At 40.1% G+C, this 463707-nt stretch overlaps 39 protein-coding genes and 2 long non-coding RNA genes across 60 annotated transcripts; 24 read left to right on the top strand and 17 right to left on the bottom strand.

Annotated features, from left to right (window-relative positions):
- The first annotated feature begins 11218 nt into the window (after nt 1-11218).
- On the top strand, nt 11219-54739 carry LOC122992181 (leucine-rich repeat transmembrane neuronal protein 4). Of its 2 annotated transcripts, none has more exons than XM_044365864.1 (3): nt 11219-12114; nt 12558-14098; nt 52619-54739. In XM_044365864.1, exons 1-3 carry the CDS (start codon nt 12063-12065, stop codon nt 52835-52837), a joined length of 1812 nt encoding a protein of 603 aa, XP_044221799.1. In that variant the 5' UTR covers nt 11219-12062; the 3' UTR covers nt 52838-54739. The 2 variants fall into 2 exon arrangements, with proteins under 2 accessions (XP_044221799.1, XP_044221805.1); XM_044365870.1 differs by having other exon boundaries at nt 12558-14147; nt 52619-52697.
- Nucleotides 54740-99208: 44469 nt separating this feature from the next.
- anapc5 (anaphase promoting complex subunit 5) lies at nt 99209-109154 on the top strand. Its single transcript, XM_044365852.1, has 17 exons — nt 99209-99721; nt 99801-99880; nt 102792-102901; nt 103018-103261; nt 103537-103603; nt 103735-103836; nt 103935-104125; nt 104234-104315; nt 104781-104873; nt 105942-106123; nt 106389-106524; nt 106689-106763; nt 106928-107049; nt 107147-107254; nt 107563-107710; nt 107891-108053; nt 108204-109154. Exons 1-17 carry the CDS (start codon nt 99524-99526, stop codon nt 108422-108424), a joined length of 2322 nt encoding a protein of 773 aa, XP_044221787.1. The 5' UTR covers nt 99209-99523; the 3' UTR covers nt 108425-109154.
- A 1775-nt stretch (nt 109155-110929) lies between these two features.
- On the bottom strand, nt 110930-118749 carry ggt1a (gamma-glutamyltransferase 1a). Its single transcript, XM_044365837.1, has 12 exons — nt 118121-118749; nt 117888-118018; nt 117706-117795; nt 117240-117432; nt 115508-115668; nt 115225-115374; nt 114616-114752; nt 114161-114348; nt 113796-113923; nt 113382-113494; nt 113167-113280; nt 110930-112084 (listed from the first exon to the last, which is right to left on the bottom strand). The coding sequence occupies exons 1-12, from the start codon at nt 118315-118317 to the stop codon at nt 111938-111940; spliced, it is 1749 nt and encodes a 582-aa protein (XP_044221772.1). The 5' UTR covers nt 118318-118749; the 3' UTR covers nt 110930-111937.
- A 2555-nt stretch (nt 118750-121304) lies between these two features.
- On the top strand, nt 121305-133750 carry lrrc75ba (leucine rich repeat containing 75Ba). The gene is made up of 4 exons (XM_044365823.1): nt 121305-122114; nt 124901-125029; nt 125971-126083; nt 131666-133750. The coding sequence occupies exons 1-4, from the start codon at nt 121833-121835 to the stop codon at nt 132270-132272; spliced, it is 1131 nt and encodes a 376-aa protein (XP_044221758.1). The 5' UTR covers nt 121305-121832; the 3' UTR covers nt 132273-133750.
- A 1740-nt stretch (nt 133751-135490) lies between these two features.
- On the top strand, nt 135491-135850 carry LOC122971492. Its single transcript, XR_006399484.1, has 2 exons — nt 135491-135553; nt 135650-135850. It is a non-coding gene; the product is annotated as an uncharacterized LOC122971492 (long non-coding RNA).
- Nucleotides 135851-136809: 959 nt separating this feature from the next.
- ggt5a (gamma-glutamyltransferase 5a) lies at nt 136810-145897 on the bottom strand. The gene is made up of 12 exons (XM_044365763.1): nt 144315-145897; nt 143760-143887; nt 143555-143650; nt 142241-142427; nt 141985-142145; nt 141603-141749; nt 141193-141323; nt 139654-139838; nt 139346-139437; nt 137902-138008; nt 137609-137719; nt 136810-137523 (listed from the first exon to the last, which is right to left on the bottom strand). Exons 1-12 carry the CDS (start codon nt 144479-144481, stop codon nt 137377-137379), a joined length of 1659 nt encoding a protein of 552 aa, XP_044221698.1. The 5' UTR covers nt 144482-145897; the 3' UTR covers nt 136810-137376.
- asphd2 (aspartate beta-hydroxylase domain containing 2) lies at nt 143905-153136 on the top strand. 5 transcript variants are annotated; one of them, XM_044365777.1, is made up of 5 exons: nt 147318-147429; nt 147563-147640; nt 148778-149989; nt 150487-150600; nt 150811-153136. In XM_044365777.1, the coding sequence occupies exons 3-5, from the start codon at nt 149125-149127 to the stop codon at nt 150939-150941; spliced, it is 1110 nt and encodes a 369-aa protein (XP_044221712.1). In that variant the 5' UTR covers nt 147318-147429; nt 147563-147640; nt 148778-149124; the 3' UTR covers nt 150942-153136. The 5 variants fall into 5 exon arrangements, with proteins under 5 accessions (XP_044221746.1, XP_044221712.1, XP_044221728.1 ...); XM_044365811.1 differs by lacking the exons at nt 147318-147429; nt 147563-147640 and adding an exon at nt 143905-143955; XM_044365793.1 differs by lacking the exon at nt 147563-147640.
- Nucleotides 153137-154611: 1475 nt separating this feature from the next.
- On the top strand, nt 154612-156918 carry LOC122969730 (protein doublesex-like). Its single transcript, XM_044335678.1, has 2 exons — nt 154612-155643; nt 156690-156918. Exons 1-2 carry the CDS (start codon nt 154612-154614, stop codon nt 156741-156743), a joined length of 1086 nt encoding a protein of 361 aa, XP_044191613.1. The 3' UTR covers nt 156744-156918.
- Nucleotides 156919-157786: 868 nt separating this feature from the next.
- Nucleotides 157787-163424, top strand: LOC122992117 (calcium-binding protein 1-like). 5 transcript variants are annotated; one of them, XM_044365732.1, is made up of 8 exons: nt 157787-158087; nt 159107-159283; nt 160958-160988; nt 161256-161399; nt 161523-161632; nt 161746-161820; nt 161905-161977; nt 162068-163424. In XM_044365732.1, the coding sequence occupies exons 1-8, from the start codon at nt 157956-157958 to the stop codon at nt 162091-162093; spliced, it is 768 nt and encodes a 255-aa protein (XP_044221667.1). In that variant the 5' UTR covers nt 157787-157955; the 3' UTR covers nt 162094-163424. The 5 variants fall into 5 exon arrangements, with proteins under 5 accessions (XP_044221667.1, XP_044221658.1, XP_044221668.1 ...); XM_044365723.1 differs by having other exon boundaries at nt 157788-158087; nt 159098-159283; XM_044365733.1 differs by having other exon boundaries at nt 157788-158087; nt 159043-159283.
- A 1960-nt stretch (nt 163425-165384) lies between these two features.
- On the top strand, nt 165385-175276 carry mlec (malectin). The gene is made up of 6 exons (XM_044365712.1): nt 165385-165801; nt 166222-166442; nt 166953-167131; nt 167396-167572; nt 170818-170875; nt 171042-175276. The coding sequence occupies exons 2-6, from the start codon at nt 166241-166243 to the stop codon at nt 171284-171286; spliced, it is 861 nt and encodes a 286-aa protein (XP_044221647.1). The 5' UTR covers nt 165385-165801; nt 166222-166240; the 3' UTR covers nt 171287-175276.
- Nucleotides 175277-175721: 445 nt separating this feature from the next.
- On the bottom strand, nt 175722-178374 carry si:ch211-170d8.2 (uncharacterized protein LOC571755 homolog). The gene is made up of 3 exons (XM_044337704.1): nt 177744-178374; nt 176430-176574; nt 175722-176275 (listed from the first exon to the last, which is right to left on the bottom strand). Exons 1-3 carry the CDS (start codon nt 178165-178167, stop codon nt 175945-175947), a joined length of 900 nt encoding a protein of 299 aa, XP_044193639.1. The 5' UTR covers nt 178168-178374; the 3' UTR covers nt 175722-175944.
- A 363-nt stretch (nt 178375-178737) lies between these two features.
- On the bottom strand, nt 178738-185038 carry hps4 (HPS4 biogenesis of lysosomal organelles complex 3 subunit 2). The gene is made up of 12 exons (XM_044365700.1): nt 184640-185038; nt 184049-184139; nt 183793-183936; nt 183585-183692; nt 183113-183229; nt 182509-182603; nt 182355-182427; nt 181469-181593; nt 180686-181349; nt 180279-180405; nt 179853-179964; nt 178738-179566 (listed from the first exon to the last, which is right to left on the bottom strand). Exons 1-12 carry the CDS (start codon nt 184669-184671, stop codon nt 179395-179397), a joined length of 1860 nt encoding a protein of 619 aa, XP_044221635.1. The 5' UTR covers nt 184672-185038; the 3' UTR covers nt 178738-179394.
- A 3691-nt stretch (nt 185039-188729) lies between these two features.
- si:ch211-107p11.3 (GT1 domain-containing protein) lies at nt 188730-191175 on the bottom strand. The gene is made up of 7 exons (XM_044365679.1): nt 190876-191175; nt 190578-190752; nt 189640-189710; nt 189381-189554; nt 189204-189301; nt 189052-189123; nt 188730-188967 (listed from the first exon to the last, which is right to left on the bottom strand). Exons 1-7 carry the CDS (start codon nt 190889-190891, stop codon nt 188824-188826), a joined length of 750 nt encoding a protein of 249 aa, XP_044221614.1. The 5' UTR covers nt 190892-191175; the 3' UTR covers nt 188730-188823.
- LOC122992097 lies at nt 191166-191838 on the top strand. The gene is made up of 2 exons (XR_006405985.1): nt 191166-191252; nt 191516-191838. It is a non-coding gene; the product is annotated as an uncharacterized LOC122992097 (long non-coding RNA).
- Nucleotides 191839-193455: 1617 nt separating this feature from the next.
- LOC122992078 (cytochrome c oxidase subunit 6A, mitochondrial) lies at nt 193456-195260 on the bottom strand. The gene is made up of 3 exons (XM_044365652.1): nt 195127-195260; nt 193849-193991; nt 193456-193762 (listed from the first exon to the last, which is right to left on the bottom strand). Exons 1-3 carry the CDS (start codon nt 195227-195229, stop codon nt 193673-193675), a joined length of 336 nt encoding a protein of 111 aa, XP_044221587.1. The 5' UTR covers nt 195230-195260; the 3' UTR covers nt 193456-193672.
- Nucleotides 193998-198877, top strand: asgrl1 (asialoglycoprotein receptor-like 1). 3 transcript variants are annotated; one of them, XM_044365630.1, is made up of 10 exons: nt 195414-195475; nt 196226-196362; nt 196769-196836; nt 197344-197418; nt 197536-197619; nt 197716-197802; nt 197877-197942; nt 198043-198182; nt 198324-198439; nt 198553-198875. In XM_044365630.1, exons 4-10 carry the CDS (start codon nt 197346-197348, stop codon nt 198704-198706), a joined length of 720 nt encoding a protein of 239 aa, XP_044221565.1. In that variant the 5' UTR covers nt 195414-195475; nt 196226-196362; nt 196769-196836; nt 197344-197345; the 3' UTR covers nt 198707-198875. The 3 variants fall into 3 exon arrangements, with proteins under 3 accessions (XP_044221555.1, XP_044221565.1, XP_044221574.1); XM_044365620.1 differs by lacking the exons at nt 195414-195475; nt 196226-196362 and adding an exon at nt 193998-194708 and having other exon boundaries at nt 198553-198877; XM_044365639.1 differs by lacking the exon at nt 196226-196362 and having other exon boundaries at nt 195431-195475.
- Nucleotides 198878-198912: 35 nt separating this feature from the next.
- On the bottom strand, nt 198913-200949 carry LOC122992084 (phospholipase A2 MALT0035C-like). Its single transcript, XM_044365665.1, has 3 exons — nt 200026-200949; nt 199436-199527; nt 198913-199089 (listed from the first exon to the last, which is right to left on the bottom strand). Exons 1-3 carry the CDS (start codon nt 200130-200132, stop codon nt 199010-199012), a joined length of 279 nt encoding a protein of 92 aa, XP_044221600.1. The 5' UTR covers nt 200133-200949; the 3' UTR covers nt 198913-199009.
- A 477-nt stretch (nt 200950-201426) lies between these two features.
- Nucleotides 201427-203047, top strand: LOC122992054 (phospholipase A2-like). The gene is made up of 4 exons (XM_044365608.1): nt 201427-201531; nt 201675-201828; nt 201920-202047; nt 202753-203047. The coding sequence occupies exons 1-4, from the start codon at nt 201492-201494 to the stop codon at nt 202875-202877; spliced, it is 447 nt and encodes a 148-aa protein (XP_044221543.1). The 5' UTR covers nt 201427-201491; the 3' UTR covers nt 202878-203047.
- Nucleotides 203048-203667: 620 nt separating this feature from the next.
- prkab1b (protein kinase, AMP-activated, beta 1 non-catalytic subunit, b) lies at nt 203668-207857 on the bottom strand. The gene is made up of 8 exons (XM_044365596.1): nt 207156-207857; nt 206789-206925; nt 205207-205376; nt 205018-205111; nt 204790-204904; nt 204495-204628; nt 204301-204369; nt 203668-203883 (listed from the first exon to the last, which is right to left on the bottom strand). The coding sequence occupies exons 2-8, from the start codon at nt 206906-206908 to the stop codon at nt 203806-203808; spliced, it is 780 nt and encodes a 259-aa protein (XP_044221531.1). The 5' UTR covers nt 206909-206925; nt 207156-207857; the 3' UTR covers nt 203668-203805.
- A 3257-nt stretch (nt 207858-211114) lies between these two features.
- Nucleotides 211115-213148, bottom strand: LOC122992040 (transmembrane protein 233). The gene is given in 3 exon segments (XM_044365584.1): nt 211115-211630; nt 211719-211853; nt 212681-213148. Coding segments are annotated over 3 exon segments (417 nt in total). The 5' UTR covers nt 212951-213148; the 3' UTR covers nt 211115-211618.
- Nucleotides 213149-214562: 1414 nt separating this feature from the next.
- Nucleotides 214563-235287, bottom strand: msi1b (musashi RNA binding protein 1b). 2 transcript variants are annotated; one of them, XM_044365575.1, is made up of 15 exons: nt 235002-235287; nt 234665-234705; nt 234040-234121; nt 233812-233896; nt 228445-228486; nt 225604-225696; nt 222356-222404; nt 221783-221865; nt 221580-221697; nt 220036-220116; nt 218825-218881; nt 218335-218397; nt 217078-217232; nt 216456-216501; nt 214563-216345 (listed from the first exon to the last, which is right to left on the bottom strand). In XM_044365575.1, exons 1-14 carry the CDS (start codon nt 235058-235060, stop codon nt 216460-216462), a joined length of 1050 nt encoding a protein of 349 aa, XP_044221510.1. In that variant the 5' UTR covers nt 235061-235287; the 3' UTR covers nt 214563-216345; nt 216456-216459. The 2 variants fall into 2 exon arrangements, with proteins under 2 accessions (XP_044221510.1, XP_044221502.1); XM_044365567.1 differs by having other exon boundaries at nt 214563-216350; nt 235002-235286.
- Nucleotides 235288-237550: 2263 nt separating this feature from the next.
- On the top strand, nt 237551-247446 carry hnf1a (HNF1 homeobox a). The gene is made up of 10 exons (XM_044365532.1): nt 237551-242036; nt 243055-243254; nt 243374-243554; nt 244290-244492; nt 244831-244973; nt 245065-245206; nt 245301-245489; nt 245569-245684; nt 245799-245883; nt 246974-247446. Exons 1-10 carry the CDS (start codon nt 241738-241740, stop codon nt 247102-247104), a joined length of 1689 nt encoding a protein of 562 aa, XP_044221467.1. The 5' UTR covers nt 237551-241737; the 3' UTR covers nt 247105-247446.
- A 66-nt stretch (nt 247447-247512) lies between these two features.
- On the bottom strand, nt 247513-249898 carry c2h12orf43 (chromosome 2 C12orf43 homolog). Its single transcript, XM_044365544.1, has 6 exons — nt 249723-249898; nt 249374-249404; nt 248566-248664; nt 248380-248450; nt 248186-248273; nt 247513-248090 (listed from the first exon to the last, which is right to left on the bottom strand). The coding sequence occupies exons 1-6, from the start codon at nt 249847-249849 to the stop codon at nt 247736-247738; spliced, it is 771 nt and encodes a 256-aa protein (XP_044221479.1). The 5' UTR covers nt 249850-249898; the 3' UTR covers nt 247513-247735.
- Nucleotides 249899-249941: 43 nt separating this feature from the next.
- Nucleotides 249942-257134, bottom strand: unc119.1 (unc-119 homolog 1). Its single transcript, XM_044365552.1, has 5 exons — nt 256717-257134; nt 254836-254949; nt 253230-253338; nt 252899-253071; nt 249942-252771 (listed from the first exon to the last, which is right to left on the bottom strand). The coding sequence occupies exons 1-5, from the start codon at nt 256949-256951 to the stop codon at nt 252659-252661; spliced, it is 744 nt and encodes a 247-aa protein (XP_044221487.1). The 5' UTR covers nt 256952-257134; the 3' UTR covers nt 249942-252658.
- A 2238-nt stretch (nt 257135-259372) lies between these two features.
- On the top strand, nt 259373-262851 carry pop5 (POP5 homolog, ribonuclease P/MRP subunit). The gene is made up of 5 exons (XM_044365521.1): nt 259373-259484; nt 259566-259708; nt 260454-260603; nt 261066-261149; nt 261477-262851. Exons 1-5 carry the CDS (start codon nt 259465-259467, stop codon nt 261581-261583), a joined length of 504 nt encoding a protein of 167 aa, XP_044221456.1. The 5' UTR covers nt 259373-259464; the 3' UTR covers nt 261584-262851.
- On the top strand, nt 262783-270259 carry rnf10 (ring finger protein 10). Of its 2 annotated transcripts, none has more exons than XM_044365508.1 (17): nt 262783-262946; nt 263881-264065; nt 264216-264421; nt 264503-264593; nt 264715-264899; nt 265015-265151; nt 265389-265543; nt 265774-265902; nt 266020-266260; nt 266777-266910; nt 267126-267243; nt 267348-267449; nt 267562-267699; nt 267791-267882; nt 268027-268084; nt 268826-268990; nt 269100-270259. In XM_044365508.1, exons 1-17 carry the CDS (start codon nt 262784-262786, stop codon nt 269171-269173), a joined length of 2373 nt encoding a protein of 790 aa, XP_044221443.1. In that variant the 5' UTR covers nt 262783; the 3' UTR covers nt 269174-270259. The 2 variants fall into 2 exon arrangements, with proteins under 2 accessions (XP_044221443.1, XP_044221434.1); XM_044365499.1 differs by having other exon boundaries at nt 268823-268990.
- Nucleotides 270260-270999: 740 nt separating this feature from the next.
- On the top strand, nt 271000-297871 carry si:ch73-138n13.1 (titin homolog). The gene is made up of 13 exons (XM_044365487.1): nt 271000-271290; nt 272984-273077; nt 275337-276670; nt 276778-276868; nt 277819-280626; nt 281621-281746; nt 292900-293015; nt 294298-294463; nt 294603-294765; nt 295389-295519; nt 295766-295908; nt 296029-296116; nt 296213-297871. Exons 3-12 carry the CDS (start codon nt 275352-275354, stop codon nt 296102-296104), a joined length of 5139 nt encoding a protein of 1712 aa, XP_044221422.1. The 5' UTR covers nt 271000-271290; nt 272984-273077; nt 275337-275351; the 3' UTR covers nt 296105-296116; nt 296213-297871.
- Nucleotides 297872-298421: 550 nt separating this feature from the next.
- Nucleotides 298422-300404, top strand: LOC122970239 (beta-crystallin B3-like). Its single transcript, XM_044336338.1, has 6 exons — nt 298422-298513; nt 298872-298969; nt 299245-299363; nt 299466-299598; nt 299731-299873; nt 299993-300404. Exons 2-6 carry the CDS (start codon nt 298895-298897, stop codon nt 300252-300254), a joined length of 732 nt encoding a protein of 243 aa, XP_044192273.1. The 5' UTR covers nt 298422-298513; nt 298872-298894; the 3' UTR covers nt 300255-300404.
- A 3299-nt stretch (nt 300405-303703) lies between these two features.
- crybb2 (crystallin, beta B2) lies at nt 303704-305612 on the top strand. 2 transcript variants are annotated; one of them, XM_044336329.1, is made up of 6 exons: nt 303704-303841; nt 304207-304294; nt 304451-304569; nt 304776-304908; nt 305011-305153; nt 305280-305612. In XM_044336329.1, exons 2-6 carry the CDS (start codon nt 304232-304234, stop codon nt 305446-305448), a joined length of 627 nt encoding a protein of 208 aa, XP_044192264.1. In that variant the 5' UTR covers nt 303704-303841; nt 304207-304231; the 3' UTR covers nt 305449-305612. The 2 variants fall into 2 exon arrangements, with proteins under 2 accessions (XP_044192264.1, XP_044192260.1); XM_044336325.1 differs by having other exon boundaries at nt 303704-303847.
- Nucleotides 305613-306338: 726 nt separating this feature from the next.
- On the top strand, nt 306339-309129 carry ctu1 (cytosolic thiouridylase subunit 1 homolog (S. pombe)). Its single transcript, XM_044365476.1, has 3 exons — nt 306339-306512; nt 307425-307925; nt 308040-309129. Exons 2-3 carry the CDS (start codon nt 307430-307432, stop codon nt 308573-308575), a joined length of 1032 nt encoding a protein of 343 aa, XP_044221411.1. The 5' UTR covers nt 306339-306512; nt 307425-307429; the 3' UTR covers nt 308576-309129.
- Nucleotides 309130-311881: 2752 nt separating this feature from the next.
- On the top strand, nt 311882-331630 carry LOC122991956 (paxillin-like). Of its 4 annotated transcripts, none has more exons than XM_044365437.1 (14): nt 311883-312045; nt 323391-323599; nt 323844-323929; nt 324022-324161; nt 324238-324421; nt 324646-324760; nt 324913-326208; nt 327178-327444; nt 327576-328022; nt 328191-328352; nt 328466-328639; nt 328730-328811; nt 328915-329063; nt 329219-331630. In XM_044365437.1, the coding sequence occupies exons 1-14, from the start codon at nt 312033-312035 to the stop codon at nt 329483-329485; spliced, it is 3591 nt and encodes a 1196-aa protein (XP_044221372.1). In that variant the 5' UTR covers nt 311883-312032; the 3' UTR covers nt 329486-331630. The 4 variants fall into 4 exon arrangements, with proteins under 4 accessions (XP_044221389.1, XP_044221372.1, XP_044221399.1 ...); XM_044365445.1 differs by lacking the exon at nt 311883-312045 and adding an exon at nt 322009-322104; XM_044365464.1 differs by lacking the exons at nt 324913-326208; nt 327178-327444; nt 327576-328022 and having other exon boundaries at nt 311887-312045.
- Nucleotides 331631-332403: 773 nt separating this feature from the next.
- Nucleotides 332404-335505, top strand: rnf181 (ring finger protein 181). 2 transcript variants are annotated; one of them, XM_044365416.1, is made up of 6 exons: nt 332404-332599; nt 333646-333773; nt 333873-334009; nt 334382-334497; nt 334622-334696; nt 334805-335505. In XM_044365416.1, exons 2-6 carry the CDS (start codon nt 333688-333690, stop codon nt 334862-334864), a joined length of 474 nt encoding a protein of 157 aa, XP_044221351.1. In that variant the 5' UTR covers nt 332404-332599; nt 333646-333687; the 3' UTR covers nt 334865-335505. The 2 variants fall into 2 exon arrangements, with proteins under 2 accessions (XP_044221351.1, XP_044221360.1); XM_044365425.1 differs by lacking the exon at nt 332404-332599 and adding an exon at nt 332625-332729.
- Nucleotides 335506-336358: 853 nt separating this feature from the next.
- LOC122991927 (transmembrane protein 150A-like) lies at nt 336359-347994 on the bottom strand. Its single transcript, XM_044365411.1, has 8 exons — nt 347918-347994; nt 343153-343432; nt 342722-342769; nt 342523-342609; nt 342017-342084; nt 340420-340547; nt 340166-340343; nt 336359-339407 (listed from the first exon to the last, which is right to left on the bottom strand). Exons 2-8 carry the CDS (start codon nt 343215-343217, stop codon nt 339106-339108), a joined length of 876 nt encoding a protein of 291 aa, XP_044221346.1. The 5' UTR covers nt 343218-343432; nt 347918-347994; the 3' UTR covers nt 336359-339105.
- A 5583-nt stretch (nt 347995-353577) lies between these two features.
- LOC122991924 (potassium voltage-gated channel subfamily V member 2-like) lies at nt 353578-356839 on the top strand. The gene is made up of 2 exons (XM_044365409.1): nt 353578-355002; nt 356550-356839. Exons 1-2 carry the CDS (start codon nt 353668-353670, stop codon nt 356808-356810), a joined length of 1596 nt encoding a protein of 531 aa, XP_044221344.1. The 5' UTR covers nt 353578-353667; the 3' UTR covers nt 356811-356839.
- Nucleotides 356840-365443: 8604 nt separating this feature from the next.
- On the top strand, nt 365444-367494 carry LOC122991917 (purpurin-like). Its single transcript, XM_044365399.1, has 6 exons — nt 365444-365579; nt 365779-365893; nt 366085-366221; nt 366347-366459; nt 366559-366771; nt 367119-367494. The coding sequence occupies exons 2-6, from the start codon at nt 365780-365782 to the stop codon at nt 367127-367129; spliced, it is 588 nt and encodes a 195-aa protein (XP_044221334.1). The 5' UTR covers nt 365444-365579; nt 365779; the 3' UTR covers nt 367130-367494.
- Nucleotides 367432-373734, bottom strand: LOC122991895 (alpha-L-iduronidase-like). The gene is made up of 14 exons (XM_044365364.1): nt 373354-373734; nt 372802-372942; nt 372555-372637; nt 372333-372440; nt 372012-372107; nt 371481-371683; nt 371131-371310; nt 370591-370807; nt 370176-370385; nt 369932-370053; nt 368950-369075; nt 368614-368690; nt 368246-368346; nt 367432-368089 (listed from the first exon to the last, which is right to left on the bottom strand). Exons 1-14 carry the CDS (start codon nt 373488-373490, stop codon nt 367989-367991), a joined length of 1902 nt encoding a protein of 633 aa, XP_044221299.1. The 5' UTR covers nt 373491-373734; the 3' UTR covers nt 367432-367988.
- Nucleotides 373735-374527: 793 nt separating this feature from the next.
- LOC122991909 (purpurin-like) lies at nt 374528-376574 on the top strand. The gene is made up of 6 exons (XM_044365389.1): nt 374528-374636; nt 374847-374961; nt 375153-375289; nt 375415-375527; nt 375626-375838; nt 376200-376574. Exons 2-6 carry the CDS (start codon nt 374848-374850, stop codon nt 376208-376210), a joined length of 588 nt encoding a protein of 195 aa, XP_044221324.1. The 5' UTR covers nt 374528-374636; nt 374847; the 3' UTR covers nt 376211-376574.
- A 92-nt stretch (nt 376575-376666) lies between these two features.
- Nucleotides 376667-382257, bottom strand: LOC122991903 (alpha-L-iduronidase-like). Its single transcript, XM_044365377.1, has 14 exons — nt 381895-382257; nt 381342-381482; nt 381095-381177; nt 380873-380980; nt 380552-380647; nt 380021-380223; nt 379671-379850; nt 379131-379347; nt 378716-378925; nt 378469-378590; nt 378036-378161; nt 377704-377780; nt 377336-377436; nt 376667-377166 (listed from the first exon to the last, which is right to left on the bottom strand). Exons 1-14 carry the CDS (start codon nt 382029-382031, stop codon nt 377066-377068), a joined length of 1902 nt encoding a protein of 633 aa, XP_044221312.1. The 5' UTR covers nt 382032-382257; the 3' UTR covers nt 376667-377065.
- Nucleotides 382258-382818: 561 nt separating this feature from the next.
- LOC122991877 (poly [ADP-ribose] polymerase tankyrase-1) lies at nt 382819-398299 on the bottom strand. Of its 2 annotated transcripts, XM_044365333.1 has the most exons (28): nt 397803-398299; nt 396970-397194; nt 396464-396559; nt 395519-395555; nt 394976-395051; nt 393582-393602; nt 391898-391992; nt 391747-391813; nt 391215-391401; nt 390102-390223; nt 389741-389832; nt 389283-389361; nt 389024-389195; nt 388704-388783; nt 388320-388465; nt 387980-388145; nt 387624-387843; nt 387398-387507; nt 387048-387236; nt 386676-386922; nt 386442-386524; nt 385967-386087; nt 385772-385869; nt 385509-385583; nt 385215-385320; nt 384591-384777; nt 384259-384415; nt 382819-384136 (listed from the first exon to the last, which is right to left on the bottom strand). In XM_044365333.1, the coding sequence occupies exons 1-28, from the start codon at nt 398263-398265 to the stop codon at nt 384050-384052; spliced, it is 3804 nt and encodes a 1267-aa protein (XP_044221268.1). In that variant the 5' UTR covers nt 398266-398299; the 3' UTR covers nt 382819-384049. The 2 variants fall into 2 exon arrangements, with proteins under 2 accessions (XP_044221268.1, XP_044221276.1); XM_044365341.1 differs by lacking the exon at nt 393582-393602.
- A 4758-nt stretch (nt 398300-403057) lies between these two features.
- piwil2 (piwi-like RNA-mediated gene silencing 2) lies at nt 403058-422856 on the bottom strand. The gene is made up of 24 exons (XM_044365353.1): nt 422697-422856; nt 420374-420839; nt 420167-420272; nt 419181-419295; nt 418520-418698; nt 418145-418235; nt 417409-417519; nt 416923-417040; nt 416494-416618; nt 415507-415587; nt 415303-415416; nt 414654-414842; nt 414378-414462; nt 413832-413924; nt 411580-411720; nt 409939-410052; nt 409424-409612; nt 408649-408750; nt 407785-407901; nt 407470-407558; nt 406985-407090; nt 405909-406162; nt 405368-405475; nt 403058-404138 (listed from the first exon to the last, which is right to left on the bottom strand). The coding sequence occupies exons 2-24, from the start codon at nt 420797-420799 to the stop codon at nt 403982-403984; spliced, it is 3210 nt and encodes a 1069-aa protein (XP_044221288.1). The 5' UTR covers nt 420800-420839; nt 422697-422856; the 3' UTR covers nt 403058-403981.
- Nucleotides 422857-428917: 6061 nt separating this feature from the next.
- htr7c (5-hydroxytryptamine (serotonin) receptor 7c) lies at nt 428918-455870 on the top strand. The gene is made up of 2 exons (XM_044336439.1): nt 428918-429384; nt 453800-455870. The coding sequence occupies exons 1-2, from the start codon at nt 428918-428920 to the stop codon at nt 454536-454538; spliced, it is 1206 nt and encodes a 401-aa protein (XP_044192374.1). The 3' UTR covers nt 454539-455870.
- Nucleotides 455871-463707: the final 7837 nt, after the last annotated feature.

Genomic DNA, 463707 nt, shown 5'->3' with positions numbered 1-463707 from the left:
GTGTCCCTAAATTTTGAGGATCATAATGACTTACCCATCGCCAGTGAGAGAAGGAGTAATCCTCTGTAATAAATGGATGAAGAGCACATTAAACTGCCCTCAGATGTGAAAATTCGCAGTTCATGCAGCCTCAGAGTCGATCCGCATACTGAGCATCACTTAGGCTAGAGGAGAAAATCAAATAGAGGCAAGTTTCCGCAGCGGTCCAGACCCCTGATCTCCGTCTGACGCTCAGAAATAGGACGCCTTCACACTTGGTTCGTAGTTGGAGCCGCTGCTAGTTTAGCCTGCTGTGTGCGCAATAACCCATTTGAGCGCCAATAGACTGATGCACAATCCTCCACTCCATGCAGTCTCTCTCTCCCCTTGTTTTTCTCCATCTCTCTCTTTCTCCCTCCTCTCTCCCTCTCCTCTTTTTCTCCATGTCTCTCCTATCTCTCTCTCTCTCTTTTCCCTTCTCTCTCCCTCTCCCCCTCTTTTTCTCCATCTCTCTCTCTCTCTCTCTCTTTCTCCCTCCCCCCTTTTCTCCATGTATCTCCTCTCTTTCTTTCTCTCTCTATCTCCCCCCTCTCTTTTTCTCCATCTCTCTCTTTCTCCTTCCCCTTTTTCTCCATGTATTTTCTCTCTTTCTTTCTTTCTCTCTCCCTCTCCCCCTCTTTTTCTCCATCTCTCTCTCTCTCTCTTTCCCCCCTTTTCTCCCTGTATCTCCTCTCTCTCTCTCTCTCTCTCTCTCTCTCCCTCCCTCTCCTCTTTTTCTCCATCTCTCTCTCTCTCTCTCTCTCTCTCTCTCTCTTTCTCAGGGGTGTGTAGGCGTCTTTAAGCACACACATAGCCTATAAGCTGTGAATTCAAATTCATTATTTAATTAATTAAATGTATTACTGATTGAATGTATTAATTGTTAATGCCTTATGTCATGTTGTATGTGAATTAAATGTTTAGGTCTATGCAATTGTGATAAAATGTAAATTCAGCTATATTTACCTTTCTCAACAAGGAGCTCCCTGAATTATAAAAATGAATTTATCTTGTTAACAGAAATTCATTAAATTTGTCACATTCTCAGATGAAGAGTGATCTCTCACACTAGCCCTTAAAATTAGACTTTTATCTTATTTTAACTTATTTGTTTGCCATCCAAAGTTTGCTGAAAGGACAGTTAGGCTCTGACAAGCTATGAAGGTGGTAACTAACACAATTTAATGACACACAGTGCTGACCATGATGATGATAGAGATAGTCATGCCAACTGAAATATAATTTTCTTGGTCAAACTATTCAAGAGAGAGCAAGATCGAAATCAGGAGTTCATTAATTATGTGATTCATTCAATTATTCATTTAAAATGGACAGAAAATGACTTGAAGTTAGGTAACCAGGACTGTGGTCCTCATCTCAGTCACTGATTGAAACGATAATTATAGCAACAGCTTAAGTGTGATATTGACATGCAGCATCACAACCACACTGCCAGACAGCAGGGGGAGTTTATGTAGATAAACAGTTAACACCTCTTGGTGTCTAGAGGTGCTGCTGAAGAGGTGGCAACACTAAGATTATTGCTATTCGAATTAATGGCCCTCATGAAGTGGGCAGTCAACAGACAGCAGCAGCAGCAGAAGAAGAAGAAAACATGTTTGAATGATCAGGAGTTAAGGAAACATGTTATACCGTGGTCATCTCATTTTTTCATAATTGCTGTTTCTGCTCTGAACAGACATTCATCATATTGTATACACCAGTCTGGAAAACACTCTCTTTTGACTGCACAACAGTGGAGTGTCTGAGTTGTAATGTGTGGTAACAGCAACCCCTTGTGCACAAAGAGAGAAATGCTTGTTTTAAGAGCTGTTGACAGTGATCCATAAATACATGACATCAACAAAGATAAGAGAGAAATCAGCATCCAGATCACTTGTGGTTAGAAAAAATGAATTCACATCAATATCTGGCTAGGAGTGAGATAATATTCTTGGTCAAACAAGATTCCCTCTGATGCCCGTGGATTGTGTTAGGAAGAAATGCATTTATGAAATCTGCTCCATGAACACCACAGCAGGGGTGACTCTAAGAGGTGTGAAGATGAGCCATTCTGCTAAGATAATACCTTCCAGACTTATAGTAGCACATTTTACAACTGAATGTCAAACACAAGCTGCTCTTAAAAGGGGACGATGTCTCACACGTGCCTTCGGGGGTATTCACATGTCAGTCAAGAAATGTGGACCTAAAGAAGTGTGTGGAAAATGTGCTGCTTGACGATAACGCTGTAAGAAGAGGTTGCTTTGCAGATGTTTGGGCAGAGGAACACTGTGTCAGTGTTAAAATGAAAACTGTACTCAGTGAGGGAAGATGTGCTGCACTGACTGTCACTTATCATGTGTCAGCTCCATGATCTGTTTATCAACCGGATCTTATTTATATGAAAACATCAAAAATGAACTATGTGTGCACACCAGCGACATCTTGGAATCTGACAATGCAATCACCTTCAGACAGTTGACAACTACTATCTATAACTGCCAATGATGACGGCATAGAGAGCAAAGAAATGGATAACATATCATACGTCTTTGATAGGTCGCACGATTAACTTGTTTCAAACCCACTCAGAGAGATGAGGAGGTGAATCCACCTTTATATAGATCTTCCTAGAAAAGTTGCATTTTGAACGCATGTATGTGCATTGATCTGTTTAGGGCAGACAGACAGATGGATATACAGTTTTATTCAATCACTCAGTCGTCTTTCACTGACCTTTTACTCCTCTCATTGAGCCTTGTTTCCTCAAAAATGCAGATAAAAAAAGTGCAGTGCAGGTGTGCCACCCGACTAAAATCACTGTTGTTTGCAGCAAATCATCATCCCCCCTTATATTCTTGAAGTGGCCTTTCAAGATATTTGAAATGTCTACGCTGGAAGGTAATCCTTAGATAAAAGTCACTGGCCCTTGTCTTGAGATGGGTGGATAGCATTAATCCACAAATCCCATTCAAGGGCCTCAGAATAACAAATTTTAAGATGATTTTTTCAGGGTACCAAACCACTGAATAGTGGATTGAGTGGTTAAATAATGCCATTAAATAATGTCATCCCAGTGGGATGACATAAGAGGCAAAAAACAATTACAGAAATAGTCTTCTCATGTCAATATCTCATAGTATGTATATTTTATATGATATTATAGTTAGCTGTTTGACATATTTATCATGTTTGATTCCTTATGTTTTACTAGTCAAGGCACACTGATTCGAACTGAGTGCCTAAGTAGTTATTATGAGACTGCCAGTGTGTGGAGGCTTTTCAAAACATCCCGTCGCTCATGCAAATAAATGACTCATCTCGCAAACTCAGGTGCTTTATTAAAATTTTATTTGCACATAAAGAATAAACAAGGAAGGAGTGACCGTACAGCATTCTGATTACAATCAACAATAAAATGAAAGAAACATTCAGGGGGCTGAGTAGTGTATAGTGTATATATGATATTTACTTATAATAATAATAATTATAATTGCATAACAATAACAGATATGCTCTTTATAAAATCATTAAAATAAAAACAATTCAAATAAAAGTGATTCAAATAAAGGTCAATTTTCAGTTTTAACCAAATCTGGATGTCTTTGTCTTTCAAATTCACCAAAAGCCTTACATTTTTAAATGTCACATTTTTTATTGTTTATATATATAAAGTTCCTTTGTTAATTAGGAAGAATGTATCTTAATAAGCAAAGCAGTTGATTATTTTAATAATTAGTTGAACAAATCAAAGTGGGTTGGCTTTACAAATAGCTCAGGCGCTGAAGTTAAATTTAATAAACTAGCAAACTTTGACTTTTGTTATGTTTTAGTTGGATATTACAGCCTCCAGCTGGACTGACATGTGTGTGTAAGCATAAATTAATGTAGGGACTGCTGTGTGTCGTTAGTTTTGCAATTTCTTCAATTGATTATAAATAAATGTTAATACAAAAATGTACCTTTTGCAACCTTATTTTGTCTAGTTTTCCCCTATTGCAGTAAAACCATTATAGGCTTAACATAGAAAACTTTTTGTTTTATAAAGCAAACTTTTTACCCAGTGGTCTCATGTGTACAGTGCTATGCAATTTACAATGCATTATGTATGAGGAAATTTACAAATGAAAAACAAAATAACCCCAGTTGCAACCCTTTACATTTGTGGTGCATGATTATATGAATTTTGCAGGGAAGTATCAAATATTATGGTTGTTTCACTCAGGATTTAAATGCAGAGGCCCATTATCATCATCATCTCTATAATGCATTACCAACTGATCCTCACAGGCTTCCTTGCAGAAGTGTGTTTTCTTACGCATGACAGCAACAACTGAAAAGGTAGACTACCACACAAAGGTATCATCATCTTTTGTCAAATGTGGCTGGAGAAAAAACAGAATAGTACTGGTTTAACCTTTAATGCAATAGTGTTTTAATAGTGCTTTGATTGTGTTTTCAACCAACTTTCTCTCATTAGCTTCATGAATGTTGTACCACTGCGGCTGCTGCTGCTGGTGTTTCAGCATGTGACTTTGTCTAAAGAGATGAGATGTTTGTCACACATCCTAAAACAATAGTTCCCTAAAATAAAACAGACTATGAATCTACTGTAGGTCACAACAAACTTTTCAGTTTTCAGTCATCAGAAAACATCAAGAATCCTCTCGGAGTCCAGCTTAAGATTCAACGCAGAAACTTTAAGAACTTCATCATTGAATTGTGGTAAAATGAGGATCAGTTTCAAGGAATTAACTTCATATGTATAATCAGAGCAAAATCATCATATAGCCTTTTGTGTCTGAAATTTTCTTTCTTTTTTTTTCAGAAGCACCAGGGTATGAAGTGCCAGATGTTTTGGGACAAGACACCGTCTCAGAAATAATTACCTGCTGCGTGGATATTGTATATGTGTAATTTACACGATAACTAAAGTTACGCATTTAGAACTTAGGGTCAGAGTAAACAGGACCTGCTTCAACACCATTTTGAGTCTCTCTTTGTTCCAATTATTTTACTATTTATACATTTCATCACTCTGTTTCAGAGGGATTCATTATGCAGCAAGAAAGCAGGTCCTTCCTTTGCTCTATTATTCAGTCAGTCACAGACAGTCATTAAAGTTTCATAGGAAGCAATTTGGTGGCTGAGTTATTTGCAAAGTGAGGTGAGTGCATATGGTGGTACTATACTAGGCCTATTCAACTAGCGACCTGCGGGCCGGATACAGCCCTTCTGAATTTTTCTATGGCCCACAAGAGACTGCCTGCAAATCAGGCTGGCATATGTGTGATATGATTAATAAAACTAAGGCAGATATCTCTTTGAGCTACTTTGAGAGAGAGACACAGGGAAGCATAATAACAATAATAATAACAATAACAATGATAATAATAATAGTGATATGACTAGTAATTATAATAGCAGGAGTGGGTGTCAGTGTGGACTTGAGCTGATAAATTCAACAATGCTTTTTTTTTCAATGTAGGGGCATTTTTATTTGAGAGACTTTCTTTTTAAACAATATGGCGAGATTTGCATGTGGTGTCAAAAAGTCAATTGTCTCAATAAATATGTGTTTTCTGAAATGACATATTTACATCTATTTGTATTCTTTATTATGACTTGCATACAATAATTTTCCTCAAAATACAATCATTTTTAAGCCTCAGGTATGATACCTTAACCTTTCTGATAAAGCTAGAAGAGGCTTTTCACCAAGGTGGAAGTGGTTGTTGGCACAAAAGTTAAGGAAAGTGTCATTTCATTCATTAAAAAAGTGCCTCTATCGGACACATCAGCTCTTTGCAGAATGAAACTATTTGCAAAGGATGTCTCAAGAAAGCTTTTGGAAAATCGTCAAAAAGCAGAGGTTTTGTCTATCACTGTGATTGTACCGACATGGCTCAGCTATGCATTTATGTCAGGTTTTTCGATGGAGTGTGCTTATTCCGTTGGAGGGACACACTACAGGTGAAGTGATTTTTCACAAGATTGTCTTGTTTTTTAACAAGCGTGAAGTGGATTTACAAAACATTTGCCTGTTGGTTACTGATGGCGCTCCAGCTATGATCAATAGAGGGCTGGCAGTGACACTATAGGCATAGACCCACATATGCAGTTTTTACACTGTATCATTCATCAGCCTGCGTTGTGTGCAAAGCTCAGTGATCTAAAAAAAATATAGACAAAGTCATCAACATTATGAATTTAATTTGCTCAACCTTAGTCCAGCCTACAACATCACCTTTTCTGTCTGCTGCTTGCTGACATGATTGCCAAACACACTGACACTTACTCGTCCATAATAGTGTCAGATAGCTCAGTAAAGAAAAGGTTCTGGACCTTTTCAGTGAACTCCGCCAGGAGATTGTGCCTTTCCTTTGTACATGTCAACACAAATGGGCCACAAATCTCTTGGAGTTCATGTTGGATGAGCAAGTTATGGCACAAGTCTACTCTCTGTGTGACATTTTCTGGACATGTGAACACTTTGAATCTCAAAGTGCAGGGGTGGGAAAAGCCTGTCGCTGATTTGATTGAGAGGCTTTGTGCCCTCAAGAGAAAGCTAACAATTTTCACAACAGACCTATGGCAACAAAATTGCTGCACTTCCCACAACTCTGCATTCATAAGCACAGCACCTGGGGCACACATAACGCCTATCGTGACAGATTTCATGACAAAGTTGACTGAGAATTTTACTGAGAGATTCCAAGGCTTCAGCATTACCACTGAGGTATTGCAGTTTGCTTGTGACCCGTTTTCCATCAAACCTGAGGCACACTTCTGTGTAAAAGCAAAAGAGGTAATGTCTTGTATTGATGAGAGCATCTTTCAGATTGAATTGGTTCATGTGCAGATCTCCTTTGCTTTAAAACAGCACTTGCAGTCTGAGGGTGCAGTGGACTTTTGGTCTAACTATTTTAGCCAATATCAGTACCCTACAATAAGAAAAAGTGTTCGCATATACTTATACTTGTGAGTCAAGCTTTTCTCATATGAATGCCATCAAAACAAGGGCGCGTTGTCCCATGACTAATAAGGATTGCCTATTTATGAGACAAACTATGTAGAAATAACAAATTCAAGGCAGTGTAATTTCTCTCACAGCCTCAAAATGACAGAAGTTTGATATGTATGGTAGTTCTCTAGCAGTAAAAAGCCTGATTGAGGCATGAAATGCCTGTAATGTAATGTGAAAATGCAACTACAGATCTGTTTTATGATGATTCAAACAGACCTACTTTTTGTTAGACTGTCTACTGTCTTACTGTTTCTACCTTTGACAAATATGGATATGGACCTGTTATAAGCACTTTATGTCTGCTTGGAATTGTTTTTGATAGTATGATGAACAGGCCCATTTATTGTTACTCTGTTGGCTACTGTTTTACTGTGTTCATCTTGCATTTAGCATTTACGGATATGGACCTGTTTTAAAAGCTCCTTATGTATGCTTGGAAGTGTTGCTGAGGATATTGTAAACAGGTCTACTTACTTATAGTCTGATGGATACTGTTTTACTATATTCATCTTGTTTTCTATATTTGTGGATATAGACCTGTCAGAAAAACACCTCATGTCTCCTTGATTGTTTAGATGTAACTGTTTTCACTTCTGCATCAAGCCTTGTAACCATAGCCTTCCTACTTTTTTGTATGAACAGCTGCTGTCTGGAATTGATTATAGTGATGCCATTAAAGTGAAAGAAAGTGGATGTAGGTGACTAGTTTATTCCATGTAGTAATATATCTATTAACATTATACTGTAAGAGTTATTTGTAGCCATTAATTGACAAAGTGTTCTGTGTGGCCCATGAACCCTCAGTGAGTTTCCTGTCCGGCCCACTTGCTACTGAAGTCGAATAGCCCTGTACTACACCTTTGTTTTTAATGGCATGAGTTTTCATGCATTCTGTTCTCGCTTATCTTTTTTTTTTAATCTCCCTATGAATTTACCTCTTTTTATCTCCCCAGGTTTCTATTGTTTATTGTTTTTTTAAAAATATTTTTAAGTTTCCTATTTTTAAATATCTGTCTTTTTGTTTTTAATACCTTTTATTGTAAAGCACTTTGAGCTGCATTTTATGTTATGAAAGGTGCTATATAAATAAAGTTTATTATTATTATTATTATTTTTAACTTTTACTTGATGGCCCCTGAGGGAACATGTACAGCGACTACAGATGTTCATCAAGCAGTCAGCAGGTAATGAAATTGAAGGCAAAGGAACCCAAGTCATTTTATTTGGAGCGTATTTTGACAAACAGTCAAATTCCAGCTGTAGGTAAGATATAAATCAAGAAAACATTCAAGTTAGTGACATTCCCTCCAATGTTAAATGTGGACTATAAATATACAGTGAAACCTGATTATTGATCTGTGTATTTCTGCATTGTCCACATTTGCCAGTTATGGCAAATACCCAAAGAAGCTGGATGAAATGTGAAAGTGGGTCATGTCAGATTTGCTCAGCAACATAAATCAGAATTGATGCACCGACCACAGGGAATTTAAAGGAACTTAGCATGGGATGATTGCACAACAGCAACATGCTGTGATTTTAAAAAGTGAAAATACAACAGGAGATAACAGAATTACTGGCTACTCATTTCTGTATATGATTTAAAGGTTTAACAATATACAGACCTAAATGATCACTGCTTTGATTTTTATATAAACAGAACTCATGACTACATGTTGTACAGTATAATTTTACAAATTAAAACAACTTGGTTTCAAATATAAATCTGTCACAGCTCTGTGCATCTTTGCTTTAAATGTAATTATTGTTTGATACAATAGTCAAAATTGATAACAACATAATATATAATATAGTCAAATAGGGTAGTAGCACAGTGTATCTGACCCACTTCAATGTCTGCAATAATAATTGTGGATCAGGGTGGGATCTTATTTCTTGGTTTCCCTGTATATGAAGCAGTTGTTTGATGAGTTAAATAAGTTAAATGTAAGTAAAAACAGTTAAAATTTTGTTAATGACCATGTCATGTATTGTAATACTAATCAGATCGATGTGAAATATATCCAAAACGTGTATGTCCTGACTTTTGCTTGTAGGTTGATAACTTCTTAAAGAGACATTTAGGATTATATTGTTATAAACCACAATTACTCTTTTATGTCCTACATTTGATCTCCATCAACAGTCTGACACTGTAAATCATCTCACATTCCCAATCATTACCCTTAATAAAACAAAATATACTCGTGACATATTTTTTATTCTCTTAAAAGCTTTTGACACAATCAACCCTGATGTATTGGTTCCTAAATTATGCAGGGATGTTTCAAAGGGGAATGTTTTGAAGGATTTCAAAAGCATAACTCCAACACAGCTACCGGTCCTTCAGGGGTTCCTGCAGACTCCATTCTCAGACCATTGCTCTTTCTAATTTACATTAATGATTTCTTAATTGCTTCTGACACAATACTACCCGCACTTTTTGCAGAAAACATGTCTCATAGTTTCACACAAACCTGCAAAGGTGAACTTTTGTCTGAAGCAAAGAAAGGTGTCGGAAAATATGGTGAATAGTTTAGAATTAATAGGTTCAGTATAAAAATGTCTAAATTAATGTCATTCTAAGGTCATAGCTGATCAAATAAATTATATTCCCATTTAGTAATCTTTTCAATCTAGCTTTGTCTAAACAACTGCAAATTGGATTGGTACATGCTCTAAATATCTTAACGTGTTCATACAGTAATACATGTACTATATCATGAATCATACATTATGTTTAGGTAAAGTCCTCATTTATTGTCTTCTTTTTTAATGGATTGCAGCAACAACATCTTGTGAAGATGTTTTAGTTTGACTCTCATAAATATATTTTGTTTTTCATTTTCTGTCTATTTTATTACTCATGTGTACTGTCTGAAATCTGAAATCACAAGTAAAAATTTAAAATCAAGTTTAATAAATGGATGAAACTCATGTTCAACTATGCCTGGTTTGCCATTTGCCAATGCAACTTTTCAAAGCCACAGACAAGTGTGAGGTAGCATGAAATTTATAGACACACACTCAATATGTAGGTGCTGTGTCTGGTTAATGTGACTGGCATCTATGAATGTGCAGCAACTTCACACAGGCATGTTGCAACTTGTACTAACAGTGGGAGAGTACAGAGGGAGATATGTGTTAAAAGCTGTGTACAGTGCCATACTTCAATTTACCTTTGGTGTGTGTGTGTGTGTGTGTGTGTGTGTGTGTGTAGGTTCTTGCCCTGTCCTTCAACTCCAATTAGCTGATTGATCCAACAATGTAAATTAAATCGGTGAATACTGCTGATGTGCTGATGCATCATTTTTATTTTTGTTTCCACCGATTTCTTTGTCACAAACTATCTGCAATTTGAGCTCAAATGTTCATTAATGTCCATTACCAGTAATTACGTTACTCATTAAGTACAGGGGCAGAGGGACCCATTAGAAGTGATGACTTTGACCCCGACTCAAAGTCCCATTAGAGCACCCTTTGTTTATGCATGATGCATTTCAGTGTCAGTATGCGACAATGGATTGCCCACTGAACTTTCTTAATTTTTTTCCTGACATAAATTTCAATATAATGTTTAAAAACAAACAAGTAAGGAAAAAATATATACATGGTTTAAAGTCCATCTGTTGTTTACCTCTGTATGCCATACCTACACTGTTAATTAAAAACTTAAAAATATAAAAATGTTTGTGTAAAATAAGACATTTTATTTTCTTGAACATTACTTGGATCAATCTGCAGTAATTAGACAGACATGTAAAAGGCATGTAAATTGTTTGTTATTTGACATCTACATGAGAATTCCTGTGTGATGATAGTTTCCTACTTTCACTATTTCATAGGAAATACTGTACTTTTTACTCCACTAAATTGATTTAACAGCTGTTAGCATTTCCTTTGCATAATAAGCTTTTAGCATCAAACACATGATGAGCTTCTAAAGTATAATACATTAAATGGTCTAAATTAAAGTCATATCAGCTTGACCCCGACCAGCTGCAGCATCCAGAGGCTCCTTAAATGTTAATGCATCAGTAATAATATTGCAATAACATATTTTATATACAACACTGAATGAGGCCAGTCTGTTTAATGGGTACTTTTATTTTTGACACTTAAGTAGTTAAATGTGGCTATGCGATCAAGATTTAGGTCATATAAGTTATATTTCTCAGCTTCCAAATAATTTTAATTGTGTGGTATTTAAGCCTATAATGAGCTTGGTATTCATCTAAAAATGTTAAACTATTGGCTGTTCAAAGCGACATCTTCACAAACATCTAAATGCACAGCAAACAGACTTCCCATTCCTCGGCTTTAATTGACATGCAGGCTCTGTTCAAGAGAACAATGAAGTCTATTTTAATTTAGGCTCCGGAGAGTCACTCAGCGGCCAGGAGAGGGCATCTCAAATCCTAAATCGAGCACCAGTGAGCTCAGTATAATCCTCCACCAACATCATTCCTGTTGCTATACAACTGATTTATTCTTGATGCCACGGTCAACGGGTCTAATCCACAGAAGACTGCGCCTTTTCCCTCCGCTGTCCACATCTGAATCAGGATACATCCAACTTATCGGGTTTGGACCACAGTTTGTTCCTCTCACGTTTCTTTTAGTCTCTTTTTTTGCCACTTAACCTAGATTCAACAATTGGCGACTCGGTGTTTAAAACGTATTTATTGCCGCCCCCAAACACGCGCTAAACAATGTCATTGTCATGAGGCTACAAGCTTGAGTGCGTCTATCCATCTGTCCAGAGGCTTCTGTAAGGTGGCAGTCTGAGATATGCAAAACCAAGCTCATGTTGTGCGGTAACATAGGAAACTACAGACAGAGGTTAATGCACACCTTCTGGAGCTACTCACATCTCCGACAGGTGTGAGGCTGTTCGCAAAGCGGATCTGGCTGCAGCGCAACGTGCGTATATTTTCCGTGCAGACGGGCGTCCTGGGTGCGTGTCCAACTGTTTGGACAAAACGCCAAGTGCGTCTATGTGGACCTGGGACGCATGCAACAGAGAGCCCTAAACATGAGGAGGAGCCGACACCGAGCAAATATGGGTATGTACACTGATCCGCAAGGTACTTATAGCCTCCTTTTATGCGCAAAGTCTTTAGTCGTTTTCCTAATTACATTTCACTTAAAGCTAATGTTGCTGGTGTCTTTGCCCCCTGCGGCTTATGAATGATGACTGCAGGCTGGGGGATCTGGCGGAGGTTTATCTTTCCCATGTCTCAACATGACTTTGACTGTGATAATGCATGTAAGTGTGTCTAGATGTGTCATGAACACAGGGATGCAAATGAAGTAGGCTGCATATGAAAGAAACCCCCCTGTGAGCAAATGCCTCAGAACACAGTATGGGTTAAAATGTTTGCTTCCTTGATTCAGTTTAATTTCCATTATTTTTTATCCTGTTTTATTCTATCAAGTCTGTGTATGTTCATTCTGTTTGGTCCATCTTTTCTCCTCTCAAGTCTTTCACTTCTCTGTGTGTCTGCAGGACTTCCTGTGCTTTTCAGATGGCTTGTATTCACAGTGGTTGTGCCCGCCTGGCTGCTTGCTGCTCCAAGCGGCATTCGTGAGCGTCCCTGCCCCCAGAGCTGTAGATGTGATGGGAAAATAATATACTGCGAATCCAATGCTTTCCGTGACGTGCCAAACAATGTGTCTGTAGGCACACAAGGCCTCTCCCTTCGTTACAACAGCCTGGTGAACCTCAGAGCCCACCAGTTTGCAGGCCTGAGTCAACTAGTGTGGCTCTACCTCGACCACAATTACATTAACGCTGTGGACGGCCAGGCTTTCCATGGGATACGGAGGCTCAAAGAACTGATTCTCAGCTCGAATAAGATTACACAGCTAAAAAACAATACTTTCCACGATGTCCCAAATTTACGTAATCTTGACCTTTCCTACAATAAACTGCAGGTTCTCCAGCCTAATCAGTTTACGGGTCTACGGAAACTACTGAGTTTACACTTGAGGTCAAACTCTTTAAAAACTGTCCCAATGCGAGTTTTCCTTGACTGTCGCAACCTGGAGTTTCTTGATATCGGCTACAACAGGCTACGGAGCCTCACACGTAACGCCTTTGCAGGACTCCTTAAACTCATCGAGCTTCATTTGGAGCACAACCAGTTTTCAAAGATAAATTTTGCTCATTTCCCCCGCCTGACTAATCTGAGGGCGCTCTATTTGCAATGGAACCGTATCAAACTGCTAACGCAGGGCCTGCCGTGGATGTGGACATCCTTGCAAAAGTTGGACCTCTCAGGAAATGAACTCCAGGTGTTAGATCCGAGTACATTTCAATGCCTCCCAAATCTCCAGACTCTTAACCTGGACTCTAACAAACTCAGCAATGTGTCTCAGCAGACGGTGGAAGCTTGGATCTCCCTCACCACCATCAGTCTGGCTGGTAATTTGTGGTACTGTAACCCCAACATATGTCCCCTGGTGGCCTGGCTCAAGGCCTTTAAGGGTAACAAGGAATCCACAATGATTTGTGCTGGCCCTAAGGAGTCACAAGGAGAGAAAGTGACCGATGTGGTGGAGGCTTATAACATCTGTACAGCGACACCGACACCCATTCCCTCAACGACATCGCCCCTCACTCCTGCATCTCAACCTGAGCTGCTGCCTTTTCCCACACAGTCTGTGGTGGATAAGAAGCTGATCTGGAACAGGACAGCCTCCCCCACTCCTTCCGAGGCCTCCCCCACCATCCCTTTGCCAGACACTGAGTATGTGTCCTTCCACAAGATCATAGCTGGTAGCGTGGCCCTCCTCTTATCTGTGGCTATAATTCTGCTGGTTATCTATGTCTCATGGAAGCGCTATCCCAGCAGTATCAAACAGCTTCAGCAGCGCTCCGCGGTTAAAAAGCGTCAGAAAAAGGCACGGGAGACAGAGCGCTCCTTTAATTCACCACTGCAAGAGTACTATGTGGACTACAAGCCCTCACACTCAGAGACTATGGATGTGCTGGTTAATGGGACAGGACCTTACACATACACCATCTCAGGCTCCAGGGAATGCGAGGTATGACCGTTGCCCTCCAAAAATCCATTTCCACTGCGAGGCATGAGAGGTAAATTTTCTAACAATCTGTGGTGTTGTCTGTTTTGGGGATAAGGAAGTAAAGGTCAGTGCATGGTGACTTGTTTTGCAATATGCTTGTTCAGTTCCATATGATTACGCAGCTGTTGTTCTGAATCATGCAGTTTTATTGCTAAAATATGATTCCTATTAGCTGAAACTGCAGTGGCAACTCCTTTTCCTGGGTCCCACTCACAAAGATAAAGATAAAGTGCAAAATCTACATACAGTACAGTAAGATACATTATACACAAAGTAGGTTCATCTTTCAGTCCTGACATAAAAGAGCAAATTGATGGATCTATGTATCATCAGCCAGCCTGTTAATTATTCACAAATGGCTTGCTGTCCAGAATGGGATGATAAAAATGTATTAGATCAAGTCACTGTGCAGGTGGTCCTCTCCTATCCTGTGTGTTTGCTACAACAGATGTAGTGGCAAATACACTAGTCGTGTGAGTCTTGATATTTGTTTTCTACTGTGTTAAACATGTAAATATTTACAATCATACCAGCTGATCATATATCCCATTCTCCTTTCTGCCTCTAGCAACCAAGTACTTAATGTTTTACTCATTAGTTTAATTCACAAAGTTCAAACAGCCACCGCAGGCTCAGGAACACTATAAAGGCCTGCAGCCAAATAAAAGATAAATTATGCATTTGGGCTCGATTTCTGTCTGGCTTTTGTATACTAATGCAGTAACATCTTTGTTTTCAAACTGCATTATGCTATGTTTTGTTTAATCTCAGCGACATCAGCTTTTGTAGCCTGCTCAAGCTGAAACTTCTGTCCGGAGTTCAAATTGAAATTCTCATTGTAAAGCTGGACATGACTGACTGTACTTAAGTACTGTATGGCACAGAGGGATTGAGACTGAAAGCCTTGACAGAAATCAATTTACTCGTGCTTAATTAGGCACTTTTTTTCCCGTGATCTCTTTTTTTCCTCTAATGTTAGGCATTTGTCTGTCTTTGTCTGGCGGATTTTTTTTATGTTTGGCAGTATGGTTAAGTGTGATTAACTGGACATGTTGTGCTGGGAAAATGTAGCGTCACTGGAATCTTAGCTGCACCTTTTGTTGGACTAACCAGACATGCCTCGGAGTACGGGAGACATCTTTCTCCTCCATTGTATCTGTCAGCACAGCTCCGAGATGAAGTTTTATCTCACACTGCTACACAGCTCATTTCCTATATTCTGCGTGGACCCTATAAATCATTTTATAATGTTTTAAGTCAAAGGCGCCGTGTGTACTTGATTGTACTGTAGCACCACTTACATTCTTCCTGTGTCCTTTACTGAAGTCACTGGAGAGGCTAGCGCAAATATGTTCCTTTGTTTGCAGTAATGTCACATTCCATGAGGTACACAGGTAGTTAAATCAGCTCTTTGTCAGATTATCTGTGGCAGAGCATTTCTCAAATACAGGGGAAGCTTGAGGTGAGATGACCGGCTTATCAATCTTGTAGCTTTCATGTGAGAATGTGGCGTGGGAGCATTAAATGGCAGACCTAATGGGGCTTCTGCTAGCTAGAATAACTAATAGCCCATCAGAGGTAAGGAGCCGAGACTTCCCTCAGCTTTGTTATTCCTTGCCCTCTACAGCTCAAGGGAGCAGCCTGAGTTGTTAAAAATGTAATGGGATTTTTTTTTTTTTCTTTTTTCTGTGTGTTACGTTTCGTGCCAAACACTGCAATGCAAAGTAAGAACACAGAACAGCAGGGAGCTTTCTCAAACACGACCAGCTTTTTACGCACATTCAAGTTAGGATGGTGCATATACCCTTTCATGTTACACTGCGGCGTTATTCGATAACATGAAAATATTATTTTTATTATAAAGAGTGTCATGTTTATTAGCCATGTAACTTACATCAGAATTCGGTATAAGTTGCAGTAGAAGAAGCCCATCATGTGCAGTGATAGTGGCTTGGGCTGTTTGCATCACAATACAGGCAGTGCAGCACCATCTCTTCTGATATATGAGAAGGCTTTCGACTTTTATTGAATGGCACACAGTGGAGAGTGTCAAGGAAGATGAAAGTGAGAGAGACGGTGTATCCAAGGCTGCTCCAGAGTTCAAACCTACAGTCAAAACCATATTGTAAATGCCCCAACCCAGTGAGGCCCCTGCACATTATTTTAGTTATCCCAGATAGCGAGCACTTAAGCTATTAGCTGCAGTTTCAATTAGGAGAGAAAGCTTTGTAATTGAAGCCTGTTATCTTCTGCACATGCCCACACCAACAGACTTGGAGTTAATTTGTTTCTGTAGATTTCCTCCAGCACAGTTCAGCAGGTTGGCCTCGTCACTGCAAACTGAACTCGCCGAGTGTGAATTTTGATGAACACTTTGAACTGTGCAGTTCCATGGTCTTCCTGTGCCACATCATTTTTTTTTTTTTTAAAAAGGAAACCTTCTATCCCTTGTATGCCATCCACTTCTGTGCTCACAGAGCAGCTGCAGTATTTGCCGTCTACCCACAGATCATCCCCTGCAAAGTTAGTTCAGACAATATGGTGAAAATCCCACCGTCTCAGCCAAAGGCGCTTCTTGTATTGGGCAGAATTTGCAAGCATTAACAAGGTGAGAAGATTCTGCTCACAGATAATTAAAGTGGGCTGTGAGAAGGCAGGTGAAGTGAGGAGAGAGGAAGGTGTGCCACTGCTGGTGCAGCTCTGACTGATTACAAATGCTGTATAAAGACTGCAGCATGCAGTGTTTACTTTAACTGAAAATAATTACCATTTTCAACTTAACTAATTTTCCAAGCTGACAGGGTCAGAAGAATTGTAATGTTAACACTCTGATGAACAACCTAGCTTTTAAAGTAATAATTTAGGCCAGCACAAGCCTTAATCATCCATTAAGTAGTTTTCAGTTTTTCCTGCATTTGCACTCAGAACGTGGCACCCCGTGTCTCCCTCCTGGTTATATTAAAAACGAATAGCTCCTATGGATTTAATCAGTGTTTGCCTTGGACACATCTTGAAGCTGTGGGTACATTTTATTCAGCAAACATTTGTTTGATTTTTAGGCACTATAATATGAGCCCTAGCTGTCTTTAAAATGTCAGGAATAAGAAACAAAGATGATCAGTAATCTGAATATACTGCCTCGACTTGCCAAGATGGCAGCTTGCACTTCATCTGTGCGTAAATGCACAGAAGGCAGGCTTCCATCATGTGAAGGGAACTTGACAGTTTTCAATATTTGTCATTGGCTTGCCAAATAAAGGTTAGCCACATGAGAAGAATAGTCTTTTTAAAAAATAAAAGATATGTCATTTTTTTTTACAGCTATGAGACAGCAGTTATTGGTGAAAGTTTTCCACACTTATTAGTGACAATACAACCACATACTACTGTGTCTCTAGTCACAAAGAAGACAAATTACATCATTTGAGTTTGTAGTTATCCATTAAAAAAGCCTCATCTTCTGCAATTAATTCTAATTTTGCTTGGTCGTCTTGTTGTTTGGTGGCATCTAATATAGTGTACAAAGTGAACATCGAAAATTACTGTAACTGCAAGCAAGACTGAATGGCAATGATCCATGGATCCACAGAAGTAGACCACTTAGCTTTTATCATACCTGATAATTTTGTGAAAAATGGGCTTTGGTCAAACTCAACTGCAGCAAAATGCAGAAAGAAACAGCCTTTTAAGTGAATTGGCTAATGCTTAACTCTCATCTGCCTGAGCTCTTTGTAATGGCTGTTACACAACATCATTTTTCAGTGTCATGTATCACTTGCCATTTTGTAAGTGGTGATATAAAAAAACGCCTATAATATAGTGTATTTCTGCATATGATCAAGCACATCACACTAGCTCAAGCTGCTTTGTTACCCTGGGGATGGGATTCAAGAAAACACATATGTAACTATGGAAATGTGTTTTTTTTCATACGAATTTAAATTTCATATTCATACCGCAGACACGCCAAATCAATTGCTCATCGTGGCAACAGGTCCGATGTTATGTAATTCAAATTTTGGCTGTTTCCTGCTCTTCTGTCAGTCATAAAATACAACATACACAGAGTATTTACTAACTCAACAGTCTCCAGCACTGTCAAAGACAGACTAAAAGTATAAGATGTATGTGACACATACAGTTCATAGCTGAATACAGTACAGTAGACTCCCCCTCATTCCAGTAGAGACTGTGATTTGAAGCTGAGTTAAAACATTGCAGTGGGATTCATTAGCACAAATGCACATAATCAGACCTCAGACCTATCTTTGGTGGTAAGCACCTCTCAGGCTGCAGTGCGTGGGGTGAGATCTCCCCCAAACAAACACACTCCGAGATATGTATGATTCAGACTTTTGACAGATGTTCCTCTTGGAGGTGTGATGTCTGCTCTGGTGAGGAGGTGGAATACATTTAACAAACTTAGCAGCAAGGAGAGGCGTACAAGATCCGTGCAATAATAGTCTGTAATCTAAAATGGCTTGTTAAAATGAATACTGCTATTCAGCTGTTCCATAATAATTTATCTCAGCATCTCTCCTTTCACTCTATTGATGTTTTCATGATTTTATTATTCTCATTATGATGTACTAATAGTACATGCCCCAGCCTGCTAATAGCTTAATCTGGCACAGGTGGAAAATATGATGTTGTCCCTCCACGCTTCAACACAGACAATATTGAATTTCACTCTGGGTTAGATGTACTTATTTACAGAACATACACAATGAACTGCTGCTTGTGTGTCTGATTGATCATTTCAGATGCTCACAGAAGCCAGACGAGTGAAAGTCGCAGGTAGATCACTGAGTAAAACATTTTACAGCCGAGGAAAAAGAAATGAAAGTCATTGCTTCGTTGACCTCCAAACCTCCGTTTTAAATTGAGGTCAGCATTGATTGACAACATCATTAACTCCGATATGCACTTGATATTGCACGATAACCTAGTCCTTCACTTAAAATCAGAGATCAAATTAGCTTGTCTGTTATAAACAAATCAGATGAGTCAGCCCATGTTAGGACTGCACTGTACAAAAAGTGTGTAACAAGGAACAGCGGAGACTAAATTACCAAATGGAATTAGAAAACATTTTCTACCAATTTGCGAAGAAAGGGTAAAAAAAAGACCACAGAGATAAATCCAACTGATTCATCCTCTCACATCACACAATCTCCAGTGGCCTTCCGCTCCTGCAGCCACACATAAGACATGATGAATATTTAATGTGATGTTAAATTTCTCTTTCGGGTTTTCAAGGCCAGTTTGGTCAGGCAATGAAGAATCAACTGAAACCAATTTTGTGCAAATGTAACTTATCTTTTTAAATGGAAACTCTTTCTGATAGTGAAAATGTGACGCTCCAGGCAGTGAAAACAACTGATTTCAATGATGAGCTGGATGACTTTTTTAAAAAGTCCTCCAAATTAAACATCAAGATGTTTCATTTGTAATTCCCCTCCAGAACAACACATATAAGCATTTTCTAATCTGATGCCACATATCAGCAGGATGGATCATTTGTCTGTGCTTTCCAAAACTGTTTCAAATCACTGTTTTCTGATCTTACACAGCTATTGTTAAAGATCCCCTCCAGACATGTACTGTATTAAAAAATACTCAGCTTGGAACAATAATGTGTGTCTAATATGGTTTTTCCACATATTCCACATATTTTTGAGTGGAGGAGGACTTTAAGGTATGGTTAGGTTTAGGGTTAGGGAAAGATCATGGTTTGGGTTAAAATATCTACCTTGACCAAATTTAACTTGGTTAAAAGAAACAAGCATTAACAGGAAGCAAACAGTGTTATTGTTGTTTAAAATCCAACATCTTATAGGTGCGTCCAACCACCCAACCTCCGCCCTCTGTGGATTATATCTTATATCTTCCTTTGCTCCCGACAGACAACAATCATATTTCTAAGGCTGCCAGAGGGCTTTGTCTCTTGAACATAAATGTGGTTGTTGGGCACTTGCTGAAACAACTGATACTGTTGTTTTTTGTTGTTGTTGTTGTTTTCTGGGGGGGTAGGGTAGTCGACAGAAGTCCAAATTGTCAATTTCCAGTTGTATCTGAGCAATTAATACAGATGTCCTGAAGGAGCTACATCCTAAAACACTTTAGGAATTTTCTGCTATTGGGAGATGTACCTTGCTTCTCATGACTGATTTTGTTATTTGAAGATGTAATGTCTCATCCATGCCGACATTTCCAGTTGGCTTTAACTTCAGAGGTGAACATCTAGTTTTTGTGTCAGACACTGAAAGATTGGCTCACAATTTTACACCAGCTTTCAACAATCCATCATAAGGGAGAAATGCATTATAGACGAGGCAGAGAAACCAATTTCTCCTCTGACAGCAGCCTCAATAGACCACAATGCAATGCAACTACATGATATGCTGTGGTTTGAGTGAGGGGTGTGACTTTACTCCCACTATATGCCATCACTGTCGCTGTATATAGTCTCTTTCTGGCAACACGCACAGCTGAATGCAACAAGCTCACTCTTCACTCTCTTGTTGAAAGGCATTTAGGGAAATGCAGGAAATCACTAACTGAAGTCGAAGCAGATGTGGCGAGTTGAGGGAAGTTGGGTACCCAAAAATAATTTATGTCACCTCATTGCTAAATCACTCCTGGCATGCGCTGAGCATCACAGATTGATGATACATAACAGTGTAAGTGTATCCAAGGGTGGATTTTTCCATTAAGTCTTCCATCTGAGTTAGAGCCGAGGAACAAAGGACCGATTTCAATTCTCTGGGAGTCCAGAGGAATGTTTCCCTTGAAAAAAGTATTTGCCGAAATCTGTACATTTCTAATAACTTCCAATCCCATATCGAGTGTCCTATTATTATGGCATATCTATCAATCAGTAATCACATGCCCTGGATTCCCTTAGTTTAAGCCTCCGTGCGCTCAATCAGTGATACTTCTGCTTTAATGGGATTTGACAGCTTATCTACCACTTTATGAAAAGTCAGGCACCGCAGACAGAATGAATAATATAACATGAAAATATTAGACATAACATTTTATGCTGTTTCATAGCCACAGCAGCCACGTCAATTTTTCAACTCAGCTCGAAGCAGTTACTGCCTATTTAGCCTTTCATTTTATTATGATTCATTTAATTAGGGTTATTAAGTTAATATGACTGAGATGCTGTATTCCTGCCTACTGTGTCACATTCATTGTCTGCAACAGAACTTTAAAGCGATATTTACAAGAAAATGAAGTGTTGACTCGGCACATCACACATAGCCCAGTAAGCTGGTGGACTGATATTTGTATCTCCACCCTGCTCTGCATAAAGACTCAACTACAGTACAGTTTCTTTTATGTTTCTCCACCAGGAAGGATTTTGATGTAATGTTGCAGTCTACCTCAAGAATATTATGATTTCCCCAGAAACAAAAACCCCTTCATCATGTTGCTACAGTGTCTCAGACTGTCTGAGGGGACAAAATGGTAATTCAGCACAAACTGAGAATGATGCAGCATCTCTGCCAATTTCTCCTCTAGTTATTATCAAATGCCTGTCAGGCAATTGTATGTGGGTGGGTGGGTGGGTTAGGGGGTGGGGGTTCCCCAAAATAAGCATAACCTGAGACATTTCTGTTACTGACTAGTGGCAGTGTTTGTGTGAGGCTGTGCATTGTGGAAATGGCACTAAATGCTAATGTCAGCATGCTAACACACTGACAATATTAACATGGTGAGGCAGGGCCACTGACAGCAGGGGCACAGAAGGTCAGTTCTCCCGGGCCCAGGGTCAAGGGAGGGCCCAAAATGGCCCTCTAACCTTTAAATAATCTGCTGGAATAACAGGTCAAAAATATATATTTGTGAAAACTTAATATAATATTTGTGAGTCACATAAAGGCTGTTATTTTTTATCTTCCTAATTTTCCTTGACATAGTGGTCGGAAACAATTTTACTTCCCCTCCCTATAATGTAAAAAATGGTTTGGTCTGTCACGCTACTGTAGGGTCAAAAGTTTAACATCTAGCCAGCCCCACCCCCTCCCCCCAGGTGCTCAGAAAAGAAGAGAGAAATGAAAAAGAGGAAATGTTAACAGAGGTACAAGGGACTTTATGGCATTTGGAAAAAGATACTGAAGTGGAAGACATGCATCTGCTGCGCCCTCCCTGGGCACAAGCAAGATGCATGGCGGGCCTGTGCTGACGTATGATGTTTACCATGTTACCGCACCATCTCAGTTTAGTCTGTAAGTAACATTAGATAATTAGCACCAAACACAAAGTACAGCTGATTCATCCATCCATCAACTGGATGTTGAGATATTTTAGTGGAAACAGGTGGCACTAGAGGAAAAGTCAGGCGATCAAGTAGGCTTCATTTTCTGGAGACCATGAATGTACGAAATTTCATGGAAATCCATTGAACATGTTGTTTATGTCTGTCAGGACCAGAGTGATCGACCAGTAGATGAACAGACAGACAGTGCCAGCTCTTGTGCCATGCAGCTTGTAAAGGTGGAAAGAAACAGCCTAATTCCATAAAGGCACCAACTAACCTCTAAATCTTATTGTTGAATTTTTAATCATTCCAAGGCTTTCCCAGCAATCTGAGCAAATTGACTAAAGGAATGAAATGCTGCCAGTGTCACACATCATTTCTGTGTGAAAATGACAAAGAGTGCTGTATAGATGTTTGAGTATTTGCTGGCGTATAATTTGTTGTGACATGTATTGTGCACAGGTGGAGGGAGAGGAGGTATTCATCTCTCCGTTTTCACTCTGGGTGCCAACGTATCCTTTTCAAATCAGACAAATGGGTCAGGCCTTTGTTCCCGCAGAATATTTTTACTTGCCCTATCTGAAAGGCATGTAATACACTCTGATCAGCAGGGTGTTTTCAGTACTCAATATTTAAAACGCTTTTGGGATTTAAGTGAATAGACATCAGGCAAATATTAACCTAAATGTTCACTCCATGCTGGGCAAAATGATTGTGAATTTGGTCATTCACAGAAAAGAAAAAGAAAAGAAAAACAATACTATCTGCACAATACAGAATGTGGGGCAGATCATCCTGTCAGGATTATATATGTGCTCTGACTGAGCAAAATTTAAACATACCTTAGCTGAGGTCAGCCGGTTTACCTTCAGCTCTCTATCCCCCAGGTATCCCTACTCCATGTTTGGGTGTAATGTTTTTGTTTACACCCACACTGCCCTCTAGCCATTTTTTTTTAAGTTAAAAAATAAACAGGCATACAAACCTGCAGAAGGTAGACAAACACAGAAAAATGCAATTAGCTATAAACAGAATCTGTAAATTGGTGATTTTCTTGATTTTCTTTCAACACACAAGAGAGCAGCAAAATTAGTCAATTTTCTTGGAGATGAGCTCATTATTTCTGCTGCCATTATTCTGCAATCAGATTCGGTTGAGAATTACATATTGAGCTAAAAATTCTATTTTGGGTTTAATGTTGGTAGATAATATTGAGAATATTGAGAGCACAGAACTTGGTGCTGAGGTGAAGTCATCATTTATCCATGTCGTCCATTTTTTCTTCCCATTAAAAAGTAATGTAATTAATACAACCAACTAAGTTTTGTCAAATTAGTCACACTTCAAAGAGAGTAGTCGAAAGACATTATTACTTATACTTTCCTAAAATGAACAGTGAGTTGTGGCTATATAACTGCAGTTAATCACTTTAGTTTGCTACTTTAGCAATGTTCTGTGTGTTCTCCTAACTGAACAACTAAATACTTGTTTGTTCACCTTCCAAAATCTTCTGATCTAACGCACCTATTGGTAGAATAATGCTGTTTATCAGGGCCTCACAGAACCATCACAAATCATAGTCACTATAGGGAAACTTCAAGTCTACTCAGTCTACTCAGAAATGTGTTTTTCTTCTTGTTCCTAAAGTTGAATGTTTGAGCTTCACTGTGCAGAATGATGTATGTGCTGAGTTTGACACTAGAAGACTGTTTTCACATTCAGCTGCTGAAGTGGGAAAATTTCTCTGTGCTCATCAAAAAGGTGAGTTTAAGGCGTGGGCCTATGAGCATGATTTGTGACATCACAACTTGGAGCCAATCGTGGACCAGTATGCAAGTTAAACAAGTGTGATGTGGAAACTTGGAGCCTCCAGTGCACAAAAACTGAGAATGGACTTTGTAGTGAGGTAGGAGGCATCTTGTGTCCAGCAGTTAAACTTTTTAAATGAAAATATTTGTGTATTCATAGACTCTGGATTTTTAAATGAGGGAGGAGCAGATGTTTTTGTTTTTAAGGAAAACCCATATTAAGCGCAAATTATTATTCCAAGCACATGTCTTGAGGGCATTTTTAACCACAAGTCTCTTTTAGCCATTCTAGCAAATGATTGATGCTGTCTTTTTTCTTTCCTTTCTTTCTCCCATATATATGTGATTTTTGTGTTTAATTCGTTCACATTCTGAAGTAAGAAATCGATTTCAAAAAACAAGTAAAATAAAAGGATGTAAGAACACAGTGCAGGGATACTGCGTGTTCTGCAGAGCATTCCTACCAGAGATAAATCAGTGGGTGAGATTATCCCTGGAGCCAGCAAGAGAGGCATTTCATCAATTGGAGATCAGGACTTTGTATTGATCTCACAGCCCATGCATGTTTGACATTACTGAAACCTCCCTGTTTTTGGCGACTCTTGGATCTCAGTCAATCCCCATTTCCATAGAGCACAGAGGTGTGAGCACGCTGCAGTGGCAGAACTGAGAGGTCATGTGTTTCTGTTGCACCAGAGGTAGTTTTTTTTTTTCTCCTTTTTTCCACCCACCTGTCAAACCGTTTTTCTTTTCTGTAATGATTTAGAAGTATTGTACAGACACTGTTCTCCGTTGCAGTGGATTTACAGCCCTTTTGCTTTGCTTTTTTTTCGTGCTTCTTTTGACCCAAACCTGATTTTGTGGTCTACTGTCAAAGCTGATCAAGCAAATTGGACCACTTTAAGATGGCAAACATAGTCCACCATATTAAAGCAGCTTAATTCAGACTGTAATGTCTTGCTAAAGATATTATGGAATCAATGATGGAAGCTATTTTCCCCTGCAGAGCATTTTATTGCCCACAATACATTTTTAGTGGTAATGTTTTTCCAACCACATTTAGTCTGTTGCAGCGATACAGCACTACACTTTGTGAAATATCTCTTTTTGCTGGAACTTGACATTTCGGTGCCACGACACAGTTGAAATAATCGAGAAAGGGGCGTCATACATTTAGATATCTCAAGTGGGCAGAAAACAAGATCGCTGATATGAATCGCCATGTGCAGCAGGATTTAGTTGAATCTGCATCATGTCAACCCACATGTTACGTACGCACACTGCTGGAGTCTTGCATGCCTTGACTTCTCTCTACAGCTTACTCACACACACCCACCCACATACAGTATCCACACACATACACCCCACACATCATGCTATTACTTACATTCATTACCAAAGAGTTGTGTGAAGTGGGCATGGTGGCAATAATTGCAAAATGAAAAAGAAACAAGGTTTTTTTCTTCCATTGTGGAAATTATGAATAAATCCTTCATTATGTACAGTTTGTCAGCAATTTCCGAGAGAGGCGGATGGCGGTGGCTTTTTCCAATTCAGTGACAATTACTGCAACAGATACTGGAAAGGGCCCTGAAGCAGCCCCTAAAGCTTGTGTGTTGGCAAAAGGGCTAGCTGACAAACCAAACATGTTCCTGTTAATGTACTTGAAAGATGCTGAATGGAAAGATTTTTCAGTCTCATAAATTTCTGCCTTGGTAAACTGTACAGTTGTGTTACTCCTGGTTACACTCAGATAAGCCTCCCCCAGTCAGTTATGAAGGCTCCAGTTAGATTACAATAAGTGCATCAAGGCCCACTTTACACTGTGGAATTAGAAAACCTATATATATTCAAAATGGGTTTTTTTTCCACCAATTATTTCTCAGCTATTTCGTGGTTCTAAGAACTGCTATTACCATGCACGTTGTAATACCAATTCTAATATTAAATAATTTACAATACTTAATTATGACCCTGAATTTCTGAGTAACCATAGGGACGAGAAAAAAATGTGCATATACTGGTATAACTGAGAAACTGGAGGAAAAACATTCTTAAAGTTGAACTTCCTGACACCTCAAAATTACCTCCATTAATCATTGCTTACGTGGAAGCCAACAACCATGGGCCCTATTTACAGGAATCAATGATGCAAGTTATCAGGTTTCTAAAAAACCTCAGCTGACGTTCTCAACATGGCAGAGCAGCGGCAGGACACTGAGTTCCACTCTGATCATTGAACTTCTCACCCTATTATGCAAAGTGAGCCCAGCCCCTCGGCGAACGAATCTCATTTGGCTGCTCGTGTCAGTAATGACAATGATTTGGTCCCTTATAGCTGAGGGCTAGAACAAAGATCAAACAGTAAATCTGAAGCTTCAGGGCTCAGCTATTTCTTTAAGTCAGTGTTACCTCAAAATTTAACCATGGCCACCATCTTTAACTTAACAAAATGCTTCTAGCTGCCTTAACACAACTATACCTGTTACCTCTCAACAACAGCACTTGTCATTAATAAAAGAGGGAGAAAAATGCAAAGAATTTGTGCACTTTGCACTTTCATGTTAAAATAATAATCCTAAACATTTTCATTAAATTAAACATAGTTTTTTAAACTATCTCTAGTCTCCCCCTTTCAGCAATAGCTATTCCATGTACATGTACATGCTGATGTAGTGGTGACTACCATTCCTGTCCTGGATTCAGGAAAAAGTGAGGCATTTTATTTTGAGGAGACTGTATTTTGTATTTTTATACAGTGAAACTGGTCTTAAAGGACCAGTGTGTGGAATTTAGTGGCATCTAGAGGAACAGACGTGGCAGAAATAGAATATTCATTGGTATGTTATAATTAGTGTATAATCCCATGAAAATAAGAATTGTTGTGTTTTCGTTACCTTAGAATGAGCCATTTATATCTACATAGGAAGTGAGTCCTCTTCCATGGAGCCTGTCATGTTGCACCGCCATATTTCTTCAATAGCTCAGAACAGACAAACCAAACACTGGCTCTAGAGAGGGCCTTTCGCATTTTTTTGTGAGTAGATGCCACTAAGTAAAAACACACTGGTCCTTTAAAGCTGCATTAAGTCATTTTTTTACTACCAGGAGAAAGTAAACCTTGGCTGTGTCTGAAATTACTCCCACATTCACTCACTCATTATCCCTTATATAACACACTCAGTATGTCATCACTGACAGGTGGAGTGTTGCACAACTTTAATTTGCATTGTAGGATTGTTAGCAGAAAGCAGTGTGCATGCCATGGGCTTTTTTCGTTCTACTGTGTGAATTTTTGAATGCTCTATATCATGCAGAAATTTTACACTCAAAATTAAAACACTCCAATAAAATGTTGGATAGAAAAATGTAGTGCACTATACCATATAGCAATTAGGAAGTGATTTTAGACACAGCCCTTGTTGTGCTTTTTCATATTAATAGCAGGTTGTTTTGTCTACATGTAACACTTTAGCAAACAGCTGCCCATTCACACATCCAGGAGAATCAGAGCAGTATGAGCATCCCATTAGAGTCCTCTTTTCTCAACACGTTCATACATCGATCTAATGCAATCTATGATTCAAATACAGTTACAACAAATGAAATCATACCTAGGCTGTATGTATTTTTAAATAAATGCTTCATGGAGACTTCAACCTTTGATGTTGACATTATTTAGCTTAGCATTTTTTGGATGTTAACAGGTTTTGAGTTAGTATTACTACATCTACACTTGTGTTTGACTCAGTGCCTGATTTGTTAAGATACAAACACTGCAATAAAACAAATGAGAATTAGCACCCATATTGCTGGTAGTTTACTTTGTTTTCTCTTTTCTCTCTGACCTTTAACATACAGCTGGTTAACAGTGGTAAAATAACAAGTGGTGTACCTTGTCATGTAAATAACTGTTACAACGAACATTAACAAATAATGTAGGACAGGGCGACATGGACCAAAACAAATATCACAATATTTATGACCAAATACTTCAAAATCGATAGTGCAACAATATTATAGGGATGACTATTGGTGCTCCACAAAATATTTACACTTATATTTACAATTATATTTTTGATAAATAATCATCAGTAATGTGGATATAATGACTAAGTGGATAAAGCCAAATAATTTGTCTGGTTAGTTCAGAAAATTACATCACTTTACTGTAAAGTGATGTAACACTTATGCCATATATATCCAAAATCTAAGACAATATCTATTCTCATATCACGATATTGATATAATATCAATATACTGCCCAGCCCTAAAATATTGCATCTTGTTTTAAAAGATGAGTTTTTCATACTACAAACATGAATCTCACCACACGTCACACCCACACAAACACTGAATCCAAGCCAGGTGCACTGATGACTTCAAATTGCTCATACAGTAGGTGTGACTGTCCGTGTGTGTGTGTGTGTGTGTGTGTGTGTGTGTGTGTGTGTGCACGCGCGCAATGGACTGGGGGCCTGTCCACGGTGTTTCCCTACTTTCCGCCCAATGCACACTGGGATTTGCTCCAGCCATTGGGCATGGATGAGTCTTACAATGCAGCACAATGAAAACAGATGTTTACTGCCATTGTGGAAAGGTAGTTCTGTCCAAGCCAAGTGCATTTGCTAGTTGTAAAGCAAAAGAAGGTGGGAGTATAATGTGGCTGCTGGTGATACATTGTTGACTACCAATATAAATGTAATGTGGGCAAATTGCATCTCAATATAATGTTGATTTATGCATTGTGAAGTCCAGGTACAAATAAGTCTATGTACAGATTCAATAAATATTTTTGTGAGCAACAACACAATATGAAAAATGCATCAAAAGCTCTTGTATATTGTTTGCAACCCTTTGTACTTAATGGTTGTGGTGAAATGGAATCCAAATGTCTGCACTGTCTAAAAGATGAAAGCAGCCCTGTAATAACCATCAGCTCCTGTTGTCCCGACACTTTGTCATACAGCTCAGTCATGAAAGAGAAGTAACACACATGCAGTAGTCCTTTTTTTATAAAAAAAAAAAAAAAAAGTATCTAAGTGGGGCTACAATTCAAACCCAGTTGGATAGTGCTGTTGGAAGTGAGTGAGAGACAATGTTTTGTCGGCATGTAGTGACTCCTACTGGTTAGTCTGTGCAGAAAGGGATGCAAAATCTGGGAGATAGCTTGAACCCTTGCATGTTTACATCCCCCTGCTTACATGTAATAAAAGACAGCTAAAAAAACTGCGACTGAATGTATATTAGAGGAAATACATGGTTGTCTACTCTCAGACTATGTCCACACTAAGCCCGGTAAATCCATAAACGCATCTTTTTCTCTCCATTTTGGCCCTCCGTTCATTTATCAGTAAAAAAAAAAGTGTGCATGTAGAAAAACAAGACTAGTCTACTGCTATTCTTTGGGCTAAATCTAAATATCAACATGCTAACTTGCTCACAGTGACAATGCTGATGTTTAGCAGACAATATTTGGTGATCATGTCTTTGGTTTAGTGTGTTAGCATTCTAACACGACGTACAGCTGAGGCTGTATGTCATTAGTTTTGTTAGTATTTGGTTATAAACCAATGTGTTGGGAAAATTAAAAATTTGACCTGACAATGGCACTATATTGAAAGTGATCACCAAAGTTTTAACAGTTCATCCTGAGTGGGTCATGAATGTCTATTCCTGATATCATGGCAGACCATCCAATAGTTGTTGAGGTATTTCACTCAAAACGACAAATCTAAACTTTATGGTGGCATTTGAGGAAAAGTCACAGGGTCGACATGGTCAGTAGGCTTCATTCTCTGCTGACCATGAATGTACAAAATTTCATGGCGATCCACCCAGTACTTTCTGAGATATTTCAGTCTGAACCTAAATGATAGATCGACCAATTAACGGGCTGACATTACCATCCCTAGAGTTTCTATGATAACACGTCCCACCTTGTGTCTTAGAGTCTGCACTGCTGTGACCTATTGTGACTAATCTGGATAAATGTATTTGAACATCAGAAAAACCTTTGACTTGGATCGTATAAATTGTGACTTGAGAAAACAGAAGAGTCAGTTTAGATCGTTTTTACTATTCACCTTTGCTGATTATACTGTAGCTCAGTGAGAGCCAAGACCACCAGGCTAATTAGTCTTTCTGAAGTGATTGATATCAAGTATGTAGAGACATGCCAAATGAGTAAAGCCTGTGATGACTCATGAGCCAGGATTGAGCCTTGAAGCTTTTGGAATTGTTTTTGGAGTACAGACATTAAAAAAGATGTCAGATACTCTGGCAGAAAAATGAGTCAGAGTCCGTGATAGACAGGGTATACTTTATTGTGAAGGCACATTGTGAAAATAATAGCAAGAGTAGAAATTTGTATCATCAATACACTAATTTTGAGATTATGATTCTCCCACAATCTGAGGGTTTCTGAAGTTTATTAATTGAATTGATTTTGGTGGCCTCATGATCCTAGTGTGACCGAACTTATTCATAAACTATTTTGTCTTCCATGCAGCAGAGTACCAGCTATAAAAGTAATGGTTAATTTGGAAATGAATGGGCCTTGACAGAAATCTGCTCTCTGAGTATATGATGGATGCCTGATTACTTCTTGTTGTTGAAGGATGCATGCCATCACAGTCGATGCATCCTAAAGTGATGCTCATATACAGTATATGCTAATAGCTCCACTGGATTGAGACTGACATTATCCAAATGCATTTACATTTTTGCACATGCAAAATAAAAGAGTTTTGGTTGATTTGCATCACAAAGGACATATAGTGTTCCCAATTCAAGTTCAGCAGTGTAAAATAAAACAGTTGTGTTGAGTTTCACAAAACTGGAGGAATGCTATGGCCTGTAACTCATATAGTAGCCGCAATAAATGTTTTAGGGTATGTTTTCCCTAAAGCATAACTCCACAACAGAACATTGCTGTTGCGGGTTACCACCAGGAGAAGTTGTCAAATCAAAGGAGCATGGGTAATTTGATGCCATAGGCAAGATTTTAGCTGGTGCCCCTTGCATCACAGCCAGTTCCACCACCAATCATTGTGTCCATACACCCGCTCAGAAACCGCAGAGCTTTATGTCTTTGAGATTTTCTTTATACAATATAGATAAGGTATTGCACAAAATACGATATTAAAGAAACCAGTGCAGACATAAAAAGATTTATAAATATAATATAAAGAGTATTGCACAAAAAAAAAAACTATATTACAGAAACCTCCGTGCAATGTATTTAATGTAGTATTGTTCTACAGCCTTACTCTGCCTTTCTTGCAGCAAAGTCATCTAAGACATCATCATACAACAACTGTTTTGAGACCACATGATTTATACTAATGCTGGAAAGTTCACTGAAAAGTTCTTGCACCATAGTAGATCTCAGGTTGGTTTTAGTGAGTTTGAGCTTAGAGAAGCTCCTTTCAGCAGCAGAAGAGTGGCAGAGATTCTCAGAGCTACCCTCATATGGGGGTAAATTTCTGTCAGCTTCCTCTCATGCAGGAAGGTCAAGAGTTCCACGTTTTTCATATTTTTTGATGGCAAATCTGGAAAATTTTGCATTTCCACAGCAGTCCCCTGCTATCAATATCTGGCTGTCCGTCATGGGCTAGAGCAGTGCTCAGGGTTTGACAGTGCTCTAGCAACTCTTCTTTTGACATGTTGGAGAAGTTGAGGAGCACTCCAAATTTGTCATTCACCTCTCCCAAGTTCTGAAATCTCTCATTAACTGAAGAGAGGGCTGTATCCACTACCACATCAAAAAAATGTGGTTTCCATTTTTCGAAGTGCATAACCAATAGGCTCATCTGGCAACTCATAAGCAAAGTGCCTTTTTGTGATTCTCATCTGCTTTTGTTAGAGTACAGCCTACACATTTATCTCCTCGCACATCTCCTTTGTACTTGTCTGTGCATCAGAAAATCCAGTGTTTCTGTAGCAGGTGAGGGAATCTCTGGTTTTCTCCAGCAAGTCGAAAGCCACATCTAGCTGCATGGAGGCTGACTGCATCAGTTTACTCACATACTGGATCCTGTTGAGGATGTCATACCATATGACTGTGCAAACAGATAAGCAGTAGGATCCAATCTCCTCAGCCAAAGACTGGGCTTCAACTTTCACCACAGGGTCTGTAGTAGTTTCCCTCACCTCCAGGAGAGCCTTTCTGACTTGCCCAGCCTGGTACCTTACTGCCTGAATGCTTTTTGTCCTGCTTTCCCACCTGGTGTCTGACTATGGCACATGGGTGTCAGGGTGGTTTTGATGTGTGTCAGGAGGATTTCCCAACTATGGGGGAGGCTGAGAAGAGTTTAAATAATTTCATTAAATATTCAAAGTAGCCAATGGCATCTGGTGAGCTCTTAGCAGCATCAGCTGCCACTAGATTTTAAGTGTGGGCACCACATGGGGAAAAAAAGGCTCTTGAGTTCTGTTCAAGCAGCCTAGCTTGAACACCTTTATTCTTTCCTTTCATGTTGGCGCCGTTGTCATAGGACTGTCCTCTGCAGTCCTCAAAGGGGATGCTAAGCTCCTCCAGCCTTTTGAGGATGAGAGATGACAAACTTTCCCTTGTTGACTCCTCTGCCTCAAGAAAACCCAGGAAATGTTCTTTAATTTGTGGTATGTCTTCTAGTAACGTAATCCTGTCAATGACAGAGAGCTATTCCTTATGACTCAGATCAGGGGTGCAATCTAAAATAATGGAGAAATAATTTGATGATTTGATCTCTTCCACTATTTTTTCCAGTATTTTTGAAGTGATGGAGTCTATCAGTTCATTTCCGATTCTTTTGCCCAGGTAATGTGTGTGACTGCCAGCTCCACTTTCCACCCTACCAACATGCTGCTTCATTTCTGGACCAAATTTGGCCATAAGCTTCACCTCTTTGAGAAAACTGCCATTGTCTGGTTTGTTTAATGTGTCTGTGGACCCCCACCAATCTAGTGAGAACTTCACACTACCTGTTTCTCTCAGCCTCAGTGAGTGTCATCTCTTGCTTATCTATTGTTAGCCCCTTTGCAAGACGGACCTCCAGTACCTTCCGTGTTGCCATGTGTGTATTGTGCTCCTGGCTATCCTCATGGGCCTTGAGCAAGTGGCTTGCATTTTTCCAATCCCTTAGCCTTTCTCTATTCAATTTGAAATCTCTCTTAGAAAACATTTTGCAGCAGAAGCAGTATAAGCTATCATTCTTTTTTGAGTACATTAACCAGCTTCTTTTGATTTTTTCTCCATTGACTAAGACTCTATTGAAATAGTCATGCTGACACCTTCTCCCATCTTTTTGTTTCAGAAATGTGAAACTGTTTTTGATTTGATATGATCCTCTGAAACAAACTCTGTTCTTACCTTATCAGTTAAAACAGATGCCAGTCAGTAGGGTCTATTGGAGCAGCCTTTTTGTAGATGCCTGATGCTGCATTGCTTGGCTTGTCTGAGGTGGAGGGGACAGGAGCACTTGATGCTGCATCGCTGGAAGGTGCTTAGGTGGAGAAGCTGTCTGCGTGTGGCAGGATTTGTAGGGGTGGAGAGAAGAGGAGTATATGTGACCACTGGATGTTAAATTATATTAATAAAAAGCTGCTAATGGTAAAACCCAGCCAATAGTAGCACCTAAGTTACATTATAGCCTATAACATACTAAACACAAACAGCAAGAGTAATTAAACCTATCATTCATGCATAAAATATGTATTCAATGAGCACTTCTCCCACATGATGCATGCTGTTTGCTATACATGTAAGACTAATCAATAATGGAAATGCAAAGACTTACAACTACAAAAGGGGATGGAAAAGGAAAAGCATTTTAATTGACTATTACAAGCAAGGCAACGTTGGCTAACTAGACTATGATGTCAATAAAAATGTAACATCATGTCTGGTTTCTTGAGGCAGACAGTGGATGGTTCGTGCAGCAGCACACTTAAAAGAAAAAGTATATTTCTCAAAATTATGTTGTAGGTTATTCCCCAAACACCTGAATAGTCTTTCCACCTTTCCCTAATTAATTTAAGGTGAGAGTAACTTATGTTAACTCTAGCTATTTATGAAATTAGCAAACATTACTATTGTCCAAAATAAGCTAGTAACACTCTGCTCCAACAGTTCATTCATCACACATTACCTCTGTCTTTTTCCCATTTTTCCTCCTCTTCCTCTTTTTCTTCACAGGGCACCAGAGGGCTTTGGTCTTTTTGGCATGATATTTAATAGGTTATGTAGGTATATTGTGGACTTTTTTGTAATACTTAAAAACAATAGTATTAAAATAGTATTAGGAAAAAATGGTAAAAGTTAAAAATTTTAAATTAGATTTTTTTTTTCTTCCCTCATTTGGGATGACCCTATGGATGGATGGCGCCCCTAGCATTTGCCTATGCTGCCTATGCCATGAGCTGGATCTGGGCATGGGTGTTTACACATTTAATTGTTAGATAGTATGACAATTTGATTTCGCCAGAAACCTGGGAGCCCTCCTCAACTAAAATTTAACATTGTAAATGTGGGCAAAGGCAAAGTTACACCAAGTTACTCAGTGTGTTGTTATTGTATTGGGAATCCTCTGGAAGCAAACCTTTCTCCTTCACTTGTCATTGTTTCATGGCTATATTTAGCCACTCTAGCTTGGCACTGAATGAAGCCCACTACAGGTTTGCATTCAGTTTCCATCACTGTGTTTCATTAGTTTAACACAACATCAGTGCAGCTTTGTCTCCTCTGAATTCACTGCCATGTTGATGTTGTGTGCCAGGTGCTCAACACACAGTTGTAGATGTTTAAGCTGCACTAATTACTGTTATACTGACAATGGATGAAATCACTATGTGTAATATAAAAGATGTTACTCGTTTTGATGAACTGCCAGTTGTCACCTGGCGGTGCAGTTTGCCTCATCTCTGCAGAGCATTTTAGTGTCTTTCAGCATTTTGTTTTGGTTTTGCAGCCCACAACTTAAATGTTTTAGTTCACGCTGACCGCCCTCATCAACCTTGTGTCTAGCTGGTAAACACAGTAGAGCATTTAAGCCCTAAAGAGTCATGTTTTAATCTCAGGATTTGGTGGACAAAATAGAGCTAATAGGAGAATAGATATTCGACATACATTTTTTAGGAAGCCAAAGACACTACCTCAGATTAATGTCGCTGTGCGTCTGCTGGATGTGTAAATAAATAATTGTTTGCTAACATATTCACCATAACAACTTTATAAGGTGAAAATATGTTAATGTTGTGTTTACAATATTTTCTGCTGCCCCCAAGTAGCCAAAAAAATATTGCAGATTTAAAACATACAAATCTCGCTATTAGCATCCTTCTTCAATTTACTTGATGATTTGAAAGAAATTGATGAATACATACCTAATACACAAAAAGGAATTAAATGCATATATGAAAATGCTGTTAAAAATCTGGATCTTGAGCAGCAACAATGCATGTCATTATGCATTAGAAAGAGCTTTGGTTACATTTTGTTTTGAGAGCTTGGTAAACCGACATTTATACAAAGTACAACATCTGACTGGAATGTGTGCTGGACAATTGGATTATACTATGTTCTTAAGTGTCTTGAGTGCTTTTACATCTGCTTTGTTCAACATAAATGGAGTCAACACTGAAGTGGGTAGATGGCAGAGCAAGTAGACTGTATAGTCAGTATGTGTTACCTTCAAAGACAGCAGACTGAATAATTAAGGGTATGCACAATTAGCCTCAGTGGTAGCACTGCAGGAAAGGTCAGGGGTCATCAAAATCAATTGGGTTTCCTCCATTTGGTTGTGTGATTATTCATTGCATTTCATTTTTGAGAACAATATGTTGGTCAGAGACAAACAAGCAAATACACTAAACCGGACCAAGGTGATGACTTCTTCACAGACACATAGAAAATCCACACATCAAAGATTAATCTTTAATTAATTGTATCGTAGTCTGATACCGAATCCCCTTCATTTCCTGGTGCATGATGTTTGAGATAAACTGTAGCTACGCAATTAGTTAGAGTCCTGATTGCCTGTTATATAATTTCCTAAAATCACTTATCTCAACAAAACATTTTATGATAATGAATAACAAGGTATGTTGTTTCCTCTGTCATTGCTCCTTCATCTTCATAGCTATTTATACTCTAATTTCCTCTTATTATCAGAGGTCTGGTTAGCCTTTACTGAGGTTCTGAGGCATGCAATAAACATCTCAGAGGCCCTTGTGGCCTTGGTACATACTAACCATCTCATTGCCCCATAAAATGAGATCTGTGCCCTTATTTGCACCAAGGTCCTGTAGCTCCATCTCTCCCACAATGAGAGACAACGGCCACAAGGCTGGCAGATCTCGTCCATGGGCAAGAGGTTCAATTACCTCAGTTGTCATGGAGCAATAAATGACAAATTACGTGGCTGGCACCCAACACTGCTTGAAGGGGGCTGTATCAGAATACTAATGTCAGCTGTGTCTGACAGTGGGTAAAGAGAGAGACAGCAAAAAAGCTCCAAAGTTTGGTAAAGGAAAAACAGACAACTCTTTTTTTCAGGAGGATATTCCTTAACCTCAGTTCAAAATTATTGGGCCTGTTGGGTTCTTTGTTGCCTGAAAGATAACAAAGTGATGTTTTAATTGCTATTCAAAAGAACACCCTCTTGTTATTTATAGACACAATAAACAGCTGCTTGTATTGTTCAGTTGTGTTCATTTAGATTAAGTCCTCTGTCTTGTTATATTCTTTTCAGTAGTCCGTGATCTTTGCTACAACAGACTGGAACAGCCATTGTAATCCTATAATTAATAGAGTATGCACACAGAATTTAGACACTGGGTAATGAAAGTGCTCTGCTGTGCCAGTTTTCATCACATTAAAAAGCTAAAAGTCTATAGCCACACTAGTGGCCCTGTGAGGCAACACTCATCACTCACCACAAAACAAAATTATTTGATGAAAAATGCTATTGCTATTCTCAGATCCTGAGAATGGGGCAGGAAATGTGAAGTTCAGCCTGATGGTGGTGCTAGAGGAAACACAGTCTAGATCAAATGGGTTCATCTTCTTAAGCTCAGCTCTACATTGTCAGATTTAAAGCTACATTGTTAGATTTTTCTGGCCACTTTGGGCAGCAAAACACCTTATAAAGTCATTGTTGCAAATGTGTTGGCAAACAGTTGCCTATTTACACATCTAGGCATGGAGCAACATTGTGCCCATGTTTAAACCCGCTTTCTCCTGGAAATTGTGATGCTGAGAGCGGCTAGAGTGAGCAGTCTGTAAAACCAAAACAATGACCTCTCCAAAACTGAGATGAACTTCAAGATAATGTGATAATTTTCTGTCAATTCATCAATATGAGCAACTCCTTTCAAATTACATGTTGTCATTTGATCCATTGTCAATATAAGAAAATTCATTAGTGGAGCTTTAACTCAACTTTTGATCTAAAGAATTCTTCAGACTTAAGGTTGGACCAACAAATTAATCGACCAGTTCTGCCATCTGTAGCCTACTGCCACTCCACTGTCATGGCTAAAAATAAGTCTGAGGATTTTAAACCAGAGCAGTGATGGAAGTTTCTGAGTTAAAGTGATTGCTGGGCATAGTAGATTAAGAGTCAACCCTTAATCTGCTTGTTGTTTATTCCCTATTGTGAGCACCGACTCACAATAAAACTGAGTCCAACCAAAACTCCAAACTGGGTCCAAACTGAACCACTAGATCTCGCAATCAATTACATTTACTGTCTCAATCCTGCAGAGCTTAAAGAGCAGATGTACGGTTGGGCTTAAGCCAAGAAAAACTTGTCTTATATCACTGCACAGACCCCACTGGCATCTTTTACGCCTCCCTATCCTTCATCGTATCAGTGAATTTAAATGTATGTTGTTCAGAAAACATTGAGGTTGCTGACCTCCACTCCCCTGTTCCCTTCATTCTCTCCACTTGTTTTTCTCATGTGATTTATTACTGTACATTCTGTTTGGTACATTGCACCCTGTTCAGCAGACAGACAGTGTAACTGAGTCATGCTGCAGCAGTTTTGTAACAAAACGTTTGCACTGGGACTGTGAACTTACATACCCAAGGTGACCTCCAGGGAGATCCTGTCAGGCTACCCAAGGTGACAGCTGAGCACCTTCGCCGAGCACACGGGGGAATGTTCTGCAGTAAAATGAAGGAAGGCGTCACACGGATGAGATTCATTCATCTTAATAAAGTGGACCATCAAACTGATGTGGCTGCAGAGGTGCTAGTTAGACAGAGGAAGAAATGCAAGGAGACAGAGAGAGGAGAGGAGAGAAGCAGGCAGGGGTCTGCTTCTCCATGGGAAAGGCTTCTCGGCTGTAAACACAATGTTCTTTTCCCAGCATCAGACCCCTGAATAGAACAGTACCTGTCTACCTGTTGGCAAAATCTTGGCAGAAAAGCTCATTTTGTAGAACTGCTACAAAGCACATTTTAATTTGGCTCCCAAATGCTTGGCAGCACAATTATTCTTTTAAGTAAAAATCTGTCACACCTTCATATAAATAAACATGTTTTGCTACTTCATATCATTGACTGACATACTGTAGAACAGCAGTGATTCAAAGTGTAGTCAATTCACCGAGGCTGTTATATTCTTGTTTTTAAACACTCAGTGTCTGTGAGCTCTTTCTCATAAGATATCTTCTGGGGTACAGGGAATGATGAATTTTTAGTTGCCAGCAGTTTGTCCATAATAAATACTGGGTAGTTAACACAAACAGAGAACAAACAAAGAAAATGGCACCACCCACAGAGGTTAACATTTCATTAATGCTAATAGAAAATTCAAGGAAAAAGATGTCACTGTTTGACTGACAAGTAATCTCTTCTTAATGCAAAAGGACCACAGCAGGGACAGCTTTTGTGAATATGGTTGGAAGACCTGTGTGACCCATCTAGTTAGCAGTTATAGCTAACCTTGGTGACCATAGCTGCTTCACAATGAAGTCCTTTTAGTTTTTTGCCACTAATGGCAGGTTGAAAGCTTGTAGCACAAAGTGTTCAGGATGCATTAACAGTAGCGTACAAGGGTGAAAATATAGGTTGTGCAGTTGGTGCAGCTGCACAAGGGCCTGAGCAGGCTATTTGGCAGGGAGTGGGGTTGTTTTCAGATTCACTGCCATGCCTACTTGTTCTAATTTCTCTGTCGCATGACTCAAGTTGGTAATTGATTAGCATGTATTTTTTACGTGGAATATGCCACTTTTGATAGACAAAAGTTAAGGAGAAATAATATAATGTTTTAGTGCTGCTTGTGTTTTGACAGTAATTTGTTCCTCCAGCACTGTGGAGGATTATGATGCTCGTAATATTCCAGCAGTTGTTGTGCTATGTGTGTGTGTGTAGCCACACAGCCTCACAATCCTTCTGGACTGATTAGGAATCAAATTAATTTTGGCTAACGACTGTCTTTGTAATTTCATTTACCACATTAAAACCCTGAGATAGTCTAGTTTGAACCTCGATCACAGCTATATAGTCCTAAAATCATATAGCCTCAACACCACGAAACAACATATAAAGATCATGTCTTGCAGTTTCAGTTTAGTTTCAGTTTATTTAATTTTATGTGCTTAAGAAATGATATTGTAAAACCTGATCTATAAAATCAAAGTTGTTAAAAAAAAATCTTGCACTTGGGCCACGTTGTTATTAACTGTCACCACTCATAGTGTGTTGGCAACTGATTTTATTTACTACATTACAGATAAAGGTGAGCGCATCTGGAAGCAGTGAGGCCACTAGCTTTAGGGTAAAAGCAACACAAGAAGTGCATGAGTTGAACAAAACTGTCACTGGTGACAATAAGCTACTCAAAGGTCATCATAGCAAGCTTTTTTAAAATGGTGATAATCACATGTGTTTAACAGGTGAAGACAATGTCTGGATGAGAGTGGAGACAAAAAACGATGGTCCTGCTCTCAGTACAATAGAGAAGCACACTTATCCACTGCTAATAGGAGCGCAACTGCACACAAGGACAGTGTGGCTAAAGTGTCCTAGTGAGTACAATGCCTGTGGAGAGCTGGCACAAGAAACGCCAATGACTCCAAATTAAAACAAAAACCATTAATCTTGCAGATCAGTTGTGTGAAGATGACAGTTTGAGACTACTGAAAGTGGGACAGCAGAGTTTCATCAACATTAGTCCCTTTGTTTGACAGGGAGACGAATGACAAGATAATGTATGGTTCCATACAGCGGCTTCTGTATCGCAGCACTGGCCTCACGCCATTTCACTTGAGTTGTATATTATCTTGCTGCAATATTCACATCTCATCGCTGCTGATGAATCTTTGTCGGGTGTGGGTCCTTAGTATCAACCTGATCCTCCTAGCACAGATCATTCCTCTGTGGAAATATCACGGGAGGCCAACATCTGGCTGCAGTTCATCTCTTGTCACCTCACATTTTCAGTCGCATCAATATTGGACAAGTCTGCTCAAGTTCATAGGCTGTTTCATACTGTAGCACTTAGACAGATGGCTGTCCTCTAGGCCTCTTCTGAAGGAAAAGGGATAAACTAAATGTGATTTTTTTTTCTTGCAGTTCATTGTCTTTAATATTTTGTGCAACCAATTGTTCTTAGTAGATATGCTGGTTCTTTAACCAATCAAACAGATCAAAACTCGAGCAGGAAAATGATGTGTGTGCGTGTCTGTGTGTGTATGTGCTTTCTGTCAATATCCTTAAAGATTTAATATCAGAGTAGAAACTAAAGGGGATATTCACATAATGACAGAGCTCATAAAATATCATGGTGGTATATGCGGACACACACACGCAATCTTCCACAGCAGACATACAGCCAATTCTTTAGAGTTATCACCATGGAAACTGGACAGGAGTGAAAAGCCTGCTCTATGGTGGATGGAGCAATGGCATGACAACATCCTGGGTCCTACACTGTGACATTTATACAAGATGGTTTACCACATAAACTTTATCTGCAACTCTCTTGAAAAACAAAACATATAGATTATTTTTTTCTACTGCATTTTTTGCCTCGCTTTGAAAAGTCTTTTTGTATAACCACTGTAGCACCAGTAGCAGGGGTCATTCATGTATTAAAAACAAATGTGACCGTGATAACAGTGATGATTCCTTAGCAACATTATTCAGCTATACATTAGTAGCCAAAGTGGTGCTCATGTTGCTTCAGTTGTGAGCTCTCACATGGCTGCTTGGCTGGTTTAAAGCTATTACCTCAGTTCCCTCATGCTTCAGAAAGTCAGCGTTTTGAATATATCCTATAACACTTTTATTTGAAAAGTCGAATATTGATTCTGAACCATTACAGCTTGGTCACACCAAATGGCGTACGAATAACACGCCAATTCACGCCATGTAAAGTTGTGTTATTTGTACGCAGATTGAAGAGACTGGGTTGACTATTAAGTGGCAAATAGAAGTTGTTCAAAATATCATCTGCTTCTCTACAGACTGTGAAGCCCTAATCTCACATTTCCAGAGATATGTTATCTCTCCGCTATTTGCACTCTGTATTTACACATTACTTTGACAGCTAGTCTCAATAGTTCATTTATAGCTGATATAATCAATATTATTATATTCACGTTGGATGAAATAGTTACATGTAATGTGAAAGGTGTTGCTCGTAGTGTTGGACGCACAGAGAATGATCAACTGACTCTGCAGTTCCCCTCAGCTCTACGGAGCTTTATTGCATCTTTCAGCTTATTGTTTTGGTTTTACAGTCTGACAAAGGGTTTAATTTCCACTGGGGATTAGGGAGACATGCCCTCCTTCACCTTTACGATTTCAGTTTGATTTGCTCACTAAAATATTTCCAAACAGTGTCTTCTCTGATTGTCCAGCTGCCAAAATCCAGACGAGGGAGGAGAGGAGCTGATCACAATGTGAGATGCACATCTGAGTTGTCATCAGTATTACTGTGATCTCACAGCAACAAGCTTAACGAGCAGCAGTGACTGATTTCAGGTCTTTATTCTCCCAGGTTTTGTCACTTCAGCTCGTTATAACCTATTTTCTGACCCTCTGATTGATGCAGGTTGTACCTGCAGCCTGAGAGGAAGACTGCAGACACGACTTGTTTTCAAGACAAAGTACTGCAAACTCCTCTGCACATTATTTGGGGGTTTAAAAAATCATTTAATGTAGTTTTTTTTTAACATCTCCAAAACAGACACTAGAATTGAACATCAATCAAATATTAAATATTTGACAAGACTGTAAAGGATCATGTTCAATGTATTGAAAATGCCAATACAATATTTATATATGATAGAGTATGAGAAAGCTCAATCAATGAATTGATCTATTAATTAAAGCTAAATGTCATTAAACAGTAAGTTATATAATATTCAAATGTTTTATTAGACTACCATTAATTTGGAAAGTACAATAACCAAGTTCACAATAATGTGCTATATAAATGTGTTAAATGAAGGAAATGGCATTGACATCATATGCAATAATAATATTATAATAATTTGTGTCTGATATGGCTTTTCCACAAAAAAGTTCAAACATTGTATAATACAGCTATAATCCTGTGTGTCTTGGTTAAAGATTAGTTTGGGAGCATGTAGCCTATCAAACTCAGCTGCTCTTTTGTCCCTCCACACCTGTTCTCCCACATTTGGATCTTCTGGCTCCAGTAAAAGTAGTAAACCTATAAATTGGCTCGAAAAGGATCCCTCAATCACAGACTGAGCCTGATGATTTCTGGTATATGTAAAAATGTCCCATTTGAATTTCCTAAAATAATCTGAATCTTAAAATGCAGAACTTTTTGTGCAGTGCTCAAAATATACTGGAAGGGAAATGTAACCAAGGAACATTTTGCTCACTAATTACCTACCTTATGCAAAATTCAGGTATTTGTCAGAGTTTTCCTTAATTAGCAGATAGCTTGTCAGCTTGACTGCCTCATGTTGTTGAGTCTCGCTGACAATGACAACCGAGACTAGAAAGAAGAGTGGAAGGAAGCAGCACGTAACAGTGAGAGAGACAACAGGAGGATTATACAGCAGCAGTAGCCTCTCTTAAATCAGACAGTTGTAGCACCAAATGCTGAATTTAGGTTTATCTCAGCCCCATTTTTAATCCCAAACCCCAACCCCTAACCTCTCCCTGGTTTTAAATACAACTCTAATTCCCAAATTAACTCCAAGACCAAACTTTTACTTATCCTTTTCGCATAATTTTTAATTATGGCTGAACTCTGCAGACTTGTTACAAACAAACACAATCACTTAATTGGACTACCCAAATAAGATCGTATCTCTGATGTCCTAGAGTACCTGCATATCAGCATATTCACACAGAGCGGCAGACTCCAACTCTGTTTGTGGAAACTATCTGTAAAATCTTTCTATCAAACAAAATATTTCCCAACTTTTCTCAAGCAGTCATCCACACAATCAATAAGCATTCAATCTGAACCAAGGTGATTGTATTATTAGCATATCCATTAAACACAAGTCTGTCAGTCTAGTCTTTCATAACTTACTGAATTATCTGTGATTTGCAACATTAGCTTGGTATCTCATCTGGACAAAGCAAGGCTGATAAACTCCAGAAATCCATTAGAGAATGAAATGGCTTGGCCTTGGTGCACTGAATTCTTGAAGTCTTGCTTTTAAAGGTGCAGTGTGTAGAATTTAGTGGGATCAAGCAGACCGGACTTGGCAGAAATGGAATATGATATTCCTAAGTAATCTTAGTAGTAGTTTAATTAGTGTATAATCACTTGAAAATAAGAATCGTTGTGTTTTTGTTACCTTAGAATGAGCCCTTTATATCTACATAGGGAGCGGGTCTTCTTCCACGGAGCCCGCCATGTTGGACCGCCATGTTTCTCCAGTAGGCCAAAATGGACAAACCAAACACTGCCTCTAGAGAGGGTTTTTTTTTGCATTTTTCATGAGTTTCAGGCCACCATAGTTTCCCATATGCGCTTAGAAGTTGAATAAGTATTAATATGAAACCAGCAATAACTGAATTTTTGATTTTCTGAGTGAAAGTGGATAACGCTATGAACCCAAAACTGACATATTAACAGACTTTAAGTTGATATGGTGAACTTGTAAGCGAACAAGCATTAGTTTGGAGTTTCGCTTCTGGCCACCAGACAAATGTAAATCCAGTATTCACTCTCTTTTTAGCTCTGGTTTGGTCTCCACTAACTAAATGCTCCACTATACGTTCATCAGCTAGTCACTGAATTTGTAGTGTACAGTTTGTTTGTAGAGGGTTTTTTTTTTCTAAAAACAGCTGGTTACAGTGGCTGAAAATGCTGCTATGAGATCAGTAAGAGTGAACCAAAACAGTGAAGATGTGGGCTGGAAAAACCTAAATAATGAGCTAAAAGACGCTGAAAAGCTCCACACAGCTGAGAAGAATGGCAGCGTCAGGTGATAATTACCTCCGGCTATATTTCTGCAAGTGACCCATTTCATGCACAAGTAGTCATGTGATCCATCATTAATATAAAAATATTGATTACAGCTGCTTCAACACTATTTTAACTGCCCTGTTAATTGTTGTCTGCTGGGGCAACAAGAGAGTCAGGAGTTTGTTCAGCCTGAGTTAGCTGTGTATGTTTTCTGAGGGTCTGCTGTGGATTGCACTAAAAATATTATAGCAGTGTCTATTCTTGACTCTCGATTTCTCTGGATTCTCGCTTTGGAGGAGATCTATTCAGCTATATTTTTCTTTACAGTACAAGGCCTTAAGACCACATTATTATATTTTCCCAGTAAATCAGCGTTGGTCTACCAGTGAAACCAGAGCTCAAATGAAATAACACCAGCATTGGCTTGTAGCATTCATACATACAAAAATCCCTCAACGTTTCAATTTCATGTTACATGTTGTATACAATGTGGGCATTACAGTGCAAAATCTGGCTTACTATCAAATGGGATTATTTTAGGTCTCTGTCCAAATGAAAAAAAAGCCTATGCTGTAGATTTATTTTTCTTGTCATAAAGATTATTGGAATGACATCAAGGACAGCAATATTTAGTCCTCAGTACAATGCATGTTACAGAATGAAAGCAGCCTTTAGTTCTACCTTATGTGTGTGATGTTTTTTACATAATGAACCTTTGAATAACTATAATAAAAAGAGATTTTACACTATGATACCATCACAGTTCTAAGTAAACAACTGTGACCTTAGAAGTGCCATATTTGTCTTTTTTTCAGGTTTGAGGTATTTAATGGGTGTTTTGACAAGCAGCATCAGCACATACTGTATGTGTGTATATGTGTGCACTCGGGAATATGTGTGGGAGTGTGAAAAGAGGGAAAAACAGTCAGCGAGGGAAAATGAACCAAATAGTGTACTGTAGCACACATCTCTACTTACTGTACTGTATGCCTGGTGTTGAATATGGATGAATCTATACATCTATCTTTTTTGGCATCCATATTCAGGTTACTTACTATCTACATACATCAGAAAAGAATGTAGTGACTCATAAATTGTCCATCCAGTATATAACAGTAAATCTCAGCATGCGTTGCCAACATTGATGAGCAGAAAATGGGATGAGCAGCATTAGGAGAAGATAAATCCCCACATCTGAAGGATTATGGTTATTTTGACAAATGCAAAACGCTTTTCAAATAGAAATGTAATTACATGGTGAATATTAAAGTCAGCAAAAGATGATTTTTCTTGAATCCTAGCACATGCAGTATTACAATGTAGAACTTCAGGTTTCCTTTCAGATGGATGTCAGTTTTTTCCCTCCTGATTGCTACTAAAACCTTACAGGGAGTATGCTAATGGTCTGCTAATATTTGCATTTATTCTGTTTTATCATGCCAGAGTAAATTCATCCCAGCTTTTTTAGGCACAGTTCTTTACATTTATAATAATGAACATGTACAATGCACAATATCTGAAAGTGTGTTCCCCTTACAGTACAGTATTCCCCGCTTAATTAAGTTTACCGACCACTTGTTATCAGCTACATGTCTGTGTCAATCACCCTGAAATCATTTTTCAGTTTATCCATGCAGAGCAACAATCAGGGAAGGAGAGTCTTGTGGCCATTAGCATGCCATTCAGCATCCATGGGTGTGTGATGATGATAATAGAGGCTTGTCTGTGCTCTCCCGCCGCGGCGTTGACCACTGAGTGAATTATCCAGCTGACAGAGAGCAGCAGCACAGCTCGGGCGGAGAATGCTGTTAATATGCCAATGAGAGCTCATGCCTCCCGTGCCAGTCTGAGGCATGCTGGCATGGTGCAGCTGCCTATCACCTAATTGGGAATCATTTAGCTGCAGCTTGACCCACATTCAGAGCAGTGTAAAGGCAAGACCACCTATATGAATGTTTTTATTAGCATATTAGCGATCCAAAGATAACAGTTTGGGAATTAGAATTAACTGCTGTGCGGTGTGTCAGAAGAGTTTATATCTTTGAGCTCTTCTGCGTCTGCAGCAAAGTGCCCTACAGTGGGTCTGTGGAGTGCTTCATTGAGGAACTGTGACGTTTGTTATAAAACAATGAATTTGTCAGTGAGGTAGTTTTATGTAACATTGGAATTTTCTGATATGAGGGTATTGCATAAAGTCAGGCCTCCACTTAAATATATTAATATTTCTGGATTATTCTCCATTGAGTCAGATCTACTTCACTTTTTTACCAAACTGTGAACAAGTCAAAACAGCACAGACAAGCATCAGGATTTATATATATATATTATAACTGTGTGAAATATTAACATTACACAGACAACTTGGTGAAGAGTGTGCTACGCAGAAAAGTTTATACTCCACACTGCTGTCTTGTCCTGGGCAGAAATGGTCACAAGAACTGGTAGTGAATAATTTGTCATGTTGCCTGGGGTGAGGATTTCGGTGCTTATGTTTTGCTGAGGGCAGACTAGGAAGTGTATGAAAACCACACTCTCACTTCTCCTGTGATTTCTTTCCCTGCATCAGGCCCACGACAATTTGTTGTCCCCATCTTGTCATTTACATGTTTTATGTTTTTGTCATTTATATTTTATCATTTTTGTTTGTCTAACAACTCTTTTTCTTCTCATTTTTATCACAATGTTAACCACTTCACTTTTTCTGTTATCAACATCCAAACAAAAACACAGAATTAAAATGAAATAATTTAAGAAATAAAAAAAGAGCGCTGTTTATACTAAAGCTGGAGCCACTTGAAGCCCAAAACAATTCCCAGACCAATTGAGAAGATAATTTCTTAACACTTTTAACTCTAGAGGTTTCCAGTGATACACGATGCTCATTTTAAGTGAGAGGAAGATGTAAAAAAAAAAAGAAGTACATCATAAAATTGAAAAGGGAATAAAATAACTTCAGGTATAAATGCATCTCACTATACAGCACCTAAAATGGTGATTTCCACAGGTAACAACAGGTTCTTTTTAAATTAACTTCAAAGTAAATAGGTTCAGCTATAGTTTAAACAGTTAACATAAAGTGAAGACGAGATCACGCTGATGCCAGATGCCCGCTTTATTACCTTGGCCAGTTGCCAATGGCTCACTGAATAACGACTTACAGTTGTCAAGAGGAAACGAGGCTATTCTCAGATAGCTATTGTAATCAAGAGATTTGAATTCATTTTATATTTATCCGGTTCTGTAGTGCACTACTGGATTGGAAAGGACTTCCTCAGCCATTAAAGTTGTGGAAAGATGGTGATCATGCCTCCGGCGAAATCAACTGTATGCAGCGTTCAGCCCTAAGCAGCTCTGTTGGCAGCTGTCCAAGCTATGCTAGCCAATGACTCACCTCTCAAAGAGCTCCAACCATAACAGCCAACATTTCCCCAATATTCCTGATTAAACCTGAATGCTCACTCTGCTTGGTTGGCCAAAAATGCTTTTATTCTTTTCTTCTGTGCTAAGACATGAAATTGATCCTACTTTAGTTTACTGATTCGGAAATGCATATATTTACACTTAGTCCTGCTGATGATGACTCACAGAGAGAGAAGACTGATCTGCTCAGTGTGAATGGAGCATAATTAAAATGCAATACAATGTTTTGTTGACCCAGCTGAGTGAAACATACAACAACATTTATCCCAATTAAATGACTCTCAACTGCATTGAGACTTGATCAAGCTCATGAAGAGAGCTGACATTAAGTTAATTGACTTTGTTTTGACATTTCGTATTTTAGCCATTAGTGGATGCTCTTATCCAGAGAGACCAATGCTGAGTGAAAAAAACTGTTTGATATCCTTCACAAAAACACTGCAGGAGAAGACTTAGTAATCGGTCAGCTAATTGAAATATATTAGGATGTTGCAAGAATTGAAAATGTGACCTTGTGGTTACCAGGCTTATTGCTCCAAATATGTATAATTGTGGATACAACTATAGCATCTTAAAGCAGCAGCATTAGTCAGCTGCTTCAGTTCTCATCATTAGACTGCTTATTAGGTGTTTAGTCATGCCAGAAGCCTGGCTCTAGGAATGGCAATGTTGGTCCGTCCATCACTTTGGTCCAGACTGAACGCAACAACTATTGGATGTAAATAGATTGAATATTTGGTAGAGGCATCCATGGCTGAAGCCTACTGACTTCGGTCATCCTCTGACTTTTTTTTGGAGTAAAATGTCTCTACAACTATTGGATGGATTGACATGAAATTTGGTACACACATTCATGTTCTCCACTAGATGTATTGTCGTCACTTGATCACTGATCACCTGACTTTTCCTTTTCCGTGCCTTTATCAGGACAAAATTTTAAGGCATTAGCCTCAGATGTACTTTGTGGTTTTGCCTACTAATAAATGTTAGAATGCTAACAAGTTAAACTAATGGCAAACATACCTGCTAACCATCAGCATGTTTACACACTGAGGTTAGCATTTAGCTAAAGCTGTCCCTATGAATACTGTGTCACAGAGCTGCTTACATGGCTGTAGACTCTTAAAATTATAATCATGTTCTTAAATTGTGTATGAGAGTGTAAAGGTCATGAGGCAGATTCATAGTCTAAGTGTGACATCCCAGTTTCCACCACTTGCTGTCTCACAACCCACTACTTTGCTCACAGACTCACTGAAACCCCTTTTTGATGACAAACTGGTGTTAAAGAGCAACAGATCAAATTGTGATGTATCTTATCAATGTCTGTTGAACACTTTAATTAATTGCATAGTATTTGTAAATGTTATTGTGTGAAGTGTAGCTTTATGGGGCTGATCTGAAGCAAGATACATGGGCTCAAGTGTTCCAGTTTCATACTCAGCAACATTTAAGGGAGAAAAGTTGCAGATATGCCACCCTCAGCTGTCAGTCAAGAATACTGCAGAGGATCTCAGTAAAAATTAAAGTCACCATGAAATAGAAATGATAGTTTAATTCATGGTAAGCAGCTCCATGTGAAAAGAGAATGACAGCATAATTTAGTGAACTGCAGGCTGAGAGTGCACGTTATGTAAGCTACTGTATAGGTGACAGTTCAAGCAAAGTGCTGGAAAAGGCAGCAGCCGACTAAAGTGTTTGAGGAGGAGGCAATAAAAAACAGAAAAAGGTTGTGATACAATTTGGTTGTTTTTTGAACAGACTTTACCACCAAACATGCTGGGGGGGTTTAGTATATGCATGTTTGTGTGTGTGTGTTTGTGTGTGTGTACCTCAGTGTGTCTGTGTCCTTTGATTGGTAGTATACACATCTACACTCACTGGCCACTTCATTAGGTGCACTTGTGCAATCTAATGCAATCCAATACAACAGCTCTGCCATAAATTCTACATTTACGAAGCTTCTACATTTTCAGTTTTTGTTGGCATTGTCAGAAAAGTGATAATTCCAGTGTTCCTAATATTTTGCTCCTGTCATGTGTGTTAATGGGGTGGACAAAATATTAAGAACAACACTCAATTTTATGCACTCCAGTACACCATCACCACCCATTACAACCTCAATAATAAACATAAAGTAGAATTATCACCTTTCTGACAATGTCAGCAAAAACTAAAAATGTATAAGCTTCATAAATGTAGAATTTATGGCAGAGCTGGATTGCCTGAGATTGCACAGGTGTACCTTATAAAGTGGCCGGTGAGTGTATGTCAGACAAACCAAAAATTTGCATACATGTTATTTTGGAAATGAGTTTTTCACTGCAGTGTCCACTGTTTGCATAGAAATGTCACAATGTTACAGCATCAAGTCCAAACCGAGCCATCACCACACACATTGCATCACACTATACCTCCTGGGCGAGCAGAAAATTTTGTTTTACACTGGCATAATTTGGAACCTTTGGAACCATGACATTTGCAAATGTTATGTTTAAAGTGTTGCACATATGTGAAGACATTTTTACTTCTCTGAATCTGGAGAGGGTCAATTCTTAACAGTAGATGGTACATATAGACAAAAAAAACATGATGATGCATTTGCCTCAGACTGAACATAATGTTAAAAAATGAGAATCTATTTGTGTCAGGTTCTTTGAGAAGGTAATGAAGGTAATGAAGGTAATGAAGGTGCAATGAAGGTAAGCAGGATATATGTTTGAAGCACAGCAGAAACAAACCAACAGTCACTCTCAAAGCTTTGCATTGCAGAACATAACTGTTTTAAAATCTCTTTGACTCGTTTGAACGACACAAATCCATTAAATTCCCAAATGCTATTTTAGTCCAAAACAAACCAACAAAGACCATAAAATGTCTCAGTTTCTCTGTTGAAGAGGTCATAGGAAGCTTTCTATTTTAAATCTTTTTATGCTGTCTGGACTATTCAGGCTGTTTTATGTGAAGACCTATATAATAATAGCACTATACCTTTCTAAAGAGTGTATTTATTTATGTATTTACAGATCTGTAAGGGTCCCCAGAGCATAACAGTGATGGGCAAAAAAGGCCTTTTATTGTCTCAGTAACTGCAGCTCAGTTTATTTTATGGCACCTTTGGATTTCAGCCGGGATAAACTGGCTACGTGGAAGTTAAACAGAGAAGACAGAAATGTTGAAGAGACAAAGGTTATAAGTCCTCTGCCAACTACCTCTGTACAGACGCAGAGAGAGGGGTTCAACCAGCCAAGTAACCTCATTTATATTGACTTCACCACTTACATGTTTGACTTTTACTATTGCAATAATTGGAGAAAACAAGTCCACAATGTAGCCTTTCCCCTTGACAATTTGTACAGAGAACTCCCAGATACAGACCCCCACACTTCTCCCTACTTAGCTCATTTTGCATTCAGAGCATTGTTGTTCATGAATTTTTTATTAAGTCCTGTGAAGTAGTGTGCAAAGTTCAGTTGTTGAATTAGACAATAGAGTGTTTTCAACTAATCTTCCTATTAACGCACAAACAAACGGAGCTGGATCATTTCCGGAAAGGAAAACATAACCTTTTGAAAGCCATGAAGAATGTAAGGGTCTGAATGTAATGGTGACAGCGCTGTGAAACTTGACCTAACCAGATACAGAGAAAATCTATCTAAAAAGCTTTTTCTGCCTCAAATCAGCTTTAAGTAAATCCTTTTGTGATCCAATATAATAATCCAAGACAACATATTTAACAATAGATGTTGTCCCCACAACTCATGTTACTGTGTTCTGTGATTTTCCACACCGGTGCTTTGAATAGGTTGTGGGGACTTAAATCATTTAATATAAGTTTACTGTATTCATTCATCACTCTGCACTTCAGCAAATATGAATATGTAATACTTGATAACTGATATCAATTATTGTTTAGAAAAAGGCTTTTAAAGTGAATGGAAAATGCTCAGAATGCTGTATGTCTCAATGTGGAGTTGACTATTATGCAAGTGTTGCATGTGCTCTGTGTTATCTGACATACATGAATGTTTCTATACATTGTACTTTGTTGCTTTGTGCATTTCAAGATGCATGAGTGCATCCATATTTTGTGTTAAAGCATCAATAGACATTAGGATATTAATATCAATATCATACAGGCTTTGATGCAGCTTTAGTCCATTTAATTGACATAATTCAGACCACACTAGCACACAAAACTAAGAGGGGTCTTTGAATCAGCAAAGTGCTTGTAATGTAATAAGCACTCTCTTCTAAATGGAGCCTTGACTCCATTTAAAAGAGGGCAGAAAATATGTGTGCACTCTTGCTTAAGGCTTTCATCTTGCATATAAATCACTCTAGCTGAAAGTGGGTGTTTGAGCACCACAGATCTCAGGTCTTGGGGCGCGCACTGTATCACCGGCCAAGGCTGCATTAATGACAGTGCTGTTGCGCGACTGCATGAAGTAAATTAAGCCAATTCCAAATATTCTGAGAGCGGATAAAATGTTGAAAAGGAGGCTTTTTAGCTGATTTAGAAAGCTTACATGTGACTCTCTCTCTTTCACTCCTCTTCCCTTTTCTGCTCTGTGTTTCTTTCTAGATTCCGCGGCAGCTGAGTGCTCTGACGTTGTACAGGTGTGAGCAGTCGGTTCTGGATTACTGCCATGCCCACCTGTCGCTGCACCTCAACATGGGCATGGATCCCACCACTCAGGAGCTGGGAGGTCCGAGGCCAGCCGGGTACCACTCGGGCCTAATGGCTGCCCTCCCCTCCGAGACTGTGCTGCCTTGCCCCCAGACCCACTCCCTCCACCAGTGAGCTGTGCACTCTGTGAGGCTCTGTGTCTAAACTACTGTGTGTCTGCTGCACAGAATCAGCGGATCTCTCATGAAACACAAAGCTGTGTGGGAGGGAACTGGGACTGGTAAAGAAGCAAAGGAGACAATTAATCTACTGCAGAGAATCCTGGACCCGGGGTAATGAAAATGAAAATATTTCTCAGTGGAAATAAAGGGGTGCAGCGGTATTGATTGGTGAGCTTCTGACCCACCTGACCCTCAATGTCCTCAATTAGCTAAGGAGGAACAGCAGCATGACTTTCCACATTCTGCCCTGCCTCTTGAGGAGTATTAAGGATAATGATTTAATGATTTGTTAATCTTATTAAACATATTTCCTCAACTTCTCCTCACCTGGGCACCTCTGCTGTGTCAGGTAAAGTAATCAAATGTAAAATGCTACAAACAGAGTAGGGAAACAGCATGATGAGCAACTGAGTAGCAGAACAAATGAAAGATCAGCCATGCTAAAAGGTTTTCTGCTGCTTTTTCTGATCAGGCTCCGTCAGCGGTCTCTGTCTAACTTTAGTCCCTGTAGCGTTTTCATCTGGAGAAATGAGCCACTCAAATGAAATTACTCAAGATGAGAGAAACAAGTCAGAAGATAACGGACAGTTATTGTCATATAAAATGTACAGCCCACACATCTTGCCGGCAGTAAGTATAATTTACATAGTGACTTTTGATTTCCTTAATGATTTGTGAAGTTGATCACATTATAATTAATTTAATCGAGCTGAGAAATAAACAGAGGAAAAATAAACACCAAGTACAGATCTTGGTGCTCTGGGACGTTCTCATATTTACTTTTCATCATCCATTTAAATCATTTGTAAATGGGTTTTCAAATGTGTTCTTCGACCAATTATCTGATTGTGCACTCATATATCTACATGTGTGTACTTTTTACAAGATGTTACATTATAATATATGGTAAATAAACTGTGGTAAATGACCAGTAACAGTGTCATTCATCAAGATCAGTGGTATCAACCCAAACAACTGTCTGCTGTATTTCAACAGCTACGTAGGTGGTTGAGACTGAAGAGTATAGTGCTGAAGGCAAGACTGTTTAATGATGATGTGTGTCTGGATAAAGACCCTGATCGTTATTTTCACTTGCTATTTTTTTCTCTTCCTGTGACTGTTTGTGACCGTTATCTGACAAAATACAGTATACTGGACTCTCTGAACTTGACTCTTGGACTTTTATGTTGCTTCCCGGAAAGGAAAACTTATGTACAAAAAAAACCACAATGTCATGAAAATGAAATGGTGAAAGCTAAATATGGTATAATTGGAATGTTTGTCAGCTGGGAAATGACCATTTGCTAAACCCCTATCCTGAGCAGCAATTGTCCAAACATAGCTTAGCAACAGGAACTAGGCCTGTCCAGCTTGGGATTTCTCCATGTTGAAGTGGTATGCAGTGGGCTGTATGTAGGAGTCATACTTGCCATTTAAAGAGTTAAGAGAGTCATGTATTTTTATTTAGCTTTTCCAGAACCATAAACACAAGAGCAAAGGGGAAAGAATTGGATTACATTGTGTGATTTATTGTAACATAAGCTGCAAATGTTAACATGCCTAGCTAACTTTAATTAGCTTACTACCTACTGTGTAGTAACCTAGCTTTACTTCCCGAGGCAAGGAGCATTTCATTAGCTAACTATGATTTTGTGGGGTTCAGGGTACATTAGAAAAAAAAAATCTCTGCTCAAGACTAGCACTGTGTAATACTTCCCCTCTGCTAATGTATCAGAGTGCAGGGTAACATTAACGGCTCATGTCCTACTCCACTGGATTTGGAGAAGTTTACACTTGAGTGACCTCAGCCAACTTTACCTGAGATAGCACTATGTTCAACAAACACACTGGTCAGTTGTCGAAAATAACCACAGGCAAGCAGGGTTGTGTAAGAATTTAAAAAAAAAAAAAAAGCTACAGCAATGCAAGAATAAGTCATGTCTTCTACATGTCTCATCAACTGATTTGGATGCTGACTTTTTACCAAGGACATGTAGCTGTAGCCTCAGTCTTTTAGCACAATACCATGTGCCATAATTTAATTTATTTAATATATTTCATGTTTTACATGTTTCTCATTTTAAATGAGTTGACTGGAAACATTAAAATCTGGAGATGACATTTTCTACCTCTTTCTGAAATTAAGGAGCCATTGATTCAAAAATTACTGAGTATTAGTAATATACTCAGTATAGTAAGAATTTAGGTGGTAAATCTTCCCCATTATTGTTATAAATTGCATAGGTGTAATGCAAGAGGGGAAAGCTTGATAGGCATCAGTTGGGGCTTATGCTGTGTTTATGTCATATCAGAGTTTCCGACCTGTAAATAGCGTTCACGTTAACCTCCATGTCATAGTTACGACTGTGAAACTGAGATTCAAAATCTCCAATATATCAGACTTGGCAATTACTAATATGAAAGTGCCTGAAAACCAAGCAAACATGGATGCTACACGTCAGTCCATCCTTCAATGTAAATAAACCCACATTTAATGGATATAGTGTTTGTCAATGCAGAATGTATTGACTGGGTTATCATACAACCTTCCTGAGTTTTCAGACAACATGAACGTTCTTAACATGGGAATCTTTATGATCCTAATCCATCCAACTGTCCAATTGTTTCCTTGTATTTACTTATTTCTTTTGGAGGGAAGGAGGCATAGTCTGCACAGGGATGTACAATACTGTCATATTTCAAGATCATGATCAAAATTGAGCTCTAATATGAATATTTTTCAAGTTGATTATATGAAATCAGTCATCCCACATCATTATTTCAAATGAAGGACGCATTGATTGTGTACAACTGCACACTTGTATCTCAGCTTGTCAATGATTCCTCAATAACAGACATTTTGTAGTAAATGCTTCGCCTGGTATTCATCTGTAAAAAGAAAAAAAATAGGCTGTGGAGAAGATATATCTGCTTATGACAACACGCTCTGACACATGACAGATTCACGCTGCTGGAGGATTTACTGCCCTGTAGCCGCACACACCAAACAGTTTAACGACACTGATAGATTGCATACATCACTCACTTCAAGTGTTCAGAACAGCATTGGGTGAGAGAATCAGTACAGGGAGGAGCAGCAGATGCAACAGAATAGCATTCAGACTTGTGTGTTTGAATGCATTTACACTAACAGGCTGATGACTCATGATACTTCAATCGATAACCACTTCTGGAGCAGGTCTGACTTTATAACTTTAACCACAAACTAAGAAAATAATTATCACCCACAGCATGTCTCACATCGACTGTGTGATTCATAGAAACACAAGATTTTTGCTTTTTACAGTTTTGTGCATGCATATTTATGTCAGGCGGCCAGGATAACATCCATACGTGTCCAGTTACAGTAAAGAACAACCAGCTCTGTGCTCCTTATGGAGGCTGACTGACTATTATTTATATCCAATGTTATCACAGGCATAATTTTCAGACATGAAAAGTAATCAAAGTAATGGCAAGAGATGTTTTTGGTTTGTTATTGACTTGACATTTCATCTATTTGGACAACATATTGGTCCCTCTGACAATCTGTTGGCACTTTCTTGGAAGACAGACACAAGCTATTTTCTTCCTTTCCAGAGCTGTCAAAGTAAGCCAGACAATGTAACACTTCATGTTATGTGGGCTTAAAATCCGCTCATCCCTCATTCTGTTCCATTGATTTCATCCAGTGATCTTATTTCTGTGGGATTCGGGATGTCATCAAGAGAGCTCTCTACATTTACAAGACCCATAAAAGCACAATAAAACTAAAGGGTAGCAGAAGTTTAAGAAGTCACGATAGCTCTTTCATTTGATGTACTTTCTGCACTCCTTTGCATATGCCCGTGTGATACAAATAACTCTGTACACTTGTTTACTCAAATTCTCTAAAATCCAACAAAATCGGGCCAGATGTTTTTGCTCTTGGCACAGTCTAACCTATATTCAGCTGGTTGCAGAGCGGCTGGCATAACACAAAAATAGTGGGAATATTTACCTTTTAAAATTCAAACAGAAGTATGGTTCATCTCAAACTTGCTGTGTAAAGTATGCTTTCATGCTCGTCTGCACTTCAGGCAGCGGTGTATTTATCTGGTAACATGCAGCTTTGTCTCACCCATAAGTTAATGGTGTATTTGAAGTATTTCGATTTAAGGTCGAGCTCAAGTTTCTGTCTGTCTTTGTCCCCTTGCACATTGCCCTGTCATTTTAGAGTTGTATTGCAACTGCTGGCGGGCAGGGCAGCTGTGAAAGCGCTTGATTTCCCTGGGGACTTCCACTGCTGCTGTGCCCACACTTTGAGATTACCTTTACCATCTCACAGGCCCAGTATGACACTGGTGCTGCTACTTTATTTTTAAACTGTCCATCCAATCACAAGGCAATCGACTACTTTCCTGATACATTTCAGGTTCAAAGGTGTAGCCACTTTTTAATTGTACCAATGACTCAGATAGCCTTTTTCCACTGGCACTTTTGGCTGCACCGAGTCAAACCATGCCATGTTGATTTGTGTTTCCATTACCAGTTTAAACCTGCAGAGTTGCATCGAGTCTGAGATGGACCATCTCTGAAGTTGGGTCAAAGTGCACCTGACCTACAGCCAAGTGGGGTGCAGTGATGTCGGATGGGCTTCATCGTCATTCAGGGGCGAGCCGGCTAACTTCCAGTTTAGCCCTCCGCTAACTTGAATAGGATAAAATGATTCAACCATGTGGCTCTTCTAGACTTTCCAAATGTTATTGGACTGAATTGATCAAATTCTGAAGTGAGTCATTTATTGGGGGTTGTGATGCTCAAAAAAATTTATCCATCATTTTACAGCTAATCCTTTGACCACTAGTCACAGTCCTGCGCACTTCCTGGGAGCTAGAGTAAACAGCGCTAAAGAGGGTGCTGGTTTAAAACGTCATCAACTCAAGACAAGCATGTCATCAATTAAAGACACACCTTCAAGCAGGTGGCCTTGTTGTAACGGAGATGCAAATCCCTGCCGCGCTGAGTCAAACTGAGTCAAGCCAAACCAGCATGTGTTTGGAGAACCCCCAAGAGCTCTGTTTGTCTCATTTGAAGTTGCTTTATAATCATTGACTTTTGTTAATGAAATATTTCAGCATTTTAGGAAAAATGCTTATCCACCTTCTGGCAGTTTATGGTCGATCAGAACTGGTTCGTACGACATGTTCTCTGACCACATCAGAATCAAAAGTGTTTACAGTTGTTCTGAATGGCCACACTCGAAGACAGACAGAGCAAAAAGCCAGCCGTCACGGAAAGGGAGACATGATATCTTTTAAATATGGGAATGACATATTTTTAGACAGTCTCTCCTTGAAGCATTCATACTGTTTACATTAAAAGTGATTCAAATGGTCTTGTCAAGAATGTAAAAATGAGCGCTGCAGAGACAAGTTAAAACCCTGACAACTTTCTTAACAACCTGGGTGTGAATGTCAGGCTATCAGTTTCAGAAAGTTACAGAAATGGCCCTACACAGCCCCCGTAACTTGAAAGTTGTGGGGAAGGGGGTCTCTCAAGCTGTTTGACCAATCAGACAAGTGCTTGACAGAGTATACCCGCCCCTTTAGATGAGAAGATTGATATCACAGCTCTGCAGTCTCATTATTTACGCATTGCCATCTGGTTATACAGAAACAAAATCCTAATGAAAAATACATCTTCATCACTTGAAGTAAAGATAAGTAATTCACACGAGGATGTCAGTTTTGTTGGATAAAGGTTTAATATCTAAATCCAATGTGCAACATGAGCTTTTCCTTGATTCCACAGATTTCCTGTGCAGAACAGGGCTTCAACAAAACACTATTGGGAAAAGACATGTTGACGCACTAAAAACAGGGTTAATGCAGGATGATGCTTGAATGAAAGCACATTTGGTGAAAGAAAAAATGTATTGCTTCCTTTTGGGGGGAAAAAAAAGATAGTAAACAATGCAATTAAATTTAAAATCCCTGGGATGTAGCCACAACTGTTTCAGTCACTGTCTGTGCTCTCGAAGCTGAGACCTGGAAGCAAGGATAATGCATAGTCAATTGCTGCTTTTTAAATAGTTTAAAAATCCATCTCCCTCAATGGCACATTCAGTGTTGAAAATACGAATCAATTATGGTAAATAGTGCCATAGTTAAGCTGGTATTGTGCTGTGCGGTTTGTATTAAAGGCTGAATGCCACTCACTTTAGCAGACACATGCTCGCTTCAGGATTATAGTTACTCACAGTAGGTGCCGTATAATGTGAAAATTCTCCATCAATCCACAACAATTCCATAAATGTAGTTAATCTAGTTTCACATTTAGCTAGTTTAAAGAACTGGGTCGGTTTGCTTCAAGGATTTCTATTGAAAATATTCCTTAACAATGTTTTCTATGCTGATTTACCTGATACAACTTAAAAATATGCATTGAATGTCTTTGTTGAACTGGTAAATAAGGAAAATTATACATACATGCAACTGGAAATGTACTTGTATCACCATGCTGCCAGCCATTATTGATTTAATCAAATGTTTAAGTAGAATACTGTATATGTCTATTGGGGTTAATTATTCCTATGAAATTATATTGCTTCTCAAAGTGTTAAATTTCTGGTCAGTCTCTCTTGCATAACAATTACATTGGTCACCATGCACTGCTCGGTGCACAGATTGGTATTTGTACTGAGGAAAAAAGGTTGCTAGGCAATCCATTGAGATCTAAGAAAAGGTCTGTATGAGATGTGGTGAAGACGGAGAGCTGGCAGTTGCTGGGTAAATTGCAAGTAGACAATCAAAGTCATATCACACTGAGCTGGGAAGCAGAATGAGAGGAGCAAGCCACCAAATGAAGCTGTTTACCTCCTGTCCTCATACAGGGCAGCAAGTGGTTGATATCAACAGGCGACATGAACAATTAAGAGCACAGCATAAATTAGTCAGTGACTGATTTTGAAAAAAAAAAACACAGAGAAGAAGAAAAGCTTAAAATTCATCACACCGTATTCAGGATATTACATGCTTATATCCGTGACTGACATAGTTAGAAAAGCTTAGATTGTGGCTCTGAGCAAACTGCTTTGATTTTGAGTGGGACAAGTGAAGGAGGTGGCATAATTGGGTTCACACTCTGTGGAGACTGAGTGACTCCCAACCCCCCTCTCCCAAGCATCTGACAAAAAAAAAAAAAAACACCCAGAATAAATAATGGGCTGTTGATGAAACAGCACAAACGTCTTACACCCGACCAAGTTCACCCACTGACATGGCACGACAAAGCAGATTGAATTTAGCTGTCTTTCAACTTAATACACAGGTGTGGCTGTGTGCCCTGCGGAGTGTGGGGGGATTTATGGCTGGGAAGACTGTAGCTGTCATGTCCCTGCAGCAGCAGCACCACCACCACTGCTCAGCATCTCTGCCAAGGCGCAGTTTACTCTGCCAGCACTGCCCTTGCATCCCAATGAGCTGCATGCAGGAAACGGCTAATGTTACAGCCTCTCATCGTGTATCCTGGGATATGAGCTCAATTAACTCAACATAAGCACTGTCAATAGGGATCAAAACAGATACAGGCCTCATATTCAGCTGTGTCCATAATTACAGTTTATGTAACAAACTAAGAGTCACAAAAAGCAGCATTGGATCAATGTGATTGATAGCTTGATGCTGAATATCTTTGTTTCACACTTCTCATTTTTGCCAGTAATCCATCTTTTAGTGTCTGCATGTGTTGGCTAGGGCATTAGGGGTGATCTCAGGAGCCAGGAATAAAACCAGAGGATGCTCCATCAATTTTAGCTTGCTACACTGATTTGCATCTCCCTGGCAGAAGGCAATTCATGACTTGCGGAAATCCAGTATTTTCCCTCTATTTTCCCACATGACTGGTAATCTATCATGGCAGATCTAATCAAGAACTTCAAGAAAGGCTCCTGTAAGGATCTCCTCTGATCACGTTTAATCAGCAAGCTTGTGCGTTTAATCAGGATTGAATTAGAATACTGGAGCTGAACCACGTTAAATTAAGAGAGGATCTGTTGCTATTAGAGCTCCTATTGATGAAGGAGGGTCAGAGGAGCTTCAGAGCAGAGGCTCTTTGTAACTGGCAGGGTTTCACTCATGGGTTATCTCTTTAGGTTACACACAAACACCTGGCATGAGGGGAAATCCATTAGAGTGATCTGGGATTGGCGCACACACCACTCAAGTGTGTGTGATCAGTATCATTTTAAACTGGTCTGTGTAATGTGTCTGTCCCCTTAAAACTAATTCTTTGTGTATTCATAACAGGTTGGTGACACATTTTATAACTCATTGAAAGATTGATAATGGATTTTCAACTATTGGATAATGCTTTTGTTGCATATTCATTTTGCTGTCACATGTAAGCACTATCTACTGTAACTGGCTGTCTAAGAATAAAAACATTTGGAAATAAAGCAATTATTGAGCTACAAAAATGTTTTTGTGTTTAAGCCATTATTCCTTATGTAATACAAACATGTAATGAAGCTGTTACATACAAAAAATGTTCTTTTACACTGTAAATGTGTCATTTGCCTGCAATATATATGTATAGCCAGATTTCCCAATTTCAGAATATGAGGCTGTTTTCCTCCCATTCTCCACTCCTTATTACATTTACTCACTAAATTAATCAACAGCTAATCTCCTGTTGCTGTATTATGTTGATGTGAGTCGCACAATTAATTTAGAATCATTTGAATATATATATAAAGGATTGTAAATGAGCAAATGTGGTTAGAAAATGATTCTTTTAATTGCTGTTAAGTCTAGCCATTACAGCACCATCCCAGGAATACAAATGTTGCAATGCACTGTGTAGAAAATTAGCTTTCCTTTAAGAGACAGTTTAATATTTGTTTTCTCCTCTGTCTTTTAATGTCTTTAGATGCCGGGCCATGTCGTTTGTGTGTAAAGCCCAGGGGCTTCGTGTGTACTGCAATGAACTGATTTATTAAACTGTTTGCCTCACAGCAGCCACAAATATCCCCCGTATTACTGGAGAGCTGGAGACTGTTGACTGGTGCATCAGTGCCACAAAATGATAAATGACATCAGGGGCAGCAAAGTAAGGTCCTTCGCACATACACACTCTCTGACACAGGAACACATGAATTGCATACAATCGTACATACAGGAAGTAAAAAGTTTGAAAGAGAAATGAATGATAAAGGAGCATATAAGTTGCAAGTGAATGGTGATCCATTATTCTTTACTGTCTTTGGTGTCAGATGTACTGCACAGATGATATTAGTTTCCCCCCTTATTTTGCTTCTTAGTATGTAAATAGATGAGTATATTTTCACATGTAGGAGCGGTGATGATGATGATTGACTATGCAGTACCTCTGAATGTATATTGCTCTAAAACCTTAAACCTGCACATATTATCACCTTATAAAGCTGGAGTTCAGTTCATTTGGAGTCCATGTGATGAATGTAAATTGAATATTCACTCTCCTTTTACCCACATCATGGTTTCTACAAACTCCTGAAGGAGATTTCTGGCTCTTCAGCAGCTAAAGGCTTAAACAGCTGGCTGCTGTTCTGGAAACAACACTGATGATGAACCAAAATAGTAAAGTAGTGGGCTGTAAAAACTAAAACAATGAGTAAAAAGGCACTAAAAAAGCTCCATAGCTCTGGGGAACTGCAGAGTCAGGTGTTAAGAGCAACCCCTTTCACATTACACTTAGTAATTTGATCCATTGTTAATATAAAATATTGATTATAGCAGCCTTAATATTGCTTCTAAGTGGGAGCTTCAAGACACCACTTTTGTTGATTATCTTGAATTAAATATTTTGTTGAAATGCTTTGGATCCTAATCTGCTAAAGATGGTGCCATAGAAAACCAAGTATATATAATGGTCCATAGGTAAAACAAACACAAGTCTTCCCATTATGGCTTTTTAATTGCCTGATCATCTCCTTTTATAACTAAGCAGCCTTTATGACTGGATAAAAAAAAGAATGAAAAGCAAGTGCTCATTTCCCAAAAGAGTACATAGGTACATAATTAATAATAACTGTCGGCAGAAACATTGTGGTGGAGCCTGTTGGTCTTCTATAATGAGAAAGAAATAGACAAAAAACATCTGTTTCGCCTCGTCCTTCTTTCAGGGGTTTTCTCTCACTTAATGTAAAATGTAGGCAACATGAACACTGTCACCAGCCTATAGGCTTTTGGTTTGGACCAATGTACACGAGTGATAAAGTCAGATGGAGCATTAATTAATGTTTAAACTGGGATTTGGCCTTGCACTTGTTTTCTAATGTTATATACATTTTACTACATGTATACAGTAGTTAATAATCAATTAATAACATAACAACTGATTGTTCATTATGTGTAAATCATTAATAAACTTGGGTTGTTGTTGCATGAGCAGCATGCTCAGCTGAAAAGTCTAAATCAAAGAGCGCCATCTACAGAAACCTGTGCTTGGCAAGAGATCTCTGGATGTGCAGCACATAAACGCCACAGGAACCAGCATCAAAGATGTTGCTAAATCTCAAGGATTACCACTGTGTGTCCATACCAAACCCAGTAACTGTGAAATGCTTTGATGTTTGCTCAGGTGGCTGCTAAAGGTGCAGTGTGTAGAATTTAGTGGCATTTAGCGGAACAGACTTGGCAGAAATGGAATATAATATTTATAAGTATGTTTTAACTAGTGTATAATCCCATGAAAATAAGGATAATTTTCAACCTTAGAATGAGTCCTTTACATCTACACAGGGAGCAGGTCCTCTTCCATGTTGCACCGCCATGTTTCCACAGTAGCCCAGAGCAGACAAATCTGCAATGTGCAACCTCACCACTAGATGCCACTAAATTTTACACACTGGTCCTTTAAAACAATGTGCTCCTCTTGTACTGGTTGGTTTCTCCTGCCAGTATAAAGAACCGTACAACTTTTTACACTAAACTTTAGAAACACTTTCAAAAATAGTGACAGGAAATCAAATATTTCATTTAAAGTGCTCTGAGGATTTCAAGCATAAAAGGCGTGATTTTTACAAACAAACAAGATGTTCACCCACAAAAATGCAGCCATTTCGTCTTCGGACTCAAAATTTGTTCACATACAGCAGTAGTTTACAAGAATAAAATGTCACTGCTATTAAGTGCTTGTCCACACTGGTAAGAGGAGGCATGAATGAAGTAAAATGCATTCTGTTCTGTCCGAGGAGGAAAATCTGAATTGTCTGTTACATTGTATTATCTATTTACAAAAGCTGCATGGAGCCTCTCACACCTGTCAGCTCCAGAGATCACCCACACAATCCAATCTCTGCATTTGTCTGTATGCCCTGAGTAACAGCTCATCAGCTATCAGGCTCTGTGGACAACTACTTCACACACACACACACACACACACACACACATACACACACACACACACACACACACACACACACACACACACAGATTCTCCGCCTCCAATGCCACCCAGACCTATGCACATCTATCATAATTATGCACAGCAGGAATTCAAATAGCTCTCCGTACTTCAGAGCAGAAGAACATTGCGCCAATTTTCCCCCACATTATACAGCACAAACAAAACAAGGAACATAAAAATCTATTTTGGTTATTCTTGTTTACTGACTATGACATTGGAAACGCTTCAGTTAATTCAGTATAAATCTGAAGAAATCTATTTCCTGTAGCTCTCACATCCACCTTATAAGCATCACATGAAAAAGATACTGCACAGAAAATTTGGCATACCTGTAGCTATATTGAGCTACTATGAAAACCCATCTCCACCGTGTTTCTATTATAACCTGTGTGAGTGTTGTCACCTTTTCTGTGACATTTTTCACTCGTCTAAAGAACGGCGTCAAGCTGCGCCTCCCTGCCAGCCTCGTATCCACTTTCTCAATTGCATCCGAGACTGAGTTGACCTATGGGCAGCATACATAAATCTCCACCGGTGCCATGCAGGCTTGTGTGGCCTCTCACAGGATGTATGTTATAGGGGTAAAAGATAATGACAAAGGACAGACAGAGAAAGAAAAAGAGAGATGGAAACCAGAGGAAGAAATGGTGGATGAGCATCGCTGTGCAGAAAACAGGCTTTGCTCTCACTGAAGCCTGTTTTTGTTGAACAATTTCATTTCTTTTAGAATCCATTTACTTAATTATATCCCCTTGAAGTAATATTATTTAGAATGAAAATGAACAAATGATTTGATTTACAGGCTTCACAGACCACCATCCCCTGTTGTTTAAGGACCCCTCAGGTGTGTGTGTGTGTGTGTGTGTGTGTGTGTGTGTGTGTGTGTGTTTGCATGCGCATCCCTTTATTTTTTATGTGTGTCGTACATGGCCTTGAATATACAGCACTGTTTAGTGCAGGGGATAACAGGATCAGTCTAGTGTGGACTAAATGCAGCTCTGTTAAATTAAATCAGCTTGGACTGTGCTGTTTATGTGAGGAGTTTGGCTACTGCGACTACAGCTCTGTCTTCAAGTTACACTCAAGTCACTGCAAGTCTTAGGGTGACATATTAGGTCATGGGACATCACACAAAATACCCAGTAATGAAAAAAAGATGGGATTATTTTTTCTTGAAGATGGGATTATTCTCAGTTTAATTTACCGCTAATCCATTTTGATATTTCTTTCAGCGAAGATGCCAAGTGTTGCATGAGACGCAGGACTCAATAATCAGGAACATGCTTGTTTCAGTGCAGATCATTCATATCTACATTGCAGTATGTCTATAATAAAGGAAAACGCACAGTGGGTTACCTCATGTCACCTTAGAGACAGGGAAGGAAAAGGGGAAGGAAGGAAAGATGAGAATCGTAAACGTGAATCACAAATCATAAAGTTTTAACTCCTTGAAAGTGGAAGGTTGGATGAAACTCGGGGGAGATTAAGTGAGATTAAAAATGCTTAATACCTGGCAGCTCATCATTGGGCAGCTTTCCATGAAGCAGTGACATGAAAGGTGACTTTGACACAAAGAGTAGAGCTGTGGATGAAACTGTCATGTGGGAGCAGGGATTTTTTCATCCCAAATTGTGCAACAACACCTAATAACATAGCATTAAAAGCCGTGGCCATTGTATTGTTTTTGTACATAAACATGCATCCCAAAAATTTCTATGGACATGTTATTGTGTTTCTGCCGTGTCCACAACTTGTGGTGTAATTTCTAATTTTAAAGGATACTTGCATGACCAGCACGTCATATTGTGCTTCTAGCATCCCATTATAAACACCACTGGAGTTTTCACACTTTTAAAGTAGTGCTGATTAAAGCGGAAATCATACTATGTGAACCAAGTCATCCTTTATTTTTTGGTTTTTTTATAAATGTTCATTGAGACCTAAAACACCAGCTATACATTAAAAGTGTCTCTGATCACAGTTGGTTGCAAAGTACCTCCACATACTGTAAATGTCGGCTCTATATCTTACAGTTTCATTGACTCTGGGGCGCAGCCAGTCCATGTTCAATTTCCCCCTCGGTAATGTTCCCTTGAATTAAATGGGTTTGTGAAATTGAGAATATAGGAAACCATTTTGGAGAGATAAAATTATTTTGGTACAGTGAGAGCAAAGTGTATATCCTCTTCTAAGTGATTTCAGGGTTGCAAAAATCAATAGCTCTCTAGATGCATTTCTGCCAAGTTGATGGAGGTGGTTGAGTACAGGTGCAAAGATAGATCAAGTTGGAAATCAATCAAATCCAAAACATTCCATCTGAAAGGCGAGAAATGTAGGGCACTGAAGTGAGCAGGAGTCAATTTTGGAACTCTAAAGGTTTAGTCATGTTGGGGAAGCACGTGCCACCTTGTCTTGGATGGTACTTTTAAAATGTTACAGGTTAAATTACTTAAAATTGTAATCAGTCACGTTGCACAAAACTCAACAAAATGATCTGCTTTCTAATCTTTGGATTACCTGCCTCCTGAAAATATTAAAATGAAGGCAATGTAAGACAATAATACATTTAATCTACCTTAATCTACTTAACTGGTGGGGTAGGTATTACAGTGTTTGAAAAGTATGTGATTTAACATCCTCAGCACTTAAACAGTTTCAAGTGGAAATGGAGAAGTGTTTCAGGGATTTTTTTCCAGCCTCAAGTGATAAGACAGATTGCTTTTCTCTTCTGTTTTTCTTTTCTTTGTTTTGATATATTTCAGCCAGGAATAACGCCTTATTCTGTGCTGATTTCCTTTATCACTGGATGTGACCTTTCGGTGGTTTGAAGAAAAGACCAACACTTACCAGTGAAATGCCACAACATTATCCTGGATGTCTTTAACTGAATTTTCTGGGAAGGAAAAAATACATTAAAATAATTAAAGTGTGGCGAGCACAGGAGTGCTGACTTGCAGAGAGCAGGAAGTCATCTCACTTTATGTGTGTGTGTTCATGTGCAAATATTTTTCCCACTTTTATTTATTCAGTTTTACACAGAATATTTACAGCAACACACACTGGTTGTCACAATCAGTATGCTGTCATGAGTTAATTAAAAAACAGAACAATGAAGACATAAATTAAAATAATAATACTAGCAGTGACATATTGATAATAATAATTATATAAAATATCACATCAAGAAGGGACAGGGGAAACAAAAGAAAAAAAATAAATGAGTAAAAAAGAAAATAATACTAATGACGATAATGATAATAGAGAGTCAGGGTTGTCAGTCAGTAGCACACTGTGCACACAGGATTATGCAGAGGTCACGTCTCACATTATGTGTGGGAATGGAAGGAGCAGGCTCTACCTGTAGGCTATATCCTCTAATCTTTGTGAGGTGGAAAGTCAACCCTTTTGAAAAAAAGGGATCCACACTTTCAAGAACTTACTGGGTGAGCGCTTCAGAGTGAGCCAAATTTTTCTCCAGGTTTAAGGAAGTAAAGAATATCTGTCATCCAATGAAAGTGAGGAGGAGAATTTTTGGCCTTCCAGTGAACCAGTATCAGTCTTCTTGTCTGCAGGGTTACAAAGGCTATAGTGTGTTTCTTAGATACAGACAGAGAAGAAGAGTGATAGATACCGAACAAAGCTGAGATCAGATTTGGTGCAAACCTTTCTTTGATAATGTCTGTGAGAGTTTTAAAAGTCTCAGTCCAGTAGTTACTCAAGGCTGGACATAGCCAGAACATGTGTATGAGATTCACTGGGGAATGCTGACAGAGATTATATGCAGGAGAAACATTGCTGAAGATTTTAGATAATCTAGCATTGGTGTAGTGGGTGCAGTGCACAATGTTGCATTGTATAAGAGCATGCCTTGCACAAATAGAAGAATTATGAACCTGATGTAAAATATCAGACCATAGTTCATTAGAAATTTCTTCTGCCAGGTCTTCCTACCACAGGGCCCTAATGGGTTAGATGTTTGCGGATGTATGGAATTCTATAGCAAACCAGTGAAATTAATCCCTTAAATGAGTTGACTGGTGTCAAGAAGTCATCAAGGGGTGTATCAATAGGTAGAGTTGGAAATCCAGGAAATCTGTAGAAATGTTGCTTAGGTAGTGAGTATTTATGCAAGGGCTGTTGAAAGGAGGCAAATACATTATCAATATGTAGATCTTTAAATTTGCAAATACCTGACCTGGACTAAAGTAAAAAAAAGCATCATCTACAAGAGAGGGTGGGAAAACATGGTTTGAAGTCAGAGGGGCATAAATAGTGAATGACTGTAAACCATAATAGTGCTTAAATTGAGCGTTCATGCGCAAATATGAATCTTAAGCACACTTGTGTGAGAAGGTGTACTCAGTTTAGACAAGTTAAACAACGTTGGGTATAGGTTGGAGTTAAGGTAAAACTGTTTAATTTGTTTATGTGAACTTGAATAGAAATTAGAATTTCACTCACAACATAAAAAAGCTGATAACAGTACAGTAATTATCTAGAACTATTATCTGCACTCTGGTGCGGATATATCATAATGAAACAGAGTAATTAGCCATAACATAGCAAATGGACATCTGACAGTTGTGTAAATAGATTCCTACCCAGAGTAACTTCAATCACAGCTTCAAACACCAACATAATTATGTTAACAGGCACTTCAAATTAGTATTGACAGATATTCTCCAATGTACTTGTCGTTACGGAGACACACACACATAAATACATTTATAAGATTTACATTGTAGAGGAGAAGCAACATGTACAACCCTGGAAATGGAAATTACAATGATTGCAGTGGGTGAAAATATTGATTAAAATGTGTATTTCAATTAATTAATCTCCTTTCCATGGCTGATTTTAAGATTTTCTTAAACTTTAGAAAATAGTGGAACACAGTATTTTGTGGCCTCATGCCTGCGCCAGATGTCAGCAACCACCATTTAGCTCTGGAGATCACAGAAATTCAGCAGGTATGTACATGACAAGTACGAATGGCTGTTTGTGTGAGTAGCCATAATTGCGCCGATAGGAACCATTACCTGTCCTTCCCAGGTGAGATTATCAAGTCAATGGTCTTGAACTAATGACCAGAACATTGAGCCCAGACCTCTGCAAGCTGCTCAGTGCTGGAATGGCAGACAGGATATCTGTCTGAGGTGAAGCACCAATAAGCCTTTTCCATAGCTTCTGGTAGGAACCTTATGATCCAATTAATGGCAGCAGTAAGTCAAGAGTCAGTCCCTACTCAGAAGAATAATGATGACTCCCTCTTCCCAAAATCATCCTCATTGTGCCACTTATTATTCATTAAAATGTTTCTGCTTTCTAAGTGTTAATTGAAAGAAAGAAATTAAAACGTTTACTTGCGCACAATTAAGTAGGAATTTCAAATAATTGACTGTTTCATACATTTTAAAAGCTAGCTCTCATCAGTATTTTTTTTTAACAATAGATCAAATGGCCATAAGTAATGTTTAACATATTGCTTGTAGTGACAAATCCACATATAATCATAATTCTGTGGTTCCTTACAGCACTGAAGAGCATTTTAACCTGAAAATTTATTGTTCTGGTTCACTCTCATTGGTCTCATCAGTACTGTTTCTAGACCAGCAGCCAGCTTTTTTCAGCAATAAAGCTTTGATAAACCCACTGTATGCTAAAGGCCCAGTGCCAAATGGCAGACAGACAAAGTTAGCCAGCTGGCATTTAACACTTATAAAGAGCCAGAAAACCCCCAAGGTTTGGTGGAGACCAAAACAAAGCTAAAAGGAGACTGAAGACTGCAATTACACATGCTAGGTAGCCAGAAAAAACACCGTCAAATGGATGCTAATGTTGCCCCAGGTCTATTGCATGCATAAATAGGCAACTGTTTGCCAACATGTTAGCCATAGTTAACATGGCTAAGTCCAATCAAATTAAGTCACTTTTATTCATATAGCATATTTAAAAACAGGAGCTGACCCAAAGTGTTTTCCAGTCGAGGCAGATAGATTAACATCCGCCACAATACAGGTATACACGAAAGTCAATAATACATAATGTAATACAATAATACAAAATACTTGGAGGACAAGACTAATGGAAAACCCCCTAAAACAACTAAAATGATAAAATCAAAATCAAAGTAATAGAATAGGAAGATAAGAGAAATTGAATAAAAACCAACAACAGATTAAAACAATCTCAGACTGAACTAAAAGCAAGAGAAAAGGAAGGAAGGTGGGTCTTTAAATTTGATTTGAAACTGTCAATAGTGGAACAGGACTTAATGTGAGATGGGAGATTATTCCAGACCCTGGGAGCAGGAACAGAAAAAGCCTGGTCACCTGTGGTTTGAGGTGTGAGTGGGAGACTGAGAGGAATTGTTGTGAGGTTGACCTAAGTGACCTGGGGGCAGAGTATGAAATCAATAACGTATTGTGGACCTAATCCATTTAGGGCTGTAAAAACAAATAGTAAGATTTTAAAATCAACTCTGTATTTCACTGGCAGCCAGAGCAAGTGAGCCAGAACAGGAGTGATGTGTTGTCTTTTCCTTCTCCCAGTTAAAAGTCCATCCGCTGCATTTTAAACCATTTGGAGGAATGGGTCAACACCATATACAGGGAATTACAGTAGTCAAGCCGAGGTGATAAAAGCAAAAATAACTGTTTCCAGGTCCTTATGAGATCAAAAAAAAAAGACTTTAATTTAACTATGATTCTAAGCTGATAAAACTGCCCTTCACAACACAACTGACTTGTTAACACACTAGCCATATTAACTATAGGATGATGTCAGTTTTGTGTTTAAAGCCTCAAGCTTTAAACACAAAACTGTTTTACTTTATCTTGAAATAGCCTAAGTTTTGTTATGAGACCATGCTTGTATGATTGTGTACAAAAGTGTACTCATGTCTCATAGGGAGGAGGTAGTTTGCAAATTCACCGTACAACCTGTTAGATGGAACGCAGCAGGTGGACCCAGATGCAAGAGACCGCAGGCTGTGCGAGGCTGAAGATTAACTTCTTTATTTAAGGCTCATGCAGGCAAAAACAAAACCGGCAGGTCAAAGCAAAACTAAACAACACAGAGCACAACATAACAAAGGATCCAACAAAGACCGAACTGAAAACAGGACTAAAATACTAACTGAACTAACAAGGACATGAGGTGCAGGTGGGGTGATGGGTGGAGAAACTCAAGTGAGTGGAATGAGGAGATAACGCAGGAGAACAGGAAAGAAGCAAAACACTGGGAAAAGGGGCAGGGCTAACAAAGCTGAATGCAGGGAAGGTGTGGAGGGAAACACAGGCGGGGGACACAGGAGGAAAAACAGAAAACCAGAAACTTAGAAACACTATGAACACAGTATAACTAATAAAGGCAGCTTAAATACTATCATGCCAGAAGTCTTTAAAGATACAACCCAAAACAGCCCACTGCAACTCAGTCCAGTCTTAACAAGGGGAACAGGCTGAGAGTCTCTGGTGAAACGGAGGAGAACAACAACTAAAGAACACAGAGCCAGACTGTGACAAAACCATGACAACAACCAAGTTGCCAGTTTGTTGAATCATCAATCATCTACCATCAACAAAAGCTGTTAAAAATGGTTAAGATCCATCTCAACAAAGACGTCATCCATGCCTGGACTCATGTTGGGGGCCTAGACATGATTAGATGGATGGTAACAATCATACAGAAGAGCAGCTTTTGTATCCACTAAGGCTTTAATAGCCACACATCTGTTCACCTCAAAATAAGAGCGAACCATAATCTCACACCTGCTGTTGGCTTTTGCTCAACTGCACTGGCAGATAAATCTCATGGGCTGGCACCCAAATGCCCGTATACAGACGCTCACACACACACACACGCACAAACTGTCAGCGTGAATCCAAACATCTGAGGCCAAACATCTGGAACTAATTCTCAAGGAGAGTTGCTCTGATTTTATTGAATTATTCTCCTTCTGAGAAAAACTCAATTTGGTAGACACTTCAGAGAGGGGAGAAGTCAACTCGACATCTGCAGAACATCACCCCAGAGCAGCAATACATGAGGTGTAGCTATCCTGTTTTTGAGGCTTAAAATTAATATTATGTTTCCAAGGCAATCCTGTTAGCACTGTCTAATCTGACTCAGATTGGTAGACTTGAAGACGGGTCTAAGAAGCAGTTTGAGGATTACCCAGCTTGAGTTTTATAGACAGCACACTTACTGGTTGCTATGTTTTGTCCAGGGCTGAGGATTTGCAGAAAAACACGTCAATCTGTATGAAAAAGCGAAAGAACAACTGTGGTCAATGACATCCACAATCCAAAATCTTTGTTGTTCTCACCACACGCATTAAGGGCTGATAAGATGAAAGAATGAAGAATAACAGCAACTGAGAGCTCAATACCGCACAAGGCACATGTGCCATCCAATTGTAGTCAACACTCTTGGGGCCCGCAGTCTCACATGGCCTCTGAAGGCTGTCAGTGTTTGATATTTACCAGTATGTTTACATCTGTTCCTCTTGTCTGTGTGGGTATTAGAAGTTTTTGTGCAGCAGCTTGAGTTTCACTTTTCTTTACCCGGCTTTGCCAGCATGCCTTTTGCTTTCTGCTTTCTGTAGTCTATTCCACAGCCCACAAGGGGAGAACATTAGGTTTTTCAGACAACAGCCTATATAATGTCCGAGGCTTAGGTTGGAAAATAACAGTTGGTCTTGTTGCACTGCTGAACATTGCAACTGTAGGTTAAGTCATTATAGGTAAAATGCGGCAGATAAATTACTTTTTCCCTCATCCACTTACACAACATTCATCAGAGAGTTGAATACATTAAAGCTAATTGAGCATTTTTGCCATTTGAGCTGTATTAATTGAAAAGCCATCACTGCCAGCCATGCACCAAATGACCACATTAACTGTCAACATTATGTTTGACATCCTACTAGATGAAGTAGTGCTTGGGGAGCTCTCAGCAGGCTCTTAGAAACAGCAGACGAGAGAGAGGAGCCACGCTAAGCTTGTGTGTAGGTGGTCAGGCCTAAAGTCAAAGAACAAATTGCTGTCTCTTTGCGTCACTGGTGCTAATCACCGATGGATGGATTTGCCATGTCATCCAGGATTTGTGTCTGCTGGGATGAAACAGCATAAACTTTCATGGTGTGTTGTAGGTTTAGACGGAAGCGAAACAGAAAATAGAAAACGAGCCCCTCAGTCTATTTAGAGACGAGCGCTTACAAGCTGTTTTCCTCTATTTGCACCTCATTTCTGTTCATGGTGCATCTATCATGTCATATCTTCCGCCTGCAAGATATTTTCACTCTCGTTGCTCCCCGGGTCTCACCCTGTTTGAGTATCTGAGCTTGTGTTTCAGAATAGGTAGCCTAGGGAATAAAATGCAGATTCCTGTCTCCTTTGTGCACTTACTCATGTGCAGCTCTGTGCAGTGTATTGCTTGTACGATGACAGCAGTGCTTAATTTTAACATAAAGGTATATGCCAGATCCCTCTAGATATTCTTTTACTTGTGGATTTGCTCAAGGATTATGCGGCACAGTGCTATGTTGAGTGTACTGCAGGCAAAAAAGAAAAAAAAAAAAGCTGAAACATTACATTTAAAATTGCTTACCATTTTTTAAATGCTGAATTTAAACAAATCAAGGTGAATAAGCACCCAACAAGATTTTACTGACATAGACAAGTGAATAAGGCTTTCAGAGTGAAATGTAAATTATTACCTATGAGAGGGAGATGACTTTGAAATTATAATAATAATTAATAAATGAATGCCAAGTGTGTCAGAGAAGAGTAGACAGAAATACAACAAAGTGAGGCTTTATTCCCTTATAGAATCATTTATCATAAAGATAAAGTCTCAAAGCCAAAAAAAAATGTTAGTCATAATGCATTCAGATATATGTACTTGAGCATAATAGAGTAGATGACAGATATATCCAAAGTGTGGTATGTGGTGCCCCGTGTGGATGTGTCCCCAGTGTGAAAGTTCTCCTTAATCCCACCTTGAGGACATTCCTGAAGCTGCCAAGTGTCTCCGGGGAACCCTTCATCTGAATATGCCTTGGAGACATGAGCTTGTGCCTCTGATGAGACTTTCTCTACTGAACCTCATTTTCATGTCAGCTTCGCTGGTAATAGTTAATAGTAGTGACTCAGCACTGTGTTCAGTGGTGGTGCACTGAAGGCATTACCGTGGGTGGAATTTCTTTTCTCACAGGGAACCAGGGTAGGGTTAGGAAGAATTTATGATTGTAAATTATCACTGGGCGTGTTAGGGGATGGTTGTAATCATCATTTCTTCTATCCCTTCTAAAAGCAGTGCTCTCCACCATGATGCACTGACAGAGGAAACTCAGGAAGCTCAGTGTGATATGTGATGAAATATTTTGCATGCTGTCTTTACTTTCTTTAAAGGGAAACTTTGGCATTTTTCAACTTTGCCCTATTTTCCCATCTTTTTGTGTCTAAGTGACTAATGGGGACAACACTTTTTGAAATTGGTCCAGTATTAAACAAGATTGCTTCAGCCGGCAGCCATGACACGAGCTGCAATGTAATCTGATGGGGCAATAGCACCCCGTCAATGTACGTCCACTAAAAATGCTTGTTTTGCCGCCCACAGAGAATTATCACCCAACCGCTGCAGTTTGTCTCAGCTCTACAAAGCATTTTAACGTCTCTCAACATATTGTTTTTGTTTTTGTTACAACAACATTACTGTTTAGCTTCAGTCTCACTGCTCTCATCAACCATGTTTCCAGCTGTTTTGTTTTCACAAAATGAAGATAAACCAACTGTACACTACCTGCCCAGCAACAAATGGAAGACACACAAATGTAGCAACTAGCTGGAGAACATACTGGAACATTGAGCAACTAAAGACCAAAATATTTCTCTCAAGAGTAAGTGGAGACCAAACCAGAGCTAAAAGGAGAGAGACTATTGAACATTACAATCATCAGGTGGCTGGACATATGACTCCAAATGAATGCTAATGTTGCTCTGTGTCTGCTGGATGTGTAAAGTGTTAGCTAACATGTTTGCTATATCAACTTTATACGGTACACTGACCTCAAGTGTCCAAAATATATGAATGAAGGTTTTACTTTAAGGTTGTCTTCAATCACATTTCACTATATTTGCATGCAATAATAAGGTCACTACTGTCAGTCTGGTGGTGAAACAATAATGTATTTGAGCCATTACATGATTGCATAAACTGAGGATCCCAGGTTGGAATGTAAGACAGCAGTGTTAGTAGTTTGGCTTCTAAATGCCTCAACTTCATGTGACCAAAACATCTTTTTTGAGTGCCTCTAATCTCAATCAATAACCCCCGACCTTACCAGTCATACCAGTAGGTTAACTTGTATGATTTAATGAGTACTTTATTGCCAGATGAAGCTGAACAATAAAAAACATGAGGATGCCATCATGAGCTAATAGACCTGCTTCAAGCCTTCAGAAACACAGAGGTCCACAGACAATTTTGCAACAGCCAGATTGTAATCCTATTACATCAGGCACTCTGCTCAGACAAATGAAATCATCTGCTGCAACTGGAGGGAGGCCAAGTTTACATAAATAAATTAAGAAACAGATTCATTTCCACCCCCTTCAGTGATTGCACCTGGATTCCCTAAACAGAAAAACGGAATAATTTAACTGATAAGGGCCTTTAAATAAATTGCTCTTATATTGTATTTGATTCAGATGGGTATTCATGTTTTGGCCCTTTAAAAAAATGTCATTGTATGCACACTTTTTCTAATTCCTTCTAAGTAAATACAGGGGCAAGTGGGAACAATGCTGTGTAATTCTGCAAATTGTGAGTGCAAATTATACCCAACAGCCTCATTGTTGAAATCTAAAACCTTTGCTGCAACATTACTTTCGATTATACACTCAGTATTGACAGAGTAGACAAAAAGGACAGAAAATACCGTAATAATGATGATTATTTGATAAATTAAAATAAAATTTAAAAAAACAAAAAAACAAAAGGTAGATTTGGCTTTGGTAGGAATATCCATCAATATACCTCCCTTTTATCTTGTACCCTCTGGCTGTCTCTATATTAACGATGAAATCTCAGTATCTTCACTTTTTCCATCATATTTCAGACGAATCAACTAAATTCCTAATCCTACGAGCACTTTAGGTTAGCTGATGGAGTAGTTAGATACATAGAGAAACCGCGCTCCCAGATCTATCACAATTTATCCCCTGAATAAAAAACTCCACATTTATCAGTGAAAGGGGTAGATGAGTGGGAAAAGAAACACCAAAGGCAATAACAGAGAAAAAAATGACTCAAGATAAAAGTGCCTCGGCAGTGAAAGCTAGCAACACTGAAGCAGAGCACGCTAGCTGCTGAAAGCCAGCCAGAGGAGTCCTGGAACGAGCATAGACCCCAAAGACATACTCACTATTCACCTACTCACCAGGTGCACTCCAGATTAGTCTATTTTCTAATGAACACTATAGACAGACACAGTGTAAAGGAGTGTTCAATAGGAACAGCAGACATATCAGATCACAACGCAATCTATTTAACTATACATTTGAATAGCAGACCAAAGACTTCATTATGGAGACTAAATATCAATATTTTAAACAATGAAACTGTTGTAAAGGAGATTTACAAATAAATTAGTGACTGTATAAAAGATAACAAGAATGGCTATTGTATGGGACACGGTCAAAGCAATAATGAGAGGGAGACTAATTTCAAGAATGGCATACTTAAATAAGATTAAGAGGACAAAATATAATAAATTAGAGAAAACACTAAGAAAACTAGAGAAACAACAACAAAAAATGAGGACAAAGGATTGATAAACCAGATAAAAGAACTAAAAAAACAAATAGAGATCATCTTGAATAACAAATTGGAAATGAAATTGAGATTCACAAAACAAGCCTTCTATGAATCTGGCCCAAAAGCAACCAAAATTTTAGCAACATGCCTCAGGACATAACAAATTAATAATTCAATACACAAGATCAGAGACCCTTCAACTAATAAAATAGCCTATGAACCAGAAGAAATTCATAAAATCTTCAAAGATTACTACAAAACCTTATACTCACAGCCTAAGATTGTTGATGAAGATAACATTAAACAATACTTGTTATCGTTAGACTTTCCCTCCATAGGAATAATACAAAATGATGAATTAACTGTCCCCATCACAAAAAAAGAATTGGACATAGCGATAAGTAAATTGAAAACAAATAAATGCCCAGGGAGTGACAGTTTTCTAAATGAATGGTAAAAAATCTTTGAAGACCTCCCCCCTGTATTGCTAGAATCCTTAAAATGGACACTCAACAAAGCTGTGGCACCACCATCATGGAAAGAGGCTGTGATATCAGTCATCCAGAAAGAAGGTAAAAATAAAGAATGTTGTGAATCTTTTCGTCAAATTTCTATACTGAACGTAGATTATAAAGTGTTTACATCTATAATCTCCAAAAGAATTGAACACTTTCTGCCCGATTTAATACATGAAGTTCAGACAGAGTTTATAAAAGGTTGACAAACACAAGATAACATCAGACAAACCCTAGATGTTATAGAACAGGCTAATAAACAACATCTAAGTGTAGCCCTGGTCAGTCTCAATGCGGAAAAGGTGTTTGATAGAGTCAGCTGGCCTTTTATGTATAGAGTGCTAGAGAGGCTGGGTTTTAATAACCAATTCATTAGATGCGTACAATCTGTGTATAGAGACCCAACCACCAGAATAAAGATCAATGGCAATTTTAAGCTGTTTAGAGACACTAGCCAGGGCTGCTGCCTTAGCTCCTCCCTTTTTGCATTATTTATTGAGCCTTTGACTCAAGCTATCAGACAAAACAAAGAGCTGAAAGGAATCAACATAGCAAAAAAAGAACATATAATAGGACTTTTTGCAGATGATACTATTACATATCTCCAAAACCTAAACTCATCACTTATGTCACTTATGACAACTCTGGCTGACCACGGTCTGATGTCGGGTCTTAAACTGAACATCACAAAAACACAGGTACTTTCTCTTAACTACATATAAAGTAATCAGTAAAATACCTGGGAGTGCTTAATCACTTAGGAATTGAACAAAATATATGAAACAAATTGCAGCAAAATAAATAATAGGATACAGAAAGATAGAGAAGAGAATTGAGGTGGTGAAAATGAACGTGCTGCCAAGGTTGCTATACCCCTTTATATCACTACCAGTCAGAATCCCAGAATCTCAGTTTATAGCATGGGATAAACAGATATCCTTGTTTATCTGGGCAGAAGCAAGGCCTAGGGTAAAACTTAAGACACTCCAAATTGACAAGAACAGAGGACTAGCACTGCCAAATTTTAGAGAATAGTATTACGCTGCCCAAATGAGATACATTGTGTATTGGTGATCCCTGGAGTGTCATGCTAGATAGAAACACATTGAGCTAAACCTCAGGCCAGGCTAGGTGGAAATGAATAAATAGACCAAAAGGGAGAAAAATAAATTTGAAAAGAATCACTGAAAATATGGAATGAGATTTTCAAAAAATACAAATTGGAAGGAGAATGTAATCTCCTGATTTGGCCTTTTCAGACCCCTAGGTTTAGACCTGGAGAGAAAGATAACATGTTTGTAAGGTAGAGAGAAAAAGGAATAACAGATATTTGTACACTCGTAGAGGGAAAAACTTTTAAAACTTTTGAAAAACTCAAAGTTGAATTTAATTTAGAAAATGGAGACCTGTTCAGATATTTACAGCTAGGACATTTCTATGATACCGAAATTAAAAAAAGAATTTCAGCAGAAGGTAATGAAGTGATAGAGGTGTGCATCAAACAAACCCCCTCAAAAATTGTTTCTAAGCTGTAGAGTAGTTTACAAAAACGAAACAGAAAAAGTTCACTATGTGTAAAATTGAAATAGGAACTAGAATTAAACATCACATTGTTGAAGAGTGATTTGTACTCCATGTGTAGAACGCTAGCTCTAAAAGATGGAGGAAAATCAGATGGAAGAATTTAATCTGCTTTTTTATTAAACCCCACATAAAAAAATAAACAATTGGGCAAACAACAGCAATACTGGAGACAGTGCAGACTGATGAATGCCAATCACTCACATATTTTCTGTTCATATATAAAAATACCAACATCCTGGGACAGGGTTATTCAGACTCTTGAGGAAAATTAATGCCACAAGGTTCCCAGAGAACCCCAGATTGTGTACCTGTGATTGATATCTGGAGACATAATTCAAAAGAAGGACATCTACCCCTTAAAAATCCTGATACTTGCATGTAAAAAGGCCGTCGCAAGGAGCTGGTTGAAATGTGACCCTCCAAGACCAGGACAGTGGCCGGACATTGTAGAGGCAATATATTCCATGGAAAAACTGACTCATTATCTAAGGACAAAAGCAAGGACCCATGGACAATGTTGTGCAAAATGGACTCCATAAAAGAGAAAAGATGGGTCGAGTTCTCAGCTGGTCTGAAAAGAATGGATCAAAGGTCGTAAAGTGATAGTCATGCCCCCCCTCTATATTTTATTATATTTACTCATATTTTTGTCTCTAATCTCATTTTGACGTCGATTTTTAGTTCATTGTAATGGCAGTGTAATGGCCATGATTTTTCATAGACATTTTGTAGATTTCATTGGTTGTGTCCATTTTAGTTGAGCAGGAGAAATAGGTTCCCATGGCATTTTTTTGTATCCTGTTTTTAAGGACCCTAATGGTGTCTAGTTCATGTTGTTGTTCATGTTGCCAAGGTCAACTAATGGCCCATTGGGCCATTGACATGGTACAAACACTCTTAATTGGTGAGAAACAGGCAAATAACAAATTTTAGGCTCATAACAATATAATTTTTGCTATTTGTTTCTAAGATAAGATAAGAAAACTTTATTTTCCATTACGATACATGAAATGGAAATTTGCCTCCGGCATTCTGGCAACACACTGTAAAACAGACAGTAAAGAGCAGCTAAAATATATAAAATAGATTTTCAGCAGCAGCAGCAGTGCTCATGTCTCTGTTTAGAATAGCCACAGCAAAGGGCATAGATTACTTCTTCATTTTTCCATTTTTTTTGAGTCTACTGCCAGATTGCAACAGCTGGAATAATGAGTGAAGGGGGTGGGTGGGGTCATTATAGACCTGCCTTTTTGGTTATGGACCGGTTGTATAGGTTCTGGAGTTGCAATTGTTTATTTCCAATGATCTTGCTGGCCTGGTTGACTACCTGGGTCAGCTTGTGCCTGTGTCTAACTGAGAGGTTCCCCTACCAGGAGACAATGTTAAAGGTGATGAGAACACTCTCAGTGATTGACCTGTAGACCAGCGGTTCTCAACCTGGGGTCCGGGGACCCCTAGGGGTCCTTGAGAGGGTTCCAGTGGGTCCCTAGAAAAATGGGGAATATTTTAATTTCACTATTATTTCATTGACTAGAAGTTAGCCCAATGAGAGGCTGTATAAGAATGACTATTCTGTTCATCAGTTTCACACTCTTCACTGTTAATCTGCCAATCTACAATGTAGACAGGTATGGAATAATTAAATCTTATCACATGGAGATCCTTGAGACTACATCTTATCAAATACAGGTCCATGGCCTGATGTGTATCAATTTGGGGGTCCTTGACACCAAAAAACGTTGAGAACCACTACTGTAGACCATGGTCAGGGTGTGTTTGATGACATTGAAGCTCCTCAGTTTCCTGAAGAGAGAGAGCCACTGCCTTGCCTTTTTGTAAATGTAGTCTGCTTTGATCTGAAAGGTGAGTTATTGTCAATGATTGCTCCCAGATATTTGAAGTGAGTGAATTGCTCCACTTCCTGCCCCTTCATGATAGCAGGCTTGAAGACAGTCACATTCTTTCAAGAGCCTTCCCCTGAGCCCATCTGGCCCGGGGGCTTTTCAAGGGTTGACTCACTGGAGGATCGAAAAGACTTCCTTTTCCTTTCATATCACAGGGGCAGGTGTCATTCCTTCACAGACAGAGTCACATTCATCACTGAAGTCATGTTTATCAAATATAGAATAGAACATGTTCAGATCATTTGAGAGGCTAACAGGGTCATCACATTGAGAGGCTGCTTGTGTTTTGTTGTAGGAAATCTTCAGATGGGCCAATAAATCTTCAGGTCACCCACAACTTAGTATTAAACTCAAAACTTATAAGAGAAAGACTCAAAGAAATACACTGGAAGCTGGTAGAGTTCAAGGTGAATAGGTTTACTCTGCATAAAGAGCAATACAAAGCAAATGGAGGCCTTGATCCAGGGATAAAGAACCTAATGAAAAATCATAAAACATTAAATTATATACCTCTCATAACCCCTCCTAATGTGTCGCTTATTTGCTAAACCCCACCTAGCTTGATTTTAACACTTTGGTAATAATCCAGACATGACTCATCTCAGAAAACAATGGTGTCTCACACTTCTCTAACATGTATCAGTTGTACTTAGCCTCTTCCACATTTCTCATAATATACAGGGCCTAGTGGCCTTCGCTCATCACACACAGAAGATTAAAATATGACAATGCTGATTCTCCCCGTCCGTATTCCCATGGAAACTATCTCTTATAGATGTAAATGTTTTCTTTGCACAATTACTGGCCTGTTCATGGAAGGACAGTTTTCCACCACAGTTTCCATCCCATCATTGTATTCATCCCCTCCAAGCAGCTCTTGCATTTCTATTCCTCAGCTTCTCCTCAGCTTATTCTTTGACCTTGTCCATTTTTGCTTTCTTAACCATGCATCTTATTTCTTTCTCCAAATCTCTCACTTTTTGCAGTCTCCCTCCTAAAAGCTATTTTCTTTTGAATGGTGTTTTAGTTCTTCATTGACCCCTGGCTTGTTATTAGGGTATATTCTGACACTTGTTTTAATGATAGAGTCAACACAGAAGTAACTGGTGATAGTACAGGTTAACAGTTCAAGGATACTAAAGGAGACCTGGTCATTGAGGAATAAGTCCCATTCAGTGGCATCAAAACAACCCTTCAGGTCTTCAACTGAGTCATTTGTCCAGGCCTGTATGTGTTTGATAACAGGTTTCTCCCTTTTTAGTTTCTGACGACACTTTGGCAAGAGGTGGATGATGTTATGATCAGACAGTCCTAGTAGTGGGCGGCACATAAGCACCCTCCACATCTCCACAGCACTGGTCCAGAGTCTTATTTAGCCTCGTTGGACAGGTCACATATTGCTCCAAATTTGGCAGATGGGTGGAAATGACACATCTGTTAAAATCACCCAATAAGAGGATCGTATCACTAGCAGAGTTACGTTGCGTTTTATTGTAACTGGCAACCATGTGCTCGGCCACTAATGCGTAATCTGGGTCAGGCACATATTCCAGAATGACTGAATACCCAAACTTACGAGGCAAGTAGTGCAGTCAAAAAGAAACAGTCCCAGAGGATCACCAGGGCCCAGATCACCACTACAAACTTGACAAACATATTCCCTAACATGATCGCCAGGTACAGTCTTTGTTACAGTAACAAATGTTGATACCAAAACAAACAAATAAACAAACAGACTAGCCAGGCGGCTTGAGTCAGCACTTGCATATTCACCCTTAGTGGTTAATGGTTCACAAAAGTTTCCTGCAGTAGCCAAATGAAACTAGTTTATTCTCTTATATCAATTGCAAGGTTATTAAATGGATGGCAGTCACTCTAACTGACATAGATGGCAATCTGATAATACTAGCTAGACTAATTGAATGCAAAAGCCATCAAAACCCCATTTCACTGATTCATCATCATTTACGTCAGTAAGAGTGATTGCCATCCACTTAATAACCTTGCAATTGGTATAAAAGAATAAACTAGTTTCCTTTGGCTATTGCAGGGAACTATTGCAAAACAAAATAGCAAGTTATATTGTTATGAGCCTCATATTTGTTAATTGCCTGTTTTTCCACCAATTAAGAGTGTTTGTACCATGTCAATGACCTTTCCATTTGATTCCTGGTGCCAAAATTATATGAAAAAGTGGTTAATTTGTCTAGATGGCCACCAAACGAACCCCATAGGCCATTAGTTGACCTTGGCAACATGAAAAATTCTTAACTAGACACCATTAGGGTCCAAAAAAAACAGGTTACAAAAAAATGCCATGCGGGTACATGGGAACCTATTTCTCCTGCTCGACTATTTAACCTATTTGTGGTGCATTTGGTTTCAAACCATTTTTTTATGTTATCTGCTACTCTTAAAATTCTGAAGAAGTACAGTACCTTTCAGTTTGACAAACTGATATGTTCTGCCTAGTAGTTCTTGCTCTGCCCCCAAAAGAGTGTGCACTGAAATGTGGTATCAATGATTTTTCTTATTTCACTCCAATATTGCTGCAAAACTGGGCAGGAAAATAATATATGGGTGTGATTGGCAGCACCTTCCCCATATCTTTGCCAACAACCTGATGTTACTTCATTAGAATACTTTGCTTGAATGGTGACTGTTTTAAAAAAGCTTAACAAAATTTTCCAGTACTATCTCCAAAATAATGAACTTGTGTTTTTTGTGTAATACTGCTTATATTCACCCATATTTCTGGTGAAATAGTTCAATTTAGCTTACACTCCCAACCGATAATTGTTTTTGATTTTCTGACTATTACAATATATTCTTCTGCCACAATCTGGTACACACGAGGTTTGAATCATGCAACAGATCCAAATTGATCGTATGGTGTCAAGACGTGCACACATTTATGCACACACACACACATGCAAGAATCAAAGAGGGTGTACATAACAATGTCTGAAAGAGTAAATGAGTTTGAGCTTCAAGGTAGCGGCCTGTTTCAACAGGGAGCTGCAGGGATGTGTGGATGGATGGGGCTGTTTGATCACTTGTTATCCAGGTGCGTTGCTCCAAGGTCGCTGCGTAATTGCATCTTGCCTAATTATGTGAAGTCAAAACCAAAGTCTTTTCATATCTGAATTCATTATGCTTGGCAAGGACTCCTCCCCGCTGCTACATTATAAAAATCCTGGGACTTTATTACAACCACCAAAGAAATTTTATCCTGTTTTTTTTTTGTTGTTGTTGTTGTTTTTGTTGAGACTGATTCAGACTGAGACTATTCAAAAACAAAAAGCCACATTGTTTTTAGTTGTCCTTGCCAGTGTGTGTGTGTGTGTGTGTGTGCACATGTATTGGGGTTGAGTAGGTATACAATGATAGCCCTTTTTTCCCTAAAATAGTCAGTTTCATCTCCCAAATAAGCTAATATAAATGAATGCAATTTTAATTTAAAATCCCTAAAAAGGGATGAATATTGTGGCAAACATCATTATCCTGGCTCTGAAGAAATTATATGATGAATTAAACACGGGAATTGAAATGAGGGTTTCAGTGACACTGTGAGAATTCCCATTAGTGGCCAAGAAAATGAAAGATCTTTCATCAAAGCCTGAGATGACAGCATTGTATCATTCACTTCTAGCAGCTGGATGGGCCTTTTTCTGCACGAACCTCATATTAATGCTTATCTGTAGTTCTACAATGTAATACTCGAGTTTTCTCCCTCCATTTATTCACATTATTTAGTGCATCCGTGGAGAACAATTTTCAATGATGGAGAGGGAAAAAAACAGTCACTTATTCCACTGGGAGAGAGTTTTCCTGATTTTGACAAGTGAATTTCATCACTGGCGTAAACACTGTTGTGACTGAAGCTCTCGTTTTCGGTCTTTGTCCCACAACTATATCAAATGTGAAGTAATGATCCCAAGTGTTTTACATTTTAATGGTGTTATTAGAGCATACGAGTACAATTAGTTCATCAGCAGAAAGAGGAGATAATTTCCAATGGCTCAGCTCCATTTAATGGCAGTCCCAGGGATGCTGGCACAGCAGAATACGACCCTATACCAGAGCACTGCAACAGTGGATGACATTTAGAGCCATAAACAGCTACTTATAAGCTGTGATTGTGTAGGCAATTTACCTGAAGAGCCACTGTACTTTGCATAAATGGTGGGAGAAATGCTTAAATAAAAGGACATTCTCATATGGAAAACATAATATGAAAGATAAGCCTGCATTAGGTCAGCAGTTATTCAAAAATCCAATCTTTAGACCTCTTTATTCATAGAGAATATGTTAATATGCCATACAAAATCACTAATGTATATTTAACAGCATCATTTACAGTCACAGCAAGCGTTTCTTTGCACAGGCGTAATTCGGGCGGTGCTGTTTTATCCCGTAATGTACTATCATAAAAAATGTAAGTTGTTGAGATCAGATGATGTATAGGTTGAGTAACAGCCATTCCATGACATAAATTATTCTTTGACAGTTTCACGGTTGTCGGGCCACCCATAATGATATTCGATGGGTCAACTTGAAATTGGACAGGTGAGACGGTATGTCATCCTGACATAAGGACAATGGGAGCAGCATGAGTGTCCATAGCTAGGAAAATTGATTCAGGGGCATTCTCACTAACATTTTTAGCAGGCGTGAAGATCATGCTTAAATATTTTCACTGACGGTATATTTCAGAAATGACTGATTTTGTAAAACAAACTTTAAAAGATGAAACTGTCTTTTATTTCATATGCAGCTGATGCTTTGTCAGAAAATGATGCTTTAGTAAAATGTTTGTATAGTAGAAAAACCTTCATGTGTAAATATAAAATTGTACAATAGTTATATATGTTATGAATGTGAGGCTGTCAGTTCAGTTCAAAATAAAGACTGAGCTAACCTCCAACTGTGAGAAGCTTGACAAAGCCTCAGTCACTTTGAAAACAGTCATGCACATTCCTGAGAGAGATTACTGTCAATGCCTGAGTTGCCATGGCTGCATAGCGAGAATCCCTGATATTTATTTTTCCTCCACTGCTTTTAAAACTGCAAAGACAGGAGATACTAATCAGACTCAAAGTTCTTTTATTCCCATGAAGAATCATTTAGCCTTTGCTGCTGCCCTGCTCTTGTCACTCCTTAAAAATGATAAATGATTTTGCAATGTATTAAATAAATTACCTTGAGTGTTGCAAGGAACAGAGAGTGCAGATCTGTGGATGAGAACTGGATGAAGGTGTCCTTGACGTGTTTCATGCAAGAAAAAAAACACAGTGGATTAAAACAAACAGGACTATTGTAAATAGCTCTGTTTTGTGGAGCTGAAAAGGTCTCATAAAGATTTTCCTTTAGTGGCTCTTACAGCTCACTTCAAGAAATTTCTATAGATACTTCCCTAATAATAATGTTTCTCCACCATATACATAGTGTTAGTACATCTAAAGGAGTAGTTTAAGTGAAGGGCGAGTTCGTTCCATTGTTCAAGACACAATGAAAAAAAGTGACATCCTTCACCCATCTTTAACTCACGATGTGTTCGTCCTTCTCCAACTTTCCCAATAAGATTTCTGTTTTTTGTTTCATCGCCCTTTACGTTCTTACATATGTTTGATGCAAAGATGCATGTAACAAAAAAAAATAATAATACTAGATAAGGTGTTGAAGATTTATCTTGGAAAAAATATGGTTACACATTATTAGTTTCCTAATAAGTTCCTATGAAGGCATTGATATTAATCTGTAATTTCAAAGGACATTTACTTCAAAGGACTTTTTAATTTTGTCTTTTAAACAGCAAACACTTTGTCTGAACATGCAAAAATGTCAGAATCTGTCTTTCTGTAGTTGTAAATTACAGGTAAGCCAACAATTTCATATAAATGGAGAACAAGTTTTCTATCAAATACATTTATATTCAGTTTTTCCTGTAATTAAAGGCCCTGTTTTGTCTTTTTTAAATCAGTGTCTTACTATGATCAATGTGATCCTACATTAAACATATTATTTTCTGCCAAAGTTTGAACAGTTTTAATTATTTCACATGGCAGATTTCTGGATTTCTTTTTTTTATGTGCTTCTCTCACTGGTTTCAAGTGGGAGGGGGCTCAGTTGAAAAAAGGTAATGTCATGTACTTTGTGCACCAATCAGGATTGAGCGATATTTGAATCAGAATCTGATGACAGGTTGTTGATGGTTGACAGGGGTTGTTTGGTCACTGTTGTGGCGAATACTACACTACACTTGTTAAGATAGGGGCACCTATCCATAAATAAATATTTATGTCAATGAACATGTCAGTGCCATCAGAATGACAAGTCGTTGTGTCATTGTTTACAAACAAGTCAAAATGCTTCGCCATGTTGTCAATATAACAGTATAACAGTGTACTCTGTAAGTCTTTTCTGATGTAAATTATGGCTAATGTGTTGATGACAATGATTGAAACTCTGTCAAGGTTGAGTACTATTTCAAAAAATGTCACTGTGTCTATATATATATATATATATATATAGACACAGTGTATATAGACACAGTGTGTGTGTGTGTTACAGTACATGTACAGTATGTATAAAGTATAAAGTATATTCACTGTATACTGTAAAATGCAAGTGAAATACTGTAATATAAAGTAATACAGTATACAGTACCTACAGTATTACAGTACAGTGCATATTGTTGGATTACATAACTGTTCTGTCTATGAAATGTTTAACTTGTTGAGGACAAGGCCGCGCTAACCCTAACCCAATATTAGGCTGCACCCTTTCACCAGTCTCAGCCATTGTAAGGCCATGATTGAGAACATGGTCCACAATTGTGGCCCTTATAACATCGGGAATGTCCTTGGCCTCTATTACCTCTTCCTCTGTTTTGCCTTCTTCCATTGTCAGAAATTGTAGTACTGTGCTGTGCTCTGTCCATATATGCTCGCCAATTGAAGGTTCATGAGATGCACCACTGAGCTACTTTAGAGAACCGGTTGATCGAACACTTCACACATTCCCCTTCATCAGTGAAAGTCAAGATTCACCTGAGAGCAATTATCAATTCAGGACACATTTACAAAAAAAAAGTCTCATAGTAATATATAGAAAATATACTTGACAGATTATGACAACTGGATCAACCATTTTGCAGGTAAAGACTTATGCAATGAACTAATGCCTAGATGTTTTGGGGGTGTAGATTGTTCCACAGAGAACCAGTATAATACATTTTGATCAACATGACATAAGCCATTGATAATGTAGGAAACAGAAGATTGAATGTGCCACAGCATTTGCTATTTGTTTAAAACAATGAGAAACTGCTTTTATGATGTGCACAAGTGACTGGATGATGTGGAGGTTGAAAAAGTAGTTTTGAGAATTTAGATTCTGATCTGAGGAGAGTACCAAAGCGACTGAGAAAAGCTATAATTAATTAGGAGGAAAAATAATTAAATCAAATTAATCAGTCTTATATCTGAAAGTCATAAATTCTGAATACAAGGACCTCCATCTCTGTTGTAAAGTAATACATAAATACAACAACTTGGTGATAAATCAAGATATTTATTGAACTACCAAGTGATAAGGATAAATGGGGAACACTAAGAATAGGCTATATACATATAACTTGAATGAATGAATGAATGAATAGATGAGTAATTAAATTAACAAGTTATTGCCAACAGAATGAACAAATGAATGAATGAATGTTATCAAACAAGAGTTAAAAAAGCAATGGGGGCAAATAACTTACTAAAACCATTTTAAAAATTAATTTAGAATTAGCTCTTTGCATCATCTCTTCAGACAGAACGCATGTCAGATGGTTAATTTCCTACTGTTTCGTGGTGATGAAGGGCTGATGAAGAGGCAAACTCCCCAGAGAGTGCAGCATGGTGATGCAGACTCTGTGATCTTTGGGGGTGGGAGAGGTGGGGTGTGGAGGTGGGGGGTTGAGGTGACAGCCAGATGAGAACTGCTGCAGGTTCAGTGAAGCGCTCTGGTTCAGCGCTTCTGCAGGAGAGTGAATCCAGCGCTGAAGAGAGCTCAGACTCGCTGAGGCAACATAAACACACAGTAAGGTTGTGTGATTTCACTCTTGGTGCGTGTAGTTGCAGTTTTTAAAGTTGAAGCTGGAGCTCTAACTACAAAAATGGTGCTTGGAAAAGTAAAAAAATAGTTTAACTATGCAATCAAAATAGATTACAAAAATAATAGATAATTCAAATGGCAAACGGCATGGCTTGGCTTGTGGTTTAGGCATCTTTGCAGTCTTTGGCTTCTTAGGTGAGTCTCTCTCTGGGGCTTTCAGGTCTCAGAGAAAATTGAAAAAGACAACGCCTGAAATGCATCACGGGCCATAATGGCTGGCAAGGCCGAGAGAAAACAGAAGACACCACAGCAGCGGTCAGCAAGCCAGGAAAAAAAAGAAGCCCAAAAAGCAGAAGACAAGGAGTTATAAAACTTCTTATAGTCTAGGAGGCATGTTTTGGAAGAAATAGGATCCTTGGTGCCCTTTTGGGAGAACGCCTGAGGTTACTCATTTATTCCTTTCTGTGAAGAGAAAGCTGGTCTTCAACTTAAAAGGAATAAAATTATTCCTTTTAAGATAGAATATCTGAATATTTGCTTGCAATTCACTCATTTCTTTCTTCATTGCCATCAATACATCATGAACCAGTGAGAAAACACTTAGAAATTGTACTATTGATTAACTAAATAAAATACAGAATAATATCAATAAACCTTCATTTCCTAATCTAGCTTTCTGATGTTAGCAATTAAACTATAGCCAAACAATAAACTAGTTGTTACCAAAATGATCACCAGGTTCTGTGTGGTGCTATGTACATTAACAGATTTAACAGTTAGAACTTAGCATAATATCAAACTCAATTGTTCTGAAACACAATAAAGGTTAACATCGGTTAGACAGGTCAAGATACATACTTTTACACACTTAAGTAGGCATTTTCTAACTATTTTAGACATTCTTTGTGAATAATAAGGGAGAAGAGTGACAGAGACACTCAGGAAGGAATGTGTCATGTCCATGAATTTTATGAACCTAGAGAGGGGAGTGAGTTCCAGTTGGTGCAGTCTACCCATATCTGGAAGAAACAAAGTCATTAAATTCCCAAAACTCAATTTTCTTTTCATGACTGATGGAAAGAAGGCTGGGTTTTTAGTCCATTGTTAGTTCAAATTTTCCTTGACATCCTTATGCCTTGAGGTCAGAGGTTATTGTGTGTGTGTGTGTGTGTGTGTGTGTGTGTGTGTGTGTGTGTGTATGTGTGTGTGTGTGTGTGTGTGTGTGTGTGTGTGTGTGCTCCTGCATCCACACATAGACAGACTGTTAAATTAAAATATCATAATGTTTCTGAAAGAATTCAATTTCTCATATTCTTGGGTTTATCCACTATACTGTCAATAAAATCTGATCAAACATGCCCACACAGCGCTAATGAAGGAGATTAGCTGAGCTTTTGAGGGTAAACTCTTTTTCTTCTTTTTAATTTTGATTGTCATGAATATTCAATACTTACAGTAAAGTGCATCTCCACTCAAAAACATGTTTTTTACTCTTTGTTACTGTGCAGAGTTTAAGGCACTACTCTACCTACACTACGAGCATGATTTATATCTTATTATAGCTTATTTGGAGCCAATTGTGGTCCTGTATGCAACCTACACAATTGAAATGTGGAAACTTGAAGCCTCCAGTGCACTGAACACTGAGAATGAGCTTTACAATGAAGTAAGAGACATCTTGTTTCCAGTAGTTGAACTTTTGAAACTGAAAAATATTTGCATACTCATAGATTCTGGATTTTTTTAATGAGGAGGAAAGAGTAGATGTAATTTGAAGTATTCTTAACTAGTTACCCAAACCTTTTTGTTGAAAAACTGTATCAGACACAAATCATTATTCCTAGCAGTTTATTTTATATATCTTAAACCTGTCTGGATTAAGTTAGTTTTTAATTCAGCATATAAACTCTGTGCAACCATATGACAACTACACATACTACTATAATATCTGTTTTTTTCTCAACAATTCAAATGTGGGCACTTTCTAGGTGTACTGTCTTAGAACATTGGCTCCATTTTCCCTATACAATTTGTACTAAATTACATAGTTCTTTCTTTGAAACATCCTTGGAAACTGAAAGGAAACTGCGTGATACCCAATTACAATACTTGAATGACATTATATTGTGTTGAAGACATCCATCCACTGGCAACCCACTGAAAGCTCACTTTATACATTTAACACTTCAATAGCCAATACTCAGATATGTTCTGTGGTGATGTACAATTTGTACAAAGTAGTTTAAACACATGTGAAGTTTCTTTTGAGGTTTTAAGACATTACATAATAAGCCAAACCTAAACAACCAATGAGAAGCAAGCCATTTTTCTCAGGTTAAACCAAAAAAATGTAATGTATAAACTAGAAGTTGAAAACTTGTTATGTTTTCTGTATTCAGGTCTTTTTGGTTTATGGCTCTCTCACGAACAAAAGCAACAGTTACAAGATATTTTCGTGGTACAAAAACACCCACTGGCACACATTTATACACAAACCCACACAAATGCATGGGCAGATACACAAACAAACAGGCTCAACGAACAATACACAAACACACACACAGGCAACTGACATGTTTCTCTCTGTGGGTACCTGATGTGATTAAACAATTCCAACTGCACCATTACAGACTTCACTCTGCTGTGTTAAAACACATACTATAGTGTTTAAAATTTCAGCAATATGGACAGTGTATCAGCACCACAGAGGTAGTCAAGGAAGTGTTCAAGGTCCGTCCACAGAGACTGAATCTCTGCAAAGAGGAGGAAATGGGCAGTTATTGCATACATGGAGAGGTGGGTGTCCCGTGAGCTGTGAGTCCTCTCGCTTAAAGTCAGTAAGCCTCTGGTCAGCTTTCTATCTCTTCCAAAATCCATTAAGTCCTCGAGATTCTCTAATGTTTCATTTTCATTCTTATCTGGCTTTTGGTCAAGTGGGAACAACAGAATTTGATGGAAAATTGCCAAGATGTAATAATAGATCAAGAAATTAATAAATGCAGCAATGGTCATAATTTGCCTACCTCACATATGCTATAAATTGCAGTTATAAAATGTAATATATTCACTCTGGAGTTCATGGAATATATTTTTACTTACTCTCCTCAATGTGTTATTAATGTACAAGTGAAATACCCTCAAGGAATCGCAGAGGGCATGACCATATCTTAGATGAAGGAGAGAGAGAGAAAGTTGCAATAAAACCGAAGTAAATCCCTCTGATACCATTTGGCAGACGGTTGCTTGATAAACCTCAGGCTGGATATTAAAAATCTCAGATGGGCTGTCCAACTGACAACTTAATCCATTTAGAGACACTGAGTAAGCAGCAGGAAGCTGAGTCAGGGTCAGTGTACACAGAGGTCTGTCATTCCTCACACAAGGCACAATAAGTTTATCTCTGGTAATCTATTACACACACTTAAGAGTCAGACAAAACCAGCAGCGAAGCAAGGAGGAACAAAAATGCATCCATCCTGGTTTGATATCATGATGATTACTGTAAAAGGTGCCACAACATGAAAGCCCGCTTAGATAAAAGGTTACACAAGTGCTTGAAAAGAAGAAAATACAGTGGGTACAGTGTATGTTTTGACAGTTTCAAACAAAGACTGTAAGGACATCACTGACTTGATGTGAGAATATGTTATGTAAAATCCCTGAATTGTGAAGGGTAGACAAAATGACCTTTTGAAAATGGAGCAGTTCAATATGTTAATTAATAAGGCCATGTTCCAAGGTAGCGCAAGATTGGCTGGGGGCGCAGCGGTATCAGTGACTTTCCTTTTAGCGTCTCCAGAAAAATGGGGGTAGAAATGCAAATGGTGCAAATGAAACACAGTTTGGTGGCCGCGTTTTTGATAACATACAAAGTTTTAATCCAATGGCATAAAGACATGAAAAGAGAAAAGCGATGCGGAAGCTGGTGAAGAGCATTGTCGTGTCAGTAAGATAATATGGAGCTGTGACATCTAAATGATGTTAAGAGATATCTTACCAGATGACATTACACAGAAATATTTGATCTGTCCAGCTTGGCATGCTACTGAACAACTCTGTAGTACTGATACTGCGCCTATTTATTGCTGTATGTACTAAATATGAGTGTCTTTCTCTAGTAAGTTGACATTTTCAGACATGTGAAACCTCATAGGAATAGTTCAACATTTTGGGAAATACACCTCTTCGCTTTCTTGCTGAGAGTTAGTCATGGAGATCAATATCACTCTCAATCTCAATCTTCTCATCTAACTCCCCGGCAAGAAGGTGTTTTTCCTAAACTATTCATTTAAGGAAAATCCAGAGAAACCACTGTAAAGTATTGATGAAGCACTTGTGATGTCCCACTCGGTAATTGAAGCTTATACTTCCTAATTTTGTTTTTCACTAATTTTAGATTTTTTATGAATTTGTTTCAATTCAAAGCAGGAAAAGAGTGCCATTCAAAAATTCAATATCCTCCATTAAAAAAAAGTGACAACCACTGAAATGACAGCAGGCAATGAAAACAAATTGCGGGATTGATCAAGTCTGTTTGAAATTGAAAGGACATTTTCAGGCATATCTTATTGTTATTGAGAGCAAATCCTAATGTGGAATGTTATGAATAAACTTTCAAATGCCATAACTTAATGATGTGTTATTATGGGTCCAGTCCAATTACACTCTGTGATGGAAGGTGCATACTGATCCTAGTTAACTACTCATGTTTTATTTTTCCTTTATCATCCAAACCACATAGAAAAGAAGCCCTCACAAGTAGCATGAGGGTAGATAGATAGATAGATAGACAGACAGATAGATAGATAGATAGATAGATAGATAGATAGATAGATAGATAGATAAATAGATAGATAGATAGATAGATAGATAGATAGATAGATCAGCAGTCAAAGTAAAACTCCTGCATTGCTCACAAAACTGGGAGACACGACACACACGTTTGCTTGTTCTGATCCTTTGTTTACCAAATCCTACAAACTGTGCAGTCATACAGTTGGTACTGTTAGCTTACAATGACTCATATATTGACAGACACATTTACAGTCAATTTAAGCTTTTCAGAAATATCAACTCTGACAGGTGTCATTGTGAACTATCTACTGACTGCACCTCAGCGAGAAGGAGACACAGAGGGAGAGCTGGAGAGGGGGAACCAAGGTGTGTGTGTGTGTGTGTGTGTGTGTGTGTGTGTTTGTGTGTGTGTGTGTGTGTGGGAGTGGGGGTTCAGTCGTTGTACAGTCTCTTGAACCACACATTATGAGCTGGAAGTTCAATACTGCCATCTTCTGGATAAAGTTGCTTATTATTCTGTCATATAGATTCACATGCTCAATATACCATAGATAAGACTCGTGTTGTGTTTTCACATTTCATGCTTCATCTTGCATCCTATTCAAATTTACTGTTCTTACACAATCAGTTCTCATTTCTAGCTCATGATGCTTTTTCCCCCCAACCTCAAATCAGTCACGAGCAGAATCAGAAACAAAATAAATGCAGGCAAAGGACATGCATTTCTACTGATATCCTATGAATATAAATTGTAAACTGTCTCATACAAAGATACAAATCTAAACATTTCCTTAAATTAAACTTGAACATAATGAGTGAACAACTAACTAGTGTCAAATTTGCAAAAGAGCACATCATCTGTTTCCAAATTTAATGTCACCTGTATGTATCATATTGACAGTTTGAGTAATATGAGATACATGTATAGACAACAGTTGCAGAAAGGAGCTTTGTTGTTAGAGCAGTGTATTATGGTACACTATGCATAAATGAATAATTCCACTCTGTAAATGACAAGTAAATCAATAACTTAAAGATTTATAGATCATCAGTTTTGTTATACATCATTTGGAACAGGTCAGGAAAAACTGAAAATGATGTGCCTCACATTTGTACATGGCAAAAAGTTTACACTATGGATGAGCAGTTGCAAGTTTCGTAATTTGCATGTAAAAATTACTAACTTATACACTTATGTATTGTTTTAATGCTATGTGGTGAAGCCAAAGAACATTTTCTAACTAACTAGAAATAATGTATACATGTACACCCTGGACAATGTACATCATTGATAATGTCTTTAAAGCTGCTATAATCAATAATTTCATATTAACAATGGATCAGATCAATGAAGTGAAGCTGTAAAACCCCACTGAATGCCACCTGCCCAGCACCAAACTACAGACAGACAAAGCTAGTGACAAGCTGTTGATCATAGTGGAGCATTTAGCAGCTAAAGGGCCAGATATTTCCCACAGGAGTTGGTGGAGACCAGCCCAAAGCTAAAAGAAGAGTGAATATTGGATTTACATTCATCAGGAGTCCAGAAACACGACTCCAAATGAATGCTAATGTTGCTTGTGTTTGCTGGATGTGTAAATAGGGAAGTGATTGCTATCAAGTTTGCTATGTCAGCTTAAAAGTTGATAATATGTCAGTGTTGTGTTTACAGCTTGTTTTTGCTGCACCAAGTAGACAAACAATCAGTTAATGCAGGTTTTAATTTATCTACTATCTACTATCTACACATCTTTTATGAAGGTTTAAAGGCATAAAGAGACAATTCCTGTTTTGAAAAGCATGAATCCATCATATATTATCATACTCTGTCAATGCTTGCTATACGGTCCACTAGTAGCCTGTCTTATGGTTTGTCTCTCAAGGCGTTCAGTTTTTGTTAAAAGGCATGTGGGCCTGCAGGACCAAAATATACTGAGGTGAAGAGTCATGAAAGTATGTGAATTACAAGATAATAGTTATTGAATAATTGTGCTGTGCCAGGCGAGGTGCCAAAATGTAAAAATACTTGTTTCATGAAGTCATGTTTTATCCATTGAAAAAAAAAATTTTTTCTACCTTGACAGCACTGAGAGACTCCAGCCTATCATCAAACCTCAATTTCAGGGACTTAAAAAGCAGTATTAAACCTTGTAGTGTTTTTTTAATTAAAGTTTTAGTATATTTAAAGATTTAAAGCATTATTTGACATTTCCAAATTTCAAGCTGACAAACACAGCCCTGCCATGTTTTTTAACTTAAAGGTAAGATTAACTTATCAGCAGGTGTTTTCACCTCCCTTTAGTAATCATTATTTCTTGTCCACCCACTCAAAATGCTGATTGAACAGACAGGGTTCATGTGACATGTCAGTGATAATCCAGGATATTCTCACCAGTTATTATGAGAAAAGCCCTCTGTAAGACCTCAGTGTAACTGAAACACATGAGAAATTATAATGAGACACAGTGGAGTTATATAGGTCTGATTAGACCATAATACCGCTGAGGTTCAAAGGTTCAACTGGGAATTTCTAGTGAAAATGTCTTTGTCTGCTGTTAAGTCAGACAGACAGATCCAGTGATCTGTCTCAATTTTACCTGGATAGAGGTCCCAAAGGTCTTCATGAAGCTGTTTTAGGAGGTGGAGGAGGGGGGTCTTGATCCACGGAGACACCTGGGACTCTCCCCTGAGTCTCTAGAGTTACAGCACTCATCTGGAGAAGGTAAAAAAACAAGCAGAAGTAGCAGCAATTGTTGTAGTAAGCAGTAACTCTTGTAGCAGTAGTAGTATTAGTAGTTGTAGTGGTAACAGCTGCACCTGCATGTTGTTGTTGGTCCAGATGAGTGCCACAGTAGGAGCATCAGCATCAGCTGGATGAGCAAGAAGCAGCAGCACACATCATCTTCTGTAGGAAAACAAACTGGTGAAGGTTTTCATGCACTTCATCAAGTCTTATTCTACTGAACTACTATTTTACTAAAACGTGTAATTTTTAGTGTAGGCAATAGTGTCCCAAAATCACAGAATTTCACCATTGATATTCAAAAATATAAACATTGAGCTGGGAGGTCATTTGGGCATTTGGATTTTTGTGTTTAATGTATGTATCTTAGTTAACTGAAAGCTGACCAGAGACCAGCTGAGCTACATTCAGCAGCGCACTGCTGGAGGATGTGTGAAGAAACAGACAGAGCTCTCTCCAGCACGGATCTGAGGCCGTAAGCCTGCTTCAGTGCTCTCAGGATTGTCATAACCATCTGCTAAATGACAACAACATCGGTTCAGTAATATGTTGGGAACATGTTACTCTGATGGCATATTGCAAAGCACTTTAAATCTGCCTATGGAAATGATAAAGGTTGTAGGGAATTTAATAAATACTACACTTATGTAAGTATATGTAAAATGTATTGAAATCGTACCTGGCAAAACTTTGACATCATTAAGTCTATATTTGGCAGTCAGTGTATTTTACATGATGCAATTTTCAGCAGATTAAAATAAAATATTGATTTCATTCACAACATAAAAGGTTGTGAGGCAGTGAGCAGTAGAGGAGACAGCTGAGTGCATCTGTGTACTTTTCAGTACACTGGATTATAATACTTTGCTATTTTGATTGATTTACTTAACATCAGACTTGTCACAAGTGTTGATATTTTAATTTTAAAAAGTGTGTAGATTATTATTTATTTGGATGTGACTGTCACTAAATTGAATATACTGAATAAAAGAATAAATAAATAGAAAAAATATTTAAAATGGAAAATTCATCTGAGGTTGAAGAGGAATAAACTATTAATCATTACATTCAGGTTCAGACACATCCCTTTTTGGCAGAATCTTCATAATTTGTTGAATCTCTCTAAATATATATAGATATAATAATCCATCATTTGACAGTTTCATTTTGAAAGTGGTAACCGCCTCACTGGATGTTTTGGATGCTGTTGTGTCTGCCTTGGCACTTGGTAGTTTGCCATGAGAGCATTTTAATCTTGGGTACATATACTGTTTACTGAACCTCCACCTCAAACCTCTGGCTATTTTCAAAAATGTTGTTTTGAATGTTTTCACCAGAAGTATGACTATGCTATAATTTGTCCACCTTGTTGTTAGATATTAGGGATGTCAACACTGCTGTCTAATGGTCATATTGAGTAACTGCAAAGAAACTGACTAGCACCAATGTAATGATAATACAAATTTAATACTGAAAACACCAACACACAAAATAAAACTTACAGTGGACAAAGGTTATGGAAGGCAGTGTACACTCATATTATAGAGTAATTGTTCTCCTGACAGTAGACATTCTGCCATGTGTCTTAAAAATGACAAAACTTCAAAACACTCATTAACATGTCTTCACATCATACACCGAACACTCAAAAATATGTTTTTCTTCTTGTTCCTACAGTTGAATGTTTGAGTTTCACTGTACAGAATGATGTATGTGCAGAGTTTGACACTTTAAAGCTGTTTTCACAGTCATCTGCTAAAAGAGGAAAGTTTCTCTACAAGCAGGATCACAAAGCCAGTGTGGTCCAATATCCAACTTACACAAGTAGACTTAATAGTGAAGTAGGAAACATCTCCAATCCAGCTGAAATTAACAATAATTCATCAATTAATGAGTGAAGAGGTAGATGCAATTTTAAGGATTTTAACAAGATACTTGAACTTTTTTTTGTGGAAAAACCATATCAGACACAAATTATTATTCAAAGTAGAGTATTTTATATACATCTTAAACATGTCTGGAGTTGCCTTATTTCATACTAGGAATAGATGTAGTTACACACTGTAAACACAAGAGGGCAATAAAAACCTAGTATTGAACATAAATGACAACTGTCAATTCCGTCATGTTAAGACAGACACAATTACTTTACTAATCATTTACGTCACTGCATTTAACAGGCTAAAATACATATGCAGTATCGACCGCATGGTTCATCCTCGCTTCAAAACGTTTATCTGTTGGGGGGCGTCTTTCCCACCTGTATTCTGCGAACACCCGCCCTACTCTACCTGTGATTGGCTCTGACCCTGATATTCCGAACTATGCCTAAATCTAACCAATCTGACCAACGAAGGAAACGAGTACTAGCCAATCAGAGGCAGAGTAGGGCGGGTCTTCGCGAAATGCGGGTGGAAATCCCGACTTTGTGACGTATTATTAAGTGGACAGAAGGAGGGCGGTTTGAAAGCGAAGAGGCAACTTTTATAAACATGTTTACCATTAACCAAATAAACTGAACAGACCGAAGCTGGCAGTATGACACCGGATCTGCACATTAGCTAAGACCAGTCGTTGATGTTTTATTGGCTCCTACAGGGGACTTAACGTACCTAACGTTAAAGGAAGCTAGTGTTAGCCGCTGCTGCCGGCTGTTTTGAACTTTCTCTCTTCTAAATGTTGTGTAGCACGAACCTTATTCGTTTGTTTTTGCTTCACCGTAGCCTAAGTAAAACCTCTGAAGAATGGCGAGTGTGCATGAGAGTTTGTATTTCAACCCTATGATGACGAACGGAGTGGTCCATGCTAACGTGTTCGGCATCAAGGACTGGGTGAGTCCGTATAAGATCTCCGTGCTGGCGCTGCTGTACGAGATGACCGCGTCCAAAGTCACGCTGCCAGAAAGAAGACGACTCAACAAACTCATCCTGCCCCTGCAGCAGGTTGGTTTTTGTAGACGAAATGAGTCTGCACTCCTGTGTGTTGAAGCTGGTGACTCATGTGAGTGTCTCTTGTTATCAGGGTCCAGACCTGACTCTCAGCCAGTTCCTGAAGACTGTGGAGGAGTGTTGTCCTCAGACTGCATATGCTGTTAAACTCAGGTACACTGTTTTATTTTAACACACTTTAATTGCTTACTAGCATGCAATCTTGTAGATATAGATAATATATTTCCATATTACATACTTAAAGAGCTGTAATCATCCCTCCTGTTCATACTGGCTATTAAAAGATCCCCTTCAAATGAATGTAAGTGATGGAGGCCAAAATCCACAGTGTCCACACAGTCATTTTGTGCAAAAATGCATTTAAAAGTGTATCAGAAGCTTATATGAGGCTTCAGCAGTCTGAGTTAGTCATATCAAGTGGATATCTCCCACATTTACAGTTTTTTAGCATCAAATTCCCTCTTTGTGTTTCCTCAGACAGTGTTTCCCTGTTGAGCTGCGGTGGAAGTAACAAAAAGAGGGACTTTGGTACTAAAAAGACTGTAACGTTGAAAGATATCTATCTATCTAACTAATTTGGACGACTGAAGCTTCAGATAAGCTTTTAAAAACATTTTTGCACGGAAAGAGGCTTGTGGATTTAGTACATTATAAGGGGATCTTCTAATGCCTAGTATGAACAGGAGAAATGATTATGGCAAGAAAACAACTATTTCAGTGTTTATATGGGCACCTGACTATTGTCTTAAAGGTATACTATGCAGGATTTTCCTAAAAACAACAATATATAGACTCATACAAAAGTAATATCTCTCAATTATCACTTATGACCCGCTAGAAGTATGTGGCGGTGTATTTATCTACAGAGACTCTTCCTGTATGAACACGCTTCTGAGTGTCAACCTTTGGGCAGTGGGTGTGTAGCCCCCAGCCAATAATAGGACACAAATGTGAGGTCAGGACTTGTAGCGTAGCGACCAGGTTACATCACTTTCTCCATCTCTCTCCTCTGCTCCACTCTGCTCTCTGTCTCTGTGTCATGGATGTATAAAGAGCTGGAGGTCTGTGTGTCTGCTTGACTGAGGGCGGGGCTGAGCTACAAACACACACAGAGCAGAGAGGTCACAGCAGACAAGATGAAGCTCTGCATTCACACCAAATCCTGCAATGCGGCACCTTCCCGCAGGGTTGTGTGGAGGTGTAGGTGTGTTTATTTGTGCTTCAGAACATAACCGCCATGAAACAATCAGAAAATAACATTTTATTTATCTGATTCACGGCTTTGTTCTCGCCAGCACCGCTCCGCTGTCTTCATCCACTCTTTAGCTCGCTTGACCATGGCTACACTCTCTCTCTCTGTCTCTCTCGCTCTCTCTTGTTCTCGTTCTCTCTCACTCTCTCTCACCCTTGCATACTGCGTTCAGTTTTTCCTGTGGAACAAGAGGTTTGCTGTGGGGACGAGTCACCAAGGCATTGGATTATGCCTACTATACACTAGAAGACTTTTTAAAGACTTAAGTCTGACACCCTCTCACATCTAAAGACTATGTATCATAAATCACTGAGTTTAGTCACAGACTATAAGATTTTGCAAAGACTGGGAATCTTGCAGGGTCACTGTTTGCAAGACTACAACTAGATTCATTTAGAGATTATTTCCCATCCTGAAGAAAAACTGTTGAACAATGAAGCAGAAACCGAAGCTGCTTTTGGCCACAGCTGCCTCTGTGTGTGCAGTGGTTTGTTCTGAAAAACCAGCCAAAAGAAAATGTAAATTAATTCATTCAGTTATAACTGAATAACAACTACTGTGCAGAGAAACAACAGAAACTACACGCTGTAATCAACTAATTTTCATTTCTTTTACAAATAAAAATCATATCAGCTAAGACAATCACATTTCAAAAGATGTCATCCTGTGCTTGAAAAAAAATTTTCCAGGTTTTCCAGGATGCATAGGAAAACAAGGTATTTTTACAACATTTAAAACAGCCACACAGTTTATACAGCTGCCCACAGAAACCACCTACAACCTTCAACTATCTGGACACAGCACTTTCAGTTGCCGGATGTTGGAGCATTTCTGTTTTTAAACCCCACAAACTGCATGAAATAGAGTAGAAACAGCAGCAACCTGGATAATTATACAAAGGCAGAAAGTCATAGGTTTAACTCCTCCAATTGGTCTGAAATCATGTTTGAAAAACGAGTAAATACACTGCAGACACACAGCCACTGACAGAAAGAGGAGGTCATATCATACAGTGAAATATTAGCTTTTTTCTGGGTGAATAAACATTAATGTCACTTATAAAAAGGGAAGCTAAAGGGCAACGAGAATGCTGAGCTTTCAAGTTTTATAAGGAGTCATTAATAATATCATCAAACACATCACATTTAATTAGGAAAGCAGTTTAAAAACACACACGCAAAGGCCAACCATTTACTGCATACTGCCGTTAGATACTGAGTACAATAAGCTGATAATTAACCTGATCAGCCACCATCAGTAATCAATACAAACACACATTAGTGGACTGTAAACCATTAATCAAACCAATAACTGTCACCAGTCAATGTCAGACAACCTTATCATACCCCAGCAAGTGTTATTTTAGTGGGAGTTACCTTAGTAACTACCCGGTTTGCTGCTTCCTGTTCAGTGCTGGAGAGAGCCAAAAACTACAGATAATATTAAACATGTCTGATTTCATCAGAAAGTAAAGACGAGAAAAAGTTTTAAAATGCCTCGGACTGAGTTTTAAGACCAACTTACAAATGATTGATTGCAGGAAGTTTTCTTTTCTTTTGCTGTGTTGTGTTGCCAGCGGTAACACGGGTGTTTTCAAACCCCGACCGACAAATCCTGCATGGCATACCTTGAAGACAAACTTGAAAAATTGTGAACCCATTTTTTAATAGTACTTTAGCCTTTGGTGAGGAAAATATTACATCTACTGACATAGTGACCAAGGTCCCAGACAATATGTAGACAATATTAAATCATAATAGTTCAAATATTTACGTATCTAGTTCTTGAGGCTATTTTTTTTTCCTTTTAAAGGCTGCATGAAATGGCAGACGGAGAGCTGAAAGACATGGAGTACTTCTTCTCAACTCTTCCCACTCCATTCACTGCTTTTGATTCTGAGGCTTATAAAACCAGCGTTGTGGGTGAGTAGTTCACATCACTTGACAGCTCTAAATGTCTCATCGGAAGTCCTGAAATGTCACTATGATTCTCATTAAGCAGACTTGCTCTTTTCTGTGTCTCGCCTTTTGTGTTTCAGGTCTTTTTATGAGACACATGCTTCTGGCCTACAACAAGCTGTCCTTCAGTCAGGTGTACAAGCTGTACAAGTCCCTGCAGCACTACTACCACAGTCACTATGCCAAGCCTACTGACGGGCCAGTGGGTTTGCCGGCCCTGGTCGCAGACGACTCTGACATGGACCTCACCAGCACTGAGGATACAGTAGGGGACCGGATAGAGAGAGAGGAAGTGGACACCCAACTGCATGAGTCAGAGCTTCGGTTTGTGAATTTTAAGTGTTTTACTCTCAATGGACAAGAGTATTTAATTCTTGCCTTAATTGTTTGTTGAAATTTGCTGCAACCACTATGTTGTGCAAATTTCTCAATGTGTGTGTGTGTGTGTGTGGGGGGGGGGGGAGTCTAAATAAGCTACTCTAGACATGGAATTTAGCCAAATGCAGTATTGTAATTGTAAAGCTGCTCAAGTTGATGTTATTGTGATCACGATGATTGCTTACAGCACAATCTCTTGTGTTATTTTGGTACTGTTTTAGGAATGACAACACACCAAGCAGAGGTCCTCTGTCACAAAAACAAGCAGAGTACTTTCTTGCAAGACAGGTAAGTGCTATATCTGAGGCTAATTGCGAGGTCATTATCACAGGACTAGAGCTACTGTTCAAACCAGCAGTTTTGAAATGATAGGTAACAAATAGTCATCTACATTCTGTGTCAAATCTGTCTTTCGCCAGGCCTACCTTCTGAAGAATGATGAGAACAAAGCTCTAAAGCCTGCTTTACTGCAGAAAGAGCTCAACAACATGCTGAAGTTTAATCCAGATTTTGCTGAGGCGGTGAGGCCCATCTCCTAAACTTTCACCAGCATTTTTATGAGTTTATCAACGATTGAAGGGAGAATATCTCCTTCATGGTGTTTTCTCTCTCTCTTCAGCATTACCTAAACTACCTGAACAGCATGAGAGTCCAGGACATCTTCCTCTCCGCCCACAGTCTCTTACATTATTTCGACCGTCTCATCTTGTCCGGAAATGAGGGGAAGAGCAACGGGGACGAAGGCTACGGCCGAAGTCTCCGCTATGCTGCTCTCAACCTGGCAAGCTTGCATTGTCGCTTCGGCCACTAGTGAGTACAAGAGCTGGCGGATTTCAAATAGATGGACAGGTTCCTGCATAAAGACCGTTTGTATAAAACATGACTTACACAGCAGTTTTCCATTTTCTGTACGTGTAGCCAGCAGGCTGACCTGGCTCTACAGGAGGCCATCCGCATCGCCCAAGAGTCCAACGATCATGTGTGCTTGCAGCATTGTCTGGTAAAAAAAGAAAAACATTTTGACTTTTAGTGTTTTACCTCACTTCAGTGTTTGTACAATGACATTTTCGATTAATTAATTAGTAGTTTGGTCTATAAAATGTCCACAGATATAAAATGTGAAAAATGTTGATCACTGTTTCCCAAAGCCCAAGGTGACGTCCTCAAACGTCTTCTTTGGTCGTGACCAACAGTCCACAACCCAAAGATGATCAGTTAACTTTCATAACAGGCTAAAGAAACTATAATATGGTCACATTTAAGAATCTGAAATGGGAGAATTTTAGTATTTTTTTTTCTTTAAAAAAATGACTCAAGGCGATTAATCCATTATCAAAATAGTTGGCGATTAATTTTCTGTCGATCGATTAATCGTCTAATCGTTGCAGCTCTGTACTGATTGTTAATAATGTGTGAGTGTATCATGAGTCCGTCTTAGTTTCTCTCTCTTTGTGCCTTACGTCAGAGTTGGCTCTACACACTGGAACAGATGAAGGGAGCTGACAGCACTGTGTTAACTGAGGATTCAGTGAAAATGGCTGCCCATTTCTGCCTGCCAGTGAGTACAACATGAGCTCTGAGATAAGAACGTCTATATTAAAATGGCTTTGGCAGGTACATTAATTTACAAGTGGATTATCAAATGACGCTGTCAAACAGTAACTAATTCTCATCAAAACCAATTCTGCACTGGTTATTTCCTCAGAATCACGCTGAAAGCAGTGAGAGCAAAAATGTGCAATTCATGTAGAAATGTGTGTTTGAAATGACAAAGTGTAAGAATGACTTTTAAAACCTTTGATTTTATTTATCAAATGTGCTGTATTGCTGTAAATATAGATATAGATAGGAAAGTCTAGAGTCTAATTTTATCCAACAGTAGCTCTTCAAACAAGAAAAAACGATGATTGTGCTTCATTGCACCAGTTTACCTTTTCTGTTCCATATCTACCACAAGATTAGTTTTTATTTCAGACACCATACCTGAGATATTTGAATGTATCACACGTTTATCTAAAATACCGTGAGCATCTCTTAATACGTTACAACATTTTGACAGTAATAAAAGGAAATACATTCCTTGTTTTTCTTTACACTACTGCCGTACATTTAGTGGTGGTGAAGAAATTGGCTTTGTATGTTGCAGTGCTGCTCATGTGGGTAACAATGTTAAAATAAGGAGAAATTCTAACCAACACATTTCATTTCTAACAACAACATTTTGTGTTTAAAAGTGGGAAATTAACAAGTCAATCTGGTTCTTTGCTTTTAGAATTTTTGCACATTGAGCCAAAACAATCCCAAATACTTCAACTAGGAGGTCTTCTTTATTTAATTATTTGTAGAGCTGTTGCACAGTGGGTTTAAGATAAATGTTATTTGTCTACAGCACTTTAGCACCTCTAATGAAACACTGATTTATATTAAATAGTTGTGTCCTGAGCTGAATTGCTTTTCCTGAAGTCAGTATTCCTCCATAAAATGACATACAGGAATGCAGATTTTAAAATAAACATGACTTGCAGCACACATTATTGGAGAAACAAAAAAAAAGTGTATCATTCATGTTTTTTGGCTAAAAGTGACCTCTGCACCACACTGATTTGGTAATCCCCCTCTGCTGTAGTACCTGGCGTCTCTGGGCATTCAGTCTTTGGTCCAGCAGGGGACGACACAGGGTAAGACGGCGCACAAACTGATGGATGCGCTGAAGGACACAGACATCCTGCACTGGAAGCACAGTCTGTCGGAGCTGATCGAGATCAGCCTGGCTCAGACTACGTCCATATGGAGGATGTACGGCAAGAGGTCAGGCTCTTCACCTTGCCACCCCTGACATGCAGTTGTCAGTTGTGTTCACTGTTAACGGTGGTGAACTGCATGCCAGCACACAACCTGCCTATCACTCACATTAAATCAGCTCTGTGAAATGTCTCATGTTTGTATGCATGGATTAACATTTTGGATAGCTGAACTTTTCATGAGTATAAAAAATATAAATAAAGGTGTAAAAATGCATGACTCAGAACGACTTCTCATAAGTTATTTATGTGGCACCCTGTGTCTCATGCAGCACCATGGCTCTGCAGCAGGCCCAGCTGCTTCTCAACATGAGCAGCCTGGAGCCGGTCAACTTTGGGGTCCAGCAGAACAACACAGAGGCCTTCTCCGTGGCTCTCTGCCACCTGGCCGAGCTGCACGCTGAGCAGGTAACACATTTGATTTCATCTCGTCTGCCTGGTTTGTGCCCTGCTGTTGCATATCCATTAGTCAGTGGGCCCAGCTTTGCGGGAAGGTAATGAATATTGACCAGGTCCTCTTTTAAACTCCTGGGTGGAGTTCTTTTCCTCATGTACTTTTGCTTGTGTTTCAGGGCCTGTACAGTGCAGTTTCAGAGATTCTCCAGCATCTGAAAGAACAGTTTCCTCCTCACACACAGCATGCCAAGGTGTGTTCTCTCAGACATTATTGCTTTATTTCTTGATGCATGTTATAATGTAGCCTAATTCATGCAATGGAAATACACACAATAATATTATTGGCAATTAAGTGGTGTCTTTTGTGTGTGTGTGTGTGTGTGTGTGTGTGTTTGTTTCTTAATCTCCAACGCAGCTCTGGATGCTTTGTGATCTGAAAATCCAGTTTGAAAGGCACATGAATGAAGGGAAATACCATTTGGCGGAGCCACTAGTCACAGCTATCTCTGCCTTAAACAAAACCGAGGGTCTCTACAGGTAACACCGAGGCACAAATCTTCATTTCTAATCTCATTCATTTCTGTTCATACTTATGTAATTTGTGTTGGAGCTGTAACAGTGTATTTGCTGACAGGAAAGCTCAAGTTCTGAAGGCTCTCAATCGATCCACTGAAGCATACAGCATCTTACAGCGACTGCAGGTGCACTGTGAGAAGACCAAATGTACAGAGATGGTCATCAGGTACACAGATGCTGCTTTTATTTCTTTATAACACATTTACTGATGCCATGATTACCTTTTTCCTGCAGCGTAGAGGAGAGTGAACTCACCTAAACTCGATGTACTCTCTTTTTTTATTGAATTATTGACTTGAATTTGCTCATCCTTTTTCAGGCTAAAATAAATATTTAATGCATGAAGTTCAAACTATGCATCATTTTAAGAATCACCAGAAGCACTAACTAAAGACAAGCTCTTTTTTTAAGGGATCAAGACTGAGCCACATTTTTATTCTTATCTTCATCACTGCCTGTTTATGTCTTTCACAGAGTTATGCTTTCCACAGCTGAGCTCCACTGGGAGTCATCTGGTTTCTCCACAGCTCTTCCCCTCCTTCTTCAGGCCCTGGCTCTGGCTAGACAGCACCACCTACAGTCCCTGGCCTCAGAGACCATCATTCACCTGGCCTTTACTCAGGTCAGCCAAGACAGGAAAACTGACTTCATTCTAATGCCACCACAACTCCCATAAATAGAAATTACCTCAGCCTTTATCTCCAGTATGAATGCTGTATATGCAAAATGAAAGCATGCATGCAACCAACCCTCGAGAACAGTTTGCTTCATTTATTATGCTTGTGTTCTCTCCTTTCTGCAGCTGATGTTGGGAGTTCCTGAGCAGGCTCTGGGTGTCCTGCATGAAGCCATCGAGCCTGTTCTGGCGCACGGAGCAGTCATGGACAAAGGCCGTGCCCTGCTGCTGACCGCCCGCTGTCAGATGGCAGTAGCTGGGTTCAAGCCAAATGGACAAGGGCAAGCAGGTAACAGCCTCAATCACCCCCCCCCCCCCCCCCCCCCCCACCCTCCCCACCACCCCTCCCCCCACCCTCTTGAATACTGATCCCTATCTCATGGTATCTCATGGCTGATCGGTATCTGTTTACACACTGCAGTTCATTGTCTCCCTGCAGATTTGCGTGTGGCGGTTTTGGCTGTTGACACGCTTAACGAGGCTGCAGCCTATTTCTCCAAGTTGAGCTGTAAAGAGCGGCTGCGAGACGTCCACTACCTGCAGGCTCAGCTCTACCACTCTCTGGGACAAACCTCGCAGTGTAACAAAAGTGCCATGCTCTTCCGCCTGCTGGACCAGGAGCTCCAATCACCAGCACCGCCTGTCTCCATGCAACTCTAACTTCTCTTTGTCCGTCTACAAACTGAAAAGGACACCTCCTCTAACTGCTGAGTTGAGTCACTCACCACTAGATGGAGGTGAAGCTCTGTCCTGCTCTCTGTCAGCACTGAAGGATTTCATTTTTAAATATTTTGGTGAAGGCAATTGTGGAACTCTGACAAGCAGTGCCAGGATGATCATAATACAGGACTATGTCAGTAGTCATAAGTAAGCTGAAGTTTCCAGTAGGTGGAGAATGGATCCTTTGTCTCTTTAGTGGCAGTCAGGTACAGATTTGAATGATGGCCTATTGATAAATATAACTTGCGGCTTAATAGCTTCCACCACAGCAGCAGCCCAGGTCTGTCAGACATACAAGCCAACCGTTTGGTGTTAGAAACGGCGAAAGTTTATCAAGAGCTGTCACGCCGGTGCTGATTTACCCACCGCTTTTTGATGAATGAGGGTAATATCACAGTCAGCTACAAGATGAATGTGTTTCAGTGGCCTGGATGATTCATATTTCGCCAGGAGAATACTGATGAAGCAGGAATCTGGAGGAGGAAATCGTGATCACATTTATAATGTAATAGACCTGCAACGACAATGACAACGGCAGATACTGTATCTGTATTCCACTTACGTCTGACACCATTTGTGTGATAACATTACATTTAGATGTTCTGACGGGCCTGTAATCCATTACTTAAAGCACTTCCTTCAAGAAAATAAATGATTTGTTTCATCTGAAGCGGGATATTTAATTTTCACTTCATCTGACATAAATGGAATTATTGTGAGGGGAATATCTGCAGTTATAAATCTGTGGGGTTATTTTGTTTAGGGTAATCTAAAGCTCTCTTACAATGCTGCAACACTTGTAGTTTTAATAGTATTTTAAGTTGCTGCTTGCCAAAGTGTTTCAGGATGAGATTTGTTTTGTTTGTCCTTGTTTGATGTCTGATTAGAGCTTTCAAAGCCTGTTGACAGGAAGCCTCTCTGCTTTTTTTCTCATCTGTCCCGGCAACTGAAAGTTCCTGTTGACCGAGTTTAAGGACAGTGTTTGGCTTCATGTCACTCTCTCATATCACATGATGCACCATGTTCCCAGGAGTGAGATGTTTGACTGTTGCTCGCTGTAAAATGGTTTCTGGCAGGGGGCCAAATAGCACCTGTGTTCACTTGTTTGTCTTGATTACAACAAACTGTGTGTCGAGCAAGAGGGCCAGATCACAGTGTTTGTATTGAGGTCACATTTGGATAAACTAAAGTTTAATGGGATATACTATAGAAGTATGTGTGTGAGTTTAACATAGTGCAGAACTAATTTTATGGCGTCTGGTTTATGCTTTTAACCAAAGAGTCTTAATGTTGCAGGTATGACTGACAGCGGTGGGATTCAAACCCCTAATTGTGATCCATCCATCAACGCAGGATGAATGACACCAGAAAGCTTCTTATTTGAATTTGATGTTGCTGGTCACAAAGCACTTTTAGTGAAGAGGAATTATTTGCGTTGAGAAAATTCTACCATCAATGGGATTATGAAGCTCCTTCAAACCAGATCAGCTAAAAAGCTGCTAAACATGAAGATTGTCTCGGCTCTGAACAGTCAAGAAAGACAAAAGGCTGACATTTTGGAGATTGAGGTTTGTACCCAAAGGCAGTGAAATATGGCACTGTTAGTGATTGTAAGCTTTTCATTTGCTCACAGAGCACACATGAGTGGAGATATTTACTTAATGCTGCTGAAAGTCAGTGGACAGTGAAAGTGAAGCAGGGTCAGACTCTTCAGGGGTCCTGAATCCTGCTCAGGTTTTGTTTATCTCTCTTGACTGTAATTGAACCCACAAAGTCTGTGCACTGTCTTGTTCACTGTGAATCTGTTTAGTAGTCCATTAATGACTTAGGCAATCAACACATAATTAATCAACAATTTTGATTGATTTATGAATTGTCTAATCAAGCAACAATACCAAACATTCACTGTGCCAGTTCTTTTCTCAGTTTTTAGCCACACTAGCACTGTGGCTCTAACCGTGGCTCTGTTGGTCGGTCGGTCCACCACTTTGGTCCAGACTGAAATATTTCAACAACTAATGGATCTCTGTGAAATGCACAAACATTCATGGTCCCTAGAGGATGAATCTGACTTTGGTGATCCCCTGACTTCAAGTCACAATTAAAATGTTTCAATACCTTGGTTTATGACCAAATACCTGCCAAAACGAATTAGTGAAGTGTTAACATGGTAACACAGTAAACTAAGATGATGAACATGGTAAACATACACCTGCTAAACATCAGCGTGTTTGCATTCAGCTCAAAGCACCGCTGTGCAGCCTCACGGAGCCGCTATCATCACTGTGGACTCTTAAGTCTTGTTTAATCATTGTAAATGAAATACAGTATCCTGGAGGTACAGGATACCTTGGACAGCTGGTCAAACAAAGCAATTTAAAGACATCATCTTGCCTGATGTTTTGATTCAGAGACAGCACAGAAATACCCAGAGGGACCATATGGTAAAATATAACATCTTTGTTCAAAATGTTTAATAACAAGCATGGCAACAAACATGGCATAAGAACAATGCATGTTTAGAAAAATATATCTGCAAATGTATTTTTCAGAATACACTATACATTCACTTAACCTCTACTCGATATTAAACATTTACAATTCAAAAGTAATAGTTTCACTATAGCGTCACGGTAGAAAACAACACGGTCAGTTCCCTCTAAATAATGTTCATTTCAGTGATCAATTTACATCAGAAGAAAGATGTGGGAAGACATTTTGGTAAAACAGGCAAACAACCTGAGGTGTCCTTATTTTTAATAGGCATACCTGCTTGCAGGTCTAGGTCTATAACCAGTTAGGGTGTTACATGACATGAAAACAAACCCTCCTTTTCAGACAAAATGTCCAATTATTCACAATAGGTTTTTTTTTCCTTTGACAAAAGAAAAGAAAAAAGGAAAATACTACATGGACAACCTACAACCACTCAGATTCATACCTAAAACATATTAATAAACCTTTTTATCCCAGTATCATTTGCCTAATTATTGGTACTTACTTGGTTGTTTTTAATATCCTGGACACTGTGTCAAGCAGGGTTTAATATATAAAGCAGATACATTTTGGTCTTCTGGTTTATTTATCAAAATGGTGAAAGGTGATGTATCTGCCAGTCCTCAAATCATCACCTTCCTCATCTTCACCAGTATCCAGCAGTGATAATACAGGAGTCAAAGTAGGTGCAACCTCTTATTTTACTTCAAAACACAAAAATAATGCCAAAAAGAAGTAATTCTGAATAATTGGAGTTTGAGTAAAAGAGGTATTAAAATTGAGTCACTTTCCATGTTTGAGTAAAAGAAATGTGTCTCACAGAAAGAGAGGTGGCTGTGTCTCCGTAGCTTAAACATTGCTGGAGTCTCCAGTGCAGACGCCTACTGTGGCTCTGTCCAAGTGTCTTTGAGGAGACGGTCCAGGCTGAGAGGAGCAGAGGAGGACCTGAAGTCATGCTCAGTATCCCGCCGGATAGCCTCCTTTCCTGGGGTCGGACTCTGCACAGAGACGCTCTCCCTGCCGCACCACCGCCTGAACCACAGAGTCGGGAGTCCTCAGCAGCTGTGTTACATGGTTCTTCTGGGCCAGGCCCTCCAGGACACTCTGGTATGGATGTTATCATCACACACACACACACGCACACACATATCAAGATGTTTGATGAAAATGAAACAGATTGCTAATGAAGGTCATAGACTATTCAAAGTACCGTATTGTTGGTTTATTATGCTTCTTTCGATTAAAGGGCTTCTCCACTGATTTAATATGGCGCTTTCAAAACAAGTGCAAGAAAGAAAGGTCAAAATCAAAGCAGCAGTGACCAAGATTTTCTGACTTCAGTCTTTGTTCTAGCATCACAATGAGTTTCTAGTTCTTAGTTAAACATCTGGTTATAATTTTAATATGTCCAATAATTTGGTTTATGACCATATTGCTGCAAAACTAAGGGACTGTTCGTTATTTATCAGAGGAAGGGCTGTGACTGGGGTGTGACTTTCTTTTTTCTTTTTATCTTGACCCTCCAAGGAGCTAACTTAAAGTTGGGGTGGTTTAGGAGTCACGGTTTGCTATTAAACATAAATGGTTGGAAAAGGTCAGCCTTTGCTTTTTATTTTTTCCGATAGGCCTACTACCTACCTTTATTGTGAATAGAAATAATAAAATATGGTTATTTATGGTGGAGGGAGGGTCATGCATTTTTTCCCCCAATCAAACAGAAGGAAAAATATTTGTGGCTCCGGGGAGTGTTGAGATGAAAAGAAACAAAGTCACACCCCAGCCACCCCCATCCCTCAGGAATGTGGTCACAAACCTTAATGACATTCCCATCAGCCTCAGCTGTGCTTTGTGTTTAGTGCTAATTAGCAAATGTTAGCAGGCAAACATGCTAAACTAAGATGGTGAACATGGTAAACATTATATCTGCTACACATTGAAGACCATCAAAATTAACACTTTAAAATGATATTTATTTAGTAATCCTTATACTCTCTATGAGCTAAATGTTACAACTGTGAATTTCATCTCAATGAAATTTCAAATTTTGAAATTCTTTTAAATTTTGCATGTTTGCAGGAAAATGACTGAAACATGCAAAACGATCAGAATGGTTCTTTTTAAATCTGTAAAATCATGAGCTGGTAATATTTTATGGTTCAGATGTGCTTTTGTGTCCTACGTCTCACCTTTTCAAAGCCCTGCTCCACCACCGTCATATTTGGGTTGAGCTGATTGTGAACTCGCGGCTCTGTCACAGCTTTCTTTAGGTCATAGTTGAAGAACAAGGAGTTCAAGATGACCTGTTTCAGCCAGAAGAAAAGGAAGGACTTCAAGTTTCAAATATCTACATTAAGTGTGTGACTGTGCAGGATGGAGACGCGTGTGAATGAATCACACTCACTAAGGCAGTGGCTGTGGTGATTTTTGTGCCTCCGGACGCTCCTACAACCATTTTGACTCTGTTTTCTTTGTCAAAGATGATAGTAGGACACATGGAAGACAGTGGCCTCTTGCCTGCAACAGATAAACAGAATGTGGGTATAACTGCTAAACAGATAAATGTTTAATTTAAGATAAGATAGTCTCTGTGAGCTGCGGCCTGACAATGACAAATGCAAGAACAAGTGAAAAGCTGGTGGAAACATCAACTCTCACCAGAGAAAGGGTCATGTAACATCTTCTTTGTTGTTATGGGGTACATGGGCTTAATTTTGAAAAGCACTACCATCCATCAATACAGACATGTGTCCAAAGGTTACGACCCAAACTGGGGAGTTGGAGTAACAACAACTATGATTATTCAGACCAGTCACACCTGGTTGGATGAAGTTGTTGGGTGAGGGAGGGATTCCAAACCCATTGGTCATGTACGGAGAGCTGAAGTCGTCCATTTCATCGTTGAAAATGATTCCAGTCGATCGAGACATGACTTTAGACCCAAAGCTGGAGAGTTCATAAGTGAGAAATACAAATTTGACAATGACAAACAACAAAACTGTAGTTTATTCAGGAAATGCATATGCTTGACTCTGAAGAAAAAACAAATTTTCAAATTGTCTGAAAGTTTGACTTTTAGACAATTGCCAAAGCTTTTCAGACAACAGTGGTTTGATCTATAAGACCTGTCTGTGTTGGACAAATTAAATTGCATGTTTGGATCAATCTGTGCAGGAATCTTACTATAGATTAATGGTGCTGGTGGCTGCCACAGCACTTCCATCTTCAGCTATGACCGACAGGTGAGCTGTCCCGTGGTTGTCTGGGACAAAATAGTCTGGCTCATAGTAGCTGTCTGGATGGGTGGTGTCGTCTGTAATTCTACTCCTTATGCCATCAGCAAAGTAGTCTGAGGTCATGTTATGGATGAGCTAAGGAGAGCAAAACAAGTTAGTGGCAGGGCAGACAGTCCAGACAGCTTGTCATGAAAATCATAGACAGTAAACAACAGCAGAGCACTTATCCTGCCCTTTGTCACTATATAGAAAACACCTGAATTTTTTAAATGAGGTCTGATGAACCCTTTATCCACATTCAAAGCAAATGCTACCCCTTATCAAGGCATTTCACCCCCAAATTGCCCCTGGGGCCCCGAGCAAAATACAGGTTTGAAGGCAAATGATAACTTGAAGGCTTACATCAGTAATATTGAGATAACGTGGGTCCCCGAGTCTGCTCCTCTTGGCATAAGCAAAGCGGAAAGCCTCTACAATGCGATGGTACGTCAGAGTCTTTTTCTCTGCTGTGGAGACACTTGTGTCTGAGAAGTTGTATCCTGCAAAATATCCACAGGAAACATTATCCCTGGAGAGAATGAAGAATCACATTTTCTTGGGCTAATCAGTTAATGAGGATTCTCCATCATTGTGCTAAAAGCCCATTTCAGACTCTGCCACCGCAGTGGCAGGTCATTAAACTGTACACTCAAGTCAAACAACAACATGAGCCCTTCCTGCAGATATGAATCCGGAAGTATGTTCCTCCAGATTCATATATGAACACATTAAAGTCGTATCCCTCATTTGAACTGAATGATGCCGCTTTTTATTTAAACTAAATAAAAGACTAAAGATTCTCAGCCTGAGCAGATGGGGTGTTGATGGTAAATTAAATTTGGCAAGCAGAACTGAGCAGCAGCTCTGTTTTCTGCTCCCAAAACAGGCGGAGAAACATTCCAGGGACGACCTGGGGAAACCTGACATCCTTTCTTCTGCATGGCTGCACAAGCACTTGGCCGGGCTGCTCACCATCCACTATGTTGAGTATGAGTGCCAGCACAGGGCCACTGGAGGGGGCGTCTGGGACATGCATGGTGTATTCCCCAACATTCAGCCTCGGAGGATTCTCATTCAGCACAGGCTGGTACTCCAACAAATCATCCAAGGTGATAATCCCACCTGGAATGAACACAGAAGAGTCAGAGAGAATTAAATTTGAGAAATAATGCTCATGTTCAGTGTGGTGTTTCTAGAAAGTCTTTGTTTGACTTAGTTATGTCTCTAAAGACAACAATGAACAGGAAAACAAGACCTGCCGCCTGGATGTCCTCGACGATGCTCTGTGCCATTGACCCGTTATAAAACACATCAGGCCCCTCCTCTGCTATTCTTTGGTACGTCTCAGCCAACTTTGGGAATTTTACGATGTCATTTTCCTTCAGGATCTTTTTATGAGAATCACAAAACACCTCACTGGAGGATGAGAAGAAAAGAAACTGTTTAGGTCTGTAGAAAAGTAAAGCCACCATAAGAATTATCTGAAAATGTTTGACTTTAAAGTTACTGTAAGGAACTTTTAACTGGTTATGAAACAGTCTCATGATGCCTCTGATTCCTCGATATGACCTACATAAGCAACGAACGAGACCATCAGTGAGAAGATCGGCTATTTCTATATAGTTATTCTAAATGCCTGCCGCCGGGTCAGAAATTAGACAAATCAATTTACTGCACGAAGACCAGAAGAGCCTTTGTTTACATTAGTGTAGCATTGTAGCATGAGGGAGTACAAAGACATTACTAAGACGGGAGGAGGACATTTCTCTTCGTTTGATAATGTTAAAAGTAAAGTTAGACTTGTCTGCATCCGAACTCATTTTTAAAAAGACCAGAGAAAAAGAGCGAGAGAGTGTGAGCAAGCTGAGAGCACGAGAAAATGTTATTTCCGGATTGTTTCACAGTGGTTACATTCTACAGCACAAATAAACACATCCCCACAACCCTGCGGGAAGGTGCTGCAGTGCCAGATTTGGAGTGAATGCAGACTTACATGTAACCTAGACGTATGAACGGCACTAAAACAAAGTTTACTTTGCTTGACCATCATCATATTCCAATTATTGATCTTACATAGCCACAAATAGATACATTATCTCATCACTATGCCTCCTGCAAACAGCTATTTAAAAAAGAAAAAGTATTAAAAATAAGTAGCATCTTTCTTTCACTTGTAGCCAAGATTTACAACACGAAGTGGTGGTGCTCATGGGAAATGCAGTCTTCACTCCAGGAAAACACTACCGCTTTTGTGAACAGGGGCTGCTAAAATCAACACAAAATGAAAGTTCCTTGTAATAACTTTTTAAAAGTCACTGTGACAGAAAACAATGGACCCTGCAATCATTTTGAGTAAAACTGAGATGAATGTGCTTAAGAACATATGGACTTCACCAATTGTCACTCAGCTAGTCTCGGAATATTTATAGTGGCTTTAAAGGAAATGTTTGACATTTTAGGAAATGTGCTTATCTGGAGTTGGATGAGAAGATCAATACAGCCGGCAGCTAATTTTGTTTGTCCAAACCATGCAGAAAGTGTAAAAATGATGAGTTGTGGTTTTACGGTTTTATGCTCTGGTCTTTCTTGGAATCTTGTTGAATATTTTTGATCTTGAAGTCACTGTTCCAAGCCAAGAAACACATTTAGTGAGCTTTCGATGTGCTGGTAGGACTTTTTTTTTTTTTTTTACCTCTGCACAGAGTCAGGCTAGTTGTTTCCCCATGTTTCCAGTTTTTATACTAAGCCAAGCTAACTGTCTTATGGCTGCAGCTTCATATTTAATGACATGAAAGACATGAGAGTGGCATCAATCTTCTTATCTAACTCTCAGCATAAACAAATAAGTATATGTCCCGAAATGTCAAAGTATTCCTTGAGTGTATGTCTATGTTGTGGCCAATATTTTTTTGCTGGAATCACAACTTATTACAATTTAAACTATATCTGGAAATCTGTCATTTCTGCTGTTAATGCTTCATTCTCACCACATGTTGGCGTCTCCTTGAATGGAATCTTTGCTCTTGAAGATGGCATGAGCCAAGGCCTTTCCTATAGGAAAACCATCGCGGGCCAAAGCAATGCTCGGCTCAAACAGTTCCTTCCATGGCAGCCTGCCATGCCTCTTGTGTGCCATCTCATAACCACGGATCTCCCCGGGAATGGCTATGGACAGTCCACCTGTCATGTAGAAACAGCAGTAGCAGTATTTTGAATATCACACGCTCTTTCTGTCTGTCTCTTGTCTGACTGAAGTACCAGCATACTAAGAGAGTCTAAGGTACTCTGAGACATCTATAGATACAGTATTCTGCACAGATTTGGTTTTTGATTACTATGTAACCAGCAGCAGGTGTAAGAGAAGATATAGAAAGGTTGTTGAGGATGATAGCACATCTTAGAAGATGATTTATAGCTTTGGGAAGTACTCCAACAGCTTGCAGCTAGTACTACCTGTACGAGAAAGCTTGGTGTTGTTGCCAAACATGTCTTCAGTGGCGTTCATGGGTGCTGTCTCCCTCGCATCAATGGTTTCCACTTTTCCTGTTGAGCAGGAAATGAGGGCAGATTGATCTAGGGTGTTTTTGTTCTGTTAACTTTGTTGAGACGTTGTGAGACTAATGATGCATGCTCACCTGTGGAAGCATTATAGATGACAAAGAAGAGCCCTCCTCCAATGCCCATGCTGTGAGCGTTCAAAAGGCCAACACATAGCAAGGCAGCAATGGAAGCATCCACAGCTGAACCGTTTTTCTTCAAAATGTCCCTTAAAACACATGAATGCATTAATTAGAAGCAGGCACACTCCCATATGCACCTGCAGAAGCAGAGCATGTATGTCATATTTGGAAAACAAAAGTCCTCTTACCTCCCAATTTCTGAACACGTTCCAGCATCAGCAGCCACAGCAGCCCTCGAGAAGAAGTGATCTGAGGGGGGAGGCGTGTTTTTCTTCCCCAAGCCCATGAACACCCCCAGGAACAGGCTCACTGCAGCCACCAGAAGGACCACCAGACCAGCAATCAGGGACTTCCCAACCATTTTCCTGCCCAGGAAATTCAACATACTTCACAGTCAGACAGGATCCCTCAGCTCAGGAACAAGCGTCTTCTTCTAGAGACGTCGCCTATCATGGGTAACTGAACCATCTGATGAATATCAAAGTGAAAAAGCATATTTTTGTTTCTTCTCATGAAGGGAGACCAGAAAGTTCACTCACCTTTAGTGTATTGTTTTTGCACAAATAGATGGAGAATATTGCATAAAAAGAAGACAGTAGAATGAAGTTGGCCGTTCAGCTGGCTCTGGGCACAGTGTGTCAGCAGCAGCAATGACAAGGTGTTAGTATGACCAAGTTCAGCATGATGCGTCATCTTTGGTTTAAGGAGTGACCAAGTTAAGGTGTGACCCTTTCCTGTTTTCTGCCTAATTCCGATGAGCGAATGGTTTTTAGAAGGTAACCATATGCTTTAAGTGTTTTTCAAATAGGCAGACAAGACACAAGAACACAAGGAGAGAGAAAGGAACAAAGAGGAGGATGGGGGAGGGAGGCCAATGTTCATAAACGCTCTCCTTTGTAACTACTGTATGTTTGAGCTCTTGGAAACATTAGCAATGACATAATAAGAAGTGAATTTCTGACAGAAAACTGCACATCCAATTCTCCACAAAAAAAATCTCAATTTGTTGTGGTTCAATCTATTTTGTAAAAGCAGACATCACTTTTGTCAAATGATAGATGCCTCCTTTTCCTCACTTTGAGTGAAACTTGTGAGTTTGTCTTTCTAGTCTTCTATAACCTTCCATTTCACTCTGATATCAATCTGGCAGGCTTGCCATAGTGAAGGTGAGAGTGATCTGTTTACAGATGCAGGCAGCATTCAGCTCTGACTCGGGGCCATGTGATTGGCTCAGCCAGCAGCGTTGCCATGCTCAGTAGCCGTGTCACAGTCTATTTGGCTTATTCTGCAGGCATCCTCAGACCGATTGAGATGCCTGAGCCTTCACCCAGCAGCATAGGTCCAAGCTGGCAGCATCGGTGACAGGAGCTTCTCAACAGCAAATACCCTTGTGTGTTACCTCGGCTAATCCACCGTGCACTCCTGTTGCTGGGCCACACTGATAAAGCACTGTCAAAGGAGCCTGTGGGCTGCTGCTATACTGCTGCTGCTGTGATTGTGTATAAATCGAATCACTACTATGCTGTTCTGGATCTCCCAGGTTCAGAGCCGCCCCAAGGAGGGGAGTTTATCTAATGGACAGAGCTGATTTATAGCGGAAGAAGACAATTATATATCTGTTTGTTGCAGATCACAAAAGCCTTCCTTCAGCTTTTGTGTGTACATCACTGTCCCTGTCGCTGGCAGGTGGTTGCTTTATTAAATATCAGCTGGAACGTGTTCATATTTTTATCCCTCAGCTGGCGGCTTATGGGTTTCATTTTGACTTTGCTGGAAGGGATACACTCATACCCACCAGGTTTCCCTCCAATTGTTTTCACACAATAAGGGGGAAGGCTTGTCTTTGCCTATAATCTTAGTAGCAAATCAAATCACACACTGTTGTTGTTCTTCAGCGACAGGTGAAACCCAGCCTGCAGAAACACTTACAGCAGAGAGGTGGCTACAATAGAAAAGGAGGTGATGTCATGTGCTTTTATGATTGGCTGCAGCCCTTTAATGATAGGGGCTCTATATAGACAGACACTGAGCTTCTCCTTTCTCAGCACAAATGTGTTTTTGGGTGTGTGTATGATACATGTCCTCTTATCTCAATAGCGCTCAACCTTTTTGGTTTGATCCCTTTAGATGAAGTAATGTTTACTTTTGACCACTTGACTCTGGTTTTGTTATGACCAGATGAGCCAAAGAGTTTTTTTTCCCCTTGTTTTATTTGAATAATTTGTAACGGCACAAAGAGATCAAATTATCTAGTATTTGATATGAAAAAAGCAAAGTTTAGAAGAGTGTAGTTTTTTTTGTTTGTTTAGGGTTTTTTTTTTACTGCTTTCCTGCCCTGTTAATCATCTTGTGACCCCTCAGATTTATCTTGGAACCACCACTCTATCCAGGTAGTTGTAGTTTTGTTGTAGCAGACTTTGTCAAGGTTTAACATTTGATTCTAGTAGCACTTTAATACTTTAAGATTTTCATTAAATGCCATATTTTTTAAGCCCAAAATGAAAAGTCTCACACATGAAGAAATTTTCTATTATGCAGATTCCTAAATCTGAAAATACAATATTGTTCAATGCATGTTGTGAAAATGAGTTATTTGATCAGCACTGCTTAGAGAGTGAGAGCTCGGATGGAACAAATCAGTAGCACAGGGATGGTACATTAAATTAAGGACACCAGTCAATTATAATTACTGTACCACTAGGAAAATATGCACAGAGAGGGTGTAGTGCAGCCAGGGGAAATATTTATCAGAAAGCAGATCAACTGTCCTGCTCCTCTAAACAAGGGTATGCCTGAATCGTACCAGGAAATAAGGTCAAATCAAGATCAAAGTATCTAAACTCACAATGATGGGACCTACAAATAGATACAAACACATTACATCACTAAACTCCTTTTAATAAGATTGAATCTCATGCAATCTGAGGAAAGCTACATGTATGTTTCAAGTAATATTCAATCACTTAAAGTGCAGGTGTGGAGGGGGCTGTGAAGCATCTAAACTCCCAACGTACTCTGATGACTTAAATTAACATGAAGCTGTCCCTCATGCAGCTGGATGCACCTCTGGGTTCCCTATCAATAACCCTTGAGGTCCCTTGAACAAGATGCTGATCCATATGACAGAAAGGCACACCGGGGCATGAATGTTCTTCAAAGAGTTGTGACAGATGCAAACAGGATTTGACAGCTCATGCAATAGCTGACTGACAACAAGACTGCTAAAAGAAAAAAAAAATCATATTTATACAGCTTCAAGCCTATATTTGTGCAACTGGAGAGAAAAACGTTCAGCTGCTCTGACCTCAGACACACATCCTTCAAGCTGATTGTTTTCATACTTTTCCAGTTATTCAGAGGACTTCGGTGTGATTTAACAGATTGTACATTGGCCGCATGGTTGCCTAAGGTTTTAAAAACAACACTGACATCCTTTATTCTTATATTAGCTGCACAGACGGGAATTTCGAGCCTGGGAGGAGAGACGCGCAGCGGGCACCAGATGCTGGGATTGGTCGGACGCTCCACGTTGCACGAACCTAAACAGCAGCGTAAAAGCAGAGACGGCCGGAGGATGAAGCAGCCTCAGCATCCTCAGCATCCGAGCCAGGCGCACGTAGCCCGCGGTGGATGAAATCAAAATAGCAATGTGTGACTACTGCACGAGAGAACGGTGATAAATTAGACTGTCGAGGGATATTGTGTGGTTCCGCACCGGATCTTCAGTCTGTTGACAGGCGGCAACGCAGCGCCAGACAACACGGCGCTGCTACACCATCCACTGAGGAGCATCTGCTGGCTGGAAACTGAAGCTGATCATGGTTTTATCCTTTTGGTAATATTGCCTGAACTGAGAACACAAACACCACCTGTATCTGTAGAAATAATAATAATAATAACATGGGTTCCAGACTGAGCAGGCAGAGCAGCCTGGACAATGAGAATTTCTCCAAAAAGCGACGCAAGCTTCTAGATAGCGCGGGAGAGAGCGACAGGGGCAGTCGGGGCGGCGGGGACTTTCTGTTTGCTCTGATGCTGAAATCAGACAAGCTGCCTGGGATGCTGCGGAGGACCAACCACAGCCCATACATGAGGCGAGTGTCGTGGATCAAAGAGATACAGAAGCTGCTCCGTGATCGCAGGATCGAGCAGGCAACCGACGTGCTCAAATTACTGAGGAAGGTAAGGAGAAACTGCACAAAGCTCGGCCTGAGCGCAGTAAAGTCAGACCTGTTTACATACAGTGTGTGCACTATACTGCTCTCAGACTGCTTTGATGCTGATGCAGCTAAACATCCTATAAACAACCCAGAGCAACAGATGGAGGACATGCAGTAGCAGTAGTCCATGTGTGTCAATGCGACCAGTCTGATGTGTTCTGCATGTCCAGCGTCAGCATCTGAAGTGCCACAGGTGCCTCACTCTCCTCCTGCTGACTCTGCTCTGCACCCATGACCCCCCAACTTCTGACCTCTGACCCTAAGCCCCAGCCTCACCCCTCTTTTTCCCCCCCGAGTTGACTCTACATGCACGTCCATGCACTTCCTCCAGAAGTATTTGTTTTTATAGAAAGTAGGCCACTCGCAGAGCAATGTACCTGTGACACATTGTTTCAGTGGCAGACACAGCGTGTGACTCACCACAGTGTTCACTCTCACTGTGGGTACACTTGCTCCGTGCTGACATCTGATTTGAAAGGATAACCCGCGCTCTAAATGAGGAAAGGGTCAAATTGTGTGCCATGTGTTATTGCGTTATCCCAAATTTCATTATCTTTGGGTGGGTTGTGGGCTTTTTCCTCGAATGCCCATCATCAGTCCCATCATCAGTCCCCATCATCAGCTCCATCATCCTCTCTACATCTGTCCTTGTTTCCTCCACTATGGCCAGAGTCTCACCTCTCCTTAGACTGCTCTAACACTCCCATTAGAGCGACCTGCCTCCTCCATCCCTCTCTACTCCTAATGTCACTGCCTCCCTCTGTAATGGCCTGTGCTTTAGCAACAACAATGTAAGCCCTGGAGTCCTGTGTTCCGCAATAAAAAAAAAAAATTATTTGTTTGCAAAAGGATTTATTAACTCTTACTTCGAAAACAGGGTCACAGAAATGAAAATCTAGAGCTGCCGTTGCTTTAATGCCTTTGTTTTGCATATTGCTGTAGTGAAGTGAAACTCTTGTCATTTTTAGTGATTTTCTTGTGAGATAAGTTGTTTTTTTTCTAGGAGTTGAGAGATTTTCTAGCCCCTTTGTCTGATGAAAATTGCTAAAACCCACTGGATCATACCAGAAATGCATTGTCATCAAGCTAAAGACATTATTATTTTATATAAAGATGACATTTGTTGCAATAGGTACATAATCTAGAATATGTGTTACACAAAATCCACACAATCCCGAGTGAATACTGCTGTATTTCAATCAGAAGTTTTTCTCGCCCGCTGTGGGATATGTAGCATTACAACACGTGTAACAGAATAGGTAGGTGCATTGAAGATGTGACAGCAGCCCTGGTGATCTCATTTGTTTGCTTGCCCTCAGGCCCTCCTTTGTCTTTTAGCTGTCGGCCAATCCTGTGTTAATTACTCTGAAGCCTCGACACAGGAGAGAGTGGAACCTCCTTAATCAAGCCGAGGAGATAAACTGGATAGCCTAGGCTCCATGACAGCCACATCACAAGGGACATGGGCTTGCTTCCTCTAAATGAGCTCCACTTTTATTAAATAAGCCTTACTTTATCTTTAGTCGCAGCATTGCAAGCAGGCAGATGTCTCAGCGATTCTGTTCTCTGAATTTAAAAAGGGGTTCATGGCTGAGTTAATTGGTGTGTAACAGTGAGCTCTGCTCCAGATATGAAAAGATCTGAGCTTTGCTGCAGATATGGGAGGGATTTGTGGCATCATGCTGGGCTTGCACATGACAATTGATCGTGTCTAAACTCAGAAAGAGAGATATTTTTATACCTTGTTTCTCAGAAGGGCAGAAGCTGCTTCTACTCGGCCTTGGGTTCAGTCTGCTTACTGTTGCCCTTGTTAAAAGGGAAGCCAGTAATGTGGAGCTGCCAGCCTCCCACTCAAACTGTCCATTATAATCAATGCCGATTGTGTTCTGGAAAAAAATAAATGTGTGTGCAGGTGTGTGCATACATGTCTCAAAGGCTTGCTTCCCTCATTAAAGTTGCATGAACTGCACAAGTGCTTGTCATCGTAGTCTGCCTCATTAGGACCTTGAGGATGGACTTGTTGATGAAGGCAGATTGTACAGTTCAGTACACACAGCTGCATCGCTGGCTGTTGGCTGTCTCAGTCAGCACACTCGAAAGGTCATCTGAAATCTCCAGCTTTTAGTTGGTTTGATCTGTTTTTACTGCAGATCGTTTTGGATTTGTCATAATTAAGAGTAGCCTGCCATGACAGCTTTCACTTCTGATATCTTTGCAGATGCATTTATGTGCTGCACAAATTTTTGAGTATAGAGATATGCATGTCTTGAAAATAACTTACAGCTAAGAGGCATCATAAGGACCTTGAGGATGGGCCCCCCCTTTAAGTTGAGGGTGTGGGGGGGACTACCATCTATTTATGAGGTTTTCACATCAGATCAGAAATGAGTCAGGAGTGGTCTTGTTTGTGGAAACAGCATGCACTGTGGCATGTTGGGATATGCACTGTGGCTCGATGCCATGGAGGTGTGATTATAAATGCCAAAACACAGTGTTCCATGTGACTCCCCCTAGATTTCACTCTCCTACTGTCTCCTTTAATGAATATTTAAAAGAAAACACTTTTATCTTTCCATTTCAAGTCACATTGCCCTTGACGCAGCAAGGCACTGTTTCTATCAGTAGTGCACATGTTTCTCAGGTGCAAAGTAACGCTGCTAAATGCTTAATTGTGATTTTTGCTGAATGTTTTTACAATTTCATCTTGCTGTGTTTATGATTCCTCTCTTCTTTTTCGTCTTTTGATAGGATCTGGGTTTGGAAGGCACCTCACTAAACGACATCTTATACAAGAATGCTGCCTTCCTCAACCTGGTGGACCCAATCTCACATGAGCTGCTGCTGAGTTTGGCCCGAGAGATGCAGTGTCCTAAGAAGGTCAGCTTTTACCTTCCCGAGCACTCACAGAATATTCACAGAAAAAATCAAGCTTGATGTTCGCATCCTGCAACAGAAAGCATTCTCCTAAAAATATTCCCCTGATGGTTTCCTTTTGTTAAGTAATGAGTTCTCAAGATCAATAGAAATCCAATCTGAGGATTTTATCTACATTTCTACAGACGGATGGTTGAAAGAAATTCTGCAGACACGTGTTACTTTTAAACAGCATGTATGAATCCTTGGAAACTGGTTCTTTCATATTGTTCGTATTGTTTTTCAGCCATCTTCAGCGCAGTTTGTTGAATTTGATTCGATTTCTTGAGATTTAATACCTGAAAACTTACAAAACTGGAAAATATCTGCAAAATTACTACTGACAATCCTGAAGGAATAAAGCGAGCTAGCACATTAAACAGAAAAGGACGTGTATTGTGCACAGAGAGGAATTAATAACTCAGCATGTCTTAACTTCCAACCATGAATATTAAATTATTTTGATGTAGGCAATGGCTACCAGCAGACACACCATAACAAACATGAGTAATGAACTTAAATTGCCAATGTTTACCAGTGGCTGGGTTGAATCTCACCTCTCCTGTGTACTTCCTGTTTTCCCCCCACCCATGTACGGCGTATGTGATTAGATTTTCTTGCTCCAGCAAGACAGCTAAATTGTGTTTTGTTGAGGAGCAGCTCAAGGCACCGCAAATAATAACCAACCTGTTTTCTTTCTGTTTATGTGAAAGATGTTACGGTTACAGATTGATAAGTTTTAGAAAATAGAAGAAAGCCTAGTAACGTGAAACAATGAATTGTAAGGATTTTTTTCCCGTCTTGCACACACAAGCATATTGTATCTTTTAAAGAGAGATCTCATATTGAAAGATGCTGCTTCACTAAGGTTAGTCTCTTTGTCCGCATTGTGCTCTGTTCTGCAGGATGCAGACACCATAAAGTCTTCAGATAAGATTTGCAGACAGCTGATCTACCACCTGACCCCGCACTCAAAGTGGCTGAGGCAGAGCATGTCCAGACGGAAATCCCAGGCCTGGTAAGCCCTTCTGTCCAGACACCCAGTCTGTAATAAATCTGCAGCTCCACACAACAGAGAACAGGGCTCGGCTCCATGTCGAGCTATAGAGATTTCCATCTTTGTAGCTGACATTGAACGAGGACAGAGCTGGCCACGGGCTGACCTGACGGGTACGCCATGGTAACCACAGCTGTCAATCATCGTTCTTTTTAAGTGCTCAGATCTATTGCCACTGGCCTCTCTCTCTTCAAAAGTGGCACAGCAACAAATTTGTCCATCTGTTTGCTTTTTCCTCCCCTTCAAGACAAGCTGGGAGGGTGATGTTAAAATATAATTGTACTTGATGGAAGAGTGAATTGCTTTTGATGTGCAAGTGACAAAGACAGAATTAGCTTGGGTATAAAATAGGTTTTATGTGTGCCTACATGTTGCTTGGTTGTCCTTTTCACAATGAGAAACAGGCTATCGTGATTCTTTTTCATGTAATTGCTTATTCCACAGCTGGCTAGACGCCGCGAATAATGCATTCATTTTCTCAAGATGAAAATAATCTCAGAGTTGAGGAGGAGACAATGCGTACTCAGTGAGATGAGACAGGTTCATTAGGAGCCAGTCGTCGGTATCAACATGCAGAATCTGAGGGAAGCGAAGACATATTCACAGGGATCTGGCAGGATCAGACACAAGCAGGGCTTTGTTGTGCTCGTGGACGTTTAATTCAGCCCAGAAGAGGAAAGACGCAGGATTTAACTGACACTGACAGCATCTCTGGAAACGTGCAGTTACATACTACTGCTAAATTTCTAGCTGATGGAGCTTTTTTTGACTTAGTCATGTTGTTTGCTTCATAAACCTGCAGAGAGAGAGACAGTCTGACACTGACTGAGACAGCAGGAGCAACATGAATCATTAAAACAAAAATCCACCCTAAAACAGAATATTAATACAGCAGATGCTATGAGCTGTGACAGCTTCGCCTGGCGTTGTGTTCGTGAACAAATATCTGTCAAACTAGAAAGAGACAAGACAGGGCCAGTCTGCCTCTGACTGAGAATAGAAATGCACTTCACAAACTCAATTTCTGGAGATATGTTTTGTTTTTTTGGTTTTTTGGTTTTGCACTTTTATTAAAGAAACAATGAAATAATTTAAATTCTGACACAAATATTCCCCCGAGTGCACACTTGGTTTTCCATTTATTGTTCAAAGAAAGCAGTTCGGCTCTGTTTGTAATAACTGTCCTGTGGAGTTGTGAAGGATCAGAACAGTTTGACATTTTGGTAATTATTTGCATGCTTGTTCAAAGATATAAGAGAAGTTCTGTACCACTCTCATGTCTGTCCTTAAATATATGGCTACAGGAAGCAGCCGGTTAGCTTAGCTTAGCATTAAGACTGGAACAGCAAGTCTGGTTCTGTCCAAAGGTAACACAATCCCCCTACCAGCACCTCTCAAGCTCACTAATTAACATGTTAACACGGGGTATTTTGTGCTGAACTATTTCTTTGCTGAGGGCAGTAACTTCCTGGACTTTGTTTCCCCAGCCAAGAAATAGTAGAACTGCAACTTGTTGTTTTTACAGTGTGATTTTTTTTTTTGTACAGCTTACACAAACAAAAACACATTAAGTGGCCAGCTTTAGACGTGCTGCTAGGCGGATTTTGTTACCATAGGACAGAGCCAGGCTAGTTGTTTCCCCCTGCTACAAGTCTTTCTGCTAAGCTAGGCTAAGCTAATTGTCTCCTGGCTGTAGCTTTTAATACAATGGACAGATATGAGAGTGGTATTGATCGTCTCATCTAACCATCAGTAGGAAAGTAAACAAGTGTAATTTCCAAAATGTCAAACTATTCCATGATCAAATATGGATCAGGTAACTGTCCACATTAATGTGAAAAGCATGTCATAAAAATAATTTTAGGGTGGATTTTACCTCCCTCAAACTCCCATCTTTGTTCAGCTGCAGGCAAACTGCCCTCATCTGTGCAAAAATGCCGCAATCTCACTTCTGTGAGGTTTCTCTGTGTTCAGAGGAAACAGAAACAGCTCAGTCCTCTTTAATGCCACTGGATTGTTCATCCCTTCATTATCCAGCATTAGCACTGCACACTGGTCGCTCTAAATACTGTACACACATTTCTGACTGAAATGCCACACTGAATTAATGTCTGAATCTCTCTAATCCTGTTAATCTATCTAACTGGTTTATTTGGGTTTTGCTCGAAATGTTTTTTTCTTTTTTCACATTTAATGAAAGAGCTTGACAACAGGCTTGATGGAGGCAGTGACCCAGAAATGCTGCTGAGGCGCTTCCACCTTAAGGGTAATTTCATGTGAGCGTAAAAATTGTCGACACATTTGTGACCTTTTTTCTCCTTAGTTTTCACACCAGTATCTTCCTGTTCCATCAGCCTTATTTGGCCTTCTAATTGCATTTTTCCCTTTGTCACCTGAACACTGAAAATAACAAAATAATCAAAACTACCTTTTAGTGGTCGCTGCCTCTTTCGTTTCCCTGTCACTTATCATCATCAGTCGCTTCATACATTTTCTGTTTTTTCATTTCTTCTCATATTCAGTAACATTATATTGTGCATCGTAGCATACCAGGCATGTTAAAGGGGCCCATCTGTCATTTTTACTGATGGCTTCAGCTTCAAGTTCTATGCCAGGAAAATACAGAATAAGACAGAGAGAGGACAAAGTTGTCCGAACAGCCGCTCGGTCAGGTTTTCACCAAAAAATCCACTGAACAAAAAGATATGGAGGTGATATCTGTGTGCAGGGACTTTCTTTATTGATATGGACTGTGAACTGTGGGGTTGGATCTCCTGCACCATGAAGGACAATGCAGCGGTGTGAGTGTGTGTATCACTTCCCTGTATAGTCTTGCGTATATAATACAGCAGAAATGTCAGGGAGCAGATCTGATTAGACTGGATTTTCATCTCGTGTCTTTCTTGTGCAGTTTGGCTTCACCCGTCAGAGGGTTGAAATTACTAATAGAGCAAGGCTTGAACATAAATGACTCTGCAAAAAAATGGTGTGAGCAATGCAATAACAGCCCGGGGGAATGTGAACTTGAAAAATGAAAATACTTATTTAAAGATGAAATGAAATGGGATTTTTATGACAACTGTTATTATTCAACCACTTACTAACACATGCATTTTAACCATTTTTAAAAAATAATATTTTCTCTTTTCCTTAATTCTCATTTTACCTCATTTCAGGCAACATCAGCTAACCCTCCAGATATGAATATGTATGTTAATAAATCATGGGAGTGATTTGGTTGAGGCTTACTGAATTCAAATGCTGCCTCATTATATTAAATCAGTGACACACAAGGAGGTTGATGAGTCACACATGGAGACAAGAGATGCACTTTGCTTCCCCAGGTGTAAATACTTAATGGACAGCTTCATTATACAGTATAAATTTAATTGATTGCATTATTATGTAATGGATATTAAATGGATTACTTCATTGCACATTTCGTTTTGTGAGCATCAGCCACTATTACTAACATGTTGATGCCATTTGTGTTATTACTGATTTCAATTCAATGTTCAGTGTGGTGCACAGAGGGATTATTTTCTTTGTCTGCTGCTTTGGACATCCACTCAGTGACATTTACTCTATCAAATGTGGTTGATTCCAAGACAAGTAACTTCTGAACCACCTGTAACAATATGAATTGTTATTTCTTCTCTTACTTATAAGCTAATTTTGTCATTTAAACTGAACACTTTTGTAGTGTTCTCGTGTTCTCGCAAAAAGCCATCCACTACTTATCAGTGACACCTTTACATACTGGTATCAGATTAATCTGGAGGAAGGATGAAAGAGGCTACCTGAGAGGATGCCTCAGACATCCATGTTTTGTGCTTCCTGAGCAAAAAAGAATGACTGTCTGAAAAAAGGAGGGAATTGTGTCATCAAAACCCATTCACACCTGCAGGGGAGCCTCTGCCAGGCCCTTGCCATTAGGACTTTTGTGCTTCTGGTGAAGATGAGGTTTCTGACACACAAAAGGCTGCAAGGGCCAGACAATAGCGAGTGGGGAAAACGGTGGCTCACAAGACTTTCAATGAAGATACGACAGCTTTGACAAATGTCTTTATCTTAGAGATTCTGCGCTCAAAAGCTGATTAAACTCCCTTTTAGCATGGCTGCATGAGTGGGTTTTCTTCTTCTTTTTTGCAATTAATACAAAGGCTCTATTGCATGACAACCCTGCTCATCAGCCTATCAGCTTCTTTTAAAAAGAATCAGTAGATCCTGCTCAGGGCACATCATGAAAAGCCCCCTATTTTCAACGTGACCAAAAAACACTTTAAAGCATCACAAGTGACAGGTACTGCAGTGGATGTCACAGTAAGTCACCAGGCGCTGGAGGATGTTATAATTCACTCTGACACCGAATCAGCGTTACAGGCCACTTCAGTAACAGCTCAAGTTAAACACACCACATCCTCAGGGGGGGAAGAAAGGGGCAGCGGTAAATGGGACTGACTGGAAACAAAAGGGCAATGGAGTGTGTAAATAATGCACAAATATTCTCTGCCGTAACATCAGTTACCGCTTTACATCACACCAAAGTATCAGATTATTACTTATTTTCAGATTCTGCTTGTATTACACATTATCCTTAAAGGGCTTTAAGGTTTTCAAAGACTTGTGCTAAGAGTCTGCACCGAAACCAACAGATATCCTGCATAAAATACTCCCTGCTCACATATTAGATAACGCTTCCTTCACTGACTCACACAGACTTTATAAATCACCTCAATATACTGTGGAAAACAGATTAAACTAGAGAGAAATCAGAGAGTGCACACATCTGCCGAGGTTGCACAATCTACTAAATCTGTTGTCTTAATAGTCCCAAATGTGAAGAAATGATTAATCTGCATCAAAGTACACACTGATAGATGAACATGGGATACATGTGGGACATTTTATTCAAGTAACTGCAAATAGAGAAAATCAATGCACTATCTTGCAACATTAAGAAAAAAACTTCTGCACTCCAGATTCACACAAAAACATTGTTTCTTGGCTTCATTTTTTTTTTTTTTTTGCCAGATTGCCTGCTAACAATCAGATATAAACAGGACAGACAACATGACTTCCTTGGTGGGTGTAATAATGTCAGCTGAACTGTGGCATTTCCAGAGGAAAAAATTTCTTTCCTTTCCTGTCTTAAAAATAAGGGAGCCAAGCATCTTCAATTCAAGTTTCATCTTTCTCTAAAACACATCATAGTTTATCTTTCACGCAGTAAACTGCTCTGTGTCTGGACTATAAGAAGCTCTGTGCTCCTGGCCCTCGGAGCTTTAAGCTCAAGCTGCTGGCTCGCTCAAATGTTTTGGCTCTTCTGTTTACACTAGTAAATCCCCATGCTGGAGTCTCTGTGTCATCCTTCCGTTCCAAGCCCGCCCATTCACCCCCTCTTTTATACAACACAGGAAACACAACATAAGACCAGGCCCATGTTCCCAGGTCACAAACCACTCAAAGAACCCCTCAGATAGAACCTAATCTGGTTTGGGCTTTTTTAAGTAATCTTACTCTCTTTCTGTTTTCCCTGACAGTCTCAAGACAACCCTACAGAAAAAGCTGTCCAGTGACAGTGTTGACCTGTCCGGCATCCCTCTATCCACCCGTGATGTCCGCCAAGTCGCCTTCTACCTCCAAACCAACAGAGACAGTGTGGTGGCTGTGGACATCAGCTTCACCGATCTCCAAGATGACAACCTGAGGTTCCTCCTGCCTCTTCTGGCTTCGCTGCCCAAACTCAGCACCCTGGCTCTTAACGGTAACCGCCTCACCCTGGCCATACTCAAAGACCTCACAGAGATGCTGAAAGACCCCAAGATGTTCTCCAGCCTGGCCTGGATAGACTTGGGCAACAACGTCGACATTTTCACCATGCCGCAGCCACTGCTAGTCGCTTTACGTCGGCGCTGCAGCCTGAAGAGCAGTCTGCCCACCATCTATGAGTACACGGAGGGCCAGCCCTACTGCTACCACCTGGAGACGTCTATCGAGGAGCCCAGCCACTACGAGGAGGAAGAGGAGGACGAAGAAGAGGCAGAGGATGATGAGGATGACATGGGGAACAAATTTGAGTTGGAGCCATGGGGCTTAGGGGAGAAGCAGCTCTCCAAAGACTTCACCCTTCACTACTGTGAGAGGTGATGGGGAGTTTTGCTCTGAGGCTCTTCGACTGTGGTTGAAATGTCGTCCCACAGCACTCCGTTACTTCCTTCGCCCTCCCGTCCTCACACCACGAGCCCAGTCACCCTTTGAGGCACGGGGGAGACCAGTGCCCACATTGTGAAATTCTCGTCCCGACACGGCTACCAAGCTATTCCTAACCATCTCTGAGTTAACCCACACAAGATGACAGTGAAGTGACGGTCGCGATTGCGGACTTACTGTGTTGGTGGATGGTGCTCTTGGGAACAAGGTGCGGTTTCATTGGAGGGGGGCTGGAAGAGTTAATGAACCGGTGTGCTCTCTCTTTCTCTCTCTTTCTCTCTCTCTCTCCCCCTGTCTCTCTCTATCTCTCTCTCTCTCTCTCTTTCTCTGTCTCTCTGTCTCTGTCTCTCTCTCTCTCTCTCCCTCTCTCTCTCTCTCTCTCTCTCTCCCTCTCTCTCTCTCTCTCTGATAGTGGCAGCTGAAGAGCCAATCCCAAGGAGATTTAGATCAGTTGGTTGGATGGAGGAGCAGCATCCCGGCGGTAGCTGAAGTGGAAGTAGAGTTAGTTTGGAAACAGTGGGTCCCTCTGGGTTCTCTACCAGGACTGAGACTATCTCTGGCAGGCAGGGCCTAGCTCCACATTGTGTGTTCTCTGTTAATCTCTCAACAAAAGCTATGACACAAGTTCAACAGACTATACAGCCGACGACCCGTCACGTGACGCCGGCAAAACTGCTAGGTCAAGACTTTTTGCGTTTTCCCCCCCTTTCCAAATGTCCACTTGTGAATACCCACGCAGCCCTTGTGTAGATGTAAATGAGGACACAAAACATGGCTCTGTTGTGTTTCCACGGGCTATTTTTGTGCACTTTTGGTGAACAAAGCAATCTTAGAAGACAACAGGTAGGACTCAACAATGGATAGCTGTCACTGATTGTTTTTGTACTTGCCTAAATGCTGATATTCACCTCTTTGTAATTATTGAACTGTTGTAGTCATCACCTCAGTGTTTCAGTGCATTTATGACACTACAGCCAACTGTTAATATGGGCCGCTGAGTCTGAGCAGTGCCCAAACTGCCCTTCCTACTGCTGTGTGTCTTTACAGATATGTTGTTGTTCACATTTAACGATGCTGTACTTCAGTGGCCCTGTGTTTGTTATGAGACACAGCCATGACTGTTAAATATTGGTTATAGTCTGACTGACTATGAGTGGTCATGTCCTTTGCAGTAGCACATAATGATTAAGTTAGACTGACCGAAACACTGCAATGCACTTTAAGGCACTATTCTTTTTATATTTCAGTTTCTCCATATAGCATATACTCTGTGTACAATGTTTTTAAATATGAATTCAACCAGAAATATTTACAAAGTCGAAGCTGACAGCATACCTCTTTAAGGTGAAATGATGACCAAATGGCTCATGATTCTTAGAAGAATCATTAAAAAAAAAAACATACCTGCATCACCAGATATATAATAAATGTCGAAGTGTGTGTTATATGTGTTTGTAACTGTAAAATGTCTGATTACTGCTGTAATTATTTGTGTTATTGTTTTGGTGTTTTGTCTTTTGTCCGACTCGGTAATTATAATAATGGCTCTAATGACTATGTAACTGAGCGCAGTGACCTCCTACTGTAAGCTGAAACAATTGGACAGTAAACAAAGGGGATGTGGCTGATGGGATTACACAATTAAACAGAAAATTGCTCAGCAAATGTAATTTCATCTTGAGGAACACAATCAGAGCGGACACTTTTTATGTTGAATGTTTGATCTGAATGAGGGAGAGCACTGTACGCTCGGTTCATAGTTTCTGTTTCGTGTGTCGACGTCAAACTCTTCCTTGTTGTAGCCTGTGTGTATTTGTCTCATGCCAAACACTGACTGCCAATAAAAGAACCAATCCCAACTAAGAACTGATGTCTGGATTTGTCTTGTGCTGGGAACGGTAGCTACATCTGGGTCACAAGCAGAACGTGCACCTGCTCGCTCACACAAACAGAGGATTTATTTATGCAGATTAGTCCACAAATAGGGTAATAAGAAAATCAGCGTGCTGCTTTGGATTGGTTGTTCGAGTGCTGTACTTGTTTCAGAGCCAGCGGATCATCTGTGCCGCTCTGTGCTGTCAGGGAAACGCCTGAGCTGCCGACGTTTGCCAGGGAAAGGCAGGGTGGTCATAGCATGAGGCCCTACCCATGATCCTCTCCTGGCAACCTTTTGTTCCTGCTGCCAGACATGGTAATGTGGCATTTGCAACAGGTGGCTCCTATAAGGTCAGGGCACAGTGTGACTATCACACCCCCCGAGGTCCAAATACCATATGACAGGGCAACAGAGCCCACCCTGAAAATCACCAGGATCTTATTATTTGACCTTTTCTTTTCAGTATTGATTTATTTCCCTGGGTTTTGAGTAAAAATAACCCAAAAAAATCAATTACTTAGCAATACTACTGGGTGAATTCAAACTATTTCGCAGGAAGGCCAGTGAGCAGTCACATAAAGCACATCATATTTCTTTGGAGACTTTAACTCAGGAAACTGCTCCCCTGTTTATATGAGTCACTGTTTGATATGATTATCTTGCTCCAGCTGCTGCATGCTCCGGCACAAAACTGAAAAATAATTTATGAAAAACAGCACAGAAAAGTCATGCAGATTGTTCAGAATACATTATGGCACACAGGAGCGGATTTGCAGAGCAGATTTCAAAAGCAGTGACTTAAAGGATTGACTGTCTGAGGGACACTTTAGTGCATCCTGAAAATGCTCACTTCACATCACTTTCCATTATTGGTTGTTTGCTTTATCATAGATTGCAACCAGGATTGATTTATTTTTGTCTCTTTCAGCTCTTATAATGATTAATATTTAACTATTTATGCATTTACTATTTTATGTCTTAAAACAACAGTCAGGTGCTCATATGAACACTGACAGAGGTTTTTCCTCGCTGTAATCATTCCTCCTGTTGATACTGGTGTCACGGTCGCAGCTGTGCCTCCAGTTTATCCCTTGTGTTTCTGGTGTTTCCCTTTCCCCTGTGTCTCCTGTGCTCCCATCTGTCTGTGTGTGTGTGTGGGTGTGTGTGTGTGTCTGTGATGTGGGCGTGGCGCTCCTCTCACTCTCCCAGCTCCCTGATTGCTGTCCAGCCTACACATCTGCTCCAGTCCACACACCTGCAATCCATTAACTCATCTACTCAGCAGTATATCAACCCCGGTTCTTTATTCACTCATTGCCAAATCATTGTTTTAGTCATTTTGGTAGATAACATCTCAGGCCACTTTGAATTGTGCATTCAAAGTTTAGTCTCTCGTGTTGCTTTGTTCGCTGAACTAACCTTTCTCCCTGTGCCACAGGATCACTGCATACCTGCCTGTTTTCCTGCTTATCTCTCTGCCTGCTGACCAGTCATCCAGTCAACCATCCCTGTCTTCATCACTGCTTCACCGGCCACCAGCTTCCCTCTGCCCCTCTGCCTTTGCCTGCTGACATCCTCATCTCTATCTGCCTTCACTCCCTGAGAGCCCAGTCAATAAACCTTTTCTTATCCATTCCAATCCTGAGTCTGTGTCCTGCATTTGTGTTCCCCTCTGTTGATCATAACAACTGGCTATTAAAAGATCCCCTTAAGATGTACTTTCAATGTAAGTGATGGGGTGCAAAATCCACAGTGTGTCCATGCAGTCATTTTGTGAAAAAATGCATTTAAAAGTTGATCTGAAGCTTATGAGGATTCAGCAGTCTGAGTTAGTCATATCAAGTGGATATCTGCTACATTTACAGTCTTTTTAGCATCAAATTCCCTCTTTGTGTTTCCTCGGACAGTGTCTCCCTGTTGAGCTGCGGTGGAAGTATAGTAACAAAAAGATGGATTTTGGCACTAAAAAGACTGTAACATTGAAAGACATCTATTTGATTTTACTCATTTGGACGGCTGAAGCTTCATATTAGTTTCAGATACACTTTTAAATACATTTTTGCACAGAAGGAGGACTGTGGATTTTGTCCCCATCATTTACATTGTAAGTGCATTATGAAGGGATCTTCTAATGGTCAGTATAAACAGGAGGAATGATTACAGCAAGAAAAACATGTTTCAATGTTCATTTGGGCACCTGACTGTTGTTTTAAGACAAACTTGAAAAATCATGAACCTGTCCTTTAATCCACCATTTTTTTATTTTTGCACATACTCTTTGTGACACCTTAACTGTGAAAAATATAAGTCCATTTCAAGCACTTTTCTAACTGTTATTGTGTTAAATGTAGTAAATAATATTTAAGGATGGCACAGACTGTGAAATCCATAAAATCATATTTCAAAAACTAAAATAGTGTTAGCCAATTTGTGATTATTGCTCTTCAGAGTATGAAGAGTTAACACATCTATTAGAGATTAGCATCCTGAAAACCAACTTTTAGATTGTGTCAATGTGCTTCAACATATTTTTTACAGTAGATAAAGCATGTAAAAAAAGTGATATATTTTATTTAAATAGTACACATATAATCCGTATTTCATTCACTGCATATTTATTAGTGCCCATATAGTAAAGGTGAAAGAATAACTCCAGTACTGAGAGTGTGAATGCAAGATAATACCAGATAGAAACAAGTTATTAACTTAATGAGACAGTCTGAAATAGCCTGCTATCAGATACTAATGTAAATATACTATCATGTCAAGTCTATGATGTGAATAATGGAATGTGTTGTGCCCTGTTTCACAACAGAAAAATGTAAGGAGTGGCAAGAATGGGGGAGATGGCTTGAGAGATAAAAATGTGTACAAGCAAACTGAACAAAACAGTCAAAGGAGGTCAGATACAGTCACAGATAACAACAGTGTTTCTTCTTGAACAGTAAAATCCATCATGTCACCGTTACAGGCAGTTCTGTTCAGAGGCCACGCGTTTAACCGCTACACGTGTCCAGCTGAAGAAGCCTGTTATTAAGCGTCTTGTCCAATGATTTTCCAGCAGGACAAACACCATCGGTTGCAGGTTTTCTGGTGTTCTGGTTGCAGGAAGGTCTCAGTAGCCTTCAGGCCATCCTGTGTAACCAATGTCACTGAATCCTGGTCTCAGTATCCAGCTGGTTGGCCCAGTTTCCTGGCATCAGACACAGCACAGATACAGCCGTCCTCCTTCTCCACAGCGTTGACCACGTTGTAGAAATTCTTTGCAGTTCCATGTTTGTGTCCCAGAGCTTTCAGAGCCTCGATTACATTCTGAAGGCAGAGAGCAGAGAAGACTCAGGTGGAATACAGTATGATGTGTTGCTTCACCAAACAAATGTATAATGCAGTGATTTACCTCATCAAATTTAGGTTCAAACTTCACTGTATTTTCAGAGTCGACATAAACAACCGGAGAAGCAATTGCCTCCTTAAGGCTCTTCCCAAACCAAAGATGGTTCATGAGGGCCTGGAAGAAAAACAGAACATCATGTCGCAATCTGCGAGATGGCAAAGTGATGATTACAGAATGGATTACGGCAGACACTGTAGACTCTCATGAAGACAGCACTTGCTATGACAACAGTGAGGGGCATTAGTCTGCAGCAATTTATCTTAATGGCACTTAGTGTGATTGCCATGGACACGTACCGAGGCCATCCCAGTCGTGATCATACTCCCACCAGTCGATCCAATCACCAACATCTTCGTCTGAGACTTCAGCACAGCGGGAGCCATGGAGGAGGGAGGCTGCTCCCCTGCGAACACAACAAAAGCCTTGACTGACAGGACAGACGACTACAATTCAGACCCATTAATGTGAGAAGAACAAGAAGAGAATTGATATAAATGCAATCAGAAGAGCTCTTTTGAATGCTGTGAACCGCAGCTGTGCATCAGAGGGTGAAGGGCATTTATTCAATACTGACATGTACCTTTACCCTTGTTCAACAGCTGACATCATACAGTAGTGAACACTGAAGCCACATGCGAGTTTCACCCTCTCTATATTGTATTCATCCCCTCTTTTAAATATGTATGCTTTTTTTAAAATATGCCAAACTCTCAATAAAAGGGCCATGTTAATAAATGAAAATCAAGGCTATTGATTTTATATCAATTGTGCTTCTATAGTATAGCAATATTAATGCAGATTCAGTGATTTTTCATCATTTTTGAACTATTGAAATGCAACGAAACTAAGGATCTACTTTTCTAGGGTTCATATCCCATTAGAAACAAGACTACGAGTCTGCAGCCATGCTAGCAACTCTGTAAGGTTATATTTCAGCACAGTTGTGCTTTGAACCAAATGCTAAAATCAGCATGCTAACATGCTCACAGTGACGATGCTAAAATACTGATGTGAAACAAGTATAATGTTTACCATACCAGATTTCATGGCAAGCCATTCAATAGTTGTGGAAGCATTTCACAAAAACAAGAAAAATGTCAACTTCAAGGTAGCACCAGAGCAAAAGTCAGCACAAAGCCAATAGACTTCATCCACAGGATACCATGCAAACAAAATTTCATGGCAGTCTGTCTGGTAGATATTTCAGTCTTGACCAAAGTGATGGACCAATTAACTGTGAAACGGTCATTGCCATCCATAGAGCAATGCCGCTAGCATGGCTAAGAAGTCGGTAAACTTAAATAATTATACAATGTCTGTTTGATATCCACCCACAATACCACCAAAAATAGAGAACTGTAAATTCCGAGGTATCAGATACAGTTAACCAGCTGTGTTCTCCCTTCATGCAGCACATATATACTATTAAAGTGTCTCCGATAAAGGTATTTGACCCTGTTCCAGTGGATAACTTTGCAACACCCCAAGCAATGTGAGTGTACACATATGTAATGTGTGCAATTCTCAATTCCCATGCAGCTACTTCTTCCTGGCCATCAATACATACATGAATGAATGTGAATCAGCAACCCTGCTTAAATCATAAAGTTACTCTATAAATCTGAAAGAAAAAAACATAGCCATATCAGTATTACCTGTATCTAATGAAATATGCATTATATATAATAATACAGTATACAATATACATTAATTTACAATACATCGAGTCGATCTGATTACCAGGATAGATGCTATCAGCTCTCCCACAGAAGTCAGACAGCTCATTGTTGAGGATGACTCCGGTGTTTGGAGAGAAGACTTTTGAGCCAAATCTGTAAGGAAAATACATCAAATTACCTGAATCTAAATGACGACACTTCTAACACCAATTAATTTTTTCATCATTTGTGTCATTGTGTCACTTGTTGCTTCTTCTCAAAAAACACTTTTTCATCATCTCTTAAATCGTTTTTAATCGTCTACTTTCATACCAACAATCATATTTGATGGTTGATTTCTCCTTGTGAAGCAAAACTGAGCATACTGACATGTGGTTGATGGTGCTGGTGACAGACACAGCAGATCCATCCTCAGCCAGCACAGACAGATGCGTGGTGCCTATGCTGTCCAGGTACGAGGTGATGTTGTAATACTGGGGATCATGAGTCTTGTCATTGCTGATCAAGCTCCTGATGTGTTTGGCAAAGCTTTCCTCTTTGAAATTCTTTACCATCTGTAAGAAGTACAGAGCGTTTAAAAAAAACGTATCACAGGAATACAAATTTACAAGGTAAAGCGATAATAACGTTTCATTCTTCTAGTTGCCTGGAAAAAAAACATTTTAACCCTTTCAGTCCCAGGCCTTAAACTGCTTTCTATCTGCCTCTCAAACTCTCTTGTTTTCTTTATTCAAATAACCAGGCCTATTTGAAAATGAAGAAACATTTGGTGGGAATAGCTGCAGTCAAGATTTCTAACGGATTATACACATGTATGGTTTGCTTAGAAAAATCCAGCTACAAAATGCATTTATTTGAATGTGAAGGTGTCAGAAATTAGTCCAACTAACCAGTGAAATATTTAAGGTTTTAAGTTTAACAGACAGCAACTATGGGCTCACAACAGCATCATAAGCAATAAATACCACAAGAAAAAACTGATAAAGTGCACGAACCTTCACTCAAAATTACTTTTCCTCAAGTCAAACCATGTGACTGACCTCTCCGACTTCATGAGGGTCAAGGTTCAACACCTTGAACGTGATTATTTTCACAAAAGCATCATAACCAATTAATAACATGGGCAACTTTTTACAATAACAATATAGTATTAGTGGGAATATGGAAAGGGAACGTCCAAATGTCAAACATAAATGTGAGATGATTCGACTTTGGAACAGACTTGTGAATATGAATGATCAGCTCACTAGAAAGATTTTTAATTGGGACAAAAAACTGATTACAGTGTAATATTCATAATGCCCGGCGCATTCCTGATGTACAAAGAAAGATGGTGATGTTTGGTATGAACCTAAATTAAGAACATATTGTCTGATGAAAAGCAAGTGTGGAGCCTTATGTGAAGCAGAATTTATCTAAAAGTCAAAGATCTCTGTGTGTTCAGTTATGTTCAGGTACATTAGCATCAGCTATACAAACAGGCAGGTTTACTGCTCTTGCTAGAGAGGGAAGACTCTGTGTGCTATATGATTTAGGCGAGACTGAAGACAAAGTCCATTTTGTGTTTTATTGCTCATTATATGATGATTTAAGGGCTACACTATTTAGTTTTCCTGGATGAATGATTTACAAAACCTAGAACCATGTGTAATGTAAGAAGTTTTGTTCTTGTCTATGTTAAATGTTTCACCACTGCAACTGTATTTTGGTTTCTTGATTGATTGGCAGTGACCGTTATAAGCCATAACTAAACTTAACTACTTAAAAATAATAATGATATATACAATAATAGCATGTGTAGAACGTGCTCAAATTTACTGAAATTATTTATTAATTCAGTATGTTGTTGAGAGTAAAAAGGACTGATATACTGTAGGAGTATCCACTGAAACATTTAGTAAAACTTACTTCTTCTGAGCTGAACTGAGGATCTCGGATGTGTTTCTTTAATCCATTTGCAAATTTAAAGGCTTCAACATAGCGGTGATAAGTCAGCGTCTTTTCTTCACCTGTCAGAGATGTTGAATTCAGGCCGTATCCTGTAAATAAAAACATGTGCTCAGTTTTCCGTTTCTTAGTGTGTTCCACTTCCAGAGATTGATCTGGATTCATGACGCATGAAACACAGAAACTCATACACTCACATCACTACTCAGTCTCCTTTTTTGAGTAAACAACTCATATGCAGCAACCATCTAAAGCACTAATTTGGGATGGATCTGCTCAACAAATGCAATAGCAACACAACTAACAAGCTTCAGTATGTGATTTGAAAGCATAGATGAGCAGCAGTTCTGCAGTCTGTGTACAGCAGGAACCTTTCATGATGTTAAGGATGAGGCTGAGGATGATGCCTCCTGCAGGGGGTGGGGGTATGTACATCTGGTACTCTCCCAACGGAACAGCCCACGCATCCGTCACTGTAGCTTTGTACGATGCCAAGTCCTGCGCCGTGAGTCCTCCTCCTGAGCAAAAACATTCAAACAAATGGTTCTACTAAGCAAAACTGAGCAAAATGCATTTCAGTTCCATATAATCAAGACTTTTAATGGATCCAGGCAGCTCACGCTGGAGTCTGTGAGTGATCACTGCAGTGCTTTACAGACTGAATTGATTTGTTCATTTGTAATTAGATCATTGTGCCAGCAGAGATATAAGATGGTTGGAAAAGAGAGCATGATGAAACTCGTCTGACAATACCTGCCTCCTGTATGTCACGGATTAAATCATCTGCTATTTTCCCAGTGTAGAAAACATCTGCCCCATCATTTGCAATCATCTGCAACGTGTCGGCTAGTTTTTCAAATTTCACAATATCACCAGTCTTCAGCAAGTTCCCGTCCTTATCTGAATACAACTTACTGGAGGACAAATACAAGGACAGTAAAAATCATGCAAATGCAGAAAGGTGCAGTTTTTTTTTGTTTTTTGTTTTTTTTCTGGGTTTCTTTCATACCGCAGTGACTGAGTCTGGTTTGTATCAATGTACGGGATGTATCGGCCTTGGATTGGAGGTATAGGGAACCCATCTCTGGCCAGCTGGATGGTCGGCTTGAAGAGATCGGCCCAGGGCAACTTCCCGTAAAGATGGTGTGCCTCTTGATAACCTCGAATTTCCCCCGGGACTCCAATCCATTGGGGACCTGGATGGATGGATAGGTAGGTCAATGGTGGAAAGAAAGTAATTATATTTACCCAAGTTCTGAATGTAAGTACAGTTTTGTGGTGCATTTCAGGGAATAATTGTTGTACTTTTTTCTTTTTTACACATCGTTCAAGATTAAACGAGTGTCTCCCAACCTTTATGGCTTACAACCTCTTACAAAAACTACTACTATTTAATACTGATATTACATAATACTATTATTACAGTCTACTGATATGATAGTAAATCAATCACAGGGCTCATTTTCTGCAGGAGTACGTTTACTTTTGATGCTTAAAGTAATTTTGATGATAATACTTCTTTAGTTAATTGGGATTTTCAATGTAGGACTTACTTGTCCATGGAGTATTTTTTCATTAATGTATTAGTACCTCTACCAATGTAAATATCACAATAAGTAGATAATGATTAAGATATTTTCAGTCTTAACAGAATTTTATTTGTGGGCCAATGACTTCATCATTTTTTACAAATGCATTGTGTTTAGCTTTGCTCTGTTCACGTCTTTTATTTGGCTGATACTGCAGACTATACAAAGGTTTTGCCAATCAGATAATAATCTCATATCAGTTACAGGTCTTACTCTCCTGTTTCTGTCTATTTATAGGCTTACAAGTGTTGCAACAAGATTAATGGTTAGTTTGTTCCACTGTATGTGGTCTTGGCTCAGAGGAGAGCAGTTCATGGCCAGTTCCTATGACAGAACTCTTGGGGCCCCAGTATATATACAATCACACTCTAACGGCATGGGAACATCAACAAAAGAAGAAATAAAGACATATGCATGTCCAAGAAAGGACTGATAGTATCTGTAGCAATACACAAAGAGAAACCAGACGGTCAATAAACCCATCAACTTCGTATCCTCATGTGGTAAATAACATTCTCCAGTCTTGACCTGGACCGAATTCCTCAAAAGTCAGAGCTCTTACAAATGCTTAGTCTTATCTTCTCCCTGCATGATAAAGCAGAGCATTGGTAACCAACCCTAACGCCTGGCACAAAAGACAGAGCAAGAAAAACAAGAACAGCTTCCTAAAAAAGAATCAGGAACAGAAAACAGTGTGTCTATACAGGTTACGCCCTGATATGTAAGAGCAGTACCTGACACCAGCTGGAAGGTCTTGGGACATGACTTCAGCAGGTCAGATTTAAACGTCCCAGGTACAGTCTCTCTGGAGTTGATGATTTTGACTTTACCTTTGAAAAGAAGAGATATTACTAATTAACTGTGTCTCTCCAACATGCAGGTCACTCGTTAGTTCTGCTGTATTAGAGAGCTGAATAAATGAATGCATGTGGCTGTTACCAGAGCTGTCCATCACTGTGAATATGGACCCCCCTCCGATCCCCATACTCTGCGGGTTCATGACCGAGGTGCAAAGCAGCGCAGCAATGGCGCCATCTACCGCCGATCCCCCTTTCTGAAGGATGTTCCTGAAAGATTTCACACTCATCACCATCCCTGCCAATCTACTGTCCTCATGCAGATGCCTGCCAAGTAGGTAAATGGAATGTTTATGTTTTGCATACGCTGGTCTTATGTAAAGCATATACAGCCAGTTTCCTTGTTTATGAAATGTTCTACAGACATGAATTTGGTTCAGTTTTTAACAGTGTTAAAACCAGTAAACCAATAGACATATTTGTTAGAATTTAAGCTGTCAGTTTACTATTGAGTTCTTTAAGATTAAAATGTGTAGTGTAACCGCTGAGAGAGTAAGTGCTAAAAATTAAATGCTTCTAAGTATTGTGCGTAATGTGAAGTCTACCGTTCGTAATAATCACATTATCCTATTATCCAGAGCAAATGGAGATATTTGCGTAGCCAAGAAAAAAGTTCAAAAGTTGAAGTGCCACTCACCGTCCAATCTCTGAACATTTCCCAGAGTCTGCGGCCACTGCAGCGCTCGAAAAAGTGCCATCTGGACATTTGCGCCTCACAAGTACAGCAATACACACAATTATGGCAACCACACAGAGCAGCATCAGTGCGCAACAAGTATACACCTTCGCCTTTGACCTCGCCATGGCTGATATTACCGAGAGACCTAAGCGGGGATCATTAAACTTTTATCTGAGGTTATCTCTTCTGCAACTGCATAAGTTGACTGAGTGGATAACTGGGAGCCCAGTTGCCCCCATCAGAAGGGGCGTACGCTGGAAAGTCTGGCTCCACCTCCGCCTGAAACCCAAGCGAAGGGGAAGGAAGTTGTGACACAGCTGTCGAACCATGCCTGAGGTTTTACCTGGAAACAGGATGCAAACTTGCCGCTATGTGACTTACACAGCGGGGTGATGGAACAAAACTCCCAGAGTAACAGATGGCAGATATACACTAATCAGAAACGTACAAAGGATGAAGTTTCAAACAAAGAAAAACAAAACGTGCTTGAACATGTTTGTATCACCCTTGGTGGCAGGTCATTGAATCTTCTAACAAATGCACACAACTAAAGAGTTATCAGTATTTTCAGGAGTGTGTTACAGAAATGTACTGAATTATCTGGATATCCTTGCTGGAAGAGGCTCTATCATTTCCATGTTCTAGATTTGAGGGGAATTCGTTTTATTCAGAAAAATTCCAGATAACTCAATTAAAATGAGCGTTTTATAACTGAGACCTGTACTACGAAGCAGGATTTTAAAAAAAAAAAAAAAAAAAAGAGACAACTGTGTGATGATAACTGGAAATAAAAACGGAATATTGTAGCTGGAAAACCCAGAGTTCACTGAGCTAGTTGATAACCAGCTTCGTAGTACTGGTTATCTGAACGACCAATATTAGGCTCAGTGAAGCCAGATAATGAAAAGATATCCTGGGAATATTGAACTTGCTTCGTAGTACAGACTTCTGGGGCCCCAATGCAGCAACAAGCTTGTAATTTGAAATATACATCAGCTTAGAAATGTACAATATTATTACTTTGGACGCTCTTAAAGAAGACTTATTTCGACTTTAATGTTCTTTTTTATTTGCCACTGCTGCAGTGTTAGTGAACCATGTAGCATAAGTGGCTTGAGTCTGTGCCATAACCTAGTATGTCAGTCTCCTGTAGGTTTAAGGTGAAGATGTAGTAGAAGAATTACTTAACTGGTGTTGAGTAAATGCAAGACAGTTGAGTTGAGTCAGACGTGTCAGAGCATGTCAGACTGGTGATAAACATGAAACCAGAGCTGTCAATGTTGTCATGTTATGTGGTAATATTTGTTCTGTTTATACTCATGCTCCAGGAGAAGCCAAAAGACTTTCTATTGACAGTCTAGGGCAGTGGTTCTTAAAGTGGGGTTCGGGGACCCCCAGGGTTTCCCTTAAGGGGTTCCAGGGGGTCCCCAGCAAAAGGGGAATAAATTATTTTGACTTTATTTCCATCCATAAGTAACACAATGACCAAATGTATGACAATTTTGGTCATGAGTTTCATACACTTTCTGTAATAAAACATCTATAAGCAAAAATCTTATCAGATGGGGGTCTGTGGTCTAATTTGTGTCAGTTTAGGGGTCCTTGATGTGAACAAGTTTGAAAACCACTAGTCTAAGGTCATTCCTAGGAAGAGTGAAGGGGCCCCAAGAGTGTGATCTGTACTTGGACTCACTTGGGAAAAGTTTCTGTTGTCGCATTTTGTTATATTCTGATCACCATCAAACTACTGCTCCATGGCTGCAATCCTCACCTGTTGCAGTGCATCTTGGGTAATGGAGTCTGCAGCCAGATCAAATAGTAGTCGATGGGCGAGCCATCAGCCATACGGAAGAGGGAGGCTGCCAGCTGAGTCAAGCTGCTGGGAGATTACCAAAGTAATAGAGGATATAAGAAAATTTCACCTTCAAAGTAAATGCATTCACCATTGGATGCTTGGAAAAAAGATTATCTAGGTATTCTATGAATAGAATGAGACTGTAACAAATGATTATTTTGATTGTTGATTAATATGCCAATTATCTCCTTAATTAACAGATTAATTGTTATGTCTAGCCATAAAATGTCAGAAAAAGTCATGTTGATGTATTCAAATTGCTTGTTGAAACCACTCAGCAGTCCAGATCCCAAAGATATTTAGTTTGATGTCACATACAAAGAAATGTATCAAATCCTGACATTTTAGAAGCTTAGTCCAGATAGCAAGTTTAACAAACCCTGAACCTGGAAAAGTTGGTGGAGAATCCCTGGTGATACAAAGTGATACAAAGGTCCTGCAAGCACAAACATCAGCTAATTTGTCTGATAAAATTTGTCCCACTGAGAAAAGTTCTTAAGTGGTTACTCTAGCGATTGAGTATTGTACTTCCATAAAGTTGTGCAACTTGCAAAAGACAAATTACAAGAAGACTGATAAATATCGAAGCAGCGAGGCCGAGAAATCCTGACTTTTAGTCCCCACATGGGTCAAGCTCCAAAAATGCTGGATCCTACATTTCCCATAAGGCAACTCAGTGCCACCTAAATGCTTACTTCTTTTAGACCCCACACCTCTAGTTTACAATACAGGTTTTCTGATTTTTTTAAAAAGTATCTAGCCCAAGCGAAAGATAACCCTGATGACATCACTGGGGTTACTTTTTTTCAAACTTTGGAAAGCTCATTCTGGAGCCACAGAAGACATTATACAACTGTTTTAACAGGCTTCCTCATGACAAGTAAACTGGACTTCACATGTAAAAGCAGTGGAGTGGCCCTTTAAAAATAGGGATGCTATGCTTTAGAAGAAGTAGTTAATGATACTACTTAGACTAACTTCTTGTGTTAAAAATGAATTGTTGTTTTTCCATCCAGAAATTGCACTGCACTGCACTGCATGGAGATGGGTGGAGACATTTATTTTGAACGCTACAACCGGATGTGTTGTTGCGTATTTTCTGGCACTCGACCCTGGGTGTCTTCCCTGTTGGAGCTTCAGTATTTACAACAATATTACCAGAAGCCTATCCGTCGCTGCTGTCCAGCACAGACAGACAGACAGGGAGTCAAACCGTCGGTAGGAAAGCTTTTATGGGTTTTTTTTCCAAGCATACAGTGGGCGTTACTTCCAGTTAGGACTTCTTTTGTGCATTTGGGAGATATTTCCTATAATGTTGGCGAGTGATATCCGTCTACCTTGTGCACTGCAGTGGTGCGCAGCTTCGCCTGGAGAAACACCTGTGCGCCTCTCCTCTTCTCCACTGGCCACAGTCATGAATGTTGAGTAGGTATGGATGCAAACCTGTGCACGAATCAACGCACCACACATCCACCAAGTGAAGACAAGGCAATCAAGCGATCTGCTTGTTCACCGCGGCTCATTGAACGTTACAGCTCATCAGTATCTTGGTCATCACTTTGTATGGCAGCTTTTGGCCCCGGTGGCAGCATCTCTAGTGGCCAGATTACATGGAAACAGTGGAGTATTGGAGGGAAAAAGGCAGGGTGTGTGTTTCATTACATGGCTTCATGGTTGGGTTTGATGATCAGAGCCAGTCTTGTCCTAAAAGCAGCGGGAGTGTGTGGGGGATGTGGGGGCGTCTTGATGCTGTCAGACAGGATGTAGGGGAGGATCTAATGGAGCAGGATTGCCCGACCATTTTTGGTGAGAGAGCATCGTGGAGTTCTGATCACAGTTGACGCATTGCACTCCTCGCGTTTTGGCTGCTGGTCCATTATCATTATATAATCATACTCATGTAATCCTTTTTTTTTTTTACTGAAGCAGCATACGATTACACAGACTACAGCTCGCCCCCTCCCTCCCCCTGAGGATCCATTTATGCAGCTCCTGCTGAGCAACCTATGAATGCCAATTATAATTGTGGGTGGGTACCAACACTGTTTACGTTTACATAATTCAGTGTCTAATGCGCGCATGTGTGCGTGGTGCGCAATAATACAAAAGGAGAGATTTGTGTTAAATTCAGCAATGTGCCCATGACTCATGGTTTTGTACAGTGCAGTACAGGAGTGTGTGGAAACCTGAATCCAAATTATCTTGTTATCAAAGTGTATTTCTGTGTGTGTGTGTGTGTGTGTGTGTGTGTGTGTGTGTGTGTATGGGGTGCAGTCATTTTGAAGTCCACAGTGTGTGGGTGAGTTTCAGCAGGTGTGTTTTACATGCGGTGCATACAGGATGGGTATTTTCTGTCAAACTCTGAGGAGGAGGATATGTTTCACAGACACAAAGCTATACGTGTAATGAGATCTGCATCAGATGAATTAATCATTCGGCGGGCACACACATCTACAGTAAAGAGAGTTTGGATCATTAATATCAATCACAGCATCCTCCTAATGTCAGTTACAGCATCTTCCTCTCTCCTCATTCCTCTTTCTCTCCTTCTGTCTTTGTTTTTCAGAGAACAGATAACCCTAAGGCGCGGTGTCTGTCTGCATTTGTCTGGGAGGACGAGAGAGGGAGCAGCACAAATACCGCACAGCCAGACATCATGCAAAGAGAAACCTTCCCTCGTTGCCAAGTGCTGAAATGTTAGGACTGGAGACTGAGTGTGTCAGATCAAATCGGCAGACTGTTTACATTTTGGGGGGCAATAAGAGCTGCTTGACAGTAGACTCACTAACATCTCGTGTGTGCTTCAAGGCCCCTTTCAATCACTATCAAGAAACGACGTGTTAACTGATCTTTCATCAGCACCCCCCCCACCCCCACCCCCCGTCAGATTCAGCATTCTAGAAAAGAGCCTAGATGGAGTGGTCACTAGAGAGTGTGAGGGAGATGGTGGCTGGAGGGATGCAGTCTATAAGGGAGTGTGAGATCTGTGCTTTTGCCATAGCCATGTGTGTGCTGCTGCTGTTTATGTGGTATTGTTACAGGGTGGGCCGAGAACACGGCTCCAGCCCTCTGCGTGGGAGGTATCTGACTGGGCCCAGCCGGATTGGAGGGGTGGTGGGGGGCTTCATGAGTTCAGACTGCCGTGGCAGGGGTAAAGGGAAGCATGGGTCAATGTTAGAAGAGCAGAACGGCTTCAACTTCTGCCAGTCCTCGGAGTGCTTCCGCTGTACCAGTGCTGGAGAGAGTCTGAACCAGAGGCTCTATCACAGCCTGCAGGATTACGCCAAGCGCTACACCTGGTCAGGTATGGGCAGGGTGCATAAAGGAGTCCGTGACCAAGGCCGATACCTTAACAGCCGACCCACCATCCAGCGGCCAGAGGTCTTCTTCCTCCCTGACCTACCGTCAGCCCCTTTCTTCTCCAGAGAAGTGCAGAGACATGATGTGGAGCTGCTGGAGCAGAGCTTCCCTGCCCTTCTGGCTGAGTTTGAGAGCATCTACCACCAACCTCCCGCCCGCAGCGGCTCCTCCCTCCCTCCAGGGTGGAAAGCCAACAGCACTCCCCGTGGGCAGTGGTGGACCTACTACCTGGTCAACCAAGGCACCCCTCTGGTTCTTAATGTCAGGAGGTGTCCACGAGCATGGAGGGTGCTGGGCCAGTTGCGCACCTTCATCGCCAACAACGTGTTCGGAAACGCCTGCTTCTCTGTGCTGACGCCTGGAGCTCTGATCACTGAGCATTACGGTCCAACAAATGTCAGGCTGCGCTGCCACCTGGGTAAGAGAGTGAACTGTTTAGTGAGCTGAAACTGATTCAGCCATGTGATGTCTGAGGCTCAGCGTGTATTTGCTCGAACTCAGCAGCAGATGATTTCAGTAATAAGCATCTTTAACTAGAGAGGAGGAGCACCCCTGTGAAATCAACTGCTGTTGTGTTAAGACTGAAAACCTGAATCCTCTTGGGTCATGATGGCACATTTGAAATTAACTGGCTCATACTACAATTTTTTTTAATCTGCTGCACCTGAGCTTTGATTCTATTTCCAACTGCACCCTGTGAGATGGTTATAAATAGTGATGTTTACTGTTGTGTGGGCAGGATCTTTTGTGAGATGCTCTTTAAATAGCATACTGTGATGATACAGGACACTCAAGAACATTTAGTCTGGGATATGTCACATGGGAGGTTGGTTAGCAACACAAAATGCTTTAAAATGCCTTGAATTGATAAAGGTTGCATAATGACACACTGATGGACTTATTTTTCTCTGGCAGGTCTCAGAGTGCCCCCTTCCTGTGAGCTTGTAGTCGGTGGAGAGCCACAGTGCTGGTCTGAGGGAAGCTGTCTGCTTTTTGACGACTCCTTCCTCCACAGGGCCTTCCACGAGGGTAAGAAGGGATTAAAGTTGAATCTTTGTATTTATTTCTCGAAAGAGGATTGACCTAAAAATGGTATAATCCCAGATTTCTTTTATATTTTCCTAAGGAAAAAGAAAAATGAAAAGAGCCACTTTTCAGTGAGGAGGATTGGTTCAAAATCAGGATAAAATGGGGTTCTTGATTTTTTTTTTTTCTGTTGCTATATTTCTGTGTGTGTAGGTGGCGCAGAGGACGGCCCCAGGGTGGTCTTCATGGTGGACCTCTGGCACCCCAATGTGGCTGCTGCTGAGAGACAAGCCTTGGACTACATTTTTACCCCAAGCCGCTTAGAGGAGAAGGAGGGGAAATAGGTGTGAGTGAGATGTCCAAGCAAGAAACAGATGGAGTTTAGGGAAGTGTTTGTAGGATTGGGGAGCAACTCTTTTTCTGCCTCCAGACCAGCTCTCACATTCACTGTGTACATATTCTCCGTCTCATATCTCTCTTTATTAGCAGCTGACCAAACATTGGGCCTCTTTTATCAACCATGTTCCTGTCTTGATCGGGTGTTTGTGTAAAATGCAGCCACACTCAGAAGTACTTATTGTGCATTATTCAAAACTGAGCAGGTGCACGATTGTTCATGCGGCCATTTTATCAATGTATATTATAATGTATTTTATTTGGAATCATTGAATGTTGGATGGATGTGCGTTAAACCAGGCACTAAAAATAACCCTCAAATATACAGTATCTTAAAGAAGAACAACATATCCAATACATTTTTATTATGTATTTCTCTTTTTCTCTATAACTTTGGGCCAAGTCTGGAGTAAAAATTGTTAAGCTTCAATGTACAACTCATGTCAGTTATTTATTTTGGTTGTACTTTATACAGTTCAACAGTATGCTGATAGAGAGCAGAGCGCAGTACAACGAGCCAAATAATAATATATCTGTAGCTGTTAATGTTTCGCAGCATATATGGGTCTTTTTATAGCAGAGCAACATACTCTATTAATTGTTTATGAACTAAAAACATTAATGGGGCCAACTCTTCCCAGGCATTAGGAGAGACACAACACTTTTGTGTAAAGTATTGGTGGCATATGACTAATCTTTTACACTTAGTATAACACCTACATTTCTGCAAGGGCTAAGAAATTTGATCATTCAACTTTTTGTATTACTCAACATAAACAGTCATATTTAAAATTCAAATTTTGATTCCAATGAAAGACATGATCGTCTGTGTGTTTGCACATTTTTCTTCACCACATTACAAAAACACCTACTTTCAAATGTGGGACAAACTTTAGATTGTTTAAATTTTTATGAATGACTGGACGGTGTGAATGGTGACATATTTTCAGTGATTGTAGTGCCCGTTATGGTTTAATCAAAGCTGCTGGTTACAGTGCAGGTTGCTTTCAGGACTACTGTTCCAAAGCTTCTAATAAACACATAAAACCAGATAACACAAATATGCATAATAAGCAAATGCAGTAGGAAACCTAACTTTATCTTGACTTACTTACAGGATGCCCAACTGGGATTTAATGACATTCTGAATCAACTGGAAACGGTTAACAGATATCTAAGCTAAATGCATCACTGCATTTAGCGATCATGTAACATATTCATCCATATACTGCTTTGATAACAGAGGTCCAATGTCAATCATGACATGAATGTTTAATGCCTCTGTCATGACTCCTGCTGGTGTGGTAGTTTATTGTGCTCCCCTTTGAAAATCAATCCTGCTTTCACAAGACACGGTTAGATAAGCACATTTTTAGCTCAAATTGTGTGAGTCGGCCTGTGTTGTAACAATGGAGACGAAGCGTTTTTGGTAATTTACTAAACTCTTGTAATTTGGTTGTATTTGATATCAGGTTTGTATTTCTGTAAATAGGGTTGAGATAAAAAAAAAAAAAAAAATTGAACGGTTTTGAAATGATTGTCTTCAATGCTATAACTATTGTGTTGTCTTGATTTACAGGTACAGTGATTGCATTACATTCTCCGGTCCAACCATGAAAACAATTTGATAGATTAAATTTGTAGATTCTGTAAAATGTTTATGAAGTACTATCTCTGTTGTTTTGTGATGTTTTTTTTTTCTTTTTGCAATGCCATATGGTAACAACATCTATTATTAAAGCCACAATCCTTAATTCTTCAACAGCACTTCATGGGTGTATGTGCAGAGTCTAGAAGGGTAAAAATGTGTTGCAAGTGAAAAGTAATCTTAAGCAGCTTTACCGGTCTGTTGCAATTCAAGATCCCTATCGATTCAATTTGAGTGTTTACAAAAGCACGATCATTTACAATCTGTTTACTGACACTCACATTGAGCTGTCCATAATTAGGTTTAAAATCAAGAGTGCTGTTAATCCACTTTAGAGTATGAAAACTGTCATTCCCCAAGCATTTGCTTTACAGTATATGATGGGGCAACCATTTTGTTTACATTTGGATTGAGGATTTGTCCTTAAACACATTCTTGTGTGGATTTTGAACAGTATTTCTGTACATTTAATAAATGGTTGAGTATCTTATTTAACCAGCTGTTGTCAGAAGTGTCACTTTTACACAGATATCACAATCAGAATCAGGAGACTTTCATTAATTAAACTAGTCACATCTGACTTCTTTCTAAACCTAAAATACTAATTAAAAATACTACAGTAGTTGAATTGTGTGGTGGTAGAGAAGAAAACAGTTGTCTGAGGAAATGCCACCATAGTATTGATAATATACTCCACAATATAAAGCAGAGAGACTTAAATAATTTGTCTCCTCTTTTCAGTCGGATGCAGTTTTCTAGTGTTGACAGAGGGAGGCTCTGTTTTCTCATTGCAGCAGCAGTTATTTCCTGTCAGTGCTACACTGTTTTTTTTAGATATGAAACCAGTAGCAGTATCAATACCTGTCATACTGAGAGAATGGCCTCATATAAGGAATATGCAGCACATGGGTTCATATTCAGCCCTATATCTCCACAGACTGCATAGAAAAAGGATTCCTGACACATATCATTATCCTTAACTGGGGAAAATCTTTGCTTCTTCTGCTCACATGTGAGTTTGGCTAAAGGATTGATAAGTGTTTCCACATCTGGGGTCTATATGGTGGGTGGAGACACATGTTCATGTGAGGTTGATACCATAATTGTTTTGTTATATTGTCATATAGGTTTACTTCTTGAATAAAAGTAGCTATTACATTATTGCTCAGGAGGCCTAAACTATGTACAGCAGAGGTATGAGAGTAGCTCTGCGTGTGTTTGAGAGAGCAAAATATTGTGGCATGTTGGGAGGGAAGAGCAGTTTGAAGGCACCTATAAATTATTATCTTTTGAACAATATCCATCAAAATCACTGACTCATAGAATTTCAAAACACAACACAGGTACATGAGTGTAGACATGTAAAGAATGTATCCGTCTAAGTTTAGCTGATGGGGTCCTATGAGCTCCAAACAAAGTGAAGAATAGTTTAATTTGGGTGGATAAAACATAATGAACACCTGCAAAATGTCATGAACTACAACAGCCACGCGACATATAATGAAGCTTATCATGTTCAGACTGTGTTGAGACATACAGGAGTTGATTTCTGAACATATATTGGTTTTGTTTTATTGCCTTATTGTTGTTTCTGTTATAATTATATGCAGTAGAACACAGTATGGGGTTTCTGATATTTTGTCCAATGGTGACAGGAACACTATTAAATAGGCCTTCATACTGTTTCTCATATAACAACACCATAGGTTACAACAACACAAACTATAGCAACAATATCATAATAAAGTTGAATTAACAAACAAAGACTAAACAACAACGAGTAGGCCTATATAGACTAATTGCTGCAGGGATTGTTGTCCATGGATTCCATTATTTTGATGTTGTGTTCACATTTTCTGCTCATAATGGATCATCTCCATTCAACAGATCATGAATCTGAGTTTCTTATGAGGCAAAATCTCGTAGTCTCAGTGTGTATTTTCATAGGCTATATATGGTCTGTCTTATCCATGGTAAAGTTTATAGACCAGTGGAACATCACCCTCTACACCCACGTCATTGCCATGATGCCAGAGACCAGCATTCACATCAATGAAAAGGTGACGTGCTCTGCAGCGACGTGTGTGCCCCCCTGTACGCTGCCTGCGCGCGCTCCGGCCGCGCTGCCGCACAGCAACCAGGTGGTGAAATGTAACTATACAGCGGGAAGGCTCTGCTGGAAGACATGGGTCGACAATGGAGAGAAAACGTTGTATGATGTCGATGATCAGCCCACCGACACAGACGAAACTAGATCCGCAGCAATGAGCTCCTCCTTTCCAAAATCTGAATCCACAACCTCCTTGCTGAAATCATCCTCATCGGCGAGGAGACCGACACACCTCCCTGAACGCACAGCGGAAAGCCGGAGAAGTCAGCATCACCATCAGCATCAGCACCAGCATCACCACCGTCCCGCCGCACTCCAGAGCAGCAGCAACGCCGAGGAGTCTTTCTGGTCGACCGAGTGCGACATCAGTGCCCGGAGACCCCTGTGTCACCCCTCGCTCATCGGCAGCCGGGACAGCGATAATGCAACCACTCGGGTCAAGTGCAAGTCACATGCCCCTCACAGTGAAGTTCCCGACCCGCCGGAGCCAAACGGCGAGGCGGGCCGAGGTGTGAGGGAGCGCTGCAGGGCATCCAAACCCACACACCGGCACCACCACCGCAGGAAGCACAACCGGGAGGACCGTCCGCCGCCAGCAGGACCACCCGAACCTGAGCATCCTCGTCGATGTCATACCACGCACACCCGCCCGGTCCCTCGTGTGCCCTCTTTGTCGGACAGCACCGATGACAGGGCTCCTCTCTGTGAGCCGCGGGACCGTAAGGGAGCCAGCTCGGCTAATAGCGGCGGTCAGGTCAGCAGTCCATCCCCGTCCTCCTGCTCCCTGGTCCCGCTATCCAGCAGGTCCTCACGCCGCTCCCGGAGGTCCAGTGCTACTTCTTTTGCATCCGATATCAATTTACGCACTATCCTCAATTCACTGTTTGGGCAGGTAAGGCCCTGAAATATAGGAACATAATTATTAATTCATAAACCATAATCTTGTATGTATTAAATTAACTCCACAATTGGTCAGTCAGTTAGCCTTATATTCATTTAAAGAGTTTAGTGTGTGAGATGCAGGGATGCTCTTAATTTGAGGGTCCTGACATGCTGTGACACCTCACACCCAAATTTATGTAAAACTTAATTGATCAGGCCTGTTCTAATGGTCTGACTAATTGAAGCCTTGCCAAAGAAAATTTTGGTTTTATAAACCAATTTGGATTGATGACAGCACATTAGTGTGTCTGATACTGCAGGCTTCAGCTAAAAGAATCATCTGTTTTTATTTGCCATGATGTAGAACAAGAGGCTTTGTTTCTAGTATTTCTCCAAAGCTGCACACAGATATGAAGCAGTTAACTGTGGCTGCTGGCCTCACTGAAGTCTTGTTTACAATCAATACACGCTAATGTGCTCTGTGATGGAGTCTGCAAACACTGTCATCACTGGACTGGCTATAGAGGGGAAAAGCTTCTTCTACACATTCATTTCTTATGTCATTTTTAAATACAGCTCTACCTCCTACAGACCTTCTCAATCAGGCAGACCTTTCTTATTGAAGTGGACTGTGCGGGGCAGATAAAATGTTCTGGTACAGAGAAGTGGAAATCTCTGATGTGCTAATATATATTTGGCCAAAGACAATTCATGTCCCTGCATCATTGGATCAGGCAGTGATTGTTGTGTTTGAAGGAAATCACTCTGATGTTCCAGCTGCTGATGGAGGCTCTATTTTGAGCAACAAATCTATTTATATGAAAGAAAAGAGTTCAGCTTAATGTGCTTTTATCTATTCTTATCTATGATGTGGTTTTGTATAATTTGGGCTCACACAGCTGAAGTCTGGTTCAGACAACAACTGGTTTTAGTTTTACATTACAAATCCTCCTCCTTCCTGCTTAAACCCCTGATAATGTTGTTTATGATGGCATTTTCCCAGTCTGTTCCATGGAAGTCAGAGATTCTTTTTGTTTTTTTTCTGCTTCCTTGTAGGGTTGTTTGGATTTTGATCTGGACATGAATCAGGAGATGATTTACACTCAGTAAAAGGAACACAGAGATCATCCGTTGCAGCTTCAAGAGAAAACATCTTCTAGCACTTATAGTATAAAAGCCTATTCTACAAATAACCTGTGAGTCAGTCTGCGAACAGCTTTGTGAAAACATTAGCGTGACCTGAAAAAGGTCTTTGATGAGACAGACAGAAATGTAACGCATAGTTTGAGAGATACACACACACTGCCTTTGGCATCCTGTCTGAACAATACGTTCAAAATAAACAGGATTTGTGCTGCTTTGGCTGCAGGTTGACAGATCAGAATGGAAATACATGTGTTAACCCTCGCAGTAAGGGTAGTTTTCAGTCTTAAGAAAAAGATGACTTCATTAGACATCTGTATTCTGGTTTTGATAGCCTTCCATCAGTGTGTAAATACACATGTAAATCCATTTCACTGTGACTGCTCACAGCCTTTATGTGTTTCTCTATGGTACCATGTGGCTGCTGTAGGTCAGAGCGACCTTGTCCTTGCATGCAGAGGGCAGAGGATGATGTGTGGGGGTGTGGGGGTGGACTCTGCGAGAATACAGGAGCAATAATGTGCAATATATGAATAAAAATGGTTGCAAATTGACAAATTAGTCTAGCGCTTGAGAGGGAGAGTGCAGGTGAGGAGGACAGCAATACTGGAAATAGCCCGCTGCTTACAGAGTGTTCTTGTAAATTTGCCTGGTACATATTTCCAGAGCTTACAAACACCTTGCAATGTGTGACCATCAAGCAAGGGTTGTTTGTCAGCTGCAGCTGTGTTAAATACTATATTTTCCTGAAGGAAAGCTGGCTCCCCTCGTCCCATATCTCTTGCTTATCCTTATTCCTCATCTGTGAAATCCATGTAGAATTGTCTGTGTTGTTCACTGACTATAATAACAGTTTGGTCAGTGTGACAGCTGGATGAAATATCTTGCAGACAGTGGATCACCCACTTTTCCTTTAATAGGCATAATTCTGTTTCCCCGCTTGGGCCACTTCCCTCTCTTATAGTTTCACACCCTCACTCTTATTTCTTCTCTCTCTCTCTCTCTCTCTCTCTCTTCTCTCTCTCTCTCTCTTCTCTCTCTCTCTTCTCTCTCTCCCTCTTTCACATGTCATTTGCTATCTTACCATTTTTACTTTCATTCACTACAGGTAGTGCAGTACATTGCAGTTCACTGTTTTTTTTTTTAATCGGCTAGGCTCAGGTTAGCACCCCAGTCTTCATGGGTCTTGCTGAAACCAGAGTTTGCAAAACCCAAACTGTAAATATAACGGAGAAAAAGTCCTCATGGTCCTTTTTAGTGCCTCTTTTCTCCTTTGGTATGGGCAACTGCTTAGACTCGCCTGTCAGAACGGTAAGATTGTCTTTATTGTCATCTGCTCTTGCACCCTGTCTTTCTCTGTTATTAATCTTGTTTGGTGGATTTGAAACTGACAGATTTACAGAAATGTTGTGTATAGTTTTGCATAATTATGTTTGTCTTTCTGTTCAAATTTAAATGGATGCTGATGAAGTCAGTCATCAAATATAAACCTCAGAAAATTCAGATTTTTTTTTTTTAGGTGTCTATAGAACATCCAAAACATCCAAACAGTGTTATTTGTGGGACATGCCTTTACAAAATACATCAGCGTGTGTCATGGTTCTATTAGACTCAACTAAATAGTAATATAATAGACTAGAATATGGAGTCAGGACTTTTTGTTTCCATTTTGTTTATTGTTGGGTGTTTATAATGTTGGTTACTGTATGTACTGAAGCTACGGCTGTAGTTTGCACTGTAGTGCATTTTGTTAAGCTTATGTTAGATTAACAGCTTTACACTTTGGCAGACTTTTGGATTGCAACAAGTTCTGTTTTCCAAAAAGCACTTTAACAAAGGGCACTGTGTCCTAATGTCTTTATATCTTTCGTGATCAGCACACATGTAGCCTGTTTCCTTGTGCTCGAGCTTGTCTTTTCTCTCCTTCTGAGTATGTTTACTGTTCCTGTGACAGTGTATAGGTGTGAGATGCCAGTCTGTACAACGTGGCGAGTAAACTGTTATGAAGGAGTAGTGGAAAGTTGGCAACATGCTGTTTTATTGATGCATTTACCTTTCTGCCATGTTTTCATGTTTTAGACATTCGCTCCCTCTTATATATAATTGCATAACACACACACACACACACATAATACTTTTACAGAGAAGTAAAAGTTCTGTCTAAATAGCATTTAATCAACTGCCTATTTTCAAGAGTACAGAGAGTCTATATGCACTGTCACACATACTCTCTCAACTTCTGTCTTTACTCCATTTTGCTCCGAAGCTGCTACGGATCTCTAACACTGTCTCTGCCCCCCTACCTGCACCCCTCTGCAAAGATGCTCCAGGATGCTGAGAGGACGTTCAGAGGGGTGCTGTCCTGTGAGGAGATGGGCCAGACAGGGTATCTTGGGCCTTATCAGGAGTCCATTGTGTCCATGACACAAAACTACGTTCTCATGAGCAACATACTTGGGCAAACCTGTGTCTTCCTGAGTAAAGGCGTGGCCCAGTGCAGGCAGACTGTACGTAAGTCTGGACACACGCAAACATCCGCAAACATTTATCTACTTCTGTCTGTACTCAAGCTAACCTGGATATGATTTCTATTCTTGACAAATGAGCTGCTGTCACAATTATTTTCACTAGGTTGCAAAGACCCTTCCAACTATTTTCCATCATCATGTTGTCCTATTTCCACTCCTCCTGCTTGTTACTGGTGTCTGTTCAGCTGTCTATTGGGAACATGACTGAGCCTGAAAGCTCCCAAATTAGTACAAGAAGCACATGGAGCTTGTGCATAAATGTGATGTACATGAACACATCTACATTCATTAGTGTGAATGCTGATTCAGCATTCAGCAGTTCAACCCAAGAATGATTTTCATTAGTGTATTTGATTTTTTTTAAGAATCCAGAAGAAATAATAAACCAAAAAAATATATATTAGAAGTCTTTTAAAAAATCAGCATAACTTGATGTAGCATAAATGTTTGGATTTTCTTTGCTTTCCTCTCCTGTTAATCATTTTGTGACCCCTTAGATACATTTTACGACCACTTTTGGGGTCCCTACCCCCAGGTTGGGAACCACTGCATTAGATCACAACCCATTTCAAAATCATTCATTACGGAGCAGTGTAGTTTAGTTTATTGTATTTATTTGTCAAGGACCATGTACAAAAAACATTAATCTCACATAAGGAGAAGAGATGTATTGTTAGTAGCTAATTTCCATCTGCAGTCCCTGTGCAGGTAGACGCACAAAAAAAACAAAAAAACGAATACAACTAATACAATTAATAGTACAAAATACGGTGGGTAAAAAAAACACATTCAACATATTTGACGTCCATGAAGATGTTTCAACTTAGTGGCGCAAATGCACCTTTGTTATGTCACATTGATCGCCTGTCATAGATATGTATATCTGTATTTTTTATCAATGAGTACACAACATATTAAGAACAATTTGCTGTTATTCAATTACAGACACAATTCACTTTGACAACAATCAGTATAGGGTGATGGCAGGTGAACTGCATGTATGAATTGTGGTTTCACATCTCAGTGAAAACAGCACAGTAATGGAGGTTATGGCACACCCCCATGAGTAAACTGATCAGACCTGGGCCTTTCACTGTCAGTGTAAGTGATGATGGTTGATGACCTGACAGTGATGGATTGTCAGAGGAAGTGCTGATGTTGTGTGTCGGATTTGGCTGGTTGCGCTTCTATAGGCTCATGTGCCTCCTGTGTTTTCTGTGACAGCGGTTCCGGTCAGACAGCTCTTTGGGCCTGACGTCAACATTCAGTGTTATGTTTAGACTTCTCTGTTAACCCCTGAGGGTTCTGGGATATGTCTGCCTCACTCTGCCCTTTAATGGTTGCGTTTATTGTAAGCAAGCGCTGAAAAAATAGAAGCAGGCACATTCTTCTGTGAACTCGGAGGTTATGGATCCCAGTCGTGCTGGATGTAAGATAGTTTCAAGGTTCACAAGTAGGCCGAGGATTGTTAGGGAGAAGATCGATGATTTGTGTATGGCCACTCAAGTCATAGTGTGGTCAGCGGTATGTTTGTGTGCAGGTTATATACAGAAGATTGTGTTTGTTATGATGTGTGATCATGACGACGCCTTATTTGATGGGTTGTGAGCTTGTTTTTGTACTGACCAATGATTATATGTTTTTTCTCAATAGGACAGAGAGCTGCGGCCAGAAGAAATGGATGGTAAGTGACTCTTTCTTTAACATTCTCTCTTTCTTTTATGAAGTTATGATGAGTGAAACAAAAAGTATTTTAAAATGATTAAACAAGACACATTTGTCAAAGTGCTTTACAGAGAAAACATCATAAAAGGAAATTAAAAAGACAGATATTTTTTAAGATGTGGGGCTAGACTTTGTATGTATATATGTGAAAGATAACATGTATTTAAAATGAGAGAAATAAAATACAATCTCTGGGCCTAGTAACATTTCTGTCATTGCTCAACAGAGTTGCGGGATGCTTTTAAAGAGTTTGACAAGGACAAGGACGGTTTCATCAGCTGTAAAGACCTTGGAAACTGTATGAGAACGATGGGATACATGCCCACTGAAATGGAGCTGATAGAACTCAGCCAACAGATAAACATGAACTGTAAGGACTTCACTGTGTTGTGTATTTATATGTCAAACATACAATGACACTGTATGTCATATGTGAATCATAGTTTAAAAGTCTATGGTGATTTTATGTTTGCCAAAATCTCTTTTTTCTAAGTGGGAGGTCATGTTGATTTTGAGGATTTTGTAGAGTTGATGGGTCCAAAACTCCTTGCCGAAACTGCAGACATGATTGGAATAAAAGAGTTAAAAGACGCCTTTAGAGAGGTAAGAGTCTCCAGATTCAGATTCAGAGTCTGGCTGTTGATCTGCTCATGTTGCAACAGTCTGAGTATTGACTTTCCCATGTTTTATCTTGTCCCTCTGCTTTTCTCTCTAAGTTTGACACCAATGGAGATGGTGCCATAAGCACATCGGAGCTCCGAGATGCAATGAGGAAGCTGTTGGGCCAACAGGTAAGATTTGGATCAGAAATTGGTCTTTAGATTGTTCTTGTATGTGTGTGGTGCTCCATTAACTGCTGCCAACCTTTATTCCAGGTTGGTCTAAAGGAGGTAGAAGATATCCTGAGGGATGTTGACTTGAACGGGGACGGGCTTGTTGATTTTGAAGGTAAAGCAGCTTTCACCAGCTGCTTATTTAAGGTATTCTGTAGAGTGTCGTGCAGTTGTTGCATTTCATTCTCCCCCTCTCTTTCCACAGAGTTTGTACGTATGATGTCTCGCTAAGATCATAGAATGATCGGTTCTGAATGTGAAGCTGCATCCCTCTCTATACTTGACCAAGTACAACAGAGGACAAGCTAAGATCTCTGAGCCATTCGAATCTGAATGACACTGGAATTAAAACTCCTTGAATGTTATGGAGCGAGGAGTCACCTCACACTTTCAATCAATAAGTGTTCTTCCTGAAAAGTCTCCAGTTCAACTGAGGCAGAACTTGCTGTAGCCTAGCTGATGATTGTCCAACTTATGATTTTTGCACTTTAATTCTCACTAAATAACTTCCTGTATGGATAGATTGCTGGTGTCCTGTCTCATCCACTACACGGTGAAATTAAGTGTCTTGCAAAATGTCGCCTTCGATGTGCAACAAAGTCAGGATAAGAGAGCGAATGCCTGTAGATAAGATGTAAAAGATGAGTGCACTGTTGAACATTTCAGTGAGTTTCCACACGGTATGTGTAGAATTCAACTGTTGTTGCATTAGAAAATGTAATTGGACTGTCCTTTGTGTGACATTGGTGCTCCACCAAGGAACCCATGTGGCAATATCACACCTGTATTGTAACTGTGTGACCATCTGTGATTTTTCACTGTGCCGGTCCAGTCTGATAAAAGCGTCACTGTCTGACAACGAAGTGCATTGAAGAAGCAGATCTCTGACAGTAATGAGAACCAGAACTCTGAAATACCTTTCATATATGTTATTCACTATGCTCTGAGATCAATGGCATTTTAAACAGTACTTAAAGATGCACAGCTCTCTTTCAAAGCTTGAATCCAGAGAACCAAAGTGCTCACTGACACTGGCCTGCTGTGGTTTGCAGTATCCTATGCAGTGTATTTGGAGCAGCTTCAGACCGCCTTTCAATGCTCACAGGTTTGAAGTCTCAGAGTTTTCAGTCTAGCTTTGGTAACAAATAATGTCTGTTTTTAAAAGCCCATTTTGCCCTACCTGCGATCATACAGTAGGAATGACATATGTGAACTGTATTTACAGTGGACGTGATTATGTTGTACCTGTACTGTATGTCAATGTCAGTGATTGTAGTTGTGGTAACGTTCCACAAATCTGTGTTGTCTAAGCAATTTTTATGCATGCCAAAGAGAGAAATTTATTAAATTAAGTATGCACATTTGCATTTTTTGTCTAACAAAGTAAACAAAATATTTCGCCAAGTTAACTGCAGAAAAATAAAAGGTGTTTACATTTGAGCCCCTTTTGCTGTGGTGAAATTATCAAAGAAAATACAGTTGCAATATAATAGAAAATGGTTGTGAGTTTGTTATTTAGACATAAAATGAAGCCATACATAAAAAAAACTTGTTGACAACAGCTTATTTTTGTGTGGATCTTAAATTTCAAACTACCTCTTAATCTTTACTGTGTCTGTAATGTCTATGTCAAAATGTCATTATCAGCATATTAGTATAGCACTGTGTGCTGCCACTGCATGTCTTGACCTCCTCATAATATCTATTATTCATACATGTCATCAGTAAGACTGCAAGCTTGATAAGCTTTACCTGCAGCAACACTGCAGAATCATCACTGTGCCAATCATCCAATGAAAATATGGTTACTCTGCACTTTCTCCGTGTGACCTTTGACTAATTTAGATCCGATGGAGGATTTGTTATACTAAGATATGTGGTACACATATTATGAAACACGTATTAGTTATACATTTTCCATAAATGTATCATAAAGAGATACCCCTCTGTTTATTTGGGCAGCAGTAACAGACTAGACAGGCTATACATGCGTTTCTAACATACCAGCATACAACATACAGCTAAAACTATTTAGAGCTCACCGGTGACTAATGCAACATTTTAAATGACCATATTACTAAAATGTTCAGTGCAAGAAGAAGTTTTTATCTAGAAAGAATAGAAGTGATCGTTGCACAGCAGCACCCAAAATAAAGCTGCACTGCACACCTGTCTTCTGGAGAAACTTTGTTGCAGCAAACAAGCTAACATTAACAAATGTTTGCACATAAGATTATGAAAAGCATTTTTGTGGAAATATTATTTTGGAAGAGCTTGCTGTTAATTTAGTGCAAGATATTTCAAAAAAACATACAGCACCATAGCGAGCCCTTTAACTATACATTAAAAGGCTGTATGTTTGCTTCATAAAAGGCTTTTACACATATGTTGACCAACGTTGTGTTAAATGAAAAAGCAATAATGAAACCCCTGTCATCCGTGGAGCTATTGCTGTTGCCATAGTAACTATCTTCATTCATCCCTTTCACGTCAACCCTCGAGTGCACCTTGTGCGCGCTGCGTTGGACTCTCCTGATTGGACAAGACCTGGACCAAAGGGACGATACCATACCGGAAGAAGGGGGGCGTGGAGATTTCTTAAAGGCCACGCGGGTAATATTGCCAGAACTGAGCTATAATTTGAGGAAGTATTATTATTTAATTTAATTTATTTATCTATTTAATAATAATAATAATAATAATAATAATAATAATAATAATAATAATAATAATAATAATAATAATAATAATAATAATAATAATAATGCATTTAATTCGTACCGCACTTTTCTTTCATAGTGAAACTCAAAGTGCTACAGTATTAATAACATGGAACACACAACATAAAGAAATATATAATAATAATAAGAGTTAAGATGATAAAATAGAAAGGGTTTTTTTAGGTCTTGTTATATATATATATATATATATATATATATATATATATATATATATATATATATGTGTGTGTGTGTGTGTGTGTGTGTGTGTGTGTATAAATACATATATATACATACATACACATATATACATATATACACATATATATATATAATAGGAAGGCTTTTTTAGAGGCATTATTATTATTGTTGTTATGTCTTTTTATTGTCAGCTTGAGAAGAAATGGTAACTTGTAATTGATTAAACCGCAGGTAAAGGGAATAACAATGTTTTAATAGAAATATAGGGGCAAACGGTATATAGTGGAGGTAAAATTAGCATCTCTAAAACTGTAAGAAACCCTCCCTTTAACATGGTGGTCCAACTTTTTTTGCCCTGAGTTTAACCTGTGCTCACCTGCCTTTGAATTTAGCCCAAACAACATTTTAATGCTCACTGCAGCAGGTAAAGTTTAGGTTTTGGTTAGATGATTAACATTAGATCAGCCATTCTTGCTAAGGGAGGAGGGTGGGGGGGGGGGTTCACACCTGACAGACTAAACTCAGGGCCTTAAAATCAAGAACTACTCGCTTGACGTGTAAAACAGACACAGGACTTCAAGTCTGCACGTTTCTGTCAATCATTGTCAGAATATGAGCGAGTCACTCTCAAAAGTTACGACCTATGATATTTTTAACACATTCATTCAAAGTCATTAGTGTTAAACAAGTAGGATGTGACTGCTCTGTGATGCGAAATGTTTTTTCAGTGGTTTTAGTTCAGGAAAGCAGCAGCAGATTGTGATACGACAGCACATGTGTCAGTCATCGCAGTGTGAGGTTAGGTAGCCCATGTTAGGTCAGACAGGCAGCAAGCTGCAGCTGAGCAGGGCTGCAGAGTACATGCACACATTGAATGAAAGTCAGTATAGCTTTGGACACCAGCAACTGAGAATATCTGCACAGAGTTATCCTACAGTGTAGAGTATAAAGGCTCCGGCTAAGATACGCTTACACATTGGCAAAAAAGACAGGTTGAAGATATTTGTGAAAGGGGAAGGTAAGTTAAGAGACATTTACATGAAGTATTTCTGGTTAGCTAGCTAGCCTAACTGACCAACGTTAAGTTAACTTACTCGCTGCTAATTCCTTGTTATATTGTGGTGTTTGCCTAATTAATAGAGAGGTGGGCTTGATTGTGGTTTTATTCGTGTTAAGCTTGAATGTTTTTGTATCATTTCGCTGTCATTATTTGAGTCGGCGTGCTTTTGTGCTACCGGTATCGGTACTGTTAACGTTAGCATACTGGCTAACTAACAGATATCGTGTTGCATGTCATAGCTAGCTAACCTTGTGTGGTTAATGTTACATGTGGGAAGGGTTACTTTTCATACTGCAGCTTAGACTACGTTGCCAACGAGCAGCTACTGACGCTGTCGGTGTCTGTGTTTGTGTTGGACCGGGCTGTGTCTGTGTGTAGGACCGGGCTGTGTGGGGCGATGCAGCGGGTCACGGCGCGGCTCGTCGCCGGGCTGGTCGCAGCGGTGCTGTCGCTGCTGGCACAGCAGTGTTGGGCGGATGGCGGGGGCCCCAGCCTCGCTGAGCGGGTTATCTGGGCTGTAAATGCCGGAGGTGAAACCCATGTAGACGTGCATGGTATTCACTTCAAAAAGGATCCATTGGAAGGGAAAATTGGTAAAGGTGAGTTGACTGTTATCATTGGCTAACTGTTAAAAATAAGCCTTGTGTCTGGCCGGGCTGCACCTGCAAGGTGTTTATGAGACTTGACATTGTGAGAGTAAAAAGCTTTTCCTCAGAGTAACACTGATTCCCAGCAGAAAGCTCTGCATGGTTTCGCTTCCGCATATAACCACAAACTAATGAGGAGTCAGCACAGAGGACTGCAGCTCCGCCCCTCTCGGCATGTAGAGGAAGCAGGTGATGATATGATCAAACTGACTGTAGAGAGTCATTCTTGGCTCCAGTTATTGGGGCAGAGGTACTGTAATTGCAAGTTGGAGTGAACACTGTGTGGTAAGTTGCCATTTGAGACAGAAGGGCACTCCTTCATTGAGTGCAGGAAAAGGTCAGGGCTTGTGCAATGTGGTGCTTTACTCGATTTAAAACATGATCAGTTTTCCCAGTAATCCAGCTATTAATGTGGTCTTGTGAGCAAAGGGCACACTGAACCTGATGCTGTTCTCTCTGTAGCGTCTGATTATGGGGTGCGTCTTCCAATCCTGCGCTCCAGTCCAGAGGACCAGATTCTGTACCAGACAGAGCGCTACAATGAGGACACTTTTGGATATGATATTCCCATTCGTGAAGAAGGCGACTATATACTAGTTATGAAGTATGCCGAAGTTTACTTCGCTCAGTCACAGCAAAAGGTACGGTTGTATGTATTTGATAAAGATGTCATTTTCATCGGCACATTTGCACAGGTTGAATGGAGAATATGTGCATTTAGCACTTTTTTTTTTACTTTATTTAAACTTGTTATGCCTTTTTTGCTTTTAATGTACATATTAATGCACACATAGTGTTTGGATAGTATTCTGGGAATTGTTTGAATCTCCATCATAGCAACATGAATGTGAGGTTGTGTGTGTGTATGGATGAGCTGTTAATAATTTCGGATTATGTTCTTCTAGGTGTTTGACGTCCGCCTAAACGGCCACGTGGTGGTGAAGGACCTGGATATCTTTGATCGAGTGGGTCACAGTACTGCACATGATGAGATAGTGCCCTTCTCGATTCGACGTGGCAAGCTGAGCGTGCAGGGAGAGGTGTCCACTTTCAACGGCAAGCTCACTGTGGAGTTTGTAAAGGTGAGTTGTGTTTAGTTCACTTATCTGAGAAATTTGTGGATTGTCTTTGAAAAGGAAGTGTCAGTTTGCCTAATCCTGCTTAAACAGGTTGGTGAGGTGCAACATAATGCAGGAATAGATCATTTGAAAGTGTATACTTCTGCAATATCTGTTATGTTTGGTTGATTGGCTGTGTTAAAGAGTTCTCTAAAGTAAAAGTTTCGGAATTTTATATACTGAAAACCAAGTCATTCTTTTTTGCCACTCTTCTCAACTGAGAAACTGAACTGAAACTTTGAGTGCTGCATGTTATCTTATGTGATGTAACTGTATGATCTTTTAAAAAAAAAATAGCTATTCAAGAGTTTTTATAGTGACAGGTATGCAATGCATTACGTTTTTGTAGCGAACCACTTCACCCAACATGTGTGTAAAAGTGTTCTAACCGCTTAATTTATTTGTTTATTTTCTTTCAGGGGTAGTGTTTCAATGTTTTAAGCTGATAACGGGCGGGTTGGTAGGATAACCACAAACAGTACTCAAATATTGTTACTTCTTAATTAAATGACTCAAGTAGAAATAAAAGTAGTTATCAAAATAACTGATCAAGTGAAAAGATGTTTTTGTCAAACAGATGTTAAACAAACTTAAAAATGTAAAATTCACAGTATTTTCCCAAACTGGTTTTCTTCTCTTTATGCATAATAATGAAAATCAAACAAAAAAACTTCAGAAGGCAGAACAAGTCTCCCATTTAACATCTCTGTGTATTAACGAAGGCTAACTAGTCGACCAAACCATCAATGAGAAGAGTGACGTAATCGACCAAGTTTTCATCAGTTGGTTAATTGCAGGAAAAAAAGCTGCTGCAGCTCCTCCAAACTTGTCACAACTTCTCCGTCCTTATTCTGTCTTTGCCGATAGGCAACAGCGCTGTGTGTCCTTTAACCAGCAGACAACATGCAGTTTGTCTGTGAATTTGGTTGATTCCTAATCTGGTTCTGTCTCAGACTGGCCATCATGTGGAGCTTTGGCAGCTCTTCACACTCAATCTGTCACAAGTTCATGAGTTGTGTGATGTCATATTTTGTTGAAATAAATTAACAAAATGTTCAGTCTCGTCGCTGGTTGTTCCGACACATCCAGAATCATTAACTTTACCGCTTTTGCCATCAGCACTGTCATTAACAGGCAGCTCACTTTGTATGTGCGCTTGTAAAATGTATATTTTAAAGGCTCATTATTACAGTTTTATATTTCTCTGTAATGTAGCAGAGTGTTAACAATGTTACTTATAACATCTTTCTCAGCCTTGGAACTCAAACCATTTTCTGATGTCCCAAAAAATCTATATTTAAATAATTAAATTAATATCATAAACATGCAACATCTAGTAGACTATTGGCTTGAACTAATGACTACTAGACTACTTGGGAAATCTTTGGTTGGGGGCAGCTCTATTATTAACCTTGTGCTGCTGTAACCTTTACATTAATATGACAATCATTTCAGAGTTGGGCAGTGTTGAAAGTGTTACTTGGTCCAATCAGGCAAGATGTTACTTGTACAGAAAAGCAGCTCTTGGGACTTATTCACAAATTAAGCTGACATGTAAAATTGCCAGCACATTTACATAATGAACCACACGTCTGAGAGGGAGTTGGAGTGTGTGAGCAATACAAATGACAAAAGCTGCAGATCTGGTTGGTTTTTATCATACCAGTTTATATGTCATGAACTGCAGCAAACAAATTTAGTTCTCACTTAATAACTCCTGTCTGAATATACCGTTTCAAATTCTTCACTGTTTATTTTTATCTTTCAAGCTAGTGTTTTTTTTTTTTTTTGTCGTCTTATTCAAGTTCTCAATATGATTGCTTGTTACTGTGATACAGGAAAGGATGTTGTTAGTGCACCATAAAAGATAAATGAGTGACCACCCTGCACAGATGTGCTGTTATTGTTGGATGACTTAAGATTGTGTAGTCTGGTTCTAAATAAGCTATGAGGGCCATGAATCCATCATCCTTAACCAACAAAAATCTATTGCTGTCTTTGTGATAAGCTCAGTAAGTCATTTCTTTGCTTGGTACGTCTTTCTTTTGGTATATAGATGTTGTGTCTACTCTCCAGTTTGTTATATCAGCACTCTAATTTTTATACACTACACCTACAACCTGACATGTATTACGTTTCCCTTCATGTTCTCCTCGCGATCGCTACAGCACCATGTGATACAATAATACTGAACATCCGTTACTATTGGCAGTGCGGAGACAAGTCAGCCAGATCAAAAACAGTGGATGATTTTAATGGTGTAGGTTTAATTGAATTGTCTGCTGCAAAACTTGGCAAAAAAGCCTGTGGTTATATAATGAATACTTTATAAAATGCCCCAAACGAAAAAGTGACTTTTATTGCTACAGAATGACTTTCAATTATAATTATCTTGTCAGTGTTTGTTAGACGCATACTTGTTTATTCAGCTCATATTTGCACAACTACTTCCAGCATCCGCGAGATAACCTCAGATTCTGTTTTTAAGTCTGAAAACTACTCACACATATTGTTGCCTTCGCCTCAGGCCACAAGTATGAAACATTGTGATTAGTATTCCCTTTAAGGTTGGCTCTCAGTGCTAACAGATGTAAGATTTTGCTAGTGTGTTTGTAGGCCATGTGGTTGTAGGCTAAATTTATAGGCTGGCATACTTCAAAATAGTTTATCTCTAGCTGAAGGATATTCTGCTGTGACCTCTTTCTTCTTTTTATTCTTATTTTTTGGTTTTTTTTGTTTTGTTTTGTTTTGTTTTTTTAAGATCGCTTGCCTTCTCTGCATTTTCTCTCTCTGAACAGATACATGTGATCTTTTTTTTACAAACGTTAAAATTATTCCAGCAATGAAATATTTCTAGCACAGGTGTTTCAGTTTTGCACACTCCACTTGTTCAGCAGAAATTCACCTGCACCGATTGATTTTTTTTTCATCATTTAATCATATGTGATGCGTGATGAATTTAGACTGAAAGCTAAGTACATTTGGTAATAAGTCATTTTAATGAGGTTGTTGTGTCAAATTAAGCATCATAACAAGATAAGGGTACGCCGACCGCATGATAAGTGATTCTCAAATGCAATTATGGATCTATTGTTGGAAACTTTATCCCTACTTTATCATCACTCCTGTGTGATGTTAAACACATTTGTGTTCATAAATGTTTAATTTTCTTTTGTTTACATGTGGTGCTGATCTATTCTGTGTTTCAGGGTTATTATGACAACCCAAAGGTCTGCGCTCTCTATGTAATGAAGGGAACATTAGAGGGTAAGTCTCAAAACTGCAAATATAACACTCAACACACTGAGTCATTTCCATGTCTCGCTCAACCAGATGTGAACATTTTAGTGTAGTAGTTGTAGACTTAGTGGCAGAGTTATATACCATCAAAATGAACCTCCACTATCTTCCCTTCTGCTTTTTTACTCGATAGACGTACCTAAACTTCAGCCTCACCCTGGCTTGGAGAAGCCTGAGGAAGAGGAGGAAGAAGAGGAAGAAACTGACGGAGGCGAGGAAGGTGGGAAGAAGAAGCTCCCACCAGGTTCCAAGTACAGGGTCCAGTCAGGACCCCGAACACCAAACCCATACGCAGCCGACAACAGCAGCCTAATGTTTCCCATCCTAGTGGCGTTCGGGGTGTTCATCCCCACGTTGTTCTGCCTCTGTCGGCTGTGAGTGAAACCTAGTCAGGAGGACAAGACGGACGTGAGACTATGAAGAGAGAGAGGGAGAGAAGGGGGTGGGGTAGGGAGGGGGCTTGAGGGGACAACAGCAGCACAGGTAAAAGCATACACACAGGAGAGAGCTCGAAGGCTTGGAGAAAAAAAAAATCACCAGGACGGAGGACAGAAAGACTAACTTTTTGGAAAGCCACCGCAGGATGAAGCAAACGCTGCTGTCACTATCAAATTGTACCGCTGAGGAAAGAAAAGAAGATGTAGGAAGTGTATGCCGTGCGCTTCTTTGTGAATGTGTTTTCGCATCCACCTCTGCTGACCCTTTCGAACAACGTTAGTCATTTCCACTCAGACACTGGGCAGGGTTTACAGGTGCCAGTCCTCAAGGTCTGAAACCACATTTCAGCAGCTAAGGGATGCTCAGGAGTGATCTGTCTGGGCCTGTTTTATAAAACTAAAAGCATTGTTTTGTACTGGGTGTAGCAAGGACGCACACTCTGTTTCACACTCCTGCTCAGCATCCGGTCAGACATTTTACCTTCAAATTGGAAATGGTGCTGCTCGGAAATTGGTTAAATAGAACAGAAACCATGAGTCAGACGGTTAGTAGTGGAAATACGGTTTCCAGTTGAGAGGCTCCCATTTTTTCTCAACTTAGTTAGTCCTGTGTCGACGTGCCATCGTCTACTTGCCATAAGATGCTGAAATGAGACAGAAATTGATTTTTGAACCAGCCCCGTAGCTGGCGGGCTTATTTGCTGTTTGCTGTCGACTTGCCTTTACATAAATATAGGTTGAGTTTCACAAATCTGCTCGTGACGTGTGGTAACGCATAACACACTTGTTTGACATTGTTCCACCAAATACAGATTCAGGGCCTTAAAATTGTCCTCAACAGCGATCACAAATTGAAAGTCCTTTTTGAGATTTTTTTTTTTTTTTTCTTTTTTCTTTTCCTTAAGGCCGGATCCATTTTAAATTTCATGACATTAGAAGGCGATAATGTCGACCCTACAACGGTTAACCTTTAGTTTCTTTGAATGAAAGACACCACAACCGCGTTTAGTGAGAGGCAAAGTTTATGCTGTGAAATGCTGAAAGCAAGTCAAGATCTTTACATCACTGTATCTAATGTGCTCGCTGCCTTTTCTACTCATTCATTAATTATGCATGCCTGCCTTTTAGTTTCACCAAAGAATGTCTTTTGTTTATTTTGTAAGGAAAAGTAAAACTATGTAGCCTGTTTTAATTTGACCCATAGCTTGCAAATTTACACTCTGTGATGCCTCTGAGGCAAGTGTTTGAACCGGGTGGGCTGAAAATTGATTTAGAGAAAACAAGTGGCTAAACAAAGGGGGGGCAGTTGTAATTGTTTATTTCCTTGGCTTGTTTATTTTTTTTATTTTCTCGGGGTCAGAAATGTTTTTTTTTTTTCAATTTAAAATCGGAATGCTGTGTTGACTGTGATGGGCCGTAAACTGAGGGAACCGGCCGCTTCAGCTCCATGTTAATATAATAAATCATGAGAATCTGCGCCAGTCACTGCACTTGTCTCGTACATCCCCCAAAGTCGCTCATCGTCTACCACAAAAGTTCATTCACTTGCAGCAAGAGACAAGAAAGCACAGCATCAATGTAAGTAGAAAACAGAGGTTTACTAAATGTTAAAGAGCAACATTTATTGAATTCCCCTCAAGCTTCACTCGGCCTTTTCAAATCTGTTGTCTTAAAACTTTTTTTTTATGTTGATTGTACCTTTTTTTTTTTCCCCCCTGTGTGAATTTTCAGTGCAATTAAGCTACTTGTTCTGGTTCTTGAATTGATTTGAGCAAACAGTGTAAATTTCTGTCTTTGAGTCTTTTTTTTTTTTTTTTTTGCTATATGGCCACATTATCAGAGTCCACTTGGCTCTTGGACAATAATATCCTTTTTTTTCGCTTTCCATGCGGACTGAAAAGCAGCTTTGTTCCTCATTTTTAGTAGAGTTGTGTCGTGAACCCTCCTATTTATGTATCTAGTTACCTCCTTTAAGTGCTTAGCTCTCCTCCAAGGATGATTTTGTAACTTTGCCTGTTTCACTAATGCGTCTTAAATGTCCTCCCAACTCACCCGCCCCCCCTGCTAGTATTGCTGTCGCCATATGCAGTACTTGAAAACGGTTAATAATTCAGGTGTTGTGGATCCTCCTCACTCCTCGATTCTCCTTCCCATTTTGATTGATTTATGGTGTGTAAGAAGTTAGTGCCAGAAAATATTTGGCCAGTTGTTGACGGTTTTTTTGGGGTTGATTTTCTTTTCTTTCTTAAGTTGTAAACTCAACTCATATTTAAGACATATAAGCACCTTTTTTTTTTTTTTTTCCTCGGAAAGGATGCAAAAACTTCAAGTAATTCAGCACCAAAGTCACCGTGTTCTGTTCCTCTGCAAGTCTACACAGCTGCGTGTGTATATAAGGTACAAGATCACACTTTTTTATCGTGTGACATCAGTTCTGTTCTCATCACTTTTTGTGTTGTAGCTGAGGTGTTAGGGTTTTTCAAATTTTCTCTTGAGGAAGACTTTGTGGCCTTTCTTCTGGGGAGGAACGGTTGTTGGTACAGAGTATAAAGCCGGATAAAGTATCAGAAAGTCAAATAAATGAGATTGTGTCTGAAAATGTGGGATCTTCCAATCTATTATATATAATTTAAATCAGAGTGGGGCTGATCTGGAGATATTTTATAATACGCTTGGATTTGTATGTTTGAATTTTTTCCTCAGGATCTGTTTTGTTTTGAATTTTTAAACGTGATATTTTATTGGTGTGACATTTTGCACTGCCTCATGTATTTTTAAAATTATGTCATTTTTGTGTGTTTGTCTTTGTTGCCTTGAATTATTGAATACATTGTGCTTTACCATCATTCGCCTTGAGGTCACTCTTTTGTTGGTTTGCATCATATCAGTCCCTTTTTCTCTCTCTCCTCTCTGTTAAACACAAGTTTCAGGGCTAGATTTTCATTCCACATGGACAGCTCTTGTCAGGAGTGAGGGATGAGCATCTGTCAGTAGAAGTGAATATATCCTGAGTCTGTCTTTAACCTTAACTTCTCTGGGAGCAAAGCCAGTCAGAAACATGTGGAAAGGTTTCCAAGATTACTGTGTGAAGTTATATATACATATAATATATATAAAGTCCAGCTCTTGTTCCACACAGTCTTAAAGTATTTAGCTCCTCACCAGCCTTTTTTCCAGACGTCAGTCCTGATGTTGTCATTACGTCTCACAATTTGATGAACTGGAGTGGAATGAAGATCTGCTCTGTGTTTTTCTTTTCACATGAGAACCAAAGAATTGCCATCATTCCATCCAAATTCTTAAAACGCAGTGTCCCAACGCGTCGCTAAAGGTTCTTCATTTCTTTCCTTCCTTTCCTGGTGAAGCAGTGAATAAACCAGGGGAAGCAAACCTGTCATGTCTTGTCATCAGATTTGTTGTCACCACTAATTATTCCCCCGCCATGAAACCCAATCTTCTTGAAATCTTGTCACTGTCACCCTAAAAGAGGCATTTTAATTGCTCTGTAATTAATGTAATTTTTTTTTTTTTTTTTGACAAGAGATTTTTAGCTTGATGCTACTTCTTTTTGTTTCTCATTTTCAAAGCAACTGAACATGTGAGACGAATTTAAACTGAGACAAATTTGAACAGCAAAAAAAAAAAAAGAAAAAAATCTGCCAACTTCTCCATCATCCGGTCAGCAGACCACACAGTTTGCCACCAACCACACAGTGCGAGTGTGTGCTTAAATATGAGTAAAGAACCCTACTGTACAGATATACATGTGTCAGATAAATAAATGCTCTTCTGAGGGCTGTAGGCAGCAGCAGGTGGACTGAGAAATGTATTCGAGACCCCTGATCTTACTCAGATGTGGCATATATCTGCAAAAAATGGGAAATGCTGATAAATGCTGTCTCTTTTTAATAAATGTGCTATTTTATCAGAATGTGTTGCTGCTGTTATTTAACTCAGTATGACTGTGTATATTCTATTCATTAGTTTGTTTTTCCATTTGCAGTTACATACTGTGTTAATCTCGATTTGTCTTTTAAGCATTGTTCCTAAGTGTGAGGTACACCTTGCAATTACTTTTTGCTTGCTTAGATACTTTTAGATCTTTAAAACAAAGGTCTAATAATAATTCCTGAGGAACAGTCACTGCAGGGTCACAGCACATGTCGGCTACAGGCCTTTGTTTGTCCAGGTGTTGCTTTTTCCACCAACTGTGAAAACTTCTTTAAATAGAAGCTCACATCTAAAAAGGTGTTGGGAGACAAATATCTAAAAGAGGAGCACAGCTGAACAAAACCACGTCAACTGAGGTGGCCACACACTAAAGTACAAGTTCTTCATGATCTTTTGTCATTAGCCATTGTTAGATTGATCTTTAATAACCAAATAATGACTCCATAAGCATACAGTATATCATATTCACAATTTACATAATATATATAGCCTATTGTACAAAACATAACATTCATAAATTAATAGATTTGACATTGAAGTGCATTATTTCTTGATATGCTTTGAGGCGTCTGTGGTTCATCATTTAGAACAGAGTGGGTGAAACATGAATTATCCCTTTTATGGTCTCAGCAGAACTCAGTCCAGTCTTCATCTGTAGTACAGAGCCATGAAAGGTGTGTGTGAGAGGTGGACACCGCCGGTTTCACAGGACACCCCTACTCCAGCCTGACTGCAGTCCAGGACCAACCCCAGGCCCAGCTCAGGAGCAGGCAGCGGTGCGTCGACCCCATCCCCCCACACATTGCCGTCAGTGTCCTGTAAGGCTCCTGGATCCCCCTTGGAAGAAAACACCACCCGTCGCATGTTCACCAAGCTGGGACCCCCTCCGGCACCGCCTGCCGCCTCCTGCAAACTCTGGAGGAGGAACAGCAGGTCCACTCTCAGCTCCACAGAGTGACCCCTTGACCACACACTGTATCTAAAGGAGACAACAGGGAGACATTTAGGTTCGAAATTCCCAGAGGCCATCAGTCCAACACTGACTTTGATTCTTAAGACTGATGGCTGAAATGAAGAATTTGTGTAAAACTGAGCAAATTAGTAAAAATATGGATCATATTGAGACTTGTTACCTTGTCGGAAGGTTGCGCTTTGCCATAGATGTAAGCGCAGGGCGGATGTCCAAATGTTGTGGGTTTGAAAGTTGGAGGTGAAGCTCGGCCCTCATAAGATTCAATGTTAAGATCTCCCTGGTGAGGAGAAACTCCACATCTGTATCTGCAGAAGAAGAAGGGGAGGAGGAGGAGGAGGAGGAGGGTAATGATGAGTCCGTCAGAGTCACAGCACAGTGTAGATTAAGACAAAGCTTTTCATGTCACAGCAGCACGCTCGATCCCAGGGATCAGAATAGAGTCTCCAGCACAGAGGTGATGTTTTCACTCCTAATACCTTGTTAATCTGTCAGCAGGATATCTCAACAACTGTTGGAGGGAACATTAAGCCAGCTATGACTCATTTGTATGCAGATAACACAGTCCTCTTTTACAGCTGAATTAATCAAGCTGTTAATGCCCTCCAAACTGCTTCTCACTGCTTTTCACTTCTACAGCTTCAGTCTATAAAATGCACCAACAAAAAAAACAGCTTATGACAATTACCAGAGGATATCCACTCACTGCACCTTTTCAACATCAGATAGAAGATATATACTTTATATGTTTACATACGACTGCTTGGGGATGTTTATGTCTATGTCTTTATGTGTGTGTATGTTTAATTATGTTCTCATCACTATAATCTGTGCATGTTAACTGGATGGGCCTTACTGTGTGTAAATGGGATCTTGCATGTGTATGTGTTTATTTGTATGAGCTGTTTCTGGTAAACAAGTTCTTTTTTTGCAAAACACTCAGGAATCCTCTGGGTGTTTTTACTCTTTAACACCTCTGAATTTTGGACAACTGCCTTTTTTTTACTTTATCCAAATTGGATGACTGACAAGATCGTCTTCATCTGGAAACTCAAAGGGGCATTTCAGTGAATATGATAAAGAATGTAAGTGCTTTTAATTAGCTTTATCATGGACAGTTCAGTTAAACCTGAACTTATGTAGGAGATGTGTTTGGATGCAGGGTATCAGCAACTTGGAGAACTTCCAACAGTGGTAAAACACAGTTTGTGCTCTCAAAGCCTTCTGAACTGGTTGATCTCTTATCTGGCGGCGCTGCAGCCCACTTATTCCTTACTCCTAAAGTTACAAAAGATGTTCTTCTGCAGCAGTGAGCTACATCTAATCGAATTAACCTAAAGGAATAAACTTGATCTCCATTTTCCAGGGAGAACCCTGCAGTCCATCAAAGGCCTGTGCGTCTCTGCTACAGCCAACTCAAACAACGCATTTCAGCTCTGCACTGTAATGTGTTTTAGTTGGATTAACTTTGTCTTACCTCCTCTCAGGCGACCCTGAATTCCTTTGACGCTTCTGCAGTTTAGTCCTTCTTGACAGCAGCGGTAAACCCGTCGCACAAAGCTGAAAAGAGATTTCCCCGGGAAAACCAGGCCTCGAGAAACTCCCGGAGAAAAGGGCCGAACACGGAGCTGCAGCAGATTTGAATCATCTTGAGGAGCTTGTGTGTTTTCCAGCCAAGGAGCCGCCAGCTCTGCGCACCGCTCCCGGTGCGCCTCCGTGACTCCGCGCCTCCACCGCCTCAATGCGTCCGTGCGTAAAGTTGGTCTGTATGATTCATTTGTGATCTCTGGTGACTGTGACAGAAGTCCCCGCGTGTCTACTGCGCGGCCAAATACTCCAATGTCACTTGTCATCACTGTGAGAAGAAACAGAGCAATCCAAGAGCAGTGCGAAGAGGCCATGGTGATATTTCTGAATCCCGACCTGCGGATCTTCACTCTGTGGTGCCAGCTCTCCAAACCCCGGTCTGCCTGCTATATATCCCTACTGACAATGGGGACATCTTACCACTTAGAATTTGAATCCTGACCCTCCTCACAGTCCCTGCCCCTCTTTTTGTTCGTGCCCTTAACCACCCATTTACACCCCGCTGCTTTCTTTTAATGCGCTTGCATAATGAGGCGCCCCAAAGAGCGCCGACCCCATCCATTCAAATTCAGCTACTTAGCTAATGACTCTAATTACTCCATATTCGGGTCATCAAGAACGACCTTATTTACAACAAGTAAAAGCACAGAAACATTTGGATAAAACATGAATAATAACATTTTATAAGCATGTGTTTGGCAAATAGCGCGCGTCCTCCGTCACACCGTTTTCAGCGTTTTGAAACAAGGCATTAAGCCTAAAGTGGGAAACAATGGGGCCAGATTGCAGGGTCACATGCGGGCCGCTGATGGCCCAATACGGCCTTGTTGCCCCTGCGGTTTTAAACAAGCATTTACAAAAGTAGCTCACATAAGACTCAACACTGAAAGGATCACGTATTCATTTAATTTCCACTAATGATGCACTACAGTCTATCACAGTGGTCCCCTACTCAGTAACATTACAATACATTCTTTTTTTTAAAATTACACTTTTAAGGAAAAAGGAATAGAAGAGTAGTTAAATAACACTTTTTAACCTAAGAGCTGATTTAAAAAAAAACAAAGTAATTTTAATAAAAGCATTTATTGTAATTTTTTTAGAAGATGTGTAATAAAACCGTACAGTTTTGCAGTAATGAGAAGCATGAATCTGAAGGATTAAATATTAAATACAACAGCAATTACTACATTCACTGTGTTGCAAAAAAAGTTGCAAAATGTGTTCAGTGTGTGAACAGAAGCTTATTACTGTGGGAAAACTGTCATCTTTAACAAAACAACTTTAATATTATTGTCATAGCAAATTCATAGTTATAATACAAATAGAACAATAAGAATAAAAAGTTCTGCTGTGAGTTTGATTGCCATAATGATAGGTAGCTGTTAACATCTGCAGCTACAAGACAGAGGAAGCCTTAAATCATATTCTCAAATCTTCTCTGTTGATTTTAAGGTTACTCTCAGGACAGTTCTTCAGATTCTTAACAAAATACTTCCCCTCTTACGGACACTGAGAGCGGGCGTCTCCTCGCCATCGTGTCAGAGCAGGTTAACCCCGTGTTTCATCAGTCTGTGTCGAGCCTTGCTGGGTAAGGAGAAAGCGCTGTCCTGGTGGTTAGGGATGCCCGAGTTCCTCAGTGATCCCCCGTGCTGCAGGAAGTAAGTCTCCTGGGCCACGCTGCGGGTTCCATAGATAGCAACGCCGGCACTCCTGCGGTGAAAATGTCAGGCACATTTACATTTCAAGTAAACAAAATGATGACATGCAACAGAAAAAGAGCAACATAATAAAGAGGCAACAAAAGAAAGGTTTTGTTTTCCGGTAGATGTGAAGGTTGGCGTGTGATCTGCACAAGTAGAGGAAGAACATTTGTTTGGGATGTGATGATAGATGTTGATGAACTGACAGATCCATCCCCAACCCCCGACTTCTACTTAAGGAGCCATGAAAGGCAAGAAACCCCCAACCACCACCAGCACATCACTGCTGTACTGACCTGATAATAGCCTCCTGCAGAGTTTCAGTGTTACAGAAATGCGAGTGAAGAAGTGATATGGCTCTCACAAAAGGATGCTCCGGGGCTCCCCCTGGTCGACCAGACAGGTTGGCTACAGAGACACACAATAACAAGAGGCTGCAGTACCTGCACCACATTAACCTGGACAGGTATGCCTACTGCACAAAGGAATGCTGATCACAGTCTTACTAATTAGCCGTTAGCTCATGCAAAGACAAACATAAACTACCGACACCCCCACCCTCCCTCTCATACCCCAAGTAGAGAGCTTATACTAACTCTAGCAGGAAAAGTGAAAACTGGGAAACTGGAATTTCATTAAAAAAAAAGATGCAGAGCAAGTAAAGACAGATACAAGAAGAGTGAAAGAGGGAATTGAATGTGAGAGTATTGTGGGGGCCTCACATGTCAGCGTGCTCTGAATGCAATCAAAATGGGCAAAGATGTAGGGTCCTGGAGTAGCTGGGGCCCCTGGAGAGATGGTCCTCAGATGGGCCTCCAGTCCATTCAGCGACGCCAGGCAACTGTGATACTAAATACAAACCATAAAAGCAGAGCTGACTGGCTGACAAACCATATATTTGCATTAAAAGGCAAATTAGTGCACTCATGTACTTATAAACTGGGAGAACTGACTTAGAACAACGCCGTGTTTGATGCTTGTTTTGCACTTTCTCTAAAGGCTTTTTTGGATTCAAATTGAAATAAACTGTATCATTCCATTTGTTAACAGAACTGAGATGCTGCTTTGTGTTCACAAACTTTCAACGTAATAATGTGATGAAGGATTAGAGTAATCAGTTGTTTCTCACCACTTCTTCCATGGAAGCTGTGTCACTCAAGAAGTGAGGCTCCACCAGCAGGGCCAGTACCAAGCCTTTAACTCGGTGCAGGTACAGTGTCATGGGGACCAGCGGGGTCTCGTCTGCCTCGTCAGAAGCACCAGGGACAGGAGGGAGATCTCCCATCTTAGCCTGATGGTCTTCTGCACTCCCGCTGTCACGTCCGCTGGCCTCCTCCAAAACCTTATTGTCATTCCCAGACTCCGTCCCTTGGAAGTCAAATACTGTCCCACGAGCTGCGTCTCCATCTGCTCCATTGAGATGGGAGTTTTCTTTGAGCACAGAGCTGTCTCCTTCGTCATGTATCTGGCCGCCTCCATCACCATTGCTGTGAAAACTGTGATAATATGACTCGTCCAGAGCCTCCTCCTCTGCTTCATGGGAGTGTTTTCCATTTGAGAGAGGAGGCTCGAGGTGCGATGTGGGTTGGAATGGATCAGCGGTGCTCTGTGATAGAGCTGGGCTGATCACTGAGTTGTCTGACGATGACAAGTGAGGGCTGAAGGACACCTTCTGGGGAGACTGGGAAGAACCTGGATCAGATGGCTCAGACTCAGTGGAGGGTGTGTCAGATAATGTTCTTGACAAGCGGGTCTTCTTTGGGGGAGTGTCTTTGTTTGGAGTAGAATAGGACCTGGAGGATGGAAAATGTTTAAGAATTATGTGGAAATGTTAAACAAACGTTCTGAATTAAGGAGCTTGTGTAACTCAAATACTTTCTGTAAACTGAATCTCATTAAGGAGTTACAGTACCCTAATTCTCTGTCGACAGGAGCGGACTGCAGGTACTGAAGTTCAGATATGGTCAAGAACACGGTGGTGGAGCTGACGGCACCACCGAATGAGCTGGAGGTGCTTGGTCCATTGGGCCTCTGGGCCTAAACCAAAATCGAAACAGTTGCTTAACACGTTTTTTGTTTAAAAAAAAGTTAAACATTTGGGGAAATATGCTTATTTGCTTTCTTGCTGAGAGTTAGATGAAAAGATTCATACCACTCACATGACTGTACTATAAATGTGTAGCTGGAGCCAGCAGCCGGTGAGCTTAGCTTGGGATAAATACTGCTAAAAGGGGGAAACAGCTAGCTATTAAGGTACATTGCTGTTTTTACACTAAGCAAATGAGATATGTTAATTAGAGAGCTATAGAGGTGTTGATAGGTGAATTTTGATACTTTTGGACATACCCAAGTTAGCTGTTTCCCCTTATTCAGGTCTTTGTGCTAAGATAAGCTAACCAGCTGCTGGCTTCAGCTTCATATTTAGCGTACAAGCATGAAAGTGGCATCTTATTCTCATGTAACTTTTAGCAAGGAAGTGAATATGCATATATCCCAAAATGTCAAATTATTCCTTTAAGGACTGCAGCAAGAGTTCCAGATAATATTTCTGTAATGTGCCTTTATGAAAATGTCTGTAGGAAACAATGTAAATCACTTGTTACTAAAGTCACTTTCAAAGTCATTCACTTTTATTAGTCATTATTTAGTAAAATTAATTAGTGAAAGATAATGTAGCAGAATGACAAGTGGTCAGGCTCTTGATTGATATTTTAAATGTGTTATGCACATCTATATAAATGTCCATCTGTTTGGAAGCCCTTGGTGAGAAAAGATTTGGTCTAAATCTCATGTCACACCTTGTTGTGTGTTTCACTCTCATGAACCATGACCTTCATCGTGAGATCTGGGGACATCTGCGTGCTCACAACTCTGTGGAGGAAAGAGAGAAAAGTTTGGTTTAAGAACCTTTTATTTATCTGAGAGGTGGACAGTGTCAGAATGTCAGCTCACCTTCCTCTGAAGAGAATACAGCCTGCTAACACTAGAGGGCAGCGTTGGCAGGCCTGAAGAATGAGGGCAGCTTTAAGCAGCAGAAGTGGGTCAACCTGAGGAAAAAAATTCAACTTATAACCGACTCAAAGGACATAAACTGAGAAGTGAAAAATATACAAGTCATAAGATAATACCTTTATCAGTACAACATGACACATTTGTGCATGTGGACAAATGATGTTTTTGAAGTTATGTCATCTATTGTGTCATATGACTTGGCCCATCTCAGAATGTGCTTTGCAAATGCTGGAGAATTGTGCCAAACGTGGGATTTGACTAAATGTGCTTTAAATGTAAGGAAGAAAGCATTAACAGTGTAATTAAAACTGCAAATAGTTTAGTTTGGTAATAGGTAACATTTCCTGGATTTACTGGCATTACGTTGGTTGCACATGAGATCCTATTCTTCAAGTATAATAAACACAGAGAAATATGTGTCTTGGTATTTGTAGCTGCACACTTGCACAATGACACAGGATATTGTGACATAATTATATCCTGTCTCTAGATATCTATCTGCTGCAGCAATGCTGGTCAGTTGCAGACAACATTTCATACGTACATTAGTTGAGTCAATGGTCCTCAAGCAGCTGAAGATGTGATGAAGCTCTGAGGACCCTGCTTGCAGGTGTGAGAGGTACAGCGCCCATCGAGCAGCCAGAGTTTCCTGACTGTTAAGCTAAAGGGTGAAAAAAGTTCAAATGAAAATATGCAGAGACAGATAATCACTTTCTGGCATCAAAGCTGCATGCAATGTTCAGAAAATACATCTGAGTTCATTGATCCTCTGCCAAAAATCATATAAAACTAAACCGAAGTGCCTGCTGGTTTGATAATAAATAAAGCCTTGATTCTCTTTTATTGTGATTTTGTTCAAATAAACTGCTGTAATTATGTTGGTCTGTGACTCTTATCTTTGACTTGATGCGGATGCAAGTCATCCTTGGAACATAGACTCTTTATCTCTGTGGGACAAGTCAGACTTTTGAACTACAAGAGTATTCTGGGAGAACTTTGACAGCTGAAGACTGCACCTGGTAGCTCTGGCGGACGGAGCCATTGTAGAAACAAAAGAGGTTTATGAGCTGATCCAGGAGCTCACAGACACTGACGGTGGGGACTTCCACTGGACAGCCCAGAGCCTGGGAGTAAAAGAAAAAAATAACTATCAAAGACTCATATTCAGGACAAAACAAAGTCAGCTTGTAAAGTTGCAGCTGGACCACCTGTGAGCTCACTCACCCAAAAGAAGTCATCTCTCATGCGGATGGCGAACTTGTTGCGGCGCAGCCTCAGTATGCGCACAGGAGAGGAGGAAAGCTCAGAGACGCAGCGGCCCACGCCAGCAAGCTGGCCACAGAGCAGTTCCTGCCGATCTACAGGGGTCTGCAAGGAAGACATGCAGAAATGATTTACAGCTACAGAACTAAAACCTGTGGCTGAAAATATAAACCACCAAAGTGCCCCAATATTAGGCAACAGTTTGTGGGAGTCAAACCTCTTCAGGATAGAAGTAGCAGATTCCCTCTCTTGTAGGGTCACCCTCTCCTTTGACCTTGGATCCATCATATAGGAAAAAATATCTACACCTGCCAAATAAATAGACAAAGAGATGTCTGAATTTGTCATGTCATGGCTAAAAAGGAAACAGAATTTTCACAGGCTTCAGAGTGATGTGTTTGGTTTCTGTAAATGCAGCCTGCAGGCTAATTACATTAGGCAGATGTTGTTTTATGACATCAGTTCATTCAAAGTTGCTGTTGTGATGCTCCAGTACATTTGATGTACCAGATGAAACAGCAACATCTGCAGTCAGGGTGGACTCTGAAGCCTGCAAACTGTGACTGGCAGCACATCTACTATAATGTGCATGTCAGGTTTCATGCAAAAAAAAAATCAGGTTTGGTTTACAACAGCAACAACAACAACAACAATAATAGGAATCATTTCAGCTTAGAGGGTTTAGCAGAAGACAGACAGATCAGAGTGGTGGAGTGGTCTGCACTACAGATCTGTAACTATTTTCTGGTCCAGTCTGCAGGTTGAAGTTGTTCCAGCTATGAAACTGGAAGTAGAGACTGAATCTTACCTTATTGAGTCTGGCGGCATAAGCTCCGCCATCGCCGACAAGAAGCCCAGAAAAAGCCAGATGTTCTCCAGTCATCAGTTATCTCGTACCCATGTAAGTTACTCTCAAACCAACAAACTGAGGATGCACTCAGACAGAAAGAAGAAGTGAATGTTTCAGCTACGAGTCCGTGTCAGATGTCAGAAGTCCTCTCACACCGCAAACTATTTGTTGTTAGAGCAGCTAGAAACAATATTTACTACATATCAAAGCCCGACAGCGAGGGACAAGTGTTTACAGCCACTGTTTATACTCCAATGGCCATTAAAATAAGTCAGTTTGGCAGATCTACTGCCACTGGAGGAATGCAGGTCAGTCACACGCAGTGGCAGTCATGTGAAAGTACGGCAAGCGTACTGGGACAAACCAGTGCGCCATTCACAAAACAACGCGCCATAATAAGCAGTGGTGGAGGATGTATTTACATATTTTACTTGAGTAAAAGGTGCACCAAGTCCATGTAAAAAATAAATAAATAAAAGTCCATTACAGTGTAAGTGGTGGCAGTGTTACAATCACATTCATTTACAGCGTTATTATCTTGTTAATACACACACTTACACACACATAGTTTATTTACACTCAAATTTATATTCATATCTATATTGGTATTTATACTTCTATTTATATTCTTCTCTTTTGCACACACGTAGTTTCTATCATGTCAGTATGCCAGCACATAGGTCACCCCACTACACAGAGATGTAAATTACTGTGCTTTTCTTACAGTTATGTTTGTGTTTGTGTTTAATGTTTCATGTTCATGTCTATTGCTTTTTCTGTTGACATCTGGATCACATTGAATTCATTGTATTTGCTACTTGGCAAATAAATCTGATCCTGCTTTCATTATTACTTATGCAGTACCGTGTTATGTTCTGGGGCAATGGATCATATTTTATAATATGATTATACTTTGTACATAAAATCTTGATCTACCAAGTATAGCTGTCAGATAGTGGAGTAAAAGTGCAGTGTGGAAATACTCAAGTGAAGTAAAAATACCTTTAAAATGTACCAGAGTAGTCTACAAACTTGAGTAAATGTAATTACTTAGTTTCCACATAATAGCAAAGTGGCTTTAAAAAAAAGACCATAATTAAGGACCAGTGCACTATAATGTTTTCATCCATGAAAGAAAGGGAAAGTTGGAGTATCCTATAATTCACTGCTATCTTCACACTTATAGTATAACTAGTGTGAATAATCACATTCACAGCAGAAGGTTAAATACAGTTTCATTCACATGTCTGACTTAAATGAGTGTTTGGCTTGTTTGTGTCACACAGAAGGTCATTGCTGTTGTTTCAGACACTCTGCCCTTCAGGTCAACCTTTTTTAATGAGGCCTGTCTCAATCAGTTAAACCCAGTCAGCTCATCTTGGAGTAAACTCTGCAGCATTCAAGGAGCACACAGTTCAATTTAATGTTCACCTCATCCTAAACGTGGCCTTTAATAGAAATGTGACTGACCTGTAACCTGGTTTCAAATTAAGACAAGTTTAATGTGCATGTTGCTTGATCATTTCCTCATATTTCCTGCAATAATGTGAACCATTTGGTCCGTCTGGAGGTTTCATTAACCTCTCCAGTTTAACCTGGCACAGATCCTTTACAGCCAAAAGAGGGTGAAACTGTATATAATGTGTATTTCACCACAGATACTTCAGCTCATGGATAGATTATTTTTCTGGAGGTAGACAGACAGACACCATCACATGGAAATGAACATTCATCTGCAAGAGGAACATGACAACAACCAAATAACCAGAATAATTTGATATTACTTCAAAAAGCCTGTATGAGACATGAGAGATACCTCCTCATACTATCAGATGTTGCAGATGTTTCAATGGAACAATTACACCATCAGAACATGGATTAGATTCATATGAATGAATTCAGGTAATAAAGATAAATGTAACTTCTGAATGTGATGAAGCTGATGTGTCTCCTAAAGGGGAATTGGCTCTGACCTTTATTTGTTATCATTAGTCACCTGAACATCGGGGTAATGGGTCTACAGCCTTCATTTTACTGATACAACTGTGTACAGGCTACAACTAAATAAACAGATGTAAGAAAATAACCTCAGCTGCTTGACTTCTGTTTGTAATGTTTTTGCTTGAGTTAAATTATATTTGACTTATATTTGACTGATTTATAAAGAAAGAGAAACACGGACATCCATGTTAAATTCAGGGAATGTCACGTGCTTACACTGAATATATATGGAGCTATTAACTGACATCAGACGTAAACATATAACGCTTTGCTGTAAATTCCCCTTTGAAGCCATGATTAATCCTATTTTCAATGCTCGATTGAGGACGTCTTCAGAAGTTCACCGTGCACGCGCACAGCTCTGTCAGCCAATGACCGGATTAAAGCTCGACCATACAAACTGCAATCAGCTGCTCAGGACACAGGTCTGCAGAGGTGGACTCTTAAGTCAGGATTCAAGACTATATCCTAGATCGACTCGTGATCGTCGGAGGGAAAGATAGCGGGCTCTTTGCTCCCAGTAATGTCGATAACCCTTCCGCCATTTTGAATTTTCCTCCAAACATCCGTGCATGAGAGCCGACCACACTGTGTTGCTGCAGGATGTCCAGACTGACTGCAACCTGCATGCTGCTCCTGCCACTGAAGAATCTGGACACTGTGGGGTTCAGTTCATGTTCAGGATTTCTCAACACATCTGTCTTTATCGAATGAGCCCCAGACTTTTTTTCTCCCAATATCCTAATTTTACCAGAAATAACAATTTATATGTAACAGAGCAAAACAATTCAAGTCAGTGCCATATGGGGCTTTTTATATTTCATTTTTATATGACGTTTTTTAGTAGTAGTAGTAGTAGTTTGGTGTTGTGAACTGGATGTCCCCATTAAAGACCTTGTGGATTAAGATTCATCATCTCAATTTATATTTCACAAACTATTCTGTGCTGTAGCCAGTGCATACAAAACAATAAATAAATAAATGAATTTTTAAAAAATTCAAAGAAAAAACATCAAATTAACAAAAAACTAATTCATAAATATATTAAAATAAACAATTAGAAGCAAGAGAAACCTAATGCAGAAATAATATGCAAAAAAAATACGCAGAATATGCAAAAGAATAGTTTTCAAAATCAGACAGGTATGATGTGATGGTGTGATGTAAAACCAAACAGAGCCTTTAAAAAAAAAATCTTTTCACCCGTCTGTAAAAAGATGACAGAAACAGGGTGACAGAGTGTGACTGTAGAAAAAGAAATAAACTTGGTCATTAAATCAATACATTTAAAAATCAATATTGACCAGTGAGGTTTTCCTCTGGTATTTCAATAAGAGAAAGACCTTCCACAGTGTAAAAAAAACATTTTCAAGTCTAATGCAAATAATACAGTGGAAATAAAGCAGAATCTATGCTGCTGCTGCTGGAAACCAGTTATGTTTTTACTTAAGACTACTTGTGACTCCACACTCCATCACAAGCTTTACAGGGAAGCGATCACAACAGTAGTCTTGACCAGTCAAGTTAGTCACCTGACCTAAATCCAACTAAGCATGTGTTTCACTTGCTGAAGACCAGACTGCACAACCCTCCTGTGGATCCAAGCGCCATCAAATTAAAGCAATTCATTGTTTCGCTCTTTCATTTCAAATCCAGTGTGCTGGAGTACAGAGCCAAGACAACCAGTGTGTATCAGTGATCTTATAGTTGACAATTGTACTGTATAATTCATGTGATGATTGGAATCCTCCTGGGGCATGCAGTGGATCCGTAGGGGCTCCACTTACAAGCCTGTCTTCATAACCCTCCACAGTGAACCTCACTGGGCCTCGAGCTGGCTTAGGGACAACTCTGGCCGAGACAATGCTGGGATTGAAATAACCTTTGGGCAACTGACACAGTCTGAGGATTGCACTAGATGACTTGTATACTGTTGCATGTTTAGAGTTGCGCGGTGCAATACTGCTACATGAGGAAAGGGTCACATGTTGTTGCAAACTGGAACCTAATGGCAGATTTGTCAGAAACATAGAAGTTATACAACACATCATGTGAATTGAGGAATTTATTACAATGGTCTAACCTTAAATAAATCAAATATTGTTTTAACATAATACGACAGTAAAATAAAAACACATCAGTCACATCAGCTGCTTATCGAGTAGTAATATTTCTTTTTCCAACTTCCTCATTTTAAGTGCTCTGTATGCCATCTCTTGATCGCGGTTCTCAATCTCCTTTTTGAGGTAGCAGCAGTAAAGGGCCTTTACATCATCTGTCTGCCTCTGTAAAAAAAAAACAATATCTGTGTTTACACTGTTCTGACCCCTCGTCATTACTGCCACCCAGTTCTGACACCTGAACCTCACCTCTGCACTTCTGCCAACAGCTGTAGCACATCCTGAGTTGGCCCTCTCCTGGAAGTTACTACCGTGCACATCCTGCAAAAAAAAAAAAAACTTCCATATGTTAAGTGTTCAAAAACAAACGCCTTAAAAGATGCACGTTTAGAAGCGCTTACCCCTTCTAAATTAGTGTCACTGACGTCGGTCTCATCACTGCTCAAGCTCTCAGGTTCAGTCTTAGTTACAGGCAGGAGGAGGACAGGGTGGCCTGACACTGCAGAGGTGGAGGCCAGATTTGAATCAGGTCCTGAGAAATCCCAGATGTTTTTACAGAAGCGATAAAGAACACCTACCACTGATAAAAGAGCTGTCAGATCCAGTCAGGGGCTCAATACAGGCTCCCCCAGGGATGACCTCCACCCTCAGCGTGTTGTCTTTGTGCTGCAGCACATCCTCCTCTGCAGAGGTCAGCGACGGCGTTGCTGAACCCCCACCATCTTTTATCATGCCAGCCCTTCTTCTTTTTGCTGTATAAGGATAGATTTGAGAGTTAAAATACTCCCCTGGAAAGTACACAGTGTTGGAAATGTTGACTTGCAATAACAAGGATACCTGTTTGCACTATGTTTTTATGTTTGACTTTCACTTGCTGCCAAGTTCTTTTGTAGCCGCTGTCAGATACCCTGAGAATGAAAAAATACAATTTTATATGTCAGTATTGTGATGGTGGATTGTAACTAAGTACATTACTCAAGTTCTGTAGTTAAGTCCAATTTTTAGGTAAGTATTTCCATTTTATGCTACTACTGCATTACGTTTTAGAGTGAAATATAAACTGTAGATAGTTTTCTAGTTAGTTTTCATATAATACAACACATTGTTAAGTATTAAACCAGTAGTTTCCAACATTTTTATCATGTTTACCTGTGAGCTCCTCTATAAAATCAGTGTCTAGTTGTGGCTCCTTGTCATTTTTCAGATATCTACGAGGTGTTAACAGCTCCACCAAAGAGACATTTCTCTCCAAACTTCTCACATGGTTTCATTTCAGTAAATGTTCAAATGATCCAATGATTCACCAAAAAAATCAATGATTAGAGATGAAAACAGATTTGTGTAGCAGAACTTTGCTTTTTCTTCTTTCCTCTCCCATTACTCATCTCACGACCCCTCAGATTTATCTTGTGACCCTTTGGAGGAGCCCGACCCCTATGTTGGGAACCATAAGTAAAACAACAACAGTAAAAGTGCTTCTTTCACATTTAAGCACCAGTATTAATAATGTAATATATTAAATTACTTTCATGCATCAGTCACAGAGGATTATTTACAATACTTTTAATGGTAAATTTAGTTAATAATATTTCTGTACTTTTACCTAAGTAAGATTTAAAATACAGGACTTTTGTTTGTAATGGAGCATTTTTTACTATTGCAGTTCTCCCACTGCTGCGGTACTATGTCATTATTGTAAAGCCCAATTTTAGGAGCTGAATTATTGTTATGAATCAAGTTAAATGATCCACTCTTGAGTGAATTCATGCTCTTACGCATTTATTTTATCAGCAATTCTCTGCCAGGCTTCTTCCCTCAGTTTAGAGGCACTTGTAGTGTTGGATTTGGCCGTCAAAACCTCTTTTTCCTCTTCATACAACTTCAAAATGAGCCCCTGCTCTTTAGAGCTGAAAAAATGCGCCCTCTCGTGTTTTTTCATCGTCTGGAAGTCTATAAAACACAAATAAATAAATAGATAAATAAATAAAGGCACTGCAAATGTAAAATGATGAGTCAAAACTATTGATTTGTTTAATGGATTAATCTGAGAGCTCTGGTACCAGGTCTCCTCACCTCTCTCTGTGTTCATGGACTGTGATCCTGGTTTCGGTGTGCGACTACTCTCCCTTTACGGCAGAGCGGGCGCGCGCAGTTATCCGAGATGTTTCAATGCTAGATTTAGTGATCTAATCGGGATCCACGATCGTGAAACGCGATAAACTCGAGCTTAATCGATGCGGCAGGTCTTTCCGGCACGCTTCACCTTATCAGAGACGGTCTGAAGCGACGCAAATGAGGAAAGGATAAGTGTCAGATGAAGCTGCATATCAGCGAGCTTTGTTAACCCTGGATTTTCTAATTCGGCTTAAAGCGCGTTCACAACAAGGAGGTGGAGTCTGCCACAAAGAGCAGGTCACGTGTGAGTCCAATTTAGAGCATTGTTCTCCATGGTAATTTAATTCAATAACTAAATGACTAAAATTATATTATAATGACAGATTAGGACACAACTATAAAGCAACAACTGAAAAGGTACCAAAATATCAACAGTTCTATAGTTCTTTCACTGGCAACCTACCACATAAGGTTAAACCTAAGGATTTTTAATATGGTTACCTACAGTCAAGCAGTTCAATAAACTGCACCTGTGATGTCCCCTGGGTAATCTGGGATTTCGATCTGTTACTAACCTGTGTCTCTCCTCACCCTGCAGGTGAATGATTGGAGTAACCCTGAACATCTGGCCTGGTGTTCCTACTTAAGCCACTGCTACTTCTCCCTTCAGGCACCTGTTCTGTTATGGTTTTGATATGCTGCCTTAGTTAGTTTCTTCTTTCCAACACCCATACACATATACACACACACCATTCAGCATTTACACATCCTACTGAGACCACTGACGTCCACACTTCACACTTTAATTACTTAGCACATTCTGTAATTTGGTTCAGTTGGCACTTTATACTGATTTAATTTGGTTTCATTGATGACATTTGGTTTCATTCTGTAATAAAGATTTCTTTTGTTACACATTCATGATGGTGTATCTCCCTTTTGTAATGGCCACTTGAGCCATTGAGAAAATATTTGAGGTTATGATGGGGCAGGTACGCTGGCAGCCAACGCTGGAGTATTCTCCATGGACAGGGTATAGTATTTGTAGTGTTTTCAACATGTAAAGGTCTGGGATGTAATGATACAAGAGAAATATTGACAGACACTGGTTTTAATTTGTTTTTTTTTCTTCCCCTGTGGAGAATGTGCCATTTTTATAACAGTTAGAGATATAACCGAGTTCACTTCATGTTGTATTTGTATTTCAGCCATAGTTCATTTTATTATTTACACATGTGCTTTTCCTACTGTGACATGTCAAAATGTCTGCTGTGAAGACAAAGTGTCTTCGGTTTCATTTAAAACTATTTTTAGGAGGGGTGTGTGTGTGATTTGTCTTTTTTTCTTTTCTTTCTGGGAAAAAAAAGATTCTAAAAGGAGGGAAGAAATGTTACACATAACATGTAAATGTGTTAGGTGGAGATATGCTTAGAATTAATTGTACTGTGTAACATTGCTATACTCCATTTAGTAAGAAATGATATGGTGTAATTTGTCCCACAGTAACAGATGGGGGGAAAAAAAAACAAGCCAAGACAACGCAGGAACTTATTTGGGATCCATGATGATTTGGGAATGGGATTAAATTTGTAGCAACTCCTGAATTAAGTCAAGATATTTAAGGGTAAGGCTTGTACAGTTTAAAATGTTACATCATCTCTACTGGACCCCGAGTAGGTTACATAGATTTGGTTTAAAACATTCTGGATCCTGCTGGAAATTTAGGGGAAATGAAGGTATGCTGGTACATACATTGTAGATATGCCCCAAAATCCATCAATTCTGGATGAAGATTCACTGTTATATTGTTAAAACCATAAATGTGCAGTTTGTATTCTGTCCAAAACTTTATATAAAAGGACTAGACTCAGATGGCTATAATGATCAGACAGCAAATCCTTCTTAGGAACTGGGAGACACCTGGACAGCATCCTTTAAAGGACTGGGTGACTGAGTTAGGAAAAGTTGTTGCTTATGAAAGAATGTCTTACAGGATGCACGACAAAACAGAGAAATACCCCCCCCCAGTGGGGTATGTATATTTCTTTTATACATGTGTGAGTTAAAGAACACTGATTTTGATTTGCATGTGAGAGATATGCTTATTATAGATTGCTTCATCTTCACTTGTTGTATTGTCTTTTTTAAAACTGGTTTTATTTCTAAGCATGCCACCTCATCTTTAGGTTGACCCCTCTTGTTTCAGTGTTGGGTGGGAATCATGTGTTCTGGTCATTTTTCTGTTGCACATCATCTAATAAATGCATAAAATTCTGGTAAAATTAAAAGGTATGCATGTGCTTTAGAATTCATTAATGTGCACACTAGTGCACAGGCCTGCTTCATAGGTGACATTTGACCCGGCACCAGTGTTACTAATAACTTTAACAATGGTTAAGATCTATTTTCAAGTGCCCCAGTAAGCCATGAGAGTGTTTCAGTAAGCCAACCTATTCCTTTAAACAATAATTAGAAATTAAAAACCTGGAACACTACATTTACACATGGACACACAGAAGAAATAAAAATGAACTGAGGTAATAATAATAGTTATTTTATTTATGACAGTTCAGTTTAAGCGGACATTCTGTTTAGTGGTCCAGAGCAAAGAAACTATTGGTTCAGGTGCTCAATGATGAGAGCACAGAGGTAAAGGAAAAATGAAAAGGGTAAACTGTGAATGAGAGTGTGGTCCAGTAAGAAATGCAGATGGAGGACTGGTCCCTGTTCCAGTTATGAGGTCTGGAGGGAGGGTTTACTCGTCATGGCCCTCATAGCCATCAGGAAGGGCATTCAAATGTGGGTTGTGGAAAAGGCTTTTGTTGCCATCTCCCCAAGGGAAACGCTGCAAGAACACACAATAAGAAAACACACGATTAAGTAAAAATAATGATCAAAATACTTAAGACTGGAATGTGAATTAAGTCAGACCTTGCTGCGGATGCGGAGGTGAGAGTAAGGGACGAACTCTGGCTGTTCGTGGCTATGCTGCTGCTCTTTCAGGTACATGTTCAACATGCACACACCAACACCAGGAAAGGCGACCACAAAAGTGAGAATCTTCCATGTCCTGGCTGGAGAACAAAGAAATTATGATTCATATAACAAAACAATTACGAATTCAAGGACACAAGGTTTGCCGAGAATAAAGAGGGGAACATAAAATGGGACATGAGAAGATGACGTTTCTTTATGTTGTTTAGAACATGCATCCCTCCTGCTGACATTAGGCAAGATTTTAGGTAGTATAACTGTTAATAGAGCTGCAACGATTAGTCGGGTGACAGAAAATTAATCACCAACTATTCTGATAATCGATTAAGGTTTTGTAGTAATTTATTGAAGACCAAAGTTTCCGGTTCCAGGTTCTTGAATGTGAAAATTTTCTGGTTTCTTTAGTCTTCTATGACAGTAAATCTTTGGGTTGTGGACAAAACAGGACATTTAAGCTGCATCTTGGGCTTCGCGGAACAGTGATCGCAAATAGTGAAGAATGTTGATCAGAGCCCGAGATGACGTCCTCAAATGACTTGTCATGTCCCGACCGACAGTTCACAACCCAAAAATATTTAGTCTTCTGTTACTGAGGACTGAAGAAAGCAGAAAATGTTCACATTTAAGACGCTGGAATCAGATAACTTGGAGACATGTTTCTTAAAATATGACTTCATTTTAAATATAGCTAGTAGTTTATGATCGAGGCCTGGTCTAATGTGGTCTAGATTGAAAAATATCATTGAAATCGCCCTTCTTTCAGTTTTCATGTGCAAAATGAAAGGATCAACAAATGAGTGAGTTTAAACAGTTTTAAGGCTTTTACTACGACACTTTTTCATAAATGTAAGTAGTGAAACAACGGAGAATCAGCCGCTAAATATCATTATTTGTTTCCCTGACTTTCCCCTTAACCCTGAACTGGACGCTGCGAATCAGAAGCTAACTTCAGTGTCATGTCGCTGCTCCACATTCAAGCCACGTAAATACCAAACTGCAATAAGCTGAAATACAGACTTTCTGAGTTAACTTACGGACTGAAGTGACGGTATCTTAAGGTTAGGAAGCGGATGTTTTGAGCATGGTGCCCGCTCAAGGATGTTAAGCTACTGCTAATGCTAACTCTGCAAGGTCACTCTCAAAACTAAACACGCAGTCGTAGAAGAAATTTACATTAAACACAACATGCGGGTCATAATGTGATGCCATATTTACCTGCTTGTTCGCCGTGGCCGGCAGCAGCAGCAGAGAGTTGACGCCGGGTCTGGGTCAAAGGAGACCTCAGCAACATCTGAGTGAAGCGTCCGAGAGCGGCCATTTTCCTTTCTACTGACGACTGCAGAGACCGGAAGGAATATGTATAGAGAGGTCACGTGAAAGTGACGCACAAATAGCTCTACCGCGTCACCCAGCGGCGAGAGTGTGAACAGCAGAGAGAGACTCAGAAAACTCAAATTTGATGTTTGATGTGATGGACACAATGTGGAGAAATATAAACCAACACTACAACGCAATGAAGAGAAGAAAGAAAGACAAGAACAGATGCATGGATAAGTAACTTTTAGTAAGTAGTAAAGTTTATTTAGTTTGACACCTTTGACACCTGCTTCACAAGAGTAAAATAGTTAAAAAATAAGACCATAAAACAGTAAAAACAAACAAATAAACAAAAAAAAATAAAAAATAAGCAAAAAAGACCTTAAAAAACACAGAATTACAGACACTAGACAGCACAAGGTGTGACAAAGGCCAGTTTGAATAGATGAGTCCTCAGCTACTTTTTAAAGGCATCAAGAGAGACCAAAATCATACATGTATAGAAAGAGTGTTCCACAGTGTCAGAGCCACAACTTCAAACGCACGATCACCTTTTGTTTTCAGTCGAGAGTGAAGGACAACCAGTAAGCCCTGGTCAGAAGACCTCAGTTACCTGCTGGTTTTTAAAAACTTTAAAAAAAAAAAACATATACAATATGAACATCTACTATGTGAAGCATGAAAAAAATTAAAATAAAGGGTATTAAATACTACATGAACATTAATAGTAACTACAAAGTTATTGGGACAAAAATAGTCACAAATAAAGTGACAAGACATAGAAGGTAGCAATAAAAAATAAATATCAAATTTGCACACGACAGAATTACATTTGGTGGTGGGCATATTGTTGTTTGCAGAAGCTTAAAAACAGTTGTTGCATTTGTAGCAGCAGAACAAAAGTGTGTAAAGTGTGTGCCTTGTAATGAAAGACAGTTTTGTAAAGGTTAGAGATGACAGTATGACTGACTTATAGTTCAGTTTATTTGTTTTCCAGTTGTTTTGCCCATTTGAGAATAGTGATGACTGAAGACGCTGATAGTCCAATAATACTGACAGGCACTGATGGAAAGTCATTGAGTTGTGTCACTAAAGCAATCATGGTATTCCAAGTAATAATCAGCAGGAAACAAGGTGTGTACTGGAGTTAAGGTACATGAATCATTTGTTAAACAAAATTATGTTTTTCAGGCTTTTCTTGCTTTGTGTTATGGGGTTGCAAACAAAATAAGTTGGGAACCACTGTTCTAAGATGCCTGTTACTCACAGACATACAAACAGGTAATTCAAACATACAATGGCAATAAAAAGAAAAGGAAATTCATTTGTGTGGTTTTGTTTAGGTAATTTTGCAATTATCTAGATTCTTAGAGCTTTAGATCAGTGATTACTAGTGTTTTACATTATAGGGAATGGGACAAACTCTTACCTATTTCTGCTTATGGAACAGTGGATAATGTTTGATAAAAAACCGAGTAATTGTAGACACAAAAAAAACCCATTTCCAGCAATTGAAATTCAGAAGCGTTTCTCTTTAAAGGGGAGGACTTTCTGTGTTCTCATGGTCAGAGTCCAACCAGAGAGATACAGATATTCTGCTTGATGAAGGTAAGTGATAAACGTTCACTTTATTGGCAAAGTATATTTGTACCTGAAATGGTTTTGTAATTATTATATTCATTATGCATTCCTTAACTGTGTAGATAAACTTATTATAAATCATGTAGGTGTTTCATTTGTGCATGAAACACCTACAGTACAACACCTACAAACTACTATGCACTGAATAAATCAATGAATATATTATTAATTTAAATTTAGCAAAGCATTTAGTGAAATTAGCTGAATTTATTGTGTATTACACAGTTAATCATGGCAGAAGTCATTTTTATTTAGTAAGTTGTTAATAGTTAACATATTTGGCCTGAGAACAAACAAAAGAGATTTTGCTGACCTATTATTTGCCATTGGACATTGAGATCTGAAAATGACTGTAATGACTGTACTTTAAGATTTTTTTTAAGTTGCTATTGCAGCCAGAAACAATATCAGTTTTTACTAACCGCATTAAAGAGTCTGAAGATCCCTTTTACACACAAATCTGATCTCTTTCAGTGATGGAGTCTCAGTATCACCAGTTTGAGACTAACAGCTCTCTGCGTGGAGAGCCGAAAATGACTATACAAGGAGGTAAAATAATAATAATAATATATATAATAAATAATATATACAAGTAATTTGATTTTGATTTAATCATTTCAAATGTCACCTTAAACTATGAAAAGAAACATCTGGCCTTATTTATAGGCATGAGGAGGGTAGTTGTTTCTGCTCTCTATGGCGTCCTGGTGCTGCTGCTCTTAATTCTGCTGATGGTAACTGGGATAAAATGTAAGACTTCAAACACACCACTCTCTGGTAAAGCTGCCTCAATTAATAGTTTTCACATGATTTATCTTATTATATAACATTTTTCTTTTTTCAAAGTCTCCCAGTTAAACAAGGAAGTCACTGAAGTCAAACTTCACCTTGAGAGAATCAGCCATAGAATACCGACTTCATCGTCCAGTTCAGGTAATATATAATCACATGTTAATTATATTACTTGATATAATGATGCAGCCATAAAATTGACTTTTTTTTTGTAGCTTCCAAAGCTGAAGGTGGAACACATGTGCAGGATGTCCTTTTACAGAAACTTGTCCCAGTTAGAGGTGAACACTGAATACTTAAATACTGAATACAATAAAATCATTGTTCAGGGTTTTTTTCTCACTCAGCATGTTTGACCTGTCTTAACCTTCATCAAACCAGGAACGTGTGGGGAAGGATGGGTGTCTTTCCACACCAGCTGCTACCTGCTGTCTACCACCGCTGTGACCTGGAGCAAAGCGGAGGAGCAGTGCCGAGCACACGGGGCACACCTGGTGGTTCTGAACAACGTGGAAGAACTGGTGAAGTTTAAGTTTGCACCAGCTGGTCTCCAGTAGAGCTGTCCACTGGCTATGATTGTACATAGGGTGCTGATAAGGAACACACATACAGAGCATAATATTTCTTAAAAATAAACTGTTGCTATTTTATTTTATTTCTAGGACTACATTTCAAAAATTGTTGACATCAAGTATAACTATTGGATTGGACTTGTGGAGCGAGAACATGAGGGCCACTGGAGCTGGGTGGACGGGACTGACTTCAATTCAACCCCAACGTAAGAAAAGTGTGAAGCTATAATGATTGCAAAAAGCACAAACCAAGTGATTGGGAAGTCATCACTACAGGTAACATAATTTGTTTTTTCCTCCTTCCTCTGTGTGTGCTCAGGTTCTGGGATGATGGTCAGCCTGACAACTGGGACTACAGGATAAATGGAGAGGACTGCGGGCAGCTCCACGCTTCTTCAATACGCAAACGCAAGCTGTGGAACGACGCAGATTGTAACCTGTCGTACAAGTACATCTGTGAAAAAAGGGCATGAGAGAGAGAATCTCTCTAAGCTGCTGAGCCTTCACAAACAAGAAAATTTGTTGGAAAAAGATGAATCAACTCAAGATTGATAGAAATGATGTTTCTGATAGTTTGTAATTAAGATGCAAACATGGGCTGAAAGTTGCATAATCACCTGTGAGGATTTTGATAGATAATAAAACAATAATTATGAACGCAGTGACACTTGCTCTCTCTTTATTTATTTTTTAAATAAAGATTCACTCTTCAGCGTGGGTGTGTTTCTCCTGACTGCGTATCCTCAGCTTACTTGTAGCAGCCACTGGGGTCTTCATTACTGTCTGCCTTTGTGATGTACATTGGCTGCTTTCAGGTCACACTCACAGATGAACTTCTCACAGGAATCAATGTCATCTAAATGACAAAGACAGAAGAGTGATGGAGAAAGATGGGACATAAGAGAAAAAAAAAATAGGCAGGAGATTATAATTTTTATCCAGTGAGTTCCCCTTCATGTGTGTATTTTTTTATTTTTGCCGAGAGAACACATATGAGGCTGGAAAGAGTTTAGCTTCTGATCACAAAGACGGTGAATGATTTGATTTTGTTTATTATTATAAACAAGACCAATAAAGTTCCTTGTGTGTTTTACAAAATGCACTTAATATACTGCAACCTACTGTTATGTAATCACAGAAAACTCAGCTCTGGGTGATACCGGGTAAAAGCAGCTGTGGGTCGATGATAATGTTGCACTCACTCAGACAGGTGACAGGTCTTGCTGGCCTTGTCACAGTTGTAGCTCTATAATTCAGTGTAGCTGTTGTCCAAGATGGGAAACCATTCATCATGCTGCATATGGCATCAAAACGAGATTAATGGTTATATTCAATAAATCAAGTTGACAAAAATCACAGTTTGTTGAGGTTCAGTTTCATCATCTCTTGAGTTTTTTGGGACAATTCATCAAGACAAAAAAAAAACATAAAGTGGTATCAGAACAGTTTTATAAGAATTACACCCTATGAAAACTCCACAAGATGATTTTTTGTTTCAGTGCTTTGAGCAGCACATACAAAATTCCATCCACCTCCATTGTCTTGGAGAGACAGCAGGAGTCTCAGAGGCTGATATCTCAAAACCTCTCCACATAAAACTACTTCCATGCTCAGACACCATTAGAGGTAAGTCAGAAAGTGTGTTTCTTTGTGTGTGTTTCTTTAAATTTGATTGAACTAAGAGATAGGGGACCTGAAGAACCAGAAGCACGATGCAGAACAGTGCACAGGATGACACAACATTAACAGACACCACCAAATCCAACAGTGTTTCCTTATTGAAGTTCTTTACCTGTCAAGCTCATCATCAGGTGTACCAGAGCCTCCCAGTCCACAGTAGCAGCTATAGTTGGTGTAGTCCATTACAGGCCAGCTGTCAGGTACAGTGCAGAGGATCATGGCCCTGAATTGCCACAGAGCTCAGTAACCCAGCGCTAAGAGACACAGTGGAGACATCTCAGACAAAACTAGTTCACATCTCAAAAAGTGTCTTTTCATGAAATCAAGATGTCCCTGATGCTGATCAATCAGAAACGCAAAAACCCTCTAAGCAGTCCTATAAACTGGAGGTTTTCTGGCAAAAGACGTCATTTAAAATCCAGTAAAATAAATGAGTGTTGAGCACTCTCAGGCACGGAGTATTTCAGATGCATCTTGCAGGTTTAGATGTGGGGTAAAGCTATAGGCTTACAGTATATTCACTGCTGACCTTGAGAGGCGGTACTTTTTGACCAATTGCCACAAGTCTCCTAATCTCTTACTCTATAAATTATGCAAACATGTGTAGGGTGTATGTATTCTGACACATATGCATACAGTATACATACACAGTTCACATTGTGAAAAATCATTTTTTCAGTTGCATTACATATTGCTTCCTTTCATGTTGAGTAATGTTGAGTAGTGGGAGTGATGTCCAGCGGGAAGTCGTGGGAACTGTGGCAAGTGTTAGCTATTTACACAGCTGTGTGTTGGAAAGTTATTTCAAAAACATGAAAATGCAAACCTTTGTGAGTACATAGTAAACAGAAAGAAAAGAACAAGATGTCTAAGAGTATTTGATTAGGAACATGCCCAAAAAGTCTGTGGGACTGAAATCTGTCCATGTGTATTTCCTGTGCATAACCATGACATTAAAATTAAGACCAGCAGCATTAAAAAAAAAAAACATGAAGTAAAAAGTGAAGATAAAACTATTTGTTTGTCAGCCAGTCATTGAAGAGTTGAGACATTATTGTTCCTACGTTGTATATCAGACCTAATTCATTGATGATTGGATAGCTGATCTGCAGTGACATTTAAAGGGCACCGGTGGAGGTTGTGGAATATACTGATTATATTCCTGCTTGCTCATTACAGGTAATGCTCAACACAAAATCAGTTACCAGACAATATAAAATAAAAGGAAAAAGGCTCAAGCTGTCAGTCTTCTTGTTCCTTTTATTGCTTTTTCTTACAGATGTTTCAAAATGAGAGGAGCTCACAATTGTCTGCCTGCTCTTACAGGCTGATAAAATGTTTTACACTTGTACCTGAAGGTATCAAGTGAATGTTCATGTAAAAGTAGTTCTTTAAAACATACATTCTTTAAAACAACTACATTTCAGGTAGAAAATCCACCATCCATAAGAACTTTTATCAAGTAAGCCCTTATTTAAAGTTCCCACCCCCTTGTTTGCCTCCTATCTCTAGTTTTCTCTCACCTCCTGTCCTATAAGAGCAAGCTCCACCAAATTACATTATTTTCTGACTGTAGCCATGAATCTGACAACTCCTCTGCTGCTGCTGCTTCTTACTGGTACGACCTTTAAAAAAGGAAAGGTTGCTATTTGTAGCTCTTCTGGGTGTATCATTTTTGTTGTTTGTTTGTTAAGGATATTCTTTTCCTCTTGATCCTGCTCATTTTAAAGTGTATTTGGCTGCCTTGCATATTTTTATCAGCTTGTACAGTGAGCGGTGCGTCACCAAAGGCCTTATGGCAGTTTGGGATGATGATCGAGTGCGCCCAGCCTGGTATTAGCTCTCTGAAGTATAGCGATTACGGCTGCTGGTGCGGCTTCGGTGGCAGAGGAACCCCTGTGGATGAAGTGGACATGTAGGAAGACGTCATTTACCAAGTTTGCTTTCCAGTTTTCATGTTAAACAAACTGTATGAAAGTTGGGACTTTTTTTAATTGTGTTTTTAGGTGCTGTTACGTCCATGATAAGTGCTATGAAAGAAGCAGAAAGGTTCCTGGATGCACAGCCATCGCTGACCTTCCCTACATTCTGGCTTACGATTTCACCTGCTCAAATCAACAAGTGACCTGCTCAGGTGGGACTGTGACTGCACTAAACTAAAGACACTTTGACACCAGGTTCACACACTCATCTGGGCGTCAAAATCAACTATTTTTTAAAATAACTTTCAAGCTCTTCTCTGGTGAAATACAAAGACTTAAATTTGAAATGTTCTGGGATGACACCGGCAAGAATTGGACATTTAATTTCAATTTTTAATTCTAACTTTGGTAAGAAATTCATTTAAAACTGCCTGTATAGCCACAAAAACATCCAGTGTTTTCCTCACAATGTGAACACAGAGCAGGTCAGAAGGCTGAGGTGTATTGGTGAATCTAGGTTCAGTATTATAATTTTAAAAACAACATTCAAGGCCTTTTTTAAAAATATTTTTCTAAAATTAACAAACTTGTAATTGATTTTCAGGCCTTTTAGGGCCCTGCTGAGAGTATTCATGCAACAGCAGACTGTATCTTTACTGTGAACACAGAAAATCAAACAAGGCTGCATTTGTGGCCCAGTGTGTGCACGCTGTATAAATATATATCTACTGCATATAGACACAGCCAGGGTTTGAGGTTTGATCCCCAACTGAGTGTACCTAAACTCAAAACAGTACAGTGGAGCTCTTTGACTTTCTTTCACATTGAGTTTCATGTTTTAAGTGTGTTTCATGTTTATATTTTTTTATAATTGAGCAGCTTTGGACTCATGTCATGACTCATATCTGTCTCTGCAGCTACCAACAATAAGTGCCAGGCTGCTGTGTGTGAGTGCGATCGGGTGGCGGCTCACTGCTTTGCTCAGAACACGTACAACCCTGAGAACAGGAACCTGGATCCCAAAGTCCACTGTGCCAACTGAGTTATATAACCAGGAGCAAAAAAAACACACAACATGTTCAAGCCAGAACATATTCCTTTTCAATTTTTTTTTTAATTTCTTCATAATTTTTAAACAAAACATGATGCAAAAGAAGTTTGTTTATGTACAGGCTTCAGTTGAAAATAAAAGAAAACAGAGTGAGCATCTTATAGTGTTGTGTTTCGGTTGAATTTTACTGTCCTTGTGTCTGTTTGCTCATGTACGGAGACTTTATGCATGAGAGGTCGCAGCTGTGCTCCTCTCACCAGTTTTCTGTTTCCATTCACAGTTTCTTACAATTCCAGGGCAATCAAATATGTACATATTTAATTCAACTTTGGCTTTGGTTTGAGGTGGCTATTTGTTTCTTGGATTGTATTTGTCTAGTTGAAAAGACAGCTTTAGATAAGAGTTTTGATTAAATCTTTAACACAGAGCTTTGTATGAATGTGACCAAGGGCAAAAGTTAAAGAACACCGTGTTGATATGTATTTGAATATTTGCTTGGGAGTCTTTGTTTGGGCAGGTTTACACTCGTGCATCATGTGTTTGGTCTCTCATATCTCTAAAAATCTATTAACAATTCTGGGTCAAGTAAGGTTGGAATGAAAAGATCGACAACATCCAGCGGTTATTCTCATTTCTCACGGAGATTCTGGTTAACGCTGACTGATCATAAGAAGAAAGCTTTAGGTTGCAGTTATATGGTTGAATCAACTTTGACTAAAACAGTCACAACATGATTAGAATTTGAGATTATAGGATGGTTAAAAAACAGCTTGAGCAAATGTTTAAAACTGATATCAGAAAGATATTTATGTTGACTTTCAACAGAGCAGTTCAAGTAGCAGCTTTGTGCAACAACAGAAGAAAGACATCAAAATGTATATTATTTCAAAACAGAGAGGCTGGATCACGGCTTTGTGGATTATATCGGCTTGTAGAGAAGAGTGGTCACATACTTCTTTTTGTATCGGTGTGTTGCACTGAGAACCATCACGCCATCCTGAAACACAGTGACAAGTCAAGTATTTAGGTACAGATGAGATAAAAAATTATAGATTACATTAAAAAAATTGTTCAAATGATTGTGATTTTTGGCTATGAAAATTTGAGCTACAGCATTAACACTTTGGATAATTATAGAAATGAGTAAAAATAGTTTGCTTTACCATAGAAAATGAGGGAAAGTCATTGTATAATTGATTTTAGATTCAAGATAAAGACACTGTAGTTTATAGTAATATCACCGATGATTTATGTCTTTTCAAGAAAGCTGTACAACATTTTATGGCATATGCGTGAAATGCTGCACATGATGTTTATAAAGTTTTTATAAGCATACATCTAATACAGTAAACATATGAGTTTCCCCCTCATCTCACTGTGAGGGACCACAGTTAAAAAGCTGACATGCTGTTACCTTGATGGAGAGGGCGTACAGGTGATTGAGCATCACGTGGTTTGGCTCTGGAAGGAGTGTCGGGTCACACTGGTGAGAGTGAAGATTCAAAAGCAGAATTCATGTTACTAAATGAACTGCTGCAGCGGCAGTTTTCTACAGTGATGCGTACCATTAAAAGTGAGCGTGTGTCGCAGCATCGAGGAGCTACTTACAGAGATCCCCGTGTCCTTGTTGAGCAGCACTTGCAGCAGGTGAGGAGGTAAGATAGGAGGATGTTTGATCTTGTCTTCTGTCTTGATTACGTATGCATCCTGTTGGTAGGGGCCAGGAGGGGAACTGGACAAGTCTGGGAAAGAATGATCACATTAACGCTACACTAATATAGGCTCAAATCAATCAATACACAAGGTGGATGTACAGTATTCTCCAGATGCATAGACATTGTTCAAACTCTTTATTTGGTGAACTTAGTCTTATCCAGCTTTACCCAACAGTGTCACATCGTACCTGAGATGTCTGCAGAATCCTGTGAGTCGATCTTCAGGGCATCAAAGACTTCAAAGTCTGTTCTCTTCACCTGGATGACGTTATTGACTGTCCCAGTTTTAGATGTCATCACGGCCTGGGAGAGAGTGATGCAGTAAAAGGTGAGAAGAGACATTTGTGGCAACAGGAAAAAAAAATAAGACCACATTGATGACATCTTTTCTCTCTAAAATGTAAGTTTTCACTTACCCCAGTTGGATCCAAGGTCCACTGACCGTCTACACAGAACTTGTACTGGTGCTCTCCCTCCGGCAGGTCCACAATAGCCACAAAGTTTTTCTGACTGTGTTTGAGAGACGACCGTGCGTGACATTTTCATCAGCAGACACAGCTCAAGCATGTAATTTCTTGTGAAGCGTCCTGCATGAGACAAATTACCTTTTGTTGAGCGGGATCTTGGTGGCCCAGTTGTTAAAAGAGCCGGACACAAAGACTTCTTTCGCGCCTCCCGACCATCTGAACACAGTTGGCCTGGCCTGTGTTGGACTTTTGTTGTCACTCTCCAGGTCCTGCTGCCAGGCCAGAAACTCCTGTATTTCCTGCGGAGCCTGGATAGCATGATATCAATGTATTGTTGCCATGTTAATGAGAGCAGCTTCAGCCTCTACTCCCCAACACAGCACATCCTGACTGAATGACCTGCTGAGAGGGAGCAGTAGATGGAGCAGAGTCTTATGTGTGTTTGTATGCTTTTCTTTTTACATGTTCATTTTCTTGCAAACTTTATGATCTAAACTTATCTATGTTTGTCCTCATTATATGAGCAGCAGACGATACATAAGGTCCTTGGAATTTTGGTACATCTGTCTGGAGATTTTGGTAAGTTGGATGAATCCAAATCTGCTTGTTATGGTAGCTAAACCTTTCAACTCAATCTATATGATAGACTGGGTGTATTGTTTTTAAGATGAAGACATGTTGCTTGTCCTGTATGTAGGCTGTAATTCATTGGTCTGGTGGTTTTGTGTGTTTTTTGCCCTTTACCAACGATTTCATCTTACTGCCTATTTTACAAGACTCACTATCAGCTTTCACTTTCTGGCAGCGAGCTTCATTTCATTTCACTGTTAAAATTGAAATTAATTATCCACCACAGTAAAAATGATATGCCTATGTTTTTAGTCAAGGTTACTCTTTTACTGTTTGCTTGTTCAGTTCAGTTCACCAGGGACGGTTTTATAAACACTTCCTGTTCTTCTTCACTTCCTGTCTGTTTAATACGACCCGTATTTGCTTATTGTTTGCATTCCAGGTTTGATTTCCCTGACAGCATACAGCGTGCAAACACAATCCTCTCTGGTAGCTGACTCTCAAATGTCAGGTGTTGGAACTTCTCCCAAACACCTGAATGCACCAACATGTTTTTTAAGTCTTGTGTAACCTTCACCAGACAGATAGATACATCAAAAAGTTAAAAAAAAAAATAAAAAAATGCCATTTTCTATTTGTAATGCGTTTTGCATTTTTGCCTTGAGAGAGTTTCTTCAGTTCCTTTTATCACATGAGCCATTTTTTTTTGAGCTGCTCCTCTCCTAAATGTTGTTTAGAGCACAGGATCTTTGTTCAGTTTTACATCACATAAAACAACTTTGATAAAACAACTTTGACCAAAACAAAAAATAAATTAATAAAAGCAATTAAAAGTGTTTGTGAGGGTTTATCTTGCAAATTTCAAATTTTGGTATTAATATGAAGTATTGCAGCATTCTTAATAAATGTGCCAAAAATATGAAAAGGTAGCACATCTCAAGGAGGACAAAATACTAACATTTCACTTGTTTATGTCTCACATCACAATAGAATAAACAAATGTGCTAAAACATGGAAAACACTGGTAGGGTCCTTTAAGTTTTCATCTCATCCAGTCCAGCGTTACTATTAACAGGATATATCTGATTTTGAAGCCTACAGACGACTGTATGACTGTGCAACACAAGCGTTGATATAAACTTGACATCACCTTAGTATCTTCTCTCTGGAAAAGGTCTGCGTCCTCGCTGCTGTCCATCAGGATGTTGGGACGTGCCTCTTTCCCTCCTTGCTGACCCCCGCTGGCCCTGTCGCTGTTGCTGTTCCCCATTTTGCTGGCATTAAACACTGCAACACACACACATCATCAACAGGTCAGTATCTCCACACATATGCTGAGACATCCAGGGCCCTGTCCCCCAGTGGTCCCTTGACTGACCACCAGGGGCCCTTATGGGGCTCCAAATGGCAAAAGCATTGAAGTAGAAGGCTACATTTCACTGCTGCTTTAACAGGAAGTTTCCTTTTTCTCTGCAGAGCTGTGAGAGCGTACAACATCAAAACATCATTATACCCACCAAAATCTTCTCAGAGGGGTTCAGGAGTCTGTAGTCTTATCAAACTGAGGTCTCTGGTGTACTGTTCATCTGTTTGTAGCTTTTGGGTGTAGAAAAACAATCTGTTGTCCTGATCGTTGTTGTTTCCGTCTTTGAACTGCAGAAGTTTTTCTCTCGAACTGAAAAAAACTAACATGAGGCGGAGTGGCTTTAGCTTTGTGCTCCTTTTTCTGTGTATTTCTGTATTTACTCTCCTGTGTTCAGCTGTACTGGACGCGTTTTCGCCATTTCATGGCAACTTCAGTTGTCTTGTAAAGAAAAACACACCTCTTCCGCCTCCCGTCCTCAGCTCAGGGAGAGTTAAATATTAACCCGGTTGTTGCCAGCTGTTTGGTCCTAACGTCAACGGCTCATTTAGTTCAGTGTTTCCAACTGTTTTGGTCTGTGAACCATTAAAGTAAAGTAAAGTCTACGTGGGACCATCGTCACATGTTGCATTGTCTGCAAGTTAAATGACCGATTATTGTCTTGATTCATCGGCTAATCATATTGTCCACAAAATGCCGGAAAATAGTGAAAAATATTGGTTAAAGTTCCCGACAGTTCAAAGTTACATCTTCAAAAGTCTGGTTTTGTCTGATTAACTGCCCAAAACCCAAAGATTCAGCTTATCGTCATGACCCACAAAGAAAAGCAATAGGCTAAGTCATCACATCTGAGAAGCTGAAACAAGCTGATTTTTTACGTTTGCTTTTAAAAAGTAATAAATCGATTCTTCAATTATCAAAATAGTTACTGATTAATCTCTGACTAATTGATTAATCGACTAATTGATTAATTGACTGACCTCGCAGCTCTAGAAAAATGACTTTTTTTTTTTATTTGAATAACTTTTAGAGGCTTGTGGAGATAAAATACAGAAATCCACAAGAAATAAAGCAAAAATAGAAGAAAGCTTGAAAAAAAAATCACAATTTTCATCATCTCCAACCCCTTTGATTAATCCAGCAATCCCTTGTAGGGGTCCTGACCCCCAGGTTGGGAACCACTGATTCAGATGGAAACTATGTGTTTTCAGACATAGATATTTGAGTTTTAATCGTACATTAAGTGCAAAGCTGTCAGTAAATATTAATCTAACAGTCAAACTTCCAGCTTTGATTATGAAAAGAACAAAAATACTCAATAATAGGAAAAAAAACATTCATGATCTAAATGTTTTAATTCTAAAGGATTCGAGGAGCAAACGCAAAACAAAACAAACTATATAAACACACACGTAATATAGAGACATATTTGAAACTATCCAAGTGAGTATTTAGCCCAGATCAGTGGTTCCCAACCTGAGGGTCGAGGGCCCACTAAAGGGTCACACAATAAATCTAAGAGTCATGAGACAATTAACAGAAGAGGTGAGCAGAAACAATTGCTCCAAAAAATTACATTTCTTTTTTTCAGATATTGCTGTAATGTTTGCTGTTTTCTTTCAAATGATCACCTCTTCAGGCCACTGAAATTACTCAAATAACTCACTAGATGACTCTCAAAATAATTTGTCTGGGCTCCCCAAACAATGACCTATAGGCTGTCATATTTTTAATCCTATATGGGATACACATAAACAAACACATTTTGTTTGCCAAAAAGTCATTCCTGGATAAAGTTACCTATAGTGACATTATTATGAGCATATGAAAATCCATGTTTTACAGCTGAGTCTCTGAGGCCTCAAACAGAAGTAATCATCATCATCGTTTTCTGAAATTAAAAATCATTTTTATAGTCATATAAGTAATGAAGTATAAAGGCGATAAAATAATGTTGACTATGTTTTTTGGACTGTTAAAGAGTGCACAGAACAGAACATCCAAGTTAAAATGTATCCTTGAAGTTAATAACATCTACATATTCATTTTGACTATATTGGTCCATAGATTTGTGATTTTTTCATGTATAGTATTTTTGTGTGACTGTAAAGCAGGTAAAAAGCAGGTGGCCATAGTCAGTATGGCCTTTTAAGATTTCTGCAGCTCAGCAAAAGAGTGTCTTTGTACAGTATCACGTCTGATTTCTCTCAGGTGTTCTCACGGCTATCCGGTTTCATGTAATTCACATATCTACAGCCTGTAACTGAACACTCTCAAAATAAAAAGACAGAGTCATCAGTATTCCAGTGTTGAGAAAGGTCACCCATTTTCTCTCAGGATTAGAGAACAGTACACGTAATCACAATTTCTGTCCGTGCTTAGTCGTCAGAAGGAAAAGCAGCATTTAATTTCAGTTAAGGACTTTGTTTTCCTACTTGACTTAACTGTTGCATAAAGCTGAAGATTGACTTTAAAAAGTGAGCCATTTCAAAAGATATATATATATATTTATTTTACTTTGATGAGCCAGAATATTTTTGAATTTCTCTCTCCAAATAAATAAAAATCAGTAAGGTTACATTTTGAAGTTCCTTCCCTCTATGTTATGAAGTTAGAGGACAAACCCACAGAGAGAGGGATGAATGACACATGTCGCCACGGCTGCTGTTTTCATCCTCTACAGGTGTGCAATTCCTCTGTCTGCCCACAATGTTACAGCTTGGACCACACAAAAAGAAAAAAGAAAATTCATATTTTACAGAAACATTCAGCTGATTACCAGCAACCTGATGTCCAGTTGTAGTTAGTCAACATGCTGTATATCAGCAACAACAACAAACTGAACATTTGTTCCCCAGATTTTACATATTAAATCACCAAAAAGACATTATTCTAGATTAAATATCTGCACAGTTCTTGCACCGATTAAAAAAATCAGCAGCAGAACTTTACTACATTCCCAGAAATTCTCCACTGGTGCCTGAAACCTGCAGGACACATTCAAATTGAACTTGTGTCTATAACATCAGCATGGGTAATTCACCATCTGACAGACAAGAACATGATGAATTTCAGGTCCAGATCATAGTCAAGGTCCTAGCCCCCTCTACTGGCTCTCCCTGGAGGATCATGACACATTCCCAGGTCAAATATGTTATCTCTGCGGTGTGTTCTTGCAGGACAAGGTCCCATGTCTTGTCCACATTCTCAAGACACATGCAGAGCGGCTGTGCAGACTCATGACTCCTCTTGTATCCTTGCAAGATTTAAGAGCTGGCCCAACAGAAAGATGTCAGAGTCCTTGAACTCCTCCACAGAGAGCATGCTGAATGGGTCAGCAGCTCCTTGCACTGCTGAACTATATCTCCAATCAAGTTCTGCAGGTATCTAAGCCTGCAGAGAGCAAGGCCCATCCTGCCCTGCTTGAGTTGTCTGAGCGTTCAGCACAGGGAGTCCTCCTTCTACAGCTGGCGTCCAACAACAGCAAACTTTTGGCCACAACTCCAAGCACATACTCAAGCAAAAGAGGCTTTCAACATTCAACTCAGATTCCATGTGCCCTTTCCCCACTGTCCAGGAAGAGCTGATGATTCAGCACGTAGGAGCTTCTGCTTGACATTTGTAATTCACCCTGACTACATTTTTGAGGTTTACCACAGCTGTAACAGCAGCTTCTCCTGTCATCTCATCCAGCTCACTAGCAGGTGGTGATCACTTGACATCTCTGCTCTTTACTTATTGATTACTGTCCAAACATGGTGGGCACTACAGATGAAAAAAAGAGGAAGTGTGCACCACTAACAAGGCAACTCCAGAGTCATGAGGATTTATACACCCGTTGACCACAAAAAAAGTGGAGATTAAACATTTATTTTCTCTGAAATTAGTGTGCTGGATCCCAGTGCAGCCTGAAGATTAATGCTATTTTTAGCCTTGTTAAACAGCGTTAATATTAGAGATCAGAGCACATGATCTCTCAGACCAGCAAACTGCAAGAGTTGTCAAAGATGGGAGTAAAGTGAGACCAGCGAGTGAGGAAGAGCTGGTAGCTCATAATTCATTTTCATTTTATGTCAGTATCTAACTTTAAAGTGATCTATCAGATTGCATTTGTAGTTTTGCTTTGTGAAAGTGATTTTCTTTTATTTTAGACTTTATCTACACAACATGTACATTAACCAGAGAAATATTTCATTCATATTCCTCTGCTTGGAATTGGCAATGTTAGATTACAAGTCAGTTATCAATAATTACACATTATAACTAATGGGTTTTGTAAAACAGTCCATTATAGGCCTTAAGTTACAAAGGTGTAACACATGAGCCTCACTTTTCAGGGCAGTGAAAGTATTTTAGGGTCCTCTTTATGATCTTTGCATAATTATTTCTACCACCGTGCAATTGTAAAAATGGTAACAAATTGTGTCGCAATATAATGAACACAGCAGCTGAAACCAAGATGTGTTCAGTCATGTTCAGAGTCTGCCAGCTCTTACGAAACCTCCAGAGCTGTTGATGACAGGAGCCAAGGAGAGCTCCTCTTCTTCTCATGGAGCTGATCTCTCCATCACAGAGTTCACTCTGCTCCACTTCCACTATGCCTTCCTCCTCATGTGGTCAAAGCAGATGCTGTGGAGTTGAGAGGAAAATCATACTTGAAACCTTTAGCTTTCTGGGGGAGGAGAATGTGTGTGTCACACATCTGGTGCATTTGTACCGAAGTGAAGTGCACAATGATGTATGCAGCAATGATCATGAAGCCAATGAGGAAAGAAGTGATCCCCAGGTGGAGGGCTTTCTGACCCAGCCGCTTAGAGCCTTCGTAGTCCTCCTCATCGTGGCTCTTTTGGGCCTACGGTGTGAGGGAAAAATCAAGTTCAGTTTTATGACATCTGCTCTGCAGCCTTGTGCAGCTTGGTGGGTGGAAGTTTGAATCCCACTGAGGCAGCAGCAATGCTGACAACATGTGTCCACATTTAAGACCTGCATTGGCAGGTGTCATTTTCATCTGTTGTAAACATTTAGAAAGAAATGATTCACCGCCTTGCTTTGCATCCATGTTTTGCTCCCTGCACCTGCCTTTCTTGTTATCTGTAATTCATATTTGTATTGAAGCCAAGGTCCTTAGTTATGGGAAAACAGTGGATTGCTGTTGCTTACATGGCTCATCTTGTTACTCACAGTTACAACAACGCAACAGCTGCTGTTGGCGCATCAACTCTTCACAAGTTTGTTTGCCTCCTCTCAGACAACTCAGAGACTTGGGACAAATCTAAATGTGTTGACCTTATCTAATACTCAAACCTCATTAAACTGTTGCAGGAAGACCCGCAACCTGACTTTCACGTATTTAAACACAAATGATGTAAAAGATAATTGTGTAGAACATTACTGTTAGCAGTTACAAACATGGTTTGGGTCTATTTCTGTATCTTATTAGATTATGTGTAATTAGATGTAGATTTAAAAGTCATTTGTGGCTACTTTGCTTGATAAAAAAATAGAAAAAAGACACATGTTCTGTGATGTAAATATTCATATGTCATGTCCCTTGTTTACTGATTTCTATGCACTGAATGCAAACAATAAAACCTCACAAAACATCGCTGGAAGTATCTTATGCTGCAACTATTCATAAATAGAAACCAGACATGCGCATTCATCCCCCAGCTGACTCACCAGCACAGAGAAAACCAGCGCCACAATATTGATTGGCTATGCAGGGCAGAAACAGGTGAACATGGTGAGACAGAGGTAGTTCCTCAGAGGGGGGACCTCTTGAGCCTCCCGGTTCCTCAGGAGGTCAGCGCCCCCGTCCAGGGAGGGCTTAGTTTTCATGACGGTCTGCAGCGTCCCCTGAGACATTAAAATCAGAGAGGTGAAGCAGAGTGCTGCTGAGACACCGGGAGACCGGAGGCGGAGGCAGGGGAGGGGAGGCAATGGAGCCATGATGATGGAAGAGAGAAATCAGCCAGCAGAGAGATATGAGAGGGACACAGAAGCAGTCTGAGAGGACAGAGGACTCAGGCCAGCAGACAGATTAAGTGAATGCTGCTGTCACTTAAAACAGAATGGATGAAAATAGAGGGACATTTTACTGGTTTATACGGTAAAGAATCAGAGTCAGCGATGGAAAAAGTTACTTAAGTAAGTGTCAATACACCATGTAAAAACACTCTATTACAAGCATAAGTCATGCATTCAAAAATCCTACTTAAAAGAAGTATTATGAGCTAAATATACTTGAAGTATCCACAGTAAAAGTACTTGAAAAATGGTCTCTGTGATTGATTAGATAGTTGATACTGATGCATCAATGTGTAAGCAGTATTTCACTGTTGTAGCTGCTCGAGGGGGAGCTAACTACTTTATATCCAGTTCACTAGTTTAGTCCAGTGTTTTCCAACCTAGGGGTCAGTGTTCCTCCATAGGGTCAAAAGACAAATCTAAGGGGTCATGTGATGATTAAATGAGTGGGAAAAAGGAAGAAAAAAGTTCTCATACACAAATTTGTACTCATCTTTTTTTAATCTTTTCCTTTTTTGTGAGATATTAGATAATCTTGCCTCTTTGGGCCTTGAAATAGCTGTTTAAATGAAACCATCTGAGAAGTTTAGAGGGGAAATCTCTCTTTGATGTAACTGCGATCAACTCATCTGACTGACATCTGAAACGTGACAAGAGGCCCCAAAGACACTGCTTTTTTTGTAAGTGGTCATAAGCCAAAAAAGTTCGGAAACAACTGATTTAACAACTGATTTAATATTTGACTAGTAACTATAGCTGTAAAATACATGTATAGGACTCAAAAGTATGATATTTCTTTCTGAAATCTAGCGGATTAGAAGCATTACGTAGCTTAGAAGGACTCAAATAAAATACAAGTACCCCAAAATTGTATTTAAGTACAGAGTAAATGTACTACTTATTCCACCAATGTGTTATGTCCTTAGTTTACACGCAGTTATACAAAAGCAACAAATTTCTTCCAACATGGGAACTTTAAGCTCAGAGAGAAAAAAAGACATCTTTATCATTGCAGTTTGTCTCATTCCAGTTGTGGAAAGTAACTTCAGTAGATCCTTCCTGCTTTATACTTTTACTCCATTGCATTTCAGAGGTAAATATATTGTACACTTTAATGCATTTATTTGACAACTGTAGTGACTAGATTGAGACTGAATAGATGCAGATTAGGATCATTTTTATATCATCATTTTATGAAGCCCTGCTATAGATTAAAGTGCTCAACAATAGATAAAAATAGTTCAAATTAGATTCACCCACAATCAGCTACATCAAAATGCTAAAATGTTAATTAATGTTCATCAGATAAGAATAATCCAATATGACATGCATGAGTTGTTTTACTTTTGATACTTTAAAGTATATTTTGTTGATAATAGATAAGTAAATTTGAATATGGGAATTTATAGAGTATTTTTACATTGACTTATTGCTACTTTAACTTAAGTAAAACATCTTAACTCTTTTTCCATTGCTGTCATTCATTCACCTAAGACATTAGGGTGTGGAAAAAAGGTCAAAAAGGACACATGAGTGGAATGTTTTAAAATAATTTATTAGGAATTTTAAAAAGTTTTTTTTCCCAAAGGAATAAACATGACAGGAAAAAGAAAATCAGAAAAGGTTACAGTGTTGACAAGATTGTTATTTTTCAGTGAACACAGCATCAAAGTATGAACTACCATGGTAGCCCGCAGCAGTGTGAGCAAAGTGTATCAAAATGTAAAACCTGGTATTTCATAGATCGCGAGTGCTTCGTTCTTAAGCTAACATTCGAAGGAAAACACTTTTATCGTGGTCAGCCAGTGCAACATCCTAGTAGCTCTGAATATAATTGTTTTGGTCTAAAAATAGCTGTCACATTGCTACAGTCTGTGACCTCCAGTGGATATGCAGTGATGGATTGGGGGGGTGAGGGGGGGTGACAGGTAAAAGAGAGTTAATAAGACACCCTCCGTTCCTGTTGGAAAAGCCACCTTTCTAAAAGGTTCAACCATCCACACTTTGACATAGATGTTAATGTAATAATAAAAAAGTCAGATTAAAATTTCACATTTGCAACTGAGGTACCATCCCCTCAAAAGACAGCACATGGCACATTGGAAACCAATGTGTATAAAACCACATGACACGCTCACGCAAACATCAACACAACCTGCAGAGTGAAACAGTCATCAGCATGTTAACTGCTCCTGCAAACTAGTCCTTCATTTTCCTTCACAAACAATCATCACATATTGAAAATCACAGTTAAAACAACAATATGACAAAGAAAGAAAACAGCATGTTTTTTTTTTCCTCTCCTGACTGATGAGCGTTTTCACACCCACACATCCCCCCAAAGTAAAGTGTTGTTCCAGACTCAGCCTCTCTCCTGCTGAACTCACAGCCGAAAGGAAAAGTGTTTCAACTCTGAGGCAACTTCTGAATGAAGTAACAGACTCAAATGACACACATAAATGCCTGGAGAGAAATGTATGGCTGGTCTAACACTGACGGACAAACTGACTGACATGTTCTTGACCTCCATGTGAAACTATGATACGTAACAGTCAAGATGTCCAACACTTACTGATTGATGAAAGAAGCAATCGTACCATTTCTCCAAAGCCTCCCACCTCCCAGACACAAAAATCAGCTGAACCCCACCCCCCTCCCCCCAGAAACAAAAGTCATATTTACAATATTTTACAAAATTGTACAGCTCACGTAGGCCTATTATGTAACTGTGACTAATGACCCTTGTCATCTGACCGTTATTAGTGTAACAAGTTTTTGTTAAAAACCTACCAAGATATACACTTTGTGACACAAGAAATAGTATTAATCACAAATGTTTTGTTAAAATTCAGTATGAACTAGTGACAAATATACAGTTTTCCAGTACAAATTACAGCTCCTGACCTTCAAACAGGCATCACCTGGAGATTTAACTCCTCTATCTCAGAGAGATCAGGTTCAGAGGTCAAATAACCCAATAAAACACAGCCAAAACAGATCAAGAAACAACGCAGCCATCACAAAAAACAGCAAGGTGAAACATAACAACAGAAAAAAAAAACACTAAAAATACAGCATCTGTATGTGTTGCTATTACATGTAGTGATAAAACTTTTTCAAAGGTGACGCTCCTTTTGTGAACTTTTTAAAACTTTTTTTTTTTTCAGAGGAGGTGGAGTTTAGTGAGGCGTCAGTAGGGTCTCCAGGGTGGAGGGGTGAGGGTTCAGCCGCCCCAAGCCGAAGAGGTGGACTGGACAGAGACAGGCCAGATCAGCTCCAAAGCAGCTTCAACTCCTTCCAGCTCTCAGTCTACAGCTCTGCACTGGCACACAAAAAACATCTGGATTACTCACAGGTTAGTCAGAGCGAAACGGACCAATATGTTACACTTAAAATAACATGATGACAAGCAAGAGGACTGACTCACATCCTCAATGATAGCCGTTGGTGAAGGCCGTGGCGATCAACGGGCCCTGTGGGAGCAAGCACACAAGTTCAAAATTCAGCTTTTTATTCTGAATGTTTGAATTCAAAACTTAAAATTTGAAACAACAAAAAAACACCAAAATATTTCAAGAAAAGTTACTGATAAAGATGAGCAGAGCAGTGAATGGAGACACATTTTTCACATAAACTATGGTTGCTGGCCCTGGACAGACAGCAGCTGGTTAGCTTAGCTTAGCACAAACACAGTTAGCCTAACAGCACGTCTAAAGTTCACTGATTAACATGTTATACCTCCTTTGTTTAATCTGAAAATAAAGTATAAAAACAGCACTTTGTGTTTTTTTGGAGGGGTTGTGTGCTGGACTATTTCTTGGCCACTTTCTGAAGTTTTTTCTCTGGTGCTGGTAGGCCAATTTTGTTACTTTTGGATGGAGTCATGCTAGCAGTTCCTCCTGTTTCCGGTCTAAGATAAACTAAACTAGCTGTTGCTTCACATTTAACAGATAAATATCAAAATGGTATCTGTGTTCTCATCTAACTCTTGGCAAGAAAGCAGCAAGTGTATTTCCCAAAATATCACATCAATAAAGGCGGGGACTCACCCCCAGACTATGGCTGAATCCAGTGCTCGGGGCAGGGCTAGCAGCACTGAGGTAACTGCTGACTGCCGACTCCTGACCGGCTGTTCCATAAAGGTCTGCCATCGGCCCCGGGCTGCTCGTACCTAAAAATCCAGCTGAACGAGATGGGGTGGAGCCTAAAAGTACAATGACAACAACAAAAACATCAGATTTTTACTGTTTTTAATATCCACATCATCAAAATCAAGGCTTGAAGGGTTGTTGTCTTAAAATCACTTTCAGGCAGCTGCATTATAATCATGAAACAGAGTACTCAATAATTTCCATTTCACTGAAAGGTAGAGATGGAGGAAAGTCAGTGAATGTTATCCAAATAAATCATTGTTTCACTGTTCAAATTGAGTTTAGACAGTTAAGAGAACAGCGACTTAATTGACTGAAGACAAAAGGGATGCCATGTAATGCACATTCAGTTGTATTTTTTCTAATATTTAATTTCCCTAATCTAAATTTTCTTTCAACAATGGATCACTTGACTGTGTGTCATGTGACATGAGTCACTTATAGTGACAAACCCACAGAGAATCATCACCTGTCCCTGCAGTTACCATTAGCTCTACTGAGAAAATAGCTTCTTTCAGCTCATTTTGCAACTTTACTGTGTTGGTTCACTCTCATCATCCTTGTTTTTGGCCACAGCAGGCAGCTGTTTTCAGCAAAAATGCTCTAAAAACAAATATAGTCAAGCATTTAACCGCTGACGAGCCAGATATTTTCCCTCAGGAATTTGTGGAGACCAAAGCAGAGCTAAACAGAGAGGGAACATTAGATGCACATACTTTGGATGGACAGAAATATGACTCCAAATGAATGCTAAGGTTTCTACATGTCTGCTGGATGTCTGCCATATCAACTTAAAAGTGATGATATGTTAATGTTGTGTTCACAGCTTGTTTGCTCTGCCCCAAAGAGGCCAGTTACAGTGGGATATTTTGTTACTTGCATAGCATCTGTCCAGTATTACAGGGGACTAACTAAATACATGTGTATCAAGTTGGTACATACTAAATCAGAAACAATATGTAACAATATTATTGGTAAGCAAGTTTAGTAAGAAAGTATTGGTGTAAATGGGTGAAAAGTTTAATCATTTTCAAAAATCACTTTGAATCTGTGTATGAATTGGGTCCCCTTAATTTCACATGTTCAGATGTATGAAAAAATGAAATAAATTTTTGATTTAGAGCTGAGCATGAACATGATAAGAAATATTCATACCTCTGACTACTGCTGCTGCTGCCGCTGCTGCTGCCATTGGTCCGTATGCTGTGAGAGGAATGGCTGAAGAGATAGAAAAGAGAGGATCCAGGTTAAACATCTTAGTCTGCAAGCACGTAAAGGCCATGACAAAGACATCACATGAAGTCTCACTCCAGTGACCTCAGAAAATGTATAAAAATTTCACGGAAGTCTTGTGGGTAAATCGCTGATGTACAAGGAAATAAGATTGAAAATGGCCAATGAGAGCACAGATGAATATCATACAGAAACAGAGAGATTAATGAGGTCACTGCTGGAAGACTTTAAAGCGAACAATAAAACCTTCCTCATTACTGTCAGCAATCCTGCCTCCAGCCAGAAAACCGAGGAGGACTGACAAACACAAACATGCAAACCATAAGATTGTTGATAAGGTATTGGTGCTAATGTGGTATGTAGCAGACTGACAACATGCTGCTTGTAAAGTCCAGAGGAGGGACTGACTGACCTGTGAGCTCAGGGGGGTGGGGTGAAGTCAGAAGGGGAGTCCTCTCTAAGTGGAACTCTAAAACAGAAACATCAGAGTGCTGTTGAGACACACACCACCACCGCCGGCGAGGAGAACACACACACATACACACGGGCAGGGAAACACCTCAGAGGTGAGGGCAGGGATATGGAGAGCACATATTGGGAGACACAGGGTTTGAGGAATGCAAATAAAACTTGTAATGAAAAAAATTTATAGGACAGAAGAATGTTTTATAGTCCAAAAGTGATGTTAAAAACGAAACCTGGTATTCATTGTGAAATCACAAAAATACAGCAAATGTTACAATTTTTATCATACAAACTGGTGCATCAATATATAAAGGAGGTTGCATACTTTTCTTTGCTGGACATCTAAATCACCCTCACATACACTACATGCTAACACACACACACACACACACATACGTACACACACACACACATGCTTGTACACACATGATGTACACAAGCTAAGCAGATGCAATTCCACTCCCTGATATTTACAAGCAGCCATTTACACTCACAGTGTTTCACGTGTTTCTATGGAAACATGTTTGTATTTGTGACAGTGTGTCTACTGTCCACTACAGTTCAACACACTACTATTGAATGTGTATTCATACAAATACACCGTGTCATAACAGCATTGTCACCAAAATCACCCTTTTATCCTGGTAAATCATTCAACTCTCCACTCCATTCAACCACATATTTGCCTGCTGCTCAGTAAATAATTCAATCTTTAGATGAATAGTCGTCCACCACACAACCACCTATTAAAACATACAAAGTACCCCAAAGTAGTTTAAAAGAATATGTTATTTTAACATCATAATTTGTGTAAAATTCAGCATAAATTCCAGCATAAAACTGGAAGACTTCACTACATGACATTTATCATGATCTAACTTTAGTGGGGGCACAAGTTGTCTTTTTCTTTCTTTGGATAACTTTTATCACATAATGTAATATATGCATGTATAGTCAGCAAGGGACACAAGGATGATTTTAATGCTTTCATTGCACTACAGGTGACCAATGCCCCAAACTCATCACAAATCTCCTTTAATGTCTCACACATCACCACTTATCTAACAGTGCTGAAAGTGAGCATTTGTGCCTCCTGACTAAATGTGACAAAAACAACTCAGAAGAGTGTATCACAAGCAGAATGTGTGGTGTGATTACCAGGGAACTGGTAGGTATATCCAGGGGTGATGCCAGCGTAGCTCCGACTGGTGTAGGTGGCTGTTTGGAAGCCTGGATAACCTGTGGAGACAAAGTTTCTGTCAGCATCTCTTTGATCACTTTGATCACTGAGTGTGATACATGGACAGGAAAATGTCACAGCAGCAGTGAAGTTATTAGCAACAGTTATGTGTTATTGGTATTAAAAAGAAATAGTCAGTGTAACAGGTGTGTGTTGTTGTGCTGCCCCATAACTGTGAAGCTCGGAACAGTCTGTGATATCTCTACACCTGTGATCTGGTTTTCTTCAGGACTGAACTGCTTACTGTCTTTGTCTGCTCATTACACCGAGGTTTTCTTCGTGTACAACCTGACACCAGGAGAACTAACCTCAGGACAACATCCAGTAGGATTACAATAATCTTGTCCATTATAAGCACCATAAGATAACCATGTAATTTATTTTCTTGTTTGTGTTTTGTTCCAGTGTGGTGGCGTGTCCCTTTATCCTCTCTGTCTAATCAAAGCACTGACATTCTGAAGAAGAGGGTGCAGTTCTCAGACTGAACAGTAGGTGGAAGCATTGGTGCGGCAAGTTTAGCTTCAGATGTTCAAACAGATCCTGCCTACTGTGAATACAATTTAAAAACTGTTAGAAAACGACTTAACCCTACTATAGAGTATAACCGTCAAGGCAAGGAGAAAATTTGAATTGTTAAAGCGTCCTTCCACTAATTTTACACATGAGTTTCAGTTTACTCGTCATGAAGAGCACAGCTCAGCTTGTGAAAATAGATGTAAAATGTCTTCTGTGGGTCTGGGGGGGAGCTTTCCTAAGTTTGAAAAAATAGCCCTGATTACATCACTATGATATGACCATCACAATATAAGAGCCCTGATGAGATCATAGTGATGTCATCAGGGTTACCTTCAGCCTAACAAGTCTTTAACAGAGACTGTGTTGTGTACATGAGTGGTCTAATGAGAGGTGCTTTTGAGTTGAGTGAGCATCATGGAAAATGTAGGACCCAGTGTTTTCAGTGTTTGACCCATACATACTACACTCCTGCTTCTATTTTGACCATTTTTTAAATCTGCCATGGGCAAAACAACATTTTTGGATTCCCCCTTTAAATGTAAAATCTAAAATATAAACCATTCTGAAACAAGCATTATCACAGCTATAATATAATGTATAACTGGGATGTATCCACCTTATTAATAGTCTGAACATGTTTAGTTGCAGATATTTTAAGTAAAACTACTTGCATATAACAAAATATTTCAGCGAAGCAGGTAATTTTTTTTCATTATTGCTACTCTCGGTCACTTCTGAAGTGTAAGATCTAGATCATCAAGGCTGCATGGTGGCGAGTGGCGAGCTGAGTCGAACAGCCCACTTCAGTGGTCAACTTTCTTCCCATGAGACACCGTGTGACCTTTAAGGCAGCTTGGGCCTTCAGCAATAGTTATTATCACGCTCAGGTGAGAGAAACAGCTGGCGTGTGGCCACATCCTTCCTGTCCAGATCAATACCAACTTACCCAGCATACCAATACCCAGCATGAAGGCGTCCATTCCATAGGGCATCACCCGAGAGCGCCCCCTGGCTGAGCCCGTGGGGGACATCACTTCCTTGGGCTGAGCTTTCTTACACTCCACCTGTTTCCAGACAAAAAACAAATGAACAACTTGCAGTGTCTAAATGACTGCGGGGCAGTGTTTTTACACAAATTGAGGCGCTCACCATTTTGTTGTTGATCTCATGGAAGTGGATCTCGCACACTTTCTCCACCACATCCTCGTTCTCAAACGTCACAAAGCCAAACCCTGGCGAGGACGAGGCAAGTGCATGAGGAGAAAATTTCACACAGTATGTTGGGTGTAGACAGTAGGCCTTTATGTGCAGCAGTACAGCTAATAGTCTCCAGTAATCAGTGCTGTAATAGCCGCTTAACACATTTGCCCCCTCCCCCCCTCTTCTATGCTGCTATTCTGCACTCATCCTTTCTTCCCCCCCTTCCTGGCCAGAAGGCCCGGGCAAAGCTGGTAGGCTGTCATAATCGATCAGTCCCAGGGTGGGGAGGAGGTGCTTAAGGAGGCTTTATCCTGATCCCGATTAACGGACTGGCTAATTAGACTAGCCCTGTTCGTCTCCTCCAGCTCAGCCCACAGGAAGGAGGCCCGTAGGGGGGGAGGGGGGGTAGAGGGCGATCAATAGATACCCAGGAAGGACTGCAGGAAGAGTAGTAAACTGAGGAAGAGATTGAGTGTAAAGAAAGATGTGGGGACAGCGAGAGTTGAGGTCAGTCTGTCTCACCTCTGTGTCTGTTGGTGGTCTTGTCGAACATGAGCATGGCATCGTCGACCTGGGGGAGACAAACAACACAGTTTTTTATGCAACGCTCTTTCTCTTGCCACGCGGCATATTGCCTGACCTCAGCCCTTCTCAAGTTCTGCAGGGAGGCTCAGCAACAGATGGACAGAAGAGGGGGGTGGGGAGGGAGGGAGGGAAGGGACTGGAGACGAGCGACAGGTTACAAAAGAGGAGGCCGAGGGGGCAAAGACAGGAAAATATGAAGAAATACTGTAGTACAAGTCCTGGCGCTGTATACGGCAAATGCACATGATGGGTGGCATGAAAAGTTGGAAGTTGTGTTTGCTGCTAAACTGCCGGGTCACAATCCTTCTCACAGAGAGCCCATAATCCGCCCCCCTTTCTCCCCTCCAAAGTTTGACATTCCCATGGCAACTACACAAAAAGTCCTTATAAAAGAGCTCGAGCCAACATCAAATATGGTTTATGAATAGTGGGACAGTGCCAGTGAGACAAAGAGGGCCGCAAAGAGAGGAAAAAAGTCGACAAAAAAGTAGCCAGTCACGAGCAGAAAGGTGAATCCTGTGGGCAGGTGGAGACTCGATGAGAGGGGCAGAGCTGATAGTGAGAGGAATAGCGACAGGTGGAGATATGGTAAAAGAGAGCACAGAGAGACCAGTAAGAGAGGGAGAGAAAGAGGAAAGAAAAAAAAGATTGGGTCAAAGTGGAAAGGGAGGAGAAAGAAGAGACAAAGGGAGAGGGAGAGGGAGAACAAAGAGGCCTGGAGGCTTTGTTTGTTGGCACAGTCAGCCATAATTCCTTCTCCTCTTCTCCCTTTGACCTCTCCCTCCGGCCCGGCCTCCCTTTATAGAGCAAAGACACAGGTGTCTATTCTATACACACACACACCCAGAGTTTCTTATGTCAAAGTTGACCTGCTCTCCCTCTTTGCTCCCCCCCCCCCAACCTCTCTTTCTTGTCACAAGCAGACATGTTTATACTCCAGTCTGCACACAGAGGTCCAAATAAACATTCGGTAAATTAATCTGTGCTCTCCGTCTATAATAAGTTTACTGGCAGCCGTAGTGGACATGGTCCACTGAATAATTTGTCATAGTCACATACTCAGACATACTTGTGCTCGGTGTGTATGTGTGTGTGTGTGTGGACCCCCAAGGGCAGTGTGCCTACAGAAAGGTCAAAGGTGAGTGAGGAGTGTCAGTGTGAAAGGGGACCTGTTAGTCTGATTCCTCTGAAGTCACTGGTTCCCTCCACCCTGACATTTTCCTATCACATGCAACATTGCTAAACTCTGTATCTCTCCAAAAACACTTTTGATTTGTTATTTAGTTGACACTTATGTTGAGGCCTACCAGCAGGAACTCCTCAAGTTAATAAAATCTGAACAATCAAGGGTCAAGACGCAACACCCAGAGCACACCTCGTGATTCATCTAAGAGAGGTGTGCTTTAAATTTGAACTGATGCTGAAAACCTATGCAAACGCACAGAAACCTCATCACAACATGAGCTCAAACTGCACACAGTCGCCCCGGAGGATGCAACCAAAACATCACAATAATACCTGCAGTTCCCGTTAAAGCGCCGCAAAACGGAGTTATTGCACATCATTGCTCGATATTTCAAACAGTGGGCATTTTAATGGTGTACCACTGGACAATATTCCCTCTTATCCTTTTTTTTCCCACCTCTCATCTTCCCTGTTATCCCCTGCCCATCCCTCTCTGCACTCCTTTGTCCTCACCAGGACGGGACACAAAAGGTCCAGTGAGGCAGTCTAATCAGGAACTTCCATGGATGGCTGGAGCCTACATTTCACCGTCCATCCCTCGATATCTCTCTCGGCAAAATTCATCTAGATGTTATGATTGAGAAGGGAGCACAGAGAAACTCGAGGCCAAACCTCTGGAACTGACAATAAAGTGCCACGCAGTTGGAAATGCAATGGATGACACAGAGTCTTCACGTCTTTGACTTTTAGAAGTTTCAAGGGCTCGCAGCGCAAAATGTGCTGAAAAGTCCAAATAATTTTTTTAAAATTTATTTTCATCTATTTTGCTTCAACTGAAAGTAACGTGGCTCGTAACTCACAAGTATTATTGATCACCAGTTTCTCAAAGGCTCACATTAGGGGACACGTTTAGGAGATCCAGAAACTTCCAGTATGCAGATAAGTTCTGAACAAACTAACAAAATATTTGTCTAGCTTTGTACAGAGGCATAATGGCCCTCGTAAATCTCCCCCACACCCCATCTTTGCCCCAGTTCCCTCTCTTACGCCTCCGCAAACCTCTCTCAATCAGACCCTCCCTCCCTTGTCGGTGCCTTTGTCAACCCATCATCTATTCTCTGCCCAACGCCTTTCAAAAAAAACCCAGAATATTAGAACTTGAGCAAAGTTTATGTAGAAATATATTAAAACACACAAACACATTAAGGAAACGGCCTCTGATATAAAAAGTTGAGTGATAAGTTTGTAGGTTTTTGCGCATTGGTTGACTTATATTTATTGTTTCTAAACTCCAGAGTTGACCCCCACCCAACACACACACACTCTCATGCTAACACCCCCGAACACCACCTCATCCCTCCTCCTTCAGAACAAAACCCCCTTACCCACAGAATTACTTGGGGACAATGGGCAAGCCAGGTCACCACGGTAACGGGCCAGGAGGGGGTTGTGGGTAGGAGCAGCTGTTACATCAGATTAATTCAGATTCTGATAATCCCTCCTCCTTCCTCACCATCACCACACACTCACTACAAAACTTTTCTCCCCCCACCTCCTCCCCTTCTCCGCTCCCTCTTCTAGTCCCCCCTAACTTCGCCTGCTGCTCCGGCTCTGCGCCTCCCGGAGCCTCTCAGCCTCGTTATTTTTCTCTTCCTACCCTCTCGAAGCCTTTTCTCTCCCTCCTTTCTCGCCTTCCCCCTCCTCCCTCTCCTCCTAGTAACTCCTTCACTTCCAAGCGGTTGCTCGACTCCAAGTGAAGTTTTTCTCAGAGAATTTGTGGTGGATCAGACTCGGCTGAGTTTGTGCGATGTGGAACTACGTGTTTTTAAACTGTCAATTTGTTTAAGCACTGATGCCACCTTGTCAAACTTGTGCGTATCAGTTAAAACTGAGAAAGTGATCCTCATTTTGATTATTTGGCTATGAGATATTCCCTCAGCAAATCAGCCGCAGCCTGAAATCATTGTGAAACAGTTTCAACACTCTTAAACATCACTCACCTTCCCAAACTGGTCAAAGTACTGCTTGACGTCCTCTATAGTTGTGTTCACTGACAGGCCTCCCACAAAGATCTTCTTGGTTCGAGTCACTAACTGTAAGAAATAAAAACAAAATGAACCAAACTTTTGCCTGTTGACTGTTGTATGTGTAAGTTTACATTTTCATAAATGACATATTTATTTAGGTAGCAGATTTTAGGCAGGCCTTCTAGTTTATCCCTTTAGTTTCTATACTTTAATTTATATATATATATTACATATATTTTAGCTCATTCTTCTACTTTATTGCTTATAAATACAACAATTCTATTATAAGTGTTGTATTTAAGTCAATTTTCTGATTATTTACAGGAGAGAAAACTGAATTACAAAAATATTTGAAAGAATTACTGCTATCAATAAAATAAGAGTTTTCTAAAAAGTTAATAACAGAGTAATTAAGTGTTTCAATATTTTTAACAGCACATCTACTATTGATGCATCTGTAAAGTGTAAGTATATACAGACGGGTGACAAATTAAAGGAAAAACCAACATAAAGTGTCTTAATAAGGTTTTGGGTCACCACGTGCCACCAGAACAACTTCAATGTGTCTTGGCATTGATTCTACAGATCTCTGGACTCTTCTGGAGGGATGAACACCATTTTTCTAAAAGATACCCTCATTTGGTGTTTTGATGATGGTGGTGGAGAGCGCTGTCTAACACGTCAGTCCAAATCTCCAATAGGTGTTAAATTGGGTTGAGATCTGGTGACTGTGAAGGCCATAGCATATGATTCACATCATTTTCATACTCATCAAACCATTCAGTGACCCCTCGTGCCCTGTGAATTGGGGCAGTGTCAACCTGGAAGAGACCACTCCCATCAGGATAGAAATGTTTCATCATAGGATAAAGATGATCGCTCAGAACGAATTTGTATTGATTTGCAGTGACCCTTCCCTCTAAGGGGACAAGTGGACCCAAACCATGCCAGCAAAATGCCCCGGATAGCATAACAGAGCCACTGGATCCCCTCACTGTAGGGGTCAAGCATTCAGGCCTGTATACCGCGCATGTACTCGCCCACTTGTCAAGAATATGGTGAAGGATGACTCATCTGACCATATCACTTTTTTCCACATCCCTGTAGACCAGTGCCTATGGTTTTTGCACCACTGAACTCTCAAATGTGCATTCATCTTTGTAATGAGGGGTTTATGCACCGCAACCCTACTATAACATCCCTCTCTATGTAATTGTCGACAGACTGTTCTTGCTGACGCAGTCTGATCACGTCCTGCATTGACATTCTCAGTCACCTGAGGAAGAGTTGCTCTTCTGTTTGTCCTTACATGTTGCACTAATGCACAAGCATCTCTGTCATCAAATGTGTGCTGTCGACCACAATTTAAACCCTATTTACTGACGTCTTTCCCATAGATCTAATTGCAGATGTCTTTAGTTCCTACTGGAACACAACAGTCAGTTGAGCAGTCTTTGTGACTGAAGCTCCTGCCCCAACAATGAACCCTCTTTCAAAGTCACTTAGATCTTTTCCTCCTGCTATCTGGATTCAAAATCAGAATCAACTGGGCCTGTTCAGCATTTTTATACAGGCCACAGAACATGATCAGATATTAACTACTCAATTGTACCATGTAGTGCACCTGTGTGGAAGCATCTGCATTTGTTATGTTTCTCATTTATTTAATTTGTCACCCGTCTGTATATTAAATAAAGATTCACATGTTCAAGATTATATTTCCTTATATGATTTTGCTTTAATATAGGTAGTTGGCTTCATTATTAGACACTGTTTTACTCTGGTGAGGTTTAAGCACTTTCACACCTATGAAGCGACTAATAGCACCAAAACATATTTCCTCTCTTTCTTTAATGTTTACTACATCTGTTTAATTTCACGCTCTTTATTCTTTGAATAAAATGCAATACTTCCTGTGTTGGACACAAAGCCAATCATGGGTGCAGCCTACACTTGAAACCTGTAATTATTTTGGTCTCGTGCATCACTTCAACTTTCTTATTTCTTACTTTTAGCTCTTTGTGATGAGATTTGCTCAGTCACATAAAAAGGTAAGACAAGCAGCACGTAAGAGCATAGTTTTCATCATCAGTCTGATTTTAGTGTGCAAGAAATTGATGTTATACTTTTTACTTTGTCTGTTAATGGATACATTCATGTTAGCATTCAGTATTAGGTCAGCCAGATTTAAACAAACAAATATATGCATGATTTACAGAGGTAGAAAGTGCAATACTATGAATTTTTCAAATTTTAAAAATAAAAATAACTATTTCCCCAAGGCTTTTTGTGCTGTTGCAAGTGCAACAGTCCCTCTTTCCATTTCTGTTGTTCATTGCATTAAGGGATGATGGTGTAAATGAACATCACATTCCAAAATCAAGCCATTTCAGTGATGCATTTTTCCATATTAGTGTATAGTTAATTGTGGTAAGTTTTACAGTGAAAGTTATAACAATCTCCCTGTGCTCACTGGTACCAATGTTTTTCTTCATGCTGTTTGCCTCATCAAGCTATTCTCTCTGTTTCCCAGAGTAATGTAGTCAACCAGAGAGAAAAAACAACTAAGATCAGGACAGAGCGTACTCGAAATACAATACACACTTTTTGGTGGGTTAACAATAACGCATGTCTCTAAAGTTGTGAAAGTTTTTGTTAACACACGATCACATAACAGTTCAGTGATGTCAGCGGTGCTCATGTTCATCAGATTACGAGGCATTAGCCCAGATAAAGAGACTGAAACACTCAACACACACTAACCCGCTGCAAACAAAGCGCACACAGCTAACGCGAGGAGAGAGTTCGACTCACCTTGGGTTGAGCCCTGCGAGGGAATGCAACCTTTGGATCGATCTACAGGAGAGAATACAGACAGACAGAGAAGACTGGTTAGTGATGTGCCGTGATACAGATGCACCAGCAACCTGTCGCCTTTCCATGGTGTAATATATCCTGTAATCTTCCTCTTAGCTTTGCACAATGTATTCACCAGCCCGAAATCAAAGCACTGATGTCAAAGATGTCCATTTTTTAAGGCCTATCATACTCGGGCCTCAGTGTGCTGGAAAACAGAATGACTCCATTTATAATAGTGAAGGAAAATCTATTGAATGAAGCTGGCATCAAATGTACAGCGTGTTCTCACATAAACACACACTAATATTAAAGTTCTCATTATAACCTGCTTCAGACAGCAGACCAGGGTCTGACTACGTCCCGGTCTGAATGCACTGCTGCCGTTCATTGATGCGTATGTGTGTGTGTGTGTGTGTGTGTACATGTGTCTTAATGTTAGTTCGTTAGTGTGTGTCAACTGCTGCCAGTAATGTAGAAGAAGGTGATATAAAGGAGAATAATATGACCTCCATTTGGTGATCAATAAATTGATTTTTCTATTTAAAGGGTCAGTTCATCAAATAAAAAAACAACAACACTTTCCTCTAGCAGATATTTATATATTTATTCACCCAGGTTTTGAGAGATCAGCAATAAAAAGGTATGATCAAAAAATTCAGCAGCAACAACTGTTTCCAGAAACAATGTCGCTATGACTCTGGATAAACCAGTTTTCATAGGGACTATTTTCTTTGGGTAGAGAGTAGTCTGTGATTTATCGTAAGTAACTGCTAAATTGGATCTGGAAAGACAAGTTGTTATTGAATTTTTTAATTGTTTGTGGTTTTTCTTTGTCATTTTTGTCAGTGTTGTCATGTGTTGGACTATTTCTTGGCCAGGCACTGGTTGCCTGGCAAAAAAGACACTCTGCTACATAACCCCATAAAACCACAACATGTTTTTACACAAAGGTTTTTGTACAGATTCAACAAACAAGATATAATGTGTTAATTAGTGAGATTTAGATGTGCTGGTAGGCAGATTTTGTTCCTTTCAGACAAAGTCATACAAGCTGTTTACCCCTGTTTCCAGTCTTAATGCTAAGCTAACCAGTGTCGGCTGTAGCTTCAAATTAATCGGACAGAAATGAGAGTGCTATTGATCTTCTCATCTAACTCTTGGCAAGAAAGCAAATAAGAATATTTTCCAAAACAATTTCTTTAATGTTGCGAGAACCACAAATTAAATTCCATTGACTTCCATTGTATTGATATGGAGGCAGACATCTCAAAGACAGATACTCAAAACCTGGGCAAGGAAAACAAAAACTGCCTGCTTGTCAAGGTAAGTGAGAAAATGTATATTTAATTATTGAAACAACCCTTGAAATCCTCATATATTCATACTTTTTGTACATCAGTTTGTGTTGTTTACTGTGAAATTAAATTACAAAGATTTATATTGGAGTGAAAAAAAAAAAAAAAAGATATGTAAACTGAATTTAGGTGACCCTCTTGATTCATTGCGTGCGTCTTTGTGCATCTATGTACAACAAGAGTGTGTGTGGTTTTTTTTTAATTCCACAGGGTTTCTTTTTGGTTTCATGTGTATTTATACTCCAGTATGTGAAAGGTGTACACACATGCACGTTTGACGTACTTGTACATGTAAGGGTGTGTGTGTGTGTGCAGCCGTGCTCAGGTGGAATGCCTGGGAATGTCCAGTGAACCCCTGCCTCTCTCGTCACTACCATGTGACATGTGATCTCCTGGAATCTCACACAGGCACCACAATCACAAACACACCTCACCTCACCGTGAGGAGAGCCAGAGAGGGAGGACAAGTGTGTCGGAGAGAGAGTGAGGGACGAGGAGGGACAGAGGAAGACAGGACAGAGGGGAGGGAGCTGTCAATCACACCACACTGACAGCAGATCCAACGCATTTTGTTTGTTTGTGTTTGTTTGTTTTTGCCTCCCTCAGCTTTTGACAGAACAACATGTATCATAGGAAACCATCCGTCATCCTTTTATGTGAGAGCCATAACCTGTGATCCGGATCGTCCTCTGCTCTGCAGTTCCTTACGTTTACACCCAGGAAGAAGGACCAGATTGACTTTTTTTTAAGCGGAATAACTCTTTTAATGATCCTAAAACTACAGCTACAAAAAAAAAATGCTAACTGATACATAATGTGGCTGAGCCCACTGAATTTTACCAAGGTTAGAGAGAAAACCACACCATGCCATGAAGGATGCAATCATAGACAGGCTGTAATTGGAATTTGAGACCTCTATATTAGTCTATACTGGTCTAAGAGAGCTAGAGAACAACTAGACTACTCCACACTGTACTGCTGTTACACTAACAGATGGTGAGACAGTACAGCGCTAAGATTAGTCCGTAACCATGAGAGGGTAGAGTTGAACTACAGTAGAGAGCTAGAGCCTCTATGGTAAACCGCATGCGTTTACCAGAGTAAGGGCAACAGTGTTGCTTCTACTTGAATGAGAGTCAACATCAACGCAAGTTTTTTGTTGTCTGTTCTAAAGAGCAGAGTGAGAAGACTAGGCTAAGACTGGAGGATCAGATGCAGAGTCTACTGTTTAGTTTCTATGGTGGCTAGACTACTCTGATAGTCACCTCCGGTCACCAACCCTCCTGATGTCCAACACTCCTGTGCACATTCAAAAACAAACAGACACACACACACAAACAAACAAAATCAAACACAGAGCAGCACACAGCACATCCGTAGGGAGGAAACTGTGGACGTTAAACAGATAAAGTGGCTGTAGTGATGAAAGTGAATTGTGTTGTGGAACAAAATGTTGGTCAGAGCAAAACTGAGAGGTGTGTTTAACATAAAAAGAGTGGAAATTTGCACACTTTCTCCTATGTAAAGACGTGCCGGAAGCGTTGCTCAGGCAGAGGCCTAACCTCTTTGCACTCAGAGCAAGGTAACGGAGAAGAAGCTAATTCCGAGAGAGGTTTATGAAATCAGGGCAATCCCCTTTGACCATCTACATCCCAGCTATGCAACAGTTGGCCGAGCACACTGCCTGTCACAGCCTGAGCTAGGAACACACTTAATGCAACATGCCGATTGGGCAGCTTTCGACGTCTCAGGAGGAACAACCCAAGCTTGTTGACTCCAATCCTACCAATCCTATTAGTTAGGAGAGCCACACTAATCACTTCTTTCCACTCCGGTCAGCACTGAAATGGTTAACGGGACCACAAACATCCCTGATGCAACTCTGCACAGAGCTGTGTGACTTTGTTGTAAAACTCCTTGGAGCTGTGCACCTTGGAGCTGCAATTGAATGGAAACTTTGTTCCACAAACGTGCAGTTTGCATTGGCCGTCACTCGCTTTTACAGATAGCAGGAAGCCGGGAGGGCACCCAGAGGGGCAACTAACAGAGCAGCAGTTACATAAATCACAGTAAAACCTGCCTTCTTATAGCGGTGAAAACCAGGCCGCATCTGTCCTTCAACACAATAAGTACCAATAAATTCCACCGCAGCACTGTATTTGCTCTTTAGCCTCTCCGCTGTGCAAAGCTCTGTTATTTCCAGTGCCGGAGCGGTTCAGTCGGTCACAGCATGGCACATTCTTTCTGTTGCCACTGGAGAACTTTTCTCTCCCCTCTCTAACAGGATAACCTGTCTGCATGAGAGGGAGCGAGGGAGAGGGGGGCAGGGTGAGCAGTCTAAAAAGGCCTACTCTACTCACCATCCAACCCCTGTGGATGATCAGTGAGCCCACTCCACACCGAGCATACACCCTCTGAGGCTGCCACAGCCCCCACCAACGCCACTGACACACCCAACTGCCAGCCACAAGGGGCCCTGCCACGGCCCACGAGGCTGCGCGGCTCCGTAGAGTTCACACATGCACAAGTTGAGAAGGAAAACTCAAATTAAAAAAAAAAGAAAGGAATCGTCATCTCTGGAGTGCGTCATGAATAAACTTAATAAGTTGCTTATCGGGAGAGGCGACGTGAGGATAAAGTGTCGGTATCATGACCCCCCGCTCTCTGTGACTGTGACAGTTTATGCCGTCTTGATTTCTGGTATCCAAGAAATGATTGTAAATGATGTGCATTGTTATCTTCCTTTTTTTCTTTTGTGACAGAGCCATTCTTCAACTGTGGAGGGGGGGAGTCACTATGGAAACAAACCCCATGGCGAGTTAGTGGCGTCCAACCATGATGGCGCTACTTGTCATAGCTGTCATGCCTGCAAGTGACACTATAGCACTGGGGCACTGGGGAAACCAGAAAATACAAAAAGCTCAATTCAGTTTGACTCCTCTATCAAACAACTTCCACTGTTACTAATTTTGGATTGATAATAACTGGAATTTCTCATTTCCTGATCTCTTTAACTTTCCGCAGCAAAATAACATGTTTTTCTTCGACATTTCCTTCTTCACCACCTCCACTTATCTTCCAAAGATTGGAGAAGGTGCATCGCTCAGAGCACAAAAGGGGAGAAAAAGAAATAGCCTTCCCCTCATTTCAATACAGTGACTAACCCGCAGCCATCACCACTCCCACTGAGGAGAGAGGCGGGGGCAGTGGTCCCTATGGCGACCAACGGGCCACATTGTTCCCAGACCGGCCCACATTCATTACTGACACACACACACACACATACACACACACACACACACACACACACTCTGCAACACAGACGATTAAAACATTTGAAGTTACAATTCACACAGGTGGAAGTGCAGCAGTCTGATTCTATCATCGCCACATTCACAGTTTTATTCTTCCTGAGATCAACAGGAAGCTGACAGCAGTTTGTTTGTTGCTGCTTTCACACCTTGATGGTTTCAGGTTGCATTCAGAGAAACTTTTTTTTTTCGGTAGGTCATTTCTACCCCTTGGGACAGAAAAGAAAGAAAGGCAGAGAGAAAAGTTTTGGTTCACTCTTCCCACAAAACCAAAATCAAAGATCGGCAGTGGAAGCAACCCTGTCCGGTTCCCCCTGTTTCTATGGAAATTGACACTGGGTTACATTTTCTTGCCTGTTTGGCTGAAGCAAAGAGGGAGCACATTCTCCCATGTGTCTCTACTGGTGTATCATGCACAGATATTGACTCTATCATGTCAAGCAAGTCAAATCTGTGGTGTGGTGGAGGACCAAAATGGAAAACGCCGGCAAAAAACACAAACATAGTTTGAGAAAAACATCAGCATTGCGCAACCTTAGTAAACATAATAAAATGTAGCAATGTTACACCTCTTCAGCGGATTATTGGAAAATCCACTAATCAAATACTAAGCAATGGGATTAGCCGGTGGTGGGAAGTAAATACAGAGAACTCACTGTTTTTGAGTCCAGCTCATGTCTGGTTTGGGCCAAAACTTTATCCACACCGGCCTGATCAACAAAGGTGACGAATCCGAACCCCCTGCAGATATCAGGAGGAGGGAAGGTATTAGTGACAGAGAAACCGATGTTGACATGTAATAATAAGTTATGAGCAGTGAGGAATCACAGAGGACAGATAAACTTTCAGCTCAGGCAAAGAAGCCGGGCTCACAGCTCCCTCACCTCGAGCGCTTAGTAACCGGATCTCGCATCACCATACACTCCTTCACCTCGCCGTACTTGCAGAAGTACTCCTTCAGACCCTCTGAGACACAAAACAAAAAGAGGAGAAGGGGACACGTTTAGCTAATAGAAGTTCTACAGAGGTGAATTAAGAAGTAAGCAACGTCTGACAACTTTTTATTCAAAAGTTGGCAAAGGAGTTTGGCTGCAGAGAGCCAACAGTGATTTTGTTCATCACAGTTTTTAATTCAGTGTGTAAAACATGAAATAACCACTTATTACAACACAGAAAACTTAAAATCACACAGTAATTCCAGCCAAAAAATTTCACCATATTATAGCCTGAATAATTCAATTACCATCCTTTTTAAATGAGCTTTAAAGAATTGCTAATTTATTCTATGGCAGTTGTGAATGGGGTGCATTCATTGTGGAGCAAGCTTCATATTTAAAACTCAAAGGAGAGAACAAATAAACAAACTCAATGTAAGCAAAGACAAATATTAAGAAATACAGCTTTTCAACTAAAGTTTCTATTGGTGCCATCTGATACATGCCAGGATTTTAAAGACATAGTGTCAATTTATAGAGAGAGCTAGTGGAGGGGAAAAAAAAAAAGATTTACCTTGTGTTGTTTGCCAGCTGAGTCCACCTATGAACATTTTGCTGTGGAAAGAAAAAGAGAAAATATTTATATTTGCATATTTTTAAAGGTGGATTTAGTGGGTTTATTATTTATGGGCTTACTTAATAAAGACAAACTTGTTATTGAGGTTTTTAAAGTCTAATCCTGGAGGGAAAAGCAGCATTTCAGAGTGTATCACCTCTGATTTTACATGAAGGCTCTCAGTGTGGAGGTGTGCGAGTCTGGCTGCACACCAGAGTCCCCTCGCAGAATAGCAGGTTTGTTTCTGGGGTGTACGAGCAGAGCTACGAAACGGGGGAAAAGTTTTTTTCCTTACCAGGGGTCGTGAGGGGAGTCCGTGGTGGACAGGCTGCTCTGGCTCCCTTCCGTCTCCATTCCGTGTCCTCGCTGTGTGTGCGTGTGTGTATGTATATGTGTGTGTGTGAGTGTGTGAGTGCTGTGTGCGTCCGGGCCGAGCCGTGCCGTGCCGTGCGGGAGAACAGGCGGAGAGTGAGTGAGAGAAGCTGGGCGGGTTTGGCCCGGGGTGACAGAGAGAGGGGAGCGGGCCAGATGCAGGCTGGGACAGACTCCACCTCCTCCTCCTCCACTCAGTCCCCGCTGCTGTCTCTCATCATCCCACCACCGAGGCACGCTGTTCCCGCGTCAAGCGCGCCGCTGTCACACACGCCGCTTCCGCCGCCGCTTTTCAAAAGTCCGGTAGTCAGGCAAATGTTATAAATACTGTACTCTGATCAGAGATAGTTATGAGAGGTTAGAGGCAATACTTGCATTTGCATGAATGCCCAAAGTATTGCAAAAGTTAAAAAAAAAAAAAGAAAGAAAGAAAGAAAAAGATTTTTGCGATTGTTTTTCTTAGCTGTATCTTGAATATCAGTTTTGACGTACTTTGCTTTACTTGAGTATTTCCATTTAATGCTACTTTATACTTCTACTCCACTACATTTCAGAGGGGAATATTGTACTTTCTTCTTCACTACATTTATTTAACAGCTTTAGTTACTTTTCAAATGAAGGTTTGACACAATGGATAATATAACAAGCTTTTAAAATACAACACATTGATAAAGATGAAACCAGTGGTTTCCAACCTTTTTGGCTTTTGACTTCTTACATAAAGCAGTGTGTAGTCGGGTCACATTTCAGATGTCTATGAGTTGTTAACAGATCCACCAAATAGTGATTTTTCCCTCTAAACTTCTCACATGGTTTCATTTCAGTAAATGTTCAAATGATCCAATATTTCACCAAAAATCAAAGATTAGAGAAAAAGTCCAAAAACTGAAAACAGATATGTGTATCAGAACTTTGTTGTTTCTTCTTTCCTCTCCCATTAATCATCTCACGACCCCTCAGATTTATCTGGTGATCCTGTGGAGGGGCCTGACCCCTAGGTTGAAAACCACTGGACTAAACAAGCTAACTGTATCTAAAGTAGTTGAAACTAGCTCCACCTCCAGCAGCTACAACAGTAACATGCTGCTCTAACACTGATGCTTCAATATTAATAATCCAATGGTGTCATATATAATAATATATCAGTCAGAGGGACCAAACCACTACTTTTACTGCAATACTTTAACTACGTCAAGCTCATAATATTTATGTATGTGATTTTCATGCAGGACTTTTACTTGTAATGGAGTATTTTTACATTGCTGTATTGGTGCTATTACTTAACTTTGTTGACAGAATTTCTTCATAATGACCATTAAACAATAGAGACCGGAAGTATCAAAATTTAACAGAATTTATTTTCTTGTACAAGAAGGAGCGTTTCACAATGCCATACACAGGATGAGGTTACAAAGAAAAAGGCTCCCATTGGAGCACTTACAACAAGGTTTTATACACCTTAAGTGGGTGTTACAGTTCTTTTCTTAATCTATCAAAATACAGACTTATAGATAACGTCATGTCTGTTTTCAGTTCTCCTGTCCAAGAGCCATCCTGCCCAACTGACCCCCAGGTTACATGTCTCACCCTGTTTCCAACAAATTTTAATTTCAACATCTTCCTCTTTACAAATATAATGCTGGACTTCCTTTAACCTCTGATGTTGCAGAGTTGCAGTACAAGACAGAAACAATTCATCATGATCTATGTAAAACAGTAACACACATACATAGTGTAATCATAATTTTTATAACAAACTTAAGGATCTGAATACTTCTTCCACCACTGTAGCATATGAAAGTATAATCAATTACAGTCCCTTAATCTGTATTAATGAGCTAAAAGTACCCTATCCTAACAATGCACACTCTGTCAGTCATAAATAAAACTTTAAGGCAATTTTATAATTTTTGATATTGGTAAAAACAATAATAAATCAAACTGACTTGACTGATTGTAAGTTTTAAAAAAAACAATTTTGCTGCTCTTTATTGCTGATAGGCCTATAATGATTTACATGATTTACATTTTGAGTGAGGGCTCTGTGGCTAGTAGGTCTCTTCTGAGATTATCTTTTAGTGCTGTACCTTTCAAAATATGCATATTGTTGAATTTAAAAAGTTGGCTCACTGTGTTTCAACAAACTAGCAGGTGTCGAACATTGGTGTGCATTGGAGGTCAATGTTGTTTTTTGTAAGTACGGCACCATCTGTATCACTGGATTTCAAAGTAGGAGATAGGACCATTTTTAACTGGAGCATAGTTGGATGAGTCTCTGTATTATTAACAACGTCAGAATTAGTGGTGGGAAATTTCACCAAAGTCCAGCGATGTATCACATAGGGTGGAAAAATAAACAAGCAAACAATAAACAAAGTCACAGAGCTATCCCAACTGAAAATAAAAAGATATCTCTACAAATAAATATTTCCATCAAACTGTGCGGTGAAACATAAAACAAATATCCAAATTTGCATCCATAATTAGTATCAACAACAAAAAAATGAATACCTGGTATAATAAGCAGTGTTTTATAATAACATTTTATTTTTTAAAACCAAACCATAGGTAATTTAAAAACAGATTATTTACAATTAAACCTGTAAATGCTTTTTTTCTAGGCAAAAACCATTAAGCTTTTATTATGAAGGTGAAAATGCCCTAACTTCCTGTCACATTCTGGCTAAGTCTGACTGACTTGACGCAAATTTCATCTTAGACCAGAAAGAAAACGTTCACATGCACAATTTACAGTTACAACCGGTTTGTACGAACACTGTCCGATTATCACTCAAACTTTTAAACATCAGCCATGATGCGTTCAAGGTCACTCCACTGAAAATCTCACAGTAGACTGAAAAAAATCTGGTGAAATGACACACTGTGACACACCACATGCAAATACAAATGAAGAACATTAGCCTACCATATGTCTTGACAGGAAATTAATATCATGTGCTATTAATCTAATATGCTAAAAATAATACAAACAACTATTACTCGAAACAGAGCATGCTGTTGTATAAAAATGTGTTTATAAAAAAAGTTCAAGCAACAAAGTTAATCAGTTTCACAACTATTGCCTAACAGTTAGCTCCAGTAGCCTGTTGACACAACATTAAATCAAGAAGAAGCCAATGTCTGTCTTCACATTTCTCTTCTAGATATATATGTTTCATATACTATCACTGATATTTACTAATCTTTAAACTAACCTTCCCAATTCACCAATAGGATCCTTGTTAAGTCGTTTTTGAGTGAGTATCTGTGTGGAATTGAGAGAGAATTGTATCAGTGTTTTTAGTTTGCAGCCATAATTTCTTCATTTTAATACACTCCCATACTGCAAACCGGCTTATGCAGTGTGGTATAACGGGAGGGTTGTGTGCTGTGCTCATTCACTGCTGGGGTTTAAGTATTTAATTAGTACCAAAGCCAGCTCCAGCTAATCTTCTCAACACTGACTCAACATGTGACCTGGTAACCAATGTTAAGGCCAATCAATAGCCTGAGCAATTCAAACAAAGACAATGACAGTTTTGACTTAGGGTGGCTGTAAAATGGATGCTGTCCTAACCACAGCTCAGAGTTTGGTGCAAAGTTTGGACCGTGAAGTCTGACTGGAGATTTAGGTTTTTTATTTTTTTTAGTACACTGAAATTGCAACACATACGAGCAAGCAATGAATATAGTGCTTGCTGTGCCTCTAAAATGCACTCACACCTGTAACATGATCCATAAGAACAATACAAGCATAAAGTGTTTAAAACAGGATGTGCAGGCATAGATTTAGACTTGTGATTGTCCTCATTGAGTGCTGCAGCCAGTGTCCTGCCTGCAAACAGGCCTACTCTGTGCAGATGAACAGATGAAGCTCTGGAAGTGGGACAGGGGCTATTTGGACAGGAATTAAGGGGTGTGTTAAATTTCTGCATGCATGATCAATGGGGTTGAATGGCGGGGATGGGGATTGGGAGTGTGTGTGTGTGTGTGTGTGTGTGTGTGTGGAGGGGGGTGGTGGTGGGGGGGGTGGCTGCAGAGACAGAGGGAGCAAGCGGTGAGAACACAGACAGAGGCAACCAGCAATGGCTCACTAATGAGAGATGGACAGTGTGGATTGTATCTCATTACCAATCAACATAGCTTTGAGTTCTCTGGAGAGGGAAAATGCGAGCTGTAATGTGTGCTGCATGTGGTCCTTTTTGATAAACCCAGCTTGTGTGGTGGAGCATTAGTCACAGCAGTATCAGAGCTGTTGGAAATCCACACACACTGCCCTCTGTTCGTTTTGGTTAGGAGTTTCCTCTGAATAGTACAATGGGACTTAATTACAGGTCAGCGGCATGTCTCAGGGAGATAGAGGGAGCTCTGTTACCCTTCCAAATACAGTATAATGCCATCTTCCCAAGGGTAGGGTGGGGTAACAAGAGCTCCACACAAAAAGGTGCTGATAGGCTGAACCTGAGAATGGTATAAGGTGATCCAGGCAGAGAAAGTGAGCGTTTTACACTAAAAGAGGGAGAAAAGATAAAGGACTACATTAACTCTCAAAGGTTTTCTCCCATTCAGTTTGCCCTCTTTCCTCTCCAGTCCGCTTCCAAGTTATCATTCCCTGCCAGCTTTCTTTGACAAAAGCAAAAGTCTGGTCAAAGACGGAGAAATCTCGAATTTGCAGATCAAAATCAGATCCTGCTTAACACAGAGAGTCTATGTAAACAGCTACAGTAGAAATCCCACTGCGACACAGAGTTTAACACCACCTGTTGGGGCTGTTAGAGGGTTAAACATGCTCACGGTTGCATTTTGTGAAAAGAAAAGGAATAGCCAACATCAGTGGCATTTAAAAACTATATTATATTTGCATTTTCCGTGACATTTATACTGCCTGAACCTGATACAAAATTGAATTGAAGGAAAATATATGTTTTTGTGGGGCTGAGACAGTGATATAAACACAGTTAAAATATCAACAGGTGAGCAAATGGAGCATAAAATAATAATTATATATATATATATATATATATATATATATATTCATAATAATAAAGTGCATTTGTAAAGCACTTCTCAAAACCAGAGAGAAAGAGAGAAAGTAAAGAAGAAAATAAAACATACACATACAAAGTGAGAATAGTAAACCCTTCACTAAAAATATGTTTTCAGAAGCGATTTAAAAGAGGACACTTATTTTAAAAAGCTCTGACTATGCAGATCTCTTACTTCTAAGTGATGGAACTAATGCTAAAAATAGTGAATAGACTACATGCACACTCTGGCCTTTAACTATTAGTAACTTGGAGCAGAGATATGTCTTGCAGTTTAAAGTTTAGATGATACAAGGGATCTTTGCTGGCTCAGTGGTTAAACTCTGTTCATGGTCAGTTTCCCTGTTTTACAAGGTTCTGACATTACAAGGTTCTGAGTTTGATACACGTTCAGGGCAGCACTCCTAATAACATTTAAGAAAATCATTGGCTGCAGCCTGCCCTCCCTCCATGACATCCACACCTCCAGGACCAGGAAACGGGCCAGGGGCATCCCGACTGACCCCTCACACCCACATGTTCTAGCCCCTCCCCTCTGGGAGGAGATCCCAGACAATTAAAACCAATACCACCAGACACAAGAACACGTTCTTCCCCTGAGCCATAAAACTCATAAACTCCTAAGCCAACTACCCTGTCAACCGACAGACCTGCTGCTATCTGCCCCTGCACCTGCCACTTCACCCCCCACCCACCCCTCCAGTCTGCGTATTAGTGTCATCATAACAGTGTCTGTGTTTTATATTAAATTGTTAAATTTTAATTTATGTGTAAAACTTTTTAGTGAACCCACCCAGCATACCAGTGTCTATGTTATGTATTATGTGATTTTTTTTACTGAATATAAATGTCTGCACATTTTGGAGGCTGAACCAAGATAAAAAATTCCTTGTATTTTTATACTTGGCAAATAAATGATCCTTGAATCCTACAACAGCGCTCTCTAGTGGCATGGCTATATTCAGTGTATCTCCTGTGGCTCTGTGCATTATGTTCAAGTTTGGCCTAAAATTATCATTTTTAACTACATGCTTCAACATTACTAATAGTTTTGAATAATCATAATCCAAACAAAAGGATAAGAAGGGCTTCTGTGTGTCTGGAAATATAGTTTTACTGCACAATCAGAAATATCTTCATGTATAAATGCATCTCGCAACTTTTCTGTTTGGTTTTCTTTTTAAATATTTCTATGTGCGCTTTGAGAGGTGATCTGTTGTCTCTGCAGCCCTGTTTGCGACTGTAACATCCCCTCTGTTTTATTTATTGTTTTTAAATTGCACTTTGGACACTGTTGGGGACTGAGGGAGTGGGGACAAAGTTCACAGGGCGCATGTAAGGAGGAGGGGGTGAAGAGGAAGAAGGTTAAAAAAAAGAAAATTGACCTTTGAAAGCAAAACAGCAGGTGGAGAGCTAAAAACCAGGCAGCTCAGGACACATCGGGAGTAAATTCAACACAAGGAAAATGAAAGTATACTTTGTCTTAAACTGAAGAGGGATTACAAATGTAATGGAGCCCAATGCTGCCTGTCTGGCTGTGGTTTGAGTGTGTAAACTGCACATGAGAGCAGTGTGTTTGTTTGCGAGGCGGTAGCGAGGTGAGGCATCAGAGTAATGGAGGGAGAGGAGAGGTCCGGGGCAGCTAAGGCGAGGACGAGCCGTCTGACCGCTCTTCAGGAGCAGCTGATCTGGGCCCTGCTAGGATCCGGACTATCCCGGGACGTCCTGGTCCAAGCCATGGGGGAACTGGAGCGAGACAGGGCGGCTGCTGGCGCCGAGAAGGGGGAGAGAGGGGATGGAGAAAGCTCCGAGGAGGGAGAAATGGATTTCCCACCGCCCATATTCCGAGATTTGGAGAAGCTTCCCCCAGAGGCGGCAGCCAAACTGAGGACAGAAGTCGACCGGCTACTGCAGTAAGTAGATCCCAGCACTTCTCCAGAGGCTCCATGACAATGGCAAAATCCCCTTAACTGCTATTCTCACACAGAAATTTGTCTGTGCCTCCTAATGAGACTTGATCAGGTCAAATTTGAAAATGCCTCAACCACATTCTTGATGCTGTTTTGAGGTCCCCCTCCTCTCCTTTACCCCCCGTATCATGAAAGTACCTGAGAGTTGAAATAACCTAAAACATCCTTCATTCTCTGGCACTTCTCAAGCTTGGTTCCCCTCTCCTCCCAATTCCTCCCTCCTTCTCCTGCTCTCTGTCTGTCTCTCTCTGCAATCTGGCTTCTGAGGCGAATTTAAAGAGGGTTCCTCCTTTGCTAGTTACTAATTACCCACCCTCATCATTATTCTCTGGCCATTTCTTAATAAATAAGCTACATGCATAGGTGAAGATTAATGGAGTTGGGCTGGTCCTTTGAGGCTATGTTGACATAACGCATGAGTGACATTTCTACATTCAATTTTAAGACCTGATTTCTTACATTAGGAATACACACTGTTTATCTGATAATTTATAGAAAAGTAAACTTTGAAAAATCTATTAAAATGCTCTTTAAGAAAATGTGTTAAAATACTTCAGTTCCATTTTTCTATCTAATACATAAAGTAAAGATTGTTTGTGTGTTGTCTTTGCATCTGGTGAAGTCGGGGATTTTTGAAAATTCGTGTATTTTATCTCCTCCTGACCTGACAGTTAGAAAGCGTTAAATTAGGCTTCATAAACCTTTTACACGTTTTTCCCCTCCAGTGATCTGAAAGAGTTGGACTTTGCTCCTGTGTGCTTTCCCTTATCTCACTCTGTCAATAAACCTCTCTCCACTTCCCTCTCAGTGGCCATGCTTTATGTCTAATGTGTTTATAAAATACTTTGAGAATAAACTGTTCTTTTAAAAAGGAAGTAAATCTCAGTTGTATAAATAAAAATACACAAGGGCATAAAGTAGATACAGATGTTTTGTCAGCTCAGGTGTCTTTGTCTAACAGGGAGGACCCCTGGTGTGTCGCAAAAATGGTGAAAAGCTACATGCAGCAGCACAATCTCCCTCAGAGAGAGGTGGTAGAGTCCACAGGACTCAACCAGTCCCACCTCTCCCAGCACCTCAACAAAGGCACGCCCATGAAGAACCAGAAGAGAGCTGCTCTGTACAGCTGGTACGTCAAGAAGCAATGCGAGATCAGCCAGCGTAAGTACACGAGCAGCTGTAGAGCTATAAAAACCCTCATTTCTGCTTTCAAACACCCATCAAATATCAGTTCTCTATGGGTCTGAAAGTGAGAAATAACACACTAACATTCCCTTTAGAATTCACCAATGCCAAACACGGCCTTGCATCCGTGGAGGACCAAGGAGAGGACACCAGGAAAGGACGGAGGAACAGGTTCAAATGGGGTCCAGCGTCCCTGCAGATCCTCTTCCACGCCTACGAACGACAAAAGAACCCCAGCAAGGAGGAGAGAGAGGGGTTGGTGGATGATTGTAACAGGTGTGACATACTGATAGTACCAAGACAAAACAGGCATTTATTTATTTATTTTATGTTTTTATAGCTTTGCAGAGTCAGTTTGGCACAATCAGACCTGTATCATGTGCCAGATTAATGAGGTCAGCCCCATTTAACAATCGTTACAGCCCCTAAAAACCTGGTGTCTGGTTTGAAAAAAACATCCTTTCATTTATAATAACTATTTAAATATATATGAATTATTATCACCTTTTTCCAACGGAGTCCCACCCACTTCAAACCAGTGAAAAGAGCCCAGACAAAAACACAAATCTCACTTGTGAAACAACCAAAACTAGAAAAATGTGTTTATGTAGGACCTCATCCTTCATGGTAAGAAGATGATAGAGAAAATAGGTTTTCAGGGCATTTAACATACAGTACATAATGTAAAATGCAATAAATAATTATCCAGTTAGGATATTTTTCATAAATATCTTGCAACTATCCAAATCATCCTTAAACTCAGACCCAAGACTGTTAAACCTTACATACACTAACTTTGTTCTTACTCAATATCTGCTGAGATGAGGTACAAAAATAAATGATCTGTGTCTGGTAGCACGCTAAGACTTAATGTTTAGTAACTGCAGGTGATTGATCACATCACAGAGGTTGGGAGAAAATCTTTAAAATCTTCTGGTGAAATACTGACTGAGGTAATCAATGGGTCAAAGTCTGGACCACATATCGATGTGCTTCTTCCTCATCCTTCAGGGCAGAGTGTCTGCAGAGGGGGGTGTCTCCCTCCCAGCTTGCTGGCCTGGGCTCCAACCTGGTCACGGAGGTCCGGGTGTACAACTGGTTTGCAAACCGTCGCAAAGAAGAGGCCTTCCGTCACAAACTGGCCCTCGACACGCCTTTCACCAACCAGCCTGCCTCCTCTTCTAACCCCCCCCTTCCACCAAGTCCCGAGCACGGTAATAACTTTCAAAACCTTCAGCAAAGCTTCAAGAAACTTAAGAGTGAAATCAAAACTGCCTCCTAAATGAGCGAGTGAGGGCTCTGTCGAGACAAAGTTGGACTTGCATTTGCCAGATCTTTGGACGCACTTGTCTTTTTTTTCCTTTAATGTAAAACAATAACCGTCACACTCATGCAGACATGACTGCACTGGTTCTGGTATTAATGCTCAACTTTCTCAGTTCCCTCATTCTGCCATTTGGAGCCATCAGCCAAAGTTGTCTGCTGTATGTATAAAACATGAACCCAGTCAGTGATGAGGGACCTGTGGGGCCTGACTTGTGTTGTTTTCCAGGTGTGAAATTTAGTCAGCAAATCCCATGTGACACCCTGAGCTCAGCCAGAGGTAGCGGAGTGGAAAGAGTGGGACGCCTGGTGGTCAGCCCTGTCCAACTGGAGCCCAGCCACACACTCCTCGAGGCCCACAATCCCAAGCCGGTGAGAGCATGTGTCATGGTCCCTCGCTTTGTTATTAGTGACTAGCTGCACACACCCCTGCCATCATGACCATGATGTCCTCTGGTCCCAGGTGTCCAGCGGTGGCCCGCTGCCCCCAGTAAGCACTCTGACCTCACTGCACAGTCTGTCCACCTCCCCTATGTCCTCACAAGGCGTCATCATGGCCTCACTGCCCAGCATCATGAGTCTGGGAGAGTCCTCACTTCTCATTGGTAACCTTTGCCTCACTGCATAAAGACAACTGAAGCTTTTAACTGGCTTTTTTTATGACAAGAAAAACTCACGTCTTTGCCTGTTGATTTATAGGTTTAGCCTCCACGCAGCCTCAGACCATACCTGTCATAAACAATGTGGGAGGCAGTTTCACCACTCTGCAGCCAATCTCATTCCAGCAGCAGCTTCACACCTCCCCCCAGCAGCAAATATCACAGCAGCTCCACAGTCACATGGGTGCCAGTCCATTCATGGCAACCATGGCACAGCTGCCATGTCACAGTAAGGCTACAGCAATAAAATGCCATGAGTTTATCATATTATATAGAGTGAGGACTAATCCATCTGCTCTCCATTACAGTGTACAACAAGTCTGATTCGCCCCAGTACCACTCGTCTGGTCTGCTGTCTCAAGCCATGGTCATCGCCGACAGCAGCAGCCTGGGGACGCTGACCAGCCTCGCTGCTGTCAGACAGGTAACTGGGGTTAGATGGTCTGGTAGGGACTCCAGTAAACAGCAAACATCACAGCATGAATGGTCCTCATTTGGTAGAATTTTTCAAATGTCCCTGATTTTTTATTTTGGACAGATTCTAACAGCAGATCCCGAGGAACAGACGGATCCGTCCTTACAGGAAGAATCTCTGCACCTGCAGCCCCCCACACCTGTACCAGGTACACAGCTGTGATGTAAACACAGGTTTACTCCTTCACATCTACATCTTTGGGGTCACATCAAATCTAGTTACACTAATTGAAATGGAAACCCCTACCTATAACTGAATCTTGACCATTTTAGAAGAGCCACATTTACCATTTACAGCATGAAACACTCAACCCCGAATATATTAGTGTAGCTGTAAACTGTGTGAGAGGTAAAAGTTTTCTAAGCAAAGGTTTGGTGGGTATAATGTGCTGAGATAAATCTGATTTGATGTATTTAAAAATTGTAATGTTCACTTTTTGTTGGTGGACTTTTCTTTCTCCCATTTTACCAGAAATTGTGTTACATCTGGAATCATGATGGAGGATAAGAAAACTGAATTTCTGTGGAATACTTTAAATTGGGTAACATTTTTTATCCATAAATGTATTTAAGAAACAACCTCTATTGGTGTTTTTTTATGAGAACTAGCACTGCAAGTCACTGAAGTATATGAAAAAGAAAACAGCAAAATAACTACTTCCAGACTTTCCAAATGTTATCAGACCATATGGATCAAACTCTGCCAGTAAAATGAGTCATTTCACATGGGGGTTGTGTGACACTCAGAACAATACTGGTACAAATCCCGGTGGATCGTCAAAACATATCTGTTTTTACCAGCCGTCTCTGTGTACCTGTCATTCAGGGTGCACATGAGAACGTGCTGCATGACAGTATCAGGCAATCACAGCTGAGTGCCCCCCTTTACTGTCACTGCCAGAAGGGGGAGACAAAAATCCTGCACTCCAGCTTTAAGTTGACCATATAATTTCTATGATGCCTTCCCAGGCAGATTCCCAAATGTAACATTATATTTTGCTTCCTTTAGTGGTGATTCTAGTTCCCTTTGTTCCCCATCATAGCGACTAGATTCCAGTAGTACATGTTCAATAGATTTATGTTGTGTGCATAACCCAGATGGGTAATGACTGTTTTATTCTTCCGGGTTCTGCCCCCCATTTCTCCTGTATCTACAGGCTTTTGTATACCATAAAGATGTCCTACTATCAAAACTAATTGTGCTAAATGCCAGATAAACTACTCTCTCTCTCTCAACAGCTTCCTCTGAAAGCCTTGAGCTTTACCCCGCTTCTCAGACGACAGAGAGCCATCAGTCTCACCTCCTCTCATCTTCACCAACAGACATCAGCTCCTACATTCCTACACAAATGGTCTCTACTGCGCAGTAGGACTGCCTTGGCAATGTAGTGTCTCCTCACTAACAGCTGGACTCATGAGCGTGGTCGTGTTTGAAATGGACAGATACCTCGGGTGTAACTTTCCACAGAAACCACATCAAATTTTGAAGAGGATTTCTGGGGTCACGCACCACAAGGATGATTCAGCTTTGATGTTTCAGAGACTCAAACTCCATACCACTGTAATACGAACAAGGGTCGACATTAGAGAAGATTCACTTTTGATACAACAGGGAATCAAATGAAAAAAATCAACACTAAAACGTATTTTTATTAAAATAATTTTTTTGTAACATTCAGATATTGTTCATTTAGTTGAAATTTGTTAACTTCATGTTACCTGAATTTTTTTTCACTGTTTCTTTCATGACGAAATAAAGACTATTTCAAGAACACAGCAATGGTATAAAATGATTTTTAATGGAAAAAGTGTTTGATACACCTTTACTGTCATGTAACAACAGTGTGTGAAGTCAAAATGATGAAACGCATGAGTTCCTCACATATCCTCAAAACATTTTGGTAAATATCTTACCATCTGATGATTTCAAGGTTGTGACACAATATGGTGGTGGGACACAGGCATCCATCCCATGACAATGACAGATAAGTCATAAAAGTCTTAGTTCAAAATCTCTTCCTTTGTGGTCCCTTCTCGCTTCTTTTTCTTTTTCCGTTTTACTTTGACTTTGTTGTGTTCCTGTTCTGAGTTCTCATGCTCGCCGTTGCCTTGAGCATTAGGAGGAGAGCCTGCAGAGTCCACCTGCTCGCTCTCCTCTTGATTCTGTTTCCTCTTTTTCTTTTTCTTAACAACATGGCTCTCCTCTCCCTCTGCCACTTTCTTCTTTTTCTTTTTCTTTTCTGAGCATGGAGGCTCCGCTGAGGAAGGTGAGAGTGTAGAGGATAGCGAGGGTAAGAGATCTTTGACTGACACAGCTGCCTCCTTCAGCCGTGTTTCCATCTCACTGTCGCTGTCACTGTGAACAACAGAATGTATAATGTTACATTAAGGAGTATAAAAACACTGATGAAGTAAAAAAAAAAAAAAAAAAAACCCAGAAAGAATAAGAACCTTGAGCTGGGCATGGGCCGACGCCGCACAGGGGGTGGAGGCTCCTCAGCTGTTTGTCCTGGGACTGATGTAGAAAACAGACGAAATCCTAAAAGAAAAAAAAAAAAAAAACAACAACAAAAAACATTCATGAATGCAGATGAATCAAAATCTCCAGCAAAAGCTGCAAGTATCAAAGAAAAGAGACACTTTACCTTCATCATTATCATCACATTTTCCTGATTCTGCACAGGGGGAAGTTTCAGTCTGCAACTCTGAAATGTAACTGACAGTCACATGCATATTATAGATCAGGTTTAAAAATATGTGAAATCTTTTCATTACAGGATTAAAAGAAGGATCAGTTGAAAATGCTTTGTGCATAAAGTCAAACAAGTTACCTGTCAAGAAAATGTCCCAACTTTTTAGCGACGTGTGTTCGAAACCCTTGGGTGACCTGGAGCTCATTGCCATCATGTTCATGGTCAGCAACAACAACACTGATGCAAAATAAAACAATATTCAAGCATGTTTCATTTCTATTAAAATATTTGTTTACAATATAGCCAGTATACCATTTGTTTTCATTGGAGCAGCTTTAGCTACACATAAAAACTTTTTTAAAAAAATTTATCGCAAAAAGAGAAAGTTAAAGGAAACGTTCACATTTTTTTAAGTCTGTCTTAAAACAACAGTCAGGAGCACAAAGGAATATTGAAATAGGTTTTTTCTTGTTCATACTGGCCATTAGAAGATCCCTTCATAATGCACTTACAATGGGACAAAATCCACAGTCCTCCATCTGTGCAAAAATGTGTTTAAAAGTTCATCTGAAGCTTATATGAAGCTTCAGCCATCCAAATTGGTCAAACCAAGTAAATATCTTTCAACGTTAGTCTTTTTAGTGCCAAAGTCCCTCTTTTTGTTACTATACTTCCACCGCAGTTCAACAGGTAAATCTTATATAAGCTTCAGATCAACTTTTACAAGCATTTTTGCACAAAACGACTGTGTGGACACACTGTGGATTTTGGCCCCCATCACTTACATTGAAAGCACATTTGAGGGCTTGAAAAATTGTGAACTTATGCTTTAATTATGTAGACTTCTTGCAGTGTGTAGAGCCACAAACATTATAGTAGGAAGTCTTCCTCTTTCCTACATAATGGCTTTGCAATTAGTGCTTATTTTGACAAATAATAGACTTACCGTTTGGACTGTTTCACATCGCTGTCACCACCTAAAATAAAGAAAGACAGTCTTCAACAGAGATAAAATTCATTTCATTATTTAATGTTCCACTGCTAGATGTTACTACAGTGTTTTACTGGACCAGCTCAGATAGCTACGTTAATAATGAGTAAAGTTAAAGCTAACATGGAAACCAGCACTGTTCAACATATGTATTTCTGACAGTAATTTCAACCTTGCAACTCACCTGAGGCAGAAATATTAGGGTTGTACTTTTACCAGGCTAACGTCGTGTTTGTACTTCTCTGTTGTGCATTTCCGTTCACTTCGTCCCAAACTACAAACCAAACAGAAAAAACCCCCTCACCTTTCGTCTCTTTCGTCTTATAGGCTTGTGTCTCCCAAACTGCCTCCTGACATCTTTTCAGCGCTTCATCGTCACTGCTGCTGGAGTCTTCAGAAACACCGACCATCTTTTTAACGTGCGCCGCCATGATAAATCCATGTGCCCACGGTGTTGTCTGTTTTGAGCTAAGGATTCTGGGTAATGTAGTCTGTTCGTCATGGGGAAATAAATACAAATATGCAAAGTCCTCAGACGTGGTTTTATTTATCACTGTCTTCATACAATTTTGAGAGACAAACATGAACAACATGAACAAACCAGAGAAGAATAAAAACAAGTCTAGGTAGGTCAATTAAAATCCTCCTGTTGAAATCACAGAGGAAGTCGAAAAATACAAGAGCTGTGCAAAAATCAATCAGTCATTCCATGTAAATAGAAGATAAGGTCATACAATGTGCTTTCCCATTTTATATTTTAATAAGACTCAGGGGGGAAATCAAAAATCATCAGCCAGACCTTTATGATGTGTTCATGTCAAATCAAAAAAGAAAAAAAAATCTGAATGTGATATTTGTTTTTTCCAAAAACATTTGGGTTTAATCATTTCTGCAGCAGAGCATGCTAAGTTTTCATCAAGTACCAGTATGGCTGATCTAGAGCAAATATACATACACAATTTGGATTTTTATAGTCTTGAACAGGTCATATCATTGGATTCCTTGATATGTTCACCATTCAATAACATGGTATTTGTAAACCAGGTGAAAAAAATCTGAAAAATCCCTGATAATATACTTGAAATGTGCAAATTTATATAAATCCTACATGACTGAATCATAATTTGTAAAATCGGCCTAAGAAGAGGCCTAAAAAGAGAGGGAGTCAATGCAACAGGCTACAAACTGGATACATAACGTCTTTAGTGTTTAGTGTCATGTAGTCTTTTCGTGTGAATAAAGTATAAGCACTTCTTTAGGCATTCAGATGATCAGATCAAACACCACTGACTGATACTGTATGGCAAAACAAAGCACAGTCTTCCCAGCTACTACAACCCCAGTACTGCCAACCAGCAGTCTAACTGGAGCACAGCCAAATACAGATACATCCATTGATTTCAATTGAGAAAAAAAACACACTAAAAAACCGAGGGTCACGGAGCAAAGGCTACAACTGTCCAAGTACCCTGCTGTCACACTTGTTGAGGTCATTAATGGGCTACATAATGAATTGTCACAGATCAAACCGTAAAATGTAAAATTTTATAGGAGTAAACATGAGTATATGAAATGTATCAACAAAGGCTGTAAGACATCCGCTGTTTCATACAAGGCAGTGCTGCGAGATATTGTATGTGTCAGAAAGAAGCTGAAGTCTCTTCCCTTTAGCGTATTGGTTGAAAGAACCGTCTTACTACAGTGTTTGCCTTACAGGTGAACAAAGCGCACGGCTCTTTTCTCAATGACCACCTGGATAAAAGGCACTGGAGTCGATGTTACAATATACAGTAAAAGAAGGAAGCCCAGATCATCTGAGTACTGAAAAAGATTTCCAGACCGTTCCAGTGGTTTTGCATGATTTAGCTGATTAACTGCAAATTATATACGTTACTGTTACAGCAATGGGATTTTGAATTATTTCCTGCCTTCCAAGTAGTCGCTGATTTCCATTCATTTTAGCACAATATCAGAACTAAAGAAATGAAACTAGCTAATCACAGTGGATATTTAGACTGGAAAAGATGCCACAAGCAGGGACCGTTTTCTACCCTTCACTGTTGCTGTGTTCAATGAATCTGAGATCTGCCATCACCGAGTTACCAGATTTGAGAAACACCTTTCAGGATGCGCAATACAATTCAACAGAACCACAACCTCCTCCAGAGTTAAATCAACACCTCTCTGGCACAGTGTAAACATAAAATGAGCATTATAAGCTTCCCAAAGGTATGGTTTATTGCGGGGCTGTTGTACAGGATTGCATTGGATTGTGAAGGTGTACAATAACAGACTGGTAACTCGGTGTATGAGTTGTGGGCTTTCATGAATAGACAGATAGAAAGCTTAACTCCCGTATCTAGCACTGTGTCAAATCAAAAATATCCTCAGCATATGTTACAGTCTGAAAGACAAGATTAAATCCCAATCGACAGCCAATGATGTACATTTTTTTGCCATAAAAATGTAACAGATTTTAGTAGGATGAACATGACACCTGATCTCATGACAGCAATGCATTCAGTTCTTAAACTAAAAGACGTCCTACACAAGAAGACCTAATAATGCACCATACATAAAAGACACACACCAAGCTTAAATATCTGACAAAAACAGTCCCAATGACTCACAACTGATAGCAGATATTTAAGGGAGAATGAAATTCAAACAATGTTCACTCGTGCTACATGGTCATCTATGTCTAACAATACTGTAAAACGTCTAGTTAATGCTCATTTTTCCATAAGGGAAACACAATTGTCACTTGCAAAAGGTAGTTTGAATGAATTTCAACTGAAAACATCTATCTACTTAGGCAAATGAAGTTACAACTAACGCAGTCTATCGGCTTTGCCATGAGAGGTCTGTGACGAAGTCAAAGTGTCCCTTTCCAGCAGAGACGGCAAGAAACTTAAGGCAAAAGTGTTCAAACATTGACATGATACGTATCTGACAAACCAAAAGAACAGAAAGGTTTCAGTCGACTATAACAGAGAAATATTTAACAGAACATTCCTCTGAGTCCCAGAAACTGAGCTCTGTGAGGTACTGTTGAATGGATCCATGATTTCATATAAAGGCAGATGTGGTCTGTCGACTCTGAAGAATGTAGTCGCATTCGTAGGAGTGTCCACAAAGGAGAAAATTCTTCTGTCCCCCCAAAAAAGATGATTCTGAATGGTTGTAATTCAGAAAATCTCACCGCTGGGGTATATTGCACAGATTAATTTCCTTCAGGTATTACACACCACCATTGTAGGCATAGTCTGCCTTGTTGTGCATGATGAGTTTGTTGTCCACAAAGTAGAAACTGTCTGATCTGGTTTCATAAGGGTGCTCCACCATTTGGCGAACTGAGAAGGAGGAGGAGAAGAAGGAGGGAAGAATGGACAGACATGAGATCAAGATATTGATTATTATGTGAAATCTGCATGCTACAATATTAACATTAGTGGTTGACCAAAGCAGACTAGAACTCACTGAGGTCGTCTGGAAGCTGTGGAAACTCGTAAATGTGTTCACATGTGTTGCGGCTGTTTGGAATGCAAAAGCCAAAGTCAAAGTCAAAGTTCTTGAGAAGGCGCCCCTGGAAGTAATGCCTCTCAATCATACGAAAGCTGTTAATGGGCCGGTCGCCCACCGTGAACTCCACACTGAGGTTTGGAAACAAAAAGCAGAAAAACAAAAATTTACAGCTCAGTTGTGATAAAAGTTTTACACAACAAGCTGACTGTTAGGTGACTGACAACATAAAAAGGCTGATTATTACGCTCTCTATTTACAGTCGGAAAGTTATGGCCCATTTACTTACGTTGCACCAACAGTGCGCAGTTTTAGAAAGGCTGGTGTAAACTGATATCTCACAAAACGCCCGGCGCTGATGTCTGCATCTCCGTTCCCCTCTTCACTCTCCACAGGACCTAATAAAGAAAACATGTTGAGTTGACTGGCATCCAGTTTTCACAGGATAGGCCACAAATACAAGACTTTAAAGCATTTTCAGTTGTTAAAATAGTGTGTGAGAAACTGCATCTGTAAACTGAATTATATCTTTTGAAATGTACTGTTACATGTTATTTTCTGAAACTGACAGGCATTTAAATCAAATGCAAAGATGTGAAGGAAACATTAAGTTTCTCTATTATTTCTTAAAACCTAAATATGGCGTCACTGGTATAAACAAGGGTTTTCTTTATTGGGAGACTACCTGAAGAATTCCTTCCACTTGTGGGACTTTATGTTCCCTTATATACACATCTCTGAGGATAAGGGTGTTTTCCCACCTGCCTTGTTTAGTTAAGTTGAATTGAGCCCTGGAGTGCTTACCACCTTGGTGTGGTTCATTTGGGCGGGTGTGAACACAGCAATCGTACTCAGATGCAGACCAAAACAACCAGGCCGAGACCTTGCTGAAGAAGTGGCCTGGTTACAAACGAACTTTGGTACTGTTTCGATTGTGTATGAACATGATCCGATCTAGATCCGACCCAACTGCATTTTTTTGGATTAAACCAGCTCCCGTAGCCAGCTGCACTGTGAATTATATTATTGTTATGTTATTATGTACAGGTATGTACACGTCTCCTTTTCAGCCGACTGAAGGCAGCACGTTTTCTTCGTGTTCTCTAGACGTTGCCTTGAAGTGCGTTCACATGTGCTATTCTGCTTGCATATTTTGGCTTGGTATATGGCCCAAACGATGACCGCAATTATGAAGAAATGCCAGTTCTGCCAATGGTTCATTTTGGGTAGATGAAGAAAAACAAACTCTCCATTCTCCTCCTGCCAACCCCATGAAATTTCTGACCAATGAATAGAGTGACAGCTCCCACATGTCTTTTGTTGATACATTTTGGTTACCTTGAAATTTTGCCAAGTGAAACCAAACCGAACTAAAGGGAAAATGCAAAGTAGCAACTCATCCACTGATTTGGACCAAAGCAAACGGACTATAGGTGTGAAAATACCTTAAAAGTAACCCAGACAGACCATATATATGACAAAAGGCTGAGAGCTGCACACAGCACACCCCTTGGAAAGTCTGCTGCTGCTCTGATGTTTGGTGACACTGCAACACCTGAGGGCTATGACTGAGCAGCATCATGTATATTCACGCCTCTCGAACTGACGCAGTAAATTTAAAAGTTATAAACGTCTAGCTTTGCAGTGATAAAGATAAATAACACATATTTATCAGACTGCGATGAAGTGTAAGCTGTCAATGACAAACAAAAACTTGAAAATATGTCATGTGTCTGAAGAAGGAAATAAATCTCCATGAGAGAAACCTTTGCGAACTTTATGAATAGCTGCTTCTCTAAAGACAGCTCATAATTTGTGTATTTTATATCAGTCTGTCCTACATTTTAAGAATATCACTGCTTGGTAGATTTGGCATAAGTTAATATATCACTTACCGCTGTTGGGGGGTTTGGCAATCTCAAACAGCACCGTCCCTGTCTCAAGATCTCTGATTTTGAAACGTGTGAAGTCAATGTTGTAGATATTGTCTTCAGGTTTGCAAAGATAGTCTGAAATGTGAAATAACAGTGCATGTTAAAACAAAAACAAAAATAGAGTAGCTGTGTCCATTACTTGACAGCAGGCAAGCATCCATTAGCAGCAAGAGGTCCTTTGGCCCGATTTCACAGAGAGTCGGTCTTTAATTTGTTTCACCAGTAACTACATGCTGAGTTTTGCGATGATGCACAAATACTGTGAGTACAAAGTCTCACCCTGGCATAGTGAACTGAGATGGCACTCGATGGGCAACTAGGGTTTCAGTATCTGTTTTCTGGCTCCTGCGCTGTGAGTAATGCTATAGCACAGGCTCCTGGCTTCTCAACAAAGTGACGTGAGAGAGAAGGGAAGTAATGCTATTGTTGTCTGGTCCGGGAAAAGGCCAAAAACAATGGAAGGCATTAAGCAATAGCTGAGACTGGCTCTGATGACAGATCCTGGGGTTTGACTCAGTGTGCTCAAGCAGTGTAGTCACTAGTGGGGTGAAAAGTGAGGAATACTCTCAGGACCCAAAGGGAGAGAAGGCCAAAAAAGTCCAATTAGACTACTTAAAGTTGGAGTAATACATATTTTTATATTAATAATGGATCAAACGATTATCATGTGTAATGTGAAAGAGGTCACTCACTGTAAAACAAATCCACAGAGAATCTTCACCGAACCTTTTTAAGAATTTTAACAAGATAATTGAACTTTTTTTGTGGAAAAAACATATCAGAGGCATGTTATATCCCGCAAATCCTCACACATACAAATCCTCCATAAGAAATCTAGGTGACACTATGAACCATGCTCTGACTCTGGACCAACATGTCTAGTGTCTGATTCACTCTTGTTTTTTCCAGCTGAGAAACATTGTGCCCATTGTGCCTAAAGCGGAGATGGAAATGTTAATTCATACTTTTCTATCGTCCCATCTTGACAACTGTAACTCCCTTTACACCTGCCTCAGCAAAAAAATGCTTTAGCAGCACCAAAATGTTGTTGCTAAACTCTTGACCAGGTCCTCCAAAAGGTCTCATGTGACACCAATTCTGATTGCTCTTCACTGGCTCAAATTAAGAATCCAATTTAAAGTTCTTGTGATCACCTACAGAGCTCTGCATGGTCAGGCACATTAAATTAGACATTAGAGATCTACTGCAGCCCCATGTCACCAGCAGGTCTCTAAGGTCCTCTGATCAGGGTTATTCCTCCATCTAGGCTTAAAACTAGCGAAGATTGTGCTTTTGAGTTTGATAAGGTGATGGTAAGTCATTGTTGTGTGGGTACAAGGATTGCATTGGTAAACGCCAAAGAACATAACTAAGCATATAATTACACTCAGGGTGCAAAACTAACTTTTTTGTCCACCGGCCAAATGGCTAGTGAATGTTCAAATTTTACCAGCCACTCAACAGATTACCATTGTTTTTTTGTTTGTTTGTTTGTGTTTTGGCTGGTGAGTGAAGCAAATCTACCAGCCATTTGCATATTTTACCAGCATTTGGCTGGTGGCTGGTGCTAATTTTGTGCCCTGATAAGACTCATTTAATAATTTAACATTTTTAATCAGGCAAATTCACTACAAGTTGTGTACTTCTAGGACAACTCAACGGAGAATTCGTCTCTTAGCTACGGTTAGCATACAATAAACGGTGTCTCAGTGTGTGTGTGTGTGTGTGTGTGTGTGTGTGTGTGTGTGTGTGTGTGTGTGTGTGTGTGTGTGTGTGTGTGTGTGTATGTGTGTGTGAGGGAGAGAGAGTTCACCGACTAAGACAAAGCTACCGTTCACATACCCTCCGTGACAGCCCGGAGACCCAGGACATGGACCGGAGAAATGTCTCTCCCCAGCTGCCTGAGCTCATCTTCGGTGACCGCAGGCCACTTCTCCGTCTGACTGCGCCTCGACTTGAGCTTTTTTAACATTCCTCCACCAGCTTTTCGATCCCTGTGGTTCGTCTCTGAGCCGGCGTCTGCGTCCGCCTGTCCTCTGCTGACTGTCGGTGCCGCTTTGTTTCGAGATCCGTTCATACCGGACGCTGTGGCAATAACAAAAAAAAGAGTTGTTGTGCTTTTTTTTTTTTTTTTTTGAAATCTGGGAGCGACTTGACAAACTGCGAGTGTAATTTCAAGATGGCGTAAAACGTGTATGGAAGACGGAAAAGTAAGGTTGTGATTGGCTGAGAACGGTGGCGGTTGTCATAGTTACCGAGGGGGTATGAATGGTTTGTTGCCCGGCCCTTCCCGCTTCATCACAACTGGGTGGGCTTTATCGATTGTTTTTGTGTGTGTTGTTTTTCCATCACTTTATTTGTAGAAATCGTGACTAGCATCACAATAATAATACAGTACAGTAACAAAACAATTAGGCATCATATTGAAATAAAGATAACATAAAGAACGTGACTCACTTTCAATTTGTCGATACAGTCAACATGGTAACGGGACAAAGGGTCAAAGTAATGATAAATAAATAGAACTGAACAGACTGGTAGGCAATACAATAGGATTTCTTTAAAAAAAAATATCTTGGAGCATACTTACTGCAATTGCACATTTTTTGTTTATATGTTGGATAAGACTCAAAATATTTTATAAATTCAATCATGAAAAGTTCAAATGAGAACTTGGATTTATGGATGTGAAAATTTCCCAGTAAAATTAATAAAGTGGCAGTCTGTTGAACTTTCTGGTTTTGTTTTCATAACATAGTATTACATCCTTGGCTTCCAGTTTAATTGAATGGTTGGTTTGAGTGTCAAAATAATCCTCAATTTTTTTCCCCCCCAGAATCTTGATTTATACTGACATTCCTAAAATAGATGTTTAGTTGTGTCTTCTTCATTTTTTAAATTTTTTTTTTATTTTTGCAAAAATCACATTTGTTATCAATACCCACAAATCTTGAGACGAATTTGTTGGTGGGATATACAGTATATTATGCACATTCTTGTAAGGACTTTATCGATTGTGTTACAAGAACGTTTCAAAAAATTTAATTTCATTTATTTGTTCATGTTTGTGGTAATACACAGCTCCAGAAAACCAAACGCAACTCAGTTTCCTTGTGCACATCCCATGACCAAACAGGAGCAGGGAGATGAAAGTCTTATATTGCCTGCCCTTAATCCGTATTTTTATTACTTATATTATCTTTTATCATTTATCTATTATTATCTTAACTACTCATCCTTTATTGTTGTTACTTTTTAGTTATTTTGGTGTGCATTAGTCTCTAAATCCATTGTTCAATTCCTTTGTTTTGTCAATCGCTTGTAAAGCACTTTGAATTGTATTTGATTTGTTTGAAAGGTGCTATATAAATAAAGTATGATTGATGATTGATTAATTGATTGATTACTAAAAACACAAATATACTATAGAAATAGATGGTCTGTCAATTCCATTTACTTAACAACCAACAACCATACAAGTAACATGAAGATCAAAAACTATAAACAATAATCCACCATTAACTAAGAAAAGCCGTTTCTCTTCAACTTCATACAGTCTAATTATTCTTTCTTTATACATTTTCTTGAACTAAAAAATATTTGAACAACCCTTTAAAACAGGTTCAGGCAGTAATCTCCAAGATTTAGTGTATGAGCTGTTGTTTACTAATTCAAGGTTAGCCGGGCAGGGGAACAGTACAGTTTGGAGGGAAATAACCAAACAATGGCAGCAGCACTGGGATGGGGAACAGAAGGAAGATAATTACATGAAATACAAATAAAGTAGGAGAGGTAAGAAATGCTGGAGTCATCACGAAAGAGCAAGTAATTATAAGTAGATGAAGAATTGGTCACAGAAACATGAATAGTACACTTTTTATCATCGGAAAACACCCAACTGGCCGTCGTGATCAGTGTCAGGGAAAACAGACAGTGGAACACGTCCTGGTTTCATGCAGAAAATATGAAGAGGCTAGGGTTAAAGATCTGCTGGAGTGTGAGGAACAAAAAAAATGATATTTAGATTTCTGAGAGCAACTGGACTAATTACAATACTGTAATAGATTTGGACAACAGTGAACAATTAAATCCAGAGGGAGGCCGTAATGTAACTTAAAGGATGTCAATTGCTGTGAAACCCCAAAGGATGTATTTTTATATTATCCTAGACATCAACAAGAGAGACCAACACTGAAAATTACACTCCAAATGAACCACATGAGACTAGATATTAGAGAAATGTTGCAGTGGAATTAAGGTGATGTGGGGTACAGGACTATTTTAAGATTTTTAGAAAACACAGAATTTTATAGGAGAATTTAATCTAATAGTATGATAACTGTTCTGATTACACTCCAACCCAGAAAGAGGCGGTATTACACCAAAAAGCTGTTTGCCAACCACCATTAAACAATAATAAGGAAGAAGAAGAAGAAGAAGAAGAAGAAGAAGAAGAAGAAGAAGAAGAAGAAGAAGAAGAAGAAGAAGGATGATATCAAGTACATCCAGCAGGAGGCGCTCGTGTGTCTCGGGATAGCAGATAGTTTTGTTGCAGGAAGTTCCCCACAGAAGAAGAAGAGAGAACCAGCGATGGTGCGGGTGAAGTCTAGGTAAAATGTGCTCGCATGTATCACATGTTAACAGTTTGTGTTCTCGGAGTTCGTATCTGATGGCACTTCTCCTCTCTACAGGTATTTACTGTGTGAAGTCAACGTGTCAGACCGGAGCCGCCTGTTGCTGCTGGATGACCGAGCTGTGGCTGCGGCTGTGAAGGCAGCGGTGGCCCGTATACACGGAGACTATGGAGCAGCTCTCTGCAGCATCAGATTCTCTGGTAAGCAGTGCTGGAACAAGTAAATGTTTTATTAAATTAAAGTAGAGAAAAATCTGAATTACAATATACTCTATTACATTACATGCATTCAAAGTAATAGTACAAACATACAGTCAGCAAATTTACTGAAACATCAAATTTAAGATCCCCTCCAGATCTGTTTTAAAATGTATATAAAATACTCTACTTGGAATAATAATTGTATCTGATATGGTTTTTCCCACACAAAATTATCTTGTTAAAATCTTTAAAATTACATCTCCCTCTTCTCTATGAATAAATAAATATATTTCATCACAGAAATGTAACTACAGGACACAACACATCTCCTACTTCACTGTTAAGTCTATTCTCAGTGTTTGTGCACTGAAGGCTTCAAGTTTTGACACCATACTTGTGTAAGTTGAATGCTGGACCAGAATTGGCTTCAAATTATTTGTGATGTCACAAATAATGCTCATAGGCCCACCTCTTAAAATGGGATTTTCAATCAGTTCAGAGAAACTTCCCACCTTCAGCAGATGAATGTGAAAACAGCTTTAAAGTGTCAAACTCTGCACATACATCATTCTGTACAGTGAAGCTCAAACATCCAACTGTAGGAAAAAGAACAAAAACACATTTTTGAGTGGAGGGGGACTTTAAAAGTACTCTATGCAGCAGAATGGACAATTATTACTTGTTAAATTTTGTTGCATTAATGTGTAAGCAGCATTTGTGTTCTCTGTTTTTTGTTTCTTCTTAGTGAAATATCTGAATACCCACACTGGAATAGTGTTCCTGCGTTTCCCTAAAAGGTGTTACAAACTCCTGTGGTCTGCTTTGCCTTTTATTACCAGTGTTGAAAGTCGAGGGCAGAAAATCCCATGTTTTCTGAACTGTTTGCACGTAGGAGGTAAGAAAAACATTGCTTTTATTCTACATTAAGAATTGTCTTTGCCAAGTGGTATTTTCTTTAAGAACTTTACCCAGTTTCTCACAAAGTAGGAATCATTTCAACTCTCTGAAACAGGGTTGATTTTTAGAAATGTTGGTGCTGCAAAACTGCTTTTGTGCAGATGTAGCACAAGTTGGAGATGTATTTACTACATGCAGATGTTAACACTTTTCTTGATGTTCTCCATAATATATATATGGGGAATAATTGATTTTTCATTACTTAATACTAATAATTCCTTTTCAATCACGCTTACATTTCTAACTAGTTGAAGGATGTCAATAATGGTTGATTTCAATATGCAATAACCAAAACACACTGTGATTTTTCATACAATCCACTTTTCATTATGAATCAGACACAGCTTTTAATAATATGAACATTTAATTTGACTGTTCAAAATATATATGTTTTCCCCAGGAACCATTAGAACATGTCAGAAGTTTCTGATCCGATACAACACACAGCAGCTCCATCGAATGCTCCCTACATGTAAAAACGAAGGTATGGAGTTTCATTTAATACTGTTTAATAATATTAATTCTGAACTCTGCAATTACAGTCAGTAGTCAATTTATTTATTCATTTTCTGTTTCCTGCTTGTTTTAGCTCTTCAATAATAAAATCCACGTATTAACTTTAAATGTTGTAAGAAGATGTAAAAACAATATTTATGAATCTTTAAGGATGTATTGAAGTATTCATCTGAGCTTAAGACCATTTTGAGCTTTGTATTGCTGCCTTTAGTGTACAGGAGACTTCAGCATTTGAATACAAGAGTGACAAAGAAAAATGTCATTTGACTGGTTGCTTCTCTTTTTCTCTTTGCAGAAGAAAAACAACAGGTGCGCCAAGCAATTCTAAACTGCTCCCTAACAAGAGGAAACCAGAAAGATGAAGATGAAGATGTATTAGAGAGTGAAGATGAGGAAGAGTAACCTCACAACATGCAGGAAAAGGCAGAAACTGGTTCTTTTTGTTACGTAACAGAGAGGAGGATGTGGAGCAAGAAATGCCGTCCTAACTCTTTGGAAACGTGATTTATTGCAGCCAGAGAGCATTTGTTACTTAAGAAAACTGACTGTGTGCTCCTCTTCCTAAGAGGGACAGATTACATGATGTTTGTTTGTTTGGCCTGATGGTCAGCATGAATATCCTGTAACAGAGATCACAGGTTTGATCCTCAAAAAAGCTAACACTGACACTGAATTATTAGCTCTTAGTCATTTTTGATAAGTGACACTGAAAACGTAACTGAAATTACTTAACAGATAATGATAGTATGGCCTTATTCTGAAGAAAGTGTTTTTGTGTTTTGAGTTCATCTTGTATTTATACTGTGTGTATTTTGTTTATAAATTAAAACACTATTTTTGAAGATGTCAATGTATTGGTGGTATACGGTTGATAAAATATGATTTTATTTTATTAGAGATGCACAGATATCTAGTCTGTTGGTATCAACTGATGTAAAAAAAACAAAACAAAACAAAAAAACAACAATCTGGGCCTTGATTCAATACGTCATACAATGGGAACAGTTTACTAATACCATTTTATTACCATAATAATGATAACAACAACAACAACAATATAATAATTATTATTATTGTTATAAATAATATATAACAATGATAACCTTTTTTGTACCTGCGTACCTGGCAGATCGATTATTACTACATTACCCACAATGCCTAGCTGCTCCTCCACTAAACAGATTTGCAGGCAGGCAGTACAAGAAACATCCGGGTCTCTCGGGTTCCTGTCTGGCGACCCGTCGCCATTAGTGCAAGCTCGTAATAACGGATATTTTTTTTTGGTCGAAAACTTAAAATTGTCACGTTTCCTAGCTTTTGGGAAACATTTGACGCCTTTATTAGGGCACATTGTTTTCCTTATTGAGATAAAAGCGTAACTTTTGGGGGTGTTGGCCCCGCGTGGCGAGCTTTCGTCCTCTCTTCCAACAGCCTCCATAACTTGAGACGCCGAAATCGTGTCTCTTCTTTTTTTCTCGGGTTTGTTTTGTTGTCAAGATGTCGCCGTGATGGGGTCTCCGCGTTTGACAGAAATGAATCAGGGCCTTCGTCGCCTGACCCGCACTCATTGCAGCCCGTTTTCCTCCTCCGTTTCTCTGTTTGATGCCAGAGAGCTCGGCTGCTCTCTGCCCGGAGCTCGGCCTCAGCACCGCTCACTGCAAGGAAACAAACATGGAGAAAAACCCCAACAGCAGCACCAGCACCAAGGTTCCGCCCCGTTCCAGCTCCACAGGCCCAACACCGGGCGAATCTAAACCCAAAACAGGTGAACACATAGCACATGTCAGCTAAAGCCTGTGAGTGGCCTGTGGCCTGCTGGGGCCTAAGTTAGCAGTAGCGCAGAGCTTGTTTATCTGATACGGCTGACGTCGCTGTCAAAACATTTGACCCACCAACAGTCACAACTGCAGTTAATATTTGCACACAGTTTGTACTTATTTTTGTTCATATTAACCATGCAAAGCACCACAGTTACCATATGTGCAGACTAGAGACACACTCACATTTAAACTATTAACTTCTGCACAATTAAGTTTTACCTTCCATTAGTTAACTTAATTATTTGTCTGCTCTAAAAGGCCTCTATTGTCTATTTTCAAGGATTTCTTATAACGTGGTTATCAATTTTTCTTGCATAATTTAAAGATCCCCTGTTACTTAACTTTTTCAAATGGGAGTATAATCCACTTCCCTTGGATTTGTAGGGTCTAAACCTTTTAAGATATATCAATTTAGCCCACCTTTGGTAAAAAATAAATAAATAGATAAAAGAAGTAGGATAATCTACACAGGTTGAGTTGTACTCTAATAGATTAAACACAGAAAGCTCCAGTATGCCGTGTGGCTCACTAACGCATCACCAGCGTCCCACCAGCTGGAGTGGAAGTGTAGACAACAGAAGGCATCATTTTTACTAATAGTACAAATTATAATAGATATAATCCAACATATGCACACAAGAAACCAGGGATACTTCAGGATAAATATGGTTATGCAGGAAATTGTCAGAGTTGTCTATATGGGCCCCAGCACTTTCTGGTTAACTACCTGTGTATCAGGACTGTCACAATTGTAACAAAAAGGTTTCTGCTTGTGACTGTTAGGTAAAACATTAACAGTGCTCAAATGTTCCAGCAAAAGGTAGACACTATATTGAATGCTATTAGCATGCAGCTAATACATTTTTTTTATATTTTCAGATGGTAAGAATAATGGAGGCTCCAAGCGCTACAGCCGCAAGCGTGAGCCCTCCTTCCCTAAAACAGACAGTTTCACAGGCCCTCGTCGCACCAATTCACAGAAAAGCAAGAATTTTGACAAGAGACCCCCTCAGAGAGGTGGAGGACGGCAGTATGGGGTTACAGGTGGAGGACGACGTGAGGAGGTTGGTATTTTTGAAGGGTGATCTCATATTTTGTTTTGTTTTTAACCTATTCAAGATAAAAAAAAAAATATTCAGATAGTAATATAGAAAATCTCTTTGTTGTCAAGAAGAAATGACATTACAGTTTTTTGTCTACCTCTGTTTCTCCAGGTAGCAGAGACACGCCGGGCCGAGTTTAGCCCGGCTCAGTTTGCTGGACCGAAAAAGATTAGCCTGAACCACCTGCTGAACTTCACCTTTGAACCCCGTGGAGGTAATAGTGGCGTCGGAGATGGAGGCCACTCCTGCTGGGGCCGCCGAAACAAATGGGGCCACAAGCACAAGCCTTTTAATAAGGAGCTTTTCCTGCAGGCCAAGTAAGATCCTCAGCTTAAAACAGAATATAATGAATGACAGAGGCTGAACATGAGGGACTTAAATACCTTTGTGTGCTTTAGTTGCCAGTTTGTGGTGACTGATGACCAGGACTACAAGGCTCACTTCACTGATCCAGACACTCTGGTCAACTGGGACTGTGTGCAGCAAGTGGTGAGTACCTGCCATACTTTTGAAGGAAAATATCTTTTCCTACATTGAAAACATTTAATTCTCTTGTGTCATTCAGTATCAAACTCTGTGCTAATGAAAATCCACTTGTGTGCATCTACAGCGTATCTACAGTCATGAGGTGCCGTCTTGCCCCATCTGCCTCTACCCTCCTCTGGCAGCACGCATCACCCGCTGTGGACACATCTTCTGCTGGCCGTGCATGCTGCACTATCTGTCTCTGAGTGATAAGAGTTGGTCCAAGTGCCCCATCTGCTATGAGGCCGTTCACACCGCGGACCTGAAGAGGTAAATGGGATATAAATTTTTTTTTTTTTTTAAATGGAGGATAACTTTGAGGTAAAAGACAATAACCTTTTTGTGGTTGTTTTTTTGTCACTTAAAACATTTTTTTTTGTTGCAGTGTGGTTGCTATGGAGACCAGGCAGTATGTGGTTGGTGATGTAATCACCATGCGCCTGATGCGAAGGGAGAAGGGGGCTCTGGTGGCCATGCCGAGCTCTCAATGGGTGAAGGTGGAGGAGCCTGTTCGCTTTGGAGGTGAGAGACAGGAGCATCTTGAAAGAGGTTGTTGATTTGTTCAGTAACACTACTGAATAACAACTTCTACATACAGTGTTATCATATCCCAGATCAAGTTGGTCTATACCAGAGTTTCTTGTAGTCAGAAATACAGGAGAACCATTGTCCACTTTTCCAATAAATAAGATGACACCAAATAAGATTATTTAACACTCCCTGTCATTGCCATTCAACGTGTGTTAATGTGTTTTCTAGATGCGTGCCTGAGCCCATACTCCAAGCTGCTGCTGACCTCCTCGGCGCAGGTCCTGAGCCTGGTGGCAGAGGAGAAGGCCGTCCTGCAGGCTCAGCTCAGCCAGGAAGAGGACGCCCAAGGCTGCTTCATCCAGAGCGCGCTTTGTCTTTTGCAGGTAACTAAAGCTACTTACATACCTGTCAGTGACAGTTTGGTACTAAGAAAATTCACCTAACCATGATGGGATGTTTTTTGTTATTTTGTTTGTTTTTGTTAAGCCAATGCATTTTCTTCTTGCATTTCTCCATTTGAAATATGAGTCTTTATCAACACAACAATACATTTTTTTTTATCTAACTATAAACAGATAATTGAAGTCTGTAACTGTTTGTCTTTGTGGTTTAGGAGCGAGAGGAAATGCTACTGAAGCAGCAGAAGCCAAATACAGGAGACAGTTTTGATTTGTCCTCTCTGACTCTTGAGGAGCCTGCTTCTCCTGTGGAGGAAGTGGTGACAAACACCAGCAGCGCTAAAGTAAGTCTGAACCATTTTTTTTCAATGTTCACCCCCAGCATTGTATTTTCTATTTTCAATATGTATTCCTGGTTTTACCTTCAGTCACTAACATGTTGTCTTTTTTTTTTTTTTTAGCCTGTGCTGCAGTACTCCTCTGCATTTGATGACGAGGTGGTAAAGCTCCCAGAGGGTGCTGCTGCGGAGCTGCCAGAGTTACCTGAGGGGATTTTGGAGAGTGTGCTGGAGGAGCCTCCTGAGGCTGTGATGGATGCAGACCCACAATCCCAGTCTGATGAGGAGAGCCCTGCCAGCCAGCCAGAACCGGGCCGTGCCTCAGCCAGTGTGGTGCATGGACCCTTCTACTATTTCTACCAAGGTGAGTAATTCCCTGCATTCTGTTGCCTTAAAGGGATTCTCCTGCTCACCAAAATCATGCCACAAATAGTGCTGTCTATTTGTCAATAGTTAGATTTTTAGCTTGTGTCAAACTTGGCTGTTATGAGGAAACAGTGACACAAACTTCCTGATTACACTAAACCCCAACTAATGAAATAAGACTCACTGAAATCAACTGTTCATCAAAAAAGAATGAACTGATGGGATTTTTTTAGAGTATTAAGATATGAGCTGTTCAAAAATTTAATGGCTCTAGAACAATTAAGAAATGAGAATTAAGTAATTTTTTTTACATTTTTTCTATAAAACATAGCTTGAAAAACTGATTTAAAGATTAGTCAAGGAATCAGTGCAGGATGTCTTCAACTTGACCATTAAACATGAAAGTAGGAAATCACAGCCAGGACAAACAGGATTCCTAGACTTTTTAAGTTTCAGTGACTTAAACGTTTTCCTCATCGGCCTCATCATCCCTTTCCCATCTTTCTCCGTCCAGCTGACGACTGCCAGCAGATGTTCCTGCATCCCGTGAATGTACGTTGCCTGTTGCGTGAATATGGTAGCTTGGAGGCCAGTCCCGATTCCATCACTGCCACGGTAGTGGAGATAGTGGGACACACAGTCACTGAGGTTAGTGAACAGGGAAACACAAATCACACACTGTCCAGATGATGTGGACATGTGTTGAATACTGTTTAGTACAGTTTTAACTTAAGTGTCAGTGTCAGCTTGTATAATTTACTAAAATCTGCGTTAAGATTGTGTGCTACATTCTTAACTTCAGCTATTTGAAAATGGCTCCCTCATTGCCCTTGAGTGATTTCTCATGTTTGGCTTTGTTGCAGGATATCCGCCGTCGGCATCGTTATCTGGCTCATCTGCCACTCACATGTGAGTTCAGCATCTGTGAGTTAAGCCTGCAGCCTCCAATCCTGTCCAAAGAAACTCTGGACACATTTGCAGGTGAGAACAATTGGCCTGATTTTATGATGCGCATTTACAGTTGTAGCCATGTAATTTTATAGATTGTGACCGTTGCATGAATACATTTCCCTTGAAACTTTTAGATGAGTTGGAGAAACGAAAGCGCCTGAGACAGAAGAAGGCAAGAGATGAGAAGCGCAGAGAGAAGCGAATTGAAATCGAGGAGAACAAAAAGCAGGGTAAATGTAAGTACCGCTGATGAATCCACAACTCCACCTGAAAATTAAACTTCCAGAAAAATCTCAGGATGAGGTCCATCACAATATAGTAAAATACTCGCATTCATTTGTCCCCCAGATCCTGAGGTGCATATTGGGCTGGAGAACCTGCAGCATTTCCCAGCATTCGGGTCTCCGCCTCACAACAGCAGTCCCCCAATCCAACCTGACTTCACTTTTGCCCCTCCTTCACCCCTCAGCAGCAGTCCTTCCTCTGGTAAGAGCAGCTCTGTTATGAGTGCCTCTCTGATCAGCTGAATGTTAAACATCTGAACACTGTGAATTGATCGTTCCTTCTACTGTTTCAGATGGGATGAGATTCCCGAGTCTGAATGGGCAATGCTCTTCACCCATTGTGGGTAGTGTGGAGGACGACTCACACTGCATGTCCTTTGCACAGGTGTGTATGCCAAACACACACACAAGCATTGTTGATAGAGACTGCCTTTGTCATAAGAATAATGCATCACATAACTGAACGCTAATGTTGTTGCACATAACTTATATACTAGACGTGGTGTGACTTTGACTGTGTCCTGTGTAGATGCTAAGGGATGGGAAAGCCAGAGCTGATGCTGGGCCCAGGATCACTCCAAAGAAAGGTAGTGCAAGTTTGCACATGTTCTGGTGATTTGTGAAAGGCTGATGAGCATCATACACTTTACAGTTCAGCACAGCAATTTAGAATTTGATATTATGATTTACACAGCAAAAGATTCAATTGAGCATTGACTCCAAAACATACAAGCCAAATGTGTACTGCCAGCTCATGTGGGTCTATTTACTGTATGTCCCAGTTGGAATAATTAGAAAGGGTCAGGACAAAAGGAATATCCACTGTGCTTAAGTTGTAGAGTTCATTTGTGGAAATACATTTTGTGTTGTTTACTACCTGGATAAACATGGTCAACGTACACAAACAGTTTTAAAAAGTGTTAAAATATGCAAAACAGCAGCAGGGTCAGCTTAAACTTAAACCAGAAGTCTGATAAGGAGTCATTTGCAGACCAACGATTTATTATTATAATTGTATTATTATTATTATTATTATTTATTAATATTATTATTAAGAATAATATTATTATTAAACAAAACAATAATTTTATGGTCTATTAGGCTGTTGTTTACAAGGGAAGACATTGCTATATTCATGGATTGCTCTGTACTTGCATATGCTCCAGTTTCAGTGGTTACAACTATCACGTATCACTGAGTGTGTGGGTGAAATTACTGGAGCTTTTTGTATTAGTGTGCAGTTCCTGTAAAACCTGTTTTTATGGCTAGTGAGCAGTGTAACTCCCCGAAGGCTTCCTGTAGTCAGTATTGTGTCTTTTACCAAGCAGATAAGCTGCTAGCTCCTCCAGCAGCAGACAGCGATGGAGAGAGCGACGGATCAGACCGTGTCCCAGTGCCCAGTTTCCAGAACTCCTTCAGCCAGGCCTTTGAGAAGGCACTTCTGCAGCTGGACAACGGTCCAGCTTCTTCCCCACTACCTGTGGTTGTCCCAGGTTTAGTATCTATGAATTAACTGCATTCAGTAGATTCAAATTTGATCTTTTTTTCATGTGAAGCCAAAGTGACTGTTCTCAGACTTGTGCTCATCCTCTTCTCTTTCAGATGAGAAAGGAGGAAAGAAGAAAAAGAAGAAACAGAAACTTCTGTTCAGCACATCTATGGTTCACACAAAGTAGACAACACTGAAGTTCATTTAATCATATTGTTTCTTGAGTTAATCCTCCCACTGCTTGTGGTTTTACTTCCATGCAGAGCTTTCTGGGAACTATAAGCTATGGAAAAAAAGGTTTTAGTATGTAGCCAGAGTTCATGCAACGTTTGTCATTATTCTGTTGGCTGATCCACCGTTTGGGAGTCAATTTATCAGTTTATTTACTTTTTGTTCAAGTAAGTCAAAGCTTTGCAGCAACTCCCTGTCACACTGAAAGCCTTACGGATAACATTTAGTTCACATGCTAAGTAAAGCAAGGAATATAACCAGCTCTGCTAGCTTTCCATGGATACCTGACTTTACACGAGTGGTTCCTACTTGTTGTCTGACTTTCCTGAAGTTGACCCAGAGCATTGCATCTATGATTCCACGAGTAATATGGATAAGATTATAGTAGGGTGCTTTATATTAAAGTAGCAGTCAGCCAGCTGCAGGTACGTTGCACCCTTTGAGTCTTTCCAGGATACTCGGTGCTCAGACTGGAACTGCACCTTCAAACAGACAGAAACAGGTCAAAGCTTTGAATTTTCTGTCAGTCCATCATAGATCATAATCTAGGTAAGCACTTCATCACCCTTTAAGAGGATAGACTTGAGGGCTTTAAGGTCAATTCCCTAGTATTTTATAACAACAATATGAATCCATGAAGTCCTAATACCATTGTGAGAAAGTGAAAACACAGTATTGTATTAAAGAGATTAGTCTGTTGGTTCAACAGAACTCCAGTATATTCTGTCTGGTTAAACCATAAATACGCACTTTCTTCTAATTCTGTTTCTCCTCTATGTCCTCCTCTGTTATAGAATGTTACTAACTTTTAACATTACTCTCCCAGTTTAACTTCAGTGTTGCAATTGTGTGGCGTTAGAGAATTGCAGACATTTAAAGAAGCATTCTTTAAATGAATTGAAACATGACACAAAATTGGGTTGATTTTTTTTTTTGTTTTTGTTTGAGGGTTCTTTAATTCACTTTTTAATTTTGAGCAAGTCTGTAGGCTAGTGAAAATAACTAGTCTGTTGAAACGAATAAACCATTATGCACAATCAAAGAACTGACTGTTTGTTGCTGTGAGTAGCTAATGCCAAGAACAATAAAGGATCATGTTATGACAAAGGTAAAGCCAGATACTGTAGAAGTCACCATCAGATGTGAACAGTGGCTGGTGTGTTATGGATGCATTACTTGCTTCTTGCCACATGAGGGTAGTCATGACAATCCATAGTACAATCCCTTTATTATTAAGTGATATCACTCATTTTTTATACACTGACAGTTAATATAGCATAAAACATCAATGAATTACATTTTCTCTCATTTTAAGGCCACTGAAACCCTTGAATGTTGTGGGGTTTTCTCTTCATTTGATGTCCCTTCATCCAAATAGGCACCAGCTGAAAGTGTATACATTTTTTAAACTAGCAGTTAGTCCCACTGTGTTTATTGTTACGTGGGAAAAGGGCCAATTACCACTACATATATGTAATGGGATCGTTCTTGCCCAATCAAATCGCCCCATTTTAAAGTATAGTATCAAACTAAAGGTGCGTCAAGCTGCACACATTCAGCTCAGCATGTGGCCGGAAAAAACGCTGATTTGCCTGCAAATACGAGTTCTGAGATATTATGGTTGCTGCTCATTGAAGAAATGAAATGTAGGTTGGAGTAGCACACACATTAATGCCTCTGATCTTGACCCATGAAATACCAGCTCATTGCCTTTTTTTCCATTATTTTAGCTCATTAGCTTATGTTCATGCAGTGTTTTTATGTTGAAACCGGAAGCCATGTCGTGCTTGAAGGTGTTGTAGAGGCTTTATCAACCGGCCAGGCGGCTTGTTCGGCGCTGTGTGTGTAGTCTGTATGAGTCCAGGCTGACAACAACACTGCAACCTGAGACGGGAGAGCCAGCTAAGTAAACCAGCTAAGTTAGCCCCTGTGCTAACCTCCTGTGGTAACCTGTCTACTGTCACGACTCGCCATTGTCCGACCAAGTTCAGCGAAATGTCATATGTTTAAAGTTGCTTCGACAAGACAAGAGAGAGAGAAAAGAAAAGAGAAAAAAACGGACTTTCTTGTTTGGTAAGTTGTCTCCGGTTCGCATCAAAACAGCCAGCGAAAGACAGGTTCAGTCTGTTTCCATTTTGCGAGTTCAGCCTCTTGAGTTGTTAGCTTACGGTCGCTAGCCAGCAAGCTGTTGATGCGTAATTCTTTTTTTCTCTTATTTGAAGTCTTTGGGATTGTTAAGACACGCTTACTCTGTATGCATCGTGGTAACACTTGTGCATATTTGTGGTGCATTAAATGCACCCTTGTTCTGAGCAGGCCAACTTAGACTTTTGCTAAACTGGACCGGGTTGTGTCTACCATACGAGGAAGATTAGGTGAGCAGACAGGACAGGGAGGAGGTGGAGGAGGAGGAGGAGGGTTAACACTTGTTGCAAACTGGGATAGATCGACTTTAATGAACTGATATGAGGAACTGAACTCACTAAATGAATGTCGTGAAATTAATGTGTAGTAAAAAAACAAGTTAGTGTTAATTTTAATTAAATTAATTCAAATGATGATGGTTTTAACATTCCGTTCATTAATGAGGTGTATATATTGTATTTATGTAAGTTGTTTTTGGGAGGTAATTTACCTGCCTAGCTAATATTTGACATTTAAAGAATAAGTCAAGCCTTTGAGTAACAATGGCATTTACAGTCATTTTACTTGTAATGTTTATAAGTGTGTTATTACTTCCCTTTTGATAACAAGATAAACTCAACTTTAATCTACGGATTTATGATCTTCATTATGAATAATACTGATCAATATTACAGACATGTTAAACTAACAGTCTGCAATCTTCTTGGATGACAGAAGATAATTTATGAAGTAGCTTTAGGATTTGTACAAGGACTACTTTGTGAGAACTCACCTGTGGAAAAACTATACTTCTTCTTTTAGCTGGTAATAGATCAGTTGACATGATTTTGCCTATTGTCTATGATAGGAAATTTCCTCTGTATAACTGGATGAACCAGGTTACTGACTGGATATCTTTTGCTAGTTCCACTCCGAGCCTAAACACAACAAACACTGTGGTGGTTTACCCTATGCCCCACTCTCCTTCTGTAAGTCCTTCCTGCTAGAAATCAAAGAAATATGTGTAAAGATGCCTACCAAATGTTTTGATTATGCAACAGTTCATGCTTAGGGAAATACTTCAGGCTGTTTTTGGCTTTCAGTATTGAGCCTTGTGCAGGATATTCATGTGTCTACTGAGCCTGTATAAGACAGACAATTTCCTAATCCCTGCTGTGTTGCTCGACCCACCATCAGAGTGAATGTTTAGCATTCCATCTTGGCGAAGGCGTTTCCTGTCAACATCTAAAGTTCAAGTTTTCAACTATCCAATCTCTGTTAGCAAACATCAGTTGATGTTCATAATGAGATTCACAGAAAAAGAGCAGGACATTATGCAACTATAAGAACAGGAAAAGGTTAACATAGCAGCTGAGCTTGAGTTAATGACTTTGTGCATGCATTTTGTTGTTTGTTTTTTATGTCTGGACCTATGCCATCAGTTTGAATGTATGGGTGTGACTGTGTTTACTTAAGTCTGTGTCCGTGTAAACATGATCATCTATTTGCTTCTGTACGGAGGCGTGAGAACACCACAGTGAAGAAGCAGTTGCTGTGATTTGTCTCCCACAGCCTTAAGCGCTGCAGTCTTGTGGAGTGAAAAGCTTGTGTGCTTTGTTGACACAAAGTGTGTTCCCCTTAGGCTTCTCCAACTCCTTCCTCCTGTCTGATATGTCATCGCTGCTCGGTTACAGCAAAAGCCAGAGCTCTACGGCAGACGGTTGACATCTGGTCAGGTAAGATATGCTGGGGTTCGTCACAGCAGTTTGAGCCAGAATGTTTTTTTTTTTCTTCCAAAAAGCAAAATTGTTCCTGGTCTGTATAATGAAATATCTCAACACAGAAACATGTGGAAAGCATTATCAGATGTGAAGAGGGAGCCTCTTAAAGGGCTAACAGAGGAGTGTTTGGGTTGTAACATTGTCTATCTTCATTCTCGCTATAGAAACAACTGATAGAACTGATTATCGTCATAGTGTGTCAAAAGAGCAGAAACAGATGAACACCTGTTATCTCGTATTTATCACTACAAGTCCTTTAGATTGTAGAGTCAGTTGAAGATAAACCTACTAAACTTCATTAGGGGGGGAGCTGAATCTTAATGGCAGTCTGGTATGAGTTTGCAGTGGACTCAGTCATTCTCTGTCACAGCCTGATTTGCCTGTTACACGAGAAAACAATGACATTGTACAGTTGTCCAGCCCCTCCCCTAAACCAGGATCCACTTTCAAAGGTACGAGAGCACGATTCTTTCAGATTAGTGATGCACATTTTACAAAAGTTATGTTGGCTATAACAAATAAAAAAAATAAACAATTATTAAGGTCAGTTACATTTAAACAACCCCATTGTTGGAAAAGCAATTATTGTTCTGACCAAATATTAAAAGGGGCCACGTCATGAAAATACATAGGAGAAAAAACACTAAATTTGGCTAACATGATATAATGACTGATTTATAGCTCTTCTGAAAACAAAACACATACAAAAGAGTATAAGAGTATGTAGATCAACAAATACAATTCACGTAAAAATAAAGTAGACACTTTAATTGTCATTTGTCTCAATGTATTGTGACTTGAGCTTACCACTAACAACTCTGAGACTCAGGTGAATAGTGCGAGTGAAGTCCATATTCATGGAAGTCATTTTCATATGTCATTGCAAAAAAAGCGCAAGTGTTATTAATAAACCAAATCATGGCTGCATCCCATTTAGTGTTGCCAATTCCAGGCCCCAGGTGTTTTACATGCAGGGTCAGTGGGACACTTGGGAGCTGAACTATCGTTAATGTGATTCAGGCCACCTACTATGACAAGTTCAAATGTCTCCTGTGAAAAAGGTCTCTTTTTTTAGACAAATTACGAAAGATTTTTCCATTAATTAAGAAAAGTAACCCACATAGAAAACTTTTGGAGATCGCTTCATGAATGCTGTGTAATATCCACAGCTCGCCAGTCAAATTAATATAAGATAATTCAGCTTTAATGACCCCCAGAAATGTGCAGAATGTGCTGTTTAATTGTTAACCTTAATAGGGCTTTGTCACAGCAGACCATTCAGGCTTGTTCAGACTGCAGGCAAATCAGATTTGTTACTCATATCAGATCTTTAAGACAGACCATCCGCACTGTTATTTGCAAGTGATCAGATTGGATTTGTGTGTCCATACATCACCAACCTATCTGCATGGGTTGCTGTGGTAACGACATAGGTGTCAGTAACTACGTATGCTGGTGACGTGGCTTTCCAACAAGGAAGCATGAGAAATGGAGATCCACAATCCCCCCCAAAGTACCAGCAGACAACTTATTTCAGTGTCTGTCCACGGACTGTTGTTCTCTGTGTTGTCCTCCATACCACTCTGTCAGTAGCAGCATAGATTCTGCTCAGCTGCTCTGATGTATTTCTGCCACTCTGGATTTGCCAATGTTGTGTGTCTCATTGCAAGTGATGCTAAAGACACTTTAAAATCTGATTTGAGCATCTGGACTGAGACGCATCTGTAGAAATCTGATTGGAATCGCATTTCAAACCACCTCTAAATGTGGCTTGGATCTAATTTGCAAAAATCACATTTCAAGTGTTTTTTTTTCTGTCCAGACTTTCTAAAATCAATCTGGATATGCCAAAAAACATATTTGGGCAGGCAGTCTGAACAAGGTCTTAGACTTTTTATTATCTACACCTGTGTTTTCTTACTCTGACTTGTCAAAATGTCTTCCGTGGATGTTAAAGACAATTTATTTATTCAGCTCTCAATACTTGTCCTTAACCCTCTAGAGTGATCAATAACGTTGTGTAAATATCTTTCTCATTTGGGTGTAGAATCATGCTGCAGTGTAAGACACTCCCAAGACAAAGTCCACAGTAATGGCTAGATAGAGTGAGGCTAATTATAAGTCTGATTCTGCAGTATGAACGGCTGCGGTTGAGTATGTCAGTAATATGTTTTGGTTTTGTTGTTCTGAGGAGAACTTCTTTTGTATCTATAGTTGCTGTTGAAGAGGATGGCTGCTCAGGTGGAGGTTCAGACTGGGGAGGTTGGGAGGACAGTGGCGGGAGGACGACTTCACCTGAGTCCCCTGACTGACTCCAGTAATAAGAGCCTCATCGAGATCCCCTCCATCAACCAGTCCCGTATCATCACTCCAGAGGCTAACAAGCCTGTCCCTGGCCCCAAACCACGGCTCACTCCCAAACCTTTTGCTGTGGAGAAAAACCCCACTATTAAGCCCATACTTGCCCCTAAGCCCCAAACTAAGCCCCGACCAGAGTCCACTCGCCTCGCTGGATACAAACCAGAGCTTCCATGCTCTCCAAAACCACAGCAACCAGTTGCCACTGGCAAACCCAGGCCTGTGTCAACCAACCCCAACCGTCCTGCACCTACATCCTTTAAAACATCTAAGTTGAACACTGGGCAAACAACCAAGCCTGTAGTCCAGCCGTTTAAACCAGCCCCTCCTCTTGACCCCGGAGACCCCAGCAAACCCACTCCCCCCATGCCAGTAGAGAGACAAAAACCTGGTGCATCAAGCTTGGCCTATTCCAAGAGCCTTAAAAAACTCCCAGCAGCAGAGTGGTCTGGAACCACCAAAAAAGAAGAGAAGGACCAGATGACACCCAGTAAAGGTGGGGTATCCATTACCAGAGCCAAGTCCATGGGTTTTCTCGCTCAGGTGGGGCAAGAGGAAGATGAAAAAGAAAAAAATAAACCAGAGGCATCTGTGCCACTGCGACCCAAACCCAGAGCCTCCAGGCCCAGACCTGTATCAGCTATTTTCCTCAGCAGTCCAACCAAGACAGAAGCACCAGTTCCTACTCCTCGCTGGACTGGGAGACGACCCCTTTCAGCTGATCTCACATCCAAGTTTGAGTCTATCGGACTGTCACTGCACCGTAAAACTCCCAAGGCAGACACTAAAGAGAACACTCCAGAAGAGAGGGCACTTTCACAGAGGCGAGAGCAAGAGAAAAACCTGAAGAGTACCACGCCACAAAGTACTGATGCTAAACCTGCTGTCTCAGACCAAAGCAACAAAAAGACAGAAGAAACAAGTGTAAAGGAGACTGATGAGGATAAGCGTGGGGTTAGCATCAAGTCGCGAATCAGTCTCCTCCTTGATTCGTCCTCCTCTCCTGGGGCAGGTGTCACAGGCCAAGTGTTTGATCTTCACTCTCCAGCACAGCCAGTCCCTGAAACTGAACCACCAGTGGGTGTTAAACAGCTCATAAAGCAGCTTACAGAAGATACACCACCAACTCAGAGTCCTGTCACGAAACCAGCATTGAAGCCCCGACCTCTGCCCCTTGACCTGACTAAAAGGTAAGAGCTGCCCCTAATGTCTCCTCAGTTTGCTTTTGTCCTTTGTCTTTGTCCATGAGTTCCACTGTCATGCATGGCTTTTGTCTTGTGTGATGTATGTTCATCAGGTTTTCATCCGAGAGGTCGCCAGACCTTGGCAGTGTTTCCTTCAGTGAGGCAACAGAGCGCCATGAGATCAGCAAAGATCCTCAGAGGAGGGTAAGAGAGGGACTCAACTTTGTAGTAACTGGTTTCTGTTGGGCTGAGTCTATATTTAGCAAGCAAATGAGAGTAACCATGAGGAACACTGTTACAGCAGAGTGGAAAATGCTTTCACATGCTATCCTCTACTCAAAGTTACATTTTAGTGTGTTTCTTGACATGTTTTGCTAAAATAAAGATCAAGGCATATAAGGATAATTACAAAACCAAACAAGGCCATGTGAGTATTTGCAAAATGCTGATACATGTAAAGCATGGGAAAAAAATAACCCTCATGGAAGTTAAGAAAGCTTAATCGTATATCTACCTATATATTTACTAATAGGCATGAACAGGACAATGTGAAATACTTCTTTGAGATAAAAGAGTGCTTACATGTACTGTGGACCCTTGTTAGCCTGTGTTTGGAGGAACATTTCCCTAGAGGAAATGGTGCATTGCAGCAAAAACAATTGTCACTGCCATAGATATACAAAGCTGTGAAACCTTAGACAGCTGGCACAATAATTACCTGCGTTGGCTGCTGGTTATGAAACACACAGAGTGGAGATCACTGGGAAAAGGTCAACACAGAGAGGTTTTGATTACCACCTCTGCACCACACCCACTGTTATGAGGCCAACCTAGAACAAGGGGATACCGTTTCCACGCTGACAGTTGTTCACTTAATCACTGTAACTCTTTTGTGTGACGTATTTCCTCCTGTTTGTTGGCAAATTACATCTGTTCTGACGTCTGGTTTTGTAATAAGAAGTATTTCACTTCAGAGTAGGTTTTTAAAGCTTTTAATCCTTTGCAATGATTCCATATTTATTGTTGCATAGTGTTAAAATGATAGTCTTTTAGAAATATGTATGATTGTTCAATAAGGTTAGATTAATGGACAGGTGGTTACAGGTTTGTTGTTATCACTTAACAATTCTCATTATATCTCTGAATTTTCTTAGATTGAAGAGTCAGCTATCACCCCCACTGACCAGAGGACATTGGTGGATTTAAATGATTACCAAGAGCAGCTCATAAAGACCTCAGAGACTGAAGGTCCTGAGGCAGGACAGATGTTTGGCACCACTCCCAAGGAAAGTGATCCCAGCGGTGACGTACAGACAGTACGAGCATCCTTGTTTGAAAATGTTGTGGAGAGGCACAGTGTGCTGATGTTGGATGAGGGTAAACCTGTAAACAAGGCCAAAGACTCGCTCAGCAGCCCGTCATTTAGGAAATTAAGTAGTGAGGATGAGGGAACACTGGTGACTGCCACCTACAAAGAGCCTGTATCTCCATCAGGTCCTCTGCAGATGTTACATGTCTTTGACACTGTGCAGGCAGTGGAAGAGAGCACAGCAGTGAGTGAGAGCATCCCATCAGCTCAGTGGGAGGATAAGGCCCTGACTTTACGCTCCAGACGCTCAGAGGGGAACAGGCCGGTGTCAGAGAGGACTGGTTTAGCACAAGAAGAACCAGCTTTGGCAGTAATGCCAGACCAGCAGCCTCGATACCTCAGAGTTGGATCTTTGCCAAAATGGACCACTACAGGTCTTGAACAAGATACAGGCATGGAGAAAGGGATACTAAAGCAGTCACAAAGGGAAGGACAGGTGGCTTTGAATAAAGACCCAGATTGGCTGAGAGAAGCAGAGCAAGAGGAAGTGGCTGCAGCTCCTAAACGTTTGAAAATGCTGCAGGCAGAAGAACAGCTGAAACCCAGGGCAACCTACTTTGCCTTGACTGGACAAATACAAGAGCCACTTTCTTCTTTAGAGACAGGACCTGATATAGGGGACACAGCTGCATCCTATGATGATTTCTCTATGAGGTTTGCACAGGGAAGCTCTCAAGGGAAGATTCTTCCAGTTAGGAGGAATCCATCATTAGATGAAGCTTTTGGAAAAACCTCTCAAGATGAAGTTGAGGAGTTAAAGATGAGAGGCCAGATATCACACAGGGATATCAGATCAGCATTGGATGGACAGACGACACAGGAAATGATGGAAGTAGGAAAGAAAAGAGAACTAAAAAAGGAGGCTGAAAGACACAAGGGCAAAATGAAAGAGCTGGAGAGGGAAAAACAGAGACAGCTCGAAATGGAGAAACAAGCACATTTAGAATTTGCACGAATGAAGGAGATGGAGAAGCAAAGAGAATATGAACGACAAAGACAGAAAGCTTTCGAAAGGGAGCAACAGGAGTTCGAGGAGAAACAACGTGCACTGGAAAGGCAGAAACAGCTAGAGCTCGAAAAACAGAAGATGCAAGAGATGGAGAGAGAGAAACAAAGAGAACTAGAAAGAGAAAGGCAGCGGCAGCTCGAGAAAGAAAAACGCAGAGAATTGGAGAGACAGAAGGAGATTGAAAGAGAGAAGCTGCGAGAGTTGGAAAAGGCGAGACAGCGAGAACAGGAGAAGCAGAGGCAGAGGGAAGAAGAGAGGCAGAGAGAGCTGGACAAGGAGAGACAGCTGCTGGAAATCCAAAAGGAGAAACAGAGAATGGAGGAAATGGAGAGAATGAAAGAGTTGGAGAGAAGACAGCTCTTGGAGTTTCAAAAACAGAAGCAGAAGGAAAAGGAGAGACAACAGGTGTTGGAACTGGAGAAGCAGAGAATCCGAGAGAAGATGGAGAGAGAGGAGGCAGAGAAAATAAAACAGATGTCATTAGAACAGGAAATGTTAAGACTGAAGGAGCTTGATAAAGAAAGGGAAAGACAAAGGGAGATGGAGAGAGAAAAGCTGAGAGAGCTGGAAAGACAGAGACAAAGAGATTTAGAAAGGGAGAGACAGAAACAACTAGATATTGAGAGACAGGAATTAGAAAACCAGAGGTTGAGACAGCGAGAACTTGAGAAGGAAAGGCTCAGGAAGGAGGAGTTGGACAGAATTAAAGAGATGGAGATAAGACAGCTCTTGGAGTTTGAAAAGCAAAAGCAAGCAGAGAGGGAGAGACAACAAATTTTAGAGCTGGAGAAACGCAGACTGAGGGAGAAGATGGAGAGGGAGGAGGCAGAGAAAATGAGACAGATAGCTAAACAGCAAGAAGCAGAGAGACAGCGACTAAAAGAGAAGCAAAGGAAAGAGGAGCAGGAGAGGTTGAGGTTGGAGTCATCACCCCTTCGGCCTAAAGTGTTAGATTTGGACTCTGTGCTCCGAAACGACCCTTTTTCCAAGACTACTTCTCAACGCAGTGATTTTGCAACACGATGGAAGGAGCCATCTCCAAGAGCAGAAGAGTCTTACAAACCTGCCATCCTTGACATAGACTCTTTCACATCTCAAACTCAGCCCTCCCCCAGTAAAGACTTGTTTCCTGTTTCTAGCGTTCAGGGTGTAGACGCTGGGTTTGGAGCTTGGCTACAGCCTACACCTGAGAGGGATGTAAGCTGGAAGGTGCCATCACAAACAGTCGGATTCACAAGCCCAGCATGGACACCGTCTCCTCAGGACCCATGGGAGCTGCAGCCTGTTGAGATGTCAGTGGACAAACCAGTAGCTGAGCCCAGAAAACATGCCAACAAAGTCAGCCCGGAGCAACTCCTCCTCAGGCAGGAGGAACGGGTCCTGGCTCCGCAGAGGCACTGGTCTGGTATGCTAGACGAGCAACTTCACTTGGCACCTTTTGTCAGGACGGAGGCCAAAACTGGTGTGTCTCCTAGTGGAGTCTCTAGCAGCGCTTCTGCAGAGCAGATCTGGTTACCCAGAGAACCACAGCCGCAAGACAGCAGGGTGGAGGTCCGGAGCCAGAGGAGATCACAGGGATCCCAGGTGAGTGAGAGTGATCCTTGGAATACTATCAGAGGCACACTTTAATCTTCTCATGTGGAAAATGTTTACATTCTGTAATCTTTAAAAGAGTTTCACTAAGTTTAAAAACAACATGTTTGTCTGGAGATCAGCATCTTTTTAACTAAAGATAACAATTGAAAAATAGTTTTTTAGAAACCAGGTATTATTATATAAAATATCACCTGTTTTAAATTGATTCATATCATTTTGTTGATGCCTGAGATGAAGTGGCATGGGGACAAAGTGCACACAGTCATAGCCTTTTTAACACACACCTAAACACACCCATATGTGCCATCACTCAGTATAAAACTGCCCAACGGTTGCAAAAGGCTGAACTGCCAGAAAGCAGAAGGACAAGAGACCAGTATTGACAGAGAGATAAAATGACCAGTACTAGAGTGTGCTAGGAGAAAAATGTAAAACTGTATTCCTTTTCAAATAAATATTCAGTTAACAAATAACTGAAACAATTATCAGTCCCTAATTAACCACTTGCACCAGTTTGTATCAGTTTAAATTAAAAGGCATTGCCATTTCTTTCAGTGAGCTATTGTTATTTTCTTTTCATTTGGTATCTAGCAGACATGCAAAGTTCATTTTTACATTTTTGCAACATTTTAAAAATCTAAAAGTGGGGCACCTCAGTGGCTTAGGGGTTAGGACACGAACCAGGAACCGCAGTGTCTCTCTCCCTCATTTCCAGTCATCTCTCCACTATCTCCACTTAAAAAAATGTGTCGCCACTAACGCGTGACCAGGCGCATGTTGTGCATTTCCCAGTTGTTCCAGATTATCATGCCTTATTTGTGTAGAATGAATATTCTTCCACCAGTTAAAATTGGGTGTCTACTGGGTTGTTACTTGCTACAGTAACACTCTGTATCAAGAGTCCTGAGAAAATGTGTTGTTCAGGTGTAGTTTACATTATGTGAATATGTGAAGTTTACTCAAGTCCCTTTTGTGTTGCTAGGAGCTGAACAGGATGCGGTCTCGCAGTGTGTCACGGAGATCAGCCCCTTCAAGCAGTGCTGTGGAAGGAAGCCTTTCCAGGATGAGGAGTCGCAGTGCCCACAGAGAGCAGGATCGCTACAGCTGGGTGAGTCCAGCTACAGATCGCACCAGCAAGTTCAGCAACTCTGTTTTTAGCTTTATTACAATCGCTATTTTCATGGAACTATTTCTCACGCAGCTCTGTGGAAACAGGGAGGGAGCAACGTAATGTGTGTGTTTGAGAGCCTGTGTGTAGGTCTCGTGCATTTAAGACAGACAGTAAGCAGAAGTGGAATGTAGTTAGTTGAATGAACGTTCACAGGTCAATGCTGCTGTGCTCAGGTAGTTAATAGTCGGTGACTAATGTTGAAAGCTCCTAGACTCGCCTCCACCCATCCTGCGTTACGCTCTGGGGAAGTGGAGGCCACACACCTTCTCAGGCCTGTAATTCAGGATTGGACATGTTCTCACTGCTCATCTATCAGCAGCCTGTCAGTATGGCTCAGGAAAAGGTGTGAAGTGAAATGGCCTGTAATGATAATGTGTCCTGCAGACACATAATATTTGTGTGACTGTTTTCCTCCTTTTAACTTTAACCTCACTGTTCAGATCTGCTTTTTCGTACATTTTGAAATGGGTGAATTGAAATTTGCCTGTTTTATTTACAACTACACTAAATACTTACATACACATATCATCTGCGTTCAAACAGAGGCAATTTATCAGATATTCAGGGTGGGGTTATGCTGACTCTTTGTCATTAAGACCGTAATTATGGGCCTCCACTATGAACCCAGAAGTACAGTATATTGTGTCCTGTAATTGCATACTGGGACGATACAGAGTGCTGATTAAGTCGCCATGAGTTTAACACCATCTAGTGGTTGGTTGTGTTTCAGTTTGTGAGTGTCGCCCTTCCTGGTGTGTGTTGCTGCTGTCAGTGCTTGTGTTTTTTGGTTTGATGCTGCTTGCTGATGTTGAACTCGAACAAGGTGGCAGCAGTGGAGCTAATTACGATGCTGTTTCATCAGGTACAAGAATTAACACTGTTGCAAGTTGTTACAGCTTAGAAAACATTTGGGCCCAGGTGGCATACAGTAGAAGATCCACTGGATTAGAGATGTTGTCCCATAATGGCAGAAACGCTACTAAAGATGCAATAAAATAAAGGTTTGTAAAATTAGATGTTATGAAATAATATAAAAATGACACTGAGTTGCATTTCACCGCATAACCACCTCTCATGTGGTAAAATGCGGGATTTCAGACTTGATGGAGGATTAGTAGCCGTACTGTGGTTTGCTTCTCAATAACATTGCATTTTAGACACTGTACACCTCCGTATAACTGATATGTGATCACTTCTGCCATTATTTTTATTTTACAAGTCTCTCATTGGTATTTAATGATAGGAGCAGGTACTAAAAATTCGTATTTTTGGATTTGTACTAAAGGATGAAAACATCCCTAAGAATCATATGATATAATCTGATTATTATCTTTGTATTAATACATTTAAAACAAGGTTACCATAAATGTTAACATTTAAACATTGTGTGGTAACATTCCTACATTTAAGATGTAGATATGTGCTGCCTACTTTTATTACAAAGACTTTGAGGAAATTCCCAAAAGTCAGTTTTAGCTGATATGAGATGATTCATTTCCTTGGATTGTATTTACTGGCGGAAGCATCCTCAGACTCACATCGATGAGATAATAGTTGTGTGGTGACATCATGTGGATAAGTCGGAGGGTCTGAGGCTGGTGAGTGGGGCAGAGCAGAGATGGCCATCGGGCTGAGAGCTGTGTTGTACATGTGGACATGCTGCTTGACTCCTCAATGCCTCTGGGTAAGTAACAGCACAATTCTCTCTTCTCATCACAGATGTTTCTCTGTGAGAGACGTCCTCTTACATAATACTGAATGTACAGTAGGTAGTTATCACATACAGCGTACTGTACGCACTTAAGCTACATCCCATATCATTTCCTTTTGTGTGCGGTTGCCGGTTGGGTTTCTGGTTGCTGCTTTGCATGGAGTGATGATGTCAGCAGAAGAGGGGAAGTGAGGAGCAGCTGTGAGTCACTTCCAGTAGGAGATATTAAGTACTGTATCGGGAGGAGTATTTGGAAAATGTGGAGCAGTTACATGCTGCTTCTCACTATAAAACATTTCTGTACATCTTTGTGGTGAAGTCTAATCCTTTCATTAAAATCAATAGAGGAAAGTGAACTTTTCTGCCATTTCTGATCTGAGCTACCATTGTTTGTTTCATGACAAATTATTATGAAAATAGTATATTTTTTGCATATTGGGAGGATGTAACATTTGGATGATTCAAAAACAATTTGATTAGGGCTGTAACAAACATCATTGATGATTATTATTGATTATTGTCATCATCAATTAATCTGACAATTATTTATTTCAAATAATTGTTTTATATTTAGTCTATAAAATGTTAACAATGTTAATATTCTCATTTAATAGCTTGTTTTGGCAAAGCAACAGTCCAAGACCCAAAGATATTCCATTTATTAGAATATAAAACCAAGAAGAGAAGCAAATCCCAACATTTGACAAGCTGGAACCAGTTAAAGGGGAAACTGGGATTTTTCAACCTGGATCATTTTGTGCCTAAGTGACTAATGGGGACAACAGGAAGACCAGATCAAGCGAAAAGTAAAGAATAACATTTAATTTCTCTGTATGGCCTATAATGTTGTCAGACATTTATAATAACAATCTGAGCCTGTCAGTGGCAAAAACAGGCACTTTTAGTGGACACACATTGACAAGGTGCTGTTGCCCCGTCAGATTACGGTGCAGCCCATTTCACAGCTGCCGGCTGAAGCTCTCTTGCTCAATACTGGACCAATTTAAAAAAATTTGTTGTCCCCATTAGTCACTTAGATATAAAATGATGGGAAAACAGGGTCCAGGTTGAAAAATCCCAGAGTTTCCCTTTTAATGGTTGGCATTTTTGCTTGACAAATTACTTAAATAATTATCAGAATAGTTGTTGCTCATCACTTTTAGTTATTGTTTCAGCAGTAAGTGATAATAAGTAGAGAAGACAGAGTATTAATGAAATAATAATATATTTTTGTTACTGGAAAGTAACTTAAGATATTAAATATGAGAAATGTAGCTTTTTGCAGATGGAGTCAGAAGTCTGTAGTCAGAATACTCTAGAAGAGGCGGCCATTTTCATGCTGAGGAGTACAGGAACTAAGTCTGTTCGTGAGCTGTTGGAAACTGAGAACCTCACAGCAGATTTGCCTTAAGCTCAGCACTTCAAAGACACATTAATCAGATTACCTGTAGGGGGCATATGTGGACAGTGATTCAGCCTCTGTCCCAGTTTACTATGAGGTTAACTCACTGAAGTGCGTCGTCGTTTATTGTTTTAGTTGATGTACAACTTGACCAACACCAGTTAACTGAGACCTGAGTGTGAACCATGAACCAAAACATATTTTCTAGTCTGTTCTACTGTTTGCATGCGTCAGATTTAAACAAACACTCACTTGGCTGTTGTGATTCATTCTTTTGGTCACATGGTGCTGAGTGTTTGGTTGATGAGTATATAGTCTCACTGCTCCGGAAGAGCCACACCTGTCCTTTCACTCTTCTCTATCATGCATGTCTAATCAATCTATTTATAGTTTTCTCCTAATCTTTATCATGCATTCATTCCTATCTGATTACATTACACTTGCTCATCCCCACTTTCAGTTCATTACAGCCTTCTCTTTCTGTTTTGAATGGAGATGCTTATTAAAAGTAACATCTCTCCTTTCACATCTGTTTCCACCTCTCATCCGTTCTGCCTGTGACACTTCACTGTCTTGCCCTGCAACTGAAACAGAGCGACACAGCACCGCAGAACATATATCACCCTCCCCTCTCCCTCCCGCTCTGAATCAGGGACCTCCCATTCTCCCTCTCACTCTGTCTGCCTCTGTTCCACACTCCCTCTCTCCACCCTGTTTCTCCTTGACGGTGAGTCCTATAGCGCTGAGCACAGAGAGCAGCACTGCTGACGCATTTTCTCCTACCTGCCCGTACCTGCAGAAAAAGGCGAGGAGAGAACATTTTCTCTCTCTTCCTCTTCTCTCCTCTGGATTTGACTTCCCCACCACAGTACTCTCTCCTAGTTCTTCTATTTGGCACTGCGTTGGTTGCCCTCTGGTTTTCCTTATGGAATATGAATGACTACAGCAGCTTTCCTTTTGCCACCAGCTGTCCTGCACCATTTCTCCTTGCAGCTTTTTATCAGAAGATAGCATAGCATCAGGAACCATGGGAATGTAACCTTGTTGGTTGGATGGATTTTTTCAACTTTTAACCTGGGCCTTGTTTTGGAAGGAACACATCAACACCAGCTCTGGGAGAGCTGTCAGGTTGGCTGTAATTGAGGCTGGGATCAGGACAGACAAGCTCACACCTGGAGAATTGGCGGAGGTCTTAATAGCACTGTTAAAAGTCTCATTTTCATTCTCAGTATTATTAGCACAGCCAGCCTGTGTGATGGAAATAGATAACTGAATGTTCTGCCAAACATAAATGACATGTTGAGGATATGATACTGTTATTACTGCTCGTCAATCCTGTACTTGAGTAGTTGTCACTTTCTATACTTGAAGCCAGAGAAACATGGCAGAGAAACCTGTTGGTAGACAGCACAGCAGTTTTTCAAGCAGTCTCATAGAGTAGTGCCTTGCATAACTAATAGTAAGTGTTAGACTTAGAGCAACCTTACATAACCTTTACATGCCCACTTGGTTGGTGAGGCAGGCATATCATAGCAAGCATATCTTGTGTGCATTAAAATAGAAATTTGAAAGCTTCAAAATTCACTTAAGGCCGACAGTCTGGAGCCTTGACGGTGATGAGTCCTGATGGCTCCACTGGGGCTGCACTGCAGAAAGTCCATTTAGAAGTGATACTGAGCAGAGGCTCAGTCCTGTAACGGTCAGAGACTGGCTGGCAGTATCTGTGCTGCAGTGCTATAAGGAGCAGACACCATCACCACCACCACCACATCTGACTGGCTGAGCTGTGTTGTTGTCTGTGTCACCCACTGCACTGCTGCAGTATTGACCTAGCATCACACTCCAGCGAATACCTAGGACACTGTCCCTGGACTGCCACCCCTCAAGCATAACTAGACTCTAATGATTCCCTGCTGCTGTGATAACAAGAGTCACAGCTCAGCTCGGAGACTCTTTACTGACACAGCAGGTGTTGCGAGTACTGGGTCGTGATGGAGTATCTGGGGGACAAGCTGTCAGTGGCCCACTCTCAGGTGTCAGGATGGGTGGGAAATGTCCGTCGCTCACTTCACGGGGCAATCAGCCTTTTGTCCACGTCGGTGGAGAGGGGAGGCAGGGGAGAGGATGGGACTGGAGGCTTCAAGAGAACCAACTCTCTACGCTCTCTGGCCTCTCGCAGCAGGGAGTCCATCCGCAGGTTCTCACTGCGCAGCCAGCAACGTCTGTCCCTACGCAGACGCACCGCACCCAACACCCCCACTGCTGTAAGACAACACACATATTTAAAGTACAAACATACACACCAGGGAAGCACCGATACCACCTTCTACTGGTATCCACTGAAACCAACTGCAAACAATAATCCGACACCAATATGATCCAATAGCCAACTGACTGATATAGCTGCTAGTATGTACATATTTACTATATGTACATACTCAGCAGTATAACATATGTTGGAGTTAAATAAAGCACAAGTGGAATTGAAGGCATTTTGCAGAAATGTCGATGCAGTTCTGTAATGTCACTGTGTTAACAGCTGCTGCTTCATGGACAGTTTGGTCTCTAGCCAAACATCTCCAACATCTCAAGAACTTCCATCCATCTGCCTCGTTATGCTCCTCCTGACTTTTTAACCTCCTGCTACCTCTCATCCATCTCTTTCTCTTTCCTGTCATCACTTCTCCATCTTATATTGTCCTTGGCACAATGTTATCCATTCTTTGTTTGTCTGTCTTTGTTTAGCAAAGCTGTTGTTATACTGGTTCTTCAGGTCATTATGTCGCCTAGTATGTGGTTTGTAGTTTTTAGTTGTTTGTTTTTTTTTTTAATGGGCACAAAGACCGACAAATTTGATCCTATTAGGATTTTTTGTGTAATATTAGTATTGCCAAAATGGTAAACTCTTAAAGAGACAAAAGTCATTGGCCTCCTGTCACTTGCCTCTACCCTGACATCTAACGTGCTCTGTGCTCTATGTAAAGGACAGATTTATAAATCCATATAGGGATATGGGTACTTTGCAGTAGAGTTGTTCCTATCTTTAGGTCACGCCTGTTTGCTAAACTGCAGTGTAACACCTCATGAGTCATAACTTCTAAAGATAAGAGGTGTTTTCATGGTATCTGTGTGGTTGCCAGTTGTGGTGACATGTCTTTTTGTCAGTCTTGACAGATGTGATTGTGGTGTCTAAGAGCAGTAGGCCTCCCCTCTGGACTGGTGTTAAGTGGATGAGTGACAGTAAGAGGCCAGTTGAATGGGTGGACAGTGGCCAGGTATCTAGTAAATGGGTGAGAGGAAGGAGAGGATGTGGAAATCAGAACTACACACTTCTCACTGATTGTCAGAATTCATTCATAATATCAAATGACTTTGTACCAAATCTCTAGACTACTTTAGTACTCTGACATGGCATTTGTTTCATACCATATGTTGTATAAATATAAACTGCTGACTGTTGGTGTTAACCAGGCTCCGAAATCTCCCGCCTGGTGTCATGAGTTGTGGATGCAAGTGGGAAACATATGAAAAGCACCATTTAAAGTAATTCGGCAGGTATTGAAAAAAAAAAAAAATCAGTGAAGGTCAAATTGGCGGCACGGTGGTGCAGTGGTCAGCACTGTTGCCTCACAGTAAGAGGGTTCTGGGTTTGAACCCACTGGCCAGCTTGGGCCCTTATGTGTGGAGTTTGCATGTTCTGGGTTGTCTCCAGATACTCCAGCTTCCTCCCACAGACCAAAAACATGCAGCTTAGGATAATTAGGTTAATTGGTGACTCTAGATTGTCCATAGGTGTGAATGTGAGTGTGAATGGTTGTCTGTCTGTATACATGTCAGCCCTGTGATTGACTGGCAACCTGTCCAGGATGTACCTCGCCTCTTGCCCAATGTCAGCTGAGATTGACTCCCCCGCAACTCTCTATAGGATAAGAGGTAAAGAAAGGAATGAATGAATCAATGGAGATCAAAGTAATATAATTAATCATACTTTCAAAAAGCAAATTAAATTAAACTTATTATCAGAAGAAATAAAATGTGTTTATTTGGAAAAGACAAAGACCGATACCAAAAGGTCCAGTAATATTTTCAGTATTCATGTTAGACTTTAAATTCATGAATACAAATTATTTTAGATTTGGTGGTTCAAAGAGTGTTGTCAAGTTAGACCAATGACAGCCATTTGAATCAGTCAATTGAAATGATCCCAGGACAAAACTGGCAACCTGTGATATAAATGAGTATTAATGTGAACATTACTAAAAAAAACCCATCAAATTAATGATTATAACTGAAATGTGATGGTTATTCTTCAATTAAGATGTGTCGATCTTTACACTTCATTGACAAAAATTTGAACTCAACAATCATCATGTCGGCAAAAACAGGAAAATAAACTCCAGACTGAAAGTAATGAGAATAATCCCTTTAAGTCTCCGTTCCCTCCTCAGCCACATCACAACATTCAGCTGATGTCAGGTCCAGCCGCTCTCGGGGTTAAGTTCTTAAGCCAAGTCAGGTTTTTACATTCTTTTCCCTCCGTTCTTACTAGATGCTTTGCACAGCATTGAACCCTCGTCTGTATGTACCACTTATGTAATGAAAGAATAATGAAAGAATAACACAGTGCTGTTCGGTTTGCCTAGCAGGGCACGTTTTAATGTAAGCTCCTCTGACGTGGGGCTAGAATGCCCATTTGTTGACATGAGATTAGTGCTTGCGGGAGCAGTTGTTTTGAATATCTGTAGGATATTGATATTGATTACCGCTGTGTCCATGAGTACACGCAGAGCATACTTTCCCACTCCACTCCAGCCAGATTGATTGGAGAATGGAGAGTGGAGACATACTAGGGGTCTACTGGTGTGATTGAACAGGTTTTTATGGCTGTTAATAATCTTACATTATTTAAAATGGTCAAGTTGGATCCCTTTTTCAAAAACTGAAGGTATGTAAACACTTAAACAGAGCTTTTTAGTTTGCAAGATCTGATTTAAAGATAATGCACTTATCCATTTAAAGACTGTGACTTTGAAGGTTGACACATGTTCCTGTTGTTGACTGAGTTAAAGGCTTGATGCTGTGTTCATATAAATACACTATTACATCTACAGTAGCTGCTCACTTTGTGTCTTCTGCTCTGATGTAACACCATCTGTTAGATGTTTTACAGCCTTCCTTTTTTCACAGAGCAACAAAGCAATTATTCACTTTTCATTTCACCGTCGAGGTAGAAAGACTAATCGTCCTGTGTGAATGTGTCATGGGTCATGTGTAGCACATAGCGTTATCAAGTAAAAGTTTCCAAGGCCTCATTCCAGCCCCTTCCTCCACAGATTGTCAGTCAGCCCTGCTCAGTGATCAGGCCTTTCTCTCCTTCATCCTTCCATTCATCCGCTCTTTGTTATTTCCCCTGACACACCCTTCCTGTCGTCGTCTAGGGGAAGCTGGCTATTGCTAATGTTATTAAGGAAAAGCTTGCTTTCTGACAGCTATAAATCATTGTTACTAGAACCGTTGATTCGGTAGGCCTTGTTTTCCATGTTTGTTCCTGATAGCAGAGACTATACCTGTGAGTGTCAGTCATAAAGTTTTTTTTGTTTTTATTGTTGAGTCAATAAACCTGTCTGGCACTGTAGCATGCAGAGATTAATGCAAACTGCACCAAAAAAACAAAGTAGAAAGAGCCCAACTGGAGTTAAATACTGAGGCTGTTAAAAGCTCCTATTTTACTGAATAATAAATGCTGTGAGATTATGAATGAGCTTTCTAAAGGCTTTTCAACTCCTGCTTTGAGTGGGCTGCCATAAGTCCTTTCTTTCAGCGGCTGTATAATGGCGCCTCTCTTAAACATGTTCCAGCAAAGGCAATATACCTCCTCTACGCTGATCAAGTGAGGGTGTGTTCGGGGTGTGTTTAGGTTAGGTAACAACTCATGCACACATTGGATAGGAATTTTTATCACCAGAAATTTATAAGGCCTGGATTAAAGATTTTTTTGGCATTTTGACAACACTGACAGCAGCATAAGACAGGCGAGAGAGAAGGTCGACATAATACCAAGATCTCCAACTGGAACTGAACCAAAGATTGAGCAATTACATGGTGTACTCACAGTGATGCCCCGTTCTGGGCCTCCTCAATGAAGACACTTAAGGTCTCACTATGCTTTAAACAAGCTAGGTTGTACGATGTTCAAGGCTAAAGTGTCAATACCTGTTTGAAACTAAACACTCGAAGGCTGGCCAAAATAAAGAGGCGGAAGACATTAGAAATCACACTTTCAGACAGTCTCAAGACAGAAGTAGTTGTGCAAAGAATGAAAAAAAAAAGAGCTTGCAAAAAGAGAGGATGCACACCTGGCCAATCACTGCGTAAAGAGGGCATGACTGTCCGATTGTCTATTTTGCAAAATTACAAAATTTGTCGGGAGGCAGCCTTCGTCATCAGAAAGGCATTTTCAGACACTGTTAGACAACCCAGTAAACACTTTGTTTAAAGCATACTGAGTCCTTTAACTTTGTAAATTAGCTATTTCAGCACAATAAACTTATCAACTCAGGCCACAATCCATTGTACGTTGTTGTTGGAAGGAAAGGTTTATACTGGCTGCTCCCATGCGTTAGATATGTTATTGATCTATTGCTTCAGTTGATGCTGTAGTGAGTTAAACACACACATTGTTTCAATTGTTTAGACTTACTACCGTACATTATTCTTTGTGGAAAGCTGAAGGTCGAATTAGCCGCTGTGTGTAATCGACCCCACCATGACCACCAGATTAGCCGAGTATTTGTTTCCTGGTTCTGCATGATCAACCTACAGGTTAATTTGTACTAGATGTTTTGTTCCCTGCTGAAGTGTCAGTGGAAGCAGGGCTCAGAAGTGTGCGTGTGTGTATTCGAGGGTAAGTGGTGTGACCCTGTGATGTCGACTTTGAAAAGTGTGAGTGCTGTAAATCCTTGAGAAGAGGATGAACTTGAGCACAAGTGCTTTCTCAGATGCAGGGAGCAGCGTTGAATGCCATTCTCACTGTTCTCTGTTTTTCTTTTTTTTTGTCCTGCCAGGAAAGGCATAGCTGACGGACGACATCTGGCTCCACTGTTCTTTTCTCTTACACTCCCTCAATCAAAATTTCTCACAGTCACACTCTACGTCAGAATTTCTTTCTCATTGTCTCTGAACTTTTTTTTTTTTCTTTACTCTTGTATCTCTGCTCTCACATACAAAGAAAACAAGGATTGCATTCACTTACAGTCACTGCTCAACAAACATTACTACTGAACCGTACCGCTCTGATAGTCTAAGGAACCTGGGCAATTACAGAGCCAGGTGTATCACATTTCTCTGTCCACCCCTCAGGCAACATCTGACGACAGAAGGATTTTCTATTGTTTTTTGCTATATAGGCCAGGGTTATCAGTTCATGCGCAGGCGTGCCTCTGTGAGCTGTGTGTGGTTTTGAGACAGTATGTCCTCTGTACAAGCCTCATTAAAAGAGGCATGGTTCAGTAGACAGCAAACACACACTCAATCACCCACCCACCCTTCTTCGTCTTTGTCCCCACGCTGGTCCCGTCTCCATTAACTCATCCGTTCACCTTTCATCATCCGTCTTACCACTGCAGGCTGCTCAACCACGACACTGTCGGCTCTTCAGTAGTAGCGATGACGATTAACTGACTACTGTACTTTATTATTCATAATAATGGGTTACTATTCTTATCAGTTAAACAGAGTTATGACCTGTTTATCTTATATTAGCAATATAAATATAAAAGGACAGTTCCCAAATATTTACCACCTAGGGCCGAGATTCTTAGCTGTCATCAGCAGTAGGTTGTACTGATGTAAAGCGTTAGTTGCATACACAACGAGAGACCTGCTTCTGGTGTCTCTCAGGCTAGTCTGTTATATAATTTCAATCCAATTTGATTCCTCCACATTCATTAATAATCTCTCTCTCCCTCTTGCCTCTAGGTGCAAAAGAAGCAAAGTGTCAGTGGTGAGGAGGAGGAGAAAGATTCAGAAACTCCAGGGCGTGAGACTGACAGTCAGTATGGGACCTGGGAGACGGGACTGCGCACCGACGACAGGTAAACACATACTCTGTCTGCATTTTACATGCACACAGTATAGGTGACTGGAAACTGTCAGAGCTGTCCATAGTGAAATGGTATGCAACACAACTACATCAAGTGCAATCTTTATCTTAATTTTTTCTTTACTTAGAATAACTGGATTAAACTGGACTTGTGTTCCGGTGTGTCTAGCAGTGTCTCATGTCCCTGTGTCAGTGTGTACAATTCAGCTGGGTTATAAAACGATAATGATGGGAATAATTATGAGATTAATAACCAGTTTACAACAAAGGACTTCTAATACCGTATTTCCTCAAATAAAAGATGAAAGCCGGGTGTCCTATAATGGCCTGGGGCATGGTCGACTGGACAAAATCCTGGTGCCAGTTAAGCAGAAATAGTAGTTGGATGTAACTTCAGTTCTATGACTACATGCACAACCCTCTAGCTGACCGTCACAGAGAGGGGAGGGGAACGGAGGAGTCACATTATCATTTAAATACAAGGATAACGGTGCATATTTTAATAATAATGACAGCAATGACACTACATGAGCATAGGTAACCAGGGTAACAAGTCAGCGAGCATACATCCATGAGCATGCCACCCGCATGCTACAGCTAAGCGGTGCGTTGCCAAAACATTCCAGGTGGAAGTCAAGCGCTTGAATTATTGTTCCACACGTCAGAGTAAGTGGATTACCGGTAATGCAGTAACCAAATTTAACAGAACAAACGGAAGCAGATCAGAAAGGAGCCTTCATACTGAAATATCAGTGGGAATTAGAGATAAAGGCCTCTCTCTAATATAATTATATACAATATATTTGAGGAAATATGGTATTTGGTTAGAGTGGAGCACAGACATTAATTAGCTCCAGTGTTCTCTCTTATTGCAATCTGTTACTGACCTCCTGTGGTGAGAAATAATATCACAACATTGACAAGCACTGAAAAGAACGGACAGTTATTCTCTTCAAATCTGTTAAAAAATGTAATTAATGTTTCTTTAATGTGTTTTATATCCATATGGACAAGATGTCATCGGTTTTTTACATGTATTGTGTATAGAAACACTATGTTTAACTGTCATGATGACAGGGGAGGCCTGCAGTCTGTTTTTAGGTGCGTCATCTAAATCATAGCTTCCCACAGTAAACTTGTGACAGGAACAAAAGAAAAGATGTGACTCAGACTCTGTGTGATTGTAGCTGTGCTCACAGCAACCACACAGTTGTTTCCAGAGGTTTTTCTAAACTTTTTTTTTTTTTTTTTTTTCCTTCTTTTAACTTTTTTAGTCTGACTCCTGCCACTCCCAGCTCGGAGAGTAACTTCAGCTCTTCACCAAGGAAGCCCACTCCATCACACACGCCAGGTGAAAACATCTCGCAGTTTGACATCGACACCCTAGATGGCCTCCCTCCATCATCCTCGTCTGAGAACCAGCCACTCCCTTTCCCTGATGTAAGTGTCATCTGAGTTGACCACAGCTGAGGTTTTATGATGGCCCATATCACCAGTCTCTCGTTTCTCTTACATGTTTTAGCAACAAATGTTCCTCATGACTGCATTGGATGTAATTTCTCTGTGTCTGTGTGTCCAGGCCCCGACCACTCTGTTAGACAACAGCGCTCTCCGCTCCAGAGCCCAGCTGGGAAAGAAGCGAGCCCCACGGACACGGCCCTCCAGAGCTGCCCGTCAGAGTGCTGCCCAGGCAGAGGGAGAGGCAGGAACCACTGAGGACTGGCTTTACAGAGACTCCACAGGTTAGCACGTCCCCTAGAACTGAAGTCTTTGTGTTTATTTTCATCTTGACTGAAGAGGTGGGCAATATGAATTAAATCTGTTATGATATATGTCATTTTATAGCATGATATTGATATACTGTATATGCTGTGATATGACAATTTCAACTGGAAATTGTTCATAGCTCAAATAGCCATAACCAATATAGCTCAAAAAAGTGTGTTTTGGGATAATCCAGTAAATACCTGACAAATCAAGATTCTTCCTGTAAATCCACTAAAGCAGTGGTGGTCTAACATTACCTGAGATCTTAAGGGAAATCTGCCATAGTGTAAACAGTATGGCAAAACCTCCAGTAGTGACAAATTTCTATCATCTCATTGTATTTCATCATATTTCCCAATCCTACTTGGCACCCAACAAGACTAGCTAAACGTTTGACAAGATGTTAAAAATTGGATTTAATTAGATGAACTCTTTTGTCAGTATACTCTAAACAGATATACGTGGAAATTATTCACTCTTAAGTTTCTTTTTGTTGTTCAAATGCACTTTTGATGTGTCAGACAACAAAATATCCACCTTTTTAAGTGATAGCTGTACATTCACAAAATAATATGCATTTGTGCTTTCCCTGTGACAGAGGAGAAGGTTGAGAGTAAGAACGACGACTCGGACTATGAGGAGCAGACCAGAGCAGACGCCAGTCCTGCTGTTGCTTCTCAGCCACAGAGGATCGCCCTGTTCCCTGGAGTGGACCCTTCAGCTTTAAAGGTGAGCCTTATATGAGTAGGAAGAAAAGGTAATTCATTGTAAGTACTCACCAAATATAAAGTTTGTTAACCAGTCCTGTTTGATGCTATTTACCACTTACCATGCTGCTGTTGTTATATTACAGAGTGCTGTAATTGTTCTGACCTCTCCGATCATGCACAGTGATGGGATTTTATCAAGACATTAACCGGAATGCACCATGACTTATCAATAAAACAATTAAATATGTCCCGTTCTTGTTGTCAGGCGCAGCTTAAGAAGAGGGGCGACTCTGACAATCAAACTGATGGACCCTCTCCCTCCCCTTCCCAGCTCTCTCGCTCCCCCAAGTCCCCCTTCCTCCCACGAGCAGCGCGTGTACTGCCCCCACCTGGTGGGAAAGAAAATGGGTAAGAGACACCAGCTGGGAGAAATCATTCCTTCTGGTGACAAGGATTTGTTCACACATTGTTTAGCTCTTTGTTTTCCTGCATTCACCTTTCACTTCTGTCTGTCCCTTACCTTTGCAGTGAGGAGGACTCGCCTCAGTGGTTGAAAGAGCTGAAGTCCAAGAAGCGCTTGAGTCAATATGAAAATGAGAGCTAAGAAAATAGTGAGGTAAGATAGTTTTTGAGTGTTTTTTTTATGTCTCTTTCACTGTGAGGAAGAAATATCAGTTTTTAACACCTGTTTTCCTCTCATTCTCTCCTCAAGGTTGCCTTAACAGACGAATCTATAAGAAACAGAAGCCTTAACGTTTGACCCAGAGAGTAGGAGGGGTAAATCTACCGCTGCTGATGTATTTTTTTTCTTTTTTTTTTGTTCTCTTCCCATCTGGGTCGATAAATGTGCATGGTGCCTTTTTTACGGAGAGTCTCTGTCTTATGGAAAAAGAAAAAGCAAGGAGAAAAAAAAAAAACATCTGGCTGCTCTGCTTATCCATTTCACGCTTGAACCTGTGGGAGCTCTTTTGTACCAGGAGGGACTTCACATGAACACTTTAATAGGGACCAGGAGAAGTGGGTGAAGGGTGGAGGAGGACAAAAGGCGTTGATTTCCTGTCAAGCTGCATTTCAGGAAATGGTTAACTTGTGGGACCACGACGCCTCTTCACCCTGGACGTGCTTCATCACGCGCTGGAGGACAATCCAGCTAATCCTCTACAAGATGTTTATATTTAGTTTCCTTACTCGACTAATGTGTACAAGTCGGCTGTTACTGCCGTATATGTGTTTATCAGTCAATGGAGGTTGTTGATGGAGTCACACAAGCATTGCCATAGGATAACATTTCAGTCACTAAACTTCTTGAACATAGAGAACAAATCACCGCTGACTTGATTGTTAGTGGGAGTGTATATCATGTTAGTAATCAGGAGATGTTATGTTTGTATTATTGTTGATTTAACAAAGACAGAGAGCTAGTTTTGGAAAAAAAAGAACATCAAGTTGCATCACTACAACAGAGGCTCCAACGCCTTTTACTTTGATACACTCAACAGCCTAATGGTGTCACAATTGCTGCATACTGTGTATCTTTTTTGTCTCATTATCTAATATTATGTATTTGTCTTTGTGGAAGAGGGATGGGGGACTTTTGGCCAAGTGACTTTGCATCTGTCAATCATGCACACTCCTTATCAGCACAAATAGGCTCTTCAATCCTGTTATGAAAACACTAATCAGCCTGTCTTCCTCTAGCTTTTAATAGATTGAATGATTGTAACTGTAAGCATCCATTACAAGCCATATTCACCTTGTAGTGCTCACACACTCCTCCATTAATGTATGTTTTTTTTCTCCAGAAAATGTGCAATTTCCCCCTCTATTTTATTATGTGCATGCACAATCTTTGCTGTCAAACCAGGCTTTGTTCAAACTGACTGGGCCAGAGTGTCAGGGTGTTGGCTCACACTACTCCAGCGGAGGGACGGTTTGCTCACTACATTGTTTAAACGACTCTACCCTCCGCATCGCTACACACAAATGTGACTGTTTGCACCTGCTTTACAGTTTCCTCATCATGTCTGTCATCCACCCGCCCGCTCTGCGCTTCTATCAAGCACTTTGTCACTTGATGCACTACAGCACTGACCTCTGCCCCCTCTCATTGACCATGTCTTGTCCTCCTGTTTTTGGGTGAACTCATTGGAGTGCTCATGCAATGCAAGTGAATGTGTTGATCGAGTCTTTCGGAGTGATTGTCCCTGGTTTCTATGTACATGATGTTTTACTTTGTCAAAAATCTGAGGGTTTATTTTTTATGTCCTTCTTTGTCCTTTTTTAATTTGAAAGTAAAGATGTATATTACACTGTGTTGTACTGGCCAGTGTCCTAAAGTGAATAAATTCTTAATAAAATTTACTTGACTTGAGCTGCAGTCTCTGTCTAATGTTTCTTCACATAAGTTTATCCCTATAAACATTCAAAAAGGGAAATTTCTCCATCTTTCTGAGTATTTCTTTGACTGGTGCGTGTTGTGTGTTTTTCTATTTTAAATCAAATCACACACTGAAAGTATTAAGCCAAATGACATCTGAGAATAATACTGAAATTAATCAAAGCTAGCTAAACCTATGGATAGAAACAGTTATTCATGAAAGAGCTGTATTTGATCTCAATACTAACACTAACCTGAATTTGTTAGGAAGTTTAGTGCAGTTAAGCTTGGGTGTAATCCGGGCGTGTGTGTATGTTTGTGTGTATTTGTGCTGAGCGGGGCTGTTTGCTGAATCCTCTTGGCTCTCTCTCCCTGTGCCCGCACACAGTGCTTGCTGGCAGGCAGGCAGACAGGCAGGGCAGCGTGTGCCAACACAGCTGCCTATTGAGAGGCAGCGTTACGGACACAATGTGAGCGACAGACTTGCTGTATCAACAGCTCCACCTTTTCTGCTGTTGTGGCCAGAAATAAACCATAAATACCCCCCCGTCTCTGCCCTCTAATGGCTCATCCCCACCAAACACCAAGTGGCACCGAAAAAGAGGGACACTACCACTTCCTAGCAGTCATACCCAGGTAAAAGCCTCATTCTGGGGACACAGGAATCAACAGTAGTCGGTGTAGTGATTCCAATGCGATGGAGTTAGATGATGCTGCATGAGTGAAGACCATTTTGGAGAATTTTAGTATCATGTATTGCAATGGAGCCTAATGAAGGACTATTTTATTTTAAAGAATTAGGCTGTAATCTGTATTCTACTTTAACTTTTAAGTCAAATATTCTAAACATATACGAACTGAGTACACTTCTATTTAAGGATGGGTTATAAATTACAACTGTGACATTGAGCTGTCGTCCTCTGTGCATATCTGTTTGTGCTTGTACGTACATGATGGATGGTGCTTTGTCTGTGTGTCTGCTGCTGCCAAAAAGTGGAGGAGCAGTGGATCAGGAGGATGTCGGAGCAGCAGAGTGCCCCGGAGCAGCTGGCTGCTGGGAAGAGCCAGGGAGGAGCAGGAGCCACATACAAGGTACTGGAACAACCATCTGCACACAGTTATACAGAAATCTGACTGCTTGCTTATTGCTATATTATTATACAGAGCAGTGAACAGGCAGCAAAACATATGAAGTATTCTGTTGCCCCATCTGAATGCTGCAGCTCTCTTTTTTCATTTCCTTTTAACTTTTTCTCTATCATCACCACAGTGGAGAATTTGAACTACTTTATGAAAGCCTTTATCAAAGCTTCCTCTGGTGCCTTGCTGGTAACTATCCCCCTGTATGGTTTCTCTCTGTGATCCAGGTGTTGCTGTTTGAGTTTGAGAACTTCCAGGGCTGCAAGGCAGAGTTTTCCGCAGAGTGTAAAGATGTGACAGAGAAGGGCCTTGAGAAGGTCGGCTCTGTGATAGTTGAGTCTGGACCGTAAGTAATCTTCTCTTGATAAGAGAGAGATTGTGAAATTCACATGTTCGGGATTTAAAATATAGAGCCGCCTTAACATAAATGTGTTTGTTTCCCTCTCAGCTGGGTGGGTTATGACCGACATGGATTCACAGGAGAGCAGTTCATTCTGGAGAAGGGCGAGTATCCACGCTGGGATACCTGGACCAACAGCCAGAACAGCTACTCCCTCTTGTCTCTAAGGCCACTCAAAGTGGTGGGTGACTCGTCTGAAATCTCTTCTGACATAAAGATGTGCAGGGTTTCAAATAGCTTTTATTTGAACTCATAACTTCACAATTGTTTTGCCTTGTCATCAAGTATCACTGTGTCCGTCTCTCCACTTTAGGACAGTGCTGAGCACAAGCTACACCTCTATGAGAACCCAGGATTTACTGGTAGAAAGATGGAGATTGTTGATGATGATGTTCCCAGTTTGTGGGGCCATGGCTTCCAGGATCGTGTAGCAAGCGTCAAGGCTCTTAACGGAACGTAAGATCCTCCCTCCCTCCATCCGCCTTTCATCCATATCTCACTCTTGCATTTTTACCTCCTCAACTCCAAGCAAATAACTCGGGTGTTCACAGTTTGTGTGTATTCTCTTCTTTCAGATGGGTTGGCTACATGTTCCCAGGCTACAGGGGGCGCCAGTTTATCTTTGAACGAGGAGACTTCAAGCACTGGAACGACTGGGAGGCCCCCGCGCCCCAGATCCAGTCTGTCCGACGTGTGCGGGACATGCAGTGGCACAAGAGGGGCTGTTTCACTGTTCCAGACCCAGCTCCGGCTCCAGCTCCTGCCCCTGGCCCTGACCCTGCCCCTGACCCCGCCCCAGCACCACCTGCCCCCCCTGCCACAGCTGGAGCCAGCTGAGCAGGATCCTCACCTGCCTCCCCCCTTCCCCTTCCCCCTCTTACAGCCTCTTCTGCCTCCTGCCTTAACCTAACCATGGCAAACGCTGCTTGTGCTCAGTGAGGAGTGCCATGCATGTTTCAGTGGCGAATAAAAGTTGTTTGACCTCGATTTGGCCCTGTTTGTTGGTGATGTTATAGTTGTAAGTCAAAGTGGAGGTGGCGAGGTGAAAAGGGTATTAACTGAGATATAGAGATTTGGGGGAACCACAATCGGTAAAGTTAGGAGAAACATCTACTGTATGTGGAAATAATGTAGCCAGATAAACTGCAGATGTGCTTTTAATTGAATCTATTTTAAAGTCATGAGTGTCACTTTTATCGCTTGTGTATTCACAGTTTAGTCAGACAGCTCAAATCCTCAGCTTTAGGAGCACATGACTTATTCAGTGAATATGTGGATACGCATCTGCTTAACAGCAATGGAGATGATGTCATACTGTATGTATGCTTGCTATTAAAACAGAGTGCTCTGCATTCCCTCCCATAGTCATCATTGTCCATCTGATGCTTTGTGAAATGGTCATCAGGATTAACTGTATTTAACAATACTGTAAATATTGAAAAGTATCTCAAAACTTACATAGTTTTGTTAAGTTAAATATTAACCATCTGAAAATGAGTCAAGATCTATGTGGCATTATCTAAATAGATTCCATCTGCAGATGTTATTACTTTTTATGACGACATAAAACTCCACATGCAAACCATTATTCAGTGGATGTTGATGTAATATTCTAAAATGGAAATGACTCCCCACATAACATGATTCAGAAGAGTCTTTTTCTACACACTTTATTCGATAATTTAGAGCCTAAATAGACAAAAAACAGAGAATAAATTAAATTTCATCAAACCATCATATGTCATCCCCTAGATGGCATCTTGAATACTTGCAAAAGACATGCAGACCCCCAGCTGTGACCCTTTAGCTAGCACAATGTAGGAGACTAAACTCTACCATACTGAGTCAGTGAGAGAGCTCTAAGAAGCATTTAGTAAGGGTATCAAGTCATTATTGTCAGTGTATTTTGGACTATTTATGTCCTGTAGAATCACATGTCAGTCCTTCACATAAGTCAGTGGTTTTCACTATGTAGCATACAGCCTTTTTGACATATGCTTCAACACCCACAAAGGTTGCACCACAGAAGAGTTAAATTGTTTTTTTGGAGCCTTAAATTATTTGACAGAACCCTTAATACACAAACAATCTCATATATTCTTCATGAACGCAAGATTTCGAGTCTCTCGCCTCTGCAATAAGAAGTGCAAAGCACAGCCAAAACCTAGCCAGTAAACTCAGAAACAGCACAAATAATAAGCCAGTACTTTGTCATACAGTTTTTTTCTTGTGTCAATTAAACTGAATTTAAATTAAGTGTAATGAAGTGAAAATATATTCTAACAAAATAGAAACCACCTAGAATATTTTAAGCAGCACATTTTTACCAGATGATTCCACAATATTAAGCATCTCTCAAACTGAGCAAACATTCGACTATGTATATTATATGAGATTTATTCAGATGATGAACCAGCATTTGACTGAACGACAAACAGTTCACTGAACTATTTCACATAATATAACCTGGATAGTTTAAGGAAAGTGATGCCCAGATTCCTCACAGTCTCCATATGTATCAAGCACTTGCATTTTACATCAGTTTTATTCAGTACAATATAATATACTCTGTTAAACCCATCAAACTGGTATTTGAGGTAGCCAACAGACTTTTATAAAACAACAGAAATTTGTATAATATGGCTCCTCTTAGTGTTTTGGGAATATAACTACAAGACTACACAACTACAAGAAGACACAGAAACCTGGATTTGGCTTTGTGTCTCTTACATGTATTGATCTTTATGCACTTGTTCATATTGGTCAGAGGTCAGTTCAGCGCCCCTGTAGCCAGCCGGGTGCTCAGTTGTTTGTTTAAGGATAAAGTACCGCCATGATGTTAATCATCACTGATGTAGACAGTACTGCTTGCTGCCTAAAGACCCATAAGAATTAAACAATTAGTTTTATCAATAGGTCTACATTTGCAATTGTAATTCTTTCATGACTTTCTTTTTGAATATTGCACTCTCATAAATTTGGGGTACACAAATGAGACATCTGAAAAAAGAATGGTCACAATTGAAGTAGCAGAAGCCGAGATATCCAGACTTTTAGCCCCCTGTATGGGTCTAATACTGTATTCTACATTACACATAATGCAACTTAATAGCATCCTTCATTATAGACCTTCCTGACCTGAGTAGTACCCCTCATAATGAGTACACTTCATGTATAAAATCAGTGAAGTGCCCCCAAAAATAAAAGAATGTTCTAAAATATAATTACTTTTTGTCAGGAGTATTTCTTTTCATGGTGTCACATCATTTTTGGTAGGTGCTCTATAGGTCTAAATCACTGTTGCAGTATTTTAGTGAGTTTAACTACTCATTATACTGCTTTCTTGTTTAAACTACATCATATTTTGTGAATTTATGTTACAATATTACATTAAAACTCTCATTCTGCAAAGCAAATACTGACCAATAGTGACTTTTACTGGTGAAATAAAAAAGTATAGATAGTGGAATTTAAGTTTCACAAACTGTTACTATTCAAAGTACCAGTATATACGAGCACAGTATTTGAGTAAAAGCATGTTTACCCCCTACCCCTGCCCCTGCTCACCATTGTAATAGGCCGTCCCGCTGCACAACAATACAATTCCATTGAAAGCATCCTGAAACCATGTGTCCATCTGTCCACAGCAGTAACACAATGCCCTCTCTGCCACAATGCCTTTATTTACATTAAACTGATTAGTTACATGCCTAAATACACATTTGAGTTTTCGCACAACATCTCTGCTTCAACAGAGTTGCCTGTCCCCTTGCAGGATTGTTCACATACAAATTCAAGGTAATTAAAACTAACTGAATTAGGAAATATGTTGTTTGAATTTTATTTTTAAAAAGGCTGTCACGTTGTTTTTTCTGCCAACAGGAGGAAAGATGGCACGTGGGGTCAACAAGTTTTAATGATTACTTTTTAACCTTTGGAGCAGGTTTTTTTTTTTTTTAATCTTTCCATTCAGCAGTGGCAATGGATTTCTACATGGAACAATATTAGTGTTTTCTAGAAGTAAAATATAATAAACCTCCAGTTGTGTAAATATTCAGCAGTATTCAGACTGTCCTAGTCTCTCTAACAAAGTAAAACCCATCTTTTTACAGTCCTTCCCTCTCTCTCTCTCACTCTCATTGTAGGTGTGGGACTCTTGGCACTGTTTGTGCTGAATCATGTGGATAACGAACAATGACTGGCTGGGTAAAACTGACTACTAATGAAATAACTTTGTGGGAGTGTGACACCCCGGGGTGGGGGCAGGCTACACTGTGACCCCTCATTTCAGTGTGTTGGGCCTATGGCAGGCCGATCTGCAGGCTGGCTTGGACACTGTGGGTACTGTTGGCAGAGTTTCCACCCCTGGGCGCCCCGTATATATTGAGCTCATCGTGCCATCACAAACACACTGGCACAGACAGGTACTGGTAAGCAGTTTATGTCCGTCATTCTGTATTTTATTAAGTTTACTTTTATAAATTTTTAAAAACATTTTCTTCCTTTTGCAACTATGTTTTAGGTTTAATCTATGTAAACTTTATCCCACATTGCATTGCTGTAATTCTGTGTTCAAAAGGCTTCAGAAACTTGTTTTGGATGGCGATGGATGGACACTTTTATATAAATATACATGAGAAAACCAAATCTATGAAAGAGGGATTAACAGCAGTTTGACCTGCTCATATTTTAAATATAAAGATATAAAACTTTCACGAATCATTTGGACATCTGTTGATATTTATCAGAAACAATCATTCAGTTATACTTTTACGTGTGTTTTTTTCAGCTTCATCCTTGCCGATCCATTCACTATGGCCACAGATCACCAGAACCCCGCATCCAAGCAGCAGCAGCCAGGCACCAGTGCGTTTAAGGTTAGACAAACTGATTTGATAACAATTTCCAGTTTTCTCCTTAGAGTTGGCAATTCCTATTTTGATTCTTGCATATTCCAATCATCCAATGTGTCCCTCTTGGATTTGTACACTTTAAATTGAGACCAAATAGATTTTTTTTTTCTCCTTTTGCAGCTGGTTATCTATGAGCAGGAAAACTTCCAGGGACGCTGCCATGAGCTGACTGGTCCCTGTAACAACCTCCAGGAAGCAGGCGTGGAGAAAGTGGGCTCCATACTGGTGCTTTGTGGACCGTGAGTGTGGGTCAGAGACAGACAGAAAACTAGAAAATGATTTAAAATCCAACAACACAGAGAGACAGTGGGCAAGTCAGAGAAAGAGGGGGGAAATAAAAGGCCAGAAAAAAACCAAAATAACATGTGATACATAGATTACACCAGCTGTCATTTTGCTCCTGCACCAACCACAACCCTCCATCTCTTTCTCCTCGTCCCCTCAGATGGGTGGGATACGAGCAGCCTAACTGTAAGGGGGAGCAGTATGTGTTTGAGAAGGGGGAGTATCCTCGCTGGGATTCCTGGACCAACAGCAGGCGCAGTGACACCATTGTTGCATTCCGCCCAATTAAAGTGGTAAGAAAGCAGCTTTTAACTGTTACTTACACCCCCATCAGCCATCCTATCAGTTGCTCAACAAATCACTCACTGTGTGTCAATGCTTTGTTCCTCTCTCAGGACAGCCAGGAGCACAAGATTGTCCTTTACGAAAACCCCAGCTTTGCAGGGAAGAAGATAGAAATCATAGATGACGATGTCCCCAGCTTCCACGCACACGGCTACCAGGAGAAGGTCTCCTCTGTTAGGGTTCAGAGTGGCACGTAAGTCCATCATCCCACTAGATGTTGTGTGATACTGCACATAGCTGCTACATGTCTATTGCCACTATCCTTTCCCCTCTAACTGTCTCCCATCTGTTGTCCCTCTCTGTGTTCCTGGCGCACCAGTTGGGTGGGCTACCAGTATCCAGGCTACAGAGGTTATCAGTACCTGTTTGAAAAGGGCGAGTATAAGGACAGCGCTGAGTTTGGAGCCCAGATTCCTCAGATCCAGTCGGTTCGGCGCATCAGAGACATGCAGTGGCATCAGAGGGGTGCTTTTCACCCCGTCAACTAAGCTTATGACTCTTTCCTATCATGAACCCTGACCTCTGCAGGCTTACTCCCTACCAGCAGCGAACCCTTGTCCCTCATCTACACCAAATTGCATTTTGATACCTATTGCAGCTGTTGCAATAGTGACATCAATTGAAGCAAATTAATAAATCCTTATTGCTTACATTTCACTTGGTTATGTGATTCATTTCTGTTTTGCACACCCATCTGCACAAGTTCTTCACCAAGATCTAAAAGGGAAATCATACGCAAATTTAAAGTTATGTCAAAAACACTGATTTATATTAATTAAAGATTGCCTCCACTCAAAAATGTGTTGTTCTTCTTGTTTCTACGGTTGGATATTTGAGCTTCATTGTGCAGAATGATGTGTGTGAAGAGTTTGACAATAGAAGACTGTTTTCACATTCAGCTGCTGAAAGTGGAAAGTTTCTATGTGATCACTGAAAATCTGATGTTAAGGCGTGGTCCTACGAGCAGGATTTATAACATCACAACTAGTTTGGAGCCAATTCTGGTCCAATATTCAACTTACACAAGTGTGATGTAGAAACATGAAGCCTACAGTGCACACACACTGAGAATAGACTAAACATGTTGTATCAGCAGTTAAACTTTTGAAATTAAATAGGCTATATTTACATAGCCTACATAACCGATTTTTAATGAGGGAGAAGGAGAAGATGCTATTTTAAGGATTTTAAAGTGGCAATTATACTTTTTTGTGGGAAAGCCATATCAGACAAACATCATTATTCCAAGCAGAGTATTTCTGTACGTTTTGATACTGTACCGGAGAGGATTTAGAGATTTCAGGGCTGACAGTAGTGCTGTTTGGTGTGTAGTGACCATCTCCAACCGACAGGCTGCGCTGCAGGGACTTTAAACTAGCGTCACTTCCGTATTTCCCGTGAAGAAGAGCAAACGTGATGAAACGACATGCTAGTTTAGTTGTTCGTTAAACACATGTGTCGTTTAAGTACGAGGGTCTATATTTTTAGCGTTTTTCCTGGTGTACTTTCTCCCTACATTCCTCAGTTCAGACCTCGGCTCATCGGAAACGTGGTATGAAAATGTTAATCTAAAACAAACGAGATTAATTTACTGGCTAGCTTAGCTCGACCTGGAAACACGTTTAATGTTGACCGGCTGGTAAAACTGAGTTTGGTAAAAAACTTTACCTAACCTGAATAATTGCCGTTTTGTTTTCGTGAGCTTTAATTATAGAATGTGTCACTCAGTAAAAAGTGTCACAACCAGTTTAATACCGACAGTTGTTTGTTGTTCTTGAGACAGTCTCACATTTACCGTATACAGCGAAGATTCACTGTCAACATTATGGCAATTAAATGATTAAACGTACACTCCTGTTAGACGATGTTTGAAGACGTTTTAATGAACTTTTAGTTCCACTCTTCACTTCATCTTTCTCTAAAAACACTTTGAACATCTTGCTAACCTTAACTGTGTCGTTGTAGAGTTTGTCTGTGGGTGAAGTCGCTCCTCCTTTGTTTGACAGTATAATCCATCAACAGCAAAATAAAAATAAAGTTTATTAGTACATCACTTTATATCTATGACATTTATCATGTAAATGTAATAATGCAGGAGTCTAAATTCCAGTTATGTGTGTATTTTCCTGATGAGAGCTTTCCCAAAGTATTATTATAGAGAAGTGATGGAGTCCCTACATAAAGGGATTGTAGGGACACTCTTACTTGAAGAACAGTACAAGATCACTTAATGTTACATGGGAGACTAGTGTTAAGATGTGATATGACAGTGAATGATAATGAAAGAGAAAAAGGTTTCCTCCTGTACTACACAGATCTATCCATCCACACTATAAACAGTGCGTCACCTGTAATAAAGCATCTGCAGCAATGAGACGGGGTTTTGTGGGTGGATGTCTTATTTATTTGGAGGCCTTTGACATGGGAACCCCTGTTAAAGTTTTCAACAAACTTTTGCCTACAGCCAAGATGCCTGTCCTGTGCAGCAGCTGTGCTGACAAGCGTGCCGTGCTGAGACGTCCAAAAACCGGTCACTCACTTTGTAAGGAGTGCTTCTTCTGGGCCTTTGAGGAGGAGGTGCATCAGACGATCGTGGCAGCAAAGTTGTTTAAACCTGGCGAGACGGTAGGAATCGCTGCCTCTGGTGGAAAAGACTCCACGGTGCTGGCTCACGTGATGAAGCTCCTGAATGAGCGATACAGCTATGGCCTCGAGCTTATGCTACTCTCTGTGGATGAGGGAATCACTGGTTATCGAGACGACTCGTTGGAGACGGTGAAGAGGAACCAGCAGCAGTATGAGCTGCCGCTGAAGATTGTGTCATATGAGGAGCTGTATGGCTGGACTATGGATGCTATAGTGAAGCAAGTGGGACTGAAAAATAACTGCACCTTCTGTGGAGTGTTCAGAAGACAGGCGCTAGACAGAGGAGCCATCATGCTGAAAGTGGACAAGATATGTACAGGTAAGCCCAAACATAAACTTCAACCTTGAAACATGACTGAGCAGCCTTAACATTGATGTCAAAGAATACATATTTTGCTCAAAATTTTCCCTGAATGTGTGTTTTTTTTTACAGGTCACAATGCTGACGATGTGGCGGAAACAGTTTTGATGAACGTCTTGCGAGGTGACATAGCTCGTCTGCGCCGCTGCACTGCCATCGCCACATCCAGCGAGGGTGACGGAGTCGTACCGCGCTGCAAGCCCCTCAAATATGCGTATGAGAAAGAGATCGTTTTGTATGCTTATTTTAAGAAGTTGGACTACTTTTCCACAGAATGCATTTACTCTCCCAATGCTTATCGTGGCCATGCAAGGACCTTCTTAAAGGACCTTGAGAGTATAAGGCCCAGCTCCATCATGGATGTCATCCACTCTGGGGAGAACCTGTCTGTGCGGGAGGGCGTGAAGATGCCTGTGCAGGGGACATGCAGCAGGTGTGGCTACATCTCCAGCCAGGCGCTGTGTAAGTCCTGTGTGCTGCTGGAGGGCCTGAACCGAGGCCTGCCGAAGCTCGGCATAGGCAAACACCACCGCCTGCATGACAAAATCCTCTCCCAGCAGCCCCTCACCGAAAAAGAGGAGAGGAAGCTGAAATCTGTAGACTTTTGACAAATATGACCTTTTTCGTGTAGCATCAGACTAAAGATATATAATGAAATTTTAGAATAAACCAAATTGTTTTTCTTTTCCATGAGAGGAAAACTTATCTGCAAAATCAAATATCTTGTTTTCATTTATTACTAATATTTATTGAACCTTTTATTTAGAACATTTAATTTTAGTAAAACTTAGAACCCCTCAGACCAGTGAAGCATCTTCACAGCACTAAAAGTCAGTTTGTTGCTGTTTTACAGCTGCTAACCTTGATCACTGAGATACTTGTGTTTATCTTGTGGTACCATTCAATAATAGCTGAATGATCCATGTATCCAGTTGTTTTTGTTGTAATATAATATCTGTACAACAAAACAAGATGGCGGAAAGTGGAAAATGTTCAGTTTATGCGAATGCTTTGGTGCTAAGACCTACATTGTCCCAGCATGTTTCATATCTTTATTTTATGCTACCTCTTATGTACCAGTCTATGAGGAGGATATGATGATGGTTATGGTCACATTCCAAAGTGTTTTACTAACTATAATTTAATAAATAACTGTCATTTATCCCCATGTTTCCTGAAATATATGGATTGAAGCCCAGTGTTAACTAAGTAAACATGCTACATGAGCAGAAAGGTTTTTGCATGTGAACAAATTTTTAATCTCTCCAAACGATATGTTTCCATGTTCCAAATATATGCAGGCTCCTCGATCACCCAGACATTTTCTCACCATGCTAATACAGTTTTTTTTAAATTTTTAAATTTTTTTATTGACAACATGAAATTTACAACGAGGATAAAGAAAAAGTGGGATAAAAGCTCTCTGATTCAGATATCACCAAAGGTGACGCTCATATGAGAGACAGTTTTTCACATATACGTATACTTGTTATGTCCTCACAGTTCTGACTGGGTGTCTAAATATACTAAAAGTGGCTTTGAATACACTGAGGTTTGTTTTTTGGTTTGAGAATTTGCTGGTGTGAATGTAAGACTTACCAAATATCAAGAGCAAGTTTCCAAATTTATACAACATCACAGTCTTTAAAATATGACTTTCCTACTCCAAACAACACAACTGTGAACAAAGTTCATCATGTCTGTCCAAAAGATGTGAGTGTAGTTGCGGTTACACTAAAGTCATATCAAGTTTCACCAGATCTTCCACAAGAAACACAGAATGTATTTATATCTAGATAAACAGTAGGTAAACAGTAGCAGCACATGCAAATCAGATTTAAATAGCATAAATGCATATGAAGAACATAAATGAAAATATTAAAAGATAGTTACATAAAATAAAAAAACAGGAGAACACATAGCTTATCACTTTTTTGGTTGTTTAGTAAACTGAGTGATTTAAACAGAATTTAGTTGTAGGAGAAAAGGTGAGATCTTACATAATGACTTGGAAAATGTCTGTTTGTGAATAAAAAACTTCAAATAGAATAATGAAATTAATCAGATATTCAAGAGCGCCATCATCTGGATTATCATAGTAACAAATAATATCTTTAAGATTAAAAGAGTAGACAGCAGCTCAAAACATTAAGACTCTAGATCTGCCCGAAATTTTTAGGATATTTCACAATAACAAAATAGGTGAGAAATTGTTTCTATATTATGTTTACAACAGATACAAGAAATATCAATGTCAGTAAACTTAATAAGACAAATATCAGAGTATACTGTGTGTAAAGTTTTAAATGTACCTTCTTGGCCTTGTTTGAAATAGAGTACTTTTAATGTAAGAGCCAAGCCTCAAGGTACACTTTTATTCTTTGAAAAGTTTGGCGAATATGCTTATTGTCGCTATTAAAGTCATTTTTATTTATGTTTTCTCTCCTTTATTAAACATTTTGAACACACAGACATTCAGCTGGTGGACATTTTGTACAGTTCAAGATTTCAATGTTTGAAAAAGGTGGATATCAATCAAATGAAATATGAAAAAGTAAATTCAATTAAAATTTAAAAAATCTAAACATGATAAATAAACAATAACATCAGTAAAAGTCAATATACGTTAATCAGCAGCTACAGAAAATAATTCTTTAAAATATAGCAGTGTGCGTTCACTCTTTTTGTCCTTCACAAGGGTTCATGTATCAATGAACAAATTGAATTCAACCAGAAACATATTAAAGCTCAGGGAAGACTTAGAGAATCTTGCTTTATGTATGTGAAATTTACCAACCACATGTTAAAAGATTTGTCATGTAACAAACAAAACTTTTTCTTTATATACACTGTTATTGTTAACATTAATATTATTGTTGTTCCAAATTATATCCTTATGTGGTGAAAAGTTGTGAATGTAACATAATTTCCAAGACAGTAAAGCTTGCTGATAAAACTTTGAGAGCTTTAACGGTGTTGTAGAGTTTTCTGACTCCCCTCTCTAAAAATGCAAGATGTGACACACACCAAAATCATGCAGATGGCATATCTGGACCTCTACTACTGATATATAAAGTCATTTGTAACTAGTAATTATATAAGATGTTAAGAGTTAATATTTCATAAGCCTCATGTTTACATTGTTATGAAGAGTCATGCAAAAGGTTTGATGTAATGTTTATAAAAGGAAACTTTTGTTAAGGGACTAAATATTTTTGTTGAATGACTGTATTTGCCTTCCACTGCTGTAGGGGTTGGAATGCTATTTTTTGGAAATATTACTCAACAAGGAGTAGGCCTAGGTGGTAAAATAAACTTGGCTTTGCTTTACTCATGTAAAAGGCAACCCCCTGCCAATCTCTCCCCTGTTGCCAGTAGTTACAAGTGACTTAATATATAAAGTAGAGGTCTAGACATGCCAACTGAGTTATTTTGGTATGTGTCACATCTTGCATTTTTAATATAAGAGGGGAGTCAGATTTTGATAGAGGAGAAAAAAGGGACCCTACAAAATCAGACCCCCGTTATCTCTCCCTCATTAGGTCCAGATATGCCAACTGAGTGATGTTTTGTGTGTCACATCTTGCATTTTTAGTACAAGAAGGGAGTCAGATTTGGTCAGATGAGAAACAAGGGACCCTACAAAATATCTTTTTCCACACAAATTTGATAAATAAATTACTAATTTCCTTACAGAATATATCAGAGTAAGATAAACAAATCTTGATACATCTTTAGCTTTTGCCAATAACACTCTTCCAAAAATGGAAGGATTAAAGCTATTAAACTCATTATTACTTCAACTGTACCTCTGTAATGTTTGTTTTTAATGTGTAATGTAATTATGTGGCCGCTAGATGTCGCCCAACACTGCGCGTCAGTGCGGGTGCGCGCTCCGCTAAAGTACACATGCACACATTGTGGCGCGTTCACGACAGTTCCCCCTGACCAACTTCCAGGGAAGCAGCAGCAGTGTTAAAGTTTGGAGAGGAAAAGTCAGACTCCTTCAGCAGGCAAGAGGCTCACCAAACATACGCTGACACAGGCCAAAACCAGGCATCCAGTATGGACGATTTGGGTAAGTTGTGAGGTGGCTTTTAAAGAGCTGTGTGTGATTTCCAGTGAGGAGCGAATAGCAGGGTGGAGGAGCTCAAAGTTACGACGGGACTTTACGTAGAAAAGACTGGTTCAGTCCAGTCACCTTGCTGTGGAAAAGCTAGCTAATATCTGCCAGAAATGTTACAGCTCAGTGCGGCTGAGTGAATGTTTGACACGTTTCAGCCACTTTGTTTTTCTGAAGCATCGTAGTAACTTAGCGGCTAGCCTTCACCTCCACCTCCTTTTAAACTCTCCCTCACTGCAGTACGTCAGTGTTTGTGAGGTTAATACGCCATCCTGCTCGTTTAAATCACTACGTTTGATTAAATATGAGCGCCAGAGGGAGGAGATATTTGTCTTGACATTTTGACATCGGGCTTTAACATTACCTCCTCAACTTTTTGCCCCCAGGCGACTCATTCCAGCTTTGAAGTGGTTGAGTCAACAGGCCTCCCCATTTAGACTGCTCAGTAACTTACAGCACAATGTGAGCTCAGCCCTGGCCTGGCTGCCTTTATAATGTATCTTCAGTCTGATGGAGCACAGCTACCAAGTTTGTTGTCCTTTTTCAAATGGAAAGCCTTGATATAGGAGACACAGATATGATTAGGATGATAAGAGATTATAGGAAAGGGAATAAGAATACTGGAATACTGTATGTGATTAAACATGTGGGAGCCATAAATCCAAATAAAAAGCACCCCCAAGACATCTTATCTTACTGTGCCAAAGCTGCTGACCACAGTGTGTACTTAGTGGTGGCTGGGAGGTGAAACTGGACTCCTGACCTTGTGCTGTGATTCTGTTCACTTCTGCTACATGGCAGGTTGCACAGTGGTTCAGGTAATGTAAAGGTTTGAATGCCAGAACTTGAATCAGTGGAGCTGCTGGGGATTGAAAACCTTCATGCTGTATAATGTGGTTTATTGATTAATAACTATAGACTAACAATAAGTGCCTTCAAATCATACGGTAATAAGGCATAAACAAACATTTTCATTTCAAAATCTGCTTTATTATTCATTATTTTCTTAGTCAGGTTTTTAGATTAGAGCAGGATTTCTAATGATGTTTGGTTATCTACTAAATTGGCTATTAGAATAAACACATTTATAAGTCACACGCAAGTTTTATTGGCTCTTTGTTTGCAGCTGGTTTAAATATTTAGTTTAGTGTTAATGTTGCATTAGTTGATTAATTGGTCTAGGCTAAATAAAATGAATCGCCAAATATTTTGATAATCCATTCATCGTTTCCAGCTTCTTAAATGTGAATATTTTCTGGTTTCTTTCGTCCTCTATGATAGTAAACTGAATATGTTTGGGTTGTGGACTGTTGGTTGGAACAAAACAAGACATTTCAGGCTGCATCTTGGGTTTTGGGAAACAGTGATCAACACTTTTCACCACTTTCTGACATTTTATAGACCGAACAACAAATCAAGAAAATAATCATCAAATTAAACAATAATGAAAGTAATCATAAATTGCAGCCCTAGTAGCATATACTCATTTTGTGGCACTGACTGACATTAAAGTGTTTGGATTATCATTTTATAAGCCAGGGCTGCAGCTAACACCTATTTTCATTATTACTATCTTGTTTCCTTATCAGTCAGCTAATTGGTAGTTTTTAAAATGTGAGAAAGTTGTAACAGGTGCCTTTCACTAGATATGAGAGCCCATGGTGATGTTTTCAGATTCCTTGTTTTAACAACCAAGAGTCCAACACCCAAAGAGATTCAATTCACAGACATATAAAAAGAGAAAACTAGCTGATCCTCACATTTGAAAAGCTGGAACCAGTAAAAGTTTTTCTTGATAAAAGTCAATTAATCTACAATCAAAATTGTGACAATTATTTCTCTGGTGACTTTTTGACGTATCAATTATTCACCTAATCCTTTCAACACTCGATGATGATCAATAAGATACTGCTCACTGACTGTGTGTGAGGACGTAGCTCCACGCAGTAGTTGAGCTCTGTCTATTTTTTGGGCTCACTCACCTCTTCAGCCCATTGGCCCTTGACCTTTGACACTGAACCTCTGAACTTCTAATTCTGATTCACCAGCTGGTTGCTTTGCTATATTTGCCTTTCTAATTCAGAATAAGTCACTTCTTTTGCGTCTCGTCAGGTAGCCTATCTGTAGGAGTGCACCCATTGTACAGATCTCTCAAAGTGGAAAGGCAGTGAAAAGGATTTCTGAATTGTTTAAGTGGAGAGACGATGGGCCACATTTTGAGTTTGGCCTGCTGTGAGAATACCTTCAGGGCACATAGATGCTCTAGCTGCCATGGGCCAGTGAAAGGGCTGATTGTTGGTTAAGAGGGAGCCTGCAGTCTCACTGAAGCAGCGTGAACAGCAGGCTGAAGGAGGGGGCGAGGCTGCTGAGGAATGTCGAACATCACTCTGTGTCGAGGTCCAAGGCCAAATACTCTCTGGGTCATGACTCACCTCCTACCACTACTCTCAGCTCCGTGCATGCAGCCACCAGAGGGAGGGTTGTCGGTTTCAGTTTGTCTTCCTCAAACATGGGTCCCCTGGTAATTGCAGTCACTTAGAGAGTTAAAAATGTATTTGAGGTCGGGTTGCCTGACAATCACAGAACCGTGAAGTTAAATGGCTTCCAACTGTTCTACTGTTACTTTCTGGTACTCACCATGTGGCAAACCCCTCCTACGTCACCCCTGAATATGCAAAAAGAAACCATGTTGAATATTTGTAAACACTTTATGACTGTGGTTTACTGTGCTTCCAGTAAACCCCCTTGTTAACCAGCCCCCACATGTCCTGGTCTTGAGGCTCGCTGGTGACTGACAGGTCTACATTGAGCTGTTTGGAAACCTGATCAGACTTCGTAGAACTGTTGCCGTCCTCTTTCCGTCTTCCTCTATTCTGAGTGTATTGATCTGCTCACGTTGCTTACCGCTCGAGGAAGGGAATTCCCTCAGGAGAGTGTGAGCACTCTTCCAGTCTGTAAATCTGAGTCAGAGTTTTCCAGAGGTTTTCTCCAATCAGTCTTTCACGGTCCAGACCAGGTGGCAGCCAGGCCCGGCCTCACTGTCGTTACTGATGTGGCCCTGGGGGCTTGAATCCTCATCCAGATGTGGCTCTTAAACCACATGTGACACGTTCTGCTCCTGTGCTTCATGTCTGTGGGGTTTGAAGCCACCACTCTTCTCTCTGTGAATTCCTCGGGGTTGTGTGAGATTCAGGCAGACTGACCTCGCCGGGCTGTGGAGGCCCTGCTCCCTGTCTGCAGGTTAACACGGAGGGAACTGGATTAAACTAGATGAATGAAGAGATGCATTATGCTGGAGGGTCATGGCTGAAGTAAGAATGACACTTGAGCAAGATGGACTCTCTTCATGGTTGTAAATTCCTATTAAACTGTTTACAGATTAGAAATAAATCAAATCTCAACATAAGTTGTTTTTTTCAATTGACACATGAGATACTGTTGATCAGTATCAGCATGCACATATATTCGGGGCTATAATGAAGATGATTCAAGATGTTTATGGTTCCATTCAGTAAGTCACTCTGTTGTCTTGATTTAGTGGATTTTCAATACCTATATCTATTAACATGTTTATTTAGTCTGTACAAAGTGCGAAAACAGTGAAAATACCCATTTCAAGTTCCCAGACATCTTTATACTCAACACCCAGTGATATTCAGTTTCTATATCAGAAAGAAAGGAAGAAACTGGAGGAAACCAACATATCAGTTTTTAAAATGGTCGGGGATTCATTTTCAGTTGATCGACTAATCAGTCAGGCAGTTGACTGATAGTCAGTACCAATCAATACTAATTTCAGCCACATACCTAACACAACAAAAATAGTGCTATGTGGTGACAGACAGTGACAGCACTACATCATTCAGTAAATCAATATGCTTCACTTGTTTTAGACACAGGCTGTGTTGAATGAAAATCTTGAATCAAATGATTGTTGTCAAATCTTAATATTTTGCTGGTAGTGGTACAGTTGCAATATAATCAGAGTCACTAACTTTATAATGCTAAAATGCAGAAATAGAAATGTGGATAGAATCACACATACTACTGTAGACTGACTTGCTTTAATGTTATCTACGTTCACTGGGCAAGTGAAGCATTAAAGAGGTGTAAAAGATTAAACTTGTAGTGTGCAGTAATCGATGTGTATTGTTTATTCATGCAACAAGCAACGCAGAGAGCATATGCTATTTACTGCATACATACAGAGCCTTAAAACAGTGTGAGCCAGTCAACTCGGCTCTACTTTGCAGACATGCTGAGGCCCATATGTCTCTAGTATGGGGGCTGAAACAGCAGCACCTGCTAAACATGCCCTTTGTAACCCACAGCAGTCCTCTTATAGCTGCTGTATAAATGTATCAGCTGATCACCTTGCAGAGAAAGGTCTTGTTCTCCAGGCAGGAGTAAGAGTTGGCTGAAGTGGAAGCAGCATGGTCCTAAATGTTTACAGCGTTTGTACAGCATACCAAAAGATCTTTGAAGGTCTTTAGTGGTTTCTGTGTCCCAGTGTGTCGGCAACATAGAGTTAGTGTTACCAGACTAGCTATCATCACCCCATGAGGGCTGCAGGGTTAGTGCATACCATTGCTAACCAGCGGGATTGCCTGCTAGGCAAGAGGGAAGCTCCTGGCTGTAAATCAGTCTTGTTCCCGAGCTCCACACACCCATCCTGTTCTGGTTCTGGGGAAGAGTGAGAGCTGCATGGCTGACCTCATCGCTTAGGCAACAGACCCTGCCCCACATCCTGAGGAAACAGAAGAGAAAAACAATGACCAGAGTCAGTGTTGGAGGCCAGCAAACACTGGTAGATGAGGAAGCTCTGGGCTTTCACTCTGATCATGTTGCTGGAACAGCGTTTTCACCTCTAAATGTTGTTGTATCACGTTGTTGCTTCACTCGCAGCGCCCTTCACCCTCTTCCTCTTTTTCATGCTGTTTCCACGCCTTCCTTGTTCCAGGGCCTTGTAACTTGGCTCAGAGAACATTGCTGATTATTTTCCTGACAGCTCTGGGTAATGTAGTAGGAATCCTGCTGGATTCTTCCAACATTACTCAAGCTGGGACACCCCAGGGCATGTTCAAAGGACTCCAGCTTCATGTCTACATATGCAGGGCAGGACACCCTACTTTTGTTTTCTGAATACTAAAATCCAGCCATCATTCTGTTTAAGTATTGTGCCAGAAAAGCATTTTTATCCTCCTCATGCTTTGATGCTAGAGCTGAGTATTGAACCTCACTTTGGTGCTGACAAAAATGTGTCAGTAGCATCAAACTGTCACGTACCAAAAGGTGGAACTGAATGCTGGCTTTTTACTTCTTCTTTTACTTCTCTCTTTTTTTATCTAGTTTTTAGGCGTTTTTTATTTCTGCAAAGTTCTCCTTTGGGTGTTTGTGTTTAGACAACATTTAACTAGAGCTGCAACTAACACTGTTTTAATCTGTTAATTACTTTGCAATTAATCATTTAGTCGAGTGGTTCCCAACCTGGGTCAGGACCCTTCCGAGGGATCACAAGATAAATCTGAGGGATCATGAGATGCAAAAGAAAAAAAATGTTTCTGCTACACAAAATTTATTTATTAAGATGTTCCTCTGATCTGCATTAATTACCTCTTCTTTTCAGGGTTCTTCATAAATATTCAGATTAAAAACAAACCTCTTTGGTCATAATGCATAGACATTTTTGACCAGTGACAATTGGTCACAACGCGTCACAAGCTAGAATGGTTGGTAGCCACTTGTTCAGTCTATAATGTGACAGAAATTATAGTCAAAAATGCTCATTAGAATTTCCCAGAACCCAAGTCGATGTCTTCAGATAACTTGTTTGTCCGAACAACAGTCCAAAAGCCAAAAATATTCTGTTTTCTGTCGATCAACTAAACTATTAATCGACTCATTGTTTCAGCCCTACATTAATATTTGAGAAGTTTGGCTTCTTTTGTTAAATTCAAAAGGTTTTTGTTTGTTTTTAAACATGTTAATAATCTTTAAGTAAGATATTTTGGTGATGGTTGATTCAAATCAGCACAAGTATCAAAATAAAAAAACATCTACAGCCATGCTGGCAGCTCTGTGAGGCTGGACTTTGGCACAGTGGTCCTTTGAGCTAAATGCTAACACTGGCAGGCTGAAATGCTCACAGTGACAGAAATGTGATCAGGGGATCACCAGAGTCATTAAGATGCATCATCTGTAAACCATGAATGTCCGTACAATATTTTATGCAAATCCATCAAGTAGATGTTGAGACTGGATCTGTGTAAACTTTGACCTGCTGGTGCTGCTAGATGAAAAGTCATAAGTCAAACCTGAGTCATTAAGATTCATGTTCCGGGCAGCGTGAATGTCTGTGAAAAAAATTCATGGCAATCCCAATAGAGATATTTCAGTCTGGACTAAAAGTGGTCGAGCAACCGATCGTCAGACCGGCATTGCCATCCATAGGGCCAGTAGCATGGCTACAGATTTAAAATGATACCCAGCCCTATTTGTACAGACCAGAGTGGGTGGTGTAGACAAACCTCGGCCACGGACTAAATCCAGCAGGATTTTGCTGATGTCTGTTTAGTGTCCTGCTACTCTATAGGATGGTTACAAGTTTGGAGGATGACTGGGCGTTTCAGTCAGTGTTTTAGCACAAGACAGACAAAACGGTCTTTCTTTGAGGATCCTCTCCTTTACCCAATTACACTCTCTTATGGCACAAAAGGCTACTCACTGACATACAGGCTTCACACATGCATGGCTATGAATGTGTCCTCAGTGACTGGGTGTTACATCAGTCTTTAGACTTTCCCCTGTCATCTGATTTACTGGTCTGTGGGGAAGTGCTTTTATTTTGGTCCAGCGTTCTCTCAAGGGGGGTGTCATCTTTCAGATATGGGGCTTCTTGGCAGGGTATTTTTAGGTATGTTTATTTTGAAGTAATCACCCAAAGATGCTTCTGTCTTTCTGATAGTATGCTATTACGCTCATTCATCCTTTGTCTGTGTGGGTCTGTGTGTTTAACTACACAAACAGATGGCCTGCCATGAATAGATGTAAAGCTTGACATTTATTTGAACATTTCTCTCTCTGTCCCATCACTTCATCTGTTTGTCTATTTTTTTTTTTCTTTTAATTCACTCACATTCTCTGGTGCTAGTTATTACCCAGCCTTCCCCGTCTGTCTCACTGGCATCTCACCCTCCACCCCCTATCCCTGGCCCCTGCCTGTCTTGTTTGATATAAATATCGTGTCAAGTTGGCCTGATGGGGTAGGGTTTCGGTTTGGGGCTGTGGCCATTTCTGCTCTTTTGCTCCCTCGCTATAAACAGGTGAGCTGTGGACCGCGGTGTCCCATCAACGTTGCCCACATGTTAATAGAAAAGATTAGGCAGCTCTGGTTTCTTCCCTGCCTGCCTGCACTGTACTCCACTCTACACTCTGTGGGAAACGGGCAGTAAAAACATTGACATCTCCCTTATCCTGGAATTCAAAGCATGCTGTAGTTAGCGGGATAGGTCCTGTAATTGTCAACACATTATTTTCATTTTCTGGACTGACAGATGGTGTTTTGTATTCGAGCACATTCCTCACCGGCTCTCTACCTAGAATCTCTGTGCTATTGGTGGAATGTGTGTTCTGCTTGAGTAGATTTTATTACAAAGCATCAGCTTGACTCTCTTTGCTACTTTGCCAGTTAAGACAGGTTGGATGTTAAATGGTATTTAACTGGATTAGGGCAGTTATACGTTGCCTTTCCCAAAGCCACCTTCTTCCCGTGTCCCCGCCTGATCACTTTCTTCATTCCGAAACGAACAGAGGAATGTGTGGAATTCCTCATGCACCTTCGCTCCAATCTGATAAAGACTGCAGGACTGTGGCAGAGCCTCGGTTGGGTGGGTGGGGGAGTGTGTGTGTACACACAGGCAAGACTGTACATGCACCCACTGCCACAAGAATGTCTACAGTATCCACCTAACTTCAGAGCTGTTTGTTGAACATAATGGAGATTAGTAACCACAGTGTGACCACAGATGGTTACCCACCATTGTCTGACTGATGAATTCATCTTGAATGATCAGTCCCAGTCATATCCTTCTTGATGACAGCTTTATTCCTCCAGAGGCTGCACAATGGACCATTGAGTCAGGATGCTGTTAGAGCAGAATTGGACTTTGTCCATTGTGGCTCATGCCCCCTGTCTGGAATGGAAAGATTAGCCTGTAACTTGGCTTACAGTGCATGTTTGCATTCTTAATGCTTCTAACTTTTCGTGGACCAAATTTGTCTGAGACAGATGAAGGCTCAGTTGTCCGTTCTCATGCCAAACTCAATGCTGCCCTCATCAGGGAAAATTGCAGTAGCATCTTCAATTTTTAGCCCTTTATGACCTGCGGTAAATTATATCAAAGAGATGTATGCACATGCTGCGTCGTCACAAGCCGCAAAAGGATGTAATTTTGGATTTACTGATGCAAAATTTAAGTAATAGCTGAAAGCAGGTCTAATTGTTACTTTCTAGTCATTCAACAGTTAAGATATAGCTAAGATCATATACCATAATGCCAACATTTTTCTCAAGTAGCACACTTTGCTTTTGTAACAGGTCTTGTGGACAATTTGGGCTTTTCATTCATCCAGATACAGCAGTAGCAGAATGAGTGCTGTGCTTCATGTCCTCTTCAAAGACTCTATGTGCGGGATTTGAAAATGTACACTTTAATGGCTCCCGGCCTGGATCTGACCCAGGGACACTGAGAATGAATAGCTGAAAACAACACATCGACCTTTCATCAGGATAGTCTCATTTTCCTACAAACAAAAAGCTATCCCAATGATTTGTTGCACGCTACAGTCACATAAAAAATACACACACAAGCTCTTTAAGACACAGTTGTCTATTTCCCAGCAAGTAAATGAATACAGGCGTAAAGCATTAGTCATTATAATTTCATTTAAACAATCAGTCTAGCCGTGATGGATGTCCCCTGTGGAGATCCTTTTCTGGAGTTCATGGTCCTGTGCCATGTCACAGATGTGTAGTATCAGCAGGTGGGAGGGGGTATAATGAGTGCAGAGACCCTACTATAGAAGGAGTCTGAAAAACTTGGCTCCTTCTACAAGTGTTTTGGAAGGCCTCAGGCAGTACGGCTGTCCTCTCCGTCAAGCCCATGAGAACCTTTCTAGGAATACATTACCATAATTAGTACGTCTTGATAGATTTATTTTTTAAATTTGAAAGCTTTTTAACATCTGCGTGTAAGAGTAGCGTGAATGTAAATCTAAATCCCACACTGTATTTTATATGGCTTACCTTTGTCCCAAAACCAGCTGTGGTATTTTTCTGTGTGGAGGCTTTTGTTTTATGAGTGACAAAGTCAACTTCAGTAAGACCTTGTTTAGCATGTCAGCACCAGGTGCAGCTTATTTTGAGCTGGTCGTGATATTTCAGCACATTTGCACAGACATGGACTACTGACTGAGCTTACCGCTTTAAATAGGCTTGAGCTCCCATGTGGTTTATGTCAAACTTCATGACTTAAACATGTAAGCCTCAGGACAGGATCTCCCTTCAGATCGACAAGTTTGATGAAGAGTAGTGACAAGAGTATCGCAGAGGTTGCGGTGAGGAGATGTGTGACACTTTCCAGTTTATCTAACTCTTTTCTCGTGAGCACATCTCTTTGTCGCAAGTTGCAGGAAATGATATATATCAGCAATTTTAGATGCAATTTCACACGTTGATTTGATTCCCTGTATTCATTTGAGTGAAAGAACTACTGAAACCACTGAGAATGATTTCCAGAATATTTCTCATTTGATATTGAGGCACTGAAGGGATACTGTCACCCACGTTTAGCTGCCAGACCACTCCCCCATTAGAGTGGCAGCATGTTATCGCTCCTTGTCCCTCATACTATCTTTGTCTGTACTGCTGTCTGCTTCACACACACACACACACACACATACACACATAACTGTGGCTGGACGACATTACAGATACAGCAGGTGGGGAAAAATAATGTGAGTACAGATACTGGACTTTCTAAGGATTTTAGAAGTTACATGTTTGGACTTTGGATTACTACAATCTGCTTTTTTTTGTTTTATTTGATTTCACTGTGAAGGCTTTTCTGGTACAACTATCCTGAAGAGAGATTTGTTTTTACCACATATTCTGTGTGTATGTTTTGTTTTTTTTATGGTCAGTTGATTGTGGCTAGTATGGAGGCTCTGTCTGCCATTTTGTCACTGTTGATGTCTGTACATACTGTAAACATCAGCATAAGAATTAATGTTAAGTTTCTATATTTGCTGCTGACTTACTGTTGGATTGATGCAACTTTGTTTGAATAAATAGTGGAGATTTGTAGATGTAGGATTTATTCAGATGAAATCCATCATCATTTCACTGATTCTCAACTTCTACTTTTCTTTTTCAAAGCATCAAGAATGACATTTATTTTGTGTGTATAATTATCTTGTTTCTTGAAATAACTTATAGGCAGGACAGGATGTTATGCGTTTTAAAAGTGTAGCGATTCCTTGAAACATAGACTGTAACTGGTCCAAGTCTCTGTAGTGGAACAGCCGGTGATTGCGGCCTATTCTGGACAGGCTGAGGATGGATGGATTGTGTGATGTAAGAGTCTATTTTGTTCCTGCGTTCCACCGGCCACTCAGCAGGGTAACACTGGACCCCCTCAACCCTGGACAGGGTTCAGAAACACTTTCTGTCTGCTTGCTTCTTTGTTTCTATCAGTCTGTCTTGTTATGTTCACACTCAAAAGACTAAAGACACAAATAGTTTTCTTAATGGTAAAAGATAACAGACAGATAGCAACGCATTGACAGCAGGGTTGTATTTATAGTGGAAGACTGGAGAAAGAATGTCGGGGATTTCAGAGGGATATTTTATGAAGGCCTAATGGGTTTAGGTATGAAGTAGGGTTTCAGTGCCATGACGATGGCATTAGTGATGGTTTTTTTTGGTGACAGGTTGGAATGAGAGACCGAAGCAGACTTGCTGTCATTGTCTGTTTACAGCCTGATACCACATTCACTTGTCATATTGTAAACATCTTGCAAAAATAGTCCAAGCATTTGTGTGCAATGTGTTTGTTCAAAGGACACGTGGAAATTAGTGTCAGACTTTGATGGAGATTGTTTTGTAGATGGAAGTAATTATCAACACCAAAACAAACTGCAGTGATTTTATTTATTTATTTTTCTATTGGTAGGTCCAAGATATATTTTTAGAGTGCCCCACTGATAAATTGTAGTTTAACTTGAACTAATAAATCTTTCAGACGCGTTGCTGGCGGACCTGGAATCTACTACGTCCCACATCTCAAAGCGACCGGTGTTCTTGCCTGACGAGACCCCCTACTCCATCCCTACCGGAGGACACTCCTACCAGGATGTGTCGGTTCCACCTCCAGTTCCTCCTCCACCCTCAGCCGAGGCTCTGAACGGCTCCCTGGTAGATCAGCCGGACTCCCACCACTCCTCTCAGCAGGTAAGGCCCTGGAGTGTGACCATGCATTGTTAACTTATGTTTCTCCATGAAGACATAAAGTTCTTTCCCCAAGCAAGAGTAAAAGAAACAACACCGCACATATTAGAAATGGTAGATGTATATGAAAGTTGTTTTACAGCCACAACTGTCAGTTAAATGAGTTCTGATTCATGTTAAATTGAAAACTAAGTAAATGTTGAGCAGAAATGTGTTCAGTATGACAAACATGATGTTTCCTCTGCAGTCTTTAGGTTCAGCCCAGAAGAGCTCATGGTCGAGGGACAGTAGCAGCTCTCCGTTGTCTCACATTGAAGAGGACCACGTCTACAGGTATCCTGCTACAGTCTGCCACAGCCTGTCGTCTGTCACTGTTTTTTTTACTTGTAGTTGTTATTTACAGTTGTCTCCCTCTGTCTCTTCAGTTTCCCAAACAAACAGAAGTCATCCGACTCGTCGACAGCGGCCATGACCTCTGCCCTGGGCAGCAACCTATCAGAGCTCGACAGGCTGTTGCTGGAACTCAACGCCGTGCAACAGAGCTCCCCTTCGTTCCCCACTACAGGTAGACACGAGGCCTTCGACTTTATCAGTTCTGTTTGTGGTACGCAGAACTAGCTGTACTGTTAATGTTTCCACAGAGGAGACAGCTCCACCCTTACCGTCCTGCAGCATCACCCACTACGAGAACGGTAGCGCCCCTGACATCATGGTAAGCCCTCCTACTCAGGAGAAACCAAAGAGGAACGGAACAAGGTTGGACGAGTCCCGACCCACTGTGGAGAGTCTTCTGGACGAGCTGGAGGGCTCAGTGCCTTCACCCAGGTACAGACAGCCTCCCAACTACAGCTGATCTCTAACTTAAAGCGTATTTACATGAACGAGGTAGAGTTCCACGACTCTCTTCAGGCTGAAAAAGAAAAAGTTGGTTTGAATTGAGTCTTAAAGGTATCCTGTGGAGTTTCTGACCTCTTGTAGTGCCATGGAGGTTTTTTTATGTGTAGCTTCCCATTGTATGTAATATGTACTATATAATTTGTGTTTTCCAGCCCCTCCGCTCGCCACAGCGATTTGGACAGCCCCTCCCAACAGCAAGCCCGAATTTCAGCTTCCTGTGCCACAAGAGAGCTGGACGAGCTGATGGCCTCTTTGTCTGACTTCAAGGTAGAACGCAGCAGTGATGAACACTGGAAAGGCTTCACTTTATCGACACAACACAAACTAGGAGGTCTTTTTGTAGCTTCTGTGATATTCCTGATGATTTCTCTGTCACCTTCCTCTGGTCTGGCTTACTCTCTCATTTCTCTGTCCTCTAGCCCACTTCTTTGGGCTCTCTGCTGGACCCAGCAGGAGCATCTTCCAGCTCTCCTCAACCTCCAGTCTCTTCCTCCGTCACCCCAGTGGCTTCTCCTTTCCTTAGTCTGTCCCACTCGTCTGCCTGTGCTTCTCCTCTCTTCTCTTTGCCTGCTGGTCTAGAGCTGCACATAGACGAGGACGGTGGAGACAGTGGCGCGTCAGTGCTCCATCCGAATCGTCCCCCCCCCCACAGTCCTATATCCTCACTCTCTGCAGCCAGTGACCTAGACCTGGAGTCTGCCATAGATGTGTCTGCCACCCTGCTGTCGTCCCAAACCAATTCTCTGCTACTCCTCACTCAAGCAGCTTCCTCTAACTCCAATCTGCTAAGAAACAGCCCAAGTCCCTCCAATACCACCACCCCCTCACTTACCTCAGTTAACACTGTCCTGGACCACAAGTCCTCCAAGTCCTCCAGTCCATCTGTAGAACAGGTGTCTCCCTCAGCTACTGTTTGTAAACTCTCTTGTGCACCTGAGACTATGAGCAAGGGGGCTGTTTCTATTCATGACCTCAATTTGAATTTCTCCCCTTCACCTCCTTGCAAAGACCTTACCCCTTCTATCTCTGTCCCAAAGACTCCTTCACCTCTTCCTGCTGCTGTCTCTATATCTCCATCCCCTGCCAATTTTTCCTCCAAAACATCCTCACCATCTGCAATTTCCCCCTCTCCCCTGGCCTTCACTAGCCCTACAATCCACAGTAGACTTCTGATGGAGCCACCACCCACATCCCAGAGAGCCAGCCCCCTCGCTGTGCAGCAACCCCCCATGGTAGAGCCCTCCCTGGATGAAGCACTAGACAAGCTGCTAGAAATGGGTTTTGCTCAGAATCACACAGCAGCACATGTGGAGGAACCCCAGCTGCAGATGGAAGCGCAGTGTCTAAGCAGAGGAGTGCAGGAGGTCCATGAGGAGCTCATCCTGCCCATGGACAGAAACAGCATGCAGCCCGACACTTTCGCCAGCACCACCAACACCATCACAGACGAGTCAGTGGATGGAGGCACTGACGGGAATGTAGACTTGGACTGGGCTGACGAGGAGCTGTCCATGTCCTTCCATGACGGACTGGATGGCACCATGACGCCGTACACCGAGAGGTTGTACACAGATGGCAGCATGACCCCGATGACAGAGGCCAGCTGGATGGATGAGTCCATGACCCCGTCTACATGCCCTGGGACCCCTGACGTTGGCCTGGACCTGCCCTTGCTGCAGCCTCCCAGTATGGACAGACTCTCTGCATCGGGACATGTATGCATCTCCACTTCTGCTCAACACAGGATGGGCTTGTTTTGCTCACGTTTAGCTTTGTTTTTTGCTTAAAAGAGTTCTTAACAAGCTAGCGTATGCTCCACTAGCGTCTGCTCGTCATATGTTCAACATCAAGTCTCAATTAGCGCTGTCGAGTTAAGGTGAAACAATTACAAAGGAAGAAATTGAATCACTTTTTCAGCTCCTCAAAGATGAACATTTGTTGCTTTTTCTATTTTATCATTTTAAGTTGAATATCTTTGGGTTTTCTGACTGTTGGTTAGATAACACAAGACATTTGAAGTCATCACCTTGATTTTTCAGAACTTGTGAGGGCCGATTATCTTTTTTTTTTTTTTCCACATTTCATTGACAATCAAACAATCAATTGATTTCTAACAAAGAGATAACTAATAATAAAAAATAATTAGTTGCAGCCCTGCTGTTGGCTCTCATGGTGGCTGACATGATTAATGTAATATGGACAGAAACACTGTATTATGTTTCAGCATGTCAAACAGAAAGATGAGAAAAACCCTCTGTGAGATAATACATTGTCAGGCAGAGGTTAGTGGAACAAAAGCTGGCTTAAAAGAGAGCAGAACTTTCTTAATCATGAGTTTTTGCTTTGCTATGCACTCACACACAAATAACTCACTGATTTGTCAGTACTCAGCATGGCACATGTAAACCACAATCCTCCAATTGCGTGTTGCACCAGTTTGGCGTGAAAGACTTTAGTGTGACCATAGTCTGTGGTGTGAAGTTGGTTTGGTTGACTGAGAGACGGAGCAGGCTGTTTGGGAAGTTTGTTTTCTATAAGCATGCAAAAGGTGCATAGAGTGTGACTCTAAGCCAACTGACTGTTCAATCCCAGCCTGTCAGTGATTTGAGAGCTCGGCTGTCCTTTCTGCTTCAACGGTCATGATTGGTGTGGATATATGATGAGATGCTCACCATCCTCCCTAGATAAAATCAGTGATTAGGCGCACTAAGGAGACTCCCAACGTGCATCCCATGTTCCGAGATGGTCATCTGCGCAGGAAAATGGGACCCATCATTGTCAACAAGAACTCTTCCCAGGACCGCCTCATAGAGGAGCTTCAGGGCAAGCTCGGGATCAACCGCTCAGAGCGGCGACGCAAACAGTCTGATGACTGGATAACCGAGGGTGTCGTCCTCACATCTAAACCCCAGCGGTTCCGTCCTGAAGGAGCCGGCGGTGAGGTCGACAAGGTTGGCTTCAGTGTGCTCGACAGTTTCCCCAAATATTATTTCTCCCCACCGATTCTTTCACCTTCAGTTTTCTCCACATTTTCCTTTCTGTGTCTGTTCCCTTCTCTCTGTTTTTCCCTTCTCTTCCTCAGGTCATAATTCCCCCAGAGTCGCCTGTCCCTACGAGGAAGGTGCTCCCACCTCTGTCACCCCCCGCCCCTCGTCGCCCCCCTATCATAGAAGAACCTAAGCGACTGCTCCCAGTGCAGCAGCTCCCTGTTCCCATACCACCACCACCACCTCCTCCTCCTCCACCTCCCTCCCCCCCTCCACAACCTCCTCATGTCCAGGAATATATCCCCACTCCACCACAACAGATTATAAAACCTTCACCACCACCACCACCACCACCGCCACCACCAGCACCAGCACCAGTACCAGTTCAGGAACCTCCTGCCCTCAAACCAGAGCCCCCTCCTCCTGTTCTTAAAACCCCAATCCAGCCTCCACCAGTGGAGCCAGTGCCACCAGTTGCACCCAAAGTCCTGATATCTGTAGGCTGCCAAACAGAGTATGACCCAATCTTCCCTTCGATGCAGGCATGAACCCCCTATCTCTTTTCCTTTCTGTATTTTACACATCTAAAAAGCATACAGCGATTACTTTTTAATCCTAGTAACCTCAACCTTACTGAGAAGTGCATTTATTCCTGTATAAGAGGATGTATCAGGCACATCTTCAACACATTCTTGATTTAACCATTTCAGATTATGGCTCAAGGGAAAGGTGGTGTTCCTGGTGGTCCCCCAACGCAGGTCAACAAGCTGGACAACATGCTTGGTAGCCTGCAGTCTGACCTCAACAAGCTGGGTGTGCAGACGGTAGCTAAAGGAGTCTGCGGTGCCTGTTCAAAGCCAATTGTTGGTCAGGTGAGATGCTTGTGCTTTTCTGAAAATAATATCTGGAAATCTGAGGGTTAAAAAAAAAATGAAGCATGAAAGTCAACAATGCCTTGCCGATGATAACTTCTTTATTCGTCTAGGTGGTGACTGCCATGGGCCGCACATGGCATCCTGAGCACTTTGTGTGCACACACTGTCAAGAGGAAATAGGTTCCAGGAACTTCTTTGAGCGTGAAGGACAGCCCTACTGTGAGAGAGACTACCATAACCTGTTCTCCCCACGATGCTTCTACTGCAACGGGCCCATACTGGATGTGAGTCCCCGCTGTTTACACATTTTTTCATCTCTGTGGTACTGTGGCTTTTACTGTCAGACAGCAATAAATGTTCTCATGTCTATACAGAAAGTTGTGACGGCGCTGGATAGGACATGGCATCCTGAACACTTCTTCTGCGCTCAGTGTGGATCTTTCTTCGGCCCAGAAGGTAGTGCAGCTTCTTTGTGAAAATGTACACTTAATAATTATCTTTGAATGACATTTTCTCTTTTGGATTGATCAATATCTGTTTTCTGTTTTTCCGTTTAAAGGTTTTCATGAAAAGGATGGAAAAGCTTATTGCAGGAAGGATTACTTTGACATGTTTGCACCGAAATGTGGCGGCTGTGCCAGAGCCATTCTGGAGAACTACATCTCAGCGCTGAACTCCCTTTGGCATCCTGAGTGTTTTGTTTGCAGGGTCAGTGTCATGCATATCTGTCATGGTGGTGTTTTTTGTTATGTATCTTAATTGCCGCCCCCCCCCCCCCCCCCCCTCACTAAGCTGCTAGTTGTTATAAGAACGAAAGCATCCGAATAATGTCTTCCTCTGCTGTCCCTTGTCTCTTTCTACAGGAATGCTTCACCCCATTTGTGAACGGAAGTTTCTTTGAGCATGACGGCCAGCCCTACTGTGAAGTGCACTACCACGAGCGACGCGGCTCCCTTTGCTCCGGCTGTCAGAAGCCCATCACAGGCCGCTGCATCACAGCCATGTCAAAGAAGTTCCACCCGGAGCACTTTGTCTGCGCCTTCTGCCTCAAGCAACTCAACAAAGGCACCTTTAAAGAACAAAACGACAAACCCTACTGCCACGGCTGCTTCATCAAGCTGTTCAGTTAGGGAGCAGAGCACCTAACTGTGTACTACACAGTTCTGTATTTGGGTCAGGGCTTAGATAAGTGTCTAAAGCATCTTTAGCACAGATAGGGTGGGAATGGATTGTGTTTGTATCAAAAAAGGTTGTCTGTTTTCTGATGATGACATTGGAAGTGTGTATGGATTAGGTATGTGCATGTGGTTGAAGCAGCGTTGTCTCTGCCAAGCTAAAATACATTTAACTTGTCCTTCAGACATTTGGAAAAACGTCACTATTTTCAAACCGATAACTGTGTTTTTGAAGCTGTTAGGGATTTTAAATGGGTCTATAGGTTTGATGCAGATAGACTCACAACAGTTCAACATTTTAAGGACCTTCAGAGCCTGAAAAACTGAAGCTACAAGGGTTTTCTAAATCAACACTGATATGCAGAACTCTAAAGGTTTTTTTTTTTTCTCCAATCTCCTAAAATGTGTTGGATTTAATAACAGGCAAAGAGCTGTCGTTCTTTTTTTGTTACTCTTGCATCATTGTGTTTTCTAATCTTTTTAGTTTTTGTCTTTTACTTTATAGAAGTTGGTGAAATCTTTCTGAACACTGAAGAAATCCATGAAATGCTCTGTGTGTTTGACATTGTTGCTCACTGGTTGAGTGTCCTTTTAGAAACTATAAAAAAAGAAGCAGAAAAATCAGAAAACTATAACAGGGAGCAGGTGACCTGTTATTTTTTAACATTACAGTATAAACCATTTTACAACTGATGAGGGGAAAAGGCTTTTAAGACATTTTTGTAAAGCTGGAAAGAGCAGATGGATAAACCCATAATATCATTGTAGCATTGACTGGAAATAGGCTTAGTCAGCATTCACTATTATTTTTGTATGTGTGAAATGTATTGTATTGTCTGTAGACCATTTTATGGAGTCACTCAATCAGCCTAAGATATATAATGATTTAATGTGATGATACCAGCATGTCAGAACAGAAACATTTAAAGAATCTCAAGCACAAGTATGTTTTAGCCAAAGTCTAACCACCCATTGGTGAATATTTCAGTGTTGCTCATTGAAAAAATTCAATATGTATCCAACCAGTAGCTGCTGCTCTTATAGGTAAAGGGCAACTACATATTTATGAGCAAACCTCACGTTTTTAAATGTTTCACTGCCAAATCATTCCTTGTCTTTTCACAGATGAAAAGAGAAAATAATCTGAAAACAGTTTCTCGCAGTAGCTTCATACAGTGAAGTGGAACCTCATACAGATATTGGGAGTATATTGTGATAACTGGCATCTCTTACACTACCATTACTACTTCTGAGTACATCCTCAGATGTTTTTTTTTTCTTTTTTTTTTGTAAATATCCGATGCAGCTACATTGTAAGCAAAGCGCTGACATGCTTAGCATGTACATGTGTTTGATAACCACTCATTCAGAGAGGGAGAGGGCTGGTGGAAAGACATAACAAAGATACTTTGGTATTTTTAGTGTCATTACTGTATTGAGAAGCTGATGAATGTTCACTATTATGAAAGAAGAAGTATATAATGCAAGAAAATCCATAAATTGAGCATGTGATACTCCAATAATGCTATGCAACTGTGGATTAACAACTTTGTATGTCGGCATCTTTGTTCAATAACAGGCTGTCTGTGCCATTGTATCAGTACAATGTCTAATAACACTGGCAAATTCAGCAAAATACTGTTAACAGATGAAAAGTCCACAGTTATGTTTTCATGTTACTAGTCTGTGAGTCCACTGAAAAGTGTAGGCTGTTGGAGTCAAAGCCTGGTGGTCTTTTAGAAGAAGTCGTAGGACTAAGATGACTCATTTCCCTCAGCATCTGAGTAGCATCTACTGTATGACCACCAGGTTGTGTCTGTACATGGTTAATCATGAAATGCAGCAGATATATCGGGCCTTTGTCTTGTTCAGGGAATTCTAGAGCCTTAACTCTTTTCTCTCTTTCTATTTAAGAGATCATGTAACAGTTGTCTTTTCGAATCATTTTAGTAGAGTGTTATTTAACCAAAGCCATACCTTCTTTGAATTGTTTTTTCTGTTCTTTTTTTTTTCTTTTCACTTTGAATGTCATAGGTATGAATAGTGAGATTCCTCACCTCTAGTCTGATTACGCAAATAAATTCTGTTTTGGTATCAAAATGTTTTTTAAGGGCTTCATTTGTCATATGCATTCACTCAGTGCACATATTTTTCACCTAACCTTAAAGAAAATCCCGGCAACTCACACTCTATTACAGTAACATTTAATATGCAGATAATAAAGCTGGTGTTGAGTTCATAGATTCAGATTTGAGCTCATCGTTATCTGGTTTGAAACACAATTGTTCACAAAGATAGAACCAAGATTTTATATAGAATCCAGATGATGAGGCTGAGTGTTTTCTTTTTATGTGTACCAGCCCTTATGCATGGTGGCCTGGAACCACCATACACAACATTTCAGAAAACACAACTGCATTACATAAACATTTCACAAAACAAAACATCTGAAAATACAACACTTCATAAAAAAAAAAAAAAAATTAGGAAAACAACAAAATTTCAGAAAGCACAGACACATATTGAAATGTGTTTTGTGAAATGTGTGTTGCACCTCAAGGCCACCGTACCTATGGGAATAAAAGGACATTTTTAACAAAAATGTTGATACAAAAGTCTATTTTAGTGAGATAAAAGAAAGGGAAGAAGAGCAGTGTTTTGCCACCTTACTGGTTGAGCGTTTCCAGCCTGTTTCACTTGTGTGTGTGTGTGGTCAGAAGAAGTGTGCTTTGTTGCACCTGTCATCACACTTAACAGTGAGCCAAGTGAGAAGAAAAACCACTGGAGGTCAGCAAAAACAAGACTTTCAAGTTACTCTCAGATCATCGGCTGATAGAAGTAAATGCAAAGACAGAGGGAGGAAGAGAGAACAGGAGGATGGTTTTATACAGTTGAAATAAGAGTAGATGTGTGATGATGAGGTGTGGCAGAAACAGCAGATAGGAGACAATCATGTAGATAATATATTCGGGAGAGGTTACCCGCTGTGATTGGACAAAACACCACGTGATTAGTATCGTCAAACCCGGAAGAATGACAAGTGTTTATTGTTGCTAGCTCGCATTTAAGGTAAGACTATTAGACAAATCTCTTCAAGAATATCATGAATAATGTTGGTCTGTCATCGTTTATGTGGTATATTATGTCCATTTTTAAGAGTTTAAGAAAGACTGGCTACACTCAGCTGTTCCCGTTACAGGTAACACTAGACTCAGGCAAAGAAACTCAACATTTTGTGTGTCCCAGTTTTGTAATAATAACGAAGCTGCTGTTCAATAGTTTTTAATTTCGGTCCTAATACTTAAAATTAAAGAAACACCACTTTATTTTAGTAACTTTTTAACTGTAACCCTGGCTGGCTGTGCTTACTGCTCACCACTTTTTACTTTATTGTTACGTCAACTTAGGTGGAAAAGACATTTATATTAATAAACAGTAATGTATGGATTTTGTATATAGAGTCGGTTTCAGTGGTTGAATTAAAGTCTTAAAGGATAGGTTCACAATTTTTCAAATCTTAAAACAACAGTCAGGTGTCCATATAAGCAGTGAAAGAGGTTTTTCTCGCTGTAATCATCCCTCCTGTTCATACTGACTATTAAAAGATCCCCTTCAAATGTGCTTTTAGTGTAAATGATAGGAGCCAAAATCCAAAGTGTGTCTACATAGCTATTTTGTGTAAAAATACATTTAAAAGTGTATCTGAAGCTTATATGAGGCTCTAGCAGTCCGAGTTAGTCATATCAAGTGGATATCTGCCACATTTACAGTCTTTTTAGCATCAAATTCCCTCTTTGTGTTTCCCTGTTGAGCTGCGGTGGTAGTATAGCAACAAAAAGAGGGACTTTGGCACTAAAAAGACTGTAACATTGAAAGACATCTACTTGATTTGACTCATTTGGACGCTGAAGCTTCATGTTAGCTTCAGATAAACTTTTTCCATTTTTGCACAGAAGGAGGACTGTGGATTTTGTCCTCCATCACTTACATTGAAAGTGCATTATGAAGGAATCTTCTAATGGTGAGTACTGTGATATTGCTTAATCTTTAACATTTCTTTTGAACAAACATACCTCAGTTGGAGATCTGGTATTATATCATGCATGTTTCTCCAGGTATCTTAATGCAAAGAGGACACAAAGGTTGGCTGGACCAAAATGGCATCCTACTTTGATGAACATGACTGTGAACCCACCAACCCTGAGGAACAGTACCGCCAGAATGCACTACTTGAACTGGCCAGGTGAGACTGACCACACTCCAGAGACATTTTAGTGCTTTCTTTTCTCCAATCCTTTATTGATAAATAGTGTTCTGACTGGCTGTTGTTTATTGTGTATAGGTCCTTGATGCAGGGTTTGGACTTCATTGACTCAGGTGCATTCGACTTGTCAGACTGGGACCAGCGTCTTCCTCCTCCGGCTGCCAAAACTGCTGTTCAGACCCTCTCTGTGGTCATTATTTCCCCAGAGCAAGCAGGTGACAGAAATTTGCTCCGTCAGCACTAAATATGTTACACATTCAGATTTAACTGCAAACCTAAGACTTTGGCATCTACAACCAGAGAATCAGAAAACAAAGAGCTTCTTTGTTGAAATGCATGATGCAGGGGCAGAGATCACATGCTGAGAAACTGCGGGTGCATGAAAACCTTTGAAAAGCAAAGCACTTTATGTGAAATAGTTTGTACCTGATGATAGATTTTCCCTCTGCTTCGCTACTGATTCATTGGAATCTCATTAGCCAGCAGTGGATATCCTGGGGAAGATTAGTGTGAGGCATGCAAGCTTTCCAAACACTTCCTAGATAAATGCCACTAGAGGGATTTTACCCGGCTTTTTGTTCCCACAGATAAAGGTCTGAAGTGTCCTGTGTGTTTGCTGGAGTTTGAGGAGCAAGAGACTGTTCGAGAAATGCCATGCAAACACCTCTTCCACTCAGGATGTATACTGCCCTGGCTGGGCAAGGTAAAGCACATGATTTTGTAATTCAGGCGTTGAATGTCCATTAAGTGTGTTGTGGAAATGTTTGAGTAGCTGCTTAAAATTTCCTTTGAATTAACGGCATGTGTTTGTTTTTTTTAAATCATAGACTAACTCCTGTCCTCTATGTCGACTTGAATTACCAACTGACAATCCAGAGTATGAAGAGTTCAAAAAAGACAAGGTGAGTGTGTCATCATGCACTATGGTAAAACTGTTCTAATGCTGTAGTTATGTTTTTAATATGGCTTTAGTCTGTGACTGAACAGTTTTTTATTTTTCTGTTATGTAGGAGAGAAGAAAACAGAGGGAGCACAGACTGGAGGATCTACATGGAGCAATGTACACATGACATGACAGTGCAGTTTGTGGCACAGTGACATTTTACACAAAAAAAATATGAAAAAAAAAAAGACTTCAGGAAATGCATAGTGTTGCATTCATGTCATATCGTACAGAATGTAATTTCAAACGTGAAAATCATGTCCATGACAGCCTTGTGTCTCATCATGAGTCAGAGTTATAGTAAATCTGACATCTACAACATCTCCCAATTGGCAAAAAATAACATGAAAAAGCTTTAGGCTTAATTTCCATTTATCTGTTTTGACCACAAGGCTGGCAATGAAGTAACCACCTGTAATAATGTGTGACCGCTCCCATCAGAGCAACACAGGGTTTTCCTGTTGTTTCCATTCATTCGACATGCCGTGAATGCAGCATCAGCAACGAGGTAATTGAAAATAGAAAATGCTTATTTCTAAGTTGGATAAATGCTCTTTTCTCTCTAGTTAGTATGGATATATATTTTAAAATGAGTATGCTGTTGACAGCAGTACTGAGCACTCAGCAGCATTTCAATTTTTTCTCTTTATTCCCTTTTTATACAAAACTGTGAGCTTTAAATGCTGAAACAAAAAAAAGACCTTCTGTTCCCTTGTTTTTGTCTGATTCATATGAGATATTTAAAGACAAATATAATGACTTATATTATGCTATGGCTTTGTTTTTCCATAAAATGTTTGTTTAAATCTTAAAGAATATGAATTTTAAAGCACACTAGATCAGTGTAATATTAGTAGTGTACACTTTCATTATGTCAGGGGACTCATAAAAGACAGATTACAAGAAGAAGAGTCAAAAATATCAAAGCAGCAGAGGCATCCTGACTTTTAAGTCCCCTAGAAGGGGTAGAGCTCCAAAAATGCCGGATCCTACAATTCCCATAATCCCATGAAACCAACATCTTTTCATTAGACCTAAAGTGAAATAAATGACATTATCAGGGTTATTTTCCCAGACTTGAAGGACCTCCATTACAGACACAAAATACATTATACCACTGTTTTTCCAGGAAGAGTAACCTTCCTTATGCTGAGTAAACTGACTGCTATGTGTAAAATTGGTGGAGTTTCCCTTTAATTTGTCTCATGATTTCTTCAGAGAAGGCATCTCCTCCCCTCTGGCCAAGACTGAGGAACAATTAGTAACATGTCCAGTACAATCTGAATTGGTTGTGATGCTACTACATCACATGTCAGCCCCTTAATATAACTGACTCTACTGCGTCCACACCAAAGCAATAATCTTGGAGAAACCAGTTTGTTTGTTTGTTGTGAGCAAGTAGGTCAGCACTCAATATTGGACCATCCATGTTCTGAAATTACTCAGCTTGGGTGTTATTTTAAACCGGCAGTATGTTTGTATGTTGTTTCTTTATATCATCTGCTTTGTTTGCAAATAAACAGAACATCTTTTTATATAAAACAATCCAAAGACTGTATTAACCATAGTTTCAGTTGCTTGTACAAACAGAACATGCTTAAAAAACAACCCATGCAAAACATGTGCTAATAATTTATCATTTTTATTTCATATTTGAATATAAATCTCTGTCAAATGAAAATACCTAAATGATAGACAAATCATACATATTTACAGAATGTATAAAAGGAAACAAAAGAATCAGTCGACTTGTTTTCGGGGATTTCTCCGACTCCTCCATTACCATTCTTGTACATATTTTTCAAATTGAAGAAATAAGACTAATACATTTTTATAGACATTTGTTTCTGTGTTGCTGTGGCTAGAGTTCAAGACGTACAGATCAGGCAGTCTTTTTAATATACGAGTCTCCCACAAACAAACGTACTATAGCCATTTACTGATGTGCGCATTTTAACAGAAAAAGAAAAAGAAAAAGAAAAAAGGTTGTAAAATCCACCTTTAAATTTTGGCATGTGGAAGATGGTATAGATGCTGTTACAGAATAAATCCAACCCTGATGTGAGGGCTCATACAAGCTGCCATTTGAAGTCACCTCTTGTGACTTTGGTTACAGTATGGTGAAGTAGGCTACAGCTGAACACACACAAACAAAACAAACCTGATAAAAATGAAAATGTTCCCCTGGCACAGTATGAGGGATAAGGCTAAAACAGTGCACTCATACAAATTCATACACATACTGTTGAAACAGAAAACCAATCAGTGGATTCCAGTCTTTTTTTTTGGCAACAGGTGCAGATCAAAAAAAAACAAAAAAAACAAACTTAAACACAGCTGTATCTGTCAGGGTCCTGCAGTCCAGAAAGACTGAGACATTAATTATTTGCATGACGAGTGAAGAAACCAACCTCTTCAGACCTTTACTTGAGATGGAAAACATGTTTGAACTCTTGATTTCGCTTTGAAACAGCATCAAACCCACAAAAGATAAAAGAGGTAGGTGAGGTGACCTTTTAGAAATGTGTATTGCTGGCATCCAGTGGTTAGACAGGTTAAAATGCATCGACACTACGCGAGAGGGCAGAATACTGTGTGTATCTGAGTGTTAGTGGCTATGAAACATACTTCTCAAACAGCTCACAGACAAACAGCTCGCTCAATAAAACAAAAAAAAAAAAAACTTAATCCGAGTGTAACCTAAACATGGTGGCGTTAATCGGCTTTAGTTTGTGGCAGTCTGTAATTATCACTTGAAGAGAAATTGGCAACATGAAATCATACAAAAATCTTCAATATATGACACACTTTCACAAAGTCTACAACCTACGTGATATTGTCTGGTTGTAACACTGCCTGGACACCATTGTGACATTGTAAGGTTTATGGCACGAGGTCTAAGAGCATCATGTTCACTTTGCACCTCTCAGTCAACCGCTGTGAGTAAAAAGTCCTCCCGTAACTTACCGAGAAGGCTTCCCACTACTTCACATGAACAGAAAACTCATTCTCAAAACTCAAATAAGGCTTCCAAAGGTCCAGCCTGGAATCAAATCAAATCAGTGTGCGGACAGGAACTATGTTAACCTGTAAACGTGTTAGTGGGATTGTAGTTTTACCTTCACCCACCCACTTGTTTTACTATAGGACATAGGTCACTTAAAATGTCTTGGTGTCACTCACAAAAAAAAAAAATGTGTTCAAACTCCCGGGCGAACACCAACACAGTGAAAAAAAAGGCATTATTCACTCCAGTGGAGCATAAATGATCAGATGATTGATGGCGATTATTGCACCGAACATGACGGTGAAAAGGTAGCTTGAAATGTAAATGTTAAAGAAATCCTGCAACTCGTGGGACGATAATGGAATGACATCAAAGGGAGAGGACTTCTCAGTTAAGAGTGATTGAGATGCACACAGTCCTAGTCGTCACAGCAGAACACATCCGTACTGTTTATGCAGCCATCAGTGAAATGGATCATGACCTCAAGAATAATAGCCGCTCAAGATAAAGATATACATGCTGTGTAAAACAATCTGAAATAATACCATCAAAATGTGCATTCAAATCACGTTTGAGTGCAGCTATCACACAGAAACTGTGCAACCAGATTCAACTGTCGGGTGAAATTCTTGATTTTTGCCAATCATTTGAAAGATTAGTTAAGCTTGATTAAAAAGGCCGTGCTCTCACAGCCTGTAAAACATACATAACGTTAACTAGTCACTTCTCAAACATTCAGTGTTTTCTACTTACTACGCAAACTTAAAACTCAAACATAAATTAGTATTCTCTCATTCAAAAAGTGTGCCGTGCAGAGATAAGCAAAAAGGCCAAAACAGGTGGGCCACGCAAAGCACTGGATAATTCATGAAGGAGTGTCTGGGGGGAGGGGGAGGGGGGGGTGAAACTTTGTGGCTTTAAAGGAACCTCCTCTTTCAACCAAGACACCAGTGATGCACAGTTGTGGCCAACAAAAGAAGACCCGTTCAGAAAAAGACCTACTTTAGTGAAGATTTGCCCAATCAACAGCCATCTTGGAAACATTCATGGTTCCAGTAGTCAAACTGGCTCCACACATTCAGCCCTCTTCTCAGTATCACTAGAGAAAACGTAACAGGACATTTGACTGCAGTTGCTCACCGAACAAGCCGGCTTGCACCAACGTTGGAGAAAAAAAAAAAAAAAAAAAAAAAAAAAAAGATATAAGTGTTAAAGATGGGATAACCTGGTGTTAAATTCTTAAAAGATATCCAAACTTCCTCTCCTCCTTCACATGCTACCTCTGTCATCTTTCCATCTCTGTGGAAGCCCGTGAAGCTCCTCCGCGGTGCCTTTTCAGACCTTTGAGCTGCGATGCAGAGCTACAACATTGCTATGCTCTCCGGGGTACAATTGAGATGTGTGGATGTGCTGCTTCCCCCCGGGGACTTGAGGCCCTTGGTTGCCCCACCCAGTGTCGAGCCCCGAGCCCTGGGGCCCATGATAACCCCTGAGCCGTGGTGGTGACTCTGCTGCAGGCCTGCCATCATGGTCTCGCTGGTGACGGTGCCAAACTCGTAAGTGAAGGTGCCGTAGAAGACTAGGATGTCCACTGTGAAGACCCACTCGCAGATGGCTGCGGCGTGCTGCAGGACGAAGCTCTCGTGGATGAAGAAGATGCCGCCTGGGAAGAAGGGAAGTTAAGGAGGACAAACATCTCTGGAACATGCATGAGCACAACAATTTTATACATTTAATTTCCTTTCATATAGTGGAACAGGAAGGAGAGGATGAAAATACCATGAGCCTGAATGAATGAATGGATTTAACATAATGAGAATATCAAAAGCAGCTTAACCTCAGGATGCCAGATGCCAATTCATAATATGATTAAGGTTAAATTGCCACTGGCAAAACAGATTAGTTTTAAATATAAAATACTGGTCAGTAATCCACTTAGGATAGATGGTTATTGGTTATGATCCATCAGACAATCAACATGTACCTGAATGGCTCTCCATACTGCTGCAAAACAGACAAGAGGACAGCAGACCCAAATAAAGAATGACAATAATGATTGGTGGCAGAAAAACTGTCATCCCTGAAATGTTTCCTAACTGGAGAACCTTAAGGAGTAGCCGTGAAGTGCTGAGCGGGAAACTGTCAGCTAAATGGAGCACCATATGAGAATTAGCAGGTTGATGGGGCAAATTCAACTGTCATTTTCTAACTGCATGTCACTGAGAGGCCGGCGGGGAGGAGAGGCCCACACAGATGTTATCATGACCCGACTGTTTCATCTACAAGCTGAAGGACAAACATTTGATCTGTTCTGACGTGTCTCAAGGCGAGTGGATTGAAAGGGGGAAGAACAATCGTGTTTAGATATAAACATACAGTACAAGTGTAACTAGTGTATGTGCACTAGTGTGGTAAGGATACTGAGGACAAGGGAGACCATAGCTCCCAGTGCCAGAGCGACTCGGAAATGGGCCATCCAGTAGTCGAGGGCTGTCACTGCCACCCGGTAGGTGAGCACACACTGCAGGCACACAAACAGCAGCCCTGCTGGAAACGCCACACCGGCACCCACGTAGTGAAGAGATTTGGCGTGATCGACCTGTCAAACAGAACGATACAGTCAGAAGTCCAGATAAGAGACAGAAAGTCACCACCATTTGCTGTGGCGAGTTTACCTGGAAGTTGCCCACCATGACCAGACCCACAGCGTTGGTGCAGCCGGACACCAGAGCGCTGGTGTTGACCCAACATCGGTGGCTGTGTTCTATCACCTGGGCGTAGCGCAAAAGGCACACCATCACCACTGTGGGACGCAGGAGAACAAAAGCACATTAACACTGCATTCACAACACGTTACTGCACAATAAAACCACAGAAGCCTTTCTATATAAATCCATATATACAGTACAAATCTGTGGGAAATTAAGAAGCAGATCATGGTTTAGTTTATTCAGTTATTGTATGTACTGTATTAAAAATGCATTGATATTTTTTCTGTTTTTTATACAAGTAATTCTTGACATTTTTGCAGATGCTAGCTCTAACATGATGGGAATAACCAATGTGTGTTTACTGCTGTCTCAGAGAGGATATCTTCTGTCAACCATTGACATCTGCGGGTTGATGTCTGTTACATACCACCACCACCAAGGCAGTAAAATAAACTTAAATTCAAAGACCTGCAATAATAGAAGCCACCAACAATAAGGAAGTCAAAGGCATCCAGACAGCTTGTATGGGCCGGCGAGAGAAAGGCAGGACTGGCATGTAATTAGAACAATACAAGAAACAAAAGGAGATCATGAGGACTGGAGGAAAAAAAAAAAGGAAGTGCATTAACAAGGGAAAGGTGAGGTGAATAATGAGGAGAGAGTGAAAACAGCAGGAGAGAGACGTAATTAAGAGCAGAAGGGAAAATTGGGGCAGAAGTGAGTGGTGATAAAACAAGACAGGAAGAGGAGAAGTAATGGAGGAAGGCCGTGGAGGGTGCATGCAGGGGAGAGGGCAGAGGGGGGAAGTGGAAGGAAAAGCCGCATTCATTATTGATTAGAGAGCACGGGCTATTTCAAGCCCCTCCGCATCTCCTGAGAGCTAGTGGCTGACATCTGTGGGCGCCACAGCATTAATATAACTCACCGACCGGACAGAGGACGCAGACATTAAACATTTCCACCTCAACTGTACTGCCTCATTGTGTTTGTGGTAAAGAGCATAAGGCGATTGTACTGTTTTCACTGAAGTGAAATGATCTAATTAAAGAAAATCAACCAGAAATGTTCCTTTATTGCATATTTAATAATCATTGTTTAACGATGGATATAACATATTTTGACATTTTTACCACATTACACACTAAAAAAAATTAAACTTATTTAATTAATATCAATTAAACTAATTTAATTGATATTCAGATAGCAGCAAAAAATATTTCTTTGCTTTTTAATTTGCACTTTCACACAACAGAGGGAAACAACTAGCTTGGTTCAACTGCCACCCGCGCCTCTACAGCTTGATGATTAACACATTATACTTCCTTTGTTTAATGTGGAAAAACAACACGTTGCGGTTTTAGTGGGATTTATGTGCTGCCGTCTCCTCGCTGTAGCTTCATATTTACTGGTATTGATCTTCTCATTTAACTCTTGGCTGGAAAGCTAATAAGTGTATTTCTTACATTATAGAACTCTTCCTTTAAAAGGAAACACACCATATGTCTTTATCACCATGACTCTGTATGTATACGAGTGTAGTTCAGTTCAACCGAGGACTCACCCATGAAGGCTCCGACGTTGCCGATCAGGCTGAACAGGCAGCTTTCAGGAGGGTAAGAACCACATTTACTGCAGGAGATGGAGACACAACAGCACTCAGTATGTTGTTCCTGCACATTTTTTTTCTTTTCAAATAAATACTATGATCTATGAAGCCAGATGTCGGAAATACACTTCCTGATTAAAGAATGTTAAACCAGCTTGCTCTGTTTACATCTAAATGTAAAACTGAAATTTATATGATGAATAACCTCTACAAAAAAAAAAAAAAAAAGCCTGAGTCCCATGATGCCTTTTTACAAGAGCGCTTTTGTACTTGCCAGTGGTTAGTGGCTGACTTGAAGATTAAACAAATGCAGTTTATGCAAAGCGTGGGTTAATGACAGTCACAGAGCCAAAACATAACAAGGTGCTAATTCATGCCTCGGGGCCTTTGCCGACACAAAATGGCTTTTGTATTCTGCAGAAACAAAGACTGTAGTGCGGAAAGGAGGAGTGGTAGGAGACCTGATGAGGGGGATGTCCTGGATGGTGCAGCATGTCTTCGGGAAGCCTGGTCGGGGCAGCTCCTCTGTGCACGTTACGTTGTAAGACCTGTAGCGGTGACACAATGAATTCATTTGTCCGGATTTGAAAAAAATAAAAACCTGTGATGTTAGATTTTTACACCTGTTTCCTCACATGAAAAGAAAACAACATCACTCACCAGTTCTCCACAGGACAAACATGGTGATTCATTACAGCCATGGCGTATCTGTGGGGTAAGGAAAAACAAAAACACACCATCAGTTAAAACAAGAAATGTCAAAGCATCATGACACACAGAGTGATCTAATCCCTCACGACATGAGGTGAATTATTACAAACACAAGATCACACTGGGTGAAAAAGATATTCACTGGAGCACAGAAATACACTCAAATATTAGTTGACAGTGTGAATATATCAGTATCCATATTTGTACTTTAACATATACTTGTTTGCAATCTTAATCTTTAATTTTTGATCAGGTAAACAGCTTGCAACAACCATTTACACAACTAAATTTGTTCTTCCGTCTGTGTGCCCGACATTGAGAACGCATCATGTTTCTATTCGTCGACATACGTCTGACGGACGAGTGTTACTGGAACTCACACTATCCATATTCCTGTGATGGAGAAGGCAGACAGGCTGACAGGCAGGACGATCCAGGCAGTCATTGGGCTGGCAGTGAGCTGGCTTTGTCCCAAGCATGGGGTGAGAGGGGGGCTTCGGGCTGGAGCGGCGACACGACGGGAGGGATCAGGTGGGGGGTGGGTGGGGGTGTGGGGTCACTAACACACAGGGAAACACACGGGGAGGGGGGGGGCATGAGAGGACAAAAGGGGGAATGGCACAGCTCTTCTGCTCCAGGAGCCCTGCAACCAGCCACAACCTGACAGAAAAAAAACAGTAAAGTGTTATTTAAGATATGAAAAATACACATTAAGGTGAAATCTTATACTGTAACTGAAGAATATTGATTTTGCATTGTAATGTACTGGTTTGCGAGTGATCTGTCTGTTTCAGTCAGTAATTTCCAACACTGCGCTCAGTGCCTGTTGAATTAACTGAAAATGCAACATGTATTGCATGACTTCAAAAGAGCGAGCAGCAACAAACACCCACTACATCGCCTTACATCTTTGCAGTGTGTTAAAGTGCCACTTTTTAAACCAAAGACTACAGCTGGCAGCCAGCTGACAGCCAGCTGACATACACATAACCCTGTGCTGTCAGAACACCGCAGAAAGACAAACAAAACTGCATTAATTTCTTCCTTTATCACTGTTGAAAATCAGTGCAAAATTGTGTTTATTTGCTCTTTGATTAGACTGACCTGGTGTTTACTGTAAATGTTTTACTAAGCTGAAACATGTTCTGCAATCAAACTGCACTTGAGCTGCAAATATCTAAAAACGACCCCAAATAAAAGGTGTCTAGAAAGATGTGTTTTTGGTACATCTGGTGCTGCGCTATCAACCCTTTGACGATGTTCATGTCTTCTGGTGACTTTTCTCTTAATGACCACGACACTGATTACACAAGCACTGCAAGACAAGCACCTCTTCAAAAGAAGTGAACAGCAACATGAAGCTGTAAAAAGGTACCATCAGGGCAAAATGTCCCCTTGTGAGAATGAAGACCAAGGTCAGCTCTGTGGTGGAGGGAAGCACGGGACAACACAGCCTGTATCATTTTACACAGTGTACAGTTACAAGTATGTCCTCTGCTCAGAGGGAATATAAACTGAACGAAGATAAACTTGTCTTAAACTAATCCAAATAAAAAGGAGCTCTTGTTTCCAGAGAAAGGTCACACTGGCGTATGAGGCAGTAACAAATTGATTACATAGTTTTTATATAAATCTCTTGAATATATGGCTTATGTGATTATTGTAGGGGTTGCTGGAAAGCTTGACATACAACCGACTTTAGCATGCTGCAGCTTTGACCCTTTCTGTCTTTTACTTTAGGTCTGTTTCTAACTGGGAAAATTCCAGTGTAATTGTGTTTTGTTCATTTTTCATATTTTCCATCCCTCACTGGGACAGTTTTATATGCACGCCACACTGTGAAAGATGTTTTAAAATCTGTAAATTAGTAACGGTAATCAGTCACTTAGTGACAGTATATCAGCTGGCTCATATGAGGCCATAAACCTCCTCCTACGTTGTTCTTTAAAAAGTTTCAGTATGTGGAAATGATAAATGGCGAGGTTAGACAAAACTGGGAAGCATCTTACTTCTGCTTTCTGGTCTTCTCCCCACATTTCCTCTTAAGTTTCAGTTCTATATGAGTGTACGTTATTTTACTTCCAATCAATACCCGATTTTACATATTTGGTGGATTTACAACTAAAACAAGGAGAACTTGTCAAAATGATCAAGCTGCTTCCCCTGATAAACTTTCACACAGTACTGATTAAAACCATCTGATCTGTTTCCCTTCCACCAAATGCAATATTAGAAAGTATCTGGAGCTGATTGCAGGTGTAGGTGGGTTTTGGTGAGGTTAAGGGTTAGAGTTAGGTGTTTGCTGACACATTATTGATAGTCCCATACTCTAGAAGACAATGAATGGCTCTCTACCCACATCTGCCACACAATCTCCTCCATCTGCATGGATATCACTAAACAACCATGAGTGTACAGGCATTTGCACTCAGTGTAATATTTAACAGCGGTTCCAATCGTCTTTGCAAACAATTCAAAATCAGTTTAGTTTGGCGTGTACTGCTGGCCTCACAGTTGATCTCTCCATCTTTTGTTGTTTTCTATCCACTTTTCTCTAAAATAAGTAAGTTTAACAGGGTCTTCATGGTTGCATTACAGACCCTGGCACAGGGCGCAACCTGTTTTCTCTCCAAAATAAATCTTTCAACCAAGATCAAATATTCTCTGGCTTTTACATTAAAGGACAAGTTCACAATTTTTCTGTCTGTCTTAAAACAGACATCTCATCCAATGTCAGCTGAGATCGGCTCCAGCAACTCTCTAGAGGACAAGCGGTAAAGAAAATGGATGGATGTCTTAAAACAACAGTCAGTTGCCCATATGGACTTTGAAACAGGTTTTGCTCGCTGTAATCATTCCTCCTGTTAATACTGACCATTAAAAGATCCCGTCCAAATGTGTTACAGTGTAAATGATGAGGGACAAAATCCACAGGTTATCTCCCACAGTTATAGTCTTTTTAGTGAAATAAAATTACTCCACTGTCTCGACGGACAATGTTTTCCTGTTCAACTGCAGTGGGAAATTTTTCACAAAAAGAGGGAATTTAGCACTAAAAAAGACTAACTTTGAAAGATATTGAGTTGATTTGACTCATCTGGACGACTGAAGCTTCATATTAGCTTCAAATAAACTTTTAAATACATTTTTGCACAGACAAAGGACTGTGGATTTTGTCCCCCATCACTTACAGTACCAGTCAAAAGTTTGGACACACTTTTTCATTCAAGACAACCGGAAGGTGCATCCAAACTTTTGACTCGTACCGTACATTGAAAGTGCATTATGAAGGGATCTGTTAATGGCCAGTATGAACAGGAGGAATGATTACAGCAAAAAAACAAAAATAACAAAACATGTTTCAATGTTCATTTGAACACTTGACTATTGTTTTAGGGCAGACTTGAAAAATGATGAACCTATCCTTTAATGAAAAAAATTGCAGAGCAGTTAGGTATTCAATTTTCTTTTGTGGTTTGCCGTTTTTGGTTCACCATTCAGTTAAATGAGTCTTACAAAATAAATCTAAATTGGTCAATTTTGGGCAGGCTTATTCTCAGCCACCCATACACCATCACCTGCACTTCAAGTCAACAATGTTACAATTGTTAATGGTTGTGTTTTTCACATATTGTCCTTCGAGCTGTGTTCCAATAAAACCCCTTCTTTTACATAGAGATCTTTTCTATGTTGGTTCCCTGCACTCGACATTCCAGTGTAGCCATTTCCTCATAAGGTTCGGCGTGCTTTGTAGCAGTTTCCTCTTGGGTGTTAAATCAGATATGGTTGTTGCAGCACCGTCTCAGATTTTGTTCAACCCTTGTCTGTACCATGAATGGGTCCCAAAACCAAGGGCTGTTAAATATTTCTGTTAAATCCTATGTTTTCATATTTTTTCAGACCTTGATATGAGGCAAAGGCCAGAATACTCACTGCACGTCGGGATTTTTTAACAGTGTTAAAACCAGATTATGAAGCTTACAAACTTACATAAAGGACATAAAGGAAAACTGTAAAAACATACTGGTTGGAGTACTCACATTGAAAAACAACTAGTCACCTGACATCTGCAGGCAAAAGAGGCAAATCGTTATATTTCATTAATAGCATAGAGATGTTCTTTAATCGCCTCTGATAAACTGACGTCGTGGTTGAAAATTAACTTGTAAGGACTTGATATGTTTTCATGTCAGCTGTTGTCGAAAGGTTTTGAACCTTACATTTATAAATAATTATTTACTTCTGTTTTATTCACACTGCTGCAGGGGCCAGGTGTCATGACACGTAGACAACTTATACTATTCATGAAATAAGAGAAAGAAAACCATGCGCATAAATATAAAAGACAGCAACGTAAACTTGATATCAGATGTTATGAAGGACAGTAACTCACATGATGAATACCTGCTGAAAGTTCACAAACAGGTTGCCGATGTAAGACAGTTAAATATACAGTATACCTATTATAACATTTAGTCTCATATGTTTAACTCTTCTCTCAGGAGAAACTTAAAACACAAGTATTACTGTATATTACTGCAAAAGTGTGTATATCGGGGGCCACCACCACCATAACACCCCCACCCCCCGCAGCCGTTCAGGGGGATTATTCTCCGCTGCAGCTACTTGCTTGACTGAACACAACTGTGACAATATAGCTATTTTAAGGAAACGCCGCTTTATCCACGTTAAAAGACAAAGCCTTACGTTACTTAGGTGCTCAAATTAACCGGGTAACGGTGCCGTTGGCCAATTTTTTTCCTAGGACAGCGACGGAAAGACCCGCCCTGCTCTGCCTCTGATTGGCTAGTACTCGTTGCCTTCGTGGGTTGGGTTGGTTAAATTTAGGCATGAGGAGTGAGATTGGTTAGGGTTAGATCAATAATATCAGGGTAAGCCAATCAGAGGCAGTGTAGGGCGGGTCATGACTTTGCCATCCTAGGAAAAAAAAGTACCGTTAGCTTTGTTAGCTTCGACATAGCTCGCTGGTTAGCTTTGCACTTTACCAGTTGTCTTGACTTGACACTTGCCTGCATCTTGATTTCCGCTCACCTAAATGATACGCTGCTCAAAAAGAGACATTTTGAGGACAAGAGCACGGATACTACTGGGAATATCAGTGTACAAAAATGAGTTTACACCTACCTTCCACCTGCTAAGCCCACCACGGACCTCAACAACCTTGGTTTCCCTTTAAAAACAGCGTTTTCTCAGCAGATGAGGCGAGCCACAAAATAACTTCCGTCTGGAGTTTTTCAAAATAAGACGTTTCGAGAGTTAATGGGTTTTTTTTTTACATTTAAAATGTTTTTTTTATTTTTTATTTTTTACAAATTAATGGCACTATTTTGTGTGTGTGGAAATATAGAATATATACTGCAGCGTTACCAAAATACAGTGGAGAACTTATTCACACAAACACAGTGGTATAAGAATGGCCATCACCTGATTGATAGAACTGATATGATTATCTATAAAACAAAATTAACACTTTTATTTTCACATAATTGATTGTTGACGCAGCTCCGAGTTTGTTAGGCCCCACTGTGCACCACCTCTGTCTGTAGTTATTGTTGAGAGTGTCCAATTAGAAGTTTGATTGAAAGGCATAATGTGCAGGATTTGTCGGTGTTTGTAAACACAACATTCAAAGTTGGCCCCTCCTCCCTGGCTCAAAGACACCAGAGAGAGAGAGAGAGAGAGAGAGAGAGAGAGAGAGAGAGAGAGAGAGAGAGAGAGAGAGAGAGAGAGAGAGAGAGAGAGAGAAAATCCTTTTATACAGCCTGTTCAAGGCGGGAATGCTGCGCCTTTATTCCGCCTCACTGTTCTGTGTAAAAGGTATGGACACGGAGTCGGGGGGCAGAGTTGCTCTACCAATAAGCCAGCTACAGAGGTAGTCACAGAGCTGGATCGACATCTGTGTAAAAGGGACAGCTGATACGGCGGGACAGGGAGCTGACGCTGTTGTGTTACACATCATGCCTCTGAATCCGGAACGCTGGCATGCTATGTAAAAGCACACATGGAGGCGGTATTATGCTGGCTTTGTTTGGTTCAGTGTAAAAAAGCCAAAGCGTCTTAATCATGGATCTTCTTCACAGCTGTAATGCACAATCTCTGTATAAAAGAGCCCAGAGAGAGAGAGAGAGAGAGAGAGAGAGAGAGAGAGAGAGAGAGAGAGAGAGAGAGAGAAAGCAGCGGTGGTCGATCAAGCTAAAGAGTGAATGAAGAGAGGGAGCGTTGCTGGTGAGAACAAAGCTGTGAATCAGATAAATAAAACAATCAAACAATTTTCTGATTGTTTTACAATGGTTATGTTCTAAAGCACAAATAAACATGCCCACACTTCTGCACAACCCTGCGGGAAGGTGCCACATTGCTGGATTTTGTGCGTGCAGAGCTTCATCTTGTCCGCTGTGGCCTCTCTGCTCTGTGTGTTTGTAGCTCAGCCCCGCCTTCAGTCAAGCAGACACATAGACCTGCAGCTCTCTATACGTCCATGACACAGAAACAAAGAGCAGAGCGGAGCAGAGGAGAGAGACGGAGACAGCGATGTAACCTGGACACTATGCTACGAGTCCCAACCTCACACCCTCTATGCTGTTATTGGCTGGGGTCTACACACTTGCTGCCTCAAATGAGACATTTCTAGTGAGTCACAAGTGATGATTGAGAGGGATTATTTTTGTATGAGTCTATACATTGTTTTTTTAAGCAAATCCTGCATAGTACACCTTTAATTCTGTTCAGTATTGCACTTCTTAAAAATACATAAGAATAACACTTTGTTCATTATAAAATGATGTGTCAATGATGTCTCAAACAAATGATAGTCCACAAACGTTTGGTGCCATTGACCTGACATTTCAAATCTGGAGTAGAATTTCAAATTTATGGCATACCCTATATTATAAAACACTAACACATAAGCACTACCATGTATCCACATTTTATATGTGGAGAAATACAAATCCTTAATGTGGTCTTCATTTTGTGAAATTCACAAAGATCTACATGATGCCTCATTTCTAGCTTATATGTTGTTTAACTTTCATGAACTTTTACGTTCTTCTTTTTTATGAATTGTCATGTTAAGAAAATTAATGTGCATTAATCTTTTTATTTCTTTACTTATATTTCTAAGGATTTTAAACTTTTGGAATTTGAAAAACATGGATGAAAAAACAGATTGAGGGATCTGCATGCTTGCATTTGCAACAATTATTATAGTATTTATACATAATTAGAATTAAATTGATATAAATTGTCAGTTCAGAAAGGGAGTTGTGGATGTCAAACCAAAAACTGTTTGTCATATTTTTTCACTGTAGATGTCATAGAAGCAAAAGCACAGGTGTAATTAAAAACATTATTAATGATGCCACACAAGACTCCCACCAACACCAGAAGAGATGCTTTGGTTTAGACTACATTTAATTTAATACAAAATGAATAAACACTTTTTACAGCCGACTTTTTCACATATGCAAGGAAGAGCACAGGTGTAATTAATTACATGCATCATGGCTGCATTCCATTTAGGTGTGCAGGTTTCATGACTCTAGTATAGACCCTTTTCACAGCAGACATTTTGACTTGTCAAAGCAGGAAAAACACAGGTGTAAAAAAATAACATTAACAATGAATCCATGACAGTAATTGTTCCAGTAAGCCATGTCAGTGAGTGAGCATGCACAATACCAGAACCCTGGTAAGCTCTCCTTGATGGAACAAAGCCATCGTTAAAGGTATTAATTCCACTGGTGTTTTTCCTGCTTTGACAAGTCAAAATGTCTGCTGTGAAATGGGTCTATTGTGCATGCTGGTTTAATAGCTCGGCTTACTGGGACACCTGAATGGAGCAAAGCCATTGTTAATGTTATTAGCAACACCTGTGCTTTTCCTGCGACAAGTCAAAATGTCAGCTGTGAAAAAGCTCTTTTGTGAGATGGAATATGAAGACACATAAGTAAATGAAGCAAACACATCACACAACACACGCCTTGATTTTAGCTTGATGTTCGTTAAACACTTGTCACTACTTGATTATTTTCTTAACCCTTTCCAGATTTGGGCTTTAGCATGGAGACAGTTATCTATCCAAACTCAACAACATAACACTGTCTTTGTGGTGTCATCATACACTACAATAGAGAAAGCGATTAGTGACAGTCTTGTATTATCTTCCTACTAATGACTGTGATACTACCGTCTGCTGGAGAGAGTTGACAGCACTCTCTATTATTTCTTCATCACACTAGATTATTCCTAATGCTTTAAGGCAAAGTGCTAATGTGACACACATTTACCAAACCTGAAAATACAGCTGGTCCAGTATTCTGCTGAGTGAGACTTGCTGCTCCTGTTGAAGGCTGTCACTGTCACACAGTTCAAACTGACAATATTTGTCAAGTTAACCTTGTTCACAATAACACATGTGGTCAAATTAATGAGATCAATCAATAATATTGGCATTCAGAAGAAAAAGTAGCTGTGTATAATATAATATGTTTCTCTGCTGTAATATAGTACAGTGTCTTTGAGTGAAATTAGTCAGTAATTTACAAGAAAGGAAAGCAAAGATTAGAGGAAAAAAATAACCTAACTTTTTGTAGCATAAACATATTTTTTCTGCTTTTCCCTCTTGTTAATCACCTCACAACCTTTCAAATTTAATTTTAAACCCCTTGTGTGGGTGTTAATCTCAAGGTTGAGAATCACTCATCAAGTAAACATCCTTGGATGATCTTTGAGAATACATCAGTGTATTCATCACCTCTAATTTCCTATATTGTGCTGTATTTTACAGGACTAGGGAAGTGACTCAAGCTGGTGGCAATGTAGCACTTTTCATTATAAGGTAAATTGTGCAACATGGTGACTGACAGGAGTGTAATATGCCTACATTTTCAGTTATGAACAGTTAACAAAACTCTGATTTTCCAAATATTACCTCAATGTACTTTTATGTGGTCAAACAAAGTTGTAGGACATGTGTGGCTCTTTATGGTGTATAAACTATACTAACAACTATTTTAAAAATGTGTTTGATTGAGGAAACAAAAAAACTAAGGATTCAGTGTGTCCCTATTTTGAGTAGAGTAGTGAGTAGTGAGTAGTAGTGTATGTATTATAAGCATATCAGCAAAGATCAGCTTTAACACGTGCATTCAGTGTTATGGAGCAATCTGTGTTTGGATTTTCCTGCTGTAAATAAGAGAGAATGTATATCACAAGCGGGTTTATAAACCTACACAAGGGATTATAACCTACATTGTTGTTGTTCTACTAAGAAGCTTTGAAGGGACTTTACTAAATTTGATCCGTAAATCTTGCGGACAACAGTGACTGACAGGAAACTGGAGACCTTGAGAGCAGATGATTAATCCTTGTGAAATGCAAGTATGGTGATATTCATGCATGCATTCTTTAACTATCATCCTTCCTGGACTATTACTGGATCAATACAGGAGGGAAAAATTCTAAGTAAAATAAAAATGGGATGAGTGAGCCCCCTAAACAGCAGGGGTGGCTGCTCTAAGTAAGTAAGAGTTCAATCTTCTACCCAATAGTCTTGTTTTATGAGCTGTTTTTTATGAGGAATATTTCATTACATTTTAAAGTGTGATATTGTCTGTCAGTTATTACTTTATGAGTTAGTAGCCTTAAAACTTGTATCATATATCAGATAATGCATCATATTCAAATTTCCATCTTTTATTCTGACCTCTTCACCTGTGGTTTGAATGACAAATCCAGTTCATCTCATGTTCTTATGACAACTAGACTAACAAGACTAGCTTAAGTCTGGTAGCTCTATTTAAATGTCACTGCGTTAATTACTTAAACCCTTAATTGTTTTAACTGGTCAGGAGTGCTTGGCGCCACGAAGGTAAATAAAAGTTGATATACTGTATAGTTCATAATTTCATCAGCCATTAGCCTCCCAGAACACCGTCTCTGGTCAGCCTGCACTGTTAATCAGCAGGACAATAATCTGATATCCAGTAAGAGGATTCATTGTCAAGCAATGTTATGTTCAATACCTGACATCTTTCTGAGTAAAAATCACGTCTAATTAAATCACTACTACTTGTTAGACATGTCACAAACTTATAACTGATACATATATATAAGTCTGATATAAAAACAAAAGATTATGTCTGAGAGTCTGTGGTCTTTACTCACTTCATGTCTGAAGAATCCTGCACCCCCTCCCAATCAGGAAGTAGGCTAATGCTTAAAGCCTTTATCCTCTTTTATGTGTCCACCAGTCTTTCTTTGTTCTCCTCCAGTATCTTAAAGCTTTGCAAAATAATAATCCAACATAAAAAAGTTATAGTCAATTCTAAAAAAAAGAGTTTTACTAAAATTAAAATTTGCCAAGTTGACAATAAATGATCACAAAGTGTTGTAGTTTTGCACAACTTAAAAGTAACATTACGCGCAATGGTATTTTTCAATCATAGCCTTCCAATATGACTTCCTTTGAGTAATCTGAGGGGATTGCAAAAAGATTAATGTATGACACAATGCCTATGTATTCATAAACAAATGTGAGGAAAACAACACTAATTGTCATGCATACTGTTTTAAAATTGCTGTATAGCTGTAAGCACTAAAAGTTAATATTATAACTTTTTTAACTAATTTAAAATGGGTGAATTCATGATGGGCATTTGTTGAGATATGCCACACAGCCAACGTCATTTCGGCCAGGAAGCTCAGCAGGGGATAATGGTATTTAGATGTCCTGTAAGCACGCGGATCCTCTTAGTCAGCAACATTAATGGGGCCATGAGGCAGCCTGCTCATGTCCTCCATGCTTAGGTAAAGGCACCAGTAATGCCAGCTGGTCCGAGCGCTCTGTCTGCTGTGTAGTGTATGGGATTGACATGGAGAGCACCAGCAAGGTGGCTAAATTGTGGAACAGGAGACAGAGTCTCTTTCCCAACTACAAAGTTGCAGACTCAGACATTAATCGAAGACCCTCGGAGATTGTTTATCCATTAGCCAAGGAGAGCTGCGTGAAGACATGGAACTCCATGCAGGATCTGAGCAGGGACATTTACGACATCTATGCTGAGTATGAGAATGAAGAGGATGACACTGTTCCTTACAGCTTCTCCAAGCCGATTTCACCATCCAAGAAGAACTATATGATCAACATCAATGTAGGTGGAAAGTCCTACCAGATAGCCTACAAGACGGCTGCCAAGTACCCCAAGACCAGAATAGGACGACTGGCCACCTACACAGACCACAACATGAAGCTGGACCTATGTGATGACTACACTGTGACCAACAATGAGTACTTTTTCGACAGGGACCCCGATGTCTTCCACAGCATCTTCAACTTCTACAGGACTGGTGTGCTGTGGATCAAAGACGAGTTGTGCCCCCGCAACTTCCTGGAGGAGATCAACTACTGGGGCGTGAGGATCAAGAACACCCACCGCTGCTGCCGCATCTCCTTCGAGGAGAGGCAGGACGAGCTCAACGACCAGCTGAAGATCCAGAGGGAGCTGGAAGCCGAGGTGGAGATTGAGGAGAATGAGGAGCTCTTCCAAGACATGTTCATGGGCAAAAAGCGTCGAGCTATCTGGAACTTCATGGAGAAGCCTTTTTCGTCTGTCAAGGCCAAGCTGATGGCGGTGGCTTCCAGTCTGTTTGTCCTGATCTCCCTGGTGGCCATGACTCTCAACACAGTGGAAGAGATGCAGTACAGAACTGCCACAGGCCAGCTCAGTGGCAAGACGTATTGGGAATATGTGGAGTCCATGTGCATCGCCTTTTTCACCATGGAGTACCTGCTGCGTCTGGTGTCTACTCCTGACCTCAAAGCCTTCAGCAGGAGCGTGCTTAACACTGTGGACCTAATTGCCATCCTGCCTCAGTTCCTCCAGGCCATCCTGGAGTTCTTTGACAGTGAGGAAAACTACATGAAGCATGAGGCCGACATAAAGGCGGTGGGACAGGTGGGAAAGCTGGGGCAAGTGTTGCGTATCATGAGACTGATGCGAATCTTTCGTATCTTGAAGCTGGCACGACACTCCACAGGCCTGCGGGCGTTTGGCTTCACTCTGCGTCAGTGCTATCAGCAAGTGGGCTGCCTCTTCCTCTTCATTGCCATGGGTATCTTCAGCTTTTCCGCCATGGTTTACACTGTGGAGCATGACATGCCGCAGACAAACTTCACCAGCATCCCTCATGCATGGTGGTGGGCTGCTGTAAGTACAACTTTGTAACATGTAATAGTGTAAAGGACCAAGAGAACAAGACTAAACTCACAAGTAACAACACATTGGAAGTCTTAAAATTAATCTTGAAAAAATCACTTACTTTTGTAACAAACCAAAGGAACCTATTTATCTAATTAAAATTAGGTGCCCTGTCCTTGAATTACTTTAATGCTTACATTATCCTGGAATGGTGTGTCAACCATGTAATGTTATTAGATTACACTCCAGTACTATCTGGCTTACAAAACGTAATGAGGTCAACTCAACTGCAGGATGTGTCACCTCATTCTTTAGTTTGATATATGTCGGTGAGAAGAACAGAAGCTTCAAACCACAAACTGTTTTGAGCATATTTACTTACTTATTCATAGCACCTAGTTAGTTTCACAGAGAAGAATTATCTACTTTTTGGCTGTTAACGATGAGCCGATGATTCTGTTTCCATGAATAACCCTTTTAACAGATCATTCCCCTCCTTCTTTGACCGAGTACAATCTTACTTCTAATCCAGGGGGAGGAAATGATAATCCTTGTAATCATAGTAATGGTTATAGTGAGCACTACTCACTGATCTGGACTCTTGCTGTATTCTTATGAGCTGGATCATAACCCCCGGCCAGGCAGACTAGTGTAACACAGTCAGACTGTGCTCAGCAGACAGAAGAAAGAGTAAACCAAAGTTGGAGACAACCGCCCCTTTTTCCAAAACTCCTCATAGTTGTAGAAAGGGTAGGGCAAGGCTGATGACCACTATGCTGTATGCAATAGTGACTGGCCATATAATGTTGCCATAACAGGCTAAAATTAATTAGCTAAAATTTGAATAGGCATGTTGCGAACATCATGATGCGAGCATCTTCTAATGTAAAACAAGTTGGTAATAGGGCATAGAAGAAATAATGGACTTCAGCAGTTGAATAGTTTTGCTCTGTAGGTATATGGTACAGGTCCTATTGTATGCCATTTCTCTAAAATCAAATCTGAAATCAAACATTAACACAAAGTCATAATTGACAACATTAAGTGGGAGATACTGAAGCTTTGACCATTTCTGCATGTGATATATCTGATATGGCTGACATAAACATTGTTCTGTCCAATTAGTGGCAGAACATCACATTTAACATGAAGTCTGCACTGACAGCAGCCATAATTTCATTTTTTAAATTTATTTTTGTATTCTTACTTGTGTGACTTGGTTAACAATAAAATTACTGGGTTTTCCTGGTGGAGCCAAGATACATTCCAGATATCTGCAACTTTCCCAGTTAGAATTTAGCAAGGAGACCTTTGATAAATGTCATTCCCCTTTTCTCTCCTCTCCTCTCACTCTCTACTCTGTTGCACCAAAAATGAAGGGAAATAGTTCGAGTAAATCTACTTTTTAAAAAATATATAATTAAACGTGTCAGCCAAATATATCACCAAAAGACTAAGATGTACTAAACAGGACACTGACTGAAATTGTCTGATGATTAAGCTTGTGATTCACGTTTTTTCAATCAGCACTGACTACTCCCCTCACTCCCCTGCAGGTCAGCATCTCCACTGTCGGCTATGGAGATGTCTACCCAGAGACCATCCTGGGTCGTCTCTTCGCTTTCATCTGCATCGCTTTTGGAATCATCCTCAATGGTCTGCCCATATCCATCCTCTTCAACAAGTTCTCAGACTACTACTCTAAACTCAAGTCCAATCAGTACACAGCCTCCTCGCAGAAACGAGGGAAAGTGAGGTTTGCCAAGAGGACGGCGAAAAGGTTCAACCACTGCTTTGGAAACGGCCACTGTCATTGACACTGAATTCTTACGCAACCTTTTACAGAGAAATAAAATGCTTGACTGTAAAACTGTGCAAAAAATGTGTATGGGATCTGGATGCTTGGATATAACAAGGGTGAAAGATGTTTGTTGATTGGAAGCCAGTGAAGGATCATGTCCTTTTCACTGCACTGAATGCCTGAAAAAAGTTGGGTGGGATCTAGGGTAGATAGCGTCCCTATGTGAGCAGCTGATAAGAAGCTCATGGCTGGCTACACCTTTCCACAGCCAGTTAGTGGTGACAAGGACTGCAGTTCAGTGATGGGCTTACTAAATTCAGGAGAACAAGGGGGAGAACATTAAACACAAGGGACTGATCTCATAAAATATTTGCTTTTGTATACAGAAAACCATATTTTTATTACTGAATAGATGAACATAAGAAGAATCACTCAATGTGTACACTACAGCTGATTTTCAATGAGGACAAAAAAAGAGACATCCACCTACAACCTATTTTCAGTGACACTTGCTAGACTTGCTGCTGAGTCCATCTTTACAAACTCCTGTTTTTACAAGCAAACCCACAGAAAAAAAGATCCCAATGTTTACAAAGACACTTTAATGAATATGTAAAAATGAATTCCATTTGATGTACTGGTGCAGCTGCAAAAACCTGGCATATAAGGAAAATAAGCTTATATGTTATGTTGTTATTTGTTATTCAGTGAGGGAAGATCATTTTTGTAACTTTAAAACCACTTAAATGTATCTTGTTGTTTTTTTTTTATTTTTACTAAATATGTTATCAAAGATTTATATGACATTTTGATTTGCCATGCCATTTTTACATGTTGAGACTGAGGCAGCAGTCCTACTGAATAAAACTCCCACAGTGAAAAGATATAACATTGCATCATCACCCTACTGTTTAGTTGAAGAGGTTTAACTTTGCTATTTTGGTTTGGAGCATTAGAGTACAGATGGAAAAAAAGCTTTTATTATCTCAATCGCAGCTCCCAGAGCACCTCGACCTTTTCTGCTAATCTGCTACACAACTCTGATTTTGGATGTTTTACTTTTCAGAGACTTCCTAACCAGGAGTAAGCATATATCTCATTAACAAGTTTTAGTTCTCTACTATATGTAGATGCAATGTATTAAAAGTGTGCTCACACAGGGGCTTGCAAAGTGTACTAAACCTTCAAACGTTGGTGCTGCTTTTCATGTGTTTGCAATGTTCAGTAGTTTTGCCTACACAGTATGTAACTGCTTGCCATGCATGCAAGTAAATTACACGATGCAATCTGATACTCTATTTTCAATAAACACTGTACTGCTCATAAAAATAGTCTCATTGATGTGAAATGTCAGACAGACTTGTTAACCTGCATACATCTCTACTAACCTCTACTGGATGAACTTTGCTATTGCAGTCAGCCTTTTTCTTGGTGTGTAATCAGGTCCTCCATTTTTAGTTCACTAATCTTACCATTAATGCTACAACACAGGAAAAACAACACACTACTGGGAAATGTAGCATTTTGTAGCTGCTGGTGATTTTAACCCAGCATGGTGGTGGACATAATGCTCCCAACAATGATGCAGGCAAATTATGTCTGAGGATATTGCAGTGCTTCAAAATGGCCACTAAATGGCAGATGCATAACCCCATTTGTGTCAAAAAGGGGAATTAATATATCATGAACAACTATTACCATAATACATTATAGGTCAACAACACAACAAACACATCCACAGCTGAGGCAACACATTTGGGACACAGTATCAAAACTGAATATGATCATCTTCATTAAGGTAAGATTTTGCAGGGCTGTTATATTGGTTTACAATCCATTTAGCTAAACATAGGTAATAATTTTGACTGTCAGAGTGAGAACTCTGAGGTGAACAGGAATTTGTAGTGGAACTTTGCATGTTTCAGCTTTGTCAGTGGATTATAGATGTAGAGATGTAGGCCTAATGGATGATGCCACAGGTCTCCTTTAACACCACATAGGTTTTTTAAATAATAAGATAGGACATATGGACCCAGTATTATGTCTAGACTTGGAGTATAAAGCTCAATTAATAAAGAGACAGTGGCTGCATTGTTTTTTGATGTAGAGAAAGTGACATGCTATGAAAGGAAGCAGCAAAGGTTTTAATTGAATAATGGAATTTTTGAATGGGAGAACTATACAGCAAAAATGTGATCATATTTATTAGGTATGTGTGTTGCAAAAATATTAAAAAGTATTATTCATTTATGTTATACTATGTTATTTGCCATTATGATAAATAACAAATGTACCATTGAATACAGAAAGCTCTTTATTTGCACGATTGGGATATTTAGTTCAGACACACTCCCTCCAATCAAAAATGTGTTTTTGTTCTATTTATTTTTATTTAATGTTTATTTTTGTAAGGACGTAGGGATGTAGGGACGTAGGGATGTAGGGACAAGTATATAGCATGAACTTCAGCCACATACCGCAGCATTTATAGCCTGAACTAGTTTGTAATGCCTGTCCTTAGATGGGCTTTTAAAATACAGAAAACTCCACAGAAAAATACATATGAAACTGCACAAGACTCAACAATACGTATACACACAAAAACACACATTTAGTAACAGTTAATTTTGAAATAAACAATATTTGCATATTTATATATATTGGGTTTTTTAATGAGGGAGAAGGAGGAGATGTCATTTTAAGCATTTTGACAAGATAATTTAACTTGTTTTGTGGAAAAACCACATCAGACACAAATAATTATTCAAAGTAGAGTATCTTCTATACATCATAAAACGTGTTGGGAGATCTTTGCGCTTTTCAGGTGACTGTATGAACATGAGTGTCGCAGCCTCCAGGAGGTGGCAGTAAATCACCAGTGAGGCTGTGAGCTGCAGTAAAGCTTCAAAGAAGAAGAAGAAGAAGAAATCTCCTCTTACAGTCCTCTTCGCCGATAAAGTGACCTCTGCAGCTAGCTGTTAGCCCGCTGGTAAACGATGGCTCCTCCAGTTGCAGTGTCACCTTTGATTAAGGTTCGTGTTGCAGGACATTACTATAAAAGAGGTTGTTAATGTTTAACTGTAAAATCAGCCTTGCATACTTATTTCAGTTTGCCAGCTAACAGAGTACGCTAACCTGCTGACCATTAGCTAGCACGCATGCTAACTAACAGTTGACACTTTGCACGGTTTAAAGAGTCAAAGAAAAGCTAAGTTTAATGTGTAAATGTGCTGCATGTAGCCTCTTCAGTGCATTTATTAAACGTTTTTATGCAGTACAACATGCACTGACAGAACAACAGTCTTGGCTACGGCTTATATAATAGAGTTAAATCTGTCTCCATTGAAACGAAGTGTGAGCTGTTTGTTATAAATGTCACTGGAAATAACCAATATACATCAAAATACATTAAGATATTTTAGAGACAATACCTCATCCTTTATCTTGGCTAAAACTAAGGTTACCTAAGTTCAGTATTTGTTTCCATTATCATTCATGTTTTAGAATTAGTTTGTTGTTGCTACCGTTCACTTTCAGTGGTGTCAGACTGGAAACTACAGGCTGTTTTAAGATGTATACAAAATACTCTACTTCAACTAATAATTAGTGTCTGATATGTTTTTTCCACAAAAAAGTTAAATTATCTTGTTAAAATCCTTAAAATAAGACATCTCCTTGGCCCTCATTTAAAATTCCTGAATCTATAAATATGCAAATATTATTCATTTTAAAAGTTTAACTGCTGGTCACAAGATGTTTCCTACGTCACTGTAAAGTTCATTCCCGGTGTTTGTGCACTGGAGGCTTCAAGTTTCCACATCACACTTGTCTAAGTTGAATAGTGGACCAGGATTGGCTCCAAACTAGTTTTGATGTCACAAATCATGCTGATAGGTACAGATCTTAATATTGTATTATCAATGATCACAGAGAAACTTTCCATTTTCAGCAGATGAATGTGAAAACAACTTTGAAGTGTCAAACTCTGCACGTATATCATTCTGCACAGTGAAGCTCAAACATTCAACTGTAGGAATAAGAAGAAAAATACATTTTTGAGAGGAGGAGGACTTTAAGTAGCCTATATATTTTAATGAAACTGTGTTTTTCTATGGGTTTTGTTTATGCTGAACTGAAGAGAGGGTCCTAAACACTCTGGAAACTTTCTCAATACAACTGTTCAGTGTGTAGTTTGTGCCCATGACCAAGGTCTCAATAAGCTCTTGTTGCACTAAATAGAGTTCAACAGGTGTAGCAACATAACGGGAGGCAAAGCAAAGGATGAATGTCTAGAACTACTTTATCAAAGTCTACTCAGCTTCCTGCTTTATTTTTACATTTCTGTTGATGTAGAACTGATGAAGCTCCTGAGTGAGTAGCAAAACGTGTTCATTGACCTAAATTGCAAGTCCAGTCACTTTTTCATTTGTACTTACAGATACTTCTAGACCTGTGCTGAAATTTGATACCCTCTTTTCCATTATTACAGACTGCCAGGTATTCAGCTTTGATTGCTGGCATCATCTATGGCAAAAGGAGATATGGTGAGTTATTCTCAATATGATGCACTGAGATCAACCCACTTTAATCCACTGCATAAAACAGTATTATGAACTACATATGGCCGACATTTTTACACACCAAATGTTATGCTTAAAACACTACAAATATACTTTTCCAAAACCTGATCCTTTTACAAAAAAGCAAAACATGCAATGTCATCAACTTCACAAACTATATTACAAACTGCAGTGCCTGGAAAAAAAGGTCACAAAAGGTTAAGTGTTACAAAAGCTGACAGATGTGCACTGTGATCCTGCAGAGTTTTAAATAAGGATGATGGAACATGTGTTAGTGATTTCGGCCCTCACATAGAGTGTTTATGTACTGTATACATAACAATCTTTCTTTAATTGTTTAAGCAGATGTTATTTGGAAATATTGTGCACATTGATAGTATTGAGTGGATTTTTTTTCTTCATAATGAATGTTTCTTTTTAAAAAAATAAACTCCTTTGCTCAGATCATCTGAAGCCCATCGCAGCTGAGGAGAGGAGGATCGAGGAGGAGGAGAAAAAGATCCGCGAGGAGCAGGAGCGCATTGCCAAGCAGCTAGCAGAAGGTATCCTCCTCAGCCTTATCCATGTGTCAGATACTCTCCATCTGGTACATGCATATGTCTGCATGCTGCACCGCTTACAGGTGGTGGACATAATAATAGAAACACCAAAGTACAATATAATACAGCTGGTGACACTTTTTAATTGCACAAAAGCGGGAGCAATGCCGTTCAGTGTAAAGCATGTTATTATTTGCAATGTGAAATCCTACATTTGCTAATTATTTTATTGTCTTTTTACAGCAAATGAAGACACCATTCTGAAATAGAGCTCTGGAGTGCTGTGTGAGGATCTCCACTTCCATGTGCAATTTCCATCTTTTTCCTTCTTATTCTGGAGTGACAAGTCTTGTCACAACCAGTCAAACACTCCCGTGTTGTGGATGTGTTCACTGTTACCTTGAATGATACAACACCTCTCTGGATCACCACATTCAGTACTTTTAAGTTAGTTACATGATATGTATTAATGGATCTTGAACTCAACATTGTCATATTGCAAATGCAGCTATACTCATAAGTTATAACATTTATGTTTGTAATGAAGCAATGTCATAAATACAAAATACATAAATATATTGTAGTTTTGGTCTTTTTTTTACCTGTATCATGTGATCACTTTGGTTATAATCAGTGCTCTCCAACCACTGTTACAGCACAGATGTTACAGTAATAAGTTGTTTTGCTATTTTGTTCTCATTAGTCATCATATTAAATGAAAAGTTTTTCATTTGGGAACACCAAAATGTTGTCATGTCGTTGCTCTGTGTTGATGCTCAGTTGCTTCCTACTTGTCAACACCTTTGAGATCTCATTAGAAATATGACGGGTCTAATTTATTGTATTGACTCTATGAAAAATAAAAAGTAGTTGCTTAGATATCACAGGAATCATCTCCAAGCTGAGCAAACTGTAATTTAGTTCATTATCAATTAATACTTTTCTGGGAAAGGAATCATACATCTAAATAATTTCCTCTCCTTGTTGGGTTCCTACAGTATCTTTGTGAGTTAATACTTATATTTTATTTATGGTGAAAAACATTACATACAGCCTAAATACCATTGTCGTTTCACATTGTGATATTACATGTGGGGATTATTTTTCACTTTTTCGTTCATGAAGACTGGTGGGGTGAGTTTAGTGCTGCAACAACCAATTATTAATCTGTTGATTATTTTATTGATTAATCTATTAGTCTACTCAGTCTATAAATGCCCATCACAATTTTCAAAAGCAAAAGGCGATTTCATCAAATTGTTTTGTCTTCCCAACAGTCGAAAACCTAAAGATACTTGTGTTATTGTCACAAAAGCAACAATCGAACAATTAAAAAGCTCAAACTTGGGGATGTTTGGTGTTAATAGCTTAAAAGACGACTGAAAGATCAACTGGTCTGATTATTTTTCTGTCAATCGACTTCTCGATTGATCCAACTCATTGTTTCAGCTCTGGGTTCCAAACTAGTTGATATGAATGATTTGACAGAATTTACTATTGAAAGAGACCTGGGAGTCTGTGTTAAAACAATCAAGACTTAACAGTATTTTTGGAAAAGTGAAACATTGTATCAAGTACATCCTCACACATTTCTCCGAGTGACATAATGGAGAAATCAAACTATTCCTCCTGCAGTCCCCTCAGGGTCATGTGGTACTTACTAAACCTTCAAATTTTGTGAAGATATTGAAAAGAAGAGAAAATACGGGTCTTTAAAATGTACAGTATAGTGTATAAGAATTTGTGTATTCTTACATATTATATCTCTGACAATCACTTGCTCATATTGTCTTATACAACCTGCCTTGCCCAAAACTCAGCAGTTAGTGGCCTCACATGGCTCCAATCTACTCATGTTCAACCTGAGATCACCTCCAGTTAAGCTTGTGTGCGTCTGCAATCAGATCACTAGCTTTTGTTTTCAGATTAGAGCTGAGGATGTAGAAGTAATACTGTTGACACGTCACGTGTCAGGTTAATAGTTTGGGCAGTGCTGAACAAGCCAGGATGTAAAGGCACAAAGGCCTTATCTAATATCCTCAGCATAGTATATATATAGAACAACAACAATGCCATGGCCGACTAAAAATAAAGCCAGACTTAACTTAGCCCTCACCTACTGTAGATGACAAAAATATCTCCTCAGGACTGGTGAGGGGAACTTGTTAGGGGCAGCAAGGGATGAACAGGTTTTTTTTTTCTTTTTAGGTACGTCACAAAACAGACAACGATAAAGATAGTTGGACTGTGCATGGTTGAATGAGAATATGACAATAATGGGTGAGAAATAAAAAATGAAATAAACAAGAATCTAAACTCAAAATTAATTTAAAAATAGTGGTAAAGCAACAGAAAAAGGATTGCATTATATTCTACTGATGACATCGTGAATAACAAAGTTCATAAATGCATCTGCAACAGCGATATTACTACTATTTGTATCTAAATCATTACTTTTTGTGATAATGCATCCCACCTGAGCACCTGCAAAATAGGCATCGTGATCCTTTTGTATCTTTCTGCGTATTTGGTGTAAACTTCCTTTAACACGCCTCAGCTGTTTCCTGTATGACATGTTTTGCCTGGGATTACAGATGACGCTCTGGCAGCATTTACAGACAAGATGACAGTACAGTTGGTTACTTAACTGAGCAAGTGACAGCAGACAGGAACATCTGAGCCTCTGCTGACATAACATAACAGGGGTTCACTACTCAGTGCTATTCTCCAGATTATTTTATCATGTAAAATGTTACTTTTTAAAGAAAAAAATCTGGAGCTTGTAGATGTGAAAATGCTCCTATTTCTTCCTTTTTACCTAAGGCCTCATAAATCATTGTATATCTGAATATGAACATGCTTTTGAGGACTTTATGTCTTTTTTTTCCTTTTTGATCTTTTCATGTTTACATCCAAATACAGTCATAAACAAGAGAACTCTTTATACTTTAAGTAACCTTCCCATTAAATAGAGCCGGGCATTGGTGGGTAATCAAGGAATAATAAAAACAAGATAACTTATTTTTGTCTTTATATCAGGGGCAGTTGTGAATATTAATTAAATATTTAATAATATGTTCTTGGGGATAATATTCCAGATTTTGCAACATTTATCAGAAGATGACAAAAAACAAACAGGATGAGAATCACTGGTTTCAAGTACAGAAAATCAAACCCCAAATTCTAATAAACTCATCTCATAGTCTTTCTTGCATCCCGTATCACATTGTATCACACCTCTCTCTAAGCTGGTATGACTCAACAAATCTGAAATATTACACTGCCATCGGAGTTTTCATTGAGCCCTGATGCCTAAAATACACCTGTCTGCTCATGTAAACACCTTCGCTGTGGACGTGTGACTCAAGGCTCAAGCCGTCTCTTTACTGAGGCACATCTGGCATTATGTATCCCATTATGTAGTAAACAATTACATAAAGCCTAAACACTGCTGAATGCGAGTGTTCACCAGCTTACAGCGGGGGATTTTGTTAACTGGATTAGAGGTAGATTTAAACTCTGCATTTAGGTTCAAGAAGTGAAAATAAACAGTGAGCCTGTCTGTGCGTCTGGTATAAAAGGCTCACACGCCGTCTCACCACAGCTCAGACACTGCAACAGCTCTGAAAGCACTCAAAGCTTCTGCAGCTTCGATCTACACTTCAGGTAAGGAGATGCTGCTTCATGGGCACATGCTGGACTTTTTACAAAAGAAATATGGAGTAGCAAGAGTGATTTTTGTTTCATAACTGCACCATTAAACCATCTGATTAGGATTACTTCTCTACATGAGTACCTTGAATAACAGCTTTAAATGACACTCCATCAAGCAGACTAACTCGTGCTTGACTTGGGTTTTGTCTAGAATGGACTTCCAAATCTTTGCCCTGGCAATGTTGTTCCTGGCCTGCGTGGAGCAGAGCCTGGCCTCCTGTGTGGTGGACAGCTTCACCGTCAAAGAGGACTTTGACCCACAGAGAGTGAGTACAGGAATACATCTGTTTGAATTATTTCCACATTCACATATAGACAGAAGAATTCAGAGTGGATCAATTCAGAAATGTAGTCACACACTAAACCAACAAATTTGACAGTACATTACATGTGCATGACCATATTCTACCTATAAAGAGAACCTCTATATTGATCTTTATGACTTTTTTCCTGACAGTATGCAGGAAAGTGGTACGCTCTGCAGAAGAAGGATCCCGAGGGTTTGTTCCTGCAGGACAACATCTCTGCTGAATACACCGTTGGAGACGATGGCTCCATGGTGGCATCTTCTAGGGGCAGAGTCACTCTCTTTGGGTGAGCATTTGTAGATTAATTGATACATCTAAACATCTATTTAATAACTGTCTAAACGTGTGAAAGAACTGAAGCTTCCATTCCTACTTGCAAATGTGAAATTTTTTTCTCTACTTGACTTCCAGGTTCTGGGTTGTGTGTGCTGACATGGCTGCCCAGTACTCAGTGCCCGACCCCGGCAGCCCTGGCAAGATGTTCATGAACTACCAGGGACTGGCCAGCTACCTGTCCAGTGGCGGTAAGCCTCTTTACATACACATGTATGCACTACCACACTCTAAAAACACACATACACACAATCACCTGAGACTAAACACTTGTCTGTCCGCTCCTCCAGGTGACAACTACTGGGTCATTGATACCGACTATGACAACTACGCCATCACCTATGCCTGCCGCACCCTGAAGGACGATGGAAGCTGCGACGACGGCTACGCCCTGGTCTTCTCCCGCAACCCCCGTGGCCTCCCCCCTGCCATCCAGAGAGTGGTCCGCCAAAAACAGGAGGAAATCTGCATGGCCGGACAGTTCCAGCCTGTGCTGCAGTCCGGTATGTATCCCCATCTTTCACATTCAGATTAATAGATAAACAGTGACCTGCATGAAAGTATTTTATTCCTATCAAGGAGGAAAATTGAAATCTCCTAAAAGTCTTAAATTCTACAGTAGAAAAATATAGAAGTACAAGGGTTTTTAATGAAACATACAGTATTATTCATAACTTCAGAAATAAAGTAAAATATTTTAGCCAATGTCTGCACTGAATTTCAATTTGTACATGAACTACCGCATACATTTTCTTGCTAGGATGGATTTAATTTTTCAGTGTGATAGTTTGAAGCTCTGTGTTACATTCAAACTCATCTAACACTTCCCATCTTTCTCTGTTCTTTACAGGAGCTTGCTAAACTCATCCTAAGCTGGAGGTTGTGGAGCAGACCTTCATGATACTGGATTGTCCCATTCAAGATGAAGACAGAGCTCCTCTAAGAGACCCTAATAGGAGAATAATCCTGTCAATGCTTAAGTTTATCATTTGCTATGTTCCAACATCATAGGAGAGAACTATCAGATAAATTTAATTCAAAGCCCCCTGTATAATGTAAGTAATACTGCCAAGATGCAAATATTATTTCCAAGCCAAATCCAATGAAAACTTTTACCAGCTGAGTGATGTGATGACATAACTAACTGGACAGTATTGTCACGCTGATGGGAAACATCTGCACTGTTTAATTGTTCTGTATTGGTGACAATAAATTTTGTAAAGAAACTTGCAGTTGTCCTTGTCTTTGTTGAAATGACTGTAAACACTTTTGATTGGTGGATGATCCAACTTTTACTTGTCCACTATAAAAAACACATTCACGTCTCATAAAAATTTGAGACATTTCAAGTATAAAATATAACAATTAAAACCTACAAAACATTCTGAATGTATCGATATGATTTGCATGTCTGTAACAGGTTCTAACTAATCTCAGCACTCAGTCAAATGATGTATGAAACTTGTACTTTCCTTCCAATAACGACACATGATATGCAAGTGCAACAGCAGCCATTCAAATTCTCATTTCACATTTTTACTGTCAAAAAGAACATGTTCAAAAATAATAATTGTATATCTGTGTTGTGACTGGGAAGATGAAACAGTGCTGAGCTGCTCACAGATGAATCATAAAACATATTGATCTCTATAAAAATGAATTTACACTGTACAAGAGAATTCAAGAACGTGTTATGAATGCTACTGGAGTTGACCCTGCTCTAGTGCCCCTCTGAATACCTCTCAGGCAGTGAGTACGGGCCAGGTCTTCCCCAGTAGTCCACCGCTCGAACTCTGTACAGACCGCCAATCTCCTGGTCCACTACAGAACAGAACATGGAATATAATATTATTTCTATGGCTGGCTATCAGTTTAAAACCGAAACATTGTTTGAAAGAGGAAGAATTCTTTTCTATTGTGCTGCTTTTTGTCTTCGCTTGATACTCAATACTTTAAAGAACTTTTTGTATATCTTACCAGGTGAATAAACATATGAGGTAAAAATGGTGTCCTGGGAATTAATCCTGCTGAACTCCTTGCCATCTGTAGAGATTTCCACTTCAAATGTCTTGATGCATCTGCAATAAACAAACGCTTTATCAATCTTCCTGACCACTCAAGTCACACAACAATGTTTCTTATCCACCTGGGTTGACACTGCACATATGGTCCATGCATATTACATAATCACTGCATTTCAACTCAGTAATTCAATCTACTGCACTGTTGCACTTGATATACGGAGTTCTGTGTAATAGGCATTTTCAATCTGTATCTACTTTCAGCTCTTTACAATTACTTACAGTGACTAATAAATACAGAAATAATCAATCATGTGCACCTACTTGGAGTCAACACAGTGATCAGACCAGACAATCAGGACTTGGCCTTTGGTGATCCGGATGAAGCGTAATCCATTGACCTAATTAAAAGTAAAATATAAGCACTGACACTGATGGCTCATGTGCTATTGAAGATAAATAAAACTTAGATCCACAGTTTGGCTTCAATACTGGCCCTCAGAAAACCAATCACACAGGACCTTATCTACAGTTTTGTTGAATAAAAACCTTCTGTAGACTATGTACTTCACAATGTAATTTAATTATAAGGCACATGCAAACAAAAAGACTAATCACAGTTATTCAAACTCCAGGCTGTGTTTGTTCGGTGATACTGACCTGGTCTGGCACAGCTTTGGCCTGAGCACAAACATGGATCAGGAGGACAGAGGGCACAGACAGTTTAGCTTTCAGAGTCAGAGTGTCCCCTGCAGGAACGGGCCAGGGTCCATCAACGTGAGGGTTCTGCCACAATGACACGTGACTGGGTCAAAACATGTTTCAAAGCACTTTACAGAGAAGGAAAAGCCTGACTAGATCTAAGTAGCAATTCCATAAATATCATATTATTAATTAAAGCTGCACTGAGCAAGATCTGCATGTAAGAATACACCTTGTCTTAAAGCTTTGTGCCAGTAGGATGTACTGTGCAGTAAAGGATCATCCCATCCACCCTGAAGTAAGATGCTTGTTTGTCCAAATGAATTTCTGGTCATGTAAGAACTCTAGCAGCTGAGAGATCAATTACACGTCTGGCTTGCAATCTGCCAAACGGTATCCAAAACTTACTGACACATTATTGTTTGTTATAGCTCACCAATATATATTTTTTAGTATTGAAATTGTTAATGCAGTAATAATAATGCCAACCATGACACACAGTATAAATCGTTTACAGTTTGATGGAAATAAAAGCAAAGTTGTTTTTTTCATGACTGATCTTAAAGAAAAACAATGTGATCCATTTGATAACATAATAACGCCTGATTTAAGTTGATTTCTCTTTTTTCACACACTGGACCTGCATAACAAATGACAAATCACAATTATTATTAGAGTAGAGACATTGTCAAAAAGTATTTCTGGTAAAAAAAAAAAAATCTACGGTTGGTAAGTATATTTTAACAGAGTATGTGGAGCGAAAACAGATTCTACTTTTTTTTTCTTTCCAAATGGAAATGCAAAAGTAAAATGCTGTATCTGCAGTATCTGGTGAAAATATTAAACTTTTGTGACAAACAAAAATCATATTGTGTATTTCAAAAAAGCAAAAATGTATTATTATGATATCATATTGCTCTTCTGTTAATCTTCACAGTACCTGCACAGTCCGGAGCTGTCTGAACTGTTCTGCTGTGGGGTAGTCAGGGCCTCCCATGCTCTGCCACAGCTGGTACGGGTTGGTCACATTATTGTCCATGTAATATGTGACATACACAAGACCTGCATGACAAATATATACACACGTAGGTCTGAAATGAACCACTTGCAGAAATAAAAGACCTGTTTCATCTCAACAGAACAAAAAAACCCAACAGTAGTGATGCAACAGTATTTTGTTAGACCTGTTTGTGCAGCCAGTCCTTTCAGTGAGACAGTGACATCATCAGTGCTGGTAGAGGTGCTGTTGTCGTCACTGTTGTAGACCAGCACTGCTGCCTGCCAGCTGTCTGAGGTGCCATGTATTACAGGCTTGTGGCTGCTGGCAAGAACTCCCACTGTGCTGTTGTTGGTTCCTGCTGAGCTCAAAACCTGAGCCAGGACCTGGGTCTCTCCTTAAAGTGGAATCACACACAGGAGAGGCAACAGGACCATTATGGACTGGGACAGATGAAACATTACTGACAATACTATTGAAAGTGAAAACCAGCTGGTATCTAATACAGGAAACCTGAGTGTACTTGCACAAATTAAATCCATCATAACTCAATTACACATTGCCACTGAGGGTCACTTGTTCTAACCTAAATGGATTGTCACCTAGCAGAGCCAGCAGGCCCATGACGGTGAGGACAGGCTTCCTGATCAGCTGCACGTGAGGCGGATGGGTGTTGTTGACCTGGAAGCGTGCGGTCAGCGTGCGCTGGGTGAAGGGGTGCGGGTGGTAGCTGAGGAAGGCGTTGTCGTTGCTGAGCAGGGTGTAGTTGATGGTGCTGTTTGGGTCAGTCAGCAGCAGATCCTGGTGCTGGTGGATTACCTGTTGAAGAGAGCACGGTAGAGGATTGGTTATGAGTAGATAGCTCTAACAAATCTACACAGACTAAAGGATAAACCCTCTCAAAATTCTATGCTAACAATGCTAACATGCAAACAATGTAATCGTCACCTGAAGCATCTTTAATCAATAAAGTTTTAGGCATTCAGATGTCACTTTTGAGTTCATTATGAAATTAGTTATAGTGTGACTCAACATTTTCTCATATAAATGTATTATTTGCTCTACACTTGCAATCTTGTACAGATGTTTTGTCAGTGATCTTCACCATCCTCATGGTGCTCTCGCACATGCCTGCACCTCACCTTGACCACCATGGCTGCGTAGGTCACGTCAGCCCTCCACTCCTGAGGCCTGGACCAGCCCACCAGAGGATCAGCCTCATCATTGTAAACAGGGAGGCTGCGGAAGCGGGGGAAATGCTCCTGGATCTCCCCCACTGTCTGGATCTCCTGCTGGAGGATGGGCATGGAGTAGCCTCCTCCCTGAAAGACAGCGACAGATAACATTAACAAGTGGCATCTGAAAAATTTGGACATTTTCATTATTTTCATACCAAAATTGTGAGAAATCACTACGACAAATGATTGACTGCATCTGAAAAAACATTTGAACATCAAAATTCTCCACATACACTGAGCCCAGACTAGCCCACCTTCTTGTGCAGAGCGATGTAGTCAATTCGGACCCCCGTCTCTCCAGTGAAATAGTTGGTGCCATTGTAGCAGTGCTGGAGCATGGCCCAGCAGTATGGTGAGTGTGGGGGGGAATGACATGAGTCTCCTGGACCCCCAAACCTCAGCAAACTGCTGGCAGAACGCAGACCCTCAGAGCAGGCATCGTAGTAGTTTAAAAATCCTAAAGAGAAGTCGATTATACCGAAAGAACCACAACACTACTCACTGGCAGAGCATGGCAGTAACACTGTGCGTGTCAGGCCAGGTCATACTGCAATATTGTATAGTGATGCTCAACACTACTGTAATATATTCATAAATGCTCAAATACTGAATGAATAATGAAAGAACTATTGAGACGGAGATGACGATGAGCATTTCCAAATTACGCACATTTTACAAAAATGACAACAAATTTGCAATTACCTGTATAATAGCTACATTGTAAACCATTTTAAAAATAACTCATATGATATAAAAATGTCCTGTAAGATGCATTATGGGCTTACCTTGAATCGACACTGTGACATTATCGAAGTCATGGTTGTTTGGCTCGTTCCATGTTTCAAAGTTCCACTGAGAAACACTTCCTAAACCATATCTGTCTGTAATTCACAATCAACAACACATAAATATAAATGTTGCCATAACTTATTAGAACAAGCACCAGCCTGGCAAAAAATACTCAAAAAAAATTATTCAGCTATTTTTAGTCTTAGATTTTTTTTCAGATTCAGATTATTGACCATGATTACATTTTATGGAATAAAACAGCATAAACAGCATAAAGAATACAATAATGACAGTGAGTAATGGTGCCACTCACTCACCGATGTATCTCTTGGCTATGAGATAAATCAGGTTTCTCCACTCGACCACTTGTGATTTGTCCTCAAAATCAGTGAAGTAGTTAGAGACACTGCCCATCAGTTCAAAACCTGAGAGCCAGAGAGGCACGAAGATTAGTGTGATTTAAATAGAAACAGAATGACTTTAAACCTGTATCACTATTATGATGTGATGTTTTTCAGCTTGGGGTGGTGGTTCAGTACCTGGTCGGAGTCCATTAATCCACAAGAGTTCTATCAGCTGGTCCAGTTTAGTGAAGTTGTACTGGGGTTGTCCTCTAATATCTCTAAAACGGCAAAATCAGGCAGCTGTGATTTCTCGTAGGGAACACTTCCAAAACTAGTAACTGCTAATCAAACTCTGTGTCATCCTCACACTATAAAATATGATAAATGGCATGTTTTCTTTCACATGAGGATATTATGGCTGCTTCACTATAGCTTTACTTACTGTGCCGTGACCAGCTCCAACATCCAGTGTATCCTGACCTGCTGGATCCCTCCATGGGGGACTGAGCCCACATAGGCCAGGTTCAGCTGCTGGTCGATGTTCAGGTCAAACTGGTGGGCCTGGCTGTGAGGGAGAGGGGGACTGGAAACAAAGAAGAGTCTCCTGTTTAACTTTAATAAATACATTTACAATATGTTTGATATACCAGCTTGTTCATAGACTTAATATGAAAGTGGAGCCCAGTATGACTTCAGACTGAGTTATGTGGTTTGACAGTCATTTAGCCTTGACTGCATTTAAACTACAATGACAATCTCCATTGAGAATAATAACATTTTTTAAATGTCTCACGTTTGGTAAATTTTTTTACTTACTATGACATCATTAATACCTCGTGTTGATCAGTGACGTATTCTGATAGATTCGGTATGAAAAATACCAATAATCATTTCTTTGTTTCAATAACATTTCACCTTCTGGCGTGATTGGCACCCAGTACAGTCTGCTGCGTATTATGCTGGAATGATTGTGGATAATTTGTATTCGACCTACCAGAAACCAGTGCTTCTCCAGAAGTGTTTCAGATCTGCTACTGGTCTCCCCACATCAACTGTGATCACATATGAAGTGCCTGAAGTTTGTGTGACGTGAATGAGTAACGCAAAGACAGAAAAGCTTTTCCACTGCATTTCTGCTAATTAATGAACATGGCAACTTAGGAAGTTGCGCCAACACGAACGGCTATTAAAAACTATGTGAGGAGCCCATTAAGTCCCGACAAGCTTAACACATCTGCTGTGAGTAAAGTTAAATAAATTAATAAAAAAACTCGAACATAAAACACTCGTAAGACTAAAACACAACATAACAAAAACACATTTCCACTGAAGTAGCAAGCTGCAGCCTGCAGTCGCAGTCAGCTGACTGTGATGACGGTTATTGTCTGCGACGCTGTTGTAGTCTTTGATGAAAACGAAATTAGCTTTCCTTATCATAAAGTAAACGACGTTGGATGATTCACAAAAAACGCATATAAACAAAAGCATAATATTGAACTAGAAATACGTGCATATAATACGTCAGCCAGTGATAAAAAATAGATCTTAATGTTTAGTTTGCTTAAGAAAAGTGGTGAATATCCCTAAGAATGGATTTCTGAGGTTAATTTGACCTATTTATGGCACAAATATGAACCCAGAATAAAATCTCCATCCTGTCATGTTTGAAGACATAACGCTGAATAATTACTCTCTAATATGGTTTTTCCACACACATGAAATCAATTAACTAAACATTCTTTCATAAGTACACCTACTCCTCCCTCATTTAAACACTCAGATTTTATGAATATATAAATATTTCTCATTTCAAATTAATACCAGAGATTTAAATAACAACAAAGCAACTAAAAGTTTTTGTGGTCAGACTGATGGCATATTAACATGATTTTATAACAAACATGAAACAACAAGGAGCTGTTAATGGGACATTTATTAAAAAAAAAAAGTTGCCAGAATCAAGAAGACATGAAAGGAAAACTCAGATGTCCTTTACAGTTGAACTCAAAGATACTGTTAAACAGCGACAGTTATACACAACCATTTACACAACCTGTACAAATATTTTTTTCCCGCAAATTTGCAATTTAAATTCAAAATAACTTAAATAGGTTTCTATGTCAAAGTGCAAATCCTTATGCGTGGGATGTCTGTGAGTAAGACTGAGCCTGTCTGTGCGTCTGGTATAAAAGGCTCACACGCCGTCTCACCACAGCTCAGACACTGCAACAGCTCTGAAAGCACTCAAAGCTTCTGCAGCTTCGATCTACACTTCAGGTAAGGAGATGCTGCTTCATGGGCACATGCTGGACTTTTTACAAAAGAAATATGGAGTAGCAAGAGTGATTTTTGTTTCATACTGTGCTGATAACTGCACCATTAAACCATCTGATTAGGATTACTTCTCTACATGAGTACCTTGAATAACAGCTTTAAATGACACTCCATCAAGCAGACTAACTTGTGCTTGACTTGGGTTTTGTCTAGAATGGACTTCCAAATCTTTGCCCTGGCAATGTTGTTCCTGGCCTGCGTGGAGCAGAGCCTGGCCTCCTGTGTGGTGGACAGCTTCACCGTCAAAGAGGACTTTGACCCACAGAGAGTGAGTAGAGGAATACATCTGTTTGAATTATTTCCACATTCACGTATAGACAGAAGAATTCAGAGTGGATCAATTCAGAAATGTAGTCACACACTAAACCAACAAATTTGACAGTACATTACATGTGCATGACCATATTCTACCTATAAAGAGAACCTCTATATTGATCTTTATGACTTTTTTCCTGACAGTATGCAGGAAAGTGGTACGCTCTGCAGAAGAAGGATCCTGAGGGTTTGTTCCTGCAGGACAACATCTCTGCTGAATACACTGTTGGAGACGATGGCTCCATGGTGGCATCTTCTAGGGGCAGAGTCACTCTCTTTGGGTGAGCATTTGTAGATTAATTGATACATCTAAACATCTATTTAATAACTGTCTAAATGTGTGAAAGAACTGAAGCTTCCATTCCTACTTGCAAATGTGAAATTTTTTTCTCTACTTGACTTCCAGGTTCTGGGTTGTGTGTGCTGACATGGCTGCCCAGTACTCAGTGCCCGACCCCGGCAGCCCTGGCAAGATGTTCATGAACTACCAGGGACTGGCCAGCTACCTGTCCAGTGGCGGTAAGCCTCTTTACATACACATGTATGCACTACCACACTCTAAAAACACACATACACACAATCACCTGAGACTAAACACTTGCTCTCCGCTCCTCCAGGTGACAACTACTGGGTCATTGATACCGACTATGACAACTATGCCATCACCTATGCCTGCCGCACCCTGAAGGACGATGGAAGCTGCGACGACGGCTACGCCCTGGTCTTCTCCCGCAACCCCCGTGGCCTCCCCCCTGCCATCCAGAGAGTGGTCCGCCAAAAACAGGAGGAAATCTGCATGGCCGGACAGTTCCAGCCTGTGCTGCAGTCCGGTATGTATCCCCATCTTTCACATTCAGATTAATAGATAAACAGTGACCGTGTACCTTTTCTTGCATTAAAGTATTTTATTCCTATCAAGGAGGAAAATTGAAATCTCCTAAAAGTCTTAAATTCCATAGTAGAAAAAATATAGAAGTACAAGGGTTTTTAATGAAACATACAGTATTATTCATAACTTCAGAAATAAAGTAAAATATTTTAGCCAATGTCTGCACTGAATTTCAATTTGTACATGAACTACCGCATACATTTTCTTGTTAGGATGGATTTAATTTTTCAGTGTGATAGTTTGAAGCTCTGTGTTACATTCAAACTCATCTAACACTTCCCGTCTTTCTCTGTTCTTTACAGGAGCTTGCTAAACTCATCCTAAGCTGAGGTTGTGGAGCAGACCTTCATGATACTGGATTGTCCCATTCAAGATGAAGACAGAGCTCCTCTAAGAGACCCTAATAGGAGAATAATCCTGTCAATGCTTAAGTTTATCATTTGCTATGTTCCAACATCATAGGAGAGAACTATCAGATAAATTTAATTCAAAGCCCCCTGTATAATGTAAGTAACACTGCCAAGATGCAAATATTATTTCCAAGCCAAATCCAATGAAAACTTTTACCAGCTGAGTGATGTGATGACATAACTAACTGGACAGTATTGTCACACTGATGGGAAACATCTGCACTGTTTAATTGTTCTGTATTGGTGACAATAAATTTTGTAAAGAAACTTGCAGTTGTCCTTGTCTTTGTTAAAATGACTGTAAACACTTTTGATTGGTGGATGATCCAACTTTTACTTATCCACTATAAAAAACACATTCACGTCTCATAAAAATTTGAGACATTTCAAGTATAAAATATAACAATTAAAACCTACAAAACATTCTGAATGTATCGATATGATTTGCATGTCTGTAACAGGTTCTAACTAATCTCAGCACTCAGTCAAATGATGTATAAAACTTGTACTTTCCTTCCAATAACGACACATGATATGCAAGTGCAACAGCAGCCATTCAAATTCTCATTTCACATTTTTACTGTCAAAAAGAACATGTTCAAAAATAATAATTGTATATCTGTGTTGTGACTGGGAAGATGAAACAGTGCTGAGCTGCTCACAGACGAATCATAAAACATATTGTCTATAAAAATGAATTTACACTGTACAAGAGAATTCAAGAACGTGTTATGAATGCTACTGGAGTTGACCCTGCTCTAGTGCTCCTCTGAATACCTCTCAGGCAGTGAGTACAGGCCAGGTCTTCCCCAGTAGTCCACTGCTCGAACTCTGTACAGACCGCCAATCACCTGGTCCACTACAGAACAGAACATGGAATATAATATTATTTCTATGGCTGGCTATCAGTTTAAAACCGAAACAATGTTTGAAAGAGGAAGAATTCTTTTCTATTTTGCTGCTTTTTGTCTTCGCTTGATACTCAATACTTTAGAAGAACTTATTGTATATCTTATTGTATATCTTACCAGGTGAATAAACATATGAGGTAAAAATGGTGTCCTGGGTATTAATCCTGCTGAACTCCTTGCCATCTGTAGAGATTTCCACTTCAAATGTCTTGATGCATCTGCAATGAACAAACGATTTATCAATCTTCTTGACCGCTCAAGTGACACAACAATGTTTCTTATCCACCTGGGTTGACACTGCACATATGGTCCATGCATATTACATAATCACTGCATTTCAACTCAGTAATTCAATCTACTGCACTGTTGCACTTGATATAAGGAGTTCTGTGTAATAGGCATTTTCAATCTGTATCTACTTTCAGCTCTTTACAATTACTTACAGTGACTAATAAATACAGAAATAATAAATCATGTGCACCTACTTGGAGTCAACACAGTGATCAGACCAGACAATCAGGACTTGGCCTTTGGTGATCCGGATGAAGCGTAATCCATTGACCTAATTAAAAGTAAAATATAAGCACTGACACTGATGGCTCATGTGCTATTGAAGATAAATAAAACTTAGATCCACAGTTTGGCTTCAATATTGGCCCTCAGAAAACCACACAGAACCTTATCTACAGTTTCGTTGAATAAAAACCTTCTGTAGACTATGTACTTCACAATATAATTTAATTGTAAGGCACATGCAAACAAAAAGACTAATCACAGTTATTCAAACTCCAGGCTGTTTTTGCTTGGTGATACTGACCTGGTCTGGCACAGCTTTGGCCTGAGCACAAACATGGATCAGGAGGACAGAGGGCACAGACAGTTTAGCTTTCAGAGTCAGAGTGTCCCCTGCAGGAACGGGCCAGGGTCCATCAACGTGAGCGTCCTGCCACAATGACACGTGACTGGGTCAAAACATGTTTCAAAGCACTTTACAGAGAGGGAAAAGCCTGACTAGATCTAAGTAGCAATTCCATAAATATCATATTATTAATTATCTGTGTATGTGGAGCGAAAACAGATTCTACTTTTTTTTCTTTCCAAATGGAAATGCAAAAGTAAAATGCTGTATCTGCAGTATCTGGTGAAAATATTAAACTTTTGTGACAAACAAAAATCACATTGTGTATTTCAAAAAAGCAAAAATGTATTATTATGATATCATATTGCTCTTCTGTTAATCTTCACAGTACCTGCACAGTCCTGAGCTGTCTGAACTGTTCTGCTGTGGGGTAGTCAGGGCCTCCCATGCTCTGCCACAGCTGGTACGGGTTGGTCACATTATTGTCCATGTAATATGTGACATACACTAGACCTGCATGACAAATATATACACAACATGTAGGTCTGAAATGAACCACTTGCAGAAATAAAAGACCTGTTTCATCTCAACAGAACAAAAAAACCCAACAGTAGTGATGCAACAGTATTTTGTTAGACCTGTTTGTGCAGCCAGTCCTTTCAGTGAGACAGTGACATCATCAGTGCTGGTAGAGGTGCTGTTGTCGTCACTGTTGTAGACCAGCACTGCTGCCTGCCAGCTGTCTGAGGTGCCATGTATTACAGGCTTGTGGCTGCTGGCAAGAACTCCCAATGTGCTGTTGTTGGTTCCTGCTGAGCTCAAAACCTGAGCCAGGACCTGGGTCTCTCCTTAAAGTGGAATCACACACAGGAGAGGCAACAGGACCATTATGGACTGGGACAGATGAAACATTACTGACAATACTATTGAAAGTGAAAACCAGCTGGTATCTAATACAGGAAACCTGAGTGTACTTGCACAAATTAAATCCATCATAACTCAATTACACATTGCCACTGAGGGTCACTTGTTCTAACCTAAATGGATTGTCACCTAGCAGAGCCAGCAGGCCCATGACGGTGAGGACAGGCTTCCTGATCAGCTGCACGTGAGGCGGATGGGTGTTGTTGACCTGGAAGCGTGCGGTCAGCGTGCGCTGGGTGAAGGGGTGCGGGTGGTAGCTGAGGAAGGCGTTGTCGTTGCTGAGCAGGGTGTAGTTGATGGTGCTGTTTGGGTCAGTCAGCAGCAGATCCTGGTGCTGGTGGATTACCTGTTGAAGAGAGCACGGTAGAGGATTGGTTATGAGTAGATAGCTCTAACAAATCTACACAGACTAAAGGATAAACCCTCTCAAAATTCTATGCTAACAATGCTAACATGCAAACAATGTAATCGTCACCTGAAGCATCTTTAATCAATAAAGTTTTAGGCATTCAGATGTCACTTTTGAGTTCATTATGAAATTAGTTATAGTGTGACTCAACATTTTCTCATATAAATGTATTATTTGCTCTACACTTGCAATCTTGTACAGATGTTTTGTCAGTGATCTTCACCATCCTCAAGGTGCTCTCGCACATGCCTGCACCTCACCTTGACCACCATGGCTGCGTAGGTCACGTCAGCCCTCCACTCCTGAGGCCTGGACCAGCCCACCAGAGGATCAGCCTCATCATTGTAAACAGGGAGGCTGCGGAAGCGGGGGAAATGCTCCTGGATCTCCCCCACTGTCTGGATCTCCTGCTGGAGGATGGGCATGGAGTAGCCTCCTCCCTGAAAGACAGCGACAGATAACATTAACAAGTGGCATCTGAAAAATTTGGACATTTTCATTATTTTCATACCAAAATTGTGAGAAATCACTACGACAAATGATTGACTGCATCTGAAAAAACATTTGAACATCAAAATTCTCCACATACACTGAGCCCAAACTAGCCCACCTTCTTGTGCAGAGCGATGTAGTCAATTCGGACCCCCGTCTCTCCAGTGAAATAGTTGGTGCCATTGTAGCAGTGCTGGAGCATGGCCCAGCAGTATGGTGAGTGTGGGGGGGAATGACATGAGTCTCCTGGACCCCCAAACCTCAGCAGACTGCTGGCAGAACGCAGACCCTCAGAGCAGGCATCGTAGTAGTTTAAAAATCCTAAAAAGAAGTCGATTATACTGAAAGAACCACAACACTACTCACTGGCAGAGCATGGCAGTAACACTGTGCGTGTCAGGCCAGGTCATACTGCAATATTGTATAGTGATGCTCAACACTACTGTAATATATTCATAAATGCTCAAATACTGAATGAATAATGAAAGAACTATTGAGACGGAGATGACGATGAGCATTTCCAAATTACGCACATTTTACAAAAATGACAACAAATTTGCAGTTACCTGTATGATAGCTACATTGTAAACCATTTTAAAAATAACTCATATGATATAAAAATGTCCTGTAAGATGCATTATGGGCTTACCTTGAATCGACACTGTGACATTATCGAAGTCATGGTTGTTTGGCTCGTTCCATGTTTCAAAGTTCCACTGAGAAACACTTCCTAAACCATATCTGTCTGTAATTCACAATCAACAACACATAAATATAAATGTTGCCATAACTTATTAGAACAAGCACCAGCCTGGAAAAAAATACTCAAAAAAAATTATTCAGCTATTTTTAGTCTTAGATTTTTTTTCAGATTCAGATTATTGACCATGATTACATTTTATGGAATAAAACAGCATAAACAGCATAAAGAATACAATAATGACAGTAAGTAATGGTGCCACTCACTCACCGATGTATCTCTTGGCTATGAGATAAATCAGGTTTCTCCACTCGACCACTTGTGATTTGTCCTCAAAATCAGTGAAGTAGTTAGAGACACTGCCCATCAGTTCAAAACCTGAGAGCCAGAGAGGCACGAAGATTAGTGTGATTTAAATAGAAACAGAATGACTTTAAACCTGTATCACTATTATGATGTGATGTTTTTCAGCTTGGGGTGGTGGTTCAGTACCTGGTCGGAGTCCATTAATCCACAAGAGTTCTATCAGCTGGTCCAGTTTAGTGAAGTTGTACTGGGGTTGTCCTCTAATATCTCTAAAACGGCAAAATCAGGCAGCTGTGATTTCTCGTAGGGAACACTTCCAAAACTAGTAACTGCTAATCAAACTCTGTGTCATCCTCACACTATAAAATATGATAAATGGCATGTTTTCTTTCACATGAGGATATTATGGCTGCTTCACTATAGCTTTACTTACTGTGCTGTGACCAGCTCCAACATCCAGTGTATCCTGACCTGCTGGATCCCTCCATGGGGGACTGAGCCCACATAGGCCAGGTTCAGCTGCTGGTCGATGTTCAGGTCAAACTGGTTGGCCTGGCTGTGAGGGAGAGGGGGACTGGAAACAAAGAAGAGTCTCCTGTTTAACTTTAATAAATACATTTACAATATGTTTGATATACCAGCTTGTTCATAGACTTAATATGAAAGTGGAGCCCAGTAAGACTTCAGACTGAGTTATGTGGTTTGACAGTCATTTAGCCTTGACTGCATTTAAACTACAATGACAATCTCCATTGAGAATAATAACATTTTTAAAATGTCTCACGTTTGGTAATTTTTTTAACTTACTATGACATCATTTAATACCTCGTGTTAATCAGTGATGTATTATGATAGATTCGGTATGAAAAATACCAATAATCATGTCTTTGTTTCAATAACATTTCACCTTCTGGCGTGATTCGCACCCAGTACAGTCTGCTGCGTATTTTGCTGGAATGATTGTGGATAATTTGTATTCGACCTACCAGAAACCAGTGCTTCTCCAGAAGTGTTTCAGATCTGCTACTGGTCTCCCCACATCAACTGTGATCACATATGAAGTGCCTGAAGTTTGTGTGACGTGAATGAGTAACGCAAAGACAGAAAAGCTTTTCCACTGCATTTCTGCTAATTACTGAACATGGCAACTTAGGAAGTTGCGCCAACACGAACTGCTATTAAAAACAATGTGAGGAGCCCATTAAGTCCCGACAAGCTTAACACATCTGCTGTGAGTAAATTTAAATAAATTAATAAAAAAAACTCGAACATAAAACACTCGTAAGACTAAAACACAACATAACAAAAACACATTTCCACTGAAATAGCAAGCTGCAGCCTGCAGTCGCAGTCAGCTGACTGTGATGACGGTTATTGTCTGCGACGCTGTTGTAGTCTTTGATGAAAACGAAATTAGCTTTCCTTATCATAAAGTAAACCACGTTGGATGATTCACAAAAAACGCATATAAACAAAAGCATAATGTTGAACTAGAAATACGTGCATATAATACGTCAGCCAGTGATAAAAAATAGATCTTAATGTTTAGTTTGCTTAAGAAAAGTGGTGAATATCCCTAAGAATGGATTTCTGAGGTTAATTTGACCTATTTATGGCACAAATATGAACCCAGAATAAAATCTCCATCCTGTCATGTTTGAAGACATAACGCTGAATAATTACTCTCTAATATGGTTTTTCCACACACATGAAATCAATTAACTAAACATTCTTTCATAAGTACACCTACTCCTCCCTCATTTAAACATCCAGATTTTATGAATATATAAATATTTCTCATTTCAAATTAATACCAGAGATTTAAATGTGAACAAAGCAACTAAAGTTTCTGTGGTCAGACTGATGGAATATTAACATGATTTTATAACAAACATGAAACAACAAGGAGCTGTTAATGGGACATTTATTAAAAAAAAAAAGTTGCCAGAATCAAGAAGACATGAAAGGAAAACTCAGATGTCCTTTACAGTTGAACTCAAAGATACTGTTAAACAGCGACAGTTATACACAACCATTTACACAACCTGTACAAATATTTTTTTCCCGCAAATTTGCAATTTAAATTCAAAATAACTTAAATAGGTTTCTATGTCAAAGTGCAAATCCTTATGCGTGGGATGTCTGTGAGTAAGACCATGGCGACAAAAGGGTGCTTTGATGAGTTCACTGGCTATCTGGTGTTAACTTGTAAAGCATCACAAGCACATTTCAACACTGAGTATTTACTGACTCAACTGTGTTGAAACAGTCATATATAATGCCTTTAAATGTAGAGACTCCACACCTGTAGGCTAACCTTGTGTAATTATGATGCCTTACAATTGCATTTAAGCTTCATTACTGAGTGTACATCATCTCTCATACAAACCAATATTGTAATGTCAATAAAATTGTCTCAACTTCTGTGATTTGACAGAGAGCCCTTCTCAACTGAGCATGTCCAGTCCTGGATAAAAGCACTAAAAACAGTGTTTGTAGTGTTCTCGGGGTGAAATTACGTTAAGTCAGCTTTACAGCATAGCAACAACATGCTGTTACCTGTTTGGTAGTGTTATATGTTAGCATTAAAATCACAGTTACCAGAGGCCATTCTATACAGGATGAACCCAGATACGGTGGGGCAGTAGTAGTAGTCCACAGGCTTCAGGCTTTGACAGTGAGACAGTGTTTGTGTGTGGGTGTGTAGAGGTGAGGGGTTGGTGATTCTCCACAGTCACATGTTATGAGGCAACAAAGAGTGGTGAACTGTTAATGCTGATACTTCATAGTCTCTACACGCATCCTCCTGATCTGTGAGGAGGGAGAGAAGGAGGGAGGAGGGGAGGGGGATACTGAAAGAACTAACCCACGCACGCTATTGGGCTTTACATGCTTCTGTGGTAACATGCAGCCGATGCAAAAAACAGTGGAACAGTGGACGTGTCATCACCACGAGTAGGAGAGTATTATACAGCATATCTGCTCACGAAGCACTGGTCACCATGGATTCTACTGGAGAGGAGACTGGAAATGTGTTTCGTAAATAAAAGGTTTTTAGGCATTTGCAATACAAAGGAGAAAATAACGAGCATCAAGTCCGTGTGTGTGTGTGTCTGTGTGTGTGTGAGAGAGATGAAGTAACTATGACTTCTGCTCAGCTCCTGCAGCAGACTGGGCTGCAGTCTCCGGTTTAAGGATCTGGTAGGTGATGAGGTACTCTGGGTAGGCCTGAGGGAAACACACAATGAGAAATTAGCCGCCATGACACAACAAGTGTTTTGAGTATTTTATATTTCAGCCCTATATAGGATTTGGGGGCTGAGACTTTTCAAATGCTTTTGTTTGTTTACCTGCTCTCCTCTGTAAATGACATACTCAGCATAGGCCAGACCGTTAACGCTGGGCCGCCCGATCACTGAGTGGTGTCCCGGGGGGGCGTGAGCCATCTTCATGGCACTGAACTGCAGGAAAGACTTTCCCAGGGTCACTCGGCAGAACAGCATCTGCCTGAGAGTGCAAAAGAGAAGAAAAAGGTCAGCCCAATATTACATATAAAGTTGCTGATAAATAGCAAACAGGAGCAGAACAATTTTCCAACTAAAATATTGTGGCATTGTGACCTTTTACTGTTCAAAATTCAGTAAACCCTTCGTAGTCAAGATCAGTGTGAAGTGAAGATCACCTGTGGCACAGGTAGCAGGACCGGTCTTTGTGCGTTGGGCAGCCCGTGCCGCCACCGATGCCATAGACGTACTGATTGCTTTTGGAGGAGTTCTCAGCGAAGTAGATCCCTGCCCCAAACATCCCTCCTATGTAAGCGTGGCGCTCATCAAAGCCTTTGTGGATGATGGCGTTGATGAACGGGGAACCTGAAGGAAGACGTGATAAAGATTTCACTCTATGATTTCCAGCTGATTCATGACATAATAAATGTGCAAGAACCTGGATCTAAAATCAGGACGAGAGGATGCTGCTCGAGCTTTGTCTGCTTTGTGAAGTCGTTTTTAACCACCGTTAACACACTTTTAACCAGACAGGTGGAGACTAAACGCTGACATGAGCCGCTGACCTGTCTAACCTGGTAGAATTGCAGATCATCATCAACAACAACAGTTGAATAAGGCAACATACTGCTCAGATACTTTAATTCAATACAAAGTGCACATATTTTAAGCATAATGTGGATATGATCTATGACAGTCTCTCAAGTTAGCACATGCTAAGATAATGACCTTTTAAAGACCTCAGTTTAAATGGACATGATGCTAACACAAACACACAGATTGATGTGACAGTGTGTGCTTACCGTGGAACAGCATACGCTCGTTGTGGTGGTTGTGGTTCTCGTCTGCGATCTCCTTCTGTCTGTGAGTGTAACGTTCCCTCAGCTTCTTGTTTACCACTTTCTGGATCTGTGGGTCGCAATACATACACATTGAAAAGATGCCTGATGCCATGTCTGCCGTACATCAGGAATTATACGTCAACTCTCGTGCTGAAGGTAAAATTGCTGTTGGAGCTACTTTCTACACAACAGTGTTGTTTATAGTGAGTCAACAGTTGCTGTCGAGTATCAAATAGAGAGCCTCCTGGTTCAGACCTTGATGATGTTGTATCTGCTGAACACGCCACCTGCATTGCCCCCGTCTCTGTGCTCTCTGATGGTGCTCTGCATCTGAGGGACACAACACGAACATCTTTTATAATCCTGCAGTGATCAGGCAGGTGGCAGTGGCTGTATTTAGTTCCGTTTCAATACAAAACTCTGACCATTTGCAGCTTCTGTTGAAAATAATATCTTTTGCAAACCCACATCAGTTAAATCACACAATAAACAACTGTAAGACAGTGAGCTCGGCTCACCTCCTCCTCCACAGACTGATATTCCTTGTCATCTGGGGCGAGGTCTATCAGGATGGTGCCCTGGTTGGCACAATGGAATGTCAGGTATGGGTTGGCACCTGAAAAAAAAAGATAACAACAGAGTTACATTTTAAATGCCCCCTCAGTCAAATTTAAAAATGTGCACTACCATGATACCCCAAAATGCCTCCTCACCCTGCTGGCCGCCCAGCAGCCTCTCAATACCCTTGATGAGCTTGTGTCTGTGGCCATAAGCGTTAATCCCGATCTCCTTCAGCTCCTCGTGGCCCATATCGGCCAGGACATCCAAGGTGATCTGGAAAAAGGGAATAACAGCAGGTTTAACAATTGATAACAAACAATAAAATCAACTCAATCTTCTGCTGTTGGTCAGTTTTTTTGTTCAATCAGCTGCTTGAAACAAATGACCAGATATTAGAGAGTTGCGTAGGTTTATTCCATTTTCCACAAAAGTTTTGCAGTATGCTGAATTTTATAAATGTTCCTGGACTTACATGTCTCTAAACCCACTGCATTAAAATGTCATGTCTTCTGGGAATGACTGAATGAAGGATGTCGAATATTTATATGAAATTAGTGGTTGTGTGATGCATGAGAATTTCAGCATTAAGATTAGTATTTTCAAGATAACATGTCTCAGATAACTGACCTGTTCCCTCTCAAAAATGTCCCTCAGGTGCTCCAGGCCCAGACTCTTCAGGAATTGACTTATGTTCATGTCCAGCATTGCCACTATAAAAAAAAATAAATCACAGTAGAGTCAAATAAAATTTAAACAACACATAAAACATGTCAAAATCCCACAAATGTCAATATTTTTCTGTTTCGACCAGTTTTGTGAACTAACCAGTGATGAATGAAGAGACAGAATAGAAAAACTTACTTTCTCCTTCCTTGCGGTCAGTGCCTGTGGCTCCATCTGCTACTCCAGACGTCCCGGCAGCAGCAGAGGCGGCGAGCTCTGTGAGCGGCCCTGCCAAGTTGTCTATGCTGCTGGCGGCCGACAGGCAGGATGGCGTGGAGGCAGGGGAGATGACAGAGGCGCTGACAACTGTGGCCTGGGGCTTGAAGCAGCTGGGCAGAGCGTCTGGAGGCATGGCGTCCATGAGAAGGGCCCGGATGTCATCAGCCTAAAGGGACAGCAAAACACAACTGGTTGAAAGAAAAAGCTCCAGGAACTAGAATAATCTACTGTACATTCTCTTTTCTATCATTTCCTAATAAACAAATTTCACAACAAGTCACAGTCCATTACCGTGGCCAGGTCCAGGGCAGTCTGGCCCTCTTGGTTCTTCATGGTGGGGTCGGCTCCGTGAGCCAGCAGCAGAGCACAGAGCTGTGTACGACCCTTCTGGGCTGCTTCATGGAGAGGTGTGAAAGCCCATTTGTCTGTAGCATTCACACATGTATTGTACTTGATCAGCAGGGCTGCAATGTCAACATGCTGTGAGGGCAAAAAAAAAAAAAAGTAAGTCAGTGTCAAAGTCTGATGCCGTTTGGATGATTTTAATCTGAAGCTTTTAAAATGTGGATCTTGGAACCTGAATGCCAAATGTGTGCAAATATTTGAAGTAATGTGTTTGTGATTTGGGTGTTGAGGCTGACCCCATAAGAAGCAGCATTATGGAGAGGGATGAGGCCTCCTTTGTCCTGGGCGTTGACGTCAGCCCCGTGCTCCAGCAGATACTCTGCCACTTCAAGGTTGTTGTAGCCAGCTGAGGAGAGGACACGGGAATCAGAGGGAGAAAATGTACTTTTTCTAACATTAGTACAAGGAAGAAAAAAAACAAAAACAAAACAGAAACATGCTGAAGCAGCAATTATTAATTACCTGCGAGGTGGAGTGGTGTAGAGTTGCGGCCCTGGGTATCTCTGCAGTTGATGTTCTCTGGGGAACAGAGTTTCTGGACCCTGGCCAGGCAGCCCTTCTTAGCAGCATCCAGCAGGGCAGCATCACCCCTCAGCAGGTCCTGGATGTCTGTGTCTCCGTCTTTCACCATGTCCAGCGGCATGTTGCCGTCACGGTTCTTCTTGGATGGGTCTGCTCCGTGCTGGACAGAGGAAATTTTTTTTTCTTTTTATCCCACTATTGTAAGATTATTGTAAGATGAATGTAAGATTATTGTATGGTCGAAGTCAATGTCTAGACAGACAATACAGTGCCAGGTGACTATGATGGATTCTCACTTTGAGTAGCAGTTTGCAGATCTCATATTTGCCTTTGGCTGCAGCCTCATGAAGCGGGGTGAACTTCCACAGGTCGGCCACATTGACTGAAGCTCCATGTCTGACCAGCAGCTCAGCTACTTCATAGTGACCGTAAGAGCATGCGTTGTGGAGGGGAACCAGACCGCTGGTGGGGGGAAAAACAGAAGTGAAAATCTACTCACAAAAATGATGATGTGTTTTGAACTTACTGGAAAACTATGTATTTAAGACTGGTGTAAAATAAAGTGAACCATTTTTATCTTTTGTAATAAAGATTATAAAAATGTGTGATGTGTGAGATGGTAGCTAAAGAACTCACCCCTTGTCCTTGGCATGGACATCAGCTCCATGGTGCAGCAGGTATTCCACTACAGCCACTCGGTTGTAACCGGCTGCAAAGTGGAGAGGAGTGGAGTGGCGGCCCTCCAAATCCCGACAGTTTACGTTCTGAGGGGTGCACAGTTGCTGTCGCACAGAGCCAACATGACAATTAACTATATGTGGTTTTCTGTGCTTCAAAAAACAATGAAAATGTCAGTAATTTGTAAACCACCACTGCTTTTTTTTTTTGAGCATGTGAAATTTCAGTGTTACAAAACAACATTACAAGTGTACAAGTTTGATTTCGTAACAATAAGGTCAAAAACAAAACTGTAGCCACCACTAGAATACAAAAAAACTACAGAGGGAACAGTGAACTTACTTGCACAGTGTCCAGATCTCCTGCTTTGGCTGCCTCAAGAAATCTGTAATCCACGTCAGAGTTACGTGTTGGAACATTTTCTGTGAAAAAATAAAATAGTTGAGTTCAATACATAGAAAAGTAATCACTGTCAGATCTGGTAGATTCCTCTGAAGACATGAGAAGTCTGACTTCCCAGGTATTCATTTGATTATTCTCTGGAATTCTCTTTGCATACTTTCAGACAACATTTGCCATTACCTTGGACAGAGCAATTCAGCACTGTTGGACTGCGTTTCCATTCTCACACTCAACAACAGAAATGCAGTAAGCGTGGTTACCATTGAGAATCTGTTGTACAGCTTCGTTGCCCATCTGGGCGGCGGTGAAACCCTGCAGGGACACGATGGAGGGGTCGGCCCCGTAGCTCAGCAGCAACTTGCAGGTCTGGATATGACCAGCCAGTGCAGCCCTGTGAAGAGCCGTCTGTCCAAGTGTGTCCACAGCGTTTACCTGGGGTCAGAGGAGGTCACGGGATTATTTACGGGACAAACTGACAGACAGAATGAAAAATGTTAAAAAGAAATGAAGGAAACGGACCTTTGCTCCATGTTTCTGCAGCACCTCTAGGATGTCGTTGTGAGCTCTCTCAGCAGCAACATGCAAGGGAGTCATAAAGCTGAAAGACACAACAGGCAGGAACTTTTAATTGTTTACGATCCAAGCCGGTGCTGTAGCAGTGGATACCATCTTTGATTTTTACAGTTTCTTGTCTACTCAACTCTTGATGTGCTTGAACATGCAATGAATTTTCTTCTCTTGTTGCCATTTTTTTTTATTTAATGATTTTCCCAGTTTTCCTACAGTATGTGAAGGACATCATCATATCTTATTAAGCTCACAGCTCACACACAGCACATTGATTATTGATTGTATTTAATATTTGTATGGTTGTTTCTTTTGAGATTGAATTGTTATAAAGCCTGACTGTAATTTTCTTAGACCCTAAAAGTTTTAAAATCAATGTAAAATATAAAAACTAAATGGCGTGGACTTACTCTTTGTTCTTCTCATTGATGTTGGCACCTTTACGCAGCAGCAGCTCAGTCACTTGCTTCCTTTTAGGGTGGGGTGAAGCCACAGCGCAGTGCTGAAATACACAACAACATTGAATTAATGTCAAGTAGACCTGCCAACCCTGGACAAATGCTTAGAGCTAATACCTATTAGCTACAGTATTATCAATCCTAATAAAGCAGCATTGACAAGATCACCTTCAATTCAACAAATTTTCCTCAAGATTTAAAACCAGGACATTTTTTGGCAATGACTGAATTTTTTAACCAATGAGGAGTGAGTACTGTTTAAACAATGATTTTAATCAAATTTGAAAGCCATCTTGAGCCACTTGGTACTGACCAGAGCTGTCTCGTTGGTCTGAGGGTGTTTGAAGCCGATGATTTCCAAAGCCAGGGTCTTCTTCACTTTGGCCATGTCTGCCTCCCGGGCTGCCTGCAGCAGTGAGTGACCTTTGAACTCATCTACATGGAAGTGAAAGAGTATAAAGAAAATTATGTTTGTACCAAAGCCTCAGAATGCAGTTTGTCTGATATCAGGTTACTGATCTGAGTGTACTGTAAGGCTGTAGTCTCCTGGTCGATTAGTTGGTCGATATGCTCTCGTCCCACTAAATTCTCATTGGTCGAATAATCTCCGTGTTAATTTCATAAGAAGAAAAACGGTACATCAGTAGCCTTCCAGGATTAATCCATTATTTCCTGCGGCGGGAGGGACAGACTAACAAATTACCTGTGAAAACAGGTTCACAACTTTGAACTCACCCAACCTAATGGGGACTGCTGGGTCTAACTGTCCTCAATGTTTACTGAGTGTTTACTGAACGTACTGAATTTGTACTGAATGTTTACTGAATCAGCGTTTCTCCTGTAATATTATCAATGAACTGCCGCCAGGCCAAAAGATATTTTTTAATGCCAAAAATAACACTAAATATTGGTAGTGTAACTCTGTTTAGGAATAGGGTAGTGCTTAGTATGTTTGCGTAGCGAGTGGGAAAGAGCAGCAGGAAAGTGAGGATGGATGCAAGCAGAGCAGAGGAAAAGGTTAGTGGTAAGTTCTCAGTCTGGCAGTAAATGTACAGTACAGACTCCAGTGTAACAGTTAATAAATGCTAAAAAGTCAGGTCTGTTGTTTCCCCAAGTGCTGCAAAAGTGATTGGGGTTAGCTCCAAAGTTAGCAACAATAGATTAGCCTAACCTGAACCTCCCATTACATACCCCCCCCCCCCCCGCAACTAATCGATTAGTTGAAGATTATGTACGATTTCAGTTGACCAAGATTTTCTTTGGTTGACTACAGCCTTACTGTACTGTTGCATTTTGCAGATTAAAAACACAAAAACACTGAAGCTATTACGTCTGCGTGTGTGACAGAGATATTACAAAGTATGTTTCCAACCATCATTGCGTGTGTGTACATGTCTGTAGTGTGACTTGAGATAAGAGTACTCACAGGTCAGCCTCTCTTTCAGCTCTGGAGTGGGGGCCATGTCCACGGCACTCTTGCTGTGGCAGTTCAGCAAGGTGGGGTCGGCCCCGTGGCTCAGCAACAAAGAGCAAACCTCCACACGGTTCTTGGACGCTGCCTCGTGGAGAGGAGTGAACTGCCACAAGTCCATGGCGTTCACACAGGCTCCGTGCTGCAGTGGTAACAGAGTGGTGAGAGATCAGCACATTGGAGCACAGGATATGTACAAGGGAGGAAACTAACATTTGTCAAAAAATACAGGATCAGGGAATTGTGTTAATTCCTCATTTTAAATCCTGTTTTTTTTTAATACACGTCACAATTCTAACATGAACTAGTCACTTGCCAGCTGCATTTTACCAGCAATGTAAAATAACAGCACTCCTAAATTACAGTTTGCTGTCCAAATCCACATTTGTTTTGTTTTGTTTTGTTTTGTTTTGTTGTTTGTTGTATTCAACATCCCTGAAAAGGCCAAGTTCATCAAATGAGGAACTGAAACATTCACAGGTCTTACTTTAAGTAGAAGCTCGGTGACCTCAAAGTGACCATAAGAGCAAGCGTTGTGAAGGGGAACAAGGCCGCTGCGGAGACAAAACAGTCAGGTTAGTGTCATAAATTATAACTGAATGACAAATTCACTTCCTCAAACGTCCATGATATCTCACCCCTTGTCCTTGGCGTGAACGTCCGCTCCGTGCTGAAGGAGGAGCTGAACGATGCGGACTCGGTTGTAGCCGGCAGCCAGGTGGAGGGGTGTCGACTGAAAGAGAGGACAGCTTGTTAACACACACACACACACACTCACACACGCACGCACGCACACACATGGCTGGTTTACTGTGTGCTGCCTTCGATGGCCACAGGAGCAAGCAGCTGATTAGGGCCAGAAGCAAAGTGCTATGGGCAGGCTATGCTTGGTGAGTTGCGGATGAATATGACGATGCAAAGGTCAATGGCAGTTGTGGGCATATCCAGCGACAAAGTTCATTTGCTGTCAGTAACGTGTCTGAGTGAGCGATGACAAGCAACGTTAACCTCATTACTCATTTTCATCGTTTTCCTTTTTGGTAAGGAGGTCAGCAGAATAAAATATTCTTCTTATGTCTTACAAGTTAAAAGTAAGTCTTATGTAGCGAGCCGGCAAGAAAGAACCCTCTAGTGCAGCTGTTAGAGTATTAAATTCAAAAATGGATGGGTAGAAAATTACAGTTGGGTCCCGATAGCTGCTTCCAACCATCAATAAAATGTCCTGATTTGTTGAATCTAAATGTATAGTAAATATGTTTGATTAAGAATTCAAATAAGTTAACAAGTAGATTAAAAATTGGATTTAATGCTATCGAATTCCAACCATAATGGGCTGCAAAGAAACTACAATAAGCAGGCTAAATGTTTGAGAAAGCATCTCTGCAAGCTTTTAGAAGATCAAATCAAATTGCTTTATTCTAGAAAAATAAATGGTAGTCTAAGCAAAGCTGCAAACCAAACTTCAGTTGTTCTCTATTTAAAAAGTATAGCTGAGGTCAAGCTTGCAATCAAAAAGGAGGGACAACGTTCATTTTCCAATTTCCATGCAGTGGTATTAATTAAAAACCCAGTGAGTCAACTGTTAGATCTCAAGCCACAGTGACAAAATCTGTCGCACAGAGTCGAATCACGGTGGCATCATTCAATGTGGGATGACACGAGCAATCAAAAGTCATTACCATGGAGGGTAGCATAACACTAGAATGATAGGCGAAATGTTTTTCATTCATTACTGCATACCAACTGATTCATCGAGGAGATGTGAAGTAGACACACGTTTCACAGACACGTACTCGCTTGACAAAATGCAGAGGGAGGCAGGCCTTCAGGCATGCATGAGCGACCATCAGAAAATAAAATGAATGAAGTAAATAATAATAAAAAAAAAACCAAAAACAAATCAAGATGCTGCCGTAAGAGCGAGTGATTGAAAGTTGGAGAAGTTGTGGGTGAGTGTGCAGAGGAGAAGACAGACGCTGAAGAAAGCAGGCAGTGGACATTTTGAGCTCCTCTCCAAAAACCAAAAAAGATGAAGTTGTCACCATGACACCAACCCAACTCACTCACTCCATCACATGCCACACACATACACACACACACACACACACACACACAAACACACACACACACACACAGAGGAGCATCAGGGTAGGATACATGAGTGACCCGTACACCCAGGTCCATGATGTGCAATTAACAAGTGACAGCCAGCTTATTGGTCAAATAAAAACAATGGATTAAAAAGGAATAAAACAAAACAACAAAAAAAAAAAAGATCACAACAGTGCATCAATCAAGTGGCCGTTATCAAGGTCAACTTACCAGCATTTTTTGGGATGTTGACTGATCGACAAATGTTGCCAGAGTCACACGGAAAACAAAACGAAACAAAAATTACAAAATGACAGTATCTTTTCACAGCAATTCTATTCTCCCCTCTTAAGTCACTGAAACACAGGCCCTAGTTATGAATCACTGCTTGATTCGTCAAACATGGTTTGAAATTCAATGTGACACCAGGACAGAGAGAGTAAATAGCTTGAGGGAGGGTGAGTGAGAGTTCGCCTCCATGGTTTTCTCTGTGGCTTTGTGAAACGGCAGCGACTTTGTTAATGGTGCCCGCTGGTTAAATCCACACTGGCATACTGACTTTAGTTCATGCAAACTTTAAATAAACTACAACGGAGGCAGGGAGCTGCTGTTGAAGAAAATGTGGTTAGGAGTGCATTAAACAAGCCAGTGATAATACTGTATTTAGTTAGCGACAGTTGGACATTTATGGAATTGTAGAGTTGGCGATTATGCTCATGGATATGCAACAGTCTTTGTGGTTGTGTGTTATTTATAAAGAAATAAAATGGCATCCTGCCAGATAAGAAGGGAAAAGCTTTGATTATTTCTAAGACATGTGTTGAATGATGGACAACACATAAATAAATAACTGAAAAAATCCCACATATAAAAACAGTGGGAGTAAATACACTGGAATGAAATGCAAAAACACTACAATTGAAATTAACAAGGCTAAACGCTGATGTTAGAAGATAAAGTGCATCTTTGTACCATCATCATTCACTGTCCACAAAGAGGATAGAAAAAAAAAAAACAAACAAACAAACAAAAAAAAACACACATAACAAGTGCCAAACATACAGTATGCTAGATAATCTACATAACACGGATGCAAGGTTCAGACAAGGCAGCGCTAAACTGTGCAGAATACGAGGCAAAGTCTTGCTTTCTGTTCTGAGGGGATGCATGTGTACCTAAATAGGTAGCAATTTCTCAATGGCTTTGCTCCAGCCTGGAAAAAAAAAAAACTCACCAAAAACTCTACACTGTAAATAAAGGAAAAGTTTGACTACTTGAGTTCCAAAAAATGACTACAGGAGTCGACTAGCCAAACCTACACGCAGCAGACGATTAGTGAAGCTGCTAAAGTGAAGATTCAGATGTTATGACAGAAGCAAATGGATTTAGAGAAGGTCTGATGAGAGGCACACATGCATAATTAGAAAGCAAAACATCTACTGAAATAAAACTAATCCTGCTACATATACATTCTGAGTCAGGAGCCTTATTGCTATTCTTGTCATGAACTTTTAATATAATACAGCATGAAAAAAAAACAACTGCAACCCTGCACAACATGTTGCATCAAAGGTGTAAAGACAGGTGTCGGGTGTTGTATGGTGTGGTATTGGTGTGTGATTTACCTTCCGGCCATCACTGGCATGGCAGTTGACATTTAATGGAGTCAGCAGTGCCATCAGCTTTTCTTCATTTCCACTCCTGCAATGACAAGGTTGGAAATACCGGCGTCATTAAGTATTCCTCATCAAAGCCGCTGCTACACTGGATTTTAATGAAGAAATTAAATCCCATGATCTGAATGCTGTTCCAGAGGCACTATTTGGGCTTCGAAGATGATGCAATGATCAGCAATGATGGCCACATTTAGGTGTAGTACATCATGTGATACAGGTTCAAGTTACAACTCAGTGGTGGGTTTATTTCTACTGCATTTAGTGTGTTTGAACCGTTACACACCTGTATAAAGCCATACTACCAGGACATCCTTCACTGTGGTTGTAAGTCTACCAGTCTGCTTCTCAGCGTACCTAACCGCTTCCTGTTATCGCTACAAAACACTGCTAAGCGTGTCTTCTCCCATGGTAAAGACAAATCTACACCTGATGAGCAGAGATCTATACCAATGTGAAATATGAGTAATCATGACCAATATGATGGACACTCACCTTGCTGCTTCAAGAAGTTCATCCTTTTTGTATTCACCTGAATGAAAAGAAATATTTAGATCAGGGCAAGGCATGCTAAACTCTTCTCTAACTTTCAGCATGCAGCTTAAATTTTAGTGTATTCATTTAAGGAAAGGTTATTGAAAAAGCAAGTGGATGTTTATAGTGGTTTGAGGACTCAGACAGCTTGGTTTTTACATTTTGGTTTAGGTGGAAAGGTTGGAGAAAGAAGAAAGAAGAAGAAAGGCTGTTGACAAAGCACCTGTGTCCTGCTGCTACTCAGTTACATACCCAAGCTCCACCAAATCCCCCCTCCCCCCAAAAGAATAAAAATGATCAGGGATGCTGGGTAACCTGGTAGCCATGTGTAGCCTGCAGTGTAACCGCAGGTTCAGCTCCAGTTTGGAGACATTTTACAGTTTACACAAATGCTTTAAGACACAGAACTAAAATGGTGATGATGATAATGGTGCTCAAATATGTAATCATATCACCTCCTCTGAAATATATTCACATAACAGCAGATAAAAACATGCACTGATTTACATGTTATATTGCATATCAGAAATGTACTTAAAAGCTGTGACATCATTTTAATGGGCACATAACTGTTGTGATATTAATTTTTCTGCTAAAAGTATTAATGAAGTCATGAACTTACTACATGACTACATTTGTAGAGAAAAGCGACATTAAATGACAAAATTGTATCACTTTTCTGATGGTTACCAGCCCTATGATACACTGCATGCAGGACAAAAGAATGTGTACAATCTGTTGTGTAGGCACTGTGGATTAGACCTTTACATTTTGGTTACTTCTAATGTTTAATATCTACAGAATGAAGCTAAATTTCACTCTATACTCATATGTTACTCTCCACAGGACTGCAGGTTAAATGTCTAAAATGTAGATGTGGAGGATAAGCAGCTGAGAGGGACTGACCAGTGAGAACAGCCTTAGCTGAGGGATCAGCTAGATCCAGAGCAGATTTGCCATCAGTGTTGCGGATGTTCGGATCAGCACCGTGTTGGAGTAACACTGAGGGAGAGAAGTGCAGATGAAAGACAACCTTAGTATTTCCTCCGTTAAATTATTCACACAGAACATTTTCCCTGTCGTGCCAGCCAGTCTCCACTTTTTTTTTTCTTGACAGTTTTACAGTGGCTCAGTTATTAACACAGGAGGTTTGTAGCAACACAAACCTGACAACTGGTGGAAAAATAAACCTTTTTGGCTGTTTCCTACTGTTAAATCCCCCCCCCCCCCCCCCCCCCCCCCCCCCCCCCCCCCCCCGCTACTTAGGTCTCAAAGTCATTATTGTGGATACATTGTCGAGCCAATTTCAATAATTACACCAATTACTGACAAGCGTAGTGCAGTACCGATAAAGAGCCATTATACATCCTCAGAGCTGCCTGTGCTTGAGAAAGTCTGAGAGTGAGTCTTACCAATGCACACATCTATCTTTCCCTTGATGGCAGCTTCATGCAGTGGAGTGTAGTTCCAGTTGTCTCTGGCATTGGGGTCAGCACCCTGACACAAGAGGAGGCTGACAACTTCTGCATGGCCAAAAGAGCAGGCATTATGCAGGGGAATGAGTCCTCCATCATCCCTGGCATGCACATTGGCCCCTGTCTGCAAGAGATGCTCCACCACATCTTTTCTGCCAAAACCTGCAACAACAAAAAAATAGATTAAAATGCACTGTACTGCCTACACCATCTAAAACTAAATCACCATAGTAATAACTGTGGAATTTAGATGACTATGTATGTAGATTATGAGATAAAATCCAATTAACTAGTTAGCGTGAATCAACGTCAGTGCATTTAACGATACTTTGTTGAGGAAAACTTATGCTAATGCTAGTTGAACACGTCAAATGTAAACATGTGTTATGTTGCAGTTCTTGCTCTTATTATACAAGAAACAACAGCGCTTTCCTACAGATTGCTATCCTAAGGCTAACTACTTTGCAGGTTAAATTCTCTGGCTTCATGTTATTAGCGGTTAATCCAAGTAAGAGAGTTGTTGACGGTAAATCTGTTTGGTCATCATATTGGCTTTGGGGAGAACGTCAAATTAGCTGATTAGCACGGCTCGGCTAAGCATAAATGCACACAGTTACTGTTATCAAAAGGGGAAACGACTAAAAAAGAGCTTAGCCGTAGCTGTTAAACATGTCGACATAACATTAACAGTTAGCTAGCTAGTCGTCATAATATGTTACAAAACAGAAGTGCTGCTGTGTCGTTATCACATTAGCTTAGCTTGTCGTTACCCGCAGCGAAATGAAGGGGAGTTGATTTTCGGCCAGCCATGTCCTTCGCGTTAACGTTCACCGAGTCGACAAGTCTCTTTACTCTGGATACGTCTCCGTTACGGCAGGCCTCGAATAACTCCCTGAAAGCCCCACCGACGCCGCTGCTGCCGTCGGTGGGACTCGTAGCTCCAGAACCGGGGCTTGAGACGCTGCTGCTGCTGCCGCCGCCAGAGGTTGTCGTGGTGGAGCTCGCACTGCTCGCTAGGACCGGGGCTTGTAGGTCCGGGGAGGCCGGAGTCATGTCGATGCCTCCGCTGCATTCCCTCTCATTCTCCGGTGGTCCGATGACCGAGTTCAGCAGAGCCATCGGCGGAGCGGCCGCAGGAGCTCCCGAAAGAGAGCTGTTTCTCGGCGGAGACTGTAAGGTGCTTTGCTGTTGTTGTTGTTGATGCTGCTGCGAGGAGCGACGAGACACCGCCATTATCGCAGCAGCTCACAGGCAACAATAAAAGCTGTTCCTCCTTTCCGGTGAAAGTGGTGGCGTTTCCTGTCAGCTGTTTACTCTCAGTGGAGGCTGGCTGGCTGTGGAAAATCTCTCCACTTTACTCACAATGTATTAAGGCTCACAAAGAAATACATAGATCACATAATAAAAAAATCACATCATAACATAATCACGTGTATTACCTAAACAATAGCCTGTGCTTTGTTGACAGGTATATTCACTTCTTGGATATGTTTTCAACAGAAGGAAATTGCACATGTCCAAGTTTCATTCAGCCTTTCAGCCTGCTGTCGTCTTTCTCATCCTGTACAGAGATCTCAGCAGTCAAGACCCAGAGCAGCTAAACTTTTTTTCCTTCACCTTTTAGACAAAACTAATATTGGCTAGCCAGATGGTGGCAGTATTACCACATTTGCATTATTTTGGCCAAAATATGACAAAAAGGCAATAAAAACACACGTCCAGAGTGTTTTCTGCGACTGAGTGATGACAAAGAGATTAAAACACATCATGATGCAAGGATAGAGATCTTGTGGCAAGTTATAATTTACTGATATTAGTGATTATTAATTATTTAGTTTCTAATCATAAAGGCTGTGATCACATTGTAATGAGCAGTTAATGTCTGTTTTGTCACAATACCCACATTACCAATGATTTTGTTATTTTGTGCATATGCTCTGTATGCATATACGGCACCAATAGTACAATTAAAACAGGTGTCATTGATGACGTTACATAACAGACTCAACCAGTGCTGTCAACTGAGAACTGGTGACATCAACAGTGACGTCACAGATGACGTGTCGGCCATGTGGCTAAAATAAATAAATTGAAACAGTAATCATCCCAAACTTAATTTCATTGATAAATAGAATATTTGTGACAACAGCAGGTGGAGTTAAGAGAACCTTGATCGATGTCGATCTCAGCAGCTCCTCTCATAAACAGCAGGCAGTTTAATGCACCAAGAGTTCAGGAGAAAACTGCTCCTCAAAAGACACAATATACACTTTCTATATGATCAACAGTATGCTTACATATCTTACATTGTGTATTTTGCTCTGGGTCTGTTCCTCCTCGTTCAGGCGGAGTCTTTCTAAAGATGTTTTTACAATTAAGGGACATTTTTATGAAATAGTACACAATGATATTTTAAACAATATTGTGCTTACGACTTTGTGGCAACCACTTGGGGAAGGCCTTTTCCTGTTTTAGCACGACAAGATATTCTTGCACAAAAATATAATGTTTTTCCCAGTTGTATGTGGAAAAATGTGACTGGCCTGTACAAAGCTCAGACGTCAACCCCATCCCAAAGGGCCCTTTGGGATGAACTTGTCTTATCTTAGGAGTTGTCTCACTCTCAGCAGCTTTGAGGTCTTAAGAGGAAACTCAGCTGTGAACTTTATGCCATTCAGGAAGAATACAGCCCCTGGTCTAATGTGGTCTTGATGGAATATGAAAATAAACAGTGAAAAGGCCCTTTTTTCAGTTTTCACAAATAGAGTAAACTTTTTCACAAATCAACTGTCTTTACAATCTACTTGTTCGTCTAGTCCAGGTTTGTTAAGTGTAAAAAGTGCTTTTTAGACTAGAGCTGGTCTTATGTTGTCTGAATGGAGAAACAGTGACATTTCCCATTTCATAAATATGTTTCACAAATCACACAACACAAGACTTTTAATTCATATGCTTATTACATATGGGTGTAATATTTGAGTGTCCACATACAAGCAAGAGAAGTTGACATGAGATGACAATGTTTCACATAAAATTAAAAATTTAATGGAAAATAAGTATAGTCTAGATTTTTAAAGAGTCTTGGTGCTGTTTGCCTTTTCAGATCAGTTTGGACATAGGACAGAAACTTGTACTGTAACACCATATAGTGTTTGAAATCCTCACTTGACTGCTCATGGTAGCCACACTATCAGAGTAGAGTAAATAATTGTTGACTGCTGTTTTGCCTATAAGTTTTATCTTTATGTATTTTCTTTCAGTGCTGGTTTCAAGATGGTTTTTGTTTGTTGGTTGTTTTTTTTAAATATTATTTACTGTGTATTTCCCATCTGCCCACCCTAATGTGTGACATTTCTGTGTCCTAGGCCAGAGCTTACTCAGGAAGGGGGTCATGGGCCTGTTTGAGCCGGTGCCTAGCCTGCCAATTAGACCACTCCTTGTATTGCATGGTTGAGTTTTGTTTGCTGTGCATCTTTATTGTGAGTTTTGTGTTTGCGTGTGTGTGTAATGTCACCAATTTATTGTTGCACTGGTGAAAATAAAGGATCATCATCAATTTACGGAGAATCAAATAAAATAAATAAAACCTTTCCCATCACATTTTTATTGATAATATGATCAGTTTACAACTCTTTGGAGTGTGGGAGGAAACTGGAGCATCCAGAGTTAACCCACACAGACACAGGAGAACAGCAAACTCCACATAGAAAGAAGAAGCAGAGACGGCTGGAAACCAGCAGCCTCTTCTGGTTTTGAGGTGTTAAGAGGTAAAGGGGTGAAGGGATGGGGGAGTTGGGATGGTTTGGGGGGTAAGGGGGAAAGGGACAAGTGGTTGGGGGGGGGGGTTTAGGAAGGGAGAAAGGATATTACTCCTCTCTCTTTTTCTCTCTTCCCTCAATTTCTCCTCTTCCCTCTCACATTCCTCCTTCTCTTTCTTTCTCTTTTTTCCTTCTCTTCTCTATTTCTTTCTGTGCCTTCTTTTCCTTCTTTCTCATTTTTACCTTCTCCTTGACTGTCCAGTCAGCTCCTGAAAAGACAGCGACAACATATGTTTCAGTATTTTCTGTGTCCAAATGTTAAATCTGAAACAGTTAAAATCCAACAGGTTATTATTCAAATCATAATGATCAGCTGGTGTGACGAACCTGAAACTCAGCATTTTTTGGAGTCTGGAGCTTGATCTCCTCCTCCATTCTGCTTGCCTTATGGCACCACTCATCTTCCATTTGCTGGCTTTTTTTCTGCAGCTCCTGCACTTTCTCCGAGCTGGCCTCCTTTTCTGCCACCTCCATTGTGAGTCGATCTTCCAGAGCTTTATATTTTGTTCTTCACTCTGGCTCACTCTGGTTGAAGGCAAGTTCTTTTTGGCCTAGCTTCATCATATTCTCTGCTAGAGCCCTCTTTTTGTCCCTTATTGTGCCAATTAGATTATTCTTTTCAAGTGTGACCTGGCGCACCTTATTCTCCAGGTTCTCCTGCAGAGTTTTCAGCTCAGTGAGGCCCCCCCCCCCCCCTGTTGAAACAACCGGCTTTCCCACTCTGCATCCAATTCAGTCAGTGTCTTATGGAAGGAACATTTCGGCTCTTTGTTCTCCTTCTCATGGGCTTTTACGATCATCATTCTCCTTCTAGGATGCAGTCACTTGGTTGTACTCTGTCTTTCAGTGGTTAACAACCTCCTCCATCTCAAGGTTCTGGAGATGCAGTGTTTTCTTCAAGGAGTGGACTTCCTCCTTTGCTTTCATTTTCATGTCCATCTCCCTGCGCTGATCCTCAAACTCCTTTTCACTGTTTTTTGCAGCCTTCACCATCCCTTCCATATCTTTTCATCTAATTTTAGCAGTTTGATATTTAAGCTCTTTGCTGGCAATCAGCTCCTTTAGAGCAACATTTTCTGCAGCCAGCTGCTTGTTTTCTGCTTTGGGAAGAACTCATCGCAGGGCCTGCAGGACTCTGCTGGAAGTGCGTTGGTACTCCTGCACCATTCCAGTGGGTCACAGTTTGGACCATGTTGTTGGGCAGAGTCCTCAAGCTGCACTTGTCCAAGTGTCTGAAAGACAAAAATGTACATGCAGGTAAAAAATACTGTCTCCTGAGAGAAAAATTAAATGGATATCTAAATATTGCTAACAGGATGTGAGAGATGACTTTAGTTGATCTTATTTGATGCCACAAAAACCCTGAATAATCATTCTCAAATCAGCATGTACATGCACTGCAGTATATGTGGCATTTCTCATTGCTTTAAAGTCTTCATATTGATCTTAAGCCATAACAACTACATGTAAATGATTTTCATGCAACAAGACACATTTTCTTTCATCAATCCATTATCTCTTTCCATTTAAATTCTCAAAATACTAAGTGTAATTAATCACGTGACAGACACCTGACTCATTCAAAACATTAAATGCATGTGCCAAAGACTTGGTCAAAACAGTTCTTGTTGATTTCAATTGGTCTTTCTTAAAATATTATGACTTTATTCTTGAAACCTCAGGGTTTCTTTATTTAAAGTGGCCCTTCAGTCATAGAAAACACCGTCAGATGAAATAATAATTGAGTTGAGAATTATTAGTATTTCACAACACAGAAAGGACATACACACAGACAGAGGTTCCTTCCTTTAGTAGATAAAAGACACATTAAATTGGATTAACTCATCTCGTCCGAGACTGGTTGGTTAAAAATGACTTTGCAGTCGCAGTGTCAAAATGACTGCTGTTACTGTGTCTGGGATGGCCAACCTCAGCTTCTTAACAATTTTCTGGTTCCATAACAGCATCTGTCCTTTCATTACCATAATGAAATCCAAGATATTTATGGTAAATAAGAAAACACAGTAGAAATATATAGCACATTATTTCTGACATATCTTGAACGTTGAGACTTTGGTGTGTGTGGCCTATAAAAGTCATGTCTTCAATTGGAAAATGTTGGACCTTTCTTTGGCCAAATGATTATAGAGACATGATGGAGTGTTTATGATGGTGTGTGAGGAAGGAAAAAAAAAAAGAGACTCATATTTTATTAAAGTCTTCCCATTTGTACAAGCTTTATTGCAGTGGTAGGCAAACAGCGGCCCTTGGGCCAAATCTGGCCCTTTAGAAAATATATTTGGCTCCCTAACAAAAGCTGAAGTTTCGACTTTAATAATTTGCATAAAAACTTCAACATAATTCACAAATCTACTGTAGGTAGCAAAATAAACAAGGCTCATGTAAATCCCAGTCAGTGTTACTTCTATGCTTTTCTCATAGGAGAGGCTTTAAAACCGTGGTTGCACCGTGCTATTTGAACAGTGCATGCTGTTGAAATTACATCTAATAAACCACCAGAAATGAAATTTTAAATGTGTTAAATGTCTGTTTTAATTCCACAACTTTAGCCTGTTCGACAATAACAGATTTATTTTTCACACACACAAATAGTTGGCAGTTGAACAGAAACGGTGTGTTGACAGCAGCACTTTCAGTCAACCATGAATGAAGCAGGCCGCTGTGTGTGGATAACAAAGTACGTCTCTAGTTTCAAAGTGCAACACAGAACATATATTCATGTACGAGTCATTTTTAGCCAAATGAGTATTAAAATAAGCTGTTAGCCATCACTTGACATCTGCTCACAGATACAACCCTAAACAGTTATAAATAAAGAAGACCTAAGGGCATGTGTTTCCAACCCTTACAAAACATCCACGATTGAATTGCAGACCCCTGCTTTATTGTATCATACCACTGTATACCAGTGTACCACCTCAGTTACAAACAGGGCACAATAAAAATGAACAAAGAAAAAAGGCTTTGGTTTAAACTGTGCTGGTTAACAGGCCGTCTAATAAAAAAATCCTGAACAAACTGGCCCACGGTTGAACCTGATTGCTGATTATGCATCACTGCTGGATTTCTGCTGATTTCAGCAGTTTGCTGAAGTTAGTTACTGGTGCAGCTCAAAGGAAGAAGAGCTTGTCCGATAGCTGGATGGCCGGCTCTGAGTGCAGGTACTGGCCAGACAGGAAAGCCAGTTTGTGGGCATACTTGCATGGTGCTGGAACACGAATGGTGCCCGGCCAGTTCCAGTACAAATGGCACATCTTGAAAGTCAACCTGGTGTGAGATGAAGTCAACAATATTAAGTGTTTTTGATGTCATGAAATAACGGCAACACTTAACAAATGCCCTGCAGTAAATACAGGAAAAAGGTCAGAGATATTTAACTTTTTTTTGGCAGTCTGCATTTTGTGATATTTAAAATATTATCTGATAAAAATTCAGATCAAATTTCCATCACAGCTGGTGAGGGTCCACTGGCTGCTGTTTCTCATCAATAATACAGTTTTCTATTAAGCATGCACTCAGCTGCCAGTTAGCTAAAACTAATAAAACCTTGAACTATTTCCTATACTAATTCCTATATTAGAATTTTCATGTGTTCATATTTGATTTTTGTATTAAATATGTGCAGGTCTTTTCCTCTTATTTGAACATTTCCTTGATTTTGCTTTTTTCCCCTATAGTATAAAAAATGTGCAGTAAAAGTATCAGATGCCTTGTTTTTTGTTTAATGCCTGCAGAGATGTCTACTGTCTAGTTGTTTAATTTTGCTTCCTCTATTGACATTTGCTAATCTGAATCTCATAAAAATCACTGGCTGCCTTAATAATATTCAATTCAGTTCTACTCAGTGAATAATTTACTGTCCAACTAAGTGACTTCAGCTCGTTGTCTGTCTAGTTAATTTACTGATTACTAGTCTGGTTATTGATTGACTAGTCAATAAGAAGAAATGTATAACCATCTTTTTAACTTTGTTCATGTTACACCAAGAATCTAAAAATCAAATGGCATTAGATTGGACTGAGTTGGAAACATTAATGTTACTTGCTGTGTATCATGTCATCATCACAGTGTATCCTGAAATAAAGTCTATGCTGCATATTCACCATCTCCAAGTCTGACTACTTCCTTTGCAAATAGCTGTGCTAAAGCTGTTCCAGTTTACATTTCTTCATATTAAACATTTCTCAAAATTCTAGCAAAATAAAGCATTTACAACATTTTTATAAAATACATAAATATATGCTTGTAATACAGAATGTATAACTGTTTTGATCTAACTAATAAACTCATACCAGATACCGTTTAAATTAATATGGTCATTTTGTGGAAAATATTTTCTCACCGAAAAATATCAAATATTAATATTAGCTGTTTTAAAAAGGGCTGCTCCCCCATTCATGCAGAATACAGTATATAGAATTAACAACACGTAAAAGTTTACCAGCACTAGTCAAAATGATATTTGTGGGAAACAGTATGGGTTGTCATCACTGTACCTTTGCAAATGGTCTGGTGTGAGGTTTGCCGTGTTGTACAGAGAGATGTAGTGTGTGGGAAGTCCACAGCCCTGGCGAATGTGATGTGCCATCAGATAGAAGTCCACCCTGAATGAAAGAAGAACAAAACAAAGCTTCAGTGTTAAAAAGCCACCAGGAGCACGTGTAGGACGCTGGATTGATTAAAACAGAATTGCAAAGATTATACAGATTTCTTTTCAGATCACTACCTGAAGTTTCTGATTAGCAGGTGGATTTGATAGGAGTTCAGCTTTTGGGATCCTGCTAAAACCACATATATACTAACACAATCCTGTGGACTGCCTGTTTGCTTTCAAACCACAAGCAAAGTGCACCAGAGTCTGAATGGAAGCTTTCATACCAGCTAAGTACTTAAACACACCAAAGCCAACAAGTTTGTTTTAACTGCATCTAGTACGTTAGGTGTGAGAGCACCCTAACTACAACTACAGTTTGTCTTCTACCTGTTTAGAAAGAGGTTCTCGCAAGAAATCATTCACTTGGATATACTAAGACTGACCAGTCTTTCTGAGTGAGGGTGTGATCCAGAACAGTTCCAGGCGGAGGTGTGCCGAAGTTGTTTGAAGCCCAGGAATAGAGGGTGGTGCTGATGCGCTTTTGGACAACAATGAAGACCAGCTTGGGCTCGTAGCTGGGGAACGTCTCAAAGCATTTGATCAGCTGTGGAATCTCGTACTGTTCGACCATCTTCAGCTGACCATCTGACACACCATCCCGATACACCACAATCTTTTCTGGCAAGTTGTGGTTCACCTACACAGAAGAATATGCACATGTATTATGTAAGGCACAAGAAATGAAACATTCATTACAATTCAGTCTCTGTGCTTTTATATGTACATGTGCAGAAGTCAAAACCAATATGGCCTCCGCTCTCATGATATTCTACATATGTTAGGATGAAGTTGGCAAAATAAATACGCTGCCCCTTCCTCCAGGAACAATGCACAGAATGACTTAAAATTGTCAGAGCTGTTGGTCAATTTAAGTAGATTCTAAAAGGATCTGCAAAATAGTACTCTTGGTCAATGTGGTTGCTGTTAAATTTACTGTATTTACTTACTTTGAGAGTTTTTGGAAAATCATATCTGTTCATGCATATTAAACTGGAATTTGTCTATAGTCTTTTACTGCATATTAACTGAATATTTTGTATACTTGTTTGTAGTGTGTGACAGTTATTGGTGAAACAGAGCGTAACTGATCTGTACAGATTGCCCCCCCATGTTTCAGCATGCATGTGAATCGCAGATTAACTGCAAAATTGAATGTGTGATTGGAGACATAGTAAATAAACTGCTGTGACTACAAGTCATGGACAGACAGCGTGTCATTAACAGGGATTTTGAAGAGCAACAACCAAACCAGCATCTAGCAGGTCTGAAGTGACATCTGCAGGTATGTTTACACACTGTTTAATGTGCTGCAGCTGAGCAGCTAATTAGCTATCTAGCTGCGGTTGAATGGAACAGAGAAGTCATCTGTGATCTTTGGCCAAAAGGGATAAGTGGGGTTGAGGAGGATGGGGGGGCTGAACTACAGGACATTTTTGTAATGCATGCTGGTAGTACTGACCTCATAGTACTTCTGCAGTGCAGCCAGTAAGCACACTCTGAAGCCATTGATCAATTCCTCAGTGGGTGTCTGGAAAGTTACTCTGGAGTACCAGCGAGTCAGTGAGCTTGAAAGTAACAAGTCCAAAGTGAAAAGCAAATGCGTTTTATTATTATTACTTAACATTTTACCAATGCTGCAAGAGAAAATGTGAAATAATCTGGTTACTGTATATTCTAAAACAAACATTTTTGGCACAAATATGCAGATTGAATGGATGTTCTAATGGATTGTCTCCAGATACAACCTTCAAAATCTGCTAGTCTCATCATTCAGAAGTGAGTCAAAGCTCTGCACGAGGTAATAATGTGAAAGTTGTGCTGGTAAGTAGTAAATGAAATGAACACTAACATTATGCTTTGTGCTTCACATGAATTTAGGGGATCACTCTAAATATCTATTGATAAAATATGAAATCCTGCACTAACCCAGGAAATAAAGTTTACCTGTTCACACTTGCAACAAAGCCCATGACAGACTGATGAGACTTGCTGGTGTCATGATGGACGTCAACTCCAACCACCATCAAGTGTTTCTGTTCCAGAAAAATAGAGGTCTATATATAACCCATTACTGCTGTCATGTTATAACCCATTATTACATTTCCATGTTAATATATGGCATTATGTTTAATCAACAGTACCTCGCCTTACAATAGCAAACACATTATGGATCAGAAAAATCACAACTAGACATTTTCCCGCACAATGATCAGCCCACTAGATAAACTGTTGCTCTTGTAAGACGAGATAGATACTAACCAGAGGGACACTGACAGTCCACAACTCTCCTCCTAACTTGCTGTTCATCTGCAGGAGAATCTTTTGGGCAATACTCTTCAACTTCTGTTGCTGGGAGATTGTCCGGACATTGATGGCCTAACGACAAATAAGTTAAGTCAGCATTAGATGAAGGAAAGAAAAGACAGAGCATCTACAGCCATACTAGCCGCTCTGTACTTAGGCAGAGCTAATGTCAGCATGCTAACATACTCATAGTGACAATGCTAACATATTGTATTGTATTTATTGGGACCATGTAGTGTTAAACATAAATGTTAACATTTGATGTACTGCACCGGATTTAGCTTAAAGCTAATTTTCATCTGCAGTCCCTTACAAATAAAACATATAACAGCACAATAACAAACAGAACAAAGCAAAAAACACAAAGGACACATTATACAAAGCTACACACAATAGCACATCACATACACCCACAATGTCAGCTAGAAATTAATAATGTAAGCTTGTCAAAATTCTGAGCAGGTGTGTCTTTACCATGTCCACCGTTTTAGTTTAGCATGTTAGCATGCTAACATTAACACTAACTTCATCACTAACACTAATTTGCAAATAATAAACTAGGATATTGGAAAAATTGAAAGTTTAACCTGATGATGGCACTACATAAGAAAAGTTGAGGGGTCACCAAAGTGATTACTATTCATCCTGAAGAGGACAAATGTCTGTACCAAATTTCATGACGATGGTGCCACAGGAACTATGAGGGGATCATCAAAGTCAGTTAGCTTCATACTCTGAGATACTACAATATTTATAGCAATAGTTGTTAGTTTTTTTTCCTCCAACTCTCCAGCATCCATGCATAAACACTTTTCAAACCTGGGAGGGAATGGGGCTTTTAACACAGCAGAGCTTCTTAATGGCACTGTAGAGATCGTCTCTGTTGCCAACCATGATGCACACAACGAGCTGCATGTTGGGCTGTGAACAGATAAGAAATGAAAACCTACACAGGATGGACTTACATGTACTGTAGGCTTGGTTCAGTGGTGACACACACAGTCAATATTTCAACATGGTCAAAATACTTGTGCAACTGTTAACGTTTCATTCTTATGTGCTAAAAATCACTGCATTTATTACTAATGACATGTTACATGCTTGAGGCAACCAGGCTAGAAACATTGTCAGTCATTATTTCTGCAGCAACCACTTTTTTCTCTGTCTTTTTTTTTTTTTGACAGTGTTAAAGATGCTAGAAACTCATTTATTCATTCCTTATGTCATTTATTGACATGGTTTGTTGTTTGTAAATTCATTCAATTCAATATACATCTAAATCAGTGATTGATATACAATAATTGGAGGATAAATACTAGCAAATGGGGTGTTTGACGCGTTTTATTTACAATGCAAATACTAAATTACTATATAACCAATATGCCTCTGAGTGGAGCATCTTTACTTCTGTGCAATTATAATCACATATTAGGACAACATGTAGTAGTAGTAGTAGTAGTAGTAGTTTTCATGTCAGCAGAAGTTGATATGCACTAATATTTTAAAAACATGCCAGTACAGAAATACATCCCTCTCTTGAGTACTTAAGTTAAAAAGTGACAGGCAATGCTACTAATCTAATTTTATGTCATACCTCACTAGTGAGCTGGGAGTGGATGCTCTTGACGTATGTCTCTGTGCGATCGTCCCTCAGCTCGACACGGATGGGTCGCTCCAGTCTTACCCCGATAGGCCCAGCCACCTTGTTAAAGGTGGAAACCAGCTCTTCAGCCTGCTCTGCACAGCGGCGTGGGTAGAAGATGGCCCAGATGTTCAATGGGATCTAAGAGTAAGATGGGTCAGTCAGGTCAAGGCAAGACAACATATAGTTGTAGTCATAAGTTTGGACACATCCTCCCATTCACTTGAATGATAAAGTGTGTCCAAGAGTGTGTAAGAGCAACTCTGGCTGCTGTCACTGCAACCAGAGTTTAGCAATTAAACCTGCAAAGATCACTCAATACATCAACTGTGATAAAATGTCACAGGCTGGGCAAAATTTCTTCCTTACTTCAACTTTCCTGTTAAATGGTTTTATGTCGTGTTGCAGCTAAATTAAGTTGATCAAAAATGACAAGGCAGCAGCCAAGGTTTCTCTCCAACACTTACAGAGCTGATTGAAGCATCCCTGACAATCTCTCTGGACCAGGATAGATCAGCACCAGTAGCAAAGGATGAAGACTGGAGACAGATGGTTTCAAGGGGCAGAGTTCTACCTTTAATCTGTAACAGAGGAAAGCAATACATAATCAAAATAAAAAGAAGTAGAATTCAGAAGATTAGGGAAGGATATGGAGAAATGCTGTTAACAGAGACTTCTGATTTGAAAATGTCAGGTGAAGACATGAGGCAGAGGGTCTTTTTATCACTTTATATTTAAAAATGCTTTAACTGTAAACTAACTGAAACTCCATGTAATTGACCTCCTCATTCATAGGCATAACTAAAAAGCGAGTTTTGCGGTATATGAGTAGCTCCAATCAAAAAACTTAAATGTGCAGATGACGCAGAGTCTTAAATAAAATATGAGGACACTGATATAAGACTCCATCAAACGTCTTTAGTCCTCAGCTGATGCCCTGCAAAACTGTCTGTACATTCCAGAGCTGCTTAACATTAATAGAAAGCTTTGAATGACCATTTGGAGGACCTGGAAAATAGATCGACTTGGTCTCATCCACATATCTTAAATATGGCCGAGGAATGTGAAGATGAGAGGACCCCACCACACTTGTGTCTGAGAGAAGTCATGGGCTCTGAGGTTTTCACATCTCCACCCCTGATCTCTGCCCCAAACCTGCAGCGGGTAAACTGGCGAGGCAGTTGTTTTGAGCTTGCACAGATACCGTTACTGGGACATTTTCTTGAGGTGGGCCAGAGAACACCAGATCACATACCAGGGGCACACTCAAGGAAGGTCAAGGATAATGTATAGCCCCCAGTTGGAATATGGATGACAACAACTTTATCTTCATTTCACCCACTTTAGGTGTTTGCATATTGCCAGTTAGTGGCTTGCATAAAGGAGAAAAAAAGCCAAAGCAGGGACTTAAGTACACACACACACTGAGGAAAAGTGAAAAATCTACATTTAGTAGTTCTTAAATGTCATACTGAGCAGAAAGGCAGGTGCGTAGCCCTTGACACAGCTGAAATGTTGGGAAACATTACTTTTAAGGAACAGTTGATATTTTGACCTTCCTGCCATAACAAAAAAAAAAAAAACATGATTCCTCAGACACAAGACTGAAGTAATTACAACAGGTGGTCATAACATAAACCTATATGATCATTACATTATCTGTAAGAGTCCTGTGTTTCCATGTTAAATAACACTGAGGATATAGTATGAGAAAAATGCTGAAACAGGAATACAGAACAGGGAACAACACTTTTAGTTCCTCCTATTTTTGGAACTCTATTCTGACTCTTTTCACATTTTGATGTGTTGTGTAAACTGACAAAACAAATAAATTGTGGCTTCAACTCAGCAAGTACTGACTGCATCGTTAGATTGAAATGAAGGGGTGTGATATTCAACAGATATATCTATCACATTACACTTCTGAGGGGAAAAAACAAACACTGGCCACTTTGCTGTGCTGTCTTGCCCTGTGAAAGCTATTGTTGCATTAACCATGAACTACAATAAACTACAGCATACATGGTCAGCTTTACCAGCTCTACTGCTGGGCTAATGTTTTACTGTTCCCTGTACAAGAAATGAATGACTTTGCAGAAGGGCCTCACCACCAGGATGTCTGAGCCGATCTCCAGTCCCCATCGGCTGACCTCCTTCAGACTTTCAGGGTTGGTGCTGATGTTCTTCAGAAGCTGCTTTATTGAGTGGGTATGCTGCTCACCACTAACACTGATGTGCATCGTCAGGTCCTACAATATATGGAAAAAAAAAAAAAAAATCTCAGGTATCAACATATATTTCAGTTGTTTTACACATTTTTTTCTTAGGCATCATTGAAACTTGTCACTTTTGTGTAGTGGTTACAGTAGCTACTAGTGGACAACCGATTAATTGGGCCGATATCTGGCATTGTGAGATAATCGGCATTGGCCGATGCCTACGATCATGAAGCTGATAACCTTGTGGGCGATGATCATGGTTGTGAATTCTTGTGGTAGATAAAAAGGCTCTACATTTGACTGCTAGAACCTCCACTAATGTTAAGCAGTGTGCAGAGATGACTGCCACATTCATACACCAGTCTTTGTTAATATAAGCACACAGGCCACGATCTACACGATTTCGGCTAAACTGGGAAAAACAATCATTAAGCATACAAATTTTAAAAATACATATTACAGTAATATGAAGAAGTTAACAATGCCCAAGCACACACATTTTGATGACATGCATTGACAACATTAGCGTGGAAAAGAGGAGCAATTTGAGGGAAATAACATATTGCTGTTGAATGAAATAGAGATTATTCTCAAGCCTGTGCTGTCAACCTAACATGTTATCAAATATCAACAAGCATCATTTACAAGCTTGCTTTGTTGTCTCATTAAGAGTCTCAGATGAAATGATGTAATTGGCGGTCGCCTAGCAAAGGCTGGCACTTTATTTCTGTGGGTATCACACTTTTCAAAATCAGTCAGCCAGAGAAACATAAATAACTATTTATCTGTATTACCACAATTACCAATAGAGAAATAGATAATCTTTATTTACATTCAATAATTATTGGTATACTTAAAATAGAATAATTATCGCAATTTCAACTGGCACTACATTGATGTCCACTTATGGTAATAATGACAAACTAATGGCCTGTCACATCTGATGATGTAAAAGCCATCTTAATTATCTCTGACTGCTGAGTGCTAAATGACAGTGTTGAAAGCTCGGGCTTTGCAGCTGTCAAACGCAACAGCTTCACAGACTGATGAAATGAGTGGCATCATAGAGGTTTTACTCTCAACTTCTTAAATAATAGACTCAAAACATTATTATATGCTTAAAACTGGGACATTCAGACTACTAATTTCCTGCAAATTATCAGTCATTTACACTCAACTACTACGTAGCTTGATGTAAACAAGACTGTTAGAAACGGACGTATGATACAGCAAAAAACTCAACATGCTGATGGACTTTCTGAGCAGCAAAAAGAAGCAGTCCAATCTGCTGCTGGTTGTTTTATGATTTAATTTAAACAATGATATAATCTAGGTTATGATTAAATCAATGCTCTTGGGTTTTTAAATTTTCACTCTTTAAATAGTGATTCTGATATAAAACTAACTAACTTAGTACTAACTAAGTATAAAACTAAGTGTTCGGGCCTAGGGGACAGCCAGTCCTCAAAATCAGAATTAGGAAATGGATTTATTTGCAGTTCATCCATAAGTGTCACACAATGTCTCTCTCTGGTTGCTGGTAGTTATATGTAACAATTATATTTTTACAATACAGTACCTTTTGAAATGGTACATATTTTCCTTCACTTTATACAGCACAATTTCTAGTTGTAAAGAAAATGTATGTAATGTGTTGTGCCTCATAGTGTTGGGGTATTAGACCAGCCTAGTAGGACAAGACAGTGTTTCCCCAATAAAAAGGGTGAGCAGCAGAAACATGATGTGAATGCGAGCGGAGCAGAGGAAAAGTTAAGCAGTAAGTTGTCAATCTGGCAGTAAATGTACAGTACAGACTACAGTTTGTCAGTTAATAAATACTCATCTATCTAAGTTAGCAACAACACGTTAGCTTAACTTGACCAGGCTCACTTAAGGTGGACCTAAGGTGGACTGACTTTTAAGGTGGATCAGCAATTCTCATTTTAGTGTCAATGTCAGCTGCTCTTTAACAGAGAACAGAGAAATGTCTGGCTGATGAGTCTCTGTCTTGAGTTTTTCATGCCCCCACATATGAAAATCCCCCCCCCCCCCCCCCCCCCCCCCCCCCCCCCCCCACCGCTCCAAGGCAGTCAACCTAGGGGAAACACTGCAGGAAGATGGAGCTGACACATCAAACTTACCTTCATTGCTCTGAAGTCCTTCCTCATTTTCTCAGGGATTCCTGTCATGAAGGAAAGTTCTGGTACTAAAAGGATCTCTCCAGTAATGACTTGCTGCAATAAATGAAAACTTAACATTAACTACACAATTACATGGTTACTGCTCATGTTTATATGTTTAACATTATTTCCATGTTGTATTATTATGCTTCTGATAGATAGATAGATAGATACCTTTTTTTTTTTTATATGTAACAGGTATTACTGATGTCTGAGTGCAACTTACAGGTGAAAATATGGGAGAGCTTGATAAGACGAATCTAATTCTGTTGTGATTATTTTTATTTTGTGTGCATGTTTTAAATCCTGATGTCTTTTAAATTATAGAGGATTCAATACTTATTGTTGCCACAAGGGGGCATTTTGATGCAAGAAATGAGTTTATGTCTTCTGAGTGGTCAACTGTAAAGGGCTAAATTTCATCATATATTGCAAACTACAATTGCAAAACACCTGTGTGTCTTTAGCATTTATGTTAAAATAACTGATGTGGACGAGAGGTTTTACCTTCCCTCCTTGCTTGGACCTCTCCTTTGGCCGATGCATGAGCAGAGGTTGGTCCATCTCTTTGATTGTGATCCCATAGTTCTTGCTGTTGCAATGTGGAAGGCCATTTAATGACAATAATTAATAAATGCTTTAAGTAAAACAACAAGACAAAAACTAATGGCCAAAAATAATGAAGACCACCATTGCTGTTCAAAACAAACCACCACTGTTTCAATGCCCATGTACACAAAACCTGCTGTTCTTTTAACGGTATCACAGTGAGAACAGTCTCACCTGTAGTAGTCCACAAATGTGGTTTTTGTGCCATCCATCAAAGTGAAAGTGTCTCTGGGTGACTTGTTCCACTCAATGGCGTCAATGCGGTAGGTGCGGTTGTTGTAGCGGGTGATGACGATGCTGCCGATGAGTTCTTTGGTGCATTCGTCTTGGAAGTTCTCTTTGCTCTGCTGGTACAGTGTGTTCCTGGCAGAGAGCAGCGGATTAAAGGTCAGTGTTTGTCTCTTTAAAACAGTTTTTGTTTAGTATTGCCATTTGAGTTTAGGTCAAGATTATTCTGTTTATAAATGATCTATAAATGCACTAAGCTTGTTGCATTTATCGCTGCTCTCCAACTCACCTCTTAACTCCAACCACATTTCCCAAAGGAGGGCTATATTCACAGTTCTGTCTCAGAGGACAGACGCACTAAGAAAGTCTCATATCTTGTAGTCTGATATTTAAATATGTATGACTGTATCACAGAATATTACATTTATAGAGCGCTGTGTGGCTTGTGTCTTAGTGTATTCAATGTTTAAACTTGTATGAGCACGTAAGAGTGAGTACCCGTACAGCAGAAATAGAAATTTATCTGCCAACTTGATACGTGCTAATACGAATGGTACGTAGTGCGTGCCGCTGCTGATTTGCTGTGTGAACTTACATGACATCCAGCACGGAGTCATTCCGCAACACTTTGTGAGACACATCCACACACAGGTACAGGCCTCCATCTGTGCGTTTGATACAGGTTGCATAGCCTGGCCACACCTGCAGCCTACACAGACAGACAGGATAACGAGTGGACTGGATTCGGCGTATTAGCTGGAGACTGACCTCTGATATGAAAATGCAACTCAGTATTTACCGCTGTTTTCCAAGAATGACTGCGCTTTCTGGATCATAATGATTTCGCCCGACCAGCTTCAGTCCAATGATTTTCATGACCCTTGAGAAACAAGAACGCTGGGTCATGTCCTGTCATTTGACAATCCTAATACTAACAGATAATAGCAACAGCATGCTTAAAATAATTGGTTACGTTTCTTTACTAAGCACTCTGGATGACTGTATATAAATATAGACGATGCGTCTCTACTTCCTGCCACTATGCAAAAGTTAAGCCAAAATATCTCCTTTCCGGGAGCGGCCATCTTGCATGTGTGATGTCATTTGGAGCCAGAGTCTGTGTCGGAGTTGGAGGTTTGAAAGCAGCTGTCAATCATGTCATCACATCCCCTTTTTATATTTTCAGATAACTAATTAAATATAAACTTATCAGAAAAACAAGGACTTGGACAAACAGGAGTGTGATACGAACCTAAAATGACAGAAACCATCTTTGACAATTTGACAATTAATCAAGATCAATTTGGATTTTTTTGTTTGGCTCATGTCCTATGCACTAACACGGAGGAGGCTGGATTTATGACCTATACTGCAGCCAGCCACCAGGAGGCGATCAAGATGTTTTGGCTTCACTTTTAGGGAGCTGTCATGACGTCCATATTTATTTATAGTCAATAGTTTAAACATGACTGACTAAACTGACACACAGCATTGGACAAGCTGAATCTTTATCAAAAGTGAGAAAAAAACCTCTTCCTTAACACCAAATAACAAAAATATGCCCAACTGTATTATATCATGTCATTGTGAACGTATGGAGGGTAATGACAGCATTTTTCTTAACTTGACAGGTTAAGAAAAATATTGCAGTTATTCTTTATATCAACAATGTAGATTTTGTGTGATTTTGTTTAACACCATCTATCTGAATATTGAGGAAAAAAAACAACAACTTGATAAAATTCAACTCAAAACTAAGTGATCAATCTTAGAGCAGCCTTTTTACCTCCTCAGCACCACATTGTAGAACGGGATGCACAGATCAGAGTTGGGAGGCAGAATCTTGGTCATCTGGATTTTGATGTGTATTTCCTCATTATCGGTCCGTCTCAAACTCTTGAGAACAACCACCTGCACAGGAATCAAAACATTTTGCAAAACAAGCAAACAAAAAAAAAGGTATCTGGTGTTCAGCACTGTGACAAATTTCCCACTGTACAATTCAAACACAATGAAAAATCAATACATTGAAACTGTCAAAACAACTTTCTATAGTTTTAGAGGTATGTAGGAAACCAGATACACCGCTATTTAAAAATAAACTAATTTTCTCATGAAAATGAACTTATTACATGTTGTGGGTGCCTTCTAACTCCAAGACCTTTCTTATCCCTGTTACAACACTTCAGCCAATCCGACACGCTGAGATACCTACGTCATTCAGCTTAACAGGCAGGTAGAGTATTGAGCCATCAAAAGCCACTACTTCCCCTGTGGTTGAGCGGTGATCTTTCATCATGCCAAAACGCATCGCCATTGACTCGACATTTGGGCTGAAAGATAATATTGGAAATACACATGACTTCTATAAATACATACAGTGCTTTGAGTCCCAATTACCAGTATTGACTGAGAACATTGATTCAACAAATTGCTGCTTTGGAACAGCCTTAAGCATGTCTCCTCTGGGATTTTATTAACAGCTTTTGTTACTTCAGTGTAAGAAGTTTTAGGTTCTCCATGTTCATTTTTGTTCCGTGTTTAAGATTCAATTAACCATCAACATTAAAACAAATACTTATATTTCATAGGAAAATGTCTAAAATTTCACACATTCCATTATTGCCACCAGTATTTTTTGTTGTTGTTTTTTGTTGGCTGCTGAAGAGAGGAAACGCACTGAATGATAAGTGATACTTACATGAACGTAACATGGTACTGATAAACAGCCTCATTCTTGCAGCGAATTGGGACGTGGTTTGAGCCAATAGTTATAGGAGCTCCTTTTGTTCCAGCTTTATTAGGTGGCTCGCTGACCAGAGTAGAATATACATGCACAAAAAGATCATTTTAGCACAACAGCACAAGACACACTAACTCCAATCATATTGCAAGATGAGTTGTATATCTCTGTAAAGCACGCGTGACACAGCAAGTCCACCTCAAAGAATTAGCATTGATGAAGGCTGACTGATCAAAGGCATTCTGTTGCCTCACATATGTAAAATGCTACACTTTAAAACACCACAAAGACCAGATGAAGGCCGGCTGACAGCCAGCATGCAGATGCTGTATGTTTTATGTAAGAAGAAATATCTCAACTATAATCTGTATTTATAATATCAATATACTACATTAATAATATCATACGCTGACAATACAAATTGAGAATGTAACATTTTGATTTGGATAAGTAAAAATAAGGTGGATAAATAATGTTAAGAACAACTCTTAATATGCTAGTTAAATTACTGATTTGCCTTAATGAACATCCAAAGAGCTCTCCTTCACCAATTGCCAACAAGCTAAAATGGCCCAACGGCCTCCAACGAGGCTGAACAGCCGCTACACACACCTAACGGTGAGTGAAGGTCAGCTTGGTGTGTCACAACCCAAAGAGGTAAATTAAGGTAGGTAATGTAGAGAAGTACACTTACCGGACTGCCTCCATTTTCAGCTCTACCTTTCCTGGTGCAACAGCAGAAAGCTCCAGCACCTCTTGAGTGGTAGAAACAGGGGGCACGATTCCTACACATTATTTGCATTTAAACATTTTGTACTCTTTCTTCTTTATCACTTTTCAGGTTACATATACTATTACAAATCTGGTTTACAAACACTTTTCAGTAAATTATTGCACAAATTGAAAAGAAATGACAATTTAAAATAAAAATTCTCGTAATCGTATTTTTGTGGATAGTTTAACAGTCACAGAGACTAAACAGACTTTGACCTAGCTGAAAGAAACCAAAAGGTTTCACATCTTTTGAAATGTTTCAAGAGTTTTTCGTTCTTTTTTGAAGATTTCACACCTGTGGAGGAAGCCTGCGAGTGCAGGGGTGCTTGTGCCTCAGAGGTTGGAGAAACAGTCTCGACATGTCCTGGAGGAAAAGAAGGAAGTAAAGGGCGTCCTCGTCCGATTCCAAGCTGTGGCATCGCTGCTCTTCCGAGCCCCACCATCGTCTGATGGGACAACCCTCGGCCAGGGAAACTGTAACAATTTAAAATCCGTGATAGTCAGTGTTGCATATCAGTTTTTAAATGCTGATAATGATTGCAGTACTTCAGTATCAATGACAGTTCTTAAACAATGATGACACACTTGACTGTGAGCATGAGGAAATCCTTTGTACATACTGCATGTCATTGAAAACACCTTATCTACAAAGGCTACAAGTGAAAGCAGCATCTCACAGCTCAACACACAAAGTATGAACTTAACTGTGTAAATCTGAAGACAACGTACATTACAGTCCTGCGATAAATCCTACTTTTATGAAGGTTAAAATGTGTAACTGTTTTAGAGAGAACTTTTTGCAGTTTGTGGTACAGTTGAACTGTATTGCTTTATACTGAATAGCATTTCTAGTACTTAATCTCACTGATATAAATGACTCCCAAGTAAAGGAGAGAGAGCACGTAAGAAAGCCTGTTAGTGAACACACTGGATCTTGTCACTCCTCTTTCTCCTACCTGCTGCCTCTGCCCATCACCTCTTCAGGTTGGCTAATGCTCTGTGGGCTACTGATGACACCTACTGGGACCCCTTGCTGCTTCACTTCTCCCATATCTCCAGCTGCTCCTCTTCCTGTGACAAAATTGAACAACTCAATTCTTATGCATTCACAGTGACTTCCTATGGTTTGTATGCATGCTCACATTGATACAAGTTAAACCTGCATTAGAAGTTGATATGAATGGGTAAATGAGTGTCAGCCCACAGAGGTTTGTGACTGTTCTTTCCTTTCTGTCTTTAATAATCCTATGACCTCTCTAGCTCTTCCACAGAATAGTTATATGTTCCTATTCATACACCTGCAAACCTTGTGGCACCTGTGTCAGGTGGCGCATGTAACAGAGTTGAAGCAGTTACTCTCAAAGACTTCTCCCTGATGTACTGTGGCTTGGCTTGTACCTTATTTCATCTTTCAAATGAATAAATGTAAATGTCCTCTCAACCTTGAGTTTTACAGGCTGCACTCACAGCCTGCCTTTGGCACAGAGGAACAGATGTCTCTATTTTGGATCATTAACTTAATTTAATGATATATTTAAATGCCATTTAAGCATCTCTCCAAAGGCAGACTTTAATTAAAATATTTGTTAATTGTTGGTATTTATGAATTTAATTTATTGTATTTCTGAAATTCCTAGTAGTGAACGTTGTCAGTGTATCAATTCCCTCTCACACCATACAGTTTCTTTGTGTCAGGAGAGGGTGCCAAAGCTTTATGCATGATGCTATTTACGGAAGATACTGCATTACTGATATACTAAAGATTACCCTGTAATTGTTTTAAAAAATAATCAACATACATAAGAAGTTGTCTATAGATGACACACCATCTGTCCTTATCTGACAATGTTAACAGCCACCACTGTCAGATTGTCCATTTATCAATAAATCAGTAAAAATGGCACCAGCCTTATTTAATGTTTTTCTCTCTCTAAACACACACCCACTGGTAGCGTCCCTCTTCCCCATGAGGTCAGTGAGGGCTCAATGCCCATTCCTCTAAACATGGAGACCAGTGCCCCTTCTTGTCCACTGGTGGGTGTATCAACCTGTAAGCAGACAAAAGCTTCAGCAACTCTTCATGTAGGAAATACGTATTTAGAAAACATGCACGTGGTATGTGTATGGACATATTTCTGGTTCCAACTACCTCTTTTGTTGTCAATGTCGACGTCTCTTCTGTTTTGTCTCGCGTCATGGTTTCACATGGAGGCGTCTGTCCACACGGAGGCTCCAGACTAGGCAAGATTGTGCCTCTCGCCACTCCTACCTTTGGTTCGGCTGCCGGGAAGAACAGTCCTCTGGCTCGGCCAAGTCGTCCATCATCAGGCTGCACCAACAGCCCTCTAGCCCACCCAACTACAGGTTCTGTAATAGGTAGAGTTACTCCTGGTCCTTGTGGGGTATCGCCATGAGTGAGAAAACCTCTGGCTCGTCCTACACTAGGCCCTTCTGTAGAGAGTGGCAGCCCTCTACTACGTCCTACAGCCAGTCCCTCAGGCTGTAGTCCACGTCCGCGTCCCAGCCAAGGAACGCCCGTCATACCACTGTGGTCAGGAGGCTTGATTGGATCCATTCAGTCAACTTCTAATATTACCAGTTAACAGAAGAGTTAATTGCAGAGGAAAACAGACACAATGAAAGTTTTTTAAAGTCTCATTAATAGTCTACCACCAAAGGAAACGAGGCACGTCAAAGGTTGTCAGTTGGATTGTAGGTAACAGTTTAAACAGGCCCACACTCAACATAGATGTGATTCACCCAAAAATGGGTTTAAATCTGATTGTCCTGGCCCAGCTCCAGCTTACTGACGAAATTGAAACCTATCAGGTAAGCACTTATTCAGGCAAACTGTACATGCAGCTAAACAAGTAACCCGAGCACGCAGTGTCTCCATGTATTATCATAATATGACTAGTTTTGCGATATTTTTTATTATTTCATTAGTCTAAATAACCAGGCTGCTCAGTGACCTGGTGGTACCTCTCAGGGCTTCTGGCTCAGTAACATGAGGTGCGTCTACTGGTTATGTAAGATGCCCTTTTGTAAATCCTCACTCAGACAGATGGCCTTTTCTGTTCAGGGGATCAACATGTGGAACTCTTTACCCACAGAACTCAACATGGACCATGACTGGGAACATTTTAAACTCAAACTGAAACGCTCTTTAAAGAGGGATCAGTCATGTAGACATGAGCGATGTGGTGCCTGTTGTTTTATGAAATTTTAATGGTATGTTTGAGAGTTGTTTGTGTTTTGTGCTGATTTGTGTGTACTTTGTTGTTGAGTTTCGTGTTGTAATGTGTTTATATGTATTGTTGAGTCTTGAGCAGTTTCATATGTATTTTACTGTTGAATTTTATATATTTTTCATTTTTACCAAGTTCATGCTGTGTCCCAATACAAATAAACATTAACTAAAATAATAAACCTATAAAGACGTTTCTCATTAGGAAAATCTAGATCCACACCAGAGAGAAACTGATGAAAAGCACAAGGAGTCAGATCTCTGCCTACATACAGTATTGCAGCAAAGCACTGCGCCAAAATGCAGTCCACTAAGTTAGCCGAATTAATAATGCCCTGGTTATTAATGGAGATAACACAACTCAGGCCTAGTGATACCCAATATACAAAAATATTAGTTTAAGACCAGTTTACTGACACCAAGTCATAACTCCTTTACAGCTTGGTGGCAAAATTACGCATATTAGGGTAACATTGGGAATGGTAGTCAATTCAATATGCCGGAAAAGCACTTAGGCAAAAGGAATAAATTTACTGATATCTAAGTCAAACCCCCGAAAGAGGTTAGACTTACATATCAAATGAGACATATACAAATGAGAAATGTGTTGGAAACAGAAAATTGAAAAAATATTTTGTGAGACCTCGTGGCAAATAAGCTAGCAGTCAAGTTTTATCAGGTAAATTAATTAGCTGTGTTATCAGATAAATTAGTTAGCTGATGTTATTTATTATCGGGTAAATTAATTAGCCGGTGTTAAGTATTATCAGGTAAATTCACTAGCTGTGTTATCAGGTAAATTAATTAGCCGGTGTTCATTATTATCAGGTAGATTAATTAGCCAGTGTTAACTAGACATACTGGCTCCTTACTTCATCTGGTTGCCTCTTGTTTATACATTTCTCCCCACAACAATTTCGCAAAAAATAATTATTTAGATAACGTTATTTGTCCATTCTTTGACTGGGTAGCTCGGCTATCTTACATTATTCCTTTATTATTCTTCGTCAAAATATTAGCTTGTCAGCCAACGTTACTAAATTTGTGTTAGTAGCTAGCTTAGCTAACTGAAGCACGTGTTCCAGACACCGACACAACTCGGTCCCGCTCGATGTTAAATACGACCGAAACTCACTTAGAAAACTCAGCACTGTTACTCAAGTTGTTGACAAACAATTATAACATAATATAACTCAGTACTTGTGGTTGGAGTATGATAACTTACATATTATCGCGGAGTATTTCTCTATCCTGTGGCAAGGTATCCAATCCGTCTACGGTCCAACGGACAGATGGGCTGATCAATAATATCTTCCCTCCGATTTCCTTATTGGATGGTCAATACATTCTACAGCAAGGCATTGGTTTACTCAACCTGTCAATCTTTTATTGTCAGTTTACATGTGATTGGGAAATATTGTTTTGTCTCCCTCTGGTGGTCTACACCTGTGTACCTCAAGTGTATCACACCTGAGCCATCTAATCTAATTCAATAGTAATAAATCAGTGTTAAAAGTGTGCAATTGTAGTGTCTATACAATGTGTGGCATAGTGGGAGATCCATAGCACGACACCAGTACCAGCCCAGTTTTGTCATTGTTCATGTTTATGTGTAGACATAAACAATGCATTGTGTCTGCAGGCAGACTCATGTGGTGCAGTCCGTGAGTCTCCCATCAATTAACTAAATAATAATGACATTATTGAATATTGATACCACATACATAATGCAATCAAGCCAAAGCATTGCGCAAAACCAGAGATGAGTTCTTTAACTGAGAGGAACTTTCTTGGTTATTATTTAGTATGGCATGCTTCTTATTCACACAATTAGACATGTGAGGCTGGGAGGTAACACTGCAACTTTCTGCTGGTGGCCAATAAACAGCCGGTTGAGGCATAATGTCAATAATGTCTTGGCACAGCTTGGTGGTGGTGAATAATATGCTTGAGAAGCTCAGCCATATGATGACATTAAATCTCATTTACTGCCATACGTTAAGCCAATTGTATCTTTGATCTATGTGTTGTAAAAATTTTCACTGTCTCCACACATTTGTGCAATACGTACATGGGAAAATTGACTAGTAGAAACTGTAGACTTTCTTCTACAACAGCCTAAGGGCTGTGACTCAGGCTTACACATAATAATAAAAAATTTAAATTCTGGACAAAGCTACATAATGTTACTGTGTGATAAAAGCAAACATGTGCTGAGACAGTTGACGTTTATGAAATCACCCAAATTCTGCACTTTCCCAGCAGTTTATGGCATTCATTATGAATAAATAATAATAGCAAGTCCTATGATTATTTCATGTTTTCATTAATTGCCTCACTTCACAACAGATGTTTATTTTGGATGCAAAATAGCACAACTAAAAGAAAGGATACTCATGACGAAAAGATGCTTTACCAGCTACTCGAGGTCAGCATGTGTGTCTCTTTGGTTTCAGTGGAGGTGGTCTAATATTCTTCAAAGTCAGAAGGCCCACAGAGCTTTGGTTTTCAGGCCACCGATCAGGCATACCAGTAATTAGTCTTAGACTCTACTGAAATAATCACAAAAATGCCCTTAGGGGTATTGAGGAGATGACATTGTGGTCACACTTGGTCTCTGCAGGAATAAATTAGTCACTGTTCCAAAAAGTAATCAGTCCTTTTATATTAACTACAGTGTTTCAGGGAGTGACCAGATAGGATGGTGCATTTCATTGTCTGTTGGATAAACTCTCTTGGATTCAACTTTTAAGGGAAAACAGTTATTAACAGCTAGATGTTATTTTTAAATAGATTAACATGGCTTTTCTATTTCTATAAAGTCAGTATTCAAAGGATTCACTCCCATCTTTGGTGCTTGGATTACATCTCATCAAAAACTGAAAGAGAAGCTGTTTGGGCTCGTAAATGATTTTAGTTTTAAAGGATGTGTTGCCATCTACTGACATATCAAGGTAACTGCAAATGATATAGGAATCAAATTGACCTTCCATTAATGAATGAAAGTCAAAACTGCCCCCCAAAAGTTCCTCCTTAAGATTAAACCAACATCAGAATCTAGAAAGCTTGACAGAGACAATCACCAAATTGTGTGAAATCACAGTTATTGCAACTTGTGTCACAGCAATACATGAATATTTATGTATATTTTGTCTACTGATGCACTCACTGTATGTGGCTCTGAATAATTAGCCCAGCAAAATGTGTCAAATGTAAATGTAAAACAGCTAACAAGTTGTCAGCAGGGAAGTTTTATTTCATTCTAATTAGAGCAGACCTTGTTTCACATTCATGGGGGGTAATCAGTGATCAGTAATTATTTACATGTTGAGAAGAAATGTATAAACCTGTAGGAGTTTAAGGAAGTTTGTGACCTTGCATTAAGACTTCCTGCAGCTGGAATAATCTCAGCTAACAGGTCAAAAATATATATCACTGATATCCCTTTAAGCAAGGCAGTTACAGCCGTACTGTTTCAGTGGTGAACAACAGATATAACAGATAGATGCAGCAGTTTGTAGGTGTGAGTATTTTGCACAATAGGAGTGTGAATCAGGTTCAGTGTGCTTACTCAGCATGCCTAACTCCTATTTGGTTGACACTTTTTTTTTTCTAAACTTACCAATTTCCCACATATACAAACACATAGGAGCAACTTTGGGGTTCAGTGTCCACCTTAAGGACCCTTGGATATGTGGACAAGAGGAAACCCCATGATTAATGCTAAATCTGCTTGAGTCACTTGACTTATATTTGGCCACAGATACGAGTGACCATGCCTAAGTCTGTTCAGTTATTATTATAATGACCTGTAAATAACATAGATGATGTTTTTATACTCAAGATAGAGTTTCTTCGTGTTCATTTAAGAAAATGCTTGACTGAAGAGATCAGAAGAAAATGAAGATCAGAGCATGACCCTTGCTGTGACTCTTTCTCAACTATTTCTTAAAAATTGCTCGAAGTGGAAGCTGCTAATAGAAGCTGAAAGTAGAGTCAAACATTAATTTATGGCTCTGACTTAGCAAATGGAGTTTTAACCTCATAAATATGTAGCAACCTAAAGTGTTGGCAAATGGATTTAATAAGATGTTTTATTTTTAATGAAATGACGTCTTTCTTTGTTGTTTTGCATTCTGAGTTTTGACACAGTATCTTTTACAATTTGTTTTTCTGTACTGAAAAAAAAACAATCACACTACATGCTGTCAGTGGACTTAAAGTTTTATTTTAGATGTTACAATTAGACATTTGTTTCTTCAAGATCACACTTTGATTATACAGCAGGTAGCTGAATGGGTGATGTATTGATCAGTTGTGATCTCTCTTCCTAACACTGACAATCTCATTTCGGTTCAACACGTCAGCTACACCAGTTCAGACCTTGATTTTGAAGTATGACATCTTCACAAAAGTTTCATGACCACAGCAAATAATTGACCCTGTTTACCTGATGAAACTGTGATGAATTTGTGTGGTTTGAAACTGACATTTATCAGATGTGAATATGTAAAGTAAGGTTGATAAGTATGTGGAGTCAGTGAGAAAAAGGGGTCAAACTACTCTTAAATTCTGAGTTTACCTTTAAAGCTTATAAAAAGCTTGTAAAGAATAGCCTGTTTCAAGATTCAAACTAATTTATGAGTGTGGATTATGTTTTTATAGTAATGCTTGTGTTTTATAGAATTGTAATTTAAAGTAAACATTCGTCTGAGTTCAGCACTATAACACTCCACCCGTCATTTCTGCAGCTAGGCAGCTACCTCTGGAACAAATGTGTTTTTCTATTCTGCTCCTCACTTACATTTTCTTGTCATGATGAAATTACCTGTTTGTCGCCCAGTGCCTGCTCCGTCCTGATTGTGTCACTTTATTAAGGTCATGTTCGCAAATCCTCAATTTGCTGCAAAGAAAACAAGATAAACAGTGTTTATCTGTCCCCCTTCGGCCTATGAAGAGGGACAGTCTCCACCTGTCTGCCTTCAGCCATAATCTACATCTAGAACAGACATTTGACTTCAACTCACTGACTGATAACATTATGCCAGTCCATGTCAGAGGCACAGACGGGCTCCAAGCCACCATAGTCAATAACATTACCTGTCATGTCTAATGCAGCATGTTTGGATGAAACCTGAAGGGCTGCTTTTGGTGGTGTGTTCTGACATTTAAGCATTGGACAGTGATTGACACCTACGTATGCTGAAATTACAGGTCAAAATGTAAAACCTGGTGGTAGCCTGAGTCGCCAACATCTTTACTTAGTGTTTTGGTTACATTAAGGCTCTTACTGTCCAATCAGAATCTGTCTTGTCAAGAAAGGTCACATGGGGCTTATTTATTGGACAGAGTCTTAGTAACCTGACATCCACACAGGCCACAGGGGACTTTGTCAGTGAGGGGGATCAAAACAAGTTTTGACTTTTGAGGTCATTTCCTGTAATTGGTTCAGATTATGCTTTCACTTTTGAAGGACCACACTGTAGTTTTATTAAAGAAGCACACAGGTCTGCATTTTCAGCTGTATATGTTGCACCTATATTGGGGTTTGACTGTCAGCAAATTAAATGAACAGCGTTCCCGAGTTGGGTGCGGACTCCACTGATGCCTGGAAGCACCACAGACTCACCCATACTCACAACGAACACCTGGATGCCTGTCTGCTGTATGTGATCAGTTCCACAAAGATCAAACAGCTCCACTAAATGTTAAGAATTTGTAGCTGTTTCATTTGAATCTCTCTTGTCATACTTTCTTCTAACCATCTCCTGTTCTTGCTCCCAAAGCAGGTGTAGTTCCCTACATGTTTTAACTCCTCTCATTACAAGACCCTCAGAAGGTCTGAAAGAGACATTGACATGCTGACAGGTTGCTTTGCATAAGCCCCGAGAGCTTGCCTCAGAGGCTTTCCACCCTGGAAACCCAACCCATCTCCTCTAACATCTACACGCTGGTAATACCCTGAGCATAAATGGACCAAATTTCCATGACAGCAGGAGGTCTAGCAGAAACTGCCAACAGTTGCATGCATTAATCTGATGTGACAATCACTACTGACCTGTCTGTCAGACTGAGTAGTAGGTAATGGTGAGTAAAAGGCCAAGGCTGTGGTGGCTTGCATCTGAGTTGGGGGTGGAGGAGCAGTGATAACAGTCAATGGGGGGTTTGTGGGAAACAGCACCGACCCCTCCATAGCCAGAGGGGACAAACACACCACAGCTGTTGCTGTCTGGACGATGATGCAAGCAGCCAAAGTCCTGGGAAGCTTTCCCATATGTCCTCGCTGTCTCCCAGCATCGTCAGTGGTGTTGGATTTTCCCTTTTGATTTGTCATCAGTGCTTAAAGATCAGGAGCCAAGGCAACTGAGAGAAGCAGGAGCACATATAAATAGAAAAGCATGATGTCCACTACAAAAGAAAACCCTCTTCAATTAAAGTGGTTTTGAGTTATTCTATTTATAATCAGGTGATTTCTGCTCTTGGAGGCTCTGGCAAAATGCCATGAGGTCAATTTCCTGTCTCTTCTGGAGTCTTGAGGGAAATGCAGGGATTTTTTAAGCAAACATTTCTGCATGTATATGTATTTTTTCCTCTAGAAAAGGCTTTACAGGCTTTAAAACAAATATTGGCCACAGTGGTGCCAGCCACTGAACATTCTGATGCACTTACTGATATATATATATGATCATATTACTGTATGTGTGATGGGATTTTTTTCTGATATTAACTCACAGTTATAGCCAGAAATACTATAAAAAAGACGTTAGATTCTATTCATATAACTGAACCAAAAGAACACCACATTAGATTTTTTACTTAGAATTTGATAATAGATTATATTTAGATTTTTTTCCTGATTAGTAAACTACGTTAACTGTCTACAGAAGGTGATGAGCACAGTTTGAAGAGGGAACCCTGTGCCCTAATAAATAGCCACAAAACTATTTTTCCAAAGCACGCTCGGAGCTCTCTGAATCCACTTTGAAACCGCTGCTCTATCCTTTATATCCCCTATGCGTTCAGTTAGTAGGCTGTCTGTGCGTCCTAAATGATGCGTCACATGGATATGTGCTGTTTGCTCAGCGCAACTCCCCAAATACCCATATTTGTCGGGGAAGTGCACTGAGAAACAAGCACTTCTGGAGCAGCTATTCACATTCTGTAATATTTCTCATTTTCATAGTTTTGGAGTACAAGTTATCTCGCCCTGTAGGGATGGAACATGTCCCTGTCTAGCCCCTCATCAGACGGACCATCTTTAAACTGAATGCAAAAACAAGAATCCTCCTGAGTTGTTGACAGCTCTGATGTGGTGCAGTTGCTACAGACTCGATCTAAAACCGCTGGACAAGACCCGAAAGCAGGTTACAGATATCCAAATATGCGCGTAATTGGAGTGCACTGGCGAGGCGTCCCTTGCATCGCTACCGGGATAACGTTGTCGTGATGCACAATAGTTCGGGAATTGAGCCCACTTCTAATGAGAACGAGGATATTTCCGAAGTTATCAATGGCACTCCGCAGCTTCTGTACAACGTCCTCGTCACCATCACTCCCACAACCATGTGGAACGCGTCGTGCGGGGAGCAGCTGCAGGATTTCGGGCGCCCGGAGAAGATCATTATTGGGGTGATGCTGGCGATCATCACGGCGGTCACCGTGATGGGGAACACGCTGGTAGTGATCGCAGTGTGCGTGGTGAAGAAACTAAGGCAACCTTCAAACTATCTTCTGGTGTCCTTAGCAGTAGCGGACCTGTCAGTGGCCATAGTAGTGATGCCGTTTGTGATAGTGACAGACCTCACCGGGGGCAAGTGGCTCTTTGGAGAGGTATTCTGCAACATCTTCATCGGCATGGATGTAATGTGCTGCACTGCCTCCATCATGACCCTGTGTGTGATCAGCGTGGATAGGTAAGTTCCCAAAGTTAGCAGCTCGAGCTTCGTTGTCACTGAAGTCTGTCAAATCTTCTCTGGCACCGAAATTACGCATAGTAGGCTACAGCGCGCCCTGGGTTTAAAATGACACGAAAGCGGCAAATATGCCCTTTTATATGCTTCAAACCACTTAAGTACACTGAGGGTAAATACAGTTCAACTGCCAAATTAAGTAATGAACTGTAGGCTAAATGCATAAAAATATCTTGGTGTTTTTGCGCCAGAGGATGGCATTTAAATGTCTAATTCCAGATCAACCATTCATCGGATTTTCTGTGCTGCTGAAGCCACTGAACCAGAAAATTCATTCACAGACTGTGATTAATTTATAGCACGCTTAATTAATCTGCTTGACCAGACCATGGGCAGTGTTTCCTGAAAGTAGGATCAGCGCCCATCGACCTTACAGCTGTTGCTATGACTTTGATACATGATTTACTGTCGTCCTACATTTAAGGGCGCATAGGTCGCAACTGCTCTCTGTCATGTGCCTTTATTTCCCCATTAACAATAAAATGATAAAATCTACTGGAATTCACTTTACACATTTCGTGGCTGATTTGTCATAGTGCGGTAGGTAAAGTTCATTTCTGAAGTATATAAACTACAAATACTGATTTTTTGTTGGTCTCACTCCATACATATATATGAGATTTACTATCCTGGAGTCTTGCATCAACAAACTGTTCGAAAATTATTCATGAAAGTGAGTTCCCAAGTGCACCACCGTGAGCTGTTTCAAATTCAACATTCAAAATGGGGAAAGTAAAGCTTGAACACTCATCCCCACCCATCAAGATCCAATCTGCCTCTCAGGTATATCCTTTGGAGTCACTGCTCATAATGCCAGAGCTGAGCCAGATAGCTCCTGACAAATGAGACTTGTCCGTTGCTCCCACTATAATCCATAATGAAATAAAGTCAAGTGATCAGTGTCACTGCTCTGCCTTACTAACTATAATGAAGACAAAAGCTCATTGTTGTACTGATGATCTGATTATTTCCTCCCTACTGGCCAATCAGGCGTTATTATCTCAGTGCATTACAGCAAGAATTATGCATGTTTCCTGCTCCTGGATGCTGTGAGCAGGAGGCACTTAAGTACGCCTGAAGAGGTCACAGAGGTCACACAGATTGCTGAAGATAGATGGGCGGTGTATGATTTGAACATGATCTGTGGCCACTCACTCCCCCAGCCAGGTCGTGAGCTGCACACATACACAGTCAGTGTATGGAGAAAATTAATTACACATCGCCCTATAGAATTATTTTTTTTTAACATCATGAACCTGGTGATTATTCAAGGAGTATATAATCATGAATATATTTGAACTAATCTCAGTAAAATTAAACAGTGTCAATGTGCAGGCCACTCTTTGTTATCCAGTGGGAGATAATTCAGAGTGTGGCAAAGCGGCTCTGTTGGGTCTCAGTGTTATTGTCTATGATTAGAAATGTGAATAGCTCACACTATATACTCAGAAAGGACAAATGGACCCTGACCAGCTATGTCTGAAAAGATAGAGTGGGTGACTGAATCTGTTGCCATGAAATCAAAGTGTGCACACCCACTGAATCACACCATTGGCCTTCTATTCCTTCAATGCCTTTTGTCAGGCACGGTGTAACTCTGAGAATTCTCAATAATATTGAGTCAGTTTGGGATTTTTTTCATCAAGCTGTAACAGACAGACAGTAAACTGTTTGCTGTTATCAAAATGAAAGCAGGCTTGCATTAATTAAACAATACAGAGTGTGTTTGGCATATGATTCACAATGGGAATCATAGAGATAATTCATGAATATGAGATTTGCCAGTTAGACACATGATTGCTTGTAATTAGGGCTCTCTGACTATTGTCCAGGATTCCCAAGGTCATTTATTGTAAAAGCTCTGTGCCTTCAAAGGAGGGTATGGTGCAAATAAGGCTCAGGGTTGAACAGGTGTGTTTGTGGGGGTCATATAGTCGCTCTATATGTATATAATGTGTATATATATTATATGGCACCTAGAATGGTGCTCTACTGCAGAGATGGATATTGATTGTATCTCAGAGCTCCATAGGTTTGCAATATGGACATTGTGAAGCCGGTGGAGTGCTCCCTCGTGTATGAGGTCAGTGAATTGATGATCCTGCAGGGACTCTGACTGGCTCCAGTGGATGCTATCAGAGACACTGCTGTCACCCAAGTGGAATGCAGTATCTCTGACATTCACCATCCATGTTAACTCAAGTCTAATCAGGACCAGATAAACCCACTTGGGGTCCTGGGAGAAAAATGAGCTGTGGGCCCCACACGTTATGTCACCTTTAAGTAAACAAGTTTAACAGATTTTCATAGGAATGTGCGCCACATAAACACAAACATAAATAATGAAGATTCAAATCTAGTTTTTCACACCGGGCCCCTGAACAACCAGGCCTCAAGATTAATCAATAATGCAGAACCTGGTTAAAGGACTCTAGGGCAGTTGCCAGCTTTGTATCTGTTAATCTGGGTGGCAAGCTGCTGAATATGGTTGCTCTTACAGGGATAAGAAAAGTGGAACTGAGATTGAGATTCACCCCATTGGTAAAGCAGCCTTAATTCTACAGTCTAATTGTAGTGTGGTTTAATTCTTAATTACATGCAATCATCTTGTGGTGAAATGATGCATTTTAAGACTTTTTAGTGTGTAAGCAATCTGGCAAAACAGATGACAGCAGTTTAGCAAGAAAAGGCTTAAGTCCTGCTGAGAAAATTATTCATGATCTTTTCTTATGTTAACATGCAGATGTGGATAAGGTGATTCATAAACACTGAGAAATTCAGATGTTAGCTTATTACATTTTTAGATATCTAGGTTTCAGATTAGCTTCAGTTATTGCATCACAACTAAATTTGGCCTTGATTGGTACCCTAAACAAATACTTAATCTAAACTAAATCCTTCTACTGAGGCAGGATTTATCAGCGAGATCAAAGTACGAGTGCTATTGGCAACTTAATATTTGGGCTGGGTGATATGGATCTATCAGGGCGTATGTAAGTTTACATCACAATATCAATGTATATCATGGTAAAATACAGATAAAACAACCAGAAATGAATGTATGTTTTTATTCAGTCCAGTAAATGAATACCTGACAAATCAACGCACTTCATCACACTGATGCTAACATTATATAAAAAATGATAAATTGCAATAAAACCATACAGCTCACTGATTTACAACACAGTATCCTAATTTACCAAGAAATATTAAATGGTTAGATACCATGGCATAAATGGTATGGCAGCAGTATATGCAGCTTAGTGTGTATTGTAAATCAAATGAAGAATAATATAAATAAATTAAATAAAATGAAAAAAATGATGCTGTATTAATTTTAATCTGAATGTCCAGCCTATTGCCTCTTTATTTCCCAAACTGCAATGTACCTGAAAAAGGAATTAAATTTTATATAGAAATCATTTCCTAGTTACAACACTCACTCTATAACAGCAGGTTATTGGCTGACTGAAGAAAAAGTTACCTATCCTGTAGCATGGGTCACAACAAAATAACAGAATAGCAGAATACATGTCAGTGCTATTGATTTTGTACTGTAGGTGCAAATACTGATGGCTGTAAAAGTCATGCTTATGGATGAGTACCCATTCATGCCCTACAGCTTCCTTAAGTAGAGATTCAACCCTGCAAATTGAACCCAACACACCAAAGCATTGACCTAGTCACAGCAGAAGAGTCCAGACTGCATGTTGTGAAGAGAATAAAAGAGAAGTTATATGCCCAAAGCCTGCCCAAATGAATGTAGGACTGCTCCCAGCATAGACTTTCAGCAAAGGTTTAGCTGCATTTGTGCCCACTTCCCTAAAAAGTTAGTATCTCTTTTGGCTACAGCCAGTTTTTACCTTCACTGAGAGTAATATGTTGTATATTCAATAATTCAGAAGTCAAATATAAATGATTTATTCACAATAGTGAGAAGAGAGAGTAGTCCTTTTCTGCAGTTTCTCAGACGTCTAAGAAAAGACGCTGCTAAAGGAATGAAGGAGCTTGGTTTAGTGAGAGACAGACCCTAGACCCTACAAGTCAAATATAGCCTTAAAGGAACAGTGTGAAAAATTTATTGGCATCTAGCAGAACGGACTAAGCAGAAATGGAATATAATATTCATAAGTATGTTTTAATTAGTGTATAATAAACTGAAAACAAGAATGGTTATGTTTTTGCTCCCTTAGAATGAGCCCTTTATATCTATATGGGGAGCGACTCCTCTTCCACAGAGGCCACCATGCTGCACCGCCATGTTTCTACAGTAGCCCAAAATGGACAAACCAAACACTGGCTTTAGAGAGGGCCTTACTTGTTTTTTTGCAAGTTTCATGGCCACCATAGGTTCTTCTACTCGCTTGGAAGGGGAGGGGTATTCATTTGGTTGCACTCACCACTAGATGCCACTAAATCTTAGACACTAGTCCTTTAAATATCAGTGAACAGTGGAAGATGGATGGGATGTAGGTCAAGGAACAATATCACGTAACTGTAAAGTAAAGTTTTCCACCAAGGTTCAGGCTAAAGAAAATACAGTATAGGTGTGATTACACTTGTAAGCCTCTGCAGGGGATTTGAAGGAAGAAATCACGCTAGTGAGGGCCTTTCGGTGGCAGCAGGATTAACCACAGCATTCACATCCTTTCTGCCTACTGGCGTGTTAATGATGAGCTGAGTTCACACACTGCTCTAACATCGACCTGCCCTCCCCATCTGATAATATTTTGTGAGGTTGGCGAGTAAGTTTGTCCCAGGAGGGATGGCGCTTTCTCAGTGCAGCTGGAAAGCATCCACCCGCAGCACCAGACACAAATGACTTGACCTAGCTGACGCATCCTCAGGTAATGTGATGTGACGCCTAAGCTCTGCTCTCTCAGACACTATTCACATCCCACTTGTCGGCCACTTTGCCAAATGTGAAGGATTGGACATTTCCTGCCAGTCAGTGCAATCAGATCAAAGGCAGTTCATGCTTGTAAAGGAATGCTAAATCAGGACAGAAAGTGTGTTCTGGTAATAAATAGGATGTTACACTGAATTCTTGAATCCTGTTATCACAAGCAGTTTACAGAGAGCAGTATGTTTTAGAGGTTTTGGAAACCACAAGAGACACATTTAATGTTACAAGCCACTACAACTATTTCATACTAAAAGAGGAAACAATGTCTAAAATCCATCACTGCCCACGTCCTGTAAACAAGCACTCAGAGCAAAACTGCTGTCAATGAAAATATTTCAGACCATCATTAAATAAAAATGCTGGGATATTGCATTTGGCAAGTTAATCATTGATAAGATCTGCTTGTATCAACCACAGCTCTGTTTCCATCCTGTTTCACTGTCTGTTTGACTTTTATTATGGTAATACGGGATACAAATTGTTCTCTCATCATGTAATCAGATAGGGCGGTGTGTGTGGGAATCGATCCAAGGGGTTGGGATGACTGAATATCGTAATTGCGCTCTCTTTTTGCCTCTTGGGATTTGTCATTTACGATAAAGGTAGCCATTGTTTGAGGGCTTGGATGACTTCCTGTTGGCTCATTAGAAAAATAAATATATTTATCTCTGGCTTGTTGTCAAATATATGGCAGCTACAGCAGGTCCAGCATGCTCTGCTGCATTCACGCCATATGGAAGTTACCATATTATGTTTATTTCCACTTATTCAGGATTCAGATTTCTTGTTAGATAGCACTGCATTAGATAGACATTTCAATGAAACAAGAATCTTGTCTATATACTGCACATGAAATGTACAATACAAAAAACATACAGTAAGTAAATATTCAATAAACAAAAAAGAAGAAGAAAAAAAGGGTTACCAACAGCATATGTTTACATGCAGTGTTTTATAAATTAATATCGGGAATCTCATATATCAGTCCCTCCAGGACTTTTTTTGTAATTATGCAGCCAAAAATGTTTTGCAGTGGCTCTTCACAAAAATTGCAATACAATTTCCAATGTTTTATGTGCTCTTTTTGTGGTAAAACTGCAGGAATTGGGGAAAATTGCAAACAAAGGAAAACAATGTAATTTTTTAAAATCTACTACCAATGAACAGTCATGTGTAAACTCTTCCTTCGATAAAAACCATAGTACATATCACAGAAACAACTATATTTCAGTACTATTTTTTAAATTTATTTTCTGAACATGAAAACCATTGGTTCAAAGTTATTTAAAAATAAAAATGCTGTACTTGTGTTCCATTAATAAGCCTTTATTAAATAAACTTTCACCTTAATATCAGCACCAAGTAAAATTAGTCAATAATGCCATCAAAATAAACCATTAACATAAAAATATAGCTTCATTTCCAAAGTGCTCATTTTTATATTTGAGGTAGATTATGTCCATCTTTGCTGTCTGAAAAATGCATCAACTTGTATTTTTCTGACTGACTGAATGCAAATCTCATTTGGTAACATTTGTTTTGTCTATGGGAATAATTTTTGTTGGCAGGTGAGATTTGTCCATCTTCCACCTGAATGCATGCCTGAGTCCTTGCTGAATGGTCTGTTGATTTGGCCATTTCATGCTGAAAAGTTGCTGTAATTCAGCAAAATTGCAAGCTCTTGCAAATATATTTGTGTCGATTATTGTGATCACAAAATTGCAATTTCCTGGACAGACTGATATATTTCTGAAAGCTCTGACTTGATTCACACAGAAGTGTCTGAAAAACAAACATGGATGACCCATTATTCTCATGGGTCATTCTGATTAATAATAATAATGGATTACATTCATATAGCGCTTTATCTTGATACCCAAGCACTTCACAGTGAAGGGGGGAAACTCCCCTCTGCCACCACCAATGTGTAGCATCTGCCTGGGTGATGCATGGCAGCCATTTTGCATCAGAATGCTCATCATACAACAGCTTGAGGTGGAGAGGGGAGAAATCATTGAGTCAATTACACTGGGGGATAATTAGATGGCCAGATGGAGACAGCCAGGTTGGGAATTTTGCCAGGACACCGGGGAACCCCCTACTCTTCGCAATAAGTGTCATGGGACCTTTAATGACCACAGTGAGTCAGGACCCTGGTTTAATGTATCATCCAAAGGATGGGTTTTAATTTAAAAAAGTTTAAATAAATAAAATAAATGAATGATCCATGTCAGCCCTAGGCCTTCAACTAATCTAACTACCCTAAAACAGTGCTAATTTGGAAAAGGAACATTATAAATGAACATGTATTCATTGTCTTGAGTTGTCCAATGGGCATAAACGCTTGCATGGTGTCATCACCAGCTCTTTACCAGCACTCTCAGGGCAAAGGTCACTTGAACTAAACAGCTATACACTGCACAATACACACTGTGGCTCGGTGAGGTTATCATGCATCCCATTTTCCCCACTTCACCCTTGCCCCCCTTCTTCTAACTTACACCTCATTTGTAAAAAGCTCAAGAAGAGGGGAGTGAAAAAGGAGGCAGGAGCGCTAAATGATGACTGTACCAAAATTCATAGTAATCCATCCAATAGTTGTTGAGATATTTCACTCAAAACCACAAATATTAACCTCATTGTAGTGCAAGAGGAAAAGTCAGGGAGATTCATTAGGATTCATCGTCCTGGGACTATAAATGTACAAAATTTCATGACAATCCATCCAATAGCTGTTGAAATGTTTCAGTCTGGAACAAAGTGATGAACTGACCGACCAACAGACTCTTACTGCCATCCCTGAAATGTATTCTGAAGAAATATAATATTTAAACTGCTAAATGCTTCACTCACAGATCACATGTTCTGTGATGATATTTGGAACCACTTAATCAGATTTTCCTACACAGCTAATCAGTGAGCTTTGGAACAGGATCCAGCTCTACATCATATTTGAAGAGCAACAGTCATGCCGATGGATCACAGACTGACATGAAAATATCCAGCTGAACTGCTTTCGCTGATGAAAATTAGGTTAGGAAGGGGGTTGTTTTGAGCTGTTTTGCTGATTATCTTTAATAATTTGTATGTCCCCCCTATTGGGTAAAAACCATCTGACCCCTATTTGATGTTTCTTGCTTGAAATGAAATTATACACAGTTATTGATGTAATGAGTGAGTTTGTCAACATAAGACTGGTGAAACTTCTTAAAAAGCCCTCATTCCTTAAAAGCTGGAGGTACCTAACTGTCATATGTCAGCAGCAGTATTGGTATGTTCTGCTTTCCTGTGCAATTTGACGTGGAGGATGATGAATTATTAACAAGCCCACAGACAGAGATCTTTAGAATTTTATTTTGCTATTCCCAGTTTGTCATCCTATTTACCCGGAAATCTCTGAGGACAGGAAGAAGAAAAGGACAAAGTGCTGAGTGACTTTAGTGTGGCATAAATCAAGTTTTGTATATGGAATAACAAAGGTGGGGTCTATTATTCATCAAGATAGAACAAAGGGCCATCGAACATTTACCAAGCAGTGAACCAATATTTTTCCTGTTGATGGAGTGGAGAGACAATACTGAGAGACAAAACACACACACCGTGCTGTGAATTGCAGATAATATGTTTGAACATTTTGCATATTGCTTTGGTTGTAGAATAAACATGCATTTTGTATTCACTGCATTTGTGCACATGAATATTTATATGGTCTATTATTGAGGGCAATATGAATGATCATATAACCAATTACTGAGGAGTTAACTTTTTTAAATCAGTGACCAATCTTGTGCATCCATGTGTGTTTATGTTCAGAGGATAAACTGTAAGTCTCTGCATTTGGGCATATACTGTAATCCTGCCAAAGGCAACAGCTTTTAGAAGCAATCCCTTTAGACACAGGCAATAATTAATTTGCTCACATTTCTCTCAAAAATACACCACTCTTCATATATGTTCAGTCTACTGTGGTTGTCATTTAATTCTGAAATTATTATTTTTTGGTTTTGGTGTATTGACATCATTCCAATATATTTCTTAAAGAATACAACATACCACATACTTTTATCAAGAAAGAGAAAGTTAAATTATCCCAAAATGTTGTATGACTGAAGTTCAATATGACAGTACAGCTGTGATGTTCCTCTTTACTCCGGGCATGTAGATGCTGAGAAGTTAGTTATTTAACCCCTAGCTCTGAGTGGAGTTTGTATTCCAGCTGTGAAATAGACAATTGAGTTATGGTACCCCCATTACTGCCAATCTGCCTTTGAGCAAGGCACTGAACCCTGAAACTGACCACTAACTGGGTCAAGGGTCTGCAGGCAGCCCTGCACTGTCGGACATGACTGTCTGTGTGACACACTGGGAACAGAAATGTGTTAGTCCTGAGCAAAATCATATGTAATCCAGTGCATTAACAGTTGAGATTGAAAGTTCATTCTTGATCTTGGAACCAATAGTTGAGAAAAGTAATCTGACCACAAGATCCATCAGAGCTGTTGTGGAGCTTTCAATTGTATCACACTTAAAGTGCCCCAAAAAATGGAAATTTGAACACCTATGATTCAACTGGGCAAACTCTATCAGATTAGGAAGATTGTGTGGTACAATCTTTGTGGTGAGATTTTTTTTGTCAATTTGTAGAAACATCTTTGAAACACAGACAGATCTTTGCACATACTGTATGCTGGCAGTCAGAGGACTATATGTTTTTGGGACACTGGCGTGTTGGTCAGGTTACCTGTTAAATGGTGAAAACACAAACGCCCACATGATCCATCTGTCTAGATTTTCGGCTGCTGAGCTCCATGGCAACACTTTAGTATACAGTGTGTTGAGTAGGACACTTATTCAAATTATGAAGATTAAAAGCAAATTTGTGACAGTAGTTTTTTAGAGCAGTTTGCCAGAGTTTGCAGAGAATACACAGAGGATTAGCCCAAGTGAGACGTGAGTGTATGTACTATATTTACTGTTGCTCTATGCCACTCCAAAGTTCAAAGCTGTGTGTAGTTTTTAGCCACACTAGCTGCATGGCTCTAGGGATGGCAATGATCTGTGGGTCCAGCCCCCTGACTTTACCTCTAACACCACCATGAGGGTCACATTGTTGGTTTTTAGTGAATTATCATGACAACTATTTACATGAGATTTGGTACAGATATTCATGTGGCCCAGAAGATGAATCCCAGTGACTTTTGTGATCCCTTGACTTTACAGCTAGCACCACTAGGAGGTCAAAATTTTCACTTAATCTGTAAATTTTCACTTCATCCCTCAACATTCTGTAGTGTGTGTAACTTCAAGGTTCAAGATTCAAGAATGTGTTTATCACATACCCATATTTCCTAATATGTGCAGTGAAATGCAAGGGTGGCATACTCTAGAGGACTGGTAAAAGGTTAGTGTGCAGCAATAATAATAGTAATTAGAATATGAATGGATCCATCAACCCATGGTTTCTGGTTTAGAAATGACCGTACAGTCACCGTAGGGATGATATTGTTGGCCACCATTGCTATGAAACTCATCAGTACCACCATAGACTCATTGATGTTATAAGAGCTGAATTGGAACATATCCTGATCTTCAGTCGATGTCACTCGGGTTGTACTGAGGTGTGGCCTCTGATAGGTCAGTCCAACACCGGACCTCAGTCACCACAGTTTCCTGTACCATCTTTTGTTTATATTCTGGTCTGAGGAAGCTGGTGATCTGACCGGCTGAATTGTGGGAGAAAATTAGCCTTGTAACCCTCCTTGAATGGAAAATGGTACAAAGTCCTGTTCATCTGGTGGGACATGGGAAGTTTGTCAAAATTTTTTAAGCTTTGTCTTTGCCAAAATCACCAGTCACAATGAGGGCAGTGTCCACTGACCTGGTCCATTACCAGCAGAGAACACCAAGCAACTCTGACAATTTGGAGCCAATAATCTGCCAGGTGCATATGGATGATTTTGGTGTCACTTAATCTCCCAAAACCTGACTCTCAGATGAATGATTTTTAAAAAATTTTTTTTAATGACTATTAGGCTAGTTACATGTAGTCCACAGTCAACTAAACGTACTTTAGCTTTCAATAATGATACACCTCCATTTCTTTTGTTCACATTAAGCTCATTGCACAGTTTAGCATTATTATAGCAGATTAACTGTTTCCTACCCATCATTATGTGCACTGCTTTGGCAACAGTGACCTTTTATTTAACCGGATCAGTATCATTATCTTGTTGTCACAGCTGTGTTTGCTGACCTATAATGGTATTTTGTTTGTCTATCTGTCAAAATTAGCCTGCGTGGAGATGAATCCTGGAAATGTACAAATGTGATACTGTATATTTAAATGCACTCTCTCAGAGAGAAGCTGAGTAACTTATTGTGGTTATTTTCTTTCCCTTACTGCTCATAGGCAAGATAAACAGCAGTAAATATGCTCTTTTAATGAATATTCCTGTCATCAGTCATAGTTTGTTTGGTTACAGCACACTGTGCTCGGACAGGAACATAGATTCCACCTCCATATCTGATGTTCTGATGTATGTCATCTGGTGCAAAATCAAATTACATTCAATTTAGTTCCTTCTCCTGAAAAACATTAATATCAGCTGTGCTGATGTAAGCGGTAAGCGCTGTTATTCCTTTTTGCTTGTAACATCAGATCTGACATAGTTGAGCGTACAGTATTCCTTTTGTGACTTGTTCTCATTTGTTTTATTTGAAAGTTTTCACAGAGTACTACTTAACAGATTGATTTATAGGTTGCGTATTTTTCTTTTAAATGAGACACACAACATCTGGCTGCAGACAAGGCATACTGTAAATCCAATTAATCATTTTGAACATCTCAAAATCCATCAAATCTCCTGTGTTGTACTGTCCAACTGAAATTAAATTCTTTTTTTGTCTACTACAGCAGTCTACTACTACCGAACATATCTGCTCTGTGATTCAGTTGTCCTACGTTTTCCTTTGGGAAAAAATCTTAAACCAAAAGGGAGACATTTCATGATGACGGCCCCTAATTTTGCAGTAATTCGGTGAAATACTGTTCTGTTATCCACCACAGAAACCTCATTTATTTGATATATGAAATTAAGGAAATGAGTCAATTTCCTCTTCTATGTTTTCTTCACTTCTAGTTATGTTGTCACCTGTCAGGTCTGATCATATATGTCATGTGTTACGCTGATAAGAAATTGTATAGGTTTGATTTGGGGTTTTTGTCTGTTTTTAGCATAATAGTTGTTGTTGTTGTTAAATACAGATATCAATAGCATTCCCTTGCTCTTGGCTGAGTTTTTTTAACATGACGTCTATTTTTGTGTCCTATAAAAAAAGGTCAGTAAAAGAATAGGAGGTGGGAAGAAGCGCAGTCCTCAACATTGGTCTTTATATTACATTGTACTGTCTAGTGACTCAGGAACAAATTGGATACAACTCCTCCTCACTGTCCTTTTCCATTTGCTGATCCACGAAATGATGACTCATACACCTGATGTCCATGTCTGTAAGTCTATGATCCAGAACTTTGCACAGTGGTGTGACAAACATCATCTCATCCTCAGCACAAGCAGATTGTGTTTGACCCTAGGTCATCCATTACCATACCATGATGCAGGGCGACTCTTCTAGGTACCTGGGCATCCACGTGGATAACAAATTACCGTGGTATGGAGGATGTCTGCTTCAGGCTGCACTTCCTGAGAAGGCTCAGACCCTTTAGTGTGAACCAGGAAGTGAAGGTTCTATTCTATCATGCAGCAGTGGAGAGCCTCCTGAGCTAAGATATCTCTGTGTGGTTTGGTAACCTGACAGTACAGTCAAAGGCCCAGATCACCTGATTTATACAGACAGTCATGACAATCATGGGAGTCCTCATCCTAGTCCTCAAGCTATATTTCAACAAACCATAATCAGACCCAACATGTTCTCTACCCTGAGTATCAGCTCCTCGCTGCAGACAGACAGTACAGGGTTCCCCTAAGCAGGCATAACCATTTTAAATGTTCCTTTGTCCCCCATCAAAGCCCTTAACACCACCTACGCTAAAATATGAGTATGCTGTAGCTGTCCTTCTTGTCGTTGATCACTGTTATATATTGCACTATGTGTACACTTTTTCTGATGTAGATGGGCATCTGCAAGTGATGGTTGAATGTATTTGTTGTTTTTTTATTTAATTGTTGTTTTGTTGTGATTTTATACTGAAGACACTGTGATGTCCAAGGCAAATCTTATTTTATGTCATATAATGGCTATTTCATTTATACTAACTGCTGGCTGATGCCAAATTGGAAGAAAATGACTTGGCTCAAAAGATGAGCTGGCTGTGATATCCTTAGTAAATAGTAAATGGACTGCATTTATGTAGTGCTTTTCTAGTCTACCAACCACACAAAGCGCTCTACAACACATGCCAACATTCACCTATTCACACACATTCATACACTGATGGCAGAAGCTGCCATGCAAGGTGCCAACCTGCTCATCAGGAGCAATATAGCGCTTTTTAATCCAAAGCGCATCGCAATGTTTCTAATGCTCACTCACCCACACACACTCATCGGCAAATTGGAGTTCAGTATCTTGCCTGAGGACACTTTGACATGCGACCTTCTGATTAGTTGACAACCTCCTGAGCCACAGCCGCCCCAATGCAAGTCTGTGTCAAGCATCACAGTGTACAGTGGTTCAGCAGTTCAGCAAAAGTATATCATAATTGGTTAAAGAATTTAGTTAGGTTAAAAGGCAATTTGACTTTGCTACCGTCGATTGACATAATTCACATAATTTATCAGTGCAAATACATTACGTTGTCACAGTTTACATACTATTTTTTCATAAAAGAGTTAAAAATTTTCTAATCAAGCACCTCTTCTTCCCTTTGACCTAAAACTAAAATTATTCAACATTTTTTCTTAAAAGTCAGAAGTAAAACAGGTAGAAGTGGAGAATTAGATTCCTCCCCCACATGTGAGAGTTCTTCTAAGCTTATTTAGTTTTTGAGGTATCCTCTGAGAGAGCGACGGCACTCTGCAGCAGAATTGCCTCTGACAAAGATGAAGGGGCTCTTCACACTCACTCTCTCACATCATCATGACAGGAATAAGAGAGGAAGATGGACTCGCTGGCACATACTTATTCACCTTCCACTGACGGACTTTAGTCATTGTATAACTATGAAGTTTGCAATTTAAATTTCATGGTGGTGAGAAAGGTCTATAGATGCTCTGTAGTTACATAACAAATCTAGTCTCTGTGGCTGCTAACATAATGGAAGTCCCAAAAACAATTAACAGGCTGCAGCGAAATGCAACAGCCATGCAGAAATCCACTCAGAAAGTCAATTTAAATACAGTGATGAGGTAAACTGATTTTTTAATGTAGACTCCAGTGACACAGAAAATGGTCTTGCTTCTTAGCTTGTGTGACTCATACTGAAAAACATTCTAGTCCAGATTCAGGAAGCAGTGCATGAAACCCAAAAGTATGACTAAAAGCTTTCTTCATACAACTTAATAGTGCTGCTCAAAAGAACTGTTGTACATATATAAATTTGGTGCAAATTTCATTATTTTCCTTACATAATAGCTATTTATAGGCGAGGCCATGAAAACTGAGGTTGTGACTGACTTGCTGCTGCTTCACAACACTAACTATGAGTAACTGATGAACTGAACTGATCTTTGGCAAATGTATGAAAGGAGATTAAATCACTGCAAATCCTGATCTGTGCCCCCTGACAGAGACAGCCTCTCCCATTGCTAAAAGATGAAGGAGACACAACTGTAAACAGGCAGTTCAAACAGGGGCAACCAACAGGATTTACAGATCCCATAACCATTTATAGCAGTGGATAGCCTGGTGTAAACCCAAGAGCTGGCTGAAACATTTTTAAGTTTAATAATTGAGGCGGTTGCCCTCTATGCTGAGCAAGTCAAGGTCCTGGATTTTGGTTTGCCTGGTATTACTCAGAACTTTCTTTCACTTTCACTGTCCAGAAAGACAGAATAGTTGATGACTGGAGTAACATGCCTGAAAGATAATAAAAAGATATATGGTGTATATGAGGGGAATTAAAATATTTGCTAAGTGTGTGAGTGGTCTTAGAAGAAGGGGCATATTTTGACTGGTTTGAAAAATTTGGCATCTTGTAAGGGTGGAGGACAGAAAATACAAAAACCACAAGGAAGTGAGCGGGAGGGGCTTGGACTTGCCATAACTTTATTGGTCTAACACTAAAATAAAATGTGTTGGACAATAATGATGATGGAGGAATATTATCTTATTCTTTTCTCATTTAACCATGATGAAGCCAGAGCCTAAGCCTAGTTCCATAACCTTAACCAAACACCAAAACAGTCAGAATTTAGTTGAATTGAAATGATGAGTCTGTGTGATTCACTTTGACAACTCTGTGCAAACATCTTGAATGGAGCAACATGTAACACTGTTGTCCATAGATGTAAGATTAACCAACAAGCCATAGATCACAGATCAAGAGATTTGTGTGAGTGCTTTCAAATTACCTTGAGGACTGGGAGAGCTGAGAGATGCTCTCTGAGGCTGCCATTACCAGAATGAAAAGGTCAAGACACCGGTGAAAGCTCAGGGCCAGATGATGTTGTTAGAGTCCGCTGGGACAGGGAGTCCGAGGAGTGAGCCGTAAAGAGAAGAGTACAATGTTAAATAATGTGTGTTATGGGAATTGCTGCTGCCTTTTCCGCTTAAACTTAAAATGAACTGCACATACATGCACTGTACTCAGCTTTACGGTGCATTAGAGAAATGTTTAAAGGCAGCGCTGTCAGTGACTGATGTGCTGAACAGAAACAGCATCAGCAGGAACAGCAGCGATAGAAAATAGCAGCAGCAGTAGTTTAAATCAGGAAACATGAAGTCTGGGTTGGTTATGTTTTCACTTTGTAAACATGACATCTTCAGACCTGTGAAAAGCAGCGAACAGCAGTGAATGTGAGAGTTAATATGGTTAAAGAATAGACAGACCTTGGGAAAAGTAGTTTGACAAAAACATCTTAATTCAGTGTAAAAGCTAGTAAGCGACCTTGAGTTAACATTTTCCATTTTGTCAAAGGACAATAATGGAGGGTGAAAAGCAGTTTAAGCTTGCAATTTAAATAGATGGCTCAAATATGTGAAGTTCTATTCAACACCACTGTAAACAAAAGGTGTTTCTCTGAAAGGATTACTATGACGCTTTGCTCTCTTCCTGAGAGTTAGATGAGAATATCTATACCACTTCTTTATTTGTATGGTCAATATGAAGCTATAGCCATCAAGTTATTAGCTAAGTTTGACATAAAGGCTAGAAACAGGGGAAAACCACTAGCCTGACTCTGACCAAAGGTAACAAAATCATTTTGTGGTTCTGGGTAACTTCCTGGAGTCTGCACTGGTGTCACTCTTCTGAATATGCATTGTGAATATGCATATTTCCTAAAATGTTGAACTTTTGTTGACATTTTACTATAATTTGAGTCACTTTTTATATATTCATCATTGTTTGCTTGATGCTCTTTTTTGCCCACAGAAACCATGAATGTGTAATCTGCAGTTCAGAGTGTGTGTATATCTCACAAAACATTAAGAGATGTTGGTGCATGTGCTCTTTGCTCAGCTGGGAATAAGGTGCTGCTGTATTGCTCTCTCTGTGTTATTTCCATGTTCAGGTGGTACATCAAGTCACCTGTCCCTATTTTCCTTGAAGTGTTTGATCTGCTCAACAAAGCTGGAAGAATCACCTTTAACTATGATTGTGATGTCCTGTAATCATCTTTTGTGTGACTGTATTACCTTCTGATGTGTTGTTGTGTTTATACACAGATCTTTAGTTGCCCTTTCTCTTCTCTTCTATTCTACTGTACTCTACTCTGTGGTGCCTGCAGGCTATTTGCTTTGTAATCAAGGACACTCTACTCTGACAGGGATGGGCACACTGACTGTTGGAAGGGGAATCAATTTATCACTGTGGCACTAATAGCTGCCCATCATCTCTATCGTTGTGAGAGCCAGTAAACCAGCGATAGGGTGGTTTACTGGACAGGTGGTGTGCTGTGCTGCGAGGGCCATAAAATATCCGCACTACTGCTTTATGGCAATTAGGAGGAAGTAAAACAGACATCATAAAGGTGTCAGGGGGGCTAAAGCGTGATGTGTCCTTCAAGTACACATACCTTTTAGAAAAGCTTTCTATTGCATCATAAGTATGAATAAAAAGGATAATAGTTTTTAAAGGATAGTCAGTCGTGCTGTCTGTGTGGACTGAAAATGTTATTATTCAGGGGTCTTACAATTGGTCAGTGGTCCTGAAAAAGGTTTCAGATTATAGATATTTACTGTGTCAGATGTATCTCAAACCTCCCACGGTGCCCCTGGGTTTAGTTGCTGCTTGAGGTCCCAGGTATTTTCCAAGCTGTAGTTGTCACTAATGTACCCTTGCATTCTGTAGATCATGCTTTTAAAATTTGGGATTATGATTCTGAATCTGGAAACAGGTTCAACCAGACTAGGGGCTGTGTAGACAGCCTGTATATTGATTAAAATAGAGGAGTATCTCTTCTGTCAGATGCATGTGAGACAGATGACTGAGAAACACTATGTGTAGACACAGTGTAAGAAGTCTAATCAGAGACACAGCTAGTTACAGTCAAATAAGTGACTTTAGCCACCTACTGATATACATACATACATACATACATGCATATACAGTATGTGTGTGTGTGTGTATGTGTGTGTGTGTGTATAAATACACACACACACACATACACACACACACACACACACACAGCATTTTAAAACTAATTAAAGTGTAATTAAGTCATGCTAAGTGGGAGAATAAATGTTTCTGTAATTTTGTTGAACTGACCTTTAAGCTTAACATCATAGTCAATTAAGACATGTGCAGTTCAACTCTTGATTAAAATTAGATGTTTAGATGTTTGCTAGCACTCATACCAAGCATACCAGTCCTAAGTTACAATATATACAGTATTAGAAGAATTATTCACAGACTACTTGACACCAGTCTGACCTAAGCTGGAAGTCCTGTGGCTGGAGATAACAGAGAAATGTGAGAGAAGCAGGATGTCTGTCCAGGGATGACTCAGTTTAGTTTATGTAAGAGTCTAAATGAGATTAAAAAAAAAAAGCTGCTGCTGTTTTATGCATTCATTCAAACTTATATATACAACCTTAGTCTCACTGTAGACAGGTAAAAGTTTGAACACTAAAGAGCAAAGTGTAATTCTGACTGTAGTATGAAACAGAAGGGATTGTGCCTTTGCTTCCTTGTTGAGGTGGAAACTACAGCTCTGCTCATGTTGTGCAGCATGCTTGGTGAGAGAAGAAGTTCAGTTTCTGTTGTATGGAGGTTCCTCAAATAGAACAGGAGAGATGAAGCATTCCTTGAGGACTGAGGTAGTTGTCTGATGTCGGAGAAATCCCATAACTCTCACCAGACAGATTTGGTGCTCTTCAGTCTACGGCAGCTCAGAATAAATACTCTGTGTTGATACTTTACACTTGTTTTTCATTTTCAAATCAATCAAAATCAAAAAGAAAACAAACCTTTCTATCTCATATTTTGCGGATATCTGATTTTGTCCAACAAGAAATGATTGCACTATTGCAATATTGAGTGAACAATGGGGAGTTTTCAGATTTCCTATTCACTTATGTAAAACAAACAGAGCATGAAAGCACTGAATACACACTAGTGACTGCTGGTTAAAAAGCAGCCACAACGCACTGCTCAGTTCCTGAAGACACAATTCTTCAACAAAAATGGTTTGATTGCAGGCGACGTCTGCATCTCTGTGCCCACTTCACTCACACAGATAGACTCCCTAAAATGGGCAACACTTCACTTGTTCACAGGCTCATCTCAGATTGCCCTCAAGTGCAATGACGTTGGAATTATACATGTCTCTATAAGATGAATGAATGAGAATTCACCAATGGAAAGTTTCTAAGGGAAAAAAGTAGTTTCTGTTCCTTCCTTTGTTGTTCTAAATTTACCACTCTGCCATCCAAACCAACAGCAGCTTGGTAAATATTTCACTGTGTATCCCCTCTCAGCTGTAAAAGGTTTGAGAGGGGCTCCTGGAGATGACTGACGACTGTTGCACACCAGGGCCGGTTACAGCGTTTCGGTGCAGAAAATAGTTCACTTCACTGTGCCCTAGCTGGTAGCATAGCTGAAGTAATGGAAGTCTCCATTAGCTCGGGCACACTGTTTGTCTGTGACTGGATAATCCCTGAGGGCTGCTGTGGCTGTGGATATGTCCCAAATCCTCCAGAGATATGAAAAATAACTCCTTATTTGGATGTGTGTCAGTATTTATGCTCAATGCATGCTGTTTTATGGAAGGTGATATCTTCTGTGGTGCGAGGTATAGCATGTGGTTTGATATATGCATTTTGTTTAATATGTTGCTACATAGTTGCTACAATCAATATTTTTATATAAACAATGGATCAAATGACTACATGCAATGTGAAAGGTGCCGCTAGAAGTGATGAACCCACAGATAATTTTCACACAACTCTTTTAAACTTATTTTATTAAATTTATTTTTTTATTTTTATTTTATTTGATAAGGATGATTTAACATAGTTCCAATACAGAGCATGAAACTGATGTACTGTACAGAGAGTTTATAGCTATTGCTAATTTTCAACTCTTGTCCCTAATTGGGCTTTACATATACAGTGTAATTAAAATATACAGCTTTCATAATCATAAAAACCACAGTGTTCTACAGATATGGGAGTACAATAAAATACACACACTGAATTTGATTTCAGTTGGTAATGTGTTACAGAGTTGACAGCCCTGTATGGAGAAAGCTGATGTCCAAATTTAGATCTACGATATGGTATTTTACAGGTGCCATTCACCATGCTTCTAGTTACTCTGGTACTGTCTTGTCTTTGGATGTATTCAGAAAGAGGCTCGGGGGCAAAACTGTTGATACATTTGAAAAACTAATTAAAAAAAAAAGATGAGTAAAGCTCTCAAAACTAAGTAGATTGTATTTTTTTAGTATGTGACAGTGATGCCACCGGACACGCTTTTTGTCCACTATTTTCAGTGCTTGATTGTATCAAGATGTGAGGTGTCTGATTGTCGATGGTGATGCTTGAGTCCACACTGTCATACAATATGAAAAATGAGAGAAAATCATAGCGCACATAAATAACTGAGCTGCCTGAGTTGGTATGTAGTGCATGATTAGTTCGAAACAATTAAGGTTGGTCTTTACTGTTTTTGAAATCTTCTTTATCAAATTTGAGTAGCAGATCTAAGATAATCCTAAAAACTTGAAATCTCCATATCTTGATTTCAAAATTTTCAAGTGAGCCCTGTTTTCTAATGGAGAAACACATAGAAACTGTTTTTTTCAAGTTCAAGACAAGATGATTATGTTGCAGCCATTGATGGACATCATCCACATATGCAGTCAGAATCGCCGCTGCCTTGCTAGGTGACTTGGCTGGTGCATATATGACCGCGTCATCTGCATAAAGCTGGCAGTTGGCCAATGGACAGCTTGTAGGTAGGTCATTTATAAACAGGCTGAAAAGCAGCGGACCCAGGATTGAACCTTGAGGAATACCCATTCTGTTGTTTAAAAGGGATGACATGTCTCAACTTTCACACACTGTTCTCTAGTTTGAAGATATGACTCAAACCAATCAACTGCTTGTTTTGAAAAATTGAATGCAGACAACTTAGACAGGAGAATGTCATGGTTGACAGTGTCAAATGCCTTTTTCATATCAAGAAACACTGACCCCACGACATTACCTCCGTCCAATGAGTGCTTTACATTTTCAATGAAATAACAATTTGCAGTTTCAGTGGAACATTTTGGTCTAAAACCAAATTGTTGTGGATGAAGGAGTCGATTGGTCTCTAGGTGGTCAACTAGCTGTGCTGCGACAACCTGATTTCAAGGCCAGATCTTGTTTTTTCATAAGATTGCATATTTCATTATTTAGCCATGGTAAAGTTGCTTTCCTTTGTTTACATTTCATGTTTTTGGTATATTTTGCTGTTAATTTCACTAGAGCAGTAGTCATGAAGTTACAACACATATCCATGTCATCTATTTCTATAAGCTGATCCCAATTAATATTCCCAAGATCACGTTCAAATTGCACAATTTTGGACTTAGGGATGACCATCTTTGCTCAGACAAACCAGTTAATAAGTTGTTTGTTTTGTTATCCGATCTGTTTTATTGGTAAATACCATATCAATTAGGGTTCTACTGTTTCTAGTGATTCTTGTAGGTCCTTTAATCATCTGCTGGAAGTTGAACTTTGACATAATCATTTTCAGTTTTTGTTTATCATTTTTGTCCAACCAATTAATGTTGTAGTCACCATATCATTTTGTTTCTATGTGAGAATCAAAACCTTTCATAATATCTTGTTGTTCATCATAAAAGGAGACACTGTGTGATGGTGGGTTATACAGAACAACAACATTAAAATTCATATGAGGTGAAAGAATCACAATTAGGGCTAAACATTCAAGAGTGGTGTTCAATTCTATTTCTCTGCATTTGTACTTCTCTTTGATAAAAATTCACACCTACTTGTGTTTTACTTGACGATTTGTAGCTCTGTCATTGTTGGTGGTGTATGTCTTTATACACCTAATTTTGCAATGCTCCTCATATAGGTTTTATTTTTGCTGTATCCTATACTGCCTCACAGGGATTGCTTAATCTCTTTATGTTAAAATGAACAAGAGAAAACCGGCAGCAGGTCCCACAGATGTTTGCCTCAGCTCATCCTGCTAAAACACACACAGGAAGCTGTGTAATGAAGTGTTAAAATGCTTACTGCCTTATCTTCTCTCTGAGTGAAGGGTGAGATTTTGTATCCAGTGAGAGTGCGTCTGAAAACAGCTCTGTCTTCTAACAGCCCGAAGATGAGTCATAGGTTGTGGAGAACTGACACACAAATATCCCCCTCAAATAACCACCACGACCACCTTCCTCATTACTGAATAATGTATTCACAGAGGAGTGTTGCATTACTGGGTATCCATTATGTATTTCTAAGAATTCCCACAGCATAGAGTGTACCCATCTCAGGGTCTGTCGTCTATCTATTTGACATTGCTCGCCTGGATGTATTCAGTCCCTGCTGTAAAGCTTAAGTATATTTTAAGTGAGAGTTGTAAGCTCGGCAGAGCAGTGGTTGGAGGGATCTGGGGTGAATTAACACTTACTTGTTACATAATATTCACTGAACACAACTAACCTGAGCCAAGGGATCTTTAAAGGGGATGTATTATGCTTTTTCTGGTTTTCTGTTATTTATAAACTGTTATGATGTCAGATATCTATGCCAAACGTGGTCAAAGCTCCAAGACTTGAGGTTAACGTATGTACTGTAGAAATGCTGCCTGCAAGTCAAAGGCCAGGGCTTCAGCTTGCTCTCAAGGCTTATTTGCAATGGTTTTTTCTATCTTGTTGACGAGTTGACATCAGATAGTTGCGCATGCCCATTAATGGCCGTCTGTTCAGTAGCCTTGGTTGCTAAAGTTGTTGCTAAGGTTTTTCTATGTGTTGTTTGTGTTGTCCACTCTCATAATTCAGATTGGATCCTGGCTCAAATATGTACAGATATATTTTAAAAGTTGACATTTTGAGTAAAGGACGAGAAAAAGTAGTGAAATCCTACTACTATAGTTTGTTGCATTGTTTGTTGATGTAGCCTGTTTTCAGACAGAGGCTGAACTGTGATTCACACAAAGATATTAGAGTAGAGCCCCAAAATAAAAAAATAAAGACATTGAAATGAGCATAATATGTCCCCTTTAAGAAGTAAGAGGTAATAGTGTATGGCACCTGAGTTTAAATGTGAACTACAAATATACTGCAGAGGCTTTAAATATAGGAATATTTTTTATCTGATTGTGATGTCACTTAAAACTTAATGTAACGCAAACAATAATAAGCAATTTAATTTTTGACTGAAATGAGGAATCTCCTCAAACAAAGTTTGTGTATGAAGTTGTGTATTTGGCTTTTCCCCCTTCTTTCTGTCTCATGGTCCTCTCTGCCACCACCCATGGGTGACAAAATAATGACACCTGTCTCAGACAAATAATGGACGTTTCACCTGTCATGGCAACAATGACAAATTCTGATATGACCCGCATGTAGGTCACATGCCTCAGATGCCCACTGTATCATACATGCAACCACATACATACAACACAAAACACACAAGCATTTTTTCCAAATCCTATCTGGAAAAAACAGTGACTCTGTGCAGCTTTTAACAGCTGATTAGAGAACATCAGATCTGTGTCAGATGTTTATGGGAGAAACATAATCAGCTTTCAGCTGCAGTGCAGTTGTAGCCTTCTTGTCCTCTCCAAGTGACTCTGATCTAGATCAGTACCACTTGCACAATGTGTGGTCAGTTGTTAACAAGCTGCAATCTGCAGCAGAGATGCTGGGCTACAGTGGTCTGTGTAACGCTATTTTCTAAAACCAGTAAGCTTTTGGCAAACTGAGGACTTAGGACTGCAGTTTTGAATTTTTTGTTGCTGTGTAAGCTAATGTGTAAAGACAAATATTGTGATATTTTGACAAATATTGTCAAACTGGACATGACTTGTAGAAACTCAACATCTACAAACCGTTGATAAAGTGAAGAATCCCGGCCAGGCTGACTGAGCTGAATTTGATTTCCACAGTGCTGATAACATCACTGGTGGATAACGAGACGAATTGGCCAGTGCTCCCTAAAGCTTTTTATCTTGTGATTAACAATAGAGCAGAAACAGCCTGGAGTCTCAAATATACAGCTTTCATCAACGACGCATTTGATGTTGATGAAGGCTGTGGACATACAGCCAAAACACACTGAGATGTACACACAGACTTATCATTTTGTGAGAATAACAGTTATTTTCTCAATTTTGTACAAATTAAAGCCTTTCACAGCTCACTTTATCTTGTTTTTTCTGACACCTCAAGCTGCTATTTGAAACCACAGTTAACTGATTGATTTTATTGATAGCTCCCTCTTCACCTGCTAAGCTCCTCCAAAGCCAAAGAAAAGAAGCTAATGGCCATCTAGGCAATGACAGAGTTTATGACTGATTGAAATGTCTTTTAAGTGAGTGGACATGTATTTGATACCACTACAGTGCAGTTTCATCTTAATGAAGACAGGCAGCACATTTATTTGCTTCAGTTGAGTGTCTGAGTGAATTACATGTGATAAGTAATCCTTATTTTTGTGATGATGTGATGATGAAGCTACTGTACTTAACACGGTGTCAAAGGGTTTTAGAACAAATATGAAAACACATTCAGCCACTTTCAGCCCCAAGTTGAAAATCTGCCTGGAAGCTAGTGCTGAGTAATTTGTAATAGTTTTTGTCTCACTTCCTCACAGGTATCTGGGGATCACACGGCCCCTCACCTACCCAGCCCGGCAGAATGGTCAGCTGATGGCAAAGATGATCCTGGGAGTGTGGCTGGTGTCAGCATCCATCACCCTGCCACCTTTCTGTGGCTGGGCCAAAAACGTCCACACAGCCGGTGTGTGCCTCATTAGCCAAGACTTTGGCTACACCATCTATTCCACAGCCGTAGCCTTCTACATCCCTATGCTGGTCATGCTGGTCATGTACTACAAAATCTTCAGGGCAGCCCGCAAGAGTGGCGCCAAGCACCGCTTCACTGACGTTTCGCGTCGCGATCGCCTTGAAACAGTGGCTAATGAGGCGCTGCGAATGCAGGGGCTAAAGCCTCCTGGTGTGGCAGAGGAGTGCGCTGCCTTGTCCCGCCTGCTGAACCGTGAACGCAGAAACATCTCCATCTTCAAACGGGAGCAGAAAGCAGCCACAACACTGGGGGTGATCGTGGGGGTCTTTGCTGTGTGCTGGTTGCCGTTCTTCATCCTGTCCACTGCCAGGCCCTTTATCTGTGGAGTGGAGTGTAGCTGTGTGCCTATCTGGCTGGAGCGCACACTGCTCTGGTTAGGCTACGCTAACTCCCTAATGAACCCCTTCATCTACGCCTTCTTTAACCGAGACCTGCGCTCCACTTATCGCGACCTTCTTCGCTGCCGTTATCGCAACATCAACCGCCGACTGTCTGCTGTGGGAGTCCATGAGGCTCTCAAGGTTTAAAGCAGAATATTTTAGTGACATATATTGGCTCTCAAAAAGTGGGGTATGGTGACCCTGTGCTTGTACACTCGGTGCTTAAAGGGCGATGTGTACACAGCAGGCCTGTAGATAAGACACAGACTGACAGAGGGGGAGTCACTGTTGGTGGCTCTCTGGCCCCTCCGCAAAGGCGGCAAGACAGCACGATCACTTCAGTGTGTGTGTGACTCAGTCATTCTATTTTGGGAAGGAAAATCATAGAACGTACTTGATGGGCTATTCAAGTCAACACTGCTTTTGTGCTTATGCCACAATTACGTCCTGGCTCTGGATTTCTGGTAAGATACTGAAGTGACAAAGGAAATGACACGTAAACACAATCGATCATCCCAGGCCTTTCTGGGTAAACAGAAAGCAAACTGATGTCTGTATATTAACAAAATTGATGTTTGATAAGGAGAAACATTTGTTTTGTGGCACAATGTCTTCTGAGCATCTTCATCTACATGTCGCAGATTCATTTCAAACAGGAGGGGAACACTTTGAGGTGTATTGTGCTCTGTGACAGGATCACGTATTATTTATATCAATTCATCCTCAGTCATGGCTCTCAATTTGGTCCTCTCACTAAGTTTAAAAGGAGCACCTTAAATGTTTCCCAAATGTTTAAAATGTACTGATGCCAAGAGAAATGAGGGTGACTGGAGAATATTGTTAAAATGCAACATGAAGGGAACATTTTCCATTCATGAAATCTCAGTGTTTGTTGCTTTAAAAAGAAAAGTAGTTTGTTTAGTGTCTGCATGAAACATACTTGTTCTACATGCCACTGTATACATAAATCATAACAGATTTTGAATAGTGAATGAAAGTGTTCCATGTTTCACCCAAATGCTTTATCACATACTTGAATTCAAATATGAACTATGTACCAGAAACCATGATACTGTGGAGATTTTTCACTGTTGTTATTTTGCCTTTATCAGTTTCATTCTGCAGTTGGCTGCTGACCTTCTTGGTTGATACAGTAAACTAAACCTGTTGAACATTTTCACTTCAAGAAATTACGTGGTCTTGAGACTCTATTGCTCCATTGGTTGTCGACAGTGCTTCTATTTTGAATCAGTATGTAGTCGCTTCCCTCCTGACCACTCTACCATTTCAACTCTATGGTGACTTCTGTGAACGTGTGTCAAATGTCATCAGTCAAGCAGTGTGTGCTTTTTCTACCTCGATTTTTGAGAATACTGTACATTTTCTCCAAACAGATGTAACTATTTTTTATTGTGTCGATCTACAACTGCTTTGTGATTGCTCTGTTTAACCACTTTGTCATTATCGTCAGAGACGACCTGGGGAAGTGAAAAAAGCATTCCATCACTTTGTAAATAAAGAAACACTTGTTATAATGTCACTGTGGCCTACACTGGTAACCTCAGATGCTACACATGAATGCAAACATGAGTGGTGATGGTGATGGAGTTCTCTGGAGTTCTTTGGATTCAGATTCAAAAGATTTTTTTCTCTCACATTCTCAAACAGCATCCACACAGGTCCCCTTGCTTTCTAGCCCCACATGAGCAAATCCTCATCAAAGGCCTGATCCACACAGTTTGCCGTACAAATTTCATCATCCTCGCAGACTGGATTCATAGGTGTATCATGAGGAATAAAGACACACCTTAAGGCCTGCTACAAGCCTTTGAAACATGACATTTCTTAAAGAATTGGCACCGAGGCCGTGATGCTACTCAAAGGAGCCGTGTTTGAGGATGGTGACCCAAATAAGATGACTTTATTCTCTGTCTGCTTGGAGCTATATATTTTATTCAAAGTCTGGATGACAGCTGTCTGCTTGCTTTCTTGACTAAAACTGTGCTATAGTGCACAGACAGAAGGATGAGGTAGAGTCTGACATGTGTGATGGGTTGTGTTGTGTTGTGGTCAGATGGTGTGAAGCTCAAATACTAAAAAAACGGGAAATGGCTGGAGTAATACTCAGTAGCAGTCAGGTATAAGAGTATTAATGTGTGTAATCATCTCAGTACAGACTGTGGCAGGCTGTGTTTGTATAAGTGTGAGGATCAGAATCAGAAGTCAGAATCAGAAACAGGTTTATTGCCAAGTATCTTTGCACATACAAGGAATTTGCCTTGGTGTTGTGGTGCATAACAATCAAAAAATAGAAAGTAAGAGAAAAACACAAGTAAGCCTACGTATACAAAGTAAGAGAAAAATACAAGTACCCCAAAAGACAGGTGATATAAATATATAAATAAAATTTACAAGTAAAAAAAAATAAATGAAAAGAGCTGTTGAATTGGACAAGATATTGAGTGAATGGTACATGTGATGTGCAAATGTAATGTGTTAATGTAACATGCCATTTTTCAATGTAATGGGTTCACAGCTGTACAGATGATGACACTTTTACGTTAGTATAACATGTAGTGTCTATGAGTGGGATAGAGTCTGTGTCAGTGTTATTGAGGCCAGCTGCAGTTGGGAAGAAACTGATCTTGTTGCGTGAGGTTTTGGCCAAGATAGACTGCAGGTCTTGCCGGAGGGGAATGTTTGAAGGGGTCGGCCATGATCTTTCCTGCTTGCCTCAGTGTCGTGGAGCCGTGCAGGTTCAGGAGTCACGGCAGGTTGCAGCTGATCACCTTCTCAGCAGAGCGGATGATGCGCTGCTGTCTGCCCTTGTCCTTGGCAGTTGCAGCAGCGTACCAGATGGTGATAGAGGAGGTGAGGATGGACTCAATGATGTCTGTGTAGAAGTGCACCATCATTAACTTTGGCAGGTTGAACTTCTTTGCTGCCGCAGGAAGTACATCCTCTGCTGAGCCTTGCTGGTAAAGCACAGGGTGAAGGGGGGCGGGTGGGGCTGCTGAGCATAATATGCTGAGCATAATATGTTGGGAAAATCACCAGGTTAAATAACTGGAAAAATAAAAAAGTTCAAATCTGACTGGTTAGTTACAAACCAAACAAGATTAAAGGTGCTGGCAGTCTCCTCTGAACACTTATTATTTACGACATACTCGGACAAGTCGTTCTTATCAAACATAAATTAACCCATGAACTTACACTCAGTGCTAAGCATCCATTTCGCTAAAAGATTAATACCCAGTGATGTTTGGAAAAACCTAGATTGTTTTTCTTGATCCAAACAAAGATGGTAGCCAGTGGCAACCTGAATAGAAAACAGAGCTGCAACCTGGGAAACTAGTTAAAATCTTTTTTTTTGTCATGTAGCAAACAGAATATTTTTTCATCCAAATAATTAGAGGAGTCTTTGAGGATTGTGAAAATGCCTTCAGAACCATGGTAGGTGTAAATAATAAAGGTGGCTAAACATCAAAGGTTACTGCAGGTGCTCAAGGCTTCCCTTTTACTGTAATTCAGTAGAAACTTGGAAAGCATTTTGTTGTCAAATAGAATCTGATGGTTTGTGTCATTAATCACCTGTGTAGACCTACATGTGATGCCAACAAAACAAACTGCCATGTCTGTAGTCATCTGTAGCTGCTACCTGCATCAGGTGGTCAAATAATTGCCTAAATTTCTTTCTGAAATCAATTGTCAAAGCTGTTGGTAATATTTTTACTGTCATTAAATAATATTCCAAAAATCATCTGCTTGTTTGGGTTGGCAGTACATTTGGCCAATTCCTGCATGTTGCCGTCTGTCAAATGATTTGGTGGGACTGTTCCCAGTTAGAGCATAAGGACTTTTCTAATTATACTTTTCATTCTCACTATGAGTATCTCTCAAAGTCCAGTGAGCACTGTTACATAATTAAGCAGTAATTCAACAGTAACAAAAATCCATATCAGAGTCCCAGGCACAAAATCTATTTAAATGGGGCTTAACTTATGTCTATTTGGGGCGCAGTGACATGAAAATATATATAACTCCCTGAAGTAAAGAGCAGGAACATGGCCTTGGCTAGCATGTTGACATTTTGTTTTAGCACATGAAATAACAGGCAGCTCTAGTAGACCTCGTGCATCTCCCCTAAGATGTCCAGACTCTCAGCAGCCATGTCAACCGGCGTTACTCTCGGAGGAACGAGCACCATTGTGCCTGAGAGGAGTCCTGCCCTCTCAGTCAGTGTGGCTTGCCTCCTGCGCGGGCCCCCAATGTGTGTCACCACTATCACCGCACGGGAGAAGAGGATGAAATGTTTACGTGTGATGTAGTGCATTCATCAAAGGGAAAAAGGATAGTAGCAGATGAGTCTTTCACATATGCTGCCCACAGGCTCAATTGCCAGCTCTGACAGGCTGTGGGCGCTGACAGGGGAACATACACTCTTGCTTTGCTATTTTTAATCTGCCCCAGTAATTAAGTGAGGAAGCTTTAATTAAGCATGGGGAAAGACATCTATAGTGCTACAATTTTACTATCCTGCAATGTGTCCCTTACACCCGCTTACATAAACACTCAGTGATTAGGAGAGAGCTTTTGTTTGTTGACGCCTGCAGCAGTTAGACTATGCTGACCAGTGAGTAGGCAATAAGATAATGATTTGTAACATTTTTATGTAAATAAATATCAATTTTACTAATCTCTACTGCTGACTCACATGTAGGACAATACTGAATCAATCTGCCCATACTGACAAATCATATACAGCATGTATAACATACATGCTGTATAATATATGTGTGTATTTTGTCATACATGATTATAACACCTTTCACACAGATGTCATTCAAGTTTATACTTAACTCTATGTTTGGTAAGTTGTTACATCCTGTTTTATTTCAGTGTTTCCTCCCTACAGCTTGATCTTCTGATTGGCAGGCACCTGTCTTGGCTTGTGGGCTGGAGGAGAGAGCTACTTCAGCTCTCTTTCTGAAAGTTGGATGAAAAGCAAATCAGGTAGAGTTGGCATTGCCAATCAGTCAGGCAGAAACCAAATCTTTCATTTGGAACAAAATAAGATGCAGCAGTTATGGGATGGAGATCTTACAGAAAGGCATTTATATCAAGAAGGCGGAGTGGGAAGATCACCGGGGACAAGAAGCACACACAGTGTCTGATGAGACTGGGACATGGGGAACTAAGTTTATCTCTGCACCTCATCGTAAAGCATTCGAGTGGAAACTATGATGTCTGCAATCAAATAGAGACTGCGGGTTGTATTATGTTTGTTTGTCTGAAATATGCTAATCAAAGACAGTTACCGAGGAACAGGTTTGATCTTAAAGGGATTACACACATGAACTTCAAAACAATCCTCTCAAACTGTTCTGGAGATTTGTTTGTTTTTAAACTTCACCACTTATGTACAAGACACAGGATTTATAAGGATGTAAGAACTCTGTCCACAACAATCAGCGGCAATAATGCTCCACTCAGTTGCAATTTGCCATTAAAAGAAGAAGAAGCTCTATCTTTCTCTCTCTCTCTGTGGTACCTGGTATATGCTTTTCATCTACCTACTCTTTCACATCAATAAGTGTTCATGCAGTAAACATCTTCCCTGGTGTCGTGTCCACTACTATGTTCAGTGTTTGAGCCAGTTATTGTTTTGAATATGCCATGTATGTAGAAGTACATATGGACTACACTTTGTATTTAATGATATGTCATATGTTACACATCTGTCTGAAAGGATGTGTTCATTAATTTCTAGGTAGACATTGTTGATTTTGTAGTATACAGCAGTGGCTTCCAACCTTGGGCTGGGGATCCTGATGAAGGGCTGTTAGATGAGACCCATCCATCCCACAAAGTTTGATTGACATGTAACCCCTGGAAAGTGCAGTGCAAAAACACAAAAGCAACGCAAAAGCAAAGCAAAGATGTCACTAAAACAGTGACATCTGTTAAATCCAAATGGTGGTGAGAGGTAGCTGTTTGTAACTTCTGAACACTGATATTATATCAAGTGATAAAGTGAAGTGCACATGGCCCCTTTATGTTTTCACAAGGCTGGTCTGTGACACAAAAAGGTGACAAAGGCTGAAGACTGTTGGAAGAGCTTTCTCTCCTTTTTGTGACTACCTGTGGGCACTGACGCAATAATTTAGGCAAATATGACACCAACAGTGTATCATTTGCATTAAAACTCTTCTCTTGTAGCTCCACTATGTGACTTCAGCTGTAAGATGACTGTGTATTTACATAATTTTTATCATATTACTTTATAATGTTGAACTATTTTTACATTTTACATAAAAGTGGTCTCCATTTAACCACAGCTGTGAGAAATATTTAAATTATCTACACCTTATCAAGATCACCCTCGATTAATTTCAACCACAGAGCGATGTAAATCAGATTTGTAAGGTAGTGTGGGCACATGTGTACCCAGCAGTTATATCCGCAAATGTAATTGGACCGTGAATGTAGCCTTGTTCCCCACTTTCCAATCAAATGGAAGCTATAAATACCCCAGTAAACATGTCAATTATGTGCTAATCCGATTTATGTGGTGTGTCCTGAAATATCAACTTCCTCCCACAGCCACCACCGGCGGCCAATCACAGCACAAGAGTCTGCTATTAGTCTATGCCACTTCCTGCGGGGATGGGCCTGTAGCAAATGAACATGCATAGAAGTTATCTGCAAAGTGTCAAAGTGACAGCCATAACAGTTTCTTTCCACTGTTTTCTTTTTTCTGGAGGCAGCTTTCTGTAATTAGGTTCTGTCATACTGCTGGAAGGTAAATGCATGCTTTTTAAGGTTGCCAGCATCAAAGGAACTGTACATGAGGACACCCGCCTCTGAACACTTCAAAGTGAACACAGAAGATATCTTTCTACTTACGCTTTATTGATTTTACTGTCATTTTGTTGTGTTTTACTCTAGCTGTGGAGTATGTGAGTGTTGACTCATTGCCTTGTATTTTCACACATGTTGACAACGCTGACTGCCAAGAGTCCTCCCACACAGCATGCATGGGGATGAGTCTGTCCATTGTTTTGCACTTCATCTGTGATACAGACCTGTGTGTGTGTGTGTGTGTGTGTGTGTGGTAGAAGGCCACCCATATGTTTTAATACTACTCTCTCCATATTCACTTAATATGTTTGGTATATCAAAGTAGTTGCGCTTCCTAAATCATCCCTCGTTTTCATTAATTACAATCATTGTAACTAATGCAAAAGTCCATACGCACGAGTGTTGGAAGTTACTTTCACTTTTTTTCATCTTTTCTCTAGAATCTGGCATTTACATTTAAAGAAAACTTCAATGAAGAACATATTTTGCCTTTTTTTTTAATATGCTGCTGTCAGGAACTGGAGTGTAAAGCATCTTGTGAACCACAGTCCTCAGACAGACCCATAATAAACGCCTGCTGTTAGATTTTCCACAAATTAAAACTCCCACTTGATGGAACTACCCGGCTCATATGACTGGGACTGCTTTAAATATCATCTGCCACAAATTGCTCAAAAATATCAGTCAGTTGTGTAATCCATTAAAATACCCCTGTTCAAAAAGCTGCATAGGGATATTTACATTATGACGGTAAACTAAAAATAAAGTCTTTAATGTAGTGTCTACAGTTAATAGTTCATAAGTTACAGCTATTATCAGCCATTATTTCAAGATACTGAACCTGTTTATGGCAATAATATTCCAAATTATTGTTTTTGAGTAACCCAGCATACAGTTGCCAGAGCAGGTCAGCTATTTACCATCTGTTCAGCTACCTTGATTGATTGATTTTTCTGTCTTTTGAGAGCAGGAAAAGAAAACAGCAGTTTGGAGAGTTTGAGGATAACAGACTGTCTTTTGCACCCAGCAGCCTCAGTCTGCTGCTTATGAAATGATGGTAAACGCCTCGGCCTGTAAACCATCAATTAGTGTGATTTAATTCTTTGTCACTAATTGTTTGCTAGTGACTCATATTCAAAATGCGACACCAGTTACCATGCAGAGGGACATTAAGTAGCTGACTTATTATGCAAGAGATGTACAAAACATTAGTTGTATAGTTAAAGCCACTAAGTGTATCATTTTTTATGTGACTGCATCGTTACAATGAATTTCAAGTTTCAAATTCTACACACTGTAGCTTTGACATTCATTTAAACTAAAAAAGTGTGATGTAGAACTATATAGCTTTACATAACTTCACACCAGAGAAGAGTTACAACTATATGAACTTGGACCTCAGTACCCAGAAACCTCAGCAAACTGCACACACTAGTAAGTGACTTTTCTCTGGACAAAGCACTCACCACTGTTAAGAGGCCAGTACTTGTACTTTGTACTTTGCTGTGATGTTTAAATGACTAATTTCCTGGTTGATGAAATTTTGATATTATGTGTGGCTTTTGCAGCTTTTTAGCTTCATTTGCATTGTGGTTATTGGGTAGCCAAACACTGAGCAACTTTTGCCTTCTCTTGAATAATTTTTCCCCTGAAATGCTAAATAAAGCTCAGACTACTCTCTAAGTTCATTTATGTAAACAGAGCACAGTATTCTTTGCCCCGAATCACATTATGTAAACCCTTTTATCATATCAAACCAGGGCACCCACATTTTACATGGCTCAATTTGACTGCAGCTTCACTTCTGTGCATCCAGTGTGTGTGTGTGTGTGTGTGTGATTGTGTGTGTGTGTGTGTGTGTGTGTGTGTGTGTGTGTAAAGGCAGCTGAGACCTGAGTGAAGTTATGAAGTGTGGATGAGGTGGGAACTTAATTGCACAACTTGCCTGTGTCAGTTTGTTAAGGCTCTGGCAGTGCAGCAGAGTTCCAAGAGAGGACTGACAGCAGTCGGTCTGTGAATAAACACTCAACAACACTCAGGTGTTTCTGTGCTGTCGGAGGCGGTTACAACAGCAGCCAATCTGCATCTGTTTCTTGTCACTGCACATTGTTACTGATCTGTGGGGCCAAGCTGGTCGAAGGATTTCTCATCCTGACAGTTTGAGTGACTGCTCTCAAATCTCATCCCTGTTTGCTCCCGTCGACTCACTCCGGTTCACTGTCAGTGATGAGGAGCAGGAATATGTTCACTAACAAAGACCACGCCATTTGAACGGTATAAAAGTAGATTTATTTGGATTGTCGAGAGGGTTCAGGATTAATGAGGAGAGTGTATGGTGGGCTGAATGCGGATCGAGGAGAGGGATGAAGGGGTCGATTGCTGGGGGATGAATGGGAGCTGAAGGTTGGTCCAGGTCATGTACGGTGGGATGATGGGGTAGAGGAGCTTTCTGCTT

Source organism: Thunnus albacares, chromosome 2 (assembly GCF_914725855.1).
Source record: "Thunnus albacares chromosome 2, fThuAlb1.1, whole genome shotgun sequence".
Classification (NCBI taxonomy): Eukaryota; Metazoa; Chordata; class Actinopteri; order Scombriformes; family Scombridae; genus Thunnus; species Thunnus albacares.
This window is presented reverse-complemented; position numbering and strand designations above follow the sequence as displayed.

Coding starts and splice junctions, on each gene's coding strand:
- LOC122992181 (XM_044365864.1), top strand. CDS start 12,063: ATGCAACAGAGAGCCCTAAACATGAGGAGGAGCCGACACCGAGCAAAT. Junction 12,115..12,557: donor CCGACACCGAGCAAATATGG/GTATGTACACTG, acceptor GTGTGTCTGCAG/GACTTCCTGTGCTTTTCAGA. Junction 14,099..52,618: donor CAGGCTCCAGGGAATGCGAG/GTATGACCGTTG, acceptor GTTTCTTTCTAG/ATTCCGCGGCAGCTGAGTGC.
- anapc5 (XM_044365852.1), top strand. CDS start 99,524: ATGGCGAGTGTGCATGAGAGTTTGTATTTCAACCCTATGATGACGAAC. Junction 103,837..103,934: donor ATCCAGATTTTGCTGAGGCG/GTGAGGCCCATC, acceptor CTCTCTCTTCAG/CATTACCTAAACTACCTGAA. Junction 104,874..105,941: donor CTGCCCATTTCTGCCTGCCA/GTGAGTACAACA, acceptor CCTCTGCTGTAG/TACCTGGCGTCTCTGGGCAT.
- ggt1a (XM_044365837.1), bottom strand. CDS start 118,317: ATGTTGAATTTCCTGGGCAGGAAAATGGTTGGGAAGTCCCTGATTGCT. Junction 114,753..115,224: donor CATACTCAACATAGTGGATG/GTGAGCAGCCCG, acceptor GATATTTTGCAG/GATACAACTTCTCAGACACA. Junction 113,281..113,381: donor TCACCACAGCCACTGCCTTA/GTGAGTGTGATT, acceptor TGGCTGAAACAG/GTCATCTTGAACTCCTTGTT.
- lrrc75ba (XM_044365823.1), top strand. CDS start 121,833: ATGGGTTCCAGACTGAGCAGGCAGAGCAGCCTGGACAATGAGAATTTC. Junction 122,115..124,900: donor TGCTCAAATTACTGAGGAAG/GTAAGGAGAAAC, acceptor GTCTTTTGATAG/GATCTGGGTTTGGAAGGCAC. Junction 126,084..131,665: donor AGACGGAAATCCCAGGCCTG/GTAAGCCCTTCT, acceptor TTTCCCTGACAG/TCTCAAGACAACCCTACAGA.
- ggt5a (XM_044365763.1), bottom strand. CDS start 144,481: ATGGCGAGGTCAAAGGCGAAGGTGTATACTTGTTGCGCACTGATGCTG. Junction 141,324..141,602: donor CATCCTTAACATCATGAAAG/GTTCCTGCTGTA, acceptor TTTTATTTACAG/GATACGGCCTGAATTCAACA. Junction 137,524..137,608: donor TTGAACCTAAATTTGATGAG/GTAAATCACTGC, acceptor CTCTGCCTTCAG/AATGTAATCGAGGCTCTGAA.
- asphd2 (XM_044365811.1), top strand. CDS start 149,125: ATGGAGTGGTCACTAGAGAGTGTGAGGGAGATGGTGGCTGGAGGGATG. Junction 149,990..150,486: donor CAGGCTGCGCTGCCACCTGG/GTAAGAGAGTGA, acceptor TTTCTCTGGCAG/GTCTCAGAGTGCCCCCTTCC. Junction 150,601..150,810: donor CCACAGGGCCTTCCACGAGG/GTAAGAAGGGAT, acceptor CTGTGTGTGTAG/GTGGCGCAGAGGACGGCCCC.
- LOC122969730 (XM_044335678.1), top strand. CDS start 154,612: ATGGTAAAGTTTATAGACCAGTGGAACATCACCCTCTACACCCACGTC. Junction 155,644..156,689: donor TCAATTCACTGTTTGGGCAG/GTAAGGCCCTGA, acceptor GCTTCCTTGTAG/GGTTGTTTGGATTTTGATCT.
- LOC122992117 (XM_044365723.1), top strand. CDS start 157,956: ATGGGTCTTGCTGAAACCAGAGTTTGCAAAACCCAAACTGTAAATATA. Junction 161,400..161,522: donor CCAACAGATAAACATGAACT/GTAAGGACTTCA, acceptor CTTTTTTCTAAG/TGGGAGGTCATGTTGATTTT. Junction 161,978..162,067: donor CGGGCTTGTTGATTTTGAAG/GTAAAGCAGCTT, acceptor CTCTTTCCACAG/AGTTTGTACGTATGATGTCT.
- mlec (XM_044365712.1), top strand. CDS start 166,241: ATGCAGCGGGTCACGGCGCGGCTCGTCGCCGGGCTGGTCGCAGCGGTG. Junction 167,573..170,817: donor TCACTGTGGAGTTTGTAAAG/GTGAGTTGTGTT, acceptor TCTGTGTTTCAG/GGTTATTATGACAACCCAAA. Junction 170,876..171,041: donor AATGAAGGGAACATTAGAGG/GTAAGTCTCAAA, acceptor TTTACTCGATAG/ACGTACCTAAACTTCAGCCT.
- si:ch211-170d8.2 (XM_044337704.1), bottom strand. CDS start 178,167: ATGGCCTCTTCGCACTGCTCTTGGATTGCTCTGTTTCTTCTCACAGTG. Junction 176,575..177,743: donor TCAGGGTCGCCTGAGAGGAG/GTAAGACAAAGT, acceptor CTTCTTCTGCAG/ATACAGATGTGGAGTTTCTC. Junction 176,276..176,429: donor AAGCGCAACCTTCCGACAAG/GTAACAAGTCTC, acceptor TGTCTCCTTTAG/ATACAGTGTGTGGTCAAGGG.
- hps4 (XM_044365700.1), bottom strand. CDS start 184,671: ATGGCGGAGCTTATGCCGCCAGACTCAATAAG. Junction 183,937..184,048: donor GCTACTTCTATCCTGAAGAG/GTTTGACTCCCA, acceptor TCTTCCTTGCAG/ACCCCTGTAGATCGGCAGGA. Junction 181,350..181,468: donor CCTGTCGACAGAGAATTAGG/GTACTGTAACTC, acceptor TCCATCCTCCAG/GTCCTATTCTACTCCAAACA.
- si:ch211-107p11.3 (XM_044365679.1), bottom strand. Junction 189,302..189,380: donor TGACAGCTCTTTTATCAGTG/GTAGGTGTTCTT, acceptor CCACCTCTGCAG/TGTCAGGCCACCCTGTCCTC. Junction 188,968..189,051: donor CTGTTGGCAGAAGTGCAGAG/GTGAGGTTCAGG, acceptor TTTTTTTTACAG/AGGCAGACAGATGATGTAAA.
- asgrl1 (XM_044365620.1), top strand. CDS start 194,629: ATGTGGTCTAGATTGAAAAATATCATTGAAATCGCCCTTCTTTCAGTT. Junction 197,419..197,535: donor GAAAATGACTATACAAGGAG/GTAAAATAATAA, acceptor CCTTATTTATAG/GCATGAGGAGGGTAGTTGTT. Junction 197,943..198,042: donor GAAACTTGTCCCAGTTAGAG/GTGAACACTGAA, acceptor TCATCAAACCAG/GAACGTGTGGGGAAGGATGG.
- LOC122992078 (XM_044365652.1), bottom strand. CDS start 195,229: ATGGCCGCTCTCGGACGCTTCACTCAGATGTTGCTGAGGTCTCCTTTG. Junction 193,992..195,126: donor CGGCCACGGCGAACAAGCAG/GTAAATATGGCA, acceptor TTTGTTCTCCAG/CCAGGACATGGAAGATTCTC. Junction 193,763..193,848: donor ACCTCCGCATCCGCAGCAAG/GTCTGACTTAAT, acceptor GTGTTCTTGCAG/CGTTTCCCTTGGGGAGATGG.
- LOC122992084 (XM_044365665.1), bottom strand. CDS start 200,132: ATGATCCTCTGCACTGTACCTGACAGCTGGCCTGTAATGGACTACACC. Junction 199,528..200,025: donor CCTGATGATGAGCTTGACAG/GTAAAGAACTTC, acceptor TGCCATATGCAG/CATGATGAATGGTTTCCCAT. Junction 199,090..199,435: donor AAGACCTGTCACCTGTCTGA/GTGAGTGCAACA, acceptor TTTGTCATTTAG/ATGACATTGATTCCTGTGAG.
- LOC122992054 (XM_044365608.1), top strand. CDS start 201,492: ATGAATCTGACAACTCCTCTGCTGCTGCTGCTTCTTACTG. Junction 201,532..201,674: donor GCTGCTGCTGCTTCTTACTG/GTACGACCTTTA, acceptor TATTTTTATCAG/CTTGTACAGTGAGCGGTGCG. Junction 202,048..202,752: donor TCAACAAGTGACCTGCTCAG/GTGGGACTGTGA, acceptor CTGTCTCTGCAG/CTACCAACAATAAGTGCCAG.
- prkab1b (XM_044365596.1), bottom strand. CDS start 206,908: ATGGGGAACAGCAACAGCGACAGGGCCAGCGGGGGTCAGCAAGGAGGG. Junction 204,905..205,017: donor GGACCTTGGATCCAACTGGG/GTAAGTGAAAAC, acceptor ACTCTCTCCCAG/GCCGTGATGACATCTAAAAC. Junction 204,629..204,789: donor GGATTCTGCAGACATCTCAG/GTACGATGTGAC, acceptor ATTCTTTCCCAG/ACTTGTCCAGTTCCCCTCCT.
- msi1b (XM_044365575.1), bottom strand. CDS start 235,060: ATGGAGACGGAAGGGAGCCAGAGCAGCCTGTCCACCACGGACTCCCCT. Junction 234,122..234,664: donor CAGCTGGCAAACAACACAAG/GTAAATCTTTTT, acceptor TTTGTGTCTCAG/AGGGTCTGAAGGAGTACTTC. Junction 233,897..234,039: donor CCGGTTACTAAGCGCTCGAG/GTGAGGGAGCTG, acceptor TGATATCTGCAG/GGGGTTCGGATTCGTCACCT.
- hnf1a (XM_044365532.1), top strand. CDS start 241,738: ATGGAGGGAGAGGAGAGGTCCGGGGCAGCTAAGGCGAGGACGAGCCGT. Junction 245,685..245,798: donor GCCTCGCTGCTGTCAGACAG/GTAACTGGGGTT, acceptor TATTTTGGACAG/ATTCTAACAGCAGATCCCGA. Junction 245,884..246,973: donor GCCCCCCACACCTGTACCAG/GTACACAGCTGT, acceptor CTCTCTCAACAG/CTTCCTCTGAAAGCCTTGAG.
- c2h12orf43 (XM_044365544.1), bottom strand. CDS start 249,849: ATGGCGGCGCACGTTAAAAAGATGGTCGGTGTTTCTGAAGACTCCAGC. Junction 249,405..249,722: donor TAAGACGAAAGAGACGAAAG/GTGAGGGGGTTT, acceptor TCTTTATTTTAG/GTGGTGACAGCGATGTGAAA. Junction 248,665..249,373: donor GATGTGAAACAGTCCAAACG/GTAAGTCTATTA, acceptor ATTTTGCATCAG/TGTTGTTGTTGCTGACCATG.
- unc119.1 (XM_044365552.1), bottom strand. CDS start 256,951: ATGAACGGATCTCGAAACAAAGCGGCACCGACAGTCAGCAGAGGACAG. Junction 253,339..254,835: donor TGCCAAACCCCCCAACAGCG/GTAAGTGATATA, acceptor TTTCTTTATTAG/GTCCTGTGGAGAGTGAAGAG. Junction 252,772..252,898: donor ACAGCTTCCAGACGACCTCA/GTGAGTTCTAGT, acceptor CCTCCTTCTCAG/TTCGCCAAATGGTGGAGCAC.
- pop5 (XM_044365521.1), top strand. CDS start 259,465: ATGGTGCGGGTGAAGTCTAG. Junction 259,485..259,565: donor ATGGTGCGGGTGAAGTCTAG/GTAAAATGTGCT, acceptor TCCTCTCTACAG/GTATTTACTGTGTGAAGTCA. Junction 261,150..261,476: donor CCCTACATGTAAAAACGAAG/GTATGGAGTTTC, acceptor TTCTCTTTGCAG/AAGAAAAACAACAGGTGCGC.
- rnf10 (XM_044365499.1), top strand. CDS start 262,784: ATGCCAGAGAGCTCGGCTGCTCTCTGCCCGGAGCTCGGCCTCAGCACC. Junction 266,911..267,125: donor TGGGACACACAGTCACTGAG/GTTAGTGAACAG, acceptor GCTTTGTTGCAG/GATATCCGCCGTCGGCATCG. Junction 267,244..267,347: donor AACTCTGGACACATTTGCAG/GTGAGAACAATT, acceptor TGAAACTTTTAG/ATGAGTTGGAGAAACGAAAG.
- si:ch73-138n13.1 (XM_044365487.1), top strand. CDS start 275,352: ATGGCTGCTCAGGTGGAGGTTCAGACTGGGGAGGTTGGGAGGACAGTG. Junction 276,671..276,777: donor CCCCTTGACCTGACTAAAAG/GTAAGAGCTGCC, acceptor TATGTTCATCAG/GTTTTCATCCGAGAGGTCGC. Junction 280,627..281,620: donor GGAGATCACAGGGATCCCAG/GTGAGTGAGAGT, acceptor TTGTGTTGCTAG/GAGCTGAACAGGATGCGGTC.
- LOC122970239 (XM_044336338.1), top strand. CDS start 298,895: ATGTCGGAGCAGCAGAGTGCCCCGGAGCAGCTGGCTGCTGGGAAGAGC. Junction 299,364..299,465: donor GTGATAGTTGAGTCTGGACC/GTAAGTAATCTT, acceptor TTTCCCTCTCAG/CTGGGTGGGTTATGACCGAC. Junction 299,874..299,992: donor GTCAAGGCTCTTAACGGAAC/GTAAGATCCTCC, acceptor CTCTTCTTTCAG/ATGGGTTGGCTACATGTTCC.
- crybb2 (XM_044336329.1), top strand. CDS start 304,232: ATGGCCACAGATCACCAGAACCCCGCATCCAAGCAGCAGCAGCCAGGC. Junction 304,570..304,775: donor ATACTGGTGCTTTGTGGACC/GTGAGTGTGGGT, acceptor TCGTCCCCTCAG/ATGGGTGGGATACGAGCAGC. Junction 304,909..305,010: donor CATTCCGCCCAATTAAAGTG/GTAAGAAAGCAG, acceptor TTCCTCTCTCAG/GACAGCCAGGAGCACAAGAT.
- ctu1 (XM_044365476.1), top strand. CDS start 307,430: ATGCCTGTCCTGTGCAGCAGCTGTGCTGACAAGCGTGCCGTGCTGAGA. Junction 307,926..308,039: donor AGTGGACAAGATATGTACAG/GTAAGCCCAAAC, acceptor TTTTTTTTACAG/GTCACAATGCTGACGATGTG.
- LOC122991956 (XM_044365437.1), top strand. Junction 327,445..327,575: donor CCGGCGGTGAGGTCGACAAG/GTTGGCTTCAGT, acceptor TCTCTTCCTCAG/GTCATAATTCCCCCAGAGTC. Junction 328,353..328,465: donor CAAAGCCAATTGTTGGTCAG/GTGAGATGCTTG, acceptor TTATTCGTCTAG/GTGGTGACTGCCATGGGCCG.
- rnf181 (XM_044365416.1), top strand. CDS start 333,688: ATGGCATCCTACTTTGATGAACATGACTGTGAACCCACCAACCCTGAG. Junction 333,774..333,872: donor GCACTACTTGAACTGGCCAG/GTGAGACTGACC, acceptor TATTGTGTATAG/GTCCTTGATGCAGGGTTTGG. Junction 334,697..334,804: donor AAGAGTTCAAAAAAGACAAG/GTGAGTGTGTCA, acceptor TCTGTTATGTAG/GAGAGAAGAAAACAGAGGGA.
- LOC122991927 (XM_044365411.1), bottom strand. CDS start 343,217: ATGACTGCCTGGATCGTCCTGCCTGTCAGCCTGTCTGCCTTCTCCATC. Junction 342,085..342,522: donor CAGGACATCCCCCTCATCAG/GTCTCCTACCAC, acceptor CATCTCCTGCAG/TAAATGTGGTTCTTACCCTC. Junction 340,548..342,016: donor CAACGTCGGAGCCTTCATGG/GTGAGTCCTCGG, acceptor TGCGTCCCACAG/TGGTGATGGTGTGCCTTTTG.
- LOC122991924 (XM_044365409.1), top strand. CDS start 353,668: ATGGAGAGCACCAGCAAGGTGGCTAAATTGTGGAACAGGAGACAGAGT. Junction 355,003..356,549: donor ATGCATGGTGGTGGGCTGCT/GTAAGTACAACT, acceptor ACTCCCCTGCAG/GTCAGCATCTCCACTGTCGG.
- LOC122991917 (XM_044365399.1), top strand. CDS start 365,780: ATGGACTTCCAAATCTTTGCCCTGGCAATGTTGTTCCTGGCCTGCGTG. Junction 366,222..366,346: donor GGCAGAGTCACTCTCTTTGG/GTGAGCATTTGT, acceptor CTTGACTTCCAG/GTTCTGGGTTGTGTGTGCTG. Junction 366,460..366,558: donor CAGCTACCTGTCCAGTGGCG/GTAAGCCTCTTT, acceptor CCGCTCCTCCAG/GTGACAACTACTGGGTCATT.
- LOC122991895 (XM_044365364.1), bottom strand. CDS start 373,490: ATGCAGTGGAAAAGCTTTTCTGTCTTTGCGTTACTCATTCACGTCACA. Junction 372,943..373,353: donor TGGAGAAGCACTGGTTTCTG/GTAGGTCGAATA, acceptor CTTTGTTTCCAG/TCCCCCTCTCCCTCACAGCC. Junction 368,691..368,949: donor CCAAAGCTGTGCCAGACCAG/GTCAGTATCACC, acceptor ACTTTTAATTAG/GTCAATGGATTACGCTTCAT.
- LOC122991909 (XM_044365389.1), top strand. CDS start 374,848: ATGGACTTCCAAATCTTTGCCCTGGCAATGTTGTTCCTGGCCTGCGTG. Junction 374,962..375,152: donor AGGACTTTGACCCACAGAGA/GTGAGTAGAGGA, acceptor TTTTCCTGACAG/TATGCAGGAAAGTGGTACGC. Junction 375,290..375,414: donor GGCAGAGTCACTCTCTTTGG/GTGAGCATTTGT, acceptor CTTGACTTCCAG/GTTCTGGGTTGTGTGTGCTG.
- LOC122991903 (XM_044365377.1), bottom strand. CDS start 382,031: ATGCAGTGGAAAAGCTTTTCTGTCTTTGCGTTACTCATTCACGTCACA. Junction 380,224..380,551: donor TGTCACAGTGTCGATTCAAG/GTAAGCCCATAA, acceptor ACTTCTTTTTAG/GATTTTTAAACTACTACGAT. Junction 377,781..378,035: donor CCAAAGCTGTGCCAGACCAG/GTCAGTATCACC, acceptor ACTTTTAATTAG/GTCAATGGATTACGCTTCAT.
- LOC122991877 (XM_044365333.1), bottom strand. CDS start 398,265: ATGGCGGTGTCTCGTCGCTCCTCGCAGCAGCATCAACAACAACAACAG. Junction 395,556..396,463: donor AGCTAAGGCTGTTCTCACTG/GTCAGTCCCTCT, acceptor CTTTTCATTCAG/GTGAATACAAAAAGGATGAA. Junction 389,833..390,101: donor AGACCAACGAGACAGCTCTG/GTCAGTACCAAG, acceptor TGTGTATTTCAG/CACTGCGCTGTGGCTTCACC.
- piwil2 (XM_044365353.1), bottom strand. CDS start 420,799: ATGGATCCAATCAAGCCTCCTGACCACAGTGGTATGACGGGCGTTCCT. Junction 418,236..418,519: donor CTCGCAGGCTTCCTCCACAG/GTGTGAAATCTT, acceptor AATAATGTGTAG/GAATCGTGCCCCCTGTTTCT. Junction 414,843..415,302: donor GACTCCGTGCTGGATGTCAT/GTAAGTTCACAC, acceptor GCTCTCTGCCAG/GAACACACTGTACCAGCAGA.
- htr7c (XM_044336439.1), top strand. CDS start 428,918: ATGCACAATAGTTCGGGAATTGAGCCCACTTCTAATGAGAACGAGGAT. Junction 429,385..453,799: donor TGTGTGATCAGCGTGGATAG/GTAAGTTCCCAA, acceptor ACTTCCTCACAG/GTATCTGGGGATCACACGGC.